Consider the following 533,449-nt stretch of genomic DNA (forward strand, 5'->3'; position numbering starts at 1 on the left):
ATAAATGTTCATCTTTTTTTTTTGTATGCAAACATTTCTTGAGTGATTGCGAGGCACACAAAAAGAAATCCAATCAACACAGTCAGCCGCAATTCCCAAAGAGTGTCATTTGAATGAACGGGGTACGGCAAATTGCTTTGTTTGTGTCAACGTGAGTTAAATGATGGCAGATGATAATTGGTAGTTGGAAGCGGGGCCTCTATGCTGTGGCCCATGAATGTTAGGTGGCAAAGAGCTGCTGCTGATACAAGAAGCGGCATAAGTGATTTTAAAGTGGCAACACAATTCATCAGCGCGTCATGAATATTCATCCGGCTCTGTGGCTCCTCCAGGGCGGCTCACAAACACGGTCGTGCCGCGTCCCGGCTTTGCGTTGTCGGCTCCAAGACACATGAACTTGGGGGCTTCTCATTACCCGAGTGAGAACATACTTAGCTGTCTGCCAAAGAGCCAAATTGAGCTTGTTTAGTGGACAGCAGACGGAAAACAGGAAGTTGCATTTAGCATACTTAATTGTTTTCAATATGCAGCCAATCTGCAGCTTGTTGTCTGCAGTTTAACAACATTCGCCACCTCTTCGCCATGACATGAGCCAGAAGGGCCACGGATTGGATTCGGAGACATCCCTTCCTCATCTTATCATACCTTGCAGGCCCCTGGGTGCTTTCCCCAGATTGTAGCTAGTAGCTAGTCTGGCTGCTTGACTGACAGGCCTTGGCCCCCTGGGGTCCTGAGGGATGGAGGATGGATGGGGAGGGGGCGTCAGCGAAGGCTGCACTTGGCTTGTACTTCTCCAATTTTCTTCATGCTGGTTTCAGACTGTCAGGCTGAGAGAAAGGCTTCGCTGCATAATTCATTAGATCACCTCGCTTTTTCGCTGCTGCGCGTTTAGTGGCGGGCACCTTAGACCCACTCTTTAAAGAGAAGGAATAATAGACCTTGTCAAAATACGTTAGCCTGGTTGACTGTTCACAACAGTAATTTGGCAATAACTTGGATTGTATGGGTTACATCTGAATCTGTTCTGAGATGCCCCAGTGCACAAATTATGATTTTGGCGTGGAACATAAACATTTCTAGCCCATTTTGGGGTGTGATGAAGCATCCCTAAAGTGAATCCGAGCACCCTCAAACTTTGAGAGCTCTTTTCTTTTGTGTCCTTTTTTTAACAGGCTGTGTTGAACCATATAGTACAGAATTTATATTTTAAAAGCAAAAATTCAATATGTGTGTATGTTCAGCATACCTCTTAGTGTTTTATGCTTAAAGCCACTGAACGCAGAAAATTCTATTTAGAATCGCTACTGCCACCTGTTGACGAAAAATTAAACTGCACACACCCTTCTTCGCGTATGCAATGCGCATATGACGTCACATCCACAGACAGAGGGTGGCAAATTCTAACCCGAATCCAGTCTGAAAATTATTGGCCAAATGCTTGCAGGAGTACCCAATGTACACACCTAAGGTGTTTATCTACTAGATGTTTCAGTCATAAATGGTCAAATAAAAAGGCTCTTTTGGGCAAATTGTTACTAGAGCAGCATTAATATTGCTTGTGTGTGAGCGCATGCACGTACATGTCACAAAATGACATCACAGTTGCTCAGAGTAAGAACTGCCAATCTCAAAGGTGAGAACCTTTCTCTGAGCCATGATTGTTTGCTACCCGAGATCAGTGGCGAGGGGTGACATTTTAGAGTGGGCATGCTGTACAGTGACACATCGACCGCAAGGGCGCGAGCTGAAAATGTTTTTTTTTTTTTTATTATTCATTTTAATATTGAATATTATTTAATTATTATTTTATACCACTGTGTAGTGTGTAGGTATAAAATTAAAGCGGAAATATTCAGGACTGACGCAGAATGATGCACACACACTGTTATGTAACTAGCTCCATGGTGAGTGAAATGACAAAACCACATGCCCACAAATTTGCGATTACGTTGGAATTTACAGTATTCGGAACTGGCTCGTGCCCAACCCGGGAGAGGAAAAAATGACATTGCAGCTGAGCTGCAAGAGGTTTCAACCAACAACCAAATGATTGGTATGAGCTGCAACTTACACACAGACATTACTCAAGATGAACTGAGCGAGGAGTGTGCAGACTTAAGTCAAGCAAAACCAAACAATAAAGTTTGCTAACCTGTAGACAGCCAGCTAGCCGTTTATGTTTCTCATGCGTTCTTGCTCGAAAGTGACGGGCGAAATTTGTCCCCGTTTTCGTGATGATCAAGCTACTTCAGTAGGACGACCACTTGAAATTATATTCTCGCTGGAGCATTCCTGGGTATGGCCAGAGGACCGCGAAGCTCAACCGATAACGCTGGAGCCTCCTCGGGCATGAAATCTGGCATTTGTCGGCCCTCTATCTCCGGGACGCAAGGCCGTGGACGCCAACGGCCATACACTGTTGGTAAGGTCTCGTCGAGACGAATCTGGGGATGCCCGTATGTCCCCGGTGGGACGGAGGGTTTGGGAGATACGGCCGCCCAAAGACCTCTAGGACACTGAGGATTTTCAAAAAATTTACCCCGCCGGCGATGGTTCCCATCCCGGGTAAAAATCCGCCATTTGCCGGTCCTCTTCTCAACTACTGACTGTTTAACGAAGAACAAGGCAAGCAATTATGTGCATGCGCGTTGTCAATGCTGCTTTACTGACAGCATTTTTTTGCCATTCAAAAGGCGCACGTACAAGAAACAAGCTGTCAACTTTCCACCTCTCCGTGAGGAAAACAGGATAAATTACACAGGAATTTAAGACCAAAGCAGTAGAACTAAGGTATTGTATAATAGAGGACGCTGACAGATAAATATTTTCAACGATTTTATTGAATGGCTGGGGCATGCGCCGCATTAATAGCTTTTTATGACCGCTCGCCACTGCCTGATGACATTTTCACTGATGACAGTGGCAAAATTGAACTGTCCTGGGAACGCCTTGGGGTCCCGTCGGATGAGCTGGCTGAAGTGGCTGGGGAAAATCCCCTCCGTGAGTCATCACCTTATCGTGGTGGAGGGGTTTGCGTGTCCCAATGAGCCTGGGAGCTATGTTGTCCGGGGCTTCATGCCCCTGGTAGGGCCACCCAAGGCAAACAGGTCCTAGGTGAGGGACCAGACAAAGCATGGCTCAAACGACCCCAATGATGAGTACAAACATTGGATTTTCGTTTCCCTTGCCCGGACGCGGGTCACCGGGGCCCCCCTCTGGAGCTAGGCCTGGAGGTGGGGCTCGAAGGCGAGCGTCTGGTGGCCGGGCCTATACCCATGGGGACCGGCCGGGCACAGCCCGAAAAGGCAACGTGGGTCCCCCTTCCCATGGGCTCACCACCGGTGGAAGGGGCCAAAGGGGTCGGGTGCGCAGTGAGTTGGGTGGCAGCCAAAGGCGGGGGCCTTGGCGGTCTGACCCCCGGCTACTGAAGCTAGCTCTGGGGACATGGAATGTCACCTCTCTGACAGGGAAGGAGCTCGAACTGGTGTGCGAGGCTGAGAAGTTCCGACTAGATATAGTCGGACTCACCTCCACACACGGCTTGGGTTCTGGTACCAATCCTCTCGAGAGGGGCTGGACCCTCTTCCACTCTGGAGTTGCCCACGGTGAGAGGCGCAGAGCAGGTGTGGGCATACTCATTGCCCCCCAGCTAGCCGCCTGTACGTTGGGGTTTACCCCGGTGAATGAGAGGGTAGCCTCCCTCCGCCTTCGGGTGGGGGGACGGGTCATGACTGTTGTTTGTGCTTATGCACCGAACAGCAGCTCAGAGTACCCACCCTTTCTGGAGTCCTTGGAGGGTGTGCTGGAGAGCGCACCCCCTGGAGACTCCCTCGTTCTACTGGGGGACTTCAACGCTCACGTGGGTAATGACAGTGAGACCTGGAGGGGCGTGATTGGGAGGAATGGCCCCCCCGATCGAAACCCGAGTGGTGTTTTGTTACTGGACTTCTGTGCTCGCCACGGACTGTCCATAACGAACACCATGTTCAAGCACAAGAGTGTCCATATGTGCACCTGGCACCAGGACACCCTAGGCCGTAGTTCAATGATCGACTTTGTAGTCGTGTCATCGGACTTGCGGCCGTATGTGTTGGACACTCGGGTTAAGAGAGGGGCGGAGCTGTCAACTGATCACCACCTGGTGGTGTGTTGGCTCCGATGGCGGGGTAAGATGCCGGTCCGACCAGGCAGGCCCAAACGTACTGTGAGGGTCTGATGGGAACGTCTGGCAGAATCCCCTGTCAGAAAGAGTTTCAACGCCCATCTCCGGCAGAGCTTCTCCATTGTCCCGGGGGAGGCGGGGGACATTGAGTCCGAGTGGACCATGTTCCGCGCTTCAATTGTTGAGGCGGCCGATCGGAGCTGTGGCCGTAAGGTGGTTGGTGCCTGTCGTGGCGGCAATCCTCGAACCCGCTGGTGGACACCAGCGGTAAGGGATGCCGTCAAGCTGAAGAAGGAGTCCTATCGGGCCTTTTTGGCCTGTGGGACTCCGGAGGCTGCTGACGGGTACCGGCTGGCCAAGCGGAATGCGGCTTTGGCGGTCGCTGAGGCAAAAACTCGGGCATGGGAGGAGTTCGGTGAGGCCATGGAAAACGACTTCCGGACGGCTTCGAGGAAATTCTGGTCCACCATCCGGCGTCTCAGGAGGGGAAAGCAGTGCACCGTTAACACTGTGTATAGTGGAGACGGAGTGCTGTTGACCTCGACTCGGGACGTCGTGAACCGGTGGGGAGAGTACTTCGAAGACCTCCTCAATTCCACCAACACGCCTTCCTTTGAGGAAGCAGGGTCTGGGGACTCTGAAGTGGGCTCCCCTATCTCTGGGGTCGAAGTCGCCGAGGTGGTTGGAAAGCTTCTCGGTGGCAGGGCCTCGGGGGTGGATGAGATCCGCCCGGAGTTCCTGAAGGCTCTGGATGTTGTGGGGCTGTCGTGGTTGACACGTCTCTGCAGCATCGCGTGGACATCGGGGACGGTGCCTCTGGATTGGCAGACCGGGGTGGTGGTTCCCCTTTTTAAGAAGGGGGACCGGAGGGTGTGTTCCAACTTTAGAGGGATCACACTCCTCAGCCTCCCAGGTAAGGTCTATTCAGGGGTGCTGGAGAGGAGGGTCCGTCGGGAGGTCGAATCTCGGATCCAGGAGGAGCAGTGTGGTTTTCGTCCCGGCCGTGGAACAGTGGACCAGCTCTACACCCTCAGCAGGATCCTCGAGGGTGCGTGGGAATTCGCCCAACCAGTCCACATGTGCTTTGTGGACTTGGAGAAGGCGTTTGACCGTGTACCTCGGGGAGTTCTGTGGGGGGTGCTTCGGGAGTATGGGTTACCGAGCCCCCTGATACGGGCCATTCGGTCCCTGTACGACCGATGTCAGAGTCTGGTCCGCATTGCCGGCAGTAAGTCGAATTTGTTTCCGGTGAGGGTTGGACTCCGCCAAGGTTGCCCTTTGTCACCGATTCTGTTCATAACTTTTATGGACAGAATTTCTAGGCGTAGCCGAGGCGTTGAGGGGGTCCGGTTTGGTGGCCTCAGCATTGCATCTCTGCTTTTTGCAGATGATGTGGTGCTGTTGGCTTCTTCAAGCCGTGACCTCCAGCTCTCACTGGAGCGGTTCGCAGCCGAGTGTGAAGCGGTTGGGATGAGGATCAGCACCTCCAAATCCGAGACCATGGTCCTCAGTCGGAAAAGGGTGGAGTGCCCTCTCCGGGTCGGGGGGGAGGTCCTGCCCCAAGTGGAGGAGTTCAAGTATCTTGGGGTCTTGTTCACGAGTGAGGGTAGGTTAGAGCGGGAGATCGACAGGCGGATCGGTGCAGCGTCTGCAGTGATGCGGACGCTGTATCGGTCCGTTGTGGTGAAGAAGGAGCTGAGCCGAAAGGCGAAGCTCTCGATTTACCGGTCGATCTACGTTCCTACCCTCACCTATGGTCACGAGCTGTGGGTCGTGACCGAAAGAACAAGATCCCGGATACAAGCGGCCGAAATGAGTTTCCTCCGCAGGGTAGCCGGGCTCTCCCTTAGAGATAGGGTGAGAAGCTCGGTCATCCGAGAGGGACTCAGCGTCGAGTCGCTGCTCCTCCACGTTGAGAGGAACCAGTTGAGGTGGCTCGGGCATCTGGTTCGGATGCCTCCTGGACGCCTCCCTGGGGAGGTGTTCCGGGCATGTCCTACCGGCAGGAGGCCCCGGGGACGACCCAGGACACGCTGGAGAGACTATGTCTCTCGGCTGTCCTGGGAACGCCTTGGGGTCCCGTCGGATGAGCTGGCTGAAGTGGCTGGGGAGAGGGAAGTCTGGGCTTCCCTGCTAAAGCTGCTGCCCCCGCGACCCGACCCCGGATAAGCGGGAGAAGACGGACGGACGGACGGACAGTGGCAAAATGGCCGCCCCCTGAAATGGATGAAAATGGGTGGATTTTGCTGCTTAATTCATATTCCACATACGCAATATGAATCAGAATGCAAGAGTTAAGATGCATACAACATGTTACTGTAAAGAATAGTTTTCAGTTGACTTCCCTTTAAAATGATTAATTATGCTTTCATTGTTAGTTTTCATAAAATAAAAAACAAATATTTAATATAAGATCACTTTAATAGCAATGTCAATGAACATGTCTGGCAATAAGAACATTGGACAAGATGCTTCTAGACCAAACCTTTTCTATCAACCTAATTATGGCAACTCTGTGAGGATATAGACGCATGAGCACGAATGTGTGTTTGAAGCGTGTTCACTGCCTCTGCTCACAATCTGCTTGACATTTACGTCTTAGAAATGTCGGAAAAAAAGATCTCATCTTTGAAGAAACATGACATTCCCTTTCATCAAACGTGACTAAACATAGCTGATCCTTTGAATACTTTGTTGGAGGAAGTGATTGAAGCAAGAGGACAACAATGTCACGTGCAAGGAAACTTTATGTTGTGTTTAATTTTGGGAAAAAGTCCCAACAAAGTGAAACTATGGATTCAATGACAAAGGTATGCTGTGGAGTCCATTACATTTGGTCCTATTGATTTGACCACTGCTGAATAAAGTGGAACGTATAATAAATATTCCCATTTATTCCTATTTTACTGTGAAGTATTCGGATATTTCATAACAAAAATGAGTGCACATTTTTTGCATCAAATCCTGAGTAACAGCCAAATTTCCAATGGACAAAATTAGCAACAGCAGTTAATTTCAATTAAAAAAAAAGAATAAATAAAGACCGCATGTGTTCTACTCTCACGGGCCAGATTGGACCCCCTCACGGGCCATTTCTGGGGTGTATCGATCTATCGGCCTGCCGATTTATCAGCCCCGATTTCCTTAATTTTGGAAGATCGGTGATCGGCCAATCCCTTAAAAATAAACTGATCTCATCTCCCTCTTCGGAGGTCTGAAAAAGTCCACCACTGTCCTGTTCTGCTGAGATGACTAAAATGATTTTCATTTTTATTTGAGAGAACTACTTCATGTGCAGTTAAAACAACCCATTTGTATTATTTCACCGATATTGTTCAATGTTTTCCAATAAAACACGATTGGAACACCAAAGGTACTGTATATGTTGGGATCGGCAGGTCAGACTTTTTAAAAGATCGGGGATCGGCCAGAAAATTGTGATCGGTGCACCCCTGATAAACTCCAAGTAAAAAATGATTGCCATCTTAACTTTCGTGATTTAAGGATGCAGATAATGTCATTGGCATTACTACTTTTAGCAGTGTAAATATGAATTGACAGTTGTCTATATGCATTTGTTAACAGACAAAGACATGGTCTGAAGCCAAGCCAATAAATGTGAGCTAAATAATAGGACGAAGGTAGAGGGGTCTGAGGTCGCCATGGCAACACTGTTCTCAGCGACATTCTCAGCAGAACAGGCAGACCCTCCTGGCATCGCCTATGAGAGTCCCCCAGGAAAACGAGCGAGTCCCTGGGGTGAGGGTGGTCTCTAGCACCTTTAAAAAAAAAAAAAAGTGGCTGCACGCTGGCTGCTCATTGGTCGAAGATTCACAAGTGAGTGACAGGCGGCGGCGCGTCCGTTCAGCCATGTTGACTTAATAGAGCACTTCTTTTGAACTAAACATTCACAAACTACACAACACTGGTGAAAACTTACGTGTGTCATCTTATGGCCACTTCTTGTGTCATTCCCCCAAATAAGAAGTTAAAGCCCCGCTCCTGGTGAGACATGCATGAAACTAGAGTGAGGACAGCAACGCTGCTTCACGGCAAAATTGGGGCGGGATGATGGTTCAGATTACTTCCGAGTCTTTGTGGGGTTTGCATCCTCCCACAGTGTCACTCTTGATTGACTGATGGTGCAGGGCGTTGCCTCACCTCTGCAAATTCAGACTTTGAATTAAAACTGATTTAATGGTGGTTATTTTTTTATACTGATTCATTTCACTTTTATTTAACAGGACTGCATAAACATTGCCCCCTGCTGGCTAAACACGATAGTACAAAATCATTTTTAGCATTGCATTTGAATACTGCACTCCCAAGTATCATTTCCATACGTTATTCAGTCACAAGCTGTAGAATATGAGGAGACTGCGGCAAATTGGATTACCTTTTTAAAGCAAATCTCAGGGTAAACGAGAGTTCATTCCAGAGTTGAGCTGATGCTCGACAACTGTTTATGTATAATTCAACGCCTTAAAAAAAAATACAGAGTCAGCTTCCTTTTGATGTTCTTTAATACACATTAAATAGGAGTGGTGAGATTCATGGCAAAAAATAGACGCATTTGAGATCAGATCACCACTCGACATGTTGCAAAGTGGCCATTCATTCACTTCCCTAACCCTGGACACAGACACACTAGTCACACACAACGCGCAGAGAAAGTCCATTATAGCAACATTCTGCAAGACACACACCAATTTACAAAATATCACCTTTCAGTATCACAACTATACAAAGGTTGTTAACATATGATCAAGGTTTAAGTGATTCACGTGAGAAATAAAATCAGCTGTTGGCACGCAATTAGGGATCAAAACAGGTTTGGTAAAACACAACCTTTAACAGTTTTCAAAGTGTCTAGGCTGACCCCCAGTGGTCAGAAATTTTAAACCCTCCGTGGCCTGTTGGCAAACATGGGCCACTAACTTTCAACCAGCAAAACACTGATTGTGAAAGTCTTCAACAGGGCACAGTCATTGAATCTGCTTTTTGAGAACAAACTCAAAGATACAAAACAGTGGAAGAAAATGTCTCTTATTTTTTTAAAATTGCGAAATACTCATAAAGCCTCCTGTGCATGTTCTGATCACATGCAAAAACAATCCAAACATGTCTTGGCTCGCCTTGCCAGCTCCTGAGCATCTGATGCAAACATGGAAGGCAGATTCATCTCCTTAAGGTAATCAGCTTCAAACCAAAAAAGAAAAACATGGAAAGGCAAAAAAATAAGCTGACCCACAAGAGAAGCTCGGACTTTCTTCTTCTTCTTTTTTTTTTTTTAAAGCAATTTCAAACAATATTGCCTTGGAGAGATGGAATTTTATATCAAGGCAATACACACCTGTCTCGGAAAGTGAACAACTCATTAGTTTGCTGGATGATTTACATCCAAAAATAGCCTGAAATCTTCAGCAACACTTGAGGGGATTCAATCAAAAAAAAAAAAAAAAAAAGTAAACTTGAACTAAAAAAAAATCACTTAAAGAAGCATGTATAAAAGCTGCATCATACTGTTCGGTGGCTTTTTAATAATGTCATGTATAAGCTTTAGGTCTGAGAGGAGGGTATACTAGGGTAATGCAAAGTCTCATTTTAACTCAAAACAATAAGGCCCTATGCATTGTTAATGTCTGTCTTTGACTTCTTGTAAACCCCCCCCCCCCCCCCCCGCCCCCAAAAAAAAACAATCCTACAAACCTTTTAAAGTATAAACAAAAACAGCAAATAAGAAATAGGGTGTTACTTTTGTGGACGTGCAAAACCCGGCAAATAAAGCACAGGTCCAAAGAGGATCGTAGTCATGTACAAACAAACAACGCAAACATTACTGAAGGCTGCCCATCCAATCAACCATATACGCATGTCATCCGAAACCAAAATGCATGCATGCAGGGAAAAGAAATCAAGTAGGTGAAGAGGTCACTCCCCACAAGGTACAAAACAAATCATTAATAGCTATTTAAAGATGTTAGAACATTTGAAGAGTAGTAAAGGATTTCATGCATACATGAGTGACATTAGCACGTTTGAGGGATGAATAGGATGAATACACCTTTTGCCAAAAAGGACGAAATAATCATGGAAAAGGTTGTTAGGCACGTGCTGTGACGCAGTTTAACAACAGCTGCTTCTTTTTTCTTTTTTTTTTTGTATTTCAACATCACCCATAAAAATCAAACCAATGTGTGTGAGCAACTGGCACTTAACAAGAAATAAGGAAGAAATAAAGCTAAGGCAGAAAAAAAAAAAAGTGGGTCAGCTTTAGTATCGGTTACAGTGGGTATTGAGAAAGAGGCTAATAATTTAGTGTGATGTACAAAATGTATTACTTTTTCTGTTCAACATAGTTTCTTTGTTTAGTCTGCAAAAGGACTGATTATTCACATGAGTGTGCACTTTGTCTTGGACTTCTTTTTCTTCTTTTTGCCCTCCTTGCTCATCTTCTCCTTATGCTTGCGGATTTCTCGTACTAACGTGTAAAAGGCATCGTCGACTCCCTGCGAGAAGAATGCAAAGGAAGGTTACAAATGTGACAAGGTGGAAAGATCAAGCGCTTACAAAAAAAAAGAAAAAAAAATCACAGAAAGTAGCTGCAGTTACTTTCAAGAACTAAGATGAGAATCTACTTCAACTGATTGCATTTATTGTGAATTGATTGTGAGCCGTTTCAGTGGGAAGAGCAGAAGATGCCGTCTGTCCAATTCGGTTAACAAGGACTCATGCAACCCTCGGAAAGGTATCTCTGTTGCAACCTGCTGCTAAATAAACAAATTCGGTGTAAATGCAGCTACTTAACAGTGAGAAAACCGTGTGGGGAATGTAATCATTGTGTGATGGCTTCAGGTTGACAGCAAGGGGGGGGGGGGGGGGGAAGGGGGAATTACCAAGAGAAATTTGTGTAAAAGTAACAACAACAAAAACAAAAACAAACAGGCTTAAGCACTCGCAAGCCGTGTGCCGGCTTGTCATCACAGCCACAACGCACCTCCCTCCTGGAAAGATCTCAGCCAACGATCGAGTCCCAAATTCAGCGTGATCTCCATGAATCACCCAGGTTGGCTTATGAGCCCAGACACCTTTCATTGTGTTGATTTCAGCGCATTGACGCACTTTCACACTAGTAGCTCGGCCAGAAGCTGGGGATGGCGATTGGGAGGCCATGTGCTCTTCAAACGTGAGTGTTTTAATATAAATTGCAACAATGTAAAACTGGCACACGGTAGTCAAAGTCATGTGAACTTCCCAGGTACAGTGAAGAAATATTCATGTTTAGCAGAATACAAAGACAATTACTTTGACTTATTTTTGTTCAAGGAGTATTTTCTGTACATTTGCTGAATTAATACAATTTTTTTTAAATCTTTAAAAAAATACTATTTAGAGTACTGACAACTTGATTGTTTTAACAAAAATTCAGTGCATCCTTACCCTCTCAAACTGAGCCGTACTTTATCGTAAGCCCCTTGAACCGAACTGAAATCGAACCGTTCCGCTATCAAATGTACCGTCCTTGAATGCAGTCACACCGCATGTAGAGAGACGCGTATCAAATGTGAGCAACGGCGCCCCAAAGATTGGTCACATTTGGCCGAAAATAATCATCGAGAAGAAAACCCGCCTTTCATTGGCAGCATGACAGTTATGCACGAGCATGTAAAATACTGACAAAGGGACGTTCGCTACTGGGACTTTTCATTAGTTTAAACTAGGCATGAAAAAAAAAAATATATATATATTTATTTTTTTTTTTTCTTCAAATGAATACGAGTATACAGTATTTACAGGAAATAATGGTCATGCAGGTCATGTAGTTGAGACATTTCAGCTTCAGTTCAAAAGGCTTATTCAGTTTTAAATTTTGGGTTTGAAAGTCCCTCTATTTATCCCTCAGTGGGTGACGTTTTGTCAACAATAGCGCACGACTGTCTTGCATATCAATCAGTCGGAGAGTTTATTCATTTGTTTCTTAAAACCAATGCATAATGTATTACTTTAAGCACTTCAGGATTTTCTTGCAGAAACCTGGTTGCGCACAGCCAATTTGAAATGTGCTATTTTTAGTAAAGGTATTCTCAGGGTCCGCCAGTTTCCTCCCACATTCACACACAACGTGTTAACTGAAGACTCTAAATTCCCCATAGGCATGCATGTAAAGGCGAGTGGTTCTCCCAACTATACATGTCTTGTGATTAACTGGTTACCAGTCCAAGGAGTATAAATCCTTTCGAAAAAAAGTTATCTGTGACAGTCAACAAGATAAGCAGCAGTAGAACACGGATGGATGTATTGTGGCTTGGAATTTCATTAGATTGTGCACCTAATATCATGGCCGGCGAGCGTGTGGAAATGATTGGGGGGGAAAAAAACTGTGTGCCCCAGATTGGATCAAGAATTTACAAGTGTGAAAGAAGAAAATTCAACTCCACCAAGTCAAAGTGACACCAACTTTAGATTACATTGAGCCATGACAGAGATACAGATGCAGACAGAAATCATCCATCGGCACCTGTTAGCACCTCACCACAGCCCCAGCAGAAATCTGAACGTTAGCATGGAGAATCCAACACCACTTCGCCTTAATCTCCACAATCCAGTTTGAACAGCAAACAGTACAAACACAGAAGAGCTGGTAGGGGGGTGGGGGGGCGAGGCTGCTGACACTTACCCCATTCACATCACAACACACTTTTTAAGCTTGACACAGCGCGGCGTCTTTTCTTCCTTGCTGAGCTTATTGAGGCGGTATTGTCTGATCTCCCGTACCAGAGTGTAAAAGGCATCTTCCACTCTCTGCAGCATGAGACACAACTTCCCTCAGTAGTGACCAATACAATGGGGGGGCAACGTTGCATAGCTTCAGACAGCGTTCTCGGCACAGAAGTTAAAACACAGGCCAGTAGCTTCAGGTGGGCCAACCAGCCGGCAACAAATTCTATGAGAGTCAGAGTTACTGTAAAAACTTACCTCCTGGTTGTTGTCATTTTCCATTTAACTCTTTTACCGCCAAAAACGCTTAATGACTTATATTAAAATCTCAATGAATACCGCCAAAACGTTTTTTGTTTTTTTTTCTCTCAATGGGCAGTGCAACCTCATGTGCAGCGCTGGTTTGTGAATGGGATTTGTGAAATCCAAAAACACCCACTAACGATGGCCAGCAGATGGCAGCAGTGTATCTCGTTATAATGGGCTCCCGTGTATCAAATTACATGAAAACATGGTGGATCTTAGGAAATAGAACGTTTTCAAGGATGACGTGAATGATCAAAGCCTTTGTCACATGAAATCTTAATTCACAGAGCGTCGCTAAACAAAAAATATTGTCAAAGTCATTGTTGTACAGAAAATACAGAAATCTTTTCACAAAAAGCTTGTTTTCGCCTTATTTTTCTATTTTCGCTTGATGTCACTCAAATTACCTAATTTCAAATGGTGATTACTAAGGAACGGAATAAGATAGAAACATACTTTTTTTTCTAATGAAGGGAATGGAATCCAATCTTTCATATGGTATCCACCATGTTTATAAAGTTAAAGTACACAATATTCTCTTTGGGTTGAAAGATGAGTGAAAATGCTCGAAATCGGCTGGCACTGTCCGGGTTGTTTTTTGGATAATGTTTGGCAGTAAAAGAGTTAAAGGGGAAGTCAACCTTAAACATTTCTTGACAATAATTTATATGTGACCTATAGTCTAAACATGACATTCTGATTAATATTACATTTTTGGAATATGAGTTATGCAGCAAAATCCAGACGTTTTTAATCCATCTCAGGGGGCGGCCATTTTGCCACTTGCTGTCGACTGAAGATGACATCACAGTTGCTCTGGCAATGACCAATCACAGCTCATCTGTTTTCTGAAGCTGAGCTGTAATTGGTTGTTACCTGAGACTTGAGCAACTGTGATGTCATTTTCACTCGACAGCAAGTGGCAAAATGGCCGCCCCCTGAGATGGATTAAAAACGTCTGGATTTTGCTGCATAACTCACATTCCACTAACACAATATTAATCAGAATACCGTGGGGCTGCATAGAACATATTATTGTCAAGAAATTTTGGTGGGGTTGACTTCCTCTTCAAGCACCTATAAACCATCATCACTTTTGGCACTCTCTAATAGATCTTATGTGAATTTTTACTACTGCACATCACAGTTTTTAAATCACTCAAGTTTTGTCTGTTTTCTGTCTGCTCCGAACATAGCTAGACTTTATTCATCCACAAAGGAAATTCACTGTTCCAGAACTCTCTACAAGGATGACGGACAACCCAAGGCAAAACAGGTGTTGCAAGTCAGAGGTACCAAAATTGTATTGAGTGAAATAGCATCACCTTGTGAAGGAAAAAAAAAAGTATTGCTAAACTTGGCAGGAGGGCAGTTGTGCCTGATGTGAGAATGAAATCAGTGCGTTGCTGACTTCATCAAAATACAACAAACCAACAACCAAGCAAGGAAGGAAGGAAGGAAGTGGCTCACTGCTTCAGCCACTCATTCACCAATAACGACAGAGACCTCATCAGATGAAACCAATGAGCCCATGGAAAACATTCCAACACCCAGTAAGTAGCAGTAACCACAATCAATTACCTTGAGCCTCATCAAAGTAAATGTACTGATATTAATCAGTTATCATTAATTATGATACGGGCCACACGTTAGTATACCCTGAGAAATTAACTTTCAATTCAATCAGAACACTGACATCTTACTTACACTGTCATGAAAAAATAATTGCCATTCTTCTTGCAATTTCACACTTGCGCCAGATCATCAAGCCATTAGTAGCATTGTAAAAAGACAATCCAAGTAAATGCAAAATGTGGTTCCTAAACATTTTTTAAGGAGAAAAAAAAGGCCTTATGTGAAAATGTGAAAACAAGACTCAACTCTTCCATACCTGTCTGACCTCCTCTACATCGCCACTCCAATTTGCGACCTCAGATGATTCTCAAACTCATCTACTCACTGTAACCGCACTGTTGTAATTTTTAAAACATCATTTGATTTATTTTTTCCCCCTGTAATTCTGTTTTAGACGGTTTATTTATGGATGCACATTGGGCGCTGCAAAATAAAGTGTATTTTAATTTAATTATCATCAATCATTATTATTATTGTTATTGTTATTATTATTACTACTACTACTACTACTAAAGTGATTGAAATCTAATGTCTGAAAAAAAGTTAGATATCCATTTCCCAAGTCTTTAAAACAAAGCACAGTCACAACCTTTTTCCACAAAGGGAGAAAACTGGGAACAATGGTTCCCAGAAGTGGCAGGCCAACCTGAATAATAAAAAGGGCCCAGGAGGAGGCAAATAAAAACAAAAATGACATCCAAAGAATTGCATCCCTCACTAGCTTTAGTTAAGGTCAGTGTTTACAACAAAATGATTTTTTTTTTTAAGATACTGGGTGGAAAAAAATGGCATACAGGGGGAGAGTTCCAAGCAGAAAAATCAGTGCTAACAAAATGGAAGACAAAAGCAGGCACGTCACATTTGCCAAGAAACATCTTGATGATCCCCGAGAGTTTTGGAGAAGATCTTAGACATAACAATTTGAAAAGGTATGCGGCCCGTTACATCTGTTGTAAAAAAAAAAAAAACAACAACATTAAAAATAAACACCTTGCCAACATCCAAACTTGGTAGTAGTAGCAGTGTGATGGCCTGGCACAATTTCACTACTTCAGGACCTGAATGACTTGCTGTGATTTAATGGAACAATGAAAAATACTGGACTTTATATTTACTTGTGTTGTATTTGTGAAATATTAAGATTGGTATGATGATGATGATGAAACATTTTATGAGTGACAAATGCGTTTGCTTTGTTTTTTTATCAAGTAGGTGGCAAATATTTTTCCCCAACACTGTGATAAAACAACACAAACTTGTGAAATACACCTAAGCAAGGAGGACCACCCATGAGAAAACTACAACAGTTTAGGATAAAATGCATTGGAAAAAGTGTGTGCGTGCACGTGTACATGCCTTGACTTATTACCTGTCTGGTTTTGGCTGAGGTCTCAATGAAGGGAATGCCGTAGCTACGTGCTAAGTCCTGAGCCTGCTTGGTGTCCACTGTCCGGGACGGGAGGTCACACTTGTTGCCCACCAGCACCATGGGAACATCCTCGGAGTCCTTCACCCGCTTTATTTGTTCTCTGGACATTGACAGTGATAGATTTTAGTTTAGTAAAAGCTTTGCACTCTTAGGAAATGTCTGTCCCACCCCTCGATTCTAAAAACGATGTAAACAAAGAGAAGGTTTGCTGTAATGGCACTAACGATATTTTTACACTCTGTTCCTGGCGCCCTGAAATTTTGAAGGATACCGGAACCTTGTCACTTGTCAACGTGGTCACCCACTTGACTCACCTGTAGTGGTGAATGTCCTCAAAGGACTTGGTGTTGTTGATGGCAAAGACACAGAGGAAGCCCTCCCCTGTCCTCATATACTGATCTCTCATGGCGCTGTACTCCTCCTGACCTGCAGTGTCCAAGATGTCCAGTAGACACGTCTCGCCATCAATCACCACTTGCTTTCTGTAAGAGTCCTGAAAGAGAAGGCCACCAAATGGGTCATTAAGACAACAAAATGGTTGAGAATGTGACTGGCATTTTTTTTTTTTGGAATGGCCAATGTTACAATTACATAATTGAGATTTGTGTAATTCACCCAGCAATGTGACTAGGGGAAAAACAAGCTAGGCGATTCTAATCTACGTACGCTGTTGCATCTGCTAGATAGAAAATGTGCAATTATTCACAATACCGCCCTTTCTCCAAATTTGATGGTTGCAACTCATTCTTCTCTGGAATTAGTTAAACAACTTAAAATGCATCTATTGCTACTACTAATGACAATAATTATGATAAGCTTTCTTTCCCTAAAGCTGGTTCAGAATTGCCGCACCTAGGTAAGGCTCACTGAATCAAATACACGACATATGACCCCAATTTTCTCATCACTTTATTAGCTGTAAATTTGTTATAGAATTGATTCAGATTTTGGTCGTTATTAAGCGCATATTGGTCTGGCTCAGAAACCATATGCGCAAGCTTGTGGCATTAGATCTGCAGGTGAAGGCTTTTTGGTTGTTCCAAAGTCAAGACTTAAAATGAAAGGCGAAACAGCCTGCTCCATCAGAGCGCCTCGATTTCAGATAGACCTGCTTGAGGAGCGGAGAGCCGCAAAAATAATCTGTGACTTCTTCAACAACCCCTTTAACATCGATTCGTACACTAATAATTATGATGAGCAAATGTGAGTCAGCAGTTCTCATATAAAGTGTGCAGAGCTCATCTTTACATAACAACGCTAATTAACTGTCATCATAATGAGAGTGACCTAACTAAATAGGTTCAGCCTTTAAGAAAGCTGGCAGGCAGTGACAAGGACATTTAAAACCTGTTTGGTGTATTTAACATTTAAACTCGAAGAACGTGTTGGAGCTACTTTTACAGAGGTTCTCGATACTCGTCCCCCAGACTAAAATACAATGTGGAGATAGGCATGCAACAGAAATACATACACACACTGAACAAGCATCTATGCGTGTATACATACCTCAATGGTGGGGTCATATTCATCTACAAAGTGATTCTGGATGAGCTGAATGGTAAGCGCGCTCTTGCCAACGCCACCAGCTCCCACCACAACCAGCTTATATTCTGTCATGATTCACCTGGGGCACCAAAGAAAAGCATATCATCAGAAAATAATGTTACTTTAGCTACCACCTGCAAAAGCAAAAATACAATTGCAATGCTGATTACTTAATGTGTTGACAGTTGTTTACTGTATCGAAGCTGTATGTTTTCGGTGCAAAGTCAGGCTGGATAATGTAGAAGGTTTGTCATTCTTTTCAGGAAATGGTTTCATTTTAGTCATTGCCAATAGAAAAAAAAAGTGATTCCTGTGAGCCTAACGTAATACCATGCTTACTTTGCACTTTATAGAACACCTTTCCCAAATTTGCCAGACTAACATTACCGTTGAGCAGACCCATGATAAAGTGCTTTTTCATTCCCATTTGTTGTGATAAATTAATTCATTATTATAGTTTTCTTTAACTGTGTGTTAAAGTATTATGGAGATATTTTTGTAAGTTTGGGTCCTGCTGACAAATGCCATTCCTAACCGATGCCTTGGGAAAAATGTGGCTGAACATAAGCATTCAGAGACAACTGCAATCATCATACGAGATGTACTGATGACTAAATAAAAAGCAAATTAATTGTATTAACAGTAAACCCAAAAAGATGCCTTCAGTGATTGCAGAGCTTTTACAGTTTTGGCCGCAAGTACAAAATGACCAGTATTTACTTGAATTTAAAACATCAATTAGTATTGAAAATTCCTAACACTCCAGTCACATATGTAATACTTCACATCCAGGACTCATGTCGGTAAATTGTTATGGTAACGCCCCTCTGACATTTTTATCAAGTCTCTACATTATTTACTTACATTGGATCTGGGCGTCCGACTAATATAATAATAATAAGTTAGTAACTGACAGTTCTTAGCTCTTTGGGTATAACCGATGTGACTTGTCAAACCTCAAGTCTGCAACCCAAATCGGGTTACGAACGTCCAAAGAAATCAGATTTAAATGTACTGTGGAGTCCAGCAGGGTTGCCAGGTTGGTGGGCTGAAAACCTCCGAACCCGGTGAACAACCAGGCTACAGTATGCTAAAAGCTAGGCTAGCTTTGGAGCTAATCCGCAACCTTAAAACTATATTGACGCTCGTTTGTATGGCCATTACCGAAAACAAGTCGTATAACCAACAGTCTTTAGCTGGTCGGCCCGGAAATCAGTACCATTCATTGAGTTTAGAGGGGGGGAATTGTGCAAAGTTTCAAGCCGCCGTTGACAAGTTAGCCTAAAGAGCTGCATTGCAGGGCCGACATTCGGTTCACAACTGGGCGTAGTTTGCGTTTACAATGAAAAGAGATCCTACTTCACTAACAACGCCGCACAAAGAGAACATTATTTCCACATTTAACGACTAGCAAGGATCGTGGGTTTAATGTATCAACAAAACGTAAAATAATCCAAATATGCGTCTTGTCCCCATTTGTGTTACCTTTAAACGAACGGAGTTCCGCGTCTGAAGTGGCGACAAATTGAATCAAGCTGATCGTCCTTTCGTTTCACACGATGTCTGCATTGCCTGCTCCACGACCAAAGGCCCGCATGAAACCTGTCTTCTTGGTGTCAGAAGCACGCGAGAACGGGCAAAAACAAGTGTGCAAATCAATCGATTGAACTTTCCATTTGTCCCAACGTCGGTCGGCCTAGCTGCTCAGGTTGGCCTCCTTTTGGCGAATATGGGCGGATACCGGGACGCACTTTACCCACAAAGCATCGCTGGTGAGCCCACTTTAGTCCGTACCACTTTGAAACCTTTCTACCGCGAGAAACACACTATAATGTCATGTCAATTCAAATCTAATGTATTTAGTTATGCTTAATGTCAATATACAGATACATTGTATCTTTTATTACCCCACCTGTGAAATGTTGGTTCGGTGGTTGTTAGAAAAATGTTGCTGTTTAGTTTCATAAAGGCCAAGGGCAGACTTTTATTTGTATATTAATGTAAAGACAAAGTATAATGTGGATATGTAGGTCACGTGGTGTGTGTTTCAGAACAAGCTGCTGCCGAGTTGCTGCCCTGCTGCACAGTCAACAAAGTCTAGGGGGCGACTCCACTATATATAGGCTCTAAATATAACTGCAAAGTCCCGGTTGGACGTCATTCCAAGGCAGGGAAGTGATTTGGCAAGCCCTTGTCAGTTTTCCTGCGCGTTCACTCGGATCCCGCCTGCGCACTTGATTTGCATTTACGCAGCTACATTTTACACAACGCGTGCAAATAAAAATTTGGGATTAAAATAGAGCATGTTTACCGCTGCGACTACAGTGTTTTTTGTCTATAGTGTTAACAAACGAACAAAAGCACAACGCTAGACAAGCACAAGCGCAGCCAATGGCTCGCCAGTATATATTGAGCCCACAGTTTATTATACTGTATTGAGATTGTTTTCGGCATTAATGTTGTTGATTTAAAAAAAAAATTATCCTAAATCAAAATGTGATACCTGGAGTTCTGCAGTAACTCCGTTTTAATAATTAACTCTCCAATTACCGCCCTCAGTTTTATTCCTAAAAATAAAATAAATAAATAAAACATTGTAAAATTATGTCAACCCCACATTTTTCTTTAGAATAATATGGCGTATGCGCCCTATAATCGAAACATGACATTCTGATTAATATTGCATTTGTGGAATATGAGTTAAGCCGCAAAATCCACCAGTTTTGTCCATCTCAGGGAGCAGACATTTTGCGACTTGCTGTTGACTGAAAATTACATCACAGTTGCTCAGGGCTCAGGTAACGGCCAATCACGCCTCAGCTTTAAAAAACAAACAAACATGTGAGCTGTGATTGGTCGTTACCTGAATCATGAGCAACAGTGATATTATTTTATGTCGACAGCAAATGATCAAATGTCTGCCCCTTGAGATGGCTAAAAATGTGTGGATTTAGCTGTTTACTTCATATTCCACAAACACAATATTAATAAGAATACCCTGTTTGGACTGGTGGACCTGCATAACACATATTATTGGAAAGTCTTCAATTAACATACCCTTTTTGGAATGTGGAATACTCGGAGAATACCCACACATGGAAAATATGAAAACTATACATAGGAAGGCCGGAGCCCAGATTTGAACCCACAAGTACAACCTGTAAACTGTGAGGTGGATGTGCTAACGGTTAGCACAGGTTAGCAGTTAACCAATCTGTGACCATGTCACCTCTGTGCTTAGATAGGGGTAACTGTACTTACAGTAAATAATGGCCTAACTAAAATGTATTGCATATTTAAAAAAAATACATAAAAATGTTTAGAAGAAAAACAAACACTTCAAAAAGATGACATGCAGACGTATTGAACATGCTTAATTATTGAATAACAACCTTTTTAAACATGTTGACTATTTTCTCAAAATTCTATAGTTAGTACTGTAGCCCTGTTTTATATATAAACTATATTTAATTACATTAAAATATCCATCCATTTTCTGTGCCATCTGTCCTTTTTCGGGGTATAGGCTTGGATGGACTATAGACTATGGATGAGAGGCACGGTTCACTGCAGGTCGCCAGCTAATCACAGGGCAACATTATATCGAATATAAAATATGATATATCAATTAAATTGGTTATCTTCAGCTATTTTTATACAACAAATAAGATTTGTGAATCAAACAATTGTCATACATGCCTTTGTTGCATTACGTATTAAGATTATGTTGCTAAGCATCCATTTAAACTCAAAATCACAGCATGTGAGTGACTGACTCATCATGCTAAACTACTAAATTGGACTCCACCTGGTACAACCATATAATCATTAATGCTGAGTCATTGCTGTTTTTCCCCTTGAGCAACCTGTGAAGTAGCAATTTCATGTTTAGCCAGGGACAAAAACTGTGTTTAGTGGCTTAGTTTGACAATAGTTTCCAGAAGTTTAGTCTTCTCAATTCAAATAAACAACACATTCTCAGGCCAGTGTCATTTATACACAATATTACATTAGTTATTCAAACTTGCCACTGGGGGGCAGTAACTTTGTATTTTATAAAGTTCTCAAACGCACCACTTGCCAATTGCCAGTATCTATCTGCCTTGATATAAACAAAACAAAAAAACACCATGTATTCATAAGGACTTTAACATACTGTATAAATTAGTTTGAATGACTTATTTAATGGTGTACTCACATGTTTTATTATGTGGCACTGGTGCTGCTGAAGTCTAGGTGGCCATCCAAAAATTGCTAATAGAGTACAAACAAGGTATGTTGTAACTCGTCAGTTTCAAATGACCTGTACGAGACTGTGTTGTTTATTTTGAAGTATATCAATTCTGCATGGCCATCTGGTTAAATGTTCTGTTGAGTCCAAGGGAATCCTTCAGGGATAGACATTTCCTATTCAACAATACGTAACATCAAAATGAAGCACTGTCACTTTGTTATACAGGCCGTTTCGGTGTGGAAAATGTATAAAAGTCATACATTGAGTCACTCAAACGCATGTGGATCCATGTGTTTATATATAATTTAGTATTACAAATATTTTTTCAGCGTGTGGTGCTACCTTTAACCTTCAAGTATCTCTTATAAAGGTGAAGAAGGAAACTCATTTCGCCTTCCAGCACAAATCAACATGTAAATCCAAAAAATAGAATCTTGGCTCAGGCTTTTCTTAGGTGTAGTTTATGTCACATTGCAATCTTCAGTGTAAATGGGGAAGAGACGCATAAAGTGGAAAGTGTAATCACAGCAAAACAATTTTAAAACATATTTTGAATTAGGCAGCAGAGTGGGTTCATGGTTAGTAGACCTGCTTCACCCGTTTGAGCTCTGTTGCGACCTTTTTTGTATGGGTTTTCTCCTATCTACCTATCCATCCATCCATCCACCCACCCGTCGTACAGCTCTAGTTCATCTATGATCCGAGTGAGGTCAAGCAATATAGAAAATGGATAGATGGGATCTCAAGAATAATTTTTTTTAGCTAGTAAAAATCCCAGCTCAGTGGAAAGCGTGTGACAATTGTCAGATTTTTTAGTTTCATGGTGTGCACAAACATTCTAAAATATATTTTAAGTGAGTCTTTATATTTTTCTTAAGCAGTTTTGTGTGCATGCCGGCTGCACGTTAATATCAGAGCAATTAGTGTTTTCAAAAATAAATAAATAAATCATTGGAATGTTCTTGCTTTTGAGTTTTTACTTTCTTAAAACATCTAACCATTTTCCATATTCTATATTTTGTTAAGGCTGCAGGTGATCTGGAGCCTATCCCAGCTGACTTTTGACGAGAGGCCAGGTACGGTATACCTGGAGTGGACACCGTCACACCACTCACCAAAATTGCAGGGCACACAGTGACAATTTTGACAAATAGACATTACTCACATAAATCACATTAATACTTTAAATAACTTAACTTCACCTTGAGAAGACCCCCACCGTCGCACAAAGAACATGCAAACTCCACACAGCATGGCCAGAAATGAGATTTGTACCCCAAAATTCAGAACTGTAACGAAAACGTGCTGCCTGATTGAAAATGAGAAATGTATCCACAATTTTTATTTTACTTATTTTTTGGTATGGTGTTGTCGTGTCATGAGTTTGTTTGTTTGTTTTACTATGTAAAATATGCGCCTTGGCACAATAAAGGTTTGTAAACACATTCTGCTTGATGGTATTTATTTGTATATTATACCATACATTTAAAACAGACACACACAAAAAAGGGAAATCAGCCATGAGAGCGACAGCTTCTGTGTGGTACTTCTCGCATTTATCTTTGCGCAACGTTGCGATTTAAGGTTGAAATATTTCATGGCTGATAGCATCTCTATGTAAACTAGGCACATAGCTTTGTCTTTTAATTCACTCAATATATAACTGCTTCCTATTCTACCTAAAAGACACAATTTCCTGCTTTTTATCACGGCGTGCCCTCTTTTTCTCTATGATGGATGAAGTGCTATACTGTAATAGCGATGCCTGCCATCTAGTGATGAGCAGAGTTATTGCAACTTAAAACTAATACAGTATGTTTTATAATTTTCAGAAATTTATCAAAGGGGCACTCGCAGTGTGGGAGTGGGCCGCATGGCCTTCCCTGACCTAAAGCATTAGCAGGGGTGTCAAACTCATTTTTGTCATGTCAGTTATGGGCACCTTGGGGTCAGTGGTGTGTAGCGGTTCATGGAGAAGTCGGTACATTCTTAAGTTTCGCTTTTGAATTTAATTTTATTATCAGAGGATGGTGGGCCACGACTTCAACATCCTTGAAGAAAGAATGGGTAATCTGGTTAACAGATATTACTGAACAGTGCACATCTGGGGAGATTTAGAAATGGGTTTACGCAATGCTGGCTGAAAATGAAATGGGTATGTGAAGTATGCCTGCGTATACCCTGGGCTACACCACTGCCATTATGATTGCCATTATGATCGTGAACCCATATAAATGTATGATCCCCTCATATTATGTTCGTACTACAACACATAAACACATTTGTTGATTTTTTTATTTTTTTGAAGGCGGATTGGTAGCAAAAATATGTTTGCAAAATCTATTAAAAGTCAAACAATTGGAGTTTTGGTATTTTAGCACCAAAAAAAATTGTCAGGCCGGATCTAGCCCCCGGGTCTCAAGTTTGACATGTTACTTTATAATTTTTCCCCTCAGCAATTTTCTTTTCTTGCCAGTTGTCCAGAGATTCAGTTGTTGCAGAAATAATCTACTATTGTTTCTAGTAGGCTATTGTGTTCATTTATTTTCATATCGAAGATTTACTGTAAGGGAGGGGGTAACGTTTTCCCAAAGGATTCGTGGTTATGTTGTCTTTAGGTGAAGTGCGGTGACTTGAAGGTCAGTCAGTAGGAGTGATGTCGAGGACGCCTCCCGCTCCCGGTGACCAGATGCCTTGGATGCGGGAGTTGTGGCTCAGGGTAGCCTCTCCCTTTAAACGGTCCACAATGCCTTGCGGTGCCCCACTTCCAATGCGATGTGTGCGCCTGCAGGAGGAAAGAGGAGACAAGTGTGGGGAGTGGGGCTTCCCCCCCCCCCTCCTCCGCAGTTCGCTGGCGAGAGAGCAAAACACGAGCACGCGAGTGGACCGAGTCAAACTTTGGGACAGGGAGCACAAACGTCCTTGTCGTTTTGGTCACCGAAACAACCAGCAGCACTTTGTCGCATGACGTTTGGGGGGCAATGCTGAAGAAGGACACAATTTGCGCTATTCTCGCCTCTACGAATGTTTCATCTGCAAACTTCACTTGGCAAAAGGAGCAGTGAGCGAGCCGAGTCGTCTTTGCGCCATAAAGGTAAGAGCAGTACATGGCGCTAATAATCGTGGAATGTTGCCTACTGCCGTTGTGTTGATCTTTTCCCAGTAGTTTCTCTTGCCTTTCGCCGTCAATAAAGAGAGCTTGATGAGGCTTTGAAGCAACTATTTCAACTTTACTGCACCTTCGTAAAACGAATACCGATACATGCTTGGTTACTTGGGATGAAGTTTCCATCCGTTTTTTTTTTTTTACAAACTACCTTTAGTCTTTGTGTGCTGCTGGCGGTGTGCTGCCATTAGCGTTGCTTTATTTTTTTTCCATCTATGCATACTCACGAGAAGAGAATCTCATTTCAAACTAAAAGATCAAGCTGCGCAGTAGCAGAACCAACCTGTGGAGTCTTTTGGTCTTCAGTTCATAGCCGTACTTCGAAAAAAAAACGAACTTAGAATTGAGTCACTTTGATGTACTTAATAAAGTCATCAGACTATAGCAACCAGAGAAGAAGAGGGCTACATTATAGGTGCCCTTTCATCACAGTCCACCCATTTTTTATGCATAACATACTGTAGGTCAAAATGAGTGTGACATGTTTGCAGTCGTTGTATTGGATGCACTGATAAAAGATATGAGGCTTGCAAAACTAACTGATATGAATTCAGCGCTATTGTGACGCTGTGCTATTCAAGTAGATACTCAGTACAGTAGTTGCTACACATTCATTCGTCTCTGGAAAACTTGCTGACACTGTCAAAGGAATACACTACAGCATCTCAGAACAAGAATTGTGCTGTGTTTGGGCACATTTCGTGACGTATGACTTCTGTATATTAGGGATGTTCAATAGCACTTTTTTCCCCAGACCGAGACCAGTATTTAATTAAGTATTCACTCTTTCTGTACTCCCCAATACAGCCTAGGCTATACTGAGATTTACTGTATCTAGTATATAAAACTTCATTTGACACAATGACAAAAAAAGTTTTTTGTTTCTGATGCAGAATTGCAGATTTTGGTGATTCACCAACTGCTACAATATACTGGCAACTACTACTGAGAAGTACTTATTTTAAGTATCAGCAGCCTCCACAAGTACCCAATACCTTAAAATAGGGCCGGCATTAGCCCGATGCGATACTGTTTAGTATCGGTACTCACCCATCCCTAATACATATATTATAAACCCGATAAAAGGATAGCAAATATTATTAAATTATTAATGATTATTTGATGATTTTTTTGTTTTGTTTAAAGTTAAACACAATAAACGGGACCTTGCTGATTTTTTTTTTTTTTTATCTTAATCTTTTAAATCTTTAAAAATCTTTTTACAGGGCCTGTAATGAAGCAGTTTGAGCTGCATAAATGTTTAGCCCAAGCGTGTGCTTCGACACCAGATGATATATGACAAACCACAGTACTGTAACATTTAAAGCCTGTCCAGGGGCCTCTCGCTGCCCTGCTGCGTCCCTGCTGTCTCTTCAAAGCTGGCAAGTGAGCTCTGCATATGGCACGGAAACAAAAGCAGCATTATTGCCCGGCCAAATGTGCCATCCAGATGTTCGAGTCACTGCCAGCTTTGACATCTTAAGTGGAGGAGGCTGCTCCAGGGCCTAATAGATTTTAATACCGGCCAACTCGAGAGGCAGAGGGACGTTTGGGGTTTACCCTCAAAGGCATGAATTGAAATATTGGAACAACACACACAATCTAGTTTTAATATAGTTTAAAACAAATAAAATACTTCTCGAACCTTGCATGTAGAGACTACAGTTACAGTCATCTCTTTTCTACATTAAGATGGAGCCAAACCCATCTGACTTCAGAAAACAGGCAGTCTGCAGCCTTGACTGGTCGACAGTAGGTCGAGGGGCACATACAGAGACACACGACCATTTGCTATCATATTCGCACCGTCACTCAGTGGGTTTTAGAATTAGATTTACAATACTGTATGTACAGTATGTAATGTGACTGTGGTGGACGAAATGTACACTTTGCTGGAGAAGCTTTATCAGCTCAAGCGCTACGAGAGAGCACTGTGAAGCGCCGTTGTTGTTTTGGTTGTGACACACTCGTGCATGCTCAAACTGAATACTTCAAACACATGAGCTTGTGTGTTCCATTTTCACAGACAACGGTTTTCAGTGTTAAGACGCAGACGTCATCTACTTTCAGACCCATTTTCAAGTGTGCGCAGTGTGCACTTCACCGCTCTCATGGGAACAACCAAAATGACTGACTGAAAGAATGAATGTTTTTATAAACTTAAAAGCTGAAAATAAAAAAAACAAACACCTTTTATTCTATAGGTCAGGGATTGCTACTTAAATGATGGAGGGGCCACAATTTTTCATCAGCGTTGCTGCAGTGCCACATACAGCATCGCACTTCCTAACCAGTCAATTTTCAAAAGACACTGATTAACCTCCATAACATTTACCACCCCCCCCCCCACCCCAAAAAAATCTTCCAAAAAAGCTAATAAACGTCCAATATACATTTTTTATGACTGTTTTTTCTTAATTCATAGAGGGGCCAGTTTCCCGTCCCCGCCATGGCTCCTGATTGCCTCCTTTTAGGACATAACCATCTAGATCACAGACAACGGGTTCCCATAGCGTCCTTATCTTTTGGTCATGCGCTGTTGCATTCTTACAGGCTAGGAATGTATACCCGGGATGTTATCAGCGCTGGCTCTTTAAGATCAAGGCCCATTTTTGGGTACAGTCTTTGCCATGCACTCCATTGTTTACTCTTTCTTTGGTGGCATATTTGTTGATTGTCCTTTTGAACTCAGTGATTGTAGTAGTTACATTAAATTTGATACATTACTAAAGGAGTATCAGAGAATATGAGATAAAGTGTTTAACCCAGTGGTTCTTAATCTTGTTTGGGGTACTGAAACCAGTTTTCTATCCGCATTTACCAAACCCTTCTTAACTCATTCACTGGCATTGACAGCTAAAGATGTCAAAAATTCATTTGAACTATTTCTATTAGTTTAACATTTTTTTCTAATTTTGTTAGCAAGAGTATGAAAACTTAGAAAAAAATATTGTACATTTAGAACAGATATAAAATTTGTGATTAATCGTGAGTTAACTAGTGAAGTCATGCGATTAATAACGATTACAAATTTTAATCGCCTGATGCCCCTGATTTTAAATAATCTTTTCTATATAAAAAAAAATAATAATAATAATCTTTTTCTTTTTTTTAAAGAAAAGATTAATAAAATGAGGGGTGTCAGGCAATTAAATTTTTTAATTGTAATTAATCGCATGACTTCATTAGTTAACTCACTATTAATCACAAATTTTATATCTGTTCTAATACAATAAAAAAAATTCTAGGCTTTCATACTCTTGTTAACTAAAGTGGGAAAAATGTTAAACTAATAGAAATAGTTCAAATGAATTTTTGACGTCTATAGCCGTCAATGGCAGTGAATGAGTTAATTGAAAAATAAAATGTTTTTTAATTGTATTTTTTTTTTTTTCAAATTCAAGACATAAGTATAGGGTTTACTGGTGAACTAAATCAAATTTCAGATATTCGTCCACCACTTTCCTTTTTTTTTTTGCTCGACATAGTCCGGTATGAAGAGATTACAATAACAAAATTACACGACATACCATCACAACAGCCAAAAGTCGACCACTGAGCGCACCAAATTTCCTGCAACGAGATAGGCTGAGCAATGTACGTACGATGATCACTGAAGCCAATGATGGCCAAGCGGGGCGTTTCATCACAAATCATTTGAGTCGGGACTGAACTGCAACCGACAAATTAATTCTTGATGAGAAATTTGAGCATTTTGATGTGTTCAGTGAATGCAAACAAGTAGGTGACAACACTCACCCTGACGTTAGTGAACTTCTTGGTATGCACTGTGCAGGCTATACTGTAATGACTCCACCAGACCGGTGAACTTCACTCCTTCAAGTTTCCATCAATCTGTTGTAGCTTTTCTTTTTTAAAGAGAAAGTTTTGTTTAAAAAATCCCTCATGAGGATTTGCTTCTTTTTTTCTGGCTGCCTGTTTAGACAGTGAAATAATAAACTTCTGTTGGTTGCTTCCAATGAGTAAAATTCGGTCTGCTTCCACCGCTTCAATACTAGTGACTACAAAGCTTAACCATCCACGTGACTCGAGCAATTCCCTGTTCAGATTCTTCCCGGGTGTAACTTTTGATGACAGTGTGCACATTGAACTACCGTACATTTTTCTTTTTTCTGCTCATCATTTATTTCACAAAGGATCTGTTTGTGATTATAATGTGTAAACCACACTTGCGTCACAGGAAGTGCAAATGGGTTGAAAGCTGTAGCATTCAAACAAGCTTGTAATGAACAGGCCATTGTTTAAAATTGGCAGCAGTATGACATACTCCGGTTTGTCAGATGTGCTCCATGAAAATTCCAATTAACAATAATACCCCTCTCAAAGTCAAACAGAACCAAGAAGACAAAATTTTAGGGATGCACGATAGTATCGGTGGCCGATAATTATTGACCGATTTGACGTCAAACAGATAAGCCAGATAATCAAGAAATCTGCCGATAATAACTTTATGACTGCCAGATGTTTTCAGAAAAGGGATGCCGTGGGTGCCAGCCGATTTAAGCATTTTTGACTGATCTTTCAAGGTCCATAGAAAATTATGTGTTTGGACTATGGAAAAACACATACTACCAAATGAAAGATTGGACTCTCATCTTTCATCAGAAAAAAAAAGTTTGTTTCTACCTTATTCCGTTTTTCAGTAATCAACAATAGAAAATGGTTAGTTTCACCTCTGTTTTGAAACAAACGTCTTTTAACGTCTTTGGCACTCCATAGGATTTTACTAAACGTTATTTAACGTTTTTGGCAGTCAAAGATATAATAGACATGCCGCGTTGGTCCATCTGTTGTGGTTGTGACTCAAGTTGTGCCCAACTCCTCAACCCCTCCCCTTGCCTATTTTAGTGTCGCATATTTGTGACGTTATAATGCACGCAACCTCGTGTTCACAGAAGATGCATCATGGCGACATGGGCAGCCATCAGTTCTTTACTGCGTCTCCCCAAAATGTTACCCTCACAGTTTTTTGTTGCATTTTTAAAACATGACTGTTTTGTTTCGGCAAACTCAAAATGAGTTACTGGTTGTCTTTGAAGCAGAGATATCAATAAAATTCAGCTTCATGGTGCTTTACACAATGTTTCATTGTGTTTGTACATGTTAGACTTATAGCAGGACGCAAAAGTATATTTGTGTTCAAGTTAATTTTGCAAACAATTCGGTTATCGCCTACAGAAGCGTATTGCATTCACTTGAATTTAAAAAAAGTCCTGTTTTTCTGACAAATGTTTGGGGGTAGCTTTGTTTTTTTGAGTATTTTTTTCTGTTTTATTGAATATTTTTTCAGTTTTTTTTTTATTTTTTAAATTTTGTTCCAAAAAATATATTTTCCTGTTTTTTTGAATATATATTTTTATGTTTTTCTGAGTATTTTTTCCCTGTTTTATAAAATAATTATTTTACTGGCAAATTTTGGGGGGAACCTTTGTTTTTTTGAATTTTTTTTTCTGTTTTTCTAAATATTTTTTTCAGTTTTTCTAAAAAAAAAATCTGTTTTTCTGAATATTTTTTTTAAAGGGGTTTTCCCTCAGAGATTAGAGAACAAACCACAATACACATTCATTCCTTTATTGAGAGCCAGTAAGTAAACATGACCATCTTATTGCATATGGAGGCTATTAGCGAGTCTGCAACAAAGTCACTTGGAGTTCAGAGGTAAAAAAAAAATAAAAAAATTCCGAAAAACAGCACCAGCTCTTTTTTTCTGAATAATTTTTTCCCCTGTTTTTTAAAAAATAATATTCCCCCTGTTTTTCCCGAATAACCGCCCCTTTTCCGAGTAATTTTTTCTCCTGTTTTTCTGAATAATTTTTTTCAGCCTATTTTTCTGAATAATTTTTGACAGAAAAAAAAATTCAGTAAAACAGTAAAAAATATTCAGAAAATTAAAAAAAAAATTAAAATAGCATTATCGTGCATCCCTACTAAATTGAGCTTTTTCAGTGAGCTGCAGAGTTGTTTTGTGGGAGCAGTATTTTGTTTCATTTGGTTGCAAAACAGCCCTCCTGAGGTGATCTCACACACTGTTTTGTTTAGCTCAGATAAAACCTTCGTGATAGAACGGCAATCTCTTAAACTGTACTATTGCCAGGTCATTTAGTGATTGCTTCATTTTCTGTAAATCCCTGGAAGAAGCAGCGTAAGTGTTAAGCTCCTGCACTTAAGTCTCCTTCAACATTTCTCTTTGGTGTGAGTTTCAGCACCGTGTAAGCAACTATGAAACACGAGCAAGCATATGGTAGGTTGTTTACAGCAGTCGCCAGTTGAAGCCTTTTGCCTGGCCAACTCGACCTGGAGGTTAGTCACGGGCGGGCACGCAGACGGCACATGCCTCTGTGCTTTTAGAGGAATTCATCTCGAGTCAACATCACAGTTGCTCACGAGGGTTTACATGTTTCCTGCAGCTGATCATATCAAAGTATTTTAAGCCATCTTGAAATGCTTTTCTGGCTTCGATGAGCTGCACAAATCAGCGATTGGGCATCTCCCCAGACTGTGGCTTTGAGCGTGCGGCGTAAAATGGCTCTCTGCCCTGCAAAGCTCTGCTTCGGTCGTCAGGTTTTCTTGTTATCAATCTAAACGTAATGTGTCTGACGTTCATGTGTGAAACTGATTGTAAATCAGCTAGTTTAACTCATTCACCGCCATTGACAGCTATAGACGTCAAAAATTCATTTGAACTATTTCTATTAGTTTTAACATTTTTTTCCATTTTTGTTAAGAGCATGAAAACCTAGAATTATTTTTTTGTACATTTAGAACAGATATAAAAAATTTGATTAATCGTGAGTTAACTAGTGAAGTCATGCCATTAATTACAATTACAAATTTACCCCTAATTTTTAATAATGTTTTATTAAAAAAAAAAAAAATATATATATAGTAATCTTTTTTCCCTTTTTTTTTTTTTAAAGAAAACATTATTAAAAATTAGGGGTGTCAGGCGATTAAAATTTGTAATCATAATTAATCGCATGACTTCACTAGTTAACTCAGGGTTAATCACAAATTTTATATCTGTTCTAATACAATAAAAAAAATTCTAGGCTTTCATACTCTTGTTAACTAAAGTGGAAAAAATGTTAAACTAATAGAAATAGTTCAAATGAATTTTTGAAGTCTATAGCCGTCAATGGCTGTGAATGAGTACATTTTTAGGTGATAAAGACACATTAAGATCGGCTTTATGTTTCCTAAACGTTTCTCATTCACTGGGTCACCATATCAATACAATTTTTTGTTTTTTGTCTCCCTCACTTCTAATCCTTAAAGGCTGCTTTGTATCATGGCCTTGAAGGGAAAGAGGTTTATACATTTGTTACTGTGTTTTGGGTGCCGGCAGGAAAAATATGGCCTTTATCCTTTATGCCTCTTTTATTTGAAGCCTAAATTGAGAAAACCCCTGAATTCAGCCAGTGTAATGAGAAAACACACCATCAACACACACACAGATAGATACACAGTGCACTAACTATTGCATAAGTCATGTGAGCCACAATTACATCAAATTAGTTCAGTTGTAATGGGAAAAAAAAATTCTGGACAGCAATTACCGAGATCAATAATAGGGAATGTTAACAGAGTTCTCATACTTTTATATGACTTATAGTCCTGTTTGTACACTAAATTCGTCCTTCTAAGACAGATCAGTCTAAATTTTTACACACACACGTTATCCACAAAACAACCCCGATTTCCAGCCGATTTCGAGCATTTTCAAGGCAAACTTATAAATATTGTGTACTCTGAGTACTTATACATGGTGGGTACCAAATGAGAGATCGTGTTCCATTCTTTCATTAGAAAAAAAAGTATGTTACTACCTTATTTAGTTCTTTAGTAATCACTATTTGAAAATAGGTCAATTGAGTGACATTGAGCGAAAATTTAAAAGAAAAGGAGAAAACAAGCTTTTTGTAAAAAGATACATTTTCTGCACAACAGTGACTTTGACACTATTATTTTTTGTTTAGTGACGCTCTGTGAAGGAGATTTGCTGCCATCTGCTGGCCATAGATAGTGGGTGTTTTGGGATTTTACAACCCCAATGAGCGCTGCGCAGACGTTCCACTGCCCATTGAGGAAGAAAAACGCATAGTAAACGTCAATTAACGTTTTTGGCGGCATTCATTTGGATTTTAGTAAACGTCATTAAACGCTTTTGGCGGTAAAAGACTTAATTATTTATTTATCTGTGTTGCTGCATCCAGGTATGAGCGGTGCAAGCTGTGAAAACGATGTGGCGGCACTGTCGGCTATTAACCACGTTCAAGTTGATCTTTTTACGGTTGTACCCGAAAACGGCTTACCTTCACTAGAATTCCGTGTCGTATTGTAGCCAAAGTTACAATCCTTGTGGATACACGTGGCTTTTAGATCCTTGTTGTTGAAAGTTAACTCTTTGACTGCCAGAAACGTTAAATAACGTTTAGTAAAATCCTATGGAGGAGTGCCAAAGACGTTAAAAGACGTTTTTTTTCAAAACAGAGGTGAAACTAACCATTTTCTATTGTTGTTTACTGAAAAACGGAATAAGGTAGAAACAAACTTTTTTTTTCTGATGAAAGATGAGAGTCCAATCTTTCATTTGGTAGTATGTGTGTTTCCATAGTCCAAACACATAATTTTCTGTGGACCTTGAAAGATCAGTCAAAAATGCTTAAATCTGCTGGCACCCACGGCATCCCTTTTCTGAAAACGTCTGGCAGTCAAAGAGTTAACTGGAGTTGGCATGACTACCATTCTTCTTCGTCTCGGTTGGTTGGTTCGACAGCTTCTTCTTCGGCTCGGCAAGTGAGCAGTCAGTGAACTAGACTCTCAAGAACGGTTCTTGTGCACTCAAAACATGCTTTTATGCTCAAAACAACCATAACGCCACACCGTAGCCTCTGTCTACAGAATGCACAATGCCGATTATTATTGATCACCTGTCTATCGCGATACATATCGATAGTGAATTATCGCCCAGCCCTACTTGAGGAATAAAGAATGTCAATATTCTGAATTTATGACCTGATGTCATGTTTTTCCTCCTCGATGCTACAAACAAGTTTAAAATGAACAGCGTTAATTAACAGTTGATGTAAGACACAATTAGCAAACATCAATAATTCAGTTAGTTCCTTCCCTACACAAAAATGCTTCCTACTTGTATGATAACTGATACTAAGAACACTTTGTAATTCTATTTTATAATCTGACTTCCGACTGTTACCTTGTACTGGGTTGTGGCTCTGGAAAAGCAGCGTACAGTACTGTGCTTAGGCCAAGACTGTGTGTGATCGACAGGGGGGGGTTGGATAATTGTCCACCATTTGCAACACTGGAATTGCACCATAAAGCCATGCCATTCATTCTCTCCGAGTACAACGTCCTTGAAAGGGAGTCCCTCGCGCTAGATGAGTGTTTCATACGCCACATTATGTTGGAAACTGACCTTCATGTAACATAACACATGCGTTATAAAGCTGTTAATGTTATTCACCAGTTGGTTGAGCGTCTGTTTGTTCTCAGTGGTTTCTGAAAGGTTAGTTATACTCAGAGGTGGGAAGTGTAGCCAAATCCGAATCAGAATCATAATGACTCGAGTAAAAGTACTACTCCAAATAATTACTTGAGTATATTCAGTAAAAAAAAATGTACTCAAGTACAATTATTGCAAAAACTTTGTAAGTCAGCTTAATAGAGTAAATATAGTGAGTTACCACTCAATCTGTTATACTTACTTGCATCTCATAGCTTATGCGGGTTGTGGTAAGCAGAAAGGATGGATTTAGTGTAGCTCAAAGAACAGTGGCATCAAAAACAAAATAATTCGTCACTTCCTTGTATTGTGATCCCCTTTGGCTCTACCTTCCTGTTTTGCAACCAAACATTTTCATGCTGCTTCATTCTCTGTTATGTCACATACATAATTTTCCTCCTCTGTCCTCATGGCTTCCTAGTTCTTACAAAAGCAGGATCTGAGCCAGGGAATGTCTACTAGCACTGTTTTCCTGCATCTCAGTAGACACCACGTACCTATTAACTCATTCACTGCCATTGACGGCTATAGATGTAAAAAAATTCCTTTTAACTATGTCAATTAGTTTAACATTTTTTCCACTTTTGTTAACAAGAGTATGGAAACCTAGATTTTTTTTTATTGTACATTTATTACAGATATAACATTTTTAATTAATCGTAACTTTAACTATTGAAGTCATGCGATTACATTTTTTTTATCGTAATTAATCGCATAGATTCACTAGTTAACTCACAATTAATCACAAATTTTACATCTGTTCTAAAAAAATTTTTTTCTAGATTTTCATACTCTTGTTAACAAAAGTGGGAAAAAATGTTAAAATAATAGAAATAGTTTAAATGAATTTTTGACGTCTATAGCCGTCAATGGCAGTGATTAAGTGCAAAACAACAGTGTTACGGCCAAATGGTAACAAAAGGGATGACTGGCCTCAATATTTTCACAATGAGCAACTGTTAGTAGCATGATGATTAATTGTACCAAATAACAACGGTTTGAGTTCAACTTTAAGGTAACCGATCCTTGAGCACATCCTCACTTGTCTGTTTCCTGTTTCCTCTTGTGTTTCCTTCCCAAGAAGCAGCCAGAAGGGCTTCAGCTGCCCTTGCGCGTCTGATGTCTTCAAGAATGTTGGGACCAACACGTCACAGTAAGACTCGTCACTTTTGACCCAAAATGGAGCTGAAGGTCTGGGTGGATGGAGTTCAAAGGGTCGTGTGCGGGGTTACCGAAGCGACCACCTGCCAAGAAGTGGTCATTGCTCTAGCTCAAGCGATCGGTAAGACAAGCTGTGCATATTCTCCGCAGGCTTATGATTTATTTTACTTTAGCGTCATCTTATATTTGAAGACTATATATTGCCCATATAAGTGTGAATATGAGCATTTGCTGTGTTCATAGTTGGTTAGCTTCCTGTACAACTTTTGGCAGTGCAATTAAAAAAAACAAAAAACAGACGATACTGACGACTACACAGTCATTTGTGTAGAGTAAGTAAACAGTCCCACTCTAAACAGAGTAAAATTTACTCAAAGTATTTTTTTTGTGTCCAAGAGAATTTGCCTATCCCATGAAAAACAACAATCTATTAAAGATTTTTTACTCAGAAATTCTAAGTAAATTTTGAAAAGGGAGATTTTGCCAAAATTTCATTAGTTTCTTTCTTCTTCTTTTTTTATTACACTGGAACAAACTCACAACCTTCAGCTTGGGAGACAGTTTGCCGCTCTACCACCTGAGCTATGCCACTCCTACTGTTTGCTTATATCCAAAAGGAGTTACAAAGATTCCAGCTGACACGAGCGATATATTAATACAGTAAGACCTGCATGGCTCAGGAAGTAGACCTGAAGTTGCGGGCTTGTTCCGCAACCCTTGAGTGACTTTTATTTTAAAAACCTCTCTTCCAAGTGTACATTTTACTGTTAAGAGTGGGACCAAATAGACTCTTTTTAGAGTAAAATTTACTCTACAGAATTTACGTATATGTAAGCTTTGGCCAACATTGTTTGAGTAGTGTTTCCAAGCCTAAATACATATAAAGACAGCAAAGGGGCACCAAGTGTGCCGTGTCAGTTTTGAGATATCCATTGCACTGCTGTAGTGGCCAGAGGGATTGATACAGTTTGAGCTGATACCATTAAGCCAAACATATGTTTTTCAGAGTTGATGCCGCCGCAATCACAAACGGATGCCCCTTCTACCCTTCAAGCACGTTTAGCCGCTTTCGGCAGCAGACGTTAATAAAAGACGAAATATTATTTTGGCTTTTGTGACGTCCGCACTCATGAAATGTCACGTACTGACACTTTGACCCGACTAATAAGGGTCACTCATGCAGTTTAATGAGGCATGTATTGCCTATCTATTGTTCCTATCTATAGAACCTTGTTCAAACTCCTTTTTGCGCAATTTGCACAAAACCACCATTTTAACAAGGCTTCCAATCAGGTCGTTTTTTTCTACATGATTGGTTTTAGTACATTTTGGATTGAGTTAAGGGCACATTTTGACATTTTCAGACATTACATTTTCAGGAAATGACTATATTATAGGGTGCTACAAGCCTTAGTAATGAGTTATGACCACTTTGAGGTCTGGACTCCCCCCCCCCCCTCCTCCCTCTCTCATACTGATGTTTGCATTATGTGTGAGGCCACAAACAAATGCAAAGGCTTGTTACTAGGACCACAGATAAAAGGTGTCACAAACCTAAAACTGACCACCCAAAAAACAGTACCGTACGTTATTTGTTAGGTAGTCGTTCTGCTCTACTGTTACCATGGAATAAATATTGTTAAACTTCCATACTGTATCTAATTCCAAGTCTTAGCCACTCTGTGTGCATCGATACTACAGTATGTTGATAATCTAAACTCTTATCATAATTCTACGCCCAGTGAAACTGTATTGGAATGTGACTACAAGTGCCCTGTCTGCTTAAGAGACATAATTTACTTCCACACCGTACTTTTTATAAATATTTTCTTGATCCTTTTTTTTCATTATAACTGACTTAATTAGCTTTGAATTACTGTTTTTGTGTATGAAAAAAACGTCATGCTCAGCCTCCCAAAGAGATTTAGCTCCCTGTCACAACAGAGCTGCTTGAAGGAATGTTTTGAAGCATTGCAGTCATGTTCTGTCGTTATACAGGGATTGACATCTTTATACAGTCAAACTTGCAAACAAAAATGTGTTGTTACTTCAACATATGCTATCCAAGTATTTGAGCGAGTGAAATAAAACACTGAAACACAGAATGGGGAATAGGCTTGACAACGCAGATTTTCCAGAACTTGCACTCTCTGCCCTCGCATGCTTTAAGAAGCAAAGAGTTATAATCACTGGTTGATGTCTCACAACGCAGCCACACTAATGCCTGAAAACACCAGTGTTTTAGTAAATTGCTTTTTGCTGAATGGCATGTTGGTATGATTAATATTGTTTGGCCAATTTATATAAAACAAACTGCTTTCCTTCAGTATGAAACTGAAATTATATTGAATGTGCAGAAAAGCATATTGTAAAACACTCATCAACCCATTTATATGTCATCCCATAGGGGAACCCCCCCACATTTATTAGATTATCTGCCTCTACATGCTGTTCCTGCTGAGATTCAGTTGGGTCATCATGGCTTTATTGGCAATTTCTTCCAAACAACAACCCCCTCCCCATATGGCTGTGTGAGGAATAGAAGTGCTTGAGCAGACTGTATTGACATCACTTCCCACAACTACAGAGTTGGAGGAGGGAAAGTATGACTCATCCCTTTCTCCCCTGCCAAGCTGACAAAGCAGAGCCCCCTCCTCTGCCTTTTCCTTTTCTTTTAACACAAATGCTTTGTGATGTGGTGTTGAGCAGTGCTAATTTTTCCAGCCTATATTTTGCCCATGTGACGATAAAGAATTGCAAGCTCGGTCTCCTTTAAGCCCTATTGTCCTCGTGGATAGAAATCTTTAAAGCAGTTCTGTATTGTGTTGCTGGCAGGTCGCACTGGGAGATACACGCTGGTAGAAAAATGGCGGGACACGGAGCGTCATCTAGCCCCCCATGAGAGCCCAGTCGCCTCTCTAAATACGTGGGGTCAATACGCAGGTGATGTCCAGCTGATTTTGCTCCGCACAGGCCCTTCCCTGACTGAGCGCCCCCCTTCAGAAGGGCCCCCTCTAAGGGGGCCTGAACGCGGCTTTCACCGACAGAGCCTCCCCCCACTCGCAAAGCTTCACCATCCCAACGATCGCTCCCTCTGTCGCCGCGAGCCTCGGCGCAAGTCTCTCACCTTTACAGGAGCGCCCCGAGGTCTAAGGGAGATACTGAGCGGTGGGCGACCAAGTGAAACTGAGGCCAAAAGGAGACTTCATCTAGGAAACGGCGGGACTCGCCATCATGCAGGAGGAGCCACTGGGAGTGCATCCCGCGGCCTGTGGGCCTGTCACATGGAGGACCTGGTTCGACTGGTGGGCATTCAGAGAGAAACGCTCAGTGTGCTGGAGAAGAAACTGGAGATTTATGAAGATGAGCTCAAATCCTGGGCCGCGGTGCGAGCGGGACGAGCTCCAGGCTGCGGCGGGGACTCAGATGGGGGTCTGATGGAGGAGATTTTGAGGCTGGAGAAGCATCTGAGGAAGACCGAGGTGGAGATGGAGGAGGAGGAGTTTTGGACCACCGAGCTGCAGATTGAGCTGGAGAGTGAGCGGCAGCTGGCGGAGAGGCTAGGAGAGTTGCGTGGTCGTCTGCAGGGCTGCGAAAAGGAGATTGAAGAGAAGCTGGCAATGGTGCAGGTGTGTTTTGTTGGAGGTTACGAAAAGCAAGTTGGGAAATGAAACGAATGAAGAAAACAAAGCTACTTTTTGACTTGTGTAGTACATATGTTCAAAAATTGTGTTCTGGCCTTGAGCTATTTGTTTGCCATCAGGTCGTAGAAACGGGTTTGGAGGAGATGCGTGTGCAAAGAGAGCGTCAGGAGACCGAGTGGCTCAATGAGGCAGAGGCTCGAGCTCAGGTGCTCCGAGTCAAAGCAGAACTGAAAGCACAAGAGAGACAAGCTGTCCAGATGGAAAGCAGCTGCAGAGCCGTGGACAGGTCACTTGGGCAAAGCAGCAAGAAGCTCCAGGTGAGACAAATCTATGAATTTCACTGCCCTCTTGAATGTTATTTGACCTACAAAGTAGTTTTTTCTCTCCATCTATGACATTTTAAAGTCACAAGCGGCAAGCAGTTAACTTATTTACACAGTGGCATAAGATTATGTTTTTACGTGCCACAAGAAAGCAATTACTGTCACACTTGCTGTTTTTTACTTGATTGTTTTACACACAAGTGTTTTGTCATTCAAATATACTCTGTCTTTGCAGTAGGTGCAGGTCTGAATACACCCTTGATATGAGCCGTCATCTGACCTTTTTGTTGTTGTTGCTTTGACTGGCAAGCACAAACTTTAGACATGAGCAAAACAAAGGCTTTGTGTATTTAAAAGAACCACGTAGCTGTAGCTTTGCCTTTGCAAAGTCCACTTAGCTTAATGCTACCAAACATTAGTTAGCAGTTAGCATCAATAAGTGACAGATTTAACACTTAACTCTTTCACTGCCACTGACGTTTAAAGACGTCAAGTAAAAACCTACGCTTCACTGCCAATGACGTCAAAAGACGTCATCCAATGATTTTTTTTTTTTTTTTTGAAACGGGTGCTGGGAAGGCTTGCGGAGCTCTCCTGAAAGTTTTAAGCAGGTTTTTTGAGCCTAATGACTATTTTTGGCCCCTAGAGGGCAGCGATGACTCTCTTTTGACAAGATCGGGTGGGCGTCAGTAGAGGCGGAGCTAGAGCGTTGAGCAGGAGATCAGAATGGAAAACAAAGGAAAAATGGCGGCCGGTCGCGAGGAGCTAACGCCAGAGCCGTTTTTTTCAAAGACCAAAAGCATCGCTAGAAAAGCACATTGTTGATGACATGATCATCATCGATGATGAAGATGATGGTGACTCCGTGGTTGGAAAGCATTGACGCGGCAGTAGAAGACGTTAGATGGAGCTAGATGGAGGAGGGAACGGGCAATGGCGAGCGTTTGCAAGCAGCTCTACACTTACAAGACGAAAGGCATCGACCAACGCTAAAATAGTACATTGATGACGACGGTGATCATCCTCGATGATGATGAAGGTGAATCCGAGCTTGACGGCGAAATTGGAACCGCTGATGCGGCGGCTATGACGGTGTCGTAACGCGGAACACAACCGAGCACGCACAGGCGGACGTTCGATCGGACGACGGAGAGTGCCCTGAGTCCAATGCATATTCATCGGAGGAAGTGTGTACAGTCTGCTACTTGCTTTTTATTCCCCGGAAAAAAAGGCCGTCAAGAAAGTGTAACGTTTGCACGCAAAACGGACCAATGTGAAAGTGAAAGTAAACTGTTGTGCGACTCCTGGCGTCTCCTTGCACGCAGGAGAGCGTTACAAAAGGAAAAACTGTATTTGAAACATCCACATAATTGTAAGTAGTACCACAGTTGCACACATTTGTAAATAGTTTGCGAAATTGTTTTGTCAAATTGTTACACTGTTGAATGGAAATAAACGTATTTTGCAATCAAAAAACACTTTTTCATTGTTGGTGAAAGCGTTTTACAGAAGTAAAGCACTATTTAGGTGTTTGTGGCATCATTCATGGACAAAAAGAAGTGTACAATTCACTAGAGTGCATGAAATAACATCGTTTCACAAAAAGCTCTTTTTCTCCGTTTTTTGTTTCAAAAGAGAGAATTTCGGTGAAAGTAACCATTTTCTATTGTTGATTACTGAAGAACGGAATAAGGTAGAAACAAACTTTTTTTTTCTGATGAAAGCCGAGAGTCCAATCTTTCATTTGGTAGTATGTGTGTTTCCATAGTCCAAACACAACATTTTCTGTGGACCTTGAAAGATCACTCAAAATGCTTAAATCGGCTGGCAGTGGGGACAACCCGTTTCTGAAAACGTCTGGCAGTGAAAGAGTTAAGGTGGAGCAACATATGTAGCGAAATAATATGACAAATACACACAGGCATATGTTTTTGGGCCTCTGAAAAATTACTATATAGTCACTTACAGAACGAGCGTTCTTCGTTTGCATCTGCATGCCTTTATTATGCTGCCCTCTAGTGGCCAAGGTGGGCAGCACAATTAATTAATTGTAGGAATGATGCTGCATTTGAGGATGGTCGGAAGTTGTTTTTTCCCAGTTTTGAATTGAAAGCGTTCAAGGTGAAAGTAAACAACCAAAATGGCGGATAGTGATAAATTGTTTTTTACTTTGTACCTCAAAACTAATTTTGACCTCCAGCAAACTTGCCTTCTCGCAATCTTGCTTTATTTATTGTTTTTATCTTATTTTAAAAGCATTTCATACAGTTCAGTAGTTCACCAATTTTATGCAGGGAGGTGCATACTGTCACGTACGTTGTGTTAAGTGAAGTTATGTCGAATATTGATGAATGAAGAAAGCTATCTAGTTTTATACTCGAGTAAATTGGGTTTTACCATTCACGATCTGTGTTTCCAAAGGGGTTGCCATTGTTGAGTGACGTCACATTGTAGTCCGTCGGTGAAGTTAAGGTCCTTTTTTTCTCCTTCTGATTTCCCATACACACTTCCTGGTTTGAAGTCGGAAAAGTCAGACTTCCGACCATCCTCAAGTGCAGCATAAATCGTGATGCTTTACATTCTATTTGTGATGTTATTATTGTATGTTTTTGTTATAACATAATTGTTTAGAGTGCTATTTTTTCCTATTTAAAAAAAAAACCACACGGAAATTATAGTGTATTGTGGTGGTATTGGAACGGATTAAGCAAGAAGTCCAAAAAAAAGTGCAATAATATGGTCTATGAGGCCCCTCTAGTGTATAAACGGTATTCTGATTAATATTGCTTTTGTGTAATATGAAGTTAAGAAAATGGATGGATGAATTAAGCAGCAAAATCTTCCGACTTTGAACCATGTCAGGGGGCGGCCATTTTGCCACTTGCTGTCGACTGGATATGACAACAAAGTTCGGTCCTAGAGAGTCGCAGTCCTGCATGTTTTTGATGTTTCTCTCCTCAAACTGAGAGGCTCCTACAGAACGTAATGATGAGCTGATCATTTGAAACACCTGGGTTGGAGGCAGGAGACACCAAAAACATGCAAGACTGCGGCTCTCTAGGACCGAACTTGCCTATCCCTGGCCTGATCGTTTTCAGGCTTCTACAGAGCTTGCTGATTAGCTGATCATTTGAGTCAGCTGTGTTGGAGGAGAGAGACATGGAAAACAGGCAGGACAGTGGCATAAGATAAGGGCTCAACTTGCGAAAGTCACATGACCAAAACCCCAAAAAACAGCTGAGCCGGTCGTTTCCTGAACCCTTAGGCATGTAATGTTATTTTCGGTCGCCATCAAGTGGCAAAATGGCCGCCCCCTGAGATGGATAAAAGTGGGGGGATTTTCTGCTTAATTCATATTCCACAAATGTAATACAGTATTAATCAGAATGTTGTGTTTAGACTTGTGGGGGCACATAGAACATATTGTAAGGAAAATGTTTGATTTGACGTCCTCTTTAATGGCATTTACGTTGATTTTAATGGGGTAAGATGATTTGCGATACAAGTGAGTGTTTTGATTTTGAAAAAATGAGCAAGGAGAGGCTGTTTTATTCATATAGCACATTTTGTGCATTAGTTATACCAACAAATTAAACTTCTCAATATATGTATACTGTGATTATAACTTCGATGCTACATAAACCCGTTGCCGCCAGTTGAAACAAAATTGCAGACCCCCTATTAAAGTTGCCGCTCCACAGTGAGGACATAATGATAAGTACGAAAAGTCTCGAGACACATTTGAATTAATCCGTTTTACGTTAAACATACAGGATTTGATATGTACACCTGAATCTTTCCCTGACTTTTTGGACAGTTACATGCTTCCAAAGCAACTTTCTCTTCCTGATTGGACCCCAGAAGAATTAGGTGTGGAAGTACTTGATAGCCCTGACCTCAAAGTGGTCCAACCACGCTTGCCCATTTCGTGCATCAGTATCAGTATGGAGAAAATTAGCACAGCTCCTAAGAGTGTATTGTTTTACTGTTTATGGCGGATAATTATGCAACCATATGCTCCGCTCAATCTATTCTGAAGTTATGAGGATAGCGTTGCCCCATTTGGATTGTTTGATGCTTTAAAGTTGGAGACAGAAAATATAAATTATCTCCCACAGCTCAAAATGGTACTCTGTGTTTTTCTACCACAAACAAAAAATAGGGACATGCAGCCTATGTTCCTTAATGAGATACGTATTATTTTCCATTGCTGTATCCTCGTGATAATATACTGTTTCATTAAAGGACATGCAGCATGAGCTGGAACAGCTAACCAAGGAGCTGAGGCAGGTTAACCTGCAGCAGTTCATCAAGCAAACGGGCACCAAGGTCACAGTGCTTCCGGCTGAACCTGCAGAGGACGAAAGTGCAAGCAGCAATCGTATTATAGGTAATGTCCTTTTCTCGTTTAATTGGTAGCTATACATTGCTCAACATACACAGCTGGGCTCCGTAAAAGATTGAACACTGATCAGCACATGCAATGAATAATAAGAGCCGTCAACATTATGTAATATCTGCCAGTGTTGGGTTAAATGTGAGAGAGCAGACCTTGTGGTAAATGGCATGGCGGTTAGTGATTCAAGGCTCACTGATGATTGACCCATCTGAATGGGTCTGACCTGAGACATACATTGCAGTGTAATCATATAGGAGAGTACAAGGTGCCTTAGCAGCAATAGCGCTCCGTGGGAGCGATTTACACAAACAAGGAGCTGACACTTACAGTCTCCATGCCGACAGCCAAAGGAGCTGACTTCAAGTCCTTCATTTACCCTCTGTTCCCCTCGTGAGCCCCCTTCACACACACACGCACGTCCTCTATCACACACTCAGCACTTTCTGGGGAAGGCTCGTCAGACCACAGCTTTGTCATCTTCAATAAGAGCTGAAAAAGAGGGGGGAAAGCATTCAATTGCATGGGCTCAATCAAATGAAGGTTTATTTCTATTACCCGTATTTCCGGAAGAAGTCTGATTAATGATACATGGAAACATCCATTCATTATCAACCAGTTATCTTGTTCAGGGTCACAGGGAAGCTAGAGTACATCCAGCCTGACTTATGGGTACACTCTACGCTGGTCACCAGTCAATCACAGAACTGACGCACAAGCACGAAGATCCACGAACTATATTAGGTTGTTTTTCCCCCCACAACCCAGTTAGCATCGGAGACGAAGCAGAGGTTAAACACTGCCAGACTCTACCAGCGTGTGAATTTAACACAAGACTCGCCGCCCACACTTCTTTGTGTTGGAAGCAATTGTCGCTGATGCTCTGACATCACCGCGATCATTTTATCTTAATGGAGCCAAGTCACAACTGCTGAGTGAATGAACGCTTGGTTTGGCAAATTCTGTCTCAAAGACACGGGTGACTAAATCCTGTTATGTTCTCTGGTGCACTAATTTATTAATGGCTGTAGAACCAGATATATTGCACCCTCCATGCAATATACAGATTTTTCAATTTTGATGTCCTTGGATGGCAATGGGCAAAACCAGGACAGGAACAGTCTTAACATAAAGGAGATGATCGTGATGGTTTTCAGTTATAAAAGTGATAGGTGAAGTGTCTTAGTCCTTTCCCATAAACTTCTTTTACAGCTTCATGTGTGTGTTAAATGTTTAAGAACAGATCATAAAATCGTCTTTGTATCTCAGCACTGCCCCCCAGTGGTGCAGAAGTTTTGTTTTTTTAAGATAGCTTTTAGCTAGCTAGCATAAATAGCTAGCTTTAGTCTACCTTCTGCAATCAGGGAGCTCAACTGTGGAATGTTCTCAGCGCCAAACGTAAATTAGAGACAAATACAAATGTCTAAAAAAAATAAATAATAATAATAATAATAAAAATCAAACAGTGGCTGAAATCAAGCCAAATTTGCTCTCACTGAATGAGATAGATTTATGAGCACTATCACAGGAAGTGTATTTTCGAAATATCATTGTACATTATTGTGTTTCCATTTTTAGATTTAGTTCCACTAACCGGCTCCCTGAAGCGCCCCGTGTCCCTGCAACCTTTGTCCAGTCATCTACGGGTCTTAAAAAGTCCTCTCAGCGCCGGTCTGAACCCAGAGGGCATCTATGTTTGAAGCTCCACTGCACACGTGCTGCCTGAGACTGTAGCACAATGGCTCATTTCTCCTCAGAGCCTTTTCAATTGGATATCTTTGGACAGGATACCGCAATAACACAAATTGTACAGTGTTGGTAAACTTTGACATGAAGGATTTGTTGGCACAGAAGATTGGCATGCACTTCGAACCCTTTCTAAACGAGGACCCAGCAGCAATGGACAGCTTTTAAAACACAACCTGTGTCATTTTAATCACTCTAGTAGCTGCTGAATGCTTTCTACTGGTTTCTTGTTGGTACTATAATTCCAAACAAAGGCCTTTTTAGGATGAATGTGAATCGATGAATTATATCCATTTAGTAGTTATGCAATGAACATATTAACTGATGGGCTGACTGACTTAAATTATGAAGGATGTAAGAAAACTGTTATCATTTAGTTTACTGTAACTCTGACTTGTTAAAACTATGCATTAATAGGTTCCTTTCCTATACACTTCTTTCCTCCTTTCAAATGTATATTTTTGTCTTCAGCCGGCCAAATGCTGCATTCCCTTTATGATGAATGCAGTGCTCTCATTCTTGTGCTTCATGAAATCACGTCAATTCTCTGAAAGGTTGTATTTGTTTTTTGTTGGATGTTTTCCACTTGTGGCCAAAGATGAACAACTCTGAGCGCATGATTGTGATGTTCTTATAGCCATATATGTGCGAAGCACCAATATTACAGTGAATTTCTTGTGGCATGCTACAGCTTTTAATGACCAATTATGTGTTAATGTTAGATTGTATCTCAGCTGCTAACCACAGCAAAGTGCCTTAATGGATTTGGTGGGCAGTGTGCGAGGGTGAACATGAAGCTAACCTGGCAATATTGAAGTCTGCATTTCGTGTAGTTTTGGGTAGTGCCACATTGCTTGCACTGACAGCACAGCAATTAGTAAAATTGTTCCTGCTAATAGTTTATAGAGACTGGTTGAGAACACATATGGCTGCAAGTTTTTCCACATCGTTACTATGTTATCTCCATTTATTTGCTGTAAAATATTCAGTATTAAGATTAAACCCATTCTAAACATTCTTTATGCTTTATTGAGCGAGTTAATTCTGTTTGATGATTTTGCGGTCTTTGCATCTGTCACTTTGTACAAATCCCATAAGAAATATCATAGCCAATGTATAATTTACCTTTATTTTTAAACGACACTTATTTTTAAATGTCTCTTTTTTTATATGAATGTCAACCTATAAATAAGGGTGGATTCCCACTTTAAGAAACATACTTGCGTGCATTTTGTGTGATGAGATGTAGCTGTGATAACTTGTTTACAATGCTCTTGAGATTTGCAAGATGTCAATGTACCTACATATTTTTATTCCACCTTGACAGCTATACGGTTGTAACTGTTGATGAGATGATAATTGCATGATTAAATAAAATTGTCTGACAGACATTTAAGAAACAAACAAACAAACAAACGTTTTTAGTGTGTTGTGCTAGTGTGAGTTGGCCAGTAGATGGCGATATTTACTCAAAGGTGAAACCGACCACATACATGGGGCCTCCGCAAGAACGCATGGGACTATAGTATGAAATGTGAAGGTGGGGGTCGACCTTCCATGAGTTCAACTTGAGATCTGAACTGGGAGATCCAAAATAATTTAGTTATTTATCAAGTTGCAAAGTATGTTACAGTAAACCAGTGGTGGACCCCCTTGGGCCCCTTGTTTTTCCATTTGAGGTAATCTCCCCATCATCCTTCTATCACATGACATGAGTTCAAAGCCTGGGCTTACTGTACATTCCTCAGGCATGACCCGTCATCTTCATTGGAGCTGCTTGACTACATTACTTTTGACCTACTCTACGTGTCTGTTGAGGTTTGAACACAATATGCAGGCCTATACTTTTAGTAGAAAACTTTTAAGTCTACTGCAGGATTTGTTAATGAGGAAAAAGTGCCATGTTGACTTTTGATGTTTATTTTTCAATTCATCAGCAATAATTTAGAACAGCGTAATGTGTAAAGCAACAAAATGTGCAACAACTGCTCAGGAAATATCTTTTTTTTTTCTTTTAAAAAATCCAGACTTCTACAACATTGACATATAGTTCATAGTACATTCACAAAAAAATATTTACAGACATACATGCCACTTTATATAACAGTTGATGAGCAATTTGAGGCTAGACCAGCTGAAGAAAACTACAAAAGCAACGTCAAGTTTGCAAAATACAAAGTGAATCATGTGTAATCAATCACATGTAGAACTAAAAAAAAAAAAGCTTAACGTCACCAAAGTTGTAGGATTTTTTTTTTCAAATTAGTCATGTGACCACAGCTTCTACTTGTTTTTTTTGTTTTTTGTTTTAATAAAAAACATAATATTAGGGAAGTGGGAGTTATGAAAGCTGATTAGGACCCAAATGATTAATTGCTAAAATGGACAGATGACAGAATTCCCTCTCCACTGCATGAAGTCATGTGACCTCCACTCCTGGTTTGACTTGAAATCACGCGTTTGATTCAAGGCAACAATACGACAACACAAAAGGTAAATTACAGTGATTGGCTTTTCATGGATAACATGACTTTTCAGGGATTGGGTGGGAGTAAAAGCAGAAAAAAGTGCACTTTACATCTCAGAGAGGAACGCTCTTCCTACATACAAACGTTAACAGCTTGGAAAATACAGATACATTCAATATCAAAGACCTATAAGGTGCTATCCTACATTGCTTCCTGGAGGTAAAGGGGCTCAATGCATCTCAATGTAGAAATGCGTCACTTGGGGGAGGAAAGGCTTCTCCAGTATCTCAGTGAAGGACTTGAATGAGCCCAAGCATGACTGACTTTGGATCAAATATAACTGTCATTCAGTTTGATTGATTTTATATGGCGATTACGTGTATGTGTGTGTGTTTATGTGTGGCAATTCTTGTGTTTTCAGAGGAACAGCAATGTCTCTCCAAGTACCCCATGCAAAAAGCTGGGGGTGAGGTATTGTGGCCGTCTAGGCCATCCAGTGCACATTTACATCTTGATCAACCCGACTACCAACCGGGTTTGAATATTTACAGTCCGAGCAGATGCAGCGAGATGTTCCAAACCTTGGCAGATGTCCTTCGTGACGTCATCCATCCAAAGAGACTATCTGGGATATTGCGCACTTGCACTTGTAGTACTCAAAATTTGGCATCAATGCTGCCATTTGAGAATTTTTTTTTTTTTTTATCAAAGCGGATACAAAAGTAACTGCAGTGCATCACAACAGTTTTGCTGCGTTTACGCCAATCATCGTCGATAAGCATTGAGATTATTTAATCTAGCATAAGTGCAAAAGGCACACACTGTCAAAAGTGTTCCGTCAAAGTTGCTATAATACACAAAAATTTCCTCCATGGACCCACAGCGTTGACATTCGTCCACATCCTCAGAAATTGACATTATCTTACAAATTGTGTGAATGCTGAGAGACGCAACAACATTGAAGGATGTTCACCAATTCAATGCATCGCAGTGTAACATACTGTGCAAGCATGCCCCCTAGGGGATGACATCGAAACCGCGGCACACCAAGCAATGCGGCAGAACGCAACTAATGTGGACACTGGACAGCTGTGACAAAATACCGTCACATGCTTACATGACCAATTACGACCCCTGGTGTTCTTATCAAGAAACATTTTGAGGTACGCTCTAGTTTTTATTGAACCACAAACAACGTGGCGCGATTGTCATCGGGGAAACGGATTACCCTGGCTGCTATAGCTATATTAGCATAATACAAGAAGAGGAAACGGGCTAGAACTTAGGACGTCCATGTGGATATTTGAGAGGCTCTGGTCAACATTCATTAAATGCATTTGCATATTTTAGCAAGACTCACTATGCTTTGCTTTTTGTAAAACACACACTGTATTGATATGACTTACTTCATACCCCAATATGTTATTTTGTTTAGAAATCTCGTGATACGATATGGCATTTTTGATTTCGGTTACATGTGCGCCATTTTGAATCTGGTTACAGAACGACGTGTTCAGCCACGTCACTCGGTGGGTGGGGGGTGGTTGATTGCATGTCTATTCTTTAGTATTTATAATCTATCCTTCCATTTTCATTAGGGCGTCAGGTGAGCTCGAGCATAAATGTCAGTTAACTTTGGGTGAGAGGTGGGGTACACCCTGCACTGGTTGCCAGCCAATCAATGGGTACAAAGACAAACAATCATACATTCACATATACAGTGAACCCCTGCCTATTGACGGGTGGCCATTGACCAATTCACATTCTCCTGTGGATGCTAATTCTAGCTAGCCACCATCTGGAGAGAAAAAAAACTCAGATTCACATATTGTTGTGCTCTTTGTTTAACACCACAAGATGGCGCCAAAGCTCTTGAAGTGATAAATCTTGACTAAGATCTTCGTATGTCCGTATGAAAATGCGTACTTTTTCCAAATCAAATCATCTTTACGCCATTTGCTTTTAAAGAAAATGTAAGACTGTTTCACGACGATAATTGTTTTGGGACCATATTTCATTTTACGCTTTTAATGTAGGAGATTTGCTTTGGCTGTTTTCACACACGCCCATCCCCACCCTCTCCCACACAGGCAAGTCTTCAAAACATTTCTCCAGGTCCATACTGTGCTCCCCTTTAAAGAAGTACAGATTGGAATTAGTTTCCCCCCCCCCTTCCCTCCTTCCTGATTTTTCCATATAAGAAACTCAGGGTGCTAACTAGCTAGCCACCAGGCTTCTCATTCTGTCTCCCTCTCTTTGTCATTGTTATTTTCCTGGTTCTCAGACAGGTTGTGACTGTAAAGAGAAATTGTGTGTTTTTATATGATTGGCCAATAAATCTGATTTGAATTGTGATTGTAACCATTTTTAGGGTGGCTTGGTTCAGCAGGGGTTTAGTGTATGGAAAATGTTTAGTGTTTAATAAAGCTAACATTAATGTTTTTGCATCGGCCAGTGTACCGGGAGAGCATGCAAACTGAAATAATAATAATAATAATAATAATAATGATAATAATCAATACTATAATATTAAGTTAGGGGTGCTTGACTCTAAGCATTCACACAACAAATCTGTCGAATAAGAGAGTGCATGGCCTCTTGGGTGAAGGTGATCCGACCCAGACAAGTTAGCTGCTTTGACAGACGGGCGACTGGTCACGCGACCGGTGAATCCCGCTCTCCTCGTCATCGTCACCTTCATCACTCGTGGGAGTTTCCTCACGCTCCTCGGGTGAGCTCATCCCGCCGTCACGGGGTTCGCCGTCATCAGAGAATTGGGGGTCCTTGCACGGAGACGAGGCTCCAAAGTGCGCAGACAAGCCCGGGAAGGCCGCAGCAGCCGCCGCCGCGGAGGCTTGTGCGGGGTACAGCCACGGGAAGGGGGAGGCCAGTGCCGCCGCCGCCGGGTATATGCCCTTTTCCATGTTGCTTTTTTCGAAAAGAGGCATGTAGGAGGCAGCGGCTGATGGGTTGATGAAGTAGAAAGGCATGCAAATCGGAGTCTGCTGTCCAACTCCGGTTAATCCCATCAAAGAGTTCATGAACGCCACATCGGCGCCCCCCGAGCCAGTACCGGACCAGTTCATCTTTGGTTTCTTGGCCGGATGATCGTCTCCAAACTCCTGCTTGATTTTCACACCTTTGGAGGCCTGTGAGGTGTTGCTGTGCTCACACTCTTTGTCCTTGCCCCCCTCGCCCCCGTAGCCGCTGTCCGTGTCCGTGTCGTTCTCAGTCAGATCTCCGCCTTGGGTTCTCTGGATGACCGGGACGCAGTTGGCTTGGCTGTCGCCTTTGTGCCCGTCCGGTGAGACGCCGGCTGGGAGCTGGTGCTGCTGCTGGGGGAGGAGTGAGCCAGACTGGACCCGGGCCAGGGCCTTGTGGAGGTGCTGGACCAGCTGGGCGCCACTCTGCTCGTGTGCCGTCCAGTTCTCGAACTGGCTCAGGTACTCCAGGACTTCTTTGGCGCACGTTTGGAAACCGGAATGGAAAGCTTCTGCATCGGGGTGTGTGGACGATTTCATCGGCCGCTCCCCTGTTAAAAAATGATCATTCAAAAAAAATGTTTAACCCTTATGCTCTTCGTTTTCTTTGCACGTTCCTGCCAAGAATAACATCATAATGATTGTTTATATGAAATTATGCATTTCATCTGTTTTGAAACTGTATTAATAAAATTGTGACATTAATGGATGTCTAATTATGAACAACATATTTTGTATGCACTACTTGTTTCTGGATTAACAAAAAAAATTGATGAGGTGTGTTTTATAAACACATCCACAAAAAAATCCAGCAGTATTTGCTTTTAGTGTGTGAGAAGAGACAATTTGCATGCTCCCAAAACCCTGACCATCCAAGCTCAAGGGAGGTCATCAAGGTGACCACCTTTGAAGACGAGGACAGCATCATGATAGTTATGATGACGAAGCTACAGGGAATCCCAGAAGAATAGCTCCCAGGAGTGCTTGAAGGCTCCAAGGGGATTACTTCAATTTAGAGTTTGTAGCTTGGATTTGAAATATATCTTACACAGCCGGTATCAAACAATGTGATTTATAACAGGCATGTATGACTTCTGTTTATATGTATGCTATATCTTTACAATAGCCTTTATTGTTTGACTATTTATGACTGAAACATCTTCTAATTAGCGCCTTAGCTGTTAACAGTGGGTATTCCTGCAAGCCTGCAAGGGAGTGTGCAGTTTAATTTTTCTGCCACAGGTGGCAGTAGTGATTTGTAATTCAATTTTCTGCATTGGCCAGCTTTAAAGGGATATTCAATATTAAATCAACTTTTCTTTTTTTGCTGACAAAATGTATTAACGGGTGTCTACATGTCCTGGTCATTATTTCTGACATTTTAGTGCATGTTTGTTGAAAGCTTTGGGACAAAAAAACGGGTGTTTGGCGCCATCTTCAATTAAACACTAGAAATGTGATAAACACAATTTGGCTGTTTGTCCTCTCATTGGACGAGAAGTGATTTACTATAAATTGCTCGTACAATATGACGTAGTCGCTCTGCCCACCCACCGGCTCAATCTCGTACACAATCTCCTTAGCAAGTTGGAGTTGAAGTAGTAGAGGGCAATTTTCAGGTTAGTGATTTACTAGCATATAGCAGTTGGTTAGTTGATTGTGGTAGTATTGAAATTATTTAGATTGTAGTTTTCACTGCTGCTGTCAATCACAGCCGGACCACGCCTAAACCGTCCTCCAGGCAACAACCCCTGTGAGCGTTGTTTTCAAAATCTTAGTGAGGGGTGGAGCAAGAGTCTGGTTGGGGGGGGGTGAGATACAAGTAAGTTTTTAGATTCACCCATGAACCTTCAATGACCATCAGGGGAATCCATTTTAATCCAATTTTATTAGAATATGCATCAGTTGCACATGATTCAATTGTGTTAAACTAACATACTTTATTCTATCATTTTTTAAGGCTAAAATTACAACCGTTTATCATATTTTGCAGAAACCTATGGAAATATTGTGGAAACAAAGGCAGTTGTCAGGACTTTTTCAAGCTCCCTGTTGAACCCTGCCCACTATCCCATAAAAATGATGGCACATTTTCCCAGTATCAAGATTCCTGCTATTGCCACCATTTCTCTGCAGGTGGTAAAACTTTCAATGCAATCCGAGTGTAGCCTACATGAATTTTGCACCTGTACAAAAGAATGGCATTTTAAAATATTTAGCTTTTGTATTTTGGGGTTTTGGGAAAGTCATTATATTTCAGGTTTTTTATTATTTGTAAAATGTCACCCAAAAAAAAGCCTCTCTCCATAAATTTAACCCGAACAGTGGGCAAGATCAATATGTATAAGCTACCAACTTCAAGTTCGATACGTGGTGCAACGTAGCCTACATTAAAATATATAAAACCTAAAGACGACAACAACACGTGATCGACAAGTGTCAGTGCACGTGCGTGTCTGCTGCACTCCGAAGCGCGCCCGTGCGTGCAAGTATTATTTGTCCTTTTCCACTGTGCGTGAGTTTTCACCACACCTATCTACTTGCATCTATACAGCTTGATGAAACGTGTTGATCTTACCGTTCTGCAAAGCAATGATCTTCTGGTGCTGCTGCTCCGTGACCGCAGTCAATGCGTTTAAATGTTTTAGAGTTAATTCCAGAACAACCGCCTTCTCCAAATGGCCCAGCGTCTGTGTAGGTGGACACACAAAAACAAGTTGAACGTCTCTATCGTTTAAATGCTTTATTTCTCCACGCAACCTAAACTTTTAAGAAGTTTTTTTTTTAAATATATATTTATATATCTTACCGACAGCTTTAAATGTTCGGGCAGCAAATCCTTCAGCTGACCGATACATTCATTGATTCGGTCTCTCCTTTTCTTCTCTATCAAACGGTGTGGTAACTTATAAGCGTCCTGTGGACAAAAGAAAATGTGATACGGGCGTTCCAAAGTTACGTAATGATTACAACAAAAATAAACAATGACATAAAAGGTTGGCAAATGTTTCTAATTACACACCTTGCCGCCATCCTCACGCTTTATTCCCCGTTTGGGTTTGCACATGTACAGAGAGGGGTAGTCCACCCTAAAAGTACAAGAGTGTCCGGTGAACACACTTCGTTGTTTTCTAAGACTTTTTAAAGGCGAAATAGTTTAAAAGACGCTCACCCCAAAAAGTCCGCGCGCTCCATGAAGTGTCTTTCCTGTAAATGTGCTATTCTTTCATCCATCAGATCTCTCCTGCAGCTTTTCTTGGCACAAATGTTTGTTATTCCACGAGGCGCGCGGCTGATGGTGCACACGGTGTGCGTGTCCTCTGCTTGGAGCTGCGCCGCCTTACACTGATACCTCTACTTCCCCCTCCGCCGCTGATGTGTCTCTCCGCCCCAGCTACACCAACCCCACCGCGGCACCCCCCACCCTCGTCCCCTCCCCCGTCACCCCCTCCCCCTCCTCCCTCCTCCCTCCACGCCGCGGCCACTTCGCCAGCGAGAGCGCACGCGCGACTCGGCAAGGGAACGGCTTCCCGCTCACGTGTCCTCTCACGGAACGAGTCCGCTAAACCTGCTCTGTGTGCGTGCGTGCGTGCGTGCGTGCGTGCGTGCGTGCGCGTGCCTTCGTACGTGTAGCACTGCAGCCGCAGCCGGTAAGCCAACAGCTGGAGGCTGAAATCATTCTGAGACTTGATACATGCAACGACTTAACGAGCACATGCTTGGTGAGAGTTTCAAATCATATGAGACGTCGTCGGGTCACGTGTACATTAACTTTACACCTCTTCCGCTTAGTAGTAGATTTAAAACCAAAAATACCACAATAACAGGATATTACTAATTTACTCGCTGCTTTTTTTTTCTCTATCTGATGCACTTTTATAAATTACCATAGGAAAGTACACGCATTCTGTACTTAAGAAAGACCCCGGCTGGTAATGGTAGAAGTGATGATTCGACTTCTTTATTCTCACTTTATGACTGCAGGCATCTATACAGAAACTGTTTTGATAACTCGGTTAAACCAAGAGCGAGCATTGGTGCGGGGTTTTAAGATATCAAAATGTGTTGCCATAACTTTGCCAACAAACTCAAAATGAGTCCATTTTTAAACAGCAGAACTGGTGTGTGTTCGTAAAAAAAACAATAACAAATCATTACGACATTGTGGTTAATTCTCCCCTAATTCCTAATTCTAATGTCACTGCTGTTGTCCTCTTATAAGACCTTATTCCGTTGAGCAATCAATCAATCAATCAATCCATCCATCAATCAATCACATAGTGTTGTGGTGTTCAATATAGGACCAGCAATTTGAGGCCTTCCACCTATGCAAAAAATTTGACACGTTAGACTGCACTCAACTTCATAATTTAAAGCTAATAACAATAATTGTAACACATTGTTTTTATGTGTAGCTTTTCTATGCAAAGACACAATAAACTATTTTCTGTCAAACTAAAATAGTAAGTCTCATATTCAGAATGTGTCAATAAATACAAATAATTAGCCAATAGTGAGCATTGGGATCGCGTCAGGTCTGATTTGTGAAACATATTAAACTATCCAATCCATCCAAGCATTTTCAATGCTAATGATGGACAATTACTCACACTCACATTCGCGCCGTCACTTCTTTATAGATTGTCAGTTTATTACGTTGACTTGCTTTGGGTCTCAATGTGGAGACATGATTGTGCTTGTTCAAATGTTATACAAAACGGAGGCAGCGATGCCGTCGTTTATCATTCGCCAGTTCTAATCGGCTATAAAGAAGACGGTGAGGATGCACTCTTAGCTTCAGCTTCAGGTAACCCTGGCTGAAATGTGGCCTTGTAGCTTTCATCTATTCACCAAAGTGTGTACTTTTCGTTTGATATTACTCACAGAGTGGCTTTAGCATTGGAAATAAAGAAGTGAAAACTCCCAAAGCTCTTGACAAAATAAATAAAAACTGAGCCTCCTCCACCCTTTCGCCACCCCGGGTAAAACTTTTCAGAGCCAAAACAGAACTTAAGTGACTCCCATGCTAAATCCGTCGGATTTAGTATGACGTCCGTCCACCTTTTGCAGCTAGAATAGCTTCGACTCTTCGGGGAAGGCTGTCCACAAGCTTTAGGGGGGAGTTCATGGTCATTTTTAACCATTCTTCCAGAAGCCCATTTGTGAAGTCACACACTGATGACGAGAAGGTCTGGCTCTCAGTCTCCACTCTAATTCATCCCAAGAGCCTTTTATTGGGTTGAGGTAAGGACGCAGTGCAGGTCAGTCACGTTCATCCACACCAAACTTTCTCATCCATGTCTTTATGGAGCTTGTGTTGTGTACCAGCGTCCTTTTAAATCCTGTAGATTAAGAATGGGTTGTCACGGAAGCAAATCAAAGCAGGGGAGCAAATTCTAATGGACAAACAAATCCAACCCAGTGCCGTCAAATAGAAGCATGTTTTTTTTTTCACATTTTAAACAAAAAAAAAACAGCAAACTTGAGTCTTTACAGAAATCTACAGTATGTAAATAAAGAGAACACGGGGCTCAAATATTGAACGTGTGCTCCTGTTCACGCATATGTGCGTTCATGCGGTGCATTGTAACCATGGCAGCAGCCCAGCTGTGTGCCTGAACACGTGCATCACACTCCTTTATTGAGCTCAGCAGGCGGTGCAGTTCATACACCTCCTTCTTCTTTTTTTTTGCTCAATTAAAGTGTATACAAATCGAAACATCTTTTTTTTTTGTAGATGAGCTGAAGACGATCCAAAGTGACTCTGGGTGAGATGCGGCTAATCACAGGGGGCATATATGATCGGCAAACAGAAACAACTAGGGGTGTTGGAAAAAATCGATTCGGCAATATATCGCGATATTACAGCGCTCAATTCTCGAATCGATTCGATACGCGGCCGAATCGATTTTTAAACGTCAATTTTTATGGGAATATTCAACAAAACGTCTTACTTAGGGTTAGGATTCACACATTAACTCATTCACTGCCATTGACGGCTATAGACGTCAAAAATTAATTTTAACAAATTCTATTCGTTTAAAAAAAAAATCCACTTTTGCTTAACAAGAGTATGAAAACCTAGGAAAAAAAAGATTGTAAATTTAGAACAGATATAACATTAGTGACTAATCGTTAGTTAACTAGTGAAGTCATGTGATTAATTACAATTTAAAAAAATGTAATCGCCTGACGGGCCTAATTAAAAAAAAATATTAAAAATAAGGGGCATTTAATCGTAATTAATCGCATGATAATTTTATATCTGTTATTAATGTACAGTAAAAAAAAAAGGTTTGCATAAAAAAATTAATAAAATGAAAAATTGTTAAACTAATAGAAATAGTTCACATTAATTTTTTACGTCTATAGTCGTCAATGGCAGTGAATGAGCTAAGCAAAAAGGAAGAATGTTATATTAATGGAACATTAAGCCTTAATATTTAATTTCAGTGCTGTTCAAACATGAAACAGACTGCAACCTGTTTGTTAAATGCAGTGGCTCAGTTATAAACCTGAATTTTCCGATAAATAAATATTTTCATACAAATCTTACAGTGTACATGTACAAGTTCACTGATTAATATTTTCTAAATTTGAGTAAAAATTAAACAAGTTAAAAACATTTCACTTCACAACACCATGATGAATAAAGATAATAAATTTTTACAAGCAAAAATTGTGAAAACATCACGTGAATTATTTCCAAGTAACTGATTTAAAAATGATAAAAAAAAGATTGTTAAAGATTGCTCCTATCGTGTTGGGGCTGCTGTGCAGAGGCTGATATATACTGGTGGGCTACAGGTTTTCGACCACCACAAAATCTAATAAAATCTTAAACTATTTGCCCTATAGTACGACGGCGTATTAGGGCCACTTATAAATATATACAGTATATATTTTTAGAGGGGGGTAGGTAATATTCCCCCAAAAAACTCACAAATTTCCACTTTATAAAGTGGCAAATTTGCAAGAGAAAAAAAACTTGTTAATTAACCACTTTATAAAGTGGCAAATTTGTGACTCAATAAAGTGGCAAACTTGCGACTTTATAAAGTGGCAAATATGCGAGAAAAAAACGTGGTTAAGTGGTAAGGCAAGTTTCTGAGTTTTTTTCTCGCAAATTTACCACTTTATAAAGTCTCCCCCCAAAAAAATCCCTGCAAATTTGCCACTTCAACCCCCCCAACCCCCATCTAATTTTTTTTACTTATACTTGGCCCTAATACGCCTTCATATTATAGAAAGCCGTTCCGGTAATTTTTTCAAAATATTTAAACAAAATGCAATTGCTTGATTGAGTGATTTTGGTGTGCTCCACTGGCGAGCGGTCATAATAAGCTATTCCATGCCCAAGCCTTTTAATAAAAGCATTGAAAATATGTATCTGACTATTATGCAATACCTTAGTTCTACTGCTTTGGTCTTTAAATCCCTGTGTAATTTGTCCTGCTTTGCTCGTGCAGAGGTGGAAAGCCAACAGCTTGTTTCGCGCATGCGCAATGAGAGATCAAGTCGTGTTAGTTCCGAGAGGTTGTTTCTGTACGTGTGCCTTTTGAATGGCAAAAAAAAGCTGGCAGTAACGCAGCATTGGCAACGCGCATGCGCATAATTGGCTTACTTGGCTTGTTCTCCGGTAAACAGTCAGTGGTTGAGAAGAGGACCGGCAAACGCCGGATTTTTACCCGGGATGGGAACCATCGCTGGCGGGGTACATTTTTGAAAATCTTTGGTGTCCTGGAGGTCTTTTGGGCAGCCTTTATTTCCCAAACCCTACGTCCTACCGGGGACATACGGGCATCCCCGGATTCGTCTCAACAAGACCTTTCCAAATGTGTATGGCCCGGCAAATGGCAGATTTTATGCCCGAGGAGGCTCCAGCGAGAATATAATTTCACGTGATCATCCTACTGAAGTAGCCTCACTTTCAAGCAAGGACGCGTGAGAAACATAAATGGCTAGCTGGCTATCCAGATTAAAACTCTTTGACTGCCAAAAACGTTAAATAACGTTTAGTAAAATCCTATGGAGGATTGCCAAAGACGTTAAAAGACGTTTGTTTCAAAACAGAGGTGAAACTAACCATTTTCTATTGTTGATTACTGAAGAACGGAATAAGGTAGAAACAAACTTTTTTTTTCTGATGGAAGATGGGAGTCCTATCGTTCATTTGGTAGTATGTGTGTTTCCATAGTCCAAACACATAATTTTCTATGGACCTTGAAAGATCAGTCAAAATGCTTAAAATCGGCTGGCACTGGGGACAACCCGTTTCTGAAAACGTCTGGCAGTCAAAGAGTTAGCTAACTTTATTGTTGGTTCAAACCTCTTGCGGCTCTGCTGCGATGTAAGTTTTTCCTCTCTCGGGATTGAGCACACTTCATGGGCATGAGCCAGTTCTGAATACTGTATATTCCAACGTATTGGCAAATGAGTGGGCATGTGATTTTGTCATTTCACTCACCAGTGTGTGTGCATCAACCTGCGTCAGTCCTGAATATTTGCGCTTGATTTTATACCTAGATATCGTATGAAAACATGTGTGACTACAGCATGTCTACTCTAAAAGGTCACCGCTCGCTCGCTCTATGAATTAAAGTCAGACAACATTCCAAATAGGTTCTTCCATTCTTCGAGTTTTCTGTATGTGGCCCTCAGAGGAAGACGTTTGGACACCCTGTTTTATGCAGTGCAAAGAAGGATGCAAAACAAACAAACAAAAGTCTTCGCTGATTGAACAAGCGCTCTCTTTCGTGTGCATACTTGAGATCACGGCATTGCAGTGGTACGTTGGAATCCCCCTTTGCGACTTTCTGCCGCCATTCCCTCCTCTTCCTTTGCTCCACTGTAAACTGCCTGCTCTAAATGTGGCACCGGAGCCGCTCAAGGAATCCCTTCCAAATGTTTTCCATATTAGTTCAGCGCCTCCTGTTTCCAAATAGCAGCTATGGTGAGAGGAGGCCTGGGCAGGGAGGGGAATAAGAGGTGGGGGCGGGAGGCTCCAAGCTCCTTTTTTCAAACGGCGGCCGAAAAAGTGGTGAGGACTGAGAGGTGCAGACCGTTAGGTAGCGACAGGAAACATGGGCAAGAAAAGTTCCTCAGAGCAGAGGGATGGCGGAAAGAGGAGAGAAGACAGCCCAACGGCAGACGACGAGCGCAAGTGCCGAGTGTGCCGCTTCCCTCTGCTTGTGGCCCTGTCGCAACTGCTCCTGGGGGTCGCCGTCACAGTGGTGGCCTTCCTCATGCTGGCCGTCAGCCCGTCACTCCTGGCCAGAGAGACGCCACACTGGGCTGGGATCATTGTAAGCGCCGTTTTTTGTGCTCACCTTCTTACATTCCTTGCATGGACGCTTCTGGTTTCTTGTTACGAGTGCATGTAAGGAAATGTGTCTCTATTTTCATCACACTGCGAGTCCAGTGATGGCCTCGCTTCACTGGTATTAGCACACAAAGATCTAGTCGAAGTAGTTTGGATTCAACTGACAATGTCCAATAAAACTCGTGTTGTTTTGATAAGTAATCCGTTACAATCTCGCAAGTGAAACATGCCACTTTGACCTTTCGCAATGCGACCTACAGTCGCTGACTTCCTCTAAGTGTCCGCTCACGAGTGCACAGATTAGTTAAACCGCAAGAGGGTGAATGGAAGCAAATGAACGCTTCCTGGTTGGTGAGAAAATTTCACATGAAATCATCCGTGTGGAGTTTCTCCACCGTATGTCACATGGTGGTTGTTGTTTTTGTCAGGTGCGGCTGGTTGATTAGATCAGTGTCCTTGAGTCACACTATCCAGCCTGTTTTCCATGTCCCCCTATTCCAGGGGTGGCCAAGTTCGGTCCTCGAGAGCCACTATCCAGCCTGTTTTCCATGTCTTCCTCCTTCAGCGCAGCTGATTCTAATGATCAGCTCATCAGCAAGCTTTGCAGAAGCCTGATAACGATCCTGATCATGAATCAGGTGTGTTAGTGGAGAGAAACATGGAAAACAGGCTGGATAGTGGCTCTCGAGGACCCAACTTGGCCACCCCTGCCCTATTCCAACACAGCTGAGGATCGTTATCAGGCTTCTCCAGAGCTTGCTGATGAGCTGTCGTTGGAATCAGCTGTGTTGGAATAGGAAGACATGGTTTCCAAACCATCAGACCTCTCTGTCCAGAATGTGATGTGACTACATTGTGCTTCATAAACGATATTGCTGAGTTTGTTTGTCTCTTGGGAATTTGTCAGAGTAAACCAGCTCTCGCCTGAGGGTGTTGCTGCGTCTATACAGTATGTTATGTTTGGAGAGCATCCTTCTCATTTTCTCAGACAAACCAGCCACATAAGGGAGCACCACATTCCGTCTCAAGCGTGGTGACCCTCCTTCTCCTGGCGGACTCGGAAAAAAAAAAGCCCGAAAGTTAAACCAACATTCTATATTGAGAGGACAAGCATGCACATAATTATACATGTAAACTAAGCAGAGCCACACTGTCACTTGAGGCAAACTGAATGTCGGCATAATCAGTTTAAGGCGAACTGCTGCTGTTATTTTTTTTTTTAACTTGAATAATATTCCGTTTTCATTGGCATTGTCAGAGAAGTTAGGGTAGATGAAAAATAACTCCTACTTTCAAAAACTTCTTAGTTATGACTCCATTGAGATTTTTGAGTAGTGACATGAGTGGGTGACCAGGAGCTCTTTGGGGTTGGTTAAAGAAAGAAGCATTTTGTACCAAAGCAAAGACTTTGGAAGAACTTGGACGGTTGCTGATAAAATCAGTGGCGACTCCAGAGATCAAATTTCCAATAAAATATAGTACTAATAAAGTCAATCATTACAAAAAAAAAAAAATCGTTTGAATGAAATTCATAAGTTACCTTTTACACTACCTGTTAGTTTGCATGAAGTCAATTTATCCAGATGTATGATGTGGGATGTGTTGGTTAACTTTGAGATAAAACTTTCTTAATCACGTGAAGTTCGTAAAATGTATGAATAGACTGACAACCAAGGTTAGTTTAGACACCTAAAACTAACGAAATAACAATAACTAAAAAAAACAAAAAACATTTTCATTAATGAAATAAAATAAAAACAAAAATGCTATTTAAAAAAGTAACTGAAATTACATTTTACATTTACAAAACTACTTAAAACTAACTAAAATTATAGTGAAAATGTCCTTAGTTTTCATCATTGGTAATAAATTTAATACATGAGCCTTTTGGGTTGATTTTTAAATGTGATTGAAGTATATTGTTTTGATTTTAGCCGCAATAAGGACGTTTAAAAGTGTGTCGCACAGAAGTGATGTCATCTAGCAGCAGCCAATAGAAAAGCACCTTCAGATAACGTCGCTCCTCTGCGACAATTTTGCGTGTTTGACTTTTGGCTCCAATGGCGAGCTTTGGCTGCATTTTCATTTAATTCAGCCGAAACGCAACGCTAAATAAGAAGTGTGTTGCTTTTTTCATTTTACCCTGGTATGTATTAAAGGGACTGCTACATGAGAAATTTTAGCCATGTTAAAATGCTAATTCCTCACCAAAAACATGACCAAAGTTCTGTTTTCCTCCATTCGCCCTTGTATGAATTTTTTTTTCTCTTTTTTAAGGAGAGCTTAGTATTGTTCATTCGATTTGACATCATCATTGCTCTCCTTTTTTAAAAAATAAAAAAATAAAAAAAATGTTTTTTTTTCTCATTTTTTTATTTTTTTTTATTTTTTTTAATATATATACATATATATATATATATATATATATATATATATATATATATTTATAGATATATATATATACACATATATATATATATATATATATATATACATATATATATACACATATATATATATACACATATATATATATATATATATATATATATATATATATATATATATATATATATATAAAAAATTTGTATGTGGGTGAGTATGTGTATGTGCGTGTGTGTGCGTGCGTGCGAGCATGTGTGTATTCATCAGTTCACCTAGAGCCCATTAAAAAAAATCCCATACTAATAATATAATATAATAATAAATTGCCAAATGCAGAAACATCAATGTAAGTTATCACGATGTAGTGGCTCTCGCTAACAGACAGAATTAAGTAAACAGAATTAGGTTAAAAAAATTTATTTTTTATTTTTTTAATATTTTTTTCTCTCCTCCTTCTTTGCTCCAACCTCTCTGCTCCCCTCCACTTCCACCATTTCTTGCGGCAAGGACCCGTTTTGTTTCAATAGTTTATTCAAGAATTGATGACCAAACGCAGAGCTTTAGAGTCAATTTTAAAAATCGGCCTAAAAGCTATCTGTATGTTTCGTGGGCATTGCGCGATTAAGCCGGATCGGACGACGTCATGAGAGGGGCGCGGCAGATGCGGGGTTTTACTGAACCGAGCGTTTGACTTCGGGGTAAGAAAAATAGCCACCGAAATAACTCATATTTCATAAGAAATTACATCGGGATTGTGTCAAAGGAAATATTTCATAATTATATGCCTATAGTTAACTGTGGAAGGGCTTAAAATACCATGGTGTAGTCCTTTTAAATGTTGCACACAAGTAATACACATTAAAAAAAGAAAAAGAAAACTAATACTAAAACTAAACTAAAATTAAGCATTTTTGAAATGACAAAAACTAATAAAAACTAACAGAACCACCCTGAATACTAATTAAAACTAAGTAAATTCAAAAACACAAAACTCAAAATGAAATTAAAACTATACTATAAAACTATAATGAAGATCCCAAAACTATAATAACCCTGCTGACAATTAAAAAAAAATCTTTAAAAAAGGCATGCTATATTAAGGAATAGATTTTCAAATATAAGAGGCTCCACTCATTCCCTTTCAAGTCAGCGAACTAGAAGTGCGCACAGTCTTTGACATTACAGAAGCAAAAATAAACTTGCTGGAGTCCATGCAGAAGATCCACAGACGCAAACTACCTTTAGCAAACAATAACAATAATAATGATGTGTTCAATGAATTGATTTCTTTCAGAGGGTGTATTGCATTCTGCTGTCCTATTTATGAAAGAAATACGATGACATCCAGCACACATGTTCACAGAGCCTAAAATCTGTCTGGCTGCGACTCGGTCAAATTCACCATCGCACAACCTACGCCACAACTTAGACCTACTCTGAGCTGGTCTAATGTGTCATGTGGTCTTCCAGATTCACAAACACGGTAAACTAGACTTGTCCTGGCATGAAAATCCAAATGCACCAGTTTGTACGCCAAGTACACGAGCTCATTGAGTTCAAGTCAAGTCTAGCCAAGCAAGTCAAGACGACTGGATTCCAAGTCATGTGAATCGAGCCCCCCACCTCCTATGCAGGTTTACCTATTAAAGTGTCTGGTACGGTGTTTGCTATCTTCTTCCACTTAATAAATCAGGGCACATTAAATTGAACAACACAGCCTTTGTTTGTTTCAGCCTTATCTTAGTGTCTATCCAAGATGTAATCTGCTGTCGAAAACATCCCTGGTCATCAACGTCCCGAGTTAGCTTCTCACGAGACAAATCCAAGTGAAAAACACTGAGGTCATCAAAAACTTTCCAGAGACTGTTGTTGAGTGCTTAAGAACCTGGGAATAACCGTAAAATTAGAAGCTGCACGTTAGTCACAAGACTCCAACTGCACTGTGGAAAGAGTGTGAAAGAAAGACAGTGTCTGTGGAAGTTCGAGAGAGTCATGTAATCGCTTAATATGCAATCATTTACTGGCAGTTGTCAACATTCGAGCAAAACAATGTGTTGTGTTTCAGGACCCAAAGCAAACACACACACACAAGATGATCAATTTTAAAAGTGATTTATTTTTATTTTTTTTTTAATGAATGACGCTAAGGTGTGTGTATTGTTTTGCAGCTATGTTTGGTTGCCATTGTGGGATTCATCCTGTACTGTGTCAACAATCGCCCAGATGAGCGCTCCACTGTGCAGTTCATTTTCAAGGTGGGTCTATATGTACACGAGTAAACAGGATGTGGTCATGTTGACAGTCTTGTCGCGCAGAAATCAATAAGGTCCTCTAATTCATTTACAACCATGGAAACGGCATAGGGAGACTGTGGTAAGTTGAGCATAGGTGCAAAATGAGCCACCACTTTTTGCTAAGAAAAGAAACCATTCAAAAGATGATCATGTGACTATGTTGATGTTTATGATCCCCACCCCCTCCATGTTCCCAAACTGGAACTAGCATAAAAGTGCGCCATATTAACTGTAGCGGACAATAATAAATTCAATCTGATAGCCCTCTAATTTGGCTGTATAGCAACTAGGGCTGACACTATCAAATATTCTTAGAATTGATTATTCTATTGATTATTCCGTCAATAAAATGGACAGGATTGAATTGAAGTAAATCAAATCGAATCGGGAAAAATTTTAATCGAATCGAACTGAGCTCTCATGAATCAAAAATTGCCGGCCCTAATTATATTCTCTGATTTCTATAATTGTTCATGAAAGCAGACTGAGTGATCGTTTGTGCTCAATCCAAAGACCCTTGCAAACATTTACTTTGACTTTGGAAAAAATGTTGGAATGTCCAAACGAGTAACCACATCCTTTTCAAAAAGGTTGGTGAGTACGACGTCAACCCCTCTCATGTGATTGCTCAATTGTTGTTTATTTTTTTTTAGCACTAAACATGTGACCAAATATATATATAAGACATTACTTATGTCAAGGACATGATAAAAACTCCACAAATATTGAATTCCAAAGTTTGCGGAGGGATTTGATAAATTAAATTATTAAAATAAAAATGTAATGAATAAAAATAAAATTAGTAAATAATATCAGGGATGTGATTTTTCCGCTAATTCGCGGAATTCAGCTTTTTTTTTTATCTCCCCCCACAAAAAAAAATTCCGATTTTTTTTTTTTTTTTTTTAGTAGTTCATTGTGTATGCACATGACTCCGACAGATAACATCTTCTGCTATAACAAAGACATTTGTGGTATGCTCTAATATGAGTTACTTTTCATTTGGTCATGATACAATTATTTGTTCATGAAATTTGAACTCAACATTATTTATGTGTTAACGTAGTAATCACATTAGTTAGTTATGATGATATTCTCAGTGATATCAGTCCAATGTTTTTGAATGTGACTGATTTTGAGTTGACTAAAACTGCCATTTTATATGGGATAGTTCAATATACATTGAAAATTTATGCTGTTGTTTTGTCTATTTCTTTGTCATGTGAGTGCATTGAAAGTACTTAAAAACAAAAACCCATGAGCTCCGGGCCCTTGTCCCCCCACCAGGGCACTGCCCTGGACCTAGCTGGGTGCCAGCGGCCCCCAGACCCCCGGCTAAATTTTCAGATAATTTCACTTTGGTCAAATCACATCCCTGAATAATAAACATTTTAAAAATAATAACAAATAAATAAAATAAAAAAGACAATTAAGCAACGACCTAAAGAATTATTAAAATAGTTGTTGATTAAATTTTTAAGTAATAGATTACTTGTCAATTAATCGATTAGTATGTCTAATAGCAACATAATAAGATTTTCAGATAATTTCACTTTGGTCAAATCACATCCCTGAATAATAAACATTTTAAAAATAATAACAAATAAATAAAATAAAAAAGACAATTAAGCAACGACCTAAAGAATTATTAAAATAGTTGTTGATTAAATTTTTAAGTAATAGATTACTTGTCAATTAATCGATTAGTATGTCTAATAGCAACATAATAAATTTAAGCTCCAACAGAGTTTGCATCCGTTACCACTTGATGGAATCTATGACTAAAATTTATTATAAAGTGTATACAGACTCAAGGTCCTCAATACTTAATTCAGGATTCTGTACTATTTTTATGATAAACCTACAGAGAGAACATCACGCTGAGGAAGGGAGAGGTGGAAAGAGCGGGAAATGTGGATGGATGGGTGAGAGCAAGGGACGGGGGGCACGGCTGGGGGATGTAGGAGGGAAAAACAAGAGATGGCTCCATTTACCCCAGCATTCTCTATTTTTATGTTCATCTGCTCCGAAAAAAAAAACGTAAAACTCCTTTCATGTTGTGATCCTGAAAGCGAAAAGTGGCTCAACCTAAAATAGTCTCTCTCCAGAGAGAAAAAAAATGCCAAGAATTATTATTTTTTTTTTATGTGCAAAATACATAACTTCATGGAATAGTTTCATTCACAAGAATGTACGTAGTTGCGATCTTAAAGTAGATCAAATCAGTCTATAACGGAGTGGTACAGCCTAGAAAGAGTCCTCATCTCTTCATTCATCTTTTGCTTTGTGCACGTGCCATGTTCGTAGCGGTTGCATTCATTGTATTCAAAGAATTTATGAAGAAATATTGCAAGAAGGCCACGTAAAAAAATCCACATTGTGTGTGCGGTTAGTGTTGATTTATTAAAAGTACGAATATTAATGTAATACTGGTACTATGTAAGAAAAGGACCAAAATGTGCACAGACCAAGCACAACATTTATAAAAAAAAATAAAAAAAATAAATAATTCCTTCCTTTTTTTTTCTTCTCCAGAAGACCAAGCACAACATTATAACCACTCGCACTAAACAACAATGCCAATAATAGTGATTATACAAGAGCAGTTTCAATTCGCCTTTACAAAGCTGGCCGCAGAAAATGGACGAACGGGAGTATTTGCAGTCAAAAAACATGTTTGACTTCAGTCATTCCTCAATGTCTTATTTTTAAATTGTACATCATTTGTGTGTGATTGTTAAAACACGCATGCGGCGAACAGAGGCAAGCACAAGAATCCGTTTCTTTTCGTGGTCAAATGCAAGCGTGACTCGCCAACGAAACAGTTGTTGATCCGTTTGCTGTGACCGCGCCCCCCCCCCCCCCCCCCCTCCTATCAGACCATGCTTCAGATTTCACGGCTGTTCCAAAATTAGCATGAATGCCATTTGGAATCAAGCGCCGCTCATCATCTTGCATAATACATAAGGAGGGCGTAAGTAAGGACAAACATGCCAGCAAATGAGGGCTGCCGTTATATAAGTGAAGGATTAAGATCAAACTTAAGTGTTATTGCGCTTGTGACGTTGCATAAATATCATAAAGCCATTGTCACATTTTACAACTGTATTTTTAGATACTGGCGGTCGCTCAGAACACACACACACACAAGCCCGGTTCCTGATCTGAGGGTCAGGCCTTGCCCTGTAGGATTGTGGGTAATCTCTTTGAAATGAACCTGCAACAGGCACAGAGCCAGCACGCACGCCTCTTTACGAATGTTGAGTTCTCCGGGTTAATCAGGAGACAAGGAGACGGAAAACAGAGAAAATATGCAGTTCATACTGAAGTACATTGTGATCATGTGTCATTTTATAATATGCCCAAGTCATGTCCTTTGAGGTCACAGTGTAGATGACCTTTGACCATTAAAGTGTAATCATTCCGCCTTTATCTCAAGCGGACCTCTGGGCCTTATGCAATAAAAATCCCTCCAGACGTTTTTTACAATAGAGATCATGCGATTCGGGCCTAACTAACTTGAGGCTACGAATTGCAATTCCCTCACACAAGTCATGTGAATGAATGCTGTAAAAGGGATAAACGCAGAAATCATTTAGACCATAAAAGCCGGTTAATACACGAGTGAGTGGATGAGTCACCGGATTGCATTCTAATTGTGAATTCAGAAGCATCAGAGCAAATGGATGCTGAGTAAATTCTTGAAGACAACATAGGACATCATTTTTCTTTTTTTCCGTCAATTCATTAAATATCCTGTCTTCTTGAAGAACAAATGTGTTCTGATTGAGAAAAGTAACAATGCAGCTGTTGCCACAAATTGTGCTTTGGATCGGTTGTTGACTTATGAACGCCACATTAGAAAAGTGCAACAATGATAATAACACTACGGTTCTTATGAAATGTATGCTAGCAACTAGGAAGTGTTACTTTGCTATTCGGCTAAAGTATGAAAGGATTCAAAGCCCTTATTAACACGATTGCATATTATTCCAGATGGCTCTTTGTTACAGGTTGTCAGCATAACGGGAATAGAATTTAGGAAGTCGTTTTAGGCAGCTTCTTGTAGGAAAAAAAAAATCCAATATACCGAAAGCAAGTAGTGCTTGGACCCGAATAATAATCGCTCACTGATCCCACACCAGACACACATTTCATTCCGTTAAGCAGGGTACACTCGAGCTGATTTTTAAAGAGATAGCTACTTGACTCATTTAGCCATTTGATATATAATATTTTGTCTAATATCAATGTGAGAACTTTCATTATTTTTCATGTACAATTAATACCTTTAAAAACACATTTTGCCACTTGCTGTCGACTGAAAATGACATATCACGTGTGCACAGGAAAACAGCTAACGATGGCTCAGTTTGCTAACAATACATGACCAAACCCAGAAAACAGGTGAGCCGTGATTGGTCGTTAGCTGTTGCCTGTGCAGCAGCTGTGATTCAGCTGTGAGCTGTGTGTCATTTTCAGTCGACAGCAAGTGTCAAAATGCCTTTTTAAAGGTGTTAATTGTACATAAAAAAATAATTAAGTTATCAAATTCATAAATTTTTATAACCGCTTATTCTTCATAAGGGTCACTGGCAGGGTGCTTATCCCAACCCACGCAGACACGGGGAGAACATGCAAACTCCATTCTGCAAGGCCGAAGCCCGGACTCGATCTTACGTCCTGAGTATTTGGAGGCGGACGTGCTAACCGGTCAAATTCATGATAGACAAAATATTAACTTTTAACTGCTGAAAATTGGAACTAGTAGTAAAGTATCCCTTTAACATCATAGGCTACCTGATTTTTTTGAAATGAGGAAAATAATCGGCTTGTAGATTAAGCCAGCACAGCATACACGGAATGACAATTGTGAGACTCCTCCTCAAACTACTAAACTCTGTTTTGGTACCAAGAGTGACCTGTGGGAGGCAGAACTGTGTGATGGGGGTAATCCAGATTGCCAGAAAATACAAAGAAGAAAGAGTATTAAGGCGAAGCAATGTGAAAAGCTAAGCTAACTGTTAGCATATTTGTTGGTATGTTGCAATGTCAAACTCTTTTTGTTTTTTTAATTATTATTGTGATGATAAACATTATTTAAGCAGTCAACATAACCAGTTGGTCCTCCAATGAAGTCCAGCAACAGCACAAACTTCAGGTCACTTCCTTAATTGCCATTTGTTTCAAGTCACAATTACGTGGGTTGTATTTGACCACCCAATTTGTGTGATCAGAAATATTGAACCTTTTTTGATTGTCGGGCAAAAACACCCTTGAAGGGGAAGTCAATCGATATGTTCTATGCAGCCCCACTAGTCTAGATATGGTATGTTGGTTAATATTGTGTTAGTGGAATATGAGTTAAGCAGCAAAATCCAGCCGTTTTTTATCCATCTCAGGGAGCATCAATTTTGCCACTCGCTGTCGACTGAAGATGACATAAATGTTGCTCAGGTCTCAGGTAACAACCGATTAAAGCGCAGCTTCAGAAAACAGGTGAGCTGTGATTGGTCGTTGCCTGAACAACTGTGATGTCATCTTCAGTCGAGAGGAAGTGGCAAAATGGCTGCCCCCCCTAAGATGGATAAAAACGGCTGGATTTTGCTTCATAACTCACATTCCACAAATGTAATATTAATCAGAATGTCATGTTTAGACTAGTGAGGTCACATATAACATATTATTGTCAAAAAAATGTTTACGGTTGACTTTCACTTTAAGACACATCTCTCAGCATTCACACAATAACAATATTGATCATGCATGTTTTTCTCCCGCGCACAGATCCTGTACTTCACCTTGTGTGTAATCGGCCTGGTCATATCCTTGTTGGCTGTGGCTTTTGCCGCATACCACCACGTGCAGACCAGCAGCTTCAGCTGCCTGCCCAGCACGGAGGCCTGCGTGTGCACGTTGGACCCGCGCGACCCCATCGCTCGCACTTTCACCTACGAGGGCGTCCGCGACTGTCAGGACATCACAGAGACGCTCACGCTCTACTACTTGCTCCAGATTGTGCTCAACTTGGGCCAGGCCTTCTTTTGCGCTGTGGGCGCCTTCATCATGTGGAAGCACCGCTACCAAGTCTTCTTCTCTGGCCTTCAAATCGGATCCTTCCAGCGCTGGAACAAAGCCTAACAGGATGACTCAGCGGATGACAGCGGACACGCCAACTTTGGCTCTTTATAGCCATCTTGTGTGGAAACTGTATTATATTTAAAATGCATTTTTGTACCACTTTTGTATGTTGCAGCTGGCGAGTGGTGTGTCACAAAATTACACAAGCAAGCATGCTTCCTCTAATAGATTTGGACCTTTACGTTATTCCATCAGAAGATGTGTGTATATACTCGAAATGTGTTTGTATTACAGATAGCAATACAAAATGGCATGTAATGTGTTCAACCTTGTGAAATATTCGGTTTGTTCTTTCTTTGGTTTAATTGTCATCTCCCTTAGTATATAGCTGACATTATTTTCATTTATGATGAAAGTATTTCAGGCAAAAATATGCATGAGAATCAGCTATTAACTCAATCACACCCAGCCATTTGCACTGAAGCAACCCCCTTCGCTCCCTGCTGTTTTACTGGATTTTGACTGATTTTGCAAGGCCCACATAATATTGTGTTCTATTGCTATAAAAACATGGAACCTACCAAAAGAAAGATTAGAGTCTCTTTCTTTCATCAAGAAAAAAGTATATTTGCATCTGTTTCCGTTTTGCAGCAATTAGCATTGAAAGATAGCCAAGTTTCATCATTATTCACAAACCTGTTTAAAACACTGGGAAAAAGAGCTTGTTGCAACATGGCCCTAGTGGATCTCTTATACTCGGCTGCCATTTGCTGGTCGTTTTTTATAATAACTAGCATTGCTTTAAGCGTCCTCTTCAGGTCAGAACGGCATCAAAGCCTTCTGCATGCTCTAGCATTAAAAAAACAACATGTAAATATACGTTTTTTGGGACCATGGCAATATTTAAAATAGAACATTTTAATACGTTTTTGGGAGCAAATGAGTTAATTTATTATTTTGCAGCCAGAAAGTCACATTATTTTGTTTTCAGTGGCATGTTGTTGTGTGATATTGACAAAAACTCAACAACAAAAGTATAACATTTCAAATTATATTGAATGGGATTTATTTTCCCCACTGATTTGCGTGGTTTTTATTTGTTTTTTGTCGGGTATAGGACTTCCCAACCATTGACATAGTATTAAGGCTGCCATATAATATACATAACATAATATATGTTATTGCTGACCAAATATATCACATGAATAGGTTGCAGGCCTGTTCTAAAAATAGACCACCAGTGATGGAACATTGTGATTTCCTATCGGAAATTCCACAGCAAAAATGGTAGTGTTAAAATTGCAGTAAAAGTTAAATTTGTGGGGGTTAATCTCAACTCCCAAAGTGTCATTTTAACATTTTCGGAGTAAAACGTCCAGAGTAGGTGTTATTTCACAGAGTTGATCACCTAGAGTCCGATTAAGTCTACAGCGTTTGATTAACTCCACCTTTGCACCTGCAAGTTGAGAGAGACAAATAAGCGCCATTTTTCTCCTCATCTTCCTTTGCTCCTTTGTTTATCACTGGGAAAGACTGACATTCAACAAAAGGAGTTTGGGCCCATGAAGTCATTTACACTCACAGAAGAGATTGTGGTCAACTTGTCTCAATTAGTTAATGGTCTTCAATGCAAAGTTGTTTGCAGTGAAATGATGACGTGGCAGTTTTGTTGAATAACTGATCGACTTGTGATCACATTGAAGTTGTTTACAAAGACTTAACGGCATGGTGGCTGGATGGCTCGGTGGGTCGTGCTGCTGACTTACGATTTTCTGGGGCTCAAATCTCCGTCAGGGTAAACTTAAGGTTTCAAACTAACACTGACAGAGAGAGGAAACCGATGCGTCTGAGTAAAGTTATTAGTCTACTTAGCCTTAACTTAACTCTACTTAGTGAGTTAGAAATGTCATCTCTCCCATTGTGAAATAGTGAGAACTCTGGAGAGTGTGGCGCTATATAAAGTCTAAAAAAAAAAAGAGTTTAAAATTAACTCTGAAATTAACTCTGTGGGAGTCAATTCAGCACTGGGCTTTTTTCTGTGTAGGAATGTTGGTGAAGCCATCATTTAAAAATGTGAACATTAGCAGGCATTACTAGAAAATAAAAGTGATGCGTATTAATGTTTATCTTAATTATTGGGAGACTTTATTAACATGTATTCCAATGAATGTATAGTAACATAATGATAGCATTATTAAAGGTCATTTGCTGTATAGGATATAAATTGACAGGCTTACGTTAACCAGTATATTGGCTAAAGGTTACACACCATGCATAGGGCGTTAACAATATATTCAATAAAATGGTCATCAGGGCTGCTGAGGGTGGATTTTTCGGCCGATCACCATCGGCGATCAACAAGTTTGAAAAAACGACAACCGAACAGGATTCAGTCAGAAGATGGCTCGATACATCTATATTTAGTCGACCGCCGCCATTTGAGGGGGATAGTAAATAGCAAAAACCCAAAGCCTTAATCCGTGGGGCCAATCAATGATGTTATTGATCAATCGGGCATATTAAGACATTCCATCCAATCACCGGTGTTGTATAAAACGCTAAATATCATCCAATCTCGAACCAGCCGATCAGATCGGATCTACAGTCTAGTCTAGAAAGAGACAGATGAGCGAGATTCCTATCTAATGAGTAACTAACTGCTTGCTACAAGGTTTTAGTTCAACAACATCCACTTTCAAGTGAAGCACGAGCTTCCTCTTCTTGTGTCTCTTCCTCAAGCTAATTCGGTGCTCTCGGCACTTCACGGTAGCGATTACGTGCACCCGTTGCACATATGTGCAAATAAATACATGCTACGTGCTAACCAAAGTCTTTTAACAGCCTCGTGTTTTTCTTCAACACCAGCGCTGCTTCCAATGCCCGAAAGCAAACGTATGACTAACGTGTGGCATCAGCAAGAGACAATGTCGTCTCTGTTTAAACTCACATGTATTTGACCGTGATCGAAACTGTTAATTGACAAGTGTGACTTCACATAGCTAATGAACTGCAATGTTTCCTCAAAGATCGCCCTGTCATGGCAATTAACCATTTAGCACACTTTACCTCAGCACTGGCGCATTGGAAATCAGTCTTGATGAATTATCTCGGGTGGGAGGTGGCAGCCAACTACTTGACACAGGTCCATTATAAATCATGCTCAACGAGAATAGTTGACATTATAATAATAATAAAAATGTGCATCATGGGTGATGATTCAAAGGCTGGGACCTTTGTGCTTGTGTTGTTTTGCGGTCATGACACATGTGACGACAAAAGGCTTAGACACAGCAAGTCACATGCCTGTCATCACGGGGGCAGGCTTATTTATAAAGGACACCAAGGAGGAACCTTCCGCCGACCTCCTTAACAATCAAATGTGTGGTCACTTGATCTTTCAAGACAAAAAAAACACTGCAGGATGTTGCTTCTGGTGACCCGTGATACAACTGTGATTCTCAAAACAGAAAACATTACCACTTAGGTTGCACAAAATGTGTCTTTAAAAAAAAAACAACAACAAAAAAAACAACTAATATATATATATATATATATATTTATTTATTTATTTCCACATGGTAGGGTAAAGGAGGGTCTGAAAATGGCTGGCCATTAATGTTCCTGTTTCGAGTTGCACCCTGTTTCAGCCCACGTTGTATAATTTCCACATTATTCACTGGCCACAACATTAACATGGCATCCTCCCTCATGCCAAAAAACATACATGTTAAATGATTAGAATTAGACTACGGCTCACTCAAATATAAAATATTTACTTAGCTTAACACACAAATTTGCACAGTCTAACAAAAGCCAATGCAAGATACCAAAAATTAATTTAAAGTCAACCCCCCTCAAATTATTTTGACAATAATATGTTCTATGCAGCCCCACTAGTCTAAATATATTATTATGGTTAACATTGCGTGAGTGGAATATGAGTTAAGCAGCAAAATCCAGCTGTTTTTATTCATCTTAGGGGGCGGCCATTTTGCCACTTGCTGTTGACTGAAATTGGCATCAATGTTGCTCAGGGCTCAGGTAACAACCAATCACAGCTCAGCTTCAGAAAACAGTTGTGATTGGTTGCCTGAGCCCTGAGCAACTGTGATGTCATCTTCAATCGACAGCAAGTGGGCAAAATGGCCGCCCACTGAGATGGATAAAAACGGCTGGATTTTGCTTCATAACTCACATCCCACAAATGTAATATTGATCAGAATGCCATTTTTAGACTAGTGAGGTCACATATAACATATTATTGTCCAAAAAATGTTTAAGGTTTACTTCCACTACTGCCAGACGTTTTCAGAAAAGGGATGCCGTGGGTGCCAGCCGATTTAAGCATTTTGACTGATCTTTCAAGGGCCACAGAAAATGTTGTGTTTGGACTATGGATCTTTCAAGGTCCACAGAAAATGTTGTGTTTGGACTATGGAAACACACATACTAGCAAATGAAAGATTAGACTCTCATCTTTCATCAGAAAAAAAACAGTTTGTTTCTACCTTATTCCATTTTTGAGTAATCAACAATAGAAAATGGTTAGTTCCACCTCTGTTTTGAAACAAACGTCTTTTAACGTCTTTGGCACTCCTCCATAGGATTTTACTGAACGTTATTTAACGTTTTTGGCAGTCAAATTAAGAAATATTTATTGTTTGCAAAAATGTAAAGAATTTTTTTTTGTATAAAATACATATTAAAAGTTAAAATGATATGACTACATCAGCATAATGTTGAAAGAGTACATGTTTGTAACAATTAGGTGGCTGACATGCTTTTGTCAAATTACCCCATAGATCAGGAATTATTGAAGACTTTCCACACCGTACATTCTGTCATGCAGAAAACATGCCACGCTACTAAAACAACCTGACACATCATAGCAAACCAAAGTGTGAATGAGCGTTTTCACTCGTGAGCACATTTCAGTAGTGTATGAAAAGTAAAAAATTACAATAGCGTGAGTGTTTTAGTGGTGTGTTTGAGCATTTTAGTAGTGTGGGTGCAAAAGAAAAAATGAAAAAAAAAGTCAGTAGTGCGTGAAAGAAGTGAAAAAAAAAAAAGTAGTGCATGTTAGGATTTAAATCGTGTATTTACATTATGTAAAAACGTGCGTGACAGCATTTCCCTAGTTTATAAAAGCAAAACAACAACAAAAGTAAAAAAAAAAAAAAAAGAAGTAAAACAGTAGTGTGTATGAGATTTGTAATCCTGAATGGAGCCTTTGACAGATCGTCACCTCCCTAGCTTTCTCTTCCTGACGCCACCCTATTCAATGATTACTGCACTTTATCCGTCTTGTCTACGCAGTAACAGCTGCTAAGCAAAGTGTCTCTGCGTGGGCTAAATTTAATGGCTGTCACGGGCAGCAGGAGCAGACGCAGGCCTGCTGGTGTAAACAGCACAGGCAAGCCAGGATGGGAGGGTGGGGGAGGGTTCCCTAACGTCAGGACACCTTGGGTGACTTTGTGGGCTGCATTAATCATGCGGGTTACACAAGGACAAACGTGAAGACGGTGAAGCATTAATAGCTTTGTATTAGCGTCGCATCATATTGTGGATGCTAATGCTAATCACAAGCTGCAGTTTCTTCAGACTCGTGACACCAATCTGTGCAAAAACAACTTAATGCACAAACTCCACCCACTTTTATCCATCTCAGGAGGCGGCCATTTTGCCACTTGCTGTCAACTGAAAATGGCATCACCGTTGTTCAGGGTTCAGTTATGACCAATCACAGCGCATCTGTTTTCTGTGTTTGGTCATGTGACGTTCACAAGCTGAGCTGTGATTGGTTGCTATCCGAGTCCTGAGAAGTCATTTTCTGTTGACGTGTGACAAAATGGCCGCCCCCTGAGATGGATTTCTGCTTTACTGTATTCATATTCCACAAACGTAATCTCAATTACAATACCGTGTTTAATACTGCATCCAAAATATTAATATAAAGAAAATGGTTGTATTGAACGGTCACCAGTCAATCGCAGGGTGACAAAAAGTTACTTTAATGCGTTTAATTACTTTTTACATTTAAACACGCCTGGCAAGTGACTCCAAAAGTTTAATCTGATGTAGAGTTCTTGCGTGCCAATTGGCAACATGAATGAAACCGCTCACATAACAACAACATGAGTTTCATTTCTAATATTAGAGAAGTAAGCAAATGTCAGAGTTTAAATACAGCAATGCCTGAATGAAGAAGGCCGCGTTATGTTCACGGTAAAAAGAGTTGTTTCGCAAACAAAGTGGAGAAAAAGTCTTCATCACATTTATAAATTCACTTTATTTAAACAGACAAGGTTTAAAAGAAAGAGTTACCACTTACTGTATCTGACATCCCATTCAAAATTAATCTCCTTATTGTCTCCAGTTATGCCAATGTAACATTTTAATTTTCAAGTAATAACTATCAATTTTATTCACATTCAATTATTACTCTGTGTAAATCTGAATTAAAAAAAAAGAAAGAAAAAGATGCGGTGCAGTGAATGCATCATAACCGAAGGCAATCCTCCAAACTGGCAAGGTTTTCTCCTTTTCATATGGAAAAAGTGCTTTTTAAACAAACCGTAATCCAGTTTTAAAACATGAGTAAGGCAGCAATGATTCCAAAAATGTAAAACAAACAAACAAACATATTCCTCCAGTTATAAAAAAAAGTTCTTAGCAGAAATCTAAAAGGAATGAGGAATCCTCCTAGCTCCAGCTAAGAACAAATCTCGGTACCAGTAGTCCACTTTCTGATTTGACGACGTGAAGAAAACGAAGGCATTTGGGCTGAGACAGCAAACACCTCATCTTACCACGACAATTCCCTTCCTTCACCCTCTATTGGGCACACCAACACCACACACACTGGCAGATGCGTGCCAAGTCCACTCAATCATTCCCAGAGCTGACCCACTCTGCATGCAAGTGTGCAGGCAAACCTCTTAACGGCACATAGGTGAAGATGTGGCCCATAAACGGCAACGCTGTCATGCAAAAAAAAAGGCACTTTGTGACTAATCATCTGTCAGCCACTGTTGAAGTAACTCTAGGTGTGCACATATGCATTTGTATTGTTGCCCCAGGGTTAGTTAGGGTTGTGAGACCCTCAGTGTTTAGAGACGTGATGGTTGTTTGTCTGCACAGGACTCAATAATCCTTGCCTCTGCTTGTGCTTCCTCTGCTCGGTCATCTGTGGAGGACACACAAGCACGCGGTGGTCAGAGAGGACGCCATTCACACGGGCATCAGCTGCTCGATCTGACCGCCTTGCTGTTGTTGTTTTTGTTCATTGGAAGCGTCAATCGCCCCCGGTGAGCGTGAGGTTGACACATCTGTCGCAAGAGGAACAAGGACAAGTCCGTGACCGGGATCACATGCCGAGGAGGCAGCGTAGTCATCCGCATGGCCCCGGACTGACTTTTAACCGGTCATAGGTCCGAAAGCCGTGTAGAGAAGTTGACCTTATATTTGTGTTCCTTGTCAGCATTAAGTGGGAGGGGCATGCCATCCACTCACTGGTGGTGTGCGTAATGACGGGAGCGGCATACCCACATTCAATAAATAGCAAATAGAAAGCCTTTGTTGTCATTGTTTGGGCACATATAACAAAATTGTAGAGCAGGGATGGGCAACTTAACTCATTCACTGCCATCGACGGCTATTGACGTCAAAAATTAATTTGAACTATTTCTATTAGTCTAACATTTTTCCCCACTTTTGTTAACAAGAGTATGTATAACTAGAATTTTTTTTATTGTATTAGAACAGATATAACATTTACGATTAATCGTGAGTTAACGAGTGAAGTCATGCGATTAATTACAATTAAAAATTGCAATCGCCGGACGCCCCTAATTTTGTAATAATCTTTTCTTTAAAAAAAAAAAAAAGATGATAAAAAAAGAAAAAAAAAGAAAAGATTATTAAAAATTAGGGGCATCAGGTGATTACAATTTGTAATTATAATTAATCGTATGACTTCACTAGTTAACTCATGATTAATCACAAATTTTATATCTGTTCTAAATGCACCCAAAAAATTCTAGGCTTTCATACTCTTGTTAACAAACATGGAAAAAATGCTAAGCTAATAGAAATAGTTCAAATAAATTTTTGACTTCTATTGCTGTCAATGGCAGTGAATGAGTTAATTAACTTAACCATATTTCATTAGTGCTACACATAAAAAACACACAAAACAAAAACGCCACTTGGACAAAATACGTGCTCTTAATGTTGATCATTTTTCATAATACATTTCTGCATGCATAAAAGATCCACTATCTTAACAGGGTTTGACGCAAACAACAAAATAACCACATACTGCAATTTTTTTTAATTTTATTCACCCTGAGCGCAAAGGGTTGTCTTGTATAAAAAATGACTATTCAAGGATGACACAAAAACTGCTGAACAGCAAACAAGCATTAAGTGCAAGAAGTCAATTTGCACATTTCTTCACAAAAAACAAATGACTCAAAATTTAACAATATTATTGAGGGATATGTTTGTGCTGCATATCATTCAAAATCTGCAAAAATAGTAATTATTAGATGTACTCACATTGTAGTATAAGGCAATCTGGTGTAAGTGTAATTAAGACACTTTATGTATAATAGATCTCCATTAACTCATTCACTGCAATTGACAGCTATCGACGTCCAAAATTAATTTGAACTATTTTTATGAGTTTGAGAGTATGAAAACCTAGAATTTTTAGAATATAATTTTTTTGTACATTTAGAACAGATATAAAATTTGTGATTAATCGTGAGTTAAGTAGTGAAGTCATGCGATTAATTACGACTACAAATTGTAATCGCCTGATGCCCCTAATTTTTAATAAGCTTTTCTTTTAAAAAAAAAGCATTAAATTTTTTATTTTTTTTTTTTAAAGAAAAGATTATTAAAAATTTGGGGTGTCGGGCGATAATTTTTAAATGTAATAATCACATGACTTCACTAGTTAACCCACGATTAATCACAAATTTTATATCTGTTCGAAATGTACAAAAAAATTATATTCTAAAAATTCTAGGTTTTCATACTCTTGTTAACAAAAATGGGGGGGGGGGGGAAATGATAAACTCATAAAAATAGTTCAAATTAATTTTGGACAAAAATTTGATATCTGTTCTAATACAAAAAAAAAACTTCTATTTTTCCTTACTTTTTTAAACAAAAGTGGGGAAAAAATGTTAAACTAATAGAAATAGTTCAAATAATTTTTTTTACGTCTTTAACCGTCAATGGCAGTGAATGAGTTAAGGTCCCTAAAAGACAACAAGTTGTTTAAAAGAGGATTACGTACAGATCCCCCATTTCCTGTGACCTCTTGGCCCCACTAATGTTTTAAGGTCAAAAGAGGCTCAAGTTAACATGGTGGTGTACAATAATAAGAGTATGAAAATGGCTCTTTACCTGCTCCTTGAGCTCAAACAGCTGGGCGGAGAGCTGCGCTACCAGCGTGACGGTGCTCCCCAGCTTCTCCTGCAGCGATCGCATCTCATTCTGCTCGTTATCCCCCTCGTTGCTCACCAGAGACATGGCTCTCATTCGGGGGAACCACTCCAAGTTCTTTTCCTGAGAGATGAAGGGGCGATAGGGTGTGAGAGAAACTGGGAGAAGGATGAAGTGAATAACGGTCACAATGGAGCTGAGTCAGAATGTCAAGGAGACAGCAGCGGCAATTTTGGCACAGTTGGCCTCAAGCGGGGTGTGATTCAGGGAGTGTTACTGCACTTTAGGCCAGACTGCAGGGGAAGAGTAAACATGGAGGTGTTTGTAACTGACATCAAATTTGAATCAAAATCATCCTCTCAGAACACAATCTTTTGCTTTGCGCCCGAGCGTGATCGCGTTTCCGTCTCGCGGCGGCGCTCAATCGTGGTCGTACATTCATTAGGACTAATAAACGGCAAGAGCCCAAATTGGATTGTAGTGTTATTGTTTGTGAGTGTGTCATCTGACATGTGAAAGAGACATTTGTGCAAGTAGAAAATGACATCTGAGTGTGACGGCTGAGAGACACACATTATTGTATATATTATTATTGTATTATTGAGTGTTTTCTTTGTTACCGAAACATAAAAGGTATTTGATTGTTCAGAAAAACTGCCCAAAAAAAATAAAAAAATTGCCATTGGGGCAGCAATAATGAGGGCAGGCGGTATAAAAAAATTATTCCCCCCCAATTGGACAGCAAATAACAAATGTTCATTATGGTTTTATTGTTTGTTTTTTTTGTCCATGATATAATCTCTATTTTTGAGTAGTTCAATATTTAAAAAAAATTTGGGTGAAGTAAAACCACAAATAGTGAGATTCAATTTATTTATTTATTTTTTTTAATCTGCCCGGTGAGCATTTACATTCAAACATTCTATTACAAGAGTCCTGTCATATTTGTTGCCTTAATTTAGCTCATTTTTCAAAATTGTTTTATTCAAAAGTATTAGTTATTATTCATTTACATAATGTGAAAATGGGTTAATATATTACATTAAATAATATATAAATGGTAAAATAAAGATGATTTAAATGTTTAATTACATTTTTGGATATTTTTACAATTAAATTTAAACAATTAAAAATTAATTCATTATCAATTATCAGTTAAAAAAAAAACTAATATGGCTCTTGAGCAACAAAAAAAAAAAAAACCCCTCACGCTCATCTTTGACCTTTTTCTTACAACGTAAAATGTCACTGAAGAAAATAAAGCAAACCGCTGGCATTACGTAACGTACTTGGACCTGTGATACAAAGTGTGCGTGTGTGCATCTGCATGAACGTGTAGTGGGTGAGAGACATTGCATCACGCAGACAAATTGTCATCAGCTGATCTTGTGTAATATTTCTTGGCCCCTTCTGATAAGACGACTTAAAGGGTGGCGCGAGTGGGATGTGACTGGCACCGCCACGGCGCGTTCTGTAGGAGGAGTGAGGTATTCTTCCACCTTCTCTTATATAAGAATATATTTCTGGTTACACATACGCTTTAAAGGAGAGCATGCTATTTTTTATTTTTTTATTCTTTATGTAATAAATCTAATAAAAAGTAATTTCATCTGAATACTGTGGTTACGGCTAAGTGAATGTTTGGAGGTCTATCAATGAAAAAGTCAGTTGGGACAACAGAGATCAGCAGCCTGCAACATTTTTTTGCACCGCAGACTAGGTTGACAAAAAAAATATTTTGCCTTTTTTGTCATGTTTTACTCTGCTGTCTGCATCATCATAAAATAGAATCTGTTCTTCCTTATTTAGATTACTAAAGGGAACGAACGGAACCAAACCGAAACATTCAAACCAAACGGTGTGGGACGGTTTTCCAAAACCGTTCCACCGGTGGCGCGGTATGCTGTGGCTGGCTCTTCCTCATTCCACCCCCCCCCCCCTCCCTCATGGGTAATGTGTTTCAATATTATGTTACGACCAAAGATGGGAAAAGTACTGACATTCTCTACTTGAGTAAAAGTACAATTACTTGTGTAAAAAAACCAACTTTGGTCAAAGTAAAAGTACTCACTCAAATAATGACTTAAGTTAAAAAAAAAAGTACAGACTCTGTAATGTATTTGATGAGTAGAAGTAAAAAGTATTTTTACCGGATGTTTCCTTACAAGATAGATTGATGGCTACTTTTTCTTCCAGGTCAAGTATTTTAATCGTTTTCATGCATTTAAAAACAAAAGTAACGACCTTGCTTTGAAAATCTATTGAGTAAAAAGTACAAATACTCATGTTAAAATGTAACGGATAAAAATAAAATGTAGTCTAAAAAAATAAATACTCAGTACTGAAAAAAACTACAGGTACTCGAGTACGTGCCCATCTGTGGCCTTGCGACAAGCTTAGATATTTTATACATGCCAACAATAATATGACTCAGATGGGACAAACGTCCAATATTGTCTTGTTCCAAACAATACACAATAGTATTTGCTTATTTTTGTTTGATATTATGCTGTGCATGGGCTGCGCTAGTATACGCTCAAAAAGATTTGAACTTTCTTGCTCTTATCTCTTGCCATAGTCCAAAACCACCATACCCGATTCTTAAAAGTACTGTAGGATGAAAATTGCCGCTGCAGAAAACCGCTAATTCCGAGAGGGTTTCTTTGCTTGTTACTTTAAAAAGGCATGTACAAAGAATAAGAAAGCCATTTTCTGTTGAAACAAGGTTCCTTTTTTTTTTTTTTTCAAGGTTCCTACTGTTGGTCTAATTACTAGATACTGAAGCATGACTGTCAGCGATCTGTATCGGTATTTTTGCTTTTCAGGTCGACTTTGTGCTGTTTTGCCTGAATGACTTGACTGTTGTTCCACTGATCAATTTTAACACCTAAATGAGCATGCATTTCTATATTTCCATGTGCTTCTCATGGTTGCTGCAGGCGCCATCCCATCAAGTGTACGCACTGTACTGCACATGCGGTAAAGCCAAGAAAAATTTGACCACTCACGAGCTTCGGGTCCAAACAGTCACAGCATTCGTTTTGCTCATCAAATCCACAAATTCAATCCACCAATTTTTGCAATCTTTTTAGTAAAAAAAATAAAATAAAAAGACATTTTCTTGAACATATGAAGTTAAAGGGGAAGTCAACCCCATTTTTTTTTTTTTTTACAATAATATGCTCTATGCAGCCCCACTAGTCTAAATATGGTATTCTGGTAAATATTGTGTCGGCAATGACCAATCACAGCTCACCTGTTTTCTGAAGCTGAGCTGTGATTGGTTGTTACCTGAGACCTGAGCAACATTGATGTCATCTTCAGTCGACAGCAAGTGGCAAAATGGCCAACCCCCGAGATGGATAAAAATGACTCGATTTTGCTTCCTAACTCATGTTCCACAAATGTAATATTAACTCATTCACTGCCATTGATTAATTTGAAATATTTCTATTAGTTTAACATTTTTTTTCCGCTTTTGTTAACAAGAGTATGAAAACCTATAATTTTTTGGTACATTTAGAGCAGATATAAAATTTGTGATTAATCGTGAGTTAACTAGTGAAGTCATGCAATTAATTACGATTACAAATTTTCTTTTTAAATAAAATAAAATAATTTTAATCTTTTTTTTTTTTTTTAAGAAAAGATTATTAAAAATTAGGGGTGTCAGGCGATTAACATTTTTTTATCGTAATTAATCGCATGACTTTAGTTACCTCACGATTAATCACAAATTTTATATCTGTTCTAATACAATAAAAACATTCTAGGTTTTCATACTCTTGTTAACAAAAGTGGGAAAAATGCTAAACTAATAGAAATAGTTAAAATGAACAAATAAAAGTAATGAGTTAAAATGGTGCTGGATTTTGAGCGTAAAAGCTACTTAAGTAGATGGATAAGTCAATAAAATACCAGGATTCCTGAGTGAGAAAGCCAATTGTGATTATATTTAAACCATAACAACACAATCTCAGCTGTTTAGTGCGCGAACATGGACACACAAAGCTCCGTGTGTTGAATGATGGCGACAATGTCGCCTCAAACTCACACTTAATTTGATGATAGTGTCAATTTTCTCCGTTAATCTCTCCCCGCTCACGCACACACAGATACTAATCTGAAATTTGTTATGTAAAGCTGAATAGATTTGATCCTACAAAGCAAAACTGGACCTCTGCTTTGCGCAGGTTTTTTTTTTTTTTTTACTATGCCGTCACCTCTGTTGTTTTTTTTAATTTACTGTGTGTGTTTGTGTGTGTTGTAGGGTAAATGAAAGGCTTATAATAAATATGACAGTGTGTTTTGTGTGTGTGCGTGAGTGAAAGGGACAGGAGAGCACGTGCCAGGCAGGCTGAGCTATTAGCGGGCCACTTGAGATGGGTTATGTAACTCGGCTGATGCAGTACCTGCTGGGCCAGTCGCTCCTGCCCCTTAACACACAAACACAAGCATACACACACACACATGCACTATACACTGCTGCCATTACCTCCTTCACGTTCTGGTCTGTGTCCGTGTTGCAAGTTGGTGCACTGATGCTAATAGAGCTGGACTGGCTTTAATTACTATTTAACTACACCCTATTCCTGAGGGCAGACTACCTTAGCAATGAAACCACGTCTCTCTCCAGTCATGTAAAAGCAGAAGGAAATGATGCTTGGCACAGGCCTGGAGGCTCAGTCTCTGTTTGATTGTGGCTGTGCAGTGGAGGCAAACATGTCTACGACGCATTACTATACTGTACATGACCTCTCACTAGCGAAGGTGATACATGAGGCAAAGGCAAAAGAATGAAAATAGACGAAAAGTGAAAGACTGTCTGTAGTTAGCATCTTATCTTTCTGGTTCATTGAGAATGACGTAAGACATTAATTAGCAGTGGATATGGATGGGAGTGACTGCAAAACAAATCTATTATTTTTTTTAATTTGACTGCATTTTATCTGGATATCTACCAATGGGCTTTGACACCCCCTACCAAGCTTTGTGTAGTTTTGCGTAGTCATGCCAAAAACAATCGAGTCGTTGCTTGTTGTGTATGGTATTCATGTGGCTGTTTGATGAGGTTTTTTTTTTTTTAATAGAATATAGTCTGGGGCTGTTTTTAGCCCCTCCCACTTCCTTAGGTTTTTCTTTTTCACTGAGAAATGTTTTTTTCTGTCACCCTCTGTTGGTCATTGTTTTTTTGTCTCTTGGGCAGGTTGTAACTTACTGTAAAATCCTGTGTATAATATGTATGTATATAGATAACTTTTTTTCAAGCGCCGCAAATGACATCCATTTCTTTGAATTGGCTCTACATTCAAAGAGATTGCTATTTTTGACAATTGATTGATAAAGTATTTGGGGATATGAAAAAATGTTTGTCGTTTATTCTGTAATAAAATGGAAACGAGTTTGTCGTTTACTGCTCATGGTTATTTATTTATTTATTTTTTCCCACTGAGATTGTAGAATATAGATAAATCTCCCTATATAATCTGTTCACTTATACTTTTAAGAAATATATTAAAGCACAATTACAAAAATATATATATATATGATATTGATATGCAGTAAGAAATTATTATATTTAATCATAAAATTTTTCTGCCTTCACTGTAGTTGCTATTCATTTTGTGTTGATTAGGGGCAGCTATTACAAGATGTAATTCTTTCTGCTCATTCTTTGTCTTTAAAGTGACAGTGTGTAATAGTTGACCACTAGATGTCGCTATATCATACAATGCAGCCGAAATGTGTGCATTTTGAAGCACGCACATCACGGCAGTGAGCCGCATTTAGCCGGAGCGCAGCTAACAAGAGCGGCTAGCAGGAGTTAGTCGGAGCCATAGGCTGAAGTAGCTAACAAGAGTGGCTAGCGGGAGAAGCTAATAAAAGCTTGCGAGAGCAAAGCAGAAGGTGACAAGCGACCGGAGCCCAAATCATGGGACCCAGCAACAATAGGCCCCAGCTGTGGAAGGTAAACGATTTCTACCCATTGGGTCCTACACCACCATGGGGCTAAAGATTACATAATGTCACTTTTACGAATTACGTAAATAAATAAATGAAATGGAATCAAATGAAATCTCTCCCCATAGATTTTGATTGATGAAACAAAGTGACATATGTAGCGAGTTTGCTGGCTTAAACAGCACATTTGAGAGAGCCTGGTTTGTTAAAAAGTGATCAGCCTGCGTCATCATGTCAGCATCAATGTGTGCAAAGTAATCTGATGGCTCTCGTCGTTTTGCTTGCTGCAGGCTAGCTAGCAAATAGCGGCTAACGCTGGAGATGCTAACCCTAGAGTCGGCACTGAATGCTGGCAACAGGCGCCATATAATACCATGTCAGCGTAATTAGGTAGGTTTTTTTAACGGTCTTAATTAGCAATTAAACTTGATTTCAGGACTACATTGTGCTGTAGACATCCGTGGCAAACGTTTTGGAAAACACAGCAACAAGAGTCAGCGGTCACGCTGCAACACGCTGCCAGGAACAACTTCAAAATAAAATCATCCAAGGGACGAATGTCAGCATAAAAGCATTTGGAAATATTTTATTTTGAAGTTGGCCTCACCGCTGGCTGCGTGTTCAGTCATGGATAGCATGAACAATTGTTGCTGTTTTTAGCTTGGTTTGCTGACTGTCTACACATGACCAATTGCTGGAAATTAGGCACTTAATTACAGAAATTTGTAACATTGGACATTAAATATTAGGTTGAAATGTAAGTACGCCTTTTTCCATAACATTTAGCTACCGGTAAATGTTTTATTTTTTAATGATTCTGTATATAGTACAATGGGATGATTTTGGATCTTTTATATGGAAAATGTAATTTTACGTTAAGTGAAATTTGTTGCTCTGTACTTGTAACATGTACAATGACAATAAGTTAGATCTGGTTCCATTGTATTGTAACCCACTCTCACGGTATCCATTTGCAAGGTCATAAACACATTACGCCATTGTTCGAGCAAATACTGCATTGGAAATTGGTTAGAATGGTTTGTGTGTGTGCATATAATACTGACCGCTATCATCTGGGCAACATAGCTTTCTGGACCGGTGTATTCGGTGGGATCCTTCACTCTCACCAGAACCAAGAAGTACAAGTAATGCCACATATTGTGCTCAGACATGATGTGCTCTTCAAAGGACACCGTCTTGTTGTCAAATTTGTCCCTTTCCAAACCTGAAAGGTATTGTCTCATCATTTATACAATTTCTTACAAACTTTGCAAAATTAGGTAGGATTTATGGACTCGTTCGTACACACCACAGATGAAACAGGTGGTTTTCAGGATCTCCTCCTTCCTTTGTTTCTCACTCCTTAAATCGGCAAAGGTGTCAATGATTACGCCAAAGATGAGGTTGAGAACAATGATGATTACAACAAAGAAGAACAGCAGGTCATAAACCACGCGGGCCGCGAAAAGCGGTTCCTGTTTAGGCAAAATATAGAGAAAATGCAAATTAGCCAATGAAACACAAATGTCATCTATGTACATTACAAATCTGTCCTTATCTGACCTCTTTGGAGGGTCTTCTCAGGATATCGCCAACACCACCACCATTCCGTAGCCCTTGGTTCAACACGGTGATAATGCACATAAGCAGGGTGTCGCACACCCTCTCAATTCCTTCGTCTTCATCCAAAAACAAGTGCGTAAGCAGTGAGTATGACAGAAAGAAAACAGAGGAGAACAATTGTTATATGTTATTCATGTAAAAGAACAAAAAGGTAAAAAGATCCTATCTTGGAAAAAAAAATGCTTGCACTCTATACCAACTGGGAAATTAAGCAACCAAGTAAATTCACACCCATCGGCCCCGCAGTACATGAGGCGGGATTAGGTTAAATTCATCAGTATTATTATATTATATTATTAGTATGGGATTTTTTTTAATGGGCTTTAGGTGAACTGATGAATACACACACGCTCGCACGCACGCACACACACACACACACACACGCACATACACATGCTCACCCACATACAAAAAAATAATATATATATATATATATATATATATATATATATATATATATATATATATATATATATATATATATATATATATATATATGTGTGTGTATATGTATATATATATGTATATATATTTAAAAAAAAAAAAAAACATTTATTAATTTTTTTAAATTAATTTGTTTTAAAAAAAAAAAAAAGGAGAGCAATGATGATGTCAAATCGAATGAACAATACTGAGCTCTCCTAGAAAAAAAAAAAAAAAAAGGTTAAATTCATCCCCATCATGTTGTACTCGTCTGTAGCCTCGTCCTAGCTAATGCTAAGATAGTTTGTCTCTCAGATCCGGCCACCTCCACATTTATAAACTTCCTATTGTCTGTTGCTAGGACAGTGTGAGAGGCCAACAACGAGATGTTAAAGCAGCCAAATATTCTCTTTGCTAAGGTAGTTGTAACTAGTTCTCGCGGTAAACATCCTGAATGGTGAATGGGTTAGCCTACATGCTACTTGGTACACTAGCTAGCGGCGGAGACCATGGATAAAAAAAACTCTTGATAGTGGATGATTTGATTGAGATCTCAGCAGACTCATGACTAGATTATGAAAGACACAACATTAATAGCTAGCGAAGATATGGCTGAACATCAAATCGGAAATAAACACACACAAAAATGCTTTTTTAAGAGCATGAAAATGTCATTTAACTTTTAAAGTAAAATTTTCTTGAAAATAATATGTTATATGTGACCTCAATAGTCTAAACAAAACATTCTGATTAATATTACATTTGTGGAATGTGAGTTATGCAGCAAAATCCATCCGCTTGTATCCACCTCAGGGGGCAGCCATTTTGCCACTTGCTGTCGACTGAAGATGACATCACAGTTGCTCAGGGCTCAGGCAACGACCAATCACAGCTCACACTTGTTTTCTGAAGCTGCGCTGTGATTAGTTGTTACCTGAGACCTGAGCAACTGTGATGTCATTTTCATGCGACAGAAATTGGCAAAATGGCCGCCCGCGAGGTGGATAAAAACGGCTGGATTTTGCTGCTTACTTCACATTCCACAAATGTAATATTAATCAGAATGTTATATTTAGACTAGTGAGGTCACATATAACATTCATCCATCCATCCATTTTCTTAACCGCTTTTCCTCACAAGGGTCGCGGGGGGCGCTGGAGCCTATCCCAGCTGGCTTCGGGCAGTAGGCGGGGTACACCCTGAACTGGTTGCCAGCCAATCGCAGACACATATAACATAGTATTGTAAAATTGACTTCTCCTTTAAATGTTGAATTGATGGTAACAGTGACCGCTGAAGATGAGGATGAGATGACAATGGGAATGGATGGGCTCACATGTGTGTGTGGATTTAACGCAGGTGAGTCATTTTCTTTGCCTCACCAGATATCTTTGTGTGAATGTCAGTGTGCATGTGTGAAAGACAATGTGTGTGAGTTTGTGTGTACACTGTCACTGATGTCCAGTCGTTTTTCTGTCAAAAAGCTAATATATGTTCAGATCTCAGTCAAACCCCAAAATATTTGCCACCTCATAAGCCAGAAATGAGTTAGTGGACGTGTCACAACAACAAAAGCAAAAAGACAAACTTACCAGCAGCAGTTTCAGTGGAAGTAGGGCATCTCTCTTTTGTACACGAATCTTCCACCATTGCTTTAGCAAATAAATGTCCTTGTCCTATGATAAATGACAAAAGTGCAGTGTCACTGTCAACTTTGGCCTCTGTTGAGTTTATGCTGTATGTTCTTCATTGGCTTGATTGGGTTCTTCCTCCCACAGTCCAAAAGCATGCACAATATATCGGGTTCAACAAACACTATATTGCCATAGAGTGTGAATGTCTATCGTGATTGACAGGTGATCAGTCCAGGCTGCGGCCAGCCTCTCACCCTTTAAGCTTGGATGGGCCCCAGCCCAAGTGGCGTTGAAAACAGATGCAAAGCAAAAACATTTTTTAGAAATGAAATCGTCCTCGTTCTAATCAGTGCTGGTAATCAGCAAGATATATGATTATTATGTAAACAGCAGCTGCCGGGTGGGCGGATGTCGAAGTGCTGCTTGAAAAAAGCTGAACAAATCAATTGCACAGCAGTAAAGTTGTGAGCAGCTTAGGAGCTCTGTTTGAACGTAATCATCTGAAAGAAAGAGAGCGGGGCCGAGCTAGGAGGCACATGAGCCGTGGTGGGGTGCAAAGGTCAAAGCCCTCGTTTGGCAGCTGTTTGGATACCGACAGCATTCTCCACAGGTTTGCTGGAGCTTTGCACCTCAGCTGCCTCTTGAGCCAACAACCACAGAAGCACGAGCGCCGCCGCTTACGTAACCTGCCACTGCTGTGCTGTGCGCGCGTGTCTGCGCGCTGTTCGGCAGCACACAGAATGGCGTGGCCACCAGGTTATGCAACAGGTGCACATGTGCCTGCTGGTTGTCTATCCTGACCGTGCAATGCTTGCAGCCACAGCTCATTAACACCCCCACACTCGTTTTCAAAACATGTGTCTGCGAACACACTGTTCATTTTCAAGCTTCACTGGGAGCGATAGTTTTAAAATAATGAATGCCTCTTTGACTTTATGAGTAATGAAGTTTAAATACACAGAGCTCTTATTTGAATGGACATTTAAATTTAGTTACTTTTTCAAATTGTGTGCCATTATTGTTACATTTAAACCAACATCCTCAAATTGTTCAGAATAAATGTACAATGTGACCTGCTTCAATGAATAAATTAATTAAAAATCCTCGCCTGCTCATTAACATGAACGAGAATAGCGAGTGCTGATTATAGCCCCAAGCCCAGGCACTAATATATATATACCTCGGATTAACTTGCAAAAAAAAAAAATAAGTGAAACAACAAATAACTTTTATTTAGCTAAGCTTTGAGGAGCTGCTCTGGTTTCTACTATTGGAAATTATCTGCCCCTGCAGACAAGCGTCTTCCTCCCTCCCCTCCGCTTCCTCACTCACTGCTTGGCTCATAGGTAGCTCAGATAGCTCATATACACACATATATATACACATATATATATATATACACATATATATACACATATATACACATACATATATATATATATATATATATATATATATATATACATACATATATATACATACATATATATACAGCGCTGCTTAAATGTTTTGAGTAATTTGGACTTTCCAATTGTTTCAACCAGATTTTGTTGTTCAATCTGAACCATCACATTTTATCTGAAATAACAGGTGAAGGTTTATCAATTCGATGCATTGTTCGTTTTGTAATCAATTGTGGAGTCAAAACTAAATTAAAAAGAGTTTTTCAATTCAAGTAGGTGCAAAAGTAAGTGAACCCTGAGCTGCATTGCTTAAAACAAGCAGTCAAGTAGGATCAGGTAGGACAAATTGATAGTTAAACTAACCACTGAAATGGACCAATGAAATGAGAGGTTTAACATAGAAATTGTACATCACTGACTGAAACAGAAACAAAACTACATCACTTTAGTCTTACCCAGGTGAACCCCATGCAGGTTAGTCATGCTGAGAGGAAGAGAAATCTCAGGGGACCTCAGGAAGTGCGTAGTGACAGCACATCTGTCTGGGGAAAGCTATAAAGTCATCTAAACAAATGAGCGTCATCATTCCACTGTGAAGCAGATCATCTGCAACTAGAGAACACTGAAAAATACTACATACCAGCCTAGAAGTGGACGACCTTCTAAAATATCAGCAAGAACCACAAGACAAATTCAGGTGAAAACCAACCTGTGCATCACATCGAGGCATTTGCAGACCTTTTTTGCTGCATCTGAGACAATCAACAATCAGAAGAAAAGTCAATCGACAAGGCTTTCATGGAAGGCTTGCTAGGTAGAAGCCTCTGCTCACAAAACAGATCAAAGCTGCCCATCTTAACTTTGCCAGCAAGTACCTGGACAACACTGAAGCTTTTTGGAAGTCCAAAATTGAACTGTTTGGTCACAACTGAAACAGTCATGTTTGGTGAAAAGTCAACACTGCATTCCAGCAAAAGAACCTTCACCCTAGAGTGAAGCATGAGGGTGAGAATGTTAAATTCTGGGCTGGCTTTTCATCCTCGGGATCTGGACAACTCTATATAATAATCCAGGGAATCATGAATTCAGAAGAATATTGTGAAATCCTGGATCATAACCTGAAGCCGTCCGTCCTTTGTGAAGTTACATCCTGGTAGACGATGGATCATGTAACATGACAATAATCCAAAGCATTCCAGCAATACAACCAAGGAATGTCTGAAGAACAACAAGATTCATGTTCTGGATGTACCCAGTCAAAATCCAGATTTGAATTCTTTCAAAAATACTGTGGCAGGACCTGAAGCAGGCAGTTAATGCTAGACACCCATCCAACCTCTTTCAACTGGCTGCATTTTGCAAAAGAGTAGCAAAAAATTCCCCAAAGTAGATGTGAAAGACTGATAAATCACTAAAGAAAGTGTTTGGATGAAGTTCTCATTGCAAAAGGAGGTGTAATGCCTGATTAAGTGTGAGAAGTTTACATACTTTTGCACCCATGAAATCTGAGTTTTTCTTAAATCAACAACTTTTGTTCAAGAATGAATGACAATACTATCATTCTTTTTGTTCATCTATCTATATATCTATATATCTATATCTATATCTATATATCTATATCTATATCTATATATATATATATATATATATATATATATATATATATATATATATATAATGTGTGTGTGTGTGTACCGCAGTGATTATTGAAAAATTAGTGATACAATTCTAACCTGATGCAGGTAGCCGGTCCACCTCCATGCGGAAGTCATCTTTGAGGAAGAGGAAGCCGATGATCGAGAAGAAGTAGACAAGAAAGATGGCCAGAACTGCGGTCAGGATAATAGAGCGTCCATTCCTTGTGACGCTCTTTATGACATTAAGTAGCGTTTCCTCTCTGATTACTAAGTCAAAGAGCTGTGTGGGCGAGATTATCATTAGTCATCTGCAATGTATTTATTTATCCAATACATCTCGTGTAGAGCATGTCAGTTCTTACCAGAAAGCTGTAAAAGAACTCGTGCGCGAAGAGACCCAGAACACAGATGATTGCATAGCCCAGATGGTAGATGAAAAGCATGTCCATAACGACAGCTTTGTAACCACGGGTGAACGTCCCCTGGTTTCCCACAAAACTCACCAAAAAAACTAACTTGTTGAACAACTGTAAAGAGTATACAAGAAACACATTCAGGAGATAGCACAACACATCATTCAAGTGTTGGGCCACTTACATTGACGGTACCCAGTAGTAGCAAAGCAGGACCCAGGCCCATGGTGTAAATGGCACGCAAGATGAGGAAGACCAGGAAGAAAAGGATGCCCCACGGTTTGGGCAGCACTGGAAGTAAAGCAATGGACGCCGCCAATGCGGCCCACAGCAATATACAGTTGAAGGAGGATATGATCCCTATGGAGAGAAAGAAATGAGGAATGGTGACATTGGTTTTCGCCTTTCATCTATTTAATTATTCAGAACTTAACGTTTTAACTTAGCACAACACAATTCCACATTCAAACACTGTTGGAAATGATGTATTGTCTCACTAATATTTAATAGCAAACTCTTACTCTTTTTATTGATGATATTCATCTACCTTATGTGCGCACTCATTACAATAGAAACACTAAACAAACTGTATCAGGATTGAGAAAGATTACCATTATAGAGTTTGAATTCCTCCATTGGCTTTGACCCTGAAGACATGATCACAATTGTCCCACATTTTGTTTTTAAAAAAAAAAAATGACCCAGACTGTATGCAACGTTAGACATCCAATTGAAGACAATGTAATACTATAAAACAGAAAGGCTATATCAGATATGAATTTCTCACCTTCATCTCCATCATCCCCAAATGGGTAGAATACAGCCACGCATATGTTGAGCAGACAGGCCAGGTAGAAGGAGATGCTCCCCCAATTAGAAATATGGCGGGAGAACCAAAACAAAGCCTTATTTTCTACATAAAGGAAGCATGAGAGAAAAAATATAAAGAAACATATTACTTATCTGTTTAAGCCTTTGAATCATTACAAAAAAAAATGAATTACTACATTAGCGTTGTCCTTCGCTAAGTGCAAAAGACAAGGGGTATTTTTTGATTGCCATTTGTTGTAGGGCTGGGTATTGCCATCAACCTCACGATACAGGGGTCACGATACGATACATATGTATCCCAATACGTTTTACATTGCTTTACATGCATTTTTATTATAACAGCCATATATATATCTATATATTTTTTTTTTTGCTAACAGCTCTTCTGGTTTACCACCAAGTGACATGTGTGGTCTAAATGCGCGTGCATTAGAGGTGAAGGTGATACTTTCACAGACACACCGGGAAACTTTACAAATAGGCATGGTGGCCAATATGAGTAAAAATATCAAAGTATTAAAATGACAGCTCTAAAATGTGCTTATTTGAAATGTTTGGGGAAATATATATTTTTTTCTTTCATTTCACACATTCTATTTAGTTTTTAAACAAAATATAGGAAAATTGGTACATTAAGAAACATGTACCATGTTAAGTTTAAGTAAATAAATAAATGTTGATAGTCTTCTGTTTTAAAAACTCTTTGACTGCCAAAAACGTTAAATAACGTTTAGTAAAATCCTATGGAGGAGTGCCAAAGACGTTAAAAGACGTTTGTTTCAAAACAGAGGTGAAACTAACCATTTTCTATTGTTGATTACTGAAAAACGGAATAAGGTAGAAACAAACTTTTTTTTTTCTGATGAAAGATGAGAGTCCAATCTTTCATTTGGTAATATGTGTGTTTCCATAGTCCAAACACATAATTTTCTGTGGACCTTGAAAGATCAGTCAAAATGCTTAAATCGGCTTGGCACTGGCGACAACCCGTTTCTGAAAACGTCTGGCAGTCAAAGAGTTAATTTTTCTTAGCAAGACACGGTGTCCAATCACTGGTGAGCTATTTTTAGAACAGATTTCAATTTGTGGGACATCTACACTTTTTTTTTTTGATTAAGTAAACTGTCTGCAAGGCACCAGTGTCTCTTTTGCATGTACAAACTTGCACGCGCACTTAATTGAAGCAATTAACTTCAGAGGCTGCTGCCGCGCAGCCCTGCAAGCAACGAGTGGTTAACTATTTACAAATTAAATGTGCAATATCGATTCTGACGCCTGCGTATCGATACGTGTATTGTAAAGAGGCCCGCAACAATATATTACCATATCGATTTTTGGAGCACATCCCTAATTTGTTGGTTGTTCTGTTACCAGAATTTTCAGCGGGAATCTGGATTAAGGTGTGGACACTATTCATTACAATTTCAGTTCCTATAATGGGATTTTTGCACCCAAAAACCGGGAATACAGTCAAAATGGTACAGACCTGTCTGCACAATCACTTCTTACATCTCACAGTGAACTGGCTCAATTCAATTTGGGTCAAGATCATACACAGGAATGAATTTTAGCTGTTTGTCACTATCCCTCAACGGAACCATACAAAAAAAATTCCCTCGAGAGGACAGAGAAGTTTACAATGATAACACCAGTCAGTTGGACAGAAGACAAAGAAACACAAGAAAGGTGCACAAAGAATTCTTGAAACAAGTGACTAACATCACCATTTTTTTTTTTTTTTTCGAAAATGCAAAGACTCACTTCGGATTTTCTTCTGCCAGCTCATCTCATTGTAAAGATTGTCAAACTGCTGAAAGAAGTCATTCACTTTGCTGCCCTGGTCATCTCGCTCAGTGGTGGTGAACACACGCATTTTCGACTCCTGGGTCAGGTACTCACAGATGTTGGGGACTGGAAAAACAATCTGCTCCATGCTACGGTCGTGACGCACAATCTGGCAAATGCAAATGACTTTAATGATTTGATTTGGTAGATCCAGAAAAGAAACCGGAATGCAGTAACACCAAATTCTTACTTCAATCTGAGCTGTGTGATTGGCATAGTATTGAAGGGCATCGTCCTTTTCATTGTCAGGGTCCAAGGTGGATCCAGAAGCCAAAATCGACCCTGGCCTCAGACTCTGCTGTAGGATCTTATTGTGTCGAGCCAGCTGGGGAGAGGAAAGAAAGAAAAAAGGTGTCAAGTTGGGTGGGAATGAAAATGAATTAAATACTTTGCTTATTATCAGAATGCTCATCCTTCAAGAGGACAATGCAACTTCCACTTTGATTTGTTGAAAGGTGCTTTGTTAATTATGACCCTGTTTGTTTATTTTTACATTAAAGCTACTGAATACAGAAAATTGAATTTCGACTCGCTACTGCCACCTGTGGCCGGAAAATTTAAATACATTTTCCCTTCTTTAAGACGTCACATCCGCAGACAAAGGGCAGGAAATTCAAACCCGAATCCATTCTGAAAACTATTGGCCATGAGGCTTGCACTTCCCATTATGAACAGCTAAGGTGTCAACCGATCCATTATTTATCTATTTATTTATATTTTTTTGCAGTTCAGAGCTGACTTCAGGCAGAAGGCAGACTACACCTGGGACCGGTCACCAGTCAATCTCCGGGCACATATAGAGACAGACAACTATTCACACTGACATTCATACCACCATTAAATGGGAACTGAAGCCACGCTGCCTTCACTGAAGTCAGATCAGTGAACCACTACACCAGGGGTGGCCAAGTTCGGTCCTCGAGAGCCCCTATCCAGCATGTTTTCCATGTCTCCCTCCTTCAGCGCAGCTGAATCTAATGATCAGCTCATCGGCAAGCTTTGCATTAGCCTGTTAACGATCCTGATCATGAATCAGGTGTGTTAGTGGAGAGAGACATGGAAAACAGGCTGGATAGTGGCTCTCGAGGACCAAACTTGGCCACCCCTGCACTACACCATCAGTGACCTACAAATGTTCAACAAGATTAAAATGTGAAGTCAAGTGAATTAATCTTGTTACTATAACGACCAAAGTCAGCTGGGCAGTCCAAAATACTGTACGACGGTGTACTCTCAAGACGCAAAACTGAAGGCCAGCTAGACGCAGCTAGCTTTTTCTAGCTAACAGCAGACAAAGACAACATTCCGTCACCTGCTGTGACCTGCACAATTGAACACCAACATATTTCTTGTCACACTCAAATCGCACGTAAATTTGACAAAAAGTGCACAGAGAGCAAACTGTACAAAAATATACATGCACTCCAATACAAATCACCACACAACACTGAGGTCAGCAGAAGGTCAGACAGACAGGGAGCAAATGCAACGATTGCTGTGGGTGAGCAAAAAAAAACAAGTGTGGTTACTAACCTGGTGGGCTAGTATGTAAATGTTATGACCAACATCTAACGGCTTGATGTGGTCCAGAGAACTGTCCTCATCCTCCTCACTTTCCAGAGCTTGGGCGTAAGCCTCTTTCATGACGTCCACCTAAGGCACAACAATTGGTCAGATTTCAAAATGGCCTCCGCTGTATAAGCACCACAACACGCATATAGAGGATGGACACTCACAAGCTCAGTGGGTCTCATCTTGAAGAGAATTTTCTCTGCGTTCTCGCTGTCATGGCGGCTCTCCATGATAGCCAACAACAGCTTGGATGCATTATTCTAGAAAATATTTTTAACTTCGCCTCAATCATTGTGCAATCACTTTTATCAGGCTCATGATTAAGCCTCACCTTGAGCTCCAGCACCAGGTCCATGTGGTTCTTCCCCAGGGGGTTGATGGGGTTTACAATCAGAGCTATAATGATGTCAATACCATTTGACTCATGTCTTGCTATACATGTCTGAAAACAGGAGTGTACGGCTCGCATTAGAAAGAAAATTGAAACTTAATTTGATACATCATGCTGAAAAGAAGAATGAGAAGGAGTCATCCAATTACAAGCACACACTTTGTAAACTTCCAAACTTTAACAGTAAGACGTAATCAGCTCATTTTAATGGTGCGTAACAGCATCTCCATGTCTCAGTGGATCAAACCCAATCAAAGGGAAGGCGAGCTATTACTTTAGATTGAACCCCTATGCTTGCTCACAGCCTAAAGCAAGCATATTTGCATTGTGTCTTGGGGACTGATGTGAGATGTTGGGGTGCGCGAATGTCTATTGTATCATTTGATGTAATTGTGGGAATGCTGGAACCTTTATTATTGTGGGAGTGCTGAAAAACATTCCCACTTATGTTGTTTCTAACCATTATTATTTTAGGCAATTATTATTTTGCTCACTTTTTTGCCATGCAATAACTCCCAGATAATACTTCCGATTTACACCCTTCAAATTTTCAAAACTTGCCCACACCACCCCCCCACCCCCTGGGGTAAATATAAATATATATATATATATATATATATATATATCGTCTGATTCCACATTACTTATAGTATTCGCACGTAATTTAACGTTCAATATTAACTTTTCCCCATTCATTTTCAATGGGACTGACAATGAACTTTTTCTGTCCCACTTTCCACACCCACTCCCATATATACAACTGATCATCATTACCAGCTCTCTGATACCTCTTTGACTGCCAAAAACGTTAAATAACGTTTAGTAAAATCCTATGGAGGAGTGCCAAAGACGTTAAAAGACGTTTGTTTCAAAACAGAGGTGAAACTAACCATTTTCTATTGTTGATTACTGAAAAATGGAATAAGGTAGAAACAAACTTTTTTTTTCTGATGAAAGATGAGAGTTCAATCTTTCATTTGTTAGTATGTGTTTTTCCATAGTCCAAACACATAATTTTCTGTGGACCTTGAAAGATCAGTCAAAATGCTTAAATCGGCTGGCACCCACGGCATCCCTTTTCTTAAAACGTCTGGCAGTCAAAGAGTTAATGCTTAGTGGCGCAGTTGGTAAAGTGCATTGTCCAGTAATCAGGAGGTTGCGGGTTCAAATCCCACTCCCAACTGTACATTGCAAATATATCCATGGCCTACCAACTGACTATCATATCTGGAAATGGGTAATAATTCCACTTAAAGGATTAAATGCATTATAGCTTTCAGCATGAGATGACACTTTTCAAAATAAATATGCCATTAGCCATGACTTCAAATAAGTCAAGTTAGAGCAACTGCCTGCCACCATGGAGTACCTGGGTTCAAATCCTGCTTAAACCACATTTTGGTACATTCCATGGTTAGATACTAACTATCATATCAGGAAATGGATTATAATTTCTCTGAAATTATGTGAATTAAATTACATTTTCAATGACACATTCATTGGCATTGAACAACACATCCTTCAGTACCATTTCACAACATTTCAATGGTGACATCAAGTCCACTGTGGCTCAGTAGTGCGGCGGAGCTTTGACTGGTAAACGAGAGGCGAGGGTTCGAATCCCACCTGCACCAGATTGCAAGCTTTTTTTTCACATAATTTATCTTTTAATTTACTTTACTAAATCTGAGCAATCAGCGTTTGGCATTCCCACGCAATTTCTCTAGAAATTGCACTTTGTCTAGTTACAAAATCTATTTCTTTTATTGACATTTTCTCTACCATCATTCACATACAATTTTTGGTTTGGCGTGTGTGTGTTTTTTAACTTTAGTACAAAAATGGAGATAAATCGGTTAGCATTCTACCTGGTTTTCATGGCAGGGGCCCTGGCAGTACTCTGTGATGGTTTCCAAGGTCTGCCGAACCAGATCAACGTTGCTCTCGTTTATATAAAGGCCAAGTAGCCCAAGGCCTCCAGTGGTGCTCCCACAAATACAGTCCAGGAACTGCAGTGTCTCACATACTATATTGTAGTTGGTTTTGTTGTTCTGTGAGCGCAAAAAGTTCTACACACCGAGCAGACGGAAAAAAAGTCAGTTGTGAAATCCACAATAGGAGCTTCTTTCAAAATGATGGCAAAAAGTGTACCTGCAGATCACAATTGTGGTTCTCACAGAGAAGCTGAAGGAACCGTAAGATGGGTTTCATAATAGTGATGGCTTGGCTCATGCGAGTCTCCTCTAAGGCCTCCTCAGCCCCTGTCACCTCACTGTTCTGGCACAAGGCCTCAAGATCAGGATCCAGCTCTTTTCGGAAAGCACAGAAAGCCTTAGAGGTCACAGACGAAGCCTCTTTAAGTTGCCCTCGCATGTCCTCCCTCATATGAAGTCCTGAGTCTTTCCCTTGCAGCATGGGTGAAAAACGTAAGACAACACGTTTCAATGGAGGGCAGAAAGGTATCGATCGAAATTGATTGATTAATTGATTAATGGACAAAAGTGTGTGTGTGTGGGGGGGGGGCTCATAACAATTTCTGGAGTAAACAAAAAAACTAGTATTGAGTTGGGTGCTGCAACATGAAAGCACACAATCTTGATACAATGGTCTTTTGATAGGCCGGGGATGTTGGAAGTCACATGGTCTCCCACATGTGACAGCACGGAATGAGAATAACATTCTACAGAGGTCAGCAAAGCTACATATTGCTTTCTCCACAACTATTTTAAATTGAGCTTGAAGACCACACATACCGTTTTGGGATTTTGGGTCTGGTGGAGTTTTTTATTTTTTTTATTTTTTTTTAAGGAGCCTGAAGCTTTTCAGTGGCTGCAGCCCATTTGTGAATAGACAATGCTTATGATATAACACAGGTCGGGGTGGGTGCAAAAAAAAAAGAAGTTTTTTTTTTTTTTTACAAATATTTCACTGTTTGTCTGTACCCTTTCTGAATCCAACACTGTCCTCGTCATCCCTTTTTCTGCTGCTGAGCTCAAACATGTTGACTGACACAGTGGCACGGATCTCCTGCTGGGCCAAACGCATGTGGTCGTAGAAAACCTTAAAGAACCTCTCTGACGTCTTCTGCTTGTAAAGTTGGTTATAGAAGGAGTCCTAGTGGAGGCAGACAGACTTTCATTTCAAATGGTTGTCACTCTTGCAGAGAAAGTTGATACGCAAGGCTATGCTAATGACCTGTATCTGTGTATTCCCGCCTTGCAAAAGGGCAATGCCCAACAGTACACTCTCCTCAAACACTTGGTCATTCTTAGTGTTGACAATGAGGTCAATCACGAGCTCAGATGCCCCAACAATGTCCAGCTGACATTGGATCTCCATTATACTACTGCATGGCTTGTCAAAGTCGGCTGTGAGAGAACCTCCTGCAAATATCAATCGTATAGTGCAACCATGTCAACGATAACACTTGACAGTGAAATTCAAACTTGCATATTCAAATTGATGGTCTGTACCTCCAAATGTTGGCTTGGCAAAACCAGCAGATGAGTTGCTTCCAGTCCCAATCTCGGACTTTGAAATAAGTCTTTGATTTCCAAAGTAGCGAGTGAGGAGAATCTCTCTCAACTCCTTTCCCTGAATGGAAAGAAAACATACTGTTAGATGATCCACACAGTCATTTTCTTTTAAAGGTGAAGTCAACAACATGTTGTATGTGCCCCCATTAGTCTAAACATGACATTCTGATTAATAATATGTTTGTGGAATATGAGTTAAGCAGCAAATTCCACCCGTTGTCGTCCACCTCAGGGGGCGGCCATTTTACTCTCGATTGAAAATGACATCACAATAGCTCAGGTACCAACCACTCATGGCTCACCTGTCCTCTCAAGCGGTTTTGATTCTTTCATTCACTTATATCTAACGTTAGACCAATTACATGCAATTTCTGTTCACATTGCACTTCTGCAGGCAGATTGTTATAGTAGTTAAACGGCATTTCATCACATTTTAAAATCAAAATAATCCTCACAAATCAAATTGCAACAATGTCCAATGCTTTTCAATGAACGGAGAGCTTATTTTTACAGAGTAAGTCCACTATTTTGATTTGTGATGTTATTGTAAATGCTGTGGAATTTTCAGTAGTTAGGTGAGATGAATGAAACTGGAAAACAATTGGTCTTTTGGGTTTCTTTATATTTGAAGCTTCAAATCTACACAAATCTTACAGAGCAGTCTACAAGAAGTGAACTGTGGGAGTGTGTGCAGTAAATTTTCATGAGAAGATTCTTTATGCAGCCTGGTTAGGTTTTGGGAGGAGAAAGGGAGGGTCAAGCTAGACAGGAAAGCAAGCATTCTGTTCCGAGCAGGCTTATCAGTCAAGGCTATTTCAATATTGCTTTATGTAAAAGAAGTGAAAAGCCCATCGTTAATGAAAATACAGGTGTCCACAATACAGTATAAACTTATGTTAATACATTCCAAATAATTATTTTCCATAACATTAGGTAAGCTCAGAATTGTCCATTAACGTGTTGAGGATCGTAGATGTGGTATCTTTTATTGATTTGTTTTAAGTGTTTGTTTTTATATGTCTGATTTGCACTTCATGTATAGAACTTGGTAGCTATGGTTGTTTGTGTTGAGTTAAGGTTTTTACACAGTAAATTCTGTCGAGTCAATTTTACTCTAAACTGAGTGGATTTGGTCCCATTCTAAATAGAGTAAAATGTACACTTGGAAGAGAGTAAAATAAAAAACAATTATAAAAAAAAGTCACTCAAGGGTTGAGAAACAAACCCATAGCTTCAGTTGGGAGACAGCGGATCTACTCCGTGAGCCACGCAGCTCCTGCCGCGTGTTAGTATATTGTTTGTGTCAGCTGGAATGAACATTGTTTCCTTTTGGATACAAGCAATCAGTAGGAGGGACATATAGCTCAGGTGGTAGTGTGGCAGTCTCCCAAGCTGAAGGTTGTGAGTTTGTTCCTCAATCCTTCAGGGACTTTTATTATTATTTTTTTCAATTATTTATTTTACTTTCTCCCAAGTGTAAATATTAGTCTAAAACAGAGTCTATTTGGTCCCACTCTATAGAATTTACTGTGTATAAACACAGGCAATCATAATCACTTTCAGGGGAGTGTCAATTAGTTGCACAAATGTGCTATCCCCCACAAATAGCAGGAGTCCGCGCTACTGCAGACAAAACACTTTAGTGCTTGTTATATTGCCGACCATTTATTTGAATTTCATGTATGTGATAAAGTTTGCATTAATTACAGTACGTGTGCTGGAATTGTTTGAAAGAGTCCAATGCATGTGCTCTATGCACTTGAGATGATCGTCTGAACGAGTGGAAACTATGCAAGTAGGCCCCTTTTTTATTATTATGAATAATTCTTATATATATATATATATATATATATATATATATATATATATATATATATATATATATATATATATATCCATCCATCCATTTTCTTGACCGCTTTTCCTCACAAGGGTCGCGGGGGTGCTGGAGCCTATTCCAGCTGGCTTCGGGCAGTAGGCGGGGTACACCCTGAACTGGTTGCCAGCCAATCGCAGGGCACACAGAGACGAACAACCATTCTCACAATCACACCTATGGACAATTTGGAGTGTTCAATTAACCTGCCATGCATATATATATATATAAATATTATGTCCATTCTTCTGGCATGAGGAGTAACTATAAGATTAAGATAAGCTCTTTTCATGAAGACTACATGAAAAATGTCACGCATTAACATTATGCCTGAACGGTTACACAGTGCATCCCCAATGCTAATACTGCACTACATTGTCAAGGATAGCATAAAGTGGTTCAACTGCATCCAGAGACAAAAGAGGCAATGTCATGCCCCACCAACGCTATTGGCAAGGTGCAGTCCAGCAGACGTGGACGTGCACATGCAGCTGACGCTCTCTGTGTCAGTAAACATCTCATCTGCAGTCAGTGGAGACACTTGTCTGCCTGCACTGTCTGGCTGAGTGTTCACACAACACACACATCCTTCTTGAACTAAAGTTGAGGATCCACTGAGCCCTCCTCATTTCCATGCAGCAATGCACAGACACAGTCTGTGTGTGAATACAAGACAGACATTACAAACTCGCCCCAAAGCACACTTAACTTATTGCAGCTAGAATCATGTTTTACTTAACACTTCCTCTTGCTTTTCTTTTTTTTTAGGGATGTGTTAGTTATGCATAAATGTAAAAATAAAAGTATGACTGAGAAGAAAACCTCTAGGGTTTTTCCTTGTTTTCTCTCGACAGGGTGCTGCAGTCTGCTGGCTCGTTCTGCAGAGAGAGAGAGAGAGAGAGAGAGAGAGAGAGGAGACGAGAGGCAGGATGGCGGCAGGGCAGATTCAGCCCAGTCTGACTCATCTTGCTGCTGCATTGACGAGAAAGCCTCCAGTCAGACGTGTAGTAGCCATGAGAGGAGTGACGGAAATAGAGGTAGAGTAATTGATGAGAGGATGCAAGGTTGCCCAGGAAACAAAAACAAGTATGGTGCAGGTTTTTGTTAAGGTTTTAAAATGTGCACCGGCACGCCACACTGCGGTGTCCAGAGCTGCCGGTCCCCACCATTGGCTTTCATACACCGACCCACTTCCCCCCCTCCTCCATCTTAAATTTGCTGTGCATTTCTGCTATCTGTATTTTTTTCGACAAAAAAGACGCATGGAGAAAAAGTGAAAGAGGTTGCGCTTTGCTGGACTATGGTCAGACAAGGTCAATTGTCTCCCAAACTGAGGCCATAGGGAGCACAGTTAGCCAAATAAAAGGGTCCGAATCTCGCAGATCGTTGCTAGTGGTGGACTCGGGTGACACAACAAAATCTAGTTCTCAGTAAAACTCTACTTTTGGCAGATATTGCACTGATAAAGTCAGGCTAATCATGTAGAGCAGAGTTGTCCCAAAAGGGCCACATCCAGAAAAATCGAAGGATGCAAGGACCACTTAACACATTTTTAACATTTATTTATTAAATGCGTCAAAATCAGTCAAGTAGTTGTATATTGTTTATATATTACTTTGAAAAAAATATATAGTGTAAAATTAGATGAGAAATCCCTTCTTTATATTCAGAACCAAAACAAGAGCAATCTTTAGTAATCCGACCATTTTTAAAGCAGTTGATTAATTAATGTTAATAGGCTCATAATTTCGAGAAGCAATTTTTGCTTCTAAAAATGAATTACCAACTATTCACCACTGTGTTAGGAATATATATTTTCATATCTAGAAAAGATCTACAGAATATAAAACCAATTACAGTCATTTCTGGACTATAAGGTGCACCTGACTATAAGCCGCAGGTGTTTTAATGTTACCGCACCGGTATATAAGGGTTCCCGCTACTTTCTTTTCCATAATGAGGGTGCAAATTGTCTCGCTCTTGTTCTGTCTCTCCTACTGTATTTGGGCTCACTTGGTTTGTTTTGCTCTGTTTGACGCTCTTGCGCTTTCTCTATAGTGCGCGCCCTTGTGATCTGATGGATAAGCCACACCATTGTATTAGCCGCAGGGTCGAACGCTAGTGAAAAGAGTATCGTCTTGCTTCTTGTCCAGAAATTACTGTAAATACTAGTAGTGGTAATATCCATCAACTGTATGAATATAGTTTTCATTATATGCCGCTGGCCGCTGAAAAATGATTAGCGGGGCCATTCTTTGAACACCACTTATGTAGAGAATACAAGCGCGTGATACATGGTACCTCAGAAACAAAGCCATGTACACCCCCATCTCACAGAATTGGATCACTCAGGGTATTTCCTTAGTTTTTGCTGTAGACTGAAACCATTTGAATTTGGCAACGAAAGATAAATATGCAACGTTTACCGTATTTAAAGTACAGACGCTCCCCAACTTACGAACGAGTTACGTTCCGAGCGATCGTTCGTAAGGTGAATTCGTTCGTAAGTTGCTTCAGCGCTATATTTTGTATTATAATTTATGTTTAAAGCCTATATAAGTATATTGAAGGTTTATATAAGTATGTTTAAGGCTTGTACAAGTAAACTGCATTAGTTTGTACTGAAAAAAACTTTTAATAAAATGGGAGAGAATACGTACAGTACTGTATGTTAGAGAGAGAGCGAGAGACACTTAATGGAAGAACACTTAGGAAGAAGTTGAGGGTCGAGGAGAAGAAGATGAGGGTTGATGAGTATCTTCCTTGGAGGATTCACTAGAAACTGGCCAAAAGAAGTTTCTCCATCTCTTCTATGATTTTCCCTCTTTTTTTGCTAATGATCGTCGATTGCATCGGCACTGCACCTTTCACGTGTTCCATTATACGATCTTTCTGTTTATAAATGGTACCGACGGTCGAACGATTCAAGTTGTATGCCCGTGCAACGCTCACCATTTTCTCACCCGCATCAAGCTTCTTTACTATTGCCACTTTCGTTTCAAATGAAATGGCTTGCCTCTTCTTTGCACTACCACTCTCACTAGAAGCCTTTCGCTTTTCACCAACCATGTTGAATAATGGATGCACGAGATATTTAATGATAAAAATTAGAGGAAGAGGAAGAGGAAGGTGGATGCTGGGTGAGCTCTCACAGCGCCAAGCGTCGGTATTAGCGGCGGAAAGAAGCACTACACTCGGAAAAAGGCGCGCAATACAAAATCTAACTTACAGCATCATGTTCGTATGTACCGTTGTTCGTAACTCGAATGTTCGTAAGTAGGGGAGCGTCTGTACTTCAATCTTCTATTATAGATTTCCTTCTTTCAATTGGCAAACAACACATTTTTGTAGATCAAACTCCCCCCTCTGATCATGGTGGAGTTGTTTGTGTCCCAATGATCCTAAGAGCTAAGTCATCTGGACGTTATGTCCCTGGCGCCCATAGCAAACAGGTCAAAGGTGAGGGACCAGGGAAAAAAAAAAAACTAATAACAAAAAAGACTCTGTTATGATTAGAAAAATTGGAAGATGTTTTCCCTTGCCCAGATGCGGGTCATTCAGGCACCCCTTTGGATCCAGGCCTGTCTTGAAGGTTAAGCAAAAGGTGCCAACTCCCAACTTAAGTGGAAGAGGAAGATAGGAAATAAAAGTTGTTCTGATGTCCCTCTCTGGTCTCATATTGATCCAAATGTTAAACAGTCTACAGAAAATAAAGGATTTCGCCACACTGCTCCAAAAGTGGCAAACTAGCCAAGTTATTCAACAATTTAGCCTGGGTATTTTAAATGGACATACACATAACGGCGGTGCTCTGCCCTCTCCACATGATGTAAGTCTATCATTAATACTACCAGCGCACAGCGAACTGGTTTACATAATCCAGTAAAACGCCAAACATTATATTATCCGAGACTGCTTATGTGTTGTGATGAGTTAGCAACAAAGTTCAAACAGGCACAGACATTGACTTTTTAATGTGTGTTTGTCACTGAACAATAGCACCTACTGTGTGAACTGATGTCCTCTGAGGCAGGGGCAAATGAAAGAGGGGTGTTTATTGGTTGGAATGCATTATTTGAATTCCTACACAAGATCAAATGACTGCCACTAATGGCAAAAGAACCATGACTGATTAGTTGATAGGTGTGTTAGGTTGTTTGTTTTCATTGACCTCTGTTTTCTTCTAAATAGTTAAAGCAGGACATACTGTAACTATAGGACTACAAGTGGTAATTTGATGTCAACAGGAGTGTTTATTATTTAAATGTTAATTATAGGCTGTTTTTTGGTGCATTATTTCATTACTAATGTTGTTATGCTCTAATTGAATCAACACAACAGATCCACGGCCACATCCAGGGATCTCATGAAAAGTTGCACAATTATCACATGCGCCCAGTTACAATGTTTTCGTCATTGCAGAGAAAATGTTTTTATCCAGCAAACAGGCACAACAGAAAAACAAATTAGGACCACATGTGAGAGCAATTGGTGAGACTGCTTCAAGGAAGTTTGCAGCATAAACAAGCATTCAGAACTGCGAGATGGAAGGTGCCATGTGATTCCTTAGCCATATTAACTCATTCACTGCCATTGACGGCTATATATAAATTCATTTTAACTATTTCTATTAGTATAATTTTTTTCCCCACTTTCGTTAAGAAGAGTATGAAAACCTAGAATTTTTTTATTGTACATTTAGAACAGATATAAAATCGTGAAATAACTAGAAGTCATGCGATTGATTACGAAGACAAATTTTAATCGCCTAACGCCCCTAATTTTTAATAATCTTTTCTTAAAAAAAAAAAAAAATTTAATGACAAAATTATTTTTAAAAAATTGATGCGTCAAGTGATAAATGTTTTTAAACTATTTTCTAAGGCTAGTTGCCTCAAAATGGAAACAGATAGAAATATACTTTTTTTTTCCTGATGAAAGACGACACTAATCTTTCTTTTAGTATGTTTTTATAGCAATACAACACAGCATTCTATGGGCCTTGCAAAATCAGTCAAAATCCAGTAAAACAGCTGGGAGCAAAGGGGGTTGCTTCAGTGGCAAAATGGCTGGGAGTGAATGAGTTAATAATGATTGAGCCATATTCCAAGCTATATACAGCCATTCTTCATAATGTTCTGCAGACGGTGTTTTACATACAATACAGTCTTTGGCAAGTGAAGCACTAAAGAATTACTTCATGACCCTTCTGAAGTAGTGCAACATTACGCCCACAACACTTGAATCCCTGGCTGCTGATCGCCACATCAGGAGTTCCACCTGCCACCAAATAATTTTCCAACATTCAGGAGCAGGCCACAGAGAGAGGAGGATAGAGCCATCCTGTGCACAATTAGTTACTGCCTACCTCTGTCCCTCATTGACAAGGCCAGCGGATCACACATCGGCATGCACCATCACATGGCTACGTGCCGCCGCAACAAACTCTAATAAATGTTCATACTGTAATTTGATTAATTGATAACTACCATAAGCAAGCAAACTTGGAGGGCTGTCGTAACCTGCTGGAAGGAATTCTAAATATCCCACTCTCACTCAATATGGATAAAGGATACTCTGTCTCTACTCTTTCAAGAAGTTGGGAAATACAGTATTAGGCACTGACACCAGAGATCTAATAATTTATTTATTTTAATACGGCACCCATTTTAGGGACATGTTGGTTGGTTCCCATCCAATAGACATCGCCCCTGCAGTAAAGGCGCTCCCTCTGCCATTTTAAAACTGACCATCTGTATTATTCTTACTTTTATCTAAAATATTTCACAACAACAATAAAACAATAAAATAATAATAATAATTATTATAATAGTAATCAACAGAGATGGAGACGCTTTAGACAACGTCGATTTTGGGCCAACAAGGAGAACCTCTGTTTTGTCAGCATTTAATTGCATGAAATTAGAGGTGAAATGGGCATCAACTTCTGATATGCAGGATGTGAAGAAGGCCGGAGGAAGTGAAATGTTAGGCATGCAGGAGCAGTACAGCTGGGTGTCATCCACGAAGCAATAAAAGAGGATATTCAATTTTATGGAAAATGCTGATGAAGTACATGATGAAAAGCAGGGACCCAGGACAGAGCCCTGGGGCACACCAAGCCTGGGAAAACTCCCGATGGCCAAAACTCGAACCCTGCGCACACTTCAAGTCACTGGGTAGAAGTTGGATGATTTCATTTGTTATTATTATTATTATTATTATTATTATTATTAGTGTTGAAAACAAAAAAAAAAAAAAAATTAAATTTCTGTTTTTATTTTTAACAAAATGCTATTGAAGGCTTCATATGAGTTTGGAGTAAATGAATGGATTACAGCTTTTATTTTCTTTTGTATAATGTAAGTCTCATAAAGCTGTGCAGTTTATATGTGAAAAACAGTTTTTTTGTGTGTGTGCTGAATAGAGTGACTTTTGCACACACAAGCACATGCATGCACACTGACACATGCACACTTCCTGTGCCCAGTCACGGCCAGAGGAGACAAACAACACGTGCCGATCTCTTGTCACTGTGGAAACCAGAACATAACATGCGCTAACAGACACCTGACTGATGAATCAAGGACACCCTTTTTCCTGCCATTAAGACTTTCATTTAGGGCTTTCACTATTAGCATATTTAGCCTCTAATTACATTTCTTATTCAGGGTCATAGAGTTTAAACTAACTGACTTCAACTTTCTGGCTGGTCACAGCAGACAGCTAGCCAGCTTGAATTCAAATAAAAGGTGAACGCATGCAAGGTGTACATGATCTCACGGATGAGTTGACATATAAGGACAGCTAGCTTGGCACCGCATGCCTCGGACTGTGTATGAGTCTAAGAGAGGCTTACCATATACATGGGTGCATGCGATGCGCTTAGCATCGAGAGGGTGGTAATCTGTAAATCTGCTTTGCCTTGGGTTGGGCAGGTGGAGTTAAATTTGGCAAGTGAGGGAAAAAAAGGACAGAGTGTGACTGACAGAGCCTGACGGGGATAAGTGTGAAAGAAAAAAGAAAGATGAGTATAAGACGGTGAGCGGGAAAAATAAATAAATGTATGGATGCATTTACATCGTATTGGACGATCTACTATGAATACAGTCCACCAGCAAATTGCGCTTTAAGGCAGCGATTTCAATTATTTTTAAGCCGCGAGTGAGTCTGAATTTTTAGGCTAATTCCCAGCAGCATGTTGCGACAGAACGACTGACTTGACTTGTCTCTAGATCAGCTTGGGGCGCCACAAAACTGTTGTTGCCCTAGCAACAACACACTGTCGTCTTGAAATCACGTTCAATTGGCAATTAAGGCCGCTAAAAAACAAAACAAAAACTTAATTGTATTATACAACACCTGTTGCCAGCATTAGCGGCTAGCAGAGCTAGCAGCGCTCAAGTGCCCTATATCCACCTTATTCCTGTGTGTGACTTCATATAAGACACTTCCAGTAAGAATTATGCTATTTTTTACAGCGGGCTTTGTGTCATTGAGCTCTTCATTTGAACATTTTTATTTTCTCCTTTTCTAAATGATCGTAAGCACCGATTCTATCGAAAAATGTCTTGCACGCCTTGGCAACTTGTTGCGGTGTTTTGAATGAGGAGGAGAAAATAATGTGACAATCGCTACGCAACAGTTATCCAGTGTTAAGGAACACAGCAAAATTAGTCGTAGTTTGAAAAGCCCACCTCAACGTTGTACCTGTGCTCCTTCTCATTTTGTAGACAAAGAGCATGGCACAACACAAATTTTGTGCTAATGTGCTTTTATTACGACAAACCGCCTGAGAAGAGACGTCAGGTGCCAAGTCCCATAAGAACATCAGGTATGGTTTTTATATGGGTGAGAGAGACAAAACTATATTACTGGTCAACCTCTGAAATTATTCGAAGAGCTGTTGCAATATTTTGGACTTTACGAATAGTAAGCACCTAGGAAGACGTTATGCTAATATATAGTAATAATATACGGTTGAAGTTGACATAAGTCGAGATGTTCACATACATTTTGTTGACGACTGATTGCAGTTTTATGACATCAGTTGATGTGAAGATTGTTTATATAAGTGTCCCGGTTGGTTACCATACAATGGGGAGAAAGTTTAGCTTTGGCTGGGTCTTGTCTGCTAAGCTAAATAAGACTGTGTCCAACCTCTTAACAAAATGCGACCAACTTTAATACTGCAATTTGTAATTCGTCAGTAAAGAATTAAATACTTATTACACATAGCCTTTTTTCATCTATTTATGCCAGCGGTATTTAGTCAGAGGTAGAATAAGTAAATACTCTTCAATTATCTTGGCAGAAGGTACACTACAATAAACCTTGTGTATCCACCTGTTGCCATTTGTATACCAGAATAAGTTGTGAGTGCAATCAGTTTTTTTCCTATTTAAATACAGTAAAGCTTGGAAAATACATTAAACGTACATGCTAACCTCATACATGCTAAATGGAAGACGTGTTTCGCAATGCTACTTGGGGCCAAAGCTGGATCGGATTGTTGTCGCTGTCCCACCACAAGCAAACCACGCAAGAGTTTGTTTGCAACCGATCAGCACAAAGTTCAATTACAGAGTTCACAGAGTTTACCTAAAGTGTCACACTAAGGAGGAAAACAGGGTAACACGACTTTGATTAAAAAGGACCAAAGGCTGCGAGAGTGAAAGGATCTTTTGAGTGATACAGTCGGAGAACATTTCATTAAACATAAGAAAATTACTATTCAGAAAGTTGCCCGTGTCTCTCTCCAGTTATGCTGTTGACCGCTCAGTTAGCATCGCGAGAAGCTAACCCAGGTGTACATCCAGAAAGTGGTGGACTCAGACAAAGCCACGAGGGGAGACTAAAGGAGGAAGAGAGCGTTAGCGAGCAGACAGAGGAGAGAGACGGAGGAGGGAGGGGGATTGGGGGGGTGTTGTGAGTGAGAACGTGATGATCCACGTGACGTTGGCTCAGCTACTGCAGGCTATTACATAAGTACAACCCCTGCCCTCTCTCCTCATGGACTGAGCAGACGCCGCTTCTCTCCAATCCCTCACTCTGCAGCCGCCGCACACTTTTTTTCCCCCCTCTTCCGCTCACATGGATCCTCACATGGCTGCCCCCACCCATCTTGTGCTCTCTCTCTCTCTCTCTCTCTCCCTCCACCAACTCTCTGCACCCCTGGGGAGCCACCAGCCTCCAATGCTAATGCTGTCACTCCGTCTCCCTCTCCTTGTCTGTCTCTCTCTCATTATTTCCATCAACTTCTTTCGCCCCCTCCCTGCCTCGCCTCCCTCCCTCCCTCTGTGCGGTGAGGCTGCAGCTCCACGCTCAGGGCTACGAGGATATGACAGAGGCCACAGAGACATGCTCGAGCGCACACACCTACACAAGCCGATATTTATCCTACCTCTGCGCACTGTCTGGCTTTTTGAATGCCCTGTTTGCCACAGTTCAAAAAGAGACTCTCTTTCTGTACTAATGGGACATGATTCGATGATGAGATTGAGAGTATCATAAAATGTAAATACATCCAGGGTGAAGGAAATTAAATCTGATTCATGAGCATTTTACAGTTCATCCACACCACAAGTATATTATCTTGAATCTCTACAGGGTACAATCAAATCTCAAGACTACCAAGGCATTCTGGAGTGAACTTTACTGCCCGGTGTGAGAAAGCTTCATCTCAAGCAGCAGGTCATGGATCCCCAGCAGAATAATGCTAATAACAAATAGGATAGGGCTAAGAAACAAACCGACTATTCCAAAGAGTCCTTGAAATCTTACCTATCTAACCGTAACCCTAACCCTAAAATAAAATAATAAATACATTTGATAATAAAAATAATACAATGCTGGGTGAACACTGCATTGTTTGCCACCCTTTAAATCTAAATGAAATTCCATTCAAATTTGGCCTGTTTATTGCTAATGAGGCGTTTATTTTTACACTGTTTGGGAGTGGAGCGGCATGGCTCAGTGGTAGAGTGGTCATCTACCATCCTTGAGGTTGTGGGTTCGATCCTCACCCCCCGGCGACTGTCGAAGTGTCCTTGAGCAAGGACACTGAACCCTGATTTGCTCCCAGTGGACCAGGCAGCGCCTTGCAGGGCACCGACCACTGGTATGTCCGTGAATTGGTGAATGTGAGGCTTCAGTTGTAAAGCGCTTTGGGCACCGTATGGTGTAGATAAAAGCGCTCTATAAAAAACATTTTATTTTATGCGGTTTCGTTCTCATGCTAATTATTGGGAATCGATCAGGGGATGTCGTCATTATTTGTGTGCATGTGAAGCCCTCTTTTGTGATTATATAAATAAACTTGACTTGAATAAAAGGATCCATGTGAACCAGGCTTTTGTCAATTCTCACAATGGTGGCATACAATACAAAAAGTGTTAATAGTGATATAGCAATAGTTGTTCAAATAATGATATCAATGAAAGAGTTGCAAGTTTGTGTATAAAATAAGATAAATATGCATTTCCTGAGAAGAGGATCATCGCACCCCTCCTTACACTTAGAATCAATCCTCTTGTCGACCAGACTTTTTTGCATGCTTTTACATTCCGCCCCGTAGTGACCAAAAACACTCATACGCGGTCACTTCCCGCAATCACCTGCTGTGATTCTTTCCCCAAACTCCGGTTGAAGAAGCAGCGTCCTCCGCACACCCCCTGCAGTATTGATTTGCTTTTTTTTTTCAAACCTCACGCCTCATCCTTTACCAGCTCCCCTCGCTTGCTCCCTCTATTCTCCCTCTCAGTCTGTGTCCTCAAGTGCCTCCTGTCCTTATGTAACGCGGAAAGGCCTACTGCATACAGATGAGGGCGATTCTTGGCTCACAGACGTGGGAGAGAATGAGGGTTGCCGGTAGCGGGCACAGCACTACTGACACTTTGAAACAAGGCTAAGCGGACAACAAACCTTGAGAATTTTTCACCTCATTACAAGGGCTTTGTGTGTATGTGTGAGCTGAATAAGGTGGGCGGAGTACTTACAGACTCCTGAAACCAGTCCTTTTTGTCCAGCATCTCTCGGAGTGTCTTCAGGATCTTGATGCAAAGCTTTTCCTCTTTGTCCATAAGCTTCTTGGTGTGTTTGATAAGCCTGTCAGTGTGATGAAATATTGTATCAGCTTCTTTATGAGTTTTATTTTGTCCGGACATCAGATGGCATTGGCAAACAGTACAACAAGTTTCATAATTGATCAAACGATTTATGTATGAAATGTAAGAATGAGAATGGATGTAACAATTAGTATTTGTTATAAAGTTTAGATTGTAAGTGTGACAGTATCAAGAGCTAGGATGTTTTTTTCCATCAAATACAGTAATACAGTTCAGTCACAATTGAACAGTTTGGAACAATAAACCCTAATGGCATTCGCATCGCATTCATGAATCGTGTGACATCTTATAGCAACCCATCAGGAGTTGTGAAAAGGAATGCAACGCAACAGACAAAAGGTGGCAATAGAAGACTGGCGTTGAGCGTGTTCTGTCCTGATGGCATTTATACGAGAAGATGACAAGGTTTGTTTTACATTCTCTCCTAGTCTTGTATTCTGACAATTCCAACAATTAACATATTGCAATGTGTCTAGCAACCCTTCTTTAGTAGGCATGTTCAGTACCACTTTTATTCAATGCCAGTACAAGTACTCAACTATTGAGTCGTCACTGTCAGCGATACCAAGTACCGATACTGTTCGTACTTTTGATACAAATGCCCCCCCCCCCCAAAAAAAATGACATAATTTGAAATAAAGATTTTTCCTTAAAATTGCATTAAATAATGGCAATATTCTATTCTTCTTCATTTCTAGTTCCTGAAACGGACACAAGAGGGAGGCTGATACTGGTATTGATCGCTGTCGCCAGCACCGATAACTTGAAATAAGGCCTGGTGTCGTCCTGATACAGACACCTGGCATCGTACTCGCTCATCCCCAGTCTTAAGTGTCTAGTGCCTATTTAATTTTTCTGTTAGAACCATCTATAATGAAATTGCAAGAGAAAGCTTAAATGTCTGTGGGTGTTTCTGATTAAAGGTTAAGAAAATTAGCAGACAATTTAATCTTAGTGGCGCTTTCTCACTGTGTGTTCCGGAATGGACTTTTGTTTTATTATAAAAAATTAATTGTGAAAATATTGCAAAAGTGATCTGAGATTGCAAAATTTTAATAAATGTGATTTGTGTCAACAGTCCTAAGGGGATGTCAAGGTCCAAAGGGTGACCCTTTGATGTGGGCAGAGAATCCTCAGCTGCAACTGATGGACTGTTGATGGGTATGTTAAAATCACCTAAAATAGCCTTGGCTATATTTGTTATGGATAATAAAGAGGGTTGGTGACAAATGTGTGGTAAAAATTGAAAACTGCTTGGGAAGTCTGTAAACACACATGAGCATGGGATTACAAAAAAATAATACAGTGATGTTCAAAAGTTGTTAACGCACCAATCAAGGCTTAAAAAATAAATATATTAGAATGGCATAACAGCAGCTATAGCTTTTCCTGTTTCACGTCTTTACAAATGAAAAGTTGAAGTCGGGAGGGGATGCTTCAAAACATCAGCAATGTTATGATTAGAATCTAAAATCAAGTCATCATCAAAGAAAGGGTTTATTATGAAGTGATCTTATATCAAAAACAGCGTTTGTGTTTTCCTTCACTCTTAAACCTGGTGCGATAGTGACTTACTTTGACATGAAAGCTCCACTCTCACAACGCAGGCGAGCGGCCTCCGGAAACAGCAGCTCGGGACTGTGGAGGACATCCACCAGCACCGAAAACTCGGCCTGAACCATCGGACTGAACTGCTCCTCCAGATGGGACACAACACCCTGCGCGCACACACACAGCCACATTCGTCAGTTAATTCTGAGGAAATAAATGAAGGAAGAAATAAAGGAGATCAAGTTTTCATCTGAAAGCAAAGCAATGTGATGGGATTCATTGTCTGTCAAGGTTTTCACATTTTACATCCTGATGATAGCGATTTCTTACTTTCGATAGTAGATCAACTGAATACCTGCAACTTTTCAATGATAGTCTTGTAGTCAGGGCCGCCCAGGTTCTCCTTGCGGGGCCGCGTGCGAGCAGTGCTCCTCCAGTCCTTTGCTGCCCGCTGAACCATGTTGCTGTGAACCTTTAGAGACAGCGTGTTGACCTGACTATCCAGGTCAACTGGGATTGCTATTGCCCGTGCCTTGGCTGGAAGAAGAAAAAAGAAAAGAAAAAAAAAGCATTGCCAATTGGTGGAATTGTTTTCAGCATTCTAGCTAAATGAGTCAAACTGATGTTGAAATTGCACGTTACTTACCAACATCAGCTAACGTCCTGATGCAGTTCTCGATATTTGCCTTCTGAGTGACCCATGTGCAGCTGTAGATCCTGAAAGCTGACTGGAGCAGCTTGATAAAGATGGATTGGTTTGTCTGTGGCAAAGGGGAAGACACAAAAGCCCCTTGGGGTACAAATGTCTACCAACAAACCTTGTAAAAATATTTCAAATAGACAGGGATGTGATTTGACCAAAGTGAAATTATCTGAAAATTTAGCAGGGGGTCTGGGGGCCGCTGGCACCCAGCTAGGTCCAGGCCCCCGGAGCTCATGGGTTTTCCGTGTTTTTAAGTACTTTCAATGCACGCACATGACAAAGAAATAGACAAAACAACAGCATAAATTTTCAATGTATATTGAACTATCCCATATAAAATGGCAGTTTTAGTCAACTCAAAATCAGTCACATTCAAAAACATTGGACTGCCTTTGCTTTTAAAAACTATCACTGAGAACATCATCATATCTAACTAATGTGATTACTAAGTTAACACATAAATAATGTTGAAGAGTTCAAATTTCATGAACAAATAATTGTATCATGACCAAATGAAAAGTAACTCATATTAGAGCATACCACAAATGTCTTTGTTATAGCAGAAGATGTTATCTGTCGGAGTCATGTGCATACACAATGAACTACTACTAAAAAAAAATAAAAATAAAAATAAATAAAATAAAATAAAATAAAAATCTAAATTTTTTTTTTGGGGGGGGGAGATAAAAAAAGCGGAATTCCGCGAATTAGCGGAAAAATCACATCCCTGAATAGATAAACAATGCAGTGCCTACAATTACCACTTTTTTTTTTTTTTTAACTATGTAATGATACTCGTGTAGGTTTACTTGTAAGTATACCTGAAGATTGGAGTGGTTCACAGAAAATGGTGAACTAAAAAAACCTGTGACAATGGCCATCACTGTTTCTGTCACATACTTCTCGAGGGCCAAATCGGCATGGTTCCGGTCTGTGGTCGTGTTGCACACCTAGAAAAGCAAAGAGAGTATTATCTAGCCAATCGCTTCTCTGAAGATGCTATATGGGAATTGTGACTTGAAATGTGAGCCTTACTCTGGACATGTCAACCAGGATATTGTCAAACAGCTTCCAGATATGATTGGAGGTATAGATCTCTTTCATTTCTACCTCTGTGTCTACATAACAGTGATTGACGAAGTTCACATATGCAATTTTCACCTGTTAGGGAAAAAGAAAAGAAAAGCTTAAAAAGATCCATCTGCCAATTTTCTATAGTGACCGTCCTCATTCAGGTCACATGTGAGCAGGAGTCTATTCCAGCTGACTTGAAGCGAGAGGTAGGGTTACATCCTGAGCTGGTGGTTACTCAATCGCAGGGTACATATAGAAAAACAACTATTCACATCCACACCCATTGGCTTGGATTCATAGCACACTTGTTTGTGGAAAGAGGAACCCGGAGCACAAGATAAGTTCACATAGGAAGGCCAGACCCGAGATTTGAATATGACCTTTTCAACTGTGGCGCATGTTGACATTTCAATTTATGTGATAACAATACACAAGAGTTGAACATAAAAATAATACACATGAATTTGGCAGATGAGACAACAAGTTCCATTGTAGCCTTTACCTCTGGGACGCAGCTGACATCTGTGACAACTTTGACAATGTCATCCAATGGAAGCAGAGAGTTACATTTCAGCTCCGTGTAGACGTTCTTGCCCTCAGTGCAGGAAGCAAGCAGCTCCACAAGCGTGTTGTGGTAAGCCAGCGCTCCATCTTCATCAGCGCGCTCATGATCAGAGATCATCATCTGGCGTAAGACCGGAAATGAGGAGCGGTCGTTGTAGAAAACCAGGACATCCTCACCACCGTTCACAAGCTGGAAGGAAAACAAGAAAGTTCCTTTTTTACCATCACAAGCTTAAGGATATAAAGCTCCAAGTTATTTCAGGACATTTAGGATTTAAACATTTGCAGTAACAAATAGCTTGTTTTGATGTTTGGTGAATTATTCAGTTTTACTCATTCAACATCTGTTCAGGAAGCGTACATATTTACATATTTAAGACAAAAACCAAAGTCACCAAACAGGAATATATAAACAAATGTCTTGCTCGATATTGTCATCAGTACACCATGTAATTTTATTTAGAAGGTTTATGATGACTGGCTCTGCTGAAAATAATACATTAAACAAACAATTCATGGACAGATCCCTCACCTCAGTCATAACCTTGTCCTGACATTTCTTCACATACTTCCCTTCAGCTTTCACAATGGTTTGCAGGAACTTCAAGTATAGAACATGACGCCCATGCGTTTCAATGCAGTGGACAAAGTGATGAACAACGCGGTCGCTGATTTCATTGCACAGCTGGTAGTAATTCATAAAGATGTGGCGCATTGTTTCAGCTTCTAGTAACTGTTGAGAAACAAAGAGTTGAAATTCAGTCTTAGGAAGAAAAGACAGAGGCTTCACGTTAAGACACAAAGATGTGAAGACATTTAACAAAAATATTAGAGGATAAGATCCCAGATACCACTTTTTTTTTTCTTTCACCAGAACGAGCACACACACACATACAGTCCTTACATTAGAATGGTGGGAATGGTGGTCTCTCCATCCGCACATAATCCATTTTGCAGAGCATTATTTACAGTCCAGTTTAGTGTTGATATCCGTGTTTACGTTTAGGTATCTCCACAAAAATATAGCATCGGAAACATTGTTCAAGTGTATATGTATATGAGACTTTATGAGTACAGACTAGGGTTGAGTGATACCACTTTTTTCAGACCGATAAAAGTACAAGTACTCAACTCTTTTGTCACCGATACCAAAATACCGATACCAGTACTACATAAAATTCCCCCCCAAAAACTGTGACAGATAACAGTTTTTCCTGTGTACAAAATTCAGAGGTGGCCACCACCACCTTTTTTGCTCAAAACCTCCAGCCTGAGTAACTGGTAATGAATGAATGCTTTAACATGATAATAGTTATATTCTTATTGGAACTAGTGTTGTTCCGATACCGGTATCGGTAGATGCCCCGATACGGCATAAAAACAATGGTATCGGCATCGTCAAGTACTAACAAGTAACATGCCGATACCATTATTCCCGACTCTAATGTAGGACTTTGGATGCATCATCTTGTGTCTTGCTAGAGCAAAACATTCACTGATGTGTGACGTGTTCACTGCATGCCAAGCCAAGATATCCTATTGGCCCTTGAATGCTCTGAACCAATTGTAGGGCAGCTTTTTCATGTTGGAAAAAACAACAACCTTGGTATCGGTATAGTATCGGCATCGGTTGATACTGCAAAACTCGGTATCGGTGTCCAAAAAACAGTATCGGAATAACACTAATAGGAACTATTATTCTTATTATTGAAACATGGAATTATTATATGTTGCCTGTAAAAAAATGAAAGCGAGTCACTTGAATTTACAGAATACATGTGAGCGCATGGTCAAGATTAGGGATGTCCGATACCACTTTTTTCCCGACCGATACGCAACTCTTGAGCAGTCACCGCTACTGATACCAAATACCGATACCACTAGTAAATAAAATTCCCCACCCATAAATGACAGATGATTTTAGAAGAAAGACCAATATATTATTTTGCCTTAAAATTGCATGAAGTTAATGGCAACTTTGTATTTATATACTTTGTAGTCACCCATCATAGTCAGGATGATACCAACTCTGCCTCAATTTGAGCCAGGAAAAACCCTGAAAATACCTTTTTTTTCTTCTTAAAATTGTGTGGAACTAATAATAATTTTCTATTCTTCTATTCTTTGAATCTAATTCCTGATCATGAAACAGCCACAAGAGGTCACCATCATGAGTACCGATACCTTAAAATAAGGCTTGTTCGGGTATTCTCCCATCCCCAGTATAGACTAATTTCACTTTGAATTATTTCTAAAATTGTTACAGTGTGACAAAACTGGCCAATCGGAGATTGTAGAGACAGAAGGAGTGACCAAATAACATGTCAATCATTTTCCCGTGCACGCCATGCCCGCGCACACTCGGTCTGCCGGTCCTGGCTACAGCACACAGTACTGAGTGGATTACTGAACTCTGGTTAACAAGAAACGTTCAAAGTTAGCATTTGCACCGCGTTGTCAGGTAAATTGATCACTTCTTTTCTATTTTGAATTGATTGTACATTCCAAAAACTAAAACAACAACAACTTTCCAACATGATTGAGACATGCTACCTACGTAGCAGCCTGGGCTAACGTGAGCTTGTATATATAGTGCCCGATTGTACATACAAATTAACGTTGCATGCACATTCGTGAGGGGCAGATTTTTTCAGTGATGTGTGGGACCGAGTGGAGGGGTGGTGTGAAGTGAGGTTACGTTCAAATCTGGTTAGCAGCTGGATAAGTGCGTACGCCACCTTTGAGTTTTGCAGCTAATGTCTTTTTCAGTTGAACTCTAGTGATTTCCCAAATACGATTTTAGAAAGTCACAATCATACCCACCCCTGGAGTGAGGAAGAGATTGAGGTGTTTATGTAGCAGAAATTGGTTCTGATGGTTCCCTCTGCAGAAGTTCTGCAGAAAAGCATGTGCCAGGGTCATGATCTCATTCATCTTGTCATCACTCTGGGAAGGAACAATTAAAAGAGAGGTGATTGGAGATAGAGTCAGGCAGGTTGAGACAAGATAAGGCACTTGCAGCTAATGCTTACTTTTTCAAAAGGGATCTGAAGCAGGTCCAGCACGACTGTGTGAGCCCCCATGTTCTTCAGTAGCCTCTGCTGCTGTGTACGGATCTTTTTACCATGGTAACATAGCTTACTGAGCCGTAGCAAGATCTACATATGACACACAAAGAACACTATTGACCAGGCAGAATTCTTGACATCCAATGAGAATAATGTGAAGAGACAAGCATGAAACGTGCCTCTTTGACAATGTTGTAGTTGTTTCCTTTGTTGCTGTCTATTTGAGGTTTATGATTCCCATCATGGACTGTGCTCAGCCCGGTCTCCTGCCAAGACACAAAGAAAAATCGGTCATTACAAGCAATTTGAATTACATACTCAGAAATGCCAACACCGATCATCGCCTCTCAGGAACATTCTGGATATTTTGTCAGGACCATTTTGATTTTTGAGCCAAAACAAACATGCCATTTATATTTTATTATATTATTTATTTGAATAGTTTCAAGTGAAAAAAATCACAGCTTATTTGTTTTTATTTCAATTTTAATTCATTCAACATGATGTCTGAAATGTAGTACTAAATATACAAGAATGCAGTGACAGCTTTACAGAGGTGTCAAATTCAGATCCAGAAAGTAAAACTCAACTCAACCGCGCGCGTTTACCTGCCGGTCGACACCTCTGACTATAGCTCCAAGTATTTTCTCTGGGGTTTCAGACAATAATTAATATCAGAAAGTAAATTTGTTCGGCACCATGGAGGGTGATAAAGGACTTTTAGAGGAGCTGCTGCACACTGTGTTAGCCACGCTAGCTAGCTAGCCAGCCACGGGACTGAAGGTGCTGCCCGTGCCCTACTCAGACACCGGTTTGTTTTTTTTACACTGAGGAAGATGCAATGACATCATCAATAAACATCCAAGAGTCCAACCCTTGTCAGTTGTTAGCTAATCACAAGCGGTGGTACTTACATGTCAATCACTTCTATCTGAAACATTTTCAATTATCCATAAAGTCAGAATACACGGCAGCTGCCCATGACAAAATACAGACAAATCGGAACACTGAGCATTTCTGCATACTCCTTTGATAATAAGACAATACATTTAAAGTTGCACACAAAATATTGCATACGACAGCCTGAAATAAATAATTTTAAAAAAAAGTACAAACTGTTTTTGTCTAATGCATTTGATCATGATGTGCGGGGTGATACTGCTCCAAACATCGAGTCAAATCGGTGATTCCCAACCACTGTGTCAAGAATGTGTGCCATGTTAAATTATCCAATTCCACCTAATTGGTCCAAAAATGATTAATTTACTACAAATAATGTATCTTTGTTCATCGATCAATCCATTTTTCCATTAGATGGCAACTAATGTGTGCATTCACGTTTGACATTTTTGTTTTGTCATCTCCATGTGAGTCACTTTTGTAAAATATGCGGCTTATCTCAATAGGTTGGCAAACACTGCTGTCAAAGCAATATAAACATTTAAACTTTGTTGTGGATAGAGTTTAATTTACCTCTATGTTTTGTTCTTTGGCCTGTCTAACTACAAGGTCTTCACTGTTGTAGACTCCGTTCTTCTCCACCCACAGTTCTGATTTCTCAACAGTTAGACGCAGTTGGTCCAAGTCGGCTTTTATCTGCTTGTAGTTCTCCACATCCTGCTCTGAAACTAATAGCTGGACCTGCATAATAGGCAGACACACAGGAAAAAAATAAAGCACAAACTGCAATATTACATCAGAGTAACCAATTAAATCCTTTAAGATAACCACATTTCCTAATTAACTGATGCTAACCTTTGACAAATCAGCAAAACTGATTGGTGTGTACCTGTTTGAAGGCCTGCAGCACTTCAGCTCTCTGACTGAAGTGCTCGAAGATGAGCTGCAGTGAGCCAGACACCAATGGAGGATATTCTTGCATCATGAGATGGATCAGAACCCTCAGAAACGTTCGGCCACCTTCATCATCAAGCTCCACTGCGCTTAATTCAGAGCTGAGATAAACGGGGATTTTAATTCTCAGAAACACATTTTGACAGTTATGTTTTCACACAAGGGGCATTATTTAATCAAGGTTAATGAATGTGTGAGGGTGATTTATACCTCAAAGAGTCAGCGCGCATTTGACCTACCTCCCGGCAAACATGCTCTCTGCTTTAGACGCAATCTCATCAATGTCTGGCTCGGAAGCTGGAGACAAAACAAAGTGTACAGCGGAGCATTTAGACCAGAAGAGTGAAGTCTAATAAGTAAACACAAATCTTAAAATACATCTTACGTGTCATGATCAGGAGCATGTCAACTTGTGAAGTAGCGCTCTCAGATATGCTCTTCTCGCCAAACTCTTTCTTATAGATGGACAACAAATATGTGATCCTGTAATCTAGCCTCACACTCAGGATGAACTGCAAAGACAAGTGAGAACGCCAGCAAAATACCAAACAGATGAGCTTGAACCAGATCGCTCTATGCCCACTGACTTGAGAACAACATACTTGCAGGATCTCTATGATCTTCAGCTTAGTGTCCATCACCATGACGTCCCCGTTGTCCAGAAGCATGTGTCCTTTACCGTAGCGCAGTGAAGGAGGCGTGTCCGGCAGGCCTTGGGGCACACCTCGACTCATCACCATCTGGGTCATCATTTCGCCGACACCGTGAATGGTACGCAGGACATTGTTACCTGGAGGAGACAGCCACCTTCACACACTTGGACATCTGTCTAGTAATTTTTTTTACAATGGCGTCCTGTGAAAAACACTTATGTCCTCTTTTTTTTTTTTTTTTTACGTTTTTGAGATGTCTGTATTCAGTTTCATCCCATAAATTTAAAAAAAAAAAAAAAAGACAAAAAATGGACGTAAATGTTTTTCACAGGACAGCATCAATAGTCAACAAAATTACTTAGGATCTCAATCTTTATAATCTCAGATATGTGATGAGCTAATTAGGCTAAACAGGCAGTAAAATAAAATCACCTGTAGGAACACCCACCTGCTTCTGGACTTTTAGCGAGCTTGTTCATGAAAGTGAGCGGCTGCTGGACAATGTCCAGTATGGCCAGTAGAGTGCGGGTGAGTCGCAGAAGCTCACTAAAGCTATAGAAACCGAAGTAAACCAGGTTACGTGCTAGATTCACCACCTAGAGGAGAGAAGGGTAAAATAAAGACATTCAAAATGTATAGTAGGAAGGTATTAGTATACTGTATTGAAGCCTACAGACAAAAAAATAAACTTTTTATAATGTATGTTGAAACTGTATGGTCCAACAGTAGAATAATATTAAAATGATCTATTTCCCCATTATATGCCTCTAATTGAATTTTTAACTATTATTGTAAATGTTGTCACGGCACGACAAAATTAACCAATCAGAGTCTGTAGAGGCAGAAGGGCGTGACCAAGGGATGTGTCATTTATTTGCTCATTTGAACTGCCACTCACATATGGAGGACCAAAACTGCCAAAATTCAAAATAAATGACTAAATAAATAAGTAAATGACTAAAAAGTAAAATAAAAACTGATATAAAAAAATATATAATTCAAAAATTATATAAAAATAAGGAAATATAAATGAAAAAATATATATATATATATATATATATATATATATATATATATATATATATATTGTATTTAATTTTGTAATTATATTTTTTATACCCGTTTTTATTTTCACTTTTAGTCATTTTGGCAGTTTTGGTCCATACTGCCAAGGACGAAATGTTATTCAAATGAGCGTGTCTTGGACTCCGCCGTTGCAAAATAGCTTTCATTGGTCGAGTGAGCGGCTCGGCGAACATGGAAGTCTTCACTGGCTTGCATTGGAGAGCTCCAGCAATGGACAACTAAGTTTCTTGACCACTGTCACCTGGACTTGTCGTCAAGCAACTCAAGTCGGCAGGATGCGGAGGAGGGCTAGTCGCATAGCTGCAGACCCCACCCACCCGTGACCCGAACTATTTGTACCTCTTCCCTCCGGAAAGAGGTACAGAAGTATCAGGACTCGCACCAAGAGACTACTGCATAGTTTTTTTCCCCAGTGCAGTGAATTGCATCACCCCATCTCCAAACATACTCACCCTCCGCTCACCTACGAATTATGCATTTTAAACTGCAAAGACCCACATTGTATTACTTTAACAAAATGTTGCAATATCCTGCCTATTTGCACAATTCGTCTGCACGTTTTTAATTATTTATTATGTAGTCTAGTTTGGTGTTTTTATACCATGTGCCTTTTTAAATTGTGCCGAAAGCTGCTGGAACAAAATTTCGTTATGCTTGCATAATGACAATAAAGATTCTTGATTCTTGAAGTCGCAAGTTGTGGTGACAGTGGACCAGATAGTCCAGATAGTAGCTGCATACAACTACGATTACCAGTGCCAACGTGCCTGTTCTAATCAGTTCATCAGTCAAGTTCCTATCTTATACTTAATAATACATTCTTAAAAAAAAAAAAAAAAAAAAACGTAAAAAAAAACTATACAACATCAAACTGGTAATATATCGCGTTTGGCAATACTCCATCCATCATGAATAAGTTATGCTAGCAACGAAGCTGTCATGCATCCACGTTCGTGAGTTGGGAAGTTTCTTGCGAGATGTGAGGTGGCGGGGACAAAGAGTGCAGGCTACATTACTTCTTGCTAGCAGTTTTACAGCTGCATACTCTACCTTTAAAAAGGCTTTAGAAATACAGGAAAAAAAACGAAAATTTGGTGGTCAAAAAAAGATTCTACAAAATTCATAAAAACAGATAGACATTACGATATTGCTGTACTATGCATTTACTGTAGAGCAGGGGTGTCCAAACTTTTTTCTCCGAGTGCAACGTACCGAAAAATCAAAAGTATGTAAGGGCCACTTTGTTAATACTCATTTTAATTTATCAAGCAAGTAATTAATAAAAAAAAAAAATCTATTTATTTATATATTATTGTGTAGTTTTTTTTGTTTGTTTGCAAACAGCTTTCTATAAGGCAAATAGTTTAGAATTTTATCTCTCCATCTCTACATACAGAGTAGAAAGTGGAGGAAAACAGATTTGCTTGTAATTATTTTGTTTCACCACAGTGTTGCGAAGAGAAATGTTAGTTACATTGCATTTTTACAAAAGCTCTACAGTAAATGTATTAGTAGCAGTTATAATTGTAAGTATAGGCCGCTTAAAATTGGATAGTGGTCACAAATAGCCCCTGGGCCTTAGAGTGGACACCAGTGCTGTAGAGAATCTGCTTTGCAACTTCTCAGGTTTATTATACCTCAAGAGTCAGTTCATTCTTGTCTTTTTCCCCAAATGGAAATGGCTGGCTGACCACATCTCTGAGGTATTCTTCAACAAACTCCATGGTGGGAGCAAACTTCCTCTTCATCTCCTCTCTTGAAGAATCTGCTGACTCGTATTCAAACCTGCAGAGAAAAACAATAACAACAGGCATGTAACGGGTCGCATTGCATGTTTTGTGCCAAGGCAGATGTCTGATGCTCACTCATGGATGGTGATCTTGGATGGGATCTCAGTCCACAGGCGTGCATAGCGCACAGGAACCACGGCTTCTTGTGGGTCGCGGTCCACATGCATATGTAGCATGAGGCGACAGAAGGAGGCTCGCAGGTTGTAGGGAAGGCAGTCATCAAACATGCAGCGTAAAATGAGATCCACAGGAAGCTGAGAGGAGATCTGATTGATGGCAAGATACTGACGGTCCAGGCACATTTGAGCAAACAGGTTCAGCTGATACCTGACAACAGGAAATGAATGAGTGATTGGAAAAAGGCTGGTATTCCGCAGTAAAAAGTTTTTCCATCATTTCGCCACGGGGCAAAAAAAAAAAAAAGTTTGAGCGCGTTATAGAAGTAAGAGCAATAAGGCCACCTGTAGTAAGTGATCATATCGGCATCCATCTTATGGTTGCCTTTAGCATCCTGAGCCAGATGGCGGATGGATTTGCCATGAGGCTCTTTGTGGCTGTCGATCCAGTAGAGCCAAACCTCCTCCTCTTCCCCGTCCTCCTGCATCAAAGAGGACTCCAGGGGGGTCTCGGTATTAGGGATTAGTCTGGATGCGAGTGTGACAGAGTAGTTGTTAACAAAACAAAAACTGACATTAAGCTGCTTAATGTGTGGCATGCTGGTTGAAAAAAAAAAAAAAAAAAAGAGGCACTATTATGGAAAAAGTTCTTGTATACATAAATAGATACACACAAGATAAACATGACATTCTCGAGGATGATTTAAGTAATATAAACCCCGCGTGTTGTAACTCACTTTGTCTGGATAAGGATATCTGCATTGGCGGGGTTGAGCATAAATTTGCAAATAAGCTCCTGTGTGACAGGGATGGCGGTTTTATTGGACATACACAGATCTGAGAGATAATCCAGGAATCTGAAAGAACGGAGTAGACAGTTTAACAATGCACAGTTAAGTCTTGAATTCAAATGCCCTCAAGGTCATACAGTTCAGAAATTCATGATTTCAATTTTCTGGATTAAACACCCATTTATGTATATGGACACACTTCCCCACAATTAAGTCCGCTTGCTCTCTCTCACATTCGCCATGCAATTTGTACAGTACACACATCTTAGAGATGTTCAGTAAAACATACAGTACGTACAGCACTAAGTTGACAATAATATAGAATGGAATGTATAACGCTAAGTGAGAAGCAAAATGTTTAATCCTTATTTTGCGAGGAGATTTGCCAGTTTCTACTTTATCAGCTGGCAAGATGTAAGAGGTGGCTATGTATTACCTGGGTTCTCTATTCCGTCTCAGAAGGCTGACAAATGTCTCAATCTCTTTGGCTGTGATGTGCTTTTCCAGCAGCTTGCGGTTGTTGTGCAGCAGAGCAGTGATGGTGTCCTCAGCCAGAATCTCATACCCAATTTGAGACTGCATGATTGAGAACTTTTTTGCTATATACTCCTACATGAACAGAATAGAAAAATAGATAAATATTATTAAATTAATAATACATAAGGGGGCGGGGGGAGTAAAGTTAGTTAAATAATTGGTGTTTGTTGATCAATAAAGGCATGAGGGAAAACTCTATCCATCCAAGTACAATAAAAAAATATATATGTTGATCATCTCAGTAGCCATTATCATCACATGCGACTAAACTTAAAAAAATGTAAATAATTTAAAAAAGCCGAATGACAAACCTGGCACCAAAATATACATTTCAGACAAAAAGATCATTACAGTAATTTCTGGACTATTAGGCGCACCTGACCACAAGCCGCGCTAGCTACATTTGGGGAATACTCGCGTTTGTTACACATAAGCCGCACTCGACTGTAAGCCGCAGGTGTTTTAATGTTACCACACCGGGTTCCGCGACTTTCTTTTCCATAATGAGGGCACAAATTGTCTCACTCTCGTTCTGTCTCTCCTACTGTATTTGGGCTCATTTGGTTTGTTTTGCTCTGCCTGATGGTCTTGCGCTTCCTTTATAGTGCGTTCCCTTGTGGTCTGATGGATAAGCCACACCTTTGTATTAGCCGCAGGGTTGAATGTAAGTGAAAAAAGTAGCGGTTTATAGTCCAGATATTACTGTATATACTGTAATTAATCTATTGTGACAAAGAAGCATGTCCACCTGTTATATGTAAAAGAACTCCATTAATTACTAATTTAAACGGTAAATAGATAAATGAGATACAAATTTAGCCTTATATGGCAATATATTTGTAATAACCTTTATTTAAAATGTCTTCATTTTGCCTCATTTGAAAATGACTGGGTTTACGGTCGTTATTAAACAAAATGATTAATTTCACTATTCAAAGTGGAGTTAATTCAGACTGAATTTGGTGTAACATGTACAGCAAGCTATGATCCCAGCCAACCTTTTATTTCCTAATGTAGACAGTCTGGCAGAACTTTGACAACCTTGAATACCTGTGTGACCGAACTCAACAAGATCCCCATTAAGACGTGCCTGGTTTTTGCGATAGTCCTGCTGGGAGTGTCGCAGCACTCTGTAGCAGAGTCTCAGCATATACTTAAAGTGAGAATAGCGCTGGTCTCCCAAATCTTCCAACTTCAACATGGGGTCCGGGTCCGTGAATGGAGCCTTGAGGATGCCAAAGATCTGGAGGGACAAACACTCGGATGAATCAACTTAACATCTACTCCATCTTGCCCGTAATGTTGAAGATATCATACCACCTGATCATATTTAACTATACTGATATACCTGACTTGCCGTATTCACGCCTTACTGTAAATAATCATGCAATTGCAATTCTGGTTTGGAACTAGCTGCATTTTAATGGTCGTGTTATGTGCCAGTACCTCTCAGAGAGAGTCTCTCCTATCTAAGAAGAAAGAAAAAAACTTTATGGATCTGGAGAATACCATATTTTTCTTTTTTAGCTGTTTAAACTCTGAACTGTCCTTTGGAGAATTTTAAATTAAGTGACTTTAACCTGTTACTACTGTAAATCAGCCTTAGAAAAATACTTAAAGGGGAAGTCAACCACCATTTTTTTTTGTGACATTAATATGTTCTATGCAGCTCAACTAGTCTAAATGTGGTATTCCGGTTAATATTGTGTTAGTGGAATATGAGTTAAGCAGCAAAATCTAGCAGTTTTTATCCATCTCAGGGGGCGGCCATTTTGCCACTTGCTGTTGACTAAAGAGCAACATTCATGTTGCTTAGGTCTCTCTCAGCTAACAACCAATCACAGCTCAGCTTCAAAAAACATGTGAGCTGTCATTGGTTGTTGCCTGAGCCATGAGCAACATTGATGTCATCTTCACTCGACAGCAAGTGGCAAAATGGCCACCTCCTTAGATGGATAATAACATCTGGATTTTGCTTCATAACTCATATTTAACAAATGTAATATTAATCAGAATGTCATGTTTAGACTAGTGAGGTCACATATAACATTATTGTCATTAATGTTTAAGTCTGACTCCTACTCCCACCACTGCAAACTACAACATGACAATTCGCTTTTGAAATGCTCTGTGTGTCTGTATGCTTGTGTTTATGCGTGTATGAGCATGTGAGAGAAATTATTACTATAGATATGCGCTGACCTGAGCAAGGATATTCTGTTCTCTCATCAGTTTCTGCCTCTCTCGGTTGGGTGTAGAAGTGACAACGGACAGGACCTCCTGCCCATTGTTTGGAACCACACATACAAAGAAAACCAGGTCTTCCAGCAGCTTAGTCACAAACCTGCAAACAATGTTAGGGTACAAAAACATGAAATCTTGAACTCATAAAACATAACTTGGTGACCTTAGTTAAACTTTACCTTCGCTCATTCTGAGCAATGTTTCCATATTGAAGCTTCCTCACGGTGGCCTCAAGGACTTTGCTGGCATCGTTGGCATAATCCAAGTCTCTGACTTCCGATAGGGGAACGGATACAATAGCAAAAGCTTCCTTATCCTCTTTAGTGGAACAGGTGCCAATCTATTGCGTCAAACACAGGAAATGGCCAAGTCATTTATCTGAGGTCAGTTCGCAGAGTAATGTGAGCATAGAGATAAAAACCTTGAGCATAACAGGACGCTCCTCCTCTGCATCAATGGGCACGTTGGTGCTGGTTACCCATGTGTTGGTGCACAGGTGCCTCAGCCTCACGTAAGAGTTTCTGTGAAACATCTGATTAGGTGAAGTCTTAACATCGAACAAGGCTTGGCAAATTCAGAAAAATATTAGAGTTTCAATGGGAATTACAACGAAAAACCTGGTTGTACGTTAACGCCCAATTTACACCGACTGCGGAACGGATGCGGTGCGTTCGAGTCCGCGTGTCAATTCACACCAGCTGCAGTGTGTTGCGATGCGGAAGGGATGCGGGCACTGTGGAAGTTTGGGCCGGTGGGGTGCCTGGTAGGCCTGCCGTGCCCCCGTTCTGCTGCGTTGGGCTTGGGGCACGGGCCGTGTTGGGGTGGGGGACGCTCCGGGCTCCTGGGTTTGCTCTCCGGCCCTATGGGGCCCGGGGGGTTGTGCCTTGGCGCTGCCGCGGCCTGGGGGGTCCTGAGGAGTTGTGTTGCTCTGTCCTGGCCGGGGTCGAAAGCTCCCCTCTTTGGTGGAGGTTTTCATGCATGCCAGATCCACCACACCAACATCTACCAAAATTCAAACACAATCTGCTTCTTCTTCTGGTCTGGCTGATGTCTGTGGATCTCACTCTGCTTCCTTTCCTCAGTCTTTCCTTTGGTCTCTTGAGGTCTCCCTAATTTGTTGGAATTTAGATGTTTCTGGGGTTGGTGAAAGATTCTGGTTGGTAACCCGGTGGGTAGTAGGTAATGTCTGGTCAGTGCCGGATTTCACTTTTTCTTTTATTTGATCCTTCCTCGGGTCTCCTGACAACTTCACGACTCTAGCGGGATTCTGAAGTATTCGGTTTAGGTGAACGGTATGGGATTTTTAATAGGTTTTAGGTAAATTAATGAGCACACACACAAAAATAGAGAGCAATGATGATGACATGTCGAATCGGTAAGATTACCAAATGAACAATACTGAGCTCTCTCCAAAAACAAAAATGTCCAAAAGCATATCGATGTGACAACAGGTAAGTGTGGCTATTGTTTTACAAATAGGACTCTATATACACGGTTGTTATCGCGTGAACTCAACTCTCCAGCGTGAACCCTCGTGATCTTGTGGTCTGGCGGGAGCAGATTTCCGGACACGGACAGCTCACGCAACGCACGCGGTGTGAATTGCAGTCCGCTCTGCGGCCGTACGGAAAACGCACCATGGCCGTTCTGCAGTCAGTGTGTATTGGCCGTAACAGGTTCCTAATGGGCTTAGAAAACATCTTGCTGCATAATTATGATAGAATACCCATCATATACATATTATCCTATTACCAAGCACTGATCATTTCTACAATAGTGAGGCCACAATTTATTTATTTTTTTCAAATGACAATGTACTTATTGTATTAATATCAAATACAAATGCTCATATTTTCTTGTATATATTATTCCAAATTATTTTTGGTATTCCCATACATTCCTAAAATCGTCCAACTTCATCATTTCCAAAATTCCAGACTAAAACTTCTCATGGCAAGTTTACGTAACTTAATTTACAAGACATTTCCATACCTTAGCCTTGAGTTTTGGTCTCAAGTCCAAAAAGAATACTAGACAAAAGCAATGTTGGGTCTTTTAGTATTCAAATCATGTGTGCAAACTCACACTTCACAGTACGTTATAAAACGCCACCAGGTGGATGAAAAATTGCTACTATTTTGTCTGCTCATGTAAATTCCAAAGATGACTGACTGTAACCAAATATTTTGACTTGGTCTAGTGAGAGAAAAAACTCACCCAGGCAACCATGATCATTTAAAAGCCCCTCATATATTCAATGTACCACAATAAATAAATGAGTTGATTTCCCCTTCAGTGTTAGTCAGTTAGTTCTAAGATACTGCTTACCTGGGCACCAGACAGTCAGCCCGCTGCAGCGTGGTGGCATCCAGCTCAAAAAGGGAGGCTATGTCATTTCCATGTTTGACAGAAACCAACGTAAAAGCAATCTTGTCTGCTGCTTGATGCTTTCGCTTGCAATATACAGAGTCCGTCTCATTCTGCAGCAACAAACACAAACAGCCAGGGTACACAGATATGGATGTATATTCAATATTTACATTTTACCTACCTACTGAAAAACAGTAAACGTGATCATGTAGATCGATTGCACATGATTAAATTGAGTAAACTGACTTTTTCCTTCTCTTTTCCTCGAAAATAATAGAACAAATGTAGGGATGTCAAACTCATTTTTTTCACGCGCGTCATAGTTATGGTTTTCCTCGGGGGTTAACCCACAGAAATAAATGCATGCCTCATATTATTACTGGTAAATACAGAATAATGTATGGATAACTAGTTTTGAAATCAGCAGGCAGTTACATAAAAAAAACAAGATCAACCATTTTAAGTTATTTTAAAAGGGTGATCAGAAACAAACAAAAAAAGCTTGCTTATCTCAATGTTATTGTAAGTGAAGCCAATTTGAAATTTTATAAATTTTCGCAGGCCACATAAAATGAGGCGGAGGGTCGAAATCAGGCCCCCCGAGCCTTGACTTTGACACATTTGTAATCATGTGCAACGTGTGTTCAGATTAAGTACATTCAAAGGACCTTGTTTATATTTTACCCGTGAGATCACATAACCACTGACCAGAATGTTTTACTACTTCATCATAATGTGTTATACATTATTTATGGCAGTAACTTGTTGCTCGCTGAACTTTTCATTAAATACAAAAGCAGCATTCTGTCGTAAAAAAAAAAGGTTGGAAGTGTCGTATACTGCAGTATTAGCATGGTATAGATGAATGTGTTAATTCCACATACTACCCTTTGCATGTCAATGGGAAGCCGCCTAGATGTGCCTTCACACATCAGTTTCGATACCCCCCCCACACACACACACACACACACACTTCCTCCCAGTCCACTGGTGACTCACCGCAGCAGCTTAACAGACGAGCGGAGCGGAGCAGACAGCACGTCTTCTACCCTTCCCACCCATTTCACAGAGCACCCCCCCCCCCCACACACACACACTTTCTCTCCACACATACACACATACCCAGACGTTATGTAAGGAGCCCCCTGTGTGTCTGAAATTCAGCGTGGGCATAAGAAAGTGTGCGAGGGTGAGACAGTTTGTGTGTGCGCTCACTGCCTGAATACAAATGCGCAAGGTAGCTAGGGGCTTAAGAATCTAGATATAGAATAGGAGTAGGCATGCATGCGTGTGTGTGTGTGTGTGCGTGTATTTAGTAAGTTGTGAGTCTAAGAGAGCCTGCAAAATTGCATAACGAGACAGAGGGGGGGACCTGCAGTTAAGACAAACAACTCCTTCTCGTGACTCATTCGTTTTCAGTCCGACTCATCTTTTAGTGGAACATGATTGACAAAGTGGCCCGCTTCTTTATCTATAAATTAAAAACATTGTTAGATGATACTATGTGTTGGTGCAAGGATGAGATTAATGGTATGTCGTTTAGAAGCTCAACGTGATCATGAGACAAACTCACCTCTCCTATAGGCTCCAATGTTTTGACTTTGAATTCAGGGTTTTCCTGCAGGGAAAGAAAAACGAAAAGTGATTTCAAGGGAAGACGTTTCTCATCATAACTTGGTCAGTGCTAGCCATCGACCAATCAAAACTGCAGTGAAGACCTGACGCTGCCTGCGTCAAAGGAAACACTGCCACCTACAGCACAGTGTTGTCCTTCTCAAGAGAGGGCTCATTTACTTGTGTAAATGATCACAAAAGTTAATTAATTAATCAAAAAGACCAAAAAATGATCTTGTATTTATTTATCTCATGGTCTGTGAAATAATTATGGTAATTCCTTTGCTGTATTCTAAAAAAACACAAACATAAACATGTATTGGTGAAAATGGTTCACCTCAGCTGCGAGGTAATTGCCAGTGGCGAGGTGCTTGAAGCGAAACAAACTGTTCCACTGACCAGCCCCACCTCTGCAGGGGTCATACTGAACAACCTGGGCAGAAGGGGAGAAGGGGGCGGGTATAAAAACAAAGCAAAAAAAAAAAGAAAATACAGTGGAACCTCAGAGTTTGAACGTCTCAGAACTCGTACAATTCGGACTTGAACCCAAAAAAAATGTAAAAAATGCCTCGGAGTTTGAACTCATTTTCGGAGTTTGAACACCCAAGAAAAGCCGAACATACTTTGAAAACGGGTAAACGAGTGAAGCCGAGCAATGCCAAATGCTCACGTTGCGGTAGTTGAAACGATGCACTGCTCATTTCCAGTCAGATCGTGAATACTCCCGGAGGTGCTCCATACTCGCGAGTGCATTTGGATTTTTCCACGACAATTTTCTTCACCATGCGCCCAAAGAATGACAAGAGTACCATTGGCAGCAAAGAAAAACATACAATGCTACGAACGAACCACAGTGGAATTAGGAAGGAGATTATCGCGCCGTTGTAACTACCGTGACTACTTCTGAAAATACTGGCACGAGGACCTCCCTTAGCTGTTCAACAACGTGCCTGATGTTAAACAACGCACGCAAGGATCGCTTAGTCGTCCAACAATATGCTCAAGGTAAAATACACAAACTCAGCACTGAATTAAAGCTAGCCTTAACATAGCAGTTATTATCCACTGATGCCATCACACCACAACAGGTAAGGTATGGTATTTGTATTGTTTAAATATTGTACTGTACTGTAAATGTAAAAAAACGCAAATAGAAATTAAAATAGAAGTTTTCTGTTTTTGGAGCTTGGGAACGGATTAACTGCATTTACATTATTTCCTATGGGAAAAAATGTTTCGGAGGTTGAACAATTCGGACTTTGAACACTTCGCAGGAACTAATTATTTTCAAACTCCGAGGCACCACTGTAAACAGAATAGCCACCATCTTTAATCTGAAAAGACATTCTGAGAAATTAATGAACGACAAATTACAGGTTCTTGATCAAACTACAAAAGTATTTCACTTCCATTTAAAACTACTAGTTGATTGAATTAGAATAATACAGATTTGTGTCCATGAAAAAAAAAAGTGAATCATGTCATGTTTTACCTCAACTTCCCACAGTGCCTTGGAGCTGGTGGCCGAGGTAGCAGACTGTCGCAGTGTGGTACGGAGGAAGACATGCTGCTGTTTCTTGTAGTCGTCACAGGTCAGAAACTTCTCTTGCTCCGCGTGGAAAAGCCGAACCACATCCCCCTAGGAAAAGGCACACAAACACCCCAAAACATCAAACAAGCACTTTCACGAAAAGATACACACAAACGGCAAAAATCTAACAAACCCCTTTCAGGATGTCTTCCTTGTAGTCACTAAACTTCATGAACAATGTGACTTTCCAGCTCGTGTTGCAGCTGACGGCGTTGACCTGCAACATGAAGCAGGAGGGGAGCGGGTGAACAAGTTGAAACTTTCAAAGTCACTGTATTGGTGGTCCCACCTCTTTGCAGCCAGGGTTGTCTAGCAGCTCGATATTACTGGCGTGAAGAGGCTGCCCTGCGTTCACTGGCATCAGCACTACCTTGTCTCCAACCACCACCTTCAAATCAAGTTTGGGACATTTGTTTCTCAATGGGAAATTCCTTTTAAACATCCCAATGGAAATGAACCATGCAAAGGAACTGCAACCCCGCCAAATCCCATTTCGAGGCATTGTGCAAAAGAGGGTGAATTAAAGACATGCTCACTGCAATACAGGGTGACCAAAAAAAAAAAACGATAACTTTTTAACAATCCAATAAAATTAAGAGTTATAAATAAAAAATATTTTATTCATAGTAATTAAAACATGCTATTTAACTCTTTGACTGCCAGACGTTTTCAGAAAAGGGATGCCGTGGGTGCCAGCCGATTTAAGCATTTTGACTGATCTTTTGACTGATCTTTCAAGGTCCACAGAAAATTATGTGTTTGGACTATGGGAACACACATACTACCAAATGAAAGATTGGACTCTCATCTTTCATCAGAAAAAAAAGTTGTTTCTACCTTATTCCGTTTTTGAGTAATCAACAATAGAAAATGGTTAGTTTCACCTCTGTTTTGAAACAAACGTCTTTTAACGTCTTTGGCACTCCTCCATAGGATTTTACTAAACGTTATTTAACGTTTTTGGCAGTCAAAGAGTTAAGAAACAATGATGGAATTTTCTTTTCTTTCTTTTTTTTTTATTACGTCCTGTAGATGGCATCCACCTGTACGAATGCATTCTTGAAATCTGTTGAGAGTTGAGATTCCTTAATTGACCGCTGCAACATCTCAGCTGGGATAGCTGAGATTCCATCATTGTTTCTTAAATGGCATGTTTTAAGCTTTCAATTACTATGAATACAATATTTTTCTTCCATCACTTTTGGTGTTATTGGATAGTTAAAAAGTTCCCGATTTTTTTGTGTCACCCTGTAGTATGTCAGTGTGGACACATGTAGAAGTATGTGCAGCATACATATCACAGCTCATGCGCTCCAGGACTACACAATCAATCAATCAATCAATAAATAAATAAATTAATTAATTAATAAGATTTAATGAATAGCAAATCCTCTATTCACTGTATAAATAATCATACAATGTACGATACACCATGTATGAGATTAGTGCTGTCACTATCGAATATTTTTAGAATTGATTCATCTATTGATTATCCAATCAATTAATTTACTAATATGATATATTTTAATGTTGCATTTAAGTGCATTACAAATAGGGATGTAACGATATCCAAACATCACAATACGATATTATCACGATATGAAGGTCATGGTATGATAATTATCACAATATTGTGGGGAGGTTGGTGATATAAAAAAAAGGTCACAATATTGTAAAAAATTTTAAAAAAATAAATAAAAGAGCTCATGCTAAAAAAACAACAACACAATATTGTGCTTTAGTAAATAACAGCAAATCATATAAGCAACCATCTCTAAAAACACTTAATATTGTGCACACATTGAGTTCCTCCACATATTGACTCAATTCACAAGCAGATTACGTTCCCTTTCATCTGACCATTTGCGTGGATTTTAAACATAGAAGGGCCAAAACATGCCTTGTGAAAATTAAACTGCACAAAAAAAAACTAACCACCAGAGGGTGCTAGAAATGCACAAATGGAAAGCTACCTGACTTTGTAAACAGATGTAGTGCTTTTAAAATCGTGACATTTTTTAATATTGCGATATCACCATATTGCCGGGATCGTTGCATCCCTAACTACAAAAGCATTTTTTCCCTGATTATTCTTTATAACCAGAGAGTGGTGTTTACTTCGTCTTCGTATAGTGATTACTGATTAGGGTTTATGTTGTACTGTTACCGGTTTGGTCATGGTTTTCCAAAGTAAAACCAGATGTTTGCAAATGTCTTATTTTGATTAGATAATAAGTCTTCTTTCATGAAGGACTACAGAAATCAGGGGGAAATTACTGTTGATATGCTGAAATCTGAGAATTTGGACAATTTTAAATGTAAAAAAAAATGACTCCAAACGATTACTTGATTATTAAAATAATTGTCGACTAAATTGATAATTGATTACGTGCCGATTAATTTTGACAGCTCTATATGAGATTCAACACGGGAATAACATGAGATAGTAATATACAGCAGAATCCTTAAATCAGTAATTTATGATATCCTTATTCTTTTTTCCAGTGCATAATGTTACTGTCAAACTTTAACTAACACTATTTTCAGTTTAGTTTAAATGCAGTGTATATTAGAAACTTACAGCAGGAGTGTACTATGATTTGCAAATCAATCCATTTTCACTATTTCCAAGGCTGCACTTCAATATTTACAACAAAGTGAAGCATAACTAGTGGCATTCGGACTAGAGAAGGGGGAAAGCCTGTCTAACCATGCTTGCTAATCTGAGCCACTAATGAACAATGGTCATGCACAATCAAGGGCAATACCTTGAACCATAGGATGCTAAAGCCAGAGAAGAGGGACAAAATCAGAAGAGTTACTGGAATGGGACAAACAATGAAGAAGATTGCAGGAGCTTCCATTTTGCCGCGTTGCCATTGTCTGTCCAAATGACGAGTGCAAGCAGATGATGGGCTATACCTACATTGTCTCCTTCACTGCGCAGCTTCCAGAAAGGCTGAATGTAGAACCAGGAGCCCTCGTTCCCAGCTGGATCCAGAGAAACTCGCATGGCATTTTTTTCCAGCAAGGCAGGGAGACGCTTGTTCACTGTCAAGTACTTGTTACTCTTGATGTGCAGGAGCTGAGAGCAGAGAAATGGGCACGTTCACAGGCTGATTGTATAATAGCGGATTTTACGGCATGGAAAAACAGCTAAAGCACAACCTGCCTTATAAATCAAAGCAGTTTAATTACATACGGGATGAATGGCTATTATACATTATCGCAACCATGGTGACAAGAACCTGATAAACAGAATAAAGAAAACCCGGCTCTGGAGTGACCCGACACCAAGTGTTTGCAGACGGGCAGTACCTGGACAACATTGCTGTATTTCACAACTTCTCCAAGGAGCTTCTTATTTTCCGACTCGTTCTGCTTCTGCTCAAGCTCTGCTGCATGCTGGGAAGCGAACACAACTTACAGCCAATTGTTATAAAGGGATGCATATAAGATACGATGAGTGAATTTTAACCTGTAACTTCTTGAATAAGTCTGCCTGTGTGTTGTTGTTCCCTTGTTTTCCTTGTTTAGCCTTCCAGAATTGCTTCTGGGCAGAGTACCTGTTCATGGGACACACCTTGAAGAGGCAATCTGCAGCAAAGCAAATGAACAAAGCAGTTAGGCATGAGTCACACTCTCATTATGGCAAAAGTCTACTTTAGTTGGAGGTCATGTTTATTTGCCAAGCGGAGGCCAGCAGAGGCAGTTAAACACAACACAGCACACATAAAACGCACTCTGTGAGGCATGTGGTTAGCCTCAACTGTGTTTATTTGCGCGTGTGAGCAATTCCACATACCTCGGAACTTTTTGGGAGGGTTTGCCAAGTCTCCTGCATCAGGCTGGACTACACACCTGTCATCGACAAGACTGCGGAAAAAGAGCAACGGAAGTGTCATCAACATCTTTGCATGTTACTGCTGTCCTTGGAGCTGATGTTGCACACTAGCCATGATGGAGTGTGAATAGTGTTGACATATTTTTGCCCTCTGTTATCAAGTGTGTACATAGTTCTTGGCCTTCTTGGTCGGGATGAAGCCATTGAAGGCTAATTTAAGTGAGCACCAGTGGGATTTTGCCACAAGAGGAAACTGTGCAGTGTTGATAAGAAACAATGTTTTAACATGAACATTTCCATGGTTCAACATAAATACACAGACTGAATAATAGTAGATAGTGCCGCATTAATCAAATACACACATGAGCTGTATTCATTTTAAATGGGGAATTCATTTAAACATGTTTGATTAACACTATATTATTATTATTATTTTTAGAGGGCGGGGGCACTTTATAAAAAAACTCGTAAATTTGTGAGTTTATAAAGTGGCAAATTTGTGAGAAAAAAAAAATCTAAAACTTACGAGAAATACACGTAGCGTACTACTCGACTGTTTGTGCCAATACTTTTCGGTCAGGTTTCCAATCAAGGAGCTTTAGCACAGATTAACCACATCATGTTAAGCATTCGCTCTTTGAACCGTTGTGAACGGCCACTGGCCAGCGACAAAGACGCTTCGCTTTGCAAAGGTCCACACCCGGACGATCAAGCATTTAAGTTAATTTGTTAAAATTTATATTTACTTGTACATTTATGTTTCCAGAATTATTATTTACACGTTCATACATTTTGGCATTTTTTTGTACAAGTATCTAAGTTAATGTGTCGAATCTGCCGCTCTCCGTCATTCACTAGCATTAACCTAAATGCTAGCATCTGATTGGTTAGTGTTAGTCAGCTGATAAGGGATCAGGAAATGTTGTTGCTCTGGCTGCGATGAATGACGAGTAAAGTTTTAATTTAAGAATGAATCCGTCTCCATCCTGCCTTTTTATTTTATAAACCGTATCCAATTAACCACCAACAAATCCTCACATGATTAGACTAGAGCTACGCTACGTGTATTTCTCGTAAGTTTCAGAGTTTTTTCTCGCAAATCAGCTTCTATATAAAGTGGCAAATTTGCAAGAAAAAACACGGAAATTTGCGAGTTTATAAAGTGGCAAATTTGTGAGTTTTTTTCTCTGAATATTGCCCCCGCCCTCTAAAAAAATATATTTATACGTGGCCCTAATACGCCGTCATAATAAATTATACTAAACTAAAGATTTTTTTTAAACATCCAGACAGTCTTGTGACGTTATCTTAGTACGCACTACGCATTAAAGGCAAAGTCAAGTAAAAAAAATAAATAAATCTTTACAATAGTATGCTGTATGCGACCGCACTAGTTTAATCACAGCATTCTGATTAATATTGCGTTTGGAAAATGAATTAATTAGAAAAATCCACCTTTTTTTTTATCCATCTCAGGGGGCGGCCATTTTGCCACTTGCTGTCGACTAAAAAATGACATCACAATGCCTAATGCTGCATTCGGGGAAAGTGGGAAATCTGACTTTTCCGACTTCAAAACAGGCTGCGTGTACAAAAACGCCCCCTTGAAGTCGGAATTCTCACTTGCCGTCGTTAAAAAAAAAAAAAAGTACCAGACTTCACCAACCGACTTCGATGTGATGTCACTCTACAATGGTGACCACTTTGGAAACACGTACCGTGAATAGTAAAAGACAATTTACTCGAGTATAATGAGGAATAAGCGGTTAAGTAAATGGATGGATTGATGGATAAAGTAAAACTAGATAGCTTTCTTCATTCATAAATATTCAACATAACTTAAGAAAAATAAAAATGGATTTGGTTATACATCACAATTCTCATCAAAAATTTTTGATGGAAATATTCAACAAAACTTAGGGATAGGGTTCACACTTAAAGCATGGAAGAATGTTATATTAATGGAACATTAGGCCTTAATATTTTATTTCAATGCTGTTCAAACATGAAACAGATTGCAACCTGTTTGTTAAGCACACGGTTATAAGCCTGAAGTTTCAGATAAATAAATACATTTTAATACAAATCTTACAGTGTACATGTACAAGTTTACTGATTAGTATTTTCTAAATTTGAGTCAAAAAACAACAACAACGCGATAATCAATTTATAGATTCAGATTGGGATTAATCGGTATTGAATCGAATCATGACCTATGAATTATGATAGGGATCAAATTGCCAGGTACTAGGCCAGTGGTGCCCAAGTCCGGCCCTCGAGAGCCCCCTATCCAGCACCGCATCGTCCAATCAGCTCGAAGTATTGTACTGTACAGAGAGCCCCGCCTTTCCCGAACAGGTCCGCCTAGTGAAGTACCAGATCGACAATGTGAAGAACTCCCTCGAGTGAGTCACAATTATCAATCTGGCTGGCGAGGTTAGCTACTGGCTGAATTTCTAGGTAAAAAGCATGTAATGCTGACATGCACAAGCAAATCCATTCTCCTCCCTCTCTTATTCATTCTATTGCACTTGATCACTGTCAATTCATAGGCGGACTACTATTTCCTAAAAAAAAGTCCTTATTAGTATCAGATCGAGACCAACAGTGAAAAGAGCCAACAGGTGGAATCGTGAAGTGCAAAACAGGTACACAGGAAAGTGCCAAATTGCAAATAAGTAACTCGAATCCACAGAGAGAGGAGCTGAAGTACAGAGGAGGAGCTTTGACGATCACACTCTCTGCGTGTCCGGTTTGCCCTGTAACTGAGTTAACCATGAACCACAGATAAAGCAACCAGGCTGGACACACAGGAGCTAATTATAGCCCCGGAGAGGGTGTTAAACATACTGAACCAACAAGATAGAAAAGGGAGAAATGAATAATATTCACAGTTGTGTCAAGGAAAAGGAAAGCAGGCAGGAGAAGCAACACTTTACATGTGGATTATTTTACACAACAAGCACTTGATTCTGCATGCTTTAACCTGTTGATTAAGCAGAGCAACAATGACATACTTAAAAGACTGTTAACATAAACTATGCAGCAAAAAAACAGAAATACTGGTCTGGATCCACTAAATTAAAACACCTTTGAGGTTGTTCAACACAGACCAAAACAATGCAACAAAAACAATTTGGAAAAGTATACATCAAAACTTGCACAAACCTTTAGCACTCAAATTGGGGTCAATCATGACATCACACCCATACAGGAGTTTGCAAATATCACCTAGCACTAACTCTGAATAGGGGTGTGCCAAAAAAAATTTGATTCTCATTTAGTACGATTCAAAATCGATTGTATTTAAATTATTTTATACTGTCTTGCCTTTGTCTGTCTGTGTGTGCCTTTATTTGGAGCGCTGTTCATGTTGTACTCGGTTTGGCCCCTGAGGGGCAGTGTGGTTCCACGCGGTCTAATGCACTGTTAATTTGTAGCCACATTAGAGAGTAGAAAGAGAAAGTCACGATCAAGTTATTCCAGCGTGGAGTCATTCTTTTGAGTGATAAAAGTGCCGTCAGTAGCGCGCTAATTAGCATTAGCGAGTCAGACTGGAGTAGATCATTACAATTCCTTGCACATCTATAGATTGAAGCAAAAATCATTGTCAATCAAATCATTTTGAATCAAAAATCTTTCTTAATCGAAAATCGATTCTGAATCGAATCGCAGACCCAAAAATCGGAATTGAATCGTGAGACATTCAAAGACTCCCACCCCTACCTCTGAACATATTTGCACAATTAAGCAGCAGTATCTATATAGTGTACATAGGGTCACTTGTGAAATTACTCTCAAAGAGTTTCTTCCACAAGGTTTAACTTTATTTTACACTCGTGACAGCTTAAAATAACACTAAATACTTTTTGAACCTTCAATTCATCTTTTCATAATTCTGCTGATGAAACATTGACTTACAGCTAGTTTAATGAAACCTTTGCAATGGCCTAAGGGGCTCTGTATCATTTTTACTGGCACTTAACTGAACTCTGCCACACACAAAAAAAAAACAACAAAAGCAGACTGCTTTACGACATACGTCTTTTTCCCAGTCGTTCCAGACGGAAGTAGAGTCAAACGGCCTATGTGCAATTACTATTATCATGGAGAAGCTGCAAATCATACCAAAAAAAACGAAGATTTTTGTCTGAGGCGACAATAATAATTATAAAACGCCTTTCACTCAAAGGATTTCACTTGCTGGTGTGAGGTGAAAGACAAAAGGGGATTTCCAACCAACGCCCCCTTTGCGGGGACTCGGCTCTTTTTAGTAGGTAGCTATGCTCAAAACAAAATGATCATGCTAATGTTAGCCATCGTAAAATTGCATGGTAGCAATAAATAGCCGTCAGCTTGATAGTTCGCCCTTCCACACTGACCTGACCTGCCACGCAACACTCGAAAGTTGTGTGCTTTTTTTGTTCACGAATGCTTGTGAATGAATCGCGGCAAGGGAGGGAGCTGGAGTACAGCGTTTGTGTGTGTACAGTCTACCCTCGCTATAATGCGGTTCGTTTTTCACGGCATCGCTTTTTCCGCGGGTTTTTAGTGAAATAGTGAAAATTGCACTACTTTTTTTATGAAGGTATGAACATTGAGAATGTTCAAACTAGAAAATGTAAATGCCTCGATGAGAAAATTGTATGAACTGTGTGGTGAGGGGTTTCAGAGCCTTAAAATATTTATGATAAATGCAAAACATAAAGCTCACTACTATTAAATTTGCTGCGGGTATTTTTGGGAACCTAATCCCAGCGGAATACGAGAGAACCCTCTTTACAATAAAGAAGGTAAGATCACAACCACCGTCTGCTGTTAACATACTTGAGAAACATAACAGTGCTGTATAAAGAAAACATAGAAAATAGCCACTGGAAACAATGTCATTCAGTCCAACTGCGGGCGCCTGGGACATCCGGATTTCACAATGATATGCGCTCGTCCTCATGGGAAACGTGGTTCTCATTCAAGGGAAAACAATAGCGCTTTTGTCCATTTGGTGCCGCTATAATCAACGAAAATTGAATCTTTAAGAGACAATGTACAGACGCTCCCCTACTTACGAACTTTCGAGTTACGAACAACGGTACATACGAACATTTCTGCGCGTACACTATGTCGAAAAATGTTCGGAAAGAAATGCTGTAAATTCGATTTTTTATTGCGCGTAGTGCTTCTTTCCGCCGCTAATACCGACGCTTGGCGCTGTGAGAGCTCATTGGAGGCTCAGCAACGTGGCGAGGAGGAGGAGGAAGAAACGCCGGTCCCCATGAAGCAGGAAATAACTTTTGAAGCCGATTCCAGCGACGACGAAGAATCTCTCATGATATAAAATCCTCCTCTTCCTCCTCCTCCATCATCTCCTTAAGCATCGAGTACATCTTCCAAAAGTAAGTTAAACTTCATTTTATTTATCTTATTACGTACATGTACATACTGTGTGTGTGTCTTTCGCTCTCTCTCTCTAACATACGTAGTACAGTACAGTACTGTACGTATTCTCTCCATTTTATTAAGAGTTTTTTTCAGTACAAACCAATGCAGGTTGCTTGTACAAGCCTTAAACATACTTATATAAACCTTCAATATACTTATATAGGCTTTAAACATAAATTATAATACAAAATATAGCACTGAAGCAACTTACGAACAAATTCACCTTACGAACGATCGTCCGGAACGTAACTCGTTCGTAAGGTGGGGAGCGTCTGTATAATTTTTTGTATCAATTTTAATAATATGCACACACACACACACACACAAAAAAAAAGATCCATCGCACTAATGTACATTTTTCTATATAATCGTAGGTTTAGAAACGGATAATTACTGTATATTACATAGGTCGCGCCGCACCTTACAAGGGGTTGACATGTTTCAACGCCATCTTTCTGCTTCCGAAGGAGGAAGTATTTGGCAAACGTAGTAATTGATGATAGGCTGGCTGGTCTATATGTCGCGCCGTAGTGCACATGCTTCAAAATGCACTCACTTCGAACTTAGGTTTCACACTGTCCTTTAATTATTATTATTATTTTTTTTTTTTAATGTAGGTACGCTGCTGTGAAACTCCATTGCCTGTGTCATTCAGTTTTGATCATGTTAAAACTGAGTATTGTAATGTTTTTATTAACAATGGTTAATTTTTTTTTTTTTTACACTTTTACAGCAGTTGATGTTAAACTGTCACTTGAAAAAAATGTCTGGACAATGACAGGTTTTTATTGTGATGGCAGTCTGACTCTGGAAAAGATTATTTTAATTTGTATTATCCACATTGGAAAATTGCTTCAAAATTCAAAGAAATCAGAGGTCGACCAGGGTCCCTGAATTGTGCTCAACTGTAGGTTTCGCCATATAAGCTATTTTCGGCACTTATAACAACACAGACTGACATTGCTCAAGGTGAAAAAGACTTGGAATGAATCTGGAGGGCCCTGGTGAACTTGTAATGACCTTAAAGTCTTCCGGCTTCTGCTTGTTTAGAATATAAAGGTGTGTAATTGGTGAAGAGATTTCATGTTAGCTTCTGCAAACAAAGGCACTACGCCCAGCGCAATGTAAAGTGTGCTCACAGGGGTTGGGGCTGTTTGCCTCAAGGTGCTCTCTTATTAGGTTAAAAGCTCTTGTTGACAATCAAACACATGAGTTGTTTTACTGCTGGTTACACAATCACAACATGGACACTTGTATTTACTGTCCCAGTTTGCTTCCCTGTGCATTTGCATCAACACAATTCAATTTTAGGAGCTTTTCTATGAAACTTCTTATTGAAGATTTGAATAGTTTTGTAGAGTTTCCCTTTTTTTATTTTTTAAGATCCAAATTAGAAATGTGGTTCCTCCTCAGAACCCAAATGATAAAGAACACTTGGAATCTAAAGAAGATGAAATGGCAAACAAATCTGCTTTTAAAAAAAACGGTGCCAAACCATAAAGATCAAGACTGAGAAGCAGAGGGTGGGGCAAAGTCATTCCCCACCCATTTGATCATGCTTGTTTTTGCAGGATTCAGATCCCACAAGGCACCCTGAAATGTTTTCAGTTCAGGGTCAGTTACGGTGCCTCAAAAACCCATCGCTGTTATCATATGTTTATTTATTCACACTACACATACAGATTCCATTGCACCAGAAAACCTCAGCCAGCAATTTGCAAACTTATCTGCTGGAGACACAAATTTATGAGATAATACATTGCAGGAGAAGTGCCTTTCACCCTTTTGTCTTTGCCTTTTGTTTTGCCATGAAACAACAACAACAAAATCCTTCCACTTTGATGTGCATCCAGAGTCCAGGCTACTGTAATTTGTAAAACCAGCATTTTTTTTTTCCTCTTGTGTTAACGGCATCTGGAAATCTGGAGCTGATGATCTACGACAGCACAGCTTGGACAAATGACGTTGTTGCAAGACAAGCTGCCACTTTGAAAACATTCAATATTAGGTTTGTTGGGAATGCATTTCAAAATATTTGATTTCCTCAGCAAGGTGAGCATTTTCTCAAAATATATTTAGCGTTTAGATTGGGTTGACCAACCCTGTTGACACTGGGAGCTACTTTTTGGGTACTGGTTAATGCAGAGAACTATAGTTTGATACACTACTCAAAAAGCTTTAATGGGGTTATTAATTGTGATAACATCTAATGATATTAGTATACCGTAAGTTAAGACACTAACAAAGTTAACGCTTTCCCACAATAATTACCCAACCTAGGAAACAGATAAAATAATCAACATGGATGATGGAACACTATTTTTATTGTAATTAATGCAAGAGTTTACATTTTCAAATGATCACTTCTGCATCTCTCCTCGGAAACCACAATGTCCCATCACTGGTGAGCTATTTTAAGAACAGGCCTGATGAGCTACTCATGTGGTCCTTGGGGTTACTTTAGCCTGCAGACACCATGGTGTAACCCCAGATTTAAGTTAGTCAGGTAATCAACAATAATAAAAAATTTAAGTATTAAGTATTCATGTTTATATTCTATCACAAGAGTTGGAATAAGTAGACCAAAACAACTGAGAACTGGCCAGCAGACTAAAGATGGGTGTCTTTTAATCTTACCGACAAATACTGAATTTCATATTATTCAAGATGGCGGTTGCCTACACAATGTTGATTTACAGAAGCTAAGGCAGAGCAACAAAAAGGTTGGCACGTGGTATATGGTCCAAAATAGTCCAATTTTTTTTTTTGTACTTTGAATGATGTATCTTTTTTCATCTATCTTCGCCAGCAACATATAGTGACATGCTACACAAATCCATTAGATGGCAGAAGGCACAATTGACCTGTGTCTACAGATTGTATTTAACTAAACACACATGGACTTAACATCAGTAATTTTTTGAGTAAATTTAGATAAGATTGTCATTTCATTATATGCCGTTCTGTCGTGTTTTTGTTTGGCAGGACGTGTACCGTGAAATTTGTCTTTGGGTAAATATGTGCCTTGACTAAAAAAAGTATTGGAAAACGAGTTATACTGGCACTGTTAAACAAAAATGTAAAAATACATCAACTTTGCATTATTTGGTAATACGTTCCTTTGTTTCCTTTTCTTTTCATTACGTTTTGTATTAGTGTATTTTTTCCCAGATAAGTGGTTGATAGCCAACTGTTTGCACCTAAAAATAGCACCGTAGTGTACAATAAATAAATAAACCAGATTTGAAAACGTCACGAGTACAGTGTCGTAAGTGTCCAGTCTCCATCCTGTATTGTTGAATTGACTGCTGATGATTACGCATGGTGTGATTAAAGTGGGGGATTTTGTGGCATGCGTGCAGCATGACATTTGTAAGCGCCACTTCCTCCTCAGTGGGCGAAAAGGGAAAAGAAAGTTGACGGTAATGGTTTGCACTTGTCTTCCTGCTTTGCATACCGGTTACATTTGCGTCAAGCATTGGACGGGGAACGGCTGTGCTGTCACATTTACATGTTTGTGTGATTTTAGTAGCAGAGCGAAAGAGACACGTGAAAGTACTGTAGTCCACATTGCGGAGTTTGAAAGAGAACGGTGGCAACGGTGAGGAGCGACGTACCCCAAAGTGCTGATGAAGCCGTTCACCGAGCCTTCCGCGCAGAGAGACACGATGTCTCCATTGTGAAGAAAGCTGGATCTGTGCTCTGACATTTTGGAGACGTGATGATCTGCTTCAAACTTGTCCTGCTTCCCCCATTGCCCACATACGTCTTTGCTTGAAGTAGCGATTGAATCCACGCGTTACAGCGCCCGTCCAGCTCATCAACCTTCCTTCCTCATGTTACCAGGAGGTGTACGTGTATTTCAAACGAACTTCTTCAAGAAGTGGCGTCTTCTGTCAGGCTTATTGAACTTCTTCCTGTATGTCAGAGTGGCAGAGATCTGCTTTTCACATCCACCTCGAGGGGGCGGAGACTGCTGCTGTCAGGCCTCCGAGCAAATTCCGCTCAGTCCTCCTTAACAACAGGCCTCAACCACAACACGCGTTGTTATGTTCCTCTTCGATTATTACACCGATAATGGATCATCAGCACACATGCACAGTATCTCACATAAGTGAGTATATATATATATCACTCACATTTATACATATATCTCACAAAAGGGAGCACATCCCTCACATTTGTGCATATATTTAATTATATCTTTTAAATTAATGGACAACACTGACAAAATGACACTTTGACAGTCAAAAATTGTCAGTGTACAGCTTATTAACATTTATTTTGAAGCTGCAACTCCTCATGTGTGGAACACCCTCCCAGACCACCTTAGAGGGTGGATTTAAAAAAATAAGAAATGACTTAAAACCTTCCTCTTCAGAAAGGCATTTCAACTTAGATTTTTATGATTGTTTTATTTTGTTTACAGTGTTTGTATTCGTTCTACTGTTTGCTGCTTTTAATACATTGCTTTTATTGTTGTGTTTTTATGTTGTAGGCTACCCACTGTAGCATTATTATTAGCAGTGTAAATGTATTGTTCCATCACAATAACTCCAGCCATTAATAGGTAACCCCCCCCCCTTGCAACAAAAGTGAGTACACCCCCAAGTGAAAATATCCAAATTGAGCACAGTTAGTCATTTTCCCTCCCCAGTATCATGTGACTCATTATTACAAGGTATCTAGTGTGAATAGGGGAGCATTGCTACAGAGGGTGGGCAGTCAGCCTGTCGGTGCTCAAACCACATGCAACACACTGCATCAAATTGGTCTGCATGGCTATCGTCCCAGAAGCAAGCCTCTTCTAAATATGATGCACACAAAAAAGACCGCAAACAGTTTGCTGAAGGCAAGCTGGTACCATGTCCTGTGGTCTGATGAGACCAATATAAACTTTTTGGTTTCAGATAGTGTCAAGCGTGTGTGGGGGGCTACCAGGTGAGGAGTACAAAAGCAAGTGTGTCGGGAGCATCAGGGTCTGGTAACTGCATGATAGCTGTCGGCATTGGGGAGCTACACTTTATTAAGGAAACCATAAATGACAACTTGTACTGTGGCATACTGTTGCCACCTGAGCCCCCTTTGCTCATAGCTTCCGGCACAGAGCTCTGCGGGCAACAACTGGCGCGGCGGGTCCGAGACCTTTCTCTGTGGATGGTACACCCGGGAGGCGGTAACTGTGGCAAACAGGCCTCCCCCGCCTGCCGTTCGGAGGCTAAGTTTGCACCAAGTACCCAACCACCGGGGGTATAGCAGGTAGGGGAGGAGCCAGAGTCCCCTGGAGGTGCGTAGCACTGGGCCCACTGGCTTTTGTGGTTATGTCCCGACTGCCACCAACTTCGGTGCTAGCCTCTTGAGGCAAAGGCTAAGGAAGACAACCCCGACAGAAAATCACACGAAAGAGGGCTAGAAACATCGTTGACATTTAACATTTTCAATTTATATTTTTACTGTTTTTGAATTTAGTTATAGGTATATAGATGTGATATAACCATGTGTAGTTAAATGAATAACACTGTGATAATGATTTTGTGAACTACATTTAAACTTCTTACTCCTCACCATCTCTTGAGATAAGAATGTGTATGTTTTAAAAGTTGTCAAAGTCTCATGTCATTAATCATTTGGTCGTAAAAACTGAAGGTCCAAGGTCAAAGCCTGTCTACATCATTTCTCCGAAGCTGGTGGGGAGCTGAGATGGACATGTCAGTATCTTGTGCCTGCTTATTTTAAACACTATCTCTTTGTCAAATTTAAGAGGCGGAGAGAACCTTTTCTACTAGTATAAAGTTACTGGGTGTTTCCATATTCTACACACTAGGAGCTTAACATCACTTTTCGAATGTAAGCTTTTTTCCTGTGTCTTAAGAGCTCCTAATAAATTCTTGCAAAGGAAACTTCTTCATGAGGTCTCAATTCTGATTTATTTGAACACGCAAAAGATTACACTTAATAAAGTAATCAAATAAAGCCTTAAAAACCCACTCACGTGTTTCCCTTTTTTGCTACGGCAACTATTCAGAGAAGTAATACGTCTCTCTTTTCGGGAAGCTACCGGATATCTCCCCGATGCACTGGCGGCAAGGCGCCCCACCCTCGCATCCTCATCTTCACTCTCATCATCGTCCCTTCAACCTCCTTTCTCCTCTTCATGCTGCAACCTGGAACATCCTGTCCCTCAACCAACCTGTTGCCACTACACTACTGTCTGCTGAACTCTCCAGACTTCATATCTCCTTCGCAGGTCTTCAGGAGGTCAGGTTGACGGGCTGCGGCGAGAGAGCAATCGGCGAATATAGGTTGCTTTGGAGCGGGACAAACACCATCATGCGGGCTCTGGCCCTCCCAATCCATAACCGGCATGTATCCTTCATCTACACCTGGAAACCAATCATCCCCAGGATACTGTATACCCATCTGAAGCACTCCCATGGCTCGCTTTCTATCTTCGTCTCTTACGCCCCCACAGATTTAGCCGACGAGTGGGCCAAGGACGTGTTTTACCAGCAGCTTCAGGATGAGTTGCGGACGGTGTCACGCTATGACATCATTCTGGTTCTGGAAGACATGAACGCCACAGTCGGCACACAGAGTGCGGGCATTGACCATATTTTCGGCCCGCACACTTCTGAGACCACCAACGGCAATGGCGAGAGGATGCTGGAGGTCTGTGCAGCCTACAACCTGAAAGTCTCCGGAACGTGGTTTCAACATCGCCAGCTCCATCGCACCACCTGGTACACTGCGGAAAAGACCATTGATCACATCCTGGTCAGCGGCCGCTGGCATCTCATCGCCGACTACGGGCTTTTCAGGAGTGCCGAGCTGGGGCCGCAACCCTCATCCTGCATCTCTGCCGCTTCACACCCTCTGCCAGCAGCACCCGCCACCCAGATATCGACAAGCTCCGCTGCCCGGCCTGCTCTCAACACTATGCAATCGAGGTCCGCAGGTTCTCAGTACTCCCGGATCCCGACTCTATCTGCTTGGCCACAAAACTCCGCCTCTATGACGCCTTCATCATCCCAGTCTTACTCTACGCCAGCGAAACATGGACGCTCTCAGCAGTTATGCAGCGCCGCCTGGACGCATTCCACAGGAGCATTCTTTGTGTCCGCTGGTACGACTTCGTCGGCATCGAGGCTATCTACGCCAGGGCAGGAAATCCATCATTGGTCTCCACCCTTATCAAGAGGCGGCGACTTCATCTGCTCGGTCACGTGGCTCGTCTGGACGACTCAGTACCGGCAAAACAACTCCTCACCGACGTATCTCATCTTCCTCTTCGCGGCTGGCGCCGCCCCCGTGTTCACCCAAGACTCACCTTGGTAGCACAGGTGGCTGCCACCAGCCCCCTTTCTGATCTTCTGCCGAATTGACTGCCATTTTTACTTGTGACGTCATCTCGGAATCGTCGAGACCTTTCTCGCTGACGTCACTTTACCCAGAATGCTTAGCTACTGCTTACCCTCCTCGACCGCAAACAATCAATAGAAATACACGGAGAGAGCATAGTTTTCGGTTAGCGTTTCGTTTGAATGGTGGGAAAATATGACAAATGTAGCAAAAAAAACCATCCCTAGTATGAAAGTAGGTCGCGTGGACCGCCTGTCTTCCAGCATTGGCGGCACACAAACGTGAAATCATACTAGAAGAGTCTATAGAAGTGACCAGGTTAGATGTTAAATGTTTTGACACCAAGAGACCAGACTTAGAGATGGTTTGGACACATTCAGAGGAGAGATAATCAGCGTATTGTAGAAGGATGGATATGGAGTTGTCAAGTAATAGCTAAGAGAAGGTTGACAAATGAAATTTAGGACAGGGCAGTTAGTGTGAGAGAAAGGGATGCAAAAGATAGGCTTGGATGGAGAAGAATGTCGCGTTGTGGTGACTCTAAACAGCAAAAGCCGGAAACAAAGAAAGGAAACAAATTTGGACTGAATATTGATCAATTGCGATACTTAACGACGCCAGTGGTGTAGTCCAGCCTACCCACTTCCTTTTCAGTCATTGAGTATACCCAATTCTTAAATCTACCTGATGCGCATGCACTGTTCTGCAATGGCCTACTCTCCTGCATCTAATTGGCTGGTACCCCCTGTCTTCGCTGATTAGATTGGCTAACTTTTCGCATAAGGACTGATGAGGCAGAGGCAGAGTAGGGCGGGGCATGCCGAGAAAAAAAAAAATCCTTCAAATTGATCTCCAAAGCCACAATGGTAAACCAGAAATTTAGGTCAGGTGAAATGATTTGCCTTCATACACGGGATACTTGATTGCGACGTGGGTTTGATCCCCGAGGTGGACACTGACAGTTACACACAGTTTAGTTTTATATAGTAGCTAGGCTGGTACTTGATTTTAAAGTAAGTTAAAACACAAAAATGGGGACAAACTAAGTAAAAGTTCTTCACTATTTTTGTTCATATTGTTCACTAAATATTGTCATTTGTTTAATAACATAATATTGTATAGTATCATGTTATAAAACAGCACATATGTTTGCCTCATGATAAATACATATTACATTTCAGGGTGCTTGTGTTACCAGTAGTAACTACAAACTGTTCTTAACAAGTCATGATCATTTTATTATTGTGAGCAAGTAGGCCTACAAATGACGGATTTTTAATACTTACCTGTCACAATTTCTAAAAGAGGACGTTTTCTGGACTACTAAAAGAAAAACATCGTGAAAATTGAGAGTACTGTATAGTGTACCTACTTCTCCAGGGACCACTACACGGCGCTGTATATCAAGCTTCTCAGGCCGAGCACGGCACTACTCTTAATATTTGACCTACGTCGCCCTCTAGTGTTCATATTGTACACAAACAGGTGGGCCACCTGCTGAACGTGTTTGAAATAAAAACAGTCGTCCGCAGTTGATAAACCAGTGAGTAAACAAAAGCATTTTCATGCTTGTATAAAAATGAATGTTCTCTATCATTCTTGGGTTTCAACTGCCTTATTGCAGCAGCCAGTAATTGTGCAACTTAAAAAATAATAATAAGGAAAGTTGTGCCAGTAAAAATCAATACAATTAAAACGAACGAAAGCTTTGCACATAATTGAAGAAGCAAACAATCAAGCTTGTACTTGAATGCGCGCGCGCTCACAATCAGAGTACGTATGATGTTTCCAACTTTCCATACAGGCGGTGCACAGTTGCACCTTTACTCCAGCTTGGCTTGTCAAAGTCTCCACGCCCTCGTGTAGTCAACAGCACTTGCTTCAATTGTCAAACATACAGTCGTTTCGTTTGACAGACGGCCACAGACACACAGAGACCGGGCATTGTTTTATTTATTTAGGCTAGTCGTGAGCATTTTTTTTTTTGGGACCATTTCTGCTTTCCCGCTGCACAAGCCGAACAGGAGGCCCCCTCCCCCGGTCACGCTTCTTCCCCCCCACACCCCCTCCGACGGCCGCCACCAAGTTCGCGTCTCGGCGGTTGAGTTCCACGCATGTAAGTACACCTGACTCCATTCCATTTTAATGAGCTCGTGTGCCCGGCGCAGGTGCTCCATTAGCGCCCATTGCAGTGAGTGACGCGTTACTAAGACGTCGCGGAGTTCCTTTTTTTTGTATCAAGCCCAATGCAGGTGGCTTGCCTTTTACCTACCAAACAATGTTAATGTCGTGACAGTAGCCGTGAAAGTGACTTGACTTAAAGCTTGGAGGTAGCCTATCATACGCTGGACGTTTCAAACCTAAAAGCGAGCAGCCCTGTCTGTGACTCTTTTTATGTCGCACCATTGTCACATGGAATAAACCTTGTAATCCACTTTGTTCCCTTCAGCTGAGTCGCACGGTTGCTAACACGTGTTAAAAGTTTACGTGCCGTTATACGTATTGTTCAGAAGAATATGGATAAAAGGCTGTTTTCTATTATTAACTTCTATTATTATTTCACTTCACAGGATCTTGAGGGGTTTTGGAGTGAATTGTGTTGGAATACCACAGGATCTGACCTTTCATCAGATGAGGCAAATTATCCAGACCTCTAAGCCGTACACTTTCTAAAAGCCTGCTGCACTACAATGCCTTTGAGGCTAAAATGTCTACAATGAAGCATGTTGTCATGAAAGAAAAAGACGAGAACAACGAAAAGAAGTTGGACTGGAGTTACATAGAATGGGTGTCAAATGAAGTCGTTACTCCAGGTGTGGCAAATGCAGAGACACAAACGGATCGGGGGCCTTTTGAGCACAAGGAGTGCCAAACCAGCAATCCGGTGATAATGCACATTGATCTCACACGGACACATTCCAAGCTGAGGCATTCACCTATGCTGGATCATGATGGCATGGTAGCACCTTTCTTCCAGTTCGACCGTCAGGCTCCCGGCCGCATCTCCACCTCTCCCACCTTGAGGAGGATGAGGAGCACCAGGCGTCCCGTGTTGGACTCGCAGGACCCCGCAAGGATGGGGAGCACCCAGGAGGAGCCCTCCACTGCATTCCTGTTAACACCTTTACACAGAGTAAAGTCTCCCCTGGCCACAAGCCCCCTCCTGTCTGCTAGCGAGATCTGTCAAGAGCATCCACCAATTTTACCCTGTGGCCGACAAAGAACCAGATCACATAGATCAAAGACCTTCGACAATGGTATCGCTTCCATGAAGCCACAATGTCGCAGTGCGCATCCTAGTCTTGTGAAAGATTTTGGATTTCCTGAAATACAGGTGAGCAGTGGGATTGTTCTATGTAAAAAAAAAAAAGGTTCGGCATCAACCACTTTGGTAGGCTACATATCACTATCCGCCATATGATGCGCCTTTTTAAAATTCCAGTCTCTTCCTACAGCAGGGGTGTTCAAACTTCTTACTCTGAGGGCCACACACAGATAAATTGAATGATGCAAGGGCCACTTAGAATTTTTTTTTACTTTATCAAGCACAACAAAATCAATATCAATCAAGCAAGCAAGCAATTGCATATTAAAAGTTTTTTTTTTTTTTTTACCTTATCAAGCACAACAAAATCAATCAATTGCATATTAAAAGTAAAAAAATATATATTTTTTTTTAACTGCGACCTGAACAGCTGTAAGGCAAAAATAGTTTAGGTTTTTACAAGATAATCCACCAGAAAATATATATTTTCATAATTTGGACCTTGATACACAGGATAAAGTGGAACAAACCATTTTTTGCATGTAAAAAATTAATTATATTTATTTACCATAGAGTTATGAGGAGAACAGTACTTGTTCAATTCTAAATAGTTAATTTGCATGTTTGCATAATCTTGATCCTTGGGGGATTTTGAGTCGATTATGTCACAGACATACCATTAAAATCTGGGAATTGGTTTAAATTCTGAGCAAAAAAAAAACGTTTTCTTTCAAACTTTTTTCTTTTTAGCGGGGCCCGGCTCAATTCCTCCTCCCGCCCGTATCGCTACGCTACTCAAGGGTCTTGAACCCTTGTTCAAACTTCTTACTCTGAGGGCCACACACAGATAAATTGAATGATGCAAGGCCACTTAGAATTTTTTTTTACTTTATCAAGCACAACAAAATCAATATCAATCAAGCAAGCAAGCAATTGCATATTAAAATTTTTATTTATTTTTTTTTACCTTATCAAGCACAACAAAATCAATCAATTGCATATTAAAAGTAAAAAATATATATATATTTTTAACTGCGACCTGAACAGCTGTAAGGCAAAAATAGTTTAGGTTTTTACAAGATAATCCACCAGAAAATATATATTTTCATAATTTGGACCTTGATACACAGAATAAAGTGGAACAAACCATTTTTTGCATGTAAAAAATTAATTATATTTATTTACCATAGAGTTATGAGGAGAACAGTACTTGTTAAATCCTAAATAGTTAATTTGCATGTTTGCATAATTAGCAAACTTCTACAGTATAAAAAACAAATTTATTAGTGGCAAATGTCATTTTTAGTATATGCTGCGGGCTGCTCAAAAGTGAATGGTGGGCCACAAATGGGCCCCGGGGGGCCATAGTTTATCCTACAGGATTAACATTATTCACACTAACACCAAAAGCAAATATGGCTCAATTGAAACTGCTGTATGGGACATGAAACTAATTTGCATATTCTAGGTGGATAAATAGGCTAATTATGCATTCTCGAATATAGTTGAAGAAAATTGACTGTAATCTACCTGTCATTCTGTCCTTGAGCTAAAGTAGATGGCAGATTTGTTTGTTTTGGGGGGGGGGGGGGGGGGGGCTGTAGATGGAAAAAGTAAAAATAAATAGCAAAAATTAGTCTCCGCCCATGTCTTGGCAAAGATTTGTCTTTTTTAAGATATTTTACTGCCTCAAAAGAGGCTGAGAAGTGTGCGGTAATTCTTGATCCTTGGGGGATTTTGAGTCGATTATGTCACAGACATACCATTAAAATCTGGGAATTGGTTTAAATTCTGAGCAAAAAAAAAAACGTTTTCTTTCAAACTTTTTTCTTTTTATCGGGGCCCGGCTCAATTCCTCCTCCCGCCCGTATCGCTATGCTACTCAAGGGACTTGAACCCAGGGGCCCTTAAATCTCGGGTCATGTAGTGTAGTTTGGTGTGGATGTTAATCCACAGCCTGGAAATTAAATTGTTACACATTCCTTCCTTGTAGAAGTCCTATCGGGCTCATTCTTCCTTGCCCCCTGTGGTGGTCATCCACAATGCGAGCTTTTGACAGCCAATGAATCAGCAGTTACATGCACTGACAGCTCGGACCGAGCCCGCTGCCCGCTGAGGCCTGGGAAGTGCTCTCCCTGGGCCCCCCCATTCACGGCAGTCAGCAGTCACCTAATAATGGGAGGGGTCAGTGAGCGATGGGAGAAGATAATAGGAGATCTTTTCATCAGCTCCTGCTATTCAGCACGGCACATTCTCAATCGAGTGCTGGCATTCTCCGACCGATGTCGTGAGGCTTTTCAATCGGAGCGACCACTTAAAACACTTTCAAATTTGAATGTCTTTGAAAGTGATATAATGGCGCCGTTTGTTAGAAGAGCACTCCGCATTGGCCGCGGAATGCCGAGTGTACTGTAAAGACAAAGCTGTAGTGTGGTGTTTACCTCTGCCAAGGTTGTGTTTTCATTGCCGTTTGTTAGCAGGGCTTGACTGGTTCCACGAAACCTGCCACATGCGCCAAAGGAAAAAAAAGTGTTGGCGCATATGCAGATACATCTTTCCATGTTGATTATCCCTCATCACAAGGCTTCATTACATTGATTAATGGAATATATATATTAGAGCTGTCAAACGGTTACATTTTTTAATCAGATGAATCACATGTTAGAATTTTGATTAATCACTTAAATAAAAAGGCTTTTTTATCCCCCAAAAATTCTCCGCCAAATTTTGAAGTGCACCTGTTATATGTTAATTCTTTTGAAATTTAATGTTATGAGGATGTCTTCAAACAATTTTGATCCACTGCACACGCTCATCCTCCTCCTTTTTCTAATCAGTTAATTACTTGCATAATTTAAAAAAAAAAAAAAATGCCCCCAATATTTTGATATGAACAAATATTCTAAATGTAATACGCAAACATTTATTAAATGCTTTACTTTAATACATGTAATTATGTTTATTGCTTAAACACGACCTGTGCTACCTTAGCACATCCGCTGTCACGCTAAAGGATAATCTCTGGTCAAAATTAATAGTGCGGTTAATCTGCGTTAATTCATGATTAATGCAATAACTTTTTGTGATTAATTAAGGAGTTAACGCTTTAACTTTGACAGCACTAGTATATATACATACCCCCAAATTTTCTTTACAATATGTTATATGTGCCCCTACTAGTCTGATTAATAATCACATTTGTGGAATTTGAGTTGAGTAGCAAAATCCAGCCATTTTTATCCATCTCAGGGGGCGGCCATTTTGCCACTTGCTGCCGACTGAAAATGACATCACGGTTGCTTAGGGCTCAGGTAACGACCAATAATGGCTCACCTGTTTTCAGAATCTGAGCCGTGATTGGTCATAAGCAACTGTGAAGTGGCAAAATGGCCGCCGCCCGAGATGGATTAAAACTGGTGGATTTTGCTACTCATTCCAGAAATTTTGAATGATTCCGAATCCTGTGGTTAGACAAGTGGGGGAGCATATAACATGTACATATATACAGTATATATATTTTTAAAATGTAACCATTAAAACATGGTGCACATTTCAATTTGATCTTGACTTGTGTCTGCATCATTTTTTTGCAGGAGAAGGAGCATCGCCCAACTAGGTGAGTGTTTTGCATGCCGAGTCAGCATCGTCCACATTTGAATATGAGGCATGTGTAAACATACCCTTCCTCCCTCCGGCCCATCTTGTTCCAGCTTGCCTTTTGTCACTGGGCGCTCGGGACCTCTGGCGGAAGGAAGCCCCGTTGCGCGTTCATGTCTTTGTTAATGGAGCACAGTTAAGTTTTGAGAGTCCCATGGTCATGTGTGGACTAGACAAACCCTCATTAATGCTGTTTTCTCTTAGTGCCACCCACACCCCTCCTAATGGGCGGCTGGGCTGTTCCCCGGCTGGATAATTAGGCAGCTATTGTCTCTTTAATTACACGCTGGCACTACGCCCCTCGCAGCGGCCCAGCCCTGCAAAGGCATCGGCGGCGCGAGTTTTGTTTTTCGTGCATCATTATTTCTCTCACTGAGCGGGGAACAAAGCCGCCATTTTAACAAGTGGCCCCGAGTGGACACAGAGGAGGCTTTCTGAGTTGGCCACAAAGCAACAGCATGTCATTGTGAGGATGCTGCGGAATGAAGCGCACGCACACGAGCTGACCTGGTTTGCAGGCAGCGTTCGTGCCCTTCTTCGCAATCTCATTAGGCCTGCTGGATCCTACTCAGGTGCTGCTGCCCACTAACTATTATCTCCTTTAACGCTGACTCGGTGTTACTTTACCTGAAAAGGATCCCTTTGCGCCGTCAAAGTTCAACCAGGGTGAATGCCACTAAATTATCCGAGTGCATTGATTCCCGCCTGCGGGCATGTGCGCTTGTTTGACAGTTGAGCAAGCTCAACCGCAGAAACATAACCTCGGAGCTCTTTGTGTGCGAACGAGGAAGAGAAAAATGGCCGCTGCTGTTTTGCATGTTATCGTAGGCCGAGGCAAGCTAGGGGTCATGCCGTTCCTCTGTCTTGTACTTCCTCATGGATTTGTTATGAACTTGTATTCAATAAAGTAACAGCACACTAGGAGCAATGATCTGCTTTCATCACTTCTGTTGCTCTGAACCTTTTGTCAGTGTTAAGAAGGGAAACCACCGAGAGCTGTCAAGGGTCACTGGCCAACTGTCACGACATGGCAGGCGGCTGCGAGTGAACCCTTACTTTCAGAACTAGATAGGTTGAAGGATAGAGCACTTGTTTGTGTCATGGCACTTGCAAAAATCCCATGGTTGACTGTCGATCAGCATCACCCTGAAGGTATCTTAACTGGGGATATACCGATTATCGGCCAGGCCGGTTATCAGTATTGGCCTTTAAAAATACAAATCTGTCACCCGATAAAATATCAATTGAAATCTGTGTTAACCACAGGGAATTTAGAATTTCATTATTTCACTTAATAAGAGATGCTGCCAGCCCTCGGAAATCTCTGCTCCTTTTATTGTTTGAAACTAAAACAGATATGTGAAACTCATTCACTGCCATTGACGGTTATAGACATCAAATATTCATTTTAACTATTTCTATTAGTTTTACATTTTTTTCCACTTTTGTTAACAAGAGTATGAAAACCTAGAATTTTTTATTGTACATTTAGAACAGATATAACATTTGTGATTAATCGTGAGTTAACTCGTGAAGTCATGCAATTAATTACAATTTAAAAATGTAATCGCCTGACGCGCCTAATTTTTAATAATCTTTTTTTTAATGGCGTCAGGCGATTAAAAAATGTTAATCGTAATTAATCGCAAGACTTCAATAGTTAACTCAAAATTAATCATAAATGTTACATCTGTTCTAAATGTACAATAAAGAAATTCTCGGTTTTCATACTCTTGTTAAAAAAAGTGGGAAAAAATGTTAAACTAATAGAAATAGTTCAAATGAATTTTTAACGTCAATGGCAGGGAATGAGTTAATTATGACACATGAACAAAAATCATTAAAAAGCCCTTTCCCGAGAAAATGCTTCCTAAAATATAGTTTTCCACATTTTATGTTTGACAATTGCATTTGAGTTAAGATTTCAGTTATTTTTTTAATTTTGGGAAAACTGTTTTTACTGTTAAACTATAGAAAGTCACGGTATTTACTTTGTTTGAATTTTCCTTTAACTTTTAAGACGTACTGATGACCCTCTGAACTTTTTGTTTGTTTTCAAACAAAAAAACATCAATTGTCTAAAATTAACAACAAAAAAACCCACACAATTTTGCATATCTGAAAAGTTGCTCAACAAAGAGTTGGAATTTTGACTACAAACTATCGGTCAGTCTCTAACACTAAAACAAAATATCTTCCGGAGGGGCAATAATCCAGTAAAGGGGGAAAAAAACACTTTGCAAATACAGAGTTTATGGAAATGTTTGAAAACAATACTGAACCAACCTGTTCGGCTGAGAAATCGGTCTTACTGTATGTGTGTGTGTGTGTGTGTGTGTGAGAAATGACACGTTTACTCCCAGCACGACTGAGTGACATTTGTTATGATATGCTCGTGTTTGCGCTCTCATTAAAACACTTTGAGAGCTTTGCCTTGGGCAAAATGCTACACGTGTTGTTTGTTTGTTTCCCCCCCAGCCATAAGCATGCCTCGGTAACTAACCGAAAAAAAGAGACCGAGAGGATTAGAGAAGTGCCACACAATCGTGCCGTGCCTCTTTTTGCCATAAATGGGGTGAAACGTTGACAAGCTTTGGCTCTGTCGAAAAGGCCACAAAAATGCCACTTTGTGTTTATTTCTGCTCCACGTGTGTCGTAAATAGCCAATTTGCCACACAGTGCAGACGGTATTTTCACTGGCATTTCGAGAAGAATGATAAATGGAATTTAGTTATTTCCTCCTGACGTACGGGAAGTATTGACTGTGTTGCTTGTTTATATAAATGTCACTTACGTCATTTGGCTACAAGACCACCTCATGTAGTTTTTTTTTTTCTTTTCTGTCTACTTCAGGTTGGAGGAAAGGAGGCGGAGCTCTGTAGTGGTCAGTTTACCTGGCTTGGATGTGTCACCTGGAGATCTGTTTGTATCCAATGGAGCAGCTGACATGTTAAACAACTTCTCTGGTATATATAAAAAAAAAAAAAAATCCTCCCATTGTTCTGTATGTACTTCTGGCAGAATACCAAAAATAGCGTCCACTTTAACGGCTTCCTCACGAACATGTCAGTCCAAATATCTGGCCTTTTGCCAGTTCTGCTCATCAATCATGCTTCCCTGCTCTTTTGTTCTGGCGTGCACTTTCTGATTACAATTGGATTTAGCATTTTTACAAGAGTGTTGCATGCTTCTAAAAGTTTCCTTTACTTTACTAATGATTTAGGAACAATTTTAAGCTTGTCAGTCCTAACAAAACAAGAAGCGCCCTAACATAGGCGAACTCATTTGTAACTCACTTCCCTGCGCTTTGTTTCGCTTCAAATGATTTGCGATGTTCTCTCTTTGCAATTGCAGACACAAAGAAGTCAAAGTGGCCTTTTTCAAGGCGTAGCACAGTAAGTCGTCTTTGTGCTTTAGCGGCTGTCGCGTTCCTGGTTCCATTTAATATATTTTGTTTGTGTGTGTGTGTGTGTGTTTGTTGGGGTTTCAACATTGTTCTCTGACCCATTTCACAAAGCAGATTAATATGGCTCCTCATCCCTTTTTCCTCTTAGAGTTTGTAATTGGTGGAAATGTAAAAGTGGAGCCAAATTGATTAGCTTGATCACGCAAGACTGGGCTTGAATGCGCACGCTAGCGCACGCGCGCAACACTTTTTGTTGTTGTTGTTGTTGTTGTTGAAGCTATGACTTTTTAACTTTCAGACTAAAGGGAAGTCCCAAACCAGCACGTTGCTGTCTGATATCGAAGGCTATCTCTCAACAGCACAAATTCAGGACTGGCGGAACTGTGACCTTCAAAAGTATAAGGTGAGAAATGACCTCCGTCAGCAGGGCTGGCCACGCTATTTGTATTTGTTGTGTAAATACGTCTTCACTGCGCCGCGAGGGATCGTCAATGGATGCGATATTCAAGTTGAAATGCTAACACATGCAGATTTGCAATCCAAACACAATCTGTGTCCAACGTGCTGCTCTGAAATAACAAGCTGTGCAAGAACCTGATTTTCTCGGTGCTAACCGACCTCCGACACTTAAATATCACATTGGCACACCCTGCACATGCTGACGGTGGGAAGAACGTCACACAATGTGATACGTGTACACAACTAAATGACGGCACAGCTTTCTCGCCATTCTCTTTCTCTTTGATCTTGGAAAAAAAAAATTGTAAAAACCTTCCGCTGGCTTTTGCGCAGGACTACTCGGCAGCGGAGTTCCTGCAGGACCAGTCTTCCCAGTGGAGTGCCACCTCTGACCCGCTGGCCTTTAAAAGACAAGAGGCCATCTGGGAGCTCTTCACCAGCGAGTGTGTTTACTTCCTGGATCAGCTCATGGTCCTCAAAGAGGTGATTTTGTCTGCACAATGCCTTCGAATGCACACAGAAACACAAACACAGCAAACCCAAACAAAAAGCCCCACACCTGCTGCTTTGTTCTTTACATTTCTTTACATTTCTCTCTGTGCTTTCGGATTACAAACAAGAGTCTGAGCCGATTGTCTGCCTCCTTTGTTGCATTCAGGTGTTTTTGGCTACGCTCACAAACCTTCAGATGAGAAACTGCCTGGCCGATATCGACGCCTGGAGGCTCTTTGCAAACCTCAGCGAGCTTTGCTTGGTGAGCTTTAACACGAGCACAGCGACAGGAGCTGATAACTTTACATGTATCGCATCAAAAAATCATCACAAATGTCTCATTATCACCGTTTGGCTTTTGTTCCTACAACTAGGCAAAAATACTTAACTCATTCACTGCCATTGACGGCTATGAACGTCAAAAATTCATTTGAACTAGTTCTATTAGTTTCACATTTTTTTTCTACTTTTGTTGAAAATCTCGATTTTTTTATTGTACATTTAGTTTTGTACAATAAAATTAGTGATTAATGGCGAGTTGACTAGTGAAGTCATGCGATTAATTACGATAAAAAAACTTTAATCGCCTGACGCCCCGAATTTTCTTTTTTATTCATTCACTGCCGTTTTTTTGAAAATTCATTTGAACTATTTCTATTAGTTTAACATTTTTTTCCCACTTTTGTTAACATGAGTATGAAAACCTAGATTTTTTTATTTATTGTACATTTAGAAAACTTTATTCACATTATTACGAAGCAACGATGGCCAAGTGGTCAAGACTTAACTCATTCACTGCCATTGACGTCTATAGATGTAAAAAAATAATAATAATAATTTTTTGTTTCTATTAGTTTTACATTTTTCCCACTTTTGTCAACAAAAGTATGAAAACCTAGAAAAAAATGTATTGTACATTTAGAACAAATATAAAATTTATGATGATTCTTGAGTTCACTAGTGAAGTCATGTGATTAATTACAATTTAAAAAATGTAATCGCCTCTTGCCCCTTGCTGAAAATTCTGGTAACAGAACAACCAACAAATTAGGGATGTGCTCCAAAAATCGATATGGTAATATATTGTTGCGGGCCTCTTTACAATACACGTATCGATACGCAGGCGTCAGAATCGATATTGCACATTTAATTTGTAAATAGTTAACCACTCGTTGCTTGCAGGGCTGCGTGGCAGCAGCCTCTGAAGTTAATTGCTTCAATTAAGTGCACGTGCAAGTTTGTACATGCAAAAGAGACACTGGTGCCTTGCAGACAGTTTACTTAATCAAAAAAAAAAGTGTAGATGTCCCACAAATTGAAATCTGTTCTAAAAATAGCTCACCAGTGATTGGACACCGTGTCTTGCTAAGAAAAATTAACTCTTTGACTGCCAGACGTTTTCAGAAACGGGTTGTCCCCAGTGCCAGCCGATTTTAAGCATTTTGACTGATCTTTCAAGGTCCATAGAAAATTGTGTGTTTGGACTATGGAAACACACATACTACCGAATGAAAGATTGGACTCTCATCTTTCATCAGAAAAAAAAAGTTTGTTTCTACCTTATTCCGTTCTTCAGTAATCAACAACAGAAAATGGTTAGTTTCACCTCTGTTTTGAAACAAACGTCTTTTAACGTCTTTGGCACTCCTCCATAGGATTTTACTAAACGTTATTTAACGTTTTTGGCAGTCAAAGAGTTTAAATCTTTTTTTCTTTTTTTTTTTTTTTTAATTAATTTATGGCAGTGAATGAGTTAATAATAAAATAAAGAAGGGTTTGGTGAATGTGCATAGGAAACTGTTTTTGGGTTCTGCACCTCCATCAAGGTTCAGAACCACTGGTCTCGAGAAGTATGACTGACTTTATTAAAACTACTAGACTGTAGCCATTGTGCGTTAGTCATTGGACACGCGACGTCTTTGATTGCAGGTGAGCTTTGGTTTCCTTAACAACCTGCTGCGAGTCATCAAGGACTCGTTGGACCTCGCCGATGGTAACCAAGGAGCTCTGCTGGAGCTGTTGATCAAAGTAAGACATCACTCATTTATTTCTAGATCTCTCTCACACATTAGCAAAATATGTCAACATCCAGGAAAGATTTTTGTTGTTGTTGTTGTTGGCTGGCCGTAGACCTTGACAAATCAAATGCCCCCAAGTGAGTCAGGCATCAAAGAAAGGCTGTGCCGGGTGACTCATGACTTCCCACGGGCCTCTCCCTAAACCATTTGATGTCATTCAAACGATTCAATAGATCAGCCCACATGCGTTCCATTCCTTTGGGTGACTTGACATTGTGTGCCAGACGCTGCAGACGGACAACAATGCCACAGCGTTCGAGTACTTGCCAGCTTTGCGTGCTAAACACTCAACCAAAAAGCATCACATGACACATCAAGCTGCCGGTGGGAAGAAAGCGTCAATAGACGGCCATAAATTCATTCATGATGTTTGAGGTTCATGACGACACAGTACACCGACATTACACAACCTGATGAATATCCATAAGAGTTTTTTTTCTAATTAATCATATGACTTCACTAGTTAACGCAAGATTAATCATGAATTTTATATCTGTTCTAAATGTACAATAAAAAAAATTCTAGGTTTTCATACTCTTGTTAACAAAAGTGGGAAAAAATGTGAAACTAATAGAAATAGTTCAAATGAATTTTTGACGTCTATAGGCGTCAGTGGCAGTGAATGAGTTAAGTCTTAACCACTTGGCCATGGTTGCTTCGTAATAATGTGAATGCAGTTTTTGGGGTTACGACACTTTTAAAGGTACAGTGTCATTTTTATCCAGGCCAATTTTGTTTCTCGAAAGCAAAACCAAAAAATCGAAATAATTCAGTTTTACTGCAATCGCGTTCATTTTCAGTACATTTCATTTGTCAGTGACCTCGGCGTGTTTTTCTTTCATTTTTCATGCGTCTGTGGTCGTATGCAGCCAATCAGCGCTGCTTTTACGATGCGTTTTATCTGCCGCGCACGATCTGATGCGGCGTTGCTATCTGTTGGCAGACTTTCCGGGAGAGCATATGCCACTGCTTGCAGAAGTACTGCCTCAACTACTCCACAGCTTTGCTTTATCTGGACAGCCTCAAGCCCAGAGAGGACTTTGGGTCTTACGTCAAGGTACAGCAGGGCACTTGCGCTCTGCGTGTGCGTCAACAAATTCCCCCTGGGATCAATAAAAGATTCTAAATCTGAGAGCACCTACAAACATCCTGCTCATGTCCTCATTGTATTTATATTTGTTGTCATTTTTGTCACTCATCACCTCTTTAATGCCTTTTTTTTCTCGCTCTGCGTTTTTGTGACCCAGTGGTGCGAGAGCAACAAGCAGTGCCGCAGGTTGCAACTGCGCGACCTGCTGGTGGCGCCGTTGCAGAGGTTAACCCGCTACCCGCTGCTCCTACGGAACATCGCCAGGAGGTTCCACACGGAGGAGGACAGCAGAGACGTGCAGGCGGTCGCCGAGCAAGTGGACGTGTCGATATGTGAGAACGTCCTGCTCGTCCTGCCCTCATAACAAAAGACAAATTGCTTCCTCATTCAGGGGTGTGCACATTATTGCTACAAAGTGTTTGCTGATGATGAGGCAAACGCTGAGTTTTTCCGGCAGCAGGTTTGCATTGTTAGAACGGGGAACGGTCAGCTGTCAGATAACGATGAGTGCATTATCTTGTTTAGCGCTGTTGAACTGTCAACCCAGATAGCATGTAGCATTAGCTCAAGTAATAACACAACCACTGGTCACCGGATTGCTTAGAATTAGTTCCTGGTGAAAATTTACTGCATAATTGATTTTCGGCAAAATTGTAGTTGTAGTGACAAGTTTGGTGCAACCCTGATAACAGTTTTGTGTTGAGCCGCACACCTGAGAGGCGGACTTGCATATTTCCCGTAACCCTTTTAAAGGAGGGCAGAGTTGCTCGGGTGCGGTGACAAGGAGTGCCCCATAGGTAGGGCGGGGTATTTCTTTTATAATCTTAGTTGGCTCTAATCTATTAGCATGTTGTCACACCTGTTGTGTTTGACAAGCAAACCATCCCAAGGTAACCTGCTGGGACACGATGACTTTTTGAAATGCTTCAAAATGGGATCAAAGTGCAGTAGGACATTTGAACTTTTGTTTAAAACGGACACGCGGCTCGGGGAATTTGTAAGATGACGAAAACAAAACAGAAAGCAATTGATGGCAAAAAAAAATATTTGCAGATGTACAGCTATGAAACAAACACACTGTGGGCGACACACTCACCGCATATCCCGATTTCATAAGTGGCTTTTTTACACGGTGTTTGTCATTTGCGTCCTCAATTGCACGACGGAAACTTGCTATTTATTAACTACTGTTACACATACTTGCTTTATACGATACATAATATACATATCGTACTCTGTTGGTGTGTGGGATGCGTGATCTTGTTGCATTTGCTCTTGTAGCCAAGTCACCTGCCAATATTTTTTCTACTCCAAAACTGTGCTGGTCTCATATTTAAAGTGCTGCACTGTCGCCATCTATAGGTATCTAGTCATCATTACAGCGGTTGACAGACTTTGAAGTTCACAGATGAGCTGGTAAAAATTGTACTTCACCTTGATGGAAGTGAACACTATGATTCCGATTGACGTCAATGCCAGTGGAAGAGTTAACAACTTAGAGCGTTATCATGATTGATGAGTTTTATTCCTCATATCTCGTATCCACTTTTACCCATGAATTGAATGGAGGGTTGAGCGATATGGCCCAAAAATAAAATCGCGTTTTTTTTAATTTATTTTTCCTTTTCCAGTCATTCAGGACGATTACGATTTTAATCTAATAAACCCAACAAACGTTTATTTAAAGACTTCATTTATTCAAAAATAATTCCTGTGCAAAATGTCCAGACGACAATGATGTATGCTGATTCTAAATCAGTTTGAACATAAACTTAAAAATCATAGTTTGTGCTTAATTGCCACAATAAAGCAGTTGGTAGCTTTTGTAAACATGTCTTGCAAACCACGCATCCAGCATTCGGGCACTTGTGCAAAATAACAACTCACAATAACATCTGGATGTAACAGAACATAAGAACAGCTTTTAATAATCCGGAAGACAAAGTTTGATTTCACGATTTACCAAATTTTCAGATTCGATTTTCAAAATGGCAATGGATCAAATTAGATTTATTGCCCAGCCTTAGAACTACTACTTCCACCAGGGGGCAGTATAATGCATACATTATGAATATACACAGTATGTAGTGTTGATGATAAAACTGACTGTCGCAATTAAGTTAGTTTTTTTTGGTGGCGCGATAGGTTTTATATGCTCTGTTTGTATGTGTTTCTGCACCATTTGATTTCAAATATCAGACATTTACAGTTACCTGTACTTTCACACTTTGTTGTGAAGTTCACTGCCGAGTGGCGCCATCTAGTGGTGGAGTACTTCAAGCTAACATGCAAGACAAAGCAAAATATCAGCAGATTGGCTACGCTCATGATTTAAATTTGTAAGATGGGGCACTTTTAAGTCAAAGTAGCACTCGGATGCTGGTTGCTTTCTAATTTATATAAATATATATACATACAAATCTTTCTATTGAAAGTCAAAATAATTCTCAAAACTCATTCTTAGCATTCTTGTCTCTCAAAAAAAAAAAGAATGGAACCGCTGTTAAGTGTTAACACTTAAACGTTAAAGCTTTGCAAAAAAAGTGAAAGAAGTCAATTTTGTTATCAAGTGAAAACCCTGAGAAGAAGCAAAGGACATAAACATGACAAGTCAATTTTACATGACAAACTAAAGAATGCTTCCCAAAGGAAAAAGGGCCTCCCGCGGATGGATGAGTATCTTTGCAGCAGCTCAGATAACCTTTGTGGGAACCCGTCGGCTCACCTGTAATTGAAACCCGATTAATTGTAGTAGAAAGTCATGATTGTGAATAGTAACATTGTCTTTCCCCCAAGGTGACCTAGAGGGAAAGGTGAAATGGTTGGACAACTACCAGAAGGTCAAACAGCTGAGAGACGCGTTGGTGTGGCTGCCTGTGTGGGAGCGGGACAAGCGGGCCTTCGTCCCCGAGGTCGGTGATGCCAAAAAAACTTCACATATGCTTGACTTAGTTGTGGAAAAGTGTTGTCAGATACTAGAGATAGACCGACATGCTTTTTTCCAAGACCGATAATTGGTAGTCAGGGAGGCCGATAAATGATATTTGAAGCCGATATACATTTGCAGAAAAAAGGGAAAAAAAGTTGGTGTCAATTTTTTTTTATTTATAATAAAGTAATAATAACAACTCCAGCACTCTCCTGCTTAAATACCTTCAAGGACATGTTTATTAAACAGCTTTTGTGATTTGCAACATGTTAAAGGTTTTTTGTTTGCCATCAGCTTTTGCACCGACTATAATGTGGCTTCCGCACGCTGACTCCCAAATAGCCGCTATTTCGCGGGCTAACTGTTAGCTCGCGGGCTAACCACTTACCCACACGCGTTATCTCGGGATAACTCCCAAATAGCCACTAAAAAAACGGCTATTAGGTTAGCCTGCGAGCTAACCTAATAGCCGTTAATTCGCGAGCTGCTAATTCGCGAGCTATCGCTTAGCTCATGGGGCTAACCTCCACCCGCAAGCTAACTCATAAAATAGCCGCTAATTTGCAAGATGTTAGCTCGCGGGCTAACCATTCACCCGCAAACTAACGCCCAAATAGCTGCTAATTTGTGAGCGAACTGTTAGCTCGCAGGCTAACTGTTAGTTCGCGGGCTAACCGTTCTCCCACACGCCAACCCCGGGATAACTCACAAATAGCCGCTAAAAAACGGCTATTAGGTTAGCCTGCGAGCTAACCGTTAGCTCGCGAATTAGCAGCTATTTGGGCTAATAGCCGCTAATTGCTGCTTATTGGCTGTTACTGCACGGGCAACCAATCAGATGGTGTTGTGGGCGGGCCATGCTGCAGGGAGTCAACAGCCGCTGACTCAGAGCAGATAGAGGAGAAAAGCGCCCGAGCAAAATAACTATAATATAATACGCTTTTAATATATCGGCCTTCAAAACAAAAAAAGAGATTGATGTCGATATTCATAAAATGCTGAATATCGGCGCAGATTATCGGCCGGGCCAGATACCACTTTTATCAAACCCGTACGAGTACTCAACAATCGCAATAACATAATTTCTCCAAACGGCATTGACCTTGTTGCACTTCAAATACAAATAAGATAATCCAATCTTGTTCTTATCTGGCCGTGACACATCAGATGTCACTCTTCATTTCTCTTTCACTTCCTACAACGAGCTCAGGTGCGATCTTATCACAAAATGTCAACCTCTAGCTGATATCTTGCTTTTTCTCGTCTATCTTCAGACGGTGAAACATCTACTGAAGGCCGTGACGCTGGAGAATCTCATTTCTCACAGAAGTCTGCTGCACGATGGCAAACTGGTGCTCACAGGTCCGCCCGTCCGCTTCTCGTGCACGTCGTTTGGCCGAGCGTTTGAAAGACACTCACACCGTCTTTCTTTGACTTTTTTTTTTTTATCCCCAGAGAACGCCAAGCTCATCGACGTCTACCTCTTCCTCTTTGACGAATTCCTGCTCATCACCAAGATGAAGAGAAACAAGAAGGTGTGTAAACACACAGGTGACACGTTCGCTATAATAAAAAAGCGTCAAGCTATTTTTATTGGGAAAACTTCATATTCTATTTCAAAAGGTACCGTCGTATAGGGACACTCTCTTGTGACGGCTGTTCTTCTTCTTTCACTTGTGAACTGCTATTGTAGTCGCTTGTTGACATCCTTTTGGACAAAGTTTACAATAATAAAAGTAACGCTAACAACAATATTCATATGCAGTAAATATGGATAAAAACATGATCACAAATAATAGTTAAAATAAAACATCATAAGAAAAAAGTAATATAATTAAAATAATTAAAAGAAAAATAAATGACAGAAACTAGCAAAAATAATTGAGACTAAAATTGAAAATATATTTTTTTAACCAAATAAAAAATAAATGCTAAATGCTACAAACAAACCTTAACTGAAACTATATATTGTGTTTCTAACAGTAACTATACTTAAAGCTAAAATGTCCTTTGTTCTAGTCTATCAATTATCATATATTAACTTTTTTCAGGTTTATTTTCAGTGTTCAATATTTATTTTTGGTTTTGCTGTAGGCCATACAGAAGGTCCCCCCAATTTATTTTTATAATTGCACTAAACAATGTACAGTCATTTCTGGACTAAAAGCCGCTACTTTTTTTTTAACTTGCATTCGACCCTGCGGCTAATACAAAGGTGCGGCTTATCCATCAGAACACAAGGGGGCGCAAGAGCGTCAAACAGAGCAAAACAAACCAAGTGAGCCCAAATACAGGAGGAGAGACAGGACAAAAGTGAGACAATTTGCGCACTCTTTATGGAAAAGCAGGTAGTGGGAACCCGGTGCGATAACATTAAAACACCTGCGGCTTACAGTCGGGTGCGGCTTATAGTCCAGAAATCACTGTATTTAAAAACAAAAGTAATACTCAAACTAATAAACCATTTTTATTAGTTTGAGTATTAGTTTTTTTCCCAGCGATGCCTTGTAAAAACAAAACGCAAAACAAAATAAAAAAATGATAATGAAGAAGCCCAGACTATTTGAACCCTGTTCCGAACACAACTGTACATGTTTCTTGCGTGCAGAGGTCCCTGGGACCGGAAGCCAACTCCCTACGCTTGTCGCAGAACCTGGAGCTGGACCAGCTGCTGAAGGAAGGCTGCACCTTCACGGTTCTCGACCAGCCCGTCTCTCTGGACCGACTCCAGCTCAGGAACATTGATCAGCTCAATGCCTCAAGTAAGAACAATTGACGGTTTGCATCTGGGTTCATTGTGATGTTTACATCATTTAATAGATATCTTTGTTTTTTTGTTTTTTTTAAGCATCAGGACTGCCTCATTCTTTTATAATTACACACCAGAACCGCTACCAGCAGTGCATCGGCGCGTTCGTCCTGCAGGCTGCGTCAGAGGCTTCCAAGGTAAAGGCTGTCACATCATAGAATGTTTTATAAAACGGGACGGTCGCCAATAATAAAGCTTCATTCTATGTGTTTGTGACATATTATAAAACAGGGATGTGATTTTTCCGCTAATTCGCGGAATTCCGCTTTTTTTAATCTCCCCCCCCCCCAAAAAAAAATAGATTTGGCACATGACTCCGACAGATAACATCTTCTGCTATAACAAAGACATTTGTGGTATGCTCTAATATGAGTTAGTTTTCATTTGGTCATGATATAATTATTTGTTCATGCTACCCCCCCCCCCCCCAACCCTACTGGGCACTGCCCTGGACCTAGCTGGGTGCCAGCGGCCCCCAGACCCCCGGCTAAATTTTCAGATAATTTCACTTTGGTCAAATCACATCCCTGATAAAAGGAAACTACTTGGCATGACGTTCATCATCCTCCTGAATGTTTTCCAGAGAGCGTGGCTGTCGAAAATCGAGGAGGCCGTGTCGGCCCTGCTGAAGCTGGACTCTGAGCAGGCGCGAGTGAAGAACGCCTCGTTATGGTTGGAGTCGTCCCAGATCTGAAACCACGCGCGTACGCTTCACTGACCACCCGCGTGCCTTGTACAACTCCGCTAGCGCTAGCATATCCGGTACTGTCCAGTCCACCGCTACAGTAGTGTACCATTAAAGCTTTGCTCATGTAGTACAATGAGGACCATTACACTGGCTGTTGATGTGAATTTGGATCATTTTATTCCCATTTATGATGATGCTGACAGATGTTGGGTTGGTCTGGTGTGGATGAGTGGGAATGCTTCTCACTCTTACCTCTTTGTCTTGTGTACAATGTAAGTGGGTGTGCAACCACATCGTCTCAGGTTCATTTTTACTTCCCCAGGTTATGTCATATCAATGGCGGAAGAAGTTTTAAGAAGAACTTGCATTTCGACAAGGGTGTGTAATTTGTACATTGTAGTTTATTGTACATACATAGTTATATATGAATATTTGCAGAATTCCTTTGTTAAAATAAACATTTGGTTTTGTCATAAGCACACAAGAGTATGTTTTTAACCCCAAAATCAAGTAGGGTTGTGTGTGGCGAGCAAGGATTATGCTGCAAATTGGAAACTTTCCAAGTTTTACAATCCTGACGTGCCAAGAATTCATTTTCAGCCTGTGGAATTTTCTCTTCCTCCCACATTGCCATTCCTTGTGACGTTCCATACGCAAAAAAAAAAGTCAAGTGTGTGGAAAGGTGATGTAATGATAAATGTTTTATTTACGTTTGTCATTGCATGAATTAGAAAATGGAACCGATTCAAGTGAGTGCAGAGTACAACTTCTCTTTCTTGTCTATTCGATACGACACGTTGGCCCACCTTGTCAGAGGTAACGGTGCATAAAGGCACGCACCTCTCGACCACCAGATAAAACCATTCATACCATCAGATATCGTTATGCCGATTAGCATGCTTGACAGCAGACGGAACAAAAAAGAAAGCCACGGTTCAGTGACTAATCTACAGGTGTGTGGTCAGGAAAAATAAAAGATGCACTCACACATTTTACATTTCTTTTCTCTTGTCAAAAGCATTATACAAAGATAATTACGTCAGCCTTTGTAATAAGCATTCCAGGGACAAAAATTTGGAATCTTGTAATACATGAAAAAATGAGCTATGAATAGGGGGATTATGTACTGTGTGGTCTTTCTGCAGACTATTATGACACATGACTTGAAGGTTGGAATAGCGCTCCCACTCACCTACCAATCTTGAGGTAGACATAAAATAACACAAAAAGAGTATTTGTGAAACTGAGATGGACACAAGTTGGAGCATGATGCCAAAAATGTCAAATATTTGTACAGCCTGCTTCAGAGCTAAAACAACAAATGACTGACAACTGTGGTCATTCATTAAACAAGGATTTCAATTCTTACAGGCATCAGAGACAAAACGGGCGGTAATAAGTGCAGGTCGTGCTGTGTGCATCCTGACATAAGACAAGCAGGCTTACGCAGGTCCGGCAGTAGTTCAAAACAAAAAATGCACACACACACAGACATGCAGGCACATTTAATGACTGCATTACCATTTTGAAAAAAACAAAACAAGCACCACCTCAGAAAAGATATTAACACGCAAAAAACCGAAATGTGGCACATGACAAGAATGTCACGCAGCGTGCAGTGCTGCGTTAAAAACGGAAACGTGATCATGTGAGTGTACTGAAATATGAAATTGGGGTTTTCCTCTCCTCACATTCTTTGGTCATGATATACAACGTCAACAAATACACACACAGGCTGCCACACAAAGGCAACATGCAGTAACTGATCTGATATGCGCAAAAATCAACCGAGTCATGGGATGGTGAGCGTTTTGTCCCAAATGTGGCATTTTACCGTTCACAGATCTAAAGACACCAATCTCATCAAAAGCATAACGCTAGACAGATGGAGGCATTATGAATAAATTAAAAATACATATGCAATTTACTTGCATATACATTTGCGCGGCAGCTGTGCTTTTCAACATCACTATTACAGACGGACTTGCCCGGTGACACCTTCAACGTCTCTACCACTTTTGACGCCACGTTCACAGAAGCAAAACACTGCAGATAAAGAGAACTTAAAAGTCATGGGAGGCGTTTACTTGCTTCTGTCGCCACCTGGTGGCCGTTTACAGAATGAGCAAAGGCACAAACACATACACACAATTCCAATTGCTCCCACGTCATCACGTAACCCTGACACTTGCCGGTTAAAGGACCCCCGCATCTTCACAACACTGGGTCTGTCCTTTTTAGTGCACATCTTACATGAAAACTTGAGTTTTGTTTTTTCCCCCCGTGAGAGTCAACTCACTCAGCCTTGGAGCTCCTCGAAGCACGTCTCGCACACCCGCACAGGTTTTTTGGAGGACGGCGTCAGGGCGTTCCTTGACGAACACTCGCCGCAGAAGATGTTCCCGCAGTGTCTGCAGTGGTGCTGCGGGAACAAGACAATCACACACACATAATCAGGTGGGAAATCAAACAGCAATTTGCAACTGGTAATGAGGTATATGAGAATTGAAAATATTGGATACATCTGTCAGTATGACGCAGTACGCTGTTAACTAACAAAATAAACTAAAACTAGTACATCATACTTCTATAAAACTTTAAAAAAGTTACTATAATTATATCAAAAATGTCCTTCCTCTTTGTCAAATAATAACACAAGAGATTTTTGGGTTCATTTTTAAGGCATTTATAATTTTTTTTGTATTGCTGTGCGTCAGCACAGGTACTAATTTTACTTGATTATACAATACTTGTTGCCCTCCTTTTTATCTTGCAATTGACAAATACTTTATATATAAAAAAAATAATAATAATAAAAAAACTCAAAATAAGCCTATATTAAGAAATAAAAACTAACAAACCTGCTCTAAAAATGAAAAACAACCAAAACAACAACAGTCAAAATGAATTAAAAAGTAACTATAATGAAAAATCTAAAACTTTTAAAACTCAAAAAAGTTTTTTGAGTACTTGCTAGGTGCTGATGTTTGATGACGCCTTAAGCCTTGAATTTGTGTTGAAAATGCATTTTATTGTAATTAACTATTGTTCAAAAACACAAAAACGTTTCTTGAACATGACATACATTTCACACACAGCAAGAACTCGGAACAGCTAACAAGAGTGGCTAGCAAGAACTGGAAGGAGTGGCTAACAAAAGCGGCTAGCGGTAGAAGCTAGCAACAGCTAGCGAGAGCAAAATAGAAGCAGACAAGCGACGGACGTCCGAATCACGGGACTCAGTGACGACCACCTGCAGGCTCCACCTGTGGAAGGCAAGCGGTGATCGACCCATCGGGTCCGACACTAGCTGCAAGCACCACCGGAGGCTAACTACGCTTGTAAAATTCTTGTAGCAGAAAGACGGCGGCCTCATGAAAGGTGTGTCACAACCTATGTAAATAATGAGTGATTAGTAGACTTATAATTATATATACTTTAAAAAGTATGTTGATGTGATCTAACCTTTTTTTTTTTTTGCATTATTATTCAAATTAAGTGTTTTTTAATTGAATAAATTATTAGTTCACCACTAGCAAAATCCACATCTCAGGCGGCGGCCATTTTGCCACGTTCCCAGTTGCTCAGGGCTCCAGTAATGACCAATCACAGCTCATCTTACAAACATCATGTGACCAATCTCAGAAAACAGCTGAGCCACGATTGATTGTTTACCTGAGCAACTGTGATGCCATTTTCAGTCAACTGCAAGTGAAAAAAATGGCCGCCCCTTAGATGGCTAAAAATGGGGGATTTTGCTGCTTAATTTATATTCTAAAAACACAATATTAAACATAATGACGTGTTTCGACTAGTGGATTTGCATAGAACATAGTGTAAAGAACATTTTGACTACATTTTGAGTATTATCATGTATTAGCTTAAGAATTGCCACAGATTGTGTGTCGTCGTATCAGACGGTGTTGGAGCTGGTTATATTGCGCAGTCCTAACGTGGCTGGTCGGTGTGCGCTTATCACAGCGGATGGCCTTCAGACTTATCTGAACTTCCTTCTTACCTTCCTGACAGTGACGGAGAAGCCTTTCCCGCACGTCATGCAGTTCTGCACCTCGTGATCTTCTGCCCACTTCCTGGTAAGACTCTGCGACTGCTTTATCTTAATAAGCAAACACAGCAGATATGAAGATTTGGATTTTGCACGCAACGTGAGGCGTCGGCAGTGGTCCGGGGGTGGTCTGTGGCTCCCTAACCTGGAGTGACTGGTTCTCTCGGCCCAGCTCTTGCATGGCTGCCGTGGTGTCGTCCATTTTGCGCCTCAGTTCCACCACCTTGGCCTGGAGCTTCTCAATTTCTCCTTCGCCCTTCACGCACCTGTTTGGAGATTACTAGCATGAAATTGATCTCACTCACTGTTCATTGTTTTCATTATAAGTGCGCATCAGAAAATGGACGGATTAATGGCGGATTTCAATAAGTAAACAAAGGTGACATTTACTGGCCCCCACATGAACACACCTCTCCAAAAGCGCACGCCTCTCATCCTGGTTGTGTTGAACGGTGGCCTCCAGCACGGCGATCTCCCCCCTCAGCTCGTCCGTCTGCTTGTCCAGCTCAGAAACTCGCCGCTGGCTGCCTTGCCACTCCCTCTTCAGCGTGGCCACGTTTTCATTCAGCGCCGTCACCTGGACGCCGAGTTTGGCCTCCATTTCCTCCCCTCGCTTTACCTGCTCATCTTTGGCTCGCTTCTCGGATGCCTACAAGAGGAGGTAGCATTTGATCTCGCCGCCGTGTAGACATTGTACAGAAAAGGTGGCCGCGCTTTTTTGGTGACCAACACAAAATGGTGTACCCGTGCACTCTCTTAACTCATTCACTGCCATTGACGGCTATTGACGTCCAAAATTCATTTGAACTATTTCTATTAGTTTAACATTTTTTCCTACTTTTGTTAACAAGAGTATAAAAACCTAGACTTTTTTTTTTTTATTGCCCATTTAGAACAGATATAAAATTTATGATTAATCGTGAGTTAACTATTGAAGTCATGCGATTAATTACAAATTAAAGATTTATTTGTCTGATGCACCTAATTTTTAATAATCTTTTCTTTTCTTTTTTTAATTATGGGCATCAGGCGGTTAATTTTTTTAAAATTGTAATTAATCACATGACTTCACTAGTTAACTTAAAATTAATCATGAATTTTATATCTATTAAAAAATGTAATCGGCTGACGTGATTAAAAAAAATAAAATAAAAGATTATTAAAAATTGTCAGTGTCAGGCGATTAAACTTTTTAATCGTAATTAATTGCATGACTTCATGAGTTAACTCATGATTAATCACAAATTTTATATCTGTTCTAAATGTACAATAAAAAAATTCTAGGACTTCATACTCATACAAAAATGTTAAACTAATAAAAAAAGTTAAAATTAATATTTGACGTTTATAACCGTCAATGGCAGTTAATGAGTTAATATGAGTTGCTGGTCTGTGTGTTTTAAGGAGAAGTCAACCGTAAACATTTCTTGAGAATAGTATGTTAATCTAAACATGACATTCTGATGGAATATGAAGCAAAATCCAGCCATTTTTATCTGTTTTGGGGGCGGCCATTTTGCCACTTGCCGTCGAATGAAGATGACATCACAGTTGCTCAGGGCTCAGGCAACGAACAATCACAGCTCGCCTGTTTCCTGAAGCTGAGCTGTGATTGGTTGTTCGACAGCAAGTGGCAAAATAGCCGCCTTGTGATATTGATAAAAAAATGATGGATTTTGCTGCTTAGCTCATATTCCACTAACGCAATATTAACCAGAAAAGCGTATTTAGACTAGTGGGTCTCCGTAGAACATATTATTGTCAAGAATTTTTTTGGGGGGGTTGACTTCCCCTTTCAGTAGCAATTGTTTGGTTTATAATAACTAGGCTTGGGCGAGTACAACCCTGCCTCTTTTCAAGGTTATCAGTACTCATGATGGCCGATACTGGTATTAGCTGCCCTCTTGTGGCCGTTAAATTAGAAGAATTAAAAATTGTCATTAATTCAGTGCTTCTCAATTACTTCTTCTTATGCCAACCTAGGAAGAACATATTTTGAGACCCCGGCAACTTTCCACTGTGTCTATAAATAGTATCTCTTTGACTGCCAGACGTTTTCAGAAAAGGGATGCCGTGGGTGCCAGCCGATTTTAAGCATTTTGACTGATCTTTCAAGGTCCATAGAAAATTATGTGTTTGGACTATGGAAACACACATACTGCTAAAACAAGATTGGACTCTCATCTTCCATCAGAAAAAAAAAGTTTGTTTCTACCTTATTCCGTTTTTGAGTAATCAACAATAGAAAATGGTTAGTTTCACCTGTTTTGAAAAAAACGTCTTTTAACGTCTTTGGCACTCCTCCATTGGATTTTACAAAACATTATTTAACGTTTTTGGCAGTCAAAGAGTTAAAATTTGTCTATAAAATTGTTATAAGTACACCTCTGTATATATATGTATATATAGCCTTAATATTAAATACAAAAAAAAGCTAAATAAACCTGCTGAATAACTTTAAACATCGTTTTCGCTCCCCGCACACATCCTGACAATGAGAGCGCCACTGCCACCTACTGTACTAGATGACACTTTATTCTCGTATGGCTAAAATAAAAAATAAAAAATGCTTATTGCAAAGACTGGCCACACTATTTGAGAAGCACTTCATTAATCTCATGCAATTTTAAGTAAAAATGCTTTCTTGAGATATATAGGTCTTTGTTTAAAATTATCTGTCATTGTTTTTTGTAAGGGGGTGGGGGGGGTTATGTATCAAAAATACTCATTGTATCGATGATTACTCAAGAGTTGAGCAGACATCTGGTAACGGTCTGACAAAGTGATATCGAACATCCCTAACAATAACCTTAACAGCTATGCTAATTTCTGTATCATCACATTATATGTTAGCATTAAGCTAGCAGACTTTCATTAAGGCAAATTTGACAAACAGATGTTCCTTTTGCTTCATCGAAGTGATGTTTATAGAATAGTCTCCTAGTTTTTGACAGAGTGATAAAAGTTGCTGAGGAAGTGCAAGAAAGTTTTAATAAGTTTAAATATGTTTAAATTGTGTGGAAGGGGTCAAACTTGGGGGGAAAATAGTGTTGCTATATTGAAGACTTTCACCCATTGTGTGTAAGTCTGGACATAAAACTGCAGGATTTATTTCTTGAGTGGATTTACCATCTGATCGTGGAGTTCTTTGGTTTTGGCGAGAAGCTGATCCTCTCTCTGACTCCTGCTGTCCCTTGTGGTCTGGTGCTCTTTCTGTTCCTGTTGGAGGGCGCCCTGCGCAACCTCCACCTGGCCCTGCAGCTCCAGTTTCTGCTGGATCAACAGCTGCTTGGCTTCCTGCAACTCTCGCAGCTCCTGAAACACGACACACACACACAAGAACAACAATCTGAGGGATTTGCATGTTTATTGTCGTCCATGGCGACGCTCGCCAATCTCTATGATCACGCAGCTTTAAACTGGATTTACATTGCACGTCTAAGTTGCCAATTCTGATTTTGACATTTGAACCATGTAGTAATTCTAGTCTTAAGACGCATTTGTAGAGCTGAACGGAACAAGGATCTGTTGTTTCAGCCATGTATTTAAAGTGTGAAGCTTCAAATACTTGTTTCCCTAAATGATGACACTGCGGTCACCCACAAATGAGAGATGCATTTAGGAACATATACATTTAAACAGGGATGTGATTTGACCAAAGTGAAATTATCTGAAAATTTAGCCGGGGGTCTGGGGGCCGCTGGCACCCAGCTAGGTCCAGGGCAGTGGCCAGTGGGGGGGGGGGGGGGCATGAACAAATAATTATATCATGACCAAATGAAAAGTAACTCATATTAGAGCATACCACAAATGTCTTTGTTATAGCAGAAGATGTTATCTGTCGGAGTCATGTGCATACACAATGAACTACTAAAAAAAAAAAAAAAATCAATTTTTTTTTGGGGGGGGGGGATAAAAAAAGCGGAATTCTGCGAATTAGCGGAAAAATCACATCCCTGATTTAAAAGATGAGAAAACTGAAAATGTTTGTCCGAAAACCGAAACGCAGAAAAAAAAAAATTATACCAATTTTTACTATCATTGCATTTATTATAATTAATCAAAGTTATAATATTATTATAAAATATGTATTTAGCACTGGCATTTTAACCAAGCACAATATAAATTGAAATGTGCAAACACCGCAGACATGTTGGCTAATGGTACATTAAACACCAAACGAGGGTTGAGCATTTTCTGGCAAATGTCAATGTAGTTTGAATGCGTGCGGCGGGACAAAGTGTGGCGCACATTCACATTTTCACCAACGTTTAAAAATAAATAAATTCATTTGTTCGCACCAGCTAATCGGCTTCGGGAACAGATTGCAAAGTCACACAGTGCGTCCTGTACAGGTCTGTCGCCACCCGGAGATAGCGGTAAATGTTTACTTGGTTAAAACTGTTGATAGCAATAGTGCTAGCATTAGCTAAAGTATTTAGCACGGCCACCGGAATGCCGGTGAAAAAGTGGGAGCGTTCAAGGGGCTCTTATAAAAAAAAAAAAAAACTCTACTAAAAAGACATCAAAGTGCTGAGGTTCAGTAGCTTCTTGCTTGCTTGTGACTTTTTTCTCATTACTTTTGTATGGAGAGTAAAGGAAATCGGACTTCATCTTCTTGTCTCATCATTTACAGCATTTTCAAATTTCATAATGATGGTAAGGTTACAACAGCCCGTATCAGAACAACATTGCAAGGAACTGACCTTGTCACTCTTCTCTTTTAGCGTTTTCATCTCCGTCGTCAGCCTGCCGTTGTTTTTTTCCAGGTTACTCTTGGCTTTGACCAGCTCCTCCATTTTGCTCCTCTCCTTCTCCAAGTCCACCTTAACTTGACCCTGAACAAGCGTCATCAAGCAGAGGTTTTACTTTTTAGCTGCAAATCTTTTGTCGATAATGTTCCAGAATGAGTTAAACCTGTTGCAGCATTATTACTGAATTAAACGGAAAGGAAAAAGAGAGAACACGTCTGGTCTAGCCCAGCATTTGTTTAGAGAGGATGTTACATTTGGCAAATGTCTCACCTGTTGCTTCAAGAGATCTTTCAATGACTTCTCCTGCTGTTGGAGTTTCTGATCTCGACTAGCTAGCTCCTGTTCCAGAGAACTCCGGCTCTTTTTTAGCTCCTGGATCTGATTTTCTAAGACACTCTGATGGGTCTGGTTAGCTGCCAGCTCTTCCTGGTTCAAACGTAGCTTGTCCTCGGATACCTACAATAAGGGAAATATTATTGAATTGGGTAAAAGTGGTGTGTGATCCAACTTTAGTTAAGGTGATCACACGAGTTGTTTTTTTTTTTTGGCCTACATAAAGCTTCCAGATTTGAGTTGGCACTCAGGCATGTATTTTTTTCGCCCCAGCTTTTCAGCCACTGGTTATACACTCATCAGGCGGTTTACAGTACAATGTCAATGACTATGTTTACATGCAGTCAATATTCGGGTTAAGGTCCAAATTCCGCTTTCTGGAATATTCAGGATAACCTGTTTACATGTATGAGTATACATGGTCATTGTGCTCAATTGGAAAATCCAATTGAAAACTGTTATGCAAATAGACTTGTAATAGTCTCCTGGTCAATAAAAGACATTCAATTCACGTCACTCACGACACGCTAAATAAAGTAGCGGTTCTTTGCTTTGTCGTCATGTTTACCCGTGCTTGAATATTTTCGGAGGGTTGCGTGTCAGAAACACGGACTTATATAGATGTATATGTTTTTATAGATATACAGACGCTCCCCTACTTACGAACAACGGTACATACGAACATTTCTGCGCGTACAGTATGTCGAAAAATGTTCGGAAAGAGATGCTGTAAGTTAGATTTTGTATTGCGCGTAGTGCTTCTTTCCGCCGCTAATACTGACGATTGGCGCTGTGAGAGCTCATTGGAGGCTGAGCAACGTGTCGAGGAGGAGGAGGAAGAAACGCCGGTCCCCATAAAGGAGGAAATAACTTTTGAAGCCGATTCCAGCGACGACGAAGAATCTCTCATGATATAAAATCCTCCTCTTCCTCCTCCTCCATCATCTCCTTAAGCATCGAGTACATCTTCCAAAAGTAAGTTAAACTTCATTTTATTTATCTTATTACGTACATGTACATACTGTGTGTGTCTCTCGCTCTCTCTCTCTAACATACGTAGTACAGTACAGTACTGTACGTATTCTCTCCATTTTATTAAAAGTTTTTTTCAGTACAAACCAATGCAGGTTACTTGTACAAGCCTTAAACATACTTATATAAACCTTCAATATACTTATATAGGCTTTAAACATAAAATTATAATACAAAATATAGCACTGAAGCAACTTACGAACAAATTCACCTTATGAACGATCGTCCGGAACGTAACTCGTTCGTAAGGTGGGGAGCGTCTGTACATTGTGGCATTTTCACCACAGAGAGAAAATAAAATGAAATGCTCATTCTGATTCATTTCTACTTTGAGATGTTCAGAACAGATACACAAACTCATCTTTAAAAAAAAAAACCTAAACCTACTTTGAGGTCTTGCTGTAGTGCCGAAAACTCAGATTCTTTGCCATACAAGTCCGACTGGATCTTAGTGAGGCTTTCGCGACTTTCTTCGAAGGCCTTCTGTAGTTCTGCTGTCCGGCTCCTCTCAGAAGTCAGCTGCTGGCTGACTTCTGTTGCCTGCTGCCTCAGTTGGCGCTCTTCCTCCACCTCGACGAGACAATCCAATAGTTTATAAACACTCAGAAGATGAACCAAAACCAGGGTGTCACAATTTGATGGCTCAATCCTACATATTTGTCTCCTGCTTACTTTTTTAACGCTGGCTTTCTGTAATTCTGCCATTTGTCCCTTGAGTTTCTTCATCTCCTCCTCATAACTTCCCGTGGCCGTCTTAAGTTGCGCCTCCAGCTTCCCCAAGTTTTGGTCCTTCTCCTTCAGCACTTCCTGAGACTTCGCGTTCTGCTGGTCCAATGATGCCAATTGCACTTTCAGCTTCTTCTCTACCTGACATTTAAGGAGAGACAAAAGTTACTCCACTGTTTCATTAAAAAAAAAATCTGCCACACGTATACAGGTATTTTCATCCACGCGTAGGTTGCTGTCCTGAACACCACTTTTTTGGCAAACTCCAACCAGGCTGAAGATTTAGTTATTTTTTAATTTTTTTATTTTATTTTTTTAGGAGAGCTCAGTATTGTTCATTCAATTTGACATCATCATTGCTCTCCTTTTTAAAAAAAAATTAATTAATTAAAAATAAATAAATAAATAAAATGTTTTTTTTCTTTCTCTTTTTTTTTAATATATATACATATATATACATATACATATATACACACACACACACACACACATATATATATATATATATATATATATATATATATATATTTTTTTTTTTTTTTTTGTATGTGGGTGAGCATGTGCATGTGCGTGCGTGTGTATTCATCAGTTCACCTAAAGCCCATTAAAAAAAAATCCCATACTAATAATATAATATAATAATAAATTGCCAAATGCAGAAACATCAATGTAAGTTATCACGATGTGGTGGCTCTCGCTAACAGACAGAATTAAGTAACCAGAATTAGGTTAAAAAATTCTATATACGTAGACCATGTTTCTATAAATTTTGATATTTGGTTTTTATTTGAGGCAGATATTTTTTCCATTAAAATGTGATTTATGAGGAGGTTAGACCATTGGTCGATATTCAGAGTTTGTTTATTTTTCCAGTTAACAAGAATTGTTTTTTTAGCGATAGTAAGGGCTACAAGTGTAGATTGAAATTGTTTATGTGGTAAGTCAGTTGTTGTTAGGTCACCTAGCAAACACAAGTTTGGAGATAAAGGTATTTATTTATTTTTAACTATGTCTTTATTGTGTGTAGACTGAGAAAATAGAGCTTTTTGCCTTGTGTTATCATGCAACCGTGACTTGGAATACACAAGCAGTAAATAAATAAATAAATAAATAACTGCTCTTTTTCAGATTCTGTATAGAGTGCTGATAATAAAAATAAAATCAATCTAGGAATGGAGGCGTCAGAATATGGTTCCAAATCAAATTGTCCCCCCCCCCCTCCAGCATTTTCACTGGCCAAAATACAATTGCTGACAAATGTGTTTTCATGTAAGCAGAGATTCTTATAACGTTGATGTACAGTGAAGTCCCCTTTATAGAGTGGGATCTATTCTGTACTCTATTAGTGCGTATGAAACATTTTCTACCCATCCCACACACTTTGATTAAACACATTTAAACTTATTAAAACACACTTTCCAACATACAAGGACATTACAGTAAAAAAAATAAAGAAAGAAAAAGACTGCTTAGAAACATATTGGCTGCCTAGCGGGGCGCAAACGATGAACCCCGATATAGCGGTAAAACACATTTTGAAAAACATGTGTGTGGATAGGACCTTTTTTCAGCCGTTACCTCTCTCATCTGCTCCAGTTTTTGCTTGGATTCCATCATTGCCTTGTTGGTGCTCTCGTTATTCCTCTGAAGGTCCCCTCTTGCCTTTTCATAGGACTTTTCCTACGAATTGAAGACACACTTATGTCAGTGACTGATTGGAACTATCTAACTAAGTGGCTATAACTGTCCTCCTCTCGCTGCCTCTCATTCAATAACAACTAAGAGCAACCATTTAATACTTGAACATACCGACTAAATGCTTGTTCACAGAAGTCTGTGGAATCCACCGCTTCATGCGTTTGTGCAACTATGTAATTAATAAATTGGAACTGACCTTTTCCTCCATGGCTGCCTTTTGAGTCTTCCTCTCGTTGTCTAGTTGACTCTGACATTCTTTCAGGGCCTTTCGGGTCTTGCCGAGACTTTCCTGAGTGGAGGACAACTCTTTCATTTGAGTTTCTTTCTCCTGTTGGGCCTTCAGTAAGTCTGCGGCAAGGCTCTTTGCTTTCTTGTCCCATTCTGCATGCTGAGCCTTCCCTTCTTGAGTCAGCTTGGCCACATTGAGCTCAAGGGCAGCTTTGCCCTCCTCACAGCACTCCAACTGTTTCTGAGTGTTACTCAAACGGGAGCTCTTTGTCTTAATTTCCTCTTGAAGTGTCATGTTCCTAAATGGAGCAACGCACTGTAAATTGTTAACATGAAGTGAAAATGACAAGATCAAAATAATGCATGTTGAATGCATACATTTGTGATGGCATAATCATATCAGTTTTTGACACGGTTGACATAAAGTATGTATTCACTTAAAATCATACAACATTAACTTATTAAAAATATATTTTACGGACCCCGGGTGGTCTGGGCATCCCATTTGTGAACCATACATCCATTTTCATACTCACGCTGCTTTTTCGTTGTCCAGCAAACGCTGCAGCTCTTTCGCTTTTTGTTTGCCCTCCAATGCCTCCTTCTGCAGATTCTTCATTTCTTGTAGTGTCTGATCCCTTGCAGCCTGCTGCTCCGCTACCTGTGCTTCCAGTTTCTGAGAAATAAGCACATGGGTTTGAGTGAGTCATCAAATCCATTTGAGGCAGTAAATGGGTAACTCAACAGGAAATCAGACTCTTGCTCACTAAGATTTGAAATTGGCGCTCAAAAGGTGTTTAAGGAGGCATGTACGACGAGACTGAGCCGGTGGGTGGCGGGGGCCGACTACGTCACGGTCCACAAGAGACGTAGTCGGACACTTCTGACAGCCAAATTGTGTTTATCTCAGGGTTTAACTTTACGATAGCACCAAACACACGTTTTTTGCCCCAAATTCAAGCTTTCAACAAACATGCACTAAAATGTCCAAATAATGACCAAGACATGTAGACAGTATTAGTAGACACCAGTTTATCAGGGAGGGGGGGGGGGGGTTAATTTAGTGTTGAGTTACCCTTTAACAGCACTGACCTTATTGAGCCCCTCCAGCTTCTCTTCATGTTGTTCCGAGGCCAGAAGTTTGTCCTTGTATTCCTTCAGAGCGGCTTCCAGCTGACTGCACTGCTCCTGCCTCTCCTTGAGCCTCTGTGCCTGCTCCTCCACAGTCTTCTGAACTTTAACAAGCTCCTTCACAATATAGCATTCAAAACAAATTAATGAAGCCCTTATGTTTTATTTTATTTTTAACCCAACACAAGATCAAATTGGAAAAGCATTGAAGCACAAGTCACCTGCTGTTTGTCCTGCAGTGCATGCTGGGCAGACTCTAGGTTGTTCTCCAGGTTGGCCTTCTGTGCAGCCTTGGCTGCCTCTGTAGACAGCAACATCTCTGTTTTTGCCTTCAGCTGGTGGAAAACAGGCCAAATACAAAGGAGGAATTTATCCAGAACTGCCCTTCAAACTAAAGAGGCGCCTCGGCCAATAGCTACCTGGGAGTCCAGCTGGGTCACCTTCCCCTTGCTGTCTGCCAGCTGAGCAGTGAGCTCAGTGACAGAAGTCTCCAGCGTGTGGGCTCGGTCCTGGGATGAACGCAGGAGAGTTTTCTGCTCCTGAACCTGTTTATGTAGATTGTCCTGGGCTTGCTTGTTGCTCTCAGATTGATTCTTCATCTTGTCTGTCAACTGGATTACCTTCATATCGAGAAAACAAGAGAATGGTAAAAGCTACTGTATACAGAATCATACATTCAGATTCAGAATTGTTTTAATTTATCTATAAGGTTACAACATAAGTAAGAGGAAAATGTATAAATCTATTTTCTATAGCAATTATTCTCATTTTTTTGAAAAAAAAAAACATTTATAATTTTTTTTTTAATTTATTTGTTTTTTTTAAAAAAAGGAGAGCAATGATGATGTCAAATCAAATGAACAATACTGAGCTCTCCTGTATAAAAAAAAAAAAAAAAAAAAAAAAAGCAATTATCCTCATTGGGGTCATGGGTGAGCTGGCTATGCCTATCTGATGAGGGTGGTGATGAAGTTGTGAGGTGGCGTGAGATTTTTCTACAGTAAAATAGATGCTTTGGCTCAATAAAGCGTGGAAAACATTAGCTTAGCATTTTTTCTGCTGGGCTTTTATTTTTTTATACTGATTTGGACTATTTTCCCACATGAGAACAACATTGAATTTTTTTTTTTGGGGGGGGGGGGGGTTATCTCATGTTTTTATTTGTTATAGTGGATGCCAGGATAGTATGGCTGTAACGTATTATAAACTTACCAAGTTTATATGTAACATTTTTAATATGAACATTATGCAAATCAACTTGCGTTGTGATTGGTTAGCTAGGATCCCATCATGACCCAGAAGTGTTGTCAACTTGACATCATCTAAATTGTGTGTTTTTATTGGTTTAGACACACAAATATATCACGTCCACTACAATAATCTATGGGTCCGAAGGGGTTAAAGAACAAAATATTTGATAAAGCACTCCTTTGTAAAAGTTGAACTTGGAACTTAGTGACTCAGTAATAGATTGCATACCTCACCAGTCACACTAATATGGTAGGTACACTACCTTATGAAGTCTTTGCCTCAGGTTTCACTGACTAAAAGTGCAGCCTTAAACTGGTGAATCATAATGAAGTCCGCTCATATTCTCTTATTTATTTTCAACAGTCTTGAAAAGGAATAATACTTGAAAGTGATAATTGAGGTCAAGTATCCTAGGTGTTAATAACATAGAAGCCACCTTGTAGAATATTGCTCAATTAAAAGTCAAAGTATCAGCAGTTAAGTATCAAAATGTATTCTCCAATATTAAATGTTCTTAATCATCAGAAGTAAAAGTAAATGTATTTTAAAAAGTCAGTGGTTAAAAACTTTGATAGGGTGTAAGAGAGAGAGGCTTATCAATAAAAATCTACAGGAAAATGTGTACAAATGAACAAAAAGCTTTACCACTTGCATATTTTAGAAACAAGGAAATTTAGAGATGCAGTTTGGTGATGTAGTGACTATCAAGCCCGATTAGTTTTTTATTTCTTCTGTCCTCTTTGTCGTGTCCGTTTTTTCTGCCAAGGCCACCAAGCATTGTTTTCATGATTCGCCCTTCACGAATCTTAGGCCAGTATGCTCAATTCATATTTGTGTACTGCTTTGCATTGATCATACAATATATGGTTAGAATTGGGTGTGTAGAGGGTGGGATCCACGTTCCCAAGCACTGTGACTCATATAGGGAAAAATATTCTACAGGTCTGTGTAGAGGTTTGATAGGTCAGATTTTTTTCATTCTTATTTTGTTATACATCTATGCGTATGTACACTTATAAGCACTCTTTGATCAAGTGAGGCCCATGTACACTAATGTGATTTAAATATATCTTCAAACTCATTATAGGATTCTATTATTAGTGATTGCTGTTTTAACAATTTGAGAATTGGCTGGTGTATTTTACGGTCTGATGAGTGGCTGGCCCCCGATTGTCCTGGTGTTGTCCTTGCATGTAAATGAGTTCATTGAGTTAGTTAATTTAGTCAATACAATGCAATGCAAAGCAAGTTGTTAGTGAATGAATGAAACAAACAAACAAACAAACAAACTGACTACTATTCCAATTAGCCACTTATTCCTTGACAACTGAACTGGACATTTTCTGTGTGAGTGTGTCACCTCACTAACCTGTTCCTGCAGTGTGTGATTTTTCTCTTTTAGTTGGTTGAGCAAAGCAGTCTCTCCCTCCCCGGCTTGAATTTTGGCACACAAGTCTTCTCTCTCAGTTTCCAGCTGTGTCACAATGTCCTTACTCTTCTGCAGCAGGGCCTCCAAGTTTTGGATCTTCTGGTCCTTATCGCCAATCTGGCGTAATACCTGCTCCAGGTCGGTCTACAGCAATAAGACAAGGGCCCATGAGTATCAGGAAAGTAGTAGAAACATGGTCTACGTATATAGAATTTTTTAACCTAATTCCGGTTACTTAATTCTGTCTGTTAGCGAGAGCCACTACATCGTGATAACTTACATTGATGTTTCTGCATTTGGCAATTTATTATTATATTATATTATTTGTATGGGATTTATTTTAATGGGCTTTAGGTGACTTAAAAAAAATATATATATATATATATATATATATATATATATGTGTATATATATTTAAAATTTAAATTTATTGTGTATATATATTTAAAAAAAAAAACATTTATTAATTTTTTTTAATTTATTTGTTTGTTTGTTTTTTAAAAAAAAGGAGAGCAATGATGATGTCAAATCGAATGAACAATACTGAGCTCTCCTGGAAAGAAAGAAAAAAAAAAAAAAGGAAAGTAGTAGAAATGATTTAACTTTATTGAGAGGAATATTGTCCTACGTCAATTTCTTATGCGCCTTTCTTGCACTTTCAAAATATCCCGATTTGCGACTATCCTATCCACACTTCTGACACATCCACCATGCGTAAACTACAAATATATGAGCAACCACCAAAGAGGCGTGATTCAGTGAAGTCTACAGGTGGCCCTAATTTCCGGATCGTGGAGTTCTCATGAGACATGAATTCCATAGAGATCATTTGTCTAATAAATAAGACTGATCTCAAGGGACGTGTGCGACCGCTCGTTTGCAGGCTACTGAGAAAGAGCGCGTGTTTTTACATTCACTTTTTTAATAAATCCAATACAAGCATTTTAATCAGAATACCATGCTCATAACTGAAAACTTAAGAGACTGTGCAAATATGTACGTGATGCATCAAATACCCCCCCAAAAAAAAGTATATTAATATTTGCAAAGTGGCATAATTATTAATAACTATATTCATAGCCTATACTGTCAGTATTTCTCATATATTTACTCTTAATCATGACTTTATTACTGTGTTAGCGTAGTGCGGCACATTCCGACTTGCGTACAGATTGGGGTTATGTCACTGCCATTGGACAAAGGTGTCAGAAAAGTAAGGACTCCCTGTATACTTGTTTTGGGAATTCATAGCCACATTGCAAAGTTGAAGGTTCAAATAAATCCTTTTTTTTTTCTTTTTTTCAGGAGAGCTCAGTATTGTTCATTCGATTTGACATCATCATTGCTCTCCTTTTTAAAAAAATAAAAATAAATAAAAATAAATTTAAAAAATGAAATAAATAAAAAAATAAATCTTTGATTCTTGTGCACTGTACCTGTGACTCGCGGAGTTTGCCGTTGGTATTTTGCTGCAGTGCTTGCAGCTCCTGGTGCTGCTGCTTGGCTTTCTCCAGCTGGTGCTGTAGGTCTGTGTTCTTACTGGAACTTTCCTTGGTCTACCAGGAAAACAATTACACATGGTCTGTATTCTTGAAACTACGTTTTGCATCACTTATCCATGTATTTGCATCATTTATTTGAAAGGGCAGCCTTTCATTTACCTATTTCTTTTTGATGAATACAAGACTTTGAGCTTACAGTGGTATACAGCAAAAATGTGTACAGTACAGCAACTGACATAATTAGGTTCATTTTTGTTCAGTGGTATGCAGCATCTGTGTTGATATTATTCTCATGTCTACCTGTTCTTCAGCACGTGAGAGTTTAAGCTGCAGGTCGGCCGCTTGCTGCTCTCTGTCCTTCAGTTTCTCCCCGGAGAGCTGCCTCTGTTCTTTCAGACGACCTTGCAGCTCACCCACTTGCCTCTCTGCCTCTAGTAGTTTTGCATGAAGCTAGACAGCCCACAGGGAGAACAATGATGATTACATCACAGGAGAGTCTTAATTTCTCTCACACGATTAATTAAGTCTATTTAAAAAATGACTGTATTTCAATGATGTGGAACCTTCATGCAATTTTGCTGCTTTTGATGAGCCTTTTCATCTTGGAAATTCATCCCAAATCAAATCTCTAACGTAGCAAAGCAATTAGCTTTGATAGGTTGGACTCACCTGACTGATTTCAGTCTGCTGCTGAGCACCTTGGCTGTCCTTCTCTTCCCTCTGCTGTTCCAACTGTTTTCTCTCAACCTTCAATTCGGCATGCTTCACCTCCAGGTCTGTAATCTCACCCTTCAACTTGGCCGTCTCCTCAGCTTTCTCTCCAAGCTCTGCATTAGCTTTCTGCAGGGATGTTTCAGCTCCAGCGGCTCGGGCCTGCAGCTCCAGGATTTCCCGCTCTTTCTCTCTCTGGCTGTGCTGGGCCGACTTTTTGGCAGCCTTTTCTGTCTTTAGTTGCTCTTCCAGCTGCTGACACTCCTTCTCCTTGCGTCCCAGTTTTTCAGAAAGACTCTGGAAGAAGGAGACATACGAAAGACATAAGATCAGCGGGAGAACGAATAGTGGTTGACGGTTAAAAAACAACAACACAGATTTAAAGCCCTGGCCAAATATGCAAAAAAAAGATACAGCACCAAATATGTGAGTGCAGTGGACCCTCTCATTATTCGTGGGCGAATAACTGATGCCCATTCAATTATTTTAAACAGTGAATAAGTGAATCCACAGGTGCCGAACTGCAAGCATGTGGGGGGCCACTGTACGCAAGTACAATACATTCCCGTTTTATGGCACATATTCGTGAATCGCTAAAATGCAAACGCTGGCTGTGGGTGAAAGCCTACACCCTGGATCGGTTCTCAAGCCACATGTAGACAGGCAACCATTTACACATCCACATATAGTCACTGAGCAGGAATCAATCCCTCACTGGCTGCCTGGAAATGAATCACTACACTATCAATGACCACCATGTACTTTACACAAGTTGTTTAACAAATACAGCATTGTTCCAATTATGTTACCATGCACTAAAGTACATAGTTGCTTTCAAAAAACAGTGTTGCGGAATGAAAGTGCATAACTTTAATTTAGGCATCATTTTGGAATATGTGCTCAATTTGTTTTTATATTCAGCTTGTAGCAAAAAATAGGCAGCCAGGAAACACATTTGTTCCTCCTCTTACGTAAAGAACTGACCCATGAACACTTCTGAGTAAAGAATGGTATGGCATTTCTAAGATAAGGTTTTACGACAGCACGCTTGGAATACTGTGGAATGTATGTGTGCAGAACTCGCTCTGGTGTCAACCCTGGCAGCAAATATGGCGACAGGGTGATAAAGAACAAATGAATTGCTCATATTGGTTAATGCTGCTAACTCTTGCTCAGCATTCTGCTTCTTGCTAACCTAACACTTACTTTTGTTTTCGGACATTTACAACATATGCAGACTCCAGTTGTTCTTTTACACAGAATGTGTAAACCGGTGGTTCTTAACCTTGTAATCTGGCTCTCTTCACCTTGGATTCAGAAAAGTGTGTTCTCGTATTCCCCATCTCCATGCAGCTTAAAGAAGTGTTGCTTTAGTTTTGCTAGCTAGCTAGTTGTGCTAGACTAGAATTGCACAACTTTACATTGCAAATCACGCAGTTAGGATGCTGACTCCCATCACTCAACTCAACACTACATTTAGAGCACACTTTTAATAGAACCATGGCTGTTTTTCATGATCACCTGCAGTCATCGATGGTCAAGCAGGGCGTATCATCACAAATCATAGTAAACTCAAGTTAAATAAATGGAAAAATGTTGACTATAGTCAGTATGAATCCACTCAATCCAACTGTGAAGGCGCACAATCGGAAAATTGTCAAATAATGATTCTGTGCCCATTACCTGGCTTTGTTGTTGATGATTATTCAGGTCACTCTGTAGCTGGTGGATCTGCTGTGTATAGACAGCTGCTTCTTGTGGACCCTTCTCCAGCTCCGCTTTCAGTTGCGATACAGTCATCTGAAAGAAAAGTTGGAGAAAGGAATTAGAACCCTTTTTGCACCGGAACAGAGAAGTACCAGCGGTTTGTGAGCATTGAAGAACGTTTAAAAAAAAAAAAAAAAAAACATGGAAAACCAACCAGACGTTCAATGGTAACACTGTAAACAGGAAAGGCGGGGTGGAAAGAAAAGTTATTTCACAAATACACAGCTCAAACGGTCTTTACCTCCAGTTTACGAATCTTGAGGAAAGAATGAGATTTGGTGAGTTGTTCAGTATGTGGATGCAGAGGAGAAAGGGGAGGAAAACAGATGTAGACAAAAGGTAAGCCACAATACAACAGTCACCGCCAGATGTTTCACAGACAGACAACAGACTAAAATGACCACAATTCATTTCATGCTGACCTATTGGCAGTAATAATGTCCAGCACGTGCATTGGAATGCATCAAAAATGTACAAAGAACAACCAAGTAGACACATTGTGGTTGTGACCACACATTCGTACTGATATGGATTGTACTATAATTTGCCAATCATTATTATTTATTTTTTATTTTATTTATTTATTTTATTTATTTATTATTATGCAAGTATACATAACGATCGTTTAGCCTTGTGTTGCAAGCAATGATTTGAGTTATGACAAGACAACTAGACGGTGATTCTTAAAAAAATTTTTTTAAAAAACATGCCAAGTGTCATAGAAGAAAAAGAATTACGCTTGGTGTATTTAACCAAACCACATAACAGAGTTTACAAAAGTCTACTAGAAGAATGCTCACAAATAATGCAAAGCGTCATAGACAGGTTGGCAAAACAAGCATCAATGTTGCTGTAAAGCTTTAAACACCAAATATTTAAACACAGCTATGCGAAAAACATCTATTTCTGCTACTTAATGTTCTATATGTTGCACCATGAAATATGCATGTATGATACTGTTCCCTAGTGGCCAAGGTGTGCACAGTAGGAGGAGCGCAATGTCCACTGAATGAAAGAATGATAAAAACTAACCAAAACAGTTTGTTTACATTTCATTGTTGCTACTACAGTATATGTTCTTACACAGAAAAATCCTGTAGCGCTTATGGAGTTGTTTTTTTTTAATACAAAAAACACAATACAAAGGTTGAATAATAATACAACAATAGAATATAATTTCCATTCATTTAAACGGAGAAAGATTTCAGATTGGAGTGCTTTGAGTTATAAGTGTGTTCTTTCAGCCATCGTTGAAGAAATGTTTCACTTTCACTGCTGACGTTCACAGTGAGTGCGACCGAAATCCAAACATACAGAGAAATAGAGTGGCAATGCGTTGCAGCACATTGGCTGGAGGTTGTGATGAGAAAGGATAAGAGAGCTGATAAAGTGTCCCAATCTCACCTCTGAGGAAGTGAACTTAGCCTGCAGCTGCTCATAGTGATTTCTGAGGCGCTCAGACTCCTCCTCTTTCTCTCGAGTCATGCTGTCCATTAATGTTTGCACCTGCACAAGCTCCTTCTGCAGTACCTCAACGTCCTCCACTCCCGGACGCTGCAGCTAGAGGGCAGAGTAGAGGCAGTTAGTGACAAAAATACAGCGTTCCCTCACGCGTTCATCATTCGTGCTCTCATAGATTTTCAAGCAAACATTTATTATGTTGCTTTTTTGTTAGTTTTATATTTTTTGCAGCACAGTGGAGCCTTGATTTAATGGACCAGGGAACAACAGACTAATGATTTAACAGACAGAATATAGTGGCCAGTCCACTCAAAATGTGACTGTCTGTTGGATGCAGAATTTGCTGCAATTGAAATCAACAGACAGATTGGTACACATATTTCTGGGTTGAGCTGCTGTTGACACAGATATACACAGGGATGTGATTTGACCAAAGTGAAATTATCTGAAAATTTAGCCGGGGGTCTGGGGACCGCTGGCACCCAGCTAGGTCCAGGGGCTCATGGGTTTTCCGTGTTTTTAAGTACTTTCAATGCACTCACATGACAAAGAAATAGACAAAACAACAGCATAAATTTTCAATGTATATTGAACTATCCCATATAAAATGGCAGTTTTAGTCAACTCAAAATCAGTCACATTCAAAAACATTGGACTGCCTTTGCTTTTAAAAACTATCACTGAGAATATCATCATATCTAACTAATGTGATTACTAAGTTAACACATAAATAATGTTGAAGAGTTCAAATTTCATGAACAAATAATTGTATCATGACCAAATGAAAAGTAACTCATATTAGAGCATACCACAAATGTCTTTGTTATAGCAGAAGATGTTATCTGTCGGAGTCATGTGCATACACAATGAACTACTAAATAATAAAAAAAAATAATAATAATAAAATAAAAAAATCTGATTTTTTTTTTTTGGGGGGGGGGGGGGATAAAAAAAAGCGGAATTGCGCGAATTAGCGGAAAAATCACATCCCTGTATACAGTAACGACTCGAGCAGGCTAACAAGACGCACCTTATGTGACGGCCATTTTGCCAGTGGCTATGTTCCCTTCAAAGGCAATGCATAGACATATGTGGCGAACATGTTTGCTATGCCGACACTCAAAGGCAAGTAATGAAAAAACATGGACATTAGCTTAGCATCGCTGAAGGCACACTGCTCAAAAGGATGTTGTTTCCACTACTGTTGCACCAAATACCGGTACCAGTACCGCATCAAAAATGAATGCAACAGGCCCTATTTGACAATATTTGTCTCATTGTTTGTAATTTATGGTTGGTCTATAAATCAGACTCAAGATCATGACGTGACATTGACATGACACGAGTTCGCTATCGACATCACTCACGTTTGGCACAAGACACCAGGTGCATTGAAAGTCCACGTACACAGTAGGACATTTCAAACTAAACATTAATAAGAACTTTACATATCTAAACAATGGCGGTTTTCATTCAATCTATAAAAGCTGACATATATTAAGAAGAACTAATGGGGTGAAGTTACTTGCTATTTTACTTAATTACAATGACTGGTCCATCTGGTCACTTACGTTACAATGCCTCAAATTAATGTCAAACATTAAATATTCAATGAGATCTCATACAGCCACAAGGCTACTACTACGTACTGCATGCAGAGTAAGACTAAGTTGTGCAGCAAAAGAAGGCGCACTCGGTTACCGACGTGCTCACTCTTCTCATTTGATAGTTTGACTGTATACAAATAGTTTAGAGGTGTTTTTCATACAAATATTTAATGCCATTCTGAATTGAGTACTGGGATAGCATCGATTTTTGACATACTGTTGCGCACTCTGCCATAAAAGGAGGACCTCCTTCCTGCACTGTGAGAATATTTGACATTTAAAAAGATTTCACAATCTGAATTAAAGATTTTTGTGTTTTACAACTATTGAGAATCAGCACAAATGTCAATTTTATTGTGTGTTGTACCAGTTCAGTCTGGAGTTTGTCGTTTTCTTTCTTCTCTCGTTGAAGCAGTTCAGTTACATTGGAAAGTTTCTGGTCTGCAGCTTCCCTCAAACTCTTCTCTTCATCATAACGGGACTTTATATCTGGTGGATGCAACACGACCAGTTTAGTTGATCAATGTACAATAAAAGCATAGGAAATGGATGGACTGAGCATCAATGGGATGGCAGTCCCATGCCCACACTAACCTACAATCTCTGTGGCCAGCTGCGCGGCTTTCTGCTTGATGTTAAATTTCTCTGTCTCTGATTCGTTTAACTTCTTTTCTAATACTGAGGGGGCAGAAAGACACATTAGTGGCATTGTTGTCATCTTGCGTATGCATACACGTGGGTGTTGCGCAAACCCCCCACCTGAATCTTCTGAGCTCATCTGTCCGTCATTCTGTGGGATTGAGGGAGAACAGTGTGACACTGTACCGCATGACAAAGCATCACCGTAATGTTTATGACTAAATATTCGACAACATTTAGAATGTGTGAAACCTCTTTAACACAAGTTAAAACATCTTGAAGGAATTACTTGCTTCAGGTGTCCTTGGACTTTGTCTAATTCTTTTTTCAGCTCCCCAGAGAACCATCTTTCTTCCTAAATAGAAAGGAAAATAGAGAAATCTTTGAAAAACTATTGTGCAGCTACAGTATCTAAAATTACAGTGCAGGGAGACAAACACACCTTAAGTGACGTATGAAGATCCTGAACCTCCTGCCGCAACATTGTTAGATCTTCCCTAAAAAGAGAAGAGGGTTGACTTTTGCTTAAAAAAAACCTGCCATAATTCTAGTGCATAAATATCCAACCGCCCTGCAATTAACTGGTGATTAGTCATGATTGTACCTTAAAATATAGTCAAATGTTGATATCGTGTGACACGGAACAGGATACTCCATCAATAGAGATGGGCATGCAGAATTCAGTCCACTGTGTGAAAGTGATTGTTGATCTAAGACTAAATGGATTGCAGAGGTTCAAACTGCAAACTGAAGAAGAAAGAGCCAGGCACGGCACTGCGACTAGGGGGCGCTATAACCAAGTCAGAAATTTGTGTAGCCCCACTTCAGCATTATATTTGACTTTCTAAAATATAAATAATTTTCTCAGCCTCCCTGTGTACTGGTCAAGCCTCCCTTTAGCCCCGGGAGAGAAAAAATCTGGAGCTGTGCCGGAGAAGAGCAATATAGCTATGACCTATGAGCTGTAGCGACCAATCCTAAAAAAAAAATAAAAAATTAAAAAGTGGCTGTAAGCTGTTTATTGGCACTCCTTGCTCAAGTTTACTGTCAAGCTAAACAAAAAAGCTATAAAAACAAAGAAAATTACATGTTTTTTTTTTTTAATTTTATTTCAACCAAGCACATGGCTTTGCCTTGTGTTTTAGTGCTAACAAACAATGCAAAACACCATTCACGTGCTAGCATCGATGCTTTGTGGGTTTTGAAGCAAAGGCTATTTGAAAACAAACAGTAGAGCAACACGTACATAGATAATATAGCAATACTCAAAGGAATATATCCTTTAAATAGTATGAAAAATGACTAATATTACAGCTTGAGTCACTTACAGTAATTGCGCTGTGGACGAAGAAGAGACACTATTCTTCTTTGTAAACACAATCAAAGAAGAACGTCTTCTTCTTCTTTACAAAACGACTGTATGGTCGAGTATTACAAGGCGGCACATCATAAGGAGCCGTGTAATTAATTGGATTGCAGCATTAACTCATGACGCACAAACTGTTTAGTTGTTGACATTCTATTTAATTATGTTACTACTCTGCCCTCACCTATGGTCACAAGAACAAGATCCCGGATACAAGCGGCCGAAATGAGTTTCCTCCGCAGGGTAGCCGGGCTCTCCCTTACAGATAGGGTGAGTAGCTCGGTCATCCGGGAGGGACTCAGTGTCGAGCCGCTACTCCTCCGCGTTGAGAGGAACCAGTTTAGGTGGCTCGGGCATCTGGTTTGGATGCCTCCTGGACGCCTCCCTGGGGAGGTGTTCCGGGCATGTCTTACCGGCGGGAGGCCCCGGGGACGACCCAGGACACGCTGGAGAGACTACGTCTCTCGGCTGGCCTGGGAACGCCTTGGGATCCCGTCGGAGGAGCTGGCTGAAGTGGCTGGGGAGAGGCAAGTCTGGGCTTCCCTGCTAAATCTGCTGCCCCCGTGACCCGACCCCGGATAAGCGGTAGAAGATGGGTGGATGGATGGATGGACCACTCTGTTTTTATAAGTACAATATTATACTTCTAGAGTGCTATTTTTCCATCTTAAAAACTCTACACCATTTTTTGGGGTTTGTTCCGGGGACTGGAACGGATTAACAACATTTCCCTTCATTTCCAATGAGGAAATGGGATTTGAGATACAAGTGTTTTAAGTTGTAAGCAAGTGTGGTCAAAGAACAAATTAAAATTGTATCTTAAGACATCACTGTGACTTAAATGCCCCCTCATTACTCAGGCGGAGGTCCATATCGTCACCCTCTTAAAATAATTCATCGTAAAAGTAGTTTTTTTTTTTGCCTAAATCCTCTCCTCATAATGCAAATGGTTCATTTTTTTTTGTGTTTCCTGAAAGATCTAGAAAAAAAAAAGACTAAGGCGATTATTTTAAGAAGGCATTGATATCTGAAATTGGCTTTTAAGAAAATCCAGTCCTTTGAGGCGGAGCTCTCGTATGATCACACATCATTTCACAAACACAAAGTAAAGAATAGCAAACACTTTTGGTTACGCGCCGATTGTTGCCAACTGTTTCTGAAGCGGAGGCGTGAGTGTAGCAATGTTGGCAACCCACGGTTATACAAAAAAATGACATTGGGTAGCCCGCCTACCAACCAAAGACAGCTGGCATAGGCTCCAGCACACCTGCGACTCTAGAGGGAGGATGAACAGTTCAGAAAATGGTTGGATGGATATCGGCTAGGACATATTTTGTTATATTTAACCCCCGCTCCCTTGTTAGTCAGTCAGGGTGCTTCTATGATTGACAACATCCCATTCACGTCACAGTCCGCGCGGTCAAATGGTGCAAGAGTTGTCGACTTCCCCCACACACATAGATTTTTGGTCGTGAATATTGATCAATGAATATGTTCAATATTTAAAATTGTCGGCCCAACTTGTTATGGACCCTATTATCGTGACAAATCCGCTCTTAACACACCTCAGACATTAGGATAAGTCAATCTTATAAGGCATAAGATTGTGGGAAGTTTGACACCCTTGGTTTGGAAACAGGCAAAATTGAGATGTGTACTCGGCCTTCAATATTTCCATGTCCATTTGACTTGAGAGACAAGGAAGTGGCGACAAGTAAAGATAAATATGTGCTACAAGATATCATTATTTTAAATAAATGTGGGTATCCCAGACACAAGTAGTATTTTCCAAAGCTAGTCTTTTCTCGTTGATGTCACCATCTTATAATGCTTCAGGCTCCGGCTCTCTTCAGAAACACTCGAAAAATATTTCCAGATGTGTCTGTTCTCATCAGTTTTATAATTAAAAATATATATATGTGTACCAGGCCGCAGTCAAAAACCCATTCCTAATAAGTGGTATCGAAATAAATTGATAAATTAATCCCACCTGGTAGGGGCCACATGAGCAGGAAGGTCTCCAGTGTCGTGGAACAGCTCGTAATGCTTGAACAAGTCCTCTGCTGAGCTGTGGGACTTCATGCATTGAGGACAGATGAAGCCCTAAACATGGATAGCGACGTGGTAAGTTAACTGTTACAGCTCTGCTGCTAAGGGGAGGGGGGAAAAAAATCTTTTTTAACTACCTCAGAGGTTTGGTCATGGTTAATTTCTGTACTGGGCTGCTCCGACTCTGCATTCTGGGAGCCTCCTTTCCCAGGAGTCTGGAAAACAGAAAATATTTTTGAAGGATCTGTTAAACTTGAGTATAAAGGCAATCACTTCAATCACATTAAAGGGAAAAACTATGTACCTTTATGGCATTATCTACTGAGTATACCAGCATGTGCTAATGACTTCTAATACAAAAGCTATATAAAAATATATATTCTGGGCAGACAAATATAACAGTGTGAGAGGTGTCTAATATTAGACACAGCTTAAATACAAATACAGTGCAGTTAGGCCTGTCACAATAATGACTATGGCAACTTCTTGTTTGATGAATAAAATGTACACAACAGCTTTTTTTTTCGGAATCAATAAATGGTCACATTACATTACATACATGTAACCGTTCTGAGAAAATTGTTATCATGACAAGCTTGCATGCTGCACGGATGGAAAAGTTGGACCCTTGAATTCTTGACTTATCGCATATGCATTTGGGTGTGTGATATACTGTCTCTATAACTATGCTACACCCCCCCCCCCCTTTTAATTGCCACATGAGGACAAATGGACAAAAAGGAGGAATGCATGGGTGTAAGTGCAAGGCCCAGACAAAAAGATAAAACCGTGTCATATCTTTCCAATAGCTTCATCAGATTATAGCACAGAAATATTCCCACAGCCATCATCACACGTCACGAAAGGCCGTGTTCACTGATAGCTTTAAATGGTGCAGTTTTCCAAATTGTAAATATATATATATATATATATATATATATATATATATATATATATATATATATATATATATATATATATATATATATATATATATATATATATATATATATATATATATATATATATATATATATATATATATATGCAGCACGGTGGTGACTGGTTAGCACGTCCGCCTCCCAGTGCAGAGGACGTGAGATCGAGTCCGGGCTGTGGCCTTCCTGGGTGGAGTTTGCATGTTCTCCCCATGCTTGCGTGGGTTTTCTCCGGGTACTCCGGTTTCCTCCCACATTCCAAAGACATGCATGTCACGTTAATTGAACTCTCCAAGTTGTCCATAGGTGTGATTGTGAGTGTGGATGGTTGTTTGTCTCTGTGTGCCCTGCGATTGGCTGGCAACCAGTTCAGGTTGTACCACGCCTACTGCCCGAAGCCAGCTGGGATAGGCTCCAGCATCCCCCCCCCCACCCCACCCCCCCCCCCCCCCCCCCCCCGCGACCCTTGTGAGGAAAAGCGGTTAAGAAAATGGATGGATGGAGATATATATATATATATTTTTTTTTTAATCCTTCTCCAGAGTATGCTAGGACACGCTCCAGATAGCCCATAACTTTTAACCTTTCATGTGACACATGCAATTGAGGGCGTAGTACAGGACCCACTTATGAAGCCAACTTTAGATCTGATGTTGTCTTGTATGTGCCGAGATTTCGCAATTCACAAAATTGCACTGAATCATGGGAAATGAAGTCATACGGAACATATGTGTCGCAAGAATACGTGACAGCACATTTGAAGTTATGCGGTAGACACTGTATCCATACAACCAAGGTCACATCACCGTTATATGTTGCAATGAATGGAATTTAATGAACCTTCACGTGGTAATTTACGATTGGTCAAACCGCAAAGTAAGGATGTAGCAGCAGTCAGTATGGGGCTAACGCCGATTAGCATTTATGGAATGGTTGATGAATCAAGCCAACATTAATGCTAACGGAAACCAAACAAATATGAGAATCTGGTGGCCAATGATGTGTTGATGTCGTTCATTTAAGACACGACGCTGACGATGCCACGCCGCCGAATTATGTAGTGGTTTGGTGTGTTGTTACGTACACGTACTATATTGATACGCCACTGAATAAAGTAACCACTGTCAATTTAAACGGGTTAGCATCTAATGCTAACTTTGGCACCCCAGCATTGGGAGCGCTTGATAAATCTCCCGCAACTTGGCGGGATGTGCTATTTCCGCCTATGTCCGTAAATTGCCGGCTCGAACACATTAACCCCGCCCATCCGCGACATGCTCTTATCTAAATGGCGCGTCCCCGGTAGAATCCAGAAAAGGACGGGCCTACGTTCAACAAAAAAATAATAAAAATAAATCACTTTTGGCTCCAGTAAACGTCATATAGCTCGGATTGCTGTCGTGGAAGCTTACCATTTGTAATATCCGTCTGAGCATGACCTTGTCAGCGTTTGTCCCAACGCGAACCCGAATCGGTTTCACAAAAGGAAAGTTTACGTCGCTGTACCAGACACCTGACCAAGACCAGGCAGAAACAGAGAAGGGGCGGGTCATGGGAGGGATGGTTATTCTGAACAGGACGCTACACATGTCAGATCGTCTGGAAATACAAAAGCATTTAACCGTTGGTGGGCATTTATTTTTAGTAGAAATTTTTCACCAACAACATGACCAGCACATTTCTCTAAGAACATGTATTGCCTGTTACAAGATCGAGGGCTTATCAATGAAGAGGAAAAATGCTCTGTGTTAATTTTGATGACAAAACAGTATGACCTTCCAAATGATGTTTGCAAAGTAATTGTGAATTAATGACAGAATAGTAGGGGTGATTTCCGAGAAAATTGAATAAATAAATGCTTTTTAGTCACAAAAATACTTTAAATTCCGTTATAATTCAAGGTTGACCCCATTCATTAAATTCAACAGTTCAAAAACTCCATATGTTCAATTCACATTTGTCAGCATGAACACAAATTGCAAAATCGTAAAACACTGAGATAAAAGCAAGGTTTGTCATTTTTGTCGAAAACACACAAGCAAATATTTTTAATAGTGTCCCAAAAAAATGACATTTCAGTTTAATCAGTCAATTCATTATGCTTTGTAAAATAAGTTATAAAATTTATATCACTTTCAATATATTTTGGGAATTTTGATTTTATTTAGTTAATCAAATATTCTTATTTCAAATGGTTCACATTTTTGGAACACCTCGTACACTGCATAATAAATTATGTTATGTTAGACTTCATTCAGATGTGATTTAATTTTAATACTAAATATTACCACCAGAATCCCTTCGCTGTCTGCTACATGAGGTTATTTTAGTTTACATCTTTACAGTTCACAAACATAATTTTGCATTTTTTTTCAAGCACATGATATACTCCTTAATGACTTGTCAACAAGGCATTTTGAGCATTATGACTTTCTCTGAGAGGCAGCACGTGTCAGTACTGGGCACCAGGAAACCAAGCAAACACTAGCTGCAACAACAATCAAATATTGTATTATTTAATCATCAAGAATAAAAAGACCTTTAAAGTGCAGACGCAACACTCTAATAAAAATAACGAGAAAGCATTAAAGGGACACACGTTTGCTCAACCAGTAGGTGATGATCGCTATAAAAAATACACATACAACTGTAACTATTATTTGAAGACATTTTGGCACTCTGCAAGCCACCCTCAAAATGCTTTTCAAATCAATCTCGTGAGCATCCGTGCTTCATCGTGTAAAACTCTGCAAGTCATGTAGGCAACAGTGCGTTTAGGTCCATTTTGGAGTTCTTCAAGACTTTCTCGTCAGTTGACGAGATCCAAAGTTCATGTTGCACTGACAACATAGTGAGGAGTGTTGATGTCCATCACTTGCGAGCTCAATGTGTTGCCGTTACACACTGGGTTGCAGGTGGAGTTACGCGTGTTCTTGAATCTGTGCAGGTATTCGGCATGGACAGGCCTGTGGCTCTGCAGCACACGGATGGCTTCATCGACGTTGAACCACTTACGTTTCCTTCCTGCATACAATATCAGAGGGGAGAAAGGAAACTGTTAGCATGCTGCACTACACTGATCATCCAGCAGGGGGAGCTACATCACACTTGTCATGCTTTTGATTTCATTGTTCTGCGTTCATAGATTGTGACAAGCAGCACTGGTTGGATTTCAATTTAAATTAATGTGACCTATAACCCGTACAACTCAATTAGGAGGGTCTTCGGAGGTCAAATAAACACACATAAGTTGATTAGAAATGATTAATGACTGATTGAGTTGGTTTGTGAATGGGGCATTGTTCCTGTTCCTGATATAATCCGAAGTTGAAGTCACACAGGACCATCTTCCTAGAATGTGAGAAGACAAAGGAAGACAGATAGCATAGTCCATGTTTAATGAAAATAATGGGGGCTGACTTACAAATGCATAAAAGAGAAGCTTAGAGAAGTGTTCTTGTTGTTCCTTCTTTGCAAGAATATGAATTCATCTTTTTAACTTATCCAGCTCTCCTAGATATTATTTAAGAAGTTTGAACTCAGACAACCGGTCTCATATTGTCAATGATCAGTTCATGTGAAAAGCAACAAAGTAACAGGTTTTATTTATTCCTAGTCCTAAGAAAATATAAGCAAACATACTGCAATCCAAATGTCATATTCATGTGCGAGTAAAAGCGGCAATGTGAACGTTACCTATGCTGACAGAGTCCTCCCAGACCTCCAGTATTTCTGTAACAATGAGGATATAAACATGTGTCCTGTGCTTTCTGTCTTGGTTGTCCTGGAAAGGTTTCGATGACAACATTATTTTTTTAATTTCTGCTGTACCAATGCATTGTGTAAAGCTGTTGGATAAATGTGGTGCACAAACTGTAATTATTACTATTTTGTTTCTTAACAGACACAAAAGGAACACAACCATTTAGCAGCAAAAAAACTGAAGACAATAACAAAATAAGGGTAACAGTATCAAAAGAAGGTAACCAGATTCAGAGCTGTTCTGTGTTTTAATTACAATAAATGTTGTTATATTTCATGTGTGGATTCAACAAAAAATTCCTGTGACAGTTTTACAGGCTTACCTCAAAAATTCCCAGAAGTCTGCCAAGCTTCGTCTTAACCCCAGCCTGCAAAACACATTCCGCCAGCATTACAATTTGAGAGATTTCCAAATGGATATTGAATGAGCTATCCATTTCTTGACCGCTTGACCTTATTGGGGTCATAGGTAACTAGAGTCTATCCTAGCTGACTTTGGCAAAAAGGTGTGGTACACCCTGGACTGGTCACCACTCACCAGTCAATGATAGTGCGCATTGGAATACTCATGATAGATAATATTCGAATAAAATTAAGAACAAGGTGGACAAGAAATGCAACAACAACAGAAGACCAGACGATGCCTTGTCAACACCGCCATCTGCAGGTGAGATGGCGCAACAGAGATGAGCGAGTGAGCAAGGTGACCAAGCTCCTCTCATGTGACGTTTACAAAAAATGGAGAAGGGAAAAAAGAAAAGAAAAAGATGCCTAAAACATCCCCGATGTTTACCAAGGTGAGAGCGTTGTGAAAATTGCTATGTAGGGGGGAAATGACTTGCTTTGGTAAAACACTTCTTGCCATCTGTAGAACCCAATTTTATACAAACACGACATCGGGTAAGCAATGTTTGCTTCTATTTAGGGCTGTTCCCTTGTTCCAGGCCCCCGACCCGTTTCAGGACAAATCCACTCACAGGCTGTTAGCTGATAGCCGAAACTGTTAGCAAGGTCAGAGAACTTCTCTTTAAACCAGTGCTTCTCAATGATTTCATGTTACGCCACCCCCAGGAAGAAGAAAAGATTAACAGTCCAGTAGTGATAAACTCCATCTCACCAGTGACCCTGAACAGGAAATAGATGGATGGAAGCTGTCAAGCATTACCAATATTATCTTGACACGTATCTGCATCACAGTATGTGATCTTGCTACTGGCATATTGCATGAATGAGTGTCCATCTTTCTGAAGATCTGACCTTACCTCCTCATAAACTTCTCTGACAGCAGCCCCACAGGGTTCCTCCTCGGGCTCCACTCCTCCCCCCGGCACAATCCATCGTTCCGGATGTCGGCTGCTGCTCACCAGTAGCACCTCCAGTAGATGTAAAAGAAGAATTATAACTTGTTTTTTCTGCGAGATGGACTGCCAAATGAAATACAAGCAATGTCATATCAGCTTTGAGTATGGGATCTTTGATTTTTTTTTGTTTTGTTATGAATCCATCTCCATGGTGATGTTGCACAACCTTGCAAGGCCCCAGAGGGGACTGACCAATGTGTGAGGCTGTGTGGTTAAAATCCCAAGAATGCATTTGTTGGTGTGTGAAAAATGACATTGACTTCAACCATCCTCCATGAAAACACAATTCTGGTTCTTTGCTAAGGAGTACCCCCACCAACCTTCTCCAATTCTGGGCTCATATTAAAGTCCACTTTCGATCAGACTAATCAAATGACAAAATGCTCTCCAATAGCATTGAAACGTACTGACAGCGGTCTTACAGACAAATCCGCATGGCATTCAAGCACATGCTCAAAACGCAGACAGTTGTACGCATGTACACTCGGCCAACAGGCTTTTCTAAAACCACTGGATCAGCAGTTACATTTAGCGTGAAAACAAGAGCGCTTAGCAGAGGAGGTTAATGACCCCAGCAGATAGTTGTCAACAGTGACAACACACAGTCCTAGTTATCTTCTTGTGCAATTAGGTCACACTACGTACGAGGGGTGTGCCCCAAAAAAATCGATTCTCATTTAGTACGATTCAGAATCGCTTTTAAATGTCCCAAAATCGATTTGATTTAAATAATTTTATACCGTCTTCCCTTTCTTTGTGTGTGCCTTTATTGGGAGCGCTATTCATGTTGTACCCAATTTGGCCAATTGGGGTGAGTGTGGTTCCACGCGGTCTGATACACTGTTAAGTTGTAGCCACATTAGAGAGTAGAAGGAAAAAGTCACAATTAAGTTATTCCAATTAAAGTTCTTTTTTTGCAGCATGGAGCCGTTCTTTTGAGTGATAAAAGTGCGGCGAGTAGAGCACTAATTAGCATTAGCGAGTCAGACTGGAGTAGATCATTACAATTCCTTGAACATCTATAAATTGAAGCAAAAATCATTGTCAATGAAATCATTTTGAATAAAAAAAAAATCGCTCTTTGAAAATTGATTTTGAATTGAATCACACACCCAAAAATCATGAGAAATTCATCGTGAGACATTCAAAGATTGCCACCCCTACTACGTACGTGTGCTTAAATCAGTCCTGTAGTCAAATAGAGGTCATTCAGGACAGGTCTTGTTGAGAACGTGAACTTTTGTTAAACGCGTAGTGCAATTTACTTGTACTACGCTTTCACTTTCAATGTATTAACTTTTCATTTGTAGAGTATTACCTTACCAGTGCTTTGTACATTGTGGCAAACCCTCAAGGCCTATTGGTTGTACACTTAAAAAAAAAAAAAAAAAACAGAATCTTCTCTATTAGGTATACACAGTCTTCCTTCCCCTGGCAGGTTATACTATTAACATACTAATAGCCATTCTATAAACCTACGCAAGAGTCAAGAAAAAGGCTGCCGGCAGAAGTCATGTGGTTGCTTGCCAAGCACATTGGGTACGTGAAATCCACACCATCTCGAGGCTGCCATTAAATCCTATGCAGCATCAGCATACTCAAAAGGGGACAACAACACAGAGTGTTAATGTATGTCAAATGTATTCAAACTAATTGAGAGAAGCTTCATCATGCAACAAGACCCAAAACGCACTACCAGTGCCAACACAACAAAGGGAGAAAAAGTGGCCAAGTCAATCACCGGACTTAACCCAATAGGGCATACCACAGTTCCTGAAGAGAAGACTGAAAGGTGGGGGGCAGAAACTAGGGGTGCACCGATCACAATTTTCTGGCCAACCACCGATCTTTTAATAAGTCTGACCTGCCGATACCGATTTTTTTCATTACAAGCAACATATACAGTACCTTCAGTATTCCAATCTTGTTTTATTGGAACATTGAACAATATCGGTGAACTAATACAAATGGGTTGTTTTAACTGCACATGAAGTAGTTCTCTCAAATAAAAATTAAAATCCTATTAGTCACCTTAGCAGAACAGGACAGTGGCTGACTTTTTCAGACCTCTGAGGAGGGAGATGAGATCAGTTTATTCTTACGGGATCGGCCGATCACCGATCTTCCAAAATTAAGGAAATCGTTGCCGATAAATCGGCAGGTTGATCGATCGGTGCACCTCTACCAGAAACACACAAGGCCTGGAAAAGCATTAGGTTGCAGGTTGATCAGAATCAGAATCATCTTTATTGGCCAAATATGTAAAACCACACGAGGAATTTGTCTCCGATAGTATGAGCTACGCTTTTATTGCAGCAACTATGACAAAGACGTGACACAGGCAGGAGTTTCGGGATGACGGCGTTGAACGCAGAGCTTAAGTCCATAAACAGGATTCTGGCTTAGGTCCGTGCGCTGTCGAGGTGTTCCAGGATGAAGTGCAGCCCCATGTTGACTGCAACCTGGCAAACTACACTAGGCAAAGTGCAGGGGGTCCAGCAAAGGTCAAGTGATGCTTTTTAAGTGATCCCGCACAAAGTGTTCAAAAGATCAGGAAGGGGGCAATTACTTTTTCGGGCATCGTATTCATGTAAATGTATTACATCAAAGCAAAACAAATAGGGCAATGGCTGTCAACACTGGTATGCGGACGGGACTCCTCCACAGAAATAGTGACGTGTGCAAAATGGAAGCAAAGACTAGAACAGAATGTAGTGTGACGTGTGAGATGACTGCTTCTTCCTGCACTACAATCCAAATACAAATACTGTACATGTACGTGATTTTTTTTCACAAGACAGGACATAGTGAAGAGTACCCGGCCGGCAATGAGGAGAAATGAGAGTAGAGTGGAGAGATTAGCAGCACAGGGGGGCCATGAAAGCAAATCTGCAGGGGACAGCAAGAGCCTGCACCATGTTTCTAAAAATTGCAGCTCATAAGTCACTTAGTGTTTAGAACACCGTGTAACGTTCAACACCTCCCCACCCACCCACCTACCACCAACACCACCACCACCTCTCTAGCAGAGCTCTGATGGGGTGGGAAAGGTCCACCCTGCAGACACAAGCACACAGAAGCTAAAGACTTTTGATGAAATTGTACAGACTAACCCGTAACAATGTTAAAGTCTATTTATTATGTATTTATTTGCTGACGTTCACATTTTCTTAATGGTTTATCATTATTTGAAAGCCTGTTTTTTTTTTAACAATCGTGATGTTTTGGGGATGGTCAACAACAGTCCAAGCAGTGCAAATTCAATGTAGTAGCAATTGACAAATCGGCTATCCGTTTTCATTAGACGATATTAGCCCTTTTAAAAATGGCAACAACAATAAACAAACGCCCCCCCCTTTTTTTTTTAAAAAACGCCACAACATAAGACAAAGATAATGATATTCAAACATTCGCCCGTCAAAAAACAAAAATGAAAACCAGGGGAAAAAATTGTCAAGTTATACAAATACTAAATGACAAATAAATAAAAATTTTAACTGTAATATGACCTGTAATTAATATATATATTTATTTGCCAGCTTTAAGGGACTAAAAAGATAATTATTGTTTTTTATCATTATTAATTGGCCAATTAATCACTTATCGGAATTTTATTCTGCCAAATACTAGAATCAGCATCAGCCTAAAAAAAAAAAAATCCACATTTGTTGGGCCCTAGTAATAATAGCCAAAAAGATAACAGATATCTTTTTGTGGTCTTTACTTATTCCAGTCCGGCTGGGAACAAAACAACCTGGATCAGATCACCAAGGGGTGCCATGAGAATAACATGTCGGCCACTTCATTAGGTAGAATACAAGACCTTTAACAACACAGCCTTTGTCAACACTGCGTGAAGTTATAATAAAAAGATTTAAGTCTTAATTTGGAAAATTGCTGTGAGCACATGATCATGGTTTCTGGATGGAGTCTAAATATTATTACTGCACTCGTTCCATTGAACGCACCACCAGCCCAATAAAAGCTCTTGCAATCATGTATGAGAACTATGTTGTCAAATATAAAGTACACAACTTTTGAACAGTTGTTGAACAACAAAAAGAAGCAGTAGGTCTTACCTCATCTTCGGACTCACTTCTGAAACACAAACACGCCGCTCGTCTTTTGAATCCTTCGTCGTCATACGTCCTGCTCTTGTTGGGCTTAAACTTCATCATGTAAAATTGTCCTCGGTGTAAAAACGCAGAAAAAAATAAAAGTAATTTCATAGGTTGGAAGTGCGTGGAGCTTCAGTCGTCCGCGAGTCCAGAAGATAATATTATTGTCGCAATTACAAAATGTGGACTTAATGCGTCATTCATCTCTCGACCTTTTCTCATCCGCGTCAGGCTGCGTCTGGTAGTTAATTGGAGATAGATGCTTGGTTCTGATGTCACACAAACCACAAACTCATGTCTGAAGTCGGCGGGCTTCTTTTACTACCCGAGTTAGGAGCATAGACGTAAATAGATACTTCATTGAGCGGGTTGACCGGTTGCTGCTGTTCGTCAGCAAGTCGGCCATATTGGCTGTGGCAGAGCCTGCCCTGAAAAATAACTATACTTATTTTAGTAAATGTCATTTTGCAAGTTGCACAAAGTTAATGCTTCTGTCTTTAACATAATTGGAAAACAGGTAGAAAAAATGATTATCAATGTTTAGGCTATTATGTTTCTAATACAGGTAGAAAAAAACGTCTGAATAAGATGATTATCAATGTTTAGGCTATTATGTTTCTAATTGGCAGCATCACACAATGCCTGTATTTTCTTTTATTACCAATGACTGTTACAAGATATAAAATTGAAATTATTTGACACGAAGATTAAATATTGAAAAAATAACCAGAGCCAGAGACATGTTACATGAGGGTTTTCTTTTTTTCCTTTCTAAAATGTAATGTACATGTGTACATTAAACTGATTTTGATTAATCATTTGGCATCACCATCATCATTTTGGGCATGTACCCCAGGGAACATGTTTTTTATTATTTGATGTACATAATGCTGTAGTCAAATGGAAACCCTGTGATGCGCTATCTTGGTCACTGGACTCGAGGTAATTTGGTGTGCCAATTTGCCAGATTACACAATACATAAATATTCCCTAATGCAATGATTTTTTTATTGGTGTACAGTACTTAAGTACAATGCACACATTGTATTGCTGTCTGTGTGGGATATCTACGTCCACTAAGATCAATACTTTGATAGTTTTAATAAATGAAACATTGGAGTTTAAAAATAGATTAGGACACAGCGACCTCGTTGACACGTCTGCTTCAGAGTTCTGGGTTCAAATCTCCTAAATAGGCTACTTACTCATCTTTCTCCAGTTACCTGGGCTTCCTCCCATTGAAACACATTCACATTATCTTAGTTCCCCATAACGCATGTGAATGAGTCTCAGTCGTTGTTGTCGATCTACTGTATATGAGCCATGGAATTGATTGGCGGCCAGTCAGGAATGAACCCTGCCTCTGGCTCCAAAACCAACTAGGATAGGGTTCCAGCTCACCCACGAACCTTGTGAGGCCAAGCGTTACAAAGTGCATGGATGTTTTTTTGTTTTACTATATCTGGTTGCAGTCCCTCATATCCTAAAATGGGTGAAATAGTTTTTAAAATTGATCCAAATTCAGAATTTGCTGTTGTTTTTATTGCCTTATGTGACAATAATGAAACGTCTGTGGGATGTTCAAATTTTTTGACTATTGGTCATTGCTTATTGAGCTTTATTTCGATTAGAAGAGAAGACAACAAAAGAGATCAAATCAAACCCAATCATGTGTTTATTAACTAACAGTTTATTTACAGAACTGAAATGTATGCAGATGATCGTTTTCCATAACATTCTCAGAACAGGGAAAAAATGTTCCTTCCCAGATGATCAAAAATAATACATTTACAATTAACTTGGGCTTTGTGGCCACAAATGTTGTCAGGTGTCAAATCGTACACCGACTTAAATTGGAGGAGACCGATCATACAACACCCCAGCATCACATATTATGCCATTCCAATCTTGACTTATTTATTAATAAGGTGAAAGCTCAAATGGAACCCCTGCTTGGTGATCTAAATGCTATTGGGAAGAAGGTCATAGTTACACAACTGAATCTTGTAAGGTCAGACTGACAATGCACAAAGAACAAAAAAAAAAGGCTGAGTGGAGTTTAGTATGACTATACTAAAAAGAAAAAAATACAATACACGAGGACTAGATATTTTAAAATGAAACAAAAGCTCAAACTAAGTCAAGGTCCATAATGCCCATCCTAACAGCACTGACTCACACTTAACACAAAGTTCTGTCTAACAGTGGTTAAAAAGTGATGGTGATGTATGTGATTTGTAAAAGTAAAGGCTCAATTTTGGCTTTCAGTCCTATTATCTGTGAGTTAAATAAGGAGACATTTTGTGAATGGCCAGACTGACATTGCAGCTCCATCTGGGCGTCACACTACACTACAGGCGGGAACTATTAGCAGTTGTTAGTTGCTTTTAATCAACCTTGACAAAGGAACACAAACTTAAAATAAACATAAAAATATACCTTACTGGCCACAACTAGCCCTTCTTTCCTCCCCCCCATCCACCTGCTGTTTTCTGCTTGTAACCCTCCATAACAAAGCAAAGATGTGGGACGCACGTTTCTCCTTCTTGGAAAGCTTAAAAAAGCAGCAGTTGACAGACTATTGATGTACAAAGAAAGCCAAGGTGAGCTGACCTAAACCTCAGAGCAAACAGTAGTGAGTTAATTAGGACAAAGACGAGTCATTTTACTAGAATGCAATCACTAATTGCCAGCAGTTTTCCCTTTTAATGTTTATTTATAGCATATGTGTGCGCGTGTATGTGTTGAAATTTGACCGTGTCCTTCAAATGCAAATAAAGGAGGTATTGGCAGAACATGAGGACTTGTTGCGTTCACACTTGACTTCCGTGTGTGTATTCACTTGACAGGCTGTTTCGTCGCTTCATTTGTTTCCGGCATAAAGTCTGGTCCATGACTTGGCTGAAGAAGGGGGAGGGGGGGGGGGGGGGAACAACAACTTAAAGGTCAGCAAGAATATTTCCAGATAGTTGTCCTAATCAAATGTAAATGGATAATGAAAAGAGAGTTTAAAAATAAAAAAAAATGTTACTGCAATACGACCACTTACAGGCCAGGGAAGAAATTATTACTTGGATGGGGCATCTTAACTCTTTGACTGCCAAAAACGTTAAATAACGTTTAGTAAAACCCTAGGGAGGAGTGCCAAAGACGTTAAAAGACGTTTGTTTCAAAACAGAGGTGAAACTAACCATTTTCTATTGTTGCTTACTGAAAAACGGAATAAGGTAGAAACAAACTTTTTTTTCTGATGAAAGATGAGAGTCCAATCTTTCATTTGGTAGTATGTGTGTTTCCATAGTCCAAACACATTATTTTCTGTGGACCTTGAAAGATCAGTCAAAATGCTTAAATCGGCTGGCGCCCACGGCATCCCTTTTCTCAAAACGTCTGGCAGTCAAAGAGTTAGAAATAAACAGTCATCATCATGGTGATGCACAGCCTTTTCAGATCAAGTTATAAAGCACTTGAATACAACTATGTGTCATAAAGTACAAACTGTAGTCCAGAAGTGGGGGTGTCAATTTTGAACGTCCGTCATTTGGCAGTCGTCAACAGTCGGGACACTATCAATATTTCAAGCCGAACCGCATCGTAATCGTCAATCCGTCATTTCTCAGCGAAATGGGCAACCATCAATTTTTCCGTCATTCATTATTAAAATGGTAGTTCCGTCAATGGCGGGATCTGTTAGTATTGACCCGGTAATTAATGATTACATTAGAGAGCTTCAACCACACGAGCACTCAAGTCAAAGAGTGCGGCCGGCTACGCTTGGCAGAGTTTGGATTTGATTTTATTACATGGATCAAATTGCGTTATAATTTTCTGACTGCATACATTATGTCAAATTTCGTGAGGTCTCCCCCCTTTACCCTGCTTTCTGCTTTTCTAGCGAGTAACTGTCACATGATAACAAGATCGACTCCTCTGTCTAAACCGCGAAGCACAGACAGCGTAATGACGTAAATAGACGTCATTTGCGCTTGGCATTTTTTTACTGTTGATAAGACAGTATTTTAATGTCACTCACCACGTTAATAAAAGTAGTCATTTTCCTCTCTCATAAAGAGTATAACTTTCGCCATTTCTGTTTATCTCTCCTTGTGGGTATAGCACGTGTGCGCTAGAGACGGCCTCGCATGCATGTACTTTCTGTACTTAAAAGGCCAACATTCCTTGTGAATTGACCATGTGCAAAAGGCAAACCAATATCCCATTCAATCGAGGTACCTTGATATGCGTTTTTAGGATGAAGACTTTAGGTTAGAAAGGGGGTAACCCAGGGGTCATATTCCGGTTTTTAGAAACAGGTCATCACTGCGGGAGGAAATGAAGATGTTGCTAGCATGAAGACAACTATTGGCATCGTCAGTCGTCAGGGTTTATAAAAAAAATATATATATATGTATACAGACGCTCCCCTACTTACGAACATTCGAGTTACGAACAACGGTACATACGAACATGTCTGCGCGTGTGTCGGAAAATGTCCGGAAAGAGATGCTGTAAGTTAGATTTTGTATTGCGCGCCTTTTTCCGAGTGTTTTCGCTCATAGATAAAGCCATCGCACTCTTCGAGCAGCAAGACCCAAATATTGAACGTTGCACAAAGGTTGCAAATCAATTGAATGATGCCATACAGTGCTACCGCATCATTTATGATGAAGGAAACTGTGCAATCGTCGTTGGATCGCTTCTTTCGGCCAGTTTCTAGTAAATCCTCCAAGGAAGATACTCATCAACCCTCTTCTTCTCCGCGACCCTCAACTTCTTCCTAAGTGTTCTTCCATTAAGTGTCTCTCGCTCTCTCTCTCTAACATACAGTACTGTACGTATTCTCTCCATTTTGTTAAAAGTTTTTTTCAGTACAAACCAATGCAGGTTACTTGTACAATTCTTAAACATACTTATATAAACCTTCAATATACTTATATAGGCTTTAAACATAAATAATACAAAATATAGCACTGAAGCAACTTACGAACGATCGCTCGGAACGTAACTCGTTCGTAAGTTGGGGAGCGTCTGTGTGTATATATATATATATATATTTTTTTTTAAAGAGTCACTAGAAGAGTCGTGAAAAGTCAAACACTCTTAAGTGGTTGCTTTTCCTCAATTTTGTACCAGGCTGTTTTATGTTCAGTTCCTAAAGACTGCGGGGTCCGGTCAGAGACTGGACAGGTTGGATGTGGCCAGTGGGCCGTACTTTGCCCAGGTGTGCTTTAATCCAACAGATGAGATTAAAGTGGGAGAACGCTAAGCAAGATCAGGAAAGAACCTACAGTAATGAACTTGATTTGAACCTAGCATGTCTTACCTGTCTCTATAGCTTCAGCTTCATTGCTCTTCCACTTCTCTGCAACGTCATTTGCTAAGGGATCATCAGGGTTTGGTGCACTTAGTAACGCCTGGATTGAGAGCAGCACCGTGCGAATCTGCAGAGCTGGTGACCATTTGTCTGGAATAAGAATTGGATAAACAGAAGACAAAACAGAGGAGGCAATGAAAATAGACGCCCAGGAAGGGCGGACGGACGGCTGTTATAAAAGGCAGCAATAGGTGAGTGGTGTACAAGCACTAAGGGGACAGCTGTCCAAGTCTTGACCCTAGAGAAAGTGTCATTCAAAAGACCTTTTGGCAGATTGAAAGGCATTTTAAAGTGACATCTCTCAATTCATCTGCAGATAAACAATAACACAACACATTGTCAAGAGGATTCCCTTCAGTAACCAAACGCCAACATAATTGTTTGTTAAAGGCTCGACTTTCTATCACTTCTGGCAAAAAGTGCACAGTAACATACAAACTGGTAACTATTGACATGAACATGATTTGTGACTTACCTTTCAGAATGTCTAGACATATTCTTCCCAGCTTGTCTACATTGGGATGGTATATTTTAGTCATGAAGCGGACTTTAGGTGCTGCCATCGGATATTCCTCAGGTAAAAAGAGTTCCAATTTAAATGTACCCCCCTCAAAAGGTGAGTCCTGCGGTCCAGAAATGACCACGTGAAAGTAGCGAGCATTGCTCTCATCTGGCTGTGCCTGGATGCCTGGCACAGGCTCTGCAAACAAGCGCTGAGTTTCCTGGAAAATCAAAACAAAACAAAGCACAAGATTAAAAGACACTGTCACAGACAACTCGCTTTAGATTAGCACAGATACGTCCTTAGTAACTATTTATCAAACAGGTCCATAGAGGACGCCATTTCCTTTGCTTTCCATACGGCTCTTACCCACTGAGACTCAATTAAGTCATAAGGGTAAATGTGGTCCCAAGACTTCCGTTTAGCAGTCAGTCAACACAATTGTTCCCCGGCAACTCGTGCAAAAACAGGACACTTCAGGGCTCCAGACTAAAAATTTGACTAGATTCACAGTGCCCACTAATCAAGTAAAAAAAAATCAGGGTTGGACACTGTAAGTAGACATTCATTTGAACTGTATTACTGAGAAATTGGCAGAAGTGTGGAGATGGTCAGTAACAAGAAATATTCACGAATAGCAATTAAAGAAAAAAAATAAACAGCAGAATTACTGGTCGCGCAGGCGCAAGTAGATGACGCATTTATTTGTATTGTCTCAAATTTTATAATCGCTGTTCAAACGTCACCATTTTGGGGCAGTCTGTAGCCCTGCATTTGGCGCACACACTTTAATTACGCCAGGAAATACAGGGTGTTTCATCTCAATATGTCACTTTACAAAATCTCGTATCTCAGGAACTGGTAAACATAGAAGGATAAAACTGGTTTCATTTTGCCAGACCTTTGTGACATTACAATCATGGTGTCAACTTTTTGCACAAAATGCCATTTCCACCGATTTGCCACTTATTTGCTTGGAATGTATTTTACTGAAAAGGAGAAGGCATTCCAACATGACTGGATGATCTGAAGACTCGGACAATTGAGGCCTTGATAACCATCGATCCCGATGTGCTTGTTCCGAGTTTTGGCAAGAAATGGAATACGGTTGTATGCTGCGTAACCAAGGGTTTGCCTCTTGAACATTTGTGAAAACTTAAATAAAACGTTTATATCTTGGATGTTTGTGTTCGAATTTTTTCTGTGTTAAATTTAAGATCATTAGTTTTTTTTTGGGGGGGGGGGGGAGTTTGGTTTTCATATCTTCAACAGTTATTGAGATAAGAGTTATCATAAAGTGACATATTGAGATGAAACACCCTGTACTGTACTGTTAAGCGTTCCTGGGTCTTTTAAATGGTGCCATATGAATCGAAGTTATTATTATTATTATTTACACTTACGGTTGCAAATCGGCTGAAAATGTCCAGTAAATTTCCAGAAATGTTCCATGTGAAGTTAAGATGGGGAATTTTGCAAATATTCAACAGATTTATATTTTTAGTAGTTACTTTTCTTTCTAATTGAACAATGAACAAGCCATTATTTTAATGAACAAAAAAATGAATGAATGAATGAATAGTCTCTTGAGTGCCTGCCCAGTTTTGAAGTCGCTTGTTTGGAATAAACATGACAGTTAAGTTCGACCTTAGGTAAGCTCAGCAATTGTGTGTGAATCAAAGCCTATGACGTTCCGCTTTTGTATAATCAAGAGATGCAAACCGTGTGCAGTGCAGAGGGTTGATCGTCTCAGGTTGTTTTACTTTCTTTTAATCTGATTTTCTTACAGTGTTAGAGCTGCACTGGTGAGTAGCCAAGTGGTGGATTCTGGTGGATGTCATTGTAAAAAACAACAACAACAACAAACGAAAATACAAGGGAAGGAAGTGTCTGCCTCTGTGTGCTATGAATACAAACTGCGCAGTATGTCACAGTGTTTTAGAGGTGACACCAAGCCACAGGAGACCATTACTTCCGCACTCATCAGCCACTGCAGCAAGTTTACATACTCCCTGCTAGCAACCACAGCAAAGTGACCAATAACACAAAACCTTTTTAAGTTGTTCGGTTTGTATGAACTATAATAATGCAACTACATACAATTGTACAAACCAATCATTATTGCTATCCAAGAAAAAAATCCATCAGACTATCAAACTAATACAATACACAAAGGAGGTCTTCGGACGCCTCTGCCTTTTCAGTCTTCATCTGATACAGTCTGGAAGCTTCATTATGGCTGACAATGACAGAACCCGCTAACTAGGAATGAATGCAAAGGAATGCTAAACAGCAACCGCACTTGTTTTTTTTTGACAGGCTTCTCCTGAATGTAGCTCCGAGTGAAATTCCTGAAATGTTTTAGATAACCCGCAGACAAAACCATGCAGTGAAAACACAGACAAGAGGGGATCCCAGGACCAATCACACGTTCCAAAGGCTCAAGGGCTCCAATCTTCCCACCTTTTTCCCACCAATGTCAGTCTGTCGCCAGTTTAGTCACTCACCTGTACAAGCTTACATCTTTCTGTTCCTATTAGGCTCTCTTCTCTACACGACTACCTCCCACTTTACACGTAGACAAATTTGAGGGTGAAGAAAATGAACTCTATTCTTTTCTGTTGGGTTAAATTATTTTATTACTTTTTTTTCAACAGAAATTACACTGGCACCTCCTAAATCAAATACCATCCAGATCAAATTCAAAACAAAATGATGAAATAATTTGTCATAAACATTTGATTAACTGTACAAGGCAAAACTTTAACATGAGTACCTCTAATACAAATGCAATTACTGTAGATGTAAACACATTTAAAAATAATAATAATAAAATAAAACACCCTATAACGAGGTCTGATATTGTGCCTTTTTGAGTCGTCGCCCTGTCAGAACCAATACTATCATGATAGCATAAGTTTCAATGATTATTTTATGTTTATTATTAGGGGTGTTCAAAAAAATTTGATTTGGCAATATATCGCGATATTACAGCACACAATTCTCGTATTGATTCATATGCAGCCGAATCGATTTTTAAAGATCAATTTTTGATATTCAACAAAATGTCTTACTTAGGGTTAGGTTTCACACTTTTAAGCATGGAAAAATGTTATATTAAGCCTTAATATTTTATTTCAATGCTGTTCAAACATTATACAGATGTTAACCTTTTTGTTAAATACAGTGGCTCACAGTTATAAGCCTGAAGTACATTTTCATACAAATCTTACAGTGAACATGTACAAGTTTACTGATTAGCATTTTCTAAATTTTTGTTAAAAAAAAAATCGCAATAATTGACTTATCAATTCGTATCAAGATTAATCAGTATTGAATCAAATCGTGACCTATGAATCGTGATGCAGATCGAATCGCAAGCTACTAGGCAATTCACACCCCTATTTATTATCATTATGATCTATTATTTGAGCCTTTAAGAAAATATTACTTGTATGTGGTTAGTTTTTTGCATGTAGTATTTCTCCCGGCAGTATACATTTTTATTGATGATTTAACATTTAACATCACAACCACTATTACTGAAAAATTATAGTTTTGATGTAATACGATGTGCTAGCTTTATATTACTATTCCAATATACAATAATGCAGTGACAATTTTATTTACAGAATGACACATTACAAGTAGAAATGCAATGATTAATCAACTAACCAATTCCCAAATTAATCATATGAATGATAATTATTTTTGTAGTCAATTGTTAAAAGACCTTGTTTTTTTTTTTTTTGTTTTTAATTGTCCAAATCAATTTCTGTAGTCTTCAATCTATGAAAGCAGCCTAATGATCTTTTTGTTTAAAAGGAACCCTGACTGTAATGACAAGTTACTATATTATTTATTTGGTTGTTACTAACATAACTATGAAATCCATTTTTCTAAAATCATTTCTATTTTAATACATTTTGTAGAAACGCTACAAGGCTTACCTTGCTTTCTTTATAGACGTTTCACATTGCTCGGCAGAGAGCCAGCCGCCATTCTACGTCACTACGCACTGAGTGCGTTGCGAAGTAAATAACAATGGCAGCATACGTCCAAATAACGTTTTTACAAAATGTATTCAACTGGAAATGATTTTTGGGGTGAATCTCATAGTTATGTTAGCAACAACCAAATAAATAATGTAGAGTCAACTTGTCATTACAGTCTGGGTTCCTTTTAATGGAAAAATAAAACATTTGCAAGCTTCAAATTTCATTTACTTTGGAAGACAATGATCAACCTTTCTGCATATTTTTTTTCCAAAATAGTAATTGAATCATACTGAATTTGTCAGTTTCTGTTTTTGAATAAAGGATGGAAATTATTATTATTTTTTTAAACCTGATTTATCAACTAATCACCAAAAGCAATCAACAGATGACTCAATTATTAAAATAATAGTTAGCTGTAGCCATAGTTACCAGAAATAACAGATTTATCGTGAAGAACCGATAAGGGAATCGTTAGCACAAAAACTGCTACTGGTGGTGTCTGCAGGGCTCGACACTAACTTTTAAACTCCTTTTTTTTTTTTTTTTTAGTTGGCGCACTGCACAGGATTTGCTCGCACCATTTTTGGGGAGGTGCAGCGTGGCCATATATGCTGATTGTCTACAATTGTCTCAATTTGCATACTGTAGGTTCGTTCGACGTAAAGATTGACAGTGACTCAAGATATATTTGCAAGATATTGAAAGAAGCGGCCAAGTCAAGTTAGAAGACACGCAATCGTGCGCTTCAAGGGTCCATTTCCAAATAAAAGCCTACCAACCCTTTTGCATTGACGTCCATGTATTAGTTGGTAGCCATTTATTTTGGTTGGCCTTCAGCAGGCAGCGCGTGGTGGCTATCTTGACTCGTCCTCGCACTTGATCCAAACAAGTCATGGCTTAAAGATCTGTTGCATTACTAATTAAAATGTGCATTTGCGAACGGAAGATTGTATTATTATTTTATTTTTCTTACCAGCAATTTAAACATTGTAAAGTTTACGCATTTGTGGTAAATTGGTCGCAGTGTCGAGCCTTGCTGTCTGATTGTCTTTTTCATCATTCGTCGGGTGTAGGACTGCGTGGCTGCTCTCCTCTCCAGCGCCAACTGCTTTAATTGGAAAGCTATAATCACGGTAAAAAAGCCGATTTACGGCAGGCCAAGAATTTCTCACTCTGGGGATTGACCAATCAAGTAACGCTAGTAGAAAAGTTGCTGGTCATGGGAAAATCGCCACTAGGGGTGTACCCCAAAAATTTATTCTCATAAGAATCGCGATTCTCATTTAGTATTCAGAATCGATTTTAAATGTCCCAAAATCGATTTTATTTAAATTATTTTATACTGTCTTGCCTTTGTCTGTGTGTGCCTTTATTTGGAGCGCTGTTCATGTTGTACCCGGTTTGGCCACTGAGGGGCAGTGTGATTCCATGTGGTCTAATACACTGTTAAGTTGTAGCCACATTAGAGAGTAGAAAGAAAAAGTCACGATCAAGTTACTCCAATAAAAGTTGTTTTTTTTTGCAGTGTGGAGCCGTTCTTTTGAGTGCTAAAAGTGCCGCGAGTAGCGCGCTAATTAGCATTAGTGAGTCATTACAATTTCTTGCACATCTATAGATTGAAGTAAAAATTATTGTCAATCAAATCATTTTGAATCAAAAATAGCTCTTAATCGAAAATCGATTCTGAATTGAATCGCAGGCCCAAAAATCGGAATCGAATCGTGAGACATTCAATGATTCCCACCCCTAATAGCCACCTCCGTTTGTTCAACAGTACAGTACTTGTAATAGTGAAATCCAGTACAGTCTCAGTTCCTACATCACAGCCAAAATGTGATGTTTGTTTGGGTTGGAGGGACACAAGCAGCACTGTTTATCTTTTACAAAAAGTTGTATTTTTTAACTTATTGTTTTGTTTAAAAAGCAAGGGGGGCAAAAAAATGGGGGGTAGGAGATTTTATTTTTAGGCAAAAATCACCCAGCCCTACCTAAAAGTGTTAAATATTTACTGTAATGACTTTAATCTACTGTAGATATCACGTTATTGATAGCTATTCCAAGTTATGTACACTTGTAGGTTATGTCACCACCACAGGTATGAAAGACCACTGCAAACCAACCACTGTGTAAGCCTAACTTAATATGCCAGTCAACAATATGTTTAACACTGTCATTGAACCCTCAAAGTGGTAGATATCAGATAATATTTCTGACTGAAGGATTGGTTTCTAATTATGGCATTGGTTACTGACCACCATGGTGTGTGTAGTATGTGCCCTTAAAATCAGAACTTGATATGTCAATGAAGTGCAGCAAAGTACTCAAATTGCAGTGTAAAATGCAAATAAACTTTTAACTCAATGCAGTATGTGTGTAATTAGGGAGACGTGCTTCAATGGTGCTGCCATATGACTAGGACATTCGTAATCAATGGAGAGGGCATTTGAGTGGCAACACCTTTTGCCAACTTTGCTCGTTTGGGTATTACAAACCAAATGATCCTGAACTCCACTGATAACCGGCTTGTTATGAGGCGATTCAATTTGATCCAGATTCTTTATAAAGAACACTGTGTTATAGTGTCGTTCAGCCTGATCATCTGGGTTTGACTCTTATGAGGCCTGCCAGGAATACATAATTTACTAAAATATGCCAACACCCCAAGTCAAAAGTATGGATAAATACAATTTGTATCATACATGGCATTCATTGAGTTTTAACAAATTACAAACATTAAAACAGAACACAGATCATTATAAATAATAATATAAACCTTTAAAGAAGAGTTTGGTTTCTGAAATATCCTTCTTTTTTTTTTTACAATGTAAATTATTCGTCAAACCCGTTTTAATCCAGTTTAGCCTCCCATTCTAATAATGCCTTGAAGAATACAAAACCCAACAGAGCGCCTACATTTTATTTAACAAAGTTTGATTCTAAAATACAACGTTACTACACACTGGCAACAAGCGATCACCCATTGCATTATTATTCCTTCATTTTAACACGCAAATTTCCACCAAAAAGGCCGCACGATCAAATAAATTACTTGTAAAACAGCCAACTTCAGAACCTGCCATTTAGATTTGAGTGAAAACCAGTGTGTTGGAGAGAGAGAGAGAGAGAGAAAAATACTGTATTAGTATTGCGAGTTTTCAATTTTTAAATACACAACGAGGGTAGACATGGTTAGCGCGGTTAGCTTCGTTAGCCTGCTTAGCCGGGAAGACCGTCATTCCCTACACGTTCTATTAACGGATATAATGGAGAACTCATTCTTTAATGTGTTTCTAACTATTAGCGTAGGCTAACACGATTAGCACGGGCTGCTTGCGTTTTAACCAAAACTTTTGACCGTTACCCGCACGGAAAGAAAACGGAAGTCACTACGGACAACTAACGGTGTCGTGGTGGATGCTACCGTTAGCACAAAAAGCCCATATTCGATATTTTGGGCGTGTGAGTCGATTATATTAGGTAAGGACCGCAACAAAAAAGTCCCACGGTCTTATTTTGGAACGTGATGTGGTTACCTTTATAATCCTGCGAGGCAGTCCTGTCATCTTGTCTGAAATGCGAGCTTTAGCTCAGTCAGTGCCTGCTCTCGTTGACAGCACACGCACACACCTACGACTTCCGGGTTCTCTGCGTCATGACCACAGATGGAAGCACTTGCTGCAAACCATCTGCTGTACACACCAACGACCAGTCTTCTTGTCTGAAAGCGATTCTTGAGTAAAAGTACGATCACCTTGGCAGAATATAGCTTTGAAATACGTTGAAGTCCCCTTGTCCAATATAACCTGAGTAAAAGAACTAAATCTGACAAAGGCTGTCGTAATTTTCGGAGTACTATAAGTCAAAGTTTAGAGCTGACTTGGTTATTATTGATCCAAGTTCTCAATGACGCAGGTCAGTAATGGAATAGTTTTGGATCGGTTGTATTCATTGCTGCAAAACAGTGATAAACCAAAGCCACATTATTATTTTTCTAAACAGTCATACATTTCTATCTAAAATATCTGCCTTGCACAAAAGCAAGTGTCTCTAGTATGGGCCTCTTCTATCACAGCTGGTTGTTTTAGACAAAACAAAGGGTGACTTAGACTTGCAGCCTTGCAGGCAAATAGGGGGATGTAAGATTGTCCTTCAATTTGACCTTTTTTATGCTCAGCAGGCCAAAGATTGGAGGATGGTGTGGAGCTCCTCCTCTTGACAAATGCATGCAGACAAAAGGACAGCCGTTTGCACTTCAGGCCTGTTATGAGAACTTATTGGGACATTAGCACTTGGCCAACAATCACCTCTTTGGAACTTTGTTATTTTTACAAATATAAATATGTTAGGAATTCATACGCTGCATTGCTCAACAGGTGAGTTTTATATTTTTATCAAGAATTTTGTCATTTACTACAACAACATGTCATGACAGACGGATTGTAATCACAAAGATCTTTTATTTAAAAAAAAAAGTTTGAATGTTGAGCTGTATTTGTTTCTGCAGGATGACAATTATTGTGGCATTATTAGATGATAGGTGAACGCCCATATCAAGTTGTTGAGTCTAACATCGACCTGAAAAATTATTTCCACGGTGCTAGTTTCTTTATTATTTCTTCCCTTGTTTTTTTAGTTTTTTTATGGAAAGCATATTTGACCGCAGCCCACCGAGTAATTATGAACCAGAATATTAGTCCTATTCCCCTCTTACTGCTTAAGACAGTTAATTTGATTTTTGTGAAATATGTATATAAAAGGAACAAGGATAGGGAAGCCAAGTGAAATGTGAAATTACCACTCCTATTATAGGATCAAAAGGTTTCTAATCTTGTCATAAAATTATTAACATTTTACTGATCTTAAGATACCTTTGATCATTTGTCAAAATGTAATTCATAATTTTTTTTCAAAGCTACTTATCCTCATTTGGGTCACTATATGCACTATTTTATTTTTATTTATTTATTTATTTATTCATTTATTTATTTATTTAAAAAGTATTGTGACTTTAAACCAATTGTGAATGTGTCTTTGGCAAGAAACACATTTTATTTTATTTTTTTACAATTCTAATAAGTCAATGAAAAATTCATGTAAAAAAACAAAACTTTCATTCGTTGCACCCGGTCATTCCATTCCACCCCGCCTCACCAAACTCTCCTAAAAATGTCCATTGTTCACCTCACACAGGAGCAGATGAAGCAGAACTGAATTGAGTCCCATGTGTTCACAAAGAGCACAGACAGTATCAGCCACATTATGGAAGCGCTACTGCTCACATCAATTCAATTAGTTTGCAGTCTTTCTTCTTGTGATTGACATTAAGCTGCAATATTGTGGGTCTTTACCCAATCTGACACGTCAAAACACTGTCGGCATGTTACTCAACCACAGCGGGACGATTCTTTGACCTGTTTTTTGTGTCTTTGTCTTTTCCTTTTCAGCAGAATGGTGCTCACCTATTTACCTCGCAGCTTTACTCATCACGATCACCTGCTGTGGCCCAGTCTCACCCCTGCATAACCCTCCAGTGACACCAGGTCAGCGCTCAGCTTTCTCTGCTACACGCACCAGCAGCATAGTGGGAGGCAAACAGAGTGTTGTGACTTTTAACAAACTCTTGGTCAACATCGGAAGGGATTTCAATCCAGATACTGGTTACTTCCGATGCCGCCTCCCAGGAGTGTACTACTTCTCCTTCTCAATGGGAAAATTCCCAAATAAAATGCTGTCTGTCATTCTGGTGAAGAACGGGCGAGAGGTGCAAGCAATTGCGTATGATGACTACCGCAAGAAGGGCAGGAAAGTTCAAAGCCAAAGCATCATGATCGCATTGGAGGAAATGGACACAGTGTGGTTACTGTTGCAGCAGAGCTCTCAATATGCTTTGTACAGCAATGTCGGCCCTTACGTCAGCTTCTCCGGTTACCTCGTCTATCCTGACACCTCTTCAAGCAGCTACATCAGCAACCAGCTGACTCCTCACCCTCACTGTCCCCCTCAGGCTGAATCTTGGGTCAGACATCAGCCATTGGAGCAGCCCAGATCGGCCTTCTCTGTGGCACGGACATCCACGTTTATCGGTCCGAGTCGCAAGCAGCATCACAAGTCACCTCTGACCTTCGACGTGGAATTCGTCAACATCGGGGGGCATTTTAACAAATCCTCAGGCAGGTTCACATGCCGCTTCCCGGGGGCTTACTATTTTGCGTTCACGGTGGGGAAACACCCTCGTAAGGCTGTCTCTGTAAAGCTGATGACTGGGGATGGCGTGGTGCAGGCCATGGTGTTTGACGACGACACATCCAAGAGGCGAGAGATGCAGAGTCAGAGCTTGATGCTGTCCCTTCGCCAGGGCGACACTGTGTGGCTGTACAGTCAGCACGATCATCGCTACGCTGTGTACAGCAACCAGGGGAGGTACACCACCTTCTCAGGCTTCTTGGTGTATCCTGAAGCCACACACACATAAATAAGGACAGAAAACAAACTGTAAATGCCACCATCGTTGTTTATTAAAAAAAAAAAAAAAACTTTATACAAGTAGTTAAACAAAAGTGTTTTACTATTTTCTTTCTTTCTTTTTTTTGCAACGTGTATATATTTATGTATCTATAACTGACCAAAGATTAATTGCAGTGGGTTGTTCATTAACGTGTATCTCCACAAGGTGGTGCTGTGACATCATTAGCAGAAATCTCGATATGTTTCTAAAAATGCCATGCACAGTGCATGGACCATATGAGACAAAATTAGATTTATAGTGCGGCCTATGATTTGAGTTTTACTTAACTCTTTGACTGCCAAAAACGTTAAATAACGTTTAGTAAAACCCTATGGATGAGTGCCAAAGACGTTTTTTTCAAAACAGAGGTGAAACTAACCATTTTCTATTGTTGATTACTGAAAAACGGAATAAGGTAGAAACAAACTTTTTTTTTCTGATGAAAGATGAGAGTCCAATCTTTTTTTTGGTAGTATGTGTGTTTCCATAGTCCAAACACATTTTCTGTGGACCTTGAAAGATCAGTCAAAAATGCTTAAAATCGGCTGGCACCCACGGCATCCCTTTTCTGAAAACGTCGTGGCAGTCAAAGAGTTAAAACGCTGCAAGAGCATAACCCTAATCATGTAAAATTTGTATAGTTATTACTTGTTTTTGTGAGTTGGAGAATATGAGGGACTTTTATGAGCTAAGATGTTCTTGTTTTATTATTTTTTATAGTGATGTGTGTATTTGATGCATGATTAAACATTGCAAATGAACAAGTTATTTCATAATTTGTAATTTCTTGACAATAAAAAAAAATGGTACAGTAATTTAGAGCTACGGAGGATGTCAGCTATAAGAAATTATTTTAACCAGCTATGTAGTTTCTATGTACAGTAGGTTAATAGTTAACACATGATATACAATTGGTAATATTGTGCATCGGCCATTTCACTGCAAAAAAAAAAAGCAAACAAACATAAGCTCATATAACCACATCAGAAATTAAAATACCTTAGATTTGTAATAAATAGAAAGTCAAAATAGCCGTAACACTGCACATTTAATATATACATATTTAAAAACAAAAACAAAACAGTTTTTCAATGGGCAGCACAGTGGTTGAGTGATTAACACATCTGCATCACAGATAAGTTATGGGTCTGAATCTTGACTCCAGCCTCCAGACTTGTGTAGATTTTGCATCCAACATTCCAAAAACATGCAAGATTGGTAAATTGCAGAGTCGAAATTGTCCACTGGCGTGACTGTGAGTCTGAATGGATGTTTGTTTGTACGTGCCCTGTGATTGGCTGGCAACCAGTCCAGGGTGTACCCCACCTTTTGGTAAGTAAGTAAGTAAGTAAGTAAATCCGGAGCTTGCCCTGACTGAGGACAAGAGCAATAGAAAATGGATGGTTCAAGGAAAAGAAGGTCAGAAGACACACCATATTTTTCAAACTATGAGTTGCACCAGTTGAAAAATGCATCGTAGAGAAGAAGAAAAAAACATTTAGAAGTATAAGTTGCATTTTGGGGGGTTGTTGTTGTTGGAGGTGGGGTGTTATTTTATAATAACCAAGACCAAGAAAAGTAGAGCTTTGACTTGCACCCAAAATACCCGTTCCCCGATCGTGTGACGGCAGTGAACGTGTTCCAGTTGGATATGAAAGCGTCTTCTTCTAACTATGGAACTTTTTAATTTTTTAGTTTAAAATGGTTTTCTTTAACTAAAATCCCACGCTGCATTGTGGCCAAAGATCTGTTATTGTGCCTTTTAGTGCTGTCAATTTTAAATACAAAACAAGGTGGCAGTAGTGGACAAAAAGTATTTGCCAACCGCCAAAAGAAGGTAGAAGAAGAAACACAAGCGTACGAAGTAGGCCTTGTCGTCAACTATTAGGTGATTTATCGGCGTCAACACGATTAGGGAACGGGGGTTTTGGGTGCCAGTCTGAACTTTAAACGCGTAGCATCCAAGTTGTAGAAGCCACCAAACAATGAAAAAAAAAATTGCGACTTACGGTCCAAAAAATACAAAGCAGCCTAGTATGCAATGTCATTTTTACTTGTTGAGGGCAATCAGGTACTATCAATCAAAATAGTTGTACAGGAGTTTTATTTGAAGTATATGTACACCAGTTCATATACACCATTGTGGACCTTGACTCTCTTTTTAAATTTGAAAATGTCCATGTTACATCCCATGCGGCCTTTCACTGCACGTCCCAGATCTCACAAAGGAGCGGTGTGAATTTGTGATCGGTCATCCTCCATGACGTAAGCATCTCTGCATGATAATGGTTGAGTGTTCTCAGCTCGGTCAAGCGGCCCAGCAGACGTGCAAAGTACTGAGGCTCCTGCGGATGCTGCAAAACGCACAGCTTCCTCAACACGTCCAGCATGGCTTCCTGCAGGTTCTCTACAGCCTGTTGATTCTTCACGTAAGGTCGATCTACAGTAGATTTTATTATTAATTGAGACGTTTGAATGTTCAACTTTGTGACACAAGAAAGCTGCGTTTGGATCAGTTGATAGGCACTCACCTGGTGTCAGGATGGTTATGGCAGTGAGAAGGGCTTGCTCCTCCTGCAACATGTGGAGTTCACCGATACTTTTGTAAAAGTTAAACATTGGTGTGATGAACTCCTTTGAAATGCCTGAATGACAAAAACATGCAGTTATACAACGGCAAAAAAGCTGATTTGACAAAGCAAACAAACGACCATTTAGAACAAATTGACAAGATTTAAATTGGAAGTCAACCTTAAACATTTCTTGATAATAATATGTTATATGTGATGTCACTAGTCTAAAATTGACATTCTGATTAATATTACATTTGTGTAATGAGTAATGAAGCAAAATCCAGCCGTTTTTGTCCATCTCAGCCTGTTTTCTGAAGCTGAGCTGTGATTGGTTGTTACCAGAGCCCTGAGCAACATTGATGTCATCTTCAGTCGACAGCAAGTGGCAAAATGGCCGCTCCTGAGATGGATAAAAATGGCGGGATTTTGCTGCTTAACTCATATTCCACAAATGTAATATGAATCAGAATGTCATGTTTAAACTAGTGAGGTCACATATAACATATTACTGTCCAGATTTTTTTTTTGGGGGGGGGGGGGGTGTTGACTTCCCCTTTAACTCATTCACTGCCATTGACGGCAATAGACGTGATTTGTGATTAATCTTGAGTCAACTAGTGAAGTCATGTGATTAATTACAATAAAAAAAATGAATTGCCTGACGCTCCTAATTTAAAAAAAAAGAAAATATTATTAAAAATTAGGGGCGTCAGACGATTAATTTTTAAAACTGTAATTAATCGCATAACTTCAATAGTTAACTCACAATTAATCACAAATTTTCTATCTGTTCTGTTTTCATACTCTTGTTGGCAAAAGTGGAAAAAAATGTGAAATTAATAGAATTTTTTTTTTTACGTCTATAGCCGTCAATGGCAGCGAATGAGTTAATGAAGGTAATCACATGAACCAAAATCAACTTGGAAAGATTCCAGCTCACACACGATCCCAAAGAGGAATAGCAGAATCGAACATGGATGGATGGGTAGTCCAAGTGTCAGTCTCTTTTTAAATGAACCTCTTGCTCAAAAGTTACAATTTATGATCAATGCTATTGTATGTTAAAATAACTTTATTTGAAATTCACTGGATTAAAAAAAGATGTATGTCTGCTTGGACACATCATTATTCATTCACAAATGCCAGCAGGGCCCAGGAGAGAGACACATTTGGACAATAGCATTTCTGATGTTTGGATAAGGAACAATGGTCTCTTCAGACAGTTTTGCCTCTTTCACTCTTCCCCACTGGCCTTTATGTATGAATGTCCGCTGACCACCAATCACATTTGAGCAGTGCAGAGGGAGCCAGTGACGTTCTCCTGCTGTCACTCTGTCAGCTGTCCAACTTGATACCTCGGCTCGCATAAATAAAAAGCTTTGTGGTGCAAGAGGTGGGGTACATCCTTGACTGGCTGCCAGCCAATCACAGGGCTCATACAGACAAACAACTATTCACTCTCACATTTTTTTTTTTTTGTTGGTCAGTGTAAATGGGGTTTTAACATGCTGTCATCTATGTATTGTCTATATTTTTTTACTATGTTGTTTGCCTTTAAACCTATCCTAAAGTTCTTTCAAATATTTCACTCTTTATTGACCCTTTTGTCTTGCCAGCAATGACAGACACACACACACACACACACAAGCACAAACGCAGAATGAAACAGAACCCAGTATGAGTATGTGACCCAGTGTAACCAAAACCTGGTGAGAGATCAACAGGTCACCAAGACGTTCGTCTCAGCTGATGAATTATGTACATGGAGGATCTCACTCCAATGGCCGCAAATAATAAGATGATGCATCAATAGATTCATGAAGGATAACATTTGTAAAAGTCATTTTTGGGGGTCAATTTAATCCAAATAAGTCCCCATAAACTCCTGAAAGAAATTCATTTAGACCACCATACTACTTCTGTGGACTCACCACTCTTACGTATCCTCTCTTCTAAGACTTCAGTGTGTCCACTGGGCATCTTTCGGCTAAAAACCTGAGCAGAGCGCAGAAACATGGCTTCTACTGCTGAACCTTTAAGCAGAGCAATCTGATCCTCATGATCCAGGGACACAAAGCCTTGGAGAAGAGACATGGAAAAAACACAATTAATACCTCTTCCTCTTTGGTCTTTCTTAGCATTACTAAAGCAGATACAGTGTCGTTTAGAAGAATAAAACCTGGGATATTTTTTGTAAACTCCACCAGAACTTGGACTTGACTTGTTGCCATTTCTGTCAAAAGGAGAAAATTTTCCTCCACGCTGTACTCCTCTTGTAGCTAGCATGGGAAAACAGCAATAATTTAAGATGACATTCAAATCAACTAAAAAGCATTTTTTTTTTGTTTTGTTTTAAAGAACATTTTAAGAGCATTTGTTAAAGAAAAAAAAAGAAAATGAAAGCACTATACCAGTTTTTTTGTCACTTCTTGAGGAATTTGATGTCTGTTGTAGGCGTCTGCAATGGCCTTCATGAGTGACTGCTGCTCTTTAGTAATTTTTTCCTGGAAACCAACAGGTCGAGAAACGCTAGGAATTAGCAGTGCAAACTGGACATGATGAATGTATTTTTTGTTTGTTCGGTACCTTTGACAATTTGGTGGTCGATGTAACTTGTTTGCTGTCTGTTGCCTCAGTCTCATCTCCAGTCGACTGTCCTGGAGAGGCCTTTGTGTTTTTCCTTAGCCTTTTAGATTTGCACTGGATCTCCGTAAGCAGGCCTGCAGCCGACAGGAAAGGAAGCTTTAAAGCTTCAAGGCCAAAAATCAGTTTGGTTTTTGAATATGGATGAATTCATTGTAAATTTCTTATTCTGGCAAGACAGTGGTGACAGTGGTGCCTGAGCGAGCCTTTTTTTGGTTGTGTGAAAAACGTGTGTGAGACATTCAGTACTTCCATTACTCATGTTAAATTAATCAGGCCATGTGAGATTAGAAGGTGTTGCTGCATTTAGAATAACTGTCTTTTGTAATAGTAGTTCTAGAGTATGCATGGTGATGCCAAAAACAAAATGTTAGTTCTGAGGATTTAGAGAGGAGACAATTTTCTGAGGAACTCGTAATTCTAACGCTAATCAAAACCCCTATATGTCATAGGAATTAAAAAGAGTTGACTAATGATGACAAATTCACATTTTTTAGAGCGGAAAACAAGTGTCATTTTAAAAATGTGGGTTTTTTTTGTATAAAAGTCACAATCCTATAAGAATATCTTTGTAAAAAAGTGACTATAAATTCTTAACATAATATTAAAGTCAAAGTTTAACAAAGAAGGTCTTTACTATAATTCTTGTGGTATTTGATCATTTATTCTGGAAAAGATGTTTTTACTCTCTTTGGATGACAAAGAGAAACACTCACACTCTGCCAACATGCCCATCTCCTTGCATTTCCTGAGTCGACATTCCTGGCATTTCCTGCGCATATACATGTCCATCTCACAGTTACCTCCACTTTTGCACTTGTACACGGCATTCTTTGTGATGCTCCGTCTGAAGAAACCTTAATATGGTGGACAAAAGGAAATGTTCAGTTATGAAGGCAATCGCTTTGCTCTTTGCACTTTGTCCTTCAGAGAGTGTTTAAGATACAGCCTAATTGTTTAAAGCCCCTGTAAAGTGAAACTACTCTGAGTGTAGTAACAAACCTGCCAAATTTTCATGGCTAAAAAAAGTTATAAATTGAGGTTTCAAAATCATGAGAAATCATGCCATTGCGTCCGCTCTCAAACGCTGTGGGTGTGTCCGTTCAATACGCGAAAGCCAGTTCCTGCTCAACTGTCAACTGGCAATCAAATGCTTGATTAATTAAATCAATTAATGATTAAGTTTCACTAAACTTATTGAAGCTGAGAGCTATTTCTTCTTCTTATCTCATTATTGTGATTTCTCACAATAATTACAAAACATATATATATATATATTTCAAAATGCAACACTTTTCCTATAAATCTCTGCCAATATTTGTATTTTGAAATGATCACTTCTACAACATTTCTTGGAAATCTCAATGTCCCCTTACTGGTGAGTTACAGTAATTTTAGAACAAGCCCAGGAGCTACTCATATGGTGCTTTGGGGCTACCTGGTGCCTGTGGGCAACAGATTGGTGGTATTAGCTGAATGGTTTGAATCAGTCAATACATGTAGAGATGAGAGAAGAAAAACTAAAATATAAAAATTTTTAGCTCTTAGTTTGAAATTTTGAAGGAAAAAAAAAAATGCCGTAGGGATGAACTGATCAGTTTAAAGTTTGAACGTTTTGAATCCGTTTTGAAAAAAAGGAAAGAGGAGAGAAACAAAACAAAACAAAAAAAAAGTAATTTTTGCATTGTTTGAGGGTACGGCATTTGAATGGTGAAAATTTGGAATTTTTGATGAATGGTAATTTTTGGCATGTTGAAAATTGTTTCCAAGGTGCACAGAATGAGCTGAATGTTTGGAATTTCAAATATAACAATATAGCGGTAAAAAAACAAGTATGTTATATTGATTATGGCGTTGGGAATGAATAGTGAATTTCTGGTTGAAATATATATTTTTTTCCCCATAGGAAATAATGTAAATGCAATTAATCCGTTCCCTAGCTCCAAAAACAGAAAATTCCCATTTTAATTTCTATTAATGTTTTATACATTCACAGTACAGTACAGTATTCAAACAATAAAAATACCTTACCTTACCTGTTGTGGTGTGATGGCATCAGTGGATGATAAATGCTATGTTAATGATAGCTTTAGTTCAGTGCTGAGTTTGTGTATTTTACATTGGGCATATTGTTAGACTACTAAGCGTGCGTTGTTTAACGTCAGGCACGTTGTTGAACAGCTAAGGGGGGTCCTCGTGCCAGTATTTACAGAAGTAGTCACGGTAGTTACAACGGTGCGATAATCTCCTTCCTAATTCCACTTTGGTTCGTAGCACTGTATGTTTTTCTTTGCTGCCCAACTTGCACTGTTGTCTTTTTATTCACGATCTGACTGGAAATGAGCAGTCTCACCTACCGCAACGTGAGCATTCGGCATTGCTCGGTTTCACTCGGCTACCCGTTTTCAAGGTACGTTCAGCTTAGCTTGCTTTGGGTGTTCGAACTCCAAAAATGAGTTCCGACTCCGAGGCATTTTTTACTCCGATTTTTTGGGTTGAAGTCCGAATTGTACGACTTTCAAGACTTTCAAACTCCGAGGTTCCACTGTAATCAAAATCCATGTTTGGAAAGTTATTATTAAACACAGGCACGTGCGCGCGCATGCACGCACACGCACACGGACACAGAGGATAACTATGAAACAGCTATAGGACATTCTGACATAGAATATTCAGCACAATGGCAGGCATTAATGCAACGGAGCTCATGTGTCTCTTGTATTGTGCTCTAGAAAGTTGAGAGGGAACCTAGCACCACAGAAAGCGGAGGAGGTAGACCTGAACCTATTCTTTGTCAAATGATGAGCCTGCACTCCTAACATTGTTTAATTTGGCAGTGTGGAATTACTTGTACACTCATCTCCATCCAGAAATACACAAATTCTGTACTCTCACCTTTGCAGCCCTCACAGGTGAGAGCATTATAGTGGTAGCCGGACGCCTTGTCTCCACAAACAACACATAGCTCCTCCCCTTTGATGCGTCCAGTTTGTGACATATGCCGGGCCCTCTTGCACAGAGCAGGCATGACAGCAGAGACATCCTCCCTATCACCGCCATAGTTGACCTCCAGTGTTGTTTTCCTTAGTTCATACAGGCCAGTGTGAGAGTACCAGTCCTCTCCGTTGTACTGGGGATAGTAGTTCTGACTGCAGTAATATGGCGTGGGCACGCTTGGCTCCATGCTTGAGTACTGCATGCCTGGGTAGCTGCTGAACATGTCAGGGTCTTGTAGCAGAGGACTGCTCTGATCTGCCAGAATATCTAGAAGAACAAGAAGAGCATGAGAAAAAAAAAACAGGGTCGTGATATACATGATTTTGTGTATATGTCTACTGACGAACATCTTTTCTTTTTTTTTTTTTATAAATAATAAATTATATTGTGGATAATGGTTCCAACTATGAACCTTCTGCACGTTAGTCCAAACATAATGCCCGCAAAGGAGCAGGTACCAGAAAAAGACAGTTGAGTAGAGCAGAGCCGGGTAGATTTGTTGGTGGAGACAAGTAGGAATAGAGTACAGTAGAGTAGATACCAGCGGTGGAAACGAGGCTTTACTGTGCAAACTAGTTTATTGCATGCAAGTTAGAACCTCTAAAACATGTTAGTAAGGCCAAGGCGTTCTAATTCCAATTTAAAGTTGTCCAAAATCCCTTTTCAGACTAAAATTCCCTTCCCTCAAGATGCACCCAGTTTTACAGCTTTTCTACCTCATGCCTGTCATCACCAGTCAGGTAGGCCCGCTTACGGTGCCTCCTCCTCTTCTTTGGATCTTGGCTAATCGGTGGCCATCCTGCATTTATAGTCAAGGCCATTTTGGCTGTCCAAATAAGGGTCAGAGCCATTTCTGTCTGACTGTTGGAAGCTAGTTTGGATGCCTCCTGGACGTCTTCCTGGAGAGGTGTTCTGGGCATGTCCCACCAGCCACAGGCGCCGGGGACAACCCAGAATATGCCGGAGAGACGATGGCCTGGGAACACCATGGGATCCCCCAAAGGAGCTAGACGAAGTGGCTGGGGAGAGGGAAGGCTACTGCCCCTGTGACCCGACCTCGGATAAGCAGCAGAAAATGGATGGATGGTTGTTGGATGATCCAATGGTACGTTTGTGGACCTGTCATTTCTTCATTCTTGACACAAATAAATTTTTGGGCGAATGTCATCCTAAAAAGTCAAGAGCCCAAAAGAAGTCCACAGGTTCAATAGTGTTTTTGATTCGAGCTGCAGAGCTCTGGAATGCCGTAACTACGGAAATCAGAGCTGCTACCTCAGTTTGAATCCTGCCTTAAAGGGGAAATCTAGTAAAGGCAGCCATTTTGCCACTTGCTGTCGAGTGAAAATGACATCACAGTTGCTTAGGTCTTGGGTAACAACCAATCACAGCTCAGCTTCACAAAACTGCACAAAGCTCAGCTTCACAAAATTGAGCTGTGATTAATCGTTGCCTGAGCCCTGAGTAAATGTGATGTCATTTTCACTCGACAGCAAATGGTAAAATGGCCGCCCTGTGAGATGGATAAAAATGGCTGGATTTTGCTGCATAACTCATATTCCACAAATGTAATATTCACTAAGATTCACTAAGAACGCTGGAGTGACGACCGGGGCCTTTCCCCGCTGGACCTGGGGTTCGGGGGTGCCGCCCGTCCCCCGGTGCCCCCATCTCCCCTTCTGCCCCCGGTGTTCCGTCCCTCCATGCGGCGGGAGGTGGGGAGTGCGCGGGTGCCCTCTCTGCTCCGCTGTTCGGCCCCTCTTCGGCACCGATGCCTGGGTGTGGGGGGTCCCCGGGATGGTGGGGTCGGGGGCTGGGGGGCTGGCGGTTGGTGGGGGTGGGGTCAGGGGGGATCGGCTTGGTTTGGGGGTGGCTGTGTGAGGGGGTGCTGGGGGTGGGGGTGTCTGGGTGTTTGGGGGCCTGGGGGCGCTGGGGCTGGGTGGGGTGGATGGCAGGGGGGGTCGTAGGGGGAGCGGGGGCTGTGGACTGGTGGGGTGCCTGGCGGGCCTGCAGTGCCCGTCCTGCTGCGTTGGGTTGGGGGCGCGGGCCGTGTTGGGGTGGGGGGCGCTCCTGCTCCTGGGTTTGCTCTCCGTCCGGTGGCCCCTGTGGGGCCCGGGGGTTGTCCCTTGGCGCTGCCGTGGCCTGGGGGGCCCTGAGGTGTTGTGCTTGCTCTGTCCTGGCAGGGGTCAACGGCTCCCCCTTTGGTGGAGATTTTCATGCATGCCAGATCCACCACACCAGCATCTATCGAAACTCAGACACAATCTGCTTCTTCCACTGGTCGTTGAATCGGTGGAGGCTGGTGTCTGTGGATCTCACTCTGCTTCGTCTGTCCTTCCTTCCTTTCCTGTCTCTTCTTTGGTCTCTTGAGGTCTCCCTGATTTGTTGGAATTTGGATGCTTCTGGGGTTGGTGAAGGACTCTGGTTGGTGGCCCGGTGGGTGGTGGGTGGTGTGTGGTCGGTGCTGGATTTTCCTTTCCTTTCTTTTCTTTGGTCCTTCCTCGGGTCTCCTGACGGCCTCACGGCTTTGGCTGGGTTTTGAAGTGTTCAGTTTAAGTGAACGGTATGGGATTTTTAAATAGGTTTTAGGTGAACTAATGAATACACACTCACACGCACATGCACATACACTTACTCACCCACATACAAAATGAAAAATAATAAATAAAATAAAATAAATAAATAAAAATGTCAAATCGGTAAAATTACCGAATGAACAATACTGAGCTCTCCAGAAAAAAAAAGGAATATTTTATTTTGAAAAGTGACCAGATTCTCAGAGAATTATCTCAGTCGCGTAGCGCTGATGCTAATCGACAAGTTAGCAAAATGAGTAAAAAACAGACACATTTGGAAAGTTTCTTTACAACGGAGAAAAGGCCCAGTGATGAGACAATACAGGAGCCTTTGACCAAGAAGAAAAAGAAAGGTGCATAGAATTACAGCTACAGGAGATTCCCACGCATGATGGCCCGTTCCGCGGCAATTTAGCGTTATGGTGAGTGAGTTACTCATGGGCTTTAGATTTGTTCTGTGGTGCCTTGTTATGTTGGCGCATTTGAGGAGGGCGTTGCAAATATAGTTACATAAAAATGTGGCTTCACATTTATTGTTGTTTCTACGCAATACCCCAGCTTTTGTGTTGCTTGATTCGTTCATAAGCATTACCATATTAAAGCTTTGTTGTTACCCTTGTTATGGTGTTTGTGCTGCTAGTACAGGTACGTAAAAATACATAGTGGATTTGCGTTTGTTGTTGTAGCCTTTTTTTTAATCAGCTGCCAAACAGCCAAGTACCCCCCACCCCCACCCCCCAACCTACTGGGTTGCCGGTCCACGAAAGTTGTGGACTTGTACGAACCGGTCCGTGGTGGAAAAAAGGTTGGGGACCACTGTGCTAGAGCATATAGAAGGCTTTGATCCAGCCTCTAACCTGAAGAGGTCATTTAAACCAATGTTAGTTTTTACCCCCCAAAAAAACGGCCAGCAGGTGGCAGCAGAGTATAAGAGATCAGCCATGTTGCAACTGTTTTCAACAGATTTGTGACTAATGATGAAACTTAACTATATTCTAATACTAATTGCTTCAAAACGGAAACAGATACAATTTTTTTTCCTTATGAAAGTAGAGACTTTAATCCTTTTGGTAGGTTCCATGTATAGCAATAGAACACAATATTCCGTGGGCCTGGCAAAATCAGTCAAATAGCAGTAAAACAACCGGGAGTATCAAGAATGCGGACCACTCTATTTGGGAGTACTGTAGAGCAGTGGACCAGCTCTACTCCATTCAGTGGCGTCTTAGGGGGTGCATGGGAGTTCGCCCAACCAGATTTGGTCCATTGTCAGAGTTTGGCTACCATATCCATCAGTAGGTTGGATTAACTTCCAATAAGGGTTGGACTCTTGACTACCCATATACTTTAACCAGACTGCTGTTTACCGATTTCTCTGCATTCAACACCATCCAGCCTTACATTCGAGCCAACAAACGTTCTCCTCCTACACAATCAATTTGGCGCCAAGAAAAACTGTTTGCCACCATTAAAAATGTGTGCAAACAGCTGGCATACATCTTTGTATCTGTTTGCAACCAACAAACCCTGACAAAAAATAAGAAACATTTGCTACGTTCACAAACACTCGCATACCTTCACTGCTCAGTGAGATACCACCATAAAGAAAATTCTATATTTTGAGTAATTCTGGAAAATAAGTAAAACCAGCCATTTGCATAATGATTTGTAACTCAAGGTCAAGTTGAATGGAACAACTCAGTCATATACTGTAGGTTCAGAGTGACCTATTGGGTAAAATGGGAAATGTCTTTTTTTGCACCACATGCAATTAATTTTAGGTGAAGGTTCACATGCAACTCCGGGCTGCAATTCTTGTCAGGAATGTGGCAACATGAAGTTTTGTTTACCCCTTTTTTAAGTTCGGCATCATACAATTTAATAATGCCTTCCTTAGGTCACATTTAAACACTCATGACATGCAGTATTTATAAACAGATTGTTGATTTATTGAGGGACAGATGAGTCAATTTTTGTGCACTGCTATAATATATCCCCAATTTTGATATAGCCTGTAAATGATTTTTTTGTTTCACTTATTATAAAACATGTATTCACACATTTCTTCAAGTTAGTTGGATATCAGTTTTCTAATAACTGCAGAATCCTGGTGGTTTTAACTGCATACCCCTGCGCTATGTGTTTCATTTAGTGTAAACCAGTGAACCCGATTGACAAAAGTCTTAATGTCCTATTGTGACATTTCCACATAATTATGTCACCATAGCCATTACCATGTTTCCGCAAGCGCGTGAACGTGTACACCACAGTAAGTTAATAACATACTCAATTTGACATTGGGATTTCACTGTAGTGGAATGTCATGTAATTCTATAAAGCTCTTTCCAGCTAAGCAGTAGTCTGTAAGATCCACGGCACATACTGTAAGTCCATAAATCATTAACAAGTGACTCTCACAGAGCACACCGTGTCTTTGGAGTGACATGTAACGCCTCTCCAAACAAGCTGCTCTGTGGAAACTGGAACAATAACGTTAATATCGCAACACAGTCGCCCTTAATTCTCAAAGGTTGTGAGACCTGACATTATTAAAAAACGGAAAAGAATCGTTAATCCATAACAGGTGAAATATTATCAGGTATTGACGTGGGACAAAGCACTTAGTGAAATAAACAGTAGGTGAAATATACAAAACAACACTGACCTCTTGAAGATTTGGTTCTGACGATGGCCATGTCTGAGATACCGAACACACGGACCATTCAGAGCATACATACTGTGACAGCAGCACACCACTTTGTTTTGATGTTTACTTCTTTTTGTCCCACTAACTACCTAGCCTAGCCATCTTCCATGTATTTTCTGCTTCAGTCAAACTTATGAGAACAGAAGCAACAGTCTTCGGACAACTTGGTGCATGCCCAAGACTTCCCAAGAGGCGCAAAGGTTGCTAGAGCTACTCATTAACTACGGGCAATCCTTTTCTTCTTTACAGGTAGCATAACAGTATGTGGAGTCATCAGCACATCAGGGGAATGGAAATGGCTACTGTGTGGCAGGTATTTTCATTATGAGCTGCTTGTTGTGGAGGGAATGTGGTACACTATAATGATGCATCCATTTAAAAGTAGGGTTACAAAATTATAATTATTTTCAATACACTTCTTCATTTGTGAAGCAGATCAAGGGATTCATGGTAAGCGGTGTTGCCACAGTTGCCTTAAAAATGTAACTTAGTTACTTTACTGATTACTAGACTTTAAAAGTAACTTGGTTACATTACCGGTTACTTGATTTTAAATGTAACTAGAGTTTGATTCAAATTTATTTTATTACTTACATTCAACAAATGTTGCTTAATTGAAAGTGAATTTTTAACAGTGATGTATAAGAAGAAAGTTCTTCTTTAAATAAAAATAAAATAGCCTGTGTGTAAAATAGTGGCCCGGTGGGTGGTGTCTGGTCGGTGCTGGGCTTCGCTTTTCTTTCTTTTCTTTGGTCCCTCTTCGGGTCTCCTGGCGGCCCCACGACTCTGGCTGGATTTTGAAGTGTTCGGTTTAGGTGAACGGTATGGGAATTCTTATTTTTTTTTACACACACACACACACACACACGCACACACGCACACGCACACGCACACGCACACGCACACGCACACCAAAAATAAAAAAATAAATAAAGGGAGAACAATGATGATGACATGTCAAATGATCAATACTGAGCTCTCCCCGAAAAAAATAAATACAATAAAAATAAAAATAAAATAAAATAGCCTTTTTCTTTTCTTTTCTTTCTGACTTACATTGAGTAATTATTTTAATTTAAAAAAATGGGGCTTTATGGATTTTACTCAACATAAACAGGCTAATTAAAGTGTATCTCCGGTGGAACCTTTCTAGGTATTGATGGCGAAACAGATCATATATTGTAAAGTTTGATCAACACCTGGTGTTAGTATCTATTCTTGTATTTGCCAAAATAATTTGGCTCATTCATTTTAACACAATCACTGCCATAGACGGCTATAGACGTCAAAGATTCATTTTTACTGGGCTGGCAATACTCGTCGCCATGTTTGGGGTGAATATGACGTCACAACGTTGACAGGCCGTTACTCACACCCATTACTTAATATTGAGTGAGAGGCCAGATCGCTTGCCTATGGACATAAATCTGTCATCCAGACTCGATTATTTATTTATTACATTATTATTTAACTAAACAAAAACAATATAACCCGACCCGGCTACCGGCTTTCATACGGTGGGAGAATATTAACATGTGTGGCAGCACTTCCCCCTGTCTCATTCCGTTCGTCATCAAACAGGTGCCGCCAGTCACCGATTGATGGACCTTCTGTGAATATTGACTCTGAAGAGTTGCAAGACTGACTCTGATTCACCAAAAAAATGCAGCGTTTAATTGGGGAAGTCAGTTGAGCCGAGATGGCTTTCAACATGGTGATGTCACAGCCTTTGCTCCAACCTTGATAAACCATATAAATGTCTCCTTCTGACCACCACAGGTACACGTTAAAGGCAGTCTCTTTTGGTCTGAAATAGTTAACTGTTATTACTGGCATTTATAATGAATATTTTTTTAAAAATATATTAATATAATGATTACTGACAGTAAGGTGGGGCTTTAGGACCCAGATGCGGGAAGGCAGAGCAAGGAGGCAGAGGTGCAGTCCAAAAGAGGTTTTAATATCTAATCAAAAAAAAGCTAACTTCAAAGTACAAAACAAATGGAACTAACAAAACCTGAAGCAAAACATGAAAAAACAACTAAGGCGAGACTAACAACATGACATGGATCCGGATAAGGCAAAGAGGTCAGCGTGACATGGCGAAAGACTTACGAACGTGGCAACAGCAAAAATGAACCGACACAGACAGGGGGGAGACAACCGACTAAATACACCAACACTAATGACTTGACAAGACACACCTGGCTGAGGGCACTGATTGGATGACACATGAGGGTGATGGGGACACAGGTGGACACAATCAGGGTTGACACAGACACCACACGAGGAAGGGCAAGTGACCAGAAACGAGAGGAGTAGACTTTTCACAATAAAACAGGAAATGACAAGACAAGGGGAACACACAAGGAAAACATGACAGGGAGTAAACAAAACTGAAAATAAACATGACAATTACGTTTGGGACCTCATACAGTCACAAGATTGGGTGGTTTAAGTTGAGGTTAGTTATGCAGTATTTTATATACAGTTCCATTATTGAAAATATGTCACAAAAACATTGTGGTGTTTTGGAGCATTGGATGGGATTAATGATATTTCTATTAATTTCAATGAGGAAAACTGATTTTTATAGGAGAGAACACAAGTGTCTACAAAAAAATTAAAACAAGAACAAATATTAAGCAAATGTGTGCAAATGTTCATTTGTGGAATCATTTTGGAACTGACCTGAAAAGATGTCAGTCACTTGCTGAATTAAAAAAAAAAATAGCTTAAAAGCAAAGTTAAAAAAAAAAAAACTTAAATCAGACATGAGCTGTTAAAATTGTACATATGCTGTTATTTTTTTTGGATGTATCGGTATGAGTATAATGAAAATTGTATATGTGAGTATGAGGATATGATTCATAAATCTATTATGGTATATGACCATGAATGTCATGTACATATGTTGCTGGCAAATGTGCGAATGTTAAAGTGCACTTGTATATATGAATAGGTTTATAGATTTTTCTTTTGTTGAAATACATTAACCTTATTATTGTATCAACATAAAACGAATAAGGGGTAGGACTAGATACGTTTTTAACTTCCTCCTACCCCTTTTGACCATATAAACTATTTTCTTTCTCCCTATTCTTGTTTTTCTTTTTACTTCAACTTATATTTTATACTTGTAATGTGTTTTCTTTATGTTTATATGTGCAATAATAAAAAATAAAAAATTTTTTTTAACTTTGACCCTGATCATGGACCAAATTAAGCCCGTTAGTCAAGGTACCACTGTATTTTGACCTCTCTTGAAATTTTGTGCCCTTCCTCAACACACCTAAATTTCACACCCCATTGCTTCCCCAACCAGTCCAAGTTGCACCTTGCAATGACCCTTAATATGATAGCATAAAATGTACGACTGGCTGGGTGGGTGAAGTACAAAAGTGACAGAAGTAGATGGCTGGTCAAACGGAAATCCAAATTGTGCTGCCATTAGCATGGTTGTACGCAGTTGCCAGAGGTGCACATAGAAGTGGTGCGCCGGTGCGCATGAGGACTGGAAATGTAATAATGTGCTTCAGTGTAGCCCTGGTAAGCCTGTAATTAGAAAACAAAAACTGAAAACCCATCCCCCACCCCCGTAATCTTAAAATGACTTATCTACACATATTAAGAGTAGACATTGCCCAGATTTGCTTTAAGTGTAAGTTGATCCATGCGGTTGGTGGGCCGGGAAAAAAAAAGAGCACCAAACAACAAGCTCGGGTGCCTATATGACAACCATCCCTAAATCTTATTGTGTTCCCCTGCCTATGGATTATGGAAAGTGTTTCATGCGAAGTAGACTTACCAAACAAATGAGAGTTCTCTGAGATGGCGAATTCATCTGTGGGAGGGATTTGCAGTGGTCCCACCACATTGATGTCGGGGCCCACCCACTCGTTCATGAAGGAAGCTTGTTAGGCCAAACTGAGCCACGTGGAAGTTTGTGTCTGTTTCCCTCTGTAACAAGAGTGACCTGATGAAGATCTCTTCAACACTCTTCTGGCTCTCCCTGTAGCAGCCAGTGACACATTCACTGAAAAGTAATTAAGCATGAGCTTGTGAGTGTGGACATCAACACACCTGTCAAGTGTTCTCTCCCACACAGGGATGAGTTGCCGTGCCTGCAGGGAGGCGGCAAATGAAGGTCATGAAGGATGATGGAGATTTCTTAACTCTTTGACTGCCAAAAACGTTAAATAACGTTTAGTAAAATCCTATGGAGGAGTGCCAAAGACGCTAAAAGACGTTTTTTTTTCAAAACAGAGGTGAAACTAACCATTTTCTATTGTTGATTACTCAAAAACGGAATAGGGTAGAAACAAACTTTTTTTCTGATGAAAGATGACAGTCCAATCTTTCATTTGGTAGTATGTGTGTTTCCATAGTCCAAACACATAATTTTCTGTGGACCTTGAAAGATCAGTCAAAATGCTTAAAATCGGCTGGCACCCACTGCATCCCTTTTCTGAAAACGTCTGGCAAGTCAAAGAGTTAACAAACTCACTGTACTCTCACTGAAACTAACCGGACACTTCATTAAGTATAGTTAGCATGGTGTTTTGTTTTCCTCCACATCAGTAATATTACAGATACAGACGCTCCCCTACTTACGAACATTCGAGTTACGAACAACGGTACATACGAACATGTCTGTGCGCATGCGCGCATGTCAAAAAATGTTCGGAAAGAGATGCTGTAAGTTAGATTTTTTATTGCGCACCTTTTTCCCCGAGTACTGTAGTGCTTCTTTCCGCCGCTAATACCGACGCTTGGCGCTGTGAGAGCTCACCCAGCATTGGAGGCTCAGCAACGTGTCGAGGAGGAGGAAGAAGAAGAAACGCCTGTCGCTCATAGATAAAGCCATCGCACTCTTCGAGCAGCAAGACCCAAATATTGAACGTTGCACAAAGGTTGCAAATCAATTGAATGATGCCATACAGTGCTACCGCATCATTTATGATGAAAAAAGAAGAAAACTGTGCAATCGTCGTTAGATCGCTTCTTTCGGCCAGTTTCTAGTAAATCCTCCAAGGAAGATACTCATCAACCCTCATCTTCTTCTCCGCGACCCTCAACTTCTTCCTACATTGAAGTTACGGAGGAGGAAGTAACTTTTGAAGCCCATTCTAGCGACGACGAAGAACCTCTCATGATATAAAATCCCCCTCTTCCTCCTCCTCCTCCATCAAATCCTTAAGCATCGAGTACATCTTCCAAAAGTAAGTTAAACTTCATTTTATTTATCTTATTACGTACATGTACATACTGTGTGTGTCTCTCGCTCTCTCTCTCTAACATACGTAGTACAGTACTGTACGTATTCTCTTTAAACATAAATTATAATACAAAATATAGCACTGAAGCAAATTACGAACAAATTCACCTTACGAACGATCGCTCGGAACGTAACTCGTTCGTAAGTTGGGGAGCGTCTGTACTCTCACTGAAACTAACCGGACACTTCATTAAGTATAGTTAGCATGTTGTTTTGTTTTCCCCCACATCAGTAATATTACAGATATAGTAAATGGACAGATAAGTAATATGTTGCAGTCAGCACCTTGCACTAGTGTTGTCCTCGGTGTCTTCTTTTCTTATTTAGAAATGACAACTTTATACTCTTCTTATCATCCCTATAATCTAACTTTAACTCATAACACGGTGCAGGATAGTGTTCCTCAAACTCAATCAATCAATAAAAACGCAAACCCATTTGATAGGGGTAAGCAATTACTTCTCAGGGCACAATTAATGGTTCTGAAAGATTGCACTGTTCTGCAGGGAGCTCCAAGGCAAAAGCGTGCACAGAAAATCAATGTGGTGACAAGATCATATCATTTCCTAAGCGTCCAATCAGATTACTTTGACGTCAACCCCACGTTACTTACTAGCCATAGCATGTACAGTAAACTATGGTGTGATGAATTCATTAGTTTGATGCTACATTCCTTCTACTTAATACAGTGTACAAATGTGTTTATTACAAATAGGTCAACACAGAAGAAATCCTCTGTAAGAGGTCGTTCTAATATTTTGGTTACTTTAACCACAAGAGTTGGGCAAAAACATTGATAAAAGAATACCTTTCTGACAGTGCAAGTCAAAACCAATTGTTTTGTATTGCTACAGCTCTTGTATCTGATTTCATAGCATAATGAGAATGCAATGTAACCATTTTGTGACCCGTAAGTAACAAAGTAAACGAACCTGTCTATACTTTACTGTATGTGGCGTCAGTAATAAGTGTACTTTCAATTAATTAAAAAAATTTCCCAAGGGATCCTAGCAAGTATCTTCTGTAACTGCCCACACAGCAGCAGACATCTCACCCGCCATCAAGCACACACTTTCGGCACACGTGGGCTCATCATCATGGAACATGCTGTCATGGTCCTTACCTTTTCCAAGCTGGATGATTCCCACTATTTGAATCTCCTTGTTCCTTGTGATTGAAGTCCGCACTGAGCTATACAGCGCACGTCAATTTTTGCCAATGCTTTCTAATGCAGCAATCTTGTGTCTGGGCGTCAGTGAAAGTATGTGTGACCAACTAAGGTCAGGGAGAAAAGGGTGGTGGTTATTAATTAAACTGTCCATCCCTGTACTCATCCCCCCCCACCCACAAACCCACTAAAACACACTTGCCCAAAAAAAAAAAAAAAACTCTTTATCTCTAAAAGATTGAGAGGCTACCGCATGAAGTCTCTAGTAAGTTGAATATCCCACCCACATGCACAAACAGCACACACTGGACATTCACTAATTAGCATGATGCAGAGCACACATGTAATTCTGGGTAAAACCAGCATTGACAACACTATAATGCCTCATTATTTAGCTTTTTATTTATATATATTTTTACGTGACCACAAGTCATCATAGGTGAACTCTCAGAGACATCTCATTTGTCCAAATACTTGAAAATGTAGGAAATCGGAAAATGAATACAAAGGCTAAATAATTAGCAATTGAATTAAAGCTGAACTTGTACTCTTGACTGTTGTAAATCAATTGTGGAAATATATAAAGGAGCAATACTGTCTAAATAATTCTAGACCAGATCTATCGTTTTCCTCGTCTTGATGATGCATTTCTTTTTCTTCCCCCCTCATATTGCCCATAAACAATAGTTTAATCATTGATGGGCTGTTGCTCCATTCAATGGGGTTGTTCTGAGTCAACAGAACAGTCTCTCTGGAATAAACAGAACCTTTGCCATTGGCTGCTGGACTCTGTGGTTTGTGTTTGGGAACAAGCTGCCGGTGATGGACTCTGTGACGGGGCATTTGCTACTGTACATCTAACAATGGCAAAAAAAGGCAGATGCTCCTTGCTGGCTGAAAATGTTGTTATACGCACCCAGATAAACTGTTGGGTTAGTACTAATACAATACAGAAACACTCGAGAGCTCAAGAACTTTAACAAGAGGAATAATCAATAATTGGATTTGTATTTGTTCACTAAATGAACACAAGATATCCTCTCAAAAGCAAGTCGTTTATTATGAAAAATGTAAGTATGACACTAGTGAGGGATATCCTGTTAAGCAATTATGTTGAAGCGCTGTAGTATGAAGACAGATAAGACAAAGGATGTTTACCACACTATGACGGGAAACAGAGCCATCTTTGGCCTTAAGAAAAAAAGACAAAATGTAAACGCCTACTACTATAAACAGTCAGTGATAGGAGCAGAGTTTTGTTGTATTTTCAGAAAACAGCATTAAACTCATCAAATGTCGCTTTCCCTATTTCCATGAACTGTTTGTGCACATTACTATGGCGTAAAAGTCATCATGTTGAGAAAAAAAAGAACCATTTTCAGACCTGCATTTTTTTCTGCTGGGCAATTTTTTTATTTTTGGCTGATTTTGACTCTTTTTCCACATAAGAACAACATGGAATTTGTGTGTGTGGGGGGGGGGGGGGGGCTGGGGGGGTGTTATCTCATGTTTTTATTCATTATACTGGACGCCAGGATAGTATGACTGTAACATATTGTAAACTTACCAGGCTTATTTGTAACATTTTTAACATGAACATCATGCAATTCAACTTGTGATTGTGATTGGTTAGCTAGGATCCAATTATGATGAACCAGAAGTGTTGACATCACCCAAATTTAGTGTTTTTTTTGTATTTTATTTTTTATTTATTTGAGAGAGCTCAGTATTGTTCATTTGGTAATCTTAACGATTCGACATGTCATCATCATTGCTCCCTCTCTTTTTTTGCCTTTTTTTTTTGTATGTGCATGAGTATGTGCGTGTGCGCTCATTAATTTGCCCAAAAAACTATAAAAAATCCCATACCGTTCACTTAAACCGAATACTTCAGAATGGCGCTAGAGTCCTGAAGTTGTCAGGAGACCCGAGGAAGGCTCAAAGAAAAGAAAGAAAAGTGAAATCCAGCACCGACCAGACATCATCTACTACCCACCGGGTTACCAACCAGAATCTTTCACCAACCACAGAAACATGTAAATTCCAACAAATTCAGGAGACCTCAAGAGACCAAAGGAAAGACTGAGGAAAGGAAGGAAGGATAGATGAAGCAGAGTGAGATCCACAGACGTCAGCCTCCACCGATTCAACGACCACAGGAAGAAGCAGATTGTGTTTGAATTTCGGTAGATTTGGCATGCATGAAAACCTCCATCAAAGAGAAGAACCGTCGACCCCGGCCAGGACAGAGCAAGCACAACAACCGGGCCCACCGGCTGGAGAGCAAACCCAGGAGCCCGCAGCGACCCACCCCAACACGGCCCGCGCCCCAAGCCCAACACAGCAGAACAGGGCACGGCAGGCCCACCAGGCACCCCACCGGCCCACAGCCCCTGCCTTTTCTTTATTTTGGGATTATCCTAAATTTTGCACAGGTACATTTAGGCAGATTTTTTGTGTACCGTTACGTAATGGAATTGAGCCTTTTCCCGGCCACTTATAGCAGGATCCTTCATTTGCATTGAAATCGGGGCGGTCAGAGCACACGCTGGCTTGACGTTGTGGAAAAAGAAATTGACTTGCTAGGGTCTGTGCATGACATTGGCAAGTAAACTGCAAGAATCTCACCTTGTGGTTGATAATTGGGGACTAGCTTAATTGCACCCACGACGTGTGTGACATCCAACCCTCCACCTCCCTTAAAAAAGGGCTCATAGAGATTTATTGTGTGCCCAGCACAAGTCTAGCACAAGGCGGGGTCTAAATCTGCACTGAGGTGGATTAGACCTTGTTATGGTATTTTCACAGATGTGCACAAGCGAGTGCAGTGTGGCGGATTTAAAAAGGACATTTTGTGGCGTGAACACAGATGGCTTGATTGTGGGCACTTTGGAGACCTCTATCCACCCCGATTGTTTATGTCCGCTCAAGCACAGCTGTGCCATCTACGAAAATGTACATTCCCTCAACTGAATGAAAGATAAAACTTGAGTTTATTACATTTATGTCAATTCAAAACACAAACAAAAAGTGATGTTCTCACATTATACTCCTGTGTACAGAACAGTTTTTCTTTGTCTTTAGAACATTAACAAACATAACAAAAAAATAAAATAAAAATGGTTAGTTTAAATGCTTTGGAGATGAACTCAACATTTAGTTTTATTTAAAAAAAAAAAAAAAAAACAGATAAGATTTACAGGATAAATAATTGAACAGACACCAAGTCACCTGCCGCAACATTGGGCACACCTGATGACAAATGAGGCCCAATCAAATATCACATTATGTACTCTTGTAATAGATTATTACATTGTGCAGGCATAGCTAATGTTTTCACTCCTCAATAGCATTCAATCAAAAACCGCACACTTATCACTATGGTCTGCTATGTTGCATAGGTTGAACACTTGACATTAGACAAGACAAATGAATTCTGAAATAATGATAAAGATACATTTCAGGCATTTCATCTTTTATAATGAATTGCTTTCAAAGACAAGGCATCACTCCAAAACTGGTGTTTTCATATAAGTTGATGAAAGTTGGTTGAGGTCCATTATACTTCAGTTCCACAGGTGTAAAACTGCATCATCACCAAAGTGTGAAAGTCTCTGCAAGAGCTGCTCACTGGCATCCATTCTGATAGTCCCCATTAGCGTAATGTTCGTCCTCCTCTTGCGTGCTCACCCCTCTCTTCTTTTTCCAGCCGTGTTTCCGACCCGACGCGCTATCCGTCGTTCCGTAAGTCATTTTGGGAGCCGTCATGCTCTCGCTGTTGAGCTCAGATTCTTCAGCTAGCTCGTCCTCTTCGATGAAGCCGCATTTTTCTTCACTCGTACTCTCGGGGTTGGCCCAGTCCTGCTGTTCTCCCGAGGCAAAGATAGCGTAGAAGATGACCCCCGTGTAGTGCACCATGGATGCGATAACAAAGACATTCTGCCACTCAAGACGAGTCTGTCGGAAGGGAGGAAAGAATAGAGTCAAAGAATATCCTGAATGAAGCGCTGCTCTTTTGACGATGCACCTCTGAGATAAGAGGGATGGTGATAAATCCACACCCTGACTCTCACTAGAAATACAGCTGCAGTTTGATTATTCTTGCCATTTAACCAAGTTAAATGTATGTCAATTTTCTTTCAGCTGATTTCATTTTGATGCTAAACAATTAGACAACAATTGGTATGGTGTCTTAAGATTATTATTATTTCAATACCATAATAACTCATTCACTGCCATTGACGGTTATAGACGTCAAATATTCATTTAAACTAATTCTATTAACCCCTAGGCGTTATTTTATTTTGAAATGGCTTGGTCAGAACCAACAAAAAGCCAAAAAATGGTCAAATAACGCCCAGGGGTTAGTTTAGCATTTTTTCCACTTTTGTTAACAAGAGTATGAAAACTTCGATTTTTTTTATTGTACATTTAGAACAGATATAAAATTTGTGATTAATCGTGAGTTAACTCGTGAAGTCATGCAATTAATTACGGTTAAAAATGTCATTCGCCTGACGCTCCTAACTAATAATCTTTTCCTGTTTTTTAAATCGCGTCAGACGATTACATTTTTTAAATTGTAATTAATCGCATGACTTCAATAGTAAACTCACGATTAATCTTAAATTTTATATCTGTTCTAAATGTACAATATAATTTTTTTTTCTAGGTTTTCATACTCTTGTTAACAAAAGTGGAAAAAAATTTAAACTAATAGAAATAGTTCAAATGAATTTTCGACGTCAATAGCCGTCAATGGCAGTGAATGAGTTAAATCAATCTCCAGCGATCTACATTTTTTTTGGGTGGGGCAACAGTCTGCTCGGGGATTGAACTCACGTGGCAACCATGTCTCCAGTTTGGGAGCGCAGAGCACTATCAGTGAGCAAAAATTCTGGGCCGCTGTCATTTGAACGCTTATTTGTATGATAGGCTGCCATGCAAACTAATAAACGGGTCAATCTTACTACTCCACATTAATTAATGTGTATTGCTCAAAGCTGACCAACTGCTTAATTTACAGAGAACTTGCCTGTCTTCTGCCGTTGGCACACTTACATGGCTCTGTGTGGCAGCAAAATGTCTCGCCACTAAGGCGACACAGTCCTCGTTCATCTGTGCGAGTCTAAGAGTACGAATATAAGCTGGTTGTGGATGAGCAAAGGAGTTATCGTCGTGGCACTAGCTTCAGCTAGCTTCGTCGCTAGTCTTAAAATAGTCATACCAAACGGCCATAGGACGAAGTTGTCCAATAATGCATAGGCAATAACAACTGTGCGCTAACAAGAACTTTGTTCATCATGCAATCTAAAATAGAAATGCTTAACGTTTTTGAGCCTGGTTATGATGTTCCATCTTTTAACATGCTCTGCTCCAGAACATAAGAAGAGACCCCGAGTCAACTTGAAGAAAATAATGTGCAAGACTGCCACTAATTACAACAACAGCATTCAGTATAATGGTGAGCTGTATTTTAAATAATTTGTCTTCATTTATGTCTATGCCGGTCTGTCGAAATATGTCTTTACAGGAAAACTGTCCATGGTGCAAAAAAGGCTGGCGTACTTTCATCACATTATACAAAGTATAAAAGGTTTTTAGTTGATCAACCCCTACCTTAAAAAACAACAACAAAACATGTACCTTGTGAATAGTCAGGGCTCCGACAATCAGGGGACACACCATTCCAGACAGTGTTCCCACCCCATTAGAAATGCCCATCAGGATGCTGGCATAGCGAGGAGCGATGTCCAGATGATTGACATTAAACCCTGCCAACAACAGTAAGCATGTGATTGTGTATCGACAAAGTTCATTAACTCATTAACTCCCAGCCATTTTCACTGAAGCAATCCCCTTCGCTCCCGGCTGTTTTACTGGATTTTGCAAGGCCCACAGAATATTGTGTTCTATTGCTATAAAAACATGGAACCTACCAAAAAAAAGATTGGAGTCTCTTCTTTCATCAGAAAAAAAAGACATTTCTATCTGTTTCCGTTTTGCAGCAATTAGCATTAGAATATAGATTAGCTTAGCCCTTGCTGATCTCTTATACTCTGCTGCCACCTGCTGGCCGTTTTGGTAATAACTACCATTGTTTCAGGCATTCTCTTCAGTTCAGAGGCTGCATCAAAGCCTGTATGCTCTAGCATGAAAAAAACATAATTAAATGAGCAAATGAGTAAATAATGCTTGTCAGAGGTTTCTGCAGGTGCAATAGGGGGCTATAAACTACTCACAAAAAAAGTTCAGGATATTGATCTTGAGGGTGAACTTTCTGGATTAAACCTGCACAGATAAACTTATCTTCAGACCTTCTTTAAACATTTGAATTGTAAAGGTTAGGGTGCATTTTAGGTTCATATTGAAATTTCACCTCAAAGACCAATACTCCGCATGTCAGAAAGCATAATTCTTGTAATTTGTTGATAAACTAGATTCCAAGTTTCACCGTAAATGGGTACATTTTGTTTCAATTCACTGGTGCTTGGAAGAGCCTGAAGCTCACTTGTAACTCAAATCATTGCTCGCAAGTCACATTTTTTTTTTTTTAAATGGCTGAGTGGTGGCTCATATCTTGAAAGTAGTGGCACTAGTAAATCAAAGCATCGCTTTAGTACCTGAGATGGCAAATCCACTGAAGCCTACAGCAAGCACCAAGAAGGAGATGGCCATAGCTCGGGTGTGTGAATACCCGACCACCAGCAGAAGAGTTGCCTCCATACCAAAGCCTGCAAAAAGACAACATGTGGTAAGAAACAGAATGACATGCCAACTGCAAGGCAAACAATTAAGATGTTTGCTACACTGACGCACACACCGGTCAAAATATTTGGCACATCTGCATAATAAACTGAACAATATTATCGTTGTAAATAGAAGATTTGCGATGAAGCTCTTGTATATGGACCACATTCAATTATAGTGCAAACTCAACAAGCTCATCACATGTGCCACATTGGCACTTTTACCCCATTTCAGCCTTCAAACATAAAGATAGAAAATTTTAATTGTTTTGTGAAGAATCAACACAATCATAAAGTATAGTAATAAAATAAAATAATGATTTAAAAAAATACAACAAAAAAAATTAAAAACCTGAAAAATTGGATGTACGAAATTATTCACCCCCTTTTCACTTAGGGCAGACAACTGACTCCAGAAGTTCCCTGATGATTGTGAACTTTGTTTAATACTCAAGTGGGGGCTAAACTGCCTCTTCGTTTGCAGGATTTTGTCATCTCACTGGCTCCTGTCATGATATCGTCTGTCGTGTTGCCCATTTTGCCATCAGGTGCCCGCTTAGCTTGGCTTACTTTTTATTGGTTAGTTACTTCTTCGCCTGTTTTGTGTTGGTAGATCGAGCACGATGAGTAAACACAATTAGAAAAGTAGTGGAGTAAAAAGTCCAGATACTCGCTAAAGTAAAAGTAAAAAGTACCCCTGCGTGAATTTACTCACGTACAAATACATGAAAAATTTACTTAAAGCTGCCCTGTGTAACAATTTGCCTAGAAATTTATGACTATTTAGCAGATTAACACCTTAGCTGTTCACAATGGGTACTCCTGCAAGCCTCTGGACAATAGTTTTCAGACTGGATTCAGGTTCGAATTTCCCACCCTCTGTCTTTGAATGTGAGGTCATGCACGCATCGTGTATGTGAAAAAGGGTGTGAGCAGTTACATTTTTCAGGCGCATGTGGCAGTAGCGATTGGAAATTCAATTTTTTGCTTTGAGCAGATTTAATAGGAAAGTCATGTGGTTAAGCAGCAAAAATCCACTTCTTTCGTTTCGTTTTTTATACATCTCAGGAGACGGACACTTTGCCATTTGCTGTCGACAGAAAATGACATCACAGTTGGGATCAACAGGGATCAGGCAATGACCAATCATGGCCCACCTTGCGAATGTCACATGACCAAACTCAGAAAGAGAGAAGGCCGCGTGAATAATCGTTACCTGAGCCCGTAAATTTGTTTATGCTTTTGTAATCACCATTTTTTTGTAAATAAAGTGGAAACTTTTTTTGTTCATCCGCAATGGCGTTTTGCATTTGTGGTCATTGCTGAGGTGGAAAGATCGACTACGGTTGGTGGCCCTGCTTATGTAATGACAAAAAGGAAAGGAAAGGTGCCGTTATACTGTCGAATCTCTGACATTTTTGGCAATTTTATGGACACATTATGGTAATTTTCTGTGTCCGATTTGTCTTTTGTTCTTTTCTTACATTTTTTTTCTCTGCCTTTTTTGCTATCAATTTTTTGGGCAATTTTGTGGTCACCTTATGGTAATTTTCCAGATTTTTTAAATTTTGTTTCTGGACATTTGATAGTTACTTTTTAAATGTTTTCTTTTGTGCCTTTTTAAAATAAATTTTTAAGACATTTATTGTAAAATTTGTGATTTCTTGTTTTAGTTTGGGACATTTTATGGCTACTTTTGGAACGTTTTCTGCCTTTGAAATTTGGACTCTGGCTTTAAATTTTTTTTTTTTTTTTATCTAAATCCTTAATAATCTAAATAATTATTTCATTTGAATAATATTTTATCTAAAAAATTAAAATGTAAAAAAAAAAATCTACTCGTACTAACTTTTTTAGAGATCCACAGGGCCACAGATTGCAGGTGCCTGTTATAGAGTTTACTGCTGAACAAAATGAACAGGGAGTGTAGCCTTTTCATTGAATCTCTATTTTCTAATCTAATCTAATATTTTCGTGCTTTAAAAAAAACGACCAAATTGAAACGATCCATGTGGTCCGTTTCAGTTGGAGCACATGTTGGGTTTCCTCAACCTACCTCCGCAGTTCATGAGTTTCCTCACATTTGTAGTAGTCATGATTTTGTTGCTACGCAGGAAGTCCGCCAGCTGTCCTCCGATTGGAACAACAATAGTCATGACCATGTGCGGCACAGCAGACAGAATCCCCACCTGTAAGAGTATCATAGGGTTAGGACATAAAATACCAACGCCCTGATTCATGGTCTCTGTCAAATAAAAGTGTGATGAACCTTGCTGATTGGGAACCCAAAGACCTCTTCAAAATATGCCGGCTGGCTGATGAGAAGCAAGTAGAAGGTCCAGCTGCGGCAGAAGTTAGCCACGATAATGGCGTAGACTGGCATGGAGGTGAAGAAACGACGCCACGGTGTCTTGAATTTCTTACCGCATAAGAAGTGAGAAAAAAGCTTGTCATGTCAACCATGTTGTATGAAATGATCATTTCACATTTTACTGTTCCCTTACCTGAGTGACACTCAGGTGATGGATTGTTTCACCAATGGTGGACTCAATGTATGTCCTTTCTTCATCCGTGATGGTTGGATGTACCGCAGGACTTCCATAGGCCAACAGAAGCCACAGGATATACCATAGGATTCCAAAAACACCTTTTTTTTTTTTTTGTCAATGAAACACAAGAGTGAATAAAACATACTAAGCGGCAAAGTCCTTTTAAAGTTTTGATGAGGAGCGAGGCAGAATCATGAAACCAAGTCGAAAGCTTGACTCACTACCTGAGAAGCTTCATTATTATTCAGATGAAATAATGAGTCACAGCACCCAGACAGGACGGTGCTACTTTACATCAATAAATCATGAGATAATATCGCACACAAAGCGGAGTGGCTTTTTATTAAAACACATCTAGCAAAGTGTGAATTTTATGTCAGCGTTAATCGTTTTAATCAATCTTCAGAGCAATTTAGATAAGGTTTATTGTGAAACGCATTCAAAGTACAACTAACAGTAAAGTATCGTGATTGTTTGGTGATGATAAGCATCCAATAATGATTCCACATGGTTTTCTTGCATGTTTGTTGGCTGTCACATTATATATTTTTTTTATTTTATACAGTATGCAACTTTATCTTGTGAGATGGACTAGTGCAGTGACATTTTGAGCAATTCAATTCAATTAAGCTGATTTGTGGGTGTTAGTTCATGAACGACCTGCAAATGGCATCCATGTTATACTGTACTGTATTTCTGTTCAGTTTCTGTTCATTTTCACAGGACGGAATTTGTAACTGTCATTAATGGGATAACATCTTTAAATAGCCTCTTGTCGAATATTCCTAATAAGTGCAGTGAATAAATTAAGCTCTTCATTGTTTTTCCTCTAAAATGGATGATTCATTACTGATGAATGATCAGTAATACTGAAATTCATAAAATACTGGTAAGTGATTTATGGTTTATGCTAACTTGTACTATAATTTGTGATTTGCTTCGGTCAACCCAGAAATGTTCTTCACAATAATGTTCTATGAAGCCCCACTAAGTCTAAACATTCTGATATATTCTGATATATTGTGTTTGTGGAATATAAGTTAAGTGGCAAATCCACCCAATTTTATCCAACTCCGGGGGCGGCCATTTTGCCACTTGGTGTCGACTAAAAATAACATCACAGTTTCTGACGGCTCAGGCAACAACCAATCACAGTTCACCCATTTTTCTGAAGCTGAGCCGTGATTGGTTGTTACTTGAGCCCTGCAAAAGGTCTCCGCATTTCGGCAACATTAGTTTTGAGTAAATAACAAAAATAGATTGTGTGGACAAAAATGTCGACTTTGAGATTTTGCCAAAAATAGCCTCAAGAGGTCTCTATTTTCATTTCCCAGCAGCCCAAAAGTTACAATTATAATAGAAGTATATGTAAATAAACAATTATAAGAAAAAGTGCATCTTTAGCCAACGTTGTCTTTAGCCGACTTTAGCTAGCAGCCCATCTCAGAAACCTGCCTCAAAATAACCCGGAGATCTTTGCCCCTAATGTCGCGTTACAAATGATTGATATAAAAAGACACATAATAAAAGTCTAAATACACCATAATGTGACCATTCAGCACGAAAATAAATGTCTATGAAAGATGACACGCCACTTGATCGACACGTCCCAAATGAACAGTCTGGCAGAGTCGCAGAATATCACCACAAATTTTCACTTTATGCTCTTTTAAGTTGGAATTTTAAATCAAATATGAGCAATGAAATTTGAAACTTGAAGATGAAAAATGATGGCAATGGTCCTCACAAAGCCAGTCTTCCCGCTCCAAAAATGCACACAGCACATGAGTGACTTGTAAATACAGTAGTGTACACCAAATGACAAATAATCTTTTAATTGACACAAAATTATTAAATCAACTAAACCTAATTGGAACAAGAAAATATTCGCAAGGAGCAACAATAAAATAAAATTTTAAAAATCTGATGATGCCTCAGAAGATGAATTATAAGATCAATGTGCTCTTCAAAATGGAGGTTTATTTCATCTGTTGAGAGGTCAAACCTTCTAAACTTTTAAAGGGTTCAAATCACTGATGATGTCCTTACCTGCTATTGAAATTGGCTTTCCATTGATCTTTTAATGATTTCTGAGAATTTGGGGTCAGTGTCTTTTTCCTAAGGTATTGGTTGCTATGGAAATTTGAAAGATGCAAAACTTTAAAAAAAAAACATTTTTTTTTCAAAACTAGGTAATTCAACCTGGCAACATTAAAATTGCTGTAACTTTGTCTATTTTTGAGGTACGTCCATGTATTATATCCATCCATCCATTTTCTTAACCGCTTGTCCTCACAAGGGTCGCGGGGTTGCTGGAGCCTATCCCAGCTGGCTTCGGGCAGTAGACCCCGAACTGGTTGCCAGCCAATCGCAGGGCACACAGAGACGAACAACCACACTCACAATCACACCTATGGACAATTTGGAGTGTCCAATCAACCTGACATGCATGTTTTTTGGAATGTGGGAGGAAACCGGAGTACCCGGAGAAAACCCACGCAAGCACGGGGAGAACATGCAAACGCCACCCAGGAAGGCCAAAGCCCGGACTCGATCTCACGTCCTCTGCACTGGGGGGCGGACGTGCTAACCAGTCAGCCACCGTGCCGTCCCATGTATTATATATAATTTTAAAAGAAATTAGGTGCAGAATTTGAATACAGACGCTCCCCTACTTACGAACATTCGAGTTACGAACAACGGTACATACGAACATTTCTGCGCGTACAGTATGTCGAAAAATGTTCGGAAAGAAATGCTGTAAGTTAGATTTTGTATTGCGCGCAGTGCTTCTTTCCGCCACTAATACCGACGATTGGCGCTGTGAGAGCTCATTGGAGGCTGAGCAACGTGGCGAGGAGGAGGAGGAAGAAAACGCCGGTCCCCATGAAGCAGGAAATAACTTTTGAAGCCGATTCCAGCGACGACGAAGAATCTCTCATGATATAAAATCCTCCTCTTCCTCCTCCTCCATCATCTCCTTAAGCATCGAGTACATCTTCCAAACGTAAGTTAAACTTCATTTTATTTATCTTATTACGTACATGTACATACTGTGTGTGTCTCTCGCTCTCTCTCTCTAACATACGTAGTACAGTACAGTACTGTACGTATTCTCTCCATTTTATTAAAAGTTTTTTTCAGTACAAACCAATGCAGGTTACTTGTACAAGCCTTAAACATACTTATATAAACCTTCAATATACTTATATAGGCTTTAAACATAAATTATAATACAAAATATAGCACTGAAGCAACTTACGAACAAATTCACCTTACGAACGATCGTCCGGAACGTAACTCGTTCGTAAGGTGGGGAGCGTCTGTATATGAATATCTCAATTTTGCCATTTTGCCACATGAGGACCCTTTTGTCAGAGCCGGTCACAAATTCCACAAACCCAGTATAACATATTATTGGGAAGAATTTTTGGGGAGTCCCCCTTTAATTCGTGAAATTGGTTTCCAGAGTGAAAATGAAAAGATGACCTTCAAGTCTTGCACGCTGAAATGTTTTATTTGTGAACAAATCCTCACACAGCTTATTGTTGACTTAATGACTCAAGAAGCTCTACACTTGTTTGCCTTTGTTCTTGCTAGAAATGTTACATGCTTGACATTCAATTTCTTACCATAGATGTAAAAGACTGACGGCCACCCAATGTACTGAACCAACACGCCAGCCAAAGGCATGGCAATGACGGCTCCTGCATAGGATCCTGGAACAAGACGGGTTTTAGTTGAATGTTATTTTAAGGCCATAATATTACTTTGGCAGTGGTAGCAGTTTTACAGGATACAGTGAAACTTTCAGTTATCTGTAATATTATAAACTTGATTGTTGCTGACACGCACAATGCAGTTGTGCGTGCCTATAAGGAAAATTACAGTATGTAGTCAATTGAAACTGAACTGCCACTCAGAACATTTGTGAGATCAAACATCAGTATCAGTTACCGACTCAAATTGTAAATGATCATATTAACTGCTTTCTTGTTTATATTTGGTGATTACTTTTGTCTTATGGTCCAAAAATATAAATATAATCCATAAATATAATCCAATCCACACATTTTATAAACAAGCCTTTCCAAAGTCATACACATAAATCTAGTAAAAAATACAACAAAAAAAATGTCAATAAAATACTAAAATACAATAAGTAAAATAAAAAATTACATACATTAAAAATAATTTAAATAGCAACTTAAAAAATTTAATGAATATAAAAATAATAACTAAAAAAAAAAAAAACATGAAAAGACCTCGAGGACCTCACAATTCACGCTGAACTAAAAAGCCAAGGAATAAAAGTGGGTCATATGATGAGACTTAAAACACTCCACTGTGGAGAGGCAGATTGAAAAACGCAATTGAAAACATTGAAACATGCATTACAGGACTCAATAACTGTAATACTATTGCAGAGATATACACTTTACGGTACATATAGAAAAGGGATGAACGGATGCTTTCTTTCGTAAGTTTAACTCACCACAGAAGGATGTTGTGGCCAGTCGACTGCGTTCAAGAGGCGGAGCCCATTTTGACCACATGCCATGGCAGGCTGGGTAGGTGACACCCTAGATGGGAAATATGCCCCAAAAAATAATGAAATCACGTTCATTAGTCATTTCACGATAGGGTGCCGCACGAGTGCTATTTTTAGGCCGCAAGGCCGCGTGATGTCAGCAGCGTGAACCGGAAGGAGGTCAACATAGAAACGCACTTGCGAACGACCCATGCTTGTACTGTTTGCTTTTGTTCTCGTTTATCTCAGAAAAAAAACATGCAGAGTAATAGTGATGGGAATGGAAAACAGGTTATTGCTGAGCAGGGGCGTAGCCCAAAAATTTTCATTGGGGTGGCCAGGGTGAAGCCATGACTCATATAGGGGTGGCCATAAGTTCATACCTGAAATGTCTAAATAAGTGGTTCTTAACAATGCAGCCATACCGTTCGCATGCCGACCTTGGGCTACGAGCGCCGATGAGTGGGCTGCATAAAATAATATGTTATGAATTCAATGCATTGGAGCTGTTACAATTGTCAATGAGTTGCTCAGTTACAATAGAGCTTTCTGCCACTTGGCGGCAATAAGGCAAATATCAGTTACTGACCTGCACACAATAAGTAGAAAAGGAAACCGAACAGCGAAATTCCCAACTAAGTATTAAAAAAAAACAAAAAAAACTTGTTTTTCCTGTGGTAAAACCTGTAGTTATTTTTGTGCTAGTAAACGGCACTCAAGACTCTGAACTTAATTTGATGCAGGAGTTCTTTGCCTGTTTGGCATCATGTTTGAAAGTCAAAGTTCACACATAAATAAATGTCTTTTGGATGATCACATTGTTTCATGTTATTTGATGCTGTTGCAGCTTTTTATAAGTGTATTTGATTTCATAATTGAATACAATCATAATATCTGAATGGACCATTTTTTTTACAAGAAATACAGGTTAAAAAGAACCCTTGGTTTGTTTTTATTATATTGCTTTATGTAGTTCTTATTTATTAATTTATTGTGTCCTTTTAAAATATCAGCGTGTTCCTACTGTACAAGATTGATACATCAAATTTCTTCTTTTTGTGTCTAATTTTACACACATTTATTTGTTCAAAACACTGAACATTAAACATACAAATAAATAGCAAAAACTAGTAGCAAATGCGAAAAAATAAAAAAATGTTAATATATATTTATATTATAATAATAAAAGCTGAGATATCAATTATTTAGTAGGCATTGAAAATATTGTTGAATATCCAGGATCAAGGGGGGTGGCCACGGGGGCGGGGGGGATTGTAGAGGGGGGTTGGGTTGGCCGTGGCCACGGTGGGGGGGGGCTGTAGAGGGGGGTTGGGTTGGCCGTGGCCACCCCTGGCCACCTCGTGCCTCCGCAATTGTTGTTGAGTACCGGCTCCCAGTGTTTCAATTTGTTGGCATCGTTTGCCGTTTCTGCTGACGTCACCACACGCGCGTTTCGTTGTTTTTCCGTGCGCGCCGAGCAACAAACATGGTGTCAGGTTGGAAAGTTTGTTGACATCTTCCAAGAAAAGCTAACAACAGGCCAACTTGCAATGTTTGCGAATTGGATATTTCACCTAAGGGAGGAAACTACCACCATGCAAGAGCATTTGCACACACAGCATGCGATGCCCGCGGGTGTCGTTTTTTTCCATCAGGCTTCATTTAAGGTTGCAAAATATGCAAAGATGTACTGTACAGAACGGACCATGACTTTTTGAGTGCTCAGAGTTCATCTTAGTGTTGAAATGTTATTGGAGTTGGACATAATTGTCACAAAATAATCTAGATTGTATTTTGGAAATTTCTACAGAAGATGATTTTTTTTAATGTAAATTTTTCTTTCTTTCTTTTAATTTTTTTCTGGGGACCCCATGGTACCCCATTGAGGAGTCCTCAAATGTGGACCTTAAAACTTCACTATTGGGTTTGTCGGGCCATGTTACTTTTAAACATGTCTCTTGTTTACAGATACAACTAAGACATAAAAAAGTGGATGCTAGTCCGTTTATTCGTCTGTTTTTCAAAAAAGAATCGATAAGAGAATCGATAAAGAATCGAATCGTAAAGCAAAATCAGAATCGTAAAAATCTTATCAATTCCCATCCCTACTGAGTAAACACTGTTGCTACGGAACTTGCAGAAACAACTCCAGACACTACGACCGGCCACATATGAAGGATATGTTTTTTCTTTAATTCGATTCCCAAAGCCAAAAACTAATAAATAAATGTGAATGGGGGTCAACTTGTGCGAAGTGAAGCCTTTCATTTTCCTCCAAAGAGGTAAGTCATTTTCTTTCCTTTTTGGTGTTTGGCCCTACCCCGGGGCCGACAATATTAATATTAATATTATAATTATAATATACAATAAGTTATTGCTGGACGACAATAACGAATGACGAGGAAAAATCCTAAAATGGTTTTGCACTGTTGTTTGGACCTGTCTTGCTTACTGCCTGATTAAATTTTTTTTTTTAATTTTTTTGCCTTTCATATAAATCGCAGCATTGTGTGAGATGTATGAAAAGTTATCTGTCGGGCCTTTTCTCAAATAAGGAAACAGCCTTAGTAAGCGGGAAGGATTAAATGAAGTGTTGTTGGTTGTTGCCAAGTAGAATTTTCGATTGCTACACACACAAAAAAAGCAATGCAAATGATAGACGGGGAATATGGTGGTAAAGGATAGCTTGTTGAAACTGGAGAATGTCCGTTTAGGACGATAATTTAGAAAAAAGGAAGAAAAAAACCCCGTTACCTCTGGATCAGGTCGGGTCTTTTTCAGCCCTCAATAGTCAAGCCATCTATTCAATTGAATGTTCTTCAACGTCTTTATCAATGAATTTGGCACCAGGGACATAGTAGGTTTAGCTCAGTAGACATCTTGCTCGTAGACTGCTTACATGCGTCTAGCATGACTGACCCGTCGAGTTTGACCCCCCCCAAAGTCAGTCGCTACTCGCTAGCGTCATGAATATTAATTTTGTGGTGACGTGTATCGTGCGGCACACTATCGACATTCCTTACCTCAACTAAGCCCTGCAAGATGCGAACAAACATGACGCAGCCGTAATGCACCCTTGCTGCAGATGGGATAAACATATTCAGCACTGATGTCAAGAAAATGGCAGCTCCAAACACCCTGCAGTGAGAAAAAGAACAAACAAAAAACAATATTTTGAGAGTGGATTCTGGCATGTGTATGAAAGAGGAATTCAGCTTTTTGACAACATTTGCCATTGGGACGTTACAGACGGCTGAAGATACCAATGGGGATAAGTCCGGCTTTTTTCGGAACCTCAAACAAGTGGCAGCTGAATTAGAGACTGTCAACATGGTACAAAAAGACAGGCTACAGGACACAAGGTATGGTATGACTAGTGACGGACTGAACACAATGTACTGATGCGCCCACCTCTGAGATCTGACTAGCGTGGGTTTTGGGAAAACTTTCTTTCCAAAACTTCCAGCATCCAAAGAATCCAGTGAGGTCTAGAATGAGTTTTGATCCTCGGGAACATACATGTTGAAGTGGGGCGCACCCTTGTTTGATGTCAGCGGTCATGATAACACGGAGCACTGGATTTCTTCCATCCATCCAACCATCCACTTTCTACTGCATATCTGGGGTCGGGTCGCGAGGGCAGCACCCTAAACAGGAAAGCCCAAACTTCCCACTCCCCAGGCAATTCATCGAGCTGCTCTGGGGAGAATATCAAGGTGTTCCCAGAGGAATCCAGAGGCATTATCCCCGATGTCCATTCGATGTAAAGGCGTGTCAACCACGACAGCCCCACAACATCCAGAGCCTTTAGGAACTCCGGGCGGATCTCATCCGGCCCCGGGGCCCTGCCACAGAGGAGCTTTCCAACCACCTCAGTGACTTCGAACCCAGAGATAAGAGAGTGCACCTCAGAGTCCCCAGACTCTGCTTCCTCAAAGGAAGACGTGTCGGTGTAATTGAGGAGGACTTCAAAGTGTTCTCCCCACTGACTCAAGACGTCCCGAGTTGAGGTCAGCAGCGCCCCATCTCCACTACACACAGTGTTGGTAGTGCACTCCTTTCCTCTCCTGAGACGCCAGATGGTGGACCAGAATTTCCTCGTAGCCGTCTGGAAGTCGTTTTCCACGGCCTCACGGAACTCCTCCAACGACCGCTGAAGCCGCATTCCGCTTGGCCACCCGGTACCTGTCAGCTACCTCCGGAGTCCCACAGGCCAAAAAGGCCCAATGAGACCCCTTCTTCAGCTTGACGGCATCCCTTATCGCTGGTGTCCACCAGCGGGTTCGAGGATTGCCGCCACGAGACAGGCACCGACCACCTGACGGCCACAGCTCAGATCGTCCGCCTCAACAATGGAGGCGCGGCACATGGCCCACTCAATGTCCCCCGCCTCACCCGGGACAAAGGAGAAGTTCTGCCGGAGGTGGGCATCCTTCTGACAGAGGATTCTGCCAAACGTTCCCAATACCTTTGGGTCTGCCAGGTCTGACCGGCATCTTCCCCCACCATCGGAGCCAACACACCACCAGATGGTGATCAGTTAACAGCTCCGCCCCTCTCTTCACCTGAGTGTCCAAAACATGCGGCCGCAAATCCGATGACACGACTACAAAGTCGATCATTGAACTGCGGCCTAGGGTGTCCTGGTGCCAAGTGCACATATGGACACCCCTATGTTTGAACATGGTGTTTGTTATGGACAATCCGTGGCGAGCGCAGAAGTCCAATAACAGAACACCACTCGGGTTCTGATTGGGGAGGCCGCAAACAACACTGAGTTGACTAATTGAAGAGCTTTTCATAACACGCCAACAAATAAACATCTCTGTAAGTAAAACCCTATGAGATACAGTATTGCTTACTTTCTTTTTGTCAGCCATGCAATTATACATATCTCACACCTCTGATTGTGCACTGAAGTAATGCCTTTGAGTCCACAGTTTCTTCATGATTCTCAGCTTTTTCTCCTTCATCACTGAATCCCCCCCGTTCTCCTCTTTTTCCAAAACAGGGTGTAAGTGACACTTGTAATATTGCAGTGGCTGGTGTTTCAGAAAGAAATCAGAGGCAGGATCTTTCATTATTAACTCTGTCGGGTGGCGTGTCGTCTTTTCCTGTGAGGCTTTTATTACAGGACTACTATCTGCTCCATCGGCACTGCTCAGAGCAATGAACAGGTTTAACCATTTAAGAACACTACCCTCAAGATGCTGCTGGATGCTTTTTGTCTTCTTTCATAGAATAAATACATGTTTTTCATTAGGGGTGTGCCAAAAAATCGATTCTCATTAAGTACGATTCAGAATCTATTTTAAATGTCCCAAAATCCATTTTATTTCAATTATTATAAACTGTCTTGCCCTTGTTTGTGTGTTCCTTTATTGGGAGCACTGTTCATGTTGTACACAATTTGGCCACTTAGGGGCAGTCTAGTTCCGCTCGCTCTGATACACTGTTAAGTTGTAGCCACATAGAAGCAAAACGTGATGATCAAGTTATTTTAATAAAAGTTTTTTGCCGTGTAGGATGTTAAGATGCTTCTCTGTATACATTCATGATGCGTTTTGTATGAATAGTTGTTCTTTTGAGTGGTAAAAGTGCCACGAGTAGCGCGCTAATTAGCATTAGCGAGTCAGACTGGAGTAGATCATGACAATTCTTTGCATATCTATAAATTGAAGCAGAAATCATTGTCAATCAAATACTTTTTAATATAAAATCGTTCTGAATCGATAATCGATTCTGAATCGAATCGCAGACCCAAAAATCAGAATTGAACCGAATCGTGAGACAGTCAACGATTCTCAGCACTATTTTTCATGCAATTAACGTGAATCCCTGTGGCACTTACATATTCCCAGCAGCAGTGGAATACAGTAACTTGAGAAATTTAAATTACTTTATGAGGAGCTTAATTATTCATGAGTATGCTAAGCCTTTGTAAAAACGTCATACACTGCTGTAAGTCAACAGAGTGAGTGACCTACTGCTTGCCAAATAGTGAGCCCACATCTAGCTCAAGTGCTTCGACTTGAAAGGCAGTGCTCACGTACTAATTCTATCGACATGTAACTCACTTAGGAGAAACATTAACAAGCAAACCAAAATATATCATATCTTGCAAAAAATTTACTTTATAGAATTTGTCTTCAAATAGATTTGACCTGTTGGCAGACAGCTTGTTTGAGATGAAACCACCAGGAATTTGAGTGACGATGTAGCCCCAGAAGAATGAGCCATGGATCAGCCCGACTGTCTCCGGGTCCCAGTTGAACTCAGCTTTCTAAAAAGAGTTAAGAAGATGGGCTGTGTATAATAAAAGCACACAGCTTCCTGATGAACTTTGACCCCGGAAGTCCCCTAAATAGTGAATATCACAAGCGAATGTCTACCTGGAGTACTTCAGTTCCATTCACATATACAGTGTTGTTGTTAACCATCTCCACAATTGCAACGCCGAGGTTACAACGGATGCCAAAGGAGATGCAGAATCCCAGGCCACTGAGGATAGCGATGATGTAACGCTTGGGCAGACCACCACAGCTACAGTCCAGCAGCGGAGCCGGACGAGATGTGGATGTCACCGGACGCCCATCCTCAGTCAGTTCAATGTGGCTCTCCTCTTCCACATTGCTGCCATCTATTTTCCTGCGCATAAAACGGTAGAACAAATCACATGTGATGTTAGTAAAGTGTACTTATAGGCTATGTCCATCCACTTGTCCTTATTTGTGTTGTGGCTGTGCTGGAGACGGTCTCTAGCTGACTTTGGGAAAGATGCGGGGTAAACCAGGTCACCAGTCAATTGCGTAATACTGCGATTGATTTTGATATTTTTGCTGTACCCAGTACATGTGTATACAATACAGGCCAAAAGTTTGGACACACCTCATTCAATGTGTTTGCTTTATTGTCATTACGATTTACATTGTAGATTTTCACTGAAGGCATCAAAACTAAGAATGAACACTTGACAAAAAAAAAGGTGAAATAACTGAAAACATGTTTTATATTCTAGTTTCTTCAAAATAGCTTTGCACAGTAATGGCATTCTCACCTCTGGGAACTCCTTCAATGCTGTTGGAAAGCCATTTCAGCTGACTAATATTGAAGATCATCGATGCTAACAGTGTGCAAGAAAATCATCAGCAAAGAGTGACTATTTTTGTAGAAACTAGAATATAAAACATGTTTTCAATTATTTCACCTTTTTAACATAACTGCACACGTGTTCATTCATATGCTGAACTGATATCAGTATGTAAGTAAGTAGTGACCAATACGGTTAAGGATGTAACGATAACAGCAATATCGTGATATCGCGATATTAAAACTGCCACAATATCGTCGTCGTCATGTCACCATATTAAAAGCAGCACATCTGTTTAAAAAAAAAAAGTTGATCCATTTGTGCAATTCTCGCACCCTCTGGTGGTTAGTTTGTTAGTGCAGTTTAATTTTCACAAGGCATGTTTTGGCCCTTCTATGTTTAAAATTAGGGATGCATGATAATGCTATTTTCAACCGATACCGATAAACCAATCATTTAGAAAGTGCCAATGTCGATAAGCGATAAGTCAGACGATAATTATTTGCTGTCAGGGCTCCTGCTTCTTCCCCATGAGCCCCGCGCCCCTTTTCCTCCCCTGTGTGTACATTGTGAGGACCAAAATACGTCTTTAACCAACAGATTGAGGACATTTTTGTGAAGTGAGGACATTAACTCATTTGGAGTTTGCCAAAACAGAACAGTCATGTTTTTAAAATGCAACAAAAACTGCGAGGGTAACATTTTGGGGAGACACATTAAAGAAAGCCCACACTGGCGACTGCCATGTCAACACAAGGTTGCGCGCATTATGATGTCACAAATATGCGACACTAATCTAGGCGAGGGGAGGGGTTGAGGAGTTAGGCACAACTTGAGCGACGATCACTAAAGATAGACCAAGGTGGCATGTCTATTATTATCGGCGGATTTTTTCATTGTCTGGTTTATCTGTGTGACGTCAAAGTGGTCGATAATTGGCGATAATTATCGGCCACCGATATTATCGTGCATCCCTATTTAAAATCCACGCTAATGGTCAGATGAAGGCGAACGTTATATGCTTGTGAAGCGAGTAAATATGTGGAGGAACTCAACGTGTGTGTGCATTAGCAAGTAAGTGCCTCAATATTAAGTTTATTAGAGATTGTAGGTTTTTTATAGGCCTTATGTACAAAAGCACAATTTTGTGTTTTTTTTTTTAGTATGAGCTCTTTTTTTTTTTACAATATTGTGACTTTTTTATATAGACAATTACCTCACAATATTGTGATAATATTGTATCATGATGTTTGGATATCGTTACATCCCTAATACCGATACAGCTAGTACTTTTGACAGATAAATCCCCCCCCCCCCAAAAAAAAAAAAACAATAACAGACCTACATATCCTAATATAGCTTTTTTTTCCCCCTTAAAATTGCAAGAAATCAATGGCAATTATTTATTCTTCTCATTTCTAGCTCCTGATCATGAACGGCCACAAGAGAGCGGTCGATACTGGTATCGGCTGCTGTTGCGAATACCGATACCTTGAAATAAGGCCAGGTATCAGCCTGATACCGATATCTGGTATATGGTTTTGACGTATGATATGATAAACTATGGAATCTGTTTACATCTATATTTAGAAAAGATGCTCGATGCCCGCAAAATTAGGCGGGAGAGGGATCTTTTTTGCGCTACCTAGCCCCTCACTCTAATCTACAGAATAAATTTGGGCAAGTGTGTGGATTTGATTGGTGGGTGTATAAAGCATCCCCCAAATTATATATAGCAGATGAGGAATATTTTTGGGACGATGTGAGTCTGTATATAAGAAGTTAATTTATGTATAATGATTAGAACTGTCATAATATTGGTGTTTTTTTCTTTTTATTTTTTTAGCAATACAAGTATTATTACAATATTACAGTGCAGTACAGAACCAATATCTTTCAGACTAGATTATACATTAAACTTCCAGATTCAGGGGTGATTGATTGTACATGAGACGTGTCAATGTGCAAACACTACAACTGTAGGAACGCACCATGTCATTTATAATACTGACTCAAAAATGATGTTTAGTCTATATCTTACATATGTGGAAAAACTGCACACACACTCTCACACCCTGTCAATTATTTATCAGACATGAGGTATGTATTACTTTTTTGAAATTGACTCCAGATTAAATTACAGACAGGTGGTGTTGTCAAGCACAACAATCTAGTATTTAATGTATGCATATTAACATCTGAGAAAATGTTTGTCTTAGCTATCCCTCTGATAGCATATGTCACAGCACACTGCGTAAACAAATACTTTTTAAAATGTGTCCCTCATCTGCAAACAGCTGGACAAAAAAAAAAAAAACGTCCTCACCTTTGCAGTTTCCCCAAAGAGTTGCCCACTGTACTCTTCACTTCTTCTGTCGCTGGGTTTAGCATCTGCCCTCTCAAAGCTCCCAAAGACATGTTGGTGTCTTGACCTTCTTTATTTCAAATGTCTTGATACTTCTGACCCCTAAAAATCCACTAGATGTCCCCCATTCTTGGTGAGCTTGTAGCCGAAGAAGTTGCGTGCACCTTTGAGTAGCGCCAAGGATAAAATACACGTTATCCAACCACCCTGTCCGAGGATTCAGTGCGTTTCGGAGAAGTGGAGGGAGGGGTTGATGATGTTGGTGTATTCCTTAATGGCAATTTCATCTCTGAAAAGTTCCATTTGAGAAGAGGACTTGTAAGTAAAGTAAAGCGTATATGAAAGCAGAGGATCCAGTTTGTAGCTTGTTGGCATGATGATCATTTTTAAACTAAAAGCACACCTTCCTGTTACCTCTCTATGGCATATACTCCCAGAAAGGAGGGGCAGGTATTGCCCAACCCCTCGCTTATAACACGCTCATCTATCGTCACCATCATTTTTGTTCCAACATCGTCTATGCAGGTTCATCTGATCTCAGCCAGTCAGGTGAACAATGAAAGATGCATGAGCTTGACAACTTGCAATGAGGCCAGACGTATGTGGCCAAAGGGGAATCGTATTATTAGCTAGATTGCTATATACATTATTCTGTTCATTGCATTGATATCCGTTCATGATGTTTTTGATATTAGGGTTGTTCCAACTTCCAAGGGGTCACCTACTCAAGTAACTGATTGTGATGCCAACACATAGTGGATTGCCAGCTTTAAGCTTAGGCCTATAGCTGCAAAGAGGGAACAATTTTATATACTGTATTAATAAGGGAATGTTGTTCTTGGCTTTATGAGCATTTATTTCTCTTTGATATTTACAGTTCTAGTTTAAAGTGCATCATAATAAATATCTATGTACGTGATTCGGTAAAACAGTGTTTCCCAACCTTTATTGAGTCAAGGAAGGCATCCATTTTACGTCAGAAACATCTCACAACACACCACTCAACAAAAATGGTAAATTAATTTTCTCACAAACTGACTTGATTGATGCAAAATCTGAGCCTGCATTTATTTGAATACAACCCTGGATTTGTATAACCTGCATGAAGCCATGACTTGTGCAATTATATGAATATGGATACAGATTTACTGTACCTTCTACTATCTAATGGAAAACCATTTGATTGGTCATAATTACATTCATGTTAATTAAAGACAACGAGAGTAATAAAAGCACCAGTTGTTAACCATTCCATTTTGTTAACAGTACTAGTACACTATCTAGTGGTCGGAGTGAGAAGTGTTGCGGGATTAATGCAGCCCTCTACAAGAGTTGACCTCGACGCCACTGCAGTACGTACTCTGACCAACATTAGTTTTTTTTTTTTTTTTTTTTTTTTAAAGGAGTAATTAAATTGTGAACTGATAGTTTATTTAAGAGTTCTGCCATTGGACGTGACTGATAGTTTATTTAAGAGTGCTGCCATTGGACGTGACTTCATTTGTCTCGCAATTATTGAATAATAAAAATGAAAATGTGATTTCCAAAATCAAACAGATCAAGTGACAATTTTGTTCTCGTAAGTATGGTACAAGAAACGCAAGTGAAATTGTATTTGTAGGTGTAAAGCGCTCGACTTGTCTTAAATTCGATGCAGTGAAATAATGTTAATTTATGATTGATAATAATATAACTAATCATACCGCAATCCAGAGCTCATTCCAGCTGACATATTCCAAAACAAGTTTTTTTTTTTAATCGAGTAGCAGTCAGCAGTTGATTGTTAAATCTGTATCTATAATCCTTGTCCAGCTATAATGTCCGCAACGAATAAATTAAAGCTTACGTTGTCAAGTCATAATTAGGACCGCGTGTGCGTTGAACAACAATAAAACAATGAATTTCTGTGAATGGTGGGACTGTACTGCCTGTAAAGTGTCGTGACAGCAGGGAGACACGGCGGCGGTGATGATCCGACAGAACACGGGTAGGAGGAGACAAGTGCCATCTCTTCCGCGCTTTTTCACTACCAAACTGTCCACAATACAGGCGATCCTTCTGTGTTCATTGTACGAAAGCACGACACCTGTAAAACGATGTATCTTTCATTGTCTAAATCCTCGTCTTGGTAAAGACAAACGGCAATCTCCGACGTAATTCGAGCCTCATCTATGCATTGGAGTCCAGGGCCCCAGCGCACCCGCTCCAGCCATGGCGGCCACGCATACTGCCGCTGGCGGCGGTGACAGAGCGGACGGCGAAATGGAAGGTAATTTGTTGAGTGCATTTCTCTAACGTTGATCATGTCTACCCTCAGGCTCAATTTGTCGCGCTGATATTTTTCTGCTGAGTGTGATAAGCGTTGTTGTTTGCGCTTGTTTATTCCGCAACGGGTGAGCGTAACTTTGCGCTATCGCTGAAAGTAGGTCAGTAGATCAGTAGAGCAAAGTCGTCTTTGCGACTCATTATGCAACGCTTAACTATATTTCATATTTCCAGAGTAGTGTGTGTAGTAAATCCGCGTCGGCCTTCCAATTGCCATAATTACATTTGAAACAAAAGGCGAGCGTTTTCCATGAGCAGCCTGAAAGACCAGCAAAAACAAGCCAATGTTAGCTTAGCATTGTAGAAAGGCCTGTTTATCGTGTTTCAAAAGTAACCATTTTAGCTTTTTATCGACACTCTAATAGCCCAGTGAAGTTTGACATTACGATCTCGTTGTCTTTTAAACAGCCCTAATCCTAACCTAACATTTATCAAATGTGCTCCATCGAACTGTTTCGTCGTTTTTATTCAATTACTGGTCCGGACGACCGCCCGGCTTAAAGTAAGCTTTACACTACTGGAAAGCAATATGTAAGAACCCCTGCAAAAAATTACATGACGATTTCAGGTTGCCTGACTTGCAAATGGTATGGTCAATGTATTACACATTACGTTAGAAACGTATTTTCGCTGTCAAGCTGAACGTTGACTAAGCTTGCCCACCTTCAGGAAATATTTGCCATCTCTCGTAAATATGTCTTAAAGGCTCTCACATAATCCTGTGAAAGGCTCAACAGCTTATTTTTATCTCGTACAAAATGCACAAATTTAAGGAATTTAAGTCATATCTTGAATTGCATATAACATATTAAGTACAGTTTCTAAATGTTTTTCCTGCTGAAACTAAGATCAAATGTATAATTTGCCCCCCCGCCCCATCCCCCCTATTTTTCTCTTTTGAAGGCACCAATGCTTCTTGCATGGTGTTTTGAAGGGATGGTAATATTACAGTAGCAGTAGTGTGTGTTCACAACTAAGAAATGCTGAACAGCTCTTTCTTTGTTAAGGTGATTACATTCCGTTGTCAAGATTGACTAAGTTTATGTATTAGCATTATTTCTGTGTCAATGTCAATGTCTTAAAAGGCTATGTAAACATGTGCAAAAACCCAAATAAGACCCCTGGGTTACTCCCTTTCTGCCCTGAATATTTGGTCATATCGTGGATAACTGCGTTCTGTGCATCCTCTATTCACAAGGAATGAACTTTTTGAGTACAGGAACTACTTGTATGCATGGCGGCCATCTTAAGTTGCCACTCGCTAAGCACCCCTAACTTGAAAACACTGATTTCTACGCGACTTTTCCACATTGTTTTCTCTTTCTACGGCAAAAATAATTGGTTATCATAGGCTACCAGCAAGGGAAAGTTTGATGATAGAACTTGAAATTCAGCTTATAGGAAAGACTCAGTCTCTGCTAAATACGTATACTGTAAAATAGCCAGCACCGGTGTTGAACTATCAAATGTAATTCACTTTATTAAACTTATGATCCATCAAGGGGAAAATACATTTCACACATCTTAGTCTTTTTTGTTGCACATCACACGAAGAAGCAGACCACTCATGCAGGCATGCAAGGAGATCTGTCGGCGTAGAGCGGTGTATAAAAGAAGACAATTGTGGGGGACTGGTTTGTGAACAATATTTGAGAGAAATGGTGATATTGTGTATGTGGAAGAAGTTTTAGATCTTTGAGTTAATCTCATAAAAAATGGGAGCAAAAACAAAAGTGTTGCGTTTATATTTTTGTTGAGTGTAGTGTTATAATGGAATTCAAGTGTTAGAAGAACTTGGAAGTAAAGCGCCTTTGTTTCACCAAGTGTACAGGTATGGTTGATGATGTCATTTTTACCACCATTTTGCATTTGTCACACTCTTACCGTTCTGCCGGTAACTTGTCTTCTTCGTCAGACTTCCGTAGGACTGTAGATTGTCTTGACACGTTGTCTTAGTCTGGTCCGTTTTCATTTGGCATTTTGCATGGCGCATTCAGTTGATTCTAAGCCCGTTATTCAGGTTTGCTGGTTTTACTGTGACTATAACTGAGTTGTTACAATTTCATTCACGCTAGCATGATGTCTTCAGTTGCACTCATCTCAAAATGTTTTTGAGCTACTGTGTGAATTGCCTAGTACATGGCGATCCATATCATGATTCATAGGTCACGATTCAATACATATTAACCCCGATAAAAATCTATACATCGGTTATTGTGTTTGCTTTGTTTTTTACTCAAATTTAGAAAATACCAATCAGTAAACTTGTACATGTAGACTGTAAAATATGTATGAAAATGTATTTATTTCTCTGAAACTTTAGGCTGATAACTGAGCCACTGTATTTAACAAACAGGTTGCAGTCTGTTTCATGTTTGAACAGCACTGAAATAAAAATATTAAGGCTTAATGTTCCATTAATATAACATTCTTCTATGTTTCGATTCGGCCGCATATTGAAACGATACGAGAATGATATTGCAATATATAGCAGATTTTTTTTATATATATATATATATATATATTTTTTTTTTTTAACACGTGTGTATGTTGAAATCATTTGTTTAATTGACTGTGGGCAGGTAGTGTAATGTCAATTAGGGCTGCCTGCAACTCATGCTAAATTTTAAAACTGAAAAATCAGGGGGGGGGGATTAATTTCCATCCCTCTATTAAAAAACTGGACATTATTTTAAATTGGCAGTGCAAATTGCAGAACATGCACAAACATAAATTAATTATGATTCTCAGGTACTGCTTTGGTCAGAAAATCATTGATCATTTATTTCCAAAGTAAGCAGTTTTTTGCAAATGTCTTAATTAGAAGGGGGGGGGGATGCAAAAAAAATAAGTAACCTTTCATGGAGGACAACTAATATCTACTGCTGAGAGGCTGAAATACTGATGATATTGAACATTTTAAACAAGGTAACTAAACAATGAATTGATTATAAATAATAATTATTGTTAAGTTGATAATCAATTTGTTATTTAGTCAATTAATCATTGCACCTCAAGTCAAAATGCTGTGAATTTTTGTATAAAGCTACTAACTTGTGTGTGTTAACCATGTTACCCGACAAAGTGGGCTTGTGTAGAGTTGTAGACGGCAGATACATCTTAAATACAGCAGATGTTCATTCAAGGATTTAATGAATGAGCGTGTTTATGAACGCACAAGGTAGTGACCAGGATTATGCACGTAGGGATGCCCAGTCATTTCTGCAACCTGGTTATCTAGCAGATGATCTGTTAATTGCTATTTGGGTCACAGTGTGGAAAAGAGCTAAAAATAGATGTCCGGGATATCTGCTGCATTTGGTTGATCTCGTGCTGTTCTGTTCTCTCACATTTCTGACCGACTTACTTGTGAGTCATGGTAGCACACGCTTGCCAAATACGTGCATTTCGTTCAAACTAGGGGAGGGTAATTCAGTAACACCAAAACACAAGTCCTTATGTGAGGTTTCATGTAATATTCAACTGACATTTTAGCCAGTAAGAAGCATTTGCAGAAAGGGCAAAAAGAAAAGAAAAATGGGATCTAATGAAAACCTCTGAAATCTAAACAGTAGTGTCAAAACAGCTGTGAACATTTTAAACATGACACCAATCAGAAACACACACAATGTTTTGGAACCTTTTGAAAGTAATACTCCCAATATACAATTTGTAATAGCGACCCCTCACTTTGGAAACCTATGCTATAGAAGATTCATGGATGGGTTGATTTTGGAAAAAATAATTCAACCATTAAAACATCAGCCATTAGAGGGGAGCATAGTGTATGCATAATTGTCATGTGTAGCATGTGAGCGCCTCAATCACTGAAGCTAGGCTTTAGGTACCCCGCTAGCGGTGCCTGCATTCACTCATCGACATCTGTGGCTAATAATATTCTCACATGCAAGCTTTTCTTTGAACGCTTGGCAAACTATGATTAGTATTTTCAGCTGGAGGGAATTTGAGAATAGAGTCCATGCATGCACGGAATGTTGAGCAATAGATGTTGCTCAATGCTGAGCTATTGAACGTAAAGTAGCTGTCCAATCCTCACGGGACAACAGCAGGTGATTTAATGTCATTTACAGTAACCTAGAGCCGAGATGACCCCATTGCTCTAGTCTAGAGAACATGAACAGGGTAGACAATGTTTCAGGGGCTGAGATAATGTCAGTTTGAAACTGCAGACGCTCCCCAACTTACGAACGAGTTACGTTCCGAGCGATCGTTCGTAAGGTGAATTTGTTCGTAAGTTGCTTCAGTGCTATATTTTGTATTATAATTTATGTTTAAAGAGAATACATACAGTACTGTACTACGTATGTTAGAGAGAGGGAGCGAGAGACACACACAGTATGTACATGTACGTAATAAGATAAATAAAATGAAGTTTAACTTACTTTTGGAAGATGTACTCGATGCTTAAGGATTTGATGGAGGAGGAGGAGGAAGAGGAGGATTTTATATCATGAGAGGTTCTTCGTCGTCGCTGGAATGGGCTTCAAAAGTTACTTCCTCCTCCGTAACTTCAATGTAGGAAGAAGTTGAGGGTCGCGGAGAAGAAGATGAGGGTTGATGAGTACCTTCCTTGGAGGATTTACTAGAAACTGGCCGAAAGAAGCGATCTAACTACGATTGCACAGTTTTCTTCTTTTTTCATCATAAATGATGCGGTAGCACTGTATGGCATCATTCAATTGATTTGCAACCTTTGTGCAACGTTCAATATTTGGGTCTTGCTGCTCGAAGAGTGCGATGGCTTTATCTATGAGCGACAGGCGTTTCTTCTTCTTCCTCCTCCTCGACACGTTGCTGAGCCTCCAATGCTGGGTGAGCTCTCACAGCGCCAAGCGTCGGTATTAGCGGCGGAAAGAAGCACTACAGTACTCGGAAAAAGGTGCGCAATACAAAATCTAACTTGCAGCATCTTTTTCCGAACATTTTTTGACATGCGCGCATGCGCGCAGACATGTTCGTATGTACCGTTGTTCGTAACTCGAATGTTCGTAAGTAGGGGAGCGTCTGTAGAAATCAATGAAAGTGTATTGACTTGTTTGCCAGTAACACATATGTGATCGTGTAAAACGTAAATTGTCTGTGATGAACACAGAAATAGTAATGTTATATCTTCAATGTTATTGATATCTGCACTTTTATAATCATGATCCATATGTTCCCTAATATGTGGAGTAGATAGATCATGTCCAGTGGGCATTGTGATCCAAAATATTTCTTACAAGCTCTACTGAGGTTGAACACAATAATACATTTCCAGGACTTCAATTGATTTCAGATTCCAATTATCAGAATTGATTGTTTTGTTTTTTTTAGTCATACAAGTCTAAAAATAAGGTACTATAATATTGAGATTAAACAATCAAAAAGATGGCAGAGGTTTGAAAGGTTTTGTATGACTTAACAGTCATTTGATTTCTGGTTTTCTACTACAACTTTTTGGGGGGAGGTTAAACTGCCAACAATTCCATCCACCTGCAGCTTGCTCTATTTATCTTTTTCTCCAGAAGATGTACTGATTGAGGACAACCAAATGAACTGCATGCCCAGCCTGATGACTCCTTCCTCGATGGTTGGCATGTCTTTGAGCATGGAGATGCCCCGGAAACGAAAGGGCAGTGTGGACAACCAGTAAGTATGACTTTTGCTTCTTCTTAACATTGTTTCTTCTCAAGTTGCTGCCAGTGATGCTTATTATTACTTTAATATCTTCATCTTCTTAGGGAAACAAGATTGACCCCCATCAGCAATGCAGATATGGAAGAGGACCAAATCGAGTAGGTTTTGCGCGTGTGAACATATGAGTATGTGTCTATGCAGGCTTGGGGAGTAAACGGAATACATGTACCGCTGTTGCGAATCAGATAAAAAAAATTTTTTTAAACTGTATTCCGTTAGAGTTACAGGAAAAAACATGTAATCAGGTACATTTATTAAAAATGGGGATTACTTCCAGGGATTACAATTTCTACGATGAGAAAGAAAGAGAGACAGAGCTAGAGAGCGCCCGCGCGCATGGGACCATTGCTGCATTTCGGGGAGGTGGGGACGGACGAACTGACTAGTCGTGTCCTCCGCACGCGGGCAGTTTGAAAAAGCTGCACTGACGGGAGGAGGAAATGGCGATCGGTATTCACTGGAACTTACTCGTCCTGCTGAAGGAGCGAAAGTTTGAGCTGAGAGTCCAGCGGCATGCTACGCGCTGTAGCTTCTTGCTAGCTAGCCCGCTAGCCTACAACCATAATGTGAGTTACTCCTTCCAAACAAATCTTCCTCCCTACAATTTACTATTTAAACATCATACACAACATATAGACGGCTAAACTTGTGACTGGGATAAACGTTAATTTTGCACTTGATGTCACGCATCGTCATCCTCATTGGATCTGTCTGTCTGTCTGTCTGTCTGTCTGTGTCTAAACTGTGAGGTGTGGTTGCTTTTAGTGAAAGTTCGAAAAACAGCAAATGGCCTTCAGTCAATCAATCAATCAACCAACCAATCTATAGGCTACATGCTTTTTAATTACACAAGGATTTTGGCTATTTGTAGGCTGCCCGTGATCCCTATCACCCGCAAATAGCAGGGGCACATTGTATTGAATATATATTGTGGTGATATTTATTTTCATTTTGTCTTCATGCGCATACTCGGTATTTGAGTCAAAGTAATCCAAAGTAATCAAGTTACATTACTTTAATATTATGGTACTTGGATTATGTTACTGAATACATTTTTTTAGCAGGTAACTGTAATGGAATACATTTTAAAAGTAACCCTCCCAACCCTGTATGTATGAATGTATTACAGTATACACTAGAGCCTGACCGAGAAGGGATTTTGGTGGCTAAAAAACACCTTGATATATCAGCCAATATTCATAATTTCCCCTTTGATGACCGCCGAGGGGACGCAATAAATCGTGAGTCTCATTGTAGTCATTTGCAGCCATGTTATTCTATGCATGTTTACAATACGCGATACGTCACGATGATCACGTGACTCCAAAAAATGTCCGCTACTGTACTTAATACAAACATTAAAATATCAATAAAAAGTACTATAAAATTCATAATCACTCAACATAAATTGAGGATCTGAGTTGAGAATTAACCATTTTGCAGAATAGCTGGTTAATTTATAATAAATGGTGTGTGTTGCTTTAAATCAGGGGTACCCAAATCCGGTCCTCGAGAGCCCCTAACCAGACTGTTTTCCATGTTTCGCTCCTCCAACACACCTGATTCATGATCAGGGTCATTATGAGGTTTCTCCAAAGCTTGTCGATAAACTGATAATGTGATTCAGATGTGTTGGATTAGGGAGACATGGAAAACAGGCTGGATAGGGGCTCTCGAGGATCAGACTTGGGCATCCCTTCTTTAAATGCTTTAAAAATATATTTTAAAAAGTTGATTAGATAGAACAAAAGTAGAAATAATAAAAAAGTAATAAACAAACATGCTTCATGTTACTACCTATAATACTAGTGATTAAACTAGATTTTAAGTCAAAATGTTATTAGGGGTCCTAGCCTTTTTAGGACATGGGACCTGCCTCAAACCGAACTGGTCCTCTAAATTTAGAATATCATAAAATCATATAAGTTCCAATTATTATTTCATGACAAAAAAAAAAAACATATTTATTGAAGAAAGAAGTTGTGAAATAATGAGTCCCAGTTTATTCTGCAAGGCCACATTGGTCAAATAACTTAAATCTGACGGAAGTTATATTGAATTAAACTTAATTGGAAATTGGCCAATGAAAAACAGACATTGCTTTAGAATTGTGGTTCTACAGAATCATTACAAAAACACACACAAAAATGATGGTACACCTAGAAAAGATGGAAAATAATTTGCCTACAGGGACATGTTAAAGCAACACTAAAGAAATGTCAGTTTACGTTGATTATGGCGACGCCATATGGACAAAATCGATATTGTTATGTCTGAAGGAAGACCACGTTTCCTATGAGGACAAGCGTCGTTTTTTAACTCGCTCACTCCAGCAAGTGAAATCCGGGCCAATGTTGATCCTTGAACATTTGGCAGCTCCGCCTCTTTCTTCACCCGAGTGTCCAAAACATGCGGCCGCGAATGCAATGACACAACTACAAAGTCACTCAGTGCACATATGGACACCCTTATGTTTGAACATGATTATTTTTTTCTTTTTCTCAAATTTTTATTTTGTATGTGTGTGCATGTGTGCGTGCGTGTGAGTCATTAGTTAGTCATTAGTTCACCTAAAACCTATTAAAAATCCCATACCGTTCAACTAAACAAATATTTCAGAATCCAGCTAGAGTCGTGAGGTTGTCAGGAAACCCGAAGAAGGATCAAAGAAAAGAAAGGAAAGTAAAATCCAGCACCGACCAGGCATCACCTACTACCCACCGGGTTACCAACCAGAGTCTTTCACCAACCCCAGAAACATCTAAATTCCAACAAATTAGGGAGACCTCAAGAGACCAAAGGAGAGACTGAGGAAAGGAAGGAAGGAAAGATGAAGCAGAGTGAGATCCACAGACGTCAGCCTCCACCGATTCAACGACCAGAGGAAGAAGAAGATTGTGTTTGAATTTCGATAGATTTGGCATGCAGGAAAACCTCCACCAAAGTGGGGAGCCGTCGACCCTGGCCAGGACAGAGCAAGCACAACCCCCAGGGCCCCCCAAGCCACGGCAGCGCCAAGGGACAACCCCCGGGCCCCGCAGAGGCTACCGGCCGGAGAGCAAACCCAGGAGCGCCCCAACACGGCCCGCGCCCCCAACGCAGCAGGACGGGTCACGGCAGGCCCGCCAGGCACCCCACTATGCACCCAAGCCATTTGGCCCCTCCCACCGGTGGTGAGCCCATAGGAAGGGGACCCATGTTGCCTTTTCAGGCTGTGCCAATGAGTCACTGCCGTTTGGTGGCGATGTGTCTACCGCACTGAACATAGACCACAAATGTGTTTTGTATTACATTACATATCCGCAATATTTCAAATTTCAAACATTTTTTTTCTTGCCCACAGCTCAGATGGAGATGATCAACATGCCAAAATGAAATGTTTCAGGTAGCAAACACCACTTTTTACTCCGTATTTTAAAAAATAAAAAATGTAGAATGTGCTGTGAAAATAAAATATGATTGTTTGTGTTTGCAGAGAGCCACACAGCCAAATTGAAAAGAGAAGGCGGGACAAAATGAACACGCTCATTGACAAGCTGTCAGACATGATTCCAACATGTAACCCAATGTCTCGGAAGTTGGACAAACTGACTGTGCTCAGAATGGCCGTGCAACACCTCAAATCCCTCAGAGGTACCACATTTGACTTGAAACCACATCCGCTGTGTTTTGCTTGACCCTTTCCATTAATGACACATAAATTCGATTCTCTACAAATATACAATAATTATATTTTGGATTAAATTTATTCATAGGATTTACAGAGAAGTCACGTTTAACGTGGTGGATAGGTTCCATTCCTGACCCACTGGTGAAAATCTGATACAGAGAGACCATATAAATACATATTTTGAGTATTTTTTATTTAGTTTTAGCCTTCCTATACGCAGGAAAAATGTCACATTGTAAACATATTTAACCACACACATGAAATAGCAAGCATAAAAAGGATAGAAAATCCTAAAACTAATACCAGAAGTGCTATATGATATGACTGCAGAGAGATGGCAGTAAGTAATGTCTCAAGTATGAATTTCCTGACCAGATCATGCTGAGAGGGAACGGAATACAGCATTCTCAATACAACAGCTGCATGTAACTCAACCTTCACAAAGCATACCCGTGAGTTTTATCTTCTCCTGAAGGGTCAGGAGCTTCCTCTGACACTTGCGCTCTGGACCGGTAGCCTTTGAAAATGCCAGGATGCTTGCAGGCCATCATAGGGCTTAAGACAAAACTAAAAGAAGTGTGTTCACTAGGGGTGGGAATCTTTGAATGTCTCAAAAGTCAATTAGATTCCGATTTTTTTGGGGTGCGCGACTCGATTCAGAATAGATTTTTGATTGGCGATTTTTTGATTCAAAATGATTTGATTGACAATGATTTTTGCTACAATCTATAGATGTTCAAGGAATTGTACTGATCTACTCCAGTCTGACTTGCTAATGCTAATTAGCGCGCTACTCGCGGCACTTTTATCACTCAAAAGAACGGCTCCACGCTGCAAAAAAACTACTTTTATTGGAATAACTTGATTGCGACTTTTCCCTTCTACTCTCTAATGTGGCTACAACTTGACAGTGTATTAGACTGCGTGGAACCACACTGCCCCTCAGTGGCCAAACCGGGTACAACATGAACAGCGCTCCAAATAAAGGCACACACAGACAAAGGCAAGACAGTATAAAATAATTTAAATAAAATCGATTTTGGGACATTTAACTCTTTGACTGCCAGACGTTTTCAAAAACGGGTTGTCGCCAGTGCCAGCCGATTTAAGCATTTTGAGTGATCTTTCAAGGTCCACAGAAAATGTTGTGTTTGGACTATGGAAACCCGACCAAATGAAAGATTGGACTCTCATCTTTCATCAGAAAAAAAAGTTTGTTTCTACCTTATTCCGTTCTTCAGTAATCAACAATAGAAAATGGTTACTTTCACCGAAATTCTCTGTTTTGAAACAAAAAACGGAGAAAAAGAGCTTTTTGTGAAACAATGTTATTTCATGCACTCTAGTGAATTGTACGCTTCTTTTTGTCCATGAATGATGCCACAAACACCTAAATAGTGCTTTACTTCTGTAAAACGCTTTCACCAACAATGAGAAAGTGTTTTTAGTTTGCAAAATCCGTTTATTTCCATTCAACAGTGTAACAATTTGGCAAAATTGTTACACTGTTGAATGGAAATAAATGGAAATAAACAAAATTGGGCTTTTTTTCCGGGGAATAAAAAGCAAGTAGCAGACTGTACACACTTCCTCCGATGAATATGCATTGGACTCGGGGCACTCTCCGTCGTCCGATCGAACGTCCGCCTGTGCGTGCTCGGTTGCGCTCCGCGTTACGACACCGTCATAGCCGCCGCGTCAGCGGTTCCAATTTCGCCGTCAAGCTTCATCATCATCGTCATCAATGTACTCTTTTAGCGTTGGTCGATGCCTTTTGTCTTGTAAGTGTAGAGCTGCTTGCAAACGCTCGCCATTGCCCGTTCCCTCCTCCATCTAGCTCCATCTAACGTCTTCTACTGCCGCGTCAATGCTTTCCAACCACGGAGTCACCATCATCTTCATCGTCGATGATGATCATCGTCATCAACAATGTGCTCTTTTAGCGATGCTTTTGGTCTTTGAAAAAAACGGCTCTGGCGTTAGCTCCTCGCGGCCGGCCGCCATTTTTCCTTTGTTTTCCATTCTGATCTCCTGCTCAACGCTCTAGCTCCGCCTCTACTGACGCCCACCCGATCTTGTCAAAAGAGAGTCATCGCTGCCCTCTAGGGGCCAAAAATAGTCATTAGGCTCACGAGACCTGCTTAAAACTTTCAGGAGAGCTCCGCAAGCCTTCCCAGCACCCGTTTCAAAAAAAAAAAAATAAAAATGGGAGGACGTCTTTTAACGTCTTTGGCGCTCCTCCGTAGGTTTTTGCAGAACGTCATTTAACGTCTTTGGCAGTAAAAGAGTTAAAATTGATTCTGAATCGTACTAAATGAGAATCGCGATTCTTATGAGAATAGATTTTTTTGGGGGGCGGGGGGACACCCCTCACCCCTAGTGTTCACTAAGATCCCAAACAGCGAGTGCTAAAGTGTGTGCTCACGCAATCCTACCAGATTCCATGCAGTGTTGACAAAAGGGGAAAGTGGTGGAATTGGAGCTGGGCTGACAAAGTGTATTACAATTGTTTCATATCAGTCAATTGCCACCGGGCTCTGAAATGAAAACGCAATGAAGGAGTACATTCATTTTGGAGTGATTTTGATTTCTGCCGCATTTCAGGTTCTGCAAGCTCTTTTTCTGACGCCAACTACAAACCCTCATTCCTACCTGATGAGGAGCTCCAGCACCTTATCTTAAAGGTAAAAAATACCTGCCGTCCGACTTGATTTCAACTAACATGTTGAATTCTAATTAGGGGTGTTCCGATCAGGGTTTCACGCTGCTGATTGTGATGATGATCATCCATGAGTGGCCATCGCATTGATTAGCAGCACTCTCAAATTACATCAAAGATCCGCGCGGCAGCATGTTTGGTTTGGTTTGCCGCGCACCCGTGCAATGTTAAGGAAAAAAGAGGCGCCTCGCTGCACACAGGCCGCTCTCTAGCTGGCTGCAAGCTGCAAAGTAATGAGATGCGGGTAATCAATTTTTGTGACTGGCATTGATCGACATATGCCGATCACGTACTTTTACACAGAAATCCACCGATCGATCGGAGCACCACTAATTGTAATTCAGCAGCTTTAATGCTTTTCATATACTGTAAGTCTCTCTGAAATGGTCCTAGTGTTTTGACAATGTTATCACACGTGACAATGTTATCACAGTGGCGCACCACATCCTTCAGATTTTCTCTTTTTTTGTTGTCGGCAGGCTGCAGATGGGTTCCTGTTTGTAGTCGGCTGTGACCGTGGGAAAATTGTTTTTGTCTCTGAGTCCATCACGAAGATATTAAATTATAGTCGGGTAACACTTGGTTTTTGTTGTTTTTTTTGTTCCATTTACGTTTCTTTGTTTGTTTTTTTTACTCTATCTGCAGCATGTGAATCTCTTGACATGCTAAATGTGACACACTTAAAACAAAGAGTACACATCATCAACCAGTAACAACATAATGACCACAACAATGCAAAGATATCCAGTACAAGAGCTTTATTATTATTGTATTTTGTGTTCTGTTTGGAGTTCTACTTCAAAGCAAACTATAAATAAAGACTAGGGGTGTTAGAAAAAATCGGTTCGGCAATATGTCGCGATGTTACAGCGCGCAATTCTCGAATCGATTCAATATGCGGCCGAATCGATTTTTAAACATTATTTTTTTTATGGGATTATTTAACAAAACGTCTTACTTAGGGTTCAGATTTACACATTAAGCATGGAAGAATGTTATATTAATGGAACATTAGGCCTTAATATTTTATTTGAGTGCTGTCCAAACATGAAACAGACAGCAAACTGAATTTTCAGAAAAATAAAAACATTTTCATACAAATACTACAGTGTACATGTACAAGTTTACTGATGAGTATTTTCTAAATTAGAGTTTTAAAGTAATCGCAATATTCAAATTTATAGATTCGTATCGGGATTAATCGAATCGTGACCTATGAATCGAATTAGCCAGGTACTAGGCAATTCACACCCCTAATAACCACAATAATAAACATTACTGAATTAATTATTGATGGTGTCAATCAAAAATGTATATTTTTGTAAAGGGAGAAAAAAATGATGAAACTCTTATATTGGATATCCTATTGTACAAGTTGTCATAATCTAGTGCCTGGTATGTGTATGAAAAGGTATTATCTTAAATGAAAATGAATCATTCTCATGACTTCTGTTTCCATTTCTCGTTAACTTTTAGATTTACATAGTGTGTGCTCTGGGATATGAAATCTGTAATCACTGTTATTCCTGTGTTATGAATTACAACTATGGTATGGATTATGACCTCTTAGGCACCATTGTAGGTCATGTTCAAACTTCTGTCTTCTCCCTGCAGGTGGAACTGATTGGACAGAGCTTCTTTGATTATGTCCACCCTAAAGACATTGGTAAAGTGAAGGAGCAGCTCTCAGCCTCTGAACTGTACCCGCGGGAACGGCTAATAGATGCAAAAAGTAAAGCAATTACTGTATTCCTGTTTTTCAAATTGGGGTGTGTGCGCGCCTGCGCGCGGGTGAGAACATGCCGTACGTGATACTGTCGTACCTACAGCTGGTTTGCAGGTCCAGGCTGACCTCCCAGTGGGCGCAACACGATTGTGTTCAGGCGCACGGCGCTCCTTTTACTGCCGCATGAAGAGCAACAAAAACTTTGTCAAAGATGAGGAGAAGGAATTGCAGGCCAGCACCTCCAAAAAGAAAGGTAATGACATCATTCTGTAAACCTTTTCGAGCACTCCCAGAGGGAAGAGTTTAGCAATAACAACAATAGCATCCTCATTTTTCATTAGCTTTAAGACCTCACTCTGTGAACAATAAATGCCTTACACAATTAAGGCCGGGAGCGCGTGACCACGCTTTTACCGTTAAAGCCGCTCCTCCCTTTAAACCCGGGAGAGCGGATATGTCATTTTGTTTTGTTTTGACCGATTCTTAGTAGGGGTGCACCGATCACAATTTTCTGGCCGATCCCCGATCTTTTAAAAAGTCTGACCTGCCGATCCCGATTTTTTTTTTTTTTTTCATTACAGGCAACATATACCTTCAGTGTTCCAATCTTGTTTTATTGGGAAACATTGAACAATATCGGTGACATCATACAAATGGGTTGTTTTAACTGCACATGAAGTAGTTCTTTCAAATAGAAATGAAAACTCTATTAGTCGTCTCAGCAGAGCAGGACAGTATTGGTAGCCAGTCAAGTATCCCTTTAAGTGTAGCCTCTTTGCCATCAAAATTATCATTACAGTGGTACCTTGGCTCACGAACTTAATTGGTTCCCACAGAGAGGATGTGAGCCGAAAAGTTTGTCTTCCAAACAAGTATTTCCCATAGGAAACCATTGAAATGAGAATAATCCGTTCCCAGGTCCCCATAAAACACAATTTTCTACGAAAAAAGCCTTAAAACTACACAAAATATACCTTATTTTATGTATAATAAATGTGCTATTGTATTGTAATTAAAGAAATACACTGTACAGACGCTCCCCACCTTACGAACGAGTTACGTTCCGGACGATCGTTCGTAAGGTGAATTTGTTCGTAAGTTGCTTCAGTGCTATATTTTGTATTATAATTTATGTTTAAAGCCTATATAAGTATATTGAAGGTTTATATAAGTATGTTTAAGGCTTGTACAAGTAACCTGCATTGGTTTGTACTGAACAAAAACTTTTAATAAAATGGAGAGAATACGTACAGTACTGTACTGTACTACGTATGTTAGAGAGAGAGAGAGACACGCACACACAGTATGTACATGTACGTAATAAGATAAATAAAATGAAGTTTAACTTACTTTTGGAAGATGTACTCGATGCTTAAGGAGATGATGGAGGAAGAGGAGGATTTTATATCATGAGAGATTCTTCGTCGTCGCTGGAATCGGCTTCAAAAGTTATTTCCTGCTTCATGGGGACCGGCGTTTCTTCCTCCTCCTTCTCGACACGTTGCTCAGCCTCCAATGAGCTCTCACAGCGCCAAGCGTCGGTATTAGCGGCGGAAAGAAGCACTACGCGCATTACAAAATCTAACTTACAGCATCTCTTTCCGAACATTTTTCGACATACTGTACGCGCAGAAATGTTCGTATGTACCGTTGTTCACAACTCGAATGTTCGTAAGTAGGGGAGCGTCTGTACTGTATAATAAAGTGTTTTTATTTGCAAAACTTGCAACTTGCCTTTGTGATGGTACAGTAGTTGAGGGCTTGATGGAATGGAGTGGGAGGAGGAGGGAGGGAGGGAGTTACTGTTTGGAAGGAGAGTCCTCCGGTGTGCTTCTTAGGAGACTCTTTATCCTTGTTGCTGACTAAAAACCTCTTAATTGACACCTGTTGCTTTCTGAGTTGTAAGGTCTTACAAAACTGAGGCATCACATTATCATTCATCATGTTGATGATTCTCATAGCCACAGTCTTTTCTGAATGGTACTGTTCGATAAAAGCCTGCACATCACTCCACTTAGTTAACATGGTCTTGATGCTGCAGCCATCTCCTCCTCCTCGTCCTCACATGACAACTCCTGAATGGCTTCCTTCTGCTTGTCCTCTTGAAGGCGAATCAAATCCTCTGTGTTGAGGACCTCATTATGAACTTCCAGGTTGCCTCTTGATATCCGAGTGAAGTTGCCGTGCTTTCTCGGCGATAATACCCGGGACGCTGAGTCACACAAACGCACACCTCGTTCGTGTTTTTCGATGACCTCCTTCTTCTGCTCGACCGTAATTTTCTTTAATGTCTTCTTAGGCTTTAACACTAGCCTGTGGTGGGGTCTTTTTCGGTCCCATGATAGCAAAAGTACACTCCAAAATGGTCCAAAATGTCTACCAAACACAAACCACGTCCGCACTCAAAGAAAGGGGGGGTGACGAACTGGGACGCCGTGAGCGTGCGTCAGCTTCTCGTGATTTCTCGTGTGGCGTGATTTGGTTCGTCCGCCGAAAACTAGTTCGTCAGCTGAGACTATATGCTCGCGAATTTAATGTTCGTGAGGCGAAAAGTTCGTGAGCTGAAGCGTTCGTGAGCCGAGGTACCACTGTATGTGCAAAAAAAATCCAGACACTGTGTTTTCTGATCAGGGTTTTATGCTGCCGATTTCGATACGTTCAGATTGGCCGATACTAATTCCAATACCAATCACATTTTTTCTATTTTAGAGCTGCTCACTAATGATTATTTTAATAATCGATTAATAGGTCAGTTGCTCTTTTTTTTCCAGATTGATACCAGTGTGTGTACTCATCTCTTTAATCATCACAGATACCAATACTAAGTACCGATACAACTAGTATGTTTGATACATTAAAAAAAACATTTTTATTTTTTTTAAGTAAGACCTACGAGAGATCTCTTATAGCATTTTTCCTTCAAATTTCATGAAATCAATGGCAATTTTCTATTCTTCTGATTTCTAGTTTGTGATTGTGAAACGGCCTCAAGAGGGTTACTGGAATTGCTGTCACAAGTACTAATACCTTGAAATAAGGCCAGGTATAAACCAGACCACCAATATTTGGTATTGGCATGATACGATATCTGGTATTGGTACTCGCCCAATCTTATTTTTTTTCCATAATTGATTAATCAAAAAAAAAATTTTAATCCAAATTTCTATCCTTTTTTTTATACAAAAACAGGACGTTATTTCAAATAGACATCACATTTATTGGTTTGGTCTTCAACATGCAGGCTAGTCTGTAGTTGCCTGCAGGCCGCAAAACGCGCGCTGCAGGTGATCCGTTTTGTGATCGGCAATGAAAGGTATTGATCACTGAAACGATGGGTAGCCGATGATCCGAGCACTTTTAATCAAGATGTCCAGGGATGTGATTTTTCCGCTAATTCGCGGAATTCCGCTTTTTTTATCTCCCCCCCCAAAAAAAAATCTATATATATATTATATATATATATATATATATATTTTTTTTTTTAGTAGTTCATTGTGTATGCACATGACTCCGACAGATAACATCTTCTGCTATAACAAAGACATTTGTGGTATGCTCTAATATGAGTTACTTTTCATTTGGTCATGATACAATTATTTGTTCATGAAATTTGAACTCTTCAACATTATTTATGTGTTAACTTAGTAATCACATTAGTTAGATATGATGATATTCTCAGTGATAGTTTTTAAAAGCAAAGGCAGTCCAATGTTTTTGAATGTGACTGATTTTGAGTTGACTAAAACTGCCATTTTATATGGGATAGTTCAATATACATTGAAAATTTATGCTGTTGTTTTGTCTATTTCTTTGTCATGTGAGTGCATTGAAAGTACTTAAAAACACGGAAAACCCATGAGCTCCGGGGGGCTTCGCTGGACCTAGCTGGGTGCCAGCGGCCCCCAGACCCCCGGCTAAATTTTCAGATAATTTCACTTTGGTCAAATCACATCCCTGATGTCCTATTTCAATCTGATCTACATCTGTGTGTGCTTAGAGTCGCAGAAGTACTGTACGGTGCACTGCACAGGCTACATGCGCAGCTGGCACTCCAGTCTGCTGGAAGCAGAAGGCGAGGGTGACGCAGATAAGCAAGATAGCTCCCACTTCAGCTGTCTGGTCGCGGTGGGGCGCATCCACTGCCATTCGTCCAGCCAAGTTAATGGAGATTTTCGGGTCAAAGCCACAGAGTTCATCACCCGCTATACCATGGATGGCAAGTTCACCTTTGTTGATCAAAGGTAAACTGGAATGGAAGCGCTTCAATTCTTTTGAGAGGGAAACATTGTTCAAGTGTGTCTTTTTTGTTTGTTTGTTTTTTTAATTCAAATATATTCACAAATTAGCCACTTTTCAATAAGGGTGTGAATTGCCTAGTACCTTGCGATTCGATCTGTATCACGATTCGATTCGATTAATCTTAAAACGAATCAATAAGTCAATTATTGCGATTTTTTTTTTTTTCAACTAAAATTTAGAAAATACTAATTTAATTTAATTAAACTTGTACATGTACAATGTCAGCTTTGTATGAAAATGTACTTCAGGATTATAACTGTGAGCCACTGTTTTTAACAAACAGGTTGGAATCTGTTTCATGTTTGAACAGTATTGAAATAAAATATTAAGGCTAAATGTTCCATTAATTTAACATGTTTCCATGCTTAAAGTGTGAAACCTAACCCTAAGACATTTTTCCATCAAATGTATCTTTAAAAACCAATTTGGCTACATATGAATCGATACGAGAATTGTGTGTTGTAATATCGTGATATATTGCCGAATCGATTTTTTTTTTTAACACCCCTAGTATTCACTTTGGGTATTTGAGATATACGTCATTGCTTTTAAGGCCTTGGTACACCAATCTGATGTCGGGAATTGGACAGCGTTGGGCCGTCTGATCAGTGTATAAATTACTGTCGTAAAGTCAGATCGAGTTGAAATACGTCAAGGGACGTTTTCAGCAAATTCAACATGTTGAATCGGTGTCGGGACATTTGATCACTGTGATTGGCTGTTAGCTAGCATATTAGTGCACGGTGCATGAAGAGGAAGTGACGAACGCGGATAAATAGTACTGATGGAAAGCCTGGGCCATTTTTTCCCCCCGCTCATTTTGCGCATCGTCACCCTGGTGTACCTCCGCATTTGAACGTACAATGTCTGTCTGGACAGAAAATCGGAAAGATGACTTTGTCTCTTTGGTTCAAGAGGGATCGGCATTGTATGATATTACCGTTAAAGGGTATACCGAAAAAGATATGAAAGCCAAACTATGGCATGACATGGGGGCGCGACTGGATATAACAGGAAGGGTTTTCTTTTATATACGATACTGTGCAAAAAGCCGGAGGGTTTCATTCATGTGGGTGGACATTTTGAGAGAAGAAGTAACCGGTATGCATTGTTTACGTTTTTATATCCCGCCCCTGTAAAGAGGTTTCCGGTTGCCTTTGGGAATAATGACTACCGCCGCCGATGGTATGGAGGGGAATTACTAGTAATAATAGTAGTTGGTGCGGTGTGTATTTACGGGGTAGGCGTCGGTCACATTTGGCCGACGTCGGATTGGTGTATCTAGCTAGGCCTTTACACTGCTATTCCAATTCTAACAATGGATGATACTTCACAGAGCAACAACCATTCTTGGTTACCTTCCCCAAGAATTGCTTGGTACTTCGTGCTATGAGTACTTCCATCAAGACGACTTACCGCATTTAGCTGACCGTCATCGAAAAGGTAAGTTCAATTTCTTCTCGCTACCTCGACGGGAGTAAATGGCAACACGTTTTCATTTCCTCTAATTCTGGCTGTCCTTCCCTCTTCCAGTGCTGCGAAGTAAAGAGAAAATAGAAACAAACTGCTACAAGTTTAAAACAAAATATGGCTCATTTGTCACACTGCAAAGTCAGTGGTTTAGTTTTGTAAACCCATGGACCAAAGAAGTGGAATACATCGTGTCAACAAATACAGTCATCTCGTAAGTAGATGCGTCGCACGTTAATGTTAATTGCACAAATGTAGCCGCCTCACCAAAGATCCTCTTTGCTCTCACTAGAAACGATCACAGTCGAAGAAGTCGGTCAGGGAACATGACGGAACAGTCTTCTAAGGCTTCAGGAGGTCAGTTCAAATGAGCTTTTGTACTGTGTGGTACATGTTTTGTTATCGCTTATTTTATTTTAGGGGATGGAAAGAAATCTCTTCCAATTATACCAGGCATCTCTAGCGCACCTGGTACGATGATATATGCTGGAACCATCGGGACTCAGATTGCCAATGAGCTGCTTGACTTAAACAGGTGAGGAATCATCACAGTATGTACTTGACGTCTATATTTTTCTTTTCACGCATGTTAATGCCTGCCTATATCGCCCGCTTTAGGATGAACTCGTCACCCTCCAGTGGTAATGTCAGCCCGTTCAGTCTGCCTCTGGACAAATCTCCACTCGCAACTACACACAGCCAAGTCAACAACAATGTGAGTCCATTTTATACTCTTCATCCGTGTTGTCTTGGTCTCAGCCGGCTCATCAAAACACATCGTCTCATTGCCGTGGAGATGACCTCGGTGAGTCCTGACAGTGGCCTAAATCACAAAAAGGACAAGAGGGGTAAGGAAGAGGAAGGAAGCTCGAGCATTCGGATTGTATAAACGTTGGGGGGGACAACGACCTCCGTCAAGGCCTTAAAGCTGCAATATGGAACTTTTTCCCCCAAAATAACTTTACAAAAAGCTTTTTATATGAGCATTTATGACTGAAATGCCTTCTAATTAGTAGATTAACACCGTAGCTGTTCACAATGGGTACTCCTGCAAGCCTCTGGCCAATACTTTTCAGACTGGATTCGGGTTAGAATTTCCCACGCCCTGTCTGCAGATGTGACATAATGTGCGTGGCGTGTATGTGAAGAACAGTGTGTGCAGTTTAATTTTTAGACAGCAGGTGGCAGTAGCCATTCGAAATGGAATATTCTACATCAGTAGCTTTATAAAAAAAATAATAATAATTTAAAAAAAAACAGATGCTTTAGGTCAGGCTGACTTGAATTTCAGTCATCTTTAGGTCGCTGCCTGGACCGCTCAGGTCATCAATTACTAGACGTTATTGACATTTCTTTGAGGTCAACTTTGAGGTCAACTGTGCCATGTTGTTATCCATTTCGCGAAATAATTCCGGGAATCGCATCCAGTTTTTGACTGAGCTCAGTTGTCGCTTGAGTTTTAGTAACACGATTCAGGCCCTCTGTCATAATAACTGCTTTGCCCGAACTTTGCGATAAATGGCAGAACTGCCAACCCCAAACAGAAAAATACCTGTAATTGGGAATTCCAATTATGTACTGTATATGTCTTTGACACTTTTGACACAAAGGATGGACAAGCATACAATCCTCCACTTGTTTCAGGAATCCGTCATATACCCGGCTGCAAACGTTCCGACCAAATAAGAAGGCTCACCCTTTCCTGATCCTCTCATTGAAAACCAGTTAATTAATTCCACAATTCAGATGTTTTTTTTAATTTATTTATTTATTTTTAGATTTGCAGATTCAGTCAAAACAACTGGCATTTTAAAACGAAAATAATCTCAAGATCAATAAACTCATGATCAATTGAAGCTTGTTATGGTTACGCAGAAGTGTGTTGATTGAGGATCCTTGAGTCAGTCGTAGTCCAGTCCTCCGAGGTAACACGTTTGGTTGTCCTTCCCGACACCGCCATTACGACATGACAAAACAATTTACAACTCCTGGCCCATAATGGATGGGTAGGAGGATATTGTGGGCCATATGCAAACTACAGTTTGACTTTCATGTCTTTTGCTGTCTAGGTGCCAAATGGGGATGCGACAGAGATGGAGATGTCAGAAAAGTCCAACTCAGAAGATCACTCCCAGGCAGCTTTATTTCCTGGAGGGGAGACACTCATGGGTACATTCTTTAATCCTGTTTTGGGGGTCATTTAAACAACTTTTTTTTTTTTTACTCAATTAATATTCATTCATTTACACGTTTTTTGCCTGAAGATACGACCTTCTAACAAAAATGTATATATATTTGCCGTGTTGCCTTTTTATACAATTTTTTTTATTAGATAGAATCGCCTTATAAATATTAAAGTGTTTGTTGTGTCTTTTGTCTACTAAAGTAAAATGTATGATTCACAGTAGTTTCTTCTTTAGTGTGACAAACAAATTCTGTCTGTTAGCGAGAGCCACTACATCGTGATAATTTACATTGATGTTTCTGCATTTGGCAATTTATTATTATATTATATTATTAGTATGGGATTTTTTTTTAATGGGCTTTAGGTGAACTGATGAATACACACACGCACGCACATGCACATGCTCACCCACATACAAAATATATATATATATGTATGTGTGTGTGTATGTATATATGTATATTTTTTTTTTTTAAAAAAAGAGAAAGAATTTTTTTTTTTTTTTTTTTTTTAAGGAAAGCAATGATGATGTCAAATCGAATGAACAATACTGTAATAATAAAAAGTGTGACAAACCTAAGTCTGACGTGTATTTACAGCATTGTTGTCATGTAAACATACCCTTAGAAATGGTCAACGCACCTCAATAACCTTGTTGTTTCGGTGAACCCGCTACAGGGGCCAACTCGCAGCTCGACCTGGACAGTGTGGTTGAACCGGGCCTTGGCGGTCTTAGCAACGACGAAGCAGCTATGGCAGTGATCATGAGACTCCTGGAGACCGACTCCAACTTGGGCGAAGGAGAGGACTTTGAAGAGATGCACTGGTCCTTATAGAATCCACAGTTGAAAGGCGAGACGATGGCAGGAGTGATCTGTCAGGTTTGATATTTTATTTATTCATCAATCTTATAAGCAGGGTTGTGAGGGTTACTTTTAAAATGTAATCCATTACAGTTACAAGTTACCTGCTAAAAAATGTAGTTGGTAACGTAATCCAAGTACCATCATATTAAACTAATGTAACTGGATTACTTTTGGATTACTCCAATATTGAGTATGCTCATGAAGACAAAATACAAATAAATATCACCACAATATATATTCTTTACAATGTGCCCCTGCTATTTGCGGGTGATAGGGACATTCTACAAATAGCAAAAATCCTAGTGTAATTAAAAAGCATGTAGGCTATTGATTGATTGATTGAAGGCCATTTGCTGTTTTCGAACTGTCACTGAAAGCAAACACACCTCATAGATAGATAGAGTCATCCAATGAGGATGACGATGCGTGACATCAACTGCAAAATGAACTTTTATCCCAGTCACAAGTTTAGCCGTGTATATGTAGTGTATGATGTTTAAATAGTGAATTGGCGTAAGGTGTAACTCACATTATGGTTGTAGGCTAGCGGGCTAGCTAGCAAGAAGCTACAGCGCGTAGCATACCGCTGGACTCTTAGCTCAAACTTTCGCTCTGAGTAAGTTCCAGTGAATACCGGTCGCCATTTCCTCCTCCCGTCCGTGAAGCTTTTTCAAACTGCCCGCGTGTGGAGGACACGACTAGTCAGTTTGTTCGTTTGTTCGTTCCCATCTCCCCGACATGTAGCAACGGTCCCACTCGCGCGGGCGTGCACGCGCTCTCTCTCACTCTGTCTCTCTCTTTCTCGCTCTCTCTCCCGCACTCTCTTTCGCACTCTATCGTAGAAATTGTAATCCCTCGAAGTAATCCCCATTTTTAATAAATGTACCTGTAATCTGATTACACGTTTTTTTCCCCCTGTAACTGTAATGGAATGCTTTTTTTTGCAATCTGCTTACGTAACGGCGGTACATGTATTCCGTTAACTCCCCAAGCCTGCTTATAAACTGTGTGAACGACTCTTCTTAACAGGTACCTCTGTCGCCATTGATGAGGAACTACGGCTTTTCTCTGGAGGATGTTCATGTACCTCCAAAGCCTTACTGCAATCTGCCTGCCATGGAAAATGATGATTTGACTGTGAGGCCTCACACAGTTGGCAAATCCATTATTTCTAAAGGACATTGTTGAAACAAACAGTGCTTTGGGAGTCCTGCTTATGTTTTCCACCTACACTTGAAGACAGGATGGGAGTCATGCAAAAAAAAAAAAAACTGCACCGAACTGACGTTTTGTTGTTCTTTTTGTTACATTGAACTTTGATTTAAAAAAAGAAAAGAAAAATGGAGCGATGCTTCTCCTATATTTGTTAACCTCACCCCTTCCCACTTTTCCCTCAGAGCAGAAATTTTTGTCACAGTCCTTGTGGGTTTATAAACATTGCAGTACCCACACATGCAACTCACACTTGCACTTCAATAGACATTATGAGACAACGGCTCAGCGGATCACCACACATCTGTCTTATGAAAGCTATAATATAGTTTATTTTTTGTGTGATATTAGAAGAGGTGAATACTCAGGACTGATGGGGGGCTACAATAGCCAGCCACTATTAAGGTATAGTCAGACATTTCTCAGCAGCTGTAGCAGCAGTATTTGATATATAACATTATTCCCCTACATACTTAAACTTGAAATATGTAACTGTTCTGTTCATATGTGCAACTGTGTCCATACTTGTGGTCTGCTTTATAATAAGCAGTTTTAATTCATATTATATCAGTGGCAGTTACCCGTTCAGAGATTAAGAGATACTATTATGCAGTCATCAAGCATTCCATTTATGGTTCAAGTATGGCCCGTTTTTTCCATGTCATTGTCACCCTTGTTTTATGATGGCGGTAAATTTCTCTTGCTGTACTGTGATCAGACATTTGAATGAGTTCTTCAGTTAGTTACCTCATGTTGTTGAGTGCACGGTTGACATTGCACAAAACACACTACACGGGAATGGCTGGCTTGTGTGGGATTTTGTGGGACTTCGGTCTCACTGCAGAGCTGTTGAACCAGCGCTGGAACAAAATGGGGTCTTCACCAAACTTTCATCATTAATTATTTCGATGAAGGTGAAACTCACAGGTCCACTCCAGCTCTCGGATAGATTGGTAGACTATGTCTCAAGACTTGTATTTTGGTTGAATTTCACTTTGAAAAATTGCACCATTCATCGTCATGAAATTAATTCATTGCATTGTAAGACCATCTGTTACAGATACAGTTGCAGATGAAGGCCTTTTGTGTTTCAGTGCATTGTGAAGGAGGAGAAATGTTCAAATAACACCCATACTGTTTGTGCACCATTCAGTCACTGAAACCAATGCGGCCAAAGATGTGAGTACCAGCCAAGCTATGTAATGTAATTCCATGTATCCATGCTGCCATTGTTCCTACCGGTATCCTTTTGGGGCTGTTAAAGGTTTTATAATAACAGCTATTTATGATCCGTGACGAAATGTGTCTCTTGTCACATGCTTGAAATATACGAAGGGGTCCACAGATAAGAGGATCGGAATTCCTGGACACTCCTGCTTTTGTCCAAAGTGCCTTTGGACATTTCCACTTTGTCATGCAATAAACCGGTCTGTGTTTTATTTTCATGTGTGACACTTCAGATGACTGAAAGTAGGGCTACTTGTATGATGTTCAAATATATTTCTGGATTCAACTTGACAAAGCGTGGCATGCTATGCCACACATGTTTTAAGTAAAGCTGTGATCACTGCGTCTATATTAACTATCTGACCAAATTTGGAGAGCAGCACCGTTTTTTTTTTTCCTCACATACACAAGCTAGTCAATTACATTATACACCTTACTGTATGTCCATTCTTGTAATTCAGTCATTGCACTGTTGTAGCGCTACAGTTTCCCATTGTTGTCTGCCTCAACATCAGCTTCTTTTGTGAGTGATCAACCTTGCAGGAAGGGTTTATGTTTGACCTCTTATTCTGTTGAAGTGACACCATATATTTTGTCTTATCATGTTTTGATTTTATATCTGTTCTCTTTCTAGTCGCATGGCTCTTATATGTTGTCAAGAATGACTGGTGCATGTGAGCATTTATACAACTGACTGCTGCTGCACAGGACCTTGAATTTGTCATTCGTTGGACATGGTACTGTTTTCAGTTTCGTTCTGCCACGTTTGACTCGAGAGGAAGCCCTTACTGTATTTGTCTATGGCATATTGCTGCTACAATTAACAAGTGTGGCATCTCTTAACAGGCCGTCTTGTTAATAAATGTTAGTTTAATAAACTCACAACATGACCCCATGTGCATTTATTTATTTTTTAAATGAGAAACTAATATTGATGCGGATGCCGGCCCAAGTCACATATGTAATTACAACTAGAAGTGTTTAAAATAATTTTAAGCTTTGAACTAGAGGTGCAATAATTAACTTTTTTACTGCCAAACGTTGTCCAAAAAGAAAACCCCTAAAAGTGCCTGCCAGTTTCAAGCATTTTCACTCATCTTTCAAGGCAGACAGAATATTGTGTGCTATGACTACGTAAATATGGTGGATAGCATATGAATGATTGGATTCCATTCTCTTACTAGAAAAAAAACAAAATATGAGTATACCTTATTCCGTTCTTTAGTAATTACCATTTGAAAATAAGTAATTTGAGTAACACTCAGCTCTAATTGAAAAAAAAAAAAATAGAAGAAAAAAAACCTTTTTGGGAAGATACGTTTTCTGCACAACAGTGAGACGCTGATATTTTTTGTTTAGTGACACTGTGAATTAACCTCCTAAGACCCAAGCTGTTTTTTTTTACATGCCAAGTGCTGCCCGGGCTGTTTTTTTACATGCGAAGTGCTGTCCACGTATGTGGCCACTAAGCCTTAGGAGGTTAAATATGTGACAAACGTCTTGATCATTCACGACATCCTTGAAAATGTTCAAAATTGCCAAAGATCCGCCATGTCAAGTCATTTCAATTGTTTGATCCATGGATGCCATTGAAAAGAGATGCAATGCTCCCATCTGCTGGCCATAGCTAGTGTCTCTCCCAATTTGAGCTCATTCACGAAAGCAGAGCTGCTCATTGAGGGACAAAAAACACGTAGATGATGTCAAGGAATGATGGCGGTACTTTAGGACAGAAGGGAAAAAAAAGTTTGAAGGGGGGGCTATTTTGTTTGTTTTACAGTATGTTCTATGCAACCCAACTAGTGTAAACACGGTTTTCTGATTAATATTGTGTTTATGGAATATGTGCGTCAAGCAGCACAATCCACCCGTTTTATCCATCTCATGGGGCGGCCATTTTGTGAAACTGACATCTCAGTAGCTCAGATAACAACCAATTACAGCTCAGCTTCAGAAAAGAGGTGAGCCATGATTGGTCGTTTACTGAACTCTGATGTGGATTTTGCTGTGCAAGTCATATTTCACATACGCAATATTAATCAGAATCCCGTATTTAGACTAGTGGGGGCCCATACAACATATTATTGTAAAGAATATTATTGGGTTGACTTGCCCTTTGATCAACAATTAATCAATTATCAAATGAATTGATAATTAGTATTCTGGCCTATATGGAAGAGTGGCAAGCAGGGCTGGACAGGCACAATGATTGGTTCAATTTGCTGTCAATATTGTAAATGGATTAATGGACAGCTCTCAATACTGTGGGCCGGTAAAATGGAGAAAAAAATAATGCCAGATGGTCAGTTCAGCCATTGGAGGTGGCGAAGCCATCCATGAGCTGTTCTGGTTGTGGTTTTCCAAAAGCCAAGATGGGGACATGGCAAGGTGTGAGAATGTGCTTTTTGAGACCAAACTTTACACTAATTTGTGTTCTCTGGTAGAGGACTGAACTTATGTACGCAGAATCATCCTACTGACAGCTGAAGGAGTACGATGTATATGATTTTGTGAACATCTTTACTGCAATGTCTCATTTTGGACCCCCCTTTTCCCGCCCCGTTCTGCTATTTGCAAAAGGCTGTCTCTACTCCATTGAGGTGATCAGCTTTTAGTACTTTTCAGACACCCTGTATAAAGGCAGCGTTGTAAGCTGGGATTTGTTTGTTGTGTAAAAGTGAAGGCTCATCTCGGACTGATTGCTCCACAGAATGGGCCAGGCTACAAGCATGTATCACTGGAAGGGAGAGTCTTATATAACGGAACTCTACGAATGGTCCAGGTAATGTCTGTTTGTGCTTTTGAATGTGTATACAACATGTCTATGAACTTAAAACCATAAAACTAATGAATGTTAGGAACAAATTAATGTGCTTTCCTCTGCAGGGTCACCAAAAGCACCACCTTTCTGCCTTGCTTTGTTTTTCTCTTTATAGAATAGCTCCAAAAATGTTTTGCCTACCAGAATGAAATCTATGTAACACTACAAAGCAGCCTACTTTACTGAGGGAATTCAAGTATTTACAGGATGTAAATGTAACACCCTTTATGTGATGCTGCTGAGGAAAAAGTGGTTCAAAATCTTATCTCGGGGGTTTAATCAAGCTTTTCCAGCACATGTAATCTCCACACACTGACCTTGGACATATGTTTCGCAAATCAGTATCTTGTAGCTGAAAAATACGGTAACATGAAAGTGGTTCTAAAACATTACAGATATTCTTTATATTTTTTTAATGTTTTTAGATTTTGATATAAAAAATAATGTCTGTTATATGTTAATTAATCACCTATTCAAACTATTCTGCTCGAAAAATAGAACCGCATCTTTCTTGTCTGGTCCCATGGCAGAATGTTTATTAATAAATGCCCAAGTGGACTCATTACGCTTCATGAGTTTCAAAGGCATTTCTGCAATGTAACAGTGGGCAAGGAATCAGCTGAGTATGCAGAACAGATATTCCGCACGTTGGATAAAAACGAGGTAAGAAAAGTACACAGCACTTTTGTGCAGTGAATACAAAGCTGTCATTAAAAAAAAAAAAATTTAAAAGCCCGTATTGTTGCAGGATGGGTTGGTAGATTTCAGGGAGTATGTGATGGCTATCAGCATGCTGGTTGAAGGCTCAGCAGTAGAGAGGCTACGCTGGTCCTTCAAGCTCTTTGACAAAGATGGCGACGGTGCCATCATAAGAGAGGAGATGCTCGCTATTATGCAGGTGTGTGTGTGTTTTCTGTTCATGAATATGTCATTTGACCTAATATCACCTGCTTTATGTTCTCCACGTGTCCCCAGGCTGTTTATAAGATGAATGAAGCGGCAGGTTTAACTGAACCAAACCCCCTAACAGCTGTGGAATGCACTGACAAGATATTTTTGAGATTAGACAAAGACAACAATGGTGAGAAGTTGAGAACATTATCTCCCCCATGTATCTCCATACAGTGGATAAGTCTACACACTCCTCCCTGTTCAAGTGCCACATAAATCATTTCACAACCTTTTGCACAATTTTTGGCTTATTTCAACTGAATTAAAAAAAAAAAAAGTGACATCCTTTCAAGAGAGATAAAACACTTTTTGGTTTCATCTTTGCCCGCCCTTGTTATGTCCGCAGCCGTCATCAGTGTGGAGGAGTTCATCGAGGGAGCGTTGGATGATGACTGGATCAGAAAGATGCTGGAATGTGATCCCTGCACCATCAGGGTGGAGAAGCCCCTGAAGAGGGACTCGGCAAAGGGAGTCCATGGTTGATCTAAACTTCTATTGTCTATTCAAGAACTTTGGATTGAAAATGCTAAACATACGTTAGTCCTGAGTTACTTTAAAGTAGACACACCCCTGTGTTACATTTCTGCGTTGGTAGTGCATAGATAGTGTTGTTCCGATACCACTTTTTGGCTTCCGATACCCGGCTGTGCCATATAGACCAATACCGTACCGATACCACGCCGTTTAAAAAAACATATATATATTTTTTTATTCTAAAGAACTGCATACTCACTAATTATTGCTATCTTATCAGGCACTGTTTTGAAAACCTTTGTGAAAAGGGAAATGCATGCACCGAACGCTTGTGATCACACATCAGTGAGTGTGTGCTGCCTTCAAATTTCTATACTAGTAGCGGTAAATGGCATTGGACCGTTATTTGTTAGTCCTCACCGATACCGATGCCAGCGCTTTAGTGCAGTATCAGGGCACATCCCAATACTGGTATCGTAATCGGCAAAAACTAGTAATGCATTTCATATGCATTAATATTGTTGATTATGTTTGACACACTCTCGCCTGCCATGAGCTACTGATTGATGGTAAATGTTTTCTATTAGGGACTACCAGAGAGGAAAAGCAACATATACATCGGGTACGCATTACGCACACAGTGCCATTTTAGGTATTAATTTTTATTGATTACCCACATACACACACACACACACTCCCATCCTCACGGTGCTATCTTTGTGGGGCTATCTCATTGACATAATGCATTTCCTAGTCCCTTCCCCTAACCCCAACCATCAAAATTGATTGCCTACCCCCATTCCTTACCCCTAAACTCAACCATAACCCAAGTCAAACCGAAACTCTAAAACCAAGTTTTGACCCTCGGAAAGAGGTCTAAACGCACCCACACGCACGCACGCAACTCTAACACCTACACACACAGAAGTTTGTTTTACTATCTTTGTGGGGCCATCTCATTGACATAATGCCTCCCCTAGCCGCTTCCCCAAACCCCAACCCTAAAAAATGATTGGCTGCCTCTATTCCTTACCCTAACTTCAACCATAACCAAATTCAAACCTAAACTCTAAAACCAAGTCTTGATTCTCAAAAAGAGTTTTGGACTCAAGGGGACCACCAAAGTGTTCCCACAAGGACATGTGGTCCCCACAATGATAGTAAAAATCCAGAAAATTGTCCCCATGATGTGATTTAAACACACGCACACACACACACACACATTTTTTCCTGACATTTTTAATGCTTTGTTGGTAAGCTGTTTTTACTCATTATAACACTATGCGCAGGTAATACATTCATTTTAAAATATATATATATATTTAAATAAAGTGGGATATAACTTCTAAGACCCGTATCTCACTGAGAGGCAAATGTATGCGAGTGCAGGCAAAGGTAGCGAATGCGTGCTCCTGTCACGGTTCGTTCAGGGTTCCCAAACATTCGCCACACATTCGCCTATAGTTTTAAAGCAGGGTTCACACCTAAGACTAAAGATCAGGATCATTATCAGACATGCTGATTAGCTGATTATATGAATCAGGTGTGCTAGTGGGCGGAAACGTCTGAAACCTGCAGGACTCCAGACCTCGAGGACCGGAATTGGTGAACCCTGTATTAAATGTTTGGTTGGTTGGTTGGTTTGTTGCAAGGAAATTTTGAGAACCATTAAAACTGTTTAGAGAATGTTTAAGCCTATATCACACTGAGGGGCGAACTTTTGCGAGCGTGGACGAAGGTAGTGAATGACACCCCCCCCCCCCCCCCCCCATGTTCTATTAGAACAGTGCTTCTCAATTATTTTCTGTTGTGCACTTTGATAACTGACGGCCAAGTTCAGATGTGAGCATTGTACATTTTGGGCCCATGAAGTCTGCATCCCAGGCAAGGACAGCTACATTTACCGCAACTGTCTAGCTATTAAACATAAAATTCTGCCTTAGATGCAATTTGCTTACCTAGTGATTTTGCACCTTAAAAACACACTGTTCAAATGTGTGTATGTTTTGTTTTCAATCGTTCAATAGACAGTTCACCTGTTCAAATGCATTTTAGTCAGTATTGAGCACTGTTCACAGTAAACACTAAACACTATTCAAAAATGATTGCTCCACAGATCTCCAAATGTTAAAGTGCTTTTTAATTTTAACCTGTCTCAGGCTACAAAACACATACACGATACACATCATTTTATACTGTGTTATTCTTTATTCTATTCATTTTATGTTCCAAATGTTTATGTTATTGTATTTATTTCCATTGTATGTATTTAATTAACACTAATTAATACATTAATAAAGATTCACAGACCAATACATCTGTGAGCCTCAGGTAGGTGCTAGAAACTACCGTTTATCACAACAACATTCAATTAACAAATTCAAAACATTGCTTGAGTAGTTACGGATTCAACTTCTGCTTGTTAGTACCGTACAACCAATGGTGGCATCAAACACAACAAAATATAAGATGCGAAATACAAAATGCCTCATAAAAAAATGTACCGTTGATGGTTGAGCTGGACGATTTAAGTTGTATGGATGTTTATTCCTTGTTTTTCTTGAAAAAGTTGGAAAAGTCAGGTTTGATCAAACAAGTGGTCGGTCTCTTATTTGGCAATGCGGTCTTTCCTACTTTGGCTGCCGTACGTGAACGTAGCAGGACACCAGGCGGCAGCAGGGTGGGATTCTCCGTCTGTGACGTCACCGCGTTTCCAACCTTCTTGTGACGGGAACATCATGGCGTAGCGATGTGGACCCACGGCTACACTGGTGGACACGGAGAAGTTTCCCAACAAGCCACTCGACACTTTGGGGATTTAGTGGAGTTTTTTGGCCAACGTTATCGGTGAAGTACTTTGCCCTGTGTCTGGGTGAGTGACTTAGCAGCCTCGGCAGTGATTTAACATATCCAACTCAACTTTAGTGTTTAAAAAAGCTGCGCATTTCGTTAGTGGAAACAATTCGTTGTCGTGGCTCGCATAGCGGAGTTGCTTGTCCACGTTTCCACATTGTTGCACCACTGGAATGTCTGTTTTTCACAACTATACACGAAGCTGAGATTGTAATAACGGTGCCGTGGCTGACGTCTCAACCCAACAGAAAGAGTTGATTGATAGTGATACCAATTTACATTTCATGAAGGCGTGGATAAATTGATTGATGCTAACATTTTCCCAATTTGTGTCATACGGTAACTGTCCGTGTATAACCTTACACATTCTAAGTGAAAGTAATTTCGTATATAACGGAGATCGCAAACGACAACGTCTGAGTATTTCTTTGTAGTGTGGTTTTAAATACTGCCACTTCGGTCTCGTTTTTGCCAGCCACCTTCTTTAGCACGTATAAAGTCACTTGCATGAGAAGACGGGCAGTTTGCTGAGATTTCCTTAGTGTTTACCTATCCCACATACAAAGAGAGATTGTGCACTAGATGGATTTTGTAAAGCAGTAACATTTGATCAGCTGCTCTTCCGGTTATTACCCTGCAGCCGACCTTTTAAAACCTATCACTTTTCAAATGCGTCCCTGGACAATACAATCGTCTGAGAATTGAGCTGCTCCAATAACAATGTCAACAAACCACAGTGATTCGAATTCTATCTTGTTTAACTATACAGCACATCTGGAGTGGTGGTGATGACCATGTGGAAACATTTATTCAGAGCTTTAAACTCTATAAATTTGTTATATGCTGCTTATCCTCACTATAATATTACATAATGCTCACAAAAAGTTTATAATAGTGAAATTTCAGGATGAACCTAATATGCACTCTATCCTTTACACCTGAACTTAATTTGCACATTAAAACTATTTAATGTTTGTGTACTTTTTGTTCGAATTGTTTCTATCAAGGAGCTTGACAGCAAAATTCACAACAGCATATTTTTTTTAAAATCCATAAATGGGCCGACGCATTTCTTGTTTCATTTCCAACATTTATTCAAAATTCAAGCCGTCCTCTTCATCATGCGGTTCACATTTTGACACCTTCCAAGTGATCAACAGAGCCCACTGGGCTCAGTGTCACCAACGGGTCACAGCAGATATTCAAGGAGGCTTGAAGAGTCACAGGAAAGGTATAGAAGTGGACTTATGTGAAATGTATTGGTCGATTCATAGATCAAACGGCTATTGTGAATTTTGGCCATTCCGCTCCTTGTTAGAGAGCAGAAAGTAGTGCAAAATGTACTGAAACACTTAATAGTTGGACACGTAGGTCAAAAGGTTAGAAAAGGTCAAATAAAAATAACTTGTAAAGATTAAAGTGCATTATAGGTTCATCGTGAATTTGCACCCGAAAGCATAATATCCCAAACTTTTTTGGGGGGAGTAGTGTGGAGCAGGGGTGCCCAAGTCCGGTTCTCGAGAGCCTCTATCCAGCCTGTTTTCCATGTTTCTTTTCACAAACACACCTGATTCATGATCACGACCGTTATCAGGCTTCTACAAAGCTTGCCGGTGAGCTAATCATTGGATTCAGCTGCGTTGGAGGATGGAGACATGGTTTAAAACAGGCTGGATAGGGGGCTCTCGAGGACCGGAATTGGGCACCCCTGGTGTAGCGTGTATACTTACTATATACAGCATAGCATCACTGATGGTGTCGTGATCCTTACTGATGTGTGGTTTCAGTTCCTACAGATTGACATGTGAATTTGAGCATGAATTTGTTGAATTGAAGTTGTCCATCCCTCTGCGTACCGCGATTGACTGGGTACTTTTACTTGAAATCTTCAAAGCGAAACATATTTGTTGACGGGGTTGGGGTGTTGCTGACAACAAATAACAAGGTAGGAAAGCATTTCAGAGACGGCGCGCACGACAAATGACTAGCGCCAAGACATTGCGTCCCACATTAGCCGTTCGTCGACGAGAAATGATTGCACGCGGCGGCCGCGACTTCTTATCACTGGCTTTGGGCCTGCTTAGCCTGACAGGGGAGCAAGAAGGTGGCCCGTTTTTTAATAAAATGCTGTCGGGACTAAATTAAAAACAAACATCGCTCACATAGCCTCACCGATGGCATCTTATCTTACAATGGATGGGTAAAGTCTGCCCACCTCCCCCTTCTCTGTAGTAGCCCACTGAGTTCATGAATGCAACACACTACAGTTTTTGATTATTGTATGTTAAAACAACAACAACAAAAAATACACTATATTCTCAAATGGCTATCAGAATAACCAAATGGCTCTTAAGAGTATTTTAGGGTGTCGATCCCTACTCTACCTAATGTGTGTTTAGATTCCACATTTTCAATATTCCACATTTGAAATCATTCAAATACAGTACATTGAATTTCAGATGCCCCAAAAGTTGCATTCATTATGAAGTTCAAACGCATTATGGGAAAATATGCCTTGAAGTAAACAAAGTATTTTAGGCATTTGAACCATCATCCCACATGATGTCATCATACAGCTCATGTCAGCCAGTAACTAGGGATTCATGCTTTTACTTAGTTTTTTGTGTTGTTTTGTGATTTTGACTATTATGGTGGGAAGTGGAAGAAGACTGGTTGCTGGATGATACCTGGAAGTGGACTCGAAGAAAAAAAAATACTCTGGCAGTGCCCAACTATCTTGTGTGTACCTTGTGTTAACAAGCATTTGAACGTCATGATATTTGAAGATGTTTGCCAGTGGCCATGTAGATTAGGGCTGGGAATCTTTGACTGTCTCACGATTCGATTCCGATTTTTGGGTCTGTGATTCGATTCAGAACGATTTTAGATTTAAAATGACTTGATTGACAATGATTTCTGCTTCAATTTATAGCTATGCAAAGAATTGTCATGATCTACTCCAGTCTAACTGGCTAATGCTAATTAGCACGCTACTCGTGGCACTTTTACCACTCAAAAGAACGACTATTTATACAAAACACTTCAGGAATGTATACAGGGAAGCATCTTAACATTAGTGATCGACATATGCTCTTCTTACACTGCAAAAAAAACACAACTTTTATTGGAATAACTTGATCATGACTTTTTGCTTCTATGTGGCTACAACTTAAGAGTGTATCAGAACATCTGAAACCACACTGCCACTAAGTGGCCAAATCGTGTACAACATGAACGGTGCTCCCAATAAAGGCACATACAACAAGGACAGTATAAAATAATTCAAACAAAATCGATTTTGGGACATTTAAAATCGATTCTAAATCGTACTAAATGAGAACCGCGATTCTTATGAATCGATTTTTTTTGGCACACCCCTAATGGTTAGGGTTATCGGTTGGTTACTACTTTGGTTCTGGTCCTTTGGCCTTGGCTTTATATGACTCGCAATATTGAAAAGTTCATTGTGATCAATGGGCTTTGTAGCTTTTTTGTGAGCGTTTCAGTCCATCTAATTGGGATGTTTGACGGGCTTTGAGTGAAGATGTTTATGTTAGCTTCTCCGGCTAGCTGCCTTGTGCCTATAAATAGTGACGTCACACTGTAGAGGTCCAGTGCTTTTTAAGGGTTCGAAGTGTGTATAGTGTTTGTTAACTTCTGCTTGAAAATTAGGATGTTAATTGAATATTTTCTTTTTCGGTAAACGTTTTATGGTGGTGACAGCTTGTGGAACAATGAAACATGATGTCAAGTAACTACAGAAATAAGTCAAATGGAGTACAGTTGGTTCAAATGTAAGGAATGCACTCTACTCTCCAAAGTCAACAACCGGTCGTTAAGATATTTGGCAAACGTATAGACGGGAGACATTTCAGAAGATTTTAATCACATGATATTCAGAATCACCGCAGGAGCCATTTCCTATCCTTTGCTAGTAGATCTCCACAAGATGGATGCTGTGCCTGGTTCTTTTAAAAAAAAGAAGTTTTTATTCACCGCTATACTTAATCTCGCTCCCATGACATTCGTTGGTTTGCAGTGTAAAATTAGTGATGATGCAATCTGCCTGTTTGCTTAGGTTGGAAATAGCTGCAAGGTTATTCCCAGAGCAGGCGACTGCCACAAGTAAGGCTGCAAGTGCACAGCTTGCATTTGACTCCCGTTTACAAGACAATATTGTCGTCTTGTGAAGAAATGGCATAAAATTGTTTTATTTACCGTTTATGAACACAAGCTATTGCTTACAGTACTATTGTCACGTTTTATACAAAATGTAGGTACTACGTTGACCTTTCATTGTGTTACAATATAGTGTGTCCATGAAGAGCAAATGAGGGCACCTCTTGCTTTGAAGTCAAGGTGGCCGGGGTCAAACTAACAGCTTTGAGATTAGTGGACTAACTGTACCTACTGAGAAGCTCACTTTAAATAGCCTACCATGGCCTTTAAGTATGTCACAAGTTATGGTCAAAAACCTGTCGCGTTCTTATTGAAAGACATTTTTCCCAAGCGTCATCATTATGTGAGGGAACTTAATTACCGGTAGTTCTTTGGTCACAATTTCAAAAACAGCATAGAAAGTACATGATTTATGACTAGAAATTTCCCATCCGTCCAAACTTTTTTTTTTCAGTGTCTCATCACCAGCTGTGAAAGCTAAATTGCATGGCTTCTATTAGCCTCCCAGACAAGAGGCTGCTGTTGTGGTTCGACTGGGTCGCGCACAGGGATTGAGGAATAGAAGATTGTTGTCTTTCGGATAGCACGAATACTTGAGCTGACTTGAGTGTCTTTTCTCACTGCCTGGAGGGACCTGAGCTGATGGATTTGAACAGCCATTGTTGTGGTCTGCTCTCTCACTCTTTATTCCCCGCCTGTCCCTCTATAAATGATGCGTATTTTTTCACTTTAGGGCACAACTCAGGGTTTGTCTAGAAACACTCTAGATCAGTGTTTTTTTTTTTTTTTTTTCACATATCGTGTAGTGCACCACTGCATTTTCCCCCCTTCTTTTCGTCAGTCAAAACACCGTGCTAGCAGCAACAATAACTGTCTTTGTGCTAGCTATGGCTGCTCTAAGAGCTACTCAGAGGGACAGACAGTATGACTTTATGTTGGAGAATGATGCTTGCATGTTTGGACTTTGAGAGATGTCGCTTTTGACATGTTGTACAGATGCGATATTTACATATGGACCCAGTTGGTTGGACGACCAGAATCGGTTTTGTGAAGACACCATCGCAGCCTGGCAATCTGTTGTAGCTTTTGGTCTGGATGGAGCTGACATCCTGACGAGGTATTTCAGGATCTAAAGACAGATCGGTCTTCCCTGTAATTAAGCTTTCTTTGAGCCGAGGTCCCTGCACTGCACATGATGGCGACTACAGTCATGGTCTTAACGCTAGTTTAGTGGCGACAAATGCAACGTGTCTGGTCTTGTATTGGGAGCATTTTTGCTTCGAAGCCATGTGTAAATATGCAACCCTCTCTCTTGGCTTGTGATGTCGTCATAAAACACTTTTAGATTGAGTTTGTACCCGTGTTATGTTAAAATGTTGTTCTCCTCTAATGATTCAACTAACGGTTATTTCAATAATTGATTAACTTGTTGATTATTTTGTCAATTAATTAATTTAAAAAAACATTGTTTTAAATTTCCATCCCTTTATTAAAAAAACATTATTTCAATCTGGCAGGGCAGAAAATGCACAAATATAAATTAATTCCGTTATGGGTTCGGTACGTAAGATCCATCAGATTGGCAAAAATGTTGATTATTGTTTTCCAAAGTAAAGGCAGATGTTTGCAAATGGTTGAAAACAGGGTTGTCCCAATTCGATCAATATGATCGGAAATTGGGGCCAAATGGTGAAAAAATATATTTTATTATTATTTTTTTAAATGTACCTCATTTCTATAGCGCAGAATAACATATTTTAGTTCTTTACTTGGTAAACATTGCTCTTTTACATTACAACCAAAAACGTATCCTCTTGGCATACTTTAATTCAAATACTGTAATATAATTGACACAATTTGGATGTGGTCTTCTTTTTTTTCTTCATGGCATTGCATTGCATAGGTAATGGATTGGGACTCTGTATCGTCAGATACTCATAGTTAAGTGACTCGAACTCGGGTGCAAAAAAAAATTTGATCGGGACATCGTTGTTTGCAAATATCTCATTGTAAAAAAAAAATACTTTCATGGAGGGCTACAAAAATCAGAGAATATTTACTGCTGAGAAGCTGAAATTCTGAGGATTTGGACAATTTTAAGTTTGACCAGGTCTCTAAATGATTCCTCGATAATCAGAAATAATCGATTAGTGGTCGATTAATAGTTGCACAGTACTGCTATTCTCCTCATTTTCATGATATGTCTACCTGACTAATAGACTTGTTATATCTATACACTACACATGGACAAACTAGTTGCTACTCCAATGTTGATGAAAGAAAACTCTACACTGGTCACTTAAACACTGACAAAAGGTGATAATAAATAAATAAAATACTGAAAATTAAAAAATAAAATTAGACATTGTTTTTGATTTTTGGTTTGGTTCAACAGAATCAGTTGAAAAACCAAACTATTGGATGAAAATGCTTTTTCACAGCACTGCATGCACATTTGTTTGGCACAACAGAATAAAACAGATGGATTCTGTGGAACGTTAAATGTAGTTGCTGATAAAAGTCCTATGACACATGGAAAATTGTATCATTAACAATACACCATCACTTTATCGTACCGACGGCGCCGTTTTGCGGGCTCGTCTCTTCTCTCGGCTCTCTCAAGTTTTCGTACGTTTCAGTGGATGCTTAGTTTACGGTACATGAAGTGGAAAATGTGCCCACAGGAATGCTGAAATAACGTGGGTGGTTTCCATCAAGTTAGAAAATGTGTCCAGTGTTGGCCACTCCCAGGATGTGAGGCAGGGCAGGCGTTTAAAGAAAGAGGGTTTGTGCGTGTCAGACACCTTTTTAGAGGTTCAAAAATTAAGTCTCCATGAACTAAACCAGTAGATAATCCAGCAAAGATTACATATACTGAAGTTTAAGGTTAAATGTGTGCGCATGCACGCAATGAGCGCCTGTGCATGTGTACTTGTCATCGCATGATCATAAAGCCTTTTTGATTAACCAGAGAAAAAGGATCCACTATCCTGTTTTTGGCCTTCGTTCAAGACTGGAACCCCAAAATGCATCCTTGCGTCACTTACAAAGTATTCACTGTCATGTGGGTGGAAAGTCATTAGGCCAAAATTCTAGACGAATGGTCTCGTTGAAATTCTCAAGGGCTCCATTCACCAGATTTTTTTTTTTCTTCCGTTAAATTTTATGCCCAATTATTTTATCATCACGTTCTTTTTTTCATAGTCAAATTTATTCAGGACACATCACAATGACAGACTACTGTAAATAGGAACATTATAAAGGGTTGCTTACCATTCATATTAAATGGTTTTAATTGTTTTGCATAGGAAGTGCACCTGGTAAAAGTTTGTATTTGTGTTGACTGTAATGTGTACATATTTGGTGCTGTTTAAGTTGAAACCAATGAACATTGCCTGGTAGCAAGTGTCCAGTGACCTGGTAGTGGACCTGAACTTCATCAAAACAAACCAGCTTCTCGTATGCTTGACAGGGTAAACACACTCGCCATGAACGGATCATTGAATCATATGTCGTGTTTTTTTTTTTGGGTGGGGGGGGGGGGGGCGTTTGGTAGCAAGAGACCCAATTCAAGCAATTGTTCAAATATCAAATGTACATGCATTCCTTATTGTTTTATTGTCTTTTTTTCCAGTTTTTTTTTCTGTAGCGTGTGAAGATGATGGCGGATGCCAGCGACATGTTGGCAGCTGCTCTTGAGCAGATGGATGGCATTATAGCAGGTTTGTGTCGGCGCATAATCACTTTAATAGTCAGAATGTGTGAATACAAGCCTCTGCTTGAGGTCCACTTTGTTTCCAGAGAAATGACTAAGAAAGCGCAAATGATAAGCTAAGCCCAATTTTTGAAGTTGCTGGCACGCTCTCATTTTGTCCGCATTTACACTATGTGGCTTACAGTAAGTAGCCATGTTCACAATTGATCTTTTTCAGCGACTCCTCATTGAAGCCACTGATGTCATTGCTTGTTTGACTTTGTGATGTCATAAGAGAAGCCAACAATTGGCGGCTATAATTAATGGTGCTTTGAAGAGCAGATCATGAAAAAAAAAAAAAAAGGTCAATTATGGTTTGTATCATTATGCTTACAAATTACAACCCCATAAAAACAGAATAGCGTGCTTATTGCAGGTACATGAGTAACTGAATTTTACTCATCATAAAGAGCATAAGGTGTTGTTATAATTTTTTTTTTTTTTGTGGTTTTTGATCATCCCTTACCTCTACTTGAGTAATATTAGCATAGTGAGGAGCTGATGTGCTGAGAGCTCAAGACTTTTTAATTCACACGTTAATTAACTCATTCACTGCCATTGATGTCAAAAATTCATTGGAATTATTTCTATTAGTTTCACATTTTTTCCACTTTTGTTAACAAGAGTATGAAAACCTAGATTTTTTTTATTGTACATTTAGAACAGATATAAAATTTGTGATTAATCGTGAGTTAACTATTGAAGTCATGCGATTAATTACAATTAAAAAATGTAATTGCCTGATGCCCCTAATTTTTTGATAATCTTTTCTTCTTTTTTTTTAATTAGGGGCATCAGGCGATTACATTTTTTTAATTGTAATTATTCACATGACTTCACTAGTTAACTCACGATTAATCACACATTTTATATCTGTTCTAAATGTACAATACATTTTCTTCTAGGTTTTCATACTCCTTGTTAACAAAAGTGAAAAAAAATGTGAAACTAATAGAAATACAGACGCTCCCCACCTTACGAACGAGTTACGTTCCGGACGATCGTTCGTAAGGGGAATTTGTTCGTAAGTTGCTTCAGTGCTATATTTTGTATTATAATTTATGTTTAAAGCCTATATAAGTATATTGAAGGTTTATATAAGTATGTTTAAGGCTTGTACAAGTAACCTGCATTGGTTTGTACTGAAAAAAAAATAATAAAATGGAGAGAATACGTACAGTACTGTACTACGTATGTTAGAGAGAGAGCGCGAGACACACACACACAGTATGTACATGTACGTAATAAGATAAATAAAATGAAGTTTAACTTACTTTTGGAAGATGTACTCGATGCTTAAGGAGATGATGGAGGAGGAGGAAGAGGGGGATTTTATATCATGAGAGATTCTTCGTCGTCGCTGGAATCGGCTTCAAAAGTTATTTCCTGCTTCATGGGGACCGGCGTTTCTTCCTCCTCCTCCTCGACACGTTGCTCAGCCTCCAATGAGCTCTCACAGCGCCAATCGTCGGTATTAGCGGCGGAAAGAAGCACTACGCGCAATACAAAATCTAACTTACAGCATTTCTTTCCAAACATTTTTCGACATACTGTACGCGCAGAAATGTTCGTATGTACCGTTGTTCGTAACTCGAATGTTCGTAAGTAGGGGAGCGTCTGTAGTTCAAATGAATTTTTGACGTCTATAGTCGTCAATGGCAGTGAATGAGTTAAGCTACCAGCCTTCTTTTGTGTCATTACCAATTTAGTTTTAAGTAGTTAGTATTCCAGCACTTCATAATGCGCGCCTCTGTTACTCTTTCTTTATATTAGGATCCAAGGCTCTGGACTACTCCAATGGGTTGTTTGACTGTCAGTCACCCAGTTCTCCTTTCATGGGCAATTTACGGGCTCTTCATCTTTTGGAAGACCTTCGAGGCATTCTGGAGCTGCTGGATAATGATGGACGCAACAGTCTTCGCTGCCAGATTCCTGACTCCACAGCTGAAAGCCTCGTCGAGTGGCTTCAGGGTCGCCTGGTGAGCGGCTCCAAAACATGCAGAGAATTGATTTATGTAAAATGGCGTACCTTGCAGTTTAGATGCTTTTTGTTAAAGACAAACACACAACATACGGTACTGTATTGGGACCTATTTAATTTTGGATGTTTGTTTGGGTTTCTTTAAAATATGTCTCGCACATTATGCTGCCACGGTTGCTTAATCCAGAAAGGCAGACATTAATTCATCGAGGCGACAACAAAAATGGTTTGTTAAGTGGAAACATGACTGCCCAATTTGCCGAGGTCTTTTGGAATGCATGAACTGTTGTCTTTTGTCACAAGAAAATTGCTGATTCTGGGGGACCTAAATTGTGTTGGGGGAAAGGGATGGCCCATTTCCAGCTTTATGCCACAGTTTTTGTGTCATGTTGTAACTCACCCTGTCCAGCAATCTCAGCCATGTAAAGTTTGGTTTGTGTGGGACAAACGATTATACTGCGGGCGCTTTAAGCTGACGCCAAAACATTTATTATTGTGAACATTCCCATACGCTCATATCCAACTACATTATTTTCTTTGACTAATCCCTGCTGTCTTCTGCCTTTGTAGTCCAACGGGCACCTCTCTGTGGGAGGGGGTGACCACTACCAGGAGAGGCTCACCCGACTTGAGGGCGATAAGGAGTCGCTGGTGCTTCAGGTAAGGCCAGAGGACACAAAGACACACACCCTCTTTGAAAAAGATTTTTAAAGTAGACCGATGTCCTCTTGCATTGCAGGTCAGCGTGCTGACGGACCAGGTGGACGCTCAGGGAGAAAAGATTCGGGACCTGGACTTGTGTTTGGATGAACACAGAGAGAAGCTCAACGCAACTGAGGAGATGCTGCAACAGGTCACTAGTATTTTTTTATACAAACAATTGTCATGTGGTCTTGCGATGCTTGCCGATACTGACATTGTGAATTTTCTCGTACCTGTCTTCATTTTGTCTTGCAGGAACTTCTGTGCCGATCAGCCCTCGAAACACAAAAGCTGGAGATGGCATCAGAATTGTCCAACCTAAAGTCGAAACTGAATTCCTTTCACAAAGAGAGACTGGACTTTGATGAACGATTTCGGGACAGCGAGGTATGCAGACAGGAATAGTCTGCATTTGCCTGTCACTCTCTTGAACCCCCCCCCCCAACACACACACACCAACTAGGCATTCATTCATGCTTCCACTCTTGACTTTGATGTTGTCAATAAATTAACAAACAGTTGAAGGAATTAAGTCACACTTCTCACACCTGCCGTTCTCATCTATACAAGTAGCCTTGCTTCCTGGAGTTAACTCCGACTGCTCTAAACCACTGTTGCAGTAATAAATTACATTTTAAATATAGCATTGTATATAAGACGTCCATATGCCATAGGGTGTATTTTTCCGTTGAACTTGCTGACCGTAACTTGAGCCCCTCATATCTTAATTACAATCGCTCTGGGAACTGAGCATCTATCTGGAAAATGTGCGTTTGCATTTCTGATCAAAGTACTTGTCTGCCGTCCTTGAAAGAATTATTCTATTCGAGTTTCCTCTTTCAGGATTTAATCCTGGAGATTAATGAGCTGCGGTACAGATTGACCGAGTTGGAGAATGAAAAGCAGCAGTATGAAAAGAAACTTAAAACAACAAAGGTGAGTTATTAAATTGAAACTTGCATCGTTTTGAAAAAATAGCAATTCTTAACTACCAATTTAAATGTATTGGTTTGCACTTTATTCTCTCCGTTTCCTCTACAGTATTCTTTACTGTCACGTTCAATATAACCTCATCAGACAAACTCACATTAGACTGCGGGGTAATCCCTCACTCGAAGATACAATAACATTAAACAGCAGTTACTCTTATTTTATGCTCCAGAAACAAATATATATATTGTCGCTCCCATACACTGAAGCATGTGCACAACCATTCCAGATCGTAACACCACTTATATGCTGACTTAATGTTATTTATTTTCTACGTTCCGAACTGAAATAGAAGCCTTATCAAGTCATCTTTGACATTCTATATGGCTAGAATTGCAGCGTACCAAATAGAAATCATTGCTTGGTCTGTATGATGAAGCCAGTGGATGGTGTATATTCATTTTTATTGTGCTTTATGGAATAACTTGGGCATTCAAGCACATTTCCTTTAAAGAGGGCAAAATCTGTATTCCAGCAACAATGACCAATTTCTTTCAATTTCCTTTGTAACCTATTTGGCCACAATATGCAAGTGCGTAGCGTATTGGTATTTGCCCTCTTGTGGCCATTTTACTCAGAAACTAGAAATTAGTAGAATAGAAAAATTGCCATTTTAACTCTTTGACTGCCAAAAACGTTAAATAACGTTTAGTAAAATCCTATGGAGGAGTGCCAAAGACGCTAAAAGACGTTTTTTTTCAAAACAGAGGTGAAACTAACCATTTTCTATTGTTGATTACTCAAAAACGGAATAAGGTAGAAACAAACTTTTTTTTCTGATGAAAGATGACAGTCCAATCTTTCATTTGGTAGTATGTGTGTTTCCATAGTCCAAGCACATAATTTTCTGTGGACCTTGAAAGATCAGTCAAAATGCTTAAAATCGGCTGGCACCCACGGCATCCCTTTTCTGAAAACGTCTGGCAGTCAAAGAGTTAAGAAAAAATGCTATCTTAGGATACATACAGTAGGTCTTTCTTTTAAATTTTAAATTAAATTATTTGTCTTTTTATTTTTTTATTTTATGTATCAAAAGTACCAGTGGTATTTATACTAGGTATAAATTGAATACTGGCATCGTTCTGAAAAAAAGTAGTGTCCAACATCCCCAAAAATGTTTTGCGTAAAAATTCCCATCCCTAATCCGGACTAAGGTACTTGGTAGACAAACAAAGGCGTTGTCTTTTGCAGCTACAACAGCTTCTTCTTGGACGACTTTTTGTCCATTCATGCAGAAAAAACATTTATTAGGCCTCTGATGTTTTACAAAAGGGGCCATGACCCAAAAGTATTTGTTGGACTTGAGCTCAGGGTTCATGAAGTTCTTCAAACATCAAACTTATGACTGTCTTTGTATCCTGGGGGCCAAATCATGCGGGTTCTTCACCAAACTGATGGACAAATAGAATTGTCTAAAATGTCCTGATAAAATAAAGAATTACTCGTAAAGGTTAGTTAGGGGTTTAGCTCAACGGCTGATTGTTTGCTACAACTCGAGGTGTGCGTCCCAATACCACTGTTTCTATCTCTTTTACCTTCTTGCACATTTTCTCTCATTGTCTTGATTTTTCCTCCCTACTGCTAGTCTTTAATGGCCAAGCTTTCTAGCCAGAAAATCAAAATGGGCCAGATGCAGTATGAGAAAGAGAGGAAGGAGCACAAACTGCAGGCACTGAAGGTTGGCGTTTCACAGGATCGCTGTTGTGTCTGCTGTATGATTATCGGCTTGGCCTCTCCCTTCCTTCAGCTCCACCTCCTTTTCTTTTCTTTTTTTTAAGGATACCAAACAGTTTCAATTGCCTTGCAGACCTTCTTTGAGTTTTGCTTTAACTCTTTTAACCAAATGTACAGAGAGTAGCGTTAGATTGGAAGACACCAATTGAAGAAAGCTTTTCCCCCCTTGCTTTATTTTTTTTCCATGCTTGCTTCCTACTCCTAATATTTATGTTTCTGATGTGTGCTGGCATACTGCACCCACCCCACACACGTACCTTCAGAGCACATGTGACTCTCTTTTCTTATTTGCAAGCTCCTTTGTTTACATGTAAACTCGTCCTCCGAGAGATTCCATCAAGGAACGAAGAAGTTTGCAATTAAGAAGGATGAGACGCACTCCAGTTGTGGCCTGCTTGCCCGTCGGCCACATCAATATCTGCGAAACCTTTTTTTTTGTGTTGTGCTTTGTTTGCGTGAAGTTAGGCGGAGTATTCTAGTGTCTTTGAGACGAATATGTCATCGCACGTGTCCTGCGTTTGACAGGAGGAGCTCGTCCTACTGAGAAGGCAGCTGGAGGGCAAAGACGGCGAGATGGGCAGACCGCAGGATGAGACGGGCTTCAAAGCCACGACCTCAAACAGTGCAGATCCGACAGAGAGAGGTGGGAAACGTGCTTTAGTCTGAATGTGAGCATGCGTGACGTTAACGTTACAGTGGTTACAAGGTCGTTGAATGGCCAAAGCAATTGGATTCCCCCTTTTTTAAAAATATATAAATAGAAGTCACGACTGACTGCATATTTTGTTTTGTTTTCCCCATTTTGTTCCTCTTTATTCTCTCATCCAGATGAAACTCTTAGAAAGAGGCTGAAAGAAAAACGTAAGAGGGTTTATGCTTGTGTTCATTATTGCACCCATCTCACCCTCTGTTTGCATGAACGAGCATGAGCCATGTGAACTCTGCTTGTCCATTACTGTATTTGCCCATCCGAGCGCTAGCAGTATGCGCCCTGAGAACACCACAGCGCCGGTCAACTATGTTGTTTTGATACAGCTTGTAAGGATCTAAACCAAACCAACATCATCCTCAAGTCCCTAACAGTATGTTTTTAACATATAAGCTGGTACAGCTGTTTGCTTTGTGTTTTTGACAGGAATGAGGAATGAAATGTGTTTGTAACCTTTCATGCTGTTCACTCATCCCTCTGCCTCAACCCCTGTAGCGCTGAAGACCCCCCCCCCCCCCCCCTCCAACCCGTGTCACTTCTCTAAACACTTCTTGCTCACACCAGTGACCAGTGTGTGTCCTGCTAACCTGCTGTTGTGCTCACTGGTGTGTGTGTGTGACATTGTTTGAGTGTGTCCATATTTGTGCCTGTCCTGTCTCTGTTCGTTCATGTATTCATAGAACACTGTAAACTCATCTGACACCCAAATCATCTCATTTAATCGCATGAAGTGAACAATCATTGGAATTGATTGATACGTTTCTGAAATGGCCGATTATTCATTTCTTGCAAATGACTGATATTCACCATTTAGTTTGATAAGAAGTGAAGTTGCATTCAGTTTAATGTCGATTTAAAATTAAAAAAAAAATAGTTCTGTCAAAGTTAAAGCGTTAACTCATTGATTAATCACCCCAAAACAATTGCAGTAATCATGTATTAATGCAGATTAATCACATTATTAATTTTGGCCACAGATGATCGGTTGCGTTAAAGGTAGCATAGGTTGTGTTTCAGCAATAAACATAACTATACATGCATTAAGGTAAAGCATTTAATAAATGTTTGTCTGACAGTCAGCATATTTGTTCATGTCAAACTGTTGGGGGTCTTTTTAAATGACGCAAGTCATTAACTGATTAAGAAAATAGGTGGACGAGTGTGTGCAGCTGATCAAAAAATGTGTTCATAACATTAAATGTCGAAAGAATTAACACAACAGTTGCTCTTCAAATTTGGTGGCCAATGTTGAATTCTGCAGGAAAACGAAAGCAGTTCCTACAATATATTGCAACGCTTCTCACATGAAATTCATTCCAAGTGGGATTTTATTTTTGTTTGCACCTTTTTGCTGACCTGCACAACTATGCTTAATTAAAGACCAAATCTAACTTTGACCAGTAATGAGGACTGCAGTTGTGCAGTTCTTTTTCTCTCTAACCCAAATAAGACACTTTTGACGCCGTAGTGTTGCTTGCGCAGAATCTCAACTCAACCCAGTTTTCGGGAAAACTGGTGTGTGTACGGACAAAAAAAAACAAATACACAAAAATAACCATATAGAAAAAATAACACAAAATCACAAATGAGGTATGTTTTTTTTTTCCCCCTGTACATTACATTTGAAAGGCCTATAACTTTACTTTCTGTGTTCCAGCTGATTGCTCATTCAGAAACTGCTGACTATCACATGTCTAATAACATCTGTTGTTACTCACTAGATGTGGAAGTGCAGCGGATGAAGAAAGCAGTTGAATCATTGACGGTCGCCAATGAACAGAAGGTAGAGAGTTGCTTTCATTTTCTGTTATCCACCAAATTGCGCCTTTTACTCTTATGTTAGCTGAACAAACTGTTTTTTTTTAGGACCATAAGATTGAGGAACTAAAGCAGTCATTGATGAGGTACAAGAAAGTTCAGGAAATGGTGATGTCAGTGCAAGGGAAAAAAGGTTGGCGATATTTTAGTTACTAACATCTTACAGTGTCTGAAAATAAATATAAAAGAAACCGTGTTAAAAGTACATTATTTTGTAACGTCTCTGGTCTTCTCAATGTATTCGCTTTCATTGTTTTACAGATCCTAATGCGTCTCATGCTGATGTTTTTGCTTCATGCTTGTCGTCCAACCTTTTGTCTGCTGACACAAATGAGCTTACAGATAGTGAAGAGCAAAGGAAGAACACAGATGAGGTTTGTTAGCATAATGTGATAATGCTAATGCATCAGATGTATATGGCGCTTTCTCTATTCAGTTTTAAGGTCATTAAGACACTGAAGTTTATGCTGGAGGCCATGAAAGGAAGTTGCCATAGCACTCCGTCCGTCCGTCTTCTTCCGCTTATCCGGGGTCGGGTCGCGGGGGCAGCAGCTTTAGCAGGGAAGCCCAGACTTCCCTCTCCCCAGCCACTTCAGCCAGCTCATCCGACGGGACCCCAAGGCGTTCCCAGGACAGCCGAGAGACATAGTCTCTCCAGCGTGTCCTGGGTCGTCCCCGGGGCCTCCTGCCGGTAGGACATGCCCGGAACACCTCCCCAGGGAGGCGTCCAGGAGGCATCCGAACCAGATGCCCGAGCCACCTCAATTGGTTCCTCTCAACGTGGAGGAGCAGCGACTGGACGCGGAGTCCCTCTCGGATGACCGAGCTTCTCACCCTATCTCTAAGGGAGAGCCCGGCTACCCTGCGGAGGAAACTCATTTCGGCCGCTTGTATCCGGGATCTTGTTCTTTCGGTCACGACCCACAGCTCGTGACCATAGGTGAGGGCGGGAACGTAGATCGGCCGGTAAATCGAGAGCTTTGCCTTTCGGCTCAGCTCCTTCTTCACCACAACGGACCGATACAGCGTCCGCATCACTGCAGACGCTGCACCGATCCGCCTGTCGATCTCCCGCTCTAACCTACCCTCACTCGTGAACAAGACCCCAAGATACTTGAACTCCTCCACTTGGGGCATAGCACTACTTATGGTTATATGTTTTTGTGAGTGTGTCGTCCGTTTATTTAGTCTTCCATCTTCTGCGCAGCTGGAGATCCTCAATGGTCTGTGTGACGATGGTTCATCCTCGTCCAGCCCTTCTGATGCCGACCAAGTTGCAGAGTCGGCAGCTTCAGATGCACATAGGTAGAGCATACAAAATATATATCATCCGACTCCCCATACAAAAATGACATTTTGTGTAGGCCCTATGGAAGGGCACCTGGCTTTCTTTGGACAGTTTCTTTAATTCACGGTTTTGAAAACATTTCATTTTCTCATGCGCATGCATGCATCTGTTTATTTTAAAATTTGTAGAGGACTTTGCAAAGCTCACCTCAAACCCCACTTTATTTAATGCCAACTCTGATCTGTTCATCATTACAGCAGCCAAGATACAAGCCAGCCTGCCAGCCATGAACTTGTAGAAAGGAGCAAAAATGAGAAGGTAAGAATACTGAAAAAATAACAGTTGTCAGTCCCGACATTTTGACATTCCGAATTGCTTGTAATTTTACTATTTTACGCAATAATGTAAGAATACATAAGATTAAAATATGCCAAGTAATTGTTAGGGGGGTATCGATTCTAATTTCCTCAATCGATCTGATTTCGATTCACAAGAGGTCATTCAGGTCGATTAAATTTAGATTTTTTTCCCGATTTGATTTGATTCACTTCAATCTGATATTGATTAATTATGGAGCATCAATTCTTCTTAAATATCAATGACATGACAAAAACACCATAGGCATTAAATTCCAAATTAAGTTTTTGCGTGTTATGATCACAGAAGTGTTAAACAAACATTGACATCAACAAGGATAAAATGAAAATATTCTCACAATTTTAATTCAATTATTGTGGCTATAAATTAAAAATATTCTGTATTGTCTTAAAGTGCAGTAAGTCAGGTCTTTCATAAATGTACCAGTCAGAAAATACTTTTAAATTCATGTGAACAGTACATTTCAAGAAAACACTTAAGATACAAAAAATACTTTGGCCTTTAAAATTGTATTTTCTTATGAATTAATGTGAAAAAGAGATAAATAGATATAATAGATTCGTTAGTTTTATGGATGGATATCAGGCTCAAAAATCTAAATCGATTCAATATCAATTCTTCTTCTTCTTTTTAACCCATCCCTAGTATTTACCGTAAAGTTGCCTTTACTGCTGTGTTGTTAGCACGTGGCTTCTCTACTCATTGAGGCTACAGCGCCACTGTTGTAACGGAATTCAAGACCCCCTGTGGTTTATATATCTCATAAGCCATCTGTTTTTAGCATAATAATATCAGTAAATTCTTCTGTTGCAGATCACTTTCTGTGGACATGATATAACCTGTGTCCTCTATGTGTGTGTTCTCCTAGAACACACAAGACATCATTGAAACAGTCGAGAAGCCACCATTGAGTTCCGCAGCAGCTTCGCTCACCACCGCAGAGGACGACAGCTTTGGCTCCAAAAAGGCCCGCTCATCTTTTGGCAGGGGCTTCTTCAAGCTGCGCGGGGGCAAGAAGTCTGGAAGCCCGCAGAATCTTGGTGAGTGCAAGGCAAGGTAGCAAGGGGACTGTCTCAAACTGTAGATTTCTCTTTCACTGTGGACCGTTTTTATAGCACCAGGACACACCCATGGGATCAACCACAAAGGCCATCATTTACTGTAAACTGCAAGTCTGTTTATGTGGTGCTCAACGTACGCCCTTTGTTCGCTGTGCGCGTACTCATATTTAAGTGGTAATTCCTCTTAAATGTTTTGTTTTTTCAATCATGAATTGTGTTTGTCTTGTTTTTCTTTCTGTTGGGTACCTGTGCTGTTTTGTGTGTCTGTGTGTGTGTATGTAACACATGAAGACCGCAGCCGCAGTGCAAGCGCGCCTATGCTAGGTACAGTATAGCCCGTCGGTTATTACAGGAAGGAGTGACGAGTTCTACAACTGCGCCTTTCTGCAACTCGCCGCTCAGCTCGTGTTTTAGCAGCCTAACAAAAGTCACAATTTGTCTGTCTGTGACACATAACAGTTGTGTTGCGTATGCTGATTTGTCTGTGTGCCTGCATGCATTTCTACCCTCCCCACCGCCACCCCAAACACAAATGCGTATCCAACCGAAATGATCATGCATCTGAAAGATCCTCCCACATTTCTCCATTTGCAACCAAACCTTTTAAGCTCTGCTTCATTTAGTTGAAGAAAAAGAACATGATTTTTTTTTCTTTGATGTTTTAGTCCGCATGCACCATTCTGCATGGAAAGTCCTGCTTTGGAACACCGCGTCCGTCTGGCTGCCTTTTGGCCCCCACAGAGAAGTTTGGGTTCTCATCATGCCGGTAATGTTGTGTGTCCATTTGTCTGCACAGCTGAGACGGAACGCCAAGGCACAGATCACCTCGATTTGGCCGGGCTGCCTCAGAGTTCGGCTAACAGTGACAGCACTAACACGCTCTCCACCACACCAGAAGGCAAGAAGAAGTCGAAAGGAATTAAGAAACTTTTTGGCAAGTGAGTGCGTTATTATTATTATTATGACATGACATTGATAGTCATGGCCTTGGCTAAAGAGCTTAGATTCAAACTGGCTTATGTTTAAAATGAAAATCATCCCCTTGTTTAAGGCTTAAGAGAAGCCAGTCCACAACGTTTAACCTGGACGACAACCCGCCAGTTGGAGATTTTAAAAGGGGAGGAGTGCGAGCCACAGCTGGACCCAGACTGGGTTGGTCTCGTGATTTCCAGCGAGTCAACAAGTAAGCCTTTGATTCATAATCACACTCGCAATAGGGGTTTTGCATTTATTTTCAGGCCTCCTGATAGGTAGATAGTAAAAAAAATAAAAGCATTGATTCACAACGCCATGCTAACTGTTGTGCCTTGCGCAGTTTTTCATCGTTTCTAGCCGGACCCTTTTTGGGGACGGACACATTTTGCGGATATCCGGTATTGTCTGGCGGATCTTTGTCGACACCAGTAAAAACGATGTTTTGTAAGTGGCTACTCGTTGACTAAATGAGGCACTTTATTGTCTGGGTGTTTTTATCACCTGTGGCCGTACACTCGCGCTGAAATATGTGTTTCTGATGTAGTGTCTTATTAGTCCAGTAGAGGGCATCATTGTTACACTTGTTGCAGAGCCGTATATAGAGAGAATTTGGCCAACTCAGTTTCGGCAGGGTAACAAGATGGCGTCCATATGTCATGTGACCAGCAGTTGACCAATCATGTCATGTTGTGATTGGTCAACTGCTGGTCACATGACTTAAGGACGCCATCTTGTTACCCTGCCGATATATACGACTGACTTGTTGAACAGACACCCATTTATTCTTTGTCATTTGATTTTGATTTGATTCATCTCAAACAAGTACAGCAATAAAAACATAACAAAGGAAAGGAAAAAAAAGCACAATATGATAAGATGCAAGTTTGAGAAGGGGCAGAAAGAAGCAAAACTTTTCAAGTTAGCTCCCCATTACATAATTTTTTAATTAGAATCCATAAAGACATGCACATTATGTATTTCAATACATTTTAGAAGGAATGAACACGAATACTTAACAAAGCTTCTGGAGCTTCCTTCTTCATAATATCTGTCTCGCCGCACTAAGTTGAGAACGTGTTGTGAGGGCAGAATATTAACCTTAACCACAAAGCACAGATAACAAGATAAAAATATAGTTAAACGGTCAAAAATATTAGTATTTTTATTTTAATAAAGTTACAAAAAGTTCATGTTTGTAACAGGGACAAAATATATATATGTTAAAATAAAAACATCTTTTGGTTATCAAATAATACATTTTGTAAAAAATAATAATAATAAAAAAACAAATTAAAAATCGTTAGCTGAAAATCAAAAATCTAATCATGCTTGAGTGAATCGTTACATCCCTACCTCTGGAGAAATCCTTTTGGTTGACCATTACATTTCACCCTAACAAGCTACTTTTGGGCTTTCTCAGTGATGTGGATGCTCCGTTCGCACGCTGGTCCAAGGAGCAGGTGTGTGAGTGGCTGCAAGAGCAAGGTCTTGGTCTTTACGTGAACATGGCACGTGCGTGGATCTCGTCTGGACAGACCCTGCTTCAGGCATCCCAACAGGACCTGGAGAGGGTGAGATGGATAGAACAGAGGTTACCTTTTAACAAATGTAACTGTTCAATTGAAAATTATCTGTCTGGGTAAAACTTTTTACCAAGAAAATACATAGCTTTGAATAATTAACTGAACTTCATTCTCAACAACAGTTGGAGTCTTCCATCTTTGAATGTCGTTGAAATCGTTGAAAAATGCCAACCTAAAAAAGGTCTCATTCTCGCTTGTCATGCTGCTGTTGTTCAGGAGTTGGGCATCAAACACCCACTGCACCGGAAGAAGCTGCAGCTGGCTCTGCAGGCTCTTGGCTCAGAGGAAGAGAACAACAAGGGAAAGCTGGACTACAACTGGGTGACCAGTGAGTACCAGCTGTCCGCTGGGCGCTGTTCGGAAAAAATTCCAATTTCACTGACTTGTGCTCGTTCCTCTCAGGGTGGCTGGACGACATCGGGCTGCCGCAGTATAAGACCCAGTTTGATGAGGGACGGGTAGATGGTCGTATGCTGCACTACATGACTGTGGTGAGTTTTTTTTTGACAGTGGGCGTCCCTATTAGTCTTCTTACTGATTAAGTCTACTCAACACCTTGTCTATTAGAAATAAATAATAATAGAAATAAATCACAAGGTCAATCTCAATCACGGTCTGTGAAGAAAAGGTACATTTCGTAGAACATCACATTGAGGAAACAAATTTACTCCCTCCTAGTTCTCGGAATAAAATGCAAAACATGCTTGCCTCACAATGTTTGTCAGTCCCAGTTGAAGTTTCCTGTAAAAAAAAAAAAAAAAAAAAAGTGTATTTTTGTATCATCATTATTGGCGCAACGGATTTGAGTCACGGATCGGATCGTTTTTCAGATCAGCAAAAAAAAAAAAAAAAGATAAATAGTGCTTTGTCTTCATTTATTAGGTAAAGTGCTTTTTCCATTAAATAAAAAAATATATATTCAAAATATCTTATACAGCCGTGTAGGATTTAGTGATTTAGTTTATTTTGTAAAACACCTTTTCCCATTAAATTAGAAAAAGAAAATTCAAAATGTCTAATATAGCTGTTTAGGATTTAGGAACACAACTTTTAAGTGTAATATGAGTGTTATGATTGGTGACCTGTCTTGCTTGTGAGGTTTTGTTTGCACCTGTACTCGTCATCCTGTTCCCTTGTGTCATCCAATCATCTCCCCCAGCCACTTGTCTTGTCCAGGTGTCTCTCGTTGTCTCGTCAGTTGGCTTGTATTTAGTTTGCTGGTTTTCGTTCAGTCTTGGTTGGATCATTGTGGCTGTCACCACTCTTGTGTTTTGTTGTTACTTTGATTTTTGGTCTTTTCATAACTTTGTTGGTTTTGTTTTTTTAGAGTTTTACGAAGGTCCCCTGTTAGTGTTTTTTGTTAAATAAATCGTTTTCAATATTACATGCATCCCTGCATTTGAGTTCTCCAACCGCAATGTGACACCATCAAAATGTAAAGCATGGCATCAGCTTGGTGGTAAAAAAATGAATAAAAAAGTTGCGGTTAACTCACACAGGAAATCTGTATTGGTTGGTGAAGCATAGTAATGTAAACTGTTACTTCCTGGTAGGTATTAGTGTTTTCCTTTTTCACAGTACTACAGTCTTGTTTTTGTTTTAATTCATCATTTTATAAAAAGCATTCAAGCAACAAGTTGCTGCTATCTACTAATATGAACTGAATGGGCGGCAACAATAGTGAAATGTCAGTATTTTGAAGGTAATGGCTTGTAACAAGATATTCTTTAAAAAAAAAATAATGATAATAATAATAAATAGATTTTGATGGCATGGACCTTTAAACACCAAAAACTGCACACAACACATCAAAACAGCGTACAACACACACTCTCAGGCATATATTCTTTTTTGATTGGTTAATCATATTATGAGAATCTTTCCTATTACTCATCAGTGTGTCCTTAATCCCTCAGGATGACTTGCTTTCTATGAAAGTGGGCAGCGTCCTGCACCACCTCAGTATCAAGCGCGCCATCCAAGTGCTGCGACTCAACAACTATGAGCCCAACTGCTTGCGACGCAGACCATCCGATGAGGTGCGTACCGAACAGACGTGAATGCTGCTTCATGCCACAACATTTTCAACGGCATGTCATTTTCCTCTTCCTCGTGCCCGCAGAACAACATATCCCCCGCCGAGATCTCCCAGTGGACCAACCACAGGGTCATGGAGTGGCTGCGCTCGGCGGATCTGGCCGAGTACGCGCCCAACTTGAGAGGCAGCGGCGTGCACGGAGGCTTGATGGTCAGTCGTGTGCTGTTTGCGCTCACTGCACTTTAATTTAAGAGCGTTGGTGTGTCTTTTTTTTTTTCTTCTCTCCAGGAGAGCTCAGTATTGTTCATTCGATTTGACATCATCATTGCTCTCCTTTTTTAAAAAAAAACAAATAAATAAATAAAAAATTTATGTTTTTTTTTTTTATTTGTTTTTTTAAATATATATACATATACACACATATATATATATATATATATTTGGTTTTTTTGTATGTGGGTGAGTATGTGTATGTGCGTGTGTATTCATCAGTTCACCTAAAGCCCATTAAAAAAAATCCCATACTAATAATATAATATAATAATAAATTGCCAAATGCAGAAACATCAATGTAAGTTATCACGATGTAGTGGCTCTCGCTAACAGACAGAATTAAGTAACCAGAATTAGGTTAAAAAATTCTATATACGTAGACCATGTTTCTATAAATTTTGATATTTGGTTTTTATTTGAGGCAGATATTTTTTCCATTAAAATGTGATTTATGAGGAGGTTAGACCATTGGTCGATATTCAGAGTTTGTTTATTTTTCCAGTTAACAAGAATTGTTTTTTTTTGCGATAGTAAGGGCTACAAGTGTAGATTGAAATTGTTTATGTGGTCAGTCAGTTGTTGTTAGGTCACCTAGCAAACACAAGTTTGGAGATAAAGGTATCCTACAGTCCAAAATAGCGGAAAGTTTTTCTAAGACTTTAGTCCAGAAATACATAACCAGAGTACATAACCATAAAGCATGAACATAAGTGTCTGTAGTGTTTTGTAAGCATTGGAGACAAATGTCGGAGTCTGAGAGTCCCATTTTCTTCATCATATATTGAGTAATGTATGTTCTGTGAATAATTTTATATTGGATAAGTTGTAAATTTGTGTGTTTTGTCATTTTAAATGCGTTTTCACAAACTTGACCTTAGCGTTGGTGTGTCTTAAAGGTGCTGGAGCCGAGGTTTAATGTGGAAACGATGGCGCTGCTGTTGAACATCCCCCCCAACAAGACGCTGCTGCGTCGCCACTTGGCCACACATTTCAGCCTGCTCGTTGGTTCGGAGGCCCAGCAGCTCAAACAGGAGTGTCTGGAAAACCCGGACTACACTCTGCTGACCGCCACCACCAAGGTTAAGGTAGGACCACACACACTCATATGTTAAGCAATTTGAGCATTTCATTTAATTCCTTCAACTGGTGCTTACTTGAGGCTCATTATTGACCATTTGCACCGACATCACGTGATCACGTGACTGCCCTATGACGGACGGCGGAAAGAAATGATTGTTGAATGGACCTGGAGTGACTTAATGACTTAGCGACTGTTATTTTACAAATTAAAATGTACTATTGCCCATAGAGCCATGGAATCTACTACTTCAACCGAAGGTCGCCTGTCAGTCGAAGTGGCACATTTAGTCGGGACTCATAGAGCGCGATATTTACTTTAGTTGGAGATCGCTAGTTTGAAAACAGCCCCTTACCTTCTGTTGCCTGCTGTTTTTACCAAGTTAATCAAATCGCCGACTTCACAGCGCACGACCTGTAACGTTATGTAGCCAATGCCGTCTCTTCTCCTTACACCGGGGCTGATTCAAAAGCTTGTCGCTGGCTGAGTCTCTCTGGGTCGAGATGCTACGCTCACACCGGGGGACAATATACCTCGTAATGCAAAGGTAAAACTTGTTTATCGTGCTAACTGACTTATTCTTACACAGTCCGTTCTATATTGCAGGGATGTGATTTTTCCGCTAATTCGCGGAATTCCGCTTTTTTTATCTCCCCCCCAAAAAAAAAAAATTTTTTTTTTTTTTTTTTTAGTAGTTCATTGTGTATGCACATGACTCCGACAGATAACATCTTCTGCTATAACAAAGACATTTGTGGTATGCTCTAATATGAGTTACTTTTCATTTGGTCATGATACAATTATTTGTTCATGAAATTTGAACTCTTCAACATTATTTATGTGTTAACTTAGTAATCACATTAGTTAGATATGATGATATTCTCAGTGATAAAAGCAAAGGCAGTCCAATGTTTTTGAATGTGACTGATTTTGAGTTGACTAAAACTGCCATTTTATATGGGATAGTTCAATATACATTGAAAATTTATGCTGATTTCTTTGTCATGTGAGTGCATTGAAAGTACTTAAAAACACGGAAAACCCATGAGCTCCGGGGGGCTTCGCCCCCCGTGTCCCCCCACCAGGGCACTGCCCTGGACCTAGCTGGGTGCCAGCGGCCCCCAGACCCCCGGCTAAATTTTCAGATAATTTCACTTTGGTCAAATCACATCCCTGATATTGAAACGCTGTGATGATGTTAAGTTACTATGTTTACTAGCGTGGAACAAATGACTTATCGTAGTGGCAAGCTATGCGGTCATTTCATGAATACGACTCCGGGTCCAGAGTTAAAAACTCGAAATCCCCCATTATTAAACAGTCAAATGCACTTAATCGTTTTGAAGAAGGTACATTTTAAAACTAAGCTGTGTGTTCGTGCAGTTGGAGTGGACGCTAACTATCTGGCTCATTAATGTGATTTGAAACACGCAATTCAACACCTGTGTTACAATCTTTGTTAGAGTGTACGTTAACTAGTAAAATGTTTGAACATTTATCTACTAATTACAACATTTATCTACTAACCTCGCAAAAAAATGATCGCTGCAAATCCATGAATACTTTGTGGGCTGCCAGTCCTTTCTGTCGATTGTTGCTATCCATCGACGTCTTTCGTCTTCATTAGTAGGTATGCGATAATAAAATAAAGCAACATTTGGTTTACCCCTTTGTCCGTCCGTACAACCGACCGCACAGCAAGATATGACCATTTTATAAGATGATCGATTGAATAAAGGACTGTATGAGATTCAATGGTTACAATACAGGCGAATGACTCTTTTGCCGTCCAGCGTCCCCGAGGGGGCGTTCCCATGAGGGGGCGTTCCCATGAGGGGGCGTTCCCATGAGGGGGCGTTCCCATGAGGGGGCGTTCCCATGAGGGCTGTGATGTCACGTGCAAAAGGTCAATAGCCTGGGCATCATGGTGGATTATGGTTAGCAGGTCATTTAGAACCTCCTGTTTCCAAAACACAATTTTAAAGATGAAGTCACCCCCCCCCCCCCCCCCCCAAAAAAAAAATAATCTTAACAATAATATGCTCTATTTAGCCCAACGAGTTTACGGTAGTATGGTTAATATTGTGTTGGTGGAATAGGATTTAAGCAGCATAATCCAGCCGTTTTTATCCATCTCGGGGCGGCCATTTTGCCACTTGCTGTCGGCTGAAGATGACATCACAGTTGCTCGGGCCTCACGTAACAACCAATCACAGCTCAGCTTCAGAAAACAAGGTGAGCTGTGATTTGTTGTTACCTGAGCTCTGAGCTCTTCAATCAACAGCAAGTGACAAAATGGCCACCCCCCTGTGATAGAAAAAAAAAAACGACTGGATTTTGCTGCATTATTCATATTCCACAAATGTAATATTAATCCGAATGTTATGTTTGGACTAGTGAGTTCCCATATTACATATTATTTTCAAGAAATGTTTAAGTTTGACTTGAAGGGTTGTTTTTCGAAGTCTACAAACGTGAAGGACGCCATTAAAATTGTCCCCCATTTTGTTTCCCGCGCCAGCCGAGGAAACTGTCATTTGGTAACTTCGGCAGTCTGCGGAAGAAAAAGCAGGAGGAGAACGAGGAGTACGTGTGTCCCATGGACGTGGAGATGCCGAAGGGTCGCAGTTTTCAGAAAGGCTTTGAGCTCCAGATCTACGAGGACGACCTCGATAGGCTGGACCAGGTTGAGCTCGGACCACTTCAGTCTCTTAACGCCAACCTGCTCTGTCTGTACATTCGCGTTTGACATTTGTGCTCTCCGTAAAACAGATGGACGACTCCGAGGGAACTGTCAGACAAATTGGCGCTTTCTCCGAGGGAATCCAGAATCTGACGGTACAAACGGTCAAGAATGTTGACATTTGACTGATGTTTGACATTTAAATTGATCGTCTCTGTTTGCTGCACGTGCACAGAGCATGTTGAAAGAAGATGAATTCTTCAAGGAGATGTCTAACTCCCCCAACCTCAGCGTGACGGATGACGACTCCACCGCATGAGACTGTCGTCACCATGCGGCCTGGTCCTGATGTGAATGAAAAAACAACATAAAACTCCACTCGCCCGCACTCTTTGCTCAATAGTTGTTTGTTAGCGTTCCATTTCATGACGAGCCATACCGTTCTTTATCAAGCTAGTGTTAGTCGCTTAGTTGTGTCTCCTTTGCTGCCAAAAGAAGGGAGGAAACATTTAGGACTACGCCACTGCCTGCCAGCTGGTTTCTGGAAATATTTTCTAAATTATGTGCTGGCATTTTTTTGGGTGGATTAAGGACATTATAGATGTAATATCTTTTAGATGAACTCCTTAGTGTTGAGTAGGTGACAAATGAACTTCATTGACAAGGGGAGATAAAGTTATATTTCTAAATGACAGCTGCTATCTTTTCTACAAAAAAAAGTACATTTCTAATACAAAGTAAGTTGTCGTATATTTTATAGTACACTGAACATTTCAACAATAATATACTGCATGCATTTGCACCAATGCATGAAACTGTACAAGCCTAATGCATATTGAGCTGATACATGAATATAAAGTGTTGCTGCATTTTTTTTCTCTTTTGTTCTTACTTCCGTTGCTTTTTAATGGAAATCTGTCGCATTACTTTTTCTGCTTAAAGTAGCTGTCATTCAGTAGTAACCATATAATGCACCCACTGACCTGACAGATGTTTTACTTCATGCTATTTCTAATACAAGAGCAATAAAGTAATTTAAATCACACTGGTCTTTGTCAACAGTTCACAATTACTGAGATTGGGATTTTATTGTAGATGTGGGCGATTCTGGGAGAGCCATCCATTTTTGACGGTTTGTATTCAGGGTTGTGCATGAGCTGGAGTTGATCCCAGCTAACTTGGGGCAAAAGGTGAGGTATGCACGAGACTTTATAGACAAACAATTCATCAGTCACACTTAGATATATAGACAGATAATTTAGTGTCTTCTTTGAGTCTTAACGTGTGTTTATGTGGGAGGGCTCTGGTGTACTGCACCTACAGAAAACCCACATAAGCACAGGGAGAACATGTAAATGCGACACAGGAAGGCCTGAGCTAAGATTTGAGCCCTGAACCTCAGAGCTGTAAGATAGACAAGCTAACCACTATGTCCATGTGGTGGGGATATGCTGTGAAAATGTAGTCGTCATATTTTCAAGTCTACTGTAATCCCGCTCTCGGGTACTAAGTATTGAGAGCTGAGTTGAGAATTAATCAGTGCAGCCTTTAATTCAAAAAGTCAAATATTTAACAACGAGCATAACAATTGTCAAAATATTTCTTAATACATTAGATGACAATATAAAGTTGTACTCGCTGCGGAAATGAATATTTTCGAGTTTACGTCAGGAGACAAAATGGTGGTCAACTCTGAAATGACCCTCTCTGTCCATTGATATACATTGGACTTTGGAGCGTTGCAATTTGATTATTTTGATATCAAAATGTGATGAAATGTTGTTTGACTGCTGTAACAATTTGCCTGGTTTGTATTATAGTCACAGGGGAAAGCAATACACACCAGATACAATACAATTAACTCATTAAATGTATAAAGTTAAAACGAGATTCTCGTTTAAAAATCGCGCTTGTTCGTAGGATGAGGCACATTGACCCCTGGTGGTGAATGTACGGATCTGCAGCGCTTACCTGAGGTCAGCTTTGCGCATGCGCAATTTAAAGGACTTGCATTGTTTTCGTTTCTTGCTGTCCGTGCGCAGAAGTAGGGGGAAACAAGAAGCATCATGGCTTTCAGGTTTGGTCTTTAATTTGTTTTTCTTGCACCTTTTAAGGGTGCTTGTAATACTATTTTGACGTTTATGATGGAAAACATTCCAAAGTCACCCCTTCCCCCTCTTGTTTATTTTTTAGCAGGATATGTGTAGTCCTCCTCCTGGGAGTGTTTCTCAGTGGACTGAATGCATCCAGGTACTGTACCGTATTTTTTATTTCTTATTTTTGTTGTTGTATTAACACTTTGTTAGAGGTGGCAAAAATACTCACACTTTAAACTATTGTACTTAAAAGGGGGAAAAAAAGTACTGTACATACTAAAATGTACATACTGCTTTAGTACAACAGTACTTTTTTTTTGGGGGGGGGGGGTGTTGTACTTTCAGTTATTTAGGCTACATGTTAAGAAACGGAAAATAAAAATAAAAACTTTTAATAAATAAATAAATAAAACTCTAGTAAAGTACAGATACCTGAAAAGTCTTACTTAAGCACACTAACAACCTATTTTATACGTGTTTATTTTTCACCACTGCATTTTGTTGTAGAACAAAAACAAAATACTGCTGAATGTTCCCCTCATGACAGATTGGTATTAAACCAAGAACTTTCGAACCTTTTCGATGAGCTGTGGAGGCTGGATACAAATCGAATGACGCCAGGTGTAGATTACACCATCTCAGTTCAAGTATGAAGAATCTCTGCACTCTTAAGTGCGTCTTCTTTTCTTTTTCTTTTTCTTTTTAATGCTGATGTGATTTAAATGACGTGTTTGTTTTTGTTGCGCAAGGGTCGAGCAGGGTTCGTGAGCCCGGGCAGTACGGTTGTCCTAGATCATGCTTCTCTGCCTCTCTTCTCCAATGTCAATGAGCTCAAGATGAGAAACACCACCACCTTTTTAAGTTAGTTACAACTACCATTATATTCTATTGTGTCAAAAGTGTGTGTATGCTGTGAGATGTTGCGATAAGATGCTGAACTAATGAAATCATGACCGTAAAAATGGGCAGCCATTAAAGCCTTTATTTGATCCCCTCAGTATCCATTTTAATTTTTTTGTTGTTGTTTTTGGTGCTACTAGTGCGTTACACTTGCCTACTAGCTTGGCCTAGTAGTTTACTAGTATGGTTTAATTGCATACTAGAAGGCTATTAGTGGCACGAGTAATGAAAAAAGATATTACAGCTGTTACTAGTGAGCTGAATTGTCTTACTAGTGAGGACAAAGAGCGTAAATGTGGTTATTAAGAATTCTAAGAGTCCACAGTTAGCATGTGTGTGTGTGTAAATGTGTGACTGAGCATTTAGTGTCTATTGTGTAAATGATGCTTCTTCAGGGCTTTTGAGGTTGCTGGACAACTATGAGAGGGCAACCGGCGTGGCTGAGCGAGTCACTGCCGAAGAGCTGACTGAGACCAACCTTTTCTTGGATGCCATCTTACAGACAGAAGTCATGAAGGTACACTTCAGATGTGTTTGGGACGACGTGCCCATTGCTTGGTTGTTGTTACTTTCCATCTGGGGTGGTGGGTGAACTTTTGGGCTCGGGGGCCACGTTTGATTTAGAAAATGGCAGGTCAAATGTTTAAATAAAGAATATAAAACGTGAAAAAGTGTTAATAGCACTGTTTATATATGTTTATATATATATTCTTTTTTATATATAATTTAAATGAATTAACAAATAAAATAAACAGTATCCACGTATTGAGAGTATTAGACAGTTTTGGGAAAAATAGCAAAATTTGTGTGACCATTATTACAAGAAATGATTGGTCTGTTTGTGTCCATAGTTTCCTCCCCTCACACTCAGTAGTGTGTTGAATGTTGTTTTTCGCCCTCTTGAACGGCTTCTGGGGTGAGGTTGCGGCTGCACCCCAAAGGGAGTTTCGGCTTTTCACTGGAAACATTCTTTCACGGAGGAAGAACAGTAAACATGTGGAACATCTGTGTGCAGCTGTGGAATGCTGCGTTGTCTTGGCCTCACTGCAAACTGGACCTGTACCAGTACTTGAGGAATTTGTGAGGGGGGCTAGCTGTACACTCTTAAAAACAGTTGAGTCAAAAATAATCCAATGGGTAAAAAATAAAATAACATAGACCCAACTGTTTGAGTTGTTTAGCCCAAAAAGTTGTTTGACATTAAATTAATAAGCCACAAAGTAAACTATAAAATGTTCTTTTGTGGATTATTCATTCCAACCAACTTTTTGTATAAACTGAACCCACGTGAATATGGTCAAAAATGCCCCAACCCAACTTTTTGGGTTAAATAAGTCAAAAAGTTAAATGAATAACCCACGAACAGCCCAATAGATTGATTTGCTTTGTGGGTTCGTCATTTAATTTAATTTGACCCAACGAACAACCCAATAAATTGGGTTGCTTTGTGGGTTTGTCATTTAATTTAATTTGACCCAACAAAGCAACCCAATTTGGGTTGCTTTGTGGGTTTGTCATTTAATTTAATTTGATCCAATCTTTCGGGTTAATCGAATAACCCAATTGAATTGGGTCAAGAGCGATCTGAATCAACTTTGAGTTATTTGTTGGGTTGTTTTGTTGGTTATTTGTGGGTTAATCATTTGACCTAACTTTTTTGGGTTCATTGAATTACCCAATTACATTTCGTCAAAAATTAACTGACCCAACTTTGAGTTATTTAAATTTGTTGATGTCAATTTGTTGAGTTGTTTTGTGGGTTATTCATTACACCCAACTTTTGGGATTAATTGGATAACCCGATTGAATGGGTCGAAAATGACCTGACCCAATTTTTTTTCTTCAGTTAATTAACCCAAAAAGATGTGTCAAATTGAATTAAAAACCCACAAAGCAACATTTTTTTGGGTGGTTTTGTGAGTTATTCATTTTACCTAACTTTTTAAGGGTTAAGTGAATAACCCCAAAATTGGGTTGGTCCCTTTTTGACACAATTCGTTTTTAGTTTTTTTTACCCAAGTGTTTTTTGATTGTCCTTGTTGATTGTGTTTAATCAATTACAAAACAGTAGCATTCAGCTGTTTTTTTTTTTGTGCTTGTTCTCATTCGGGACTCTGCTGAACTGAAGCCTATCTCGGATGAATTTGATGCAAAAGCAAAGATATGTTGTTTGCACATTTTAGAGTATCCTTTTATTGTGGGTATTATCTTGTTACACCACAACAGTGAGGTTGGTGGATTATCTCGGCAAAGGAGAAGTGCTCAGTAATGTAGATTGAGACTTTTATTTTATTTTGCAGCGTACTCACAGATATCTGGTGAGTAAAGGACAGTCTTCAACAATCTTGAGACACTTTAAGAGTCAGCTGCGCCTGATCTGGTTTCATCTCTACCACAGACAGAGGAACACTGGGTAAGAGCACATTCCCTGTCTACAATGTTGCTTGGCTAAAACAACAATATTCCATTACACCACTGAATGAAAGGGCAGCAATTTGACCAAAATCAATGAGAATTAACAACACATTTTTGTTGGAATTTACAGGCCTGATTCCTGCGGCTTCGAGCATGTGTTTGTTGGAGAGCTCAAATCTAGCACTGAAATCACAGGCTTCCATAACTGGATCCAGTTCTACATGCAGGAAAAGGGCGGACTGCTGGACTATAAGGGCTACAAGGCGAGGGAGCACGACTTGGTACGTGTGAACACTCGGCCGCTCGTCGCTACGTCCGTCAGGCCGCCTGACGCTCGCGTCCCTTTCAGCCCGACGAGGACGACCACGTGGCGAGCCTCCAGTTCAGTTGGCACAGCGTGGTCAAACCCGTGGGCAGCTCCTTCATCGGCACCAGCCCCGAGTTCGAGATGGCCGTCTTCACCGTCATCTTCCTCATGAACACGGAGAGAAGCACCACGGTGCTGGTCAACATCGACCAGTGTCAGATGGAGCTGGTGGTCATCCGACACGGACGCTCGCTTGGCACGGCCTACCCCAAACTGCTCAGCAGCAACAGCAGGCACATTGCACCGCAATCGTAATGATCTTGTTTTGATTTTAAATTTGGCTTTATAATTTCTACTAAATGGCCAGATAATAATACATTCAAATACAGACTGAAATTTTCTCTAATCATATATAAAATGACCTCAAAAGTAACTCATGACTGAGTATTGTTTGTATTATGGTAATGTCATTATATACTGATGTGTCCATTAAAGGTTTAGCAATAAAATAAGCAGCTTTTTTTCTTTTCTTGCTTATAGTTTCCAGCCCAAAATTGTCACACATCAGAACCATTTACCTCAATGGGCCTTGAGATGTGTTAATTAATTCCTTGTCCACTCGTAACTCAAAACACTTGTATCCCAAAACATATTTCACCATTAAAATGAAAGGAAAGGCCATAATCGGTTAAAGTAGCCCCCAAAACGTTGTACAGTGTTTTTAACAAGAAAAATAATCTAAGGACCTAATTACATGAAACAATTGACCGTTTTTGTTACATTTTCTCCTGCAATGAATTGTGCTGTTCATTCTGTGTATACGCGGCTTGGCCACATGGGGGCGGTGTAAGACAGATGGCTAGCTTGTAACGGAGACTCGATTCTTAACTCGTCTTGGCTTCTCAATGGACTACATGCCACGGAGGAGGCGGCACTTCCGACTTCCGGGTTTTCACCCATCAACTTCGTTTCCAGTTTGCGACGTGTGGGCCGCGTCCTAGTACTTGCGCTTCCGCCTTTGTGCCCCTCGGTTCCGCGTTCCCGTCGACGGGTTCGATGCTGTGAGTATGTAGTGTCTGTCTCAATGTCCGAAGCATTTCAGATAGCCGAGACGCCCTCCCGCCGATGAATGGGGTGGGGGTGCGAGTGTTGGAACGCAGCCAGCAGTGGCCGGAAACGGCGCTGATGTGTAAAACCCTATGGCATCTACCCCATATGGCAGTAGGCCTAATATTATATTCTTTATATATTAACTAATATTTTTTTGCAGAGGAAAATAAATATATATGCGTATTAGTATTAAAAAAATCTATTACAAATGATATCTGCTGCTTGTTGTGAAGCCAGTTGACTCAACTGCCACCGTTAGCGCTTGCAAGTCAAAGCAAAAAGAGACGGCGGCTCGTATGCTGAAAAACCTCATACGTCATGCCACTCATATTTTTTATTTTTTATTTATTTATTTTTATTTATTCTTTTATTTTATTTTTTTAGAGCTCAGTATTGTTCATTCGATTTGACATCATCATTGCTCTCCTTTTTAAAAAAAAAACAAATAAATAAAAAAAAAATTAATAAATGTTTTTTTTTAATATATATACATATATACACATATACACACATATATATATATATATATATATATATATATATATTTTTTTTTTTTTTTGTATGTGGGTGAGTAAGTGTATGTGCGTGTGTGTGTGCGTGCAAGCGTGTGTGTATTCATCAGTTCACCTAAAGCCCATTAAAAAAAATCCCATACTAATAATATAATATAATAATAAATTGCCAAATGCAGAAACATCAATGTAAGTTATCACGATGTAGTGGCTCTCGCTAACAGACAGAATTAAGTAACCAGAATTAGGTTAAAAAATTCTATATACGTAGACCATGTTTCTATAAATTTTGATATTTGGTTTTTATTTGAGGCAGATATTTTTTTCCATTAAAATGTGATTTATGAGGAGGTTAGACCATTGGTCGATATTCAGAGTTTGTTTATTTTTCCAGTTAACAAGAATTGTTTTTTTAGCGATAGTAAGGGCTACAAGTGTAGATTGAAATTGTTTATGTGGTCAGTCAGTTGTTGTTAGGTCACCTAGCAAACACAAGTTTGGAGATAAAGGTATCCTACAGTCCAAAATAGCGGAAAGTTTTTCTAAGACTTTAGTCCAGAAATACATAACCGGAGTACATAACCATAAAGCATGAACATAAGTGTCTGTAGTGTTTTGTAAGCATTGGAGACAAATGTCGGAGTCTGAGAGTCACTCATATTCTAAGGCACCACAGTACACACACATGCTAACTGCTTGAATCCCACAAATGGTTTTAATCAACTTAAGCAATAGTAAATATTTACTGGAAGGGCTCCAGGTGGCGGAGTGGAACCGTCACTTTCCTTGGATGTAGGTTGGCGTGGGTTCACTCCGTTTGTCTGTGTGCGTGAAAATATATATTTTTTTTCTTTCTTTTTTTTACTGGAAATAAACTCATGAAAATCAGAAAGCTTTTGGTCTTGGCCTCAGCTCATGCGTCCTTCAAAATAATATCAAAACACATCATATGACACTCGAGAATGGCTGTGAAACAAATACTGGACAGGACTATCTGCCCTGATCCAATCGTATTGAACTTCTGTGGAAGTAGCTGAACCATTCAGTTTGGGGATAGATCTCTCTAAGACAACTGGAGCAGAGTGCTCTCGAGAAGTGACTCAAAATAGTTTTAAAAGTGTCATTGATTGCCTCAAAACGTTCTGCAACAAAATATGGGATTTTTGTCATTCAGTTTTTTCTAACAATCTCAATACTGCAATAAATGACATCCCATAGCATTTTTTTTTAAACTACTTTAAAAAAAAAAAAAAAAGTACAGTACTTCCTGTATGCTTTCCAATGTAGTCACTTTTCATCTGTGGATGAGGAAGTTATGTGATTTCCCATTTTGAGCATAAAGTCGGTTTGAATAGTCCAAACATGCTGCATAATGTTGATGTTGCATCTACTCCTGTGATAGTTTTTCTGACTTTCTATTGAAACATTTTAGACATAATTTAAAACGCTTCAAATGTAACATAAGCGGAAATAAATTTGAAGAAAAACAAAATCAGTTTGAATGACAACATTTTATCAAGGGCAGTGCTTAACCGCAGAGAGGGTCATTGTGGTCAGTTAAAGCGATTACTCCCGCCAGGAAGAGTAACTAACATCATTTCCACAAGCACACACGCACATAAAAATATTTGAGAAGCACAACCTGGACACTTCTTGATTGTCTGAAGACAGAAAAATAATCAACAACAAAGCATCATGTAATGGCAAAATCTCATTGGATGGCAACAAACAACAAAACAGCCCAGCATGGCGTGTTCTGTTAAATCAATTCCTGTACGGATAAAACAACCAGGCACACAATTTAGTGTTAAGTTTGACAAACAAAAGCAAATATTAAACATTTTTAGTGTTGACTGGGACAAGTCTAGAATTTGGCACTGGCTAAAATGACACAGGGTCAACATTGATGTAACAGAAAAAAATAATCGAGATAAAACTGAAAATAATTTTAGAACATAAATATCAGAAACAGTGCGTAGTCCTCGTTAACATATGAGAAGCAGTTAGAAGGGACATGAGGAATATGAGGTCAGATTTTCAGAATCATTTAAAGTAAAACTGCCCAACTGACTAGACACAACAATCTTACTCATTTCTAATTTGTCATACAAAATGAACACAATGTAACAAGCCAGAGACTTTTGTAAAACGTGATTTAAAAACAAAAAGAGAGAAAATATGAGTTTACTAAATTAAAAGCTCAGATTTGAATGAGTAATGTATACTGTTCGAATCAGGTCACACACAATGGACTAGCCTGAGACACCCCCCCCCCCCACAAGACAGTATAAGAATAGAGACCATTTTGAATAGATTAGACCTTCATCCGCATTCAGCAGAAAAGGCTCCAGATCTGTGTATTCGATCTTTTTGGCACCCACCATTATAGCGAGCATTCAAGATAAAAGAACCGGTGAAAGTTCCCATCCAACTTTACAACCCTGCTTTGCCTCTTTTGCTACAATAACAACACTCTGATGTCTTGGAACCTTAAACAGCTAAGAATACAAAGCGTATCCGTAAACATTCTGACATCAACTGTATAAAATTCATTTAAAGGTCCCAGAGTATGAAAATGCACTTTTTTTTGGTTGCTTCCTTTGTCCCAAGTCTTTGAGAAGACAGTAGATTAATTTTATTTTTGAAAGGACGTGTACCGACATCATTTCTCAAAGGACTGTTTTGTTAGTGAAAGCCTGTTCAGAGATGGATTTGCAACACGTTTAAACATAATGGATCAATCCCAAGAGTGTGACACGACTGCAAATGGGAAAGATGTAAGTTTAACATTTTTGTTTTAGCCTTCCTTCCTATCCTTTCTAATAAGAGATGTGCACCTACGACCATATTACTGGTGTATTTTTAGTTCCTAAAGTGGGAGCTACATTTGTCATGTGGAGGTTACAAGAGGTCGGGTCTGATAAAGCAAACGGTGGTTGGATAATATGAAGCGGTTGCGTATTGTTTTGTCAAGATACAATCCGCGGTGGTTGATTTGCCGTGGCTGGCAACTCGCCATCTAGTGGACATGACTTGTGATGCTAACCGGCCGCTAAGTGGTCCTGACGAGACGGCTTGCACATTTGTGTTATTCATAAACGCTTGTAAATATCTACAAGCATTCACGGCAAATCCGAGACAATCACGGCAAAATAACGTTCGCGGGAGAATAACCATTGCCTAAACAATCACAAACTAACGCTACAACATGTAGTAACGTTATGCAACTTTTTCTTATGGTAAAACGTCGTGCCACTTTTTTACTTATTAACTCTTTGACTGCCAAAAACGTTAAATAACGTTTGGTAAAATCCTATGGAGGAGTGCCAAAGACGTTAAAAGACGTTTGTTTCAAAACAGAGGTGAAACTAACCATTTTCTGTTGTTGATTACTGAAGAACGGAATAAGGTAGAAACAAACTTTTTTTTTCTGATGAAAGATGAGAGTCCAATCTTTCAGTTGGTGTTTCCATAGTCCAAACACAACATTTTCTGTGGACCTTGAAAGATCAGTCAAAATGCTTAAAATCGGCTGGCACTGGGGACAACTCGTTTCTGAAAACGTCTGGCAGTCAAAGAGTTAAAATAGTTGTCAAATGTGTAAAATACATGCCTGTATTTTCTTTTCTTCTGCTCTTATGGCCAGTCGTTTCCATTCGCAACATTAGCACATGGCGTGTGACCCACCCTTAAAACAGGCTGTTTTGAACAGAGCGTTTTTGAGCTGATTTAGGGACAGCAAAAATATTAGATCCAAAGACAATTTTGACGAATGCGTGTCACAGACATGTCTTTTACGCATTTGACAACTATTTTAGTATGTTGAATAATGAGACCTTTAAAACTGCTTCAAAAAAAAAAGAATACGAACAATACGCACTTGTACAGCAGTCATTTGAAAACAATTAGATATGAATAATAATGATGTTACTTGAATGGTTAAGAGGAGTCAAAATGGCTGCCGCGTTTTTCCAGTTGGCAGTTTGGCATGTACATTTTGGAGGGCAAAAACCAATGACAATTTGAGCAGCATAACTGACGACAAGAGTTTTGACGTATGTCGGCGAGGGGGTTGCGCAAACTTAGCCGCAGTCTAGAAAAGCACCTTCTTGATGTAGGCCACAGTGGAGACGTTGAGCAGCATGTTGACGTGCTCGTTCCCGGGAAGCTCTTGCAAGGTCACCGGTTGTTCCTGCCGCCCCGCCCAGCGCTTGCACTGGGTGGCGCTCAGCAGGTTGACCGTCCCGTCGCCGTCGCCCATCACCACGGTGGGATCCTCGTCGGGGAACTTGGAGGTGTACTGGAAGGCTTCCGACGTGGGAACGCCGGAGCCGTACAGGCAGTGGACGGCCACGCCCGGCGGCGTGAGGTCGAAGAGCAGAGACTCCGTGTCCTGACGCATCAGCCAGCCGTCCTCGAATCCCAGGTCCATGTATAGCCGCTTGTAGTCCGTCACGGTATAGTTAGTGGTGGGTGTCTGGATCAAAACCTGCACGGAAATGCGGAAAATTCATTTTGAACGGCTGTAATTCTGATTACGTGTCACACAATTAATTGGTTGCTTGTGAAATTGTTGGCACCGTGGCGGTGAGGGATTTGATTGTTGGGACAATCTAAATTTGATGGTGAGTTCTTTGGAGCTTTAATAATAAATAAACATGCAAACACCTTATCCTTAGGCCATGTGTGGGAATAGGGGAGGAGCCAAGAGGTGGACACGGCCGTACGTTGCTGAGAGCGGATCTTCAGTGGTCGGATGACTGGTATGCCGTTATTGTCACCTGAAACACAAACAGATTTAAAGAAAGTGGAAGTAGGCAGTGTGTACTTCTCTAATAATGGCCTTTTAATGATAACCAAATGAAAGCTAACACACGTTTGTTAACTCATTCACTGCCATTGACGGCTATAGACGTCATAAATTCATTTGAACTATTTCTATTAGTTTAACATTTTTTTCCACTTTTTTTTTAACAAGAGTATGAAAACCTAGAAATTTTTGGGGGGTAAATATAGAACAGATATAAAATTTGTGATTAATCATGAGTTAACTAGTAAAGTCATGCGATTAATTGCAATTTAAAAAAAAATATCACCTGACACCCCTAATTTTTAATAATCTTTTCTAAAAAATTAAACAATTGCAATTATTTTTTTCAAATTTTTAATAATCTTTTTTTTTTTAAGAAAAGATTATTAAAAATTAAGGGCGTCAGGCGATTACCATTTTTAATCGTAATAAACCATTTTGCCACTTGCTCAGGTATCAACCAAGCACAGCTCACCTGTTTTCTGAAGCTGAGTTGTGATTGGTTGTTACCTGAATCCTGAGCAACTATGATGTCATTTTCACTCGACAGGTAAGATGGCCGCCTTCTGATACTGATAAAAAAAAAAAACGGCTTCACATTACAATTTAACGTTAAATATCAACTTTTCTTCATTCATTTTCAATGGGACTGAGCTTTGACTGGCGAACAGGAGGCGATGGTTCGAATCCCACCTTTGACAGATTGCAGTTGAGGTGTTATTTTTATTCATTTAACTTTCAACTACAATTAATACTTTGTAATTTTCACATAATTTATATTTCCTTCATAAGCATTCAACTTAGCATTCAGCTATTAGCATTCAGCTTGCAGCATTGCCACACAATTTCTGCAGAAATTGCACTTATACTAGTTCCTAGAAAAAAATACACATTTTGGAGTAATGTGTTACTGGCATTACTGGTTATCATAGTGGTCTGATACCACTCAAAAGAAGTAAGACACAAGCGCACAGTTCCTTCTCTCACCAGATGTGATCACACGTAGCGTCTTAGCCACGCCGGCCCACGGCGCTCCCAGAGCGATATACGCTTTGATGTATTTGTCTTTCCAGGCTTGCGTCTGCTGGTTGAGGAAGTACAACGTGTACATGTTGCCCATACTGTGGGCAATCACAACCACGGGCCTGCCCGCATTCGTTGCCATCTCCTCTATCATCCGCTTTAATGCCAGGAAATAGTCCTTGTTCTCATCTGGGAAGAAAGCAACAAGGCGTCTCAGAATCCAAACTGAGAAGCGGATGGATGCTCACGGAAGGAGCCGTAGCGAGGTAAACGTGTGTGTTCATCTTACTGGGAGCTTTCCTCCAATCATAGGGAGCTCCTCGGACATCGTCACCTCGAGTATAGCCCCAGTCCACCAATGCCTGTGCGATATTAAAGAAATACATACCTAAAAGGCAGACAAGAGCACAAGCTGGTTTTAGTGGCATGGAAGTAGTGTAGATTTCGAACAAAAACTAAACAAAAATTATTTCGTCAACACACATTTTTCACCGGACTAAAACTAGACTAGACTAAAACCTTCATTAATAAACAATAACTAGGACTAAATCAGTACTGTATGTATTTCCGTCGACTATTAAAGACGAGACAAAAATGTACTTCACTTAATTAAAAGTGGACTAAAATTTTAGTTTGTGAACAAAAACGAGACAAAAATGATATGATTTTGTCTCTGCTAATTTGTCATGTGGCACACACCCTTACAAACCTGCAGCTAGCTAGCTAGCTAGCGAGTGCAACATGCACAAACACATGGGGCAGACAGGAGGTGGTGAAAAGTTACAAAAATATATTTATATAGTTATAGTAACGTAACATTAATCCAACGGCTGTAACATTCCGACAATAATGTTAAACCGACCGCTAACTAATGCTAGCTAACTTACTTGCTTGTAGTAGCATGGAGCCATAGTAGCTGCTGTAATTGTGTGTCAAGTTGTTTTTCATTAAAAAAAATTAAATAAAATGAGAGAAATTTTTATGTGAAATAGTTTTAGATCTGAAATGTTCAACATAAATCTCATGGAGAAAAAAAATACAATTTGATTGTGTAAATGATTGTCCTGACTAAAACTAGACTAAAACGTTGACAGTTTTTGTTGACTAAAACTTGACGGCTAAAATGATGTTTTCTTGGACTAAAATAAAGACTAAATTGCTAGATTTATAGTCGACTAAAAATGGACTAATTAAAAAGAGGATGAGGTTGACTAACTATGATAAAAACTAACAAGTGTGATTGAAACTGGACTAAATTTAAAAATGGCGGATAAAATGAACACTACATGGAAGCATTGGTAACTTTTCCAAAGCATTTTACTTCACGTTCTCCTTGACTAATAAGAAATTACTGGTTTAGAATGAACTAAAACAATAATACACTTTATATGTATCTAATATATATAATAAGATAAATTAAGGAAAATTCACTACACGAAATGGTCTCAAATTAACTTCACTTCTGCAAGAGCCCAAAAGGCTCACCAGGTTCTTGTAGGCTGAAATGCACTCACCCACGCTGCGTTTACTGGGGTCCAGATACTCCACTGAGTACGTCTGGCCAAATCCCGGCACGGTGATGTTCACCCCGGGTGGCGACGAGGTGGTGTGTGTAGTCCTGTTGTAGACCAGCCTACACACACACACACACACACACACACACACATACACACACATGAAACACAGTCATAGGGAGACCTTGACTTAGGTGTTAGTTCCGCTTCTGTGGTGCGAGACCGACACTGGGAAACAGCTTTACTGCAATTCCGTCACCTTGTGTGAATAACATCTTCCCTTTTTTGGGTAGTTACTACCTTACTGATGTTTCCTGATTTACTACAAAGATACAGTACTGCTTAAAAGATCATAGTGAACATTGCAATATTCTTTACAGCAGTACCCCCCTAACCAGCGCAAAGCATTTCTGATTGAAGAAAAATAAAACAAAGTGCTGAGTCATCACTGTTTGATTGATTAAACTTTGGACCTCTATTCGTATTTATTTGGTCTCTTCAATTATTTGGAAATAAAAAGATATAACTATTTGTCCGCAAACTAATTATTATCAACATAAAGTGTCATCTTTTGGGATCACAGTAAAGCTTTGTTCTCAAAAAGAAATAATTAACTGATTTTTAAATACATTTTCACGTGATTCTAGGTGGCATATGACAATAATTGTGGGTAATATCATTTTATGAAGGTTGGACAAGAGTAACCTTTGCTGAAGGTGGCTTAAAGGTTGCATCTTGGTAGCTTTCCTGAACATTTGTAGAATTTGACCGCTGGTATCTTCCAAGTATTTCTGGATCATCTCACTCGGATAGGACAGGAAAGGAAATTTCTGAGGCGAAAATGATAATGTGAAGAGGCCCTTACTACTGTTTCACTATGGGAAAATATTTTTAAAAAGCTAGAAGTGCTCTTAAATAGGCTATCTTTACAGTTGCAGTCAAATAATTCAGACACAAATACTCAATTCGACCACCTGGTGCAAACTACCGTAATGATATGCAATGCAAGAGCTGTATGATTATGAAAAATCCCGTTTTTACAAGCATAAATAAATATACTCCGTTTTGACTGAGACTCAGTCAAAGGACTATTCATTTGAGCAACGTGTATGATTGGGATTTTATTTGTCAATAAAGATAAGTTTTAGTTTGCAATATTATATCCATTAGGACCTCTTTTTATCGTCAAAGCTCAACATTCTCTTTGTAAAAGCCGAATATTTGTTGCAGCTCGAGTACGGGATACATTGCACAAGTCAGTTAATATAAATATAATAGTCTTATTTTAGACTGCACTCTCTACTACAGTACTATCCTACTAAAATGTAGTAGTTTTGCTTTTTCCAAAGTGAGCGTTTGTAACAGTTTTTGGAGACACATTCCTAAATGTTAAGGATTACCTCAACATTTGTTTGTTTACGGCACCTCTCATTGGGAAAACTGACCTTTGGAAGGATAACAGAGATGGCTAATGGTCAACAAGACCGGCACATGTCACATGTCACAACTATTCACACTCACGTTTTAACCATTATAGAATATGCGACATAACTCCACTTCTTCTTCTACAGTGTAATAAACTGGTCAGGGTTGACAGCTCCGAACGGTACCGTAGTGAGCTGAATGTTGGGAGTGTGACTACTTAAAATGATTTCAGTCATAATCAGTTAGCATGAACCTCCATCCTAACAGATTTTTACATTTTGGAACTAGTCTGTCAATTTTTTTTTCACTCATGTTCTTTTTGAAGGACCAAATATAATTGCTTAAACAGCCCTTGAGCATGAACCAAAAATAAATGTAATTAATTCACAGTGAATACTAAATCAAGAAAATCGGGATGGTAAGGTATGGGTAGATGCATCTTTGATTGACAGGCGTCATACCTTATGTTATCCATCCAGCAGTCAATGGCAACAGGCACTAGCTGCTCCAAGTTGAGCCATAAAGTGAAGAAGGTGTCTGTTTTCTTGTAACAAATGTAATGAACCACACTGGGTTTATCCAGCTTTGCCTCCAGCTGGTTTCCCAAGTCCCCCGGAACTGCAATCAGCCACAAAGACACAATATATATCACGATTATAGTGACCAAGATGATCGAAAAGCACAATGAAAAATTTATTTTGAATTCTTAAAAAAAAAAAAAACTATAACATTGGCCCTTTTTCAATGTGGAATTGTACACAACTCAAAAGTTTGGACATGTGTTTTATCTAGATGCTATTTTTATCATGCAAAGTGTTGTTTGGGATGTCTTTAGCTATAGATCGTTTTCTGAGATCATTCACATTGACATTTGACCATTGATGGCCTTGAGTCCACGTGGCCATTTTGTCTAAAAGACAAAACATTGATCTTCATTTTTTTTTTTTTAACTGTTAGCTGAAAGTAAGACTGCTACACATATTTCTTCATCATCGAGAAGTAGGCTAAAATATTCCAACACACCAGACACATTGAGGTAGGTAGCTACATGGACGATTGCTCCAACTATGTGCTAATCAGTGCCACTGCCACACAAACAGTTATCCTGACCTCATGTCAACAGACTAAGTACGAACAAGATAAGGTTTCCACAAAATCAACCACATTTGATTAAGTGAGTAAAGGGGACAAGGAGAATACAATGGTAATCATGTTTAAACTGGATTACTGCGTCAAATGCACTGATTGAAAGGGGTCACATGATGTAGTGTGCAAATAAATGAAGGGATTGGCTCAAATTGCCCCAGGAATCTGATTGGCTGCAACAAAGCAGTCTTGTGATAGGGCTGTAAACGTAAACAGACGTCTGTAGATGTAGAAATAAGTGCACAGGGTGTCTTAATGTATAGTGTCAATCGGGGACTTTAAATGTTTTTTTTTTTAAGAAGAAGACGACAGCGTCACAGTAAAGTGAAACTACACTATAATGTCGCAAATATAATTTAAAACGTTCATCGCGTCTATCAAACAGTCGCAGTGTTCAATCCAAGCATTTACTTGATCTTATATTTTACTGATCTAAATACCACAGAATATTGAGTTAGAATATTGAGAAAAGAAACAAATGCAATTTGTCCTCATATTGAAGTCACCTTTTGACGCGTGTCGCTCATCGTTCGTCAACTGTTGACGTTTAACATCGGTGTAAACAAAACCAACGTAAAGCAAAGTTCGCGAACTGTGAAGTACAGCAAACACTTACCGAGGACCACTGGAGGTCCCGGGGACTGGCACGGCTTGTTGCCCCCACATTTCTCGACAGGTTTTCCGGAACACCTTTCAGAAAACAGCCACAATAACAACGCGACTGTGAGAAGCGAGAAGGCGGCTATCCGCTGTCTACCCCCCATGACTCCCGATGTCTCATAGCCGAAAAGCCGTTTCCATTTTGCTAAGATGCCATTCGACGAAGTAACTTGCCCCGTTTCGTTTGTCGAACCTTAAATAGTTGACGTTGTTTGCATGAAACAACGTGATGATGACGCGATCACGAGGTTCAAAACAGAACGCAGAGCAATCTAACTTGGTAACGCAACTTCAGTCAAGGCCGAAGTAATCGAACTCAGATAAATCGAACGGGGATTTATTTTTATTTTTTTCGAAGGGGGAAGTCTGCGCACCAAACGCCGCATTTCAATCCCAGTAACACACAAAATGAACACAAAAAAAGATGTGTTTACAGTGGATGGGTGTATTGGCGCGGCACAATAAAACTGGATGGGTTCTTGTTAGTCTCATACTACAACAACTTACTTAGCACAATAACCACGAAAATGCCGGACAAAAGAATATCTTTATGCACAACAGAATTGTTATGATGAAAAAAAAAATCAAACTTTCAGAGTATATTTTCATCATTTATAAACTTGAGGTCAGGCATACACAACTTTTTATTGCTGCTATTCCCGGGCCTGCTGCATGTGCTTTTTAACATGACTTCAAAATGCTGTTGACTATATCTGCCCAGACATGACATCAACTTCTTTGGGTATCTCCGATTTCCCCTCTAAGATTTGCTGTATTTGATGGAGCACCTTTTCATTGAATACAATATCCAGGTGTTGCAACCCCCTGTATTCCGTAACATGCACAGGCTTCTCCTGCTGTCCTACCCAATTTTTACAAAGACTCATGCTTCGGCTGCCCACGGTGTCATCTCCATCGTCGTAAACAAAGTCTATGGGGTCTGCGTTGGGAAAGCTCTCGTCGTAAATATGCGTGACTGGAGTAGGTAGTCCAATGCCGTACATACACCACACCTCAACACCAGGTGGGCGGAGATCACCAGTCAGGTTCTTTGTGTCTTCTCTCATGTACCTGAAACCAATCAAATGTTTGTCAGCGGAGTTCTCGTGGTGGATTCTTTCTTTGCTTAACATATTTGGTTTGTTATTACATATTTTTTCATGCGGTTCAATTGGGATGTGAAGATCAAATACATTTTTATTTATTTAATTTTTTGCCAACATACTGTACAGTGTCCTTGAATGCCAAGAAAGGCACCGCTAAATATAATGCATTATTATTATTATTATTATTAAAGTATATCTCCCATTTAATGTTTAATATTACTGACCTGGACAGATCAAATATTGAATACTCACCATTACTTCATAATTGTATATATATATATTTCATAATATAAATGCCCATGAAAATCCATTTGGGTCTGCAGAACATCAAAGCAGAAGTGCATAAAGCTAATCGCTAGAAGTATGATGTAAGTACAATATGAATTTACCAGCCGTCCTCAAAATTGATGTCTTGGAACAAGCGCTGGTAGTCCTGTCCGGTATAGTTGAAATATGGCGTCGATAAGAAGACGTGGTCCTTAGGCCACGCCTTCTCTGTTGGCAACATCCAGGGATTTGTTGTAGTCATCCTTTGCTCCTCTCTGATCTTGATGTTGGAAATCATTGGGATGCCGTCATTTTGGCCTAAAAAAAATAAAATAAATGAACTAGGTTTTTTTTTGGCACATAACTTTTATTGCACTATAACATATGGCACTGATTCCCAACCATTATGCAGAAGCACATTAATTAGTATGCTGTGAGAGATCACCATGTGTGCCATAGAAATATCATTTCATTGCTAGCAGAAGGTACTGAATTACTATTTTTGGTGGAGTGCACGATATAATTCTAATGAAAAATAAGTGCTTTGGCTCAATAAAGGCTAGAAAACACTTTGCCATGCCATAACAGTACCTGATGTCATGACTCTCAGTACTTTAACAGCGCCCCCCCATGGAGCGGCGAGGGAAATGAAGCCCCGAATGTACTTGTCCTTCCATTCCTGAGGCTGATGGTTGAGGAAGTAGAGGACGTAGTGGCAGCCCATACTGTGTCCCAACAAGTAAACAGGCTCCTGGTACTGCTCGTACATCTGTTCCACCAGCTCCTGCAACTTCATTAGATACTCCGCATTCTCATCTGTGGGAGGACAAGAAAGATCATCTGTCGTCATCATTGTCACTCTTTTCTACAGAAATAGATGCACAACTGGAAAACTAATAAATTGGCACATTTCAAATGATGTGGATTATGTTAAGAGTCTGACAACAGTATAACAAATTGTTTATCTTTCTCACCTTAAAGTGGAAGTCAACCTTAAACATTTATTGCCAATATGTTATATGTGTCTTCACTAGTCTAAACATGACATTCTGATTAATCTTACATTTTTGGAATATGAGCTATGAAGCAAAATCAAGCCATTTTTATCCATTTCAGGGGGCGGCCATTTTGCTTCTTGATGCCGACTGAAGATGACATCAATGCTGCTCAGGGCTCAGGCAATGACCAATCACAGCTCACCTGTTTTCTGAAGCTGTGCTGTGATTGGTTGTTACCTAAGACCTGACCAACATTCATGTCATCTTCAGTCGACAGCAAAGGGGCAAAATGGCCGCCCCCTAAAATGGATAAAAACATCTGGATTTTGCTGCATATTCCACTAATGCAATATTAACCAGAATACTGTATATAGACTAGTGGGGCTGCATAGAACATATTATTGTCAAAAAAAAAATATTGGGGTTGACTTCCCCTTTAAAATGCCAATACTCCCGCAACATTGTTACATAAAAAGTAACAGTTCATTTTCAAACACAAGAATCAAGATTGACGCCGTATCAAACATCAATATTCTCTTATGATAATCTGTTTATATTCCACATAAACTCGATATAGTGTAGTGAAGTAAACATAATATTTTTTACCACTTACTAGGAGTTAATCGCCAATCATACGGTGCTCCACGAACAGTCTCATTTCGAATGTAGCCAATATTGACTAAATGCTGCACCATAGTGTGAAAATAACCTGCAAAACACAGAGCAGACTCAGTTTTTATCCTTATGTGAATACATCTTCTTAATCTCAGTTTTATTTCAAGACAACGCACACAATTCTTACAGTTCTTTTTCAGCCCGTACCGTTTATAGAATTTAACCTATAACCTCAATATTAATGTTGAAGTGTGTTGCTGTTATGATAGATTTATTTCTCTCACCAGCCAATTTGTTATTGTCAAGAAACTCAATGGGATAGGTTTGTCCGAACCCCGGCACCCGCACCTGCACCCCTGGCGAGTTGACTGACCGTCTTGTTGTCCTGTTGTAAACAAGTCTGAACACAAACATTTGTGGGAAAATGTCAACAGTGTGTCCAAAGTAATAGATAGGGTTACAAATTGGCCAAAAGACCAGCATCATTCAAAGTATTTTCCATCTGTATAAGCATTGATCACCCGACTTAAGTCAAAGCTTCTGGTCAAAGAAATGTTCCATGTCTATGAGCTCAGAATAGATGAAACGCATACAGTATCCGTCAGCGTTACCTAATGTTATCGATCCAGCAGTCGACACCAATAGGCATGAACATGTTGAGGTCAATCCACAAGGGGAACCAATTATCTGTTTTCTTGTAGCACATCCAGTGGACCAGCTTTGGCTTGTCTATCTTAGCATCCAGACGGTTCCCCAAGTTTCCTGGAACTGCAAAAACAAGAGAGTTGAGCATAGAAAACACCAACAAGTGAATAACAAGTCCCCCCTCTAAGACCCCAATAATATTTGTTTAGTTGAGAGTGTAACATAAAATGTACAGGATTTAGATGCAACATTGTGTGATAGCATAAAGTCAGTTGAACATTAGCATAACATAGTAGCCTACATTAGAGTCTATGCATTGAAAATGTACATATTTAATTGCTCTAAGTTGTTTTAGTTTAAATCCATAATTCCAAATGTAAATGAACAGCCTTGGTCACATATGCATATAACCAGTGAGCAGGTTTGTTTTACTAAACAAACAGCCTTGTGGGCCCCAAGCTCACAGCTCTTACCTCTAGCACAGTACCACCCACATGAGGCCCAGAAGTTTGTAATCTAATCTCAACAGTTTACAATGGGACCTCCAAATTGGAACACCCAAAAACTACGGTATTACTATTTGAAGTTCAATTTAGGAAAAATCTTCCGATTATAGACTCCTGCTTCGTGAGCATCTTGAGGGTTGTTTGCCTTTTTTGACAATTTTCTTCGCAAGACAGACATGCATTTTATTTATTTATTTCAAACATCTAGACCTACTGCATGCATTTTTTGGTGGGAAAAAGTCCACATACTGGGGAAAATCCCACACAAGCACGGGGAGAACAGAGAATTATCAACATTCAATTAATTGATTGCATTTTTTTGTAGTATGTGGAAGAAATAACTGGATAAAACACACCCAAGTGCAGGCAGTGCAAGTTAATAAATGATGGAAACTATTTTGTGTGAAGAATTTTTTTTTTTTTGCGCCAAGTTCACAAAATGGATACAATGGGCAGTAAAAGAAGCATCATTTCAGGTAAAAGTAAACTTACCAATGATGAGTGGAGGTGTGATGTTGCTATGGTTTTGAGCTTTTGAATCGGGAGGGAAGACAACATTGAGGATCCAGAAGCATGAGGTGTGATGAAGTCCCAGTAAAAGTCCAAGTGTCAGCAAAGGCCAGTTTTGTCCTGAGGAAGCCATTGTTAGTGTCCTTTCTGCCTGCTGCAGTGTTGGCTGATGTCTCGTCTCGGCCTTGGCAACACTGCTGGCGTTGGCTTGATCAACAAATTAAAAAAAAGGTTGGGGGGGGGGACTTACATGGAGTTAATGAGAACGGTAACCTTCCTAAAAAGACCGACCGACGTGTCTTCAACCAAACTTTGTTAGCAGCCTGTTATAAACTTCTGACAAATCTAGTTGAAGGGGGTGGATGATGAATTAAACTGTGTGTAATCAGCCCACGCGTGCTTAGTTATCGCACACGCGTGCGCGCGCACACAAACACAAACACACGCACGCACACACAAACTCGAGTGGTGTCTTCATGCCCTATTGATTTTAACCAGCTATTTATTTACACGACAGATGACTGCGTGCATAGGGTGACGAGATTATAGAAAAGGAATAAAACATAATTGTTTTCATTCATTATTGTAATGCAGTTTACACAACGTGACTTTGTAATTTACTAATGTACTGATAGAAGATGCAAAACGTGGGGGAGTTGACTTACATTTAACGCGTGCCTTGTAGTCTCTTTGGTAGAATGAGTCCAAATGACAGTGGAGTGGATGACACCAACGACTCTCCGGGCAGCTGCTGGTGCCTTCAGGGGACTCCCAAAATTTCCGAGTTCCTGATTCAATAGAATGCTTTTATTCGTAATCTAAGTCTTCATATGTTACACAAAGTGCATTTGCTGCACAATCATTTGCAAACTTGCTATCGTTCTAATTATTGTTTCATAATGACATAATATGGCATATTTGATGATCAGCCAAGACGAATTACTCACACACTGTTAAAGTCCCCCCCCCCCTTTTTTATTTAAACTGCTTCATCCTTTGAAATAATGCTTATCTTTCGACCCCTTGTAACTGCCCCTCTTCTGTGCTACCCCGTAGATAGACCAACAGGGGGTTACTACAGGGCAATAACCTAGAATTAATGCTTGGGCACTTTTAAGCATATAGCCAGTTTGGCCACTATCTGACATGTTAATGAAAACTTTTATCCTAACAATCAAAAATACAGTTGTCCAAAATTCCCGAGGCTATTTCAAATATCTGTGTATCGCCCCAATCAATATATCCAGATATGCACATTCTATTAGTCTATTAGAGATACTGTATAGTATCAGTCAACAAAAGCAGTTCCCCAATTGCTGCAGCGTTAAGTGGTTCATTTTGTGTTTTTAAAAGCGGCAAAAGTATTGGACATTACGTTCAATCGGCAAGTGATGGCGCTGTCCCAGAAAAGGAAGAAAGAAAGAAAGAAAGAAAGAAAGAAAGAAAGAAAGAAAGAAAGAAAGAAAGAAAGAAAGAAAGAAAGAAAGAAAGAAAGAAAGAAAGAAAGAAAGAAAGAAAGAAAGAAAGAAAGAAAGAAAGAAAGAAAGAAAAGAAGGAAAGAAAAAATACATGAAGATTAGAGAATAAGAATGACAATTGCATGGTGGGGCACACAGAAGGATACAAAAAAACATATTCTCAAAAATTCCTCTTCGGATCCTGATTTAGGCCTATACAGCAAAGTCATCGCCACATTGAATGTGGCAAAAATGCCAACATTTTCTTGACTGATTATTTTTTTTATTGAAACAGCCATTAGAAAAACATTTTTGAAAACTATAATTTGATGAGTTTGTGGCAAATACAATGAAGTAAAACGAGCAGATTTTCTCCAGTGATTGTAATTACTAGTAGCTAAATTCATATAAAAACATGTCATATATATCAGTGCTCTTAAAAAACAAACAAAAAAACTCACATGTCAAATCTACATTTCAGGATTTGTCTATTAAATCCATTTATCCATTAACTACCGCTCATCCGAGGTCAGGTCGCGGGGGCAGCAGCTTCCCTCTCCCCAGCCACTTCAAACAGCTCTTCCAAAGAGATCCCAAGGCTCTCACAGGCCAGCCGAGAGACATACTGTAGTCACTCCAGCGTGTTCTGGGTGATCCCCGGGGCCTCCTCCCGGTGGGACATGCCCGGAACGCTATATTAATATAAATATTGACCATTTGCAACGACGTCACGTGATCACGTGACTGCCCTATGACGAACAGGGGAAGGAAATGATTGTTGAATGGAAGTGGATAGTAGGTATGCGATAAAAAGCAACATTTGGTTTATTCCTTTGTCTGTCTGCACAACCGACCGCACAGCAAGATCTGACCATTTTATAAGATGATCGATTAGATAAAGGACTTTACAATGTACGAGATTCAATGGTTACAATACAGGCAAGTGGCTCTTTTGCCGTCCAGCGTCCCCTAGGGGGCGTTCCCATGAGGGCTGTGACGTCACGTGCAAAAGGTCAATACAAAAGTTTCCTCCTGCAAACGTCATTAAGCAGAAAATTGTATACATGTATTTCAGGCAAGTTGTAAAATGTCTTAAGTCCTCTTGTTTATGTTTTGCAAATTTAAAACATCATAAATCATGTTCTTTCTACTAAGTACTGTCTCAAATGTTCCCCAATTTCGATACTGTAAATGTATAGGATCGTATGCCGAGAAACGTTTCTTGGGAGGAGCAATATGGCGGCCTCGCGACTTCAAAAGTATTGGCTTATCGGCTATCCAGTCATATATTCCGATCAGTGTTTGCAACGTACAGTCAAACAGCAACGATGCCCTTTAAAAAAAAGAAGAAGATATTTCTTTAAATTGCCATTTCAAATAGTTTAAGGTGTTTGGTTCAGTCTATATGCTTAAGCACCTGGAATACACATATTTAAAAAATATTAATACTAAGCCACAAGTTTCATTTGAATCGTAATTTCAATTAATTATTGGTCAGTTGCGGCAATGAATGCAAATCAATGTTAATCTTCGAGTTTTTTTCCACGAGTACATAGCTGTTAAAGCTTCTATGCTATATAATTCAAGAAAAACGTTGTTATTAATTAATCATTTGCCTGATTGAGTGCGTGTGAGACATTAACTTTGTTGGTTCGTTAAAACATGCCACATTTAATATGGCGGACTCGGTAACGCATCACTGCAACAGGGAAACTTCATTCAATATGTCATTACATATGTCTATGCGGGGCATCGTCAGTTCCTTCCGCGGTAGAAGACTAAGCTAACCGCTAGCATCCCGGTCCCACAGGCTGAGTTTGTGGCTGTACCCATCAACCATGGTTCAACTTGTGGGTTCCCTCCGAAAGGAATTGGCTGACTCCCTCTCTACGTCCAAGGTCTTGGTGGTGGGAGCGGGAGGTATCGGCTGCGAGTTGCTGAAGAATCTCGTCCTCACTGGCTTCAAAAATATCGAAGTGGTTTGTACCCCTCACGTTTGTTTGCTTATTAGCTTAGCCGGCTAGCACGCTAAAGTCTTTGTGCTACAGAATGTCGAGCTTGCTACCATGTGAAGTCTTTGTGCAGCACTGTACCTCTAATCTGTGCAGATTTTAGGTGGCTGACTTCCCCTAGAAATAGAAGTCAATTGTACTCCTATATGTTGGTGATTCGTTTCACTTCAATAACTGAAATAAATGTGTGGGAACAATTTCGTTCGTGGAATCTACGCACATACCGAGCGCCAGAAGAGGTATTTTGGCGCCATCAACACGACTTGACTTGTCTGATAACTTCAAATAATGTATACAAATTTAGCTTGTGTTTAGAATAAGCATCACATTTAGTTGCTGTGTTTTTGTGTGCGATCACGAGTGACTCTAATGAGGCCGATCTTGACACAATGATAGATGGCTCCAGATGTGTGATTCTCAGGTACAGTAACTGGGCCGTTCATTCCTTCGTGTCTTTTGCCTTCATAAGGAATTGGTAGGACGTGTAGGAGTGGCTCACTGTGATCCATACTCAATGGCAAAATTACTCGCAATTTGTGCACAGGTGGAAATGCTGATTCTTGTGTGGACTAAGATTATGGTTACATTTTAAGTATTGGTTGAACGAGAGAGTGCAGCTTCTGAGGCGTATTTAACAACACAAGCATTAATAAATTAGTACTGGGAATATATATATATAATGCACACGTGTTACCACTTTAAGGTTACATAGTGCTCGTATTGAAAACAAAAATACAATGACTATGCTATCAAAACAGTGTGCGGTTTTGGCTTTGATTAAATTAAATACAGGAATCTACTTGGATAGTAAAGCATTTATCTAGTCAATGTTTAGGTCAGCACCCATTACATGTATACATGAGATTTATGAAATCATTCATTTTGCAGATTGACTTGGACACAATTGATGTCAGCAATTTGAACCGCCAGTTCCTCTTTCAGAAGAAGCATGTTGGCAAGTCTAAAGCACAGGTATGCTCTCTATGTGACATTTTGTGATACCTGCTATTGTAATGATGCACTGTCGCTGGACTTGTGCTTCAGTAACTCCAAATTGTGTGTTAATATTTACTCCAGGTCGCCAAAGAGAGTGCCTTGCAGTTTTGCCCGTCTGCAAAAATTACTGCTTACCACGACAGCATCATGAAGTAATTGTCTTTGCCGTGTGTCCGTTTTGCTGTATGTGGAAATCATGGATTTAAAAAAAAAAACTTTCTCCCAACAGTCCTGACTACAATGTGGAGTTTTTTAAAAATTTTATCCTCGTGATGAACGCGTTGGATAACCGAGGTGTGCACATCTGGGCTCATTGACCTTTTTCTATCTTTCCCAAGATGATGAGGATATTCATCTACTTTTTACCTCCTCAGCCGCTCGCAACCATGTGAACAGAATGTGTTTGGCAGCCGACATCCCTCTCATTGAGAGCGGCACAGCAGGATACCTCGGACAGGTTACTGTCATCAAGAAGGTATACCTTATACTGTGGCATCACCCAATGTTGTGTTGGCAAATGAAAACATGCCAGCATTTCTGTGTGGTTAAGTATGGCTGCAAGTACGGTTAAACGTGTGTCAGATGTTGGTCATATTTTTGTCAGACTAACGTGCTTCAACTAGAGACTGATGGCTGAGCGATACGGCGTAAAATTCATGTCATGGTATAAATGTAATTCCATCACAAGAATGGTACTTAAGTGTAAAAATCATAATGAAAGCTCTTTAAATGTGGAAAGTAAATATTTCCTGTAAAGAGGCAGAAATAATCAGTTTTTTCTGCCCTCTGCTTCTTTTCATTCTAATTGAGCATTTTCTTGTAAACATGCATCCACTTTTATTTCTATGTAATGAAATAAATAAATAAAAAGCGCAAATATAGTACCTTAGCTAAGCTAAGTTGATTTTATAAACAAAAATCGTTATTTTGAAACATATTTGTTGTGTAGAGCTCAAAATTCAACACCCAGGTTTCAAAATGGCACAACATTTAAATTTACTTTTGAGTTTACAGTATAAGTGAATCTTCGTGGCTGACGTAACTCATTTCCGTCCACGCCATTATTTTCTCTCAAGACAATAATTAATTTACATTCTTTTTTCTTTTCTTTTTTTTTCTTTTTCTTTTTTCTGGAGAGCTCAGTATTGTTCATTCGGCAATTTTACCGATTTGACATGTCATCATCATTGCTCTCTCTTTTTTTATTTATTTATTTAATAATAATAATAATAATAATTTACTTGCTAATTTCTTGTTTATAGCTAGTTGCGCTCCGCTTGAATGCCATTCCCAACAGATGTGTGTGAGAAGTGTCCTGTTGACTGAAATACGTTTTTCTGATGTTTGGTGACACATTTGGTTATGCAATTAGCAATGACTTCTGGTTTCTCTTTTTTTGGTGTTGGATACTTATACTACTCCTTGTCCGTCTTTACTAAGTGTATTTTATATGTCGCCATGGAGGCGTGAAGTAGTTACTGAGAGGAGAGAGGATCTGCACCACTGGAGGATAATGTTTATCCGCGCCAGCTAGCAAGTGCAGCTCGTAGGTTGTGCCCATAAATGTCCCCCTCGTGTACTAAGTAACTCTCCCAGTCCATGACCGGCAGTTCAGAGCCGATTGGTCTGCCTGACCTGTTGCGATTCTGGGTCAGTTAGGAGCGGTGCAAAAATAATAATAAATTGGCAATTCCACGTCTGGAATCGCAATGTTGATTTTAAAAACAAACAAACAAAAAAAATGAGGAATCATTCAGCCCTAGCTCATCGTTAATCTGTGAATTATTTTTATTTTTGAAGAATCTGATAGGAATAAAAAATCCATCCCTTTATTAAATAAGACGTTAGTTCAAATTAACAGTGCAGAAAGTGCACAAGCGTAAATTATGATTTAGTAACCGATTTGTTCCTTAACAAGTAAGAAATTAGACAATAATGGTAATTTTTGTTTTCCAAAGTGAAAGCAAAAAATTTTAAATGTCTTATTTGGATTAAACACAAAGATCAGCCTGCTGTCAAGAAGGACCACAAAAATCTGAGAATATTTACTGCTGAGATTTTGAGGATTTGGACAATTTTACGTTGAACAATGCCTTCGAAGCGATGAATCTATTATTAGAATAGTTGTCACTTAATTTGGTTTTCAATTCATTGTAAATCAATTTGTGCATTTCTATCATTACATTTTATGCTTTAGATATTTTGTCTTTCTCCCTCAGGGAATGACAGAGTGCTACGAGTGCCAACCGAAACCTGCCCAAAAGACCTTCCCAGGATGCACTATAAGAAACACGCCATCTGAACCCATTCACTGCATTGTCTGGGCTAAGTATCTCTTCAAGTGAGTCACATCCACTAATATTGCACGAGCACATTTTGACCAAAATAAAAAATACATCATGTCAAATGGGTGCTATTCCAGCCAGCTATTTGGAGAGGAGGATGCCGATCAAGATGTGTCACCTGACACAGCGGATCCCGAGGCTTCATGTGAGTTTAGGCTTTTCCATTTTTCACAAAATTCATGTTAATTTGCAGTGAGTCCAATTGAGGTTTGCTTGGTACATTTGTGCCGGGCAGCTGTTATCTGCAAATATGAAAGCCTCGAGAGAGAGAGAGAGAGAGAGAGAGAGAGAGAAATGTGTTTTCAAACTTCACCGTGTAAAAATAGTGTTCTTGAATTCAGGGAACCCTGAAGAAACGGCAGCTCGTGCCACAGCCGCAGAAATGGACGGAGATGTCAAGCGCGTCTCTACCAAGCAGTGGGCCCGCAGCAACAAATACGATGCTATCAAACTCTTCAACAAGGTACCAAATACCAAAATGGCAAACTGACTGCAATAGTCACAAGAAGATTGCGTCAGGTGAAGTGACTTGAGTGTCACTGCTAACCCGCTATCATTGGCTCTGTTTGCCAGCTTTTCAAAGATGACATCATGTACCTGTTAACTATGGACAAGCTGTGGAAGAAGAGGAAAGCTCCCACGCCACTGGAGTGGCGGCAGCTGGAAAACACTGGTGTGTTGATAACATTTGATGTCATGGATCATTCCAGCAGCCCATGTAACTTGCTTAACCAAATGTATGAAAATACTGTACTGATAATGGTGGTTTCTACATACAGACGCTCCCCACCTTACGAACGAGTTACGTTCCGGACGATCGTTCGTAAGGTGAATTTGTTCGTAAGTTGCTTCAGTGCTATATTTTGTATTATAATTTATGTTTAAAGCCTATATAAGTATATTGAAGGTTTATATAAGTATGTTTAAGGCTTGTACAAGTAACCTGCATTGGTTTGTACTGAAAAAAACTTTTAATAAAATGGAGAGAATACGTACTGTACTGTACTACGTATGTTAGAGAGAGAGAGCGAGAGACACACACAGTATGTACATGTACGTAATAAGATAAATAAAATGAAGTTTAACTTACTTTTGGAAGATGTACTCGATGCTTAAGGAGATGATGGAGGAGGATTTTATATCATGAGAGATTCTTCGTCGTCGCTGGAATCGGCTTCAAAAGTTATTTCCTGCTTCATGGGGACCGGCGTTTTCTTCCTCCTCCTCCTCGCCACGTTGCTCAGCCTCCAATGAGCTCTCACAGCGCCAATCGTCGGTATTGGCGTCGGAAAGAAGCACTACGCGCAATACAAAATCTAACTTACAGCATCTCTTTCCGAACATTTTTCGACATACTGTACGCGCAGAAATGTTCGTATGTACCGTTGTTCGTAACTCGAATGTTCGTAAGTAGGGGAGCGTCTGTATTAAGTTTTATTCAATATCTAAGCCACCGTGTGTTTGAGTGACTTTCGGTATTGTTTGCCCTAGGATCTCCTCAGGAGGCGTCCTCAGGTTCCGGCTTAAAGGACCAGCAGGTTCTTGGTGTTTGGGGCTATTGTAAGCTATTCCAAGAAAGTGTGGACACCCTCCACTCACTGTTGGACGAGAAAGGAGACGGCGCAGAGCTCGTCTGGGATAAGGTAACACATTTTAACAAGTTATGTTGAAGTTATTGCTGCGAAACAGCTCAAACAAACAAATTTACTCTAGAAAAAAAAAAAAAGAAAACTTAGGGCCAAATCTATTAAGAATGCGCTGCGTCCGCTAACCGCGCTAAAAATTGCTCCACATCTGCACCCGCAGCTCTAATGATATTGCAGTGCAAACACACCCACAAAGTTTGACAGCTGGGAGCAAATTTGCGCCTAATTTACCACACAGGGCAATGGATTTGCGCCGAGAACGCAGCAGTTTAGTAACGATTGCGAGAAAGATGAAATGATCACAAAGCGAGTTTGGACCGACGAGGAGGTGCAAAAAGCGTTTTCCTCTTTTAGCGCCATTAATAAGATGTAGTAAGCGGAGATGTCATTCATTCATTTAATGTCTTTAAAATACTCATTATTGGTGCGATCACTTTTGGATATTTTCAGAGGTTGATGTGGGCATACAGTACGCATCTTTCACATGAAAATGATCGCAAAATGTGTGTGAGTGGAAATGTGTGCTCCGCACCTTTTAGATGTGACTGTGTTCCCAATTAACCGATCGTGTTTTACCCTGTGTTAAATTGTACTTAGACAACCTGCCAATGATCCGTTAGATCTCAATTTAAATCCAAATAAAGTTCAACTAATCTAGAAAAAGCATCCTGTAATATACAAAACCCAGTGTTTGGTGAAATACAGACGCTCCCCAACTTACGAACGAGTTACGTTCCGAGCGATCGTTCGTAAGTTGCTTCAGTGCTATATTTTGTATTATAATTTATGTTTAAAGAGAATACGTACAGTACTGTACTACGTATGTTAGAGAGAGAGAGCGAGAGACACACACAGTATGTACATGTACGTAATAAGATAAATAAAATGAAGTTTAACTTACTTTTGGAAGATGTACTCGATGCTTAAGGATTTGATGGAGGAGGAGGAAGAGGAGGATTTTATATCATGAGAGGTTCTTCGTCGTCGCTGGAATGGGCTTCAAAAGTTACTTCCTCCTCCGTAACGTCAATGTAGGAAGAAGTTGAGGGTCGCGGAGAAGAAGATGAGGGTTGATGAGTATCTTCCTTGGAGGATTTACTAGAAACTGGCCGAAAGAAGCGATCTAACGACGATTGCACAGTTTTCTTCTTTTTTCATCATAAATGATGCGGTAGCACTGTATGGCATCATTCAATTGATTTGCAACCTTTGTGCAACGTTCAATATTTGGGTCTTGCTGCTCGAAGAGTGCGATGGCTTTATCTATGAGCGACAGGCGTTTCTTCTTCTTCCTCCTCCTCGACACGTTGCTGAGCCTCCAATGCTGGGTGAGCTCTCACAGCGCCAAGCGTCGCTGAAGCACTACAGTACTCGGAAAAAGGTGCGCAGTAAAAAATCTAACTTACAGCATCTTTCCGAACATTTATTGACATGCGCGCAGACATGTTCGTAAGTACCGTTGTTCGTAACTCGAATGTTCGTAAGTAGGGGAGCGTCTGTACATTGTAGTTGTCGACATCCATGCATTTGTCTTGGCCTCAACACGCGCTTTCTCGACTTTTAATTCGCTGTTAATATATGCATCCTAATGCATTCAAACATACTGTGGTTGCTGTGTTTTGACCAACTTTTGTGAAAATAGACCCTTGCTTGTGTTGTCAGGATGATCCTCCTTCCATGGGCTTTGTTACCGCAGCAGCAAACCTCCGAATGCACATCTTCAGCATGAACATGAAGAGTCGCTTCGATGTCAAGTGTAACTAGTTTTCTTTTTGTTTCACATGAGCACCTTTCGGGAAGAATATCCGCGTTCAACTGCATTTGTTGTACCAGCCATGGCAGGTAACATAATCCCAGCAATTGCGACAACCAATGCTGTCATCGCTGGACTCATTGTGCTGGAGGGGCTCAAGATTCTGGCAGGCGAACTGGAATCCTGCCGTACGGTCAGTTCATCCACCACTCGACACAACTAACTACACAAAGGATTATTGAACAAACAACCTTGCTTTTGTACTGAGCCCCCTCTGGTGCCAAGGTATAAAAAAAATAAAGTTTGCTAATCTGTACCCACAGTTCCAGTCAAATTTACCATTTTCTCCCGTCAGACGACGCGCTTGTGGAAGCTAAACTGAATACTGTATAGGTTTGCCGATATTTGAGGATCTATGGTGAGACCCAGAGTGCTTCACTGCTCGTGGGCACTACACTTTACATTTTAGCATTAGCACTCCTGACCAATCGGTTTTGGTCGGTGTGGTATGCTCAAAGAATCACCTTGTATTTCTTATTTTATTCACTTTTTGGCAATTTTAGCACAGAGATCTATTAAACAGTATCCATGTAATGTGTAGTTTAGCTTCCACAAGCGCGTCGTCTGACAGGAGAAAATGGTAAATTTGATGTGAGGGTTAGTTATGTATTCTACAAATGATGGATTATTTAAATGAGCAGCAAAGCTGAAGTTGGCTCTACCGTTGCGCTCAAGTCTATCATCTTATATTATCAAAATTTAAACTGCAATTGCATATTCTGGCCTGAAGATAGGAGTATTTTCACAGTTTTGTATCGTTGAAGACGCTGGTTTCCTCGTTGCCTACAATTTAAAAAAAAAAAAACATTGAATTTGAACCTGATCTCATTTCCACAAAATCAAAATGGCATGGAGTTTCTCACCTGTTTCACACTCAACACTACTCCAGTTTTCAAATAAATCAAACTTGTATCTATAAATTTGAGTGTTCTTCTTTCTTCGTTATTGACATGCTAAACCGTGGGTACAGATTAGCAAAAAAATTCATTCCTTCAGTTCGGTTTACTGTTGCTCTTATTATTTATTTGCTAATGAGGCTGTGAGCTTTGACTTGGCATTTAAGAACAAAATGTTTAGATCAGTGATTCAGCTTTCATTGATTTTTACCTGAGCCTTTGGACACGGTTTTGTCATTTTCGATTACCAGCAAGTTGGTGGCAAAATGTCCACCCCTGAGATGGATGTAAACTCTGGATTTTTCTGCTTAATTCATGTTCAAAAAATATTCATCAAAATTCCGTTTGTTCATTTCTTATCTCCAGATCTTCCTGAACAAGTGTCCTAACCTCAGGAAGAAGTTGCTAATTCCATGCATCCTAGACCCACCTGGTGCCAACTGTTACGTGTGTGCCAGCAAGCCTGAAGTGACCGTCAAAGTCAATGTCCACAAAACAACGGTGCTCTCTTTGCAGGACAAGGTGATTGGTTAAGTTTACTATCAACTCTGGCAACCAAAGACAGTGTCAATCATAGCTGTTGATTAGCAAACTAGTGCCATTCAAGGAACTCTTGATTGCTGATTAAATTGCAACAGGGGGTTTGCAGTGGTTTCAGCATACGGGGTTCCGAATTGCTTGCAATGAAGTAGTTGGAATAGGCATGCTTAGTTACCGCCTACATACTTGATTTATAAGTATTTACAGCCTGATGTTTTTCAGGGTACTTACTGTAATGAAGATTAACTAATGCGTTGACATAGGTTAGTGACTTGCATAGAAATTCTCGTTACGTTGCTGCCGTAAGAAATGAATCATGGTTGTAAACACAGGTACCGCTGTAATAACAGGAATGTGATTTTTCCGCTAATTCGCGGAATTCCGCTTTTTTTATCCCCCCCCCCCCCAAAAAAAAAATTCCGATTTTTTTATTATTATTTTTTTTAATTATTTTTTTTTTTTAGTAGTTCATTGTGTATGCACATGACTCCGACAGATAACATCTTCTGCTATAACAAAGACATTTGTGGTATGCTCTAATATGAGTTACTTTTCATTTGGTCATGATACAATTATTTGTTCATGAAATTTGAACTCTTCAACATTATTTATGTGTTAACTTAGTAATCACATTAGTTAGATATGATGATATTCTCAGTGATAGTTTTTAAAAGCAAAGGCAGTCCAATGTTTTTGAATGTGACTGATTTTGAGTTGACTAAAACTGCCATTTTATATGGGATAGTTCAATATACATTGAAAATTTATGCTGTTGTTTTGTCTATTTCTTTGTCATGTGAGTGGACCTAGCTGGGTGCCAGCGGCCCCCAGACCCCCGGCTAAATTTTCAGATAATTTCACTTTGGTCAAATCACATCCCTGTAATAAGTCACCGCATTTTGGCTTAAAAATGAAAATCAACATGACTTGAGATGAATGTGAAATGTCTTTTTTTTTTTTTTAATACTGTCACCCAGACTTGTTAGTTAGAATGTCCTGGAATTTTTTCGTGTGGAAGTGGGGGAAATAGGACCGGTGTTATCTAGGCTATATTGTGTTGGCACATGACCAGATGGTATGCTGTATCTTATGAATTGCTCATTAATAAATCTATAAAATTAAGGATGGCCGTCATACCTAGCTTTAAATAATGGATTAAAATTGCTATTTAAACTCTAATACCAATTTAGGGTGTACAAAGATCTATTTTTGGTATGAAAATGATTCATTTGAGAAAATACTCAATAGTGGCACTGATAAAACCAGGTAGCAATACAATAACTTCCGTTCAATCTTGGAGCTTGGGTTTTCCTCATTGCGCACTGCATTTGCTGATATCAAACCAAAGTGTAATCACGCTTTTTTTTTGTTTTTGTTCTTATTGTATTCAGATCCTGAAGGAGCGGTTCGGCATGGTAGCTCCAGATGTTCAGATAGAAGATGGCAAAGGGACAATACTCATCTCCTCAGAGGAAGGAGAGACCGAAGGTAAAGAATGTTCGGTCCCAGTTTGTTGTAAGGAACAAACACCGTGGGTTAAAGCATTTTGGCGTTGCACTTCAAATGAGTTAAAGGGATGCATTTTGAGTGATATAATTTCTTCATTCTTACTTTCTTGTGTAATAGCCAACAACAGCAAGTTTGTTTCGGACTTTGGGATCCGTAATGGCAGTCGACTACAAGCTGATGACTTCCTCCAAGACTACACACTCCTCATTAATGTCTTGCACACGTATGTATAGACATGTATAGACATAGTATACATATAAGATGGTGTGAAGCACAGCTTTAGTATGCTTCTTGTCCTTTGGTAAAAGCCAAAAGCCCCTAACCCACTGAGTTGCGAGCGTTGACGAACGTTGCGAAAGTTGCGTTTCGACAGGGTTCGGAATTGGTCGGAATATGTTGCATTTTGTGTTCGGAGTTATTCGTAGTTGTCGCCATTATGGATTCGCGAATAATCCATTGTTTCTCCAACATGCGCATTTCCTCGTAATCCTCGTCATTTGTCATAAATGTGTCAGCAAATTTCTTTACGAGGTCCCATTCATAAATTCACTCTGACGCCCATATGCTACGGGTAAGAGAGTGTTTGTTTTCAGGCGGAGCACGCTCTTGTTTGGAATAGTGCGGCGCTGCCTGGAACAGCTCACGCATTGCACGCTGTCCTATTGGACTTTATTGTGCAGCGCGTCATCGCTATAACGTGGTGCGCGCAGGGGGACAAAACCGCCTTGTTTGTTTTGGATTTATTTCCTGGAACTATATTGTGCTATAAAAATGCCCATGGCGTCTTAAGTATTGACAACATTTAGATAGCACTCATATCCACTCCGGTTTCATATATAGCCTACTTGCTTTGAGAAATAAGGAAAGAAAAAAACTGTTACAGGTGACACGCAGCAACCGGTCCGTTTTGGGGGCATCATGAATGAAAAGCGTGACTGATACATGTGCTAATGATAGCTTAGTCTGAAAATAAATATTAGAACTAAATTTGCATTATTATTATTATTATTATTATTATTATTATTATTATTATTATTATTATTGTCCACGTCGTGATGACTCCCGGCCGCTAAACACAAAACATTACGTCACACAAAACAAAACAAAAAACACAATTGATTGTCACCAAAATTTACGAGTATATGTGCAGACGTGATAATCATAGTCTTGAAATATTAGAACAAACTCGCAACATTTTTAATATTTGAAAGCGTTCATTATTATTATTATTATTGAATGTGCGGCAGCGCCTCCGTCCTAAATATTATCCAAATGATTGCGAGCTTCGTTCTAATGTTTTTAAACTATGATTAACATATGTCTGCACATGTACTCGTGAATTTTTGAGGACAATCAGTCACGGTTTTCATTCATAATGCCACCGTAAGGGACGGGTTGCGCATAATTGGCTGTGTTGCACTCGGCTCCAGTCACTTCTAAATTCTTTGTCCAAGGAAGGATATGAAAAACCTGACTGAGTGATATCTAAATGACGTCAATATATTTGACGGCACCATACTCATTTTTATAGCACACAATTAGACCAGGAAATAAGTCCAAAATTAACAGGGTTTGCTTGCATACAGACGCGTCACGACGATGACTGACTAGACAAAAATGTCCAATAATTACATCTTCTAATAAAAAAGAAATGACAAATAATCATTTTAAGATGTTTAGTGGGTCTATTTGAGTCGCGCATTGTCTCAAATGTCGCTTTTACGTCGCAAACACGTCGTAGATATGTCGCAAAAAGACAGAGATGACAACCTCATATTTTGCAAATTCAACGTTCGGCAATGTTCGCTGTTCAGTGGGAGATTGGCTAAAGTGTGATTTCCTTGGCAGTGACGATCTAGAGAGGGATGTCGAGTTTGAAGTGGTTGGTGAAGCTCCGGACAAAGCTCCGCCACCCCAAAACAACCAGGGAGAGGTACACAGCATCACCAATGGCAACAAGGACTCCGCTCAGCCGTCTACTTCCTCTAAAGGTCGGTGATGTAAACATTTGCTTTTTTTCTCGGCGCATGCTGTTTTTTGCGCTGCTTCAGCTAGCTGACGTGGCTAACCACGACGCGGAGCTGCAAGTTCACTTTGTGCACCTTTTCCACCTTATCCCCGTCATGCTGTTAATAAACATGTCCTCCACCTTTCAGTTCCAGCAGAGGACGATGACGTCATGGTGGTGGACTCTGACGATGATGCTGAAGCATCATCCAGCTCTGCAGCAATCACTAGCAACACCAAGAGGAAGCATTCAGACGCAGAAACAGGCGAGATTTCCACCAAGCGTCCACGGACAGATCAGTCAAGTGCAGCAGCAGCAGCAGCAGCAGCCCCTGATGACGATGATGATGACATCATCGCTTTGGACTAAACTACTCTGCTTTCTTGGAGGATCATTAACTCTTTGAAATACTGCAATTTTGTTACAAGACAGACGGTAGACTTAAACACACCTTTTATGAAAAACAATTTGCGGTTTGTTTTTTGTTCCCTTTTCTCCAAGGCAGTTTTCATACTCCCCTACTCTTTCTGTAAATATAGTCATCATTTTCAAATAATCCGCTTTTTATTATTATTCATTTCTAGTAACTATAATATGAATCTGGTGATAGTATTAAAAATAAGTTTTTTTGTTTGTTTTGTATTTCTGAAGACGTCTACTCTATTTCTCATGCTTCTTAAGTCAGGGGTTTTGTGCATTGTCAATATACAATTGAAATACTGTTTGAACCAAAACATTTTCTTGGTATGTAATATTTAAACGATGGGAGAAAAACAGACCGCCGTCTACTCAATGGTGTTCATCACTGGAGTTTAAAGACTGGCTTCAAATCTGAGGCACTTAAGCGCTTGGTGCCTTGAGGTGTTTGTGCGCTACCTCTTCTGTACATCTAAAATGTTAGTCTACAGTGATATTAATGACATCTGCAATGTCAGCAGTTTTTTGGTAATCTAGCAATCGTGAAACATTACTATAACCAGCAGTGAATTAAAGTTGGCTCTCGGCCTTAGTACAATCTCTGAAGATACATGGGGTCTGGTTGTGTTTCAGTAACTGTCAAATTTCTTTAAAAAGTTGAATATGAAACTCGTTCAGACTATGAAACAAATTTACACGTATGCTATAAAGCATTGCAGATGAGCTGTCAGCCCCAGTGACCTATATATAATAAAAAAATAAAAAAGTTCATACTTTGTTGTGATTGCATATGTTGAAAGGCCTTGAAAGCCTTTTTGGACCAATAAACTTGGACGAGACAAATTGAAAAGCAAACTTTTTGTCTCCTTTTTTGTGAAAGGCTCAAAGAATACGTTTAATGTTGAACAGGATAATGTCTGTCAATTTATCCAGTCTGCAAGGTGTGCCTTATTAAACACCTTGCCATATATTCTTGACACAGTGAACCAATTGATCTGTTTAGGCCTGCAAGCATCAGCTAAATCTGTTTACATTTATGCTATTCCCGTAAAAGTTTTTTCCCTTAATCTAACAATAGAGTCACAAACCTAATGTTTATATACTGTACAGCAGCGGTCACCAACCTTTTTGAAGCTGAGAGCTACTTGATGGTATTATTAATATTTATGTGACAACACTGATCATGTTAACACTTCACAGTAAATAGGAAATAGACATCAATATGCAACACTTTTTTTTTTTTTTATAAATCTCTGCCAGCGTTTAAATTTTTGAATTATCATATGACATTCCTAGAAAATCAGAAAATCTGTAGCGGTATATTTGGTGCAAAACACACGTCACTGGAAAGCAGCAGAAAAACCACTTGTGACTCCTAGTGGCGACTTCTTTGACTACAAGTTGTGATTTCTACAAGTACGAATCACAACTTTTACAGATACAAATTTACACTTTCAGTACAGGTACATTTTTTTTTGTACAGGTACAAATCATGACTTTTACAGGTACAAATTTGTTTTTACAGATACAATTTTTTTATTACAGATACAATTTTTTTTTTACAGGTACAATTTTTTTATTACAGATAAAAATTTTTTTTTTACCGGTACACATTTTTTTTACAGGTACAAATCACGACTTTTACAGATACAAATTTTGACTTTTTTTACAAGTTAGTTTTGCACCATATTTACCTCCATAGTACACAATACTCTAGATGTTGCCTATAAAGAGATTTGAAGGGACACGATGTACAGTCCGTATGCAGTCATCACCAATGTTGACACTGCCGTCCTTCTGAGGTCGATGCTGATTGGCCGACATTGCAGACCCTCCTCTTTCCGTCTACAGACAACAATCACTAACGACGGGGGCGCGGGTGGTGGTCCTGTCTCGACTGCACTTAACTGTTCGCTTTTTTAAACAAATAGACGCCGCGGCGTCACAGAGACAGCTGTTTTTGTTCTCCATTTAATTTTTGGCAGCGTATGACGGTAAAGCTACCTTCTCCCCGCTTCAGTGACGCAAGCAGAAGTAGGAAGAGCCTGCCGACCCGTCAGTGCAGCTCGCGTCAACTGACAGCTAACTTTGGGCTAGTTCAACAACACACTGGTTAGCTGTACGGTCGGGGAAGGGAGACTCTTTCGTTAGCCGACTGCTTTCACAGACGAAACGCGGGACTGCATCAAGATGGTGACTTTGTCATCAGTAATTCGACCTCTGGCTTCTCAGCTTCAGCGGCAGCTCTTCAGGCACACCAGGAGGAGTCTGCGGCTCACCCCCGTCCGCGGATGCAACCTGACAGCGTGTTCCAGCAGATACGTGTTGTCGCAAAGTGAGTACAGTATCTGCTTATTAAAACACGACGATATGCTGCATCTCGGTTACTCGTGTTTGTGACATCTTGCCTCGCAGAGCTGTCAATCGGTAGCTTTGTTGATGTGGGAAACGTGCAGAGAGTGTATTGGAAAACTCGTACTAGACTTTCGTTGTAATTGGATTTCAAATGTAGCCTACGCCGCTGACACCGCAGATTTTGCTTTCCAGCTTTTGGGTTAGTGTTGATGTCCATGATCGCTATGTGTAGCATAAGGACATACGAGCCTGTGTATTTAATCTCCTTATCTGTCTACGAGGATTCTAGTGTGTTTGGTTCCCAATGAGCATCACTATCAGGTGTCTCACGATAGAACCTGACTGAAGTTTGACAACCAATGACACACAGTAGATCAATTAATCAATTGCGTATACAGTATTCCGAAACACCCCAGCAACACATTGAGCATGTTCCTGGTGCAAGCTTAAAACCCTGACTCCAATCATGCAAACTTCACTGAGATAACTCAGCTACAACTTCTTTGCCACACCCAATAAATAACCAGCCTTTCTTGTTCTCTTGTGCCAAGCAGAACCAGTTTGGACATTCTCATTCAAGGTGTCTGACTAAGAGGCAAATCATGCATGAGTTCACCTCCCTTGAGGTTAGAGGGCCCATTATATTCCTGAGCTTTCATGGTAATGATTACTAACATAGAATGAATTGCACATTATGTATTCTTGAATTATATACCTGCGAACAAAATTATCACAAAAAAAACAAAACATTTTGAGATAGTGTAAGCTATCATAGTGGACTCATAAATGTAAAATATTTCACTCAGATGCCCCACTCATCAATAACTCATTCTGTGAAAATACTGCACCTCTTTGTCCAATGCACAGATATTGTGTTTAGGTCAATTACTTCAAACGTCAAATTGGCTGTTGATATACATTGTGTGTGCACTGTGCACAACACAAGTGTTGTTGTTGACAATTGCCATTTCCATTTTGCAGCATGGTTAGCGCAGTGTGTCACTGTCAACCGCAAGCAAAATGAGCTTTAACTGCACATCATCAAGATAGGTAGCTAATTTTATATACCAAACCACTGACGGTGAGAACAAAATGTAATCCGATTCCCTCATTTATGGTCAAGGATAGACACAGCTATTGATTTAGATAACAGTCATAAAATAACCATGCATCCACGGTATTCTGATTAACTCATTCACTGCCATTGACGACTATAGACGTCAAAAATTCATGTGAACTATTTGTATTAGTGTAACGTTTTTTTCCATTTCATTTCTTTTTTTTAATGAAAACCTAGAAAAAAAAATTGGGGGTAAACTTATAACAGATATAGAATTTGTGAATAATCAGGAGTCAACTATTGAAGTCATGCGATTAATTACGATTAAAAATTGTAATCGTCTGACGCCCCCTTTTTTTTTTTTAAATTAGGGGCGCCAGGCGATACATTTTTTTTTTATTGTAACTAATCACATGACTTCACTAGTTAACTTACGATTGATCACAAATTTTAGATCTGTTTTCATACTCCTGTTAGCAAAAGTGGAAAAAAAATGTTACACTAATAGAAATAGTTAAAATGAATTTTTGACGTCTATAGCCGTCAATGGCAGTGAATGAGTTAATATTGTATTTTTGGAATATTAATTAAGCTGAAAAGCTACTTGTTCATCCATCTCAAGTGGCAGCCATTTTGCCTTGTCCTGCCACTTGCTGTCAACTGAAAATGACATCACAGTGCCTATAAAGGCTCAGGTAACGACCATCACGGTTCACCTGTTTTCTGGATTTGGTCATGTGACGTTTGTAAACTGAGGCATTAGGCACTGTGATGTCTTTTTCAGGTGACACCAAGTGGAAGTACCTACAAGGAAAAATGGCCGCACCATGAGATGGATAAAAACAGATGGATTTTTCTGCTTCAATCCTATTCCACACACGTAATATTAATCAAAATACCGTGTTTATACTAGGAGGCGCATAAAACATATTATTGTAAATAAATCTTTAGACTTGATTTACTCTGTATATAAATAGTAAAATAAATATATGGTCACTACTTTGCAGCTTTTCATCTATCCCAGGGTTTCCTGGAATGTGACCTTTTCGATTAATGAGGGACTAACAACCTATTCACACTCACATAGCATAACATATTTTGGGGATGTGGCAGGAACTGTAGCACCTGTTACACCTGCAGAAACCCTGGAACACCTGTGAAGCAGACGTGCTAATCACTACCCTATGAGACAATATATATTAACAGGGATGTGATTTTTCCGCTAATTCGCGGAATTTCACTTTTTTTATCCCCCCCCCAAAAAAAAAATCCGATTTTTTTATTTTATTATTATTATTATTTTATTTTTTATTTTTTGTTTAGTAGTTCATTGTGTATGCACATGACTCCGACAGATAACATCTTCTGCTATAACAAAGACATTTGTGGTATGCTCTAATATGAGTTACTTTTCATTTGGTCATGATACAATTATTTGTTCATGAAATTTGAACTCTTCAACATTATTTATGTGTTAACTTAGTAATCACATTAGTTAGATATGATGATATTCTCAGTGATAGTTTTTAAAAGCAAAGGCAGTCCAATGTTTTTGAATGTGACTGATTTTGAGTTGACTAAAACTGCCATTTTATATGGGATAGTTCAATATACATTGAAAATTTATGCTGTTGTTTTGTCTATTTCTTTGTCATGTGAGTGCATTGAAAGTACTTAAAAACACGGAAAACCCATGAGCTCCGGGGGGCTGTGCCCCCCTTGTCCCCCCACCAGGGCACAGCCCTGGACCTAGCTGGGTCAGACCCCCGGCTAAATTTTCAGATAATTTCACTTTGGACAAATCACATCCCTGTATTAAATTGGTGTGTGGTGGTGTTTTGCATTTAAAATACTGTCCTGAAATTGGTTCTCCTAGTCAACTGCAAGTTTGAGTGTCTCTTTTTCCCTTTACCTGGGATTCTCAATCAGTCAATAACCAGTGCTAGACAATACACCCTGCTTGCTGTAATTACCATTTAGGGCAGCAGAGGACGCTATCGCTATTCTGTGCAGCAAATGTTCCATAGGTGTACTTTAAAATAAAATGTCTTTAACAAAACTGGAAAGCTGGATATGAAAAAAAAAAAACAAATTCATGGGATGTTTTGTAGTACAAATGCCATTTTTATTTGTTCTTTGCTGAAGCAAAGGTTTTGTAGTTCAAAGAAAAAAGAAATAGCAATCTATAAATATATAGTATGTATACAGAAGTCTCAATTTACCTTGAGTCGAGATAACTCTAAGACAAGATAAGCTACAATAAGTAGTCACTATTTGCGACTGTTTAATTTGTGTTCACACTTATCAGGCTCAGAAAACACATTTTTCACTACTGAATGGAGGAAGTTTGTCCACATTATTGGACTATTAATTTTTGTAGATTGCAAATAAATTTCCATTTTAGTATGGTGTAGTTGGACTTTGTTATGATGCTATGATTTGCTACATTTATATCACGCCCTGCTCAGTAGTCCAGTGGTCAACGTGAATGAAAACACAAGGACAAAATTAACAGCACGGCGGATCAAATCTGGCTCTTATTTCAGATTACTTTTCTGTGTGGGTGTGTTTATTTTGTGGGGAATAACAAAGTGGAGTGTTCAACAATCTTAGCAACACCTGCTCACTGAGTTCAAAGTTTAAAGCCTTTGTCATTGTCCTCACATTATTTCGCTGTGTGATTTGGTTAGTAAGTAAGTTAGTAAGTAGCTCTCTGACCTAACTTTATGGCTACACCTCCACAATTTTGAGATTGAGTTATTTTGCACCTCATGAGATGTTTGCTACTGTCTTCTGGATTTCATAAAGTTCCATTTTGGTTTTAGCATTGTTCTTGTTCCGTTGTCTGTGGCTTTGTGGCGAGGAAGAGTCGTGATGTCGACAAGAACGGACTCCAAGCGGACGCAGGGCGGCTGACTGAGCGTGAAAAGCTTTGAAAGCACGTCATTCGCACCGTTGCAATAACAGAATTGGGCAGCCAAGTGCTCCCAGGAGGAGTCGCCAAAGGCTTAAGGAGATGAAGGTCATCTCCCAGTCAGACCTGTTCAGCTTTGCTCGCAGCGGAAACCTTAAGCCTTGTGCTGCATGATTGCAGATGAAGACAATCAGCGGTTGTTTCTCAGTCGGTGACAGCTACACCACAATGATTGTTACCTTTTACAGATGCAGTCTCTCATGCTTAAGGCAGCGAGAGATTCTGTCCTTATAGGCTGCCCTTTTCAAACACACATGTACATTTGTTTTTTATGACTTCCAGGAAAAGATACAATCAGAAGAAGCTCGGGAGAGAAAGCTGATTTTTTTTTTTGTGTGCGTGTGTGTAATTAGTCAGGTCCTCGTACAGACTTTGGCCTGAGAGGGCTTTTTGACCCAGCCAGGGGTCCCGGTCTGATTCCCTCCCTGTGGAGGGAAGCTGGGGGCGTGCCAGGACATTCCGCAGGTTACTTTGTGTGCAGCCAGCCCACTTTGCTATTTAGTCATTACCTTTAAGGAAGAAATGTACGTTTAGCAGGAAGTAGAATTACTCAGCTGCTGCTTTTGCATTCACTTCTTTCAAGGCAGCCTGAGAAGCCGGTCTGTCTATAAGTTTCTATTACAGAGTCACTTCTCAGAGTGGCAGTTAAAATTTTTATTTGCAAATCATGGACTGCTGTTTAGCAAAGCAGGAAGCAGCTGAATACAACGTGGAAAGTAGGTTTGTTTTCTGTTATGTGTTTCTCAGTAGTGTATATTATGATTTGTGTTTGCCTTTCTCTTCTTTCTTTTAACCACCCTTGCCTTGTCCAGTGCACCCCATGTGGCAGGGACCCCTCGCCATTCCCGGAGGTGACCGCCAGTCTCCGATTGATATTGTGGTCCGCAAGAGCGTCTTTGATTCCCAGCTGAAACCTTTGATCGCTGACTATGACCCAACGACTTGTCAGCAAATCTGGAACAATGGTTACTCCTTCCTGGTTGAATACGATGACACTACGGACAAGTCAAGTAAGCGATCTTCCGTTAAATATCCATGTGTTTGTGTTCCGAAAACAAAATGGCTCAGCTATCACTCAATTTAATAGTTGGTTCTTTGTTCCTGGGAACAAAGCTACCTTTGAATTAAGCGCAAACTGTGAGGTTTTAGCCACGTGCAAAGGATGCTGTCCTTTGTCAGCCTTTCCTAAAGAGCGCCCTGTGGTAAAAGTCAGTTAGGAAGGAAATGTTAACACTGAAGAGGCGTGGATAAAACCCACCATGTGGCTCTGGTGACTGTCATGTGACTGTGACTGTGTTGGTCATTCTCTAGAGTGTACAAATAGCTTACACAATAAAACAGACTGTTAATAAATCAAGTCTTGTAGACTGCTTATGCAAATTTTTTTTTTTTTTGGAAGGGGGGGGGGGGGCGTGGGGTTTGAAAAAAAAAAAGATACTTTAAAAAGAAAAAAATACTCTGGTTTAGGTCACATCACGTTTGGAGTCTTTGTGTAATGAGCTTAAAATGTAACAGAGAAAACCACAGCATTTTATTTTTATTCTTGATTTTTTTTTTCTTATTCAGATTTTTAATTGACTGTTTTTTAATTTACTGTATGCTTATGTTGCCTGTACTGTGCACTTTGGGATTTATTTTTATAAATGTAAATTGTGTTACAAATAAAATCTTTGATTACCATTTTTTTTTTTAAAGTTGAAATGTGGATAACAATATTTTAGTACTCGATTTAACAGACTATGGATGTGTCATTTAAAACATTAACATCATTTGTCGCTCCGTAATACCGTAATCAAAACTGAGCAAACATTTTTAGCTTTGTAAAAGTCAGAATGTTTGATCCAAGTCTTAAATGCATTTTCTAATTAGATTGTGCAATTGTTCATAAAATAAACTTTTTTTGCCTATATGGTTTACACAAAGTTAAGGTCAAATCAGTATGCATGTATGCATGTTCCTTTTTAGTGTTAATTTACCTGTTGCAATTTTAACCTCTCGTCAACCTTTTTGGGATTATAGTTTTATGTCAAAGCAAAAAACAAAACACTTTAAATATTAAAGAATATAGGAAGACGTTCAAGGAAGCAACGGTCAAACGTGAGTATGTCAACTGCACTGCAGCCATTTTTTTAGTCTTTTATTTAAAATCAATACTTAACTCATTCACTGCCATTGACGGCTATAGACGTCAAAAATTCATTTGAACTATTTCTATTAGTTTAACATTTTTTCCCACTTTTGTTAACAAGAGTATGAAAGCCTAGAAAAAAAATATTGTACATTTAGAACAGATATAAAATTTGTGATTAATCGTGAGTTAACTAGTGAAGTCATGCGATTATTTACGAAAAAATTTAATCGCCTGACGCCCCTAATTTTTTAATAATCTTTTCTTTAAGAAAAAGTAATTTTATTTTTTGTTTTTAATAATGTTTTCTTTAAAAAATAATAATAAAAGAAAAAGAAAAAGAAAAGATTATTAAAAATTTGGGGCGTCAGGCGATTAAAAATTTTAACCATAATGAATCGCATGACTTCACTAGTTAACTCACGATTAATCCCAAATTTTATATCTGTTCTAAATGTATAATAAAAAAATTCTAGGTTTTTATACTCTTGTTAACAAAAATTGGAAAAAATTAAAATTAAATTAATAGAAATAGTTCAAATGAATTGTTGATGTCTATAGCCGTCAATGGCAGTGAATGAGTTAATGCCCAATTCTAAAGCAACGGTTTTGTCATAATCTGTAAATTATGGTACTAGTGTACATTATACACTACATTGATATACAGGTACTGTTGCTGTAACTCGTTGGAAAGAATGCCAGTGCCCTTGGGCAAAGCAAGTACCGACTGAATAATAGCTGCAATTTCAGTTACACGATGTGTAGTTCATAGACAAAATAATCATGACGTCTGTTGGTTGACTTTATGAACAACCTGCTCACCTGCCCACTTTTGAGAGATCATTTTCCCCTGAGCCAATAACATAACTGTGACATGGCCTTTTTTTTTTTTTTTTTTAAATCACTGTTATTGTTAAATGTGTGTGTTGAAGTCAACGTAGCAAGATCATGTCCTCTCATTTGCTGCCACAGCTTTGAAAGGGGGCCCTTTGCAAGACAAATATAGACTGTGCCAGTTCCACTTCCACTGGGGCGAGAGCAATGCCTGGGGGTCAGAGCACACCGTGGACAGGAGGTTATTTGCTGCAGAGGTATGCTACAATCTATACAGTGCGTTTTCACTTACTAGTCTCATTGCTTGGATGTTTAAATGATGTGGTCACGTATATAGAATTTTTTAACCTAATTCCGGTTACTTAATTCTGTCTGTTAGCGAGAGCCACTACATCGTGATAACTTGCATTGATGTTTCTGCATTTGGCAATTTATTATTATATTATATTATTAGTATGGGATTTTTTTTAATGGGCTTTAGGTGAACTGATGAATACACACACGCTCGCACGCACGCACGCACACACACGCACGCACATACACTTACTCACGCACATACAAAAAAAAAAAAATATATATATATATATATATATACATATATGTGTGTATATGTATATATATATATATATATATATTTAAAAAAAAAACATTTATTAAATTTTTTAATTTATTTGTTTTTTTTAAAAAAAATAAATAAAAATAAAATAAAATAAATGATGTGGTCAGATGAGCAAATTACTTTTCAGGTGTATAATGGTCATCCTAGTTAGCCTGGAAATCCAGACTCACTGGCAGCTTTGCCGGAGAGTGAGTCTGGTCAACCGTCCTATCAGTCGCATTTCTGAGGCGGGGCAAACCTGAGCTAACAGACAGTGGACTGAACCAATGAGCAAAGAAGCGGACGTGACGTCAGATAAAACAGCTCTTTGAAGTCGGAGGAAAAAGCCAACATTCAGCCGAAGAGAGACAGTAGAGAATGACCTATGTTGTTGTTGCGGGAACATTTTGAAGAGTGACGTCATGCAAATAGACAAATTTGATTTGCCGGCCTGTTTTCTCTTTCAAGAAAGTGGGTGTGGCTTGATTGTTGTATTTGTGTTACTTTAATGGGGAAAAGAACACACTACGGCATGAGAGGCACAAATGTATTAAATAAAGTTTGTTAATTTCAGCAGGAACATCCATATGCAACAAAAACATTTATTCCATATTTGCTCCAAGATATTTTCATTACAGAGTCATATGAAGAGAGAATTAGGTTGTTACATCATTAACTCTTTGACTGCCAAAAACGTTAAATAACGTTTAGTAAAATCCTATGGAGGAGTGCCAAAGACGTTAAAAGACGTTTGTTTCAAAACAGAGGTGAAATTAACCATTTTCTATTGTTGATTACTGAAAAACGGAATAAGGTAGAAACAAACTTTTTTTTCTGATGAAAGATGAGAGTCCAATCTTTCATTTGGTAGTATGTGTGTTTCCATAGTCCAAACACATAATTTTCTGTGGACCTTGAAAGATCAGTCAAAAATGCTTAAATCGGCTGGCACCCACGGTATCCCTTTTCTGAAAACGTCTGGCAGTCAAAGAGTTAACATACATCAAACAAAAATAATTAGGGTAGCACACTGGAGTTGCAGTTAGTATGTCATAGTTGAGAAGGTTCAGGGTTCAAATCTTGGCTCAAACCTTTCTGTGTGGAGCTCTCCGGGCACTCTGGCTTCTTTCCGCATTTGAAAAAGGCATTTTAGGTTAATTGAAGACTCTAATTTGCGCATTGGAATAAATGTGAGACTTATGTGTGTCCAGGCGACCAGTCCAAGGTGTGCTTCTCACCGAAACTCAGATGGGATGGTCTCAGAAGTTAATGGACATAATTACTGTAATAGACGATCATTCAGCTATATTGTACGTTAGCTGTTGAGCATCAATTCCCAATCGTTAATACATCAAAACACAATTGTGTGCACAATAACAATGTAATGGCTCACGTTAATCACTCAAACACCGTCCCCCCTCAGCTTACTTTCAAAATCATTCAGCTCATTGTTTTTGGATTAATTGACCTGAATATTTACTGTTCTGCTCCAGTCCAAGCGCTGCCATCGGCAGGCAGCTTTTTGTCCATCCCTTGCTGTCAATCACTTATATGCAACTCTCACAGTTAGCATAGCATGCTAATCAGAGATTCTAAGTGTGGTTTAGAACCTAAGCTTCTCTTTTGTCTATTTAAATTAGTCTTTGCTGCTAGTTGCGTAACTGTTACATCAAGTGTTTATCTGCTACCGTAGTTTTCTACTGTTATGGGCGTGTCTTCCACTTACTCCCTTTATATGTCTTTTTGCCAAGCCCGAATTGCCAGTGCTGGGAATTTGTTCACGTCAGAGTTGCCATGACTCAGCTACCTTTGCATTCATGTTTGCTTGGGGAGGCTCAAATTGCAGTCAATCGTGTCTGACAATGGGATTAAATGGGAAATAAATAGCATTTTTTTTCTTCTTTTGTATCTACAGTAGTCCCTTCAATGTAACTTATCACTTATTATCAGTGTGGGAAAACAGTTGACATTTACAACCAGAATAACAAAACAATAAAACACGTACTACTCATACGACCTTTGGACACAGCTCTTTAAAAATAAGTATCGGTGACATTTTAAGAAACTATAAAATTATTACATGCCTTGAACAAAACACTGAGGCACTCACATGGCCACTTGATTAAAAAAAAAAAACGCCATGGGTATTATTATTATTATTATTATTATTTTAATGAAAATAATATTTTGCTTACCTCAATTAGTCGAATAAGAGAGTGAACATTTTTAGATATAGTGGCGCTGGACTATATTCGATGTCACATTGCATTTACTTACTGGAGACCCAAAACAACCAGTTAGTTAGAAAGTACTGTACAGTATACAAATCAGAGAGAAAGACCAAAGAAGAGTCTGAGTTCATCGTTTTTTGCCTCTTGCACCTCCATTGAAGCTAATGGTTGGCACGTGTACTGTTTGTGCTCTCAGCTTCACTTGGTCCACTGGAACTCAGATAAGTACAGTCTGTTTGAGGAGGCAGTGATGGAGGACAACGGCCTGGGTGTTATCGGAGTTTTTCTCAAGGTAACACACACACACACACACACACACACACACAGTTAAAGAACATTCAGAGAACACTTTCAGCATCTGGTTTGCACACACTGTATGTGGCGGCACAGTGGCCTAGTGGTTAAGACATCCGCCTCACAGTTAGGTGGTTGCAGCCTTCCGCTGTGGTGTTTGTTGATCAGTCCAGGGTGTATTGTGCATCTCACTCTAAATGAGCTGGAATGAGCTCCAGTTTACCCCCCCCCCCCCCAAAAAAAAAATATATTAATTTATTGATGTTGCTCTTATTTATGTACAACTTTATGTTACTTTTAGAAATAAAAACGTCAAAACTTGATTACTCTGTTTTGAGTTCAAAGACGGCTCAGTCTGAAATAAGCTTTGTGGTTTGCTGCCAAATTCCCCCTCCATCAATTTCCTACCTAGTAATGCGCAGCATTTGGCCAAAAGCATTTCCGACATGAACGATTAAGAATGATCCGTCGATGTATCATGCACATTCCTAATCCAAACAACTCTACACTTGTGTAGGTGGGGAAGAGACACGACGGTCTGCAGAAACTGGTGGATGCTCTCCCTGCGATCAGACACAAGGTCCGTTTAATTTTTTTTAATTTGCATTCTTTGCTAAATGAATACCTCTTTAAAAAATATCCATCCATACTTACAATTCCTTGTTGAGGCAAAAATTGTTATGCACCTCTTAGACCCATAACGGTGTTACATTGGGCAGGTGTTCCTAATAAAAATGCCTTTGTATGCTTATGTAGGTCACTCTCATGCCTCCTACTTCTTACTAAATGACAATCAAATTACTTTACATTTAATGATGAAATCAAATGTGACAGTTGATATTGCATTTAATTGTGCAATAGTCTACTATTTATTCATCATGCTTATTATAGCAACATTATTTATGATTGTTTAGTCGAATTACTAACTCTTTGACTGCCAAAAACGTTAAACAACGTTTAGTAAAATCCTATGGAGGAGTGCCAAAGACGTTAAAAGACGTTTGTTTCAAAACAGAGGTGAAACTAACCATTTTCTATTGTTGATTACTCAAAAACGGAATAAGGTAGAAACAACTTTTTTTTTCTGATGAAAGATGAGAGTCCAATCTTTCATTTGGTAGTATGTGTGTTTCCATAGTCCAAACACATAATTTTCTGTGGACCTTGAAAGATCAGTCATTATAGCAACATTATTTATGATTGTTTAGTCGAATTACTAATTGGTGCCGTAAAAAAAAAAAATCAAAATGGACTCTATTGAAGATTCAACTGTTTATGTGCTGTGTGAAATGCCTGCAGGGAAGTGTGGTGGAGTTTACGAAATTTGACCCTGGTTGCCTGTTGCCGAACAACACTGACGATTACTGGACTTACCACGGCTCTCTTACAACGCCTCCTCTGACAGAGTCTGTCACTTGGATGGTCATGAAGCAGCCCATAGAAGTTAGCCATGATCAGGTATGTGTATTTGCAACATTTTCTCACTCCGATCACTCTCATATCTCTTACTTTCCTATTGGTCGGTCCTGAATGAAACAAAAAAGAAGTTCCTTTTGTGCTGCAAAGGAAAACACTCACATAGGGATTACATTCATGTGTAATAATGTACAGGACATCAGTGTTTTTAAACATGCTAAGGTAACACGGCGTACCCATATAGTGATTTTTGAAATGTGAGAGACCCCACACCTGTCTTGGAAAACATGTTCTGTATTTGAACGAGATTACCAACACACCCACCACACATAAAATCTCCAACTCCTCACCAAACTAGATGTCTGTTGTAGTACCAAGACTGACCTGTGAGAGGCAGCATGGCCCCACAGAGCATCCGACCTCCAGAAAACTTACTGAAGATGAAAGAGCAGAATTAACTGGTAGCAACAGAAGAAATAGAAGAAGCTTTGTGGTCTGTTTACTTAGGTGGTGACTCCATTGTAGTTGCAAACTCATCTGACTTGGGAGAAACGTGATACACACGGTGAACACAACCGGTTGCTCCCTTGTTTGGGTCCAGTGGCGGTGCCAGCTTCTGGTCACTTCCTAATTGTTTTTTTTGTTCTATTTCTCGTCTCAATTATGGATTCTGTAGAACACAGCTATCTCACAAAAGTGAGTATATGCCCTCACATTTCATTGGACATTTAAATCTTTCTTTTTATGGGACAACAGTGTCAATTTATTGTTCTCTCAAAAGAACTCCAAATACAGCCATAAATAGCTGAATTCATCCATCCATCAAATCCCTGGCAACAAAAGTGAGTGCATCCCTACGCGAAACTGCCCAAATTTTCATCATTTTGCGTGGCCACCATTATTTTCCAGCATTGCCTTGGTAAACCAATGTATTGTTGGGAAAGTGCCTCAATCCACATATAGTGCCATCGCTTCAGGGGTCAGCAGCCTTTGCTGTAAAAGAGCCATTTCAGGCCAAATAAATAACCAAAAATCTGTCTAGAGCCGCAAAACATTTGAACATTGTGGTGAACGAAACATTGTGTTAGTGTTAGCCTAATGTACTGAGGGCCCGACAGCTAATTAGAGCTGCGCCATAACAGAAAAATATGCAGCACCCAATACTTTCAGATTCATTTTCTTCTACCTTTCGTCTTCCGTTCTTAGATTTTATTCTATTTTATTTTTTTCACATTTCATTTTTCATGCATTTTTAGACTTTTCTGCCTTTCTGTCAAATTTCTGACATTTTTGGCAATTTTATGGACATGTTATGGCAATATGCCTCTCATTTTGTGGCTCTTTTTTTCTGCCTGATTTGCTATCAATTTTCTGACATTTTTGGCAACATTGTGGACATTTTATGGTAATTTTCAGGATGTCTTATTTTGTTTGTGGACATTTTATTGTTACTTTTTGAACATTTTCTTTTCTGACTTAAAAAAAAAATCTGACTTTTTTCAGCAATTCCAAAGACATTTCATGTTAATTTTCTTTTTTTGTTTTTGGACATGTTATTGTTACTTTTTGAACATTTTCTTTTCCTCCTTTGTATTTAATTCTCTGACATATTTGGCAATTTCATGAACATTTTATTGTAATGTTCTGATTTTCTTCTCTCTTTTTGGATATTTTATGATCACTTTTTGGAGATTTTTAGGTATGTTTTAAAAACTTTTTCATCTACCTTTCGTCTTCCTTTTTCCGACAACTTAAAATTTTGGACTCTGTCATTAAAAAAAACAACTTAATGACTCACTTTTTATTTAATCAGGAATTCATTTGAATACTATTTTATATTATATATATATATATATATATATATATATATATAATATGTGAATTTTTACCCAAATTTTTTTTAGAGCTCCACAGGGAATCACAGGAGATGGACTAAAGAGCCTCATGTGGTTCCAGAGCCCAAAATTGCAGACCCCTTTTCTAGGCTAGCTTGCTGTGCAAAGCAGTACTTTTCTCTTGCATGTGTCGGTGACTTGGTGAGTGTGTGATATGAGAGCTTAGGCCATCAGCAAAATCAAGGTCTTGCAGTGCTGAGAAGAAGCTCCGTGGCACACCTCTTGTTTTGTCTTCTGTTGTGCGGCCCGTCACCCAGTTGATAACGATGTTGAAGAGCAATGCTTTTTTTTTTTCTCCAGGAGAGCTCAGTATTGTTCATTCGATTTGACATCATCATTGCTCTCCTTTTAAAAAAAAATAAAATAAAATAAATCCAACAAATCAATTAAAAAAAATTTAATAAATGTTTTTTTTTTCTTTTCTTTTTTAAATACATATACATATATATATATATATATATATATATATACACATATACACACATATATATATATATATATATATATATATATATATATATATATATACCCTTTTTTTTGTATGTGGGTGAGTATGTGTATGTGCGTGTGTGTGTGTGTGTGCGTGCGTGCATGCGAGCGTGTGTGTATTCATCAGTTCACCTAAAGCCCATTAAAAAAAAATCCCATACTAATAATATAATATAATAATAAATTGCCAAATGCAGAAACATCAATGCAAGTTATCACAATGTAGTGGCTCTCGCTAACAGACAGAATTAAGTAACCGGAATTTGGTTAAAAAATTCTATATACGTAGACCATGTTTCTATAAATTTTGATATTTGGTTTTTATTTGAGGCAGATATGAAGAGCAATGCTGACGTTGCACATCTTTGTCTGACTGCGATATTTACTAATTCCAGACTGCCCAGCTTTTGAAATGCATCGAAGGTCTTGATGAGGTCCACCATATGCTGTGCTATTCCAGACATCTTTTCAAAGTCCATCCAATTTATACTTGCCTCTGCTATTTGGTGTATTGCGCTATAAAAAGTACTAGTGGTATCTGTACTTAACTCTTTGACTGCCAAAAACGTTAAATAACGTTTAGTAAAATCCTATGGAGGAGTGCCAAAGACGTTAAAAGACGTTTTTTTTCAAAACAGAGGTGAAACTAACCATTTTCTATTGTTGATTACTGAAAAACGGAATAAGGTAGAAACAAACTTTTTTTTCTGATGAAAGATGAGAGTTCAATCTTTCATTTGGTAGTATGTGTGTTTCCATAGTCCAAACACATAATTTTCTGTGGACCTTGAAAGATCAGTCAAAAATGCTTAAATCGGCTGGCACCCACGGCATCCCTTTTCTGAAAACGTCTGGCAGTCAAAGAGTTTTAATATCAGTATCAGTGTCTACTCAAGAGTTGATTACTCGTATTGTATCAAACATTCCTATTTCAGTAATCGTGCCTGCTCATGTGAACTTTCTTCTTTTTCCTCCCAAGCTGGCCGTCTTCCGTAGCCTTCTGTTCACGTCGGCCGAGGAGGAGGTCCAGAAGAGCATGGTGAACAACTTCCGGGTGCAGCAGCCCCTGCAGGGTCGCACCGTGCGCTCCTCCTTCAGCCCCTTCCTAAAAGAGTCGCCGTCCGACCAAGATGACCAGCACACCCACTGATGCCACCGAGTGCAGTACTTTTGCATCCTGTTACAGTTGGTGCACCGAGTCAAGTGTATTTTCTCAAAGAAATTTATTTTTAAGTACAATCAGTACATTTAATTTTTTTTTTTTTTAAACGGTACTGGAAGTATGCGAGGAAAGTTTTACTTTAAGATCGTTTTTTTTTTTATAAATGTCATTTATATTTTAGCTACTGGTTTTACAAACTAATAACTGGTTGGTTATAAGTGACATCGGCAATTTTACAGATTTGTATTGTCATCAATTGTATTTATTCTAAATTGGCACTTTATTGAATTTATGTTTAATTAGCCCTATCGATCAGCAGCCTAAGGCTAACAACGGAGCTGCTGGTGTAGACCCAACAGCACCGTGTGCTGGCCACAGTGGATTTAATAGTTAACACCACCGTCATTGCATCACAGTGACGGACAGGACACTGACAACAAACATTACATCAGGTTTTATACTAACAGTCTTTTGTTTTTATACTGTCTTTGACGAGCATCCCACACAGCAAAATAAAGTTAAGTAATATCAATGAGCACTTAATCAGAATGCTCATATATACATTCACACATGCCATTCTTTTATGTGGATATTTTTTTAAAATCCTAAATAGATCATCTAGCGCGGTGCCTTGAATTATGTTGAACGGGACTTCCACTGTTTAATTCATTCACTGCCATTGACGGCTATAGATGTCAAAAATTTATTTGAACTATTTCTATTAATTTAAAAAAAAAAAATCCCCACTTTTGTTAACAAGAGTATGAAAACCTAGAATTATTTTAATTGTACATTTAGAACAGATATCACATTTGTGATGAATCGTGAGTTAACTATCGAAGTCATGCGATTAATAACAATAAAACTATTTAATCGTTTGATGCCCCTAATTTTGAATAATCTTTTCTTTCTTTTTTAACTTAGGGGCATCAGGCGATTCCATTTTTTAATTGTATTTAATCACATGACTTCACTAGTTAACTAGTTAAGATCAATCACAAATTTGATATCTGTTCTAAATGTACAATACATTTTCTAGGTTTTCATACTCTTGTTAACAAATGTAGAAAACATTTTGAAACTAATAGAAATAGTTCAAATGAATTTTTGACGTCTATAGCCGTCAATGGCAGTGAATGAGTTAAGTGGCAGTGGCAGTGAATGAGTTAATTGCTGAGAGGGACTCAAATTGCACTCGTATTGTGGGGTCATAATTGAAAAGAAGGAATCGCTTCAGTGGCTTATAATGTCTTCTTTCCTTGTTCACAAGGCTTGTTGTTTACATCTACTGCCACATTCATTGGGATTGATTCCACCGCAGAAAAGCCCAAAGGAAAAATAAATAAATAAAAGTGAAAATAAAAAACAGATACAAAAATATAATTTGAAAATTAAAAAAATATAAATGGAAATAAAAACAACAAAAAACATACATAAATAAATGCAAGTAAAAATAAAAAATAGACTTCAAAAATAAATATGGAAATATATACAAAAATAAATGTATAAATAGATTTAAATATCAAATAAGTAAAAAGACTACTCTTTTTACTCATATGAGGGAGATTTTGTTGATTTTATTTCCATTCATATATATTTTTTGTCTTTAGTTTTTGAATTACATTTTTTTTATATCTGTTTTTATTTTCACCTTTTTTATCTTGGCATTTTTGGTCCTCCGTAATGTCCTGCTCGAGCGCTGTTAAAAGGAAGAATCACTTCCTTTTGTAATTATTATTTTATTGTTCCTTGGTGTCTTAACACAAATGTGGCAATGCTGAAGCAGCCTTCATTTAAGAAGTTCATCCTACTCTCAATCATACCCATCAACTGTGCCTTGGGGGCGGCTCAATCATTACTATGCAACATTTGGCAAAGACAGCTTTTGAGATAGTATGTAGACAAAAACACAGTGAGGCCGATTATAAAAATGGGGGGTCATAGTGGACTAGGGATGAGGAGACAGAAGCTTGACAGTGTAGAAAACTGTTCTTTCGATGTTTCCTTCATGGCATGATTGTACTTGAAGAGTGTAGCTGACTGTGACATTAAGTGATGGCTACTATTCATCTTCATTTGAGAGGATGAAAGGCTCAGCCCTCACGGTTGTCGATGTAACAACATAAGTGTCCAAAGTGGACCCCCCCCCCCCTTTTTTTTTTTTTTTCTTGAAGTAGCCTTTTCTCCCATGAGCAGACACCCACCCTGAGCCATCTTCCCAGCAGGTCCTTGTTGGGGCCCAAGTGGAGTGATTGAAGCCGCTTATGACCGCTACACACCAAACTAGCAGGTCATGGGGTGGAGGTGGTCATTTTTTTGACATTGCCGCACATATTTATGACATGTAAATGTGTACATCAAAACATTTTCTGTCCATTTTATTGTTTGGTGGGGGGGGGGGGGGGGTCATCTAATGCAACACAACACTGCCTTCATCTCGTGTTTCACGGATGCATTTGACAGCACGTTATCAGCCTTCATGCATCATGGCATTTTATTATGTGGAACTTCATTGATGTGAACATAATTAATACAATGTTTCATTTGAATGACTATACGAGCTCAACGTTTATTCAATGATGATTCTGATGTAATTTTGTCTCTGCTTTTGTGTCTTGTAAAACTTTTTCAGCACTGTATTATTGAGTCTGAGTCATATTAAGATGACATGCTTTTTTTTCTTCTTCTTTTTTTTTTTTTTTACAAATCAATTGCTGTCATTATCATAATGCCTTTTATCATCTGCAGCTCTTGCAAACTGTTCTGTTTTTCAGGATCATAGAATGCCGACAGTCATGTATGTTGCACTATTTCTATATGCACTACATATTATGGCTGCTTATTTGTTTATGGGGCAGTCAACATTCCTGGACAGCAGGGACTCATCAAGTCTCTCAACTTCTGTACTGCAGCCGTGCAACCAGGAAGCGCTTTGAATGTACAAAAACAAATTGTTGATTGTCCTGATGGAGATGGATGGAAGCTGACATTGATTCATGTCATAGAAATACATTGATGTTTATTGTGAGAATAATTTTGTGTCCGTTTTTTTTTTTTATGCTGTTATTTCAATCCAATGCAAACAGTTTGAAATTATAGTTTAGAGTGACCAATGTAAAGATAAAGTTGTTGGTACACTACCTAAAGAATAGAAAGACAAATCAACAATTGTCTTGTGAAAGTGGTAAAAATCCCACATGAAAATTTACTGAAAATTAACTGATTAAAAACTTTTATTTATTTTTTATTTAATAGTTGATCAGTAAAATGTCAAAGCACAATGCAAATATATTTAATACTATTTTCTCTTTTCTTGTGCCATTTCCAGCCAGAATATAGCATTAAAAAAAAAAACTTTCGCACTCAAATTTTGGTCATGTATCACTAATGTAAGAAAGCATTCACACCCCAGCTTCTTTACACATTGGCATCTTCAATTAACACTAACTCTTTGACTGCCAAAAACGTTAAATAACGTTTAGTAAAATCCTTTGGAGGAGTGCCAAAGACGTTAAAAGACGTTTGTTTCAAAACAGAGGTGAAACTAACCATTTTCTATTGTTGATTACTGTAAAACGGAATAAGGTGGAAACAAACTTTTTTTTTTCTGATGAAAGATGAGAGTCCAATCTTTCATTTGGTAGTATGTGTGTTTCCATAGTCCAAACACATAATTTTCTATGGACCTTGAAAGATCAGTCAAAATGCTTAAAATCGGCTGGCACCCACGGCATCCCTTTTCTGAAAACGTCTGGCAGTCAAAGAGCTAATAGAATAGATGTATTTAAAACAAAATGGAGGACGTCTTGGGGTGATAAATGCCACAAGTCCATTTGCAACACCAAGAGGTGTCATTGTCTGTCTGTGCTCATCTTCTTCCTCTAAGCACATTAGCAGTGATCCCTTAACTATTTCTCAACTTCTTACAGGTGGACTCTCAGTGTTTGGGTGTTTCTTTTTTTTTTTTCCAACCCAGCATTCCCTATGCAGGTGTCCAGCAAGAATTCTCACAATACTTAGTGAGAAATGAAGTACATACAGCTGTCCCTAAGCGCATTGAACAAGCGAGCTGTTTTCAAATGTGAGGTTGAGTCGACTTTACTTGCTGTTTGGCACCATCAGACACAAAACTGAATACAATGAACACGAGATCAGGATAATATATAGCAAAGCATAAACCTGTCTTTAACTCTTTGACTGCCAAAAACGTTAAATAACGTTTAGTAAAATCCTATGGAGGAGTGCCAAAGACGTTAAAAGACGTTTGTTTCAAAACAGAGGTGAAACTAGCTGTTTTCTATTGTTGATTACTCAAAAACGGAATAAGGTAGAAACAACTTTTTTTTCTGATGAAAGATGAGAGTCCAATCTTTCATTTGGTAGTATGTGTGTTTCCATAGTCCAAACACATAATTTTCTGTGGACCTTGAAAGATCAGTCAAAAGATCAGTCAAAATGCTTAAATCGGCTGGCACCCACGGCATCCCTTTTCTGAAAACGTCTGGCAGTCAAAGTTAATAGCACAAATAAAAAAATACCTGCTAATGATTTGAGTCTTCAGTTGTTTTTTTTCTTTCCATAGCTGCATACAAATAAACAAACACAATTAAATTTAGTTGACAACATGTATTAACCTCAGCAAAACACAATAAACCATGTAGCTACCCAAAGGCAGTGTTGATTTACAGTCGATGTAAAGCAGACAAAACAACAACATTCTATGTTTTTGTTTTTACAAATATATAAACCCATTGTTCTCCAGATGACTCACCAGAGCAAAGGCCTGCTTTAGACCCAGGAACGAATTTGAAAAGAAAAAGCTTGGTCAAAGCCTTTGGGAGAAACCCCCAACCCATCCCATGCACGGAAACCTTTGAAGGCCCCTGACACAAGAAAGGGTTGTTTAGTGGCCCCCACCCAAATACCTGGGGTCCAAAGGGTGTGTTGTTTACAGACTCCTTTACACTGTTACCACAGCTGGGTGCGATAGTGCTCTCCATTGGAATCAAACTAGAAAAAGGCGCCCGTTGAAGTTGACCTTGCAGGGTGTTTGTTGTGTTTAGTGACGGGGGAGAAGGCTCGCCGTCTACCGGGACACAGCTTTCAGTCTCCTCTGGGTTTCCCACCATTGTTTGAATATGAGGCCTGATTGTGTGTGATTTAATGATCGCAGTAAATAGTAACTCGATAATTATTAGTATTTTGCCATTTGAAAAGACATAGCTTTGAAATTTTCCAGTTGAAAGCAGTTCCCACTTGTCTTAATAAAAGCTCGTTGACATTCATTGCTAAACTATAAAGAGGTATGTTATACTTAAGTCAATTATTTTCTTCACCACAGATGAAGGAAATGACTTCCCCGCTCCATCATGGTCCACAGAAAAATGCACAGGCGAAAAAGGATGTATTTATTGCATTGTAGTAGTAAATAAAGATGCATAATGATACTGTATGTTGATACAACCTGTTTTTAATGTAGTGAAATATGTAGGGATATTTAACATACAGTATAAAAATAATAAACATCTGCTGGATTGTTACATCACATGCTTTCATAAATTGACTACATATTTTTGGCCTATGGCAGAATAACTAAGGTACGATTTGGCCCGAAAACCTGAGCCAGCCTTAAGTGAAAGCTTTACTCTAACTCATTCACTCCCAGCCATTTTCTCTGAAGCAACCCCCTTCGCTCCCGGCTGTTTTACTGGATTTTGACAGATTTTGCAAGGCCCGTAGAATGTTGTCTTCTATTGCTATAAAAAACATGGAACCTACTAAAAGAAAGATTAGAGTCTCTTCTTCCATCAGGAAAAAAAAGTATATTTGTATCTGTTTGCATTTTGCAGCAATTAGTATTACAATATAGCTCAGTTTTATCGTTACTTATAAACCTGGTGAAAACACTGGGAAAATGAGCTTTTTTCAACATGGCCCCGGCTGATCTCTTATACGTTATTTGCAATAACTACCATTGCTTTAAGCGACCTCTTCAGGTCAGAAGCTGCATCAAAGCCTTCTGTATGCTCTAACATAAATAAACATAATAAAATTTATAAATACATTTTTGGGAGTGCAGGACAAATTATTTAAAAAAAACATAGATTTTGGGGTTTGAATGAGGTAATGTTTGATCATATAGGAAAGTAGTTTGCCCCTCCTGAACTGCATCTGGAGCCTGACTGCTTAAGGCTGCGCGTCTGTCTTGGATACAGGATGTTAACAAACATACTGTTATCTGATACATTTGCTGACCAATAAAGAACAATGCATGTTAATTGAATTTGTTCTTAATGAACTAGTATGTGGTACACTCGCCACGATGTCTGATAGGATCCCAAAATTCGAATCAAGAGGATATGTGGTATAGAAAATGGACGGATGGATGTTTTTGACATCTGCTGGTATGCAAGATGTGTTCGAGGCAAAGTTGTGCACGTCTTCCTGTCATTCGTTCCGTGTTCTCTTTGAAGAGACCAAGCCTCTCTATGAGCAAGATGCATAAACAGGAACTTCTCACTCTGAACAGGAGGCCAACATTCATCTTTTATTGCCAGATGGTTTTAAAAAGGCAATATTGTTGAGTGTTTATTTAAAATGAATGGATACAAACTGTGGATACCCACTCGATATATTTTTTTATGTACCAGATTCAGATTCTCTAGGATAGAAGTTGCAGGCACATATGCAAATGTGTCCCACACCCACATCATTTGGTGACTTGGGTTCGGGTGAACATTTTCCCATCAAAGCAGATGGATGTTTCACATAAACGCAATAGTTAAATGGAAGTGGGCACATTGTTTGATTTCTTCAGGATCCTGAAGGCCATTGCCACATGAAAAAAGATCATTGTTGAAATCACATGGGACACTGGCGCGATCACATAACCAGTGATTACAGTTGGTGGGAAAGTTTTTGAAAATGTGTACAAGTCTTTTAGTTTCTGCTGTTGGATAGAATTTTTTTTTTTATACAGGAAACATTGTCATTTTATCCCGTGGTAGAATAACCGAAAGTACAACATGTCAATGTCAACCAGTCATATGATGTCATGTGACAGACCCACATGAATTATTAAATCTAACTTTTATTAAAAATCAGAAGCTTTTTTTTTTAAACATGATATTTTGGGATAGGCAGCACGGTGGCTGACTGGTTAGCACGTCCGCCTCCCAGTGCAGAGGACGTGAGATCGAGTCCGGGCTTCGGCCTTCCTGGGTGGAGTTTGCATGTTCTCCCCGTGCTTGCGTGGGTTTTCACCGGGTACTCCGGTTTCCTCCCACATTCCAAAAACATGCATGACAGGTTAATTGAACACTCCAAATTGTCCCTAGGTGTGAATGTGAGTGTGGTTGTTCGTCTCTGTGTGCCCTGCGATTGGCTGGCAACCAGTTCAGGGTGTACCCCGCCTACTGCCCGAAGCCAGCTGGGATAGGCTCCAGCACCCCCGCGACCCTAGTGAGGAAAAGCGGCCAAGAAAATGGATGGATGGATTTTGGGATATTTCAGGACAGCATGCTTTGGCTCTGACTTTCCTGCATTTAGTTTGCATGTTCTCCCTACATGCTTGCATGGATTTTCTCTGGATACTCCAGTGTGAATGATGGATGGATGCTTTGAATCTTTGTCATGGTAAAGGTTGCCATGATAGCTCACAAGGTCTTGTGCTGAAGGTTTGTAATGGAATGGAATATCTGTATTGTCATTGCATGTACAAGTACCGAGCAACAACATTTCACTTACATGCTCAACCCGTCCAAGAAACATGAAAAGCAATGACCAACAGAGGGAGACAGGACAGAAAAGTCTGTTGGTACTCCCGAAAAAAGCGCCCTGAGATAGAAAAGATATGTGAGGAGGGGTAAGGGGAAACAATACAAAGAAGCTTCAGCCATGCTCCCAAAGTGGAGCATATGGTGTAGATTCCGACTTCCGGGTTTCACACATCAGCGTCGTTTCCGACCACTGATGGCCGTTCCAACACTCGCGCACCCCCCCAACCGCACAGGTTGTCTCAAGTTCTCAACTCTCTGAAATGCTTCGGACAACTGAGACAGACACACCACACGGTCGCACGGTCGCACCCTTTGGGCACAAAGGCGGAAGCGCGAGAACTGGGACGCGACCCACACGTCACAAAACAATAATGAATATTAAAAAAAAAAAAACTGCCATATAGCACAATACTGACACTAGAAAATTGCCAAAATTGACAGGTGAAACATTCATAATTTACATTACCATAACCACAAAATGACATGGTTGTTAATGTGCCAAACACTAGCTGTTGACATTATGGGAACAAATTAAACATTGTACCAAAACGCTAACATATTTTTGCTAATGCATTTTGAGCTGATAGTGAGACAAGAATGATCCATTTTTGTCCCCATGCATAGCAAACAATGGCCTGTGTTGAATTATGTTGTAAAATGTAGAAAATAGTCAATCTATCCATCCATTTCCCACCAATTAGGTCATAGATTTGAACCCAGATCTTATGTGTGTGAGGGAGATGCACTAACCACATGCAACTTTGTGCAACTGCAAAAGTAGTACACGTCAGGAAAAGCCAAATGGATATACTAAAAAAATAATAATAACAATAAAATAAAAACAGGATCATTTAAATCCCTCGCAAGCAGGCAGATTCGTTGTAAATGAAATCCCCCTTTGAGGGATTCAAATGAGTGCATTAAATGTAATGAATGACTAAATCATGGTGTATTTTTGTCTCCTGGGTGGAGGCTTCACTTGATATGATTGTCCTAAATTCTTCAGGCTTTGGGAAGCCAAACAAGAGCCCCCCTTTCCGGCCAATAAATGGACTACGTCTGTTTTATCCAAGCACAGGAAATGACCTGACTGTAGCTATAGTTAGTATGTGTGCAGCACCTGATTTGTGTATGGAAATCAACAAGTACACCGAGGTTTTGTGTGTCTATTCCAATGAGTAGGCCGCGTGCGAAAGTGTAAGTGTTGACTGTCAGTTAAACGCAGTGTGGCTTATCACTTGCACAGCACGTTCCCATTGGTCACCCTGTCTGCTGGCACACAAAGATGGTATGAGCAGCTGCAGCACGCACTCAGCCTCTGATTACAGTAGGCGGCTCCTGAAAGTTGTCCCAGTGACGTTTTTTTTTCCACGTGACAAAGATCAATGAAGACAAGTTTGACAACTTTCTCGCACGAACAGTCAACCACGAGGTTACTACAAATAGAATCTGAGCCATCTTTAAGTGAATGAAAGCATCATTTACTAGATCACCCTTGTGACATTTCTTATCTTTATGTGTTTGTTCTTTATGATTTAGTTTGAGAGAAATAACAGCCCTTTAAAAAAAAAAAAAGAGTTATACAACTGCATACCATCTACTACATAAACTGATCTAAAGTGGATCATGAAAAAGGACACTTCAAATACCGGAGCTACTGTATAATGAGATCACACAACTAAAACAAATGTAGAATAGGGTACAAAAAGCATCAACTTCAATGGAGTCACTCCGTTGTGGTTCGAGCACAACAAAACCAGTCTGGCTGGCTTTGAACAAACTGGTTGGATTTCATATTACAGGGCAAAAACCTTGCACATACCTGTACAGTGTACACTGTCAGGAATTTTACCCGTGAGCGAGGGCAATCATTATGTGGGCGCACACTACTACCTTGCGGTGCTGCCGAAACATTCAAAGGAACTTGGCATCTACTTGTAAGAAATATTTACGAGTACCGGTAATTATCTGCATGGTTTAACAGGTTTGTTTGGATATCGGCATATTCACAATTTTGTCATGCCGTCTTTAATGAAAGCACAGGTGTGAAGAAACTAAGGCCCACAAACCAGATCTGGCACGCCATTTTTAACGAGGCCTGTGAAAGCTTGCACAGCCATTCATTTTCGATAGTAGCTGAATGTGGAGCCTATCCTGACTGAGGGAGCGAGAGGCGTTGTACATTCTTGAACAGTCATCAGCCAATCACAGGGCAATGGCAAGTCATATGTTGAAAAGGAAAAAAAAGAGCACTGTAGTAATTCCAGCAACATTTAAACAGCCTCTTCTGGACATTTTAAACAGAGACAAAGTAATAACCAATGCCATTACGGCAAATCCCTGTTAACAGCAGGTGATACATACAGGCCCAACAATGGGTGAAAATCTGCAGAAGCATTTTAAAAATGCTTTTACCCTTGCAACATGACATTCTGGAACACATTTAAACTCATCATAACACTCATTTTAAAGGATTCCTTAATGCTCATTCTTGCATAATTCTCCAAATAGGAAGTGAAGCGTGCTTGCTTCAAGCTGTTTGTGTGACTCCATTGAGATTTACTGACAAGTGAGACAAGAGAGAATGAAACATATATTCAACCTAACCATAAGATTGAATCTGCTGTCTGTTTACATTGAATAACAAATTCCAAAGATGGGCTAAAATAAATAACCAGTTATAGGTATGAACCTTCAAACAATGACTTCTTTAATAGACACGGGGAGCAACATTTACAGAACGTATACAATACTCACTCACAGTCAACCTCACTATTCAGGAGGATATAGAAAAAATCCACGAGTAATTGACACCCACACATAAAGGTTTACAACTGTATAGATGAGGGCCTGACAGATATTGATTTATTTTTAGGCCTATGCTGATTCCAATATTTGGCAGAATAAAATTCCGATAACTGAATAATCAGCATACTGCAGAATGTACAAAACTACTTTTTTGGTCCCTTAATTCTTACAACATTAAGATATGAATTACAGGCAGAGCACGTTACTTTCCCCCCCTCAATATTTTGTCTTTTATTCCTCCCAACATTGACAAAAATCCATAAAAATTGCCCTTTTATGCCATCTAGCAAGGTAACAAGCAGAACAATACAATACATTGCTGTTCCACTAATACACTAAGATGGTAGTAGGTAAATAACCAGTGTATCCGCTTTTTGTAACTTTTGTTTGGTGATGTGCCATAAACAACATATGTATTGTAACGTGACGTGATTCAAATAAGGTTGGGCACTGCATGAACCAAATGTGAAGTGTCGCGATGCTGTAGTGCCAACTTCCGCCTCTTGAGGGCGAAACTGATTGGGGGGGCACGTTTAGGGAGGTTAGTAAGAGTCAGACGAGCTCGAACACGGGGCTGGCCTTGGAGGAGGGACGACATGGAAAACCGGACTCGGTCTCAGCACATTGACAGGGAGTTCCTGTAGTAGAAAACACGCCACTCTGATTCACGCCGACCCACACTCAGTGGAAGCCTCGTGGTTGAGCCTGGCCGGCATCAGGCATCGCACCGGCCCGCGAGGAACAAGAAAGGAAGACAGCCGGTAACGCGTGTCGTTTTAAAACATCTCAAAGTACTAAGGAAACCAAAAAGGGAAGCTAAACGAAACATGTCGGGGGTAAAAAAAAGAAACTCGAATTCCTCGCTAAGCAAGGAGGATCCACAAGTCACGGAGAAGATGCTGGGGAGCCCCGGAGAGAACGGCGGGGAAACTGTCGCCTTACAGAGAACCATCACACTGACAAACGGCGTGGCCATCATCGTAGGCACCATCATCGGCTCGGGCATCTTCGTCACACCAACCGGCGTGGTGAAGGAATGCGGCTCCGTGGGGTTGTCCCTGGTGGTGTGGGCTGTTTGTGGGGTCTTCTCCACGGTGGGAGCGCTGTGTTACGCGGAGCTGGGGACCACCATCACCAAGTCCGGAGGGGACTATGCCTACATCCTCGAGGTGTACGGCTCACTGCCGGCTTTCCTCAAACTATGGATCGAACTGCTCATCATCCGACCGTCGTCTCAGTACATTGTCGCCTACGTTTTCGCCACATACCTCCTCAAACCCATTTTCCCCGTGTGCCCGGTACCGGAGACCGGGGCTAAGCTAGTGGCCTGCCTTTGCATCCGTGAGTATCCGAGCCGTTTGTCGCCTGGATGATGCAACCGCTTGTCAAGTAGGAACTTGTTAGCGTGCCGCTCACATTGCCTTTTTATTTTAATTTTAAATATCCATCCTGTGGACGATGGGTATTGTGCCGGGTGACCTTCTTCGAGGAGCTTTTCCTATTTTATTTCCGGATAGTAAAAAAGCGACATAATAGCGCATGCTATAGTGAATAAACCACGCCACACTATGAACAAACAGGTCGCACGATATATTACGTCATTTAACGTTCAGACACAAAATTACAGTTTTTCAACATTAAATGTCATATTCCACTTAAACTAATTTACCGTATCAGTATTATCTAGGATATATATTCTTTTTTTTAAAAATAATATTATTATTATTATTATTATTATATTTTTAAAACTTTTTTTAATTTCCATTTCTTTTATTTTTTAATTATACAGTAATTGCTCAGCACGTGTGAAAATCAATGCATTCTGTTCAGGGTCGAGGGGCATGTAAATACCATATAAACTATTACTGTACTGCACTAATTATTCATCTTTCACTTGATCACAGATTAAACTTTAGTGCAATTACACAAATTCTGAGTTGTAAATTATGAAACACCGCTACTAATACTGCTAATAATAACAACTATAAAAAATAATATTTAGATTGGAAAATTACATTCCAGGAAATTTCAAACAAAAAAACTGCATTCACAAACTATCTCATCCGACAAGGGTGTTACTTAATTGCATATTGTTTTGTATTGAGGGAATTTAATGTGTAGTTTTATCCCTTTTTGTTGTTGTACGTTCAATTAAAGAATCGTGGACTCAAATGTAGTCCAAATTCCATCCAATTACGGGTCAACGCGAATATTAGCAACTAATGTTTCATGTTTTAATTGTTTTGTATCAAGTCAATTCAATGTAAATTTTTAACCTTTTTTGTTGTACGTTGCATGATTGTTTAAACAGTAATGGACTGAAATATTCTCCAAATTCCATATCTTATATAAATACGGACCTGCATATGAACATTAGAACTAATGCATTAGTGTGTGTGGTAACAACCTGTAAGTAAAATAGCACCATAACCTAATCTTCATATGCTTTGAGGGCTAATCCTGAGCGGAACCACATGACAGCTAGATGGAGGTACTGTTTTTTTCTTACCTGGCTAGGTTAATTCATTCTGTATGTGTGCGATACATGTTCATTTCCAAATTTAATAATCAGTCTGTTAAGACACGCACTGTGCTTGGATGAATCTGCTTTATATTGTGTGTGCACGCTCTCCACTCAACTGTACTGTAGAGAGTAGACTGTCGCTCTCCTGAACACAGAGCCTCATTGTGCGCAGTCTCATCTTTGTGTTGTGGCTCCGACCTGATTTAGGAACTGTGAAGGGACCTGCTGCTTTGGTTAATCACTTTTAATGGGGCGCAGTGTCTACTGGTAGATGAGGCATGCCAGCACTGTTCATGTGTGGGGAGGAGAACGAGTCCAACGGTGGGAAGTGTTCAGCTCCCAAGAATGAGCTTTATGTTCTGTGTTGACAGCAAAGAGCACTTACATAAAGGTGCTTTCTCTCTCACTGGATAACTCTTTTTCTCTTTTATGTCTTGGCAGTCTTGTTGACCTTTGTGAACTGCTACAGCGTGAAGGCAGCAACCAGAGTTCAGGATTTCTTCGCTGCAGCCAAGCTGCTGGCTCTTGGGCTGATCATCATCATCGGCTTTGTCAAAATTGGCAAAGGTACCCCAACACTTACACACCAATGCACAAGCTCTCTTTGTCTATTTATTTCTTCAAAACTTACAACTTGTTCAATTAAGGGTCTGAACAAGAATCTATCCATCCTTTCATCAATCTATTTTGAATGTACCACTGATGATCACTAGGGTCACAGGTCAACTGGAGCCTATACCAACTAACTGACTTTGGCCAAAAGACAGGGTACAACCTGAATTGGTTGACAGCCAATCACAGGTCACATGATAAAGACAAACAAACAAACAACTGGGGGTGTTAGAAAAAAATCGATTCGGCAATATATCGTGATATTACAGCGCGATTCAATATGCAGCCAAATCGATTTTTAAACATAAATTTTTTATGGGAATATTCAACAAAACGTCTTATTTAGGGTTAGGATTTACAAATGAAGCATGGAAGAGTGTTATATTAATGGAACATTAAGCCTTAATATTTTATTTGAGTGCTGTTCAAACATGAAACAGACTGCAACCTGAATTTCAGATAAATAAATCAATTTTCATAAAAATCTTACAGTGTACATGTACAAGTTTACTGATGAGTATTTTCTAAATTTGAGTTAAAAAAATCGCAATAATCAATTTATAGATTCGTATCGGGATTAATCGAATCGAATCGTGACCTATGAATCGTGATACGAATCGAATCGCCAGGTACTAGGCAATTCACACCCCTACAAACAACTATTCACACGCAGCATTTTAATATTAGAATTAAATAAACAATTAATGATATCATGGCTGTCCATTGAAAGCCAGATACACCACTCACTAAAAGTTAGGGATATTTGCATTTTGAATGAAATTTCAGGATGAACCTAAAATGCCCTAACATTTGATTAACAAGTGAACTAAATTTGTCTTTTTCCCCCAAACATTTGAATGCACATGCCTAAATGTTAAAAGTGCCAGCTTTTTTTGTGTGCACAACTTTCTGTTCTCTAACTTGTAACTGGAAAATTTATTCAACGTGGTGTCAAATTCATTGCAATTTCCACGAATGCCCTCTTCTTTAACTTTCGCGACTCTTCCCGTCTCGCTGTATCTCTGTTGCAACTTTTTGATGACCCACACCGTGACACTCTCACTGAGTGGGCAGCTCCCTCTGAGATTGTCCCGTTTGAAGCCTTAGAATAGTGAGCTACTGTTAAACAGTTGTTAGGTGTTCTCTTGGTCAAAATGTGAACAGCACAATGAAGAGCAATGTTCAAATACAAATTCAAATACAAATCTAAACCAGGTTCTAGGAAGAAAAAAAAAGGCCCTTTCATCTATCTACCATAAATTCCAAATCCTACGGAAATGCAGGTTTCACACAGCAGGCCATTCAACATTTCTGCATGAATCTTTCTAGTTGTAGTATAAAACTGTTTAGGTCATCCTGGAAGTATGTGGCTCTTGTAAGAGGAATAAAATTATTTTGTCCTCTTTGCGTGTTCCAAAAATGAAGATAGACTTAATGTAAGAAAAATACACCTTTGCAAAAATGATTTTTAATCAGTCAGAGATCTCTGGACAGATAACAGCCTCTAATTCATCACTTAAACAGGTGGGATTCAGAGCGTCAAATGTAGTTCTTCCGCATGTACAATGGTTTCTTATAGTTAAAAAGACCTCCTCTCTTTCATTTGTAGACAAAACATACTCTCTGGGTATTTTCCATGAGCGATGGCGAAAACAGAGTCAGGTGTGGGTGTTCAAAACAGATTCTGTTCTCAAGGACCAAATGTGTTTTCGCACAAAACGCTGAGAAGGAACTTTTTAGACTAAATAGTATGTCCCAGTTTAAGGTCAGATTATACCGAAATCAACACCACTTGCTCTGCCGCATGTAAAATGGTTGATATATGAAATGGAGTATTAAAAAATGTTATAATATCTATCACTCTCAACCCCATGTTTTATATACAATACCTTATGAATTGAACCACTGTTGTGATTTGTTTGTCTATACATTTGGTTGTTAAACTCATTTAAGCAAATGTTGTTGTTCAACTCTTTAAATCTGTGCGTTTCAGATGTACCTAATAAACAGAAGGGAAATGTACAACATCTGCAGCTTAAGAATTTCTATTCCCCTTAAAGGTGCCAAATAGTTGACATGACGCATGGCGTAAGCAAAATTAGTTTCATCATAATTGTTCTTCTGTTAAGTTCATTAAACACTACTTTACATCAATTTCATATTGTAACTGGTTATAAAGGTAAGGCAAGGGGTTGTTTTCGAAATACTAACAATTACGTAACCTGTGGAATTCAGTAAAAGAGTTACATTTATGTCAAAGAAAACTGCAAAATGATTCTCAAATTCCTTTTCAAAAATTGTACAGTGCAAGCAGGTAGTTGCTTGTTGTTAACATTCCGTGCTGTGTTTGCTGCCAAGACATGCTCCATTTTAATGATAGCATGAAAGACTCACTTCATTTTATTAGATAAGCAAGAGACTCGAGTCACTCTGCCAATTTAGAGTCTGGAAAAAGTACTGTAACTGTAAAATGGGAATATTGCAGGTTTACTTGACCTCTCAAGTGTGATTAAAAAAATTAAAAAAAATACAGAAAAAAAGTGTAGGGAGAAACACTGAGTGGTGTGAGTAACTTACCTGTTTGTTTCTCATCTAAGATCTTTCACTGTTTGACTTAAGCGCCTACTATAAAGCGCCTCCTCTTCAGACTTGCAGTTTATCTCAAATGGCCCGACCCAAACTTCTTCTTTTTTTTTGCTACTGTAAACACAATATCAAAGTAATTTAAAATCATGTTGACTTCAAGCTGTCATGTATGTATGTCCCACGACTGTATCTGGTGAAAAGCATCTGTGTGAAGCATCTGTTTTTCCATTTCCACCCAACCCCCCCCCCCCCCCCCCCCCCCCCGGGTGCTGTGCTCCTTGACTGTGGTCTAGTTTCATAATACAGTATATTCGCAAAACTGGTGTGTGTTCTTAAAGGTGCTTTGTGGCTATATGGTCAGTCTGCTTGTGTCTCAGATTAAAACTCATTCACTGCCATTGACGGCTATAGACGTCAAAAATTCATTTGAACTATTTCTATTGGATCAATTTTTTTTGCCGCTTTTGCTAACAAGAGTATGAAAATTTTTCAACAGATATAAAATTTGCGATTAATCGTTGGTGAAGTCATGTGATTAATTACAATTAAAAATTGTATTTGCCTGATGGGCCTAATTAAATTTTTTAAAATTAGAAATAAGGGGCGTTTAATCGTAATTAATCACATGATAATTTTATATCTGTTATAAATGTACAATAAAAAAAATTCTAGGTTTTCATAAAAAATATGATTTGTGATTAATTGTTAGTTAACTAGTGAAGTCATGTGATTAATTACAATTAGAAATTTCAATCGCCTGATGGGCCTAATTAAAAAATTTATTAAAAATAAGGGGCATTTAATCGTAATGAATCGCATGATAATTTTATACGTGTTATAAATGTACAATGAAAAAAAAATCTAGGTTTTCATAAAAAATGAAATGAAATGGAAAAAAATGTTAAACTAATACAAATAGTTCACATGAATTTTTGCCGTCTATAGTCGTCAATAGCAGTGAATGAGTTAAGAGCAGTATAATCTGGTCATCTGTTGTAAATCCTGCTTTCAGGGTTCAAAAGCCTGCCCCTCACAGTGGTTTATACAGGAAGACTGTTCCTAAATTTAACCTGTTATTATAAACATTTTGTCCTCCTTAACCCAGGCGCTCATCTTCTGATTGCCAGTGAGGTTTGGTGGCTTTTTGTCAGAGCGGTACAGTCAACAAGGCAAAAAAAAAAGAAAGAAAAATATTTGAAATGTTTCTTTGCATAAATAAATAATCAATAAATAAACACCAGCAGTATAATAATAATAATTTAATATCACAATAGTATTTTATGTTACAAAGTGGATATTTTGCCGTAACAAGCAACTCGCCACTTACCTCTATTTTGCCGTGAATCGCGCCGCAATGCAAGTACAAATTCTGCGCCAGTGGATGTGTACTAGCTCGTGGCAAAATGGTTAAGGCGGTCACCCCGAGAGCATGGGTTTGAATCCCGCTTTGTACATTAAAAAATAAAAAAATAATACAATTTCTTGACAACAGCCTATATCCTCTGAGGGTTATGGTTAGGATTAGGCTGGTAATGCCAATAACAGCTTCAAGTTAAAGTACCACTGATCGTCACGTTGAAGGTTGTGGCAGCGGCATTGCACAGTGGATATAAAGTCTACAATATAAGATCAAAGGCCAGGTTTTTGTAATTTAAAGGAATGAGACCAAGATAAAACGCTTCCACCATTGTTGCACTGTATGTGTTGACTATACATGGATAAGTAATAATATACATACTCTACATAGACTCTACCATAAACACGCACACGCAACATTGAATTCCAAGACCATAATAGAAAATAGGACAAGTGAATTTGAAAGATGAAACAGCTGAATCTAGATGAGATGCCGGGTGCACCATCGACTGGTACTCTTACTGAAGTCATATTAATAGCTATTATTACCAATGGACTTTTGGGAGGAGTTAATTTGTGACCATTGGAAGTTTTGAATCGGATCTAATGGCCATGACATGGGGAAAGCTCACGGGTCAATCCTTTAACCTCTTCAGTTCCGTCTGTGTATGTTACCTTTGTGTCGTATGCTTCAGAACGCCACCCAAATTTCCTTCACTGTCAACAATCATATCAAATCAATCACTAAAAGAGCCTTTTAGCAGCTGAAAAACATCCAGACTGAAGAGAAGCTTATCCATGCGTTTATCTCCAGTCGACTCAGTCGTCTTCTGACTGGGCTCTCTCAAAAAACAACATCAGAAAGTTGCAGCTCATTCAGAACGCTGTAGCTCAGGTTCTGACCACAAAAAAAAAAGAGATCAAAACGCATCACTCCAGTCCTAAAAGCGTTACACAGGCTCCCAGTCAGCCGTAGAATAGATTTCAAAAATTCTGCTAATGGTTTGAATATTGGGTCCTGAATATATTCAAGAAATGCTAATTGAATACAAACCCAGCAGGGCTCTGAGATCTACAGACTTGGGTCAATTAGTGGAACCCAGAGTTCTAAGTAAACACGGTGAAGCTGCATTTAGATGTTATGCTGCACACAGATGGTTGCCAAAAAGAATGAGGTCAGCATTGAGAAATCCAGGTTAAAAACTTTGATTTTTCCTCTTCTTGCCTTTGATTAAGGTCTCTCAAACATTAAAAATATATATTTTAGTTATTTTAGAAAACTACAGTTATTTCTTTGCTATACTTTTTAAAAATGTTTTTAGTTTTCTGTTAATGTGTTTTAATGTTGTCAATTTTTGTAAGATACTTTTGTTTTCTCTGCTTTGCTTTGTGATGTCATTAAATGTTGTGTTTGTTGATGCTTGCGTGAAGCACATTGAGCTATTTCAATGAAGTTGCCTTGTTTTTTTAACTATACCGTAGAAAGGAGCTTGGAGTCATTACTGGCCCAAACTTAGACATTCATAAATCCATCAAATGGATATTTAAAGCATCACAAGTCAGGTGGGACACAATCTGTTTGGATTATTAGGTCACAAGTCCAGGGGGGGTGGGGGGGGGGTGGGCCAATGTACTGTACAGCACTTTGATCATCAAGCGTTTCTCACGCGTACTATGTAGGTTTAGGGCTCATCCATTTAATAGCAACATGCCCGGGAGCTGTTGAGTTAGTAACCGACGCTGTGTCTGAGAATGTGTGTGCATGTTGCGGGGATCAGCTCCGTCAGGAATGTGGCTGGGATGCCCTGAAACCAGCAGAAATCAGCAGGTCTACATACAGGAGGGGCTGTGAGCTCAACTTATTTACTAACACTCCTCAACAATTGTTGGGAGAGTAATGAGTTGTTACTCACTTTCTGGTCTCTGTATCTGAACTCTCTCTAAATGTTGAATTAAGTCATCCGTATACTGGATTTTTTTTGTAGAGACAGACCCATATATTTTTTAACTCTTTGACTGCCAGACGTTTTCAGAAAAGGGATGCCGTGGGTGCCAGCCGATTTAAGCATTTTGACTGATCTTTTGACTGATCTTTCAAGGTCCACAGAAAATTATGTGTTTGGACTATGGAAACACACATACTACCAAATGAAAGATTGGACTCTCATCTTTCATCAGAAAAAAAAGTTTGTTTCTACCTTATTCCGTTTTTGAGTAATCAACAATAGAAAATGGTTTGTTTCACCTCTGTTTTGAAACAAACGTCTTTTAACGTCTTTGGCACTCCTCCATAGGATTTTACTAAACGTTATTTAACGTTTTTGGCAGTCAAAGAGTTAAGGACATATACCGATACCAATTATTAGTAGTCAAGGAGGCCGATAACCGATATTTCAAGCCGGTATTCATTTTCAGTGAAAGGGGGTCATTTTAACTCATTCACTGCCAGTGACGGCTATAGACGTCAAAAATTCATTTGAACTATTTCTATTAGTTTAAAAAAAAATCCACTTTTGTTAAAAAGAGTATGAAAACCTAGATTTTTTCGGGGGATATGTAGAACAGATATAAAATCGTGAGTTAACTAGTGAAGTCATGCAATTAATTACGATGGCAAATTTTAATCGCCTGATGGTCCTAATTTTTTAATAATCTTTTCTTTTTTAAATCGTTTTTTTTTTTAAGAAGAAAAGATTATTAAAAATTTAGGGGCGTCAGGTGATTATTTAAATTTTTTTTTAACTAATCGCATGACTTCACTAGTTAACTCACGATTAAAAAAAGAACAATAAAAATTAGGGGCATCAGGTGATTAAATTTTTTAATTGTAATTAATTGCATGACTTTACTAGTTAACTCACGATTAATAACACATTTTTATCTGTTTTTCATGTGCAATAAAAAAAAAATCTAGGTTTTCATACTCTTAACTAAAAATGTTTTAATGAATTTTTGACGTCAATGGCAGTGAATGAGTTCAATAAAAAATACAAAATCCAACTATTAACTTTTTATGTTTGGAATAGACATGTTTGTTTTAAAATTCTCAACAACAAAAAAGTTCAGAGTGATCCCATGATCATCAGTATGTCAAATGAAAACTTAAACAAGTAAATACCGAAGCTCCCTATAGTGTTCTACAGTAAAAAAAAAAAAAATTCTCAAAATGACTGAAATGCTAAACTTGCACGTGGCTTTGTTTTAATTTCAAACAAAAACAAAAGATGCAGCGAGTTCTCAGGGTCAGCAGCATCTCTTACAAAGTTAACTGAAAATATAAATGAATAATTCCCTGAGATGACCACAGTCTTAAATCGGTCATTTAATAATACATACCAAATATCGGCACTGATTATTGGCTGATAATTGTGGTCTATCCCTATTTTTTTTCCTCCACAACTCTAATTTAATTATCGTACTTCATCTCCAACCAGTCTAACTTGGATGGCACCACTACGTTCTCTAGTACCTTCTTTGACCCTTTTTTTTTTTTAGTTGTGACCTATTTTCTTTGTCTTGTTCATCGTCGCCAGGTGAGACGGATTCACTTCTCCCTGAAAATTCCTTTGAGGGCTCCAAGTATGAGTTTGGCAACATCGGTCTGGCGCTCTACAGTGGCCTGTTTGCTTACGGTGGCTGGTAAGTGTGACCTAATGGTGAACCACTGCACTGCAACACTACTTTATTTGTGATTAATTAATTAATTAACACCACATAATGAACAAACCTTGTGTGCATATATACACACTTGATGTCAATGAATGATAAATATGGATGATCAACCCAACTTTTCTAATTCATTTCACTCAAGCTCTTTCTCCTTTTCCTGTATGCAGGAATTACTTGAATTTTGTTACTGAGGAAATGATTGAGCCTTACAAGTAAGTCTTTGACTGATTGTCTCGCCGTCATCATGTAAGCGTCGCGTCTGTAAATGAAGTCTGTTATATACGTTGCCATTGTTTGTATCGATGTCAGAAACCTGCCTCGAGCCATCATCATCTCCCTGCCAATCGTGACCGTCGTGTATGTTCTCACCAACCTGGCGTACTTCACCACCCTCTCAACCGATGAGATGCTCACCTCCGAGGCTGTGGCTGTGGTAAGGGCTTTATGAAGTTGGTTAAAGTAAAAAAAAACAAAAAACATCTGTAAATAGTGACATCACCACATTGTAACACTACCATTTACATGCGTGTGAGTGTAGCATGCGAGTTATGTCATCTTTATTTATATAAGCGCTTTCAAACAGACATAGCTGTCACAAATGCAATCACAACAAATCAAACATTTTTTCCTTCTATATAGGCTTTGTTGTTTGAAGCGGTTATAAATGACAGAGGAGAGAATCAATAATGTTCGACCATCTTTATTGTCATTATCGCATACAATTTTTTTATGCATGCGTGACACTCTTGCACTGCATTTGACTCGTCACAGTATTGCAACGACCCACAGTTCAATTTTCTACTGTATATCAATTTTTTTTTTTTGTGTGTGAATTGGATGGAATTGATTGTGAATTAATTGCGGCACTGTTGATTCAGTTTGAACCAGTTTGTGGTATGACAAACAAAATGCTGTTAGTATTTGAGCTACATGAGTACAGATCTCCACTATGTGTCATCTCCTCCAGGGAGCGTTATTTTGCTTCATAAAAAAAAAAAAAATCATTAAATTACATTCCAATGTCTTATGACAAAAGACTGCGATTTGCTGACTGAATGACACTAATATTTTTCACATAAATTGCACAGGAGGAGGAGCAGAGATCTTCTTGACGTCAAGGTTAAATTTGACTTATTGAGCCATTTACAGCAGTAAAAAGTTACTTTTTTTTGTCCGGAATTAATTTGATAACTCAATTGTTTTTCATGTACAATTTATACCTTTTGAAGGGGAAGTCAAACCCCTTATTATTATATTATTATTTTTTACAATAATATGTTTTTTTTTTTCTTTCTCTTTTTCAGGAGAGCTCAGTATTGTTCATTCGATTTGACATCATCATTGCTCTCCTTTTTTTTAAAAAAACAAATAAATTAAAAAAAATTATAAATGTTTTTATTTATTTATTTATTTTTATTTATTCATTTATTTATTTTATTTTATTTTATTTTTTTATATATATACATATACACACATATATATATATATATATATATATATATTTTTTGTATGTGGGTGAGTATGTGTATGTGCGCGTGTGTGCGTGCGAGCGTGTGTGTATTCATCAGTTCACCTAAAGCCCATTAAAAAAAAATCCCATACTAATAATATAATATAATAATAAATTGCCAAATGCAGAAACATCAATGTAAGTTATCACGATGTAGTGGCTCTCGCTAACAGACAGAATTAAGTAACCAGAATTAGGTTAAAAAATTCTATATACGTAGACCATGTTTCTATAAATTTTGATATTTGGTTTTTATTTGAGGCAGATATTTTTTCCATTAAAATGTGATTTATGAGGAGGTTAGACCATTGGTCGATATTCAGAGTTTGTTTATTTTTCCAGTTAACAAGAATTGTTTTTTTAGCGATAGTAAGGGCTACAAGTGTAGATTGAAATTGTTTATGTGGTAAGTCAGTTGTTGTTAGTACAATAATATGTTCTATGCAGCCTCACTGGTCTAAATATGGCATTCTGGTTAATATTGCGTTAGTGGAATATGAGTTAAGCAGCAAAATCTCAATCTTCAATATCAGAAGGCGGCTATTTTGCTGTCGAGTGAAAATGATATCACAGGTGCTCAGGTCTCAGGTAACAACCAATCACAGCTCAGTTTCAGAAAATAGTTGAGCTGTGATTGGTTGTTGCCTGAGCCCTGAGCAACTGTGATGTCATCTTCAGTCCACAAGTGGCAAAATGGCCGCCCCTGAGATGGATAAACATGGCTGGATTTTGTTTCATAACTCTTATTCCACAAATGAAATATTGATCAAAATGCCATGTTTAGACTTAGTGAGGTCACATATAACATATTATTGTCAAGAAATGTTTAAGGTTGACCACTTTAAAAACACATTTTTCCACTTGCTGTCAACTAAAGATGACATCACCTATGCTGAGGAAATGCTGACCAACTACCTGTTTCCTCAGCACGGGTGATGTCATCTTCAGTCAACAGCAAGTGCTAACTGGCTATTTTTTTCAAGGTATTAATTGTTCATAAAAAATAATCTTCTTGCTGATGAAAATGACTGAATGAGTCAAGTATCCCTTTAAGAAGAGAGAACGCTTCATTTCCCCCCTCTTGTGTTCTCTCATTGAATTTATTACATCTTATCCAGCATATGAAGATGATCGAAGTAAATGAAATGTACACATTTTTTGTAGGATTTTGGAAATAGGCACCTGGGTGTGATGGCTTGGATCATCCCGGTGTTTGTGGGGTTGTCCTGCTTTGGCTCTGTCAATGGTTCTCTCTTCACATCGTCAAGGTAACACGCCTGCACAAATGCACACTTTCTTGCCAATGGAGGAAATTCAGCACAACCGCATACGTAATCAATTTGTGATTAACGAAGGTCATTTCATATCGTAGGCTATTCTTCGTGGGCTCCCGTGAAGGTCACCTGCCCTGTCTGCTGTCAATGATCCACCCAACCTTGTTGACCCCACTTCCTTCTCTAATATTCACTGTGAGTAGAGTCAGCTCATCTTTTTTTTTTTTTTATGTTAATTGGATACGTTACAATTACAGAAACAAAGGGTAAGGGTAAGTTATCAAACCTAAGTTAAATTCAATTTCTAAACATTTTTTTAAAACAGGGATTGTTGAAGTTTTGCAAACCACTCACATCGGATTTGTTATTTCCTTCTGTCCAGTGTATAATGACGCTGCTTTACGCCTTCTCTGATGACATCTTCTCCGTCATCAACTTCTTCAGTTTCTTCAACTGGCTGTGCATCGCCTTAGCCATTGTCGGGATGATGTGGCTCCGTTATAAGAAGCCTGAGCTGGAAAGACCGATTAAGGTGAGCCGATCAGAATACGTCTCGGAGCAATATTTGGATTGATTTACTCAAGGGCTGCGCATGACAAAAATGACAAGCAGATGTAAAAAACAAACAAAAAAAAAAACGTCCGCTTAGTGGCAATATACATATTTAAAGGTGTGGCTCTGCCCAACTTAGAATGTAAAAGTTTACACCCTCGAATATAATTAGGGGTGTCAGGCGATTAATTTTTTAAATCTTAATTAATCGCATGACTTCAATAGTTAAGTCACGATTAATCGCAAATTTGACATCTGTTCTAAATGTACAATAAAATGTACAATAATTTTTTTCGGAGTTTTCATACTCTTGTTAGCTCTTTGACTGCCAGACGTTTTCAGAAAAGGGATGCCGTGGGTGCCAGCCGATTTAAGCATTTTTGACTGATCTTTCAAGGTTCACAGAAAATTATGTGTTTGGACTATGGAAACACACATACTACCAAATGAAAGATTGGACTCTCATCTTTCATCAAAAAAAAAAGTTTGTTTCTACCGTATTCCGTTTTTCAGTAATCAACAATAGAAAATGGTTAGTTTCATCTCTGTTTTTAAAAAAAACGTCTTTTAACGTCTTTGGCACTCCTCCATAGGATTTTACTAAACGTTATTTAACGTTTTTGGCAGTCAAAGAGTTAACATAAAAGTGGACTTTTTTTTTAAATGGCTGCATCTTTTATTCATTGATACAGTAATTTCATAATCATTCATAAAATTTAGTTCAAATTAAAATGATGTCCTGTACTGTAAAAAAACAAACATGTGATATTGATTTGTGTTGAATTTATTTTTGTGCCTCTAGATGGCATAATTGCATTTGTAAGACATTGGTGAGAGCCCAGTGCATTAATAAGAGCTATCTAATCTTTAACATGAAGTAACTTGTGAATTTTTTTAAATTAGTAAAATACAACTTGACCACAGTATCCACAAATCTATACATTATTATTAAATGTATTACTGCAAAATTTTGTTTTTTTTGTGTCTGCTGGGTTGTGACTGGAATTCCCCCAGTACAGGCTTTCCAAATGAGCAGCGGTCATTCATCGCGCATTAAAAAAAAAAAATAGTGACTAATTTTGACACCCCTAATAATTATGTACGTCAAATTCTATCTACCATAAGACGAAAATGTTAATGTTACCCTAACACTTAATTAAAATTTTAAATTTGTCATGATTTTGGCAGTCATGGATATTTTTCCTTTGTCTCACGCTACCAACAAAGATGCATTCATTGGCCGAGATGAATGAATAAACACTGATCTGAGATTAAAGGGCAGAGGAGAAACTGAATGCTTGTCAGCTGCTGGTCCTCTTGCTGCAGGACTCTCCACACACACACAGAGGACCATTGTGCCATCATGGCTGCACTTTTTGTTTGTGAAATCTCACGTGCGACGACGAGTATAGTTTTATTTTTGCTCAATTCTGGGGCAGTCTGCCAGAAGGTTTGAAGTGTGACAATGTTTTAATCCAAGTAGAAAATGGTTCTATTAAGCTAACAACTGAAAGGATTTCATTTCATCTGAAGTCAGCGCTTCTTTTTTTTTTTTTTTTTTTGTCACATTGACAAGCCTTGTATAGCCAGCAAGAAAGATCTATGAGGATGGATGGCACTAAACAAATAGCAACTGTGGGAGGCAATTCTTGCATTCCCGAATGAGACGGAGGCAGAAGTTGTGCGTATGGAGTGAGACTGGAGACTGTCGTCTCCTTTTACTCTCACTGTTTCCCTCTCCCTCACGATCTCCTTTATTTGCCTGTCACATTCCTGTTGCTCACCACTTACATTTGTATTGCTTGGTGAACCGCTGAGAGCAATTGATCAAGGACCCCCCCCCCCCGCCCAGTTCACTTGCGCTTGATACAATTCCAGATATTCATTACTCAGCGAAAAACATTGCACTCATGTGATGTGGTCTGTTCAGTCTCTTGTCTTTAGAAGAGCGTCGCAATGTCGCTGTGAAGTTTGGCCAAGAGGCTTATTATTCTTATGCTGTAAATTCACACCTCAAAGAAACAATTTATTTTTATTTTCTGCACAAAAACAAGGTGTGTGATGCTCCCCCCCCCCCCCCCCCTCTCTCTCTCTCTCTCTCTCTCTCGCAGGTGAATATCCTGCTACCTGTGACGTTTGTGCTCGCCTGCCTCTTCCTCATCATCGTATCCTTCTGGAAGACTCCAAAGGAGTGCGGAATTGGTTTTGGCATCATTGCCACTGGTCTACCTGTCTACTTCTTTGGTGTGACGTGGAAGAACAAACCCAAGTGGCTGTTGAATGCAATCTGTGAGTAGCTAGCAACATAACATGTTTGTTTTTGCTCACATTTTTTTTATTAGATGAACTCAAAGATTCTCCACATACACAATATCACAATTTCTTTTAAATGTTGTTCACAAACCGGTCTAAATCTGTGATAGTGAGCACCTCTCCTTTGCCGAGATGATTAATCCATCCCACCTCACAGGTGTGCCATATCAAGACGCTGATTAGACACCAGGGTTAGTGTACATGTATGCCTTAAACTGCCCACAATAAATGGCCACTCTAAAAGGTGCAGTTTTGTTTCGTTGGGGGTTGGGGGGGTCTGAGTCCCCAGAAAAAAACGGTCAAAACTTTAAGTTATGTTCACAAACTTAAAATTTTAAATTTTGACCGAAAATTTGAGAGAAATTGTGAAATTTTAGATTTTGAGTGTCAAAGCAGCGATTTTATTACTTGGGACAATTTTGTCAATGTTGCCTGTTGTGTGTGTTTTGCAGTCTCAACCACGGCCTTTTGCCAGAAATCAATGCAGGTGGTGCCTTAGGAGTCCCGAGTACGCTGAGCCCTGACAAGCTGACTCGCTATCTCTTCTCTCGATGACACACACGCACACAAACTACACACAAACACTCATTGCAGGGTGATGCCAAGAATTGATGAAGTCATGCAGGAGTCTGAAGTAACCTCAGTGTACAACTTTTGTCCGCTGCTGTGTTGACTGCCGTTAGTCACCGACTAAACTGCACTTATGTTAGGATTGTCTTTATATTCTTCTATGATTTCTCATCTTTGTAGTTCAATTCAGGAGAACATTTTGTTAAGATCATGTTTTCTGTTCTGTTCTTCATATTTTAAAGAAGAAAAAAAGTAAGTGTGTGTGTGTGCGTGTGTGTATTTCCTTGAAGTAAGTAGAGGGCAAAAGCTCCATATGCTTCATTTTAAGTTGCAAATGGTTTTATTTTCTTGTGATAGTTGACACCCATTATGAACTCCTAGTTTATCTTGTCCTCACGTTTTTTTATTTTCTTGGTTTCAAAAATATGAGTTGCATTGCTAGAGTCTTTCTCACCTTGTAGGCAAACAACAAAACCGTTTTTACAGTCTTCCTCACAATGGTCAGCAATTGTTGCCATAGAGACAGTGTTGAAGGATGCAATCTTATCCTTTTTTCTTTCTTTTTTTAAGTAGAGCCCTGCAGCCAGAGCAAGAAGCTGATGGGGAAACTAACTTGTTTAGTATTGTAGATATTTTATTTATTTATTTTCTAGAAAATTGGTTAATATTAATCAAATTTGTTTACAGTGCATTTTATTGAAAGTCCTTTTCAAATAAATGTTGAGTTTTTTTTCTTCTTCTTCTGTATTCATGTGTTCTGTTGTCTTTTGGTGTTGTTTTTGTTGGTTCTTGTCCGTTGCTGTTGGTTTATCATGTCATTGTTTTAAAGGTGCCTAAATACCACATGACCATGTCACATAATTACATTTGACCACTGCATGCAGCACAATAGAGCAGGTTAGCCAGTAGGTTAAAACACTGGAGAAGTTTGCTATTTAAGACTCATGTGGGGTGGTTGAAGAGCAAAATATGTCGAATTGTTCCATTATCTTCTGGTATTGCGTTATAATAAGGCCACTATTACATTATTTACTGTACATCTCTTAACATTTCCAAAATATGTGGTGGGATTGAAGTCACAATAAAGAAGGCAAACAAAAATGTCACCAAATCAGATTCGATTATTTGCGCGTTAGTGAGCGTGAGTGTGTTTTGTTCACAGACACTTTTGAGTATTTGTGTTGCTATCCAAACACCAATGTTTCTGCGCGTCATTAAAAGCATTAAAAGTCATTTAATGGAATTTGTTTTTTTAAACAAATCGTTAAATAGGATGTCAAGAGGTATCAGAAATTGAAATGCAATTGTTGTTCATGTCACTATAACACAATTTAGCAATAATAAATGTGATTTAAAAAAATGATTAGTTGTAATTTACAATGAACAAAATGGCCTAGAGTCCATTGCTTCATGTTCCAAATATTAATTGCTCTGAATTTGAAAAGAAAAAAATACTCTTCCTGTCACCAAAGTCCAACATGAAATACTTTTATTTTTAAAAAACTTTTTATTATTTTTATTAATTGTTTTTATTTTGCCGTTAAAAAGGACAGAGGAAGAAAAGAAAGTACAGAATAATGAACAAAAATATAGACCTACCGTTCCAACACCATTTCCTATCAAATACTTCTCAGCTCCAATAAAAATCTGAAACATTAAGGAGACGCCTACTGTACATAAACATTTGTACATTCCCATTTGAACAAATGTTCTAATCTTTTTCATTAAAAACAAACAAACAAAAGGACAAAGAATCTGATCAACACGCGTGGAGAATAAAAATCACAATAACATAATGCTTCAGCATTTCCACAATAAAGCGCCAAGTCATTCCACTGACCCAATCCAGCTGCATCTAATCAAGGCTAAGGTAAGACAGGCTTGCATAGCCTGGCTTTGTGCGCGCTCCCGGGGTAGATTATAAGAAACCCGGGTGAGTCGATAGGCGAAATTGCGATCAATCATGTCAAAAGACGAGAGCAGTATTCTTCTCACAAACAGAACAAAAGTTATTGATGGAGCTGTATGAGGAATTCAAGACAGAAATCACCCAAAAAGGCAATCAATAAGACGAGCGAGGGAAATGGCATTGGCAAAAACAAAACAAAAAATAGCCGACAGACTAAATGCGCAAGTTATAATTATTTAATTCATAAGACTAAATAGGTATCGAGCTGTAAATATTGTAGCCAGCAGAAAAAAGACTGAGGCCACTGCCACAGGTGGGGAACCTCCCGCCTGCTACATTCACATCAGCAGAAGATCTGGCGCTGAGCAACAATCTGGGGTGGGCACTGATTGAAGGAATAGAGAGGGGAACTCTCACCCATGTGTGTGGGTGGGAATGCATTTTTTTATGTGACAATTGTTTTGTTTTTTTAACTTCATTAAATGTAGAGCACTTATAATGATGCTAATAATTATAAGGCATCTTGGAGTGACATTTGATATGTGACTTCTATATGAATTAGTTTAATTAAAGCGATTGATTTTGTAAACAGTGAAAGTGATGATATATCATTTTCATGGACTTTTTATTTTTATTACATGAAATAAGTGATGAAAGTCTCTCTCTCTCTCTCTCTCTCAAGTCCCGTCATCCAAGGGGGATTCTTCTTCTGGTACACTTAGCCAACAGTCCTTTCAAAACCAAAACTCAACACTGCCCTCTAAGGTAGTGAGCTAAATTGCATCTTATAATAAACTAAACGGGTCATTTTGATCAAATACAATGCCATACAAAAGAAAATATAACATTTCAGGTGCTACACAAGCGCAAAAATCCACGTTACGGAACAGTCTTTTGACTTTTTATTTTTTGATACGCAGCTAACTTGCTCCGGATCAGGTTAGGTCTGCGGCATAAATGTCAATGGTTACTGAGTGGGCATTCGCATAAACCACGTTGATGGAATGGAACGCTGATTAAAATGAGCCGGGTTCATTCGTCTTTTCCTTAATCCGGCTTGAAGGAAAAAAACTCACAGCCACTGTTAGTTGTAACTGTTTAGTGACAACTCAACCAGGTCCTTTCCACAGTAGTGGCAATACATGACACTAAATATTTTACTTTCTTCACCGCTTATTTTTCGGCCACATACTATATACTGTATTTTTCCAGAGACAAGCATGTGCGCCAAACGCCAGTGCGTACAAAGTACATCCAATCAGTCGTCCCTCTTGTCCAGTCAGCCATGAGTCTGATTGCCCCTGCCTTCCCCATACCTTCCCACCACGTCCGCGAGAAAAATGTTGCTGTACTTTGTCATTTGTTAATGAGTTGTTGGTTTTTTTGTTTTTTTTAAATATACTATTGCAATTCGTTCTTTATTTTTATTTTTTATGTTAAGTTATTTTTTTGTGATTTATGATTTAGTTTAATTTTTTGTTGTGTTTTTTATTTTACTTTTGCAATTATTTTGTTAGTTTAGTATTTTTTTAATGTATTTTCTGTTTAGTTATTTGTGTGCGTGTTGTTTTTTTTCGCTGTAGTGTTCAGTTTTTGTGTGTGTGTTTTGCATTTCAGGGCCGCCATAACTTTCAAGAGAAATTAATGCTTTGAAATGAGCAAATTTGAGCAGCTTTCACAATAGTTTGTTATCAGAATAAAATGGTATTTATGTCAGATAAAGTGAGTTGATGTATTAAATGATAAATGCAAAAATATTACATTGTGATTTGTGAATTGAAAGACTGGTAACAATTAAATGCTGCTAAAATTTTGCTTTGATATATTATGATATATTGATATATTAAAATTGGTCAGATTTTTTTTTAGCATTGGGATGCAAATTAAAAACAAAAATATGTTATTTTATCTCCATGATATCATGTAAAAAATGTGCTTAATAGATTGATGTGCCTTTGTTTCCTTGGGGAAGTGTTCAACAATGGTGCCACGTGATTGTGTATTCGCAGTAAACTGTTGTGGGGGGGGATTACATTGGGGACGAGTTGGCTCACTGATGTCAAAATGACACTGAGCCGATGAATGCTCACAGAAGCAAACAACTTAATCCTCTCAAGAATTCTGAGTATTAAAGCGAAGGCCAAGTGAACGTGAACGACTGATGTATGGTTGCTTTTACACCCTTCTGCCATAGTCAGGATGTATTCTGAGACTTCCCAAAAGCACCAACTGCACTTTTGCCAAATCAAATTCATAAATGACTTTTCAAAGGTTGACAATGACAACAACATCTCTATGTTAGATCTGTGGAATTTCTTGACACTCATCTTCCAACTTGAACTTCATTTTGAACTTTGTCACAAGGCTAAAGTTTGTGGCAATGCCGCCTTTTTCGCCGGTTTAAATGACTGATGGCAAGAGTGGTTCGCCTGTCTGCCTCACTGTTAAGAGGATGTGGGTTTGAATCTCAACCCAGGCTGTCCAGGGGCTTTGTTCCATATTTACGAAACAAAATCAATGATCGATTAATTGAACACTCCTTTCCTTAGGTGTGAATGTGTGACAAGGTTGAGAAGCTCGGTCATCCGGGAGAGACTGTGTCGAGCCGCTACTCCTTCGCATTGAGAGGAACCAGCTGAGGTGGCTCGGGCATCTGGTTCGGATGCCTCCTGGGGAGGTGTTCCGGGCATGTCCCACCGGCGGGAGGCCCCGGGACGACCCAGGACACGCTGGAGACTATGTCCCTCGGCTGGCCTGGGAACGACTTGGGATCCCGTCGGAGGAGCTGGCTGAAGTGGCTGGGGAGAGGGAAGTCTGGGCTTCCCTGCTAAAGCTGCTGCCCCCGCGACCCGACCCCGGATAAGCGGTAGATGATGGATTTTTTTTATAAAATGTTTTTGTCAGTAAGGTGGGGCTTTAGGACCCAGATGTGGGAAGGCAGAGCAAGGAGGCCGAGGTGTAGTCCAAGAAAAAAGGTTTTAATTTCTAATCAAAAAAAGCTATCTTCAAAGTACAAAATAAACTGAACTAACAAAACATGAATCTAAACATGGCTAAACAACTTAGGCAAATCTAACAGCATGACATGGTTCCTGACAAGGCAAAAAAGGACAGCGTGACGTGGAGAAAGACTTACAACAACAGCAACAATGAACCGCCACAGACAGGGGGGAGACACCTGACTAAATACACCAACACTAATGACATAACAAGACACACCTGGCTGAGGGCACTGATTGGATGACACATGAGGGTAATGGGGACACAGGTGGAAACAATCAGGAGTCAACTTTCAAACTAAAACAGGAAATGACAAGACAAGGGGAACACACAAGGAAAACAGAAGCTAAACGTGACAGGAACTAAACATGACTAGAAATAAACATGACAGTTTTAAGGCTCTTAAACCCCTCACCACGCAGTTTATACATTTTTCTCATCAAGGCATTTACATATTTTTCCACATTTCTCTCGTTTAAACATTCTCAATGTTCAAACCTTCAGAAATTTGATAAAATGGGTACATTAATGCAGTAAAAAAAAATCAGCGAAACAACGAGGCCGCAAAAAGTGGACCGTGGTATAGCGAGGGAACACTGTATTGTATTTTTAGGTTTACTTAGACACAAGTTTAAGTAAGTAGTTTGTATGTATTCATATAGAGTTAGGTACAGGAGTACGATATTTGGACAGTTAAAATGCATTAAAATGTCTTTATCCAATACTACAATGGACCGAAAATCAAGTAACGCATATAGACTTGGAGCTTCAATGGAAGCAGAGTCAAACGCTTTCATTAGACTAATATGTTCTATCCTCCACCACTAGTCTAAACACCGCATTCGGATTAATATTGTGTTGGCGGAATATGAAGTAAGCAGCAAAATCCACCCATTTTTATCCATTTCAGTGTCACATAGTCAAACCCAGAAAACAGGTGACCTATGATTAGTCATTCCTTGAGCCCTGAAAAACTGTGATGTCATTTTCAGTCGACAGCAAGCAGCAAAATGGCCGCCCCTTAACATGGATAAGAACGTGTGAATTTTGTTGCTTAAATCATATTCCACAAACGCAACATTAATCAGAATGCCGTGTTTAGGCTATGTACTGAAATACAATATTTGGGCAGTGACATTTTGTAAAAAATATTTTTTTACAACACTACAATGGACTGAAAATCAAATAAAGCACAGCCTTTGAGGTTTAATTTTAGAGCTTTCACCAAAAAATTACCATTGAGAAATTGCATCCATTTTATCTATAGCGTGAGTTACGAAATTGCAAACTGCATTGATATTCATTCAGACGCTTTAGGCTTTGTGTGTCACACAGTAATTACATCACCAGCCGGGTAATTTCCTCTTGTTGCCATCTCCGTTCATCGAATCGTCTCTGCTCTTGATTCTCTTCTTGCAGCCACAGTCACGAGCAAGCCCCGCACCAGACACCGGGCACACGAGTATTGACGCAAACATGCTGACTCATTGAAGCGTTTGACGTTAAAGTGGTTGTGTGTTCATTCACGAAGCCTCAGCTGTGACGTGGCCATCTGTCTCCATTAAAACCAACAAAATATTCTTGAAATATCAGATGCCATACATTTTGCTTTCCTGTGTTTATGTAAACAATGCAGAAGAGGAGTAGCCTATGAAAAGTTTAGGTGGGATTTATAAAATGTGAGCTGTAAAGGTGAATTAGTCCTGGAATCAGAATACTGCGTTTAGACTGGTGGGTTGACTTCCCCTTAATGACCAATCAGCACACAGCTTGCGAATGTCACAAGACCAAACAGGAAGAAGACGTTTGACAAAATTATGCTGCCTTCATGTGGTATCGAAATGATGGTAAATACCACACGGCGAGTAGAAAATTGCACGTGAACGCCCCCTAATGTCGTATTTTCCACTGGACAACTGGGAATTAATTTTGATACCCGAGTTTCCGAGCTGAGATAACTTTTCAAGTTTCAACATGGCAGAGAGCGAGAGACTCGGTCGTAATAAGGAGATTCCAAGTGGCAAGGTCCATCTTTCCCATAGCACGTGAAGGCAGGGTTACTGCAACTTTAATTGTGTGGTAAATGCAAGCCATTGTAAATTAACTCATTCACTGCCATTGACGGCTATAGACGTCAAAAATTCATTTTAACTATTTCTATTAGTTTAGCTTTTTTTGCTCCACTTTTGTTAACAAGAGTATGAAAACCTAGAATTTTTGGGGGGATATTTATAACATATAAAATCGCGAGTTAACTAGTGAAGTAATGCGATTAATTACGATGACAAATTTTAATCGCCTGACGCCCCTAATTTTTTATAATCTTTTCTTTTTTAAATTGTTTTTTATTTAAAGAAGGAAAGATTATTAAAAACTCAGATGAGTATTTTTTTTTTAAATTGTAATTATTTGCATGCCTTCACTAGTTAACTTACGATAAAAAAAAAAGATTATTAAAAATTGGGGGCATCAGGTGATTAATTTTTTTAATTGTAATTAATCGCATGACTTTACTAGTTAACTCACGATTAATAACACATTTTATATCTGTTCTAAATGTGCAATATTTTTTTTTCTAGGTTTTCACACTCTTGTTAACAAAAGTGGAGAAAAATGTTAAATTAATTAGTTAAAATGAATTTTTGACGTCTATAGGCGTCAATGGCAGTGAATGAGTTAAGTACTTTCAGAATTGAATTCAAACAAAGACTTATAAAAAAAAGTACAGTTTGTTTCAACTAATCAAGAATCAAGAATGAAAAAAACAAAAGATTAGCTATTTAGTTTTACACTCCATCTGATATATGCCTATTCAAAGACATCCGCAAATGAAACGTCAGGGCTTAATTATAGCTCCTTTGAATTATAGCCTCGCTCCTCTATACATATTTAAGGCAACTGAGAAGCCCCTTAATTTGGCTGCATGAGAACAACTTGTGGGTTGGGTGGAAGGTTGAAATTAAGAGGAATGAGAGAAATCCACTAGCTCATCTGTAAAATGCAGTGGAGGTGGTGTCATGGTTTGGCTTGCACGGCTTCTACTGGGAAGGGCTCATCCATCTTGAATGATGGAACATGATGCAGCAACATGGTAGTCTATAGAAACATTGTGTTTACCAATTTAAAAAAAAAAAGATGCGGCCAAAGTGATTGGGCGATTCTTCATCATGCATCATTAAATCATTCACTGCCACAAATTCTTTTTTTTTTTTTTTTTTTAAAGATTATTAAAAATTTGGCGATTAATTTTTTTAAATTGCAATTAATCGCATGACTTCACTAGTTAACTCACGATCAATCAAAAAATTTATATCGGTTCTAAATGTCCAATAATAAATTCTAGGTTTTCATACTCTGGTTAATAAAAGTGGGAAAAAAATGTTAAACTAATAGAAATAGTTCAAATTAATTTTTGACGTCAATGGTAGTGAATGAATTAAAAAAAAGAAAAGATTACAAATTTGGGGCGTCAGGCGATTAAAGTTTTTAATCGTAATGAATTGCATGACTTCACTAGTCAACTAGCAAGTAATCACAAATTTCATACCTGTTCTAAATGTACAAGGAAAAAAATCAAGGTTTCCATACTCTTGTTAACAAAAGTGGAAAAAATGTGAAACTAATAGAAATAGTTCAAATGAATTTTTTACGTTTATAGCCGTCAATGGCAGTGAATGAGTTAACAACACTCAATAAGTGCTTGGAAATTGAACCTTTGTTGGTGGAATTCTTTCCTATTCTTACAGTCCGGGATCTCTAGTCATGTTTTGTACCACACATTTTCAATAGGAGACATGTTTGGACTGCAGGCAGGCCAGTCTAATGGACAATTCCGAACATCCGGGCATTTCTACTATTCCCACAATGCAACACTTCATTTACATTGTATTGCTTTTGCTTCTAGCATACAAACCAGGCAGATTGTTATAAAACATTTTATCACTAAGAGTGGGATAAATCTGACTTCAAACGCTCCTCGAATGCAGCATAAGACCGCCATTTTGACTGGTGACGTCATTTCTGTTCTAGCACTCTTTTTCTGTTCTAACATCTGGCACGTGCAGAATGTGGGTTGGCATTGTTTTACTGAAATAAGGAGAGAGAAATACATTGGTTGGATGGCAGCATATGTTGTAAAACAAAACAAAACTGTATGTACCTTTTCAGTATTAAATGTGCTGGTTGTCCAAACATAGATGCTAGCTTTTGAACATTGCAACATGAAAAAAATGAAAGGCTATGAATGTCAGGGTAAGTTGTTTGTTAATGCTAGCACGAAAGCAACACCCGCACATGCTGCAAACACACGAGACTGATAGTATTATTTTTTTTATTTTTTTGCAAGCCATACTACTGTAATACATTTTGCTGCATACAGTGAATCTCAACTCCAAGAACAACGGCCTCATGGCTTCTCACATGACTTGACTCATTTTGTATTTTGAGGCTACTGGCTCCCAGCAAAATAGAATATATTTTGTACTAGGGACATAAGTAAAGCATTCTTGTTAGGTGATTACAAAATTAACTCATTCACTGCCATTGACAGTTATAGACGTCAAAAATTCATTTTAACTATATAACATTTTTTTAGTATGAAAACCTAGATTTTTTTTGTACATTTAGAACAGCTGTGAAATTTGTGATTAATCATGAGTTAACTAGTGAAGTCATGCGATTAATTGCGATTACAAATTTTCAACGCCTGATGCCCTTAATTTTTAATAACCTTTTTCCTTTATAAAAAAAAAACGTTTTAATTTGTAATAAAAAACGATTTTTAAGAAGAAATTATTAAAAATTAGAGGCGTCGGGCGATTACAATTTTTAAACGTAAATAATCACATGACTTCACTAGTTAACTCACGATTAATCACAAATTTTATATCTGTTTTAATACAAAAAATATATATTCTAGGTTTTCATACTTTTGTTTACAAAAGTGGGAAAAAAATAGAAATAGTTCAAATGATTTTTTGACGTCTATAGCCGTCAATGGCAGTGAATGAGTTAACAAACGAGCTGGACAAAATTTTCTTTTTTTTCTTCTTTTTTTTCTTCTTTTTTTTTTTTTTTTTTGATACAAACACCACCTCGCATGTGACGGTGTCTCAGAAAAGCAACAATTAAAGCTATGCCATCCACAGTGGTGAGGAGAAAGATCATGCGCAGTAAACATTTGGTCAGCTGATACTTGTATGTTCAGTGTGTGCGTGCGTGTGTGTGTGTGAGTGTGTGTGTGTGTGTGTGTGTGAAGGTTGTTTGAGAACGTTTGTAGAATTGGAATGAAACCAAATGTGACAATTTGTTGATGGATGACTGGAAACAGTGATTACCCACATGGAAAATCCCTGTCAAATTAATAATTTGCTCCAAAACATTTCAGTTTCCTGTTGGAAGTGATATGAGAGCAGAAATAGCAGCAGAGATGAACGACAACGACTTTCGTTAAACCACACAGCGATTATTTGTTTGCAAAAGGCTATATGCAGATGGAAAATTTTGGACATTCCTTTGACTGACACTATTTGGCAGCAGGTATAATTTCTCTGTAACAAGGGCATGACACCTAAAAACACTCGCAGGTCTACAAGAACCATTCAACGTCAAATCTCCAACTATCAAAGAACACATCTGGAAGTGTTTATTTTTTATTTATTTTTTATAATTGTTCCCACGCGAGGGTTTTGCTATGCAACAATCTAGCTCTCCCTTCAGGCTAGAGAGTGTACTGTAATTTGTCCTCACGGTGTTTATAAAAAAAAAAAAAAAGGTGGTTCCCACACAATTTACAAAGCATCACATTCTTACCTGTATATATATATATATATATATATATATATATATATATATATATATATATATATATATATATATATATATATATATATATATATATATATATATATATATATATATATAAATAAATGCCATGTAATGGTGTCAAGATTCATTGGGTTGTCTGACATCATGCACTGTATATAAATGGACAAAAATATCCAGACATGTTACACACATCGTAGTTATTATTGTCACATCCCGTTGGAGGCCATTTTTTCTTACTGTATACTAGTATGATAAGATTACGCCCTAGATACTATAGTAAGAAAAAATGTTAACGCTACCAATCATCCGAGCGAAAGAGACCATTTGAAATTCTGTTTTAATTCAGATGAGTTGAAATCCCAGGTTACACACGGACCCAATGATGCTTGTGCAGTAGTAAAGTCAATACAGTAAATACATATTAAAAACACCGTGGAAATAAAACAAATGAAGTAAAAGTAAAAAGTAGTCAGAAAAAAAAAACATTGACGTAAAGAAAAAATAATTTGCTAACATGGCTGGGTGATATTGAGTTAGATTGCAACATATTTCTCCGATACGCTAAGCGGCGCTGTCACAATTGGTCAGTTACAGTAGTTGCATCAAGTTTCCGGTCAGGGACACCATAGATATAAACAAGATACGACTTGGCCGTTTGAGCTGCGTGCCTACGTACCTTAAGATAGTGGGGGCAAATTGTTAGTTTGTAGACTTACTTAGACGCCTTGCAAATGAAACAAAGTTGTTAATGTGAAATAAATATCATGGAAGTCGATTGAGAAATCGACATGGTACGTCGTAACAAGATACGAATCATTATTTATTTTAGTAATATACATGTTTGATGGGAACGTTGTCCCTACTAGCGCGGCCGTCTCGTAGGCACGTCGCTTAGCCGGGCTGCTACAACGTGCTGACGTATCTAGTCGTATATATATTACTTCCGGAAGCAGCTGGTGACGGATCGCAGTGGATTTTGTTGAACATGTGGGGGAGATTGTATGGCTGACAATTTAGTGTTCGAATTGTTTATCATTGAATAAAATTACCCGTAGCCATGGGGAAAAAAGGCAAAAATGAAAAAAAGGTGAAGGGAGCAGAGAAGACCGCTGCCAAAATGGAGAAAAAGGTTTCCAAGAGGTCCAAACGTGAAGAGGTGACAACATAACACAACCCTTTTAGTTTAGTTAGCTGTTTTTGTCGTGCTTAAAATTTAACTAAATTAAAATGCTGTAAAAAAACAAATTTGAATATTAGCGTATTTGGTGGTGCAACTCAACTGATTTACTAATTACTTTCTTCATCTAGGAAGATTTGGAGGCTCTGATTGCTGAATTTCAGAGCATAGATGCCAAGAAGACTCAGGTAGTAGAGACTGCATGTCCTCCTCCATCAGCAAGGTGAGTGTGGCGTGTCAGTGTCATAATGCCATGAAATATAACCACATAACACAGCTACCACTTTAATAGAAACACTGCAATCCATCAGGAAATGACAAAATGTACTCTCAAAATGTAACCAATTTTTTATACTGTATTCATTTGAAAGCCTCATTTTTATTAGCACGGAGTTAACTCGTGATGTCAGTCTTAACGTCTGTTCATGGTTTTGAATTTCACAGATTGAGTGCATCACTTTGTGCTCATCCAGAGAAAGATGAGCTCATCCTGTTTGGTGGGGAATTCTTTAATGGGAAGAAGGTAATATGAAGAAAATATATATTTTTTTCTTCAATAAAGCTCAATTGATACCATTTATTTGCTTTGTGTTCCATCTATTAACTCATTCACTGCCATTGACGGCTATAGACGTCAAAAATTCATTTGAACTATTTCTATAAGTTAAAAAAAAAAATCCACTTTTGTTAACAAGAGTATGAAAACCTAGAATTTTTTGGGGGGATATTTAGAACTAGTGAAGTCATTAGACATTTTAGAAATTGTAATCACCTGAAGCCCCTAATTTTTAATAATCTTTTCTTTTTTAAATCATTTTTTAAAGACATGCAATTGATTACGATGACAAATTTGAATCGCCTGACGCCCCTAATTTTTAATAATCTTTTCTTTTTTAAAATCGTTTTTTAAAGAAGAAAAGATTATTAAAAATTAAGGGCGTCAGGTGACTAAAATTTTTAATTGTAATTAATCGCATGACTTTACTAGTTAACTCACGATTAATAACAGATTTTATATCTGTTCTAAATGTGCAATAAAAATGTTTTCTAGGTTTTCATACTCTTGTTAACAAAAGTGGGGGAAAAAAATGTTAAATGAATTAGTTCAAATTAATTTTTGACATCTATGGCAGTGAATGAGTTAACTTGTTTTCATTGTTTTGCAGACATACCTGTACAATGATCTGTTTTTCTACAACATTAAAAAGAACAGTTGGGTTAAGTCAGAGATCCCCAACCCTCCTCCCCCACGATGCTCTCACCAGGTACGTACGTCACAGTCACACACGTACTCTGCTGACTTACCACTATTACAGTATCGAAACATTGCAAAGATTCATTGTGCCAACTGACATTGCAGCCAGCCCTACTATAATGTTTTCAAAAGGTTCATTTGCAATATCTAAAGTTGGACACACTCCTTCCCCGCAATGTGTACCATTGCCTCCCTCAGGCGGTGGCAGTGTCTCAAGGTGGGGGCCAGCTGTGGGTGTTTGGAGGAGAGTTTGCATCTCCTAATGGGGAACAATTCTACCACTACAAGGACCTTTGGGTGTTGCACCTTGCTACGCATACCTGGGAGAATATCAAGTATGACCGGCTCATTGAGTTTGACCTCATTTTATCCGCAAGAAGGCTGACCATAACGGTTAATTGAAGTTGATTAAGACGCTATTTGCGAGTTACCAGCACAGGTTAACCTTTAATGTGTTTGTCCAGAGCACCTGGTGGTCCATCGGGTCGCAGTGGCCACCGGATGGCTCTCAGTAGAAGACAGCTGCTGGTGTTTGGAGGTTTCCATGAGAGCATCAGGTAGGCGTAATTTTAACCGACCAGGCAAGTTCACTGTAATTCTCGCTTTAGCTTGACTGAACACATCAGCTGTCATTTTTCATTCATTTTGGACGCCGTTTCTCCAACAAATTATCCATGCCTTCTGTTTTCTTTCTCCACTGGCATGTTTTCCACCTCACACACACACAGAGATTTTATCTACTACAACGACATCTACTCGTTCTCCCTGGACACATTCTCTTGGTCACGCCTCTCTGTGTCAGGCGTGGGCCCCTCGCCTCGCTCCGCCTGTCAGATGACCTCGACACCTGATGGCTCCGGTGTCATCATCTATGGAGGATACTCGAAACTGGTTAGTGTGTGTGTGTGATTATGTTTTTTTAAATGATTTTTTGCTTAGTTTTGTCGGCTGCAATATGAGTTGCAAATGAGCTTCAGATGCGCCACCACTCAATAGGTCGAAGAAAAAAAAGGATACTGTAATGCCCTAGCATGTGGGCAAGGAGAGCTACAATGGTTGATATACTTTCAGTTGTTTACTGAACAGGACAAACAAACATGCAAATACAATTTTTTTTTTTTTTCAGGAGAGCTCAGTATTGTTCATTCGATTTGACATCATCATTGCTCTCCTTTTTTTTAAAAAACAAATAAATTAAAAAAAATTAATAAAAATGTTTTTTTTTTAAATATATATACATATATACTGTATATATACATATACACACACACATATATATATATATATATATATATATATATATATATATATATATATATATATATATATTTTTTTTTTTTGTGTATGTGGGTGAGCATGTGCATGTGCGTGTGTGCGTGTGTGTATTCATCAGTTCACCTAAAGCCCATTAAAAAAAAATCCCATACTAATAATATAATATAATAATAAATTGCCAAATGCAGAAACATCAATGTAAGTTATCACGATGTAGTGGCTCTCGCTAACAGACAGAATTAAGTAACCGGAATTAGGTTAAAAAATTCTATATACGTAGACCATGTTTCTATAAATTTTGATATTTGGTTTTTATTTGAGGCAGATATTTTTTCCATTAAAATGTGATTTATGAGGAGGTTAGACCATTGGTCGATATTCAGAGTTTGTTTATTTTTCCAGTTAACAAGAATTGTTTTTTTAGCGATAGTAAGGGCTACAAGTGTAGATTGAAATTGTTTATGTGGTAAGTCAGTTGTTGTTAGGTCACCTAGCAAACACAAGTTTGGAGATAAAGGTATCCTACAGTCCAAAATAGCGGAAAGTTTTTCTAAGACTTTAGTCCAGAAATACAAATTAAAGGCAGTGAATTAAGACAATTTGAGTTAAGAGCTTGGTCATGGAACAAATTAAACTTGTAAGTTAAGATCCAATGTCCTAATGCCCTAATAGCTGCAATGTTCACATATAGAGACTGAAAAAGGACATTGAGAAGGGAACTATCCACTCTGACATGTTTCTCCTCAAGCAAGAGGGTAAAGATGGACAAGGTAACCAACATATGCACAATATAATGCAAAGTAGCCATCTTGTTTCATTATGAATTACATTATTTTTCTTACTATACACGTCTGTGTTTTCCCAGAGAAGTGGACATGGTCCAAATTGAGTCCCTCAGGAAACAAGCCGCCTCCCCGCTCTGGCTTCTCCATGGCGGTGGGCCCGGCAGGGCGCGCCGTGTTGTTCGGTGGGGTTTGTGATGAGGAAGACGAGGAAACGCTGGAAGGTGACTTCTACAACGACCTCTACTTGTACGATGCGGTGAAGAACCGCTGGTATCCCGCTCAACTCAAGGTGAGCCGCTAGCAGCAGACCGCTTCAATTCACAGTGCAAAATTGCAAATGCAGCATACATTCAGAAGATTCCAAAGTCTTCTGGAGTGCCTTTTGTCACTCTCTCACGTGCACAATTCTCCACATACGTGCAGTTGCCAGTGCGTGCTTGCTTCAAGATGTTGATTTGTGACTTCCAGTTAAAGTTTACTGCAAAACTGACACATACAGAAAAAGATCATTAAGCATTGTATGCATAAACACCAAAATGTTCAATCAAACCAGGTTTATAATAGTTTTGGAATTTTCATTTTACTTTGTTTTGAATTTTGTGTGTGTGTAATTTTGTTAGATCCAGTTAGTTTTCAGAATGCATTTGTTAGTTGTTATTAGTTCTACTTTTCTCCAAAATGCTAACGGTAGTTTTAGTTTAGTTTTATTATTTTTATACAGGAGCATGGAACTGCCAATGTGGAGTAAACAATTTTGACAGGCAAATCCATTCAAACGTACTAGATGCTAAAAACTTAGCATTTTTTTCCTATAATGCTACACTCCTGCATGCTCATACCGCATGGCATTATGGGTAACCCCCCCCCCCCCCCCGGAAATTATACACTGTAGAGATAATAATAATAATCATAAAAATTATGACAAAATAATGCTTACTTAATGTTCGAATTTATTAATATAATGTCAACCAAATACAAAAAAAATAAAATACAAAAAACATCCCGCAGTAAGAAAAGCAGGTAATTTGGCTGTCCTAAAAGTCCTAGAAGTTGCAAAACGGCATCATCGACTAATTTGGTTAATTGGCAATTTGCATGTAATTGCAATGGAGCTTGCACGAGAGAGGAATAATGTTGTGGGAGGGGCAAAAAGTTAACCAATGAACTTTCCGTTGGTTTGTTGTTGTTGTTTTGGTCTTTGAAATAGGCCATCACTTCTCAAAATAACTTCATGACTTAAAGGCTTTGTCTAAACACACATTATATAAACCAATCTTGTCCTGTATTTAAATGCTAGAATGTCAAATTTGATCAAAAGACTGTTATGCGCAGAGTCTCCAGAACACCAGAAAGAGTCGCTAGATTTGTAGCTAGTTGCATTTGACCAAAAAAGAAAAAGTCACCAGGAGAGAAGCTTTAGAAAGTTGACAGAGAAAGTGGCCAAGTCATGAAGACGTCACTGCCCTGTGGAATTATGGGGGGGAAAAAATAAAAATTTGAATTTAGCCACAAGTACTTTCGAACGGACTTGCAAATAAATTCGGTTCAAACGTCTTTCAATTCATTTAAACATACTGTATTTGCAAATACGTTCAAACATATTTGCCAGTCCAGAATGTTTACTCCACAATTGACAGTTCCATGCTTCCGTAGTTTTTGCATTTTAAAAAAAATAAAGTTTTGTGTATTTCTTGTGTGAAAGATATTTAAAAAAACATAATGGTAAATGTTGTGTGGTAAAAATTCAACAAAAATTATTCTTTTTTTTAAACAATCATCCACAAATGACAAAAGCGCAGTGAAGCCATTCAGCCACAAGCTGTCGCCTCGTAGTAATGCCATCTGGGGGCACTTTGTTATTGGCTGCCGCTAGATTAACATCGCTTTCCTTCTTCACTTTATGGCCGAAATAAATACAGTACATTTGAAATCAACCCCAAAGGCTTATTATTTAATCAATTGCCAAAGATGAAATTAAAGGACATTTTCACTAAGTACAAGTAGTTCATTTTGGTTAGTTTTGTAAATGTAAAGTGTCATTTCAATTAGCTTTTTTTTTTTTTTTAAACAAGTCCTTTGTTTCCTTAATAAAACCCTTTTTTTTTTCAATTTTAGTTTTAGTTCGTATATTTTCGGTAACTAAAATAAACTTGGTCTGTATACAGTAAAAAGAAAAACAATGTATTGGCTGTGCGAACGATAAACTGTGATATAGATGGGGAACATAAACACAATTTACATCTGTTGGTCTGTCTTTCAGGGTAACAAGCCAGACAAGAAGAAACGTCGGCGTGGGAAGAAGGCGGAAGCCGGCGGGGATGCAGCAGATAAAGAGAAAGAGGAAGACGCTCCCACAGGACCCACTGAGGTCATCAAGGAGATAGTTACAGAAGACGGCACAGTGATGACCATCAAGGAAGTAATCCCCGGAGCTCAGGAGGCGGAGGAGGCCATTGATGATGATGAAGAGGAAGAGGAAGAAGAGGATGGTACGATCGACTGCACACCCTCACGGAATTGCAATCTAGTGTCACTGTCGGCCATTGAGACTTCAGCGGATTTTTTTTCTTGTCTGCGCGCAACCCATTTTCTTCACAGGTTGTTGCCGTTGTTGAAGCAAGAACACAATCGATTTCTTCCCAGACGTGAGGTCACATCAGCTTACCCTTGTCTGCTAGGGAAAAACACTTTTAAGCATATGCAAGAATCCTATCGATAGTGATTTGAATGGGACCACAAGATGGCTAAGATAGTTGAGGTCTAAAATCAAATTACGAATGTCTACTGTTACCATTTTTGATATATCCCGCTATTGCGAGCCTGACGCTATTGGATTATGCCGATATATTGATATATGCCAAACGCGCCGACACCAGCTGTAAATTATGATTAAAGTCAAAGAATAGGCCGTTAAATATGATGCTGATATGGTACATTCATCATCAAATAAGGAAAAAAATTGCAGACGGTGAGGTTGCAGTCCTTTAAACCAAATTTGGGGACGAGTCGGTCCATGTTTAATAATTAAAAACAGTTGACGCTCATGTACAGGGAGTCCTCGAGTTGCGTCTGATATGTCAGATTTCAGCCAATATTTATATCAAATTTCTTTGTACATTAACTCTTTGACTGCCAGACGTTTTCAGAAAAGGGATGCCGTGGGTGCCAGCCGATTTAAGCATTTTGACTGATCTTTCAAGGTCCACAGAAAATTATGTGTTTGGACTATGGAAACACACATACTACCAAATGAAAGATTGGACTCTCATCTTTCATCAGAAAAAAAAAGTTGTTTCTACCTTATTCCGTTTTTGAGTAATCAACAATAGAAAATGGTTAGTTTCACCTCTGTTTTGAAACAAACGTCTTTTAACGTCTTTGGCACTCCTCCATAGGATTTTACTAAACGTTATTTAACGTTTTTGGCAGTCAAAAAGTTAGTAATTCGACTAAACAATCATAAATAATGTTGCTATAATGACTGATCTTTCAAGGTCCACAGAAAATTATGTGTTTGGACTATGGAAACACACATACTACCAAATGAAAGATTGGACTCTCATCTTTCATCAGAAAAAAAAAGTTGTTTCTACCTTATTCCGTTTTTGAGTAATCAACAATAGAAAATGGTTAGTTTCACCTCTGTTTTGAAACAAACGTCTTTTAAAGTCTTTGGTACTCCATAGGATTTTACTAAATGTTATTTAACGTTTTTGGCAGTCAAAGAGTTAATAAAAAACAACAACATTTGCGCGATCCGGAATCAATATTTCGTGACGGACGGCAGAGCGGAGCATAATTCAAATTTAAGCACAGGAATGTGACGCGCTTGATGGCGAGCCGAGCTGCTCGATGGACGTCCGTTGCTAGAAATAACAACAACTTTTTAAATAACTTTTAATGGCGGAATTACTGTGGGAAATGAACGGAAAAGAAGGCGCCACGGACGAGACACGGGCGCCGTGAAGTCGAAACGACGCAGGTCGCGTACAACGTAACTCGACGACTCCCTGCATTTTGGTAATACCATGAACCTCCATTTATCGCGGCAAATACAGTCCATTTCCACCTATAATTGGTGAAAATCCATAATATAGCTCCCAGCTCTCACACATTTCAATTTAAAGGAACGTGAAAAATCAACTTTTTGGACCTTTTAGCCATGTTGAAATGCTAATTCTAGGTCATTCTGGGTCAAACGCAGAGATCCAGCAGCAGGCTGCAGCCGGCTCGCCGGGGGCGTGGCAACCGCACGGGGAGAGGCGGGGTTTTACTGAACCGGGCGTTTTACTTCCGCATTAGAAAAAACACCTATTTCATAAAAAGTGACATCGCCATGGTATCAAAGTTAAGATTTAATCATTATATGCCTATAGTTAACTGCGGAAGGACTTAAAATACCGCAATCTACCGGTAATCCCTTTAATAAAACGGCCACACAGAACAAGATAATCAATTAAACACTTTTCAACCAACCTGAATAGTTTAGTCTAGCATTGTGCTGTTTATAAAAGGTAATATTAAAGCTCTTTCTACATCATGCATGCACCACCAATGCCCAGATAAGTATGAAGAGCCCTGACTGTTTTACTCTGACTGCACCCAACAGCTTTTATCTTCCCTTTATAGTAGAGAGTGCGGACCCTCACACTCCAAAGTTTTTTTTTTGGAGAGGGGAAGAGCGGAGTTTTTCTTACCTCATTTGAAGTCATGTCTTCATTTATCAACTGTGGCTGTCGCTTTAAGATTGTGCACGTCGATCCTGACACAGATGCTGCAGTTACGCTTTGGACCAGAGGTGGCAGTCACGAGTAAAAAAAATGTGACAAACTGCACAAAGATCCTTTTGTGCTAAAAGATGGAAATTAGCGTAGATTTTACAGTAGAGTCCATAGCGAATAACTGCGTGTAAATGATGCTCAATGAAATCTATTGGTGGGGGGAATTAAAACCCCCCAAATTCTACACCCCCCCCCCAAAAAAAAAGGGCGTGTAATTTGGGGGGAACCACCCACTAAAAACAAAACAAAATGTTTGTTTTTATTGGGAAAAAAAAGTGAATATGTGAATCCGCGGGTGCTAAACCACAGTTAATATTAAACTTTCAAACAACTGCTGCTTCAACACACAGAGAAGCAACAGATACAAACACAGCTCACGACAATACTCGCAAGCAGATTCTCTCTGCTCTGTGGAGACTTTTTGTTACCTAAGCAGCTCCCAAGAGATAATAATTTTGAACTAATTTTCTTCGCTGATAATCATCGATCAGTTAATCGAAAAAAAAATTTGGGGGCCTTATAATAATTTCAAAGTGTCAAACGGTGATTGTCTTTTGATGTCTCCTCTTCCACTCTGATTCAGAATCAGCCCTTGTGGAGCCCTGCCCACGGTCCAGCGCCATGGCAACGGTGCGTCAGGGCAAGCTCTTTCTTTACGGCGGGATGTTCGAGGTGGGCAGTCGCCAGTTCACCTTGAACGACTTCTACTGTCTGGACCTTCACAAGATGGACCAGTGGGAGGTCTTGGTTGAAATGGATCCTAGTGAGTCAGCCAATTGGGGGGAAAAAAAAAAAACACGTTTGTTGAGACCACCATGGACGCCCCGCGACCCAGCATCAGAGTTTTCAATGGATTTTATGATTCACTCTCTTTAGAGACCCAAGAATGGCTGGAAGAGTCTGAGTCAGAGGACGACGATGAGGAAGAGGAGGCGGGAGGAGGAGCAGAGGGAGGCGAAGAAGAGGAGTCTGATGAGGAAGGCAAGGAATTATTTGTCATCTAATTTGTTCTGGTGGATTCTCATTGTTGGTCCTACTCACTGAAATAACAATTGACCACAAAAAAAACCCACACTAAAACATTTACAGGCGCTCCCCTACTTACGAACGAGTTACGTTCCGAGCGATCGTTCGTAAGGTGAATTTGTTCGTAAGTTGCTTCAGTGCTATATTTTGTATTATAATTTGTTTAAAGAGAATACGTACAGTACTGTACTACGTATGTTAGCGAGAGACACACGCAGTATGTACATGTACATAATAAGATAAATAAAATGAAGTTTAACTTACTTTTGGAAGATGTACTCGATGCTTAAGGATTTGATGGAGGAGGAGGAGGAGGAAGAGGAGGATTTTATATCATGAGAGATTCTTCGTCGTCGCTGGAATGGGCTTCAAAAGTTACTTCCTCCTCCGTAACTTCAATGTAGGAAGAAGTTGAGGGTCGCGGAGAAGAAGATGAGGGTTGATGAGTATCTTCCTTGGAGGATTTACTAGAAACTGGCCGAAAGAAGCGATCTAACGACGATTGCACAGTTTTCTTCTTTTTTTATCATAAATGATGCGGTAGCACTGTATGGCATCATTCAATAGATTTGCAACCTTTGTGCAACGTTCAATATTTGGGTCTTGCGATGGCTTTATCTATGAGCGGCAGGCGTTTCTTCTTCTTCCTCCTCCTCGACACGTTGCTGAGCCTCCAATGCTGGGTGAGCTCTCACAGCGCCAAGCGTCGGTATTAGCGGCGGAAAGAAGCACTACAGTACTCGGAAAAAAGGTGCGCAATACAAAATCTAACTTACAGCATCTCTTTCCGAACATTTTTTGACATGCGCGCAGACATGTTCGTATGTACCGTTGTTCGTAACTCGAATGTTCGTAAGTAGGGGAGCGTCTGTATAACGTAGCAAGAGTCACAAAGTTCTTCACGGTTTAAATCAATAAAATAAGATGAATTTGTCTTTGTTTAGAAGATGAGCACCCAGCAGCGAAGGACGGGGAGACGCTGACGGATTACCAGGTCCGCACAGAGCAGTACTGGATAGGAATCGCACGCACCAACATGGGTGTGGATGCCAAGGACAAAAAAGTTGCCAAGGTCGCCTTTGCTATGGCTAAAGTCTTCTATGAAAACCACGCGGACGACATTTGAGTGACTCCGACCACTCTTTGTAAAATACATTATGCGCATGTTATGTTTTATGTAAGCTATGTTTACTTTTAGTGTAAATTGCTCATAGGTGTGATTCAGATTGTTTTCTTTCAAACAATTGAACTTTAAGCTGCATTATTCATCATGACCAGCAGGGGGCGACTAGTGGCTGTAAAAATATGGACAGTGATGGGCATGGCCATGCTTTGGTGGCTCTGACAGAACCAGTACTGGCATCATACTGTGTATTAAATTCATGATAAAATAAACTAATTTTAATTATTTGGAATTTAGCAAATTAACATCTTTGAAATGTGCATCACCAATTTAGGAGGATAAAACTCAACATAAAAAGTAATGTTTTGTTGATTTAATTGTATTGATCAAATTTGTACTGGCCAGCATCTGTTAAGGTACGACCCAGGACCACTATTAAGAAAAAGAGACAAAATAATCGATTCATGATTTTAGGAATCGATATCAGGCTTGAAAAGTAAAATCGATTTGATATTGATTAATCGATTTTTTTTTTTTTTTTTTTAACCCAGCCCCAAGAAACGGCAAAGGTTTCCGTTCATGTTGTACACTTTGGGGTTCATTTCTTCATTATAATATATTTTATAATAAAAGGAACTCACCAGAAATATGTTGCACTATTGTGGAAATACTGTCAAAAAAGAGATCTGGGATGCAAACCTGAGCAGGGTGGATAAGTACTGTAGATTTGTCTTTTGACAATTAGCATTTTTGACAGTTCAGTTATTTGATTAACGGACAACTCAATGCGTCACCATTGTCGTATTATGCAAGAATATTCAACCTCATGTGTGTGAGGAAAGATGATCCTTTTGGTGAAATATATTTTTTATATTTGAATAAATAAAATCTCACCTGACTCGGAGGGCCAAGTTCACATTTTAATATCACAACTCGCTTGTTTTTTCAACACTTCATCTGACATCCCTTTCACTTCATTGCAAGTAAGCATTGTTGCAGTCAGTGAATCAAGCACAGGTGGGAGACAGGAGCGGCGAGCAGCGGAAAGATGACATGATGAGGAAGATATGAGAAAGATGGAAGGAGTAGGTGGTGAGGACAAAGTGCGCCACGTGTCAGAGGAGGCATCAATCAGTGGTTGAGCAGCAGTCCATCCCACTCTGACCTATTTTATTCTCCATCAGCATGCTGAATGAGGGATGAGAAAAGGCTGATGAATAATAGAGGAGAGATGGATGAGAATGAGGCTCTCTTCCAATCCCCCTCCTTTATAGCCCCTGTTCTTCCCACTGCTGTGATCTCGCCCCCCCACCCCCCTCCCTTTTTTTTTTATTTTGACTCTGGGACAAGAAAAGGTTTTATAAATAACCAAAGATATTTTTTTTAGGGTGCACCGCTGACTTAGGGAGATGTAGTATTCGTCAGAGATGTAAATACACACACACACAAACCTAACCGAAGTTTCTTGACATCTTGCGATGTTAAAAAATGTAGGCTACATACAGTAGTAGAGATGTACTCAAAGCTATTTTTGGAAAACATTCTTTGAATAACTGGCCTTTCAGCAGACAATATGGGACCAGATTGTTTGGGTTTGGTAAACATGTGTAGGTTATAGGTTTGTGAAGTGCTGATACACAGATAACTAAATCTTTGGTTACTTGATCTGGCCGAGCTAAGATCCAAGATTGATAATTATCCACATAGAAAAATATATTGGATATACGTTGAGACCTAAATTACAACGTATACAGAAAGTGCAAGGTTGCTAAAACGTCAACGAGTCAACGTTTGCTTTTTAACCATACTTCACACATTATCAATGTTGATTCAACCATAATCTAAATCAGAATCTACGTGCATATTTAGCTGATTTTATATTGAATTAATGTAAGGGTAGTAATGTTGATTCAACCATCATATATCTAAATTGGAGTTAACATGTACATTTTAAATTAATATATATAAAGATTTTTTTTGTAAAGGATACTTGACTCATTTAACCATGTTCAGCAGTAAGAGGTTCATATTTCGTCTAAAATTAGATCACTTTAAAAACACATTCCGCGTGTCCTGCATGACGTCAATCCCAGCGCGACTCGACAGCACGCACAGATTTACACATGATTGAAGTAATGGCCTGTTGGTCAATGTACTACCGACAAGCAGTGTTGACAATCCATTTATATGTAAAAAATAAAAATAAAAAATAAATCCGTGCGTGCTGTAGAGTCGCGCTGAGAGTGACGTCATGCAGCCGACAAATTCGGCCAGCCTTTTTTTTTTTTTTTGCACTCACTCACACAAACACGCACACATACAAACACGATCTCGTAGGCAAGTGACGGTACAGATCAAAGCGATCAAAATACTTCCAGTAAACGCCATCATCTCATTCTGTTTGTTGATTATGTCCATACATTTATTTAATTCTAGGGTCTGGGGTGTAGATTCATTAAGAAGTAACATTAGCTATTGTTGCCATCCCTGTTAAATTGGGCCTACAGTAGTTGCATGCCATTTTGGATTCCTTGAACACAAGGTTGTTACCAAAATAAATTGATGAACATTATCAGCGAGGCCCAATTGGCTCTAATTTTATGCATGCCTTCACATGCATTGCTAATGATGCTCGTCCTGATGCCATTGTGCCCCCTCCCATCCCTCTCTCCACCCACCCACGCGTCTCTCCTCTTTCCACCAGCGTGTTTAGAGGCCTTAACCTTAATCCCTAACCTTGCTGTGATTTTATTACCGTAATCTGGCCCGGAATGGGTTTAGCACTCCAAGACGCTGGTAGACAGAAGGGCAAGGACAACGGCAGAAGGACTGTTGAGAGAGGAAGAGTTGTACTTGGGGAGCTAATCCTTATTGAAGGGCATGCATCGTTCGTATTTCTGCATGCTTTAATTTACTCATATCTTGGCAAACATAATTAGTGAAATGCCCATGAGCAAAGCACTTCAATAATTAAACTTTGATGAAACAGACAGACCCCTCCGTGATAGAAGGGTTTCCGTGTCCCAATGATCATAGGAGCTATATGTTGCCTGGGGATTTCTGCCCCTTGCAGGGTCACTCATAGCAAACAGGTCCCAGGTGAGGGATCACGGATCCCTTATGACCAGCACAATAAATGGACACACGTTTCTCTTTACGGATGCGGGCTACCGGGCCAAGCCTGCAGGTGGGGCTCAGTGATGAGCGCCTGGTGGCTGGGCGTGCACCCATGGGGCCCGGTGGGGCAAAGCCCCGAAAAGGCAACGTGGGTCCCCCTTCCCATGGGCTCACCACCTGTAGAAGGGGCCAAAGGTGTCGGGTGCATAGTGATCTTGGCGATCCGATCCCTGGCTACAGAAGCTAGCTAGCTCTTGGGACATGGAATGTCATCTCTCTGGCGGGGAGGGAGCCTGAGCTGGTATGTGAGGCCGAGAAGTTCCGACACTAATAGTCGGATAGTCGGACTCGCCTTCACACACAACTTGGGCTCTGGTACCACGCCATTCTGGTCAGTTCAGCCACCACTGTTGCCAGCATCCAATGATGCTTAGATTTTGATACTCCTGAGCGCTCACCAAGGCCAGCCCACCCGGCGGAATAGCCCCCGCTAGCCGCATCCCGGAAACATGTTCACCAACCCCATTGTAACTATTTACAGCAGATACATTGCAGCCACAATACAAACTCATCACGACAGGGTTCACCCCGAGACGAGAGGGTAGCCTCCCACCGCCTTCTGGTGGGGGACATTGAGTCTGAGTGGACCATGTTCAGCCGGTCCACTGTTGTGGCGGCAATCCTCGAACCTGCCCCAGTGGTAAGGGAATGCCGTCAAACTGAAGAAGGAGTCCTACCGGGCCATTTAAGCCTGTGGGACTCCGGAAGCAGCTGAAATGGTTCGTCATTTTTACGTTAAGTATCTTTGAGTACTCCGGGCTTCGGCCTTTCCTGGGTGGAGTTTGCATGTTCTCCCCGTGCCTGCGTGGGTTTTCTCCGGGTGCTCCGGTTTCCTTCCACATTCCAAAAACATGCATGGCAGGTTGATTGGACACTCCAAATTGTCCAAAGGTGTGATTGTGAATATGGTTGTTCGTCTCTGTGTGCCCTGCAATTGACTGGCAACCAGTTCAGGGTGTACCCCGCCTACTGCCCGAAGCCAGCTGGGATAGGCTCCAGCAACCCCCCGCGACCCTTGTGAGGACAAGCGGTTAAGAAAATGGATGGATGGATCTTTGAGTACCTACTTTTTTTTTTGTATTTTGTAGGATGTTTTATTGCAGTGCTGGCCCCATCGTCATTATGAGTCACGACACAGGTTTGATACAGAATAAAAGAGCGTTGAAAAGCTACAAGTGACTTGAGTGAGGATTTGAGTGAGAGCGCGTGTCGCTTTAAAAGCTGGAGCGTGCTTCCGAGCAGCAGGAGGCGGGAGCGAGTGGTGTTGGCTGCCTGCATTGGAACAGTCCTCTGTAATGAGCAGATTTTCTCGGAGAGAGAGAGAGAGAGAGAGAGAGAGAGAGAGAGAGAGAGAGAGAGAGAGAGAGGATAAGAAGGAATTGTGGGAGCAAGACAAGCAGGTTATGCGTCAGCCGCTTCTCCACGGGGAAACGTGGAGATGAGCAGGAGATGCTGAAGAGCGCCGAAGAGAGCAAAACAAGATCATATAGATGGATATTATCTCATCAAGCAGGCACGCTGAAGGCAACCCACGCAGAGGATAAACCACTTATGGACGCAGTGGATTAAAGACCTGCAGACAGACTGAGACGAAAGCCGCAGGAGCAACACGGGCGGAGATATTCATCTATTCATTTATTTATCTTCATTGTGTGTGCGCGGGTGTGTGTGTGTGTTTGTGTGTGTAGAAGGGGGAGACTGCATTGCTGTTTGCTGGCACTCGATGGGCAGACAAAAAAAACAAAACAGCAAAGCGCAATTAATTTATGTTTGTCCCTGATTTTTTTTCACCTTTCAAAGTATCTGCGAGCTCCCCGGTTCTTCGTGTAAGCCAAAAGTGAGCTACAGACTGACTTAGTTGTGTGGTTTAACGATGCCAACCTTATGCTCGATCACCAAGAGCGGAGTTGAAGACCAACAACACCGTCCAAGGAAGGAAGTGCTTTTTTGATCGATCCGACAGCATGACACATACCTGTGCAGTTGGGGCCTCGGTCCTGATTGTGGAAGCCTAAGCTTGGATGTTTGATGAGCTGCCATTGGGGAGACTTCTGTGCTCCACGCGCAAGAGAGGAGGAGGAGGAGGAGGAGGAAGAGGCGGCATAGTCACATAGGAGGCGCCTGAAAGCAGGAAAGGAGGCAAGTGAGCGTTGTGGACCGCGTAGGCCGGCCCATGGCGGACTGCTGGAGCTTTCTCGCGCTTTTATCTCCTGCTGAGAGTGTATAATGGCAGCGATGGGACCAGCGTACTCCTCTCTCATGTCTGTCAGGAGTCGGCAAGTTGTGAGTTGGTGCTCCCAAAAAGCCAGCGGGAGGATGGTGTGAACTATCTACCAGGAGATCCCCGCCACGCCGCCGCCGCCACGCAGGGCCGCCTTGTTTCTTCTTCCTCGGCTTGTAAAGCGTACTGCAACTGAGGCCTGTGTTGAACTGAGTGGGAGTTCGCTCCCTCCCGCTCACTCCTTCCTCTTCTTCTCCTCCTCATCTGACCTCCACCTCGGACCTCAGCTCCATGGACTGATCCCATTAGCACCAAACTGTCCTCCTTTCTTCTACCTCTCTTTTCTTTTTCTTTTCTTTTTCTTTTTGCCGAGGCTTCAGGTGAATTGCCGAGACCTGTTTCATGCATGTCCACTGGAGGCAGATTCAACTTTGACGATGGGGGGTCATACTGCGGTGGGTGGGAGGAGGGCAAGGCGCACGGCCACGGGATATGCACGGGACCCAAGGGCCAGGGCGAGTACTGTGGCTCGTGGGCCCACGGCTTCGAGCTGCTGGGCGTCTACACTTGGCCCAGCGGGAACACTTACCAGGGCACGTGGGCGCAGGGCAAGAGACACGGCGTGGGGGTCGAGAACAAGGGGAGATGGGTCTACAAGGGGGAATGGACGCACGGCTTTAAGGGACGCTACGGCCTTCGGGAGAGCACCGGGATGAGCGGGAAGTACGAGGGAACGTGGAACAATGGGCTGCAAGACGGATACGGCACTGAGACGTACTCGGATGGAGGTAAGATGGGCAGGACTTTTGTGTTGGTTGCTTTGAGCGTGAGGGGAAGAAAATGTGAATGCAGGTCAAAGGGCAAAAGTGGATTCAGTAAACTCTGTAACTGAAAAATGATTGACAGCAGGTGACAGGTTCGAGGTTCGAGATGTACAATGGTGGGAAGTTATTAAGAGGTGACACATACATTCAGAAGTTGCTTGAGCTCTCTTTTCTATTCCGATAGTACTTTTCTAATTGGTCTTGACACATTTGTAAAGTTAGCAAATCACATTATTGGACCCTGATAAGGCAAAATGTTAAAACGCTACGGGTGCACCGATCCCAATGTTTTGGCTGATCACCTGGTCAGCTCACAGCAGAAGAGGACTGTGGCTGAACGCTGCCAATGTGCCCAACAGAGTCCCATTTGTTGCATACTTCAAATTGTATTCATTTTTTTTTATGCACTTGTCCTAAATTAGGGTCACACGTGAGCTGGGGCTTGTCCTACCTGACTTTGGTCGGCAGTCAATCACTGGGCATTGTAGACAAACACTCTATTAGCGATTAAGAATCTTCAATTAACCCTAGGAATTAAAGGGGGGAGAACATATAAGCTCCAAACAGGAGAGCCTGTGTCAGTTTCTCACATGGACATTTTCCTTGCGACAAGAAAAAACATTAAACTGTTGGCGAACATCTGTCAAACGTCTAACAAGAAATAAACATTTGCTATGATCGCAAACATTAGCCCCTCAGTGGGGATTTGGGCTTTAAAAACGTTCCTGTTTTTGTTGAAAGTACTCTTTAGGCTATGGTTTGAGGACACACTGTATTTAGTTGCATTCAGTTCAGGTCGGAGAAGTGTAAGAGGTGAAAGAGTGATACAAGTCAGAGGTCAAACGCAAAAAAGGCTTCAAAGTCTCAAGACAGCAAAGCGACTAAAATAAACAGAATTTCATGAAGTCACTGAAAAAGAGACCATTTTTGCAATGTTCTCCCTCGCCTTTCTTTACTTTTTGGATGCATCTCATTGTTTACACTTCTACAAAATTCCCATCTAGACACAATGACGACATTTACAAAGTATTTGGGCTCTCAGAATGAATATTGACAATTGATGACTTCCTATTCTATTTAAAAAGATCTGTACCGCCATCAAGGCAGCAGAATGACAGTTTGACAGAATGCTAACACTTCCACCGACGTAGGCTACTGATGCTAACATGTTAACTAGCTAGCTAGCTAGCTAGAGAGATAGATAGATAGCTAAATATTTTATTAATCCACAAGGGAAATTCACTGTTCCAACAAGTCTCCGCAATAAAAACAATATAAGTCAAGGCAAATAATAATATATAGTAATAATATTAAGGATATAACATGTTAGTCATAGTAGCCTATTATATGTTTTTTTTTTTAAAGTCAAAATTCTAGTGCAGTCTGAAGATCCAGAAACAGATGGGAATTAGTAGCCTATAAAAATATAAGAGGTTATTTTATTTTTATTTTTTAAGTTTAGTGTAAAAAATTAGATACGTTGGGGCAGTGTTTCACCATTAATTCAATAAGACCTCAACTATCCTAAAGCACATTAAAACACAAATCAATTGGGCATGATCGTTTGACATCATCAATGTCATGAAATCCTTTTGAGTAAACGGGCTCACGATCAGTGACTGTTGTACATTTTTGCACACACACGCATTATGTATACAAAGTCTCACACACGTAAACTTGCCCCGATGTGTTTGCAACCAAAGCAAAAGCGCTGACAAAAAATATGCATGCAGTCTAGTTACATAAGTCTACTATGAGCAGCAGGCTGTTCCAGGACAATACTGCTCTGGACCACACACAAACACATGCACGCATGCACACTCCATTGCAGGCGGTGCGATGATATCTACGGATGAGATTACTTTGAAGGGTTTCATCAGGACAGAGATAGCTTGACATCCAGCCAGACAGATGCGTTAGAGGAGACAATGTAAAGGATAGCTGGATGGACAGCTGTACATTTGCGTGAATCACTCATATGACATAAAGATGCCTGTCCGGATGATCGTTGTCATAAGAAGTACACTACATCTGATATGTAGCAGCTCTCCTCTCCTCTTGTTGCTGTTTGGCTTTCTGCTCCTCTCCGTTTGTTCTCCTCCCACCTTTCTCTTTCCTCCCGCATCCCACTGCATTTCCACTCAGCTACTCTACAGTACAGTGGGTTTCCATAGCAACGCACACCGATGTGCAGCAGGTCAGCGTGTCACGAGAGACTCTGTACCTTGCTGCTATTGGCCCGTCGGAGGGCTGTACAAGGCTCTGATTGGCTGGCTTGGCCTTCCGGGCTAATGGTGTTTACAGAGATGAGGAGCTAAGCTGACTGATTACAAACCGCATTCACACATAGACGCACGCATGCACATGCACACACACAATGAGGAAAAGAGCAATAGAGGCAGATTTGTCACTGTGTTACGCAGACGTAACAGACAGAGATTACAGCAGTCAGTTGCTCTGTCTGACATCTTAATACGACACAGCCACAGCAAATAGCCGTTCTCTTCTATTATGGAGCCTCAAACAAGCAAAACAAAAACAAACAAAACAGAAAAAGGCAGAAATCGCAACGTTAACACTCCTTGTACACAATAAATTCTGTAGAGTAAATTTGACTCCGTAGCAGAGTCTATTTGGTCCCAAGTGATAATTTCGTTGATGAAAAATTTGCGTCATATTTTTCGAAAACTAAAACAGAAGCCATTCATCGAGACTATAACGATAACTAAAATTGACTGACAATTTTGTCAATAACTAAAATGAAAATAAAAAAAACACGGTGACGAAAATTCACACAATCCAATCAGAAGGAATGAAACGCGGGTGGGAGAAAAGAACCACTCAGAACTGTTCATTGTTCACTGCACTTTATTTAATGTTCAAACATGATTACATTCATTGTGAAGCTGTAAGATTAATCTCAAGCATTTTTTTTTATCTAGATGAAAACTAAGTTATAATATATTATTGTCAGTTCAACATGTTTCATTGAAACAATAAAGACACCGTTGTATTAAATGCGTCTTGCGTGTTAAACTACAGTTACAAATAGGTGTGTTATAATTTCCTGTATAAAAATGTATGCTGAAGGAAAATATCGACTAAACTGTCAATTTAGTTGACTAAAATAGCTTTTTTTTCATTGACTAAAATTGGATTAAAACTAAAACACAATGACTAAATTATGACCAAAACTTTAATTGATTTTAGTCAAAAGACTATGTTAGATATTATTAACATTTAAATTCTTTATTTTCATATATTAACCATTGTTATACATTATTAACATTTTAATTCTTTATATTAACCATGTCGAAATGTTTTGTAGATGTGAGGTAGTGTTGAACTCAGTATAATTTGACCTTAAACTGGAACATATTGTTTGGTCTAAAAATTCCTTCTCAGTGGTCTGTGCGAAAACACACATTTGGTCCTTGAGAACAGAATCTGTCTCGAACACACACACACCCCTGACCCTGACTCTGTTTTCGCCATCGCTCACGGAAAAGTACCCAGAGAGTATGTTTTGTCTACAAATGAAAGAGAGGCGGTCTGTTTAACTATAAGAAGCCATTTTACACGCGGAAGAGACACATTCGGCACTCTGAAATTCCACCTGTTATGTGATGTTTGGAGTCTGTAACGATGTCCAGAGATCTCTGTTTTTTTTTTTTATTAAATCATTTTTGCAAAGGTGTTTTTTCTTACATTAAATCTGTCTTATATTTTGGAACACGCAAAGAGGACAAATAATTTTATTCCTCTTCAACTACAACTAAAACTAAATAAAAATTTCTTGTCAAAATGAACACTGCTCTAAACAGAGTAAAATCTACACTTGGAAGAGAGTAAACTATTCAGAGTAAATTTTACTCCAAGTATGTTTAGTACGTACGAGAGAATTTGCTAATCTCATGTAAAAAAAACTATTAAATAATTTTTCAGTGAGAAATTCTAAGTAAATTTTGCAAGGAGCGATTTGGACGAAATTTTTACTAGTTAATTAAAAAAAAAAGAAGTTACACAAGGGTTGAGGAACAAACTCACAACCTTCATCTTGGGAGACTAACACTCCATCACCTGAGCTATGCCACTCCCACTGTCTCCAAAAGAAGATTTTTTAGTGTTGGAGTTAAGAAGATTCCAGCTGACATCCAAGCGATATACTAACACACAGTAGGACTCCCAACCTGAAGTTGTGGGTTTGTTCCTCAACCCCTTGAGTGACTTATTTTTTTAATTTACTCTCTTCCAAATGTAAATTTTACTCTGTTTAGAGTGGGACCAAATAGACTCTGTTTAGAGTAATATCTACTGTACTGTAGGAAATGGATGGATGAATGTTTTTCCACTGTGGGATGATCTTTTTGCTCTTCCATTGGCTTTCACAAAGGTGGACGTTTAAAGATGAACAAACAAACAAAAGAAAGTCGAGTAGTTGAAGTAGATAATTTTTGGAGCAGTGAAGTGAAATTGGACAATTAAACACCTCTTGAAGTGGTTGTCATGCCGTGTTTTATACGCTACCACTGGGCCTGCGTACATTTTGCCCCTGGAGTTCAGTGGCTTCCCATTTCCATATGTACTGTGACGGTTTGTCCCAGCAAGATGTGAAAGAGAGAGTACGAGCATCGGCATATCAGTATTTAAGTCAGACTCTCGTCTTTTGTTCACGACTTTGGAGGTCATCACTTACACAAAAGTCTGTTAAAATGCATTCATCCGCTAGCATGTCACTGAATAGTTTCACGTTTGGACTCCCTGACTTGTCAGATCACTTGACAGAAATATGCGTGCAAAAAAAAGTACACACAATGAAAGTAAAAGTGTTCTGGTACACTGCTTAAGAGCTATCCTGCAGAGCATGGAGCAGCTTTTGTGAACGGCTGCCAAACATTCAGGGCAGAAAACGTGACAAGAAGACTTGCTCGCTGGCAAAAAGGGAGAACATTTATAAATAATGCAGGCAGTCGAATTTTTGGAAAAGCTGTTTGTTTTTTTATGTGAAAGGAAATGCAGTCAACACATTTGTTAGCCTTTAAAGATGCACACATAACACAAAATATGTTGCTTTTGCAAACAGTTGAAACCATAAAGATAAAAAAAAAAGTTTCCTTGTATTTACAATAATAGATTATGTACGCCGCATATATAATTGTGGTATATATTTTTTTTAATTATATATAATTGTCTCTTGTTCATAATGTTGAAGAACAATTGTTTTTTAGGACTGTTTCTCTAGAGAAACACAATATGTGATGCTGTAAATGCTCACTTCTAATTAAGATTTTACACCGTCACACCAATTGCCTTTCATAAGAGGATCCTTTGTTGACATTTTTTTTAGCGCATGGCAGAAAACATGGCGGACTGTATAGAAACACCATACACGAAGAAAGTTAGCGGGCGAAATCGCCACTAGTTAAGCACTTTAATGGCCGAAGGTCAGAGGAGGTTTACGGAGAAGCTTAATGTATGTATTGGTGACAAAACTGAAACTATTGCATATATATTTATTTTTGGAAATGCAGTGACTTAAGTACAGTGACACTTGTCTTGTGATGTGAGCATTTCAATGGCATCTGGTCTCTAGTTAACAACTAAATATCACAGCTTACACAATTCTTCTTTTCAAATCCAGTCTTGGACAAACATGCAGTCATGTTACGTAGCGTTAGCAAATTAGCATTGTAGCACCTTTAATGCAGCTGTCAGGATAGGACATAGCAACTATAGCTACAGTGTACGCAAGTGAGGTCGGCAGGTACCAAAACACAGATGCAGAATGCAATATTTATTCGGATAAGATAAACAATATGTGGACACTCAAGTGAAAAACTAGGCACAAAAATATATTTTGTCTCATTTATAGGAATCCATAACACAATTCTGATACTCGTTGCCTTTTGATCCTCCGTTCGTAACGCTGGACGGCTTTTTCTTTAGCCTTCTCGTTCACCGATGGATACATTTAAGGATCTTTGCGCAGTTTGTCGCTTTTTTTTTAACTCGAGACTGCCACCTCTGGCCCAAAGCGTAACTGCGGCATTTGTGTCAGACTCGTTCCTGATGTTAAAGCGACAGCCGCAGTTGACAAAGGAAAACATGACTTCAAATGCGGTAAGAAAAACTCCGCCCTTCCCCTCCCCAAAGAAACTGTGGAGTGTGCACGCTCTACTATAAAGGGAAGATAAAAGCTGACAGGTGTAGTCAGAGTAAAACAGTCAGGGCTCTCCGTACTCTTCTGGGCATTGGCTTTCACATGATCTTTTTAAATGGCACAATGCATCTTTAAAGTTGGAAAAAAAAAAGAAAGCAGTTTTTACTTCGGTTGTTGCTTCAGGTCTTTCCGATGCACTGCTGTTGATATAGCGCCCCCATAATGGCGCAACACTGCAACTGCAGTTAAAATGCGTTCCTGCCGAGGCTCAGGCTGGAGGTGGCGAGCAAATTAGGTGGAGGTGGCCGCCTCTGAATTTTGTACACAGGAAAAACCCTGCAGAAACATAACAGACATTGTGAACCTCTTATTTTCCTGATACGATGGATCCTTTCCATTATTATTTTCAGCAAATGATTAATCCTCAAATGAAAATTTGAAAAAGTGAGACGGAAAAAAAGGGCCCAAGCAAAATCCCTTAAACGGATGATGGCACCACACTGTGATTTGCAGAGGTTTAACTCTGAACTGACTTTTAGTGTTCAATGACGTATAGTTTTTGCCAACCTGTCTGTTGCCTGTTATGTCTGCCTACCTTCTGTTTTTACATTAGTGCGATGAGTTTTCCCTCGCTTTCAACACTCCTCTGTCGAGGTCATCCTTTTGACAACAATATCAAAGTTTTTACTTGGATTAACTATATGCATTCCTTGCATCTTTTGGAATTGCACGTACATTTACATGGATCACACACACACACACACACACACACGCACACACACACACACACACACACACACACACACACACACACCACACAAGATGTCGCCATATGAGTGTGCAGTGCAGCATCTCTTCATAATGCCAGAATAGCATGAAGCCCAAAAGGGTCTTTCATCCTTGCTGATTCTGCACAAAAAAAAAACAGATACGGTATCAGCATAATAATAATACGCACATGCCTCTCTTATGTAAGGGGAGTTAGGATGTTTGAAATGCGGATTAGTGGAGCTGTCTGTCATACAAAAATTCCCAAAACCTCTTTTGGATCTGTGCCCAGGATCAGTGCTGATGAAGTAATAATTGGACATACCATTGAGGGAGTTTGCCCAGAAAGCACTTTGTGTGGGCTCCTTTTTGGATTATCAGAAAAGGGCGGTGGATTAACATGCTTACCATATCATCCATTTGTTTTGATCAGTGACCATGCACGCAAACATTACAAATAACACATTTGGGGAATTATAATGTGCCACCAGTAAAAACAGTGCAAAACAATTTGCTTGAAGACAGTATTTTCATATTCCTATTTTCATTGACATCTCACACTACATATTTGTATTCACATCTCGGATTTCTGCTCATATTACTACACTGTGCACGTCTACAAAAAAACGACAAATAAAAGACAATTCCACTCATGTGCACAGTTAGCGATTTGCACTAGACTTGCACTGGGCATGATAATAGCTGCCTGTAGTGTTACCTATTGTTAAAACTGAAAGGATCACCAAGAGTGTTGGCTCAAATCAGCCATTATTATTATTACCCACTCATTATTTCTCGCTCTAAATCTGTTAAAGCAGCGACCACATACAACTACAATACAAAGTACAGTACATGAAAAGGAGGGCAGTTCCGCAGGCATATTTAGTTCTTAGTACCTTGGTAGGGGGAGTTTTCAGATGCTATACTGACAATTACCAGGACTTCATTAACATGTTTAGATGCTCATATTTTCTTGTAGGAATCACTCGACTGGGGTTACATTTTTTTTTTAAACCATTTTGCATAAAATGTGAATAACTTCAGATGAGCGCTTCAGGCTCAGCGGCCTCCTGTTCTGAGATTTTGTTTTGCTGTTCGTCCCGTTTTCCCTTTGTTGAAATGAAGCAGTAAATGCTTGATGATTAACTCTTTGACTGCCAGACGTTTTCAGAAAAGGGATGCCGTTGGTGCCAGCCGATTTAAGCATTTTGACTGATCTTTCAAGGTCCACAGAAAAGAGTCATCGCTGCCATCTAGGGGCCAAAAATAGGCATTATACTAACTAGATCTGCTTGATACTTTCAGGACAGCTGGCCAAGGCTTTCCTCCACCCCCCAAAAAAAAACTTGGTGAACGTCTTTTAACGTCTTTGGCGCTCCTGCGTAGGATTTTACTAAACGTTATTTAACGTTTTTGGCAGTCAAAGAGTTAAGATAATTTTTTTAAGGGGACATATTGTGAAAAAAATTACTTTTAATGGCTTGTGTACAAATAGTCGGACTTCCTGCAACAATCAAAGCAAATCTTTAGTTTTTTTTGTCCAGTTTTAAAATTGGGTCAGTCGAATTCATATAAATGCCCCCCACGCAGAGGTTCTTTTAGGCGTACCCTTGCCCGTAAGGTGACGCTAGGGTTGTGAAATAAAGGCATAATATTTTCCCTTGTCCCTTAAAAACAAGTTGGCCATTAATTAATCATCTTGACCAGCAGTAAAATTTCATGCTAATTTTTTTTGTTTTGTTTTGGAATTGATACCACAGCCCTTATACATTTTCCTTATTCAGGCGTGTGGCTGCAGAGTGACAGTGGCGTCAAATTTTTTAATGGGCCACATGACTTGTTGCCACTGATGGCCATTTTGACTGCGAAACCACATCAATGTATAATATAACCACATCAATCAATACTATAGTGCAAACTGTTATGGTTTATAACAGGTGGAAACCCAAAGCACCAACAGAGCATACAGTTCATTTAATAGTCTTGATTTCACAAAGCTAAAGTAACAAAATGCAAAAAAAAAATATATATATTTTTAGCAAAAACTGGGTAACAAAAAGCGTAGGGAAAGAGTAGCTGAAAACGACAGCGCATGGCAAAAACAAACACTATTACGGTGATGGAAAGAAGCAACAAGGGGCATTCACCGCTGGGAACTTATAACCAATCACTCCCAGGTGTGCGCCACAAAGACTGGGAGTTGATTGGCAATTACTCCCAGGTGTGCGCCTGCTTGTTCACTGCACACCCTAAAGGGAAATAAGAAAAACATAGGTAAGAAACAGCTGACAGCAAAAACAAAACTGAACAGACAGAACATGACACACAAGATTATTTTGGTGCAGATTTTTCAAATACAGCGGGTTGGATTTGGCCCCCAGGCCTTGAGTTTAACACCAGTGCTGTAGCTGGACTTGACAAATGCATGCATTTATCCCATAAATTTATGTACTGATGAACCCAGTGTTGTTGTACTCCAGTTCCAGTAAATTTTACACCAGAGGTGGCCAAACTACGGTCTGGGTGCCATTTGCGGCCCGCTATTAATTTTTTCAGCGGCTGTACAGTACTAACCTGGCAATAGCAAGATTGATATTGTGATTCACTCAAGGGAGTTCTCCACAATATCAATCTGGGACTGTTCCACGGTGATTTTCTCAGGAAAAGCGGGACATTCTGTACAGTACTTCGAGCTGATTGGACGATGCAGCATTGTGCACGTTTGTTTTGACCAATCACGCCCACAGATTAAAATGTCATCTTCATTTTTGCCAATGGGGAAGCACAAATATCTTTACCAGCTAAAAATGCCCGAAGCGCCATTCGCTGTTCAACATTCATCAAGGAAACGGTGAGAAATTCTTCGAGAACAGAATTAATTGCAGCATCCATTCGTCGTCGTGTTTGTTTGTCCTGGCGTCGGCGCTGGCTTCCTAGTTTCGTCACAGCTACATATCCTGTCCCCAAACACACTGTCACTCTGATTGGTTTGAATCACCAGTGGTTGGGATCGGTCGAAATCAACGGGCTCGGTGCAAGATGTATTCTCCGGAGTTTGTGAACTCACAAATACCGCGAGAATTCAGCTTGCAGGGCAAGGTTAGGCATATTATTTATATATATGAATGACATTTGACACAGCCAACAGCCTGAAAGGTTAGTTAATAAATAAATAAATAAATAAATAGGGTGGATTTGAGCAGAGTGACAGGGGAGGGTGTGAAAAAATAGTGCTACTATCACAAATTAATTTGTGTCGAGCTATACTAAATATGCAAAACTAGAAAAAAATATTTACGACTAATACAATGACTCTTCAAAACGCTTTGGTGAATAAATCGAATCCAATTTTACAGTAGAAACTTACAACCGTTTGTTCTTGCTTTGGTTCTGAATGTTGAGATGGGATTCGGCTGCTGTTCAGTGCAGGGGTGGATCTAGTTTAGTGCAATACAGGGCTGTTGGCCACCCCAAAATTTGGAAAAACTCTTAACTATTTTTAAGTTCATCAAATTCACCAGAAAATATAAACAATATATAATTGTTTACTTGATTGATTTTAGCATATTGAATACATTTAAGTTGAATACATTCAAAGTGGTCCTTCTTGCATCCTTAATTTTTTTTTGTAGGTTGCCAAAAGTTTTGGACACCCCTGTCTTACACAGTGAAACTTCTCCCAAAATATCAACTGACATGATGAAAAACACATAAATCTTTCATCGTCCAACTAGATTTCAAAGTACCGTATTTTCCGCATTATACGGTGCTCCTAAAAAACGTACATTTTCTCAAAAACCTTATAATCCAATGCACCTTATATGTGGATCAATATTGGTTAAGTACAGCCACCGTAGTCAGGGGGTGTCGCCGAAGTAACAGAGGTTAGAACGGTAGTCCTACACCTGAACAAGGCTGTCAGATATTGTAAATATGGATATTAACGTTTGAACAATGTTGAGTTATTGAGTTATCGTTATAATGTTAATACGGAACCATATTGTGACTGCACTACCAGTAACTTGTTTTGGGAGTGAACAGAGTTGTCAGAACACTGGTTTGTATTGTATTACCCGTAATAAATATTGACTGACAGACTCATCTGACTGTTTTGTTGACATTCTCTTTATCTAGTGGATGCTTAACGCAACCCCTGCCACTACAGTAGCTTCTATTCTATGCGCCTTATAATGCCTTATATATGGAAAACGTTTTTCTATTGGCCATTCATTGAAGGTGCGCCTTATAATCTGATGCGCCTTATAGTGCGAAAAATACGGTATATTTTTATCTGCGTGTCCTCACCTTCATGTGTGTGTCCTCCATTGTCTGCAAAGGTGCACTTTGTGGATTTTAGACACTTGTGAATGAGTTCATGTATTGGTTAAGACAACAATTAGACATTCAGGCAGGGCGACGGTGCATGAGCAAAACTTCTGTGTTGTTTCCGCAGCTCCCCACGTTTACGCTCTTCTGCGTGGCTGCCTCGTGCTACAGTAGCCGCGACCTGAATTATAGGCTCATATAATTCAAGTGTGCTTCCTGTTGGCCCCCAGGCAGAATCTGCTAAATCGTTTTGGCATGTGAGTTGCGACTGTATGCACAGGAAGCTTTATGTACCCAGTGCTTGGTACACATAGAGTCAATGGTTAGACACGACTAACAGTTCATCAGTTGTTGCATGCCCGGGCATTGTCAGAGGACACATTCTTATACATCTATTTGACAATGAAGAAATACTCCAACTCGCTCTGACTGATACTTCCATTTACGAATTTGCATGTTGTCCTTCACTGTATATCATTAACATGGCCTGTTTGAATTGGATCTTGTAAAGGACAGCACCACCAAATGCGTGCTGCGAAGACTCTATATTTCAGCACCATGGAAAGCGACATGCAGCCTCATGTTCGTTTAGTAACCGAGGCATGACACCACAAGTCGGTTTAAAATTTTCCAAAAGTTTTTCTTCGGTTCATTGGTAAATTTTTCAGATCAGAATTTAATTTCCCAGAAATACTTGTTCAATTTTCACATCATTTCGTCACTTGAGCACACCAAAAAAGCAGTTTCCTGTTTCAAAATGGAGGACACAAGCTTGCACCAGAGAAAAACGGACTCTGCGGCAACTTGAAGAGTTCCAATTGGAGGCACTTGTCTGACATCCCGCCATTCTCGAAGAGAACATTTTCCAATTAGCCCTTGCAGCAGAAGTCTTCTTGCTCCTCTCGCCGCTCTGTGCCATCCAGCAACGCGACATTCCGTGGTCACCACCCCTCACCACCCACACAATACACAGGTTTGATGAAAGGGTTTTACAATCCAAACAGGAAAAGTCAAATGTAAATCTTGCCCAGTCAATCTTGCACGTACATGAAAAGTGTAACCTTCAAATTTAGGGCAGTGAAAAAACAATAAGCCCTATTCAATTTACCCGACTCATAATTCATGTTTTTTCAATAAATTTCAACAGTGTAGTTAAAGGGGAAGTAAACCCCAACATTTTCTTGACAATCTGTTCTATGCAGCCCCACTAGTCTAATCACGGCATTCTGACGCGCTTGTGGAATATGAATTCAGCAGCACAATTCATCTGTTTTTATCCATCCCAAGGGGCGGCCATTTTGCCACTTGCTGACTACTGAAAATGACATTGCAGTTGCTCAGGATTCAGGTAACAACCAATCACAGCTCACCTGTTTTCTGAAGTGAGCTGTGATTGGTTGAGCCCTAAGCAATTGTAAAACACACATTTCACAAATGTATATTAATCAGTCAATGCCAAGTTTAGACTAGTGGGGGTGCATACAAAATTAATGTGAAGAAAACATTTGGGTTGACTTCCCCTTTAAAATGACTTGTTTAAATATTTACTGTTAAAATAAATTACTTTGAACGTATCAACTTCCTGCCATCCATTTTGGAAATGACGTCATATTTGGACGCTCGTCAGAAGCAAAGAGCTGTGAATGAAGATTTGTTTTGGACGAAGAACCACCGATAAACATTTTCAAAAGATTGGAATAAGTTTACACACTCTAAAAACAGTTGGGTCAAAAGTAATCCAATTATGGATAAAAAATGAACTCATCCACTTTATGGGTTGTTTTACACTAAAAGACCCAATTCTTGACTCAAATAGAGGATCGGTCCATTGTTGACCCATAGTTGGTTTAATTTGGACCCAACTGTTTTTAGAGTGCAGTGCTCGGATCGAGGAACTGATCAGAGAAGTTTTCAGAATCGCTATTGAAGACATTGAAACATTTTCATGGCCTATTCTAAGAAGCTCGGTTAGGTAGTTAACCCCTAAAAACTGCAGTAGGCTGGAAAACACCAAATAGGGACCATTCACTTACACACCAACTCGTCACTGTTGCCTTACTTCCAAGAAATGAAGTTTAGAAGTATCTATCTCCCTTTTTGCAGTTATTGAAAAAAAAAGAAGATATGGTTGATTGTGTGAATACATGTATACTGTTGTGATGTTAAATAAATCTTTTAAAAAAGAAAATAAAATAACCACTCATGATCAAGGTTGTATTATTTGTTGTATCAATGAAATGTCGGTTCAAAATTAAGGCAATTTCTGAAGTTGGACTGGCACTTTGTATATTAGAGGGTGCTGCTGTCTGCATAACAAATGACACCCATGAATAAACTCGTCACCATCATGACATAATCTCATTATTGTGTGCTTTATGCAATTAAAAGTAAGTGCAAATTACTTACTAAACTGTGACTTAATACTCATTTGTCTGGTAAATAAAACACACTCAGATGCTAGTTAGTTTAGCCTTGTTTTTTTGTGTATAGTTCTGAAACGATCTTGACCAGCATCGCCTCAGCATTCAATCTCAAAGAATTATAATTGAGCTGCTCAAACTGAAGGTGGACCCCCATTTGTTTTTTATTTTTTATTTTTTTAACGCGTGTGTGGCATTCATGTTATGCAGCCTCATGCGTTTATTTAAGACCAGCCTCAGCCTCCTTCGCCTTGACTGGCCAAGCTTGGCTGCGGATGTATAATAAAATGGTAATCCTGTCACACTGTTCCATTGGTGTTTGTATGTACTTTGATCTGTCTGTCATATGGTCATGCAGCTGTGTCCTGACATGATTACAAAGGCCTGAGCAGATGTGCTGGCCAGATGCCTTTGACACATGCACTTTCCTCTCTGTGTGTATAGATGAGAAGATGCTGCTCAAAGGGCAATAAGGGCAGGCCTACATTTAAATCATAATACAGTCAACCACAATTCATCAAGAGGGACATTCCAAACCAGACTATAATAGTGAGGCCATATAAACAAACACATCTTTTCTAATACTTTTTACCCATCCCACATGCTTTAAACACATTTAACCCTGGAGAACCCACGGGGTCAAATTTGGCCCCTATAAATTCTGCTACTCAAATAACAAAGACCTTCTTCTTTTTTTTTTTTTTTTTTTACAAATTTAACTTCAAAAGTCCAGAGTGCCACTTCTGACCCCTGCATGGGGCCATCTAGTGGATGAATATTGCACTTACATGAGCCAGAGTGGTGGTGACAAGATGGCTGGCAACAAACATGCTGTTTTGTCTTCTCAGCAAACCATCAGATGGTAAAATTCAGTTTTTTTTGTTAATCTATTTCATATCATGTTGCAGAATGCCTAGGAGTATGTTTTATATATATATATATATATATATATATATTGATAAATTAGCAACTCTGAGCAGGTTCAAAAAATAAGGGTTAAAATAAAAAAAAAACATATATTTTGGTGTTCAGTGAACTTATGGCAGTCATTTAATGTATAATTCATAATTTTCCAAAGAAGAAAAGGGTTCTTGGGTTCTCCAGGGTTAAACCTATCAAACATTACACTCGCTTAAAAATCTGTGATTTATTAGGGACATAGAGGATGAACTGTAATATAGCACAATTTCACTCTCAGTGAATGTTGTTACTGTGTGACGTCGTTCTATAACATAAGCAACAATACAATTGGCTTATTAAAAATGGCTTCATTCAGCACTTCCCACTTCAGTGACACTTAAAGCCCACCAGGGAAATGGTTGTGCGTGTTTACGACAGAGAGGGAGCGTAGCTGCAGTCCTTATATGGTCGTGTAGTTTGGTTTAGTACGATCGCAACAGAATGATTCACAGACCTGTTACATCACAGCTACGGCAGACGGGATGGATCCCTTCTATTGGAGCACACTTCCGTTTGAGAGAGCGAGAAAGAGAGAGCGTGTGTGGTTGAGGGAGAGGCGGAATGATGGAAACGCGCGCGCGCACAACACACACACACACACACACACCGATGCCCTACTTTTCAGCAACATTGAGATATAAGTCCTATCGTGCGGCAGTGAATGTGTGTTACGCAATATCAGTCAGTTGGTATGAAAGAACGGGACGGCATCGACTGACGGGAGCAGAGCACCTCTCAGCTTATTATTTGGAGAGAATGTAAAATGCGGTGTAGAGGGCAGAGGCGACTTCCCAAATTGGGCAGCCGCACCTGGATCCCACCAGAAGGCCTTTGTTTAGAATATTTAATTCATGCTTAATACAGAGCAGGGCTTTAATTGCAACATTAACATGTCTAAAAAAAAAACTTACCTCACCTTCACTTTCCTAACATACTACATTTGTGAGACTTCCTCCTTTTTCCTAATGACCTAAATCGGCCTCGATTGGCGTAGGGGCACAAAATGTGCTAGTATAGGTTAGGGGTAGACTACAGCGTGTTCCAATTTACGTCAGTGGACACTGAAGGAAGTCGCGGAATGCTACTGAATAATTCAGTGTTGTCACATAGTGTTTTGCAGTGTTCAGGACTGTCTGCAACTGGTTTGGCTGAGATTCTAAATGTCGATAGCATTGAAACAACACCGATCTTTACAGCTAATGGAAGTACTACAATGGCACATGGTCCTTTTCACATCAATTCTTTTTACAGTAAATTACGTTGTCAGGGTTTTAAATGAACTCTTTTGATCATCAGCCAATGTGGTTGATGACTCTCTAAAGTGACCAACTCATCAGAATTTCTACCAGCCATTTTTTTTTTAATCGACCTCCCTCACACTATCTACCTGTATGTTTCTTGTACTCTTTGCACGCTAGACTGTAGTGTGAAATATGGACAGTTGTGCAGCCGATGGGCGTATTAATAGTAAGCACCAAGTTCTTCATTTTCATGCTGAGGCAAGTCTAGTTGACCGTGTTTGAGAATTTGGCATAATGTGCTGCGCCATGCTGTGAGTTCCGGGCGGACCGAGGGTGTTTTTTTTTTTATACACAGGTGGCACACCTGGTAATTTGTTGACTGAAAGTAGATTTGGCTTCGGACCAGGTGAAACGAGGTTGTGCCACAGGTGGTGTAACGGGATTTCTGCGCTCCACTCATGTGTGGGGTGGATAATATCATATTTCATTCCTGGGCCACAGAGTTTGGGGCTGGTGGGTGGGGCCATATCACACACAGACATTTATCCTTATAAACAAAGATATTTTTTTTGCGCCGCGAGCTGCCACAGGACTAGAGCAAATCCATTTCTTCTTCTGCCATGCCAAGAAGTATCGCCTAGTAGTGGAAAAAGTCAGCTGTACTCACAACCACAATGGCGTAAAATGCTCTGAAAAAAATGCTAGATTATGAAGAGAATATTAATCATGATTAATTTGGTAATAATTGCAATCACGATTAGGACAATTATTTGTTTTTTGGTAATTAAAAAGAAAATGTTTAAATGTAAAAAAATATTAAGACAAATACATTTTTTGGAACACTATAATTATGCAAGTTCCTTTTGGACCAAATTATTTATTTATTATTTAATTAGTCATTTTTAAAATAAAAAGGTGCAAATATATACATTTGAACAACTCAAAATTAGTATTAATAATCTTTGATTTTTGTTTACGATTATGCCGATTTTGTAATTGTGGAGTGTAATAATTGAATATTGATTAATTGCACAGCCCTATAATAGTCTAGAAAACAAAACTCGATTTCACAATTTAGCAAATTTTCAAAAATTTGATTTTTAAAATGACGATTAATCAAATTAATTCGATTTATTGCCCAGCCCTACTGTGAACATAACAAAACAATGTCTACCCCACCTCCACGCAGATTTAAGATGTGTCTCATGCTAAATAGAACCCACTTCAAGGATTTGATTGTTCCATTCTTTAGTGATGAGTCTGTACAACAAATGATAACTGAAACCCTTTTACCTGATATAAAAGGAACGGAGGAAAGGAATAATACCACCCCCCCCCCCCCCCCCCGATCCCCCTTCTTTCAATCATGTCCAGTATTGGGTCAAAAGAAGGCTGGAAGTCCAAGAAGAAATGAAATCTAACCGCAGCCCAAATATTTTTGTTGATATTTGGCTGAATGTTTTTTTTTTCCTTCTCTTTCTCCAGGCACATTTCAGGGCCAGTGGGTTGGTGGGATGCGGCACGGCTATGGAGTTCGCCAAAGTGTCCCTTACGGCATGGCGGCCGTCATCCGCTCCCCTCTCCGTACCTCCATCAACTCCCTTCGCTCCAGTTCGGAACACAGCAACGGTACAGCTCTTCTTGACCGGAGTGGCGCAGTAGTTCCCGTTCCTCCCCCTCTTCCCGGAACCTTGTCCACCAGCGTCTCCATGTGCAGCACAGGAAGCAGCGGCAGCAGTCCTGCAGTGTCTCGAGGGGGCTTCGTATTGACAGCGCACAGTGAAACTGAGCTCCTCAAGGGGAAGCGCAAGAGTGGACTGTTCAGGAGGTCAATTCTGTCCGGGCTTAAGCTGAGGAAGTCTGAGTCCAGGAGCTCTCTGGCTTCTCAAAGGTCGAAACAGAGCTCGTTCAGGAGCGAAGCTGGGATGAGCACCGTGTCTTCAGCTGGCTCTGATATCAACTCCACCATCAGGTAGGAGGACAACCAGCTGTCAATCTAGCTTTAAAAGAGACGTAAAACGCATTTTGGTAACTTCATTACAACACCAGTGGTTCTATGTTATGTAAATGATTAAGTGCTCAATTTTGGGCAAAGAAATGTCGTTTTATGCAAATGAGCGGCGCTGCTACTTCACGATCCAGCAAAGCACAGAATAGCTCGCTTGCGTACACATTTTCATAAATACGCAGTTAACAAAAGATTCTCTTGGCTGCTCTAGAGACCCAACTATTTGTAACAGGCAATTAAAAAGAACATTTTTTTCATAATATATCCTGGCCCGGTGATGCAAGGTAAATCCAAAGGCGTCCTTTTTGGACTAAATAATACTTTGGGTGTCTTGGATTCGCACACCTTTCCGTTGATTGTGTTCTCTTCTCCTCTGCAGGTACAGAAGGTAGCTACATTATGCCAACCCTAATATTGCAGTTGCATTTAAAATGCATAATGTATAAATGTATGTAAATTAGCATTCTTTTTTTTTTCATGATTCAGTAAAGGTCAATACTGTACACCAATACGTAGAAGCTTTTTATCTAAAGTGATACTTGAAATGTGCTAACAAAAAAAAAAGGGGAAAAAAGTCATGCGCACTATTGTTTATTGAAAAAATATTTAATTATAATTATTTGCTGTACCTTTGTTGTTGAACAGAAAAAAAAAATGTTTTAGTGATAAAGGATTGTATATTCGTTGGAGCAAAAGCTGGCGTTTCCTGGTTTTTGGTCCTGGCCTTGGAGATGCTCCGGGCAGAATGACAATGTAGCAGCCGAAAGTTGCTTTTATTTAATTTTTATTTTTATTTTTATTTTTTTTTCCTGGAGAGCTCAGTATTGTTCATTTGGTAATTTTACCGATTTGACATGTCATCGTCATTGCTCTTTTTTAATTTTTTTTTTTTTTTAGTTATATTTTTCTTATTAATTTTCATTTTGTATGTGGGTGAGTACGTGTATGTGCATGTGCGTGTGAGTGTGTATTCATTAGTTCACCTAAAACCTATTAAAAAAAATCCCATACCGTTCACCTAAACCGAACACTTCAGAACCCAGCTTGAGCCGTGAGGCCGTCAGGAGACCCGAGGAAGGACCAAAGAAAAGAAAGGAAAGTGAAATCCAGCACCGACCAGACACAGAAAGTTGCTTTTAAACTTGCTCAGGCCACGTCAAAAGAATGGTGCAGTGGGTCTAACGTGATTTTGGTGAATTTGATCGGGGCACAGGCAGACCTGATTCTGAGATCTGTGGACATATACGTGATGTACATATTTCATTCATAATGATGTGAACAAAAGGCATCAAACATCAACATATGTGTGACTAGCGCGCCACATTCAAAAGGAATGGGAGGAGCTGCTTTGATTGGACATGTTTGAACAGCTGTACATACCTGCCTCTTTTAGAGATGTCAGCTTGAGCTCATCCGCGAAATTAACTGCACAAAATCTATGTGCAGATTTACATCGCCCGCCATGCTGGATTTACGCCGGTCATGAAAATATAGCCCTGTTTGTGTGTTTCATGTTTCATTCATATTTTATTTTTGCAAGAAGCCCAGAGGGTCCAAAACTATGTATAAAAAGGGGAAATTAATCAAAAATGTCTCATTTAAAATGGTAAAATATAGATGTTGAAAATTTTTGTTTAGGTTGTAAAAGGTTTTTGTTATTTATATTTTTATTTCTTGAACAACTGCTTGCAAAAGCATTGCCTTCCTATATAATACACTGCATTTTAGTAGTCACTTGTACCCAAACCGTCTTTAATTTATTGGAGGGAAAATACTACAGCTGCAAGGGAGACGCTAGAAAGAAAAAGCGGAAGATGTTCACAGACTGCATTGGTCATACAGTTAGATGTTAAAAGGTTGTATGTGGAAAGTTCCGCACTTCTTGAAATCCTGGCTATCAAATTCCAAGCATTCAGGATTGAGGTGGTTTATTTTTAAAGGCACTAAGCAGACTGACAAACACTTTATGCTAAACACCGCTGTCAGCAGCTCTTAACCTGTTTGCGAGTGGCTGTCCAAATCTTATCAGGCCACTTGTTATCGGCCAAGCTCAGAGAGACAGAAACAGATTGCACACTTGGGTTCTTTTCCATTTTTATTTTTTTCAGTAAAAGGATGGCCCGACAATTTGTTGTGTTACTTGTTAGTTCGGGTTGCAAAGTGTGAGAACTTTTCCATTTGAAACAGTCACTGTGGTCAATATTCTCTAAGCATATATGTATGTATTTTTGTCCTCAGAAAAATGAAACTGGCATTCATTTGCAATGCTATCAATCCGTTTTCGTAATAGTAATCTGTAATTAAATAATTAGCCATGACTTTTTCATTAACCAATCTCAGCGGAATGCCCGGCGGGCCACCAGCCTTTTAAAACTCTGGGGGAAGCAATACAAACGACAATGAGCTTAAACCTGCTTATAAGGCGGAAAACACACACAGACGCATGAATTTAAAAGGAATGAAGGGAGCTGCTTTGATTAGCTGCGAGTCAGTTGTGTTGCCTGCGACAACGGCTAATGTTCGGCCAATTGGGCAATTTTTATATCGGTAAATAACCATATCACACAAACATAAGTATTAACATCCGTTTTGCCCTCGATAAGCTTCAAGAGTAGTCTGCACCTGAAATGCTTTTCCAACAGTATTGAAAGACTGACTCGCTAATGCTAATCAGCGCGCTACTCGCGGCACTTTTATCACTCAAAAGAACGGCTCCACGCTGGAAAAAAAACAACAACTTTTATTGGAGAAACTTGATTGTGGCTTTTTCCTTCTACTCTCTAATGTGGCTACAACTTAACAGTGTATTAGACCGCGTGGAACCACACTGCCCCTCAGTGGCCAAAAAGGGTACAACATGAAAAGTGTTCCAAATAAAGGCACACACAGACAAAGGCAAGACAGTATTAAATCATTTGAATAAAATCGATTTTGGGACATTTAAAATCGATTCTGAATCGTACTCAATGAGAATCGCGATTCTTATGAGAATCAATTTTTTGGGCACACCCCTACTGCATATTAAGTAAAAATTTGGTGTAAAAAAACAAACAAACAAAAAACAACAACAACAAGTGGGCTGGATCGGTAAAATCATGATCTGTAACTTAAAAACAATTGGCGTCTGTTATACACAATTGTGTAGGTCAACCCTCAATAGCGGGCGGGGCTCAACTGTAAATATTCTTGCACCCATGAAATCTGAGTTTTTCTTAAATCAACAACTTTTGTTCAAGAATGAATGACAATATTATCATTCTTTTTGTTCAAGTTCATTATTTTCAATGTCAGCATTGTATATTTGGGTATGACTTAACATTTAATAAGTTTTTTTAAAAATATTTTATACAAAAAGTCTGACCATGCCTGCAGGGTTCACAAACTTTTGATTTTGGCAGTCAGATTAATTGGTCCGACATTAATAATTGTTTTTACTTTTTAATATTATCTCGCGGATTAAAGCCCTTGGTGCGCCATGTACGTTTGACACCCCGGCCTTAAATATTGAACACAAGTCACTTTTGAACATATTTTTGCAGTGACCTAAGTATCGCTTTCCTACATCATATCATAACTCTCCTCTTTGAAAAAAAAAAAGAAGAAAAAAATTAAATGCACTTTGGTCTTAATCCTAATAGAAGACTTACAAGACATTGCGCAGGTTAATATACACATTTATGTGCACCTTTAGAGGCATGTTTCCCATTTCATTTTGTCAATTTTTAATAGAAATTCAAATTGTCATCTGCCTCAAATAAAAACCAAATATCAAAATTTATAGAAACATGGTCTACGTATATAGAATTTTTTAACCTAATTCCGGTTACTTAATTCTGTCTGTTAGCGAGAGCCACTACATCGTGATAACTTACATTGATGTTTCTGCATTTGGCAATTTATTATTATATTATATTAATAGTATGGGATTTTTTTAAATGGGCTTTAGGTGAACTGATGAATACACACACGCTCGCACGCACGCACGCACACACACACACACACACGCACATACAGTACACATACTCACCCACATACAAAAAAAAAAATATATATATATATATATGTGTGTATATGTATATATATATGTATATATATTAAAAAAAAAACATTTATTAAATTTTTTTTAATTGATTTGTTTGTTTGTTTTTAAAAAAAAGGAGAGCAATGATGATGTCAAATCGAATGAACAATACTGAGCTCTCCTGAAAAAGGAAAAAAAAAAAAAAAAAAAAAAAGAAATTCAAATTGTACATTTGCCTTTGGCGGTTCCACAGTACATTTACTCCAAATTCCCAGTAACTTGCAATTTTTCCATTTAGTTGTTAATTCCTTTGAATATCTGTTTTGAAATGTTCAAATTTGCCAATCTCAATCCCTACTTGCAAAACTGCTCTGGAAAACACACAGATAATATTTCAACCAAACAGCCCAGCCTGTATGCATTTATGTTCTTGCAACAGTTTGTTACTCTAAAACCTGTGTTTATTATTAAATTAAACAACACAATTCTAACTAAGGTCATCTCTCTAGCCTTGGAGATGCAGATGCGGACTTGGCAGTAGCTGATGATGATGTGGACGCCACAGCAACAGAGACCTACTGTGGGGAATGGAAAAACGACAAGAGGACAGGATTCGGAGTAAGCCGGCGGTCCGACGGGCTGCAGTACGAGGGGGAGTGGCTCAGCAACAAACGCCACGGCTACGGCTGCACAGCATTTCCTGACGGAACTAAAGAGGAAGGCAAGTACAAGCAGAACATCCTGGTGAGTGGCAAGAGGAAGAACCTGATTCCGCTCCGGGCCAGCAAAATCCGAGAGAAGGTGGACCGAGCCGTGGAGGGAGCACAGAAGGCAGCAGACATCGCAAGGCAGAAAGCAGAGATTGCGCTTTCCAGGTAGTTACTCATTTCCTCTTTGTGCAAATTAAAATGTGACTCACTCATTTTCAGTCTATCATCTTCACAGTTCTCAGGTTGTGGACTCAAATGTGGGCTCATGTGTGGAGGTTACTTGTGTGGGTTTTCTTATGTTTATTCAGCTTCCTTCTATAATTCCAAAATAGGTTGGGTTCATTGAAGACTGTAAATTAGCCTTCAGTGTCAATTCAAGTCTGAATGCTTGTTTGGCTACATCTGTTATGTGATTGGCTGCAGTCCAGGGCGGACCCTGCTTCCTGCCCAAAGTCAGTTTGTAGACTGCAGCGCAACCTCTGGTCCTAATGAGGAGAAGCGCTGGTATAGAGAATGGATGGGTGGATCGTTTCATTAAGCATTACATGGCTGTAATAGGGGGAAAAAACATATTTATTCCTGACAAGACGACAAAAACGTATTTCAAAATCAGGGTTATTATAGTTTTGGAATCTGAATTTAGTAATTTTTTTTTTGTTTTGAGTTTTTTTATTTAGTTCATTTTGATTAGTTTTCAGGACAGTTCTGTTTTTTATTAGTTTTAGTTTTTTTTTTTTAAATGCTTAGTTTTAATTAGTTTCAGTATTAGTTTTCTTTTATTTGTATTTTTAAATGTGTATTACTTGCGTGTGCTACATTTAGTAAACACCATGGTAAAATTTAAAAAGTAATGCATTTCTTACCTCATGTTGCATTTCGACTGTGTTAAATGAAAAAGCAGAAGCGGCGAGCCATTGGAGCCCAAAAAGTCTAGCACGCAAAATTGACGCCTGAAGGTGCTTTTCTATTGGCTGCTGCTAGATGACGTCATTTCTGCGTGGCACACTTTCAAACGTCCTTATTCCGGTTATTATTAAAATAAATCTACTTTAAATCACATTTAAAATCAACCCCAAAAGGCTCATGTATTAAATTACCAAAGACTAAAACAAAGGACTTTTTCGCTATAATTATTGTTGGATTGAAATAGTTTTGTAAATGCAAAAGGTAGTTTCAGTTAGTTTTCGTTTTAAAAAAATGCATTTTTTTTTTTTAAATTTCATTAAGGAAATTTTTGTAGATTTTTTGTTGCATTTTTGTTTACTAAAATAACCTTGATCAAAGTATGTGTTTTAAATGGATGCTCAGCCTCACATTTGTTCCAAACCATCTGTCACTTCTCCATAATGATGAATGCATACATACATAAATTGTACATAATTTACAGTGTAAGATAAAGAAGCCAATATATTCTATCAACATATAAATTCCCACCATGGATAGAACTGGACCATCAGCATATTTAATGGTTTTCCTTGGCAGGCCAGACATAGAGCATAACAGTAACCCAATACAATGACAATAAGTGCATTGATTGCGACCTAAGCTCATTCTTACACAAAGATCCAGAAAAAAAATGACTGTAGCTGTAACAGAATCTACCAACAAGCCGCCTTTGCTTTTTAGAATGGACGGAAGCGCAATATTTCCACAACTTGCTGTTCTCTAACACTGCATCCTGTAATCAGCAAGGGTGCGTTCATTAGCATTGTAGTCTGCTTCTGCCCTTGGTGCTGTGCGGTTGGATAGGTGTAGCGTGAGCACAGAAAATGAACCCTGCTGCTGGCTCCACTGTTGCCAACTCATTTTCAGGGGCACTTGCGAAAAGTGGATCTATTTGTTACTAAATGTTGGAAAATCACATTGTCATTGAGTGGTGATATCCTTGTACACGTGCATACAGTACAACATTACATAGATAGATAACATAGATTTTCATCTGTATGTAACTTTTTTACTTCATAAAGACAACTACATTTTTTAAATGATTTCCTAAAAAAAAAAAAAACGGACCTTTGTTTAAGCGTAGCAGGAAAAAAACGTTTTGCTTAGTGCAGTTCAAATACACTTGAGCATGGTTTGCTTGTGCTGTAAAAGACAGCCGACCTTGCAACACATTTTGTATGAGCACATTAAAAGGTAGAGTCCAAAGCATTTTCGTTGTATGTTGTAAACACAACATGCAAAACTGACGCTCCTACCACTGGGCTCAACGGTTCACGCCCCTAGCACCGGTAGGCTTGCTGTCCTGCAGAATCTGCAAGAATAAGTGACGAGGTATATTGCATGAAATTATCAAATCGTTTATAGTTCACATTTTTTTTGTGATTTGGACTAAACAACTATGCTAATAAAAATGCTATTGGTTGAGCTAATTTCATCTAGCTAAAATCTAACGCTGTTTAGTGCAAGTGACAGCTTGTGTTCTGAATTAACAGGCTAATTGTGATTACTTGTGAAACCAATTTACATTCAGCCACCATTGAGAAAAACTGATAATTACCATAAGACTGTAATATGCCCAGTTTGACTGGGTGGGAGCGCCTGGATCTGACGCCAGCTACTGAAGGAATATTTTGATTACTATATTAAGTGTAATCTTTGCGTGTCCAAATAATTGTATTCAGGATCTGATGAAGAAGGTTCCTTGCAAGGATTTATTTAGAAGCTTCTAAAGACACAGTCAGGACACCCACATCTGAATGAAATGTGGAGCCCCCAAGTGTGTAACAGTCTACAGAACATCCACTCATTTATAACCAAAAGATAAAAGGTTCCTCTTCCCGCCTCTTGATTGAACAAAGGACAGACATGTCGACTCCTAGTTGAACAAATGTGTGATGTTGTTAGTAAGCAGACATTTACATACAGACATGTCGACTCCAGGTTGGACAAAGGTGTAATGTTGTTAGTAAAGACATTTACATACAGTTCCCCTTCTTGACTGGGTGAACAAATGCAATCAGGATCTGACCCCAGACTTTTAGTCTCTAATGACAAAAGACTCTGATAACATCATGCACATTCTATCTTCAATAGCTTTGGGGGTACGAAGATCAATAAGAGTTCACAAAATCACCATCCCACTGTATTCTTTTAAATACTCATGATTATATCACATCTATATGCCTATAAGTAAATTCAAAAACAGTAAAACCACAAATTGAAAATATTAAATGTCTTCACTACTCTCACCTCATCTATTCTGGTTGACACAGCACACAGCCGCTGTGGCAGCTCTTGCTACACGAAGCGGAGACATGACTGATCCACGAGACCCCGGCGGGAGGTTCCATACCGTCACGGGCAGTAGCTCGCCTACGCGGCTAATCGCGTCACACCCGGAAGAAAAAAAAAGGCTTGAGAAGCATTTGCCTATTTTCATACTGCCCAGTGTAAATATACTAATAAGCAAAGTTTGACCCTCATTCTAGATTGCAACCTAGCATGTCGCTAAATTAGCAGACTAACATTCTGTGTTCGGCACTTACCTGTCCAACAGCAAGCAGGCTAACTCCGCGTCATTCTTCAGCCCAAGCCTCAAGCACGCTGGTTTTGGAGCGTGCACTAGCCACTGCAAGTTTTGTAGCAGAACATTTCATCGTTTTTAGCACTGTCAACCATTGTTTGTGAGCAATCTCTCCAGTTCTAGCTCAAATTACGCCAGCCCACGGTGACACGCCCTCCGCTGATTGGCTGGAGGGAATACGTTGGGTCTCTGCCCAGAAGGGTCTTGAAAAGGTCAAAACCAAACAAAAGGCCAAAAATACAGGCAGGGGAGAAGACAAAATTACCAGCACACATTGACAGAAGCCCAAAAGTGTTGATTGATACAGATTTCATTTGTTATTTGTAAACATCCAGCGTTTATTTTTTAGGGCAATGCTGGAAAAACACCGACGTTTACACCTGCGTTTGATGTTATACTGTGTGTGGGTTTGACCTCGCCTCATCTTGTTGGTCCAGCTTCCCTGTCCTACCCGTCGGATCAGTGTGGCCGAATTGTCTATTGTTTTATCTCTGCCCGATTAAGAACAGGCTTATAGTTAAGGTGGAAGTAGGATTAGGGAGGTTAGAGTACAAGTCGTACGCCAAATGACGCGAGACCATCTGGATCCGCTTAAGACTGTGAGGACTCGCATGAAGAGCAATCACAGTCAATCCAATACAATGTAAAACAGGCTGATCTTATATAGTTTGTGGGTGAGAGCTCGTCGCACACGGCGAACATCTCAATCCGCTTCAACAGACAGACCACTGTTTGAATCTCACTGTTCCCTATACCGCTTATCCTCAGTGGGGTCGTGGGCGTGCTGGAGCCTATCCCAGCTGACTTTGGGCAAGAGACGAGCTGCACTCTGACCTGGTTGGCAGCCAATTTGAAGGCACCTTCTAAGCAACATGTGCATGCAGTCAAATGGGCAACCTTAAGTTTATAGAAGCTCAACCTTTTAAATGTTGTCCACAAGGGAGCAGTATACAGAGGACTACAACTTTTATCGTGACATCATCTTCATCTGAGCACAAATAGAATTTCCTACCCAACATGTCAGCTTGTGCATATAACATGCGGCGCTGTCTGTACATATCATCATCATCAGACATTTGATCAATGATGACATCCATTCATCCATTTTCTTAACCGTCCCAGATATTTTAGAATCAATTTTCCCTGCCAGGTAAAATGATTTGCTCTACAGATTTTAAATACACACTTTTTTTGCCGTTGTTTTCCATGTCAAATTGGACACCATATTCGCCGCATAGAGTATATTTAACTCTTTGACTGCCAAAAACGTTAAATAACGTTTAGTAAAATCCTATGGAGGAGTGCCAAAGACGTTAAAAGACGTTTGTTTCAAAACAGAGGTGAAACTAACCATTTTCTATTGTTGATTACTGAAGAACGGAATAAGGTAGAAACAAACTTTTTTTTCGGATGAAAGATGAGAGTCCAATCTTTCATTTGGTCGTATGTGTGTTTCCATAGTCCAAACACAACATTTTCTGTGGACCTTGAAAGATCAGTCAAAATGCTTAAATCGGCTGGCACTGGGGACAACCCGTTTCTGAAAACGTCTGGCAGTCAAAGAGTTAACATCTGTTAAAACCCAGCATGACAAGGCAAGAAAACTGCCACATCAATGGCATACACAAGATGATTTACCAAATTGTTACCAATCATACCTCTTTAGTTAAAACTGCTCTCTGGAGGAATTTGCCCAAACATTTCTTTACAAGAGAACAACAGATCACCAAAAGGGTATCAACCCTCGGCCTTGCATATTTGAGGTGCTCTGCAGGGATCTGGTCTAAGCCGCTGGCTTTATCGTCAGCTAGCTGTGTAATAGCCTCATATTCCCGCTGTGTCACTGTTGGAAATATTGCCCACTATTTGTAGGGGTTACTTTTAATACACATGAAAAGCTCAGAATAATGTTGCTTCCACAGATCGGCACGTTTTCTGCACCTGTGACACCTTCTAGCGTTCAGAGCGCTCACCTCGTTCCGACGCAAACCTGAACCCCCCCCCCCCCCAATCAAATTTCAAAAGAATTTTAGAAAGGAGCTCTTAGAATGTGATTTAACAAGGGTGAATGAGGCAATGAAAACAATGACAAAAGGTCAATGCAGTGTGTGAACAATATAACACAAAGTGTGGCTGGAAGCTAAAAGCTCAATTTGGGAGGACTGATACGCATGTGAAAAGGCTAGGAAAAAAGGATAAAAGAGTATCGAGCCAGTGCAGCAGACACAGCAGCTGAGAACAATCAACAAGGAACAGTATCAAAAATATTGAACACAATCTTTTTTTTTAAAAACAAAATATTGAATGTTTAGTACAGAAGACATATTTATTTACTATATTAAAGTTTAAATAAATTAGGGATGCTCGATACCACATTTTTTCAGACCGATAACAGTATGGGTACTCAAATCCTGAGCAGTCACCGAGACCGAGTACCGATAGCACTAATACTTTTGATACATAGAATTTCCTACAAAATGTAATAACAGATATTTTTAAAGAAGCACCTCCTTGTATATATCCAAATACATAATTTTTCCATCCCTAAAATAAATTAGTATTCTTCTTTTTGTTTTAATTCTTAGTTAGTAATTTTTAGAACAAACCTGTGGCCTACCAAATTGCCCTTGGGGTTAACTAGTACCCAATGGCACCTTTTTCTCCCTTCTTTTTATAGGTCAAGGCCCATGAATCTGAGAAAAAAAAGGCTTCCTGTGCTTGTATTATCTCATCTTGCTCACTCCTTCCTCCGATATGCACTAGGAAGAAGAAACAAAAAGTTAATTGGAGGCAATTAACTTCAGAGACGCGGCTCGCTTTTTGAACTCAATCCATAGATATATGAGAGAACAGAGGAAAAGTGGAATCCAGTATTCCGGGAAAGACTTAAAACAATTTAGCATTCCCAATGAGCGTACTTGTTTACTTGCGTGTGGGCATGCAAGAGAATACATTAGCTGACTTAGGAAAGAGACAATCCTATTAGACTTGAGGACTCTGTTAAGGACACACATCGCGACATGTCCAACATCACAGCACCCTCACTTCTAACGTGTGCGTGCATTAGCAAGGAAGTGCCTCAAATGATATCTTATTTTTATATATTTTTTATATGTAATATTTATAATATTTTTATAATATTTTCCATTGCTGTAATGTACAAAAAGCACAATATTGTGTGTGTGTGTTTTTTTTTTAGTATGAGCTCTTTTCTTTTTTCTTTTTTTACAATATTGTGACTTTTTTTTTTGCATCGCCAAACTCCCCACAATATCGTGATAATTATCGCATCGTGAACTTCATATCGTGATATCGTATCGTGATGTTTGGATATCATTACATCCGTACTTCTAATAATAAGAAGAAGTAGTAGTAGAAAAAGTAAGACACCATCTAACATAATTTTCTCTCTGTCTGTTGTTTTTTTTTTTCAAATAATTGCTATAGCCAGTAAATTCCCACACTCGACCTTTCGGAATGCTTCATTTCCTGTGAGAACCTGACAGAGCAACTAAAACATGGATCCATCCAAACCAGCTCATTTAAAGCTTGTTTACATCTGGTCATCTGACAGCTAGTGTCATGTTTTGGTTCTGTCATGTTCAGTTTCTGCTTTCCTTGTGTGTTTTCCTTGTCTTGTTGATTGTGACCCTGCCCTTCCTTGTGTTGTCCAATCAGTGCCCTCAGCCACTTGTGTCTGGTCCAGGTGTGTCTTGTTGCGTCATTAGTGTTGGTGTATTTAGTCTGCTGTCTCTCCTCTGTCTGTGTTGGTGCATTGTGGTATGTATGTTTGTCCTCATGTCATGCTGCCTGTTTTCTGTTCCCTCCCAAGTTGTAGTTGTAGTTGTAGTTGTAGTTGTAGTTGTAGTTGTAGTTGTAGTTGTAGTTGTAGTTGTAGTTGTAGTTGTAGTTGTAGTTGTAGTTCTAGTTCTAGTTCTAGTTCATGTTTTGTTGCTGTCTGTTTTTTGTTCCCTCTTTTGTTCAAGTTCATGCTTTGTTTTATGTTTTTGAACTTTGGAAACCTTTTTGTTAATAGAAATTAAATCCCTTTTTTTTGGACTACACCCCTGCCTCCTTGCTCTGCCTTCCCGCATCTGGGTCCTAAAGCCCCCCGTTTGACAGCTAGTCAACATTGGAAATATTTCCCAGTCCTTTTGCGTAATTAGAAACATTTATATACAAACGACAACACAACAATCGCATTTCACGTAGACATGCAAAATCAACACTGTACGGCAGTAGTTGGCTATAATATAATAATAATAATAAAAATGCAAATTAGCGGTTGAGAAAATGGATAGATGGATAGACAATGTTGAGATTCTTCTTTATTTTGATTAAATTCTGGTCTTGATCAAAATCTGATATGAACTGGATATCAGTGAAGGCACTGATGTGCTTACGTTGACCAGTAAATACGTTCCAGAAAATGATAGACAGTGAAGTGAACTGAAGATAGCAATGATGCTGATTAAGCTTCTTTTTGAGGATGAGAATGGGGAGGAATCATTCCAGGTCAAATTTATCCAATTCTCAAATCGACCTGCAATTATTTAGGCTACATTTTTGGATTTGTGGGTTGTATCAGTGGTTCAGTAAATGCAAACACACTACGTATCTGATATTGGCAAACAGTCGCGCATTTGTGTGCAACCCTGTGTCATAACCAATCAGTACATTTTAATCATAAAATGAATGTGTCGTTTGACTCTCTGTCCTCATTCTAGTCTCAAACTCTAGTATTAAATCTGTATAGTCAAAAATGAATACAGAATAAGCACTAGTAGCTCCTTTTTAAATGACCACAAGGTCTGCTCATTCCTTCCAGTACGTAAAATGCTTGTGCTAATAAAGTTGGCATTCCTCTTTCATGCAGCACAGTCCTGATCAGTACATTTTCAAAATGCTGAGTAGATAATACAAGTTTGATTAACATTTTTTTATGTGGTTAGAGAAGAACAATTTCCTGTTTCCATCCTTCGCAAAACTGCACATGCTGTCGATTGGCAATAAGTTAAGAGGCATTGAAAAATGACACTGAATAATTTTCTAATAAGGCACGTAGCAAGCAAGCAAATGATAAAATGAATGCTACTCATATTTCCAAGGCAAATATACTGTAAATTGTATCGTCAAATCACAATCAATGCTAAGGTTCAGAATTATTATTTGCTCCTTTGATAATTTGTTGCCATGCTAGGTATGACCTACAATTATTTCTTGATTCACTCATTTATTTCAAAGACCAATGACTCTTTATTTGCTCAATAGTCCCTTTGTCGCCTAACAAGTCTTTACCTTTGTGTTTAATGAGCCTTTTAATGAATGAAAACCCAACATTTTATAAATGTGGCATTCAAAAAAGTCTTTTTCATTGAAAAAGTGGGGGCAGCACGGTGGCTGACTGGTTAGCACGTCCGCCTCCCAGTGCAGAGGACGTGAGATCGAGTCCGGGCTTCGGCCTTCCTGGGTGGAGTTTGCATGTTCTCCCCGTGCTTGCGTGGGTTTTCACCGGGTACTCCGGTTTCCTCCCACATTCCAAAAACATGCATGGCAGGTTAATTGAACACTCCAAATTGTCCCTAGGTGTGAATGTGAGTGTGGTTGTTCGTCTCTGTGTGCCCTGCGATTGGCTGGCAACCAGTTCAGGGTGTACCCCGCCTACTGCCCGAAGCCAGCTGGGATAGGCTCCAGCACCCCCGCGACCCTTGTGAGGAAAAAGCGGCCAAGAAAATGGATGGATGGATGGATTGAAAAAGTGGGCAAATAGACGTCGCTGGTGTCAGGTTGAATCCTCGAACCTCCAGAATCCTCACTTTGTGTTTGTTCAACCATTAACATTGCATCGTCAAAGAGAGTAAGTCATTTTCAATATTTTTGAATGGTTAATGGTCATTGGACTACATTAGAAAAAAAAAAAACACCCACACAAATAGATTGGCCAGTAGAATAGATATGTAAAAAAAATAAAAAATAAAATAAATGTCTACATGTAATTGAAATGATGGGTCTGTGAGGAGTCAGTCCGTACCACACAAACAACTCAGTCCTATCATCTTGCTCTCTCTCTCTCTCTCTCTCTCTCTCTCTCTCTCTCTCTCTCTCTCTCTCTCTCACTTGCATCACTGTTCCAGCTTGTCTCCTCCGACTGCTTTGCCTCATTCCAATGATCGGCCCTAGCTGTGGAAGAGAGTCTGTCTAAAAGTCATATACCAGGCAATAGGCTTGCTCTCCCCCATCTCTTTTTACTTAAACTCTTGAGTCGTTTGAGTGTGTCTGTAATTAAGCTCTTTCACAATTAATGATAATGATTCAGTGATGTTGAATAAGGAAGACCTGTTTCCCCTTGCCTTGTTTCTTCTTATCAAAGACACCTCTGTGTCTCTTCTTTGTTCCCTACTTTCCTCTCATACATCTTATCACTGCTCTGCCTCTCCTTTCTCCGCTCATGGGAAGGGATCTTGTGGTATAATTATGCTTCCTTTGACCATACACTAGTTTCTATAAAATAAGTTGATTCATTAAAGAGCTGCGTCATAAAGGAAGGAGTGAGAATGACTAAAAGGTTTAAAGTTGTTTTTTTCCAGACGTGATTTTCCAAGTAAAGACACAAATATCTGGCCATGCCGACAGCTACGTATATACTAGTGAAGTGACAACCAAAACTGTTCAAAAAAAAGACAAGATAGCACTATGACTAAGACATTGTTTTTGTGTCTTGTTGTGAAAGTTAGGCTGGATAAGGTTTATCAGCACAAGGGATTCCCTTTTTTTTAATCGTCCATCTTCTCATAGCACAAAGGGGCATTTCTAAATTGTGTGTTCCTGGCATTGCATGGTTGGCATAGACTGTGGGCCAGTGTAAGAGAAACAAAGAGGCAGCGAGGGTGAAAATCAATGTCCATCGACATGTAGCACTGCATCAAGACGACTGCTGCACCCTGAGAGCAGAAGGAGGTTGGAGAGAGAAGGTGGGGCGAGGGATGGATAAAGATGTCTGCATGTGACCCTCCTCATAGCGTGAAGTGGTTTTTATATCATGCAATAATAAATAGGGGATTATTATAGAAACAAAAATAACATCTGATATTGGTTGTGTGATATTGACTGCACATTATTTTAGTATATGTTCACCTTACAGTGAGCCTTAAATGTTAACTCATTCACTGCCATTGACGGCTATAGACGTCATAAATTCATTTGAACTATTTCTATTAGTTTAACATTTTTTTTCCACTTTTGTTAAGAAGATTTTGAAAACCTATAATTATTTTTGTATATTTAGAACAGATATAAAATTTGTGATTAATTGTGAGTTAACTAGTGAAGTCATGCTATTAATTACGATTAAAACAATTCATTACCTTATACCCAAATTTTTAATAATCTTTTCTTTAAAAAAAATAAAAATAATAAAATAATTGTAATTAACCCCCCCACCCCCAATTTTTAATAATCTTTTTTTCTTTTTTTTAAAGAAAAGATGATTAAAAATTAGGGGCGTCACGCCAATACCATTTTTAATCGTAATTAATCGCATGAGTTCACTAGTTAACTCACAGTTAATCACAAATTTTATATCTGTTCTAATACAATAAAAAAAATCTAGGTTTTCATACTCTTGTTAACAAAAGTGGGAAAAATGTTAAACTAATAGAAATAGTTCAAATGAATTTTTGACGTCTATAGCCGTCAATGGCAGTGAATGAGTTAATGGAGCTAAATGGTAACCCCCTCATTGACAATATTGTTGAATATCCAGGGTGGGGGTGGGGGGGGGCAGCATGTGCCTCCACCATTAGGTGAAGACCATCTCTTACTTAGCCAATGCCAACTGGGATAGGCTCCAGCTCACCAGCAATGTTAACGAGTGCTATGACAATGTATGGATGGCTGGTTAGTGTGTTAGTGTGTGGCGGTCCCAATATGGACTGTAGTTTTTACTCGCCTGCTTTCATAGTCCATGATTCAACTCTCCAGCTATTGTAACGCACACATGCCACTCATACACTCATCACTGTGCATCTCCTCCACGCCTATGTCCACTCGTGGGCAGATTGTTATCTGAGTCATTATGGATCATTGCCAACCTGCCTGTTTATCTTGACAGTCTGCCGCCCGCCTCTCTATCACCATTAACCTGCTTCACCTCTCTCCATCATCTACTTCATGCGTATTCATCAAATCACGCTCCGTGTTACCTTACCTTGCCCCTATTTTCTGACTTTGTTTTTTCAATGTATTTGCTTGCGAGCTACTTCTTTGTTAGTATGTGACTCATATGCTTTTATATGCTTACAGTACGAGATTATATTCAGTGTAGGATGACCAGCTTTTCAAAATTAAAAACCGGCGCACTCCAATTTCTCTGAAAATCAAGTATACAGTAAATTCTCACGAGGAACGATTTATAACAAATTTATCACTAGTCAATTTGGTCACCAGGGTTTATGTTATTACTTTAGCTGATGTTAAATGCTATCTTGGTTGACAGTTCAACAGCACAAAACAAAACAATGCACTCACCATGATCCAACCTTTTTTATTGGGTCAATTAGAATCTGGCTGTGCCGTTTACCACAGGCATCGGTCCCACACCGTTACTTTGGAAATGTGCCGCCAGAAAAGCTCAGCTTGCGTCGGATCTGACCGGCAACCACAGCATTAGTCTAGAAGGACGACATTTCCCATGATTGTCAGACACGGATCGGAAGTAGTTCTAGTGCTGGTATGACGAAAACACGCCTGCGAGAGATTAGATGCAAATGACAATTAGAACACAAATGTGAATGTGGAAATAGGAAGGAATTTAACTGTTAGATTTAATTTGAATTGCGTGAATTGCTATGACAACTATGTTCCTCGAGGGCTGGTGTCCTGCAGGTTTGGGATGTTCCCTTCTCCAACACAGCTGGTAGATGATCAGCTCATCAGCAAGCTCTGTATAAGCCTGATAACGATCCTGTTGATTGGAATCAGCTTGTGTTGGAAGAGGTGAAACCTCCAAAACCTGCAGGACTCTGGCCCTCGAGGGCCGGGTTTGCCCACCCCTGGAACATGGTTGGGAGAGGTTCTGGGGAACGGTTCTATTATAACCGCACCGGAAATGTTGTTGCATATTGTATGCCGGCTAGAAGGAAGAGCATTTAAGGTCAAGTATATTAACATAAAAAAAATACATTAAATATTTATATCATCAATGTTGTTTGTGTGCATTTTAATTTTGAGTTTGCAAAACTGCACGACAAATATTCTGTAAGCTTCACTACATCTGAAAAAAAAAAAAAACACACAAAAAAATATTATGGAATGTTTTTATTTGTCTGAGTAGCACTTTCTATCTAAAGTATATTTATGTGAAGCCTCACAACCCTAACCTGCTGAGACTCATAATAGAATAGAGGTGGGCATCGAGGGCCGGAGTCCTGCAGGTTTTGCATGTTGCCCTTCTCCAACACAGCTGATATATAATCAGCTCATCAGCAAGCTCTGCATAAGCCTGATAACGATCCTGTTGATTGGAATCAGCTTGTGTTGGAAGTGAGAAACCTCCAAAACCTGTAGGACTCCGGCCCCCGAGGACCGACATTGCCCACCTCTGTAAATAGAACAAAATCACAACATAAGTAAACTCAAAAAGACAAACAATATTCCAAATACGTTGTGTATGTACGTATATCACCTAGAAAGAAAAACGCAGTTATTTTATGTTTTTGCTTTAGAATTTAAACGGTTCTTGTACCACTCGTCTGCAAAGTTTTATGAAAATCAATTGCATGCCAATCAAAACATTTTCTCTCACCTTTATACTTTTGTGCTTGACAGAAGTACAGTAATTAAGGTGGCTGCATTTTCAACATGTTCAACTCACTGCAAACACATGGCAGCACTGTCTGACTTCTGTATCGACTGAAACTTTTGCAAATTTCCTTTCCTGTGTGTCAGGACTGCTCATGCGCAGGGCAAAGCAGAGGCAGCGGTTGGAGCGGCCCAGAAAGCTCAAGAGGAGAGTCGCATGGCCAGAGTCACCGCCAAGCAGTTCTCCCCTTCCTTCCAGCGTCCGGGAACTGGTGGGTGCACACAAACTCACAGAACTTACAGATACTGAGATACATCTGCCCATTTCCACACCATTGTGCAGACGAGCGATGGGTACAAGAAATGAGCCGGCTTTTTGCTCGTATTTGCCCTGTGAGTGATTGGTCACCACTCCAGGGTCTACCCTGGCCTCATGCCTAACTCATGACTCCTGCTTCATCTCCGTGAAATGAAGACAAACAGTAGACAGTGATTTAATGCTGGACGATGTATTTCTTCCAACGTTGGGAAAGACCCTTTCCTGATTGCTGATACAGCAAACTACAGTGCACAGAGAAAGGCCCACAAAAGCATCCTTGTGAAACGGTCCATGTCAACCACCCTTTTTTTTTGCCTTTGTCAGTCACACCTATAAAACACCGCAGGGAGCCAAGCCACCACATGCTGTGCTCAAAACAGTGAGACACACACACACACACACATTTTTTGCAGACTTGCATGACAGATCATTTTAAAGAAAGAGCTATTTCCCAAGCTCTTTCTTTAATTATAATGATCTGCTACATTGGGAATCGCAATACGGTATAGCATTTCCATTAAAAGGAACCCCGACTGTAATGACAAGTTTGCTCTATTATTTATTTGGTTGTTACTAACATAACTATGAGATTCATTTAAAAAAAAAAAATTGTTTCCATTTAAAAATAATTTGTAGAAACTTTATTCGGAAGTATGCTGCCATTGTTATTTACATCGCAACGCATTCAGTGCGTAGTGACATTAATTGGCGGCGGCTCTCTTCCGATCAATGTGAAATGCCTATACAGTAGAGAAAGCAAGTTAAGTCTCTGTAGCGTTCCTAAAGAAACAACACGCGATTGGGAGAGTCACCCTCCCCCACGCCATGCTCTTGTCATTCACCAGACGCATTCAAGTGTTTTGATCGTCCCTTTAGGAACGCTACGGAGGCTTACCTTTTTTTTCTTTATAGACGTTTCACATTGCTCGGCAGAGAGCCGCCGCCATTCTTCGTCACTACGCACTGAATGCGTAAATAACAATGGCGGCGTACGTCCAAATAAAATTTCTACAAAATGTATTAAACTGGAAATGATTTTTGAAAAATGAATCTCATAGTTACGTTAGTAACAACAAAATAAATAATATAGAGCAAACTTGTCTTTACAGTCGGGGTTCCTTTTAAAATTGCATGAAATGATTGCCTTTTTTTGCCATTTATTTATAAAATATAAATTTTGCATGGAACACACAATGAAATTAACGTAAAATAGATAAATAAATAAAACGAAACACAAATATCCAGTGTGATATGTGGTCGTACAACTTCTTTTCAAGAAATTGAAGGAATTAGGAATTTTGTCCTCTTTGCGTGTTCCAAAAATGAAGATAGATTTAATGTAAGAAAAATACACCTTTGCAAAAATGATTTTTAATCAATCAGAGATCTCTGGACAGATAACAGCCTCTATCATCACTTAAACATCGTGGGATTCAGAGCATCAAATGTGCTTCTTCCGGGTGTCGAACGGCTTTTATAGTTTAAGGACCTCCTCTCTTTTATTTGTAGACAAAACATATCTCTGAGTACTTTTCCAGAGCAGATGGCGTAAACAAGGTCAGATTTGGGTGTGTGTTCGGGACTGAATATGTTATATAGTTGAAGGTTCTATTTTTCCCCATAACAAAATCTCACAAACAAGTTGAACCAAATTTACGGTGGCCGTGACTGATGAAGAAAGTAAAGAGTGTATGTGTGTGTTATTTCAAAGCAAATTTGGTTTTCAAGACCGAAATGTGCATGTACAAAATAAAACAAGGAATTTTGGACCAATCAATGTGTACCAGCCCAAGGTCAGACCATACCGAGATCAACACCTTCTGCTCTACTAAGGACACAAAACATTTCGACAAGGTTAATATAAAGAATTGGGATGTTCATAGTGTGTAACAATGGTTAATAAAATAAAATGAAGAATTAAAAATGCTACAATATCTAACAAAATACAGTGAAGTGCAAAGATTTAAATTGAATACAACGCCGCTTCAAATAATATTTAGGATACCTACCATTTAACCAGAGTTATGGCAACACACGTTTTTCATCTTCTTAACAAGGCACCGTGTAATTCAACTGTAATGTCTCAATCTGAACACTGGATGGCACCCACGTAATGACTGCACGCATAATGCACGTAGAAGAAGTCTGACGTCATGCATTGTGTGCTGAGCTGTAAATGTAGTGAATAAATCAAGAAATACAATACTGATTGATGAACTTCTACACCAACCAAACCCACATGTTTGTTCCAGGCCGAGACAGTGACCCCTGTGCACTGTGAAACTCTTTGTGGCAATCAAAGGTTTTCACTTGTAGCGATTGAAGCGAAACAAAGCTAGATGCTAATGCGAATGGAACCACATTCTATGTATAATGTTGAAGCATTCACAAATGTGTGATTTGTTACATCTGGTAAATGTCCCGTATTTCCCTTCACGTGCTATGATAAAGATGGACCTTACCACTCGGAAACTCCTAATTACGACCAAGTTGTGTTCATGTGATTTTGTTGTTGTAGCAAAATTGTGTAGGCTACGTAATTGTGTGGATTCTAAAACGGCGGACGTTAACGCCCTTATAAGTGTTACTATTTCTTGCTATTCACAAATCCTTCGGCGCTCTCCGCCATGTTGAAAGTTGAATAGTTCTCTCAACTCGGAAACTCGGGTATCAAAATTAATTCCCAGTTGTCCAGTAGAAAATACGACATAAGGGACCGTTCACGTGCAATTTTCTACTGGACATGTGGTATTTACCATCATTTCGATACCACATCAATCCTTACATGATGGGGGGCGGGCTTTGGCCTCAACCACCTGTATTGCTGTATTGCAATTATTTTCCATCCCCTCTTTCCATCCCCTCAGGTGTTGCTCCTATTATATGGCTTTGTGGAATATTCTGTTCAAAAATTACTCTGAGCGCTTTAGAGACTTATTCAAGAATATTTTCAGTTTAGGACAAGCCAGAATATGTGGGAGTGATTTTTATATCACAGTTCCTCCAGCATGAGCTATCACACGTTGGTCCCATCTTAGCTGTTATTTCTGGTGCTCTAAATAAATCAGGTAATTACTTTTCACCTGAAGTCTTCACTTGCGTTTGTGATCAGGTGCGCTTCAGTGCATATTTTACTCTGCGTGTCTATTAGAATATTTTCTTCAGCTCTGCTTCCGACCTCCGTCTTATCTGTTTGGAGTTGTGCTTATTCATTTACCAGAATGTATTAGGCTACTATATATAGTTTGTGAATTTCTTTCTTACCTCCCTGTTTATTTATGTTGTAATTTCTTTATGGGTATGAGTCTTATAGGTTTTTCTTATTTTGTTTGTATTATTAAAAAATCTCAGCTGTAGATGTCTAAAATGAATACATTCATTCATTATCTGAACTATGATCGCGGGTGTGCTGGAGTATTTTCCAGCTGACTTTGGGCAAGAGGTGGCATACATCCTGAACTGGTTGCCAGTCAACCTCAGCGCACATGTAGCAACCAGTCAAGCTCACATTCACACATAAGGATAATTTAGACTAGAGTATCCAATGAACCAGTACCATGAGAAAGTAAGTTATTTGCAAGCGCGCGACCCAGTAACAAAAAAAAAAACAGGACTGCGGATCATTGTCTTACAGTATATCTATCGATATTATTTATGTGTATAATTATTTAATTGTAATTTACCTCAAATCCAGTAGTCCCTCACTACTTCGCGGTTCACTTATTGTGGATTCACTTATCGTGGATTTTTATTTGGGCCCATTTATGCTGTTATGTTTGTCCTTTTTGTAATATTTAAGTAAATAAAAACGGCTCTTTCTTTAATTCAACACAATCTATTACATTTTAGACAAAACATAGAATATCTGGTAAATTAAGAAACGTGTTCCATGATAAATACATTTTTTGGGGGGTTATTTTTATTCTTTTAATTCCCATCACCGGTGAGCTATTTTTAGAACAGACCAATGCGAGTGTCTCCTTACACCCCCCCCCCCCTTTCCGCCCCAATTTAGGGCGCCACAAAATTATTCCCAAGAAGTAAAACACACACAACCATTATGACACAACAGGAGAACACAAGCAAGAAGTATTATGACAATTAAAAGATCTAGTTAGTTATAACCAAAGCCGTTAGAAGGCTGGAATTATTTAGAAATGCAGCTAGGCATGCTGGGAAAATAATTATTCTTCCTGTCAGTTTGAAATGTTGTTAACAAACAGGTTGCCTTACCGCTACCTACTGGAAATGTGGAGCATAGACGAAATGAAATATTTATGTAAACCCAAATGGAATGCTTGAATCTCGGTTAAACCACGCCTGCCATTGAAACTATATTCATACGTTTCAACAAATTCAATTTAATTCGTTTTGAAATTCATTGGATTTATGATGATTTTAAGGAATCTAAACAAATCAATTCTGAAAATTGCCTAGATGAAAACACGTAAAAGTGAATTATGCCGTTATTCATTTTCTGAGTGTAATGTAACAAACCAATTTTTTTTCTGGTCTCATCTGATTTCGCAGGCATGGAGGTGCAGCGTCCCAAATGTCAGGTTTCCAGCGAAGTGGAGGGTGAGGGCTTGTCCAGTAGCGCTGGAACCGCAGACAGTCCCGACCTCTACGTGAGGAGCACAGGCTCGGAGGACCCATCCAACGCCACACCAGATCTCAGTCCCCCTTCTTCCTCACCTCCCCACAGTCCTCCTGCCTTAATTCGACCAGCCCAACGCAGCAAAAGCGCTCGCTTTCACCGGCAGACTGCAGTCGACCACGGGGACAGGGGGAAAGACGGGGGAGAGCGGGGTGAGAAAGAAGGGACTGGAGGGCAGACAGAAATTCAGGTCTTGATAGAGGGAGGCAGCAGGGAGAGTGAAGGTGGAGGAGGAAAGGTGGAATACATGCGAGCAAAAAGCTGGAGTGAGGAAAAGAGGAAAGGCGTCTTCCTTAAAGGAGGGGGACTAGGCGGACAAGGCACGAGCAGGACCAACGGACACAAACACAGTTCCTCCAATCACAAGTCTCGGGACCATGGCTCATCTAATCATAAACAAACCAGGGGAGACAGATGGACGGAGACATCCTCTTCCGCCTCTTGGACGTCTGGGCACAGGGCGGCGCACGGCAGAGGGGGGCGGCTTCTCGAGCAGGACGAAGAGAAAATGAGCAATTACGAAATGGAGATGAAGCCTTTACAGCCCAGAGACTCCACTACCCACAAGCCCCATGGGCACGGGGAGGAGAAGCACGGGGACAGTCATTCGCACGGAGAGGGACGCTCGCACACACTGCAGCGACAGAGACATAAGAACCGAGAGGGAAGAGAGGGGAAAGAGGGCCGGGAAGGCAAAGACCAGCTGGAGAGCGTACGACTGGGCGACAAGATGGATTCTCGGCCTATACGACGGGACCTCACCCTCTCCCCGCCTCTGAAGTCCTCCCCCATCGCACCAGAGGATCAAGGACTCATACAGCGCAAAGGGCACTCGGTAAGACCCTTGCATTGCAGAACACACATCGACAAACACAGTTCGAAAAGATGGTGCCACAAATTACAGAATTGCTTTTGTGACGCTCTATTTTATTGATTTAGAATCGATTTTTCACATATTCTGTAAATAAGTTCTGAGGTCCAACTGTTGCCAAAAAAAAACCCCAAACTTTATTAACTCTAGAGGAAATATTTTAAGTAACATTTTAACACTCTTAAGAGTAATAAAATTGGTTATGCAGTTGCGCTATAAAACTTTTAAACAATGCATTATTCACCCACTTTTGCTTCACATTAAAGGGACTACACCATGGGATTTTAAGCCCGTTATTTCGGTGGCTATTTTTCTTACCCGGAAGTCAAACGCTCGGTTCAGTAAAACCCCGCCTCTTCCCCTGCGGCTGCCGCGCGCCCCTCTCATCTCATGACGTCGTCCGATCCGGCTGCTTCGCGCAACGCCCACGAAACATACAGATAGCTTTTAAGTCGATTTCACGGGCTGCTAGATCTCTGCGTCTGGTCACGCAATCCATCAATTCTTGAATAAACATTTGAAACAAAACGGGTCAGAGCAGGTCACGAAGCGCATCGTTTAAATTCATCAGTGCAAATGTTTTACTTGTAGTTTAGACCAGTGTCAGCCAATGGATTTCAAGACAGCTAATTGTCATTTCATTGCACTCTGGCATTGCAAATGTGAAGAATAAGTGATTGCTTTGAATTAATTTGGACAGAATGTTTATTGATAAAGGCTACTTTTGTCATCATCCCATGGAGGGGGAGGTCTCAGAGAAAGTGGGCGTGCGTTTAGTTCGCAGAGGCGGCGCGGCGGTGGGGCCGCACGCAATGACGTCAAACCGTGCCGACAGCTCGTTTTCTCAGGTTGGGAGGGGCTGGTGCTTGGAGAGCAGAATGACCTTGAATTTCTCATACAAGGGCGAATGGAGGAAAACAGAACTTTGGTCATGTTTTTGGTGAGGAATTCGCATTTTAACATGGCTAAAAGCTCCAAAAAGTTGATTTTTCATGTTGCAGTCCCTTTAAAACTGTGGTTTACAGTCATTTTATTATTTTAATGTTGACCTATAGTCTTCAGTGGTGTTGAACTGCACGCAGTAATACTGTTTTTGTTTTGTTTGTTTTTACTCAAAACTTAGCTGAAATGTCATGTATGTATTTTGCATGTTTTCCCAGCACATTGCATGGGTGTTCATAGGGTACTCAAGCTTTAACCCAAATTACAAAAAAACGTTAAATTGTCCCTATAGGTTTGACTGGATTGTTGTTTGTCCATTTGTATCCTGCAATTATCTGGTGACCATTCCTGGGCGTACCCGTCTTCTTGCCTAAAGTCAGTTTAGATAGGCCGCAACTCACCCGCTATCCTAACGTGGACAAGTGGCATAGAAAATGGAGGGATGGCCTGATTCTGCGCAGATTCCTATTGACTGAAGTGTTCATGAAATGTACGCAAATCGGGTGGAGTGACCTTGAAATTAAGGCGTTCCCTGCCAAATCACAAGGTGATACATTATATTTCGTACATTCATTCAATTGACTGCTTCCATGTTCCACTGGCGACTGCTGACTAGTGCTGGTCTGAAAATCTGAAAATGCCACTCACAACCAACTGTAATCATTGTTATGGTGGTGAATATGAGTTAGATTTGGAATCAATAGTTTTTATTTGACATGTGCCGGTCGTGAAATCCATAGAAGCGTTGAACCCTGCCTGCTAGCTTGCTAAATATGATATGCACGCCACTGGAGATGATCAGTATATGACTTCCAGATACCCTAAATTCACATTTTGGGCTTTTATTTTGGAGACAGACGGCGTAAAAACGGGTGCATCTTTTATTTTGGTACCGGGGTCTTTATTTTGGAAATGGTTGCGCCTGGCTGGGCTTGGGGAAAGTCTAGTTTAGAATGATTGTGAATTTGGTAGATGTTGTACGCCTTGCTGGGTGTTCCGGGGACTGAGCTGCCACGGCCCCGGTGCATCTAGCAATTTGGTGGCAGAACGTCGAAAAGCAGGTTTAAATGGTGGCGCGGGTGCTGGTGGATTTTGGCTTTGATGGAAGCAAAGGCAGACGTGGATGTGTGTTGTGGGGGTCATTGAATTTTATTCAGAAATATGACAACTGCATGGGACAATCCTTCTGAATCATTTTAGAAATTAATTCATTGAACAAATTATCATTATCATCTTAAAAATGTTTTTTAATAGCATCCCCTAACCATGTATCATAACTAGATGGGCAGTGTACATGGAAACTTTTTTATCATTCCGATCGAAATTATTCCGAATGAAGATCTGTGGTCACGTTTAGCCGAACATGTGTATTGCATAGGGACCGACTTTTAAAACCGCAATAACCAAGATAATAAAATACATTTTAGTAATCAATAGCTCTGCATATATACACATATTTAGATTAAAAAATATATATATATTTTTTACAATTCTTTTTCATTTTCATTATTTAATTTGTGGCTTTTTCAAAGTGTCTCAGGGCGGAGCAGCCACTCTATGCACCCCCAAACAGTCATCGAGTTACTTAAGATGGAACGTCTTGGCTTCTTATTGTGTGCACACAACTTTTAGTGTTTGACTAGGCCAGAAGTAGGTCCTCGAGAGCCACTGTCCTCCCTGTCTTCCATGTCTCCCTCCACCAGCACAGCTGATTTGATGAACAGGATCGTTATCAGTGGCTTCTAAAGAGCATGCCGATGAGCTGATAATATGAGTCAGCTGTGTTGGAGAAGGGAGACATGGAAAACAGGCGGGACAGCGGCTCTCGAGGACCAGGGTTCCCTACTCCTGGACTAGGTGGTAACTGTATAGAAGATTAGACATTTCTAATATGTCATCATCCTGCAACGCGGCCGTTTCCACACAATTAGCATTAACATTTGTCATATTGCTACAGTAACTGTTTATGTTTTTAGGAATTAGCTGACATTTTTTTCTAGCTAGAAAACATTTCAGGTGGTCAGAGACAGCACTATTATCCTGTCTTTGAATTGGAATGAGAGAAGCGAAAGCTGTTGTGTGTGCATGTGTTAATATTATTATGCCAAGCCAAGGTGCTACTGACAAGCTAAATTCATGGATAGCCATTTACATAATTACGATTAAGACACGGGGAGGGTGAGGAGCAAACAGAGAACTTTTCAAAGTATTCAGAAAAGTCCATTTCTGTTCATGTGTTTTACATGTGCATTGCATTTAATGTAAATGATGTGATAATAATAATAATAATAAAAAAAATGTGTTGTTATGTGTAATTAAAAAATATATCATTCCTTATATAAAGATAATAATCAGAGGTTCTCGCTTAGGATCTATTCTAAGCATCTGTTGTATTTGACCAAACAGGATTTTGTTGGTTATTATCGTTTTGTCTCGCCAGGTGCATGGCCTGAACCATGCTAATCCACCACAAAAAATACACCCGCAGTGTTCAGCAAATTGCAATACAATGGGAACTATCCTGTGGGGAATAGTGAACACTTTTACATATAAGAACCCATCAACACTGTCATTGCGCGTGCATACAGCTTCAGACTCCTTAATCACGCTGGTTCATTTCAATATCATTTGTCTACAGCAGTCCGACCGCCAATGATGTTATGTAGTAGCTCATGGTTGCTAGTTTCCATTGCATGAACCTCCTTCAACACACACACACACATACACACGCAGCGAGAGAAACCCACTGGTCCTCTCTGTACCTTAGTAACAGCAGATTGGCAAAGTAGGGCTTCCTCTCAGATGGCCCCCCTATTGGTTAACTAGCGCTCTGTTGCTAGGGAACAGCTTATGCCTTGCTTCGACAGTGGCCAATCGGCGGGTGGGTGTCAGCAACAGTGGTGGGGGGAGTAGGTAGAGGTGGGGAGGAGAGGGGTTGGGGGGGGGGGATGGGGGGGGGTGGTTTGCAGCTGCAGAGAACCAAGCGGGATTTGTGTAAAGCAGGTTCACAGCATACACAGTTATCGTCACACTGAGATAAATAGACGCAGAATGTTGCAACAAGCTGGCTGCTCTCACTCTCGTTGTGCAATGACTTAAGTTGACTATAAGGGACTTCAAGATTGCTCTTCAGCAGTATATCGTACATGGGCAATGTACTTGAGCTAAATAGAGAACAGACATGGAAGTAATTGCAAATACACCAATTCTGATATTTACTGTATTGTGATCAACAGCTTGAGTGGATTCTCTCAACACTGTTTGCTATTTTGAACTGGTGTGCAAATACCTTCAAGTGTGACCTCACCTCGGTGCTACTATATGTACTGAGTGCCACATTTTGGCCATTTTGCCACTTGCTTTCGAGTTCACAGTTGCTCAGGTCTCAGTTAATAACCAATCATAGCTCAGCGTCAGAAAACAGGTTAGCTGTGATTTGTCGTTCCCCGAGCCCTGAACAACTTTGATGTCATCTTCAGTCGACAGCAAGTGGCAAAATGGCCGCCCCCAAGCTAGATAAAAATGGCTGGATTTTGCTACATAACTCATATTCCACAAATGTAATATTAATAGGAATGTCATGTTTAGACAAGAGAGGTTAAATATTATTGTCAAGAAATGTTTAACTCTTTGACTGCCAAAAACGTTAAATAACGTTTAGTAAAATTCTAGGGCGGAGTGCCAAAGACGTTAAAAGACGTTTGTTTCAAAACAGAGGTGAAACTAACCATTTTCTATTGTTGATTACTGAAAAACGGAATAAGGTAGAAACAAACTTTTTTTTCTGATGAAAGATGAGAGTTTTCATTTGGTAGTATGTGTGTTTCCATAGTCCAAACACATAATTTTCTGTGGACCTTGAAAGATCAGTCAAAATGCTTAAATCGGCTGGCACCCACGGCATCCCTTTTCTGAAAACGTCTGGCAGTCAAAGAGTTAAGGATGACTTCCCTTTTAAATAAAGGGAATGAGGGGAGCCGCTTCGATTGGCTGGAAGTTGGCTGTGTTCCCTCCCCAACGGCGCACAGTAGAGCAAACGGCCACTTCTACCAAAAGAAGGAAAACTCCACCCATGCGCACAGTTAAACTACGCTTTGCGCTAGACTTGCGCTGGGCACGAAAATAGTGCCCAAAGTGCACAAATGCAAAATAACAAAGTTTATGACTGGGTTTATTATATGTAAGGCCTTCACTATGATATGATTCCTTTTTAACAATGAAACTTGGGCACTCATGGGAAAACACTTCAAATGTGTTATGTATTTAATCTGCCACTCATTGTGCTGCTGAGTAGCACAGTCATCTTGCTGAGTAAGAGCAGTCTCTCAGATGGATTGCATCCACTTGTGACCTGATGATATGTCACAGATCTGGGATAAGCCTATTATAGGGTTCATCACCAGAAACCTCATTATCACATTCATTTACAACAATGTTTCAGTAATACTGCTTCCAGCAGCGACATTCTTCTCGGACATGAATTGTCAGATGCTCAAGGGATTGTGAACATGCAGATTGTCATGTGGAAGCAACCACAAGTTGTCACTACAACTTTTACCTCTTCTTGAACAAAGCAAACACCGCAAGATCGCTTTGTAGACTTGCTGGGTGGTCGTCAGGTCCTGTGACAAGAACTCGCAGTGGACGATGGCCCACACATTGAAGGCAATTAATATGACGTTGACTGTCCTGCTTTCTTCAGCTTTGGCTTCGTCAGACTCTCAAAGCTCCTTGACTCATCATGTACTGTAGCTTCTCATTGGTTTTATCATCACTCACTCTGCTCATTGCTTGACGACCTGACCGTGGATAAAATGTCGATGCTTACTGAGATCTGAGGACACAGTTACCATATTTACTCCAGGGTGATTACATTGAAGCTGAGAACTTGTAGTTTGTGGTTTGGCTTGATATATATATATATATTGTGACACTTGTATAAACTATTTGCAAAATATGCATTGGTGATACAGCTCTAATTCAGATGATTTATGTTTTGTATCTTTTCCTGATAACCTATGGCCTTCAAACTCCCCCAAAAAATAAAAAAACAATGATTTGTGAGCCCATTCAACAGAACCAACTTCTTCTCTTCTTTTACCGCTGCAGCAGCAGCCGAAGAGGTAGCAGCAGCAGAAGAAGAAGGTCTTCTGACTTCAAGGCAAAGTACGCTCAAGGGAAACAAATTATATTTTGTTTCCCGACTTGTGTTAATTAACCACATAATAGAAAATTCGATAAAGGCACGTTTTCTCACTTTTAAATGAAAAACGGGAGGCGACTTATTCCAGTTCAATTGAGACAGCAACACTACCTCCTAGTGGATGGAGGAGGGAAGGGCCCTTCCACGTGTGAATATATGGAACCTGTACGTGTGAATGCTGCGTGATATTTGTCTGAAAAATAAATGTGTGCCCGCTGATCCACAAACATGCATGATAAATGCACACACATAATTTTTTTTTTTTTTAAACCTGCGTAAATCGAGGATATTTCAGTATTTGTGCATTTGAAGAGGAAAAAAAAACGTAGATCACAGACACATTTGTGAATATAAAAAACACATGACGTGAATAATTTTGAGACAAATCTCTCCCCGTACAGTTACAGTAGCCTATGTGTCTCAGGCCATGACTAGGTTTGGTGTTTTAATGACCTTTGACATTGTACAGTACACTGATGATGAAGTAGTATTTTGTAGCTTCTCTTTTGTAGATACTATTTATTCAGGCCTAACTGTTGTGGGTGTTGCTCTCAATGGGCTGTGTGTTGTGTTGTCACAAAATCAAACAAAACTCCTGCGGGCAGGTTTGTCTGGTGGTGCTCAAAAAGGTAATTCAATTCAACAAAAAATGAAAAGGCAAATTAAGTACTAGGAAAAACAAAAAATGCTTTATTGACAAAAGTCCCAAATAAAAAAACATACAGTAGGATTAACAGGACTTGGACTGAGGGAGCAAACAAACGTACAGGAAACGAGACTGGGCACCAAACACACACACACTAACGAGACGAGAGACACCTGGACATACACACATGTGGCTGAGGGAGCTGATTGGATGACACAAGGTGCCAGAGTGGCAAACACAGGTGGACATGATAAAACGTAACGAGGTAAACAATGACAAAAGGAACACAGAGAACACACGACAACTAAAATCTAACCAAAACTAAGGCCCCGTCCAGACGGAAACAATGCCGGCTTCGTTCCTCAAACAAATCTCATATACACAGACGCGTTACAAGACTTGCGTGTGTCCAAAAGAAGACGCCGAGGACGTTTAACAGCTGTAATATATATGCCAAGTCTGGAGCGGCGCTGCAGCACAGGCACAGGGAGTTAACGGAAAGTTTTTTAGAAGAATCAGCAAAGGAGGCATTGCAATTTACAGAACAAACATGGCTTTGCATGTATCAAAATGACATGAAAAAGACGAATACGGTAGACGTGACAATGGCGGGTGAGTCAAGTACAACGCCGCTTGTTGAACGTGGCGTGGGAATAAAGAAGCTAAATATTTTGCTGCATAAGCAAGCTAAGGAGGCTGCGCAAAACGACTACAACACGGCTGTCCGCCATTGTTGTCGACAGAATGACGGTTTGCACGCAATCACGCGAGAATTGCCGCATACGTCATCAATCTGCGACAATGCGTCGTCATCGAGCTGCGACCATGACATCATCACTAGAGGAGTATGCTGCATATGGTGTCCAGACGGAGGCGTACGGGGCGCGTATTGAAATCTTTCAACTCTGGAGCCCGGTTTCAAAAGTGATCGGTTTCAAGCTCCGAAACCGCACAGTCATGTGGACGAACGGCCTAAACGGTAAGAAACTTGTGAGGATACATTGAAACGGGCTTTCGTGTGGACAGGGCCTTAAAGTAACAATCACGGACCATGACACCTGCATCATTAATAATATTAGCCAGCCAGACGGGACCGGTGGTCAGTAGCACTGGCCTTCACCTACGTGACCTTACTTGGCAGCGACCATCTGTTGATGTGTCATTGAGCAAGAAAGCAAATCCTGTAGTGATGTTTGAATCTTAGCTTGGAAAGACAGTAGAAACTCTAAGTTTAGTAATAGGTTGTTTGGACCTCAAGTTTTGGAGTACATAGCCAGTGGGATAAATTCAAAAGTATATGATAATAATGATGGAAATGGTAACAATGTAATGTATTGAATGATGACATCCAGCACACGCCCACGTCTGCAGACATCCTTCCACCAACAAATTCGGCAAACAAAATATCAGATGTGCCAAGCACATGTCAAAGGACCCATCCTCTGTACTTGTCTATAAAAACAGAGCCCCGCATGTTGTTTCGCTCACTAAAACGTTTAAACGTCAAGTAGTGAGGGTTTCCATTCCAAAACAGAGCTCAAGTGACTGTTCCCATAAGTCTACATTATTTGTAACTTGATTGATGCTCACGAATATGTGTCCTGAAGATACACTTTTGATGATTATCCTCCTCCTTCCAGTGGAATATTGTCTCTGTTTTTATCAGTTACATACACTGACTTTATTCAAAATATCTGTGTTTTTTTTGGTGTCATTATTTACCATTAAGCCTTTTTTTTTGTCTCCCCACAGGCATTCAGCGCTATCCTGGTTACCATGGTGATTCTTCTCAACATTGGAATGGCTGTTTTGTTTATCCACTTTTTTATTTAAGAATAACATTGTTTTGGGAATGAGGCTATACTATAAACTTGTATAGTTATTATAAGGGATGTGCTGTCCCTTCGTGTTCCTGGGAAAATGACTGCAACCACCTGAAGAGGACATCGAGGGCTACAATCCATTTTAGCTCCAAACATTTGGGCTAAAGTTGGCTCATTTGCAAGTGTGTTCAAATCTTAGTCCAGCTAAGGTGAAGGCGACACTGCAGTGCAGAGCCCAATGACGTGGATGTAAGAAGGGTACACCAGCTTCAGTCAATGGGCTGCGTAATACGGTCCAGAAACTGGACTAAAGTGAGCTTCGGTAGTTCACATATTGACTGAAATTGGTCTGATTGCCAGGCCATGGCATTACAGCAAGTAATGCCCACTTCCAAGTCTGAAGACACAATATATACCTTTTTCATCTTCAAATCCTAGTTTACAACAGATTTCTAATATTTCTTTATGAACATTTTCGCTCATGTATAATATGTTGATGGATATAATATTTATTTTGTAAACTTGACTCTATATGACTCCAGCCTTTTGGTTCTTCCGCCTGCCCTATTTCTTTCATCTCTGTCAGGAGAGACAAATGCAGGAACTGAATCACAGCACCACCTAGATACGCTCTCGGAGGCTGCCTATCCGTGTAACCTGGGCATGCACACACACTCTTGGCTTGTTTCCCATCCCACTCTTTCATTTGACATCATCTGTGTGTGAGTAAAGTGCATGACTACGGTGTGCCTCCACAAAGCCATTGTATGTGTGTTTGTCTCATGAGGACATGCTCTCTATTCATCCACATCCAGCTTACCACCATTTTCCCGGCAGCGACGCTCTCTGTGTCTTTCCCTCCTACTCGTTCCCACCTCCATGCGCACGAGTCATTGACCTGTGCTTCCTGTGAGTTGGTGGTAGTTTAGGACAGACCCTCCTTGGCATATCTTAAAACCTGTTGTACAACTGGCAGAGGCTTTTAGAGACAATAATCAAGTGTGGATGTGACAATACTAAACACATCCCGGCAGTTTTTTGGTGAGTGGCGCGATACAAATTAAGGGATTTTTGGGCTTTTGGGTGAAATAGCAGAATGATCCTAATATGCACGATAATCTTTACAAAATAATTTGATTTCACCGTCTCTAAACTTTTAAATCCATGTCCAACACTTCTTTTTATTTTTTAGTAGTATTGCAACAGCAGTTTGATCGGAAAATCAACCCATGGTTTTCGTGGTTCAATTAAAATTGGCATTTAAAGAGGAAGTTAACCCCCAAAATATTTTTCTTGACAATAATATGTTCTATGCAGCCACACTAGTCCAAATACGATGTTCTGATTAATATTGTGTTAGTGGAATATGAGCGTCAAAATCCAGCAGTTTTTTATCAATATCAGATGGCGGCTATTTTGCCTCTTGCTGTCAAGTGAAAATTACATCACAGTTGCTCAGGGCTCAGGAAACACCCAATCACAGCTCAGCTTCAGAAAACAGTTGAGCTGTGATTGGTCGTTGCATGTGTCCTGAGCAACTGTGATGTCATCTTCAGTCGACAGCAAGTGGCAAAATGGCCGCCCCTTGAGATGGTAAATACAGCTGGATTTTGCTGCATAACTCGTATTCCATAAATGTAATATCAATCAGAACGTCATGTTTAGACTAGTGACGTCACATATGAAATATTATTGCCAAGGTTGACTTCCCTTTTAAACAGTCCTCCTAGTTTCCATTTTGACATCATTTTGAGACCAAGACAACACCGAGCGATTGATTTATCAGTAGAGACTTTCAATGGCTATTTTTCACACGGGCAACTGGCCACTGAGCTTGGAGCGTCAAAAAGTATCATCGGAACCAGAATCTTTGTCAGTGTACAATGTGCACTGCACACATCCTTATAGGCAGCTGTTGAGGCTGAATGCAAGAAGAGGTGGAGCCCTACTCTGACTCTTGTTGGGTGCTCACAGAGGAAGTCCTTTCTCAAAAGATTGTTTAATTTAGATGTCATCTTATTTGGAATTATTGTATTAAATGCGGAGCTGAAGTCGATGGAAGGATGCCTTGTTTTTCTGTTCCAAATGTGTCAGGATTGTGTGTAAAGCTCGGGCTGTAGCATCACCAGGTGACCTGTTTTCCCTGCGGAGCAAATTAGTGGGGGTCAAATGAGGGCAACAGTCCCTGGGTGATGTCACATGTGTCTTCTGACCAGCTTCTCAAAATCTTCAGAATTACTGCAGTGGAGTTAGAAAGACACTTAAGGTACTGATGGGGAGACTTTTTTGGAATAGGCGTCATGGTTGAGGACCTCAGGTGAGATGGAATAGCGGCCCGTGTTAAGGACTTGTTGAATATTTTAGGTAAAATAAAAGACAAGACAATCAGTAAGCTTGTCTGTATGATCTTTTAGTAGCCTGCTTGTGACGCATCAGGTCGAGAGGAGTGTAAACTGGTAACATAAACAGGAATATGTGTTTGGAGTGGCTCAGGTGGTGTGATGGTATAGCCCTTCATATCTGTTTAACATTCAAGTTGACTTTATTTTGTACCCCCCTGTGAACTTAACAGGCTGGTGGAATCTGGGACATATTACTATTAAATCCACATGACTAAAATCCCCCACAAGTATGTGTACTTCCTCTGGGTAAGCTAATGGAGAGAGCTAAAGGCTAAGTTAGCATTTCCATCCATCATACACATTACTGAAGCACTGATGAAAAGTCACGGGGGTCTGTGAATCGGTAACTATCGACATACTTGGAGAGGAGGTTGCAATAGAGATTTGAGTTACAGTAAAGAATAAAACTGGACGTCCGTGGAAATGTATTGGTTGATTAATGGCTCAAACATTTGTGAAATTTGCAAGTTATGCAAAAAGCAATGGAACAATGAGCAAGACGAAATGGGCATTTAAAAATCAAATTAAGTTGACCTGTAGTTAGTAGTGCATATAGGTTTCATAATGAAATTTCATCCAAAAGCCTAACACCACTGAATTTTTCTTCTTTTTTTTTTGCAGTGAATGCAGAATTGAATCTAAAGACCGCAACAAAATGTGTTAAGCAACATGTCTGATGAAGTACGCCAACATATTTATTGTTTTTGGAGTAGGTATTGGCATAGTTATCAATTAATTGATCATTAAGAATTCCATCGATTGTGGAACTCAAGATTGCTTATTCGCATATTGAACAAAAGTAAAATGGCGTGCACTAACATGGCTGCAAGCAGCGAAAATGCTGCCACTATTGAAAATTGAGCTACGAGGAGTTAAGGCAGCTCCACCGGGCAGCATTATTCTGCTAAGTATGACACTTGCACTAAAATACATGTTCCGGTCATCAGTAGATGTCCTTATTGCATTCAAAAGCAACAAAAAGTGAGACTTTTATTGATTAATTGATCATTACTGTTAATTCCAGCCCGTATTTCATATGGGATTTGTTTTGTTAAATCCCAATGCATGCTTGTGTATTAATTCCATAGTTTTATTTTAATTGTTTTTGTTTGTTTGTGTGTGTTTTTTGAGTGGCAGTGCAGGAAATATGTCACATTAAACAACAATGCAAAGAGGACATCTGAGTCAAAATTCACCTTCTGTTCATGTTATGCTTTGTTTATTAGCTGAGCAGGGCTTGAATTACAAAAATGCACAAATATCTTAGGTCACTTTAAATTCATTAAAATATTAGTCATCAAAACAACAACTCTAGTAAAGGCCTGAGACATTTGCACATAACCGTAGTGTTGTTCAATTGTTGTACAAAACAATGACCAGGTTCAAAGTGTGGGTTTTAACGTTTCTCCGTAATCATAAGATTCAATGACAGTCTAAAGTGCTTTAGTGTATTTTAATGGAATTCATGACTGCATACAAGAGATTTGTCTCTAAAATCCATCTGGCAGATCAGACTCTGTACTTATTTGCAAGTTTGCATTCGTGAAAGGTCACGGGAGTGTCTAAACAAACGTTTGCGCATCCTCCCAACGTGATGAGATAAGAAGTCTGTGCCACAAGCCACCGGCAACTCTTTCAGGGGGCATTGAGCTGCTGCTGCGTTTCTGGCCGACAGCAGCCTCATCTCAGCTGTTGTCTCATTTCTGTCATTTCTCCCCATCCTTCATGTGTTAAAACCAGGAGACCGATATATTAATTGCATTCATTTGGGTCCTCGACTGACAAAGGTTCTGCTGTTTGTCGTCAGCCTGGTGACGATGCACCTGTTACACTGCAGCATGTCAAGCATGCCAAACTCTCTCAATAGTTTGAAATTGTTTTTTTTTCTTCCTATCCTTCTCCTGTTTTCTTTATTTCTGGGAATTACTCTGTTTTGGTTTTGTTTCACGTGGAGAAATTAAAGTGTTTAAAATAAAAATGACTATTCAGAGTTGTGTTTTTACTGTGAGTGTGAGTGTAGAATATCTACGGAGATGGTTAATATAACAACCTGTAAGAGAAGATGTTTTTTTTTTGTCCCCCCCCCAAGGGTCAAGCGCGCTCAGTGACAGTAAAGACCAGGGGGGGGGGGGGGGATAAATCGTTGAGGAAAAGCTGAACTAACAGATTCAAATATTATGCCAAAACCAACACATAATTGACCAAACTAACAGTATTCCTGGGTTTCATTTTCAGTCAAACGAATGGCCTATTGGGTATCGCGTGGCTTTAAACATGAAGATTTGCTTCCATCTACTGGTGACAAATTCAAATTACAGCATAACGACCTCCGACAACTACAAAAGACATGCAGTACTTCCGTGGGCCACATTTGAAAAAAATACCGACTGGCCAGATCATTCGTAGATGAGGTGATAATGTGTAAAAATAGTTTAAAATATTGAATAAAGTATCTCCCTATCTTTGTTTTAATTTTAATAAGTTGAATTGTGCTTAAACTAATCAATTACTATTTAATGAAATACACTGTATAGCCCACTAAAATGTACATGTAAAATAGTTTATATTACTAATATTTAAAGCAATGCCGTCATTTGTGAGACACGGCCACGTAAACGTTATTACCATGCATGAACAATAACAGAATGCACATTCAATCAAGAGCTAAGGCTATAACTATGGGCTATGAAATGACATTTCTTGTTCGTTACAAATTTAAGAGACTTAAAATAATTGTCAGTTTCAATCAAAAATAATTTGAATAAGGGTTTCAAGTTTACCAATGTACATTTATGGATCTAAAATGTTCTCAATAAAACACACAAATTAACCAAAGTTGCCCCAATTTTAAAAAAAATCAAGTTCTTACTTTACTGTTGCACAAAAGTGCATGAGAAAGCTGATCTTTTCCGCCGAGCACTGAACCAATCAAGAAAGCGCAAATGATTGTAGACAGAACTATTAGCCAATCAAAGTCGAGGTTTTTAAGAAGTGGGCGTTTCTTGCATCCAGCGTTGGATAATGTTATAGCCAGCTGTTATTTTCTTCAACATATCTCGAGCCACGACAGGATGAAGACACTAGACAGCGACAACAACATACACACAAATTCATACAGTGGGGCGTCCTTTGTGGTCCTTCGATAAAGTCCTTCGATAAATTACTTTCCCGCACGGTTACGTCACAAGTTAGCGTTGTTTTCTGAACTTTTGGCAGCAGTTGATTGACAAACGTTATCTTCGGCACAAACTTGGAGCCACAGTTGATAACATGGCTGATATCAGGATGGTTGAATGTGACTTCTTGAATGACAGAAGAAGGCGGTGACTGTTCGGAAGGCAAGCTTGAGGGCAGTTTCTTCGGCTGTCAGTGGAGCTGCGGTCCGACCGGCGGAGGGGGACCAGGCGGAGGGTTGTCCTGAACACAAAGTAGAATACTTGAAGTGGAACGACGAGGATTTTTTTTCTTCTTCTTTTTCTGGAGAGAAACAATCGAAGTGTGACACGAGCACGAGAAGAGAACTCAGCTGTCACAGTTCTTCTGACTGCTCCCAGCTTTGTTTGTGAAATTCTCACTTGAAAAGACATTCCTTTTTTTCTTCTTTTTTTTTAAGCTTCAGACGAACTGTCAGTGGATGTGTGAGTATGGTGGAGAGTCGGACCCATGTCCAAAGGGAAGGAGTGTACCTCTGGTTCTCTTCCCTCTCATCTGCCCAGAGAGCCCAATTCCTGTGTGGCCTGCTGGACCTCTGTGTCCCCATCGAGCTTCGCTTCCTCGGCTCCTGCCTGGAGGACTTGGCGCGTAAGGACTACCATTCGCTCCGGGATGCAGAGATCAAAGCCAACAACCCCACCGATTTATCTGGACTAACCAACATCACGGACGAGGTGGTGCGGAGTAAGCTGCTGGTGTCCCTCGCCTTGCTTGGCTCGGACAACCGGGAGGCGGCGGGGGTTCTGTACCAAACGTTGACGCATATAGACACGGTGATCAACAACTACGGGCTGGCCTTAAACGACGGAAGGGCCGAGGAGCAATTTCTGTTGCTTTTTACCATGGCATCCAACCACCCGGCTTTCAGCTTCCACCAGAAACGGGTTCTGATGCAGCAACTCGGCCAGATCCAGGATGTCTTGCAGGTGAGGGCCAAGTGTGCATCTGTGGGCCACATGTCTCTAGTCTATGGAATGATTGTCAAAGTAACAAAGCCACAGTACACCCATGGAATGTATAGATAAGATAAAAAAACGGATGGAATTTTTAAAGTAAATTATCTGTAAATCCAGTGAGACGTTATCTTTGTAAATGCATTTTATTTTGATGCAGCTTTTGTAGATAGTTCAGGGACACCTAATGCTGCGGTTGGTGTTTATTAAACAGTTTTGGAATACTGTACTAGTGTACTGGTTAGTCTACATGCCTTAGTGCGGAGGTCGTGGGTTTGAATTTGGGATCCGGCCATGGAGTTTGCATGTTCTTTCCGTGGTTGCATGGGTTTTCTCCGGTTTCCACTCACATTCCAAAAAACATGCATGGTAGGTTAATTTATGGTACAGGCTCCAGCGCAGAATTGAAATTTATAAAACAGTAAGTGCATTTATTGAAACATTTTGTACAAATAGCAAAACTTCATGGTTCCCATGCAAAAGCTATTTTCTTTCTCAAAATCCTGAGTACTAGTGGTCCTCCAATCAATTGAGTGTGATTTCTGTGTAAAAGTACGTGATCGGCATACGTCGATCATGCCTTTCATTGCCAAACACCACAGCTCATACATAGCAGCCTGCAGCCAACTAGAGACCAGCCTGCGTGCAGTGTAGCGTCCTCTCCCCCATTCACTGCACATGTTACAGATCAAACTACAGTATAGTAACTGAGTGAATATAATCAGTTTTAATCATGTCCCAATTAATAAAGGGATGGAAATTTGGAAATGTTAACTAAAGTTTATAAAACCAATTGGTAGAAATGTATTATTACGCATGAGCTGTGTAAAATGCAAAATTACAGGTTTGTCAAAATCAATGACAGCCCACCTGTTAGCAAGCAGACCTAGGTTGTGTAAATTATATGTGTGTAGGTGAAAGCTGCTTCCTTGACTGACATCAGGAAGGTTTTTGTGATGTTTGCAAAAGCAAAGGTAAGGTAGATAAATCGTTTCTTTTAGGTAATCTAGTAGTGGAAGGATTGGGCCTTTTCTTATTAAATTGAGATGATTTGTGGCTGTATAGCGAGTTGATTTCGCTGAAATCCACCCATCAATCCAAACATTTTCTCCTCATTAGCTTATTTTTGGCTTGAGGTGGTATACACCCATACAGTATCACCAACCAATTGCAGGACTGCTACAGACAATCATCTGCAACTCACACACCTTTGAACAATTCAGAGTCTTAAGTTAAGATATGATAAGATGCATGAGTTTGAAATGTGGGAGGTAGCTGGAATACATGGATGCGAGCACAGAGCTAACATGCAGCTGAAACTGATCATGATCAAATTTACGAATTAGGCATGTCATGGCAACGGTAGTTGACGCTCTAATAGAGCTGTGCAATTAATCAAAATTAAATTACAATTTTAATTATTACACTCCACAATTACAAAATTGGCATAATCGTCAGGTGGCAGAAGATGGATGGATAGATGAATGGCATAAATATGGACAAAAATAAAATATTAATACTAATTGTGAGTTGTTTAAATGTATATATTTATACCTTTTTTATTTAAAATAACCAATTTAATCACTCTTGTTTGCTCCAGAGGAAACTTGCATAATTATAGTGTTTCAAAGAAATTTATTTGTCTTAATATTTTTTTATGTTTAAACATTTTCTTGTTTTGAACCAAAAACCAAATCGTCCTCCCAATCGTGATTTCAGTTATTACCATATGAATCATGATTAATATTTTCTTCCTAATCGGGCAGCATAAAAGAGCTTAGCTCTAAGGTTGAACAATCTGTTCTGGTATCGCGGCCAACTTCTGATATTTGGTGAGACATGTTTGAAATAATGGAAATAGAAATAATCCATCAAACTGTTTCCATCAGATTGTACTACATAAGACTTTAATAGGGATTGGCGAGTACGGGCCGATACCAGGCCTTATCTCAAGTTATTGGTGCTCAGGGCGGCGGCCGACCATATTGTGGCTGTTTTACGATCAGGATTGGAATAATAAATCAGAAGAACAGGAAAAGCCAAGGCCATTAAAAGTTTCAAAAATACTTGTAGTATCACTACTTGGTATTGGTTACTACACAAGAGGTGACTACTTGTACTGATATGGGCCTTAAAAAAAGTGGTATTGAAGCTCACATAACAATGTAGAGCTGCAAAAAATACTGTACGCTTGGCTTGCGAGGCACTTCATAATTCTTATATAAAAATTTATTGTTCAACACTGCCCTTGGCATCATATGACATAGATGTTCAGATAGATCGATAGAAAAGCTTCTCTGCTCATTCGCTTTTTCAAAGGGCAACAGAGAACTTTGCAAAAGTAGACACGTTTTTTTCATTCATCTCATGTACTGTATATTTTGGATATTTTAGGTGAGCTATGGAGGTGCGGGCGTTGAGGGTCAAGAAGCAGGCCCATGTGGCCATCAAGTGGCTCTGTCTTACACTCAGCTGCATCACCACTATGCCCAGCATAGTGTGTCCTTACCTGGCCCGGCCTCTTTGTCTCCCTCTGGCTGCTCGCTGCCTGACACAAGTGCTGCCTCCTTGCCTGTGTCCGCTGCTCAACTCTGTCATTCACCCTGCACCTGTTGGCACAAGGTAGGATGTTGAGCATCTGCAAGTTTCATTCATACTCATATAGGTTTAAGGATGGAGTACAGTCACAAGAAGTCAGTTAAAAAACGTGTATATTTAAGACTGGCTCCACTGATTGACTGCAATGCAGAAAGGGAAGTCAAATTGTTAACATCTACCAGCTGTTTCCAGATCCGATGTTCAAATTCATCTGACACTTGATCGTCTTTTTTACTCTGGCATGTGACCTCAATATGTGACCTAATGCTAGAGCTCAGTACAGACGCTCCCCTACTTACGAACATTCGAGTTACGAACAACGGTACATACGAACATTTCTGCCCGTACAGTATGTCGAAAAATGTTCGGAAAGAGATGCTGTAAGTTAGATTTTGTATTGCGCGTAGTGCTTCTTTCCGCCGCTAATACCGACGCTTGGCGCTGTGAGAGCTCATTGGAGGCTGAGCAACGTGTCGAGGAGGAGGAGGAAGAAAACGCCGGTCCCCATGAAGCAGGAAATAACTTTCGAAGCCGATTCCAGCGACGACGAAGAATCTCTCATGATATAAAATCCTCCTCTTCCTCCTCCTCCATCATCTCCTTAAGCATCGAGTACATCTTCCAAAAGTAAGTTAAACTTCATTTTATTTATCTTATTACGTACATGTACATATTGTGTGTGTGTCTCTCGCTCTCTCTCTCTAACATACGTAGTACAGTACAGTACTGTACGTATTCTCTCCATTTTATTAAAAGTTTTTTCCAGTACAAACCAATGCAGGTTACTTGTACAAGCCTTAAACGTACTTATATAAACCTTCAATATACTTATATAGGCTTTAAACATAAATTATAATACAAAATATAGCACTGAAGCAACTTACGAACAAATTCACCTTACGAACGATCGTCCGGAACGTAACTCGTTCGTAAGGTGGGGAGCGTCTGTATTGTTCATTCGGTAATTTTACCGATTTGACATGTCATCATCGTTGCTCTTTTTTTTATTTTTAATTTTTCTATATTTTGTATGTGGGTGAGTATGTGCATGTGCGTGTGTATGTGTGTGTGTGCATGTGTGCGTGCGTGTGAGTGTGTACTCATTAGTTCACCTAAAACCTATTAAAAATTCCATACCGTTCACCTAAACCGAATACTTCAGAATCCAGCTAGTCGTGAGGTTGTCAGGAGACCCAAGGAAGGATCAAAGAAAAGAAAGGAAAGTGAAATTCAGCACCGACCAGACATTACCTACTACCCACCGGGTTAGTCTTTCACCAACCCCAGAAACATCTAAATTCCAACAAATTAGGGAGACCTCAAGAGACCAAAGGAGAGACTGAGGAAAGGAAGGAAGGATGTGACCTAATGCTAATGTATATGAGAATGTCATTTGCAAAGTTAATGCTCTTTTAGGGTAGAGAAAAAAATTGATGCAGTTCATCTGTGCTGTGGCACTAAAATTCCGTCTGAAAGGGACGTTCTGCAAAACTTCTGTAGACTTGTCTACAATTACATTGCGGTGTAAGGCATCCCATCTCCGTGGTCTGGCCATGACCAACTCCCTTTTTACTCTTATCATATGTACAGTATAGCGCTTTTGAATGATAGAAAAGCACCATATAAATTAGTGATAGACTAATTTGGAGGTGCTGATCTTCATCCCAACCGCCTCACACTCGCTCCAGTGAGAGTTGGAGATCACGGCTTGAAGAAGCCAACCACATTATCCGCAAAAAGTAGAGACGCAATGTTGAGGCCACCAAACCGGACCCCCTGAACGCCTCGGCTGCACCTAGAAATTGTCCATAAAAGTTATGAACAGAATCAGTGACAAAGGGCAATCTTGGCGGAGTCCAAACCTCACTGGAAACAAATCCGACTTACTGCCGGCAATGTGGACCAAACTCTGACACCGGTCGTACAGGGACCGAACAGCCTGTATCAGGGGGCTTGGTACCCCGTACTCCTGAAGCAGGACTCCCCCCACAGGACTCCCCGAGGGACACGGTTGAATGCCTTCTCCCAGTCCACAAAGTACATGTAGACTGGTTGGGCGAACACCCATGCACCCTCGAAGACCTGCCGAGGGTGTAGACCTGGTCCACTGTTTCCGGGACCACTACCCCGATCTGCTAATCCAGAGGCACTGTCCCCGCTGTCCACGCAATGTTGTAGAGGCATGTCAACCACGACAGCTCCACAACATCTAGAGCCTTTAGGAACTGCGGGCGGATCTCATCCACCCCTCGGGGCCCCTGCCACCGAGGAGCTTTCCAACCACCTCACTGACTTCGACCCCAGAGATAGGAGAGCCCACCTCAGAGTCCCCAGACTCTGTTTCCTCAAAGGAAGACGTGTCAATGCAATTGAGGAGGTCTTTGAAGTATTCTCCCTCCCGACTCACAACGTCCCGAGTCGAGGTCAGCAGCGCCCCATCTCCACTATACACAAATCCTGATGAAAACCCTGAATTAATTACATTCGCAAGCATTCACCTGCTTTATTGGCTTGGATAATCGGCTCGGCCGATAATCGGGCTATCCCCAATATAAATTGCATTAAATTGGATCCAAGCCTTTGTATGTCTGTATGAAATGTGGATCTTGAGTTGGATAATGGTGAATATACTACAATAAGAGAGCCCCGTTTAATCCAGATGCTGTATTTTATTCTACCAATTTCAAAACATGCTTGAAAGGTTGCATGCAATGAGTCTTTGAGTGGGTTAAAACGTGAAGCAGTATCTGGCTTTGTCAGTTCTTGCCCAACATGCAAGGGATTACAGGTCAGTTTTCCACTTTGGGCAGTGTTGTGGAATTTTCAGTAGTAAGAAACAGTCTGGAAAACATTTTGTCTTTTGGGTTTCTTTATATTTGAAGCTTCAAATCCACACTAGTCTAACAGAGTAGTCTTCAAGATAGTGGTCTGTGAGAGAGTGCACAGTAAGAATCCTGGAAAGATTCTTTAGCTGCCTGGTTAGGGCTTTTGGGAGGAGAAAGGGAGGGTCAGCTAGACAGGAAAGCAAGCAGTCTGTTGCGAGCAGGCTTATCAGTCAAGGTCACTTTGATATTGCTTCATGTACAAGAAATGAAAAGCCCATTGCTAAAGAAAATACAGGTGTCCAAAATACAGTATAAACTTATGTTAATACGTGCTAAATAATTATTTTCCATGACGGCAGCTATGTTGAATAATTATATATATATTTTTTAATCAATCAGACATCCAATAATTACCTTAACACAACACTGCAAGAGAGATTCATAGAAAACATTTTTTTTCACCAACAGGACAGAAAGTGTAATTAATATGTACATTTCAAGTGACAAATACCCAAAATGACTAATTATACGCACAACTGTCTTCACAAGCGCACCTGGTCAAGACAACACAGAAGAAAACATTAATCAATTATACTTGTACAAGTATTTAATGTTACAAGTGAACTTTTTACCCCGCTGGCATGTGACCACATTACAGAAATGATTTTGCTTCATTATTTCTTTTAATGGCCGACACACCGCTAATGTAGTATATATAGACCAATGCTTTTTGTTGTTCCGATTTCAGTGGGGAGTTTACTGTAGTTTTCAAACTACTAGCAAGATTTGAATGTTGCCCCTCCTCTCTCCTCCCCATGGAGTCTCTGACCAAAGCCAAGCCTTTCACTGAGTCAAGATGAAGGTGCACGAGTCATGCACTTTAAGAACGTGCCGTTTTAAGCCAGGAATGCTACGTTGCTAGCATGACTTATTCATGATGGAGTGTTGTGTTGTTACACTTTTTTTCTTCTTTTTAACTTTTATTTCTTACCAGAGGTAGATAATCTGGCCAAGGAAACGGCTATTAATGTCAGGCCCTGGTGTCTTTTAGAATAATAATTCAAATTAAATAATAGTAGAGGCATAACATACATAGCAAAACGTTTTTTTTTTGTATGTGTGTGTGTTTTTTGTTTTGTTTTTAGACAGCAAACTCCCCTTTAAAGTGGGTTGAAGCGGGTGTGCTATCGGCATATTTTGATGAGGTTGAGCTCACATTGTAGGGGTACATCCAATCTGTCCGTTTACACTGCAGTTGCTTAGGGAGATATCCGATATGCTTTGGATTTTTATCCACATTTGGAAGAGGCCCGTTTATGATTCTGGATCGCCCTCCCTAGATTTAAATCAGGATTTAAATCTTGGACATTTTCTTCCTCCTGATCTTCCACATCTTTCTCAAAACTAAGAGCAGCATGCGAAATGTTTAAACATGAGTGAACAGTGAAGGGAAAGTACCCCGCTCAGAGTAGAGCATTTGTATTTAGTGTTTTGTTGCCCTTGGCTCCTGCTTACTGCAGCTCAGCACATTTCTCGTTGCTGAAATCAACCCTCTGTGGTTTGGTTCAGTGTGTGCGCGTCTCAAGTGAATCCCCAGTAAGTTGGAAATGCTGTCTCTCCCTCTGGGTCTCTTAGCGTAGCCTGAGAGTAAACCATTCAAATGGTTGTTACACTGCTTTTTCCCTACTGCAGCAGGCTTGACGTTGTTATTAAAGGCTGGAGGGATCTTTTAAGTTTTGACCTTAGCCCAGCATAAGCTACGAATCCGTCCACAAAACCGGGGTAAAACGGGGACAGAGCATGAGTCAATGTTTAGAAGACACAATTTATTCACATTAAACTTAATTAAAGTAATGTGTTTTAAATATGTTGCCTGTGTCCATAATAAAAAACATGTGTCTTCCGGTGTTTGTGGTGTGAGAGCAAGAGAGAAAGCCCAACCCATGTGATGTGGATGAGACTGTCCCAATAGCATGTTTAAAGCAGGCTTGGCTCAATATGCACCGCACGCACTACATGGGAGTCATTTTGTATGGTTTGGCTATGCATCTATGACAAACCATCGCAGGAAAACAATTGGAAAAACATTAGATTTTTATAATGGAGATTCAGTTTTTTCTTTTTCTTCTTGAATTCAAGGTTCTTGTAAAGACAGTGTGCCACTATATTTGCTGTTGCCCATTATACTGTACAGTATATCACAAATTCCTGTTAGTACAGACGCTCCCCAACTTACGAACGAGTTACGTTCCGAGCGATCGTTCGTAAGGTGAATTTGTTCGTAAGTTGCTTCAGTGCTATATTTTGTATTATAATTTATGTTTAAAGAGAATACGTACAGTACTGTACTACGTATGTTAGAGAGAGAGAGCGAGAGACACACACAGTATGTACATGTACGTAATAAGATAAATAAAATGAAGTTTAACTTACTTTTGGAAGATGTACTCGATGCTTAAGGATTTGATGGAGGAGGAAGAGGAGGATTTTATATCATGAGAGGTTCTTCGTCGTCGCTGGAATGGGCTTCAAAAGTTACTTCCTCCTCCGTAACTTCAATGTAGGAAGAAGTTGAGGGTCGCGGAGAAGAAGATGAGGGTTGATGAGTATCTTCCTTGGAGGATTTACTAGAAACTGGCCGAAAGAAGCGATCCAACTACGATTGCACAGTTTTCTTCTTTTTTCATCATAAATGATGCGGTAGCACTGTATGGCATCATTCAATTGATTTGCAACCTTTGTGCAACGTTCAATATTTGGGTCTTGCTGCTCGAAGAGTGCGATGGCTTTATCTATGAGCGACAGGCGTTTCTTCTTCTTCCTCCTCCTCGACACGTTGCTGAGCCTCCAATGCTGGGTGAGCTCTCACAGCGCCAAGCGTCGGTATTAGCGGCGGAAAGAAGCACTACAGTACTCGGAAAAAGGTGCGCAATAAAAAATCTAACTTACAGCATCTCTTTCCGAACATTTTTTGACATGCGCGCAGACATGTTCGTATGTACCGTTGTTCGTAACACGAATGTTCGTAAGTAGGGGAGCGTCTGTATTGTTTGGTTTTTATTCGCAATTGCCATATAGCATACAGTGTATGCTGTTAGGGTGAGAAGCTCGGTTATCCGACTTAACCAGTTGAGGTGTCTCGGGCATCTGGTTCGGATGCCTCCGAGACGCCTCCCTGGAGAGGTGTTCCGGGCATGTCCCACCGGCGGGAGGCCCCGGGGACGACCCAGGACACGCTGGAGAGACTTTGTCTCTCGGCTGGCCTGGGAACGCCTTGGGTTCCCGTCCCAGGAGCTGGCTGAAGCGGCTGGGGAGAGGGAAGTCTGGCCTTCCCTGCTAAAGCTGCTGCCCCCGCGACCCGACCCCGGATAAGCGGTAGATGATGGATGGATGGAGGCTGTCAGTCAAGAGTTAGACTGGAGACTGATAAAATTTCAGAATTCTTACTGCAGTGTGCTAATTAAAAATAACTTATGTTAACTATTGCGCTACTGTAGGGCCAAACGTCTCTCTTTTTGAATGGTCTCTCCCTCATGCTTTCCAGAACCAAACCAGAGAGACCGGTACAGCCCCAGTACTTGGACCAGAGGTGAAAATTGGGAGAGGAGCTCAAGCGGTCAGCCAGGAAACCAACCCTCCTCACCTCGACCTCGCACCTCCTCCTCACCTTCCTCCTCCTACAACTGCTGGGCAGGGCCACGATGCTGCGGCACCGCCTACCACTCACCAGGGGAAAAGAGGAACAGGTGAGCCTCTGGATAAGTTGTCATGGATTGATATGATTGACACCCTGACACCTCTTTACATACTGTATCATATTCTATAAATAGCCTTTCACTGTCATCATCAGCTTGCTAATGATGAATGACTGAACCTCCAACCGGTGCATATGAGTATGAAACGTGTGTGTCATGCTGTGCACTCAGTCAAACCCCGTTGGGCAAGATGCAACATGCCAGTCGCACTGAACAGAATTAAGCTTAAAGAATGCAGCCTCAGGCATTGCAGTGTTATATGTCACTCAGGGATTCATTTCACTTCATGATTGCAACTTCAGGTCAACATCTCCACAATACAACTTTCAGGAAGAATGTCCTTTGAACAGATGAGGGGGGAAAAAAAGACAAAAACAGGAGGTATTTGACAAGTTACATCACCTCAATGTTTATGGATGCATAAATGAGTCATACTAAGAAAAGAAAATCGTACCTATTACGAAGCAATGAAGAGGCTTGGTTATGCTATGCTACTTGCGGCAGAGAGTGTCTTGAATCTGTGCAGGGTGCAACTGAACTGCAACTCTATTAACTCTTTGACTGCCAAAAACGTTAAATAACGTTTAGTAAAATCCTATGGAGGAGTGCCAAAGACGTTAAAAGACGTTTTTTTTCAAAACAGAGATGAAACTAACCATTTTCTATTGTTGATTACTGAAAAACAGAATAAGGTAGAAACAAACTTTTTTTTCTGATGAAAGATGAGAGTCCAATCTTTCATTTGGTAGTATGTGTGTTCCCATAGTCCAAACACATAATTTTCTGTGGACCTTGAAAGATCAGTCAAAAATGCTTAAATCGGCTGGCACCCACGGCATCCCTTTTCTGAAAACGGTTGGCAGTCAAAGAGTTAAGGAGTGAAATGTGCCCAGCATCAGACAACATAGTCTCAGCTGCAGGTCATAATTCCTCCAACGGGATAATCACCCAAAACATACATCTACAAATATCCAAAAATGGCTTAGAACTAACTATTCTGAAGAGCCCTGATCTAAATTTTATTGAACATCTGTGAAGGGAAGCTGAAACATGTTGATAACCATCAGCAGGTGCACAATTTTCTTTGAGAGTTACAGAAATCATTTAATTGCAGTGGTTGCCTCAAAATATTTTACAATAAATTTCATTAAGGGTACCTTTGCCGTACCAGTTTCATTATTTAGTTTTTAAAGGAGATATCTTACCTGCGTCGTGCATTTTGAAAAAAAAAAATTGCACATTTAAACATACATTTCTATTTACACATATAACACATTTTTGCCAAAATACTCCAAGTATCATGCATTGCCGCAAATATTCTCTTGCCCCTTTGGCAACTTGACTTTGATGAACCTTTGGGTATGCTGGTTATTAGAAGCTGCTTACTAACAATAATTGGCTGTATCTCTCTGGATACCTTTCAGCTTTGGCATTTACCCAGAATATGATGGGTGTTTAAAAATAACAATAATCATAATCATCATCATCTTAAAAAAAACAAAAAACAGGTCATGTTATATGAAAAGAGATTTTCTTGGTTGCAGTGTAAGAGCAGGTCATTTGTAGACAAAAAAAAGTTACAATGTTGCTGTGAAATATGTATAACATTTTTTATTTAATATTGTAACCATTTTATTTATAATTGATTTAGTTAGAAATAACATGATTACCCAGAAATATGTATAACATTTTTTATTTCATATTGTAATCGTTTTATTTATAATTGATTTAGTTATAAATAAAACGATTACCCAGAAATATGCGTAACATTTTTTATTTAATATTGTAACCGTTTTATTTATAATTGATTTAGTTATAATCAACCAACATTGTTTAATTGTTGATATGGCCATTTTTTATTTATTTTTTATTTGATAATTTGATTAATAAATGCTTGTTGGGCCATATTAAAGTATGAAGCGCACGAGCCCTTATCGTCCCCAAATATTTTGCACACTGAGGGCAAACTTTTTTTTCCTCCATCAGATTCTCTCTCTTTTTTTCTCCAGAAAAAAAAGATTCCCTCTCTCTCTCTCTCTCTCTCTCTCTCCCTCCATAAGCGGATCAGAGAATGAATTGATGGATGCTTTATTTATTACAGGCCTGCCAATATAACGTATATTAATTACATTCTATTAAAACCCACCACTGGCTTAGTTGATTATGTTGAACGCTAACAGCAATTGACAGGATTCTGCACACAATTAATGGTACGTTGATCTTTGTTAATTGTGGCTCTTATCTCAAAAGAACTCTTCTTATACTGTTGCTAAACAGCTTTTTCGTTTTTTTGGGGATTACTAAAACTCGTTTTACAATGTGGGTATGTGGTAGTTCAGCAATTGTAGGTGTTTTGATTCATTTATCTTATCTTCCTATCAAGCATTCAAAAATCAATCAGCCTGTGATGATCCAGTGGCTCATGTCGGAATCCCATTTAAAAGGCCGTTAGACTTACTCGAGTCTCGAGTCAGACCAATCTGTCTGGCTCCCTGCCTCTGTCCTGAAACACAATACTCGACTATCTCGCATTACCTCATCGTGGTCACATTGCATAGCTGTTGTCATCAGCATAAAATGCACAACATGAACGCAGACACATGCGGAGAATTGGCGGCACATGATATGATACACAGACGTGTAATTAAGTTTATATCTCAAGTTCTATCATTTTTGTGTATGAGTGCAGGGGCTTGCGTGTCATGCTAGGCAGAATAAGCGGGAAATGTCTTTAATGTGTGTCTATTCAACAAGTACATTGACAAATTAATCCAAACACAGGATCAGGAAAACATTTGAATGGTAGCTAATTCTTTTTTTTTTCTTTTTTTCAGGAGAGCTCAGTATTGTTCATTCGATTTGACATCATCATTGCTCTCCTTTTTTTAAAAAAACAAACAAACAAATCAATTAAAAAAAATTTAATAAATGTTTTTTTTTTTTTTAAATATATATACATATATATATACATATACACACATATATATATATATATATATTTTATTTTTTTTGTATGTGTATGTGCGTGTGTGTGTGTGTGTGTGTGTGCGTGCGTGCGAGCGTGTGTGTATTCATCAGTTCACCTAAAGCCCATTAAAAAAAAATCCCATACTAATAATATAATATAATAATAAATTGCCAAATGCAGAAACATCAATGTAAGTTATCACGATGTAGTGGCTCTCGCTAACAGACAGAATTAAGTAACCGGAATTAGGTTAAAAAATTGTTTGCTAATGGTAGCTAATTCTTGGAAATATAATATCGTACCTCCTCTTTTGGCCACTTTCACAGGATGCAGTAAAACTCTTACTGTAGTCACACATACAGTGCATACATACAACACGTCCATAGTGACATATGAGTTGGGAAGTGTGTGTGTGAATGTGCCTGTGACTGCCTAAATTCCTATGATTGGTCCTTTACAGTTTCTTCTACCCACCAAACACAGCTTTAGTCATTTAACAGTTTCGACCCATCAAACATACCGGAAGGTGCGCATCAAGGGACTTTCCATTGCTCTTTACTTTCTCCTACACTTCTGTCTTCTCTGTTCATGTCCTCTTTTCTCCAGCTGCTTGTCCCTGCATGCCTGAAATGGTTTCACAGTGCCTTAAGACGGAGTCTAATGGGACTCCTTTCATACGTAGAGGTTATTTTGCAATCACACCCCATCTATGAAAACAAACCTGCCAGTTCAAATCATGTTCACCCCGTATGTATTGACATGAAACAAATGTGAAGAAGCCCTGACCTGCCGCTTCACCTGAGGTATGCGTCCGGGTAAAAAAAAGCAGACCGATGGAAGTGTGAATGTCATTTACGTTTGTCAATACTTAAAGTAAAATCATAGATTAATCAATACTTTCAAAATGTTTGAAGACAATTGGTAAAAACATACACAAAGACGGCACAGCTGTCTTCGAGTGTGGCGCGTTCTGCATGGGCTCTGCCAAATTAATTTCTTGAAGAAGGGCTTCCTTTCTTTTTTTTTTTTTTTTAAGGGCCGCTTCGATTGGCAGCGACTCAAATTGTCTGTGTTCATGCCATTTTTAACTGCAACATGCAAAAATACCAAAACCTAGTCTAACCCGCCCCCTGCGCATATTACTCTACCCTACTCTTCATTGCAAGCTTTTCTTCCATGTGTTCAAGGTTCCAGCCCGGATCTCTTTCTCAGTCAAGTGTTTTCTTCAAGGCCATCTGAATCCAGCCCTTACCTCTGTTGTTACTTTGTATTCCTGTATATAAAGACTCTCTGTTTTGTTTCCCAACTGCCGTGTCTTGTCTGCATTTGGGTCCATATTCCACATTCTCACGTGACAGTGCGGGCACAAGTACGAGCTCACGGAAATAAACGGATTCACCCGTAAAACTAGCTTATTCCGCCATGGCAATAAATATGATTTATAAATACTCCTACAATTCTTGACTCTTATGTATAGCTATACAGACATGTTGTGACGTCTATTTTAAATTGGGAACTATTAAATTATGAACAAATGCATAAGGTCTCAGGGGCTGAGGATAAGCAAGCACGAAACAATGGGAGATTCATGCTTATTCAACACAATGTTACTAAATATTGTCTTGATTTCAGAGCACTCCTCTTGCTTGGTCAGACATGATTCCATTTTGTGTGTTAACTGTTTTTATAGTGGCAATTGAGAGAGTTGCATTGCGAGGAGTGACGCATACGTTTGAAGACAAAAGTGGTTATATGTTTGAGGTGAGTAAGCACACAAATTAAAGGGGAAGTCAACCCCCCAAAAATGTCTTGATATATTCTATGCAGCCCCACTAGTCTAAATACGGTATTTTAGTTAATGTTGCGTTAGTGGAATATCAGTTAGGCAGCAAAATTGAGCACTTTTTATCAATGGAAGGCGGCCATTTTGCCACTTGCTGTCGACTGAAAGTGACATCACAGTTGCTCAGGTAACAACCAATCACAGCTGAGCTTCAGAAAACAGGTGAGCTGTCATTTGTCGTTGCCTGAGCCCTGAGCAACTGTGATGTCATCTCAAGTTGACAGCAAGTGGCAAAATGGCCGCCCCCTGAGATAGCTACAAACCGCTGCATAACTTATATTCCAAAAATGTAATATTAATCGAAATGTGTGGTTTAGACGAGTGAGGCCACATTATATATAACATATTATTGTCTAGAAATGTTTAAGGTTGACTTCCCCTTTCACACTTCTGCTCAAACATGATTTGATAAATGATGCCTAATACAAATATTTTTTGTTAATCCTAATACTTCAGGTCAGCTGGTCTGATGGATTTGTATCATCAGTTGTCCGAAGTCAACAGGAGGTGACCGAGCTACTTTCACAGGTGAGGTCATGTTGTTCCACAGTCAATCTGTTGCTTCATTCATCTTATTTTAAAGATGTTGATGTTATTTTAAAATGGATTTGAATGAAGTATGGTTGATATCAGCAATGTTCTTATGATTTCATAGTTCATACTTAATTTTTGATGTCATATGAATTTTCCTCTCTCAGTTGTCACAGGCATTCCCTGATGAGCGACTAGAGAAGATCTTACCTCAGACTAGTGAGTCAAATGCCAGGTTAGTTTCGTAAAGTCTTTCTGATCTACACGGAGGATGATATCTGACTTCTAGATTGGATATTGAGGCATAAATCTCACACTTTGACAACATAAGAGACAGCACCATGAAACTCAATATCCAACCTTGATGATTGACAACTCAAATGCCAGACAAAGTTTTGTCTGTTTTGATTTTTGTCAACCACTCTTGACCAGAGCTCAGTAGCACCAAGAGTCGTGACTGTCCTGAACAAATGTCAATATGTTTAATTTGTGTTTTAAGTTTTTTTAATTTGACTGCTATCATTTTATATCAATCATATTTGCTGAATCACACCATTTTAGTATTAACTCTTTGACTGCCAAAAACATTAAATAACGTTTAGTAAAATCCTACGGAGGACTGCCAAAGACGTTAATCTTCGCAAATATCTGGTGGCTTCTTCAGTCACTCGCAGGGCTGGCACACAACATCAAACAATCCCATGCAAAACCTAAACTGAAAAGTGTCTCCAATCACAGGGAAAACATTGACAAACCATTCACACTTATTTTAGCGCTTTCAATGAACCAACCACGCGTGTTTTTAGAATGACGGAGGAAACCGGAATACATGGAGAAAGCCCAGGGGATAACATGCCCAATCCACACAAAAAGGGCTGAACCCTGTATTCGAACCCTACCCTGAGAACATTGAGGCGGATTTGCTAACCAATTCACTATGCCGCCAAATTGAAAAGCTCTTGTTATGTAAACAAACAGCCAAATGATGTAGGTTTTTTTTATCTGTTTACAATTTAAAACAGAGTGTCCTTAAAATTATAAATACAGACAATAATCTAACTTTACATTCACACTGAACACCGTTTAGTTTCAAGTGCCTTGGAGGGAACCCATACGAGAAGAGCAAGAACAGACGTGCCAAAATGCAAACCCAGTCCGTAGATTCAGTGTCTATACAAATAAATATTGCTCTCTATGGTGAGAAAAAGGCATAATGCCCATCAAATCCAAAATGCAATAGCAATTGTTTTGATATTTTCAGAGGTCGAAAAAATGATATGAGTCAAGACGTTCATGTGAATTCTTGTGATGATTCATAGCATTTTTGTATCATTAAGCATCGTTTAGCTTTTGTACATTTATTGCTGTGGTCATAATTGCACATTAGGGATAGACCGATTATTGGTGCCAATTTTGACATTTTGACAAATATCGGCATCAGACTTAATCTGAAGGCTGATAAAGTTGTCATCTCACTGAGCGATGAATGCTTGCGAATGTAGCGAATTTGGGGTTTCACCAGAATTTGTAAAATGTTCACAGACGGTTTTTACTTGTTGCAAAGAAATTTTGGACATGTTCAGACAATCTTTCACTGTCTGCGAAGATCTTTTGAAACTTTTTATGAACCCTGACCAAAAAAAAAAAAAAAATAGCTACATTCGCATGCATTTGTCGCTCAGTGAAATACAGGTACATTTGCTTCTTTTTTTTAATTCATTTTAATTCAACTTTACTTTATAAAATATGATGCTGGCACTGGGTTGTAACTCCCCACACTTAATATTTTTTAAAAATTTAACAGTTTGTTAAAATTAAGAAGTTGTGTTGAATTTTTTGAAAACTTTATCTACAGTAGAGAACATAGATTTATGTCTACAGAGAGTAGATGGCCTTTTACCTGCTTAATTTAGTTTAACACATGACGATGACCCGGAAGCTCCCTGCAATTTTTATCATTTTCAAACAAATCTTTCTATTCTTAATATATTTAAAATGAAAAGAAAGTGTTGAAAATGTGATTTTTTAAATTTTTAACAAACATGCATAATGGCTTTTCAATCGAATATTTTCTCTTTTACCGAAAATGAATATCAGCTTGAAATCTAGGAATCTCCCTGCAATTTTTATCATTTTCAAACAAATCTTTCTATTCTTAATATATTTAAAATGAAAAGAAAGTGTTGAAAATGTGATTTTTTAAAATTTTTAACAAACATGCATAATGGCTTTTCAATCGAATATTTTCTCTTTTACCGAAAATTAATATCAGCTTGAAATCTCGGAAGCTCCCTGCAATTTTTATCATTTTCAAACAAATCTTTCTATTCTTAATATATTTAAAATGAAAAGAAAGTGTTGAAAATGTGATTTTTTAAATTTTTAACAAACATGCATAATGGCTTTTCAATCGAATATTTTCTCTTTTACCGAAATTGAATATCAGCTTGAAATCTCGGCTATTGGCCTCGACTACTAATAATGGATATTGGCCCTGAAAAAAAACAACATATCGGCCCGTTTACATACATCAAGAGTATGTGAACTTTCAAGCCCAGCTGTACGTGTTCTTCATGTAACTGTGTGCTCTCTCCACCTGCACCTGCAGATGTCTGACAGTGTTGCCCGGCCACGTCCTCCAGCACCACAGCGTTCAACTCTTCTTCACCTCCACCAGGCCTCTCTCACCCTGCCTTTCTCCTCTGTCTTCCCCCCTCCCCAACATACCTTCCTCCCCTCCCACAGCTCCTGTCATTCCAACCTGCCCATTCACCTCCAACCATAGTGAGTCTTTTCTTTCTTTTGCCACAATCACAGTCAAGTCTGGAGAATGGTTGCGAAACATGTGGCACCTATTTTTAGATGTGGCCAAAGTGATACCAGATGGAATATTTCCCATCCGTTTATGCAACGTTAGTGGTGAGAGAGATGCGTGTAAAATGAAAAGGATAAGGTCACGCGTGTTAATACCGTTGAGGAGGTGGTGGCGATACCGCAGGAGAATTTGTGTTTGTGTTTTGAAGGTGTTAGAGGGAGAGGACAGCGTCTATTTTAGTCTGGTGTGGGAATTCATTGTGGTATGTTTGTGTTGGGACGCTGAGTGTGGCGACCTCGTGTGTGTCTGAGTGTGAGTGCTTGAGCTTGATTCTATGAATGTGACTTCATTTCTATGTATTTTTAACCTCCAGTACAGTGCGCATGTGTGTGTGTCTGTTTGCGCTCGCGTGTGTCTGTGTGTGTCAAACCAAGAAAGTACAATTTTATATATTTACTGCATATTTATTTTTTAGGATAAATTATTCTTGAAATTAATTAATGATTCAATTAAAAAAAGAATAATTAAAAACAGGTTAAAAAATTTTAAGTGGTCAAAAAAAACGGTCGAAAGGTAGATCAAATAAATACATAAAATAAATAAATACATTTCCAAAAAGTGACCACAAAATATCCAAAAGGAAAATTACCATAAAATGTCTTTGGAATTGTCACCAACAAAAGAGGAGAAAAAAGTTTGATGTAAAAAGAAGACGAAAAAAGGCAGAATAGAAAATGATAGATGATAGAAACTGTAAAATTTCCCAAAACAAAAGAAGAAACCCCAAAATTTATCATAAAATGTCTGCAAAATTGCCAAAAATATCAGCAAATTGATGCCAATAAAGGCAGGCAGAATAAAATGTCAGCAATAAAATGTCCAAAAAACGTAAGGGAGGCATAAAAATACCATTATATCTCCATAAAATTGCCAAAAATGTCAGAAATTTGACAGAAAGGCAGAAAAGTCTAAAACATGTATGAAAGTATGGGGAAGGGGGGGGGATCCATAAACAGAACACAAAAAGTAGAAATGAATTGGATGCTGCATATTTTTCTGTTATGATGCAGCTCCAATAAAGCTGTTGGGCCCTCGACTAACACTAACGCACTGTTTCGTTCATCACAATGTTGAAATGTTTTGAAGCTCCAGACAGATTTTTTGTTCATTTGGCCTAAAACGGCTCTTTTGACAATAAAGGTTGCGTGTCTCATAAAGATGCCAATCGACACTTGGACAACAGAGTATACTCAAAATATAGTATAATATAGTCATTTTCAATGCTCAACCTGGCCCAATTGTCATGAATTGCTTTAGCGACTTTTTATATGACTTTATCTTAATAACCCAAATGAAATATAAATAGGAAGAATCATGGAAATATCATCTAATGTGATGTCTCCATTGCCATCTGTCACTCAGCAAGCTCAGCGGGCTGTTTGATGCAGTACAGAGGAGCCAGCAGGTAAAATGTCGTCATCACTCATCAGTGCAGCGCGCAGCATTTTTGCCCTCTGACAGCATTTCCTCTTTCAGGGCGGTGTACAGAGTGGCAAGTGTCCAGCCTGTTGTCAGCACTCACAATTCTGCCCTGACCCGCTCCTCCCCTCACCTCCCCCCCTCACATCCTTCTCCACAACACTCCCCCCAGCTGTCCGCCCTCCCTCCCACCGTGCCAGCCTTGCCCACGCAGGGCTTCCTTGCCGGCAGAGGCGACGCTTCCTCCCAGCCGCCGCACCACCAAAGCAAACCGTGTCCTTTACTTCATCCGCACGCGTATTCCGAGCCCCAGCAGTCCTCGTTTCACCCGCTGCAACTGCAGACCCAAACTCAGCATTCGCCCCTTTCATATTCACTTCCTCAGCCCCGAGCCCAGTCCCACGCACAGTCTCCATCGCAGTCCCAGGTGAACACGCCAGAGCAGAACGGCATCTTGGACTGGCTGCGCAAGCTTCGCCTGCATAAATATTATCCGGTTTTCAAACAGCTGACGATGGAAGAGGTGGGTGCGGTCTCGAGATACGACTTGCGTTTACGTAAAAGAAGTAAGAGGTCTCTCTTTTCTATACAGTTTTTAGCACTGACAGAAGATGACTTAAACAAGTACGACTTAACCCAAGGAGCCAAGAAGAAACTCAAGACTCAGTTGGAGTTACAGAAGTCAGCAGAGTAAGTTGCAGTCGTCATAAAAAAATCACATTTATTATGGGACTGCTGAGCGTAGCAAGCAGCACATATTACTATTCCTAGAAAAAAGGGTTTATTATTATTATAGCAAATATTCTTATATTATCTTCCACCGATTTTTCCGCAAGAATGCGGCCCGTACCGTAGATCGCACCGGGACAAATGAGGTATCAAACGATGCGGCTCGATCGGACTCGGTGCGGCATTATTTTTCTAGGAATTCCCACTTACCATGGCGACGCAATACCCCAAAAACTACCCCAAAAAGTGCCATAGGAATGAATGGGAAATGGAAAGAAAAAATCACACATCAAGCACCTTTTTCCAAGACACGCTGCGCATACGTTATCCGTCCGATACGAATTTTAGCTCATTTTGTAGGAATTTTTCCCATCTTTAGCTCAGTGTCGAAATCTTTTTTAAGGAATGAAAGCTCTCCCCCCTGTGCGGGTTCAAAGACAGTGAGTGATAGAGCATTTTAACACACTCTGTTTAGAGTGGCGGGAACAAAGAAAAGTCTACTTCTATTTGGAAAAGTTTCACTTCAACTCGTCACCATGGCCACAATCTTTGCTCACTAGACATCAAATTCTCACATTTTGTAGTCACGAGTGACTTCTTTCAGACAAACTAACTTTTATTTGGCTAAGGTGTCATTTAGTACCTTTATTTTCACCTTAAGCAAGAGAAGTCGGACTAATTCGCCTGTCTTTTACATGTTAATTTCAGGCGCCTTCCTCTTTCCATTTCTGATAAATCATAAGTTTTCAACCTGCTCTCATTTGGTCATTTTTTATCCGATTAAGAAAATGAGAACATGCTCGTGTTCCCCAAACCCTTGCCGTTCTAACGAGTCATTTCTTGAATCTGTATCTTCAACCGTTAAGTCGTGAGAGGCTTTTGTTCAAGGGGTGCTTCTCTCATGCAATCTCAATGGAATGTGGGGCGCGTGACGGCTCCAAGTCAAAAATGTGTGTGCACTCTTAAAGTGACAGTGACATATTTTTAGATTATGGTTAACTTCCACATTTCTTGACCGATTCCAGTCATTTAAATTTTAAACTGTTCAGCTCATTTACATTTTTTGAAATACATTTTCAGGGACAGTGAGATACTTTTAGTTGATGTTCATTATGGTTAACTTCCACATTTCTTGACCGATTCCAGTGGTTTAAATTTTAAACTGTTCAGCTCATTACCAAAGAGTCAGCAGTCCCATTCAAAATTTCCGCGGGAATTTTTCTAGTTACTGTATAATATTTGTTGTTCTGCTGTATAAAAAACATTTGGTTTGAGAATCCTTGATTTGAACTGCTCACAACTTACTTCGATCTAGTGCTGACAAAGTTAAAGCATTAACTCATAGATCAGGGGTGTCAAACTCATATTAGCTCAAAGGCCACATGGAGGAAACTGTGTTACCAAGACCGGTAAAATCATGGTGTATATATAACTTAAAAACAATTGCCGTCAGTTATACACAGATTTTCGCTATTTGCAGGTCAGCGACCCACGGGCCATATGTTTGACACCCCTGCCGTAGATTAATCACACTAAGAAATCGTATTAGTCATATATTAATGCAGATTAATCACACTATCAATTTTGAGCGCAGATGATCTTTTATAGGGCTGTGCCCAAAAATTGTTTCTAATAAGAATCGTGATTCTCATTTTGTACGATTCAGAATCGATTTTAAATGTCCCAAAATTGATTTTATTTAAATCATTTCATACGGTCTTGCCTTTGTCTGTGTGTACCTTTATTTGGAGCGCTGTTCATGTTGTATCCGGTTTGGCCACTGAGGGGCAGTGTGGTTCCACGCGGTCTAATACACTGTTAAGTTGTAGCCACATTAGAGAGTAGAAGGAAAAAGTCACGATCAAGTTATTCCAATAAAAGGTTGTTGTTTTTTTCAGCGTGGAGCCGTTCTTTTGAGTGATAAAAGTGCCGCGAGCACTAGCATTAGCGAGTCAGACTGGAGTAGATCATTACAATTCCTTGCACATCTATAGATTGAAGCAAAAATCATTGTCAATCAAATCATTTTGAATCAAAAATCGCTCCCAATCGAAAATAGATTCTGAATCGAATCGCAGACCCAAAAATCGGAATCGAATCGAATCGTGAGACATTCAAAGATTCCAACCCCTAATCTTTTAGCTTGACAGCGGATGGTTACGTTAAAGGTAGCACAGGTTGTGTTTGAACAATAAACATAACTACATGCATTAAAGAATTTAATAAATGGTTGCGTATGACATTCATTTTTTTCTCCATATTAAATTATACAAGTAATTAACTGATTAGAAAAAGAGGAGGATGACATTAAATGTAGAAAGAATTAGCACATAACAGCTGCTCTTCAAATTTGGAGGGCAAAAAATGTCTATTAAAAATGCCTTTTTAATTAAGTGATTAATTATGATTAATCAAAATTCTAAGATATGATTAATCAGATTTTTTTTAAATTAATTGTTTGACAGCGCTACTTTCAACATGTGACAGTAAAAAAATTCCATGTCGTTTCCACCGAGTCAAAATCAGAAAGAACGAAAAAAAATAAAATTTTGCCCAGCAGAAAAAATTCTGCTGGGGCTACTAGAGTTTTAATATTATTTTCATTTTTCTACTAGTTTAGTGTAACGTCTTTTACATATCCCTGTAATACTCGTTAACTTATTCTTCTATTTCTTATACTCATTATATTCATTCATTTTGCACATCACAGATTTTTACAATTGATTCTATTCAAACTGTCTTATAAAGTTGCTTACTTTGTTTCCAAACAAGACGTATTAATGTTTTACATTACTACTACTCTGAATACCTAGCAGAAGCTACATGTTGAGCTCCCAGCACACTGGGACAAGTAGAATTGCTCAACTGGACAGATAAGATATACTTATAGATAATCAAGGGAAAGAAATGCAAAAAAAGCAATCACCCATGCTACCAAATGTGTTTCTGTGCATAAATTGCCACTCAGACAAGCACGGTCATAAATTAATGGACGCACATGGACACACACATACGCACAAAGATACCTGATCTTATCATTTGATCGTGTTTTCCATTTTCACCATGTTTCCATTTGGTCGGCATTCGTGTATGTGTGCGCGCTTAAACAAGACAATCAAAATGGAAAGTTCACTTGCAGTGCTTTTCCATACAGCAGATTCGCAGATAAGAGTAGCCAGGATGCAGCTCAGCTTGCTTGCGTGTATTGATGCCGCCCTCTGCTGGTTGGTTTTAGGCACGCGCAGCACATTTTCTCCACAAATGAGGTCGTTTTCACTCAAGTGTGTTTGATAAAGAGCAAGATGACACAAAACAAGACTATTCATTTCTTGCTCTGTTCATGGTTAAGGAAAGGTCGTACAATTGGCTGATGATTCAGTGTTTGATTGTTCAGCCTTGGAAAAAGCGCCATCAACCGTGATTCATTTGTGTTATTGTGTACTGTATTTTGTCTTGACCAGCAGGGAGATGGAGAAACGGACCTGTAGTGGTATCGCTAGAGTGACGCCTTCCAGTCATATGGGACCCTCCACCCACAACTCCACTGCAGGTAACAAGAGTGGTTGGCTCTGAGAAAAAGGCACGGAGTGGTTGGCTCTGAGAAAAAGGCACGTTCAACATTAAAAAAAAACAACAACAGTAAGCATTTAAATAGAACATCATAAATCAGACGTGGGCAATCTCGGTCCTCCAGGGCCTGCAGGTTTTGGAAGGTCCTCACTTCCAACACAAGCTGATGATTCCAATCAACAGGATTATTACCAGGCTTATGCAGAGCTTGCTGATGAGCGGATCATATATCAGCTGTGTTGGAGAAGGGAAACCTGCAAAACCTGCAGGACTCCGGCCCTCGATGCCAACCTCTGTCATAAATGAACAGCAATGAGAATATTTTGTCCTTTCAGGAGTTTTATTCGCTGTCTGCTCTTGGTCAGATGAGAGTGTGAATGCGTTGCAAAATTATTAGCACCCCTAGAACTTTTTGGCCTTTTCCGGCTTCAAACATGAAGATATAATTTTTTTTTTTTTTTTTGAAGAATCAACACCAATTGGGACACATCGTGACGTGGAATGAAATTCATATTATATCTTAACTTCTTTTTTTTTTTAACAAATAAATAACTGAAAAGTAGAATTCAAAATGATTCACCCCCTTTTCTCTCAGTGCAGCCAACTGACTCAAGGGGCCCTATTTTATGTTCCAGCACGAGTCTCACGCAAAGTCTAACTGTGCGCATGGGCGGAGTTAATATTTGTTTTTTTTTATTTTCAGAGACTTTGCACCGGTAAAATTGGCAGTTAAGGGGATGTGTGCGCCGTTGTGGGATGGAACATAGCCTTTTCTCGGCCAATCGTAGTGGCATCCCTCATTGTATGTTTGAAATCAGGGACAGTTACTATGATATGAGGGGTATAAGTGTCTATAAAAACAACAACAATATTTAAATCAGGTATAAGTCAGTACAAATCTAAAAAATAAAGTGCAATAAAAAATGAATGGGTAAGCCTTTGTGCAGATTTATATATCTGTAAAAATGTTTGCTTATCAACTCAATGTACAATACTGTTGGCACATCTATGCACGTATAAGTGCAGCTGTTTATGTGTTTGCTTGTTTTTTCTTTTTTAAGGGGGTAGGGCTCGATTTGTTTTTTTTACTTCTTCCTGCTCCCTTTTGAACATGTAAGCTGTGCTTAATGATGATTATGTATGTCTCCCCTGCAATAGTTGTGCCACGAGGTCAAGGCGGTGCTATTAAGATGATAATGCGAGTAATTTGTTTGATGAATTGATTGCTACAATGGTTCCGAGGGATTGTTCCAAATAAATGACTGCGGCAAGCCGAATTATGTCTGCCTGCGCCACTAGATAGACCTGGTTTTCGGTAGTCTAAAATACTATTTGTCACCAAATTGCAAGATGTGCTGCGAGGCGTAGCACATCTCTTAAACTCACAAACACGCTATAAACTACAAAAATTCACAAACGCTAAAGGACAAAAATATGCCCGAAAAGTTGGGTAGGATTAGGGTTAATAATTAAAAGTTAGTAAGAGATCAAATGAATTTGATATATTTATGTTTGAAGCCTGAAATGTGGCAAAAGGTCAAAAGGTTCTAGGGGGGCTAATACTTTTGCAAGTAGTCACAAGTGTGTTGCTGAACTCAGTAGAGCTGCGAGTGGAGGTGGACACTGTGCTGCACCATCACCCCGTCCACACAGACAGCAGCTCGTCCTCAGGCTACTCCAGCTCTTCGTGTTCCCCCCGAACGCCCCTTTGCTGCGACTCCACTCTGGACCGGAGCCGAGACATTTACAGGCGTAAGTCGCCTCACTGGAAGATGCACAAGTGGGACATTTTGGGGGTGGTCCTCATCTGGTCTGTATTTCAGGTGTGTCAGGTCCCGAAGCAGCAGGAGGCGGTCAAGAGAAGGAGCGCTCATGCATTTTTATCCTGAACTCCGGCTGCCCGGCAGGCTCCAGCCGCCCCACGGCGCAGGTCCTCCCCGTCCAAACGGATATTTCCGCCCCCGCCATTGCGTCCTGCTCCTCCCACCTCCCCTTCACGCTCTCCCACTACCACCCGCAAGGCAGCTACCCTCAAAGCCCGCTCTCAAACCAGGCACGTATCCCGTCTTCCCCACGAAAGCCGAGGCCGCCCCACCTTTGCGTGGAGGACCGGACTAAAGTGCCGGCCTCGGTCCTGCGCGGTACCAGCGCAGGTTTCGGTCCTGGGCTGGGTGTGGGCATGGGCATGAGGCTGGAGAACCTGCTCCCCAGGCTCAAACTGAAATCGGACGTCTCGTCTTCCATCCTTGACTCGGAAGGCTGTCTCGGTCTTCCGGGGTCTGCTCTGGGTCTGATGGTTGAGACCAGTTGCGCTTTGACCTCCACCTCAAACAGCCTCCACCACGTGTCCCAACCTCCTCTCCACTTTCACCTCTCATCCTCGTCTCCGTCCACATACTACTCGTACCCGCCTGTGTCCTCCTTTCCCACTTTTGCCACCTCCTGCCAATCCTCAAAGTCCCTCTCACAGTCCGCCAGCTCCAGTGGCGCAAGTGTCTTTGTCTCCATGGCAACCGCCACCGTGCCGATTGCCACAGTGCCAGGCAAAATATACTACCCTCAGCAAACCAGCCTCTCCGCCTCCTCTGCCACTTCGTTGGATCTAAGTCAAGGCCACTCCCACTCCATGTGCGTTTGCAGCTCCTGCGGATGTCGGGGCAACTGCGGCGCCTACGGGACCTTGCCCGCGTACGCTCCTGCATCCGGCTACATGCAGCCGTTCTCGGCCAGCTCCGTCTTCACTCTGGGCCCTCTGCTCCATCTCAGTCCCCTCATGGCCTCGTCCAACGCCACAAGCAACGGTAGCACGCCCTTTTCCTACTCCATGATGGCACCGCCCCACTTATCCTGCCAGAGCCCGGGATCACATGAGCAGCAGAAGGGCTTTAGCTTCTACCAGTCCCATGGAATTGTGGGAAACGGGGTCCAGAAGCGAGTAGCGGGCAACCTTTCTTGTTATAACTGCGGCGGCCATGGGCACAGAGCAGAAGACTGCAAACAACCACCCATGGACTCATCGCAGCAAGGTAAGTCCCCAGGGCCGGATGGACTTCTGCTGATGTTTCACTGTGATCAAATGTCTCTGCTGTCCATTTCACAGGCACTTTTCGATTGAAGTACACTCCCCACTCTGACAAGAAGGACTCCGGGGACTGACAAGCCCGCAGTGAATTTGGAAACCTTCAAATATTTTCTCCAGCCCACGAGTTTGTTCAACTCAAGCTGGTATCAAACCATCCAGCTCTTCTGTAACTTATGGACAGCAGCTGAGCGGAACCTTGGCATCATCGGTTTCCACGTGGGCATTAAAACCTCTCAAAAGCTGGAAGAGGGCCTGCACTGCAGAAGGGGAAGCCATCAGGTCTTTTTTTTTTTACAACACCTGTATGGCCAGGGAGCTTTTTTAGAATTGACAAACATTTATACACCACAAAACAACTGTATAAAGCAAATGGCATGTCCTTCCACGTTGTACTCAAGTTGGGCCATTTAAAAAAAAATCTGATTTCTCTGCATTGTACTTCTGGCAATTGAGCGTTTTTAATTGGTTGATATGTTTGCTCCTCCCCTTAACTTTAAATAGGCCCAGATGGCAGACAAAAAAAAGACACAATACAGTAGTATTTTAGATTTCATAACATGGGTTTGGGGGAGGTTCGATTTTACAATTCAATTGTTCAGTGTTGGTCTTAATAGAACAAGCACAGAGCACATTTTTGCAAGCTTTTTTTTTTCCTGTGTAGGGCAGCCTGTATTTTCTGCATTAAGATATACTGCATTGTGCTGGACCTGTGGGGGAAGTACATCTTTTAAGATTGCCTTTTTACTATCACAGTCAAACCTCTTTTTAAGGACTTTGTATCTCATCTTCATTCAGGCAAGACCAACAAGTGCCAATTTTGTCACGTCTGCTTTGCTGTTAATATTGTTTTATTGTTGATGCGGGTGAATGACAACACAATTGTGTGTAATTTATGCAAGTGAAAGCTCAGGATTGTTTCCTAATCAGTGAAAGCTATTTCTAAATTGTCTGGGCAGGACCTAGGGAATTATTAACACGAGGACGACTTGTCCTACTCAATATCTGGCCCCTGGAGGGTGTGACACTTTTCATTTATTTAAAACGATTATTAGTCCTTTTTTTCTGTTTAATGTGGGTGAGGGATTTTGTATATTTGTAGAAAGCATGCTCACATTTGGTTTTATGTCTTTAGTTGTCTTAAAGCCATCACAAGACAATCTGGTAAAATGATTCACAGCATGCATGTTGCTTCCTTTTTGCAAAGAAGTGTTTTTCTATGCCAGTATTTTTTTGTGTTGTAATTTTGTGTTTGTGTTTTGGCTAAACCTTGGCAAAAGTCAATTGTGTAATAAAGTTTTTTTCTTTCTATTTTGGCACGTTTATTATTAAGTATGTATATAGGTATTAAAATTTGGAATCGTATATAATCGCATGACTTCAATAGATAACTCACAATTAATCGCAAGTTTTTATATCTGATCTAAATGTACAATAAAATGTTTTTTTCCCTAAATTTTCATACTCTTGTTAAAATAAAAGTGGGAAAAAAATTCTAACTAATAGAAATATGGCTATATATTCGAGTAATTGATACACTCATTTCATAATAATTCATGCAATTTAGTTAAAATTAAAAAGATATCCTGTAAAAAACGAGTGTGGTCATTTTTTCTGCCACTAGATGGCATAATTGCATTTGTAAGAAATTGGTGACAGCTCCGTGCATTTTTCTTTTCATATTAAGAGCTGTAATCTGTAATCTTTAACATGAAGTAACTTGTGAAATTCTGCACATTTTTTAAATTGTAAAATACAACTTGACCCAAGTCTCCACAAATATATGCATTATTAATAATCTATTTACTGCTAAATTTGGACGTGGACGTATCTGTTGCATTGCGACTGGAATTCCCCCAGTACAGGCTTTCCAAGTAATTAAAGTTAAAAAAGTTAGTGGCTTTAAAGGAACTTTAAATTAACTCAAAATTAACACACTTAATTTGACAACCCTAATATATATATATATATATATATATATATATATATATATATATATATATATATATATATATATATATATATATAAAGCATGTAAACACATTTTCCTTTGAAAATACTCTGCTTGAAGTCTAATCTGTAAGGTAAATCAATATAGTTGAGGAAAAACATGAACATAACATTTAGAATGATTTATGCCCTGGAACAGCAATGATATAAACACATTGAACACAAATCTATGTGCAGTTAAAACTTAAATGCAGAATATCTGACATAATATTTTAGGATGTAGACGATTGGGTTAATTTAAGAGATGTTGTGTTGAACTAAATGCAATAGTGTAGAACTGGTGGACAAGCATAATTTTTGGGGTGTACACACTTTGCCATTCAATTTGGCTCATGGACAAAAACAATCACACAATTATTACTCCAAATCTCTTTTTTTCTCCAATTTTTTTATTGTTAACAAAATACCAACATAAATACACATATGGCTATTGCTCAGTGTGAACGTGTGAGAAACGGAGGGGCTGGAAGACGCACAAACCAATGCTCCCCCCTCTCCAACAAACAGCGGCTTGGACTTGTCCATTAGCACAAACCGAGAACACTGATAAAGACTTGTATGATGAAAAAGTTAAATTAAATCAAAAATGATAAAATACTGCGATATAAAAGCAGTTGTACCGCAACAAACATAAAAAGCACTAAGGTCCATGTGCACAGACAGGATGCGCGACCCACAGGGCGTCAAGTTGAATCACAACCGCAGCACCGCGATATCAACCCTGTGGGCCAAAGTCACACTGATGCAGCTACACACATAAGGGACCCATTTCCCATACTAAAACTTCAAATTACTTGTGACTGAAAAAAAATAATAAACCCACCCATCCCTCAAGTTTCTCGACCAGTCTCACTGTAGTTACTGAACCGCTCTTACTGTTCCAACATTATGCGTTCCAGGCAGTTCTTGCATCTTATGTAAATGTTGAATGACTTGAAGCCGTAAACGGCAAGTAAATAAAACTAAAGGGGGAGGGTCATCACACGTAACACACAAAGATAAAAAGTGGACATAGCCTCGTTTTTGGAGCCGAAATTCAGACCCAACTGCTAACACGCAATATCGAGGTGCATCACTATGTCGTTACTATGACTGACGGGTTGGCCAGTGACAAAGTTGCATTATGGTGGATTTGACTGAATGTGATATTATTTACAAAATGAACACAAAAAGCTCAAGTGTAGAATCTTTTTGCCCCTTGATGCTGCTTTAAGGCACGTCTGCCCTGCATCGGGCCAGGAGGCTACGTCCACTTCTTTCACATTGTCGACTTTAGCAATGCCTCAATGCCTGTTGTTGATTCGACATAACTTGCACTCATCTCCGTAAAGCTTCAAATCAATGTTAGCTTTGTTCAGTTGCTATTGTAAATATAAATCTATAAAAAGCAGGGGCGTCCGTCCGCACCACCTTTTTTTTTTTTGTAAAATCGCAAGCTGAAATGTGGATAAAGATAAACAGGAGGTCTAAGATTCATCTAGCCACAACACGAGAAGAGCTGCTACGTTGCCATGGCAACCGACAGGAAAAAGAATAAAGAAGCCGTGGTCGCGCCTGTGTCGCACACAAATTGAGTTATTCTCTTTGCAGTCAGAACCCACAAAAAAGAAAAGCCGCTACTTGGTGATTACGTTTAGCGGATTGTTTTTTTACTTAGTACAGTCAAGACTAACGTGGTGTAATTACTGGAAATAACATGGAAAGGAGCAACAACAACAAGAAAAACTACAATTGTCCGATGGCTGGCCAAGAAGAAGAAGAAGAGGAAAGGTGATCACTGGGGAAATGGGCCGGCGCCGAAGGTTTCCTGGGAGGCGTACACCATGTAGAGGAAGCCGTCTTGGTCGCGCTCCCGCTCGTACACCTCTGAGATGGCGGCAGACACCGACACCATGCTGTGGCCGTTGACCAGCAGGAAGAACGCCTGGTTGGAATTCAGCTGCAGGCGCCTCCTGGTGGTCGTGAGGAGAACGGCATTCATTGGTGGCAAGATCAGAAGCAAAGGAGGAAAGGCAGGAAGGAGATGTGGGGGGGGGAAACTACCTGATAATCTTGATGAGCTCACTCATGTTGACGTGGTCCGGCACTAAGAACTTTGTCTTGTCCAGGATGGGGAGCTGCTTCTCTCCTTTGTACCTCTCGATGATCACCTGCAGGAAGCGCGCGCGGGTGGGTGCCATGTTAATTAAAGCCAAAGAATGAGCAGAGCTGCACTGACTTTTTGTTCAAATCGAACTTGCTGCCCCTTATTGCTCACTCATGCGAGTCACGTGACTTGTATTTACGACAGGATTGGACTTGAATGTCCCATGTGAACGCATGCTAGTTAACAGGACACTCACGGGGATCTTGTTAGGATGCTGCTCCCGGATCAGTCGGACATCTTCTACTCTCTGATCTGCAGGGACACAAAAAAAACGCGCACAGTGTCAGCAGCGGGAGGTGCCGAGCACACACACATTACACGCTGCGCTCGTCTCTTAACTCATTCACTGCCAGACATTTTCGCAGAAGCAATCCCCTTCGCTCCCGGCTGTTTTAATGGATTTTGACTGATTTTGCAAGGCCCACAGAGTATTGTGTTGCTATAAAAACATGGAACCTACCAAAATAAAGATTAGACTCTCTTCTTTCATCAGGGGGAAAAAAAAGTACATTTCTATCTGTTTCCGTTTTGCAGCAATTAGCATTAGCATATAGTTAAGTTTCATCATTACTCACAAATCTATTTAGAAATGTGAGCAATGAGCTTTTTTTTTCCAACATGGCCCCTGGTTGATCTTATTTTGCTCTGCTGCCACCTGCTGGCCATTTGTGTAATAACTACAATTTATTCAACTGTTCTTTGCAGTTGAGAGGCTGCATCAAAGCCTTCTGTATGCTCCAGCATAAAAAAAAAAAACATAAAAAATGTATAAAGGCGTCTTTGGGACACTTAAAACATTTAAAATAGATTTTATAGGTTTTTGGGAGCAAATGAGTTAAGAACAAATGAGACAGCTAGATCTAGCAGTCAATTTTTAGTCAAATATTTTTTTAATTCTGCCTCCCATTTATTTTGGGTG

At 39.8% G+C, this 533,449-nt stretch overlaps 25 protein-coding genes and 2 long non-coding RNA genes across 63 annotated transcripts in view; 16 read left to right on the forward strand and 11 right to left on the reverse strand.

The window, feature by feature from the left end:
• Positions 1 to 8,667: 8,667 nt before the first annotated feature.
• On the reverse strand, positions 8,668 to 19,563 carry kras (v-Ki-ras2 Kirsten rat sarcoma viral oncogene homolog). Of its 2 annotated transcripts, XM_077567856.1 has the most exons (6): positions 19,281 to 19,563; positions 17,757 to 17,874; positions 16,565 to 16,743; positions 16,191 to 16,350; positions 12,840 to 12,964; positions 8,668 to 10,671 (listed from the first exon to the last, which is right to left on the reverse strand). In XM_077567856.1, exons 2-5 carry the CDS (start codon positions 17,865 to 17,867, stop codon positions 12,845 to 12,847), a joined length of 570 nt encoding a protein of 189 aa, XP_077423982.1. In that variant the 5' UTR covers positions 17,868 to 17,874; positions 19,281 to 19,563; the 3' UTR covers positions 8,668 to 10,671; positions 12,840 to 12,844. The 2 variants fall into 2 exon arrangements, with proteins under 2 accessions (XP_077423982.1, XP_077423984.1); XM_077567858.1 differs by lacking the exon at positions 12,840 to 12,964 and having other exon boundaries at positions 19,281 to 19,556.
• A 5,233-nt stretch (positions 19,564 to 24,796) lies between these two features.
• On the forward strand, positions 24,797 to 47,030 carry rassf8a (Ras association domain family member 8a). Of its 2 annotated transcripts, none has more exons than XM_077569213.1 (6): positions 24,797 to 25,123; positions 35,824 to 36,024; positions 38,739 to 39,532; positions 39,667 to 39,864; positions 44,116 to 44,260; positions 45,845 to 47,030. In XM_077569213.1, exons 2-6 carry the CDS (start codon positions 35,922 to 35,924, stop codon positions 45,964 to 45,966), a joined length of 1,362 nt encoding a protein of 453 aa, XP_077425339.1. In that variant the 5' UTR covers positions 24,797 to 25,123; positions 35,824 to 35,921; the 3' UTR covers positions 45,967 to 47,030. The 2 variants fall into 2 exon arrangements, with proteins under 2 accessions (XP_077425339.1, XP_077425340.1); XM_077569214.1 differs by having other exon boundaries at positions 35,827 to 36,024.
• An 882-nt stretch (positions 47,031 to 47,912) lies between these two features.
• On the reverse strand, positions 47,913 to 54,828 carry bhlhe41 (basic helix-loop-helix family, member e41). Its single transcript, XM_077569536.1, has 5 exons — positions 54,634 to 54,828; positions 54,484 to 54,550; positions 54,271 to 54,378; positions 54,040 to 54,151; positions 47,913 to 52,012 (listed from the first exon to the last, which is right to left on the reverse strand). The coding sequence occupies exons 1-5, from the start codon at positions 54,693 to 54,695 to the stop codon at positions 51,108 to 51,110; spliced, it is 1,254 nt and encodes a 417-aa protein (XP_077425662.1). The 5' UTR covers positions 54,696 to 54,828; the 3' UTR covers positions 47,913 to 51,107.
• Positions 54,829 to 60,506: 5,678 nt separating this feature from the next.
• On the forward strand, positions 60,507 to 72,127 carry sspn (sarcospan (Kras oncogene-associated gene)). Its single transcript, XM_077568558.1, has 3 exons — positions 60,507 to 60,766; positions 65,337 to 65,423; positions 71,250 to 72,127. The coding sequence occupies exons 1-3, from the start codon at positions 60,545 to 60,547 to the stop codon at positions 71,601 to 71,603; spliced, it is 663 nt and encodes a 220-aa protein (XP_077424684.1). The 5' UTR covers positions 60,507 to 60,544; the 3' UTR covers positions 71,604 to 72,127.
• A 5,685-nt stretch (positions 72,128 to 77,812) lies between these two features.
• On the reverse strand, positions 77,813 to 150,107 carry itpr2 (inositol 1,4,5-trisphosphate receptor, type 2). 4 transcript variants are annotated; one of them, XM_077568113.1, is made up of 58 exons: positions 149,777 to 150,107; positions 140,682 to 140,752; positions 140,355 to 140,473; positions 140,195 to 140,281; positions 139,803 to 139,961; positions 137,166 to 137,264; positions 137,010 to 137,093; positions 136,778 to 136,924; positions 135,623 to 135,718; positions 135,245 to 135,289; positions 133,630 to 133,781; positions 131,723 to 131,822; positions 131,481 to 131,641; positions 131,260 to 131,401; positions 130,148 to 130,300; positions 128,957 to 129,129; positions 128,467 to 128,586; positions 128,075 to 128,257; positions 127,689 to 127,940; positions 127,461 to 127,608; positions 125,186 to 125,333; positions 124,687 to 124,874; positions 124,470 to 124,596; positions 124,324 to 124,381; positions 124,020 to 124,185; positions 123,704 to 123,871; positions 122,410 to 122,496; positions 122,195 to 122,320; positions 121,986 to 122,108; positions 119,695 to 119,895; positions 119,101 to 119,352; positions 118,560 to 118,685; positions 118,346 to 118,474; positions 117,468 to 117,582; positions 117,177 to 117,358; positions 116,846 to 116,988; positions 115,142 to 115,250; positions 102,206 to 102,326; positions 101,928 to 102,115; positions 101,675 to 101,846; positions 100,884 to 101,041; positions 100,601 to 100,801; positions 98,673 to 98,783; positions 98,506 to 98,601; positions 98,303 to 98,422; positions 96,960 to 97,094; positions 96,686 to 96,878; positions 94,881 to 95,006; positions 94,705 to 94,740; positions 94,278 to 94,453; positions 94,043 to 94,207; positions 93,777 to 93,960; positions 90,599 to 90,682; positions 88,524 to 88,639; positions 88,270 to 88,435; positions 88,025 to 88,185; positions 80,961 to 81,122; positions 77,813 to 78,729 (listed from the first exon to the last, which is right to left on the reverse strand). In XM_077568113.1, the coding sequence occupies exons 1-58, from the start codon at positions 149,866 to 149,868 to the stop codon at positions 78,646 to 78,648; spliced, it is 7,986 nt and encodes a 2,661-aa protein (XP_077424239.1). In that variant the 5' UTR covers positions 149,869 to 150,107; the 3' UTR covers positions 77,813 to 78,645. The 4 variants fall into 4 exon arrangements, with proteins under 4 accessions (XP_077424239.1, XP_077424236.1, XP_077424238.1 ...); XM_077568110.1 differs by having other exon boundaries at positions 100,884 to 101,137; XM_077568112.1 differs by lacking the exon at positions 94,705 to 94,740 and having other exon boundaries at positions 100,884 to 101,137; positions 149,777 to 150,106.
• A 4,956-nt stretch (positions 150,108 to 155,063) lies between these two features.
• Positions 155,064 to 174,875, forward strand: plekhg7 (pleckstrin homology domain containing, family G (with RhoGef domain) member 7). Of its 4 annotated transcripts, none has more exons than XM_077567417.1 (17): positions 155,064 to 155,634; positions 156,089 to 156,852; positions 160,377 to 160,399; positions 163,294 to 163,406; positions 163,795 to 163,835; positions 164,145 to 164,249; positions 164,639 to 164,788; positions 164,964 to 165,059; positions 166,727 to 166,825; positions 167,819 to 167,932; positions 168,123 to 168,297; positions 170,762 to 170,877; positions 172,169 to 172,256; positions 172,350 to 172,429; positions 173,503 to 173,656; positions 173,743 to 173,840; positions 174,287 to 174,875. In XM_077567417.1, the coding sequence occupies exons 2-17, from the start codon at positions 156,226 to 156,228 to the stop codon at positions 174,395 to 174,397; spliced, it is 2,190 nt and encodes a 729-aa protein (XP_077423543.1). In that variant the 5' UTR covers positions 155,064 to 155,634; positions 156,089 to 156,225; the 3' UTR covers positions 174,398 to 174,875. The 4 variants fall into 4 exon arrangements, with proteins under 4 accessions (XP_077423543.1, XP_077423545.1, XP_077423544.1 ...); XM_077567419.1 differs by lacking the exon at positions 155,064 to 155,634 and adding an exon at positions 155,642 to 155,709; XM_077567418.1 differs by lacking the exon at positions 155,064 to 155,634 and adding an exon at positions 155,676 to 155,770.
• On the reverse strand, positions 174,773 to 204,627 carry eea1 (early endosome antigen 1). 5 transcript variants are annotated; one of them, XM_077567410.1, is made up of 30 exons: positions 204,492 to 204,627; positions 202,279 to 202,356; positions 202,083 to 202,195; positions 199,169 to 199,223; positions 199,016 to 199,081; positions 198,847 to 198,877; positions 198,682 to 198,765; positions 198,455 to 198,576; positions 196,424 to 196,579; positions 195,261 to 195,275; positions 194,936 to 195,052; positions 193,211 to 193,549; positions 192,842 to 192,991; positions 192,476 to 192,595; positions 190,980 to 191,183; positions 188,779 to 188,979; positions 188,581 to 188,694; positions 188,321 to 188,476; positions 187,765 to 187,904; positions 187,197 to 187,527; positions 186,881 to 186,982; positions 185,249 to 185,443; positions 184,964 to 185,146; positions 183,482 to 183,667; positions 183,164 to 183,295; positions 181,587 to 181,772; positions 178,868 to 179,106; positions 178,603 to 178,723; positions 178,410 to 178,508; positions 174,773 to 176,813 (listed from the first exon to the last, which is right to left on the reverse strand). In XM_077567410.1, the coding sequence occupies exons 1-30, from the start codon at positions 204,513 to 204,515 to the stop codon at positions 176,691 to 176,693; spliced, it is 4,182 nt and encodes a 1,393-aa protein (XP_077423536.1). In that variant the 5' UTR covers positions 204,516 to 204,627; the 3' UTR covers positions 174,773 to 176,690. The 5 variants fall into 5 exon arrangements, with proteins under 5 accessions (XP_077423536.1, XP_077423537.1, XP_077423540.1 ...); XM_077567411.1 differs by lacking the exon at positions 195,261 to 195,275; XM_077567414.1 differs by lacking the exons at positions 202,279 to 202,356; positions 204,492 to 204,627 and having other exon boundaries at positions 199,020 to 199,081; positions 202,083 to 202,175.
• LOC144053226 (uncharacterized) lies at positions 201,141 to 207,628 on the forward strand. The gene is made up of 3 exons (XR_013294361.1): positions 201,141 to 202,216; positions 206,027 to 207,061; positions 207,151 to 207,628. It is a non-coding gene; the product is annotated as an uncharacterized LOC144053226 (long non-coding RNA).
• nudt4a (nudix (nucleoside diphosphate linked moiety X)-type motif 4a) lies at positions 205,580 to 212,649 on the reverse strand. The gene is made up of 5 exons (XM_077567420.1): positions 212,282 to 212,649; positions 208,104 to 208,214; positions 207,165 to 207,209; positions 206,776 to 206,863; positions 205,580 to 206,103 (listed from the first exon to the last, which is right to left on the reverse strand). Exons 1-5 carry the CDS (start codon positions 212,429 to 212,431, stop codon positions 205,910 to 205,912), a joined length of 588 nt encoding a protein of 195 aa, XP_077423546.1. The 5' UTR covers positions 212,432 to 212,649; the 3' UTR covers positions 205,580 to 205,909.
• Positions 212,650 to 213,977: 1,328 nt separating this feature from the next.
• On the reverse strand, positions 213,978 to 225,910 carry ube2na (ubiquitin-conjugating enzyme E2Na). The gene is made up of 4 exons (XM_077567362.1): positions 225,728 to 225,910; positions 218,170 to 218,416; positions 217,644 to 217,784; positions 213,978 to 215,221 (listed from the first exon to the last, which is right to left on the reverse strand). The coding sequence occupies exons 1-4, from the start codon at positions 225,755 to 225,757 to the stop codon at positions 215,184 to 215,186; spliced, it is 456 nt and encodes a 151-aa protein (XP_077423488.1). The 5' UTR covers positions 225,758 to 225,910; the 3' UTR covers positions 213,978 to 215,183.
• Positions 225,379 to 229,541, forward strand: c1qtnf13 (C1q and TNF related 13). 6 transcript variants are annotated; one of them, XM_077567360.1, is made up of 3 exons: positions 225,379 to 225,671; positions 226,372 to 226,567; positions 227,639 to 229,541. In XM_077567360.1, exons 2-3 carry the CDS (start codon positions 226,534 to 226,536, stop codon positions 228,664 to 228,666), a joined length of 1,062 nt encoding a protein of 353 aa, XP_077423486.1. In that variant the 5' UTR covers positions 225,379 to 225,671; positions 226,372 to 226,533; the 3' UTR covers positions 228,667 to 229,541. The 6 variants fall into 6 exon arrangements, with proteins under 6 accessions (XP_077423486.1, XP_077423485.1, XP_077423481.1 ...); XM_077567359.1 differs by lacking the exon at positions 225,379 to 225,671 and adding an exon at positions 225,798 to 225,935; XM_077567355.1 differs by lacking the exon at positions 225,379 to 225,671 and adding an exon at positions 225,811 to 225,935 and having other exon boundaries at positions 226,369 to 226,567.
• Positions 229,542 to 230,786: 1,245 nt separating this feature from the next.
• nr1h4 (nuclear receptor subfamily 1, group H, member 4) lies at positions 230,787 to 248,768 on the reverse strand. 7 transcript variants are annotated; one of them, XM_077567349.1, is made up of 11 exons: positions 248,594 to 248,768; positions 246,276 to 246,316; positions 246,001 to 246,152; positions 236,811 to 237,179; positions 234,632 to 234,772; positions 233,859 to 234,022; positions 233,684 to 233,776; positions 233,452 to 233,551; positions 233,204 to 233,350; positions 231,231 to 231,344; positions 230,787 to 231,139 (listed from the first exon to the last, which is right to left on the reverse strand). In XM_077567349.1, the coding sequence occupies exons 3-11, from the start codon at positions 246,095 to 246,097 to the stop codon at positions 230,901 to 230,903; spliced, it is 1,464 nt and encodes a 487-aa protein (XP_077423475.1). In that variant the 5' UTR covers positions 246,098 to 246,152; positions 246,276 to 246,316; positions 248,594 to 248,768; the 3' UTR covers positions 230,787 to 230,900. The 7 variants fall into 7 exon arrangements, with proteins under 7 accessions (XP_077423475.1, XP_077423477.1, XP_077423476.1 ...); XM_077567351.1 differs by having other exon boundaries at positions 246,276 to 246,375; XM_077567350.1 differs by lacking the exon at positions 246,276 to 246,316.
• LOC144053199 (uncharacterized) lies at positions 236,016 to 254,234 on the forward strand. Its single transcript, XR_013294353.1, has 3 exons — positions 236,016 to 236,325; positions 242,442 to 242,505; positions 254,019 to 254,234. It is a non-coding gene; the product is annotated as an uncharacterized LOC144053199 (long non-coding RNA).
• On the reverse strand, positions 251,609 to 271,984 carry slc17a8 (solute carrier family 17 member 8). Its single transcript, XM_077567346.1, has 12 exons — positions 271,884 to 271,984; positions 268,860 to 269,115; positions 268,632 to 268,750; positions 265,491 to 265,605; positions 262,432 to 262,519; positions 261,569 to 261,655; positions 257,892 to 258,034; positions 257,657 to 257,806; positions 257,444 to 257,576; positions 255,262 to 255,372; positions 254,285 to 254,412; positions 251,609 to 252,595 (listed from the first exon to the last, which is right to left on the reverse strand). The coding sequence occupies exons 1-12, from the start codon at positions 271,973 to 271,975 to the stop codon at positions 252,266 to 252,268; spliced, it is 1,752 nt and encodes a 583-aa protein (XP_077423472.1). The 5' UTR covers positions 271,976 to 271,984; the 3' UTR covers positions 251,609 to 252,265.
• A 1,896-nt stretch (positions 271,985 to 273,880) lies between these two features.
• Positions 273,881 to 300,203, forward strand: bmal2 (basic helix-loop-helix ARNT like 2). 3 transcript variants are annotated; one of them, XM_077569441.1, is made up of 18 exons: positions 273,881 to 274,191; positions 279,773 to 279,896; positions 279,989 to 280,042; positions 283,288 to 283,329; positions 283,420 to 283,577; positions 286,219 to 286,298; positions 286,813 to 286,905; positions 287,948 to 288,065; positions 288,163 to 288,312; positions 292,057 to 292,300; positions 293,695 to 293,801; positions 293,892 to 294,042; positions 294,121 to 294,185; positions 294,249 to 294,363; positions 294,447 to 294,543; positions 295,898 to 295,997; positions 296,692 to 296,894; positions 297,909 to 300,203. In XM_077569441.1, exons 1-17 carry the CDS (start codon positions 274,134 to 274,136, stop codon positions 296,847 to 296,849), a joined length of 1,914 nt encoding a protein of 637 aa, XP_077425567.1. In that variant the 5' UTR covers positions 273,881 to 274,133; the 3' UTR covers positions 296,850 to 296,894; positions 297,909 to 300,203. The 3 variants fall into 3 exon arrangements, with proteins under 3 accessions (XP_077425567.1, XP_077425568.1, XP_077425569.1); XM_077569442.1 differs by having other exon boundaries at positions 279,776 to 279,896; XM_077569443.1 differs by lacking the exon at positions 286,813 to 286,905.
• Positions 300,204 to 302,000: 1,797 nt separating this feature from the next.
• On the forward strand, positions 302,001 to 304,603 carry LOC144054075 (guanylyl cyclase inhibitory protein). 2 transcript variants are annotated; one of them, XM_077569149.1, is made up of 6 exons: positions 302,001 to 302,100; positions 302,670 to 302,802; positions 302,888 to 303,037; positions 303,115 to 303,220; positions 303,437 to 303,568; positions 304,152 to 304,603. In XM_077569149.1, exons 1-6 carry the CDS (start codon positions 302,030 to 302,032, stop codon positions 304,214 to 304,216), a joined length of 657 nt encoding a protein of 218 aa, XP_077425275.1. In that variant the 5' UTR covers positions 302,001 to 302,029; the 3' UTR covers positions 304,217 to 304,603. The 2 variants fall into 2 exon arrangements, with proteins under 2 accessions (XP_077425275.1, XP_077425276.1); XM_077569150.1 differs by having other exon boundaries at positions 303,437 to 304,603.
• Positions 304,604 to 306,267: 1,664 nt separating this feature from the next.
• Positions 306,268 to 334,686, forward strand: ppfibp1b (PPFIA binding protein 1b). Of its 6 annotated transcripts, none has more exons than XM_077569434.1 (28): positions 306,268 to 306,436; positions 314,231 to 314,318; positions 316,124 to 316,329; positions 316,902 to 316,991; positions 317,071 to 317,184; positions 317,289 to 317,420; positions 317,877 to 317,969; positions 319,609 to 319,701; positions 320,283 to 320,400; positions 320,586 to 320,618; positions 322,188 to 322,249; positions 322,333 to 322,417; positions 322,546 to 322,658; positions 323,492 to 323,589; positions 323,830 to 323,890; positions 324,819 to 324,990; positions 325,303 to 325,335; positions 325,808 to 325,949; positions 326,063 to 326,194; positions 327,407 to 327,557; positions 327,786 to 327,897; positions 327,972 to 328,060; positions 329,486 to 329,608; positions 329,692 to 329,817; positions 330,777 to 330,965; positions 333,480 to 333,644; positions 333,731 to 333,796; positions 333,877 to 334,686. In XM_077569434.1, exons 2-28 carry the CDS (start codon positions 314,255 to 314,257, stop codon positions 333,958 to 333,960), a joined length of 2,946 nt encoding a protein of 981 aa, XP_077425560.1. In that variant the 5' UTR covers positions 306,268 to 306,436; positions 314,231 to 314,254; the 3' UTR covers positions 333,961 to 334,686. The 6 variants fall into 6 exon arrangements, with proteins under 6 accessions (XP_077425560.1, XP_077425562.1, XP_077425563.1 ...); XM_077569435.1 differs by lacking the exon at positions 306,268 to 306,436 and adding an exon at positions 311,400 to 311,713 and having other exon boundaries at positions 314,232 to 314,318; XM_077569436.1 differs by lacking the exon at positions 325,303 to 325,335 and having other exon boundaries at positions 306,269 to 306,436.
• A 946-nt stretch (positions 334,687 to 335,632) lies between these two features.
• Positions 335,633 to 339,871, forward strand: endouc (endonuclease, polyU-specific C). Of its 2 annotated transcripts, none has more exons than XM_077568655.1 (8): positions 335,633 to 335,718; positions 335,835 to 335,891; positions 336,285 to 336,384; positions 336,487 to 336,598; positions 337,033 to 337,154; positions 338,938 to 339,050; positions 339,183 to 339,333; positions 339,402 to 339,871. In XM_077568655.1, the coding sequence occupies exons 1-8, from the start codon at positions 335,708 to 335,710 to the stop codon at positions 339,672 to 339,674; spliced, it is 939 nt and encodes a 312-aa protein (XP_077424781.1). In that variant the 5' UTR covers positions 335,633 to 335,707; the 3' UTR covers positions 339,675 to 339,871. The 2 variants fall into 2 exon arrangements, with proteins under 2 accessions (XP_077424781.1, XP_077424782.1); XM_077568656.1 differs by having other exon boundaries at positions 335,658 to 335,718; positions 335,838 to 335,891.
• A 2,602-nt stretch (positions 339,872 to 342,473) lies between these two features.
• On the reverse strand, positions 342,474 to 351,803 carry pla2g15 (phospholipase A2, group XV). The gene is made up of 7 exons (XM_077567499.1): positions 351,516 to 351,803; positions 350,215 to 350,371; positions 348,329 to 348,447; positions 347,104 to 347,202; positions 346,779 to 347,003; positions 345,650 to 345,762; positions 342,474 to 345,470 (listed from the first exon to the last, which is right to left on the reverse strand). Exons 1-7 carry the CDS (start codon positions 351,661 to 351,663, stop codon positions 345,075 to 345,077), a joined length of 1,257 nt encoding a protein of 418 aa, XP_077423625.1. The 5' UTR covers positions 351,664 to 351,803; the 3' UTR covers positions 342,474 to 345,074.
• A 284-nt stretch (positions 351,804 to 352,087) lies between these two features.
• Positions 352,088 to 358,142, reverse strand: lcat (lecithin-cholesterol acyltransferase). Of its 2 annotated transcripts, XM_077567497.1 has the most exons (9): positions 358,125 to 358,142; positions 356,872 to 356,994; positions 356,189 to 356,413; positions 355,157 to 355,313; positions 354,830 to 354,945; positions 354,544 to 354,639; positions 353,524 to 353,748; positions 353,055 to 353,250; positions 352,088 to 352,630 (listed from the first exon to the last, which is right to left on the reverse strand). In XM_077567497.1, exons 3-9 carry the CDS (start codon positions 356,337 to 356,339, stop codon positions 352,267 to 352,269), a joined length of 1,305 nt encoding a protein of 434 aa, XP_077423623.1. In that variant the 5' UTR covers positions 356,340 to 356,413; positions 356,872 to 356,994; positions 358,125 to 358,142; the 3' UTR covers positions 352,088 to 352,266. The 2 variants fall into 2 exon arrangements, with proteins under 2 accessions (XP_077423623.1, XP_077423624.1); XM_077567498.1 differs by lacking the exon at positions 358,125 to 358,142 and having other exon boundaries at positions 356,872 to 357,006.
• Positions 358,143 to 359,447: 1,305 nt separating this feature from the next.
• uba2 (ubiquitin-like modifier activating enzyme 2) lies at positions 359,448 to 372,700 on the forward strand. Its single transcript, XM_077567496.1, has 17 exons — positions 359,448 to 359,642; positions 360,564 to 360,647; positions 360,753 to 360,823; positions 360,901 to 360,965; positions 361,046 to 361,146; positions 362,891 to 363,012; positions 363,094 to 363,161; positions 363,358 to 363,479; positions 363,590 to 363,689; positions 364,508 to 364,659; positions 366,325 to 366,418; positions 366,496 to 366,608; positions 367,738 to 367,893; positions 369,303 to 369,399; positions 369,538 to 369,643; positions 371,269 to 371,411; positions 371,577 to 372,700. Exons 1-17 carry the CDS (start codon positions 359,502 to 359,504, stop codon positions 371,795 to 371,797), a joined length of 1,956 nt encoding a protein of 651 aa, XP_077423622.1. The 5' UTR covers positions 359,448 to 359,501; the 3' UTR covers positions 371,798 to 372,700.
• A 1,004-nt stretch (positions 372,701 to 373,704) lies between these two features.
• Positions 373,705 to 392,315, forward strand: ca5a (carbonic anhydrase Va). The gene is made up of 7 exons (XM_077567745.1): positions 373,705 to 374,180; positions 379,047 to 379,244; positions 381,335 to 381,453; positions 384,222 to 384,317; positions 384,837 to 384,899; positions 385,619 to 385,777; positions 389,099 to 392,315. The coding sequence occupies exons 1-7, from the start codon at positions 374,036 to 374,038 to the stop codon at positions 389,267 to 389,269; spliced, it is 951 nt and encodes a 316-aa protein (XP_077423871.1). The 5' UTR covers positions 373,705 to 374,035; the 3' UTR covers positions 389,270 to 392,315.
• An 8,085-nt stretch (positions 392,316 to 400,400) lies between these two features.
• Positions 400,401 to 417,580, forward strand: slc7a5 (solute carrier family 7 member 5). The gene is made up of 10 exons (XM_077567744.1): positions 400,401 to 401,208; positions 402,833 to 402,958; positions 410,479 to 410,584; positions 410,782 to 410,826; positions 410,924 to 411,047; positions 413,289 to 413,392; positions 413,497 to 413,593; positions 413,781 to 413,930; positions 416,062 to 416,239; positions 416,716 to 417,580. Exons 1-10 carry the CDS (start codon positions 400,695 to 400,697, stop codon positions 416,760 to 416,762), a joined length of 1,491 nt encoding a protein of 496 aa, XP_077423870.1. The 5' UTR covers positions 400,401 to 400,694; the 3' UTR covers positions 416,763 to 417,580.
• A 10,646-nt stretch (positions 417,581 to 428,226) lies between these two features.
• Positions 428,227 to 439,895, forward strand: klhdc4 (kelch domain containing 4). Of its 2 annotated transcripts, none has more exons than XM_077567742.1 (13): positions 428,227 to 428,724; positions 428,877 to 428,968; positions 429,190 to 429,268; positions 429,912 to 430,010; positions 430,199 to 430,335; positions 430,465 to 430,557; positions 430,729 to 430,891; positions 431,967 to 432,045; positions 432,141 to 432,349; positions 434,321 to 434,549; positions 437,425 to 437,604; positions 437,718 to 437,822; positions 438,815 to 439,895. In XM_077567742.1, the coding sequence occupies exons 1-13, from the start codon at positions 428,626 to 428,628 to the stop codon at positions 438,991 to 438,993; spliced, it is 1,743 nt and encodes a 580-aa protein (XP_077423868.1). In that variant the 5' UTR covers positions 428,227 to 428,625; the 3' UTR covers positions 438,994 to 439,895. The 2 variants fall into 2 exon arrangements, with proteins under 2 accessions (XP_077423868.1, XP_077423867.1); XM_077567741.1 differs by having other exon boundaries at positions 428,465 to 428,724; positions 438,812 to 439,895.
• A 3,578-nt stretch (positions 439,896 to 443,473) lies between these two features.
• On the forward strand, positions 443,474 to 499,997 carry jph3b (junctophilin 3b). 2 transcript variants are annotated; one of them, XM_077567740.1, is made up of 7 exons: positions 443,474 to 445,176; positions 462,573 to 462,716; positions 462,810 to 463,059; positions 467,626 to 467,991; positions 481,301 to 481,425; positions 486,003 to 486,964; positions 495,544 to 499,997. In XM_077567740.1, exons 1-7 carry the CDS (start codon positions 444,795 to 444,797, stop codon positions 495,622 to 495,624), a joined length of 2,310 nt encoding a protein of 769 aa, XP_077423866.1. In that variant the 5' UTR covers positions 443,474 to 444,794; the 3' UTR covers positions 495,625 to 499,997. The 2 variants fall into 2 exon arrangements, with proteins under 2 accessions (XP_077423866.1, XP_077423865.1); XM_077567739.1 differs by having other exon boundaries at positions 443,475 to 445,176; positions 462,573 to 463,059.
• Positions 499,998 to 501,019: 1,022 nt separating this feature from the next.
• Positions 501,020 to 529,685, forward strand: zcchc14 (zinc finger, CCHC domain containing 14). 2 transcript variants are annotated; one of them, XM_077569205.1, is made up of 14 exons: positions 501,020 to 502,155; positions 504,577 to 504,804; positions 511,150 to 511,351; positions 516,019 to 516,089; positions 516,628 to 516,699; positions 516,870 to 516,937; positions 519,311 to 519,486; positions 520,940 to 520,982; positions 521,054 to 521,519; positions 521,589 to 521,686; positions 525,187 to 525,275; positions 526,895 to 527,047; positions 527,119 to 528,321; positions 528,396 to 529,685. In XM_077569205.1, exons 1-14 carry the CDS (start codon positions 501,661 to 501,663, stop codon positions 528,449 to 528,451), a joined length of 3,420 nt encoding a protein of 1,139 aa, XP_077425331.1. In that variant the 5' UTR covers positions 501,020 to 501,660; the 3' UTR covers positions 528,452 to 529,685. The 2 variants fall into 2 exon arrangements, with proteins under 2 accessions (XP_077425331.1, XP_077425332.1); XM_077569206.1 differs by having other exon boundaries at positions 501,021 to 502,155; positions 526,898 to 527,047.
• A 1,066-nt stretch (positions 529,686 to 530,751) lies between these two features.
• The window catches only part of map1lc3b (microtubule-associated protein 1 light chain 3 beta), a 7,437-nt gene continuing 4,739 nt past the window's right edge, over positions 530,752 to 533,449 (reverse strand). Inside the window, exons 2-4 of the mRNA XM_077567993.1 lie at positions 532,727 to 532,782; positions 532,428 to 532,534; positions 530,752 to 532,336 (exon numbers count right to left, since the gene is read on the reverse strand). Of these exons, the coding sequence (XP_077424119.1) occupies positions 532,159 to 532,336; positions 532,428 to 532,534; positions 532,727 to 532,782 (341 nt within the window). The 3' untranslated portion in view covers positions 530,752 to 532,158. The remainder of the gene's footprint in view (positions 532,337 to 532,427; positions 532,535 to 532,726; positions 532,783 to 533,449) is intronic.

The sequence above is a fragment of the Vanacampus margaritifer genome, chromosome 6 (genome assembly GCF_051991255.1).
Source record: "Vanacampus margaritifer isolate UIUO_Vmar chromosome 6, RoL_Vmar_1.0, whole genome shotgun sequence".
NCBI classification, from domain to species: Eukaryota; Metazoa; Chordata; class Actinopteri; order Syngnathiformes; family Syngnathidae; genus Vanacampus; species Vanacampus margaritifer.

Coding starts and splice junctions, on each gene's coding strand:
- kras (XM_077567856.1), bottom strand. CDS start 17,867: ATGACAGAATATAAGCTGGTTGTGGTGGGAGCTGGTGGCGTTGGCAAG. Junction 16,744..17,756: donor AATATGACCCCACCATTGAG/GTATGTATACAC, acceptor CTTCTCTTTCAG/GACTCTTACAGAAAGCAAGT. Junction 16,351..16,564: donor GAGGACATTCACCACTACAG/GTGAGTCAAGTG, acceptor GTCAATGTCCAG/AGAACAAATAAAGCGGGTGA.
- rassf8a (XM_077569213.1), top strand. CDS start 35,922: ATGGAGCTGAAGGTCTGGGTGGATGGAGTTCAAAGGGTCGTGTGCGGG. Junction 39,533..39,666: donor AGAAGCTGGCAATGGTGCAG/GTGTGTTTTGTT, acceptor GTTTGCCATCAG/GTCGTAGAAACGGGTTTGGA. Junction 39,865..44,115: donor AAAGCAGCAAGAAGCTCCAG/GTGAGACAAATC, acceptor GTTTCATTAAAG/GACATGCAGCATGAGCTGGA.
- bhlhe41 (XM_077569536.1), bottom strand. CDS start 54,695: ATGGATGAAAGAATAGCACATTTACAGGAAAGACACTTCATGGAGCGC. Junction 54,152..54,270: donor CCGAACATTTAAAGCTGTCG/GTAAGATATATA, acceptor CCACCTACACAG/ACGCTGGGCCATTTGGAGAA. Junction 52,013..54,039: donor GATCATTGCTTTGCAGAACG/GTAAGATCAACA, acceptor ATTTTTTAACAG/GGGAGCGGCCGATGAAATCG.
- sspn (XM_077568558.1), top strand. CDS start 60,545: ATGGGCAAGAAAAGTTCCTCAGAGCAGAGGGATGGCGGAAAGAGGAGA. Junction 60,767..65,336: donor CACACTGGGCTGGGATCATT/GTAAGCGCCGTT, acceptor ATTGTTTTGCAG/CTATGTTTGGTTGCCATTGT. Junction 65,424..71,249: donor CTGTGCAGTTCATTTTCAAG/GTGGGTCTATAT, acceptor TCCCGCGCACAG/ATCCTGTACTTCACCTTGTG.
- itpr2 (XM_077568110.1), bottom strand. CDS start 149,868: ATGTCAGAGCACAGATCCAGCTTTCTTCACAATGGAGACATCGTGTCT. Junction 128,258..128,466: donor GATATCCTTATCCAGACAAA/GTGAGTTACAAC, acceptor ACTCGCATCCAG/ACTAATCCCTAATACCGAGA. Junction 94,454..94,704: donor GGAATTCAAACTCTATAATG/GTAATCTTTCTC, acceptor TTCTCTCCATAG/GGATCATATCCTCCTTCAAC.
- plekhg7 (XM_077567417.1), top strand. CDS start 156,226: ATGTCTACAATGAAGCATGTTGTCATGAAAGAAAAAGACGAGAACAAC. Junction 165,060..166,726: donor ACCTCAGCGAGCTTTGCTTG/GTGAGCTTTAAC, acceptor CTTTGATTGCAG/GTGAGCTTTGGTTTCCTTAA. Junction 167,933..168,122: donor ACTTTGGGTCTTACGTCAAG/GTACAGCAGGGC, acceptor TTTGTGACCCAG/TGGTGCGAGAGCAACAAGCA.
- eea1 (XM_077567410.1), bottom strand. CDS start 204,515: ATGCTCAGACGGATATTACAAATG. Junction 198,878..199,015: donor TCCAAGGACACCTGAAGCAA/GTAATTCCTTCA, acceptor TCAATCCCACAG/AATGACGGACAGATGAGCTC. Junction 192,596..192,841: donor TCTCACGTGCTGAAGAACAG/GTAGACATGAGA, acceptor TTTTCCTGGTAG/ACCAAGGAAAGTTCCAGTAA.
- nudt4a (XM_077567420.1), bottom strand. CDS start 212,431: ATGAAATTACTTTTATTTTTTTCTGCGTTTTTACACCGAGGACAATTT. Junction 207,210..208,103: donor TCAGAGAAGTTTATGAGGAG/GTAAGGTCAGAT, acceptor TGTGTTTTGCAG/GCTGGGGTTAAGACGAAGCT. Junction 206,104..206,775: donor GGAGGACTCTGTCAGCATAG/GTAACGTTCACA, acceptor TATTGTATGCAG/GAAGGAAACGTAAGTGGTTC.
- ube2na (XM_077567362.1), bottom strand. CDS start 225,757: ATGACAGGACTGCCTCGCAGGATTATAAAG. Junction 217,785..218,169: donor ATGTCTAGACATTCTGAAAG/GTAAGTCACAAA, acceptor TTCTTATTCCAG/ACAAATGGTCACCAGCTCTG. Junction 215,222..217,643: donor AGCTGAAGCTATAGAGACAG/GTAAGACATGCT, acceptor CCCCTTCTTCAG/CCAAGTCATGGACCAGACTT.
- c1qtnf13 (XM_077567360.1), top strand. CDS start 226,534: ATGTTAGGAATTCATACGCTGCATTGCTCAACAG. Junction 226,568..227,638: donor TACGCTGCATTGCTCAACAG/GTGAGTTTTATA, acceptor TTTCCTTTTCAG/CAGAATGGTGCTCACCTATT.
- nr1h4 (XM_077567350.1), bottom strand. CDS start 246,097: ATGAACGAGTGGGTGGGCCCCGACATCAATGTGGTGGGACCACTGCAA. Junction 234,773..236,810: donor CACCTGTGAGGGCTGCAAAG/GTGAGAGTACAG, acceptor CACCATATTAAG/GTTTCTTCAGACGGAGCATC. Junction 234,023..234,631: donor GATGGGCATGTTGGCAGAGT/GTGAGTGTTTCT, acceptor TTGGCCTTGAAG/CTTTAAAGCTTCCTTTCCTG.
- slc17a8 (XM_077567346.1), bottom strand. CDS start 271,975: ATGTCTTTGGGAGCTTTGAGAGGGCAGATGCTAAACCCAGCGACAGAA. Junction 265,606..268,631: donor AACAAGCTGTCTGCCAACAG/GTCAAATCTATT, acceptor TTCTCACTGCAG/GGTGTTTGGAGCTGCCATTT. Junction 257,577..257,656: donor TTGGGTTCCCAATCAGCAAG/GTTCATCACACT, acceptor ATACTCTTACAG/GTGGGGATTCTGTCTGCTGT.
- bmal2 (XM_077569441.1), top strand. CDS start 274,134: ATGGCGGCCACGCATACTGCCGCTGGCGGCGGTGACAGAGCGGACGGC. Junction 286,299..286,812: donor TCCAGCACCTTATCTTAAAG/GTAAAAAATACC, acceptor TGTTGTCGGCAG/GCTGCAGATGGGTTCCTGTT. Junction 292,301..293,694: donor TTCACCTTTGTTGATCAAAG/GTAAACTGGAAT, acceptor GATACTTCACAG/AGCAACAACCATTCTTGGTT.
- LOC144054075 (XM_077569149.1), top strand. CDS start 302,030: ATGGGCCAGGCTACAAGCATGTATCACTGGAAGGGAGAGTCTTATATA. Junction 302,101..302,669: donor GAACTCTACGAATGGTCCAG/GTAATGTCTGTT, acceptor GTCCCATGGCAG/AATGTTTATTAATAAATGCC. Junction 302,803..302,887: donor GCACGTTGGATAAAAACGAG/GTAAGAAAAGTA, acceptor GTATTGTTGCAG/GATGGGTTGGTAGATTTCAG.
- ppfibp1b (XM_077569434.1), top strand. CDS start 314,255: ATGATGGCGGATGCCAGCGACATGTTGGCAGCTGCTCTTGAGCAGATG. Junction 317,185..317,288: donor CTGAGGAGATGCTGCAACAG/GTCACTAGTATT, acceptor TTTGTCTTGCAG/GAACTTCTGTGCCGATCAGC. Junction 333,645..333,730: donor ACCTCGATAGGCTGGACCAG/GTTGAGCTCGGA, acceptor TCCGTAAAACAG/ATGGACGACTCCGAGGGAAC.
- endouc (XM_077568655.1), top strand. Junction 336,599..337,032: donor AAACACCACCACCTTTTTAA/GTTAGTTACAAC, acceptor ATGCTTCTTCAG/GGCTTTTGAGGTTGCTGGAC. Junction 339,051..339,182: donor CACAGACAGAGGAACACTGG/GTAAGAGCACAT, acceptor TGGAATTTACAG/GCCTGATTCCTGCGGCTTCG.
- pla2g15 (XM_077567499.1), bottom strand. CDS start 351,663: ATGGGGGGTAGACAGCGGATAGCCGCCTTCTCGCTTCTCACAGTCGCG. Junction 345,763..346,778: donor GCTACGTGTGATCACATCTG/GTGAGAGAAGGA, acceptor TTTGTGTTTCAG/GTGACAATAACGGCATACCA. Junction 345,471..345,649: donor ACACATGGCCTAAGGATAAG/GTGTTTGCATGT, acceptor ATTTCCGTGCAG/GTTTTGATCCAGACACCCAC.
- lcat (XM_077567497.1), bottom strand. CDS start 356,339: ATGGCTTCCTCAGGACAAAACTGGCCTTTGCTGACACTTGGACTTTTA. Junction 354,946..355,156: donor TGCTGGATCGATAACATTAG/GTAACGCTGACG, acceptor GTTTGTGTTCAG/ACTTGTTTACAACAGGACAA. Junction 353,749..354,543: donor TGATTGGCGATTAACTCCTA/GTAAGTGGTAAA, acceptor GTCCTCCCACAG/ATGAGAATGCGGAGTATCTA.
- uba2 (XM_077567496.1), top strand. CDS start 359,502: ATGGTTCAACTTGTGGGTTCCCTCCGAAAGGAATTGGCTGACTCCCTC. Junction 361,147..362,890: donor AGGTTACTGTCATCAAGAAG/GTATACCTTATA, acceptor TTTCTCCCTCAG/GGAATGACAGAGTGCTACGA. Junction 363,480..363,589: donor CTATCAAACTCTTCAACAAG/GTACCAAATACC, acceptor TCTGTTTGCCAG/CTTTTCAAAGATGACATCAT.
- ca5a (XM_077567745.1), top strand. CDS start 374,036: ATGGTGACTTTGTCATCAGTAATTCGACCTCTGGCTTCTCAGCTTCAG. Junction 379,245..381,334: donor TGACACTACGGACAAGTCAA/GTAAGCGATCTT, acceptor TTGCTGCCACAG/CTTTGAAAGGGGGCCCTTTG. Junction 381,454..384,221: donor GGAGGTTATTTGCTGCAGAG/GTATGCTACAAT, acceptor TTGTGCTCTCAG/CTTCACTTGGTCCACTGGAA.
- slc7a5 (XM_077567744.1), top strand. CDS start 400,695: ATGTCGGGGGTAAAAAAAAGAAACTCGAATTCCTCGCTAAGCAAGGAG. Junction 410,585..410,781: donor CTGTTTGCTTACGGTGGCTG/GTAAGTGTGACC, acceptor TCCTGTATGCAG/GAATTACTTGAATTTTGTTA. Junction 413,393..413,496: donor TCTCTCTTCACATCGTCAAG/GTAACACGCCTG, acceptor TTCATATCGTAG/GCTATTCTTCGTGGGCTCCC.
- klhdc4 (XM_077567741.1), top strand. CDS start 428,626: ATGGGGAAAAAAGGCAAAAATGAAAAAAAGGTGAAGGGAGCAGAGAAG. Junction 430,892..431,966: donor ATGGAGGATACTCGAAACTG/GTTAGTGTGTGT, acceptor GTTCACATATAG/AGACTGAAAAAGGACATTGA. Junction 434,550..437,424: donor GGAAGAGGAAGAAGAGGATG/GTACGATCGACT, acceptor ACTCTGATTCAG/AATCAGCCCTTGTGGAGCCC.
- jph3b (XM_077567739.1), top strand. CDS start 444,795: ATGTCCACTGGAGGCAGATTCAACTTTGACGATGGGGGGTCATACTGC. Junction 445,177..462,572: donor TGAGACGTACTCGGATGGAG/GTAAGATGGGCA, acceptor CTCTTTCTCCAG/GCACATTTCAGGGCCAGTGG. Junction 481,426..486,002: donor CTTCCAGCGTCCGGGAACTG/GTGGGTGCACAC, acceptor CTGATTTCGCAG/GCATGGAGGTGCAGCGTCCC.
- zcchc14 (XM_077569205.1), top strand. CDS start 501,661: ATGGTGGAGAGTCGGACCCATGTCCAAAGGGAAGGAGTGTACCTCTGG. Junction 504,805..511,149: donor CCTGCACCTGTTGGCACAAG/GTAGGATGTTGA, acceptor CATGCTTTCCAG/AACCAAACCAGAGAGACCGG. Junction 519,487..520,939: donor CCCATTCACCTCCAACCATA/GTGAGTCTTTTC, acceptor TCTGTCACTCAG/CAAGCTCAGCGGGCTGTTTG.